Source organism: Heteronotia binoei, chromosome 2 (genome assembly GCF_032191835.1).
Source record: "Heteronotia binoei isolate CCM8104 ecotype False Entrance Well chromosome 2, APGP_CSIRO_Hbin_v1, whole genome shotgun sequence".
Lineage (NCBI taxonomy): Eukaryota > Metazoa > Chordata > Lepidosauria > Squamata > Gekkonidae > Heteronotia > Heteronotia binoei.
Genome location: NC_083224.1, coordinates 54,807,974 through 55,384,689, shown reverse-complemented (window position 1 = coordinate 55,384,689; position 576,716 = coordinate 54,807,974). Strand labels below are relative to the sequence as shown.

General features: G+C 42.3%; 1 protein-coding gene, 2 non-coding genes and 1 pseudogene across 6 annotated transcripts; 2 read left to right on the top strand and 2 right to left on the bottom strand.

The window, feature by feature from the left end:
• Positions 1-142,459: 142,459 nt before the first annotated feature.
• TOX2 (TOX high mobility group box family member 2) lies at positions 142,460-494,098 on the top strand. 4 transcript variants are annotated; one of them, XM_060231004.1, is made up of 10 exons: positions 142,473-142,724; positions 256,235-256,300; positions 317,718-317,963; positions 322,862-322,924; positions 414,823-415,062; positions 433,649-433,876; positions 466,873-466,953; positions 477,254-477,661; positions 479,593-479,723; positions 492,932-494,098. In XM_060231004.1, exons 1-10 carry the CDS (start codon positions 142,623-142,625, stop codon positions 492,966-492,968), a joined length of 1,602 nt encoding a protein of 533 aa, XP_060086987.1. In that variant the 5' UTR covers positions 142,473-142,622; the 3' UTR covers positions 492,969-494,098. The 4 variants fall into 4 exon arrangements, with proteins under 4 accessions (XP_060086988.1, XP_060086987.1, XP_060086989.1 ...); XM_060231005.1 differs by lacking the exon at positions 322,862-322,924 and having other exon boundaries at positions 142,460-142,724; XM_060231006.1 differs by lacking the exon at positions 414,823-415,062 and having other exon boundaries at positions 142,474-142,724.
• TRNAV-GAC (transfer RNA valine (anticodon GAC)) lies at positions 146,512-146,583 on the bottom strand. Its single transcript has one exon. It is a non-coding gene; the product is annotated as a tRNA-Val (tRNA).
• Positions 270,731-270,805, bottom strand: TRNAM-CAU (transfer RNA methionine (anticodon CAU)). Its single transcript has one exon. It is a non-coding gene; the product is annotated as a tRNA-Met (tRNA).
• A 58,769-nt stretch (positions 494,099-552,867) lies between the features above and the next one.
• Positions 552,868-552,984, top strand: LOC132567867 (U6 spliceosomal RNA; annotated as a pseudogene).
• Positions 552,985-576,716: the final 23,732 nt, after the last annotated feature.

The window sequence follows — 576,716 nt, the reverse complement described above, 5'->3', positions numbered from 1 at the left end:
CCCAAATCTTCAGGAGTTCTCCAACGCTCCTCCATTCCTTGCCAGTGGCCAGGGGCAGGTGACATGAAATCTACAATGCTGAATTGTCTGCATTGACACCCAGTTGGTTCCCAGACCTAATTCAAGTTATCAATTTTAATCTTCCAAGCCCTGGTTCAGGATGCCTTAAGGGCTTTCTCCCCCATGATCACCATTGAACAGTAAGATCTTCCTGAAGGGTAGGTTGCCAACTACCAGATGCAACCTGGAGATCTCCCAGAATTGCTACTGATCTCCAGCTGACAGAGATCAGTTCTGCTGGAGAAAATGGCAGCTTTGGAAAGTGGACTCTGTGGCATTATGTCTTAATGTGGTCTCTGCCCTTTCCAGGCTCCACCCCTAAATCTCCAAGAACTTCCCAGCCCAGAGTTGGAAACCCTAAAGGCCATGCAGCACTTATATCCATTGTCTGTGGAATAGTGAGTTTGTGATGGGGGACATGGTTTTTTGGCGATGGCACCAAGCAGAATTCCTTCCCTAGGAAGATGGGCTTTACTACCTCTGTGGTGGTGTTTAGGTATCAGGCAAATGCAAAATCTGCTGGAGACCAGGTGTGTGTGCTTCTGGCTAAACATTTAGCTTTATTCTGCTACTGCTGCTCTAGTTTTCCTTTACTGCTAGTTTTTCTGCTATTGCCATTTTTCTTCATTGTTGATTTAAATTTATATTGTGGTTTTAAAGTACTTTGTTTATGTTTTGTGACAGAGTTTTTGTAAATGCTACAGTGTTGGCTATGCTATTTCTGTAGCTTGGGGATCAGCTGCAATTCCAGCCCCCCACCTGGAAGCTGGCAAGCCAACTTAGCCATTCCACACATACCCAAGGCTACCATAGATCCAGCATTTCCTCTCTACCAGAACACTACTTCCTGCAAATAACACAAACGTGAAAGGACTGCAGATAGGCACTGAATACAATTTGGGAATCCATGGCTGTCATACAGATGCTGAATTGGGGCTGATTGAAATGCACCTTGCCAACTTCACACCCAGCCTGAAATCAGCCTCAGGTTAGGAAATAATACTCATGGCCTGAATATGATACCTTAGGACACGGGCACTTGTATGATGGCAAGGACTCATATCTACAAGGTTTTCACAACAGGATACTATATATCTTAGTAGAATGTTTCTCCTGAAATTGTGTCTGTTTTTCTTTTTTCTTTTCTTTTTTAAGCAACAAAATTAGCAATGTCCCCCCCTTCCCTTCACTGCAGGCATCTCATAATCACATTCCATATAGCCCAACACTTAATGCTAATGATGGAGCGTCCTCTTGCAGCCAAAGCAAGTTAAAAAGCAATCCCTTCCTCTATAAACAAGCCTCTCACCTAACATGCTCTTCTTAATGTCTTGCGCTTTATGCACGGGAACTTAAAATTCTCCATTACTGCCACACACGTCATTCTACATATTTTATTGTTTGCTTAAGCTATCTTGCAATCAAGGCTTCTTAACTTACAGAGTAGAGACTTTGTCCCCTAACTTAAAGCATGCTTCTGAGCACAGGGAGAGGGAGGAAGATAGTCTATAAAACAGATTCATGGAAGATGTGACCATGCTGTCTTTGATACAGGATCTGGTTTACTTGGCATGCACATGTGCATAAGGCCTATGTAGGCACAGGGCTATGAAGCAGTATTTGCTATGAATCCTCTTCTTTAAAGAAAGAACGAAAGAAAATGGTAATTCTGTTATGACTCACCTTCGTAGCCAAAATCATCCATCTAAGTGATGATTGTTTCTCTTTTTCTGTAACCATTTATTTGAATAGATCCAAGTGGACAGCTGTGTTGGTCTGGAGCAATAGAACAAACCAGTAGACAAGTTGCGCCTTTAAGACGAACTAAGTTTTATTCAGAATGTAGGCTTTCGTATGCTATAAGCAGACTTCATCAGACAAAATTGGAATGGCAGGCAGCAGTTCTTAATATAAGTGGGCAGTGACTTGGTATGTAGAATCATGGGAATGTTTTTAGCAGATTAAAAGAATCACAAATTGGGGTCTCTATTTGTTAGTTAATGTTGTTAGCTGGCCTGAAAAAATGTTGGAGGGTGATGAAAAGCAGATTGATGTCGTAGGTGTGAAGTGCCATAAATCTGGGTAACATTCTGGCTTTGTTAGTTTTGGGTTTAATTTGAGGGCATAGTTACTCAAGAGGTTATAACATCATTATAGTTTGCCATTAGAAAAAAAAAGAATTCATTAAAATACAGTGGAGGATGGGTTAGTATATGTAATAAGATAAACAGCCAATATCCCTTATTTGAGTATGTCAATACAAAAAAATATTCTGATACACTGTTCTAAAAGAGAAATACATTGGAATAATGTGGATGTATAGCTATACTCAGTGAGAGTTGGTTTAGCATATGTAATGAGATAAAAAATCAATATCCCTGTTCAGTCCTGGGGAGGTGTTTGTTCCAAGTTTCATAATAATTTGTAATTCAGCAATTTCTCTCTCTATTCTGTTCTTGAAGTTCCTTTGCAGTAAAACAGCTACTTTGAGGTTACCCATTGAATACTCAGGAAGGTATATTTTAATGTACCCTGTTTTTCTAAAGGCTAACTAATATGTATTTTTCTTTTAGAACAGTGTATCAGAATATTGGGGGGGGGTGTATTGACATACAAAAAACAACCCGGAAAAGCACGTAGGCAGAGGCTTGCATCTGGCAATCTAAGCCAACCAGGCTACAGGACAAAACAAGGAAGTAGAGACCTACTCTATGTCTGTTTGATAGTTGGGCAGAGGAGGTACAGAAGCTTGTAGTTGATTACTGAAAGATGGCAGAAAGGAAGAGTGGGCAGTGTCTGTCTGGCAGCAGTACTATGACAGGATAGGCTGCACGCCGACTGTACCCACTTCCTTTTCTGCTGACACTCTGATGATTGGAAACACACCCTGTCAGTTTCATTCTCTCCTGATTTTATCTTCTCTTTGTCTGAACCCTGCCTGAATTTTCTAAATGAGACAGCCAGGCACCATAAGAATAAACCTTAACAAATATAATTGCTTTTACTAAATTTTTTGTTATGATAAGGACAGTCAGGGCTCTTTTTTGCAGAAAAAGCCCAGCAGGAGCTCATTTGCATATTAGGCCTCACCACCAGATGTCACCAGGATTTTTTTGTAGAAAAAGCCCAGCAAGAACTCATTTGCATATTAGGCCACACACCCTGGCCCCAAGCCAGCCAGAACTCTGTTCCTGTGTGTTCCTGCTCAAAAAAAGCCCTGAGGACAGTAATGTGTATTGCATTCTTGTTTAATTTTTTTCATTAGTTAATTGAATGCACATCTCTAGCAATTTCTGCATTTAGCCAAGGTCTCATACAGACATAGCCCCTCTCCAGGAGAAAGTGTGTGTTTTCCTGGTGTGGAGACTTTGTTTCTCCCCAGCCAGTGCATTTCAGCAAAACTGAAAATACATTTTTAATGGCTTATATCCATATTCCAATTCCAGAGTTGCATTCTGCACATGTGCACATGCATATATTGTGGAGGTATGCCTGAGCAAGACACTACACTACAATCATGATTGTCAGGTCAGGAGAGGCTAAGGAGATATATAGGTTGTTGGATTTTTTTGTAACAACGTTTCTAAATACGACTGTTCAATCTGCTGTCACAGCAGCTGAATTTTGTGTGGGAGATGTGATTGCAAATATTCTCAGTTGGTGAGGAATTAATTATTCTCAAATAAAGTTCAGTCAACTGGCATGCTCACTATGTGAGGAAAGTCCATTGCAAACTCAGTTATATCCTATAGCCATTGTTGCCAGCATGGCTGCTCAGCTATTTGTCAGGCTATAATAAACAGGAAAAGATAGATTTTCACACTGACAGAAATTTGCAATTGGGGGCATACATATGAACTGCACCAGGGGGTTATCCATGCATTTCAGGCCTGGGTATGCCTCAAAATGTGAAGGCAGCAGGGTGCATAAGAACCTGGCATGCTGCATTTAAGGGGGGGTTACCCATTCCATTTGTTCTCTCCAGTTACTATGAATGGTAACATTGTGTTATAATAAAAGTGGAGTCTTTCTGTTAGGAACAACCCAAATGTCACTAAATAGGGAGCACAACCTTTCAAATTCCTCACAACTCTTCACCAGGCTGGATGTTAAGTGCAAAAGGATGAGAGGAGAAGAAAACGTTTCAGAGAATGTTACCAAAATCTGCCTGCAGTTTGTAACTTTCTTAAAAGGGGGATCAGGAATTGCTGTAGACTTAATTAGATTACATTAAAATGCGTCAGTTTTGCTTCTTTTTGGGATGAAGAAGCAAAACTGGAGTATCTTATTTTGAAAATATAAGAAATAGCAATTTGTCATCTCCCCCACAACAAAAGTCTGAAACACACTGGACCCTGTAAGTCTGAGAGCAACAGAAAAACATGGGAGGCATTAACAAAAGGCAACGAGACATAGAAACGAAATTGGGATGCATTCCCTAGTGATGTAAGCACTTCCTCTCAATCCTTTTCTTCTAATGAACTTTTGATCAAACAGGATTCATGCAATTACTAAACCATTGTGCTAGTTGTAGAACAGCCACGAAAACAACACAAGAACCAAGTAGCAGAAAGCAACAGAAATAGAAAAAGTGCACAACGAGAAATAATTTCAGTTGTGTAGCCAGCTTTGTTGGTCTTAAAGGTGCCTCTGGACTCAAATTTTGTTTGGCGAGAAATAAAATTGGCAGATCTGGCATGCTAACCACCTACAAAGGTGGTTAGTCGTGTTTGTCTGTGTCCTTTATCAATTTCATATCTTCGCTACTTGGCATTACATTTTATGAAACACATGGACCGGCCTGACAAGGTCTCCTTTATATCAGATCCAGCCCTCATAACAAATGAGTTTGACACCCCTGCAGTAGATATGCTATTAGGTAAACTGGCCCAAAGCGTTAAAAGTCAGACTCAAGCTTTTCAGCTAAGCTCAGAGGCAAGCAGTCAGTCAGTAGGAGTGGGAGGTATGTTCCCTCAAAGTCTCACCCCTGACTAGTTAGAAAATATGAATGGATAGCAAATACTGCCACCTATCATACAGGGATACTTGAAATATGATATCACGGGATATAATGACCACTAGCATCACCTCCAAACTGCCACATATGAGCAGGCTTTAAAATTCATCATCTGGTCTGTTAAAATCATGGTTTTATTTTCAAACCAGACCTGTAGATGTATCCCAGATCATTTCTGACTGTGAACACCATCACACTGGATAACAGTATAAGGGGAGAGAGTGGGCATGCACTTTACCTCTTCACCCATCTGGTACGCATGCCCAGCTCTGTCTTTATAGCAGTGTGATTCAAGTAGGGCCAATTTCATAATTGATAGGCTCAGAACTAACATTTGCAGAAGATGTTGCATCAATTTGGTTGGTCCCAATAAAAGCTATCACACAGATTTCATTATTGTTTTTGAATTTTGCATGATACAATGTGGCTGTCTATTTTTTTGGACCTTGTGGGCTATGTCCCAGAGAAAATACCGGAATAAATTGCACCTGAACCTATGCACATTGGCTTCCTCAAACATTACTCCACTGTATGGACAGCCAGTGATATCCAAAGTAGGACAGATTCACTGTGCCGGGGGGGGGGGGGGTTGTAAGATACTCTTCCCCCACCTTTTCTCCTCACTGTGCATAGAGCTAAATATCTTCCAAACCAACACACTGTTATGAAAAATCCTACTCAGCACGTATGTAATTACCCAGCACTAATCAAAAATAAGATCCCCAACTGTGACTAGGAAAATGGTGGTGCTATGAACCATTTTGATCTTTGCTCTGTTTCACTGCTGCTTTGTTATCCAACATTATTCAGTATCTCCTTTGTTAGTAGCTGAAGGCCCTTTATATCAGGAGAGTGCACAGTACTGTGCAAAGTGCTGCAGTGGATATTTTGGAGATGATTTGCAACTGAAAATTTGTGAAAAGCTTATTATACTAAGTAGGAGTAAATGAGGTACGAGAGCACAAGGCTTACCATGCTTGGGAAATGTTTGTACAGATGGTACAAGATTTCTTTACTGGCTTCATTCCTATGCAGGTCCAGCCTTCTTTACTTTCATGGAGTATTCCACTCTTAAAGTTAAGAGTTATACCAGAACAAATAATTATTGATTTTATCTCATGATTCATTTGACTATTTGTCAGCATTATGGTTACATTGAATCATAGAATTGGCAGACTGCTATAGTGTAACCTTCTGCCCTGAAACAGGTTATGCAATAATTAAAGCGTAGGATGGGTAAAAAAGGTTTTTTTTTAAAAAAATAAATATTTAGAACATATTTTAGCATTTTTCTTTAGGTCAATTGCCCTTTAAATATTCTAAAGCCTATTAAAATTGGGAAGCCTATTAAAACCAGATTTTAAAAAGGTACAAGGAAATCAAATCAAGAGACAAGAAGCAGCACTTACAAAAGAAGCCTTAGATAAACTGCCTTTAAAAATAACTAAATATTTTTAATACATATTTAACATCTAACTCTTAAATCTGACTCTATTATTCACAAATACATGGAGTAAAAGCCTGTTTTCCTGTGTTAAAGAATCTCTGGATGAACCAGATTAATCAGATACATGAGTTATGAGGTCAAACATTATAAATATGACACAACAGGGCATGTGCCATTTATTATTGTTCAGATTATTAATACTCTGTGAATCAAATAGCATGGGTGCCATTTTCTGCATCCAAATCCAAGTGTTTCCCCATCTCCCCCCACTCTTACATTCCAGCAAAGTCACTGGGGGCAGGCTAGATGACCATCTGACGGCAATGAAGAGCCTGTAAATTTGGGGGGAGGTATTTGTGAGTTTCCTGCATTGTGCAGGGGGTTGGACTAGATGACCCTGAAAGTCCCTTCCAACTCTATGATTCTATGATTCTTTATGACAGTGGATTGTTTCCTGAACTGGGAGCTCACCTGCAACTGCAGACTTCTCACTGATAACTCTGCAAGGTGCATGTGGAGGTGGCAGGAAGGAAAAACAGACAGCCTGTGACTAAGGAATGAGATGCAGGGAGAAGGATAAAGCAAGAGAGTTTCTTTCTTAGGGTTCACTGATACTGTATCTTTGGGATGGGTGCTACAAAGGTTGCTTACTGTAAAGCTATTGCTTACTGAAGGAGTGACTGTTTGCCTCCATTGTGCTCTGCTTTAATATTTGCAGATCAAGCAAATACAGTAAAACCTTTGTTATCCAGTATTCATATGGAATGCTGGGTTGGTGGTTAATCAGATATGCTGGATACTGAAGCTTATTGCTCAGCTTATTACTCCTTACCTAGAGGAATCTGCAGTGAGCAAACTGCATCCCCTTGGGAACACCAGGGGAACAATCTCCACATCTGGTGGAATCCTTCCCCTTTCGCACAAACCACAGAGCCATTTTGTGCAGCAGGCAGGCAAAAGGGCCAGCTACCCAGAAGCCCTCCAGCAGTGCTGGCTCCCCAAAGCTTGAGGCAAGCTGAGAGGGAAGGGAGCACCTGAGGATGACATCAGCTGCCATCACCAGCCATCAGGAGACCAGCAGAAGAATAAGGTTAGCTGGTGGCAGAGGTGGGAATAGGATACAAAAATGCAGGGGTATGGTCACTGGGGGGAAAGAGGAGCTTGCCATCTGAGTGATGCCAATTAATTAAGCATTTTGGATATTCAAGTGCTATATGACACAGGCACCATAAGCCTTTTCCCCAAAGGAAACTAATGCTGTGCTTGGAATTTATTGCTTGAGAATTCAAACTCCTTATGCCTGTCCTACATTCATAATGAACCGGGCAGAGAGCAACCCACTGTCCAGAAAAGATGCACATGGGCAGATATGCATAACGATCCGCAGAGAAACAACAAATAGAAAACAGGATGAATGACAAGCAATGGAGCACTAGTATAGACAAACCCTAAAAGTGCGACTTTATTGCACTATTTAAAAGAAATAAAATTACAAGTGAAAGAATCACAATGACTGAATAGTCATCCATTTATGGTGAATTTTTATTCATTCAGGAATCGTCTGTATGTATACAGGTGAACTTTAGTCTGACAAAGAGCTCTGCTTGGATTGAAGATATTCTTTGAATTCTTCCTTCTTTTGCACAGCTGCCTTCACCTTTCAAATAGGAGGAGTTGAGTGTTCGTAGATAGAATTTGTACCTGACGAAGAACCCATCCAATCTTGACCTATTCTATCAACCTGCCATTTTTAACATCTATTCAGAACCCATAATGAGTGCCTATGAAAGGCTGGGAATTTGTGTTCTGATCAATGGTAGACTGATTAATTACCTCAGATGTTATTCAGATAACAGAGTTGAGAGCAAATGCAAAGAAAGAGCTCTCAGAAGTGCTCAGTGAAGTAAACCAAATCAGCTCAGAATGTGTTTTAAGGATAAGTGCAGAGACGACCCTGGCAACAGTGGCATCAAAGAAAGGAGTCATGCAAAAGCCAATCTCACAATCAACAACATAGGCATGGAAGAGAAAAGAAATTTCTAGAGCCTATTAAAAATTGGGAAGCCTATTAAAACCAGATGAAAAAGGGTACAAGGAAATCAAATCAAGAGACAAGAAGTAGCACTTACAAAAGAAGCCTTTAACGATATGGAAAAATTACTTTGCATTCCAACTGAATTCATAAAGTGGCTGTGATGATTATAGAACCTTCTTCCTCTATAGACCTTCTTCCCAAGTGTCTACCTAAGATACATCTTTATACTCTCAGTCTCTGCACAAATGCAGTTTGGGACTGAAGTTTTTTTGCATTCTTAGCAATAGAATCCTCTAATTCCTGACTCAGAATAACGAGAAAAGTACCTTCACCTGACTATTTGAGGGATTATTTTTCAACCCAAACTGACTTCTTTTCACTGTACTCTTCTATAATTGAGAGTCAGTGTAGTGTGGTGGGTAGCATGCCAGACTAGGATCTGGGAGAACCAGGTTCGAATCCCTACTCTGCCATGGAAGCTCACTGGGAGGTAAATTAAGCTCAGGACCTGGGGAGGACAGTTCATGAAACCAGCATGTCTGCATATAATTCAGGGTAACCAGAAAGTCAACAGCGACTGAGTAAATTAAATAAGTGAGCCTGCATCTGGTATTGGTAGGAGTATGCAAAACACACACACACCCCCGCTGTCATTTGGATTGTGAGTTAAATTTGTCATTTTAAAATCTCAAATCAAACTCTTAAACAAAATGGAAGGAAGGTAACTATATATTTTGCTGTGAGCATCTTTTAGGAAGGGCAGGACATGAATATAATGGATAAACAGACAGAATACCCAAAGTAAAGCCAGCCACATTAGGAGATCAATATGATAGGTTTCATCGGGAAATGCTTTTTGAGGTATAGTTGGGGCTTTTTTTGGTGGGAACTCATTTGCACATTAGGCCACACCCCAATTTCACCATTGTTTCAACCGGAACTCATTTGTATATTAGACCACACTCTGATTTCACCATTGTTTCAGCAGGAACTTATTTGCATATTAGGCCACACTCCCTGACAAGCCAGCCAGAACTCCATTCCTGTGCATTCCTGTGCATTCCTGCATCCCCCCTTTCACTGGAATGAAATTCCTCAGGATTACATCCTTCATCTGAGGGAACCTCCCCACCCTGCTCCAATTCGAGAAATATAGGAAAGCATCCGTATTCTGTAGGCAACCTAAATTTTCTGTTGTAAGGCAGGCACACAAAGGCATGACTTGACACCTCATCCTCCTTTCCCAAGATCATCAAACAGTGACTGTGTGTCTTTTCAACAGTTTTAACTTCAAATGTCACCTCCATTTGAAAGTTCTACCCTTTCAGCCCCTCCCTTGAATAGAACATTATGCAAATTATAACATGCCAACTGTTTATAGGGCCTGTAAAAAACTGTAGGAATGATACATTGCATCCCATGTCAAGGTCATTCTTGTTGGCTATTATTTTCAAAAAATTTACTAAGGGGTAATTTTAATGAGAATAACAATAACACCAGATTGTACACAGTAGACTATGTGAGAAATGCTCTTCTTGGGATTTTTTTCCAAGGGCTCATGTCCATCTGAGAGAATGAGCTGGAAACTCCCCAACAGCTATGTCACTTAGGGTTGCCAAGTCCAATTCAAGAAATATCTGGGGACTTTGGGGGTGGAGCCAGGAGAAATTAGGGGTGGAGCCAAGATCAAGGCTGTGACAAGCATAATTGAACTCCAAAGGGAGTTCCGGCCATCACATTTAAAGGGACAGCACACCTTTTCAATTCCTTCCTTCCGTAGGAAATAATGAAGGATAGGGGCACCTTCTTTTGGGGCTCATAGAATTGGACCCTCTGGTCCAATCTTTTTGAAACTTGGGGGGTATTTTGGGGAGAGGCACTAAATGCTATACTGAACATTTGGTGCCTCTACTTCAAAAAACAGCCCTCCCAGAGCCCCAGATACCCATGGATCAATTCTCCATTATTTTCTATGGTGCCTCTACCCCCCAAAAAACAGCCCCCCCAGAGACCCAGATATCCGCAGATCAATTCTCCATGATTTTCTATGGGAATAAATCTCCATAGGGAATAATAGAGTTCCCAGCAGATATTTCCCTCCCCTTCCCCTCGCTTTCTGATGACCCTGAAGCAGGGGGAGGGTCTCCAAACTGGGGGATCCCCTGCCTCCACCTGGGGATTGGCAACCCTACTGTCACTGCATTTGCATACATTTCTGCAAATAACCCCTAAATGTACCAAGTGAATTATTATCATGTGCATCAGCAGTCTCTAGTGTGGAGTATTTAGGGTAAGATCTGCTGTTATCAAAAGAGGTGCTAATTCTTTTTTGAATTTGTGCTATTCTAGGAAATATTTTGATTAAATATCCTGCATTCTTAAATCCATAATTTGTATCTCTTTTTCTTCTGATAGGAATTCCCAGAGTACATGTTCCACCTAAAGATTTTGTTCAAAGAGAGGGAGAAAAAAGGAATCTTGACTAGGGGTGTGCATTCGGTTTGGCTGAACCGAATCAACCGCTGAATCACCCCTGATTCAGCTGTATACGGAATCGCATACAGCCGATTCCAATTGGGGCCCATTATGCGGGAGCTGAGTATAGCTCCCTGTATACTTCCGTATAAATATTCGGAAGTATACAGAAGTCAATGCAAAAGGCAGGAAAGGGGCTTCTGCAGCCTCAGGGGAGCTGTTTGCCTCCTTTCGCGCCTCTCCCATAGCCTCCCTGGGATCAGGGAGGGGGGGGAGGGGGAAGAGGAGCCCCAGCAGCCAATCCAAAGCATGCATTTGCAAAATGCATTGCAAATGCATGCTTTGAAGGGCTTTTGTGTAGCTGATCCTCCAGCCATCAGCAACAATGTTGTTCTTTTGTCTGTGTGTGAGCGAGATTGTGCTGTGCTTGGCTGGCCCTTGGCCTCAGGCAGCTGCTGCTGCTCAGCCTTACCAGACTTGCTTGGAGTAAGAGAAGCAGTCTAAAAGGTAATACAGTCTTGGGGTTCTTGTTTTTATTTTAGTTGGTAAAAGGACTTTTTAAGACTCAGTGTCCCTTTACTTGTCCAGATTTGGGTTGTGGGTACTAGCTTATTTGGGGTTAGGGGGTTCTGCTGGGGTGGGGTTTTTTTTTTTGCCAATTTGTCCATATCTTACTTTAGTGAGAGGACTTTTAAAAGTGCAATGTCTTTTTACTTTTCCTAATTTGGGTGGCTTGGATTTCTTGGGGTTAGGGTGAAGGGGTTTTTTTTTTGGGGGGGGGGACATAAGAACGTAAGAGAAGCCATGTTGGATCAGGCCAATGGCCCATCCAGTCCAACACTCTGTGTCACACAGTGGCAAAAAAATTTATATATACACACACACTGTGGCTAATAGCCACTGATGGACCTCTGCTCCATATATTTATCTAAACCCCTCTTGAAGGTGGCTATGCTTGTGGCCGCCACCACCTCCTGTGGCAGTGAATTCCACATGTTAATCACCCTTTGGGTGAAGAAGTACTTCCTTTTATCCGTTTTAAACTGTCTGCTCAGCAATTTCATCGAATGCCCACGAGTTCTTGTATTGTGAGAAAGGGAGAAAAGTACTTCTTTCTCTACTTTCTCCTTCCCATGCATTATCTTGTAAACCTCTATCATGTCACCCCGCAGTCGACGTTTCTCCAAGCTAAAGAGTCCCAAGCGTTTCAACCTTTCTTCATAGGGAAAGTGTTCCAGCCCTTTAATCATTCTAGTTGCCCTTTTCTGGACTTTCTCCAATGCTATAATATCCTTTTTGAGGTGAGGCGACCAGAACTGCACACAGTACTCCAAATGAGACCACACCATCGATTTATACAGGAGCATTATGATACTGGCTGATTTGTTTTCAATTCCCTTCCTAATAATTCCCAGCATGGCGTTGGCCTTTTTTATTGCAAACGCACACTGTCTTGACATTTTCAGTGAGTTATCTACCACGACCCCAAGATCTCTCTCTTGGTCAGTCTCTGCCAGTTCACACCCCATCAACCTGTATTTGTAGCTGGGATTCTTGGCCCCAATGTGCATTACTTTGCACTTGGCCACATTGAACCACATCTGCCACGTTGACGCCCACTCACCCAGCCTCAACAGATCCCTTTGGAGTTCCTCACAATCCTCTCTGGTTCTCACCACCCTGAACAATTTAGTGTCATCCGCAAACTTGGCCACTTCGCTGCTCACTCCCAACTCTAAATCATTTATGAACAAGCTAAAGAGCATGGGACCCAGTACCGAGCCCTGCGGCACCCCACTGCTTACCGTCCTCCACTGTGAAGACTGCCCATTTATACTCACTCTCTGCTTCCTGTTACTCAGCCAGAGGGGTTGGCAAAGTTCCTGTATTGTTAAAAGTTAAGGTTTTTTTTACTGTTTTAAAAGGATTCTGTGTTTGATTTGTTGCTGCTGTGTTGTGCTGCTGTTCCTTTTCTCTTCTGGTTCTGGTTCTTGGGGGGGGGGTGCTGTTTGGCCTGATTTTTATTGTTTAAAAGGCCCCTTTTTTAATAGTTGAGTTTCTTGGTCTTCTCCCGTTGTCCCTTTTCCTGGTTCTGGTTTATGGTGGGTGGGGGGGAAGCTGGCACCTGGGTGAGAGACCCAGAACCAGCAGGCTTGTTGTGCTTGGCCAGCTCTCCCCATGTTGTTTGGGGCAGGGCTGGAGAGCTGGCATCTGTAGATTGTGTGTTCTGTGGCAGGGAAGCTGGTACCTGGGTGAGAGACCTAGAACCAGCAGGCTTGTTGTGCTTGGCCAGCTCTCCCCGTGTTGTTTGGGGCAGGGCTGGAGAGCTGGCATCTGGGTTTGCTGCAGCCAGGTCTGCAGAGCAGACCTTGAGCAGATTGTGTTTTGTGTGGCAGTGACATTGGCAACTGGGTTTATATTGCTTCCAGGCCTACAGGTTTCATAGAGTAGATAGAGGGATATAGTTCATTTAGGTCCTATAGAGATTATCTGGTGTGAAGTTAGGTTTGGCTTTGGGTGCCCAAGCAATTGGACCCCCTGGTCCAATTTTTTTTGGCCTTGTGGGTTTTGTGTGGGACAGTGCCCTGAAGCTGCACAGCAGTTTGGGGGGTTCTCCTCAAAACCTCTTGCTCCCCAGAGCCACTTTCCCCACGACAATTACAGTGAGGAAGTGGCTCTCGTTGGTTTTTTCTCACAATTAGGAGCAGTGTTCCTTCTGGGGTGCCAAAGATGGGTGCAGTCTTTTGGGGCCGGGGGGTTTCATGTTGGGGAGTCCCCTGAAGCTGCCCTGCAATTTTGGGGCCTCTCCCTCAAACTCCCCTCTGGCCAGAGCCACTTTCCCCACAGCAATTATAGTGGAGGAAGTAGCTAATTGGGCTTTCCCCAGCATTGTTGGCAATGGGCCTTTTAAGGCCCAATCTTTTTAGGACTTGGGGGTTTTGTAGGGAGAGTCTCCTGCGGGTTCCCTGCAGTTTTAGGGGCTCTCCCTCAAACCCCCTGCCCCCCAGTAGCCTCTAATTATGCCCTATGTTGCCATTGATTTCAATGGCCCATAGGGTATAATGGTGGAATAGGGGCACCCTCTTTGGGTGCCCCTGGAATGGGACCCCCTGGTCCAATCTTTTTGGAACTTGGGGGGTTTGTAGGGGAGAGTCTCCTGCAGGTCCCCTGAAAATTTGGGAGCTCTCCCTCAAACCCCCTCTCCTCCAGGCGGCTTCCAATATACCCTATTTTGCCATTGATTTCAATGGCCCATAGGGTATAATAGGGCCGTATATTCAGAAATAGCCGCGCATCTACCGTATATGCGGCTATTCCGACTACGGAATTCAGAAATATACGGGTTTCTGAATTTTTTTCCACCGTATACTTACGAATCCGTGTACTTCAGAATTTTTTTTTTTTTTGCACATCCCTAATCTTGACCAGCATTTATTTTAATTACTGATTTAGTTTTCTTGCCCTATCTTCTAGAGCAGGGTTATCACTTATTTGTTATGAGGGACAGATCTAACATAAATGAAATCTTGGTGGGCTGGGCCATGTGTGTCATAAAATGTAATGCCATATAACAGAGATGTAAACATTATAAAGGACACAGACAAACACAATTGAAGATTTTTTTAAACTTAAAACAAGTTTAAAACATTAGCACTCTTGCATTATTTTGTTTATTTAATAGCCTCTGATAACTGACACCACTTAGAATCATAGAGTTGGAGGGGACCTCCAGGGCCATCTAGTCTAACCCCCTGCATAATGCAAGAACTTCACAAATACTTCCCCCCCCCCACACACATCCTCAGTGACCCCTGTTCCATGCCCAGAAGATGTAAATACCTCCTGGATTTCTTGCCAAACTGGTCAGGAAAAAAATTGCTGACTGACCGCTAGCTGTGCCAGGCTCTCTCAATCACACAGCAGAACTACAGAGCCAAGCTCCCCCATTGGCTGAGACTCCTCCTCCTCCTTGGGGAAGAAGGAAAGAGTGAGGAGGGGCTGCTTTGCTTGGTGGCCTCAATCTCATGGAGAAAAACAAAAATGGCAACGACAGAAGCAGGAGAGAGGGAGAAAGAAGCAGTCCATAGCGGGCCTCATAGAAGCCTCTGGGGACCAGATCAGGCCCACAGGACAAACATTTGACTCCTCTGTTGTAGAGTCATATCAGTTAATAGTACATGTATATGTAATACATAAATCAGTCTGGTCAAATACTTATCAAACCATATAAACAAAACTAACACCACAGTTATATATCATGTAGGGTTGCTAGGTCCATGTTGGAAAATACCTGGAGACTTTGGGAGTGGATCCGGAAGAAGCCAGGGTTTCAGGCCTCAGTAGGAGGCCTCAGCATGGTACAATGCTATAAAGCAGCCATTTCCTCCAGGGAAGCTGATTTCTGCCAGCTGGAGATCAGCTGTAAAAGCAGGAGATCCCCAGGCCTCACTTGGATGTTGGCAACCCTACTGTGAAATATTTGCTCCAATAAAAATAGAAGTGTTGCTTTTCTCCTAGAATATTCCCAGACTCTGGCTTGGTGTAGGCTAAAAGGGGGAAGACAGAGAGACCCTCTCAATTTATCCTGCTTGACATCCTCAGTTCTTCTATCCTTAAGCCCTGACTGCTAAATCCGTGAGTTGGATCCCATGATTAGGGATTCCACATGACAGTTTCCCCAGAGAAAATAGCTGCTTTGGAGGGTGGACTCTATGGGCATTATACCTTGCCATGGCCTGTCCCATTATCCCCCTAGACTTCACCCCCAAATCTCCAGGGATTTCCCAACTCAGAGCTGACAATCCTACCCATTATCCATGAATGCAATCAAAGACCTTCCCTATATTCCTCTTCCAACAGCATGATCACAGGATCAGGGACCCACAGGAGCTCCAGAGTAGGGATGTGCATTCGGTTCGGCCAAGCTGTATTTACAGCCGAATCAGTGTTGATTCGGCCGCATACGGAATAGCCTGCAGCCGACTTCCATAAGAGCCCATTATACAGCAGCCGAATAGACTCGCTGTGTATTTACGAATAGCTATTCGTAAGCAGCACACGCGGCTGTCAATTCAAAAGGCGGCAATTAGCTTCTGGAGCTTCAAAGGAGCTGCTTTCTTTGGCGCCTTTAGTGGCGAACAGGGAGGGGGGGAGGGGGAAGAGGAGCCCCAGCAGCCAATCCAAAGCATGCATTTGCAAAATGCATTGTAAATGCATGCTTTGCAGGGCTGTTGTTGTGTACTGTGTAGCTGATGGCCCAGCCATCAGCTACATTGTTATTTTGATCTTTTGCTTACTTGGGTATCCAAGTAAGCAATGTTCTCTGGCCAATCAGAGAGAGCAGTGCTATTTTTTGAAATTGCTCTCTGTAGGGCCAGAGAACCTTTTTAAGGAGTCTTCCTGCATTGCTGTGTTGGTGTATGTGGTGTGAGTTGGTGTGAGAGAGATTGTGCTGTGTGCTGCTGCCTTTGGCTTTAGCTCCTGCCTGCTGCTGTCTCACTGCCTTACCAGAGACCTCCCTGGACTCAGAGAAGACAAGGTAAGAGTTTTGGGGTTCTTGTTTTAGTTTTTGTTGGTAAAAGGACTAGAGTCCCTTTACTTGTTCAGATTTGGGTGGGTGAGTAGCCTATTTGGGGTTGGGGGTTAGGTTCTGCTGGGGGTGTGGGCCTGGGGTGGGGTTTTTTTGCTAATTTGCCCATATCTTAATTTAGTGAGAGGACTTTTTAAAGTGCAGTGCCCTTTTACTTCTCCTGATTTGGGTGGCTTGGATTTCTTGCGGTTAGGGTGAAGGGTTTTTTTTTTGGGGGGGGGGGAGTTCCTGTATTATTAAAAGTTGAGTTTTTTACTGTTTCATTGTTTGATTTGTTGCTGCTGTGTTGTTTTGCTGCTGTGTTACTTTTATCTTCAGGTTATTGGGGGGGGGGTGCTGTTTGGCCTAATTTTCTTGTTGGTGAAAAGGCCACTTTTTTAACACTTGGCCTTTTGTGATTCTGCTGGTTTTGTTTTGGTTTTTTAAGTTGCCTCTGGTTGGTGTGGGGGTTGGTGAGGGTGTGTGTGGGCTGGGTCACTTTCTTGTTTTTATAGAGTAGGTTGTGTGTGTTCTGTGGCAGGGAAGCTGGCACCTGGGTGAGAGACCCAGAAGCAGCAGGTTTGTTGTGGTTGACCAGCTCTCCCCGTGTTGTTTGGGGCAGGGCTGGAGAGCTGGCATCTGTAGATTGTGTGTTCTGTGGCAGGGAAGCTGGCACCTGGGTGAGAGACCCAGAAGCAGCAGGTTTGTTGTGGTTGACCAGCTCTCCCCGTGTTGTTTGGGGCAGGGCTGGAGAGCTGGCATCTGTAGATTGTGTGTTCTGTGGCAGGGAAGCTGGCACCTGGGTGAGAGACCCAGAAGCAGCAGGTTTGTTGTGGTTGACCAGCTCTCCCCGTGTTGTTTGGGGCAGGGCTGGAGAGCTGGCATCTGTAGATTGTGTGTTCTGTGGCAGGGAAGCTGGCACCTGGGTGAGAGACCCAGAACCAGTAGGTTTGTTGTGGTTGGCCAGGTCTCCCCGTGTTGTTTGGGGCAGGGCTGGAGAGCTGGCATCTGGGTTTGCTGCAGCCAGGTCTGCAGAGCAGACCTTGAGCAGATTGTGTTTTGTGTGGCAGTGATGTTACAACTTACAACTGGGTTTTATATTGCTTCCAGGCCTGCCCTGCAGGGTTAGAGTAGATAGAGGGATGTAGTGCATGTGGGTCCTATAGAGATTCTCTGATGTGGTTAGGTTTGGCTTTGGGTGCCCCAGGAATTGGACCCCCTGGTCCAATTTTTTTTTGGCCTTGTGGGTTTTGTGTGGGACAGTGCCCTGAAGCTGCACAGCAGTTTGGTGGGCTCTCCTCAAAACCCCCTGTTCCCCAGAGCCACTTTTCCCACGACAATTACAGTGAGGAAGTGGCTAATTGGGCTTTCCCCATCATTGTTAGCAATGGGCCTTTTGGGGAGCCCAAAGACAGGGACCCCCTGGCCCAATCATTTTGGGACTTGGGGGGGTTGGAGGGGAGAGTCCCCTGCAGGTCCCCTGCAAATTTGGGGGCTCTCCCTCAAACCCCCTGCCCCCCAGTAGCCTCTAATTATGCCCTATGTTGCCATTGATTTCAATGGCCCATAGGGTATAATGATGGAATAGGGGCACCCTCTTTGGGTGCCCCTGGAATGGGATCCCCTGGCCCAATCTTTTTGGGACTTGGGGGGCTTGGAGGGGAGAGTCCCCTTCAGGTCCCCTGCAAATTTGGGGGCTCTATCTCAAACCCCCTCCCCTCCATGCGGCGTCAAATATACCCTATTTGCCATTGATTTCAATGGCCCATAGGGTATAATAGGGCCGTATATTCGGTAATAGCCGTGCATCTACCGTATATGCGGCTATTCCGAATACGGTATTCATTAGTGCATGGGGAATCCGAATTTTTTTTCCCCGTGTACTTCCGAATCCGTGTAATTCCGAATTTTTTTTTTTTGCACATCCCTACTCCAGAGCAGCCATTTAAACTAAACAATTTTAAACCCAAACAAATGGTGATCATATATGCTAAGATTGTTATTCCATTTTGATCCTTGCATCTGTCAAACAACTTTATTAAGCTGTATGCTAATTTGCTGTTCACCCTCCACCTATATGTATGGACTAGTAACTTCCATTTCAATGTATCTGAAGAAATCTGCATGCACATGAAAGCTCACATCTTGAATAAAACTTTATTGGTCTTAAGGGTGCCACTGGACTTCAACTTTTCCCTATCATTTCTGGTATCACACTATCCACCAGCGATTGCTATAGGGGTATCTCTGGCCAGATGGTACATTACACAGTGAAATTGGTGCACTACACAAAGAGAGTTGATGGCCTGTGCTTTTTTTTAAATCCTTGAGTTGTCTCTGAGATTGCTTTATGCTTTCATTGGTTTGGGATTATGGTTGCCAAATCTAGATTGGGAAATTGTTGGAGATTTGGTGATGGAGCCTGGGAGGTACTGGGAGTGGAGGGACCTTAGTGGGATACAATGCCTTACAGTCTACCCTCCAAAACAGACATTCTCTCCAGGGAATGATTTTAGTAGTCTGGAGATCAGTTGTAATTCCAGGATATCTCCAGGCCCTACCAGGAATTTGGCATCCCGACCTTGGATTTTTTATCCCTGAGTTGTCTCTGAGGCTGGTTTATTTTTTCATGTGGCAGTCTTTTCACCACCAAAAGCCGATAAGGTGTCCACATTATTTATTTTGTTTCTTGTTTTGCATCTTCCCTTACAGTTATTTATTTGTAAAATGTGTTAATCACCTTTCTGCTAAAAGCACACAGTGTGATGTACAGTTAAGACAATATAATTCAGACAGTTAAAATATAATGTCAGCACAAATTAAAACAATTTAGGAAGTTTTGCTCTGTGCTTGACTACTAATAATACAGAGGCCTCCCAGGCTTCTCTGCCACTAGCATGATAGCCTTCTACCACTAGCATGGAAAAGTTCAAATCCTGGATTTTGCTGCAGATGTGTAACTAGGATTCTCTGGCAGATCTTAAAGAATGGAAAGGAGTATATGAAGGAGATATATGTGCAGATACACTGATATGAGAGGAGATATTCTTACCAATATGCAGATAACATGCTGAGTTCTACTAGCCTCTAGCAAATTTCAAATTGTCCACTCAAACACTATGCAAATACGCAGCCTGCAGTCTAATTAATATTTAAATAAGTGACATGACTGAGATTTCAACTCAGATCCAACTTTTTTCAATAGAAAATAACTGCACCGCAAGACAGAATATCCTGAATTTCCCATTTCTTTATATGTGTATTCCTTCAATTTGAGCAGTTTTCAAATAATTGCCAATGCCGAACGCATCTGCAGCAGGCTGCTGAGTCCCTCAAATTGGACAGGGAAGAGCAGCCACAACAGCAATGCTTCTAGCAATTCTGTTTGTTCCTATTGTTCCATGTGATTTTCCTCCCCCTCAGGCAACCCAATTGCCCTTCCACCACCTGTCCCTCCCCTAGGAGTTTCCCCAGGCCTCAGACAGGGTCAAGGAAAGGGGTTAGCAGCACTAGCAACCTCTCTCACTCTGGCTCAACATCTCCAGTAACTGTGATCATTCCAGTCTTCTCCTTCATGGCCTTCAGGAGATTCTGCAATGTAAAGGCTTACTGCCTTTCCTACCTTCATTCCCATGACCCCTAGGCCAGCATGAGGGGTGTCTCCAGGCCACTTTCCTCTCCACCCCTGGTGCTCAGGGCCGAATCTAGTGCAGGGCAGAGGGGGGTGCTTGCCCCAGGCACTGATGGAGGGGGGGGGCGCCAAATTGGGTATGGAGTCCATTGTATTCTATGGGACCATAAGATAGAATGGCCCATAAGGGGGCAACATTTTTTAATCCCCCCCCCCCCAAAACAAACAAACAAACAAACAAACATGTAGATCCGGTCCTGCTGGTGCTGCCCTGCTTTCCACCACCGGTGACTCATCTGGTGGCTTGTCAGTTGTAAAGAGGGGGTGGGCCCTTTAACTATTCGGCTTCCTAAAGTGTAAAAAGCTGGATGAACTTTATCCTGTCCACTGGCATGAGGGTTGCCCGGCATGGCTTGACAGCTGGTGGGAGATGGGCAGGGCAGGGACTTCTGGAGTGCTGGGGATGAGTTGGCATGCTAGCATGATATCATTGTTCCAGGAGCAACTGTCTGGCATTCCCCCAAAACGTTACAGTTTAATCATAGAGTTTTGGGTGAATGTTAGAGTGTCACCTGACATGATGACATAACTTCTGGGTTATGCTGGATGAGATGTCATCATGATGAGGATGCCAATTGCACTCTCTCACACACACACACTCACCATTTCTCCAGGTATTTCCTTCTGCCACCCAACTTAGTGGGTATGGGCAACCGGAACTGAGGGTGGGAGATTCCCCTGCCCTCAACAGGAGAATATTAAACTGAATTGGCACCACCTGCATTCCAGTTCAGCCTTAATGATTCAGAAGTCATGATTTGGTTCTTCCACACAGAGAAATACTCTAATCAGTCAGAAGTCTGACTTGAATACTGTAAGTTAAAAGTACATGTTTTGACAAGAACACAAGGAGCTGTTTCAAGGGACTTAGGACATAATGCAGGCAAACTTATGTGCTCTCATTCATTTCAGTGGGAAACTTAAACATGTGTTTAATTCTCTCACATGGAAATGAATGAAATTTTAAAGTGTTTAACATGGGTTAGATTATGCCCTAACTTGTCTGTTTGAATGAACTTTTGCAGATAACAGTCAGATGATTTCATCAGATATGTGGACTGGCCTAAAAAGGTATGTTATATATTTAGTGGTCTTTTGGGACTTGTTGTCTCTGAACCCTGCAGTTTGCTAGACTAGGTGTATATTGTTTATCTTTGTGGTGTTTTCTGTAATTGTATAACTTGAAAGATTCCATGAGTTTAGGGAAGATGATTTTAAAGTTGTGGTATAAATCTCTCTCTTGAAAATAACAATTTGACCCTAATGTTGAAGCAAAGAAGGCATAGAATGCTTGATTATTTTCAAATTAAATTGGCCAGACTACACAATGTTCTCTTTAGTGTTCTGATTTTACAATCTTTTCGGAATAAACCCTGTCCTTTATTAATCAAATTCAGTCAAACTTTTCAAAATGACTGTTTAATAGAAATCTCTTTGCTGCTGTTTGGAGAAACAGACCCCCACCCCAAATGGACCCCCACCCCAATCTTGTTACCTTTATTTCATCAGCCTTATAATTTAAACTATAATTCACTCTGATTGCTTTCTCTGTTTTCTTTAGAGCAGTAAGAGACCCTACTTTTATCTTCCATTCCAACTCCTCTACAGCAGCCTCTATGTATCAAGATTTTTCTAGCCGACAGAGTTCCTCCCCCACCGCTTCTTAATTCACTACGATGCTAATTTGCAGCTATTGAAATCCTGGTATAAATAATACATAACGTTGGGGAGCTATGATGCACCTAAATGGGATAATGCACTTAGCTTGCCTCTTCCTTCTCTAGGGATCAAACCCTGCATCTCAAATAACTCAGCCAAACTGGAAAAACTTATGTTGGTGTGAAAAAATATCTCAGAATCCCAAGCTGCTGTGTACTACAGGGAATCCCACTGACCTAGTAATATTCAGACATTCACATACTATGTATATTCCCCCCTCCCCCAAGAAATCTGCTTGAGAAATCTGGGACTCTGGGAGCAATCTTAAGTAGATGTGCTTGAAAGTAAGTCCAATTTTATTCAAAGGGTTGACTCCCAGTCTGGGTACATCAAGCATGAGGAAAATGTGCAATGTGTAAACCGCTGAGGAGATTCCAACAGGTTCTTCTTCTTCTTCTTCTTCTTCTTCTTCTTCTTCTTCTTCTTCTTCTTCTTCTTCTTCTTCTTCTTCTTCTTCTTCTTCTTATTATTATTATTATTATTATTATTATTATTATTATTATTATTATTATTATTATTATTATTATTATTATTATTATTATGGGAGATGTACACAATGACAAGATTTATGATCAATGGATTTCTCTCTTTAATAAGCAAGACTAGCTAAGGTTTTGATCATCCTGAGCAAATGGTTACTGGATAGTTTTGTTCAATGTCTGTATTACTCCATAAACTCCTTTGGCCATAAATCAGTTAAGTACTGACTGAACTTGTTGATCCATTTAATGCAGGCTCAAACTAGGTGTTATGATTTTAAAGAGCCAGATCGTAATATCTGAGGCCCAACTCCCATTTCCTGCAGTTACCCAGGAGCTTCAAGGAACTAGCTTTTAAAGAGCCACAGAGGCCAGATTCTGCAGCAAGGGGAGAGGGGCTTCCCCCGTGGCATATTCTTGAAACGAAATGTCTCTTTGGGCATTACTTGTCCCATTTTGGAGATCAACATTCATTGGCATACTGCATATGCAGCTCCAAAATGGGGCAAATGATGCTCCCAGGGCTGTTTCAGCTTAGAAAAACGGTGCAGAGGGAAGGCAGGAGCCCTCTCAAACAGAACTGGGCCTCTGTAGCTCTTTAAAAGGTTCCCAGCAGCTCCTAGGGACTAGGGAGTGTAATGTACTGAAGTTGGAGATGTTCAAATGGCAACATGCTTTATTAACGAGTACATCACAAAGACAACATGGCGGGGCCGGGTCCCCTGTTATATACATTTCCCGGAACGACCTTCCTGGCCAGTTCAACTTCCCGCCACTGATCGTCATAGGTGGGCTGTGTTCATCCTTTCCAGGCACCACCTATAGGTGCACTGTGCTGTACGTTCCGGGACGAACGGCAGACACAACACTCCTCCCCCCCCCAGTTCAAGATGCATAGTCTTTCAAATGAGCGGGCGGCTGCCTTCTCTGTGCAACTGTTACTGAGAGGTGCTGCCTGATAAAAAAAAATGGAGTACCCCAGTGCAAATAAAGAGAGAGGGTTTCCTACTTCTGTAAAACAAAATGGAGTCCAACCAAAGACAGGCCAAGAAAACTCTCCATCTAAACAGGTGGAGTGGACCCAGTAGAGAGCTTGTTTTGGTTGCCGCCTGCAGTCTGTCTCAGCGTAGTCTCACCTATTCCCCCCCCTCCAATGCCTCTGCCCAAACTGGATGCATAATAACATGGGAACTGCGGGTAAGCATTACTCTCACTCTGATCTTCTGCAGCTTGCCAATTGTCCCTTCCTCCAGCCTATCACCTCTACCTTGCTAACTCCAATCAAATGCATAATTTGATTGTGATCTTACCCTTAAAGGTCTTTAAGTGTCAGCCAAAAATTGGCAACAAATTATTCAATTGCTCCGAGTTTATCATCCTAGCAAAATGTGCGAAGTTTCCCAACATAGCAATTCAAGATAGCCATCAATGGAACATCAAAGCCCCTTTGGTAACTAACGACCCCCATCTGTCGAACCCCTATATAGTGTGGGTCAAAAACCCACCTAGGTGTGCATTCTGTGGGGTGCCATTTGCAGTCTGTACCGCCCATTACTTCTGTAATTGGGTCTATAGGGCATGTTACGCTGGTCGTTCACTTTCCTCTCCGTGTACTTTCCTTTGAACGGACATCTCCTCTTCTGGATTAGGTGAATGTTACTCCCTTCAACAAACCCCCCATCCGTCGAACCCCTATATAGTGTGGGTCAAAAACCCATCTAGGTGTGCATTCTGTAGGGTGCCATTTGCAGTCTGTACCGCCCATTACTTCTGTAATTGGGTCTATAGGGTGCGTTACGCTGGTCGTTTGCGTTCCTCTCCGTGTACTTTCCTTTGAACGGACATCTCCTCTTCTGGATTAGGTGAATGTTACTTCCTTCAACAAACCCTTGAATTTCTCTATCGATAGCTTCTATTTTCTTAGTATCTTGATTGCTTGTATATGGATCTGTGTGTGCGTGTAAATCCTCTTGCTACATATCCTAAGTAAACATTATAAAAGTACATTTGCTTGGACTATCTTTGGCTGAAAACCCGAACTCTGTATCATAGAAAAAAAAGATCTTTGCTCCTAATTCGCTCTACCAAGTCTCTTAGCTAATTTTCCCATTAAAAATAAGAGACTTAAAAGCATTGCCTGTAACACGACTGCCGAGGTTCGATCTGGGGAGATGGAGCTACTGCTTGGGGTTCTGTGACAGCTGGTTCTTTGCTTTGGGGCATGGTCGGCAGAGCGTTGTCTCAAGCCAGTGGAGGTATCTCCCCCACCCTGTCCCTGTAAGGCTCCTTCGCCGGCGAGCCCGGCAGGGTCGCTTCTTGCGGCAGTCCTGTGCTCTTCCTGTTCCCTGCTCCCCCTGGCCCTGCCGGTTCCTCCGGCAGAGTGCGGCGGCAAAGTTGGTCTATGTGCCTGTCCCGCCTTGGGACTCAGCTGAGGGGGGAGCCGGCTCCCCTGTGGCCCACTCCCCAGCCAAGGTCACCCCTCCTGTGGCTAACCCCCAGGCCAAGCCCTGCCAGCAAAGAGCTCGCCCGAGGGGCGCCAGGGCCATCCGTGTCACCCCCACTTACCTCAGCGAGGCCTGGAGAGCCCAGAGAGCCGGACGGCAGTTGCACCAAGTCCCGCAGCCACCCGACATGAAGAAAGCTGGCCAGCTGCTCAGGAGGAGCTGGGGCTGGCCCGCAGTGAGGCAGAGAGACCTTCCCTGGGCCGCAGCGGCACCAGCCCACCGGAGAGCTGGCCCAGGAGCCAGATGAGGGAACCGCCCCAGGATTCCAGGGGTTGGCGTCAGAGCTTATAGGGAGGGGCAGGGCCAACCCAGGGAGGGGACAGGAAAGGGGGGTGGGGCGAGAAGGGGAATCAAATCAGCCACGCTGGGAATAGGAAGGCAGACAGTCGGTGGTCCCAATCCCCTTGAACTATGCGACCCAGGGCCTCCTTGGTTGTGTGAACCATGCGCTCCACTTGGCCGTTAGTTGCAGGGTGAAAGGGAACGGACCGTATGTGGCGGATGAGGTACCTATTCAGGAATTCCTGGAACTCCTGGGAGGTAAAAGCGGTGCCACTGTCCGTCACTATGGTGTCAGAGATCCTGTGGGTGCAAAAAACCCTCCGTAAGGCTCTGACTGCGGCTGTGGTGGAGGTGGAAGCGACTGGGATGATCTCCAGCCACTTCGTGTAAGCATCCACCAAGATAAAGAATCGTATGACCCCGCAAAATCTAAGTGTAGCCAGGCCCACAGCACCCGATTGGATTCCCAGTGGTGAACCGGGGTGCCGGGCAGAGTTGGCTGTGACTCTTGGCAGGGCAGGCACCTCCTAACCCACCCCTCTATCTCTTCATCCATCTCCGGCCACCATACATAGATCCGTGCCAGAGCTTTCATACGCACTATCTCAGGGTGCATCTTGTGCAAGGCTTCCAGCACTTGCTTCCGGAGTGGGGGAGAGATCACGAGAATACACCCTTTGTGTAAGGAGAGTTCCTCCCGGCGGGAAACAAAAGGCCTGAATTCAGCATCCAATTTGCCCGTGGGCCAATCCCTCCCCACCCAGTTTGAAACACGTGCAAGGATGCGATCTCTACCCGTGGACCTGGCTTCCTCAGTGGCATGGAGGGGCCGCTCAGGTAGAAACTCCAAAAGGATCGCGTGGTAGGCCAGGGCTGGATTGGGGTCCATCTCTGGCAGCGGAAGGCAGGTGAGGGCGTCTGTGTGACCCATTGCCTTGCCGGGGCAGTAGATTAGCTTGTAGGTGAAGGAGTTGAGGAATTCGTTCCACCGCAGGACCCGCTGTGACAGGATCTGCAGTGTCTGGCGGTCTGGACATGTAGGCCGAGGAATGACTTGCGGTCTGTGACAATCATAAAGCGCCTACCATACAGGTAGTCATTGAATTTGTATATGCCCGCCACAATTGCCAATGCCTCCTTGTCTATTTGGGCATAGTTGTGCTCAGCCTGGTTCAAAGTCCGAGAGCAATAGGCCATGGGTACCTCTCTCCTGGGAGTTGGTGGCCCAGGATGCTGCCCACTCCGTAAGGGGAAGCATCACAGGCTAAAATCACAGGGAGGGACTCATCAAATGGTGGAGTACCTCATTTGAAATCAAGATGTCCTTGACCGCCTGGAAGGCCGTGGCCTGCTTTTTTCCCCAGACCCATGGGGTGCCCTTATCTAGGAGTCTGTGTAGGGGTTCAGCCAGGGCTGCTTTGTGGGGCAAGAATGAGTGGTAAAAGTTCAGGAGCCCCAAAAAACTTTGAAGCTCTGCCTTGCAAGTGAGGGCCGGGGCCTGGACTATAGCCCTGGTCTTGTCGGCTGTTGGGTAAATTCCTGCGGCGTCCACCGCAGATACCAGGAACTCCACCCTTGGCACTCCCAGTGAGCACTTCTTTCGCTTCACCTTGAGACCTGCATTCTGGAAATGGCGGAGCACCTCTTGAAGGCGGCAGCAGAACTCATCGGCGTCAGGTGCCGCTATCAAAACATCATCGAAAAAAGGTTGTACTCCGGGAATCCCTTTAAGGAGAGAATCCATTAAGCTTTGGAAAATTCCTGGAGCCACGCTGACCTCAAATTGTAGCCTCTGCACCTTGAAAACGCCCCTGTGTGTAACAGTGGTCTGAGCCTCAGCCGTATGCTCATCCACCAGAAGTTGTTGGTATGCTTAGGCCAAATTCAACTTCCCGAAAATCTTAGAGCCGGCCAGGGAGGTGAGGACATGGTTGATCACTGGGACAGGGTGTGGGTGGTCCTGTAGTGCTTTATTAATCGTGCATTTGTACTCTGTACAGATGTGCATGCCCCAGTTCAACTTGACTGGGGTGACTATTGGGGTTTCCCCAGTCATGTGGGAGACGGGCTCTAACACCCCCTGGGCCACGAGGCAGTCCAGTTTGGCTTCAATTTTTTGCTTAAGCGCAAACGGAACCCACTGAGCCTTCAGCCTTAAGGGCCTAACCGTGGGGTCCAGCTGCAGTGCGATAGGTGGCCCCTTGTAGGTTCCCAGAGCCCAGCGAATACTTCCGGGAACTCCCGGCACACTTGGTCGAAATTGTGGGCCTGCATGTGGTCCGCCCCAACAATTTTGATGCCCAGTGGCTTAAACCAAGCCAATCTCAAAAGGGTGGTGAGCCGGCACTTCACCACAAGTATGTCCAGGACCTTTTTAAAATTTTTGAACTCCACCCTAACTTTGGCCCACCCCGTGATCTGCACTGGATTCTTTTGAAAGTCCCGCAATATGAACTCTGTGGGCCGGAGGGCTGGCCGATTATGGCTCCTCCGAAATTATGGAGATGGAAGATCCCGTGTCCAATTCCATCAGGCAGGGACCCCCTTTGATCAAGACCTGCACTTTGTCCTTGTCGGGGTGTCCAGGGGCAAGTTCATTACCTGGATACTGTTTGAGGCATATGTGCGTCTGTCAAGTCGTGGTGTGCAGACTGGGGCCACCTGTTGGTTCTGGCCCTACAAGCTCAGGCAATGTGGCCCACTTTTCCTCAGCTTCTGCAATCCGCGTTGCAGTAGGGGCAGTCTCAGCACTCATGTGGGTCCCCACAGCTGGCACACTTGGTGCTTGGCTTCTCCGCTGCCCATGGTCGGGTTGGTGTTTTCAGCCCACTGCGCGGCTGGTGGCGAAGCTGGTGTGCCGCTTCCTCGTCGGAGTTGTCCAAGATTGAGCAGTGGCAGACTGGTTCGTGGAAGGGCTGGTGTGCGTCTTTTCAAAGGCAGTTGCATGTCGAAGCACTTTCACGAGGTTGATGTCTTTGTCCTTGTATGCTAGCAACTTTTGGCGCCTTTTCTCCTCCTGGATGCCAACCACGAAGCGGTCCAGCAGGATCTCTTCCAGGTCCCCCGTGAAATTGCATCTCAGGGCTAATCCACGGAGCTCCACAAGATACTCGGCGGCAGACTCAGCGTGTCTCTTCTGTCTTGTAAAGAACGCGTGCCTGCGCGTGTGATGGGATGGTTGAGGCGCCATGTGGTTCGTCATCGCCTTGACCAGCTGGTCGTAGATGGCCCTTGTGAGGGTGGTTGGCGCGATGAGTCGCTTCATCAGCTGGATGGTCTCCACCCCTCACGAACTCAGGAGAAGTGCCTTCTTCTCAGCCGCTGCCTCAATTTTGTGCAGCTTTATGTAGTAGTTGATCTGGCCCATGATTCCCATAAGTCAGGCCAGGTGACGTCGAATGTCAGTAGGGTTTGTCTGGGAGCAGTAGCCATTACCTCGGCCACGGAAGCACTAGAGCTTGGAGCACTGTAGGCTTCTCTCTGCTCACCGGTATCCCATCCTCGTTGCCAGTGTAATGTACTGAAGTCGGAGACGTTCAAATGGCAACATGTTTTATTAGCGAGTACATCACAAAGACAACATGGCGGGGCTGGGTCCCGTTATATACATTTCCCGGAACAACCTTCTTCCTGGCCAGATCCAATCCTGGCCAGTTAAACTTCCTGCCACTGATAGTCATAGGCGGGCTGTGTTCATCCCTTCCAGGCACCGCCCACAGGCGCGCTGTGCTGTACTTTCCAGGACAAACACCAGACACAACAGGGAGAATGTGAGTTGGCTGGCAGTGAATTGAAGTCCCAAAAAGCAGGGGAATCTCGCAGGGACATGGGTGTGTGTGTGTGTGGGGGGGAGCTGGCAACCCTAATACAACACTCTTTCCCAACCTTTACACCTCAGTAGCCACCATGACCTACACTAACAAGCAGCAGTAATTAACTTCAGCAGTAACTTCAGCAGTCAACTACTGTACATGCTGCCAGTTCAGTTTATATAACGCTGTTAGCAGTGCAGACTGAAGCAAATTAGTGTGTTGCTGAAATTACAGGAGTGAATTGTTACTGTTTGACATTGTGCACAAATGTGCTGTAACTGTTATCCATAATCACACTTTTTAACTGTACTCCACTTCATATTTATGTTATTTTGAACTCAAAAGAATAGTTAGTAGGTTACTGGTTGATCAGGGAGGGAAGGTGGTGTGATATAGCTTGATCTCGTCAGATCTGGGAAGCTACACAGGGACAGTATTTGGATGGGGGACCACCAAGGAAGACTGCAGAAGAAGGCAATAGCAAACCACTTTCACTTCTCACTTGCCTTGCAACTTGATGGCATGTATGTAGATACATATGGGTTGCTCATGATGGCTACTTTTTTTTTCTTTTTTCACATACTAAGAACCAAAGGAACCAACACTGTTTCTACACCCCTTTTCCAATAATAAGGACTACTTAACACAATTATATAGAAACATCTGGTTCTACTTCCTACAGAACATGTTGTCATATTCTCTGTGGTAGAAGCCTTGAGAAAGAGCAAGGTCATATTCCAGCAATATTCAGTGAACAAAAAGCAGAATTAATCCTTTTTATTGTTAAGATATTACTTTTCCTTAAAGAAGAGCCTGTATTCAGTTCCTTTCTTACTTTAACTCCTGTCTATGTGGACACCATAGGGACAAGAGAGTGTTAAGGATTTTAAAGTGCATTTGTTAAGCCGAAGAAAGTGTTCATGAAATATACAATAATACAATACACCAAGGGTATTCATTGTCCATGCAAAACACTGCAGCAAGCTGAAAATTGAAAACGTAGGGATTGCATAAAATAAATTAAATTTAGTGCCAAAACAAATACAAGGGCTGGTGTACTGATTGCATTATTCATCTTCATAATTAATTCAATAAACCCTTCAATTTATGTATCTGAAGCTTCCACAAAGTTTCTACACATGCCTTAGAATACCTGAGAATCAAAAAACAGGTGCCTAAGAAAACTGAAGCCCAACCTATTTTGGACACTACATTACTGGAGGTCCATCTAGCAAGTACTTCGTATAGCCTCACTATGTTGTGTCATATGAGGTGCTCTTCTCTTGTAGGAGAGACACAATCTTCTCTTAGTCCTATTTCTATGAGTGCACCTGGGCCATGAATTAAGACAATGGGTGCCATAGTCTTCCCAGTAAATTCAACCCATATCTACACTCCATATCTAACTTGGATTGTTGAGGTGGCCAATGGGATAGGCTTCATTTTGACAATTATTGTTCCAGTTCATATTATGTACTGACATGAAGACTGCATACATGGTGGGACATAGGACAGAGTCTTAAATCTTCCCACTTAGAACCTTTACTATGAGCTGGGGTCTGCCAATGTTATATGTTGCAAGCACAGAATCCATGCACTTCAAAAAATGGGAGAATGGATTATGTGAATTGAGGGACTCCTCTTCACCTAGATTTATGCTTGAGATTCTATGTGGTGTGCCGAGATACTGCAAATTTTGCATCAAACAATATATTTTACATCAAATTTTACATTACAGCAGTTGATCTTCCATTATTGGTGATAATAGAAATTGATCACTAGGTCTGTTTGGTTCAGCACAAAATGCCTCAACTGCCTGCCAAGCAGGTTTGCATCTCCCCCCCCCACACACACACACAAAAAGGTGCATTAACACCTTCAAGGCTAACAAATTTTATTGTAGCATCAGCTTTTGAGAAACACAGCTCTCTTTGTCAGATGCATTGAGGGTATGTAGAAACTCTCCTAATTTCTACAGACCCTCCATGCATCTGATGAAGAGAGCAGTGTTTCTCAAAAGCTTATGCTACAATAAAGTTTGGTAGTCTTAAAGGTGCTACTGGACTCTTTACTATAAAAGGTAAAGGTACCTCCCCCCCCCCCAAAAAAAAAAAGAACCTGTGCATGCATGGAAACAATGCCAGTCAAGTTTGTATAGTTATTTTTCCCTTCAAAATTGCATACATGTGAAAATATGGCTGATCAAAAGAGATCAGCAGCTGTTAATTTTGCTAAGCTGTACAGCAGCCAAGGGGGAAGCAGCACTTAATGAAATTATGCAGGAACAACCTTGGATAAAAAAAGTGATCGGGGCGTTCAGATGGATGAAGCAACCAAGCCAACCAACAGTCCACTGAAAATTAGCTCCCCATTAGCAACTGATGAACAGGACAAGAGCCGAATCTGTGGGTGGGTGAGCATCCCTAGTGAGAAAGGTGTGCAACATTAATGTTCGTGCCTATACTCGCTATGTGCTTGCAGCACAATGTACAATATAGCACTTGAAATGTTTTGATATTTTTATGATTTTATGTTTTAATGTATTTTTATAATCAATATATACACATGAACATGTAAGCCGTCCTGAGCCTGCTTTGGTAGGGAGTTGTTGTTGTTCAGTCACACAGTCTAGTCTGACTCTTTGCAGCCCCATGGACAAAGTCATGCCAGGCCCTCCTGTCTTCCACCATCCTCCGAAGTCTGCTCAAATTTGTGTTTGTTACATCAGTAACGCTGTCCAACCATCTCATCTTTTTAATAGGGAGGGTGGGATATAAATTGAACAAATAAATAATAAATAAACGATACATTTTATAGTGTTGCATGGGATCCTCTTACAATGTAAGCCACAAATGACTGAAACTAGCTATTGCAAACAAAGGCTGTATCTTCAAACATCAAATTTAAGCTCAAATCTTGGTTTTGTTTCTAAAGTGCCAAATCTGGATTTGATGTGTAGAACTTGGATTCTGTAATAACACATTGAGGTTTCTCCCTGGCAAAGAAACTCATATTTCACCATGCAATTTAAAACTTTGTGGCAAAACCTGCACATCATTCTTTGAAACTCATGAGAAAATGTGTCGTGCTGTATTTGGCAGGCCAAATTCTTTTCTGCTGTAGTTCTCCTGGTCATATAATTTACTTCAGTAACAATTAAAGAGTTTTTAAAACCCTTGTCTTGATTTAGGGTAGCTCTCAATGTACAATGTCCACTTCAGAAGCCATGTCTTTCTGTATGCATGAGGTGTTGTCTCATGGATACCAGTGCTCCTGAGAAGTGTTTACTTCAGGAAAAATTTAATCACATGGTAACTATGCTTCTGTGAAGAGGCCTGAGCCAAACACCAGTCCACCCATAGAAAACTGTGGCTTCTGGTGTGGCTACTTTCATGATTAATCTCGGTAGTTCTAGCTCTTACAGCTATGAAATCTTAATAAAAATATGCTATATAGACAATGGACCTAAAAAGTGTATGTATGTACATGTGTATTATGCAACATTACAGAGACAATAGGGAAGTATGTTCAGAACTGGTCTCTAAGTATATGCTAAAATAAAACTCTTTACCACTGGGGTAAAATAAGAATATATATGAATCTATCAGAGGAAGTAGGAGCAGTGGTATATATAATATATTGTCTTAGTCACAAAAGACTGCATAATTTATTACAACTAACTTCTGCATCTATAAGGAAGGTAGAAAATGTGACTAGTCTTGTTTAAATGTTTGATGCTGAAATGCGGAAGATGGGGGAACTATAAAACTTTTTCTCCCCCCCCCCTCAAGTTTTTTTTTAATCTCTTGGCAGCCCTTTCTGCAATTAAATAGCTCCACAGGGATGCCATATGTTGCCAATAGCTTTACACTTCTCAGTAGTGGGAGGCTGGAACTCTTTCCAATAGACATGATAGGATCCCATTACAAAATTCTTCTCTAACAGAAACAGCTAAATGTTCTATCAAGGAACTAAATTAAAAATAGACCTGCTGGAATGGTTATCTCCCCGAAAGAATGCACTTGGCATGCTGAATAACATGGTACATCTGGTGGCACATCACTCGAATGTGCTCCTGCGTTAAGCTTGAGAATGGAACAAAGCAGCAAATCCAGGCTACAGTCTGTGCTGTGTAGTTTGGGCTCAGCCTTACTCCCCCTCCAGTTCTTGGTCTTTGCTTTCACATTTATTAAAAGAAAAGCTCTTGTTGCTGATGACAATGAATTGAAGAAATATTAAGCTAGCTTTTTACCATCAGGCTGTTTTGCATATAAAAGCTGATAGTTTTAAATTAGTCATATTTTCCCCAGATAGCAGAAAAACCAATGAAGAATGTCATTCTTATGAAAACAGTTGCTCAAAAGAAAGGTCCATCTAGTCTGGTACTCTGTCCCCAACAGTGGCCACCCAAATGCTCACAGTCACAGGGAACTCACAAGCAGGGCACAATATTAACAGGCGACCCTGAGCCACAGTCATAGAAACATCTTTTAAAAAATATATATACTCCATGAAGCATGTTCTAAGATGAACTGTTGTGTGATGGCAACATCATTATGGGACCGAATATAGACATGAGCCTTTGATGTTAATAATGTAAACTCAGATATTCAGAGAGTAGACAAACAGATGAACATTTCAGGCAGTCTGTCAAACAAAGCTCAATCTTTCAGCAGCAGCAAAAGCTAATTTGAACATAGGTGAGTGCTTTCAATTCTAACTTCCACCTCACATATTTATTATTAGTTTTTAATATATTTACAGGGCAATCCTAAGAATATTTCTCTGGAAGTAAACCCTACTGAATAAACGGAGTTACTTCTGAGTTGACCTGCTGTGGATTGTTCACTGGGTGACTGGCTCTGCATATTCCTTCATGGCTTGCATTTGTAATTATCCATATAGTTTGTGCAGTGCATATACATTTTTATTGTCTTCACTTTTATGAGACTCAGCTTTTTAAAGGATGTCTGGTGTGTTATAGCCTTCTTGACACTGCTGCTTAACCATGCTGGCAATTGAGTCCTTATGGGCACGTGCATCTATTACGATTAGGTTTATGTTTATGTTTAATTTTATTTATACCCCACCCTCCCCGCCAAGGCGGAGAGTCAGTTTAATTCTTACCAGCTCTATAACCAAGCAATGGCTATTGTCTACATAACAGATGACTTGGGAGCCTCCTTCAACTAAGGTCCTTGAGAGGAGGGTGGAAGAAGACATAATCAATAAATGAAATGCATATTCACACATTTAGCAGAAAGGACTCAGTACTGGACACAACCCACTGTAATGTGTTTACAGAATAGACAATTTTAGAAGAAGAAGATAGTCAATTTTAGTCATATTTATTCCTATTCTTTTATATGTTTTGACAGTGGAATTCCTAGAGTGTTAGAATTCTATTCCTGCCTTGGCTTTCCCTTTTATGGAGTTGTATATTAGGACCACAATCCAGACACATTTACTGAATTCAGTGGGGTTTATGTGATTAAGTGCCTTTGATTTGAATAGGTAGGTATACCTCTCTCTTCACTGTACATTATAAGAATGAAAGGTATGCTTTCAAATGAAATCAGCGTTTTTCCAGTTAAACAGTCTATACATTTGTGTCTCATTTAACAAAAGGGCAACCCAGTGTAGAGTTTAGCGTGTTTGATTAGAAATTAAGAGACCTGGGTTCTAATCCCAGCTCAGCATGGAGCCCACTAGGTGGCCTTGTTTTTGTAAAACTCCTAAACTTGTTGGAAGAAGGATGGGATAAACATGTATGAATAATCTATATGCACGACAACCCTTTATTTTCAAAACTATTTGCGGAATATGCATGCATTGATTCAGATATCTATGAAAGTCTCACCCAGAAATTCTTATGGTATTATATATAGGTGATGCCATTTTAAAAGGTGGAACAAATACATTTACAGAAGTAAAAATAGTTATGGTTGATGTAAATTCAATGAGTTGAAGGATATAAATTAACATTATAGTTATCAAGTTGTTGATGATAGTTCAGAAGAAGCTGATGGGCGGAAATTGACACTTTGCTGCAGCTATGTAAAAATTCCTGTAGCTTCCTATATGTCACAGTCCTTCTAACTGCTGTAAAAGTGTACATGACAATTCTCTTCATTTTCAAATAGGAGGGAATGTTGTATTGTCATTTTTAGATAGGAGGGAACATTGTATTTACCTTCATTGTGAAGTATTTGGGTCTGTACAGGCGACATCACAATGTTACTAGCAATAGCTTTGTCCATGCCAGCCAATCACTGAGCTTAGAAATGGTCAGACATTTGCATACTTGACAGTAAATTCTTACACCTTGGGTGAGGTCTTGACACTTGTAATCAGGGAGGTGCATACAGAAGCAGCAGATTGAAACCATGCCTACTGCACTCAGAAGAAAGAAACATGCTTCAGTACTGAGAAGACGGAAGCCAACGCATAGAAAGACTCTGCCTGTGAAAAAGAAAGCCGGCTTTAAGCGAGGGGGGCAGGCAAGGCCAAAACCAATGACAATGAAGCATGGAAAAAACATCAGTAGGAGCCCAACTTCTCCCTCCCTAAAAGATGCTAAGATCCTGAGACAAATTGAAAGGTCCAATAAGTACATGACAAGCAAGGCCAAAGGGCTCATGATTTCCTTTGTGAAGAACCTCTACAGAAGGGTGTCGGTTGAAGCTGAGCGCCTCAGGAGGAAGAAGAAGCGCACCAGCGTAGGCTCTACAGAGATGCGGACTGCCTTAAAGAACGTAATGCCCATTAAATGTAAAAAGTGCATTGAAACCACTCACAAAAGTGGAGGTGCTCGCGTCATCTCAGCTTCCTAAAGAAAAAAAACCCCTCCCCTTCACCATGGGGTGAGAGACAAAAAACATGAGAAAAGGCGAAGGGAGAGGAGTAAATCCATAACACCCCAAGACCCCTTCTGATATTGACAAGAGAATATAAACTTTAACTCTTAGCACAGAGATTCTTCGTTTACAGGATGGTGCTTCAAGGAGAAAGCTGGATTGATCACCAGTGGAACTTGGATTCAATATAAGACTTCAACAGACATCACTATTTGGAGCAAAATATTTACTTTCTGGCCTGAATGAGCGAGAGAACTTCCATGATGGATAGAAAGAATAGCAGGGAACACAATGATCCATCTGTACCTGGAAGAAAAGTCTCCATTAGAAGATCATTACAGCTGTAGAACATATAAGAGCTTATACTTTTTTGAGTAAGAGACCTAAGACTTTTGCCATCCTTTAAATACTGAAGAACTGTGTGTGACATGCTAATCAGAGGGGCATTATAATAAAACGGTAATCAAATATTTTGGGTCCTGTGTTTTTCCAGTATTTTTAAGATTCTGCAGGTTTTATGAAGTAAAGTTTTGTATTAGCTGAATTTAAAATCTGTAAGATGCTTGGGTGTTAATGGGAAAATCTGTCTTTATGGAATACATTATTTGAAATATTTATTTTTAATTTAGATATTTATACCATGTATTTCTCCATAGTAGGGAACTGGGACCAACCCGTTTCATTATACCATTCTTTCTTCCTCCATTTGATCATCATAATACCATTGCTGTCATCAGGTCTGTAGCCACAGTGGGGTCCAGAGGGTCCTGGCCCCACCATCAAAAGGCCTCTGGCCCCATCAAATGCTGGTAAGGGCCCATGGCGGAGTTGGGGAGAAGTCCATGTAGCTCAGTACAGCAGCCTCAGTGGTGGAGGAGGGGCAAGGGCGCTGCTGTTAGCGGCCCACTGGAGCAGTCCTTGGCTGGGGCAGCCTCCTGCCACCACCCCCACATGCTCATAGCTGAAGCCTGTCATGCCCACCTGGTGCCCAGTGGCACCACCCCAAAGATGGGTGCCACTGAGAGGAAATTGCAACACTAGCTGCTGCCACACACCTTGCCCTGCAGTGCCTCCATCTCCCAGCCACAGCACCTCCATCTCCCAGCCACCTGCTGCTCAGCTCATGCTGCCTGGAGGCCTGCCGGCCACCTGGCCACTTCCCCCATCACCTTCCCCCCAGGAGCCCCACCTTCCTCTGCCCAGTGAGGGACATTCGAAGAAGCCCCCAAGTGGATTCCACATGGAGGTTCCTTCAAGGCAGCATGGTGGTTGCAGGGAGGGCCTGCTCCCAAGTAGACCCCTGAATAGGCATCCTTGGTTCCTGAGGGATTCAGATTCAATGCCCCCCCCCCCAAGAAAAGATCCTGCTTGTGGCCCCACTAACTTTGAAATCCTGGCTACAGTCTGGCTGTTATTTAGGTTAGGTTGAGAGTGACCAACTTACCCAAGTTCACCTAACAGTCTTCCCTGGCAGAGTGCAGATTCCCACCTGGATCTTCCAGGTCATAGTTTGCTACTTTAACTTTATGTTAACTTTACTTTATATTGGCCATAATGTATTGCTTTCCTCCTTATAGATTACTTATAAAATTTAGATCTTAAAAGACCCAAGCCCCAAATTTTGTAGTTCTTGATCTCCATAAGTTGTCAAACTATATCTCTATTGAAATGATCATTACATATGAATCATATCACAGCAAGGCAGCTTGTCTGGTCTTGTTTTGAGTCCAAAATACCACTGATCTTGATGTTTTCATTGGTTTTTCACTAAGCCAAATTGGAATCACTTTGGCAAAAATTATGTGAATAAATTTGCATTTTGTCATCTTCATATGCTTCCATTTTACAACCCCCTCCAAGATACTGTAAAATGTTGTTTTCAAACTATTCTATGCTCAGGGCATGTTCAAAACACCTTGAGGGAGGTGAGCAGGTCTAGTTCTGGTCATTGCTTGGCTGGGGCAGCACTTCAGAACCCTAACTATATTGCCTTGGCTCCCTGGAGCAAAGATTGCATGTAAGTGTAATAAACGTCATTTAGAACAATGTATTGCTTTTGGATGATAGCTGAGAACACAGAATTGGTAGGATTTGGGTATTTCCCATGATCAGACATTGTGCAGCTAGGGTTATGTAAGAGACCCAAATTGCTGGAAGTAGGAAACAGGTGGGGCTGTCTTACCTTATGTGCCAGTTTAGTTATCTTTTCATCCCACTAACCAACAATGAAAGCTTGTTATAAACTTCTCTAAGCTAAATTGTAAGAGGCCAGACCAGAAGCTTGCCTTCCAGTTCAGGAAATGATCATTGCTCCCCAAAGCAACACCCGTCTCTCTGATTTCACAACAATAAGCTGCCCTCTACAGAAAGGGAAGCTGTTTTCTTGCCTTTCCCATGTTCTCAGCCTATACCAATGATCTTCTTTCTTGCACAGTTTTTTTCTAAATCAGAAGACCTTTACAAAAATGCTTTTATGTCTATTTCAACAGCATTGCTTTGGCTCAAGGGGTATGAGACTTGACATTAAAGAGAGAGGGAGAGAAAGAGAGAGAGAATTCCATTAGGCTGTGTTCACTAAATCCCAGATTTTACAGAGACTCATCTAAAAATATCCAGGTTGTGGAACAAGATAGAGTACAATAATAAACACTGTGGTTCCATTGTACTTTGGGGGAAATAATAGAGAGTCTTAAGCCTAATCAGATAAGATAAGCAATGGGAGGAAATAATGAGATGGATGCTCTTTTGCTGTTAAGCATAACATGGGGAGGCCCTTTTTCTACATCCTTAGCTTATTGTCTACTCTGACTGGCAAGAGTTCTCAGGGGTCTTGGGTAGAGGTCTTTCTTACAGTCGAACTATCTGATATATTTTTTTAAAAAATCTGGAGATCCTTTGGATTAAATTTGGGATGTTCTTCATGCTAAGCAGATGCTTTGCCACTAACCCCTAAGCTGCCCTGAGCCTGCTTTTGGGGGGAGGGCGGGATATAAATTGAATAAAATAAATAAAAATAAACCCACAACCCCTCCCCAAACTATAGCCTTTCATTGCTGCCGCTGTCTACACTGGTACTGAGGTAACTGTTATTTCCCATGATCAGACATTTTGCAGCTAGGGCTATATAGGAGAATCACATTGCTTGAAGTAGGAAAGAAGGAGCTCTCTTAACCTTATGTGCCAGTTTATTTACCTATCTCATCTTTGTCTCCCTCCTCTTCCAAAGATCTATGGAAGCAGCCAGGTGGGTGGGACCATGACTTAGTGGCAGATAGGAGTAGTAAATAGACACCCACGCATTATTAATGAAGGGGGCGTGGTCAGTGATGTTCGTTCCGGTGATGTCACCGGAAACTGCATCATCAGGGTCATGACCCCAATGACGTCACCCAGGTCATGACCCCAGAGTCATGTGACCAGAAACTGCGTCAAATGGAGGACGGAAGTGACTTATTTTGGGGGCGCCACCATGATGTAGGCACCCCGCATATTTAATTAAGCACCTCCCACCAGGAGGTGTCCTGTCTAGCCCCACCCCCACTTGACCTAGCCCACCAATCACCATCTATGCCCCACCATGATGTAACTACCCCGCATATTTAATTAATTAAGCACCTCCTCCAGGAAATGACCTTACTGACTCACACCACGTAGCATAGCCAGGCCAATCAGCGTCTACCTCGACCCCTCTGTGATGTAGCTACCCTGCATATTTAATTAATTAAGCACCTCCACCAGGAAATGACCTTACTGACTCACACCACGTGGCGTAGCCAGGCCAAACAGCGTCTACGTCCACCCCGCCGTGACGTAGCTACCCTGCATATTTAATTAATTAAGCACCTCCTCCAGGAAATGACCTTACTGACTCACACCACGTGGCGTAGCCAGGCCACTCAGCGTCTACGTCCACCCCACTGTGACGTAGCAACTCTGCATATTAATTGAGCAGGCCAGAAATCACATGTGTAGCCCCCTCCCCTGCCCCCTTCTCCAGCGCCACCCACTGCAGCGTCATTGAACTTCTGCCTGTGGCACCCCACCCTGGAAAATGGGGGCCGCCACTGAGAAGGCCTGAGTAGGTCCGTGTGACCCCTCTAACAATGCGCCCAGTCACCCCTGGCCAATAGCAAATGAGCTGGGGGCCCACCCCCACCAGGTTATTTTAGGGAAGAAGCCATTTGTGCTTGAACACACGTGCACAGGCTCTTGCTTACAACATGGAAACTCCTGCCATGTCCCAGGTATTCACCACGCCACTGCCATTGGGGAGGCCTGGCTTCAACAACATTGGCACTCCTGCCAGGCAGCTGGTATTTGTCATCCCTTCTGCATCTACTATGTACTTTGGCAGAGTTGTCCCTATACACTGTACTTACCTGGTCTCTAATGAGGCTGCGGAGATGCTCAAGCACTCCACAACTCCAGAGGTAAATGGCAAAACAGAAAGCATGATGATGCCTGCATGGGGAAGCCAGCATGATGTGTGGATGGCACTTTCCAGCCGCTCTGAAGATGAGATGGACTTGGGAATGCCCAACCTGCTGTGGTGTATTTACCAGGTCCCTGCTGAGCAGTTTGAAGATGATGAAGAAACTCCAGAGGGGGATGAAAATGAAGAGGTTTTAGAGGAATCCATGGAACAAGAGAACGCGGTATCAAACTCACAGGTAATCAGGTAAAGCAGTGTTTGTGAATGGATGTATAATGAAGGCGGGTGATGGACTTTTTCACTGAGCTATTCTTTTTATTTTATTTTGACAGCTTGATGAGAATTTTATCCAGGCTTTCAGTAATCTTCACATCGGTAACCCTGTTGACGTGAATCTATCATGTGTGTCGTGTTTCTGTACCAAAGTTACCCAGTGTGACAAGAAAAAGAAGAATAAAATGAATAATAAGAGGAAGAGGTTGTTCTGTTACAATAAAGATATTTGTTTTATAGCCTTGTGTGATCATTTCTGAGTTAAGCAGGCGATGATGGGGGCAGTTGATGAAGAGGAGGTCTTAAGGCACATGTATTATACACCCGGAGAAGCGGGGAGTTTTGGCAGGGTGAGGCCTCTCTTCCAGGCAGCCAAAAACCAGTGTAAAGCTCTCACTCAAAATCATGTTACTAACTGGCTTTCAGAGCAAGATGCTTACACATTGCATAAACAACCCCACGTCCGCTTTAATAGAAACAAGACCATGGTTTCCGATCTCGATGCCCAATGGCAGGCGGATTTAGTTGATATGCAGAAATTTTCCAAAAATAATGATGGCTACAAGTACATTTTAACAGTGGTTGACATATTGTCTAAATAAGCCTGGGCTTTGGCCTTAAAAGACAAGACAGGGGGGAGGGTGTCGAAAGCCTCTAAGGAAATTTTCAAACAAGGTAGAATACCTGCCAAGCTTCCGACTGATGCAGGTAAAGAGTTTCTAAACCAGTCTGTAAGCAGCGTGTTAAAGCAACACGGAGTCCACCACTTTTACACCCATAATGAAGTCAAAGCAGCTATTGTGGAGCGCTTCAATCAAACATTAAAAACAAAAATGTGGAGGTATTTTACTGCCAACAACACCTTCAGATATATTGATGTGCTGCTGCTTATTAAAAGTTATAACCACAGCTTTCACAGGACAATCAGAGCCCGTTTTGTGGATGTAAACCACACCAACGCTCATACCGTGTGGAAAACACTTTACGGAGACTGTGTTGGGGCAAATGTAAAGGAGAGGCCTTTCATTAGAAAAGGAGATCATGTGCGTGTGTCTAAAAGCAAAGGAGTTTTTGTAAAAGGATATGAACGGAGCTTCACAGATGAACTATTTATAGTAGAACAGGTCATCTATAGAGGCAAGAGGCCTGTGTACTTGCTCAAAAATTATGCCAGAGACCCGTCATAGGCTCATTCTATCCTGAAGAGCTACAAAAAGTTAAGAGTAAGGCAGACAGAGTGTATCGAATTGAGAAAATCTTAGCCTCCAAAGGCAGGGGGAAGAGAAAACAACATCTAGTGAAGTGGTTAGGGTGGCCTGATAAATTTAACAGCTGGGTTCCTGCTTCTCATCTGTGATCCTATATAGAAAAAAAATGACTGACAGCGGTTTCTTTATCACCTTTCCTAGCAACTCATGCTCTTTAGCTTGGAGAAACGTTGATGGCGGGGTGACATGATAGAGGTTTACAAGATTATGCATGGGATGGAGAAGGTAGAGAAAGAAGCACTTTTCTCCCTTTCTCACAATGCAAGAACTCGTGGGCATTCAATGAAATTGCTGAGCAGTCGGGTTAGAACGGATAAAAGGAGGTACTTCTTCACCCAAAGGGTGATTAACATGTGGAATTCACTGCCACAGGAGGTGGCGGCGGCTACAAGCATAGCCAGCTTCAAGAGGGGGTTAGATAAAAATATGGAGCAGAGGTCCATCAGTGGATATTAGCCACAGTGTGTATATAGAGTGTTGGACTGGATGGGCCATTGGCCTGATCCAACATGGCTTCTCTTATGTTCTTAAGTGTTTTTCCACAGAACACTACAGCGGCCTTTACTACCCATCTAGCACGGTCATTGGACCTTCCAGGGGCCTGGGAGGTTGGACTTGTGGAAATACAGTATCCTCACAGCTGGAAGATCCTCACCGAAGATTCCACCACTGTAATCGTTACCAAGGAGAAACAGTGGAAATACAGATTCAGTAGTGGCTATTATAAAAGCATTCCTGACCTGGTGGTGAAACCGAACACCCCCATACAGTCACATTCCCAACCCCCCCGAACTGAGCATGGACACGGTATAGGAAGATCGGTCTAAAAGCACCATCTACTTATACCTTTTCAGCTTCTAAAGAATTGGCTCACCATTTAGGGGCAACCCCAGATGAGGCAATCCAAAATATAAACTTTATAGCAGACATCACAGGGGGGGTTCAACACTTTGTACATTTACACAGACATTGTGGATCACAAAATTGCGGGTGATGCATATGTTCCATTACTGCGTTGTATCACTGTGCAAGGGGAGACTGGCGACTGTATCAGTAATATCTATGACAAGCCACACTATATTCCTGTGAATAAGCACCACATAGACACAATCACTATTGAAATAAAGATGGACCAGAACAAGAACGTGCCATTCCAGTTTGGTAAGGTGATCATGAAGCTTCACTTTCGTTCGTGGAAAGGCCTGGTCTTTAAACACACAAAGATGGTCATCTTAAAAAGCTATGGGGATCCTGACCTCTATAGGAATTACTACAAGAACCAGGCTGGCTATGCTCTTCCTGGTTACCATGGTGCCCCAGTGATGTATGGGGCTGGGGTAGGTGGAATTTTCCAGAGCCTTTTCAGAAAAGCTGTTCCTCTTTTGAGAAGGGGATTTGAACTCATGAAGCCCCATGTGAGAACCGCTGCCAGAAATATAGCCAAAGATGTAGTAGGACATGTTTCTGGCGCTGTTCTAAATAAAGTGAGTTCCCCTATGCCACAAGAGAGCTCAGGCCTCATGTACCTTAAAAGACAGTGCGGAGTTAAAAGAAAGGCATTGCAGGCGCAACTAATTGGCCCACCACGCCCCTTTAAAAGAAAAGCTGTGAAGCGCAAGGTCCCTCAGAAGCAGAAGGGCAAGAGAAGGGCAGGAAGACGTCTCCCAAGCCCCCGAGATATATTTTAAACAGCAATGGCTTTTATTCACAGCGGGTCAGATGAATGCACCAAATCTGAACTGGACCTTTTCCAAATAGCCCCTACGCAAACCAGCATTGAGAGATGTCTATATATTGAAGTTCCTCCCCTGGCCGCTTTGTCAAAATCAGCGCCACTTGACTTTTTCATCATTGGAAATGGAGATGATTATATGGATTTACATAATACCCTGCTTTACCTGTGCTGCAAAATCGTGAAAGAAGATGGGACAGACCTTGACAGAAATGCAAGGGTTAGTCTGGTGAATTACCGTATTGCATCCATCTTTAGCCAGCTGGATGTGACTCTGGGAGACAGGCTCATCACGCAGTCACATAATGCATATCCATACAGAGGGTTTATAGAAGCTCCACTGAATTACAGCAATTATACTCTGAATACTCGGTTCTCTGCAGGCCTGTTTTACAAAGACACAGCTGCTCCACATAAATCAACTGCCCTGGATGGAGACAACAAAGGGTTTGTTAAAAGAGCAGCTCTAGTGGCTGAAAGCAGAAAAATAGATTTGCTGGGTCAGCTTCACAGTGACCTGTTTTTCCAAGAAAAACTGCTCTTAAATGGCGTGGATGTCAAAATTAAACTGACATGCAGGTGGACGTAGACGCTGATTGGCCTGGCTATGCCACATGATGTGAGTCAGTAAGGTCATTTCCTGGAGGAGGTGCTTAATTAATTAAATATGCGGGGTAGCTACTTCATGGTGGGGCATAGATGGTGATTGGCGGGGCTAGGTCACGTGGGGGTGGGGCTAGACAGGACACCTCCTGGTGGGAGGCACTTAATTAAATATGCAGGGTGCCTACATCATGGTGGCACCCCCAAAATAGGTCACTTCCGTCCTCCATTTGACGCAGTTTCCAGTCACGTGACTCTGGGGTCATGACCTGGGTGACATCATTGAGGTCATGACTCTGATGACGGAGTTTCCAGCGACGTCACTGGAAGTCCCCTTCATTAATAATGCGTGGGGGTCTATTTACTACTGATAGGGTTTCCAGGTCCCACTCAGAAGATATCTGGGGACTTCGGGGGTGGAGCCAGGAGACTTTCCCATTCCCTAAAATATATAAATAAAAATACAACAGTGCAGTTCCCCTGAATACAGTCTTCAGTTCCTCATACCCCAGCAGCTGGCTGCAATTCCACTAAATGAAACTGAACACACAAATCAGCCAAAATAAACATAGCACACACAAACTTCTGTGATCTCAGTGGAGAAATTGACTCACTGGAGTTTCTGAATATAACCATCTGCTGTATTTCAAACAACTTTTTCAGACTAACAGGAAAATGAAAGGAGAGGGTGGAGGATAGAGTTTTCCTCCACCCCATAATCAGGTTCTAGTTAATACCATTTTACTATACATATGACTACTGAAATGAATGCAAAATAAATGGCGGGACTGTGCTGTCTTACTTTCTCACAGCTTCACCTACTTACTGTGAAGAGACATGTTACTCTGCTTGCTTGCCCCACCCATCCAGCTTTCCTCCTACTGAGATTTAAAGGCACACATACACCTTCCAAAACACGACCTGTTTCCAAGCTTCCTCTAAGCCTGCTGAGTTATAAAGACACATGGTGGCTGTTGAGGCAGGGCTAGCCTAGAGTTATCCTGCAAATCTCATGACTAGGCTGGAATTTGAATCCACATTTTCCTAATCTAATCCCAGACATATTATTAGCCACTAGACTACAGTGGTACTTAAAAAACACTTACTGTCTTTGAGGCTTATTGGAGTTGTGCCTGGAGGCTGACATAATCTTGCACTGTAGTAAGTAGTTTACAAAAGGATTCTTTGATGGGAAGGCGAGCCAGACCTCCCTGCCTCCCTTGCCAGTGGCATTGCTATTTCACACACACAATCAGAGGCACACAGCCCACTTGTAATTTTTATTCAAGTACAAATTTGGTTCAGACACTTGTGTACCCATGGTAACTTCACTGTTCCAAACAGTCCTCCATCCTTGGCCTGATTCACATGTGCCTGCTCTTCTCCTAGCTGTCACTTCAATTGAGATGATTTACAGGTGCAAATAGACCATTGCAGACTTAACATCACAGGTAGAATTGTACATCAACTTACATCATGTCAGACACATCATTTTTCAGTATAGTCAGCTGTCAGCCATCAAGTATACACATGCTGCACACCCTTTAGTGCATGACATAAATCTGTACAGGCAATGTGCAGAGACAGGAGTGGCCCACTTGCCACACACCTCCACATATGTGCCTGTACCCTAAAGTCAGCAAGGTATATTTCATATGCATTCACATGACTGGGAGCCTTTGAAAGCCTGGATTGCTGGTCATGTGGGTAGAATCTACACGTGTACATTTTATTCATGTTTATTTATTTATTTGATTTATATCCCGCCTTCCCCGCCGAGGCAAGCTCAGGGTGACTTACAAATTTGAGGTCACACAGTTACATTGTGTGACCAAATAAAATAAAACAGACTCTGTATAGACTCTGTGCTATGTAAATGAGGAGTGGGAATGGGGTGGGGCTAGTGAGTACAATCCTGATCCTCCTTCTGAACATATTTCCTATACATATATAAATTCTGCGCACAGGGATATACCAATCAAGTATGGAACAATCTGGTGATATGTATGTATATGTGAACAAACCTTTGGCCAATGTGAGGTCATCTATATATATATAACCAGTGATACTTGTTTGCGCAAGTAGCTCAACCCGATGTAATGTAATCACTGGACTATAGTGGTTATTGCCAGCAGCAGATGTACATCGCTGTCAATAATGGTGACTTTTATGCTTAGTCATTTTGCTTTGGATCCAGTGTTGCATTACGGTAGCAGAAGGATCTCCCTCTGTGGAGTGTGACTTTCTTACCTCCCCCTCCCTCTGCAGCTGCAGTTGCCCCCTAAAATGCTACTCCTGAGGGCCTACCATTGGGGTGGCTGGGTGGGAATCAAGTTGCTGTTGCTCTGACAGCATGATGTCACTTCCAGCACATTATGTCATTGTAGGTAGATTCAGGTAGGTCTAAAGCAACAGAACAAAATTTGAGTCCAGTGGCACCTTTAAGACCAACAAAGTTTTATTCAAGATATAAGCTTTTGTGTGCATGCACACTTCCTCAGATACAGTGAAATGGAAGTTACCAGTCCACATCAATAACGCTGTCCAGCCATCTCATCTTTTGCCATCCCCTTCTTCTTTTGCCTTCTGTCTTTCCCAACATCAGGATCTTCTCCAGTGAGTGCTCCCTTCTCATTTGGTGACCAAAGTATTTGAGCTTCAGCATCTGACCTCCCAGGGAACAGTCAGGGTTGATTTCCCTTAGGACTGACTGATTTGATCTTCTTGCAGTCCAAGGGACTCTCAGATTCTTCTCCAGCACCACAGCTCGAAAGCATCGATTCTTCTGTGCTTGGCCTTCCTTATGGTCCAACTCTCACAGCCATCATTACTATTGGGATACCATTGCTTTGACTATGCAGACTTTTGTTGGCAGGATGATGTCTACTTTTTATTATACTGCCTAGGTTTGCCATAGTTGTTCTCCCAAGGAGCAAACGTCTTTTAATTTCACGGCCACAGTCACCATCTGTGGCGATCTTGGATCCCAGGACATAATGAAGATGTTTAACAGATGCAAGGACCAAACAAGAATAACTAGTTTAGTTTGTATGGTCACCATTTGTTTGTATTTAATTCCGGAGGGGAGAACGTAGTGAAACAAATATATCAAAATTGGAGATTGATGTATAAATGTAACCTTAATTGTGGATTGCTGAGAGTAATTAACTGAGACTCTGTTGTTATGTTGCATCTAACTCCTCTCAAGCATGGAGGTAACTGACAGTATCCTTTTATTTAAGATGGGATGACTGGTTGTGCTGTGTTATTACTCTATCACCAGACTAGAGAAATACATTTCAGTCTACCTTTCCATTCCATATTACAGTACATTCCATATTACAGTCCAGACATTTCAGTCTACCGTTCCATTCCATATTACAGTACACGGAAGCTTATGCCTTGAATAAAACTTTGTTGGTCTTAAAAGTGCATTGAGGTGATGCTCTAGGATTCCATTGAAACTCTATAATTTACCCTAGTGGAATCCAAGAGAGTTGCCATGACACAATGATGTCACTTTCAGGATCATGCCAGAAGTAACATTATGCCATCGGAAAAATTGTGATTTTGAGGAGAATCTTTCCCTGTGTAATTAGTGGAGACTTCAACTATGGGTGAATGTTTGCGGTGATTCCCTCACAAACACAAGTTCTTATATGTAAGATTGAAAGCTCTTTGGAGCCTGTTTTGGCCCCACTCCAAAAGAGATAACAATCATTTAGATTGTAAGCTTTCTGAAGTACAGGTTAATGTTCCATTTCAAAGTGATTCCAAGACTATATATTTATCCTATCATCTTTGGTCCTGATGAAGATTTGAAATTATGTACTCTTGATTGACCCACCATTGTCCACATATTTGTTCATATATTTGGAATTCATTTCTGGAATTTGTATATCCATATATTTGAAATGTATATTTGGAATTAGTGTATTATATTGTGTATGACATCCTATTGAAAGGCAGCAGAGAGTTCAGACCTGCCAGTGAGGGATTTCTCTTTATAGTTGGAGATATGGCAACACTATATTGAAGTCAGAGGGACAGGTGACCTGTGGAAACACTCTGGGTGGCTTTTTCAGTTGCAGTGGAAGGGGATAAATTTATATTTCTTAAGTGAAAATCATTTCACCTACAGGAACTCTGTGGTGGATCCAAGCCCTAGGTTTGAAACTGTTTAATACCCCACTATTTCTCCCCGCACATACAAATGTTATTTTTAGCCATTATGAAAACAAAAGACACTGTGAACTTCCATGCATCAACAGGTAAATTATACAGCTGCCATTTGGGCATAGAAAAATATACTACAAGGTGGCACGACAAAATGTTGTGACTTCTGTGGCTTTGTACATGCAGTGACACTGAAATCTTGCTTTGGAGAATGCACTAGGGAAGGGAATCCATTCACCTTGGAGTAAGAGGAAGAGAACAAACACCACAATCAGGGGGGAAAGGACCAAGAGGCCAGATGAATTCTTCTGCCACAAATAGTTCAGTAGTTTTTATTCTTTTGTATCAAACACAAAAGTCTTAGCCTGAGCACTTGTAGTCATTAAAGGTCTTTACAAAAAGAAACCAGCAATGTGCTCTAGATGTGAGGGGGTGGGAGTCCCCACAGTTCCTGCATTCATGTGAGTTAGACTTCACTACGGTAACATCTCCTGTTGGTGAAGGGAAGGATTATGATAGTGAAGGCAGTGATGACAGGTTGCGTCATAGGTATTGTTTGGTCGAACTGACGAAAGATCACTTGCTTCCTGGGTGGCAGAGAGAGGGAGGGAGGGTATATGTTGTTAGCTAGACTTACTGAACTTTTTGAGAAAAAAAGCCAGAAAGGTAATTTTTTAAAAACAAAGAGATAAAATCCAAGACTGACTCTAGGTTTTGCTGGTTCATGCAGTGTCATGCAGTGAGACTGAAATCTTGCTTTGGAGACTGCACCTGGGAAGGGAATCCATTCAGCTTGGATTAAGATACCTATGCCCGGCTCGTGGTTTTGCCCCTCTTTACTCCAGTGCCACTGGTACTCAGTATGAGTGGAATGGTGGCAAATGAGAAAAATGGAATGAATCTCTATATATAGAGTGAATGGATCACATTGCTTCTGTATCAAATACTGCTCTATCAGATAAGTATGAACATATGAAGCTGCCTTATACTGAATCAGACCCTTGGTCCATTAAAGTCAGTATTGTCTACTCAGACTGGCAGCGGCTCTCCAGGGTCTCAAGCTGAGATTTTTCACACCTATTTGCCTGGACCCTTTTTTGAAGATGCCAGGGATTGAACCTGGGACCTTCTGCTTACCAAGCAGATGCTCTACCACTGAACCACCGTCCCTCCCCTTTCTACTTGGTAATAGGGCAATTTTTGTAGAAAAAGTCCAGCAGGGGCTCATTTTCATATCAGGCCACACCCCCTGACATCAGCATTGTTTTGCATGGAACTCATTTGCATATTGCACCCTGATGCCAAGCCAGCCAGAACTGCATTCCTGTGCATCCCTGCTCAAAAAAAGCCCTGCTTGATAATAATTCCAGAGAGGTGGTCATAGTAGTCTGTTGCAGCTTATATAAAGAAGAATTTTGTGGTAGCTTAGCTGTTCTAACTCAGTTGTACTTTTTGACCTAACAATCTGGTTTAATTCACTCTTGCATCACCTGGCCGAGAACACATCAGGAATTTTTACCTGTGCAAATGTTTTTGCAGTCCCCCCTTTTTAAAAAAGGATTGAGTAGACAACATTGAGAATTCAATACTTGGCAATGCAACATATTTAAATGATAATAAATTGATCACTGGATGGAAACACAACTTGAACCACAATGTAGGTCGAAGTGGCTGCCTGGAGCTGCTGAAGGAAAGTGGAGGGAAACAGTGAGGGAAGAGTGAGCGGAGAGCACTGCTACTGCAGCCATACACAGTTGGATATTGCACTGTTATTGCTCTGCCAGTTATTCACACAGTTATTCATCTGGTTCACACAAGAACATCCCATTGATAATTATTATGCTCAGTGATTGTGAAATACATGGCATTGCATGGGAGCAGCAGACCCACTGTCCTACTCAGAACTCCTCTGCTGCAAATGACCCCTTCCTCAGTCATGCCTCTTTGCAGAGAAAACAGCTGGCCAGGGATTTAAAAGATGAATTGGCTGCTTCATGTGGAATCCCAGGCACAATGCCTGCAGGACCAAAATATTACATCATGTTTCCCACTTCCTGAAATGGAAGGGAATTTTAAGGGACAGTGTTTGACAGATCTCAGTGTCCTCCTAAAAAGTAAACATCAGCTAGACCTGAGTAGGATTCTGTGTTGATTTAGGATGACACTGACAGTTTCCTTGTGAGGAGAGAATCTGGGAGGCTTGTGAAGTTTGGGTAGTTTTTGGTAAATGTACAGGAGAGAACAGGCACTTATCCTTAGTGTAGTATTAAATCTTTAAAAGCAATGGCGAGATAAATCCTGTTTCCCTCCATGCACAACTGTTTCTTGCCAGTCAGCTTCAAAATATAGTTTGTTTCAGGGTCAGACTGTTTTCTCCACTGCCATAAACACAAATACCAGCTTGGTAGGTAGGTGTAGCCTGCAAACTCCAATAGCTGGGAATAGCCAGTAATCATCAAAAGCCATTGAGAAAGCAGTCAAGCTGTATAAAACCCTAAAGCCATAAGAGCATCTTTTTGCTTGATGCTTCACAACAGTATTCGTATAATGGTATTTTCTGTACACAGTAAGTAGAAGGGGGAAGAACAGTAACAAGGGGAAAAGGAAGCAAGCTGAGAGTTTAAGCAGAGTTAGAGGGCGAAATGGTGACATGAAGGGTTTCAGTTTGTGTGTCCTACCTAGCTGTTGTACAGATGTACCTCATTTTCACATTTCTTATATAAGCATCCTAGTAACTGCTAGCAATAAAAGCTGTGAGCAATCTCTGATACTAATTCACTTCTCCCTATATGCTTTCCCTGCTGTCCCTCCAACCTCAGCTCTGTCATGTGAATTTTTCTGGAGTACACATATCAGATATGCATGCTGTATAAACTACTCTGCATAATTTCTCCTTTGTCATGCATGTTTACACACGTGTGCACACACGTACACACACAATACACAAACACTGGAAATCAACTCTGAACAGAAGTGTGTATGTGAAGTATTTACTTCCCTTGTCTAACAGACATGCCCCATGAGAAATTCTTTATATCCTATTTGGTTTGGTTTGATCTTTATTAGGCTCTTCTACAGCTCCGCATCATCACTTATGTATGGGAGTGTCAGAAGACTATAGATTACAGTGTGCATTGAAGTCACCTACAGGCACAAGTCTGGATTCTTTCATTCGCTCAAAGCCCAGTCTATTTAAGCCATACAAAATAAGACAGGCCATGACAAATTGATAAGCTACTTGCCACTTGCTCATCCCAGTGCAACCGCAAATTCAGGTCATTAGTCTGTGTTGAACATGCTGAAAAGTCATTGCTTGCCCTCCTGTTTTTCCTTTGATCACTCTGGGGCGAGATTATGCATGCCATGCTTTTTTTTGGGGGGGGGGATTTCAAGTCTGGCTGCCATTCTGAGAAGCCCAGTATTTTCAGTGTTCTCATAGTACTTCCTTGCCAGATCCCTGCCCCCCCCCCCTAAATAGACAAGAAAGGGCCATCCAGGGTTTAAATGATGCTTGTTTATGAGTGGACACCTTACACCAGGGGTGTCAAACTCATTTGTTAGGCGGGCTGGATCAGCCACAAATGGGACTTTGTGGGGCTGGGCCATGTGTGTCATAAAATGTAATGTGAGGTAGCAGAGATATTAACTTTATAAAGGATACAGACAAACACAATAAAAGATATTATGTTTTAACTTAAAACACAAACATGCTTAGAACTCTTGCAGTATTTTGTTTAAAATGGAAAGGTGGAGGAATAGTTGGATTTGGCAATGCAATTTTTAAAATAAAACATCAAGAAAAAGCACAAGGATCACAGCAGAAACTAAAAATATAAAATCTCTTAGCCTGGGAAAACAATGAAATGGTGTTGCAATCTTCTCTCTGGTTACTGGTGACTGGGGTTTCATCCACAACCTTTCAAAACAGGTTTACTCGGGTCTACTCAGATTGCCAGTGGTTTTCCAGTGTACTATCCCCCTTTGGCTGTGGGTTCCCAGGTTAGAGTACTCACTAGGTCAGGTCCATTGAGCAGAGACAAGCTTCCTCAACGCATCAACCCTTTATTTGCAAGGACACAACTCCAGAAGCATGAGCTTCAGCTGGCTATAGGAATGCTGAAAGTGAAACTGCTCTCCACTCAATTGAAACATGTTCAGCACAGAAAAAGTTAAAGAAAATGTGGAATGTATTTTCCATAAAGGTCTCTGGGCCCTATCGATCTGGACGCAGAGACCTTAATGGAAAATTCATTCCACGTGTTCCTTGCAACTTTGCTTCTTGCTGCAGCCAGAACAAAGACAAGGCTGAAAGAGCAGGGCACTTCACCAGCCTTGGAACTCCAAAAGTGGGAACAGTGAGGAGGGGGGAGAAAAGAGTTCCACAGGCATAGTTAAAGCCCTGGACAAGATGGGCATTTGACACCCCTGCCTTAAACTATGCTATACTAAACAGCCCTTAGTGGCACAACTTGTGTTGGGTAAAAAGTTTACTTACACCAGTAGCACAGACATGGATAGAAACGCAAAACTGAAATCCCAGTATAGACCAAAACTCAGCCATGAAGCTCTCTGGGTTCCCTTAGGCCAGACAATCTCTGTCAGCCTCAATAACATCACAGAAGAACAAATGTAGGCAGGATGAACATTATATATCATCCTGCGCTCCTTAGAGGAAGGACACAATAAAATAGATAGGGGATATATTAAAATGTTAAAGTAGGTGATATTTTCTTTGTAACAATGAGGCATGCTTTGAAAGGTTGTGGATGAAACCCCAGTCACCAGTGCTCTGAGAAACTTAGAGAGGACACAGACAGGCCAGGCAAGCAGCCACCCTTGCAGGTTCCCAATGTGGCATAGTGGTTAGAGGGTCAAACTGGGATTGGGGAGACTTAAGTTCAAGTCCCTACTGTGCCATGGAAGCTCACTAGGTGACCTTTGGCCAGTCACACACTTTCAGTCTAACCTACCTCACAGGGTTGTTGTCAAGATAACGTGGAGTGGAGAACCCTGAGCTCCTTGGAGGGAAGGTAGAAGAAAAGTGTCCTAAACAGATGGCTGGCCAGGGACAACCTTATACAGCAAACCACATTAATCCTTTGAATGCTACTGGGAGGGAAAAAGAGAACTGCAGAAATATAATTCCCTGAGGAATTCCTGCTCTGATTAGAGAGAAACAGCCATGGGTTTTATTTGGGGATGGAGGGTACTGCAGTGCAGCCTCTGAGCAGATCCAGTATGATAAGGATTTGCTGCAAAAGTAGATGAATTTAATTATCAAGTACACAGGGATGGCCAAACTTGCTTAATGTAAGAACCACGTGAAATAAACATCAGATGTTTGAGAGCACAAGGCATGAACATCAGATGCTTGAGAGCACAATACATGAACATCAGATGTTTGAAAGCTACAAGACATGATGGAAGGGAGGCAGGGCCGGCTCGCCCACTAGGCAAACTAGACATTTGCCTAGGCTGCCGGGAGGGGGGGCGCTGAATTGGGTTCTCTCCCCCTCCCCGCACCCAAGACAAATGCCTAGTTTACTTGCTGCCGCCGCCATCACCTCACCATGATGCCACCTCCTCACCAGGTAAAATGCTGCTGCCCTCCCCCCTCCCCTTCTGTGGTGGCATGCTCCACCGCAACCCCTCCATGCTCAAAGAAATGCTAGAATCGGCCCTACCCGCTTAAATACAGCCTGGGCCTCTCAGCGTGAACGAGGCTTTGCTCCTCCCTCACTTCAGAAGTGAGGAAGAAACAAAGACTCGTTCAGCACTGAGAGGCCCAGGCTGCATTTAAGTGGGTAGGGCCGATTCTAGCAGTGCTCCTCTGAGAGCGCTGGGGGGGGGGCAGGCAGCAGAGTGCACCGCTGCCGCAGAAGGGAAGGGGGGAGAAAGAGAGGGGGTGGCAGTGTTCTACCTGCTGATCAGTGGGGGGAGGGGGCTTTAAATAGCCCGGGAAGCATGGCACGCCACCGCCCCTTCCCAGCCATTGTAATGGTGGGAAAGAGAGGGAGGAGGAGGCGCTGCGGATGGGGGTGCGGTGCCGCAGAGGGGGGCAGTGGGCAGTGAGTCTGCTTGGGGCGCCATGCACCCCAGGGCTGGCCCTGGAGGCAGGCAGGCAGGAAAATAGATGGGGTGGGGTGGGAAGAGTAAGGGAGAGGTGGAAAGAAAGCAACTTTAAATGCATTCTCCAAGCTGCAACTGGCTGGCTTTGCTTGGATAAGTGATTTAAAGAGAGAAATGCCTTCTCCAAGCTGATTGACAGGGTGGTGGGTGTTCAAGAGCCACACAATATGTGTGAAAAAGCCACATGTGGCTCCCAAGCCACAGTTTGGCCACCCCTGAGGGAGCATATAAGGAAAGTAAGGAGGGCCAGGGAAGAAGCACATGAGCCCAGGGATCTCTGAGGCTGGTTCAGATAATAACAACCTCCCATGCTGTTGTCAAAGGCTTCATCCATGTAGGCATTTGGCTCCACCATACTTCTCAAGTGGTCCACGCAGGTCCATATAAGCCTCCACGCAGGTCCATATGAGCCTCAGGGAACGCTACGATCAAATTCACAAAATCTACTAACGATGCCTGGGCCAAAGGATGTTTGGCTATCCACTACCAGAGTGAGAGCCTTTTCAGTGGCAGCCCCTACCCTCTGGAATGCTCTTCCTGAAAACATCAAGGCCCTTTGGGACTTGCCACAATTCCGTAAGATGGAATTGTTTAAACAGACTTTCAACATCTAATGGAGGCGACCAGTACTGCACCACCCCGCAGCATAGATATCCTAACCCAACCCAAACAGAAGCGTAATGCGCTAAACATCCAATAATATCATGGTAAATAGCACTAATCAAGAACTAATAATAATGCCATCTAGGGATTAGAACTGTATATGTTTTAATGATTTTATTGTGATTTTATTTTAATGATTTAATCCCATGTTGTTTTAACTGTTATTAGCCGCCCTGAGCCCATCAGAGGAGGGCGGGATATGAATATAATAAAATCAATCAATCAATCATGGTGTGCCAGTCTACCAACTGGATTTGCTCTGCAATTTTTCCCAGACCTGCTTTGGTATGATAATTTCTGGAAAGATCATAGTCAACATGGGTTATCCATGCTATGGGCAAGAACATGTGAATATTTGAACCTACCCACCTACCATCTGTCCTACATTTGCACCCTACTTCCCCCCCCCCCCCATGGTGAGCCAAAGTGGCTTACATCATTCTCATCTCTTTCATTTTTGTCATCACAACAACCCTGGTCACTTTTCCCTCAGTACCTCCTGCACCTATCATTTTCAGTGGTATTTTTGCTGTTAAAAAATTAAATAAAAACCAGTTGTTGCTATATTTCTGTGGTGGTACCAAACTATAGCGATACAGGTTTTTTTAAAAGTTCTCTTGCAGCTTGGAGTATGTGTGTGTGTGTGTCAGGCATGAGGAGACAGCAAGGAAAGCACAGAGAAACCCCCAGGTGGATGATCTTTTGCCACTGCAAATATGTCTGGATTTGCAGTGGCAGGGAGTATATGCTGGGGAATTACCTTTGTGTGGATGCAGTCTAATCCCATGTGAGCCTGGGTTCAAGGATTAATCATTATGGGTGTTTCATGGGTAGTGTTATGCTGAATTAAGATTTTTTTTCTTTTAAGAAAAGCTCAGCACCCACAGTGAAATAATCTATGCTGCTTTCAAAATCCCTGTGTGTGTTGCCAGTATATAAAAAGGAAATATTCCAAGGAATGCATTAGGACGAAAGAAAAACTCTGCTGAAACTTCAGGCAAATGTGTCAGATGATAGCAGAATTCCATGAGAGGAAATATGTATTGCATTCCATGGGGGTTGTTTATTTGTTTAAGCAATTTCACATTTATTTGGGAGTGAGGCAATGCCTTAATACTAAGCATTAATTTTTTTCAGCAACTGATGATTGTAGTTCTAGGAAATTTATTGTTACTACAAAATGAGTGGAGCTCTCTCTCTCTCTCTCTTCTGCTAATTGAGAAAGAGGCCCAGTAATTAAAGTACAATAAAAGTTTTCCAGTAATTAGTTTCTGTTGTTTGGTTACAGGCCATCAATTGTTCTTTAATAATACCGATTGTTAACATTCAGTAGTCAGTAGATTCTCAAAGGATTCTGGGGCACAGCCACTTACAAACACTACACATTCCATTCCCATGAGGGCATTTTGCATTCAGAGGGAAGTTAACCCTCTCTTAGTGTACAATGCTTGCATGATGGCTTTCTGTTTCTGGATACAACAGCTGAAGCAACTAACGACTTGCAAACCTATAAGAAAGGTAAACTGGGCTACATCTGCAGGAACTTCCTAAGATTCTTGTTCAGCACTCCTATGCCACGCTGCAAGCATCAGAAGTTCCCATGCTTTGTTTATTTTTTCCTTGCTGAAATTAGATATTACTACTACTATAATTATTACTCTCACACCTAAACAAACTAGGTGTTGTGCACATTACTGTGGGGGATCTTCTCCCATTGCAGCTGAATTATGGGCCTTGGTCTCACAGTGGCCTTGGAGTGCAGTGCAAATGGGGAGCACCTGTAAGGACTTGTATGAAGCTTTTGGAGATCAGATATATCAATTGATTCATTTTGATCCCCTTCTATGCAGATATGCCCATAGAACATTACCAAAGAAGTTACAAGGACTTTTAGAGACTAGGGACAAATTGTTGTATGAGGCTGAGGTAAAATAGTGTTGGGTGAATGGCAGCAAAGGTGGAGGAAGAACAGGAATGGTGTTTTTTCCCTCCTGTCTCTAACCGCATCTCAGTGAGGATTGGTGAAGCCATTACATGAAGGGTGGAACAGAGCAGCTGTGCTGCCACAGCTGTCCCAAATGGCAACCATGAGGGGGGTTGGCAAGAGTGAGTGCATGGAGCAGCAGTTTGTCCATGATGAGACAGGGCAAGCAGGGAAGATAGGAAGAAGAGGCCAGTGTGTGGATTGGGAGGCAACAGGGCTGGCCTGTGCATGCTGCTCTGAGGGGAAAGATGTCCCAATCTCAGAAGCGAGTCGAGGAACAAAGGAAAAAGGGGCGCTGCTGTCATCTCCACATGTCTGAATAACCAGGAGGCAGAACTAGTGTCAGGGAGGGTGGGGGATGGTAATCTCCCTTCTCCCCCACATCTGTTCTTTGCCCATAAAGGAAAAGGGCTCATGGGAGGATAAAAAACATCCCCTGGAGGTTTCAGAAATAGCCATCAGGCCTTCCCGTCAACCCCACTGTGTCTGTGAGAAAAGTAGGAGGGCTGAGAACTGGCAGCGGAAGGATCTGGGAGAGCCAGGTTCAGATCCCCTCTCCTCCTGAGCCAAGATCCTGTTATCTGGGTCATCCAGGGCCAGTTGCTCAGCCTAGACCACCTCACAGGGTTGGTGGTGGTGGTGATGAGGCAGTGGAGGGGGGAGTCCACTGTGCCTCCTTGAGATCCTCAGAGATAGGACAGGGGGAGAGAGGAAATAAAAAGTGAGAGATGGATTGTGCTCAGCTGCTGAGGCTGGGTGTATGGGGAGGGTACTGAAAAATTACCTTATTCACTTGCAAGGTAGATGACCCATCTCCTAAAAGTACACAAAAAGTAACTAATTTATGTAAAAATGTATGATGTTCCCCCTTTTATTGTATCCCTTGGGAAAAAAAATTAGTCTTGCATATGCTTTTGTGGATTTCTGTGTAAAACAACTGCTTTTACTCCTAGGAATCAATTTGCTTTTGTTTGTATTTTGTGTACAAATATTATATTAATTGGGGTTGACTGTGTCATTTATAAAGTTTATATCTCTGGTACCTGGCGTTACATTTCATGGCACACAAGGCTAGGCCCAACAAAGTAACATTGATGTCAGTTCTAGCCCTCGTAACAAATCCTCTGTTCTAACCCAATGAGATGAAATTTATCAGTACAATGAAGGACAGCATCTTAAAACAGTAATGGAGATAGAAAGAAGGGTGCCTTGACAATCTTGAGTGGTGCCTGGAACCTGGTAAGAGATGCAAGTGCTGTCCGCAGCATGGGACAGTAACTATAATGCTATCAGGCTGCCAACGAAGTCCAACATAGTGAAGCTTAATGTTAAAAAAGAAAACTTGACAAAATGGAGTCCACTGGGCAGGATGAAACTGAGAAGGAATCTCAGAGAGTTCAAGTATATTCTGATAGTTTCTGGGGGTAGCTATGCTGGTCTACAGTAACACAGTTACGATTCAGATGAAGGGAGCTTTGACTATCGAAAGTTTATACCGTGACAGTCTTGTTGGTCTCTAAAGTCTATTGTGGATACTTTGAGATTATTTAAAACCAGTATAGTAAAAACGTAGACAAAATGTAAAGCACATATCATGAACGGTACAAACTAGTTTGGTTAACATGCCTACCTGATTTTGGAAGTAGGGACAAATTGTGGCCTCTGAGCTTCCATCCTGCAAGGGTCTCCAAAGTTGTTGAGCCTGTGAGTATTTCTGAAAATTTGAGAAAAAGCAGTGGACACCACCATAAGTTGGCTGCTCTGGGGCTGGAACAACCATACAATGGTTGCTGTGGGGGCGGGGATCAATCAGAAAATGCTAAGAGGTTCCAAGCCACACACCTTCCTCTGATGAAGTCAGCAGTTTCTGAAATGGATGCTCAGTGCAGACAGAGGGATGATGTATCCTGTGTTGAAGGACCTTTTGCTCCCAAGAGGCAGAGAAAAAAAAAATCAGAATAGGCTCTTTGCTGAGGGGAAGAGATGCTTTGAGAAGAAGGAAGTGGCATTTAGGAGATGCATGGGCAGACACCATGTTGGAAATCATTACTCTTTCTCTTGCATCTATCCTGTTTGTCTGCTAGAGGATGTAAGCAAAACCTCTCAAGGTAATAAAATAAATAAAACAGTCAGGTTATGTTAGATTCAGAAAGTTTTCCAAAAGCCAGTGAGATGGTACAAGGACTGGTGAAAGTGAAAATGTTAACAGTAAAAATCACCATTCATAGTTTTCCTGTTTAGTGGTTAAATGGGCTAAGTCAGGGGTCCCAGTATGGTGACTCATGGTGCCATGGTGCTCACCATCACCTTTACTGATGCCCACCAAGTGTTTTTATAAAGTGGGTGGGGCCAAGGAGGGCTTTTGCCAAGCAAAGCTTCATATTTCATTGGCTGTGCAGATGGTTTAAAATGATGCTTTGGCAGCAGCTACTATTGCAGCACAAGAATCTTCACTGTGTGACTGAACTCAGGGCTGGACAGCCCACTAGGCAATTTAGACAATTGCCTAGAGTGTAGGCAGGCATGGGTTGCTGTGGCCTGATCTCTCCATTCTATCCTATGGGCCCATAAGACAGAATGGAGAGATCAGGTCACCGCTGCAGCATGACCCCAGAGAAGGAGTTTAAAGTTTAAAGACTGCCAAACAGTCTAGGTCCGGACCTGACTGAAGGTAAGCTGTGGCAGGCTGCAGCCATTTTGTGGGTGGCTTTGTCTCCTGTGGCAGCTATTTTCTGGCAGCTGTTTGGTGGCTGTGCCCCTGATACTTTGACAGAATTCCAAAGGTGCCCACAGGCTCAAAATTGTTGAGGACCCCTGAGCTAAGTGTTCTGTCTGCCCAGTATCCCTGTTGTGTATAGATATTAGGGATGCTGGCCTTCAGGTGGGATCTAGGGATTCCCCTAGAATTACAGCTCATCTCCAGACTACAGAGATCAGTTCCCCTGGAGAAAATGGATGCTTTGAAGGGTGGACTCTATGGCATTATGGATGGGCACAAACTGTTTCATGAGTCCCTGAACTGGTGTCTTCCCCAAACATTTACCAGACTTTTATCTGGTTTGGTTTACCAGACTTTTGTTTGCAGCTCACCTTGCTAGTTTAAATGGCTGTTGAGAGCCATTTCAGCTGTGGGTTTCAGTTCTTGCTTGAAAGTGAAATGGACTGCTGAAATAGCTGGCAGCCATTTCAGCCTGACAGCAGATGGACACACCTGTGTTGCTGTTAGTTTAAATGGCTGTAAGCCATTAAACCCATCAATTTTGCTTTGAAGTTGGAGGAAGTGAAGTTGGAGGAAGTGGCTGCCAGCCATTTGACCCCCTGCCTCAGCCAGGAGAAAGGGGGACATGGACTGGCCAGTTCTGTTCAGGGCATTTTTGGCTCAGTTCAGAGTTTGGTTTGAAAACTGCCCCAAACGCCAAACCAAACTGGAATTTTTAGGTTCATACCCATCCGTGTCTTCCCATGCTCCATCCCCAAATCTCCTCTCAACTGAATTGGGCAACTCTATCCCCCAATCACTGCTGCTGGTGGGAGGGACCTGGCAACCCTGAATCACTCTCTTACCTTATAGCCCCCTCCCATTCCTGCTTCCTGCAAAAAAGAAACCAAACAGTAGGATGCAAGAATAAACCATCAGACCTGAATATTTCTGACCACTCTTGAATTTCAGAAATATTTTGCTCAGGTTTGGAACATTCCAGTATTTATGTGTAGACATTGGTCAGTTATTAATAAAGTTGCATTGGCACATCTCGTAATTGATTTTAAAAATACAAAAAAGCAGATAGTAGGAATGTTCTGGAGTATAGGATACTGTGATATAAGAGCTATCTAGGGATTGTCCCTCAGTCACATGTTGCCATAGCTGAAGTTCTAAACTGCTGACATAGCAATTTACTTGTTTCATCATTGATATGGCCATGGCTTCTCATCTGATCTATTTAAGGTTTCTTCAAAGTACTTCCTATATAGCACTGCTTCCTCACGGTTGTTTTTAGGAACCTTCTCCTGTGGCTCTGATGCAGCTTCTGTGTTTGCTAAACTTCTGTGACTTTACAATCTTCTTTTTTTTCCTAATCCTTGTGTTCCCAGCCCACCTTATGGTGGAACAGCTGAAAGCGCTGCTTCAGGTGGTGGATTGGGATGCAATTTAAGGCAGGGTGATTTTTGTAAGAAGACTCAATAAAGGATTGACTCAATAAAAGAGACTGTGGCTCTCAGTTTGCAAGATCTCGCAAGGCTGTTAATGATAGGATGTTTTGGTGGTCATTAATTCATAGGGTCACCATAAGTCAGAAGTGACTTGATGGCACTTAACAAGTCACAGATTTTGGACAGCCTTGCTGTCAGTGCTCAGCACTGAAATTCTGCAGTGGAACAGGTTACGCTTGTGGCATAGCATGTTGTTGATGCAGAAAGCATTTGCTTTCACCATAATTAAGGCAGCAACAGGCTTTGATGAAGCAGGTTTGTGGCCTAGTATGCACATGAAAATGTACTTTGGATTACACAGGTGAGACCTGTGATGGCAAATGAATATTTGTGGGTCGGTCTTGCAGCAAATCAAAAAAAGCCATTTCTGAGGAATGAGTTTTTCGAGAAACCAAGTGTGATTTCAATTTGGAAGGATTGCCTAATGCTTTTTTTCCCCCTCACATCATATCTAAAACATAGATTGGCCTAGAAACTTCAGATTTGTTTAATGCAAGAGCCCGTGAAGTAATCTAGGGAAGAGGGTGATGGGCTGCTCAGGAATTATTCACAGCAGACTTAGAAATACATGAATGCTTGAGCAAAAATTGTAGCTTTTGTGAGAGTATGTGGAAAATTCTACTCCAGTATATTGGTAAAAAACAAATTCTCTTCCTCATGCTGAACTACAAAGTGACACTTTCCAGACTATGCTGTGACAGTTCGATATCATGATAGCTGGTGTGTGTGTGTGTGTGCGAGAGAGAGAGAGAGAGAGAGAGATGCGATCCATCAGGTTGCCAGTTCATGCCAGGCACAAAATCTCTTGTCTCCTTGGTCCCCCAGTTCTAATATGGGGCGTAATAATATCAGCCTACTATACAGGTCTTTTGTAAGAACAGCAATATATGTAGGGCTGCCAGCTCCAGGTTGGGAAATATCTGGAGCTGGAGAGTAATTAACCTGTGGAATTCATTGCTGCAGGAAGTGGCAGCAGCTACAAGCACAGACAGCTTCAAGAGTGAACAGTAGAAGCCTATCATATTGTAGAGAGAGAAGGTGCTGCCCTCACTATCCTAGCCCCCTTCTGGGTGGTCTTCTTCTCTTCTTTGCATGCCAGAGAAAGGTATGCAAGAAGAAGACCTTGGAGTAGGGCAGCAAGACAATGAGATAGGATAATGAAGCCAGACATTACCTTTTCTAACACATCAGTGACTATTAGCCACAGCATGGTGATGAAACATTATGTCTGGAGCAGTGGTGCTCTGTATTCTTGGTGCTTGAGGGTGGGGAACAGTGGGAGGGCTTCTGGAGTTCTGGCCCTGCTGGTGGACCTCCTGATGACACCTGGGTTTTGCCTACTGCGTAACACAGCATGTTGGACTGGATAGACCATTGGACTAATCCAATTTGGCTTCTCTTATGTTCTCTTATTTTGGGGGTGGAGCCTGAAGAGGGTGGGGCTTAGAGAAGGAAGGAGAGGGACTTTACTGGGGTATAATGCTGTAGAGTCCACCTTACAAAGCAGCCATTTTCTCCAGGTGAACTGATCTCTGTCAGCTGGAGATCAGTTGTAACAATGGAAGATCTCCAGGGATCACCTGGAGGTTGCTGTGCTAATATATGAGAAATGTGTGAGACAGTAAGAAAACTGGTGAGCCAGTAAGAGAAGTGGTTAGAGTGTCAGAATAGGAATGGGGAAACCTGGAATCATATAGCTACTCTGCCATTAAGTTCACTGGGTATCTCTCATCCCAGCCTACCTTACAGGGTCATCATGAGCATAACATGGAGGAAGCAAGATCCATACAAACTGCCTGGAACTTAGGGTTGCCAGTTTAGTCATATCAATGGGTGGGGATGGGGCTTACCTTTGTGGGAGCAAGGAGGGAGAAGCAGGAAATAAATATGGCGTGCTTATGTCAACAGGCAGTGATGTAGGCATCTTGGTGATTGTGAGGGGGGACACTCTGGTTTTGGGGCAAAACTCTATGATTTCAAGCTAATTCTGAGGGATGCTCTACCACCAGGTAAGTGGCAACCCTATTTTCAGCTTACTGACTGCTCTCAGGGCTCTTTTTGTAGCAGGAATTCCTTTGCATATTAGGCCACACACCCCTGATGTAGCCAATCTTCCAAGAGCTTACAGGGCTCTTAGTACAGGGCCTGCTGTAAGCTCCAGGAGAATTGGCTACATCAGGGGTGTGTAGCCTAATATACAAAGGAGTTCCTGCTACAAAAAAAGCTATGACTACACTATTAAACTTTTTTCAGCCACTTTGTCAATTGACCAGTTAGTCTGCGTACTCAACTATTTTCTTCCCCTTTCCATCTACCAAAAAGCATTATGCTGTTCTTTGGCTTTAACATGCATTGATCCTACCATCTCTCAATTGTCATGTTTTTCTTTGTATCTATTTATTTATATGTTGGATTTATAACCCACCCTCCCCTGTACAACTAGGCTCAGAGCTGACAACAAAAGTAACATAACAAGCAATTAAATTAAAATAAGAACAATTTAGAATTAAAACAACTCTTAACAATACTGCTGCTAGCCATCAACTGTAACAATTGTACACATTTTGACTTTCGGATGGCTTGAGGTCCCCTTTCTCATTCCACTGCCCACTCTGCTGTTATTGTCACCTCTAGGCTCCTTCTCCTTAGCTTCTCTGCATCCTGGGATTTCTTCTCTAGTCCCCAGTTTCTCAGGGGTCTTCATCATCATCATCATCATCATCATCATTTTATTTATATCAGGCAAGATGCCCTCAGTGCAGAAGAAGAACACTGCAGATTTATACCCCGCCCTTCTCTCTGAATCAGAGAGTCAGAGTGGTTTACAATCTCCTATATCTTCTCCCCCCATAACAGTGAGTGGGTGGGGCTGAGAGGGCTCTCACAGCAGCTGCCCTTTCAAGGACAACTCCTGGAGAGCTATGGCTAACCCAAGACCATTCCAGCAGTTGCAAGTGGAGAAGTGGGGAATCAAAGCCAGTTCTCCCAGATAAGAGTCCGCACACTTAACCACTACACCAAACTGGCTCTCCAGTTTGAACCACATGAAATGTGAGAGATTATACTTCTCACTCTGCTGCTGGATACTTCTTCCATTTAGATAGGCAACGCTGCCCCCTTGCCCCCTTTCCATTACCTGGCTGCCTCAGAGGCAACTAATGATGCCAGCTTCCAGGTAGGAGCTGAGGACTCCCTAGAATTACAGTTTATCTCCAGACTACAGAGATCAACCCCCTGGAGAAAATGGATGTTTTGGAGGGTGGACTCTATGATCATTGTATTCCACTGAGGTCCCGGTCCTTCCAAGGCTCCAACCCAAATCTCCATGAGTTTCCCAAACTGGACCTAGCAATGCTACTTCCCTCCCCAATCCCTTGCTGGTGGTCAGGGGAGACCTGGCAAACCTTGAAGGAACACTATGGCCAATTTTCCACTCACCCTACGCCACTCTCACATGCCTCTTCTCAGGGGGGCTTCCTTCCGATGTCACACTATCTGCCCTGGGGTTGCAGCTAGCGTCGGCTTTTTCGCACAGCAAATAGAAACCTCTAAAAACCAATTTCTGTTTGCGGTGCAAAAAAGCCGACGCTAGCTGTAGCCCCAGGGCAGATAGTGTGAAATTGGAAGGAAGCCGTGCTGAGAAGAGGAACGTGAGAGCAGCCTAAGGTGAGTGGGAAATTGGTCTATGACTCCATTTGCCTTTTCAGGGCTTTCTTGTTTCAAAGCATTTCTACAAGTCAATTCCTCCCACCATCACTGGACAGCAACCCCCACTGGACTCAGCAGGTGCTTGACCTTGTAGTTTTGGTCTTCCTAGTGAGTTCTCCAGTTCCCAGCCTGCTCATGTTCTTAGAAGTACTGAAGATAATGCTGCCAGCATGGATGTTAATTAGATATCCTTTGGCATATATGGTTTCTTCTGAAATCTGAATATGTTACTTCAGCAGATCTTACACTGACTGGCATCATCTCAAAAACCAGAAGAGATTGTTTGTGGGTTAAAACCAAGCCGAGAAAGCAAAAATAACCTTTCATAAATGATGAATGCCAAGTTATCAAGGCTAGCAGTAGCTGGCCAGTGCTTGAAGGTAATCTTTAAATCCTTGACATCAGGTCCATTCAAATAAGAGAAACTACGAAGGGCAGATTTATGTGGGCCGAGAGCAAAAAGCCAGACAACCTCTCAAATCAGAGGAAATAATGTGGCCTGATGTTTTATCCTTTCAACAAAGGACAAGTGAAATGTCTGATAAAGCTCTGTGGACTGTTGGAGAGGAACATTATTCTCACTTGTCAGGATCATGAAAGTCTGCTTGCAGGGCTTCTGCACTTGTTTGCCATGATCCAGCACTGCCTGAAATATGTGTGTGTTTGTGTGGTGTGTGTGTGTGTGTACTTTCTCATTCTGCAAACTGCCTGTTTAAGTAAGCAAAGAGTAGTCTGTGTTTATTGTGTGGAGGTCCCATAAGAAAGCAAGACAAAACGCTGGGTGTATCCACAGATTAGGCTTGTGGCAATTACAGTAGACGTTGCTCAAATGCTCATGTGCCATGAAGCCTAGTGCACAACCTTGGGACAGTCATTCTCTCTCAGCCTAAGAAGGGGGCCAGGTTGCCCTCTGTTGCGGGTAACCTCCTGCCCCTGCCCGCCAGGCTCCTACTGCTGCTTAATGCAACAGTGAGAATCAAAATGGTGGGGGAGTGGCATCATACGACATCAGTTTCTGTAGTCTCCATTCCCAAATTTCCTACAAGATTGCCTGCCAAGAGCTGGGAATCCTACAGGGCTATTATGAGGATGAAATGGAAGAGAAGTGTATGGTCACCCAAGCTCCTTGAAGAAAGGCCACAATAAAAATGCACCTAATGAGTAAAATAAAAGCTTCCTAATAGTGGGTTGGATCCAGGGTAAACAGACAGCTTCCCACCATCTCCCCTTCCTGCTATTCCTTAGGGTTTTCTAGACCCCAGGAAGAAGGCTGCCAGAGTTCCTGCTCTGGCCTGACAGTTGTGACCCCCTGCTGCCACTCAGCAGCAGCATCTCTTCTGGGTTTACGTCAGAAGTGACATCATGCCACTTGCACCACCCCCACTGTTTCCCATTGGTTGGCAATGCTGATCTGGCAATTCTGTACTGGAGTGGCATTTCATGGAGATCAGTGGGCTATAGGGGGAGGGGGGAAGCAGGAAAATTTGTGGAAAATTTAGTCTGCCTCCAGCCCAGTGTTTATTTTTAGGAAATTTGTCTTCAATGACTGGGTCACTCTTCTTTTTAAGTTGGGTACTTATACCAGGGATGTTGTCTGTCTGTCTGCCTGTCTTCATTATTTAAATAGTTATTTAATTAGATTCCATTCCCCCGCCCAAGTGGGAACACAAAGTCATTAACAAAATACAATTTAAATAAACAATCAAACCCCCAAATGAACAGTGTAATAACCACATCCTACACTGGTCCCACATGTGCCTGACCCAGTTCATTCAAGGCCACAGCTGACAACTGCTCACAGTTCTTTCCCTGCCAGGTTTTAAATACCCAAAACAGGAATGGAACCAGAAGCTCCGTCTTCCCAGTCCTCATGAGGCACTGCCCATCTTGTTTTCACTAGTCCTGAATCCAGCAAAGATGGAGGTTCTTTGTCTAAGTCACAGTGGCCCAGGAAGGGCAATCCCTTTACCAGCCTTTGATGGGGTGCTGTTGATGCCAGCATCAAGGGGTAAGAGCTTGGGAATGCTCCTGAAGCCCTCCTTAACTATGGAGGCCCAGGTAGCAGTCACTGCCAGATCTGCCTTTTACCATCTTCAGCGAATACGGCACCTTGAGAGCAGTGACTTTGCAATGGTGATCCATGCCTTGGTCATCTCGAGAATAGATTACTGTAACACTCTCTACATGGGGCTGCCCTTGACTCAGATTCAGAAACTGAAGCTGGTGCGGAATGTTGCAGCCAGGCTACTAATGAGGTTCCCTCAGCAGGAGCACTATCAGCCTGTGCTGAGGGCACTGAACTGGCTGCCTGTTACATACCAAATCTATTTCAAGGTACTGGTATTAACCTTCAAAGCCCTATATGGCCTAGGACCTACTTATCTGCGGGACCACCTTGCCCCAAATGTTCCCCAGAGAGCAATTTGATCAAGTTCTCAAAATCTTCTGGTTGTCCCTGGGTTAAAATAGACTAGGCTAAATTCCACCAGAGCCAGAGCCTTCTCTGTGGCAGCCCCAATAATCTGGAACATCCTCCCAGAAGCCATCAGGGTCCTGCGGGACCTATCACGGTTCCGCAGGGCTGTAAGACTAAATTGTTCTGGATGGCATATGACATCTAAATGGGAGAGGGCTGCCACCGTACCTGGTCTTATCTTGTATTAATACCAACTGCCTAGGATTTGATGGCCTTAGAGGGAGGATGACACCATATGATCCTGCCTTTAATAGATGTAGTAGCACCACTGTGATTTTATTTGTTTTATTGTTATGTCTTTAATACTATTTACTAATGTTGCCTCTGTTTATTTTATGTTGTTAGCCACCTTGAGTCTTCACAGAATGGGTGGGATATAAATCTAAATAAATAAATAAATAAATAAGCAAGCAAGCAAGCAAGCAGACTTCGGAGGATGGTGGAAGTCAGGACAGCCTGGTGTGACTTTGTCCGTGGGGTCACAAAGAGTTGGACTCGACTGTGCGACTGAACGACGACAAAAATAAATAATGACGCTTGGTCTGTGGTCCCAGAAAATGAACTTCTGTTAACAACATCCATTCTGAAGTCAGCCATTCACCTGAAGTGTTCTTCTTTCTTTGTCATCATCATCTACTTCGTACAGTAAAAAATTAATGGAAGGGCCACCTGAATCCAGGTCCTTCATCTTCCTCCCTAGAACCTCGTAGTCAGTTCTAATAAACTTGTAGTGTGTGGGGGAGTGCCTGTCTCTTCCCATATAGTCTATGCTGGCTCCAAGGTGGGCAGCAAAGGTGGACTGCAGCCCATGTTGAAGCTTGGCTGCAGCAACAGAAGATGAGGAGCCATGAGCTCTGAAGAGGGCTGTAAAAGAGGTCATCTAGGCTGGTTTGGTGCCTAGATGACCTCAAGGAGAATTTGACTCCTTGAGGTCATCTAGGCACCAAAGCTGCTCTTACTGGCACCCAGATGCCCAGGAGCATGGCCAAGGGAGGTGCCTGCTTTACACTACTTCTGGGACTGCCCAGGTACAGCCAGGTTCACATCGAGCAGATGGCTCCATCAGGTTGCAGCAGAGGTGCTGGACATTTAATTTGTTTCTTACAATGTAGCCTGGGGCTGCTTGACTTTTAAGGTCACCAGCAGCAAGATGGGAGTATGCACCATTTGTAGGCATGCCTAAAGCATCATTCCTCTGGAGAAGTGCTCTTCAAAACATGAGAAGTTGGAGGAGCAGTTTTGTAATGCTTTGTATTTTTAATGGGGATTTATGTGATCATGCTCTGCCTTCTAACACTATGTTGCTGTGACTGTTATTTTTTTTTTTAAATACAGATATAAAAGCTTCCTTGGGAAGCTCTGAATTTAAGCAGAGACAGCACATGATAAGGTAGGGAAAAGTCTGTATTACACTTCCCCATTTATCCTCTTCTCATCACACATACACAAAGAACTCAGGGCTGGCTCAAACAAAAGTCACCCTGAGATGTAGGCAAGTATGTATAAAGGGCTTTTGGCCCTTTGAGGCTCACAGCTGTGGCTCTGCGTGAAGCGTGGTGGAACAAGTATCAGCCTGGAACAACTTTATGGTGTATCATTTGCTTCAAGACTGTATGGGAGCTGTATGTCTCATAAAAACTGTATTTCATTTTGTATGTTTTATTTTGCATGCTGCTTGGAGACCCCAAAGTGGGAGAAAAGTGGGCAAAAATATTTAAATAAATAAATAATGAGTGGCACTAAACACTTGAAATATGCCAAGTAATCATTATTATTATTCTTCAATTGGGAGTATTCAGAGAGTTTTGGCTTCGTTTCATGATTCACTGTTGGAAGCACAGCTCACTGTACTATAGTAGGGTTACCAGGCCTTCAGCTATAGTGAGAGGCCTCCTGTTTTGCCCCCTGGTGCTTTGAGCAGAAGCGGGAGAAAGATAAAAACACTGCAAACCTCTGTGCTAGAACACTGGATAGTTCTGAGAATCATTGAAAATTCTATGATTTTGTCATAGAGTTACTGGCATTCCTAGAGCTTCCCACTTTCATTTCCAAATGGTAGCTGAAAGTGACATAACAATGTCACTGTCACATGCCCCCCCCCCCATTTCCCAGTCCTAAACCTTCCTGCTGCTTGCCAGGCTTGGCCTGGTGATGCTAAATTAGGGCCCCAGACCATGGAAAGAAGAGCCATGGGCCCTAAGAGACCTATAGCATGGTATGACCTATTTATCTCCTTCCAGAAATATAATGGACTAGTAATAAGGCCTGTTGTGAAGAAAACTACAATGGGCTCCAGAAAGAGGCTCTGGGTGAGTGCCACCCCACCCTTACTGTTTTCCCACGCACTCAAGTGAAGGCATTCACTCTCCCCCCCAACCCCAATCTCAAGGGGAGCTGATCTTTGCCATCTGGAGAGCAGTTGTAATTCTGAGTGTTCTCCAGCCCTCACCTGGAGATTGGCAACAGTGATTCCCCAGAAGTCAATGGTATTGTACCTGTCTGGGGTCCCACCCCTTCAGGCCCCATCCCTTAAATCTCTAGAAATTTCCTAACCTGGGATTGGCAAACCTATCTCCTTCCCGTTATCTGCCCCTCTGACTTCAGCTTTTCATCACCTTTCACCTCCTTGTAGTCTCTACATAGGAAAAGGACAGTCTTTCTTTACGGAGGGGAACCAAAGCAGCTTACATAATTCTCCACTCCCCCCTTTGACCTGAACAACAACCCTGTGAGGTAGGTTAGGTTGAAAGTGTGTGACTGGTCTGAAATCACCCAGTCAGCTCCCTCAGCAAGAACCTTGATCTGGCAGACCCCACTCTGAAACCCTAACTCCTATGCCACAATGGCTGTCATAGGGGCACTGCTACTGAACAGTAGCAAGCAGCCAGGCGTAGGCTAACCAACCCAAGGTGGAGACCGAAGATCTCCTGGGATCACAACTGAACGCCAGACGACAGATCTGTCTCCCCATCCTGAAGAGAATAACTGATTTGGAGAGTGGTCTGTATGGCATTATATTCCCCTGAGGCCTCTCCCTTTTCTGACAAAAGCAGCCTGGGTAGCCTAGCGACAGCCTAGCACCTTCTAGGCTGGGTAGCCTAGCACCTTCCAGGCACAGCAGTGAGCTCTAAGGAAACACTCCCAGTAGGGTCTGGCCTCCCTGGCTATTTCTGTGGCCTTTGGAGGCTGTGTGTGCTGGGAGGCCTTTCATGAGGCCAGAGTAGCTCTGCAGCCCTTTCTGAGGTTGGTTGACAGAGAGGACACAGAGAAGATTTGGAGATATGGCTGTCTCTGAGGTAAGACTGCTTTTGGCAGTTTGTTCAACATTACTGGGCCTGCAGTAGGTGGAGTCAGCCAATGGGAGGCCAGAGATAGTGGCCAACATGTGATGAGCCAATAGTGTGTTCCCACAGTAACTGCCAGAACTAAGGTTGGTTGCCTTTTATTGACAGAATCAACTTTGCTGGCTAGCAACAGCCACTCGGGCGGGAGAGAGGAGTAGACTCAACCAATGGCATGCAAGTACTCTTGCTTGATAGTTTAATGGGCCAAAGGCTTGTGCTGTATAATCCCAATGAGCCCCAATGAATCAGGATGGTCAGATTTGCCACCATGACAAGAGAATTGTTATTATAGGTTTTTTATTTCATAATTATTTAGGTTGTATAACTAGGATAGGGTTGCCAGGTTTGTGTTGGAAAATACTTGGAGATTTTGGGGGGTAGAGCCAGGAGTGTACGGGGTTTGGGAAGGGGAGGGGCCTCAGCACAGTACAATGCCATAGAGTCCACCTTTCAAAGCAGCCATTTTCTCCAGGGGAGCTGATCTCTGCCAGCTGGAGGTCAGTTGTAAAAGCGGGAGAGCTCCAGGGCCCACTTGGAGGCTGGCAACCCTACTGGGATTACTTGTCTGTATAAACGTCTGGATGTCTGTTAAAAGTTTGTACTTGGTCCTCCATAAATGATTCCTGGGACCTAACTGTTCCCATGTGTTATAGTTGCTATAACTTTAATAAATCAGAGGTTGTCTCCCTAGTCTACTCAAACTGCCCTTTCACAGGCCAGACATGATATGTGCTGGGGTTGCCAATTCTGGTTTAGGAAAATTTCTGGAGATTTCAGGGCAGAGTGTAGCCTTGGGAGGGCAGAATATGGGAAGGGGAGTGAGCTCAGCAGGATTGCGATTCTATAGAGTCTGCCCTTCAAAGCTGCCATTTACTTCAGGGGAACTGATCTCTAGTCTATAAATTCCAGGAGAACTCCAGGACTCATCTGGAAGATGGCAACTCTAGTATGTGCCCTACCTCCTGGTACATGTTATCTGAGCTAATCGACGTTTCACTAGTTAAAAATGTTAGACCTGGATATTTCAGGAAAAAACAATTACAGCTAATCTAGTAAATAGTGAGGACCGGGAAAGTTTTACAAAATACATTTGCAAGGGAAACAGAGGATAAAAAGTCTGGTCAGAATCAGGCATAGTATCTTACAGTTGTGTACCTTTTGACCTTCTAGTTTTGGCCTTTCAGCCTGATCAGGAGCACGCAAGGGATCCTCTAATCAATTTCCTCCAGAGCTTTTTTATACTTCTGACTTTGCTCCAGGCCACAAGTCTCTTTTTTATTTGTATTAAAACAGACTAGCATGGCTATCACTTTGAAATTTATTAAAAAGGAAATCCTATAAACAGCTAAGCCCTGAAATTTAAAATGTCAAAATCTTGAAATTTCAAACATAGTAATAAAAATACTTTTTTCCAAGTTAACTTTCAGTGAGACACTGAGAACCTAATGATATGTTATAAAATTGGCTGAGGCTGAACTCAGCAAGATTCATGGTCATATCTGCTGTCACAAATTTGGATCGGTGCCATGGGTGTGTACGTGTGAATTAACCATCCACTGTTCTGTTTTCACAATAGAAACCACACGCCCACCCCAGGGTACAGTTGGGCCTAGGGTTTCAGTAGGCTTGTAAGTCTCCAGGTTGGGGCTGGATATCTCCTGGTGTTACAATTGATATCCAGACTACGGAGATCTGGTTCCCTGGAGAAAATGGGGAGAGAATTCTATGGTATTTTGGGGAGTGAACTCTATGGTATTGTACCTGGCTAGGGTCTCTTACCTCCCCAAATCTCACCCTCTCCAGGCTTTAGCCCCAAATTCTCTAGGTAGGGTTGCCAGGTCTAACTCAAGAAATATCTGTGGACTTAGGGAGTGGAGCCAGGAGACTTCAGGGGTGGGGCAGGATCAAGGGTGTGACAAGCATGATTTAACTCCAAAGGGAGTTCTGGCAATTACATTTAAAGGTACTGCATGCCTTTTAAATCCCTTCCCTCAATTTGAAAATAATGAAGGATCGGAGCATGTTCTTTTGAGGCTGATAGAATTGGACCCCCTGGTCTAATCTTTTTGAAACTTACAGGCTGTTTTGAGGATAGGCACCAGATGCTATGCAGGAAGTTTAGTTTCACTACCTCAAAAAGCAGCAACCCCCCCCCCCCAAGTCCCAGATACCCACTGATCAATTCTCCATTATATTCCATGGGAATTGGTCACCATAGGGTATAATGGAGTGCCCAGCAGACATCCCCCCCACTTTCTGCTAACCCTGAAGCAGGGGGAGGGCCTCCAAACCAGGGGATCCCCTGCCCCAACCTGGGGGCTAAGCAACCAAAGAGAAATCACGGAAAGGATGAGAGTAGGAGAATCAACGGTTCCGTGATGCCAGCCTCAAAAATTAGAAACCAAAACTATAAGAATTAAATGCTTTAGATAATATAAATTTAAATAATAACATACATAGTAATAAAGCCACATATAATAGTAAATAAAACCACATATAACCAGCAGTTGATATAGGGACTTGCTAAAGTGGGACAAGATCACCTATAAATGAAGTCCAAATAAGTCCAGTTCAACAAGTCACAAATATGAAGTCCAAATTTTTCCAAATTTGGGATTTGTGGACGGGATAGTACTCCATTGTCCCTGTTTTACAAATGCTTCTTCTCTAGCTGAATGTTTAACAACCAAGACATGGCAAGAATGCTTCTGGGGACCTCCAAATCTTTGGTGCAACGTGCTCAGAAGTATTCTTGCCATGTCTTGATTGTTAAACATTCATCTTACCCAGCAAAGCACTCTCTTCTTTTCTTCCATATTTTCTTTTTTTTTGGCCTCCTCCCTTCCCCATGAGGTGGCAACTGGTTTAAAATTTGATGGCAACTGGTTTAAAACTGGTTTAGAATTTGACTTATGGATGCCATCTGGGAATTGTTTTTTAAGGTTATGCTGAATTATTGTATTGTAATTTAATAATGTCTGTTTTTGTACATCACCCAGAGCCCTGTAAATTCAGGGATTGGTGATCCATAAATTTAATTAATGAATCAAATAAATAAATTAAATTAAAAACAGCCTCAAACAATTGATATCTCCAAGAAAAAAACTCCTAAATATTTGCTTTAAATGATTTTATTACTAAGTTTTTATTCAAAATGTCTTTTCAAGGTTTGCTTAATTTTTCACTTCAAAGCCAGTCTTTTTAAAGAGCTCTCTGATGTTATCAGACACAAGAATCTGTTATCTTCCTAGTTCTCCTTTTATCCTGGAGAACTTCTTATTTTATCCTTTTAGAAAAGGACTGATAACATATTTTTCCAAATGCAGAAGAGTTTGGAACTACTAAAGACAGATCAGATTTTTTAAACAAAATGGCAGACATCAAGAGAAGTTACAACAATGCTTCCTGTAAATGGGCAGCGTTGTTTTATTTTCACATAATAAATTAATCTTACACAATCAGTCAGCCCCAGCCATGGGTAGGAAGATAAACCTTTGAAGGATAGCCCTGATGCAGAATTTGTATGATGGCTTCATTGCATAAAATGTTGTAAAAGCTCATGTTTGCATGTTTCTAGTGCTAGGATCTTTACAGCTTGCTTGCTTTGTGGATTATTTTATTTCTGATAACACAGAGATGCATTGTTTTCTTTTATTCTTTTTTAAAAAATTTGTTATGTGTGCCATGAAGCTGCAGCTTGCATCAGTTTTCTGTTGCATGTAATCAATGTGACAAAAAACATGCCTGCACTCACACATATAAGATGTCAAGAACAAACTGAAAATTGTTCATGACAGGCATTATGCATGTACATTTCATTTTTAAAAAGAACAGTTTAAACAATTACAATTTTTATCAGTTAAATCAGAAACAGTATCAGTTACAATGCAGAGGATTGACTCAGCCATCCTCCTGTTTCCCCTGCTCAAAACTGACCTTCTGTGTTTAAATGTGTACAGAAATATCCTTATGATTTAATGGTTCAATAGTTTAGATTCCTAATAGTGCTATCCTAAGCAGAGTTGCACCCTTTTAAGTCCTTTGGCTTAAACTCAACTCTAAGTTAAATATGAGCAGCCAGTGTGATGCAGTCACAAAAAAGGCTAATGTGATCTTGGTGTGTATCAACAGAGGCATAACATCCAGATCACAAAATGTCATAGTCCTGCTGCTGTTCACGCATCAGTCAGGCTTCAACTGGAGTATTGTGTGCAGTTTTGGAGGCCTCACTTCAAGAAGGATGTAGACAGAATGGAGCGGGTGCGAGACAAGGGCGGCTCTTTAAACAACTTCGAATCAGCCCGGGCCCTGTCGAAGCAGGTAGGGCTAACTCCAAAACTCCTCTGCTCACATGGGTGGGGGAGGGGGGCAGAACATGGTGCGGTGCTGGGGAAAGGAGGGGAGGGAGCAGGCTGTGGTGGGGAGCAGAGCCTCATTGTGTGGGGGGTGGCAGAGCGTGGTGCCGGTTTGTGGTTCTTCAAAGGGCAAGTGGAGGGGCATAGATGGGGAGGGGGGGCGGAGGACAGGGAGGCCATGGACTGGTATCAGTCTGCGGTCCGGTGGTTGGGGACCCCTGCTCTAGAGGCTGATCCTGTATTTAGCAGGAGGTTGGACTAGATGGCCTGTATGACTGCTTCCAGCTATATGATTCTATATGCACCTCTGCATAGTATGACACTGTAACAGGCATTAACTTCATTTAGTGTTGTGCTCGTATGCTTATGTTCTCACACTGAAAGCTAAGCATAAAGAAAGGAGACAGGCTTCTTGTTTCATCTCCAGTAATCAGGATTTGAGACTATGATTTGATCCTAGTTATTTATTTATTTGGTGTGTTTTTATCCCACCCTTCCACTCAGGAAGACGTACAAGGTTCTCCCCTTCTCCATTTTATCCTCACAGGTAGGGCTAAGACAGTACAATTGGCTCAATGTCACCCAGTAAGTTTTATGAGGGAATTTGAACTCAGGCCTCCCTGTAACTGTTACACCACATTTGCTGTTCCCTGGGAAAGAAACTGACCTCAGTTTGTTAAAGCATCTTTATTCAAATGTCACAGCAAACTGGAATTAGACTGAAAGCTTCTATCTTCAGTCTTGATGCTGTGTGAGAAGGAAGGAAGGAAGGAAGGAAGGAAGGAAGGAAGGAAGGAAGGAAGGAAGGAAGGAAGGAAGGAAGGAAGGAAGGAAGGAAGGAAGGAAGGAAGGAAGGAAGGAAGGAAGGAAGGAAAAGCATGTAAATCTGACAATGCAGTAGTGTCCTGTCTATCAAGAATAAAACTCTGGTTTGTTCTTAGCATTTGAATGCAGGCAAGGCTGATCATGCTTCAGGCAAATTAAAGTGTAGTGTGCCTCAAAGTTCTCCTGAAATTTTTACCCACCCCAGAGATACTTTATATCAGGACACAGTTCTCTGTTACTTCTATCAGTCAATGCTGTGAGTGAATATAGATGGCCAATTAATCATGTAGGAAAATTTATTTATTTATTTACTTCAATTATACCCCAACAGGGACCCAAAGCAGCTTATATAGTCCTCTTCTCCTTCATTTTATCCTCACAGCAGACCATGAGATAGGTTAGGCTGAGAGTGTGTAACTGGCCCAAGGTCCCCCATCAAGTATCCATGGCAGAGTGGGAATTCAAATCTGAGTCTCCCAGATCCCTATCCATCACTCTAACCACTAATCACACTTGTCAGATTTTTGAAACAGGAAATATCTGGCTGCTTCTTAAATGTGTGTTGAAATGATGAAATGAAGACAATGCTTGGCTAATTTTGCAATGTTCTGTGCTCAGCTAATTTTGCAGTATTCTGTGCTTGCTGTTGCTCTATCCCTTTGTCTTTCCATGTTTTGCTGCAGGGTTTTGTTGCTGTTTCCTAATTCTTTGTACAGAAGTGGATGGCTGAATGAGAGGCTAAAACAGTCCCCTAATATGTATAAGGTAAATTATTCATATAAATCCACTATGTACATTACTTACTCAAAGTGGATTTTCAAAGGTTCTTCCATTTTATGCACATGAGCGTGTACACATCACATTGCCTCAGTGAAATCTTAAAAAAGAAAATAATACGGAAGAGAAAAATTCCTTCAAAAGGTTCACTTTATGCATTAAACTTGAAATGGAGAAAGTAGAAATGGAGAAAGTGGTCTGAAAGCCACCCAACCCACCATCCTACAACAAGCATGATATCAGAGATACATAGATGAACATGGTAGTGGTGGGGGAACCCTTTTGGAACTTGTGGGTACTTTCATCTGTGGTATGTGAACATTTTGCTATTGATTGTGAAATCTAAAAATTATGAAAAAAAAAGAAGCAAAGACAAATTCTTTATTTAAAACAAGATTTTAGTCACAATATTCCACAGCTCAAGGAAATAGATCCAGGTGGGCAGCCATGTTGGTCTGAAGCAGTAGAACAAAGTAGGAGCCAAGTAGTACCTTTAAGACCAACACGGGGCTAGTTTGGCCACTAGGCAAATTAGGAATTTGCCTAGGGTGGGGAGGCGCTGAATGTTGCTCCCTCCCCACTCCCAGCACCCAAGACAAATGCCTAATTGCCGCAGGGCAGTTAGGGGACAGCGGGGGTGGGCAGGCCACCTCCCCCCCACCCCCAGTGTGCTCAGACGCCAGCCTCACGCTTACCTGCTTTCGCAGGCATCAGAATAGCACTCTCTCTTAATAGAGAGCAGGCTTTGCTCCCCCCTCCCTTCCAGAATAGGAAGGGAGGGGTGAGAGCAAAGCCTCTTCCTGCTTTCTATTAAGAGAAGGGTGTATTGCAAAGCCGGCTGAAGTGGGTAAGCATGAGACTAGTGTTGCTACTCTGAGTGCGCCGGGGGGTGGGGGGAGGCCACCGAGGCTGGCATCAGAACATGCCTTGGAATGGGCAGAGTGGAGTGGAGCGCCGCATTGTGGCACCCCAGAGAAAAGCGAAGGGGGTCGGCCCAGGGGCACAGAGGCAGTATCTTCCCCTTTTGTTGCTGCTTTCTCCAGCCTCCTTCCTCTCCTTCCCCGGAGGCGGCAGGGAGACTGGGGTGGCAGTATGGGGAGGGTGGCAAGGCAGCCTGGGGTGCTGCGGGTCCTAGGACCAGCCGTGGACCAACATAACTTTATATCAGTTCACACTCTTAACCCACCAGCTATATATATTTCTGCTCACTGTACCCCATTTCCTGGTCTGAAGAAATATGCATGCATACGAAAGCTTACATTCTGAATAAACTTTGTCGGTCTTAAAGGTGCTACTGGACTACTACTTAGCTCAGGGAAATGTTTTCCTCACTTAGTTTTAGCAGCCACCAGTTGCTAATACAGATCATCATTCTACCCTTGAGGAAGCCTTGATATATACAAGACCATGCAGCAAAATTTATACCTAGTTTGTATAGTATTGTACAGATGACCAACCAACCATATGGTAGAAAACCCTACCAAATGGTAAACTGTTCATCCCCAAATAATTACTCCCACTGGACTTCAGTGACTAGTAAGATGATTCTGAACATTCTGGGCTGATAATACTTGCTAAGCGATAAATTCACTGGCTACAACGGGCATAAGCTTCAGTTCCCAGTTAGAACATTTCCAAGGGTTGCTGTGGTAGCAAAAAGCAAATGTATACATATCTAAATGGTGTAAAAAATCTAGAACAGTAGCTTTGGATGAACAAGTCTGGATACCAATTGAAATGGAAATATGGAGGTTTGGGATGGCATTTAATTTAAAGAGAATTGGAGAGAAACTATAAACTCCTGGCTTCATCTAAAGTTGCCAGGTCCCCTTTGGCCACTGGTAGGGGATAGGTGGTGGTGGGGGGGGGGGGGTAGCCAGATCCAGGTTTGGAAACTCCTGGAGATTTGGGGATGGAGCCTGGGGAGGACAGGGATCTCATTGGGGTACAATGCCATAGAGTCCACTTCCCAAAGCATCCATTTTCTCCAGGGGAACTGATTGCTGTAATCTGGATATGAGTGGTAATTCTAGGGGATCCCCATATCCCATCTGGAGGCTTGCATCCCTAGCTTCATCACTTGTTTTGCAATGCATAGTTGGCAAAATCCTGCACAAGCCCAATTGAATTAATAGGACCTGCACAAGAATACTTTGATACAGGTTCCACTTGTTTGAATGGGGATTGCCACTGGATTGTGCTAAAAGCTGTAAGCAAAACATCAGAGACTCATAGAGTAGGAAGGGACCTCCAGGGTCATCTAGTCCAACCCCCTGCACAATGAAGGAAATTCACAAGTATCTCCACCCCACACCCCAATGACCCTTGCTCCAAGCCCAGATCACCCCCCCCCCCAAAAAAAAGATCCCTCCAGGATCCCTGGCCAAAGTGGCCTGGAGAAAAATTGCTGCCTGACCCCAAAGTGGAAAACAGTATTTCCCTGAGTGTGTAAGAAGGGCTCTTGAGAACTAAGCACTGATGCAACCCTTTCTGCCCTTCTTTTCATGATCTGCCTAAGTTTACAGAATCAGCATTGCTGTCAGATGGCCATCTAACCTCTGTTTAGAAACCTTCAAAGAAGGAGAGCCCACCTCCCTAGAAGCCTGTTTCACTGAGGAACTGCTGTCAGGAAGTTCTTCCTAATATTTAGTAAAAAACTTTTTTGATTAAATTCCAACACTTTGGTTCAGATCCAACCTTCTGGGGCAACAGAAAACAGCTCTGCACCATCATCTATATAACAACCCTTCAAGTACTGGAAGATGGTGATCATATCACCTCTCAGTCATCTTCTCTCCAGGCTAAACATAACCAGCTCCTTCAACCTTTCCATGTAGGACTTGGTCTCCAGACCCCACACCATCTTTGTTGCCCTCCTCTGGACATGTTCCAGCTTGTCTATATCTTTCTTAAATGATGGTGCCCAAACTGAACATAATACTCTAGGTGATGTCTAACCAAATGATACCATCACTTCACTTGATCTAGACAAGTGATGCTCCATATTCTTAGTGCTTGAGAGGGAAAACAGTGTGAGGACTTCTAGTGTCCTGGCCCCACTGATGCACCTCCTGATGGCACCTGGGTTTTTTGGCCACTATGTCACACTGAGTGTTGGACTGAATGGGCCACTGGCCTGATCCAACATGGCTTTGCTTATGTTCTTATGACACTATACTTCTGTTGATACAGCCCTAAATCGCATTTACATTTTTAGCTACTGCATCACACTGCTGTAGACATAAACGTCAATAAAAGACTATCAATTGCTATGAGCTGTAATGATTAAAGATGATGTCCATGTTCAGAGGCAATATATCTGGGACCACTAGTTGCTAAGAGGTAACCATGGGAAGGGGCTATTGCATTCATGTCCAGCTTGTGGTGTCTCTTTGTGCATCTGACTGGCCTCCTAAGTGTTTGGATGCCTAACTATATAGAGCTTTGGTCTAAGGGGGCTTCTTCTGTGTTCTTATGGTTCGTAATTATTTTACACATTCAAAGTTATGAAAAGTCAATTGACAGTCTCTAGCTCCTTATCCTAGGAAAATGGTTTCTTCACCATAGCACTGATTGCCATTTTAAAATGAATCAGGTTATGATAAATGGTGTTCTTTCTGCTATATGGTAGGTTGTTAAAAATAATTGGCTGTGGAAGATTATTTATTTTTAATTAATTGCTGATATTGAAGATTATTCTTATTATGGCTAGTATTAAGTAGAAACTTGGTTAATGCAGAATATTTTGTGATATGGTCTCAGAAGGCCTAATTATTTTGGCTTATTGATTTTTTTTAAAAGTTCATTTCAGTCAGGATTCAGAAGCATACTGTATGGCCAGCCAGCCATAATAAATAGTAGTGGTATGAGAACAGGAAATTGTCATCTATATCAGGGTTTCCCAAACTCCCCCCTCCCATGGCCCGGTTTCCCCCCCGTGTTCTGGGCAGAGGATGCTCAGGGAGCACTATGGAGACTGTATGCCGGCCAGGAGCTTTCCCCATCCCTCTCTGTTTCCGATGGGGGAGGGCTTCTGGCCAGCATGCAGTCTCTGTAGTGCTCTCCACCTCCAGGATGCTCAGAGAGCACTACAGTCATTGTCGTCAGTGTGGGGGGCAGGGGCTGGAGTGCGGTGCTGCATTGCAATGCCAAAGATAAATAGAAAGGGGCGGGGCAGTCAGGCCACCCCTGGCTACCCGGCATTGAGGCTTGCATGGCCCAGTACCGGGTCACGGATCTATATCGAAGGCATAATTGGTTGGATCCAGATTCTTTCAAATGGAAGGAGTACATATAAGCATATCTTCTGGCTGAGGTCACAATGTGCCATGTAAAAGAGAGGACTACAGTAAGGGGGTGGGGCAAAATTGCCAATCCAATATTGTTGCAAGAATAATTGACATGTTTTAATAATGAGATCCAGCATGATCTCAGTTAGAATCTTTCATTATGAACTGGAAGGCCTGGGTTCAAATCCCGATCTGCCATGAAGTTCCCAAGGTGATGTAGAGACAGTTACAATCTCTTGGACAATCCTGCCTAACTGGGCTGGTTTGTATTCCATAAACTTCTTGCAGTAAGTGTGGGATTGAAATATAAATAATTAAAAGATTATAGAACCCAGCTGTATAGATAGATGATAGAAAAATGTATAGATATTTATCTTCACATAGTAAGAGTATATAACACCTTACTAGGTAGAGATACATATATGTACCTAATGAGATCATCCAAGGAGGTTTTGTGCTGCATTCCATTTGCTCAGTCTGGGTCCCTTGCAATATTGATCATAGATGTGGGTAATGAGCTTCTCAGCCAAACCTACCCTGCAGGTATTTAGATATGTATTCTTTCTAGCATCAGCTTGAGTGTATTCTGCTGTTCTCTATCATCTTGCTATTTTCTAGTTCTCTGTCTGCCATGTTTTATGATGTAGGATCATGTTGTGGAGTTTATTGCTGGTTTATAGCAATAGTTGAACCCCCCCCCCCCCCGCAAAGAAATGTTGCTAATCTTTAGCTCTCTAGGTTCTTGTACAATTCTGCAGATGTTTTGCCCCAGCAGGAACTCTAAACTTGCTGTAGATGTTTCTTTAAAGAATGTTGATAGTATTCGAAGGAAGATGAACATATGAAGTGGCTAGGGCTTTTTTTTTTAAGAGAAAGGCCAGCAGGAGCTTATTTGCATATTAGGCCACACCACCCGATGCCACCATTGTTTCACAGAGGGTTTTTTTAAAGAAAAAGCCCAGCAGGAACTCATTTGCATATTAGGCCTCACTCCCTGATACCAAGCCAGCCGGAACTGCATTCCTGTGCATTCCTGCTCAAAAAAAGCCCTGGAAGTGGCCTTAAAGCAGTTCAGACCATTGGTCCACCTTGCTTATTCTTGTGTACTCCAATTAGTAGTGGTTCTTAGGGGACCTAGGAAAGGAAAAGTCTTTCCTTATACCTGCTGACAGAGATCTTATAGCTGGAACTTCACAGAACTTTCTGCATACAATGTAGGGTTGCCAACTTCAGGCTGGAAAATACCTGGAGGTTTTGGGGGTGGAGCCTGGGAAGGGGAGGGACTTCAGTGCCATAGAATCCACCTTCCAAAGCAGCCATTTTCTCCAGGTTTACTTACCTCTGTTGCCTGGAGATCTCCAGCCATTACCTGGAAGATGGCAACCCTAACATGAGCTTCATGACAGCCTCCATGCACAAAACCTTGAGAAGAAATTTTGCTAGCCTTATTGAAAAGTTTTATGTAATTTCCTTTGATTTTTTTTTGTTTGCTCTAAGAAGAATCTCCACATTCAAGTTTACATTTAACTTTAAAACTGTTGTTATCTCCTACATTCACCTGGAAGCAAGCCTCATTTAGAGGAGTTTAGTGTGCACCCTAAAATTGCCTGTGCATTTAGTTAAGTGATTCTTACTCAGCACAGGTGACCAGACAACAAGCTGTTTAGACGCATTCGTTAATGGCAACAATTAATAAGGACCATGACATTGAAAAGAATAATCGTTTAGAGTGGCTTCCACCATTCCGACTTTTGAGTTCATAATTATTTCAGTTATTTTGGATAACTTATTGAATATATTGTTGTTGGTTTTAACGTTTTTGGTATTAATCTGCATCCTCTTGGAGTGTATGACAGAAAAGCAGGCGTTAACATTTAAATAAATGATAAAACATACTCATTTCCCACCAGTCATCCTCTCTCTTCTCTAGGATGACCTCATTGTTTGTTTTGTTAACCTAAGGAAACAGTCAGCTATCAGGATCTCAGACTACAAACTTGCATGGTTCTTTCTTTACAATCATTTTTGGATGGACAAACATAAAAGTTTATGGGAAGTCATCATCTTACATGGTTGCCCTACCTGATGACAACTCCCAGCTAACCTTTTCCAAATGTAGTTGTGTCCTCCTGTGTGAAGAAGGATGAAGGCTGTTGCTATGGCACTGAGATATCTCCGGGGTTGGGGGGTGGGAGGAAATTATGCTTCTTTACTTCTCTAACCAAGGCTAAACAATACACACATATACACATATCTTTAAGCACTGGAGCAAGCCATGGTTTTCCACAGAGTCACATCTATCAATGCATTTCCTGTGGAAGGAAAGGAGAAATTGCCTGTTTTGCAGATTAGGGGCTATTCAAGGAGTGTGTGTGTGGGGAGGGGAAGATGGAGAGAATGATGACAATTGGAAAGAAAAGAATAAATCAGTCTTGCCACCATTCATGACTTATTCATGAGACATGTGAATTTTGCATTTAAATTTGACATTCTCATGATCTCAATATTGTATATGCAAATCTAAAGATTTCTGCATCCCTTCACATTCTTGATTCAAGTGTGCTCTCAGTCTCCCCCTCCCAGTCCTCCTGTGAATACAAAACTAGCAAATCTCACAAAGCTGCTGCTTTACTCAGGGCTTATTCTTTTCCTCAAATCCAAAGAATGCAAAAATGTAATGAATTAATATAGGTGAATGTTTAGATATTAATTGTTACTATTAATAATAGTAGCTCTTCCCCCCACCCCAGTTTGTTTGCAGCTTTGTTGTTACTTTTTCTGAAATTCTGTCAGGGCCAAATAAGAGTCTGTTATTTTTATCTGTCAATATACTTACAAATAATTCAGAACGGCAGATCAGAATTAGATAGGGTGGTAAATGTCACCCAGTCAGGAACAAATATCATATACTATGTACCATGCCTGTATGAAAATGTTCAAATACAAATATTTAAAGTGTCAGTTGATAAGTAAGGACAAATGCTCTGCTTTCATTTGCCTGCCAGTTTTGAAATTACAGTGTTGGTGCAGAAATAGCTACTTGCGTGTTATTAACAGAGGAGCTACTGCTGCATCCCCCAAGCCAAAGGAAGTCAGTGGTTACACCCAGTTTATAGAATTAGCTGCTAATAACCCAAATACAAGCCATGCTCTTTGGAATTTTAATTATTTGGTTAGTTTGTCTCCCACCCTATTTTTAGGGTGAGTAAAAAAATTACAGCCATGAAAAGACAAAAGGATCCTTGTTATGAAAGCTCAAGATCTAAAGGGCATGTGGAAAAGGCAAGTAAAAAGGAACAGAGGCGGGGGAAGGTAACCCCCCTCCAAGAAAACATATTTAGATAAGTTATAGTAATATTAGAGAAACTAAACTTGCAACTTTAAAAAAAAAAATACCAATCCTAGTCAAGTATTTCATTTTTCTATCTCCCATCCATCAAACAAAAGTGCTTCAGAGGTGCTTCCCAAAATAGTGGTGCTGATAATCTGTAGAGGTGAGAGGAAATCTGGATTCAGTCCGGGTGCTCCTTCCTGTTTTCTAATCTCTAGTCTAGCTCTATTCTGACATGAACATTGTCTGCAAGGAAGGGAATTCTGATGTAGGTATTATTTTCAAACAAGTGATTTTCTGACATGTAGTCAGTGGGGTGGAGTTGTACCACATCAAAAATAAATACAATTGAAATGGCTCTTAGTCACAGGATGAGAGGATAAACCCACTTATGCCTCAGTAACTGGTAAAAGACATGAAGTTGAGGGTAAGGAAGATGGGGAACAAATTTTGAAATGGCAGAATTGTGAACAATGGATTCTTCTAAGAAACTGGGGCTATTTAACCATAAATAGCTCAAGAACATTAAAAAAAATATGAGTCTGGCTGGATCAGACCAATAGTCCGTCTAGTCTAGCATTCTATCTCACGCAGGGGCCAACCAATTCAGAAGTGCCTCTGAATGTGGAGGTTTCCCTCAGCCACAATGGCTAGTAGCCATTGATAGACTTTATATGCCAATAAAGGTGACTGACTGTCTTTGCTAGACGTATCCTCCATGAATTTATCTAATCCCCTATTAATGCTGTTTATTTCTGTAGCTATCACTACATTCTCTGGCAGCAAATTCCATATTTTAATCACTCTCTGTGTAAAGTAGTATTTCTTTTTGTCTCTACTGAACCTACTACCTGTCAGCTTCATTGGATGCCACCTTGAGTTCTAGTATTTTGGAAGAGGGAGAAAAAAATTCTCTTTGTCAACTCTCTCCATCCCATGCATAATGTTATAAACCTCTTATCATGTTCTCCCCTTAGTTGTCTCTTTTCAAAACTAAAAAAATCCTAGACTCTTTGCATTGTGCTGGGGGTTTGATTAGATGACCCTGGAGGTCCCTTCCAACTCTATGGTTGTATGATTCTTCAGCCTTTCCTCATAGGGAAGTTGCCCCAATCCCCTAATCATCTTAGTTGTTCTCCTCTATACTTTTTCCAGGCTGCAATTCCCTTTTGGAGATACAGTGACCAGAACTGTACACAATATTCCAAATGAGGCTACAGCATAGATCTATACAGAGACACTACAATATTGACCATTTTGTTCTCAGTCCCTGAATTAATAATCTCTAACATAAAATTTTCTTTTTAATGGCCTTGGCCTTCTAATGGCTTTGGCCTGTTTTTAATGGTGTTGGCCTGTTTTTTTATAGTTCTGTTTTTATCTGTCTATCTGTCTGTCTATCTGTCTGTCCGTCCGTCCGTCCGTCCGTCCGTCCATCCATCCATCCATCCATCTATCTATCTATCTATCTATCTATCTATCTATCTATCTATCTATCTATCTATCTATCTATCTATCTATCTATCTCCCGCTCTCCCCATCGAGGCGGGCTCAGGGCGGCTCACAACATAAAATTCAACAATCAGCTTATTAAATAGTAAAATACATTAAATAATTTACAAAAATTAAAACAGTAACACAGAGAAACAGTCGATCAGTTTGGTGCTATTCTTACAACCGTCCTTCACAGTTTTTAAATCCCAATCAGTTAATTGCCAGCCGGAAGAGGACCGTCTTACAGGCCTTGCAGAACTGCCCTACGTTCCGCAAGGCCATCACCTCTTCCGGTAGCTGGTTCCACCATCCAGGGGCTGTAATTGAAAAGGCCCTATCCCTGGTTGACTTCAGATGTGCCTCTTTCGGCCCGGGGATTGTTAGCAGATTTTGAGAACCAGATCTAAGCACTCTCTGGGGAACATATGGGGAGAGACGGTCCCTAAGGTAGGTAGGTCCTAGGCCATATAGGGCTTTAAAGGTAAGAACCAGCACCTTGTACCGAACTCGGTATATTATTGGCAGCCAGTGCAGTCCCAGGAGCCCCGGCTGAATATGCTCCCACCTAGGGAGCCCTAACAGTAGCCGGGCAGCGGCATTCTGCACTAGCTGCAACTTCCGGGTTTGGCACAGGGGCAGCCCCATGTAGAGGGCATTACAGTAGTCCAACCTCGAGGTGACCATTGCATGGATCACTGTTTCCAGGTCGCCACGCTCCAGGAAAGGAGCCAACTGCCTCGCCCACCTCAGATGAAAGAATGCGGATTTAGCCGTGGCTGCTATCTGGGCCTCCATTGTCAGGGCAGGCTCCAGTAGTACCCCAAGGCTCCTGACCCTGCACGTGTTGGAACTCAGTCCTAAAATGGCTGACTGACTCCATCTTAGTAATAGTAATGTTGTTTCTGCAATGTCATGCTGAGTCATGCTGCATCATGGTCCAGCTGTTACCTGTTACTGAGGTAAGGTGGGATGACCTCACCTGTAATTAGGCTTTGTGCTGACTCACAAAGCTGATGCAACCTTCTGGTAAGATTGCAGGATTGGTACGTGTACTTAGGGAAGCTCAGTGAGCTTGCTCAGTCTGCCTGTAAGGATTGTGGGTACTAAGAGGCTCACTGTCTGGGTGGCAGCAAACACTACTGGTGTTGGATCCTATGCTACTGTGCTTGGATCGTGCTGTGTATACTTACTGCTGTATACTGTTATCTACTGAAGTGTGTACTGATTACTGTGTATGACCTTGGCCTGGCAATGACTCTGAATATTGGATACTATCCTGGTAAATATATCTACCATTGAATACAGTTGTTTCTCTTGTCTATTAATTCCTGTGTTTTGCCTGTCCCTCTCCTTCAGCTCTTCTGCTGCGTGCAAAATACTCTAACATTGGTTATGGGCCCAGAGCTTCCAGTGTTTCTAGAGGTGCTGCTGTTCTGAAGACAGAGGAGGCAACACAGTGTTTTGGAAGATGGAGGCAGACTGCCAAGTTGCCCAGGTGTCCAGTGATAAGTAGCAGAGATGGAAGCTGCAAATGTTGTTTCCTTCTCTGGGCTCAGCATTACTAAGCTGAACAAGACTAACTATGCTACGTGGTCCCAGAAGGTCAGTCTGTTATTAAAGCACCAAGAGCTGTGGGAGGTGGTGGCTGCTCCTTTACAGGGGTTGTTGGCAGCTGCTGAAGACAGAAAAGCTGCAGACCTTTTGCGTAAAAAGGATGTTAAGGCTTTGTCTTTAATAGGTCTTTCTGTAGATGACTCCCAGCTGGTGCATATAGCAGGACTGGAGAAGGCTCATGGCTGTTGGAATGCTTTGAAGCAAATTTACTTCCGAGGAACGGTCAGCTCTCAGATATGCCTGGTGAGGAAGCTTCTGCATACCAGGTTGGCAGCTGGTGCAGATATGTTATCTCATATTGAGGCTATGCGTAGAATGTTTCTAGAACTAAGAGAGCATAACCAAATGTTTTCTGAATCACAGGAGGTGTGCATACTTTTAAGTTCCCTAGATGCATCATATGACGCTGTGATAACGAGCCTGGAGGGTTTGCCTGAGACAGGGTTGACCATGAACGTCGTAACTGGACGGCTTCTTGATGAATTTGGCAAGAGACAGTCCAATTCCTCTCTACGTGTAGAGAGAAAGCCGGTCTATAAGCCAGAGAGGGGCAGTGGATTTACTGTTAAGGAGGATCCTGACTGTCAAACAGGTAATGTAATGGCTGTAAGGAAGAAATGCTTCCGGTGTGGCTCTTCTAAACATTTGTTTAGGAATTGTCAAGGCCAGAAAGGGAAAGAGAGACGGTCTGAAAAGAGGTCAGCTGCTGATAAGAGTGGTAATGTGCATCTCGTTACTACTGGTAAGTCAACTAACCACACTCAATCTTTCCTAATTGACAGCGGAGCGTCGGAGAACCTCTGTAGAGAGAGGAGTTTGTTTACTTCTTACACACCTGTTGATAACCAGTCTGTTATTTTAGCAGATGGAATTAAAGCAACTGTTTTTGGCAGAGGGAAAGTGTTCCTGCCAAGCCTAAGGAAAGAGCTGCATATGGGTTTTGTTCCTTCACTTAAGATGAATCTGCTGTCTGTGTCTGCTCTGTGCAGGGAAGGTTTCAAACTGCAATTTGACACCTCGTGCTGTGAGCTGAGGACCAAGGACGGTGTGTGTGTAAAGGCTATGCTGAAGGAAGATTTATACTTCTTGCATACCAAGGTACAAACGTGTAATAACGTCTGTGTAAATAAACCAGTGCATGATAATTGCTGTCATCTTTTACACAGGAGATTAGGTCATGCTGGTTTTCCTGCTCTAAAGAAGACTGTTGAACAGGCAGAAGGTATTAGTCTTAAACCATGCAAGGAATTTCTTGACTGTGAAATCTGCAAGCTGGTAAAGTCTTCAAAAGCTCCTGTGCGTATTCCAAGTAAATTTACTAGTAAAAAACCTCTTGACCTAGTGTTCTTAGATCTGATAGGGCCCTTTAAGGAGTCAGTAGGCGGGGCCAAGTATGTATTAAGCATAGAAAATCACTATTCAAGGTATGGTTTTGTTTACCTCTTGAAAGCTAAAACAGAAACCTTTCAAAATATGCAGAATTGGCTAAGGTTTGTTAAGAGAAAAACTGGAAATGTGCCTGCATGCATTATTTCTGACCGAGGCTCTGAGTTTGTTAATAAACATTTTCAAAGTTTATTTGCAGAACTTGGGATTGAGCACCGATTGACTGCTCCATACAGACCAACCCACAATGCTTTTTGTGAGAAGAGAGGCCGTACATTGCAAGACATGTGCCAGTGTATGTTACGTGATGCAGATATGCCCTGGAGATTTTGGGCAGAGGCTATGTGCTGTGCCAACTACAACCTGAACAGAGTTTGGTGTTCATCTACTGGCAAAATACCAGCAAGCCTATGGCATGACAAGGTAACAAACTTGGCAAATTTGCATGTATTTGGAGTTACAGCTTTTGTTCATATTCCTCAACAGCTCAGACGTAAAGGCCAACTGAAGGCTAGACGTATGAGGTTTCTCGGGTATGAGAGAAACGGGAGCTGTTATCGTTTTGGCACGCTCGACAGTCGTGAGGTGGTGATTAGTGCTTTGGCCACGTTTCTGGAGAGATCAGAAGGCTGGGATCGTTGCACCCAATCGCCAGCGTTCTGTCCTGAGGGTGACCAAGAAGTCCGGTTACAAGTCAGCTCGATGCCTAACAACCCAGAGGAGGGAGAGGCGGCTGAGTTAACCCCAAAAGAAGAGATGCCTGACGAGGAGGAGATGGAGGAGAAGCCTACTCGTGAGGAACCATCCGGGAGGAATGTGCCAACTGATGAGCCTACATTAAGAAGATCTTCACGTGAAAGAAGAGCTCCTGATAGATTTAGTCCTGTAATGTCTGCTATACATGAGCCTGAGAAATATACTGACATTTTCTCTTTGTCCAAGGAAGAGCAGTGTAACTGGAGGGCTGCTATGGACGATGAACTTTCTTCCCTGAAACGTTTAAATGTTTATGTTGAGACTGATACTGTACCTGCTGGTGTAAAACCCATAGGCAGTAGATGGGTATACAAGGTGAAAACAGACCAGTCTGAGGGAAAAAAGTATAAGGCGAGGCTTGTAGCACAAGGTTGCAGACAGACTAATGAGACTTATGACAAAGTGTTTGCTCCAACATTAAAGAGCAGTTCACTCCTAACTGCCTTAATTGTGGCAGCTAGAGAAAAACTCCATTTTACACATTTGGATGTCTGTGTGGCATACCTAAATGCTAATTTGGAGCACCAAATTTATTTAAAGAGACCAGAAGGTATTCCTGGTACTGGAAAGGGATACTGGTTGCTAAATAAGAGCTTGTATGGTCTAAAGCAAAGTGGTCATCAATGGTCAAAATGCCTAGTGGGTACACTTAAACAGCTAGGGTTTACCCAGAGCATTGCTGATCCATGTGTGTTTACCAAGGGAAGTGGTGAAACACGATGTATCGTTCTTACTTTTGTGGATGACTTGGGGATTCTAACCAAGACAAAGAAACAAACAGATGACATTGTTTCAGCCTTAAGTAAGAAGTTTAAACTGAGAAATCTTGGTACTGTACAGACCTATGTGGGTGTAGATATTGCAAAAACTACACAAGGTTTTAAACTGTCACAAAAACCTAAAATCATAGATTTGTTGGACAAGTACAAGATGACTGATTGCAAAACTGTTTCAACGCCCATGGTGACTGGCTTTGTAAATGATGTTACTGATAGCCCACCATGTAATGTTGAAATGTACAGGTCGTTAATTGGTAGTCTGAGCTATATCAGTAATTGGACACGGCCAGACATATCAGTAGCCTGTAATCTGTTGGCAACAGCTACCCAGAACCCTAAGCAGAATCACTGGATTGCTGCTAAGCGAGTGTTGAGATATTTAAAGAACACTGCTGACTGGTGTCTTTATATCGAACCTAGGGGGGAGCTAGCACTGAAAGTGTATACAGATGCAAGTTTTGCAATTGACTGTGAAACCAGAAAGTCAACAACAGGTCTTTCCATTTATTTGGGAGAGGTGTTAGTATGCTGGAAGACGCAAAAGCAGCGTGTGGTTACTTTGTCCACCACAGAAGCAGAGTTCTGCGCCCTTTCTACTGCTTGTACTGAGGTAGAATGGTTTAGACAGCTACTAAAGGACCTGCATATAGAGGCAGAGAAACCTGTTGAAATTCTGGAAGACAATCAAGCTGTGATTGAGATTGCAAAAGCTGAAGGAGTAAAGACAAGGAATAGGTACACTGACATACGGTACCAGAATGTCAGATCATGTATCATGGAAGGGTTGATAAACATAAGGTATTGTGATACTGGCCACAATACAGCAGATATGTTTACTAAACCCCAGACTATGGAAAAGCATAACGAGCACTGTAAAAGGCTCAGATTGAGAAACGAACAGAACTATTAAGAGGAGAATGTTGGAACTCAGTCCTAAAATGGCTGACTGACTCCATCTTAGTAATAGTAATGTTGTTTCTGCAATGTCATGCTGAGTCATGTTGCATCATGGTCCATCTGTTACCTGTTACTGAGGTAAGGTGGGATGACCTCACCTGTAATTAGGCTTTGTGCTGACTCACAAAGCTGATGCAACCTTCTGGTAAGATTGCAGGATTGGTACGTGTACTTAGGGAAGCTCAGTGAGCTTGCTCAGTCTGCCTGTAAGGATTGTGGGTACTAAGAGGCTCATTGTCTGGGTGGCAGCAAACACTGCTGGTGTTGGATCCTATGCTACTGTGCTTGGATCGTGCTGTGTATATTTACTGCTGCATACTGTTATCTACTGTGCTGTGTATACTTACTGCTGTATACTGTTATCTACTGAAGTGTGTACTGATTACTGTGTATGACCTTGGCCTGGCAACGACTCTGAATATTGGATACTATCCTGGTAAATATATCTATCATTGAATACAGTTGTTTCTCTTGTCTATTAATTCCTGTGTTTTGCCTGTCCCTCTCCTTCAGCTCTTCTGCTGCGTGCAAAATACTCTAACAGCACGCCATTGTCAGTGGCGCACCGTCAAAGGCCGGTAGGGGAATTTCCCTTCCTGGACCCCACCGACCCAAGCAAATGATCTCTGTCTTCGCTGGATTTAGTTTCAGTCTACTCAGCCTAAGCCATCCAGCCATGGCTTGCAACACCAGGTCCAGATTTTCTGGAACACTGGCTGGCCGTCCATCAGTAGATAGAGCTGGGTGTCATCGGCATATTGATGACAACCCAACCCATACCTCCAGGCAATCTGGGCAAGGGGATGCATGTAGATGTTGAACAACATCGGGGAGAGCACTGCCCCCTGAGGCACCCCGCAATCAAGTGTGTGTCTCTGGGACAGTTCACCCCCAATCGCCACCCTTTGTCCCCAACCATCAAGGAAAGAAGAAAGCCATTGTAAGGCCAACCCCTGAATCCCTGCATCGGCAAGATGGCAAGTCAGCAACTGATGGTCAACTGTATCGAACGCTGGCAATAGGTCTAACAGCATCAGTACCGCCGAGCCGCCTCAATCCAGGTGCTGCTGAAGGTCATCCACCAGGGCGACCAGCACTGTCTCTGTCCCATGGCCCAGGCGGAAGCCGGACTGGTGGGGATCGAGAACGGAAGCATCCTAGGAAGCTCTGTAACTGCAACGCCACTGCCCTCTCAATAATTTTACCCAAAAAGGGTAAATTCGAGACTGGCCAATAATGTGCCAATTCAGCTGGGTCTAGCATCGATTTTTTCAGGAGAGGGCAGACCACCGCCTCTTTAAGAGGTGCTGGAAAGCGCCCTTCCATATGGGATTCATTCACAATATCTCGTATAAGATATCTGAGCTCCCTCTGGCAAGCTTTAATAAGCCAGGAGGGGCAAGGGTCCAAAACACAAGTTGTAGGGCATGCAGACAAGAGGATCCTGTCAACTTCCTCTAGGCTGACAGTACTGAAACAATCCAGAACACAACCGAAAGACAGGCACGGGGCCTCGAGTTCATGTACTGTCTCCAATGTGGCGGGCAGGTCATGGCGGAGCGACGAGATTTTATTTGCAAAGAAATTTGCAAAAGCCTCACAGCTGATCTCCAATTCCTTAGAATTTGGTCTGCCTTGTGGCAGCATTGTAAGAGTTCGAATTCTATTAAACAATTGTGCCAGGCGCAAAGTTGCAGATGCAATCTTAGCTGTAAAGTATGTTTTCTTTGTGGCTTTGACTGCCATCTCATAGGACCTCATAAACTCTCTATAAGATGTTCTAGTCACTTCGTCTCGAGTACGCCACTATTGCCTCTCTAGTCGTCTGAGTCCTCACTTCAGCTGCCGCAACTCTTGGTTATACCAAGGTGCCGGCCTGGAGCGGGGGTGGAGAGGACACTGAGGTGCGATCTCATCAATTACTCTGGAGAGTCTATCATTCCAAGACTCCGTCAGGTCATCCAAGGAATCGCCAGGAAGCCAGGGATCCTGTAGAGCCATCTGGAACCGTTCCGGATCCATCTGGCTCCACGGGCAAGCTAAAATACGCTCGCCACCTAAACGGGCTTGGGGTGGGACATCCACACGAACCTTGAGGGCATAGTGGTCTGACCATGGCACTGCTGCAGCAGTAATATCGTCCACTAAAACTCCCGCCACGAAGATCAAGTCTAACATGTGCCCCGCCTGGTGAGTGGGCGTTGTAACAATTTGGGAGAGTCCTAGTGTCACCAAGGATGACACTAGGTCCATCGCCTGACTGGAGGTTGTGTCATCAGCATGGACATTGAAGTCACCCAGGATCAGAAGCCTTGGGTACTCCAATGCCCAGCCTGTTACAGCCTCTATCAGGGATGGTAAGGCACCAGCCGGTGTGTTAGGCGGTCAGTACACCAGCCAGATCGCCAACCCCTCCCCAATGTCCCACGCCAGACTGCCACATTCAATACCCTTGATCTCCAGGGCCGGGAGAGCCCGGAAGGAGTAAGCCTCTCGTATGAATAGGGCCACCCCTCCTCCCCGCCCGCTAGTCCGTGACTGGTGAAAGACCGAGTATCCTGGGGGGGGGGGCAATCTGCGAGAGAGCTACGGTCTCACCATCACACACCCAGGTCTCGGTCATGCAAGCCAGGACCACATCCTGCTCAAGCTGGAACTCCTGAAGGGTATAGGTTTTATTATTTATGGACCTGGCATTGCATAACACCAGTGACGGAGGCGAGTAATTCAACCTGGCCCCACTACCTACCACCGTCAGGATGGGACGCAGGCTGGAAGGGGGTCGAGCACTATCATGTCTCGGCCTCCTTCCCGTATAATTCTGCCTGTTCCCACTGTCATATCTTCCCCTTCCCAGGAGTACTGGAATTATGGCTTTGTTTTCAATAGGTGAATTTTAATGGATTTATAGAGAGGTGGCATATAAATTTTTTAAATAAGTAATAGGTTATATTATTTATTATCTGTTTCTCCCAGCTTTGTGCTAGAATTAACTAATAAATAAATGCTTTAGAGTTAGGGCTAGGTAATAATGCAAGATTGTAGATAAAATCAAATTATTAAGATTAAATCCTAAAGAGGTAGGGTTGCCAATCCCCTGCTGTTAAAGCTGTTAGAAAAACCCAAACAGTTGAAAAGCCATTCTTCTAAGAATACAGAATTCCATATATATATTAATGTAAAAAAGAAACACACTGTCAGAACTCTCTGCCTTTTATTAAAGTACACACTAACTCCAAGATAGACTTTGTATAAATGTTGAGGAAAATACTTTTGTTTAGGAATGTACTGGATTGGATCCAGTGGTTCATTTCTGCTATGTGAGGCACTTTCCATTTTGGCCTGTAGCTACAGTGGGCATATAGAGGCAATGTCTCCTCAGGAATATATGCTGCCCCACTATTTGAATATTCAGATTTCATTTTATAAATAAATAGCTAGCTTTTTTCATTTGGTTGGGAGGGGATCTTTAAGCAGTTTTTTTGTCCAGGTTTCCTGGAAAGGAATGGGGTGATGAAGTTGCAAGTGGGGTGGAACTGAATCAGTTAACCCCTTGCTAGCCAAGTTCATTTGCAACTGCTTTTTCCCACAACCTTTCTTTCCTGGGACCTTTCTTTCTTCCTTGTTAGTTTTTCTCTTTGTTAATGTCCATAGTGACATGAAAAGATAGGGCAGAAATCTGGAGAGACCTTTTGTAACATTTCAGCAGGACTTTTTTTGGTAGCAGGGACTCATTTGCATATTAGGCCACACCTCCTGACCTCACCATTTTTTCCACACAGGACTTTTTTGTAGAAAAAGCCTAGCAGGAACTCATTTGCATATTAAGCCACATCCCTTGGTGCCAAGACAGCCAGAACTGTGTTCCTGCTCAAAAAAAGCCCTGCATTTCAGGATTGTCTCCTTTGCCTACCTGGTAGAGGTAGGAGCATGCAAAGAGGGCAGGAGCAGAAACTAGGCTTGCCAGTCCCTGAGTCCCATTGGGGGATCCCCCGGTTTTGCAGGCTCATCCCAGCAGCCACCATGTGTTTTTAAATCTCTGCAGGCTTAGAAAAAGCTTGCAAAAAATGCATTTTGGAAGGTGTGTGTGCCTTTAAATCTCAGAAGAAGCCAGCACAGTCCCTCTGTTTGGCATTTGTTTCAGAAGTCATTTGTATGGATAATAAAAAGTTAACCAGAACCTAGAGTGCTCTGTTCAGTACTTTTGTTTTCCTGTGTTAGTCTGAAGAAGTTGATTGAACTACAGCAGACTACTACATCCAGCAACTTCCGTGAGTAAATTTCCCAGTGAGATCACAAAAGTGTGGGGTTGCAAACTTTTGATTTTGGCTGCTTTGTGAGTGTGTGTGTTCACTTTCATTCAGTGGAAGTGCAGCTGCTTAGGGAATCCCTTGAAGGCAGAGAAGAGGAGAAATAGACAGTATTCAAGGGAACTGCACTGCTGTATTTTTATTTGTTTGTTTGTTTTAGGGAATAGGAAAGTCTCCATGCTCCACCCCCAAAGTCCCTAGGTGTTTCCTCAGTTGGACCTGACAACCCCAACAGGAACAGATAAATTAATCCCCCATAGTTTTAAAATAATTAATTGCAAGCCACCATGCTATAATTTGGCTGTGTGAAAGTCACCACTGATTAACCACTGTCAAGCTTTTGTCCTCACTTTCCCCATAATTGCAGATTTGGGCTAAAATACAAAAGAAGAAGAAGAGGACCATAGATTCATACCCTGCCCTTCTCTCTGAATCAGAATCTCAGAGTGGCTTACAATCTCCTTTATCTTCTTCCACAACAACAGACACCCTGTGATGTGGGTGGGGCTGAGAGAGCTCTCACAGTAGCTGCCCTTTCAAGGACAACCTCTGCAAGAGCTATGGCTGACCCAAGGCCATTCCAGCAGCTGCAGGTGGAGGAGTGGAGAAGCAAACTTGATTCTCCCAGATAAGAGTCCTTAACCATACTTAACCACTGCACCAAACAGGTTCTCAAAAAGAGGCATAATGCTCAAGCAGGTTTAGACAGCAGAACCACCTGGGACAGAAAAAGAAGTACTTCTCTGCTGAAGGCCAAAAGGATGAGGAACATTGTATCCACCAACCCCAGCGCCTCTCATTATTGAAAAATAAGCTCTTCTGGAGGATCTGGATAAATCTGACTCCAGAACATTCTGAATGCTGAGACAGCAGGGTTGCTTCCTAGTCCCTGGTGGGGAACTTTGGGGGGCATTTCTAGAGGGGGTAGGATGCCCCCCAAAGTCCCCTGCTAGAGACATCCTTTGAATAAAACTTTGTTGATCTTAAAGGTGTCACTGGACTCTATTCTGTTGCTTCAGACCAACACAGCTGCCCACCTGGATCTATTTCCAATGGAGAAAGTGTCTTCTCATTGTAGGAGTCCATCAGAAGTTTTCCTTGATTAGGAGCAATGTTCCCTCTAAACTGAGTTAGCGTGTGCTAGCTCACAGATTTTTAGCCTCCAGCTCACACATTTTTGTTTCAGCTCAGGAAAAATGGCCCCAGAGCACGGTAATTTATGCAGTAGCTCACAACTTTAATGCCAGTAGCTCATAATGTTAATGCCAGTAGCTCACAAAGTAGAATTTTTGCTCACAAAATTCTGCAGCTTAGAGGAAACATTGATTAGGAGGACCCCTTTTACCACCGGAATATTCCTCACTTAGAAGAAGGGAATCATTGGATCCAGCCCAGTGTATGCAAGAGTCTCTCTACATGTCTGTCTGTATTGACATATTTTGAAAAAAAATGTGCCCTAGGGACATGGAATTTCAGAAATGCAAGCAATTGGTTGAAAAAGAAATTGAGCCAACCTCCTCCCACAACAAATCAAGAAGAATATAAATATCCAACGTTAGTGTATAGCAATAAAATTAATTTTGATATTTAATGTGGGATCAGTCCATGAATCTCACAACAGATGGTTTTTCTTTTCACTGTAGCAAATGATGATAAGCAAATCTGCTTTTAAAAATTAGAATTTCCAAAGTTCAACGAACAGTCATCTCAGTAAATGGTAATTAAAAACACGAGATATTGGGCACCTCTACAATACTAAATAAGTTTTGAAAAGAGCTTAGTGATGCTGGGCCATGAACATTGTGATTTAAACAAAACATGAAATCTTGACTGTATTGAAGGATGGTTTCAGTGAGGCTGAGAGCAGGAGAATGTTGGCTTCATCCTTAAAAACGATGATGGGGGTCTGATAAGGGTCTGCCTGATATAAGTAGGCAAATAGCTACTTTAGTGAATACACACATCAATGGAAGATCACTAGATAGGACCTGTCTCAAGCCACAACGCTTGTCTCTAACTCTTCAATGTCCCTGGTAGTATTTAGATGCAGAACTGCTGAACTGACTGCATTCATCACTGCACTGAACTATGGAAAGTAAACATGGTTGCTTGTGAATCCGATTGATTTGGAACTCATGGTAAATCTGTGCTGACAAAAGGGATTTCTTTAAGGGGAATGGGACTTACTTGACTTCCTCTCCTGCTGCAACCCCAAATGATCCTTGAAATGCTGCTTCGGGGGACAGGGAAACTCTAGAAACAGCATAAGGGAAGAGTTGGAGGTTTCTGCATTGGGCAAGGGGTTGGATTAGATGGCCTGTATGGCCCCTTCCAACTCTATGATTCTATAGTGGGATAGTGGAATCAGTGGAAGTTGCCTTCCCCTCTATTACTGGAAATTTTAGGTGGGAACCAAGTTATTGATCCTATTTGCATTCTAGCACAAGACCTGTGACAGAAATCTGATGTATCTGTGTGAGGGCCTACACCAGTCAGGTACTATACCTGGTCCACCTTGGGCTGAGCAAATTGAGGAGAGGGGTGATGAGTACAGTAAAGGCATGGAATAAGGCAGTCCCTCTGCAGGTATCAGGGTCAATACCAGAGCTGACCAGGCAGTCACCTGACCCAATCCCAGTGAAGTCTCTGTCATGTATCCCCCAGAGCAGCAGCTTAACAGATGCCAAACTGGTCCATTGAGGCAATGGCATGGCCTCCCCCAGGGATCCTGCTGGCTGCCTGGACCCAGGCAAAGAGGGGCCACCAAAGTTATGGGAAGGGTCTGCCTTTAATATGGGGGAGGGGGAGGGTCCTGGGAAGGGGCCAAAAGAAGGCAGCCTGGAGGAGTGAGGAGGCAGGGCTGAAGTAGGGTCAAAGCATAAAAGAGGTGAGGGAAACAGTGGAGGATGATGGAGAGGGAGACACTGAAGGAGCAAAGGGTTTCAACCTGGGAAAAAGCCAAGAAAGGGCAGTCAGGCAACTGGGAGGTGAGGGGACAGGGAATCTTGCTGAAATAACGGGGCACCAGATTGTTAGTCTCTGCAACTCGGTAAATAAATTGCTAGCAGCTTCTTAGCTCTGGTGGACTTTTGCTGGATAAAGGGCCAGTTTGACATATTCCTGCCTCCCTGGATCCTGGCAATCAGTTTCACAAATATCCACTTTTCTTTCATGCAGACTAGTATCCCCGCACAGTAGGAAAGTTCAACAGTTGGCAGCAAAACTATTCGCTTTTGTCACTCCCTCAGGATAGAACTGGCAAAGAATGATTCTGAGAGCCTGGATTTCTGCAAAGCTGTGGTGGAAAGGTGTGATTTGAAGGGAGGGGGCGAGATTGAGGGAAAGCTGCTACATAATCCCTCTGTTCTCTTGTTTCTGCTTGCAAGCCACTCCCAAACATAGCCAGTCCTGTATGATATATTAATATAGAAAGGGAATTATAAGAAATGACACCTTTGTTTGGGAGAATGTATGCTGGAGAAATTGCTCACCAATATTACATTCAGTAAAACTGATGGAAGCGAAATAGCCCTGTCAGTTTACAGCAATGCAAAACTATGGATGTCACACAAAATTCATTCCAATGGGATAGTTTCAGGGATGAACTGAGCCCTGGATGACCTTGATTTAGGAAGATGAGTGAATCATTAATTGATACTGTTTGAGAATGCTCTGGTTTTGAAGGAATTCTTCATACCAATGACTTTCCAAGGTAAGGCTCTCCAATACTTTAGAAATGCAAAACTAATTACTATCCCTCAAACTCTATTGGGAAATCTTAATTCATTGCCATCCATACGCAGCAGAGGCATTCAGTAGTGAAAAACGGTACAGTAACATTGTAGAGTAAAATATGATGGAAAATATTTTCATGCAGGGTTGGGAATCTGAATTAGGACACAAAAGTGCAGATAACTTTAAAGTTCAAAATCTTGCCTATTAACCAAGATGCTGATGCCAAAAAGTGTTTCTTTCTTCAAGTGTTCATTTTGGAGCCACTTCCAGGTGTTTTCATCATCAACATTGTTCTCTGTGTCTTCCAAATATTGCCCATGCTTTTGTTTCCAGTTGTCAAAGTGAATTTTATTAAAATCTTTTTTGTAAAGATTAAATAAGTCTTCCTTCAACTAGAAGGAAGTCTTGTTGAAGGAAGAAGGAACCTTAAATAAGTCTTCCTTCAACCAGAACTCTTTGATTTTTTTTTGGGGGGGGGTAGTAATTCAGTGCTTGTTTTTCTTATTCAACTGAAATTTAACTTTCAGGAAGAGCTAGTATGGGGCAGTGACTAAGAGTGGTGGACTAATCTGGAGAACCAGGCTTTCCCACTCCTCCACTTGAAGCCAGCTGTGTGAATTTGGGTCAGTCATAGTTCTCTCACAGCATTCTTAACCCACTGTAAGCCTAAAGTTAAAGGTAGTCTCCTGTGCAAGCACCAGTCGTTACCGACTCTGGTTGCTTTCACAACATTTTCATGGCAGACTTTTTATGGGGTGGTTTGCCATTGCCTTCCCCAGTCATCTACACTTTCCCCCCAGCAAGCTGGGTACTCATTTTACTGACCTCGGAAGGATGGAAGGCTGAGTCAACCTCAAGCTGGCTAACTGAACCCAGCTTCCACCGGGATTGAACTCAGGTCATGAGCAGTGCTTAGGGCTGCAGTACTGCAGCTTTACCACTCTGCACCATGAGGCTCTTAGTACTGTAAGCTAAGCTCACTGAAAAAGTGGTGATGCAAATTATACCCTATGGGAATCGGTCTCCATAGGGAATAATGGAGTGCCCAGCAGACATTTTTCTCCCCCCCTCCCCACTTTGTGAGGACCCTGAAGCGGGAGGAGATTGTATGGCCTGTATGTCTGGCTGCCAGACAATCCTAGGATCTCACTGTACCACACACACTACCATACAAAAATTGTTTACTTTCAGGAGACCTCTTTCCCATAATTTTCTTGGTAAGTAAAGATGATCAACATCACTACTAGGGTGTAGTGAGTGATGCATTGTAATTATCTTGCGAATTTTAGATCTATTGTTTCTAATTTTGTTTTTTCTAATAGATAATGCCATTGTGTATCTTAGAACTGGGACTGCCCACATGTTAATTCCATTTACTGTGTTACCTACATTTAATTTTAATTAATCTCTGATGATGACTTTCCTAGGGTTGCCAGCTTCCAGGTGGGGCCTGGAGATCTCCCACTTTTACAACTAATCTCCAGCTGGCAGAGATCAGTTCCCCTGGAGAAAATGGCTGCTTTGAAGGGTGGTATAATAGAATTGAGATGCAGATATTTTTGAATGGAATTTGCTATAATTCCTGTCAGAGCAGTTTACAGTTGTTGGGAGGCAGCCAATGGGAAGGAAACTGCTTGTGTCAGTCACAAGCTCTCTCAGAGCTGTTCCTTGCAAGGGCAGTTTCTGTTGGAGCTCTGTCAGCTCCACCTACCTCACAGGGTATTTGTTATGGGGAGGGGGAGGGAAAGGAGATTGTAAACTGCTCTGAGACTCCTTCGGGTAGTGAAGGACAGACTATAAATACAATCTGTTCTTCTTCCTTTTTCTTTGTTCTTCAGAATGAGAAATGTCCTTCCAGTTGTTATCCAGTCTTCTGTGGCTTTGGAATGGAGCACATCATTAAACTGTTGCATCAGTCATGGATGAAGACTTGTCAACTTTTTAAGCCAATAGTTGTGGACTTCATCTCTTTCAGGTGCTATGCAGGCTTTCCAGAGTTATTGTAAAATCCTCCATTTGTTTTCCTTCCCATTTGTTTTCCTATTGTTGTTATTTCTGATTATAGGTGTACCAACATTCTTTCTAATGGAGTCAAGTTGTAGCACTAACAAATCACCCAAAGGAAGTGTTTCAGCTTTACAAGTTCATCAGGAAAAATATAGGAGGCTGATGGTTTGAGATGCAACGTTCATGAAACTTTGCCTCCAGCATGTAATTATCAAGGACTCTTAAGGCTGATGTCCTTGTCATCATAGTCCAAACCACTAACTATTAGAAAAAGCAATCCTAAACAGGTCTTCTTGGAAGATATTCAGTGGGGCTTACTCCCCAGAAAGCATTCTTTAGATTACAGCCTGCAATTCTTAGTTAATGTCCAGAATTGATTGAAATCTATGCACCATGATATATGGGCATATTTCAATGCCTTTCCTGCTAATAATATTTGTGCCTTCCTCACAAGAATATCAGTTCTTTTGACTCTTTTCCCAAGCTCCAGACAGACATTTATGCAACAACACAGGGAAATAAAAAAGGGTAATGATTTCCATCTTACAAATGAAAAAAGTGAAGCGTCTTTACTAAAATGATTTGCTCTCAATCATACACAAGCCTGTGGTTGAGTTTGGAATGTAAATTATATGTCCTTTTTCCTTGCCCTGTCTTGTAAGTTTCTGGATTATGTTTTCCCTGCAAACAGCATTTTATGGTTTGGAATACAACAATCCTTACCAAATGCATGTAGGAAAGGCAAGAAAATACAGGTCCTGATCCAGCTAAAATTAGTTGTGATTCATATTCCACTGAAAACAACAGAGGAAGTTAGTGACAATAGCTTATTATGTTCCATTGCTTTTGATGGAACTTAATGTAAAATAACTGTAAGTATACTGGGGCCTATATAAAATATATTAATTATTTGTACCCTGTCTTTCCTTATGCCTTCCATTACATTTAAAACATTAACCTCAGATGACTTGCAACAGTAGTTATAAACCATGAGCTTCTTTCTGTATATGCAAATTCCTATTACTATTTTTGACTTTTGAATGAAGTCAACTTGACTTTAGAGGAAGTCAGCATCCTGGCTTCCTGATTATAGGTGTACCAACATTCTTTCTAATGGAGTCAAGTTGTAGCACTAACAAATCACCCAAAGGATCAGCATTCTGCACCAGTTGAAGTTTCTGAATACTTTTCAAGGTAAACCTCATGGAGACTGCACTGCAGTAATCTAATCTATATGTAACCAGGACATGCACCATAATTACCAGATTTTCTGCCCAGGAACAGCCTCAGTTGGCTAATGAATCAAGAGAAAATACAGACAACCAAACAGTGATATGCTGGCTAACATTTTAGCAAAAATTTTATCAAAAATACTTTTATCACAAATCTTACAAAGCTATTTGTCACATTAGCAGGAAGTACAATATTACTAAAAAGTTCATCACCACTTATACTATATTATATTGTAGTGATACAGCCCCATGAAATGAAATGTTTTTAAATAATTTTTAAACTGTAGTTTTATTGGTTAAATTGTAAAAAATAAATGTTGTTAGCCACCCTGAGTCCGCTTGCGAAGAGGGCGGGATAGAAATTTAAATAAATAAATAAATAAATCCATTGAGCACCTGGTTTAGGCTCATTTCATCAAATTCTTTCTCAAGGATATCCCTGTACACATCAAGATTATCAGCCTCCTGTTACATTTTAGTGTATGTATTTGGAGCAAATCAGTCCTTAACTTCTTAAAACAGATGCAAAAGCCTTCTCGATTTGACTGGTAAATGCTCTCTGCAGCCTCTTTGTTTCTTTCAAAATTATCATCCTGGAATAAACCATTGCAGTTTTAACAAGATACAGCACAAAGTTTGAATGGGGATATAAGTTTTAATTTAGAACCCACCTCTCAGTACTACTTAGATGCTTAAATTTATATGGAGCTTATTTAGCCAGTCCTGAACCTAATCTGTTGCAAAAGCCTTCAGAGTTTAGGTGGCACAATGCTCTTTTAACCAATCAAAGCTTGTAGAAGGAACTCATGGCTAGGGATGGGCACAAATCAGAAAAATGTGGTTCAAGGTTTATGGCTGAACCACAAACCAAACCACAAATTGAACCGAACTTGGGAGGTTCATTTGTAAACCAAACCAGTTAGTGGTCCTGAAAATTCCATTGAAAGGGACCACAGTTCCTTTAAGTGAGATTTGCAAAAAGCCCCAAAAGCAGCTGAGCCACAGGGAGGTGCTCCCTGTGGCTCAGCAGTTCCAGCTTTCTTGTGCAGTCTCTTTAAAGGGACTGCACAAGAATCCCTGAAAAACAGCTGAGCAGAGGCAGGTGCTCTCCACCACTTGTCTGTTTTTGTGGCTTTTGCAGGGAACAGAAAGGGCCATGCTTTCTGCTCTATCCATGAACCACCAAATACTGCTTTAAAAGTTTGTGGAACTCACAAACTATGGTTCGCAATCCACATACAGGGCAAAATCCATGATGAATTTTGGTTTGTGGTTCAGTTCATGACCATCCTACTTGTGACCACAACTGCCACCAGCAGAAGGCCTGGGTCCAAGAGCACCCCCAAACTATGGGCATATTCCTTCAAGGGGATTGCAACCCCATTTAGAATGAGTGACACCTTGAAGTCTTGTGTCAGTCCTTCCATTCACCAGAAGCATTTCCATCTTGTCAAGATTAAGCTTCAGTTTATTAACCCACATCACTAAAAAAAAAAAAAACTGTCTCCAGGCCCCAATCAGGGTTTCTGCAGCTTCCCTGGGATCATCCTAGATCAGGACACAGAGCTGAACGCCATCAGTATATTGGTGAGGACTCAGCCCAGATATCTGGATAAGCTCACCCAGTAGTTTCTTGTTGAAAAGCATAGAAGCTTTTCAGGACCCCATAGGCCAAAGGGCAAAGCATCTGAAAAGTACTCTCCAGGTTGGACCAGAACCACTGCAAAACAGCCTGGAAAGGAGATCCAGAAGGATACCAAGATTGATTGTATAACGGAAACTGGGCAACCCATCGCAAGTGCGCTCTAACAGTGGCAAGAACTAGTGCCTTGGCTATTGCCCGTTTCTTTTATTTGAAAGGGAACCGATATGTCCCTTTGGCCCTAAGAGCTTTTAATGCGAAATCTAGCCCCCAACTTTTATATGGTGCCCCTATATGGATCAGTGCCTTTGATCACACCACTGAAGGCCTACAATCCTTCTTTTTGAGGAAAATTTTGGGACTACCCAACTGTGTTCCTTATGCTGCAATTTGCATGGAAACTGGACTGTTGCTGCTGGAAACTCGCGCCTGGCTTTTGACCTTGAAGTTTTGGCTGCGCCTTTTACTTAATTCTGATCAGAATTCTTTCACCTTTTTGATGCTGATGCGATCCAAATCAGAGAGGCTTTTACTCATGCATAGCTTACTGCTATTTTAAGTCATTTAACTTTTGCTGGTTTTTTCTAAGGTTTTATTATATTCTATAGTGTCAGTGTTGGTTTTAAAGTATACTGTATTTTTGTATTAATGCCAATAAAGGTCTATGGTATGGATTGTATCAGTTGTGATTGGTAGTTCTCAATGCTCTTGAAAATTGTTTGCCATCCCTAGTCTAGGAAACAGGCAAAGTCATTGATGACCTTGGGAAAGATACAATCATAGGATGAAATCTAACATAGTAGAAGGGAAATCCCCTCAGATCTTAACCATTAAGTAAGGTTGCTGCAGACTGATGTGGTAACAGGAAGCACTGAAAGAAGGCTCCCAGGAAATGAGGCCTGGGTGTATCTTGGGTGTAACCAGAAGAACTAATGTAGTATGGTGCTTAGAGTGCTGGACTAGGATTTGGGAGGCTCAGGTAACAGAAGAGGTTGTTTCCTGAAACAGCTATCAGTTTAATATAAATCCAAAGCAAATCTAAATTTAATCTGAATTTAACCTTAGTAATTAAAATCTGGTTACTCAAATAATCTTAGTTCAAGATAGATAAGGTGAGCAACTGTCCAACAGAATGCAAAATGGCTGGTTGTATGTTCTTATATTCACAGACCAGAAAGTGTGTCAACAATCTAGGCATGAAAAGTTGAATTTAAAACTCATGCAAATATTTAGATGTATGCACATTTGGTCCAGCAACAGAAAAGCAGCCATGTGATTGTCTGACCACGTTCCATTTTGATTATCAAATAATGTGCTTTGAAAAAGCAATTTATGATCAAACTACAATATTTATATTTTCAAAAGTATTGCCTGCATTTGAATACCAAATCAGTGTGAGAGACCTGTGATTTGCCTAATGCTGCCAGATATTTCAAGAACAAAATCTCTCTCTCTCTCTCTCTCGGCTTGGCTTCGCGAACGAAGATTTAAGAAGGGTGCAATAGTCCACGTTTGCTGCAGGCTCGCTGGTGGCTGACAAGACCAATGCGGGACAGGCAGGTCCGGCCACAGCGGCTGCAGGGAAAAGTCTGATCTAGGGTTGGTCCTGTAGCAGTGCGATTCTTCCTCAATCTCCTTTTGTCCTCAAGACCAGCTATGCGTGCGTTCTCAAAGGAAGAGACAGCCTGGTGGATGGTGTGCCTCCATGCTTTGCGATCTGAGGCTAGGTCAGACCACTGGTGATGGTTGATGTGACAGGTGCTAACAAAATAGCAAACAAATAAAAGGTTCTAAGTAGCTGTTATAATTAACTACCCAGAAACAATGGTGCTTTCCTTTTTAATGCACTTTTTTGGATTTTAAGATCAAGAAATTACTTTTTTAAAAAAATCAAGCATGACTACCTTTGATTAGAATATTAAAATCAGAAAACTTAAATATGACAAATGTCATTCCCTCTTCAATTTATTAAGGAAAATGTTCATGCTAATGTTTGTGTGTGCAGACAAGGGCTTTAAAAATCTTTTAGTTGCAGAAGTGATACGTATTTATATATTAGGGTTGCCAGCTTCTATGTGGGGCCTGGAGATTGCCTGCTATTAAAACTGATATCTAGACAATAGAGATCAGTTCCCCTGGAGAAAATGGCTGCTTTGAAGGGTGGATTCAGTGGCAATCTACCCTGAGAAAGCCTCTTCCTTCCTACAACCTTGTCCTTCTCCGGCTTCACCCGTCAAATCTCCAGGTATTTCCAAACCCAGTGCTGGCAACTCTAGTATATACAGGCTATGTTCAGACATTTTGCAAAACCATGGTTTAATTTAACTATGTTTAGTGTTACTGAACACAAACTATGCCATTAACTATGGTTAGTTAAGGTCAACAAACCAGCCCAAATCTTCATCTGATTTGTTAACATCAGCTGGTCTTAACTAGTTTTGTGTGCTGTCTGAACTTTGGCCTAATCCTGAGCTGTTCTCTGGAGACACCTTTCTATGATACAGAGAGAAGGCAACAAAACCAGTAAAGGCAAACCAGGTTTTACTGATTGTCGGTGAGCTCAACCCTAGTCTTTTAAGCATAGTTAAAAGAAACCATTATTTCATGTTCTATCTGAACAGAATCATGCAAGTAAATGGAGAGCACCAAATAATGGTTTTTAATGGTGTCATTTCTTTAATGCTATAGCTGCATTCCTTGGATTTCCCATGAGAACACCAAATGTCTTGGGCCATATCTGATCATCAATACTTTGTAATTAATTCTCACTACAAATCTCACTTTACAGATAGAGTGCCACAGGCTCAAAATAGTTAACCAAACAACTCCTAACAAAGCTAATCTTGTGACTAGCTCACCAGCATTACAGATGGGCAAGTGAAGCTGAATGACAGTGATATGGACTGTTTTCATCTAGGGGTGGAATATGCTGTCCCTGCTGTGCAAGCAGCAGTGAGCAGGATTGACACATCTCATCCCTATGTCAGTCACTGCTGGAACCACCCCTCACCATCCCCTTCCTGCTTGTCATGTCAGTATTATCTGACAACAATCTTGCCAGCCACCCCACCCCCCCACACAGCCTGTCAACCCACCACTATAAACAGTTTAGCTTCAGCTGGTTTTTTTAAAAAGTCCTGTTAAAGGGTTAAAAGGAGGACATGGTGGAGCTGACTGTCACCATTTTGAAGGTAGCACTGAGCTCCACTCTCTGGATTAGCTGTAAATTCAGCTTTCACATGGAGTCTCTGCCTGCAACCAGCATGCTGTTTTCCCTTGAAATTGGAGCAAAGAAGCTTTTTATTTACTTTGTCTCAAAATGGAAACCTCCACGCCCAGAATGCCAGCTTCCAAGTGGAACCTGGGGATCCCTGGGAATTACAGCTCATCTCCAGGATACAGAGATCACTTCCCTTGGAGAAAGTGGATATTTTGGAGGGTGGACTGTGTGGCATTGTACCCCACTGAGGTTCCTGTCCTCCCCAGACTCCACACCCATAACCCCAGGAGTTCCCCAGTCTGGATATGGCCACCCTCTTCCCCCCATCCCCTGCCAGTGGACAGGGGAGACCTGGCAACCTTACCCAAGAGCCAAGAACAACAAAGTTGTGGCAATTCCCAAATAAAGTAAGGGTATAGTATGCCACAAAGTGAAAAATCCTTGTGTGGAAGCAGCCCCAGAAAAAGGTTACTTGTAGAGCTTTACGGGTTCAGGAATATTTTGCATTTCAGCTTCACCCTAGTGCAGTTCACACAGTCTTTCCAATGTCAAGGCAACACCACTTCAATTAGGGGTGTGTACTTCAAAAATTTATGTCATAGTCTGGATTTCAAGTAGGGAACAGTTTCTGTCATCCTGTTTTTGTTTTTTGTTTATTAAAGAAGTGTTATAACTGGTATCAGGATTTTTAAAGGTATTTGGCAGGGTTGGGGTCTCCCAAAATTCAGAAACATTATTTTTGTCATTCCCCCCTCAAGCAGCAGGAGTGGGTAGGAAGGGGAGAAAGAAAGGGAGCTAGCCTCTTGGAATGTCTTGGCTGCCCCACTGGCAATTTCTGCTCCTTGTCCGTCTGTCTGTCTGTCTGTCTCTCTCTCTCTCTCTCTCTGCTTATACAGTTATTGGCTTAAGCAGAAGTTAGAATCAAAAATTGTTTTAAAAGACCTTATTCAGTATACTTCTCCTTGTCACTAGGAGTGCTTTTAGGTTTTGTATTTGGCTTTTGAATAGTATTATATTGATATAATAGCACAGTAATATCAGGCTTTCTGAATTTCTGGCTTTCATATTTTAAAAAAGTAACCCATTCTATTGCAGAGATATAAAGGAAAAGGCACATATTCACAATGGAAGGACTTCCTTTTTTAAAAAAAAAATGAGAGCTGGGACATTAGGGCTCCTGATGCACCATGGTTGCTATAGTTTTATACTGCTATATCACTATTCAGTTGCCAGTTTTTAAAACAATGGCAGGGGAAGAAATGGCCATGGTGACAATCAAACCTCGTAGAAGTCCCAGAGCCTGCCAACCAATTCCCTATTCTCTGGCTGAGTGGGTGGGCTCTGCTGCCTCCAATGCTAACTGTGGAGAGAAATCCAGGGGCAATGCCACCAAGGTAAATCCAGGGCCTCTTCAGTCATTTCCTTTGTAAAATATAAAGGGCTGTGGGTGAAGGTCAGGTCTGCTTCCTGGGTTGCCTTCCTCTTCTTCTCTCCCCACTCTCCCCTGAAACCACAAAACACTCCTGAGATTCTGAGAAATAATTATTCCCTGGAATTGTGGGAAGATTTCAAGCCCATCCAAAACAGCTAATTTCAGCTATAATTTATGCTTTGGTATACCTGAATGTATACTCCTAATTCCAATCTTAAACCCATTTAGGGGGATGGAATGTAAGAGCAATTTTGCATGTGCCTTTTAGGCTGTTGTAACCCTTGTGTTGCACTTGCCACTACACAGAGGGGTACAAATGCAAAGGAGACATGCTATGTTTATCAGTATGTCATTCTATATTGCGGAAGCAAAACAGTCTTTTTGCTGACATTAAAAACAATGGTATTTACTAAAAATAATTGTATGTCCCTTTACATAAGTAGCTTTTTTGTATGGTGGGTGTGATGGAAGGATTAGGTTCTGTGTCTCCCAAAGAGCGACTGTGGGAGCTGACAGACTGTTGGTGAGAGGCTGACAGTTAAATAACCATTAATTCCTTTTGAGTCCGAGTTGGCTGAGGGAAGAAAAAGTCACCTAAGAGCAACTTGCTGCTGTTTGAGATAAAGTCAACTTTTAAAAAAGAATCTCAAAGACACCAATAGGGCTATAATTCAAAAGTTCAGATGTGAAGAACCTTTGTAATCTTCTACCAGATTCATTCCAATGCTATGATTAAACTGTAAATAAAAGTTAACCCCTTGTTTGATTAATGTTGTGGGATGGATTTGTATGGTCTTATGAAAGAATCCACCACCCCACACACACACAAGCTAAGATCTTGGCTGGTATATAAATATATTAGGATATGGATGAATGGTGGCAGAATGTGAATGAAACAGTGCTAATAACTCTGTGGCCGTTTTCCCACTGAGCTTACCTCGGAGCGATGTCCCTCTTCACCGCACAGCGTCTGCGTGGATTTCCCACCAACTGCTCCGAGGCTGCTCCAAGGAACCAGGAAGTTCCCGACCTTTTGCGTCGCAAATGGAAACCGCTAAAAACCAGTTTACATCTGCGACGCAAAAGCCACGACTCTTCCTGGTTGTGCGCAGCAGTTGGTGGGAAATCCGCGCAGACGCTGCGCGGTGAAGAGGGATGTCGCTCCGGAGTAAGGTCAGTGGGAAAATGGCCTGTGTGGTGTCTAAGGGACTGGGCTACCCAATCTGGTGAGTGAGAGAGCGGACCTTATATGTGAAAGGGTCAGAGCTAACCTACCTATAACCCTGAATCTATGAGACAGAGTTGTGGGGTGAAATAGTCTGTCTGAGTAAAGGAGGCCAAGGTGGGGAATAACCGTAGCAACAATGCTCAGCTTCTTCTAGCTAGAGGAGAGGAAATCTAAATGAAATTGTTGTGGAAAAGCTAAACACTCAATTTTCTAGCATCCTGTAGCACTCTGCCTCAAGGTGGGTGGATATGGAAGGGTCTCTAGAGAGTCTGGAGGACTAAGGTTACCAACATCAAGGTGTGGGCCTAGAGGTCTCATGGAATTACAACTGATCTCCAGATGACAGAGATCAGTTGTGTGTGTGTGAAGTACTGACAAGTCCCTTCTGACTTTTGGCAACCTTATGAATTAACAATTTCCAAAATGTAGTGCTGGTCTTGAAAATTGAGGGCTGTGGCTTCTGTGATTGAGTCAATCTATCTCATCAGAGATCAGTTACCCTGGAGGAAATAGCTGTTTTGGATGCAGACTCAACTAAATCACATTCCCACTGAGCTACCTCTACTCCCCAAACTCCACCCCCAAATCTCCAACAATTTCCAAAACCTGATTTGGCAACTTTATCAGGAGGACTCCTACAGCCTTTTTAGAGGGTAAGCAGTGTATAGTTTGGGTAGTATAGGTGTCAGTGCTTATTCTGATTATTTGATGTAATATTTTAGTTGTTGACAAGGTAATGGTTTAATATTTTCCATATACATTTTAATTGTTGTAAAATGTTAAGGATGCTTAGCAGAAAATTTTATTTATAAATTCTGGAAATAAATAATGCAACCTTCTGTGAATGTTTCACACTGTCTTTCTGCCTTCCAAACTGAGTTGGGCAAGCCTAATCAGCAGCACACATAGCTACTCTAGGACTTTACCTGGGGCCATTGCTGTATGTTAAATATTTCATCATTTTTAATAGAAGTTGACTGTACAGCACTGAGGGGCTGGTCAGTCTAGAACTTCTGTTAAGTGATTTTTCTGATAAAAGCTTTAGCATATGCCTTGCACAGTCTGTCTGGATTTTTGCTTCTTAATATTGTTAACCATTAAGACAAAGCAATAACAGTTTAACAGGGCAATCCTACACTGAGTTATTTCAGCTTAACCCAGTTGATTGCAGTGGTCTTGGACTGCAGTAACTCTGTACTGGATTGCACAGTAAATTTCTCAGTAAATGTCACTGATTTATCTGTGTATGACTATGTGGGAGGCAATGTTTGAGATTACAGTTTTGTAATTATACAGGCAACTGACTTTCTATACTCAGGATTTACTAAACTGGAGGAACTATAGTAGACTTGTCTGGACACCTGAACAATATATTTATGATACTGACCACAACCACATTCATCAGTGGTTGTGCACTTTTTGCTTGCTGGTGATTACATGTTTATGACATATGAGTTCATATGAATTAAATATAAGAAGCAGCCATGATACTTTTGGCTCAGTGGCATTCAATACTTCTACTCAATAGAGGTTAGAAGGTTACAAAGAAAGCAATGGTATGCAAGCCGCTTGACTTTATACTTTTGGCTTGGGACTCCAGCCTCCCTGCTCAAGCATCTACAGCTGGCTATGCTGGGATAGAATTTGCCACCTTTTTAAAACTGCCTCTATTTTTATTTTTTACTATAGCCTAACCCACAAGAATTTAGCAGGTGAAGTTTTTCCTGTCACTGTATGTCTGCTTTAGAAGAAGTTCCATCTGCTCAATTTCTTGTCATATCAAGATGCTGCTAAAGGCACAGGAGCATGGCCAGCAAAGAAAAATGGCAGCCCTATATATTACTGAATATAATCTGCTAGAGGGATTCATCCTAGTAAAACTCAAATTCTCATGTTCTTGTATCTTGTACCTCAAGTAAAATCTGAATGAAAAATTATATCAAAGCCCCCTGAACAGATTGCATCAGTCTTCTCTTTTCATATCAGGTTTTTTGATGCCTGTCCAAGAAGGAAAACATCTTCACGAAATCATTATAAATGCCAGCTATTTAACCACCTGTCACATTGCCATTGATGCCTACTCAATATTTGACAGGGAAAACATTATTTTGTCTACACATTATCTCATAACACAAGCAATATCACAACAACGTTTACCTATTGTGTGACAATCTGTTTAAACAAAGGGAATTTCTTCCACAAAACCACAGCAAGGCAAACGCAAGTTGCTGGAAATTAATGTGATTGGTGGGTTTAAGCAGTCAAGACACCCAAACAAAGGAAGCACCTAAATACTAGAAGAATTCTGAAATTATCTTCTTTACCTGTGAAATATGGTGGTGGTAGAAAGTGCCATTAAGTCACAGCTAACTTATGGTGACCCTATAAGGTTTTCAAGGTAAGAAACCAATGATGGTTTGCTGCTGCCTGCCTCTGCAATCCTGGACTATCCTGGTGGACTGCCATCCAAGTACGAACCAGGGCTGACCCTATTAGCTTCCAAGATTTGACAAGATCAGGCCAGCCAGGACCATCCAAGTCATGTAAAGATCCATATGTGGCTCAAGCCATTTCTGAAAAGACAATGGGGTTGAATTCTATGCTATGGTTTCACCTGAGATTGCTGCTGATTCCCCCTTATAAGTCCACTGTAGAACTCCTATTTTGTTCCTGAGGATCAGTGGACACCCCTCCCACACCATGCAGGATTTCAGAGAGTAGTTTTTTCTGGGTTATGTCGCCTTGAGCTCAGTAGGTGTCCGCGGATCATCCTTTCTGTGGCCCCTCTGAATCAGGCGGGTGGAGGGGTGCCACAGATGTGGCACCCCCAAAGAGACCCTGAAGGGGTTTTCTTTCAGCATGGGACTTTTACAGGAAGCCAGGGGCTCAGGGGCAGCTGGTCCTGTTCTTCTTGATTGCTCTGAGGCTCCTCCACCATGATAGCTAACTCAGCAGGAAGACCGCTTTTCTTTCTTTCAATAAGCTTCTGATGTACCACTTCTCTACCTCAAGCATGGCAATTCTACTTGGCAAGTAAGTGTGCTTTCAAGTAAGTGTGCTTTCAAGTAAGTGTGGAGAGCCAGTCTGGTGTAGTGGTTAAGTGTGCGGACTCTTATCTGGGAGAACCGGGTTTGATTCCCCACTCCTCCACTTGCACCTGCTGGAATGGCCTTGGGTCAGCCATAGCTCTCGCAGAGTTGTCCTTGATAGCAACTGAAATGGTAACATTTAAACTCACAGCTGGAGAAGATTTGGAAAGGCGGACTAACTGAATCTCTGAGCTACTTTTCAACTTTGATTAATAGACTGAGCTTGTTGACAGAGAAAAATGGTATTGCCAAGTGAAATGTTTTATAAAAAAGACATATTATGTAACATAAATTCTCTGAAGCAGGACCTTGATACATTAACAGAGTTGATTAAGAAACAAATGGGAGCTTTTGTGCTGAAAGCTAGCAAAATCTCAAATCTACATGAGCAGAGTGTTAAAGAGATCCTGGTGATGTCTGTGGAATTGGAAAAGGAAAGTGAACTGCTGGGAAATGAACAAAAGAAAACCAAAATGGAACTTGATGGCGCAGTTAAAAAGAAAGACCGGAAATAGAGACTGATTGAAGTTTTGTCGAGAGGAACAAATGGCATGGAATTCTTCCTACCTTTACCAATAGGGATGACTGTATTAAGGAGAGAGAAGGTGCATCTCAGCCAAAAAAATCAAGATGTGGAAATTTTTCAGGAAGTAGTGTTTTTGAATTGTCTCTCTTTCTGTGGATAGTCGGATATGGAACTCTCAATAAGAACTGACATGCGATTTTAAAAGGCTAAGTGAGATTTTTGGGTTATATTACGTTGTTTCTCCTAGAGTAATATGGACATAAGAGCTAAAGGGATGAAAAGTTTTGAAAAGAATTTTATGTAAAAAATAGTTAACATGGATTAATTTTTAAGAAGGCAGACATGATTATCTTGTAATTTGGTAGATTTGCTCTTAATCGATAAATATATTTGTTTCTTATGCTCACTTTTATGATGATATTGTTAAACTAACAAGCTAGTCTGTATTTTTAATATGGTTGAGTTAAGCAGCAAAAAATCAAGACGTGGAAACCTTTCAAGAAGAAGGATTTTTGAACTGTTGTTCCCTTTGTGGGTAATTAGATATGGAATTTTTAATAAGAACTGATATGCAGTATTAAAAGGTCAAGTGAGATCTTTGGAATGTTATATAAATAAAAATATATATATAAATAAATAGTTAATTTGGATCAATTGTTAAGACTGACAGCACAACTATTTTGTAATCTGGCAGATCTGCTCTTAGTATGTTTGTTTGGAGAAACTGTTTATACTGAGACAGATAAACTATTATGTTTTATTTTTAGCTTGTTAAGGATAAAGATATTGGTTTTATAGGCTTATTTTGATGACGATATTGTTAAACTAACAAGTTAGTCTGTGCTTTCAATATGGTTAAGCCTAACCAGCCAGTTCTGTGTTGAGACTGCGCTGACTTTTTTATACTTATATGTGTTGAAGAAGAATTGTTTAGACTTGCATTTCAAGTAATAGTTTAGTAAAAAATCTATAATGAAAGATAAAGATAGTAAAATATATGGGGAGAACCTCATACTTGCAGGTAGAAAGAACTGGGTATTTTATTTGGAGGTAGAATTGTAATTGATATATTTGCATTCTTCTTTGTTTCTGTTTTTTCCACTTTGTATCCACCCCTTCCCCTCTTTAATGGTATTGAAACAACTTAACTGGCTGCCAATTCACTGCCAATTCACTTCTGGGACTATTTCAAAGTGTCAGTTCAAGTCCTAAATGTCTTAACACTGAAAGACCAGGTGCTCCTAAAGGGGCATGCCCATCCATTAAGATTAATTTTGGAATCCTTGCTCTGCCTCTTCCAGTTTTTTGGTATTGGACAGTTTAGGAGCAGGGCTTTCTCTGTTCTGGCACACCAAGTGTGCCAGACTAACAGGGTGAAACTGGGCTTGCTGGAAATCATGGGTCTCTGTTAGTAATTTAAGTGGCGTAACAATAATGTGACAGCCCATTTTGTATGGGGACTATATTGTGAGGGAAAAGCAGATTTTCTCATGCTGATTTCATAAACAAACTACTGCCATCAGTGGGCTGTTATTAACCCTTTAAAAGAAAAAAAAATACTGGTATACTCTTTCTTTAAAGGGCTATAACATTGCAAGAAGACTTTCCAATTTGCAAAACCATGAGGGGTTGAATGAGTTAAACCTCTTCTGCCCCTTTCCAGGATTCTATCAGCTTCATGCTAGATAGATCCTGAGATGAACCAGTTAATGGATCTCCCAGCATCTTGTCTGTTTTGACCCTCTCCATGTTGAACTAGCGTACTAGGTTCAGAAGATATGAATGTGTCAGACCCCCTCTTTTCTCCAAATGGTATCCTTGAAAAAATTGTTTGGTCATTATACAATTATATACATTTGCAAATTATGTTGCTCTTACCCAGAAGGCTCAGGCAAGCCTGATCTTGTTAGTTTTCAGAAGCCCTGGTTTGTAGTTGGGTGGGAGACCACCAGGGAAGTTGCTACACAGAGGCAGGCAATGGCAAACCACCTCTGTTTGTCTCTTGCCTTGAAAACCCTACAGGGTAGCCATAAGTTAATTGCAACTTGATGTCATTTGACAAATAACACCACCACCACAGATCACATCTCCTGCCACAGGAGGTGGCGGCTGCTACAAGCATAGCCAGCTTTAAGAGGGGATTGGATAAAAATATGGAACAGAAGTCCATCAGTGGCTATTAGCCACAGTATGTGTGTGTGTGTATATATATATATATATGTGTGTGTGTGTGTGTGTGTGTATGTACTTGTATGTGTGTATATGTATGTATGTGTGTGTGTATACACACACACACACATATATTGGCCACTGTGTGACACAGAGTGTTGGACTGGATGGGCCATTGGCCTGATCCAACATGGCTTCTCTTATGTTCTTATGTTCACATTGCCCTGCATGAGTTGTATGGAGAAATGGAAGCCTTTAATATATAGATTTGAAAAGCAGATATCTCAACCTATGTGAACCATCCTAAACAGATCTGCTCAGAAGCAAGTCCCATGTTATTTAATGGAGCTCACTCCTGGGGAAGTGCCCTTGGGATTGCACTCCATGCTTTCAAAGTGAACTAAGTGTTGCTAGCAACATTTTGTTCTCTTCTCAAAATTAATTCACACCACCACCACACACTTCTCCTGGTTGCCCACTTTGGTCTGTGTTCATGACAGCTGATACCCTTGATCTGCAAAATTCTTGATCTGCCTGTTTGGCAGCTACCTCCAGGGCCAGCCCTGCCACTTGGCAAACTAGGTAATTGCCTAAGGTGCCAGTCTTCTGGGGGCACATAATTGGGCACTGCTATGTGACTCGGTGACATCTGTGTGGGTTGGGGGTGTGCCAGAAATAAGCCTTGCCTAAGGTGCCAGACAGTCTAGGGCTGGCCTTGGCTGCTCCTAAATGGTGGATCTTTACCTTTGCTTTTACAGACTCACATTCAGAATGCCTTTGAATTGGAAAGTATTTTATCCCTAGGTTTACTGCATTTTAAGCTTTTGCACTATTGATTGGTGTTATTATACAATATTGTACTTGCTATGTTTTAATTTTTGTAGGTTGCCTTCAGTGTGTTTTATACACAGGAAAGTGGGCTATAAATTCTCTAAGTAAACTGCCACAAGCAGAAACATCATTTTACACACAAGCCACCAAAAACCTTCTGAAAAGGCTGAGCAATATTTAGCAAAAATTATGGCTTCTGATCCATTGGTCCCGAGTAATCACAACCAAGTGGAAAAGCACACCAAAATAAGTGTGAAATATCTAGCTTCCTGGCTGCATGCATCAATCATATTCCAGGCCAGATTGATAAGAGTGAGCACCAGGGTTGGTTGTTGGGGTTGAGATGGGCAAACATTTGATCACTTAACCCTGAACCCTTAATACTTTAAATGCATAAGGAAACTTCTCCCTTCCATAGGGAAGCCCAACATCTCCAGGAGCTCTATGGGTGCGGTCACACTCACCATTAAATCCATCTGCAACGCGCCTCTATTATAATCCGCACAACCAATTTCCCGATCAGACAACAGCCGGGCTCCCGTTCTATCCCATGTGGGTCCCGTCGCTGGTCGATCAGAGTGCTCTACCGAACCTCGTTTCATGTGACGTCAATCTGCATTAGCGCAGGCGCAGTGATGCCTGCTATCTGCACTATCGAGCAGATCCAGCATCTCCTCTTTTCTCCACGAGAGACCTCGCACACCCACCATGACCTCGTTCTTGAGGGCGGGGATGCACGTCACTTTTAAATGGGTCGGATCACTAACAGTTTTGCTAGTCTGTTGGCACTACTTTCCCAGCACAAGCACTACGCATGCAGAAAAATTCAAATCAGTTCACATCTAGTTCACATCTAGTTTCAAAAGTGAGTTTTGTTTCTGGACATAGGGGTGGGTAAACGATTTATCGAGCCAAAATTCATTCGCTTATTCACTGGCACAGTGATATCACTTGCAGGGGGCTTTGGACGGGAAGCGGTGGTGCGCTTACAACGAGTCATTCAAACAGAGAAATTCCGCTCAGGAACCGTCAGAAGAATTTTGTTCCGGATTTAAAGGAGTATCAAATTAGTCTGCGCCCCAGTTGTCTCAACACGGGACTCGAATGAGCTAACCACCATTCGCAGATACTGATGTTTGGACAACTGCTTAAAATCCGACATGCTTCCGGACTCCACTCATGCCCGTAGCAGGATTTTCTGAACGTCTGACCTCACCCTATATTTATGTAATAGCGCACATCAGATTGCTTGCGGAGAGGGCGGGATATAAATGTAAAGTAATAAATAAATAAATAAATAAATATTTGGGATTTACATGTACACGTTACAGAGATGAAGGTATATTGGAATAGGGGTGCTTGAACATTTGTCAATAAGGCTCACATCCTGTTCATCAGTTACAAACGGTGTGATTTTTCAATGAACTGTTCATCCATTGCGAATGGCTGCTTGGTAGGTTGCTTCACTATATTCCTTCCAAACAGTGCAGTACAGCAAAGCTGCACATGTGCTTTCCCTCATAGCCTGACTGAGTTCTACTTCCCCCCTTTTTGTTGTGGTATTGGTCTGTTCAGCAGGCAGATTTTTAAATAGGTTGCGTCTTCTCCTACTCCTCTCCACTGAAGGCCTTTATTAAAAATTAGCAATAGCTATTGCACTACCAGACTTCTATGAATTCCCAGCTTTCATTCTGAAAAAAAGCAAGATTCTAGCCCTTTTTTTGTTGTTGCACTAGCATAAAGGAAAAGGTGAGCCCCTTATATCTTGGCAATGAAAAGACTTCCTTAAAAAAGAAAGAAAGCTGGGAATTCAGAAAAGCTATTAGATCATTGAAATAGATTATTAGAGCACTTTTAAATAAGCCCCCTAAAAAGCCATCTGGTATATATAAATCAGTCATATTATAAACACTGTGCTTAAAAAAACTTTTCTATTTGGTGCTCATCATTTGGTGCCCTAGCAACAATAATGGCTGCCAATCTGATCAACAGAGTTTTGGTCTGTGTACACGATGGTGGGGGGGACAAAAACAAAAACAGTGCAATCCTGTTTGGCAGGTAGTTCAGTGCAAATTGAACAAACTCAGTGATTGGCTTGCATCTGATCATCACAACCAAGCAAGGTAAGCAACTACCAAATATGCTCTACAAGGTTCTACAGGAAGAAATCTCAACTCACACATTATTTATTCTGGTTCCATGTTGAAAGTTGGGTACATATAGCAACGTTCTGAAATGAGCATATAAATCCATTAAAACAGACAACACCAACATTAAAATTACCTTCAAGCAAGGTAAGCAACTACCAAATATGCCCTCTCCAGCCCCACCCACCTCACATGGTGTCTGTTGTGGGGGAGGAAGGTAAAGGAGATTGTGAGCCGCTCTGAGACTCTTTGAAGTGGAGGGCGGGATATAAATCCAATATCTTCTTCTACATGAAATTTATAGCATTACTATACTGGAGCACTAGCCAAGTATGAAAGGTTAGATGTTGCCAAAAGCGACCAAAATTATTATCTTCCATGTAGCCTCTCCTTGCAGAATTGCCTAAGTTGGGACATAAGTATCTGTTGGAGGTATTGTAAGATTAGTTTAGAATCAGGGGAGAAGAAACTAACTGAGCAGTTTTCATAATTTTAATATTGGTGTTGTCTGTTCTATCGGTCCCATCTTCATTCAAATGTCACAGCAAACTGGAATTAGACTGAAAGCTTCTATCTTCAGTCTTGATGTTGTGTGAGAAGGAAGGAAGGAAGGAAGGAAGGAAGGAAGGAAGGAAGGAAGGAAGGAAGGAAGGAAGGAAGGAGGGAGGGAGGGAAGGAGGGAAGGAAGGAAGGAAGGAAGGAGGGAGGGAAGGAAGGAAGGAAGGAAGGAAGGGAGGAGGGAGGGAGGGAAGGAGGAAAGGAAGGAAGGAAGGAGGGAGGGAGGGAAGGAAGGAAGGAGGGAAGGAGGGAGGAAGGAAGAAAGGGAGGAAGGAAGGAGGGAAGGAAGGGAGGAGGGAGGGAAGGAGGGAGGGAAGGAAGGGAGGAAGGAGGGAAGGGAGGGAGGAGGGAGGGAGGGAGAAGGGAGGGAGGGAAGGAAGGAAGGAGGGAGGGAAGGAAGGAGGGAGGAAGGAAGAAAGGGAGGAAGGAAGGAGAGAGGGAGGGAAGGAAGGAGGGAAGGAGGGAGGAAGGAAGACAGGGAGGAAAGAGGGAGGGAAGGAAGGGAGGAGGGAGGGAGGGAAGGAAGAAGAAGAAGAAGATATTGGATTTATATCCCGCCCTCCACTCCGAAGAGTCTCAGAGCGGCTCACAATCTCCTTTACCCTCCTCCCCCACAACAAACACCCTGTGAGGTGGGTGGGGCTGGAGAGGGCTCTCACATCAGCTGCCCTTTCAAGGATAACCTCTGTGATAACTATGGCTGACCCAAGGCCATTCCAGCAGGTGCAAGTGGAGGAGTGGGGAATCAAACCCGGTTCTCCCAGATAAGAGTCCGCACACTTAACCACTACACCAAACTGGAAGGAAGAAAGGGAGGAAGGAGGGAGGGAGAGAGGGAAGGAAGGGAGGAGGGAGGGAGGGAAGGAGGGAAGGAAGGAAGGAAGGAAGAAGGGAAGGAGGGAGGAAGGAAGAAAGGGAGGAAGGAAGGAAGGGAGGAAGGAAGGAAGGAGGGAGGGAGGGAGGGAAGGAAGGAGGGAGGAAGGAAGAAAGGAAGGAAGGAGGAAGGAAGGAGGGAGGGAGGGAAGGAGGAGGGAGGGAAGGAAGGGAGGAGGGAGGGAAGGAAGGAAGGAAAGCCGGCTGCCCCCTCCCGCCAGCCGCCCCCCCCCGCTTTCGGCCCCCTCCCTCCCTCCCTGCCTGCCGGCTTACCTTCTCCCAGGGGGCGGCCTCCCCTCCGGGCGGGCGGGCTGGCCAGGAGGCGCAGCGGCGGCTGGTGCTGCTGGCGGCGCTGCTGGTGGGGCTGGCGGCGGCTGAGGAGGAGGCGGCCGAGCTCACCGACCCGGGGCCTCCCGCCATGTCACCACCGCAGGCGCCACCGGCCCACCTCCCGCTCCGGCCACCGCTGCCGCCGCCGCCTCCCTCCGCGGGCCTCCAGCGCCAGCCTCTCCGCCGCCTCCCCCTCCGCCACCGGGGCCCTACGCCAGCGAGAGGAGCCGGCGGGCCGCGCGCGTGGGCGGGGAAGGCGACGAGTGAGGGAGGGAGCGTCCCTGCGCGTGCGCACAGCGATTGGCGGCGGTGTGACAGGCCCTACGCCGCCCACACTCCTGGCCCCGCGCATGCGCAGAGCCCGCCACACCGCCGCCAATCGCCGTGCACACGCGTAGGGACGCTCCCTCCCTCGCCGCCTTCCCTGCGCGCGTGGCCCGCCGGCTCCTCTGGCTGGCTAAACCGGGATCTCTAATGGTCCCGTATAGCCAGCCAGGGAGGCAGGAATTTGCGGCCAGAAACGGGACTTTCCCGGGTGACTGGGACGGTCTGGCCACCCTAGGCCTGCCAGAACAGAGTTGTTGTACAGGCCTTGTGGAACTGGGTGAGGTCCCACAAGGCCCTAACTCCTTCTGACAGTTGATTCCACCAATAGGGGCAGCGAAGGCCCTCTCTCTGGTGGACTTTAATCTAGCCTCCCTCGGCCCGGATCACTAATAGATTTTTCGTCCCAGTTCTAAGTACCTTCTGGGGAACATATGAGGAGAGACGGTCCCTAAGGTAAGCAGGTCCTTGGCCATATAGGGCTTTAAAGGTAATAACCAGCACCTTGTAACGAATCCGGTATACTATTAGCAGCCAGTGCAGTTCCCGCAGCCCCAGCTGTAGGTGCTCCCATTTGGGGAGCCCCAATAACAGTCTGCTGCCGCGTTCTGCACTAGCTGCAGTTTCCAGGTTCGAGACAGAGGGAGCCCCATGTAGAGGGCATTACAGTAGTCCAGTCTCGAGGTGACCATTGCATGGATCACCGTTGCCAAGTCGCCGCACTCAAGGAAGGGAACCAACTGCCTCACCTGCCTGAAATGGAAAAAGGCGGATTTGGCAGTGGCCACTATCTGGGCCTCCATTGTCAAGGAAGGCTCCAGCAGCACCCCCAAGCTCCTGACCCTGGACGCCATTGTCAGCAGCGACCCATCAAAAGTTGGTAAGGGAATTTCCCTGCCCGGACTGCCGCGACCAAGGCAAAGGACCTCTGTCTTCATTGGATTTAGCTTCAGTCGACTCAGCCTGAGCCATCCTGCCACATCTTGCGGCACCAGGTCCAAATTTTCTGGGACACAGCCAGACCAGCTGTCCATCAGTAGATAGAGCTGGGTGTCATCAGCATACTGATGGCAACCCAGCCCATACCTCTGGGCAATCTGAGCAAGGGGGTGCATGTAGATGTTAAACAACATTGGGGAGAGTACCGCCCCCTGAGGCACACCACAATTATGTGAGTGTCTCCAGGACGACTGTCTCCCGATCTCCACTTTTTGTCCCCGACCATAAAGGAAAGAGGAGAGCCATTGCAAGGCCAACCCCTGAATCCCTGCATCGGCAAGATGGTGGGTCAGCAACTGATGGTCGACTGGATCGAACGCTGCCAATAGATCTAACAACATCGGTACTGCCAAACCGCCTCGGTCCTCGGTTTTATAATCAGTAAAAACTGAATTTTGTTTGTGTTGTTCAGTCACACAGTCAAGTTTGACTCTTTGCGACCCCATGGACCAAGTCATGCCCTCCTGTCTTTCACCATCCTCCGAAGTCAGCTCAAATTCGTGTTAGTTACATCAGTAACTTTGTCCAGCCATCTCATCCCCTTCTTTTGCCTTCAGTCTTTTCCAGCATCAGGATCTTCTCCAGTGAGTGTTCCCTTCTCATTTGGTGGCCAAAGTATTTGAGCTTCAGCATCTCACCTTCCAGGGAACAGTCAGGGTTGATTTTCCATAGCTGTCCTCCCAAGGAGCAAACGTCTTTTAATTTCATGGCTACAGTCACCATCTGCAGTGATCTTGAATCCCAGAAATGTAAAGTCTGTCACTACTTCCATGTCTTCCCCTTCTATTTGCAAAGGTGTGATGGGGCCAGATGCCATGATCTTAGTTTTTTTGATGTTGAGTTTCAAGCCTACTTTTGTGCTCTCCTCTTTCACCCTCAACAAGAGGTTCTTTAGGTCCTCCTCACTTTCTGCCATTAGATTGGTGTCATCTGCATATCTGAGGTTGTTGATGTTTTCCCCAGCTATCTTAATTCCGGCTTGTGCTTCATCCAGGCCAGCATTCTGCATGATGTACTCTGCATATAAATTAAATAAGCAGGGTGACAATATACATCCTTGTCAATCTGCTTTTTCTATTCTAAACCAATCAGTTGTTCCCAGGGGTCATTTTGTAGAAAAATAGATGATGGAGCTCATCCAGGGATTGTTATGCAGTTGCACCTAAGTGGGAAGGAGGAGGTGGAACTCTCAGAAAGGTTCAGCTGTGCTCCTGTGAGCTCCCGCTGAATCGAAGGCCTGGTTGTTCCATATCCCATTCTGATAGTTGCTTCTTGACCCTTATACAGGTTTCTCAGGAGACATGTGAGGTGGGCTAGTACTCCCATCTCTTTAATGACTTGCCACAGTTTGTTGTGATCCACACAATCAAAGGCTTTAGCATAGTCAGTGAAGCAGAAATAGATGTTTTTCTGGTACTCCCATGCTTTCTCCATAATCCAGCGAATGTTGGCAATTTGATCTCTTGTTCCTCTACCTCTCCAAAACCCAGCTTGAACTTCTGGTAGTTCCCGATCTACATACTGCTGAAGCCTAGCTTGCAGGATCTGTAACATGAGCTTGCTGGCATGTGAAATGAGTGCAATGGTGCGATAGTTTGAACATTTCTTGGCATACCTCTTTGGGACTGGAATATAAACTGACCTTTTCCAATCCTGTGGCCACTGTTGTGTTTTCCAAATTTGCTGACATAATGTGTGCATCACTTTAACAGTATCGTCTTTTAGGACTTTGAATAGCTCAACTGGAATACCATCATCTCCACTCATTTTGTTGTTAGTAATGCTTTCTAAGGCCCATTTGACTTCACACTCTAAGATGTCTGGCTCAAGATCAGCAATCAAGGTCAAGGTCAAGGTCTTCTGCTTCTGCTAGGTCCCTACCATTTTTGTCCTTTATCATGGCCATCTTTGTATTAAATGGTCCCTTGATTTCTTCAATTTTCTTGAAGAGAGCTCTTGTCCTTTCCATTCTATTATTTTTCTCTATTGTTTTGCATTGTTTCTTCAGGAAGGCCTCCTTATCTCTCCTTGCTATTCTCTGGAAATCTGCATTCAGTTAGGTGAATCTTTCCGTTTCACCTTTTCATCTTCACCTTTCACTTTCCTTCTTTCCTCAGCTATTTGTAAAGCCTCATCAGACAGCCACTTTGCTTTCTTGCATTTCTTTTTCTTTGGCATGGTGCTGATTGCTGCCTTCTGTGCAATGTCACGAACCTCCGACCATGGTTCTTCAGGCACTCTGTCTATCAACTCTAGTTCCTTAAACCTATTCTTCATCTCCACTGTATATTCATAAGGGATGTTATCAAGATCAAACCTGAATGGCTTCCCCAGTTTTCTTCAGTTTAAGCCTGAATTTTGCAATGATTAGGTCATGATCTGAGCCACCGTCAGCTCCAGGTTTTTGCTGACTGTAAGGAGCTTCTCCATCTTTGACTGCAGAGTATATAACCAATCTGATTTCTGTGTTGCCCTTCAGGTGATGTCCATGTGTAGTGTCGCCTTTTAGGTTGTTGGAAGAGGGTATATGCTATGACCAACTTGTTCTCTTGACAAAATTCTGTTAGCCTTTGCCTGGCTTCACATCCTGGAGTGTGAAATCAAATGGGCCTTAGAAAGCATTACTAACAACAAAGCGAATGGAGATGACAATATCCCAGCTGAGCTATTCAGAGCTGTATCTTACATTCCACGTTCCAATGCAGTATTGTTCTTTCCAGCATCTGACTTTCCTTTCACCATCAGAAACATCCACAGCTGAGCGTCCTTTCAGCTTTGGCCCAGCTGCTTCACTCTTTCTGTGGTTACTTGTACTTGCCCTCTGCTCTTTCCCAGTAGCATATTGGGCACCTTCCAACTCGAGGGGCTCATCTTCCAGTGCCATATCTTTTAGCCTTTTGTTTCTGTTCATGGGGTTTTCTTGGCAAGGATACTGGATTGGGTTGCCATTTCCTTCTTCAGTGGATCACATTTTGTCTTGGTTCTAAACTGTGGCTTATCCATCTTGAAAACCAATAATCCATAAAAATCAACAATAACTTAATCAAAAGCAATAACAAAACAACCAAATCTTCACTTGGGAGTTGGACCTAAATATAAAAATAGATATTACCAAGAGAGATTCAAAGGTGAAATAATCCCATGACTATGATGTTAACAATAAAAAAGTCCCAGTCTTAGCTACTGTGTGCCTCACAGTGGAAGGCAAATATACCTGGATATGGACTTCTGCAAAAGAACTTAATGGACAGACAGACGCATAGGAGACTAAGCAGTTCCAACTATGTAGGGCTTTAAAGGTTGAAATGAACTGACCTTTGAATTTCATATAGAAACAAACTGTTAACCAACATAGAGGGGTTATAAATTACTCCTCTTTCATCAGAGAGTAATATAGTAATTTTTATGCCCTTGTCAGCACTTTCACTAGGGTGTTTAGTATCTAAAATTTCTAAGAGGCCTTGAAAAGTAGCCTCACGTCAAGCTCATTAAAGTGCTTTGTGTGACCAAAAGGCAAAAGTAGTCCCCTGTGAAAACACCAGTCATTTCCGACTCCGGGGTGACATCGCATCATGTTTTCATAGCAGACTTTTTAACGGTGTGGTTTGCCATTGCCTTCCCCAGTCATCTACATTTTACCCCCAGCAAGCTGGGTACTCATTTTACTGACCTTGGAAGGATGGAAGACTGAGTCAACCTTGAACTGGCTACCTGAGTCCAGCTTCTATCAGGATCTAACTCAGGTCATGAGCAGAGCTTACACTGCAGTACTGCAACTTACCAGTCTGTGTCATGGGGCTCCTTTTTGTGTGGCTAGAGCATAGATTACTATATCCAGGCCATTACTTTCTCAAGGGAGAGGCAGTTCCAGCCATGCTACCTGAGTTCTTTTAAACTAGAGATGCCAGGGATCAAACACAGGACCAGCTATATGCAAATATAAGCTCTGCTTCTGAACTCACACATCCATATAATCTGAACAGGAAGAAAACTTTTTGGTCATACAACTCACCTTGGAATAGAGGTGAGTATTATGAGTCAGCAAGATTTGCCTTTCTAACAGGAAATAACAAACTCTAATGCCATTGCTTAAAAATACAGTTTGTCAGCTGGATTGTTTGAATGTTTAATAACAAGTTAAGTCCCAGTGAGTTCACTGGGATTTCCTCCAAAGAGAGTGTGCATAGTACTGAAAAAATAATCTTGATTTCACTCTTTTTTAGCACTGAAGAGCTGCAAAAAACAACAAAGATAACATTTCTTAATATTCTGTAAAGCACTATTTTTAAAATATATATCTGCAAGATCATACTTTTCAAAGACAATCATAGTGTACATATTTATGGGAGGTTAATTTTGACTGATGAAACCATGCAGGGATATAAAGGTTAAACCCCTTATATCCTGGACTGTGTCATGTCCCCAGTCTGAGTAGGGGGCCTATACCATAGCTAGTAACTTTGTAATAGCACTGGACAACCAGTATTAGCTTTCTCAGCTTCTCAGCTGTTTTAGACCTTAGACTGGCTTAAACCAGTTCTGTAAAGCAAACTGTCCTTCTTAAAGGAACAGCTGACTTTCTGTATGTATGTATGTATTGTATATATTGTTCCATTCATCTGTGTGTATCTCTTTCCAGTTTGATGGATCTATGTGTCTTCTCACTGGTTGTTATTCCAGCCATTGATAGCACAGTCTGTTCAGTTTGATATTCTACAAAGAGTGATCTAAATTCTGCTCCTGCCTTTCTTATTCTGTTCTTGGAATCTCTATCTCAACATTTTCTTTCTCTTGTGAAACAAGTTGATGTTGTCTTCTATTAAGTCTAAATATAAGACTATCTGATGTTGTCATTTCGTATGACCAGATCACTGAGCAGCCTCTCTAACTAAATGTACCATCTGTCCCTGGCATGTACCATAATGCATACACACTAGAATTCAACAACTGCAAATTCCATGACTGTGGCATAGTACAGTGTTTGCTTCTTTTTACCTGTCTGTTGTATACTTTTTAATTATTTTATTTTAAATATTTATACTCTGCCTCCCCCAGAAAAGCTCAGACTAACATCATTTTAAAAACACAGCCAATAATCTATTAAAAACACTAAAAAATTTAAAAGGTCAAGTCACAATAAATTCACCAATCCCATACCTCTGCAAAGCAAAGTACATTTTCCGCTTAATTCATTCGCATGCTGTCTTAAATAACAGTTTACTAGCCTTTCTAATGGCCAGTAGGAAAGGCTTTGGTGCAGTCTCTGGAAGCCATGGCAGCTGGTCTGGTAAAAAAAAAGACACAATTGCTTCTAATTAAATTATTGCACAGCTTTGAAAGAGTGACAGTAAATAAAAAGTAAATGGCAAATCAGAGAGTATATTCTGGTTCATATCTGTTGTGAACTACATCTACTAAATTTGGAATGACTTTTCAGCAGGAAATATTTAGTGCACCCTAGATTCAGCATGGCTAGATAAGGATCTTTCCCTGAATATTTTCTTTAGAAGCAAATTGACTGTTCCAGTTTGAGTTGATCTGGCATTGAAAAACATCATCCCTAATAGTAAGTTATATTATCAAGCAACAGTTCTGGTCTGGATTGTGGACTGGATTAAAAAACTAAGACAAATAATAGTGAAGATCTACACAATTATTTACAGATTAAGAAATTAACTAAAAATATCTTAACACAAGAAAAAAGTCATGTAATTGACTTTTGAGAATATGGTTTACATGACAGAATTTATTGAGCCCTTCAAACTTTGCTTATATTCACAATAGAAGCTAATTATGATAAGAATACAAGAAATAAAATAATTTTTAAGCTTATGGCATGCTGATAAACACTCAAGAAAATCAAGTCTTAGAATCATAGAGTTGGAAGGGACCTCTATGGTCATTTAGTCCAACCCCTTGCACAATGCAGGAAAAGTCTTGGCAAGATATTAAAGATGACGGTGTAAACATTCAATGGCTGATATATTATCAATTAGTCTCCAAAGAACATTGAGAAAGCATGTAAAAACTACATAGGAAAATGCTGGAAATTTCAAGACATAGACGGAACCTTCTTTCATATGTGGTGGATTTGTAAAAAAGCAAAAAAAAAAAATGGAAAGAAATCCACTAAAAATGCAGAATATATTGAAGTTTAAATTTCCAATGGAAGCCAAGAGCATACTACCAGGTGTTCTGCCTAACAAATTACCAAAAATGTTAGAAGAGCTATTCAAATACATGGTGACAGCAGCTAGAGCTATTTACACAGCAAAATGTCTGTTCAAATTTAGAAGAATGGGAAAATAAATGTGCTAAATATGCAGTAATGGCAAAATTAACAACCTATTTGAGAAACCGGTTTATTATGAAATTTGAGGAAAGGTGGAAATTGTATTATGTGTACTATGCTAGCAGGAAACAAATTAAAAGTGAGAAAATATATACAAATGTATGGTAATGAAATAGAAGTAGAATTAAAATCTGTTCTACATGTATTATCCCAAATATAAATGGGTTCTCTATATGAGATATATAACAGACTTCCTTTTACACCATGATATACTACTTATCTATTAAAGGTTCTAATGAATACATAGAAATAGCAAAAATATGTTAAGTTGAATACATAGTAATGATAAAACCAGTGTAATCAAAATAGATTGGTTATTAAATTTGAAACTTAAATGATGAGTACAGTTGTGCCCCAACAGAAATAAGTTATTGTACTTTATAGATAATACATTAAAAGTATAATGAATGGGATTAAAGGGAAGTTATTCTCTGTCCTATGCATTATGTACTCCATGTCTTTGACAAATGTAATTATGTTTTATAACACATTTCCCCCCTTTTGTTTTCTGTACCCTCACCGTTTTTCTAAAATAAATAATTTTTAAAAAATTATAGTCAGGAAAATGAGGATCATTATCAGGTCTTAAGATATGTAGGAAGCCATATCTTAGAAAAATGGATTTCAAACATGTCAACACTGTCAATTTTTAAAATTTGGCTTATTCAGGTTAATGAGACTAATAATCTAAAACCAATAGATAATCTTTACTTTAGCACATAATTTCAGCACCTACTTTGTGACATCACTAGTATACTCAGATGGACTCTTGCCTTTGCCTGGTTCCTCCCATGGTACAAGTTTTTCAAACCATCTGCTCAATATGCAGATTCATCTGAGATCAAGGATAGCACTATAGCTGACTCTTCTTTTTTTAGCGCCCACATGTATTCTCTGAAACATGTCTTTTCACAATGCATTGTGCATTATCAATTAATACAACTTCTGTTGTATAGTTTATTTATTTATTTGTTATATCCTCACTAGCAGAATAAAAGTTGAAAATATGAAACACACTGGCTAACTTGTAGTGATGTCTGTGATTACTTGGAGCAGCATGATGTCATTTGTTGTGCCTTCTGCAATTTCCTGCTACATATTTTCTAATACTTAGCAGATTTTTGATATGTGATATGTCAAAATCCTCATTCTCTGATAATACCGTGAAATGCCTTGGATAATAACAAATTTCATGGTTTATGCCCAGTAGTTAAGTCATATATTTGGTGGTGGAAAAATGGATTTTGAAAGGGACATGAAAGGGACCCTTCTAAGAAATGGGTATAACATTTTACTCTTTCTCTACACGATCCTTATATGTAACCTCTGCAAAGGCAACTCTCTGTAGTTTTCTGAGATGTTTGTTATGCCACCTCCTTGCCTTCCTTTAGTGTTCCTATTTATTCATAGGTATAGACATGAACCAGCTCACAAACTAAAGTTCATCATGAATTTTGGCTGATTCATGATTCATGAACCAGTGTATCAGTTTATGGTTTTGTTTGGTTTATGGTTCATCCCTACTTATTGGCTCTTGCTTTAAAATTGTGAGTCAGACCTCTCACACATACTCCAGTAACTGCCTCTCCCTCTCTCTACAAGACAGTCAACTCCGTCCGCTTGCATACAGCATTTCAATCATCCATCCACCCATCTTACTCTACAGGCCTGCATATAGAACTAAACCAACATTGACAATACACAATGCAGGAAGGTCACAAATACCTCCTCCCCTACCCCCCTGCTCCACACCCAGAAGATGGCCAAAAAGCCTTCCAGGATCCCTGGCAAAACTGACCTGACCCCAAGGTGGTGATCAGCATTTCCCTGGGCATGTAAGAAAGGGGCACGAGAACTAACCACAGATGCAACCATTCCTGTCCTCCCTCTCATGATCTACCTAAGTTCACAGAATCAGCATTGCTGTCAGATTGCATAAACTCTTTCTCTGTGTGTGTGTGTGTATCTTTTATCACATATCCTAAGTTTCCTGCTTCCTTTCTCACTAATGATGCTTTTTTTTGGCAGAAAGGTGTGATATACATTTTGTAAATAAATAAAATACATCTTCTTCCTGCCTGATATTTTAATTGTTGCATTTATGTCTTTGTGTTATTTTAGCTCTGTTTTTATTGTTCTAATGGTGTGTGTTTTTTATGTGGTGGGTTGGTTTTAAGATGTGATTTTATTATATACATTTTAATTTATTAGTCATCTTGGCAACCCTTGTGGGGTCTGAAATGTGGGATATAAATTTTATAAATAAATAAAAAGCTAAACAAAAAAACAAATATGAGGTATCTAAAAAGATACACACTGATCTCCAGGCTTGCTTTTCAATGGTTTGTCCAATTCATCCTTTTGAAGCATCAGTGGACTTTTTATTAATATAATTTTTTATTAAAAAACTATTATGAAAATATTCTCATGTGAAATGCAAATCCATGTTTCATTGTTTTACCTCAGGCTGATGCCCAGTGGTGCAGAAATTGTGTGTTAAATTTTGTGCCCAGTTTCAGCTGCAGATATGGCATTCTCTTGATCATATGTCAGGAGTTACTTGTGCCATTCATATCTAACAGTGTGTTGTTTAAAGAAGGAATCACCTGATTTAGAAGCCCTTCAGAACCATTAGATTGAATGTTAGCTACAGAGGTGAATAAGAAATAAATAGCCTCTCTACTTCACTTGTTGCCTTGCTAAAAAAGAAAAATGGGCAATAAAAAAGTAAAGGAAGTCCCCTGTGCAAGCATCGCATCGTTACTGACCCATGGGGTGAAGTCACATCATGACGTTTTCTTGGCAGACTTTTTATAGGATGGGAAAAATGACAATTTATGCTTATTTACTCTCTCACTAGTACACAGGGAAAATTTTTACTGGGTTTATCTTAAAAACAGATATTGAGTGAGGTGGAGAAGAAATGGCCCAAACTACTTTTACCCCATCAGGAAATGGTTCTTTATGATACCTTAAAGTCTCACTGATGCTTCTGCCTTTTAATGGAGAAGATTATAAGTAGAATCATAGACTTGGAAGGGACCTCCAGGATCATCTAGTCCAGCCCCCTGCACAATGCAGGAAATTCACAAATACTGCCCCCCCCCCAAATTCACAGGATCCGCATTGCTGTCAGATGGCCATCCAGCCTCTGTTTAAAAATCTCCAAAGAAGAAGAGCCCACTACCTCCACTGAGGAACTGCTCTAACTGTCAGGAAGTTCTTCCTAATGTTGAGCCAGAAACTTTTTTTATTTAATTTCAGCCCGTTGCTTCTGATCCTACCTTCTGGGGTAGACTAAATCTTATAATATAGCTTTTTCAGATGGCATTTTTGGTTTTCCAAAATATTACAAGAGCATGAACCAAGAGTCATAGAGCTAAGGTTTGATGGAAAACAGAATATGCTGTGATCATTTAAATGCAAATTCAAAATCAGGGCTACATAGGAAAAGGAAAGGATTTTTTCCCTCACCGTTACATGCAAGAGAGCTGGTGTGCTGTATCAGGCAGAGTGTTGGACTAGGCTCTGGGAGATCCCTGTTTGAAATCTCCACTCTGCCATGGAAGCTTGCTGGATAACTTTGGGCCAGTCACACATTCTCAGCCTAACCTACCTTACAGCAGGGTTGCCAGGTCTGTGTTGGAAAATACCTGAAGACTTCGGAGCTGGATCCAGGTGAGGTTTGGGGAGGGGAGGGGAGGGGCCTCAGCATGGTACACTGCCATCGAGTCTCCCCTTCAAAGCAGCCATTTTTCCCCAGGGGAACTGATCTCTGCCAGCTGGAGATCAGTTGTAAAAGCGGGAGATCTCCAGGCACCACCTGGAGGCTGGCAACCCTACCAGGGATATTGTGAGGATGAAATGAAGGGGGCAGAACAATGTAAAGTGGGGGGAAAGGTGGAGTATAAATGTAGTAAATAAATTAAAACATTTGACTATGAAATTGCTACCATACTCTTGGCATACTCTGAGCAAAAGGTTGGAAGAAAGGTGCCTGTATCCCCCCCTCCCCCTCTTCAAGGCCTAATCATGTGAAGGTGGTTTGTTAGAAGAAACTATGCAAGGTTAGAAGATTTAAAGTCTTCTTTCCCCTCCCAATATGAATTAGGGCTACAAATTGCTACAATTTAGCTTTACTAAAATCTTGGGAACATAGTCACATGTCTCCAAACATCTTTCTGCTTTGAGCAATAGTATGAAGCAGATAGCCAGTAAAAGAAGGTGCCAGGTCTAATGAAAATATTCTACATCTCAGAATTATTTTAAAAATAAACATCCAGTGAGTTACCTGTATATGTAGTGAAGTCAGAATCTGGGGGGGGGGGGGGGGGGATACACAAATGACTCTATGCAGGGTCATGGTACATTTATATGTGGATTTATTTTGACACAGCTGAAGAATTTTTAAAAAGTAGTTCGGACATGGATTCTATAGATATTGTATAAATGCTGCATTGAGATGTCTCTTTCTGTATCCATCTTCCACCAGCAGGTTAAGACTTTTTTGTTTTTGTTTTGGCATTCCCTAAGTGATGCCTATTTTCTGCTCCATGTTTTGTTATTTTTATGACTTTGTATTTTATCTCTGTTTTTAAATTAATGATACATATTTTTTGTGGGGAGGTTGGTTTTGGGAAGACTTGACAGAGTATCCCAGAACCAATTTAAGCTCCTTTTCCTATAGATTTAATGTAGATTGGAATATCAGTGATGAAGACATTAACCACTTGAGAGAAGGTTTGGCTGCAATACAGTTGCCAGGTCCAGCTCAGGGAATACCTGGGGACTTTGGGAGTGGAGCCCAGAGACTTGGGAGTGGATCCTGGAAACCTTCCCATTCTCTAGAATGAATGAATGAATGAATGAAAATACAGCAGTGCAGTTCACCTGACTACAGTCTTCATTTCCTCCTGCTCTTTCTTGCCTTCAAAGGGTTCCTGAGCAGCTGCACTTCCACTGAATGAAAGTGAACACACACACACACAAAGCAGCCAAAATAAACACTTTGCAAGCCCGCATTTTGTGATTGTAAATTACTTTACTCATGGGAGTTGCTGACTGTAACAGACTAACACAGAAAAATTAAAGTAAGGAAGACATAGGTATAGGGGGTGGAGTTTTTCTCCATCCCATAATCAGGTTCTAGTTAATTCTTTACTATCAATTTCACTAAACAAAAGACTTCTGAAATATGCAAAATAAACAGAGGAACTGTGCTCTCTTCCTCTCTAACACACTCACTGGGAAGAGGCAAGTGGCTTGGCCTTCCCCACACCCCATGCAGCTTTCACATCCTGCTGAGATTTAAAGGCACACACACATTCAAAAACACAGAGTTTGCAAGCTTCTTTTAAACCTGCCAAGACCTAAAGGCACATCATGGCTGTTGGGAGGGGCTTCCCATGGCCAACTGACTGGCAGGAGGTAGAACCTGCAAAACCAGGGGATCTCCTGCCTGGATCTGGAGGCTGGCAAACCTAGGCTGCAACATAACCAATCCCAGGCTGCAACATAACCAAAACTAACCCTCAAGGACAGTAGATTAGCAGGGATTTGAAAGCATCGCAGTTAATTCTTCTTCTAATGTAAAAATGTTAGGACATGGCCAGTCAGCATAATTTTTCTTACCAAAGACTGCTTTCTTTGGATTATTATTATGCTGCTTTCTTTGGATTATTATATACACACACAAGCATACATACATACACATATGTATATACACACATATACACACACACACACATACCCATATAAACTTTGGATTTAAGAACAGAGTGAAAGCAGCTATAATTTCACACATGCTTAAAATATATGAACATTGTGAGCTATGTTTGCCACCTTAATTTCTGTTCCACATAAGAACAGTGGAATTTTCTGTGCTTCCTTAACAACTCTGGCTCCATGCAGCTACAGTTTCTCTTGCTATTGGCCCTATTTCATTTTCATTGGTTGTGAGCGCAACACTAAACATGGGGTCAATGTTGCAAGAGTTTTTAAAATAAGAAATCAATGCATGTTTAAAATGTATATGAAATGGCTGCCATGGCAGCTTGCTTGGTGACCTTGGGCCAGTGATACAGTCTCAGGCTAACCTGCTTCACAGGATTGTTGTAAGGGTAAAAGAATGATGTAATGGAGAAGAGAACAATGTAAGGCACTTTGGATCCTATTGTGGAGAAAGGTGTGGTATAAATGAAATTAAATAAGAAAATAAACAAAATAATGCCAAGGTAGATAAATCTATACTGTTTAAAATAGAGTTGCCAGATCCAAGTTGGGAAACTCCTGGAGCTTTGGGACTGGAATCTGGGGATGACAGGAACCTCAAAGGGGTAGGATGCCATTGAGTCCATCCTCCAAAGCAGCCACTTTCTCCAGGGGAACTGACTTCTGTAGTCTGAAGATGACCTGTAATTCTGGAGGAATCCCCAGGTCCCACTTGGAGGTTGGCATCCCTAACTGTTTATATTGTACTGAAGTTACAATGATAGCTTAAACTTAGCAATTTTGATGTTTTTTGAAACTTGAGTGAATTTTATGTGCTTTCAGTCTTCTTGTAATATGAAAATTATTTGATTGTAGAAGTATTGCTGTCCTTTAAATAACAACATCTATCTACTACATTTCATAGTAGCTTGTGTCAATAACGGAAGTAGCAAAGCCAGTTCACATAAAGTTAAGGCAGAGTTTTCAGATTGTTCCCCCAGTATGCAGAACTTTGTAAATTAACAAGTAAAAAAGGAAAAGAAAAAAGAAACCTACAAAGAATGGCCTAAGGAAGACTGAGCATGCTTCTGAATGCATGGAAAGATAATAGCAGTTAATAATAATGGGGACTTCTACCCTCTGGTAGTAAAATGGGTGAACTCTAGTGATCACTGCCACTAAAACCTATAGAATGAGGGAGACTTCTGTATATTTGTGGGGCGGGGGGAGGAGAAACCCAGGTATGGAGAAAAAATATGAGACTCTAAACTAAGTATCCCCAAAGGAGAGAATCCCCCCAAGGGGCATAAAAAGAGCAATACCTTTACATTGCAGAAAACAAACAGCCCTACTTTGTAAACATGAAGGCAAGGTACAGATGAAAGTCCTGTCAGGCTGGTTGCCATTATGTTGAAGGGAGCAAGGAGTTTGTCATGCTGTCTTCACCCTATGGCTTCGATAGAGAGGAAGGACATCATGCGTGCATCCTTAGATTCGGATTTTTATTGCCCACTAATTTATCTTCCACAGTTTGGGTGGCCCTCTTCAGAGCTTAAGCATTAGGGAAGAATGGATATACTTTTAAAAAACTTTTATGCTAAAAAGGGGACAACTCTCATAAGCATATAAATTGGAAGATGGGACATGGGTTGGGAAAACTACACAACACTGTCCACTTTTCACCCTAATTGCCACTGCAAACTTAGATAATTCACAATGGTGTTAAGAGGGCTGCTCTCTTCATAACTGAAACAATTGCTTTGAAAATATTAATTATGAACAGAGGAGCATCCTCCAGCTCTGATTAATAACTTACAAACATATGTTTAAGCTGTAACAGGAACAGCCCTGCCCTAATATCTTAAAGGAAATTAGAACATATATAGAAAAAGAAATCAATATCAGAGGGTGTGTGCCTTACAGCATCTCTTCCCATTATTGATTGCCCACCCACTAGGTGGCAAACTTTTTGCTTCTCTCTCTACAGCTTAAATTTGAGGAAGGGAAAGGAAAAAAAACCTCCCCGCAATTCCTTACTGGCCACCTATTTGTAATTTTTATAATTAGCAAAATTGTATGTTTAAAAAGTGTCTTGGGAAAACTAGTGATTTCAAAAGGCTAGTGAGAAAAGACTTTACCTCAGAGGAACAGCAAAAGCAACTTGACTCAAGCCCTAGTTAATAAGAGTGTAGGAAAGGAAAGGTCCCCTGTGCAAGCACCAGTTGTTTCCGACTCTGGGGTGACGTTGCTTTCACAATGTTTTCATGGCAGACTTTTTATGAGGTGGTTTGCCATTGCCTTCCCCAATCTTTTACATTTCCCCCCCAGCAAGCTGGGTACTCATTTTACCAACCTTGGAAGGATGGAAGACTGAGTCAACCTTGGGCCAGCTACCTGAATCCAGCTTCCGTTGGAATTGAATTCAGGTCGTGAGCAGAGAGTTCAGACCACAGTACTGCAGTACTGCTGCTTTACCACTCTGCGCCATGGGGCCACTAATAAGAGTGTAACTTAGAGTTTAAAGTATGAGGCTTTTAACCTGATTATTGGTGAAGACGCTAGTTCAGTGAAGTCAGTTGAAATGTCTCAGGGAATATCTTAAATAGGCAAATCCAACAAAGCATTGTAAAATATCTAATACATTAGAAACACCTTAGCTGTGGACAGAAATTTATTATTTGATTTAGTTTACATGTTGTATTTTTTCCAATATTTGTTCCATTTTTAAAAAATCTTATATTCTAATAGTGAAGTCAGGATATCTTTGGATACTTAAATCTGATTACCAGAGGTGTGCAAGACAGATCTTTCTACAACCCTGAAAAGGGGGCCCTAGGTTTGAAAAAAAAAATTGAAATCTAAAAACAAAAAACTGGGTAGTTTAAAAAGTCAGAAAATCATTAAAAGAATACCTGTCGCTTTAAGCAATAGATCAACTTAGTGACGGTTGCTGGGCAACCACAGGCTTCAGTTGCTGTGAGTAAAAAGTCAGGAGGAGGGGGCAGGGTCCTTTCTAGCCCTATTTTGGCCTTTGAGAGTGAATATGTTGGGATGCCAGCTCCAAATTGGGAAATTAATGGAGATCTTAGGGTAGAGTCTGAGGATGGCAAGGTCTGAGGAAGGGAGAGGCCTCAGCTGAATATGCCATGGAAGCCATTCTGTAAAAACAGTAATTTCTTCAAGGGGACAGATCTTTTTTGTCTGGAGTCATTATAATACTGGGACATTTCCAGGTCCCACCCTAGGCCTGGAAGCAACCTCTGGGTGACTTGATACCACATGAGTCACATGACACAACTAGGCCAGGCTGCTTGCTGCTGTTCAACAGCAGCTATCCTATGAAAGCCAGCATATTGTAGCAGTTAGAGCTTCAGAATAGCATCTGAGACCTGGGTTTGACTCCTGGTCTTGCTGTGGAAGCTCGCTGTGTGATTTTGGACCAGTCACATACTTTCAGCCTAACCCACCACAACTAGGGTTGCCAATTCCCAGAGGGTGGGGAAGGTGGACTTTATGACTTTATATCCCATGGAAATCCCTCTCCTCCCCAAACCCTGCTGTCCTCAGGCTCCACCCCAAAATGTCCAGATATTTCCCAACCTGGAGCTGGCAGCCCTATACCTCATAGGATTGTTGTGCTGATAAAAAGGAGAGTAGAATAATGTAGGCTGCTTTGGTCCCCACTGTGGAGAAAGACCATAGGTTTCCTAGCCATAGTTTTCCCTTCCTAGCCAGCAGGGAGGGTGGCAATGGAAAACTGAAGACAGAGGGGCAGATAAAGGTAGATTGGCTGCTGGATGGGAAGGAGTTAAGGTTGACAACTCCAAGTTGGGAGAATCCTGGAGATTTGAGGCGTGGAACTTGAGGATGGTGGGATTTGAGGAGGGGAGAGACCACAGACAGGTATAATGCCATAGACTCCAAAGCATCCATTTTCAACAGGACAAATAGTGTTACCAACTGATCTCCAGATGAAATAAATCAGTTCCCTTGGAGAAAATGGCTGCTTTGGGGGGGGGGGTGTGTGTAGAGCCAATAGCATTACACCCTGCTGAGGTTGCTTCCTTCTCTAAACCTCACCTTCTCAAGGATCCAGGACTGGATCTACATATTTTTGAGGGGGGGGGCAAAATTAAAAAATGATGCTCCTTTATGGGCCATTCTATTTTATGGTCCCATATAATACAATGGACTCCATACCCAATTTGGCGCCCCCCTCTGTTGGCGCCCGGGGCAAGCACCCCCCCTCTGCCCCCCCTAGATCCGGCCCTGCAAGGATCCACCCCCAAATCTCCAGGAATTTCCCAACCTGTAGCTGGCAACCCTAAGGCTGAAGTGATCTTTGTAGTTGGGACATCTATTGTGATTCCTGGAGAGCTGCTGCCACTACTTCTGCTGGGAAGGGGGAGGAAGAAGAGGGCAGCTGGGAGAGTGATGGGGCAGAAAGACTGATGGGGTGGGGGCAGAAAGAGAAAGGAAGTGACAGGCACAGTGGAGATTAAAAGTAAGGTGGCAGGAGGGAGAAAGTGATAGAAAAGTAAGGTGAGAAGGGAGGAAGCAAAGGTGAAGGGAATGCCATATCCACTCCCACAAATTTCTTGTGGGTCCCCACTTGTAAACACTTCATTGATCATGTCCTCCTCTACTGCTATAGATCAAGAGAGATCTGAAGGTAGAATCACACTGCCTACTCTGCAGTGAACACATATCCATCCACTTTGAATTATTGGGAGGCATTGTTGTGTGACTCCGCTTAAAATCAGGAATTACAAACTGAAGTCCTGATCATATTATATTCCCACATTATATTCCGTCGAATAAAACAGTAGAAGAACAGTGAATATGATCCCCCTAATGGTTTTCAAGGCCATGATTGTAAGAATCCTTATTTGTGTGTCTTTTTCCAGGTGAAATCAATGGGAGTTACTTCCGAATAGCATGTCTGGGATCAGAATATCTGTCAGGTTTTGTTTTTTAAAGAAAGGAAATGTCATGTAACTATTGGATAAGCATGTATATTTTTCTTGTGAGAAATATATTGCAAATCACCATCAGTGATAGCCAGAAACATAGTTGTAAGTACTGCAGCTCTTATTTACCATAATTAGGAATTAATTCAAAGACTTAAACAAATTACTGAAGATCCTGGTATTTATTGTTTGACATAGTTTCTTTATAATAACTGTCTGTGACAATCTTTTTTGTCCTCTGATCAAGAGTACATGATCTAAGATTAGCTCCTGGTTTTTCTAATAAGAAAAAAAAAAGTTGGCTTGCTTCTCTGCTTTCTTAGTGTGTGTACTTCAAGTAGTTAAAGTAGCTGAATTTATGTCCAGTCTGCTGCAGCTTTACCTCCTTCCTGGAGCCTTTTTCAAAGCAAGCATCCATTTCCCAATGGCTTTCTCTATCACTCTTTTATTGCCAGTGCTTATTTTCTTATCTGTAAGACAAGGCCTTTCTTTCTTTTTTCAGCCATACTTCTGACCATATTCTGGACTCTCCCGGTGTTGTATATGTTGACTAATTGCTACAATAGCCTATCTGCACTAGTTACTTTGTTCAGATATTATTATCTTCAGCTTACATTTCAGAGTTGACTTAGCAGGAACATCCAAACATAGGATACTTGTCCTGTATGGATTGCATATGGATTGTATACCTGGCCACTATAGCCTGGTCTTTCTGTGGCAAGAAACAAAAAACTCTTGTCAATCAGAATTAAAAATGCAGGTGCTAGTTCATTTATGCTATAAGATCAAGCACAACCATCAGCTTTCCATTTTTTCTCTTAAACAATGATCTGCCAAAATTTTATTTCTGTAAACTATTCCCTCAAAACAGATAAGGGTTTTTAAAAAACAACTCTGAGGAATCAAGTCCAGGACACAAGACTAAACAATTTCCTGGTCAAGCCAATTTTAAAGGTAGTTATCTAGCTGCTACATGTGCCTTTTATTTCATCAATACCTCCTTCTTCCTCTTTCACTTCCTGTAGCAATCCATTACTAGATGAAGGCCTCCAACTATGACTCTACAGTTTTCAGGGGAGCCATCATTTAACAGTTAATGTATTAAAATTCTTAATTCCATAAACTGTAGGCATTCATCCCACCCAATTTATTCAGTCTTATTTTAATTAAGAATTCATTTGATCCAGATGGCTGTTCTTTCTTGGAAAATGGCTGGCTGATCACCATTTCAGGGTTACCCCTCTGCCCCCCGGTAAATGCTGAACTAGAATAAGTTTTATTGTGGGATGCCTTCTATTAATCTCTCACTCTCTTTATCAGTTTTGAAAAATTCTATGCCAACTCTCTAGAGAAACCTGCCTGAAGCAGCTTACAAAATAAAACATATTCAAAATATAACTCATAACAGTTAACAATTAAAACCCATAATTAAAAAAAAAACCCATACCCAGTTTAATGTTGTTTATCTGTCTGTCCATCTGGTGAACTTTGTCCAGGAGCTCAGGCTGGCACACATGGTTCTCCTGCCCTCCATCTTATCCTCACAGCATCCTTGTGAGGTAGATTAGACTGAGACAGAACAATTGACCCAAGGTCACCCAAGGAGTCTCATGACAAGCAGAGATATCGGTTTCCCTGTCCTACAGTATAACTACTTTACGATATGTCCTACTGATTTTATACCCAATATATATGTTCCCTACTTAGTTTTTGTTTTAGGATTTTGATCCACTGTTAGGAACATAACAGCCCAGGGACAGTGAACATGTGCAACACAATGGTGGTAGTGGTGAAATTATTTTTTTGCTTAGCTTTTGATCAGGCTCCTCAATCCTTAATGCACAGTGGCTATTATCACAAATAAAAACAGAACAGCTATCCCTAAAGTGGTAAGAAATGGGTAGGGGGAGTTATTGGGAAATAAGGTGCCTTCTTCTGGGGAAGAATACAATCTGGAAAAAGGTTTCTATCAGAAATCTACATGATCTTCCCCATTCCAGCCCAAACAGTGCATTTCTGATTGATCTTACACTGGAAGAAGTGCTCAGCACAGTTAACAAGCCCACATTACATATCACAGGGTTTCCTAGAATCCATTGTTTTGCTAACAGCATTATACAGTGCTTGAAGTGCCTCCAGATCCATCCCCCCTGCTATGTGAGGTTATGTTGGGAGAAAAGAACAGCTACTGTACTAAAAAGCTGTATTGTGTAGGGAGAGAAACAGCTCAGGATCACAGAAGTGGGAGGACCCAATCCTTCTCCAAAGGTAACATTGGACAGCTCTCAGTTCCTTTCTTAGGCTCTTGTGTTGGGAGGCGGTACCTTTTTTGTGCTCAAAAGGAGCCTCTTTGCTGTAGACGTTTTTAGAAGATGAGTTCCAGTATAAATTCATAAGGTTCAGGAGGTTTCAGTCCATTTCTGTGTAGTTATAGTGGGATCAAGTCTGATAATTGCATCCAACTTTAATCGTTTAATGCCTATGTGGAACTGCATAGACCTGTCCCAGTAGAAGTTGCAGCAGGGGCAAGGGAGGGTTCAACATTTGTTCTGAGGTTGACATAGGGAGCAGGGAAAGTATCCTGTCCAGGCTCCTCCGTGATGTGAAGTTGTGCTAGAAAACAGGTGTGTTCACCTGCTAATCTCAAATCCTGGACAGAAGTTTGTTTTCCCTGAGGTTCTTCTCCTGCGAGTAGATATGAACCTTAAATTTGGGCGTGTCAAAGGTCAGGTTAAGGGAAAAAAACGTATGGCATCTTTCTTTAAGTTTAGGGGTGAGAACCTCGTCTCTTGAGGTGTTTTGTTGTAAACAAAATGTGAAATCTGCCTTCTTCCCCCGCCCCCCGGTTTTTTTTTCTTTTTGGAGGGGGGTGTTGCTTGGGGAGTAACTTTGGAACGTGTGGAGGAGGGATTCATAGGGCAAGAGCGAGAGAGCGTGTTCTTTCCTCTGGGGCTGCCACTGGCCAGGCCCTCTCAGCGCGAGTCCGTCTTCTTTTGGGACGGGAGGGGGACAGATCAGGTCCCAGGCGACTACGTGTGTGTGTGTGTGAGAGAGAGAGAGAGCGCGACAGCGACACCCTCCTGCCCTGGGGCAGTGTCGGCGCGCGCCTGGGAGGCTGTGTGACGGGAGGCGAGGCCGCCCAGCCCAGCCCTGCCCAGCCCCGGCAGGTCCCAGGCTCTCTCCCCTCCCCCTTCCTCCCTCTCCCTCCCCCCCGCCTCAGTGCCTGGAACAATAGAGTGCGAGAGGAGCCGGCTCTGGGCTGCGCTCCCTCCCCGCCTCCCGCTCCCCGCCTCCCCTGCCCGTCCCTCCCTCCCTGAGCCAGAGGCAGAGCCGCCGCCGCCGCCGCCGGAGGAGCCGGTTCCATGCCTGCTGGAGCCTCCTCTTGCCGCTGCTGCCGCCTCTTTCTCCTCCTCAGCGCGCACCCCCGGCATGGACGTTAGGTTTTACCCTTCCGCCCCCACCGCCGTTGGTTCTTTGCCCGGGGCTGAGCCCACTTGCTTGGGGCCCCTGGACTATTACCACTGCAACAAGGTAACGAGGGGGGGGGGAGAGGGGGGAGGGCGGACGGAGCGGAGGATGCGCGGCACCCCATTCGCTTTAACCCCCTCCCCTCGCTCCCGGACTGCTGCTCCATAGGGGAGGGGAGGGGGGGAGCTTGCTCGGCGTTGCCTTGCCCTACTTGTCACCGCTCCCGTCTGGGTGCGGGGCAAGGAGTTGACTCGATCGCCCCCCTCGGAGCCGACCCCCTCCCCCGCTCCCGTGGAAGGCTCTGCACGAGCAGTTAGGGGCTCCCTTCTGGCTGGGCAGCAGGCGGGTCGCTCAAGTCGTCCCCAAGTCCCGGGTGCAGCTCGCCTCCCCGCTTTGTGCCCAGGGAGAAAAAGAAGTCGAGCGCGTTCGAACTAACACCCCCAGCAACGAGTCCGAAACTTCTCCTCCTCAAGGGAGCAAAGTGTGGAAAGGAGCAAGGCGAGCGCGGCTGCATCCTGCAGGAGGGAATTTCAAAACTATTGCACTGCTCACGGCACCCGTGCTGCTTGCTGGCGCGGCCAGGGCAATTCTCCTGCCTACCTTGGAAGCAAAGGAGGGGGTGGGATATTTGGGGTGGATGCGGGTGGGCGGGGAGAAGCTTTCTCCGTGGCGTTGTCACAGCAGACCGCGGATTAGACCTCTCAGTTTTGGTAAACATCATTATATAGAAGAAATGTGTGTGTGGAGGGGGAGGGATGTGAACACATTAGTGTGTTTATGCATGTGTGTTTTATGGGGGAGAAGCGGAATTGTATGGACTTAAGAAGAGACTGCTTAGTTTGAAGCGCTCCCCCCCCCCCGTGTGCTTGTTAATGATTTCTGTTCGAAAATGTACAGGCTAGGGGCAGCAGGCTTTAGAGTGAGTATTTTATCATTGTTTGTTTTGTAGTTTTTTGCCTTCTTGGTGAGAAGGAGCTGCTACATAGGATACCCAGTGCAGCCTTCCAGGCAGCATTGCATGATGCAACATGCAGTCTTGTATGTTAAAACTTACTCGTGTGCGTGCCCCCCCCCTCCGGGGGTGTTGTGTGTGTGCATGTTGTTTTGTTTTCTCAAACTCAGGCTTTGGACTGCAGGCTCTTGTCCCTCAATTGTCAACCAACCCTTTCCCCTCCCCACAACACAATTACTTCTGTTAAATACAAAGCCTGCATGGGGGTTATGTATATTTCATAAGATCAACAGCACAGCATGAAAACCTCTCTAACCTAGATTTGTCTGTTTGCTACAGCAAGAAAGTGCACCCTTTTAGCGTGTGTTTGTGTGAGAGAGAAATAGAGGAGGCAAAATGTTTGGGAGTATTTGAGACTACAGCTGCCTTTTAAGATTGTAGTCAACTGAGAGCAGCCAGCAGAAATGGTGCTAATAACGAGGATCATGCATTTTGGGCAACATTTTAATGAAGGAAGAATTTTGTTGAAACTGTAGAATTTGCTGTATTTAATCAGAACTTTTATAGCTAACTGTTTAGTCAGATTCTTAAACTGCAGAGCTTCATCTGCATGGTCTACTGATTTAATTTCTGTGGTTTACAGAGTTTTCTAAAGTAATCTGGTTTTGAAATTTTTAAAGTTCCCTACTTTTAGTAATGTGCACCTTTACACTTTCGCCACTAGTTCAGCTAACACTTACAACTGGTGTGCATAGTGTTTTGTACAAGGAGTTTAAAGCTCTCCAAATTGACTGAGGTGCAGTTTTTGTTCCTAAATGTGAGGTGTATTGAAAGTGCACTGTTTGTTCACAAAACATCTGTTGATCTGAAAAATGAAATTTAAAAAATTGTTATTCTTATGGAAGGAAACATTAACCTTTCATTATTATCAAAGTATCAGTTGCTAATATACTTAGTACCTTGAATGTCTGGGAACAGATATCCACAGCACTTGTATTTGGAAAAAAAGAGGTGAATTCTAAGATCTTGACTGATTTTTTTCAAACAGATGTAAAAATGTTAGAAGTAAATTCACATGATAGCTGTTCATTTTGGAAGGTGGAGTATAGTGATGAATATCCATAGACAGAGTTGAATGCAAGAGGTCTGTGGCAGCTTCATAGTATGATGGAAGGTTATGGTGTGATGTAGGTTTTCAGAAACTTTGTCAATCGTTGGGCCACAGGGAAAACAGTCCTTAGAGAGGATGGACTTCAGTGATTGCACATAATGGAAAGGCAATAGCTGTTGCTGTTAGTCTGAAGTCACTTGCTTGTTAACAAATGCTTTTTACAGTATGCTGTTTGTGGCAATGCTGGGAGTATGAATGACAGAGTACTGTAATAGTTCTTAATAAACCAAATAAACACATGTTGGGTTGAAAAGTCTGGATGAAGTGATGCCGAAAGCATACAAAGTACTGACCACTACCAGCAGGTGCTGCTGTTGCTACTGTTACCAAGATATTACGACAAGAGAAAGAAAAGAAGAGAAAATGTTAAATAAGTCCCTGACAGTCCAAATTTATATATTTTTTCTTTGCTGTCAAATGCTATTTACATAGTTAGAGTGGACGAAATATACTTGTGGGATGAATTCTGGTGCATAAAGATGCAGGATTTCAGTTGCAGTGTCCTGACAGCTGATTTTTCTGGAAACCTTTTCTGCCCTCTACACAGACACTCTCTTTTATACACACCACCCCTCCCCCCTTTTTCTGAGTAGATAGATGAGCACATATTACTGATGGTTCTGTTCCCAAGGACTTCACAGTTTTAGAAACCTAAGGAATAAAGAATTCAGGAAAAAAAGATCATTAGGTAGGGGTAGACTTCAGGATAGCCGAGTTTCCTCTAGTTGGATGTTATGAAAGAAATAAAAGTTTTAAGGGAATTGGAATGGAATGAAGGAACTGGCTTGGGATGTGCTTATGGTTGCTGACTTTCTTAGTAGAGATATTAGAGTAAGCAGTGTTTTTTGTCACAAAAAGCAGAACATTGACTTGAAGGAGTCTGTTGCGGGAAGGCCTGGATGTTGCTTCTCTTCATCCACAGCAGAGAATTCAACAACCTATGCTAGGGATTTCTGAGGTAATTTTTGTAAACTAAGTTTTTAGCCCCAATGGTTGAAGTCCTCATAGACTGGTTCTTTTCTGAGTGGGTAGAAAAAAGTCTCATGGAGGAAAGATTGTGTGCAGTGTCAAGTACTGCGTGTATAAATAGATGAAATGGGGGGCATAGCAGTAGCTCTGCCTGAGCTGTCCCCGAGCCAGTAGATATTTCTAATACAGCCAGTCAGCTTGCTGAAGAAACACTATTTAGCTCAAAGCATCCTGAAATGTTAATGTAATTGTTTTGTGCACTTACTGAATATGATATTGTTATCATGAGATTTCCCATCTCATTTGTGTGCTGCAGCAAGGCACAGTTGCTCTTTACAGCCACTGAAGTACCTGTTATATATCAGCATTTTCCACTTTAAAAGGACAGGGGTGTTTACAAATAGGACTTGTCTAATGGCTACATTGAGTACTTAGCTACATGCAATTTTCTGTGCTCTAGGATACCATCCTGCGTAATTAGTTGAGATGAGCACCTAGTCTGCTATATCAGGAAAGAGTTTAATGCTGGCCTACCTTACAAGGTTCTTGGGAGGGTTACTATGATTTTTTTTTTATATTTATCTTGCAAGTATTTATTATTTATCCTATGTTTCTTTTACAACAAACATATGAAGTTGCCTTATACTGAATCAGAACCCTGGTCTGTCAGAGTCAGTATTGTCTACTTAGACTGGCAGTGGCTTTTTAGGGTCTCAGGCTGAGATCTTTCACATCCTTGTATACCTGATTCTTTTAACTGAAGATGCCAGGGATTGAACCTGGGACCTTCTGCATGTCAAGCAGATGTTCTACTACTGAACCACAGCCCCTGATCCACAGGAGTGGCGTGCTTGGGGTTCCCTGGAGGGTCTCCTGTTCATGTACCGACCATACCCAAACTTGCTTAGCATCAGCAATATTGTTCTTCACTCCTGGAGCTTATTATTTTCTCCTGACATTTTATCCCTGCCCAATTTATGAGGTAGATTGGGCCTTGAAATAATGACTAATCCAAGGTCACTCCAATGGAGTGGTGGTTTGAGACCAGGTTTCCTTACTCTTATTTTGGTATTTCGTCACACCAGCTCCAAGGGAGAAGCACTCTGAACACATATCATGCTCAGTTATTACTGTTGAGAAATACTATCTTCTGTGCAGCCTTGAGAATGTCTGAAGAAGTGATTAGCACACAAAAATGTTTATTAGCCTAGAAGTCCGTACTTCGATGGCCTTAAGGGAGAACCGCCCCCCCCCCCTTCAGTTTGCAAAAGCTTCCCAGACTGATTAGTGGTTGGTGAATCTTATTCACTGGAGACATCAGGCAAATGGCTGTATACAAACCTTATACAATATTATCGTTAGCTTTTTAGCAGAATTTTCTTGTGGCAAAATATGTTCCCTCTTTTTTTTCAGACTTAACACAACAGGGTAGAGAAGGAAATGTCATGAGTAAAGTATCTGTTATTCCCCAGATAATTAATTTTTATATGTAAGGTTTTGATTCATACTTGCTGGTCCAGATATGTTCTTATTTTTTTTATCCATTTGGTTATTTAGGATGGGCTTTTTGATTGGACTTATACTTCGAACTTGATTGGTTTTTTTCATTTCTCTGTTTTTCATTGCACAAACCACATTTGTTTTTTTAACCTTGAAATGTAATACATCAAAACTTGTGATAGCATTGATGGAACTTATTTGTGTCTTGTGGAGAAAATCTGAAAAAAAGGTCTTGAATGTACAGTTCAAAGAGTTAAAAGAGATAAGTTTCAAATAGCCTTTAACACCCTCCCCCCATGTCTTTAAGCAGGTTTGAAGCAAGTGAATAATGCATTATACTTACGGTACATTGTATTTGAAATGCTTTAAGGGCACAGTTTTAAATCCCCTACCCAGGCAAAGATTCTTTTGAGTGGAAGCATCTAGAAGTATCTGTGTATAATTGCGGAATGTAATGCCAGGGAAGAGCAGTAGATGCATTATTGCTTGGACTCTGCTTTTTAATTTCTACAGAAAACTTACAGAAGTTTACAAAGACAGTGTTTTATTAAACAATATGGGGCCAGACTTTTTGGCACTTTCTACACTAGCAATTTGATCCTCTCTTTGTGTGCATTTCAAAGTGACCTTCTACATTACCTGGCATCTTCAGTTCTGTCTTGCTTCACAGTTTCCTCTAGCTTCTGCAGTTGCCTTGGGCAATACCACTTCCACCTTGCTTCTGCCCTGCTGTTCTCAAAACTTGTTTTGGTTTGGACCTTTCTCCAAATCTGGATTTAAGCCTTAATAGTAGAACTTTCCTTTTGGGATTTCAGACTCCTCCCCAAAGCTCCGTCCTTGTCAGTGCTTTGGCAAGAGCACTTCCTAGAAGGGAAGTATTCCTCCCCACCCCCACTCATATATTACAATGATTGTGAGACTGTGTACCCTGTCAGATGCCCCCTTGTGCTTCCTCCAGTCAATGGAGGAAAAGGAGATTTGGTGATGTGAGTACATACTTTGCCAAGCAGAGCTTTTGCCAAAAAGGTGGAGGAAGCAGTGGTGTTCAAAACCCGGCACCACAGTGCCTCCTTCCACAATGAGGTGCTGAAAGGCTATCAGACACCTGTTTCCCTCACTTGCCCCAAAGAGTGCTGCGATCTGTCAAGGCAAGAGTCAAATGAACCAGTTCCTTATTTTCGACCCCAACAACTAGCAGCAGCTCTGCATGAAGCCCACATTAACCAGACACAGGGGAGAAGAATGAACTGGGGGGGGGGGAGGTTGGTAAACAGAATCCACTTAGCTTGAGCTCCATGTCAAAGAGTGTTAATAATAACTTTTACACCCCAGTGGAACTGCGTGCATTCTGAAGTGTCCACTCCCCTCAAAACACCATTATATTGATATTGGTTTGGCAGAAAATCTCTTTTCCCCCTCTCCCAGTCTTCCACTGCCTCATGGAATGTTTTACAAGCAACATTCACAGGCTGAGAGAGAGATATGGAAGGAGGGGGTCTTTTGCTTGCAAGGCAGGAGATCTGATCGTGACAGAGGAGGGGAAGGGGAAAATTTGAATTCTCCCTGCTGGACTGATATTGCGGGGTGGGGGGGGAGAATCTGCTCTCAGGTGCAGAATTCTCAGGGCAGTATTCTAGTTTTGGGAGAAAAAACAACTGCCTATAGCACAGAAGTGAATCGAACAGTGGAAATACAGAAGTAAAAATCCGAAGATAAAACTGTTTTCCTTGGAAAAATGCGAAGCAAATATTATATGTAGAAATTTGGATTATGCGGATCTGTAGCAGGCGGATTGTGTGCTTTCAAAATCTGGATCAAAACTCAGTGTAGAAAGGGCCTTTATTGTTTGTTACTGTTGTAAGTTTAATACTGTATATCCATAGTGTCTAGTAAACAAGATTATGCAGGAAAAAATTAGATAACAGTCAGTGGTGTGGGAGGAGTGTAAAGCTGTTTGTTCCACCAGTATGTTGCACAGTGGTCAAATCCTGCCCCCCTTTTTTTCCTCTTATCTATTACGATAGCAGCATTGCACAACATAAGTGGGTCTCACTGTGGAAATGGGCAGAGCTAGAAGACATCTTGCCTGTGCTGGTTTTGTTTCATGGCACTGTCTACCTGACACTGCTAACACGGTGTCTGCCAAGAAGGATCTTTCTGGGCCAGGGTACAGTGGAACAGTGTTCATGTGTGGATTGAAAATTATCCTCTTTTTGTGAGGAATAATTTTAAAGTTTATGCTGAAAATAATCAAAATGGTTCGATGCAACAATTTTTAATTTAACCCCCCCCCCTTCATATTTTTACTTCTGCATGCATGTTTGTGCCCCCTTGCCTGGAAGTCACGGCGACCTCTGGTGACTCCTGTTGGGGCACGGAGAACATTCAGAGAAGTGGCTTGATAGCCTGCCTTTGCCTCCCGACTCTTGCATTCTTTGGAAGTCTCCCATCCAAATAATGGCCAGAGTTGGCCCTGCTTATCTTCCAAGATCTGATGTGATCAGGCTTGCCTGGGCTATGCAGGTCAGGGCAAATTTTAATTTAACTCTGACTTCCAACCTGAAGTGGCTGGATTTCACCAACTCTGTTATGTAAGTCTGACATTTGGATCGACTGTGTCCAGTATTCTGCTGTTCTTGCCTTCTGGTTTATAGAGGTTTTCCCTAATTAACTCTGGAATCGGTGCTAGTACAATATGCTCTTGCTATGTCTTTTCATATCTTCCATTCATTATGATTTCCCCCTTCAGTTAAGCTATGCACACAAATAGCCAAGTGCAGTAAAAACTAGTCAGAGTTTTTGAGCATGCAGCTGCATGCACAATTGCATTCAGTGTTTCTTGGCAGCTTCCATTTTATGTGGCCTTTTCATTGACCCCTTCAGTAGTGATCCTCAAAGTCCCTATGTAAAGCCTATTCTAACTGGATAAGTGGTTATCTAGTATCCTAGTCCAAGCTTTGGCTAGTTTGCTAGTGTTTATTATATGTTCTTATGACCATTTACCCTGGTTTAAAACATCACACAGTTTTAGCAGTAAGTGGGGGAGATGCATGTTATAGGTATTCACAGCAACATCACACCTTCCTCATCAGTTTCTGCTTTACCTAATCTTTCAATCAGCCAAGTTCCTAATACTTACTATAGTTTCATATTTAAAGCATTTTCTGGCTTGCAGGTGCCCTTCATAGGATCACATCAGCATGCACAAGCAAACATTAGAACAACACACTGTGATGGGAAACTATAATGAACTGGAGAAAACAGCATGGGTGACTAGATGAGCTTTTGCAAGTCCATCAGTTGAAAGACTGGGTAAAAGTTGCCAAGGAATGTTAATACAATTGTACTCATAATTGTATGTTCAAAATAACAACAATGAAGTGCTGTGTTTTAATGCACATGAGTACATGGCTTAGAGAGAGAGAGAGAGAGAGAGATGCTCTTGCCATGTCTCTCTTGGCAACAGAAATCTATGGCAAGAAGTAAATCTATGCATCTCCAACAGCCTTTACAGATTATGTTAACAAGGGTCACCAAATCTGGGGAGGAATTCAGAGGAAAGAATTTTCTAAGTGTTCCTTTGAGCAGTATTTATCCCAAAAGGGGAGATCCTAAGTATGTACTTAATGAATCAGGTTGACTTGTTAAAACATTTGTACATATAGGAATAACAGATATGTGCCCAGCCAATGCTTCAAACACTTCCATTATTTTAAAGCTTCTAAGAATAATTCAAAATGCTGTATTTTCCATTCTCAGTTTTTAAGTGTGTGGGTATAGTCAGAAAGGATTAAGGTGCTGGAGTTCAGATGGATGCTAAATCACACCAATATTTGTTGTTGTATGTTTTCTTTTGTTTTTTGAAAGAATTCATCAGAAATTGGTTTTGACCTATCGATATAAAAGAGGGTCAGTGTAATGAATAAATTTTTATGGAACATTCTGTTTTCTTTTGACGTTTACGTGCACAGTAAATTGCAGTAGTAAACACTGGCCTTTTTTCTCTTGTGTTTTATTGCTTTGGCATGATGGAAGATAACATATTTTATATCCTTTACTATATTTTATTCTTGTGATCCAACTCTTATTCATATATTATACATTTTCATCCATTCATTCCTTGGAAAGAGAAAAAATGGTGCCTAAATTTTTGATTTACGGGCCTCATTTGGTGTGTGATCTTGAATATTGTTATGTTGTGTAAAAAACTTGCCATTAAAAATCTTCACATTCTAGAAAATGTTCAAGTCATTTGATTTGTTATCTCTGCTTCCCACAGCATAGACTTTGATGGTGTGTGCATTCCATATGCATAATAGAAAGTGTTTGAAGCTCTCTTTTGCCGAAGGCTTTATTAAACCAGGGATTCAGAACTAAATAATGAACATCCATTCATTCACAGAAAATGTTGTTCTAGTTTTATGTATGGAGATGGGTCATTGTCATAATTACTGTTGAAATAATAGGGATATTATTCTGTCTGCATAGCTTGCCAGTTGGATCTTTCTGACTGAGCTGACAGAGGTGATCTCAGGTTTAGTGTTGAGGACCCAAGGGTGGTTGTCCAGCTCAGGACTTCATGGCCTCCATGACAACCATGGGAATGTCTCAGGTTGTGATGGATCCACCACATGAAAAAGGACATATGCTAGGCCTTCTTTTCTGTACCAAGTGGCTTGCTAGTGATCTGCTTAGAGGGCTTGAGGTTTGGCCTTTGTTGAGGTCAGGTCACTGAAGGCACAGTTGAGCTTGTAGCATCATACCTGCAGAAGCAATGAACCAGTTCTGATCATCTTCCCTCAGAGGTTAATGGATTCTGTTAGTTTTCAGGTTGCTGTGGGGGATTGAGCAGCTGCTGACTGGGGCTGTAAACAACATCTTTGCTTGATGTCCTCTCCCATGTTCAGGTAGGTAGGGCCTGAGCTCCATGGATTAACAGGAAACTGGAGGATACAAAGCAGATTGGGAAACATCTGGAGTACCACTAAAAGAAGAAGAAGAAGAAGAAGATTTTGGATTTATATCCCACCCTATACTCTGAGTCTCAGAGCGGTCACAATCTCCTCTACCTTCCCCCACAACAAACACCCTATGAGGTAGGTGGGGCTGAGAGTGCTTTCATAGCAGCTGCCCTTTCAAGGACAGCTTCTATGAAAGCTATGGCTGACCCAAGGCCATCTCAGCAGGTGCAAGTGGAGGAGTGGGGAATCAAACCCGGTTCTCCCAGATAAGAGTCCGTGCATTTATCCACTACATCAAACTAGCAGATGATTTGGGATGAATTAGACAGTGTGCACCATATAACCCATTTGAAGGCCTATGAGGTGGCAACGATGGCAGCAAAGGAGGTGTCCCCCCTCATCACCATTGCATCAGCTGGATTGTTTGAAGTGACTCATTGTCCCACCTTAATCCAGCCTTGTCAGTGATGTTAATTTGAAGCCTACCGGTGATGTTTTTCTGAGTTTCTATGCTGATAAAATCTCTTTCTTCTTTTCTGTCTGGTTGAGAGTAGATCTAGTATCTGAAGTGTCAGAAGTAGCTGCTTGTCAGTTTGTTATGGATTGATTCAGATTGGTTTTGGCTGTAGATTTTGGCAGGTTACTTAGGAATGTACTCTTGATCCATGCCTGTTCTGGATTTTAAAATCATACAAGGAAAATGTATTGGAGCTGTTGGTTAAAATTGTTAATGTGTTTCTCACTAAGGGGCTTTTGCTTGACCTTTCAAGAAAGCAGTTATCTTCTTTAAAAACTTCACTGGCTAAGGGTCAGGTGGCAAATTTAGTTCAGTCTCCAGTTTACCATTTCTGGGAAAGGTGATAAGGTATGTGGTGGAGGAGCAGATCCAGGAATTTGTGGATGACACATCTGTCCTTGATTCACTTCAGTCTGACTGTAGGTCTTGGTTTGGAACTGTTTTAGTTGCACTGGACAGGGGATAGTCATTCCTGTTTATACTGTTTGATCTTCCAGAGGCCTTTGATATAGTTGTCTGCTTCATTCTTTTCATTAGTTAGAATACAGAGTTGGTATTAGGGAAGCTGCTCTTGGGGGTTTCAGTCTTTTCTGACTAACTGGATGCAAATAATTTACACTGGAGGAGTGGAATCAACAGGGTGGGAGTTATTCTGTGGAGTGCCACAAGATTCTATTATCTCACCTCTGCTCTTCAACATTTGTACAAGGCCATTGGATGAGATTGTCCAGGGCTTTGGAGTTGGTTGTCATCAATACCCAAAGGATACCCACCTCTGAATTTAATTATCCAAGCCTCCAGATGCATCTAGTCTGGCTCTGAGCCGGTGTTTTGTAGATATAGCCAGATGGCTAAGACAGAGCAAGCTGAAGTTCTATTCCGACAAGATGGGTAATTCTGGAAGGCAGATGATTTAGAGGGATTCAATTTGCTTGCAGTGGATGTATTGGAGTTGGCATTTGTTGAGCAGATTAAGACCTTGGGGATGTTCATGGACCTGATGTCACTGTTTGAAAAGCAGATTGGTGTTTTGGCTAAGAGTGGCATCTGTCACCTGCATCTGGCTCACTAACTTTCACCTGTTTTAGACTCGCTGATCTTTCCAGAGTGTAAGCCATGCTTTTGTAAACTTGTGCTTGGATTACTGGAAAGTACTGTATGGTTGGGCTGCCCTTGAAGACAGTGCAAAAGCTTCAGCTGGTTCAGAATGCTGCAGCTAATTATTGCCAGGGGCTAGTGGTGGAACCATATCTTGTCTGTCTTAAAATAGGTATATTGGCTACCAGTTTGTTTTTTAGTCCAATTCAGCTTGCTGGTTATAACCTGTATGCCACCTGCAGTCCTCTCACTTAAAGTAGCCCACCTGGCATGAGCCAGAGCTTGTACCTTATCCTACTTTGTGGAATGGGCGCCTTGAGGAGGTGTGTGTGTGTGTGCCATCTTTGGGAATGTTTAGGAGGCTCTGCAAGGCTATTTTATTTGCCTGGGTTTAGGGAAGTTATTTGGGGATTTTAGTGCGTTGCTTTTAAATTGTAATTTAAATTGTGATTTGTAAGCCACCTTGAGCCTCAAGAAAAGGTGGATATAAATTTTCTAACTCTATATTTCTATATTTTGAACTCTGTGCTAGATATTGCGGCAAGTTTTCAGGAGTTCTCTTCAAGCTGTGATATTCTGCAGTTGCTAGTATGTTGAGTGAATTATAAAAAGGGAGTTAGTGCTTGAGTACATAGTAAATTAAGAACTTTCTCATTTTATTTATGTTGTTGAGAAACAATTCCAAAAATTAGATATCATGTCTTCAAAACTCTGTGACTCTCAAAGCAGGGAACTTGTATGCACCACATGAAAAAAATATGAGTGGCTGAGGCTAATCTGTGTATTTTAGAGGTGTGCAGGGAAAATAATTTGCATGATTTCAGAAGGTCTTTTGGTCCATAAGTTGCTGAAGACTTTACTGGGCTGTTTAATGCTCTGTGATCTGCTGTGGCTTGGTAAACAGTTGATGATTGCTATTTTAAATGTTTGCTGAATTGGGTGCTTGTGGGTTGTGTGTTTTCCCTCCTCGCTGTGAGGGATGACAATTAGTGAAAATAATTAGTGAAAATAAATATTTTCCTGGCTATAATGGATGACAATTAGTGAAAAATGTTATGTTGCTGCCCTCACATGTAAACAGTTCTGAAGCAGCTGCTGAAGAATCTTGATGTGTAGTCTTGAAAATGGAGACATTATTAGCTTCTCTGTATCCATGAGGACTAGAAGTATGTTTAAGCATAAGAACAAACCCTGGAATTTTCAAGACTTTTAGGCTATATTAGCACTCTAAAATCTGCTTGAGGCCCACTCCTGCAGTAATAGAAAGCTGAACTGTCTGCATTGTTGCTAATAAAGCTATTCCATCAAATACAGCAGATTTTTAAAAGTGTTGCAGGTGAAGGAACTCTTTTGCTTCCTGTGTATAAAAAGAATTCATTTTGGCATGGTTATAAATCAGTATGCATGCATATGGTTCAGGGATTTTTTTTTATTGATGAAGAAGATTCTTCTGACTCATATTGACTGTTTTCATGCAATTTATTTTTATTCAACTTCATGTACTTGTCTTCTGAAGACTTTTCTATGGCGGGATCCAGATCCCATGCCTTTTCTATGCTTCTATTATGTGCCTGTATTAATCTGCATAAGATGTGTGTTCAGACTATTCTTGAGTCTATAGTCAGGTTATTCTAACAGTAGATTTTATTGTGAACTCACTGGGAGGGCTAATGTGCATGGAATGAGTTTTTCCCCCCATTTACCTTTTGTATTCATCTTCTTACAAATAAAGCTCTAAATGTTTTTTTTTACTAGAGTCTGGATTATATCTTTCAGCACAAATGAAGCATATAATTGTGTTTTCCTAACAGCTCTGCATTAAAAAATGTTACTTTGCTGCTAATAGTGTTTTGCTAGAGACTTTTACATCCAGCCATGATCATGCTTTTGTTTTTAGCTGTTTTGGTACAAGATTTTTTCAGAGTTTTTCCTTTGATGTTTTGCATTCCTTAAGTGGGGCAAAGATGGTATTATGATTCCAGGTTTCCTACATGAGAAATACTTGCTGGAAATTTGAGGTTCAGATTCAGGTTTCTTGGATCGCAAGATACAATTTACAATCACTCTTTTGTATACTGGTTTGAACTGCTTAACTTTGAAGGGCATGAAAGATAACTTACGTTGAACAAAGTAGGAGTCCAGTACACCTTTAAGACAACAAAGTTTTATTCAGAATGTAAGCTTTCGTATTCATACTTCTTCAGACAAGGAATGAAGTACAGTGAGCAGAGCGACATATAGCTGGTGAACAGTGACTTAGAATGCAAAATGGTACATCCTAAACTACTGCCCACCAGCTATATAGGTAGCTCTGTTCACTGTACCTCATTCCTTGTCTGAACAAGTTTGCATGCATATGAAAGCTTACTTTTTGAATAAAACTTCGTTGGTCTTAAAGGTGCTACTGGACTCCTACTGTGGTCTTTTGCTTCAGACCAACACGGCTGCCCACCTGGATATAACTTACGTTGTTTAGGGCATAGCTAGTTACTTTACCTGATTTTGCATTGTTCTATAGTGGGTCAACTGGGGTTCCTTAAGGATTTGCAGACACAAGTTTTCTTGTTCCTTTGACTCCCTGTTTCATAGTTGGTAGTTTGTATGTCACATAAGGCCCTCCATATCTGACATCTGTACAGAATCTCTATCATATTCTGTCCCTTCCCCTCTTGTGCTGCCTATGAGGGCTGCTGTTGACAGCCTAATCCTGGATGCCATTTTTAATTTGCAAAATTGTACTGAGTTTTAAAATTTGCCATTATTTATCTGGAGCCAGTTCTTGCTGTTTTATCCCCCACAGCAACCATGTGAGGTAATTTAGGGTGGGAAGGATATATGTGTATGTCCCACAGTCAAGTGCTGATCTTCATGGAAGACAAGGGGTTTTAACCCAGATCTCCACACTTTTAGTCAAGCATTCTAACCACCATACCTACCAGCTCTACAACAGTTATTTCATAACAAAATCAATTTTTTTTATCTTCAGCAATGCAAATTGCAAGAAAAAGAGGAAAAAATAACAACAGAAAAGAACAGAAGGAAAAAAGACGTGAGTGGGTCAAGAGAAACTAGGAGAATGTGGGGGTAGAAGGGAGTTCTCCAACTAGTTGGCATATTGAGTTTCAAAGTTTGCTATTGAAATAGTTCAGGGAATGGTTTCTAGATAGTCACATTTGCAGGTTCACGGATAGATGCAACCTCTAGGTCAGCAGGTCAGAAGGTGAGCCATGCTTTGATTAATGCAGCACTAGATGACCCTTTATCTCTTCCTGCACATTTCTCAGGACAACTGTGTATGTACCCCCCAACAAAGGCAAATTCGTATTGTAGATATATGAGCATAAGAGTGCCTCATCTAATAGAAACTACCCCCCCCATCCCATTTCCTGAGTTAATTTGACTTGGAAAGGGCTTTGTGGTGAGCATGTGCATTTGTGCCACAGAAAACAGATTTACAGGGAGAGTGAAAAATGCAAAGAACTGATGTGGCAACTGTGATGGCTGAATTTTGTCTAGTGTTGGATTGTGGTCCATACAACTTGATATAATCGTTATTTGTAGTGGGAGCAGGGCTTTTATCGGGGAACCTGGTGGAATGGAGTTCCAGAACCTTGTTGTGAAAACAGAATTCTAAAAAAAAAATCAAAAATTCATGAGAGGCACCTGTGTGTTTCTCCTTCATTTCATTGAGAGTTCCAGCACCTCTTTTTCCAGAAAAAAAGCATTGAGTGGGAGGGAAATTTTGCTGAGTTCCCAAGAGGTTTGACTTCTCCAGTCAAGGGCCCTGTTAAGCCTATGACATTGTTGGTTGTTTCCCTTGTAAGTGCTGGCCAGCTGCATATTTAATACACTTTCAACTGGTCATTGTGTCCAGTAAACCAATAGAGCAGATAAACCTCTGAAATCTGATGTTAAAGGCTGTGTCTTGGCAGTTACAGGATTAATTGGAGCACAAACTTTTAAATGACACTTGCGCTGAGGTAACTTTAATGGTGGCTAGATTTCTCCAACAGGCCATGGAAATACGACAGAGAATGGTTCTGGAATGACCACATTTTATTTGTTTTAATTATTTAATTTGGCTAAACTCGACTCATATATATTTTACTCATTTTATGTATTTTAGCTCCCTGAGTACTCTATAATCTAGGATTTTATATTATTTATATTGCTATTTTACGGCTAAATCTGTTTTATGCCAATAAAGGCTTGCTATTTACTATTTACTGATTAATTGGAGCAATATTAAAACTACCTCTTTGCTTCCATCTTAGGTGGCACCCACTGTGGACACCCTTACTTTTATTATTCATTTCTGGAGATGCGAACAGATGGGTGATATTTTGAACTAAATTGGGGAATGACTTCTATGTGATCTGCTGCCTAAATCTTTGTATTACACCCAAAACTAACTGTTCATAAGCACAATATATTTTGCATAGATTGGATAGCCTCTGTAGATATACTTTTTCATAGGTGCTCTGTGATTTCCTGTCTCATCAATACATAGTATATCTTTATGTAAATGCTGAATTAGGTTCTTGTATTGTATTGTGAAGAGAGATTACTTGAAATTGCATATGGCAATACTGTGAATCATTTCTGAGTAGTCTCATCAGAGGAAAATTGGGTGACTTTTAGCCTGAGGTGGTTGTTATCTAGTTTTTACATGATCACAAAAAGTTTGTGTTATATGAGTGTGCTATATATATTTTTCCTTTGTCGTGAAAAATATAATCTTTCTTCATGGTGATTTTCTCTCCTTAAAGATGTAATGGACTTCTATACATATAGGGTGCATCTCTGAGAGTCCTCTTGCCCTCAGTGTCATTCTTTTTATTCAGTTTGGCCACTGTGGAAGTCTAAGAATCAACATTCAAAGGACTTAGGCAGCTGACACAGAGCCTTGAAAGGGAAACTAGGTCATGAGATTTGGCTTCTCTAATGGACCCTCCATCAATCTCACATCTCTGGGTATGTTCCTTAGGCTGATTCACCACACAATTGTAGTGCAAATAGAGTGGTCGCTTTCACAGTGTCTCAGACACTGGCTAAGACTACACAAAGCTGTTGGAGATGTGGAGAGGATGGAACCATTCTGAGCGCTCTCTTTTCTACACCTGACACACTGGAGTCTAATGAAGTGGAATGTTGTATCCATTTGATTATGAGCTCAAGTATCTGATCTTAGGATATGCCCCAGTGCTTCAAGATCTTTCTAAATGTACTGAAGAATGGATCCTTCAGGCAGCAAGCCTAGGTCAGTCTATTCAGAAGCAAGCTCCATTTTATTCATTTATTTATGTGACTTGTTCCTAGGAAAGTGTTCTTAAGACTGCAACTTTAACCACTTGAATAGCCCAATTGCATCTGAAATCTACATATTATCCTACTATAGAGTGGTGGGTGATCTAAATATTGGACCTTGCAGTTCAGAAGAAAATGGTGTATTACAGCCATAGTGTCTCAGACATACTAATTCTTAATAAGGAAGGCTTTCTTTGACTTCGCTTAAAAGGTCAAATCCATTGTTTCACATGGTGTGTGCTGGTTTTATGTATGTCTTGGTTACTATGGGTAGAAAGTATGGCATGGGAGTGCTTTAAGGGCTGTGTAGTAGATTTGAAGAAGTTTAATAATATTATGTGAATCTTAAAGATAATGCCTCAAACACTTGAATGCAGGATGATCACTGACCACTGGTAAAGTTAGTTTATGGTGCTTCAGGATTTGGATTTAATATCTGAGGTATGTGAACAAATATAGTATCTTATCTTAGTTAGTATGGTCCACCTGACTGCTGCTTGCAAGTGTCAGATGGAACTGCTTAAGACTCAGGCTTTTCAGCCTAGATGCTGCTGCACCATAAAGCTGAACTTCACTCCCATCTTTTGGCTTTTCCTGTGACCTTGAGATCTGAGAGTATCAGGTCTACCTTAGTGAGACAGTTCTACCCACGTGAGACTTTTACATGCTTTGCTACAGGAACAAACTGGCTGTTTAGCATCACATGAGTACTCAATTTGATAGTAATTTATTTTAAAATACAAACACACACACATGGTATATATTTTATTATCTAGAACATTCCTTGACATTGTACATTGGAATATATTTATATATAATTAGAAAGCAAAGAATTTGTGGAGTGACGGTTTTGGGACTAAGTCGTTGTGCTTTCATTATGTTCAGGTGAAGAGGGCAGATTTTCTGTACATTAAATAGTTGTAGGAAAGAGGTAATTTGGGGCAGATGCAGCATTTCCCACTCATGCATGACAAGCTGCCCTTGTCCAAATACCCAGCTCCAGCTAGGTGTTGAAGGTAGAGGAGTCCTGTCCTCTTTCTAAGGTGGTCTAAAGCACTTTGGTGCATTTTTACTTTGCTTTTTCACAGCCTGATTGAGTTGTTTTCTATATTTTGAATCCTCCTTATGTTTCAGAAAGATGGGCTATAAATGAAGTTAAATAAATAAACAGCTCAAAGTGGTGTGCATGGGTCTTACTTCCCCATTTTATCTTTATGACAACCCTGTGAAGTGGAAGCAAGCTGTAAGAGTTCTACTGCCACAACATTAACCTGTGAACTTCATGGCAGGGTTCGGACAAGTCCCTGAGATCCTAAGCTGATATGTCCCTGAGATCCTAAGCCGATACCCAAACTACTGCATCATGATGGCTTACATTTTATATGCTGCTCAGTCCTAACCACACACCATTCTAGTTTGCTTTTATTGTAGTGAGTTGTGCCAGAGCTGGATTCATTTGAGTCACAACTGCTGGTAGAAATTGCATGGGTGTTTCTGTTAGTACAGAATTCTTTCATTTTAAAATAGGATTTTTTTAAAAAAAATATTTTAAAGCATGATGTATATTTTTTCATCTCTTGGGAAGAAAACTGATGTTGGGAAAGGCATTTGGCTGATGGGTTCTTTAAGCTTGAATTATTAATTCAACAAGTTTCAAACTCCAATCTCATACCATTCCATCTGGTCAGAATCAGACATGCCCCAGGGCACTTTACTGTACACGGGTTGCACAGTCCAGCTATGCTGTGCAGCGCACAAAAAAAGAAAATAACCTTTCTGTAGCAGCTGCTGTCTTTTCAGGGATGTAAGAAGACTTATTTCTCAGATGTTTTATTTTACATTGCCTTACCTCGCATTGTTTGAATTATTTTCTAAGTGAATGTTCCAGACTTTTTGGGAAAAAATCATTATGTGTGCATTTTTTCCTTAGTTCTTTCAGCTTCTGGATTGTCAGGGAGAGGAGGTGTTGGTTTTAAACCTGGTAGTGCTGCACAAAATGGTCTTCATGTTTTTGGTATTTTTTTATTTTTTTATTTTTTAAAAAAGGTAAAATGAATGAGATGCCCTGGAAGGAAATACAGCAGTTTGCTTATTAATTTAGTTCTTATATCATTTACCATTCTTGGTGAGACTCAAGGTGGTTTACAGGATTATAAAAACAGCACAGTAAGACCTATCTTATAATAAAGTTCATGAGTTGCTTCTTGAATTCCTATTAAAAATTTCTGGTGCATGTGGGGAGAGAGGAAGGGGAATGTGAGTGAAAATTATGTAAATCTCACCTGAAAAACATGTCATATGGGCTCCAATCCAGTTTTAGTCATGACCAACTAACTGTTTAACAGTGTATCTTGAGTTACATTTTTTGTATACATCACAAATCAGATCCAGTGCTATATATATATATATATATATAAAGATGGTTCTCTGCAGATCTTCCTGCTTCTTGTGGGGAAGACTTCTTTTTTGATACCTTTTGATATCTGTTTCCAGAATTTCTGAAATCATCTTGGTATAAGAAGAGCCCAGTGGTCCATCTAGTCCAGCATCCTGTCTTACACAGTGGCCAACCAGTTCCTCTGGAGGGCCAACAGGGCATAGAAGCAGAGGTCTTCCCCCTGATGCTGCGTCCTGGCTCTGAGATTCAGAGGACAAGTGCCTCTGAATGTGCAGGTTCCCTTCAATCACCATGTCTAGTAGCCATTGATAGACTTATCCCTCATGAATCTCATTCCCCTTTAAAGCTATGTATCCCTGTGACCATTGCTGCATCCTCTGGCAGCAAATTTCATATTTTAATCACTCCATGTGAAGTAGTATTTCCTTTTTACTGTCCTGAACCTACTGCCCATCAGTTTCATTGGATGCCTTCAAGTTCTAGTATTTTGGGAGAGGGAGAAAAACTCTCTCCATCCCATGCATAATTTTATAAACCTTAAACCTTTCGTTGTCTTTTCTCTAAACAGAAAAGTCGCAGACTCTTTAGCCTTTTCTCAATCCCCTAATCATCTGTACTTTTTCCAGCTCTGCAATGTCCTATTAGTGATATGGTGACCAGAACCATGCGCAGCATTCCAAATAAGGCTGCACCATTGTAATTCCCATACATTGTAATTCCCATACAGGGGAATCACAGTATTGGCTGTTTTATTCTCAATCCCTTTCCTAATAAACCCTAACATAGAGTTTGCCTTTTTCACTGCTGCAGCACACTAAGTTGACACTTTCATTGAGCTATCCACTACAACCCCAAGATCTTTTCCCCTCTGAATCTCAGCTAGTTCAGATCCCATTAGCCTATACTTAGAGATTTTTTGTCGCAGTGTGCATTCCCTTGCACTTACCAACACTAAACTTCATTTGCCACATTGTTGCCTACTCACCCAGTTTGTGGAGATCCTCTTGGAGCTCTTCACATTCAGCTTTGGGTTTTACATCCTGAATAATTTTGTGTCATCTACAAACTTGGCCGCTACAGTACTCACACCTAAAAAATTAAATAATTGAATACATTAAGTAGGTACCGACCCCAATACTGATCCCACTGATTACTTCTCTCCATTGTGAGAACTGTCCATTGATTCTTACTCTTTTCTTCCTGTCATTTAAGCAGTTTTTAATCCATAAGGGAACCCATCCTCTAATCTCATGACTGCTAAATTTACTCAAGACTCTTCGGTGAGGTACCTTGTTAAAAGTCTTTTGAAAGCCCAGATATATAATGTCTACTGGGTCAACATTGTCTACATCAGGAGTGGCCAAACTGTGGCTCGGGAGCCACATGTGGCTCTTTCACACATATTGTGTGACTCTTGAAGCCCCCCACCCCACCCCATTGACCAACTTGGAGAAGGCAGTTGTCTCTTTAAGCTGGTGGCTTGAGAATGCATTTTAAGTTAAAGTTGTTTTCTTTCCTCCTCTCCTTCCCTCCTCCCCATCTCCCTCCCCATCTCCTTCCTTCCTTCCTTCCTTCCTTCCTTCCTTCCTTCCTTCCTTCCTTCCTTCCTTCCTTCCTTCCTTCCTTCCTTCCTTCCTTCCTTCCTTCCTTCCTTCCTTCCTTCCTTCCTTCCTTCCTTCCTTCCTTGTCTTTCAGCTCTCAAACATCTGATGTTCATGTCTTGTGGCTCTCAAACATCTGATGTTTATTCTGTGTGGCTCTTATGTTAAGCAACTTTGGCTGGCCCTGGTCTACATGCTTGTTCACTTTCTCAGAGAACTTCAAAAGGTTGGTGTGGCAGAGCTTCCCATTGCAGAAGCCGTGCTTATTTTCCCTCAGCAATTCTGTCTTGATTACAGTTTCTGTTAATTTAAGTTAGGCTGACTGGCTTGTGATTTCTTAGTTTCCCCCGATCCCTTTTTAAAAAATTGGTGTAACATTTACTGTTTTTGAGTTTTCTGGTACAGTGGGTGAATTTAGTGACAAGTTATGGTCCTAAATCACATCCCTCCTTCATTGAAATATCTGTGTACTTGAAAATTTATTGTGGTGTGAGTATGCACTGATAATGCTGGTTCTGACTGGGAAAAGGTTATACATATGAATTTGATATGTTTAAAGGTGCCACAAGCCAGACTAACATGGTTTTCACTCAGGAATTTATGTGTTATGTTATTTATTGGTAGACCAATGAAGAAATGTTAAATGACTTTAACCTGGTGCTGAATTTTGTCACTGTTATGCCTGATTTAATAGAGCTTTTCTGTAGCAGAGTGATCTCATAGTGTGTGTATATGTATTTGGGTATCCCATGAAACCTTTTGTATCCCTATTTTCTACAAGGTATGATGCCCAAGATCTCATAGTCTTCTAAAGGAATACTGACAATGTGGAAGTACGATAATTTACTGGAAATATTTTGAGAAAAGTCTTTTGTCAATGGATAGAGTTCAGCTCCGTTGAATTTATTTCACCTTGTTATTTATTTATCTCAGCCCACACTTTGGGGAGTATAAACTTATTTAATTTTTTTTGAGGGGGATGGAAATATTTAAGAAAATCCTGAAATTCTGGATTCATAATAAGAGGTTTTGTTTAAAGATCAAATAGCACACCAATGCAAAAATAAATAAAAGCATAAAATGTTAATCACTTTATGAACTCAACAGCCAAGTTATAATTTAACTTCTTTCTGCCAGACTTGTAGCAGTGACACGATGCTTTTGAACCTGACAAAGTACTTAAAACCAAGTCAAAATTGACCTGGTGCCAAAAAAATCAAACTGTGCTTTCACTAGGTGTTACAAGTTTGTAAGTACAGGGGAGGAAAATCTTCAGTTTACTTTAAGACTGCAAAGCCTAACACTACATTTTTTCTATTAATTTAATTGACATCCTGTGTTCCTACTTCAAGGTGGCAAATTAATTGTGAGAGACCATCTGTTTGAAAATTGGGTATGTATACCACTGCTTGGCAGTACAGCTTGTAGTGGTTTTCCAATATCCAATTTAAATCAGATGGAAATGTTGGCCTTTTGAGAATTATTATCAATCAATATTTCATTTTAGTAATGGGCTCTGAGTAGGAAGAAAAGTATAATCTTTACAGCTGCTTCAAGCTTACAACTTTGTTAAAAAGGTACTTTCTTTGTCATTGTAATGGCTGCAATTTGGCTTCCTTTCCTGACTCTTGAGTGGATAGCCAGTAAGTTTATGAATAACACTAGTGAATTTCTTCTTTAATGTTTATCTTTGCTTGAAAACAGAGATCCAGATACTTAGTTGGATTGGTTGCGAGTGCTGCATGCTAATCAGAGCTTTGCACTGGTCAGTGCCTTGGCCATTGAAAGTTGTTTTTGTGCTGAACTCTTACTGCTGTGCTTTGCATTTGTTGTGTTCTGCATTGCCTTTCTGATTGTTTCAGTGAGATTTCTCAGTTGTATCTTCCATGTAGATAGATCTAGGTGGGCAGCCGTGTTGATCTAAAGCAAGAGAACAAAATTGGAGTCCAGTGGCACCTTTAAGACCAACCAAGTTCTATTCAGAATGTAAGCTTTTGTGTCCATTCGCACTTCATCGGACAATGAAATGGGGTACAGTGAGCAGAGTTACATATAGCTGGTAGGCAGTGGTTAATTGCATTATTCTGCCATAGATTCTAACTTGGAACTATTTTGCATGCTTAACCACTGTCCACCAGCTATAACTCTGCTCACTGTGCCCCATTTCATTGTCTGATGAAGTGTTCATGCACTTGAAAGCTTGCATTTTGAATAAAACTTTGTTGGTCTCAAAGGCACTACTGGACTCCAACTTTGTTGTCTGGTATCTGTGTGTGCTCAGGTAGTGTGCTGGCAACTATGCATTTTCAGTGTGTATTAAACTGCCACATAGAGATGGTTTGAAAAATATCCACATGTTTGATACATAATCAATCTGTCAATTGCCTCTGCATTTCTAAAAATTAAATGTTTTAAATTTATCATTGCAGACAAAGCAGCAAAATAGCAAACAATAGCCCCCAGAAGGTTGATGTAAGATAGTGCAGGTATTTACTCTAATATGCTGCTTCAGTTAAAGATTCTAAGCTGAATAACTGGTAGGTAAAAAAAAAAAAGCGTGTGATTGTCTCATTAATAAAAAGTGAGTCTTGAAAATTCTTCACTTACATATCTGTAAATGCATTAAAAATTACAATCCAGAATACAAATATAAATATTGCTTTATGTGATTTGCTTTCTTTCATCACACTTGAATTTTCACAGTTTGGTTTCATAACTACATTTTTAAAAAGTTAACTGTGGGAACAAATTATTACAAAGCATGGATGTATAAAACAATTTGCCAAACATCATAGACTTCCTCTTGTTCTTCAGTAGCCTGATTGAAATACTTGTGGAAAAAAGACTTCTGCTGTTCGTTGTGTTGGTGGTTTGGCATCCTTCATAAGTTTACCACATGCCTGAAACAGTGATAGGGCTGCTTTATGTTACATGTTCCTACAAGAAAGCACCTTTATACGGGAACTTTGTAACACTTAATATAACCTTGAGTTGGAAAGACTGTGTTGTGTACTATTTACTGAATTCCAAGGCAAAAGGAAGAGGAGTGAACTTGAATACTACCACCCTCTTTGCAGACCTCTTCTAAACATGCATATTAAGACAAACATATTCCATAAATTCCTGCCCACCCCCAGCAGTTATGTTTACATTTTTTCAGCCTTATCTCCAAAACCTTTAAGGGAAACTTATAGTAGTACTCTTTCCACACAATTCCATTTTATGAAAGTTCTGAGTCTGCTCCTATCCAGAAGAGGAAGAATTTGGCAGACGTACATCCAATACAGATAGATCTGCTGCCTCTTGACACATCCATCTTGTCTCAAAGGCACCTTTGTGCTTCCCAGTGGCCCCATTACCATTGATCCCCCTGGAATATCCATAAGCCTGTTCACCACATAAGCAGTTTAAATTCTGAATAACTCTGTTTTTTAAACCAATTTGACAATTGTGGCAAGTGAGAGCTTTTAGTATTGTTACCTTTGGATATTCAGGGACTTTGCCTTTGATGAACTTGATTGGCAGCTGTTGCTGCTGATAGCTTCTGGAATAACTACCTTATAGTATCTTCCCATTCACTGATTAAGTTCTGCAGCACAGTTACTTGGCTGCAGTGTGCTAATAAAGATTGTTGTTTGCACATCCAGAACTCACTGGGGAGACAATTTGTCAGTCTGTCTTCACTGAAATTCATATCTCTGTTCCCCCCTCACCTGCACCAAGATAATGGCTACTCATTTTTATATCTGGTCCTAAGGCTACCAAGACTTGCGTGTCTTTTTTTTGTGACTTATTTCTTTTTGGCCCTGTTTTTGTTCATTTCCTTTTTTAAACATCTGGATGTTCAGTAGTAGAATATTTGTAATACAGTAGATCTTGATCAGTATAATCAATCTGTAGCTTGTAGATCTCTCAGTAGAAAACCTCCTAGACTTAACAGTGCAATATAAACAGTTATGTCCTCCTAAGTTTACTGAAACCAATAGATAAAGCAGGGTGTAACTTTGCTTAGGATTGCACTGGAAGTAATGAAACTGTGTTGTTTGTATCAAAAGACCAAATAATGCTTATTTCCTTTTAGCTTTTACATTTTTTGCAGTTATTTATTTTGAAGATATAGGATGAATGCTTTTTGAAATTGGCAGGAGAACTAAGTACATGCTGCCTTACAAGTGTTGCAGACTTCACCACAAATTGAGGTTGGTTTTTCAGGTGAACAAATGCAACATCAAGTGCCAGAAAAAGTCTGTATCTGCACTGCATCTACTGTTACCTGTTCAGCTCTTATCAGGATTGCTTCCAGAGTTTGGTGGTGGTGGAAAGTGCCATTAAGTCACAGACAACTTATGGTGACCGTTATGGGGGTTTTCAAGGCAAGAGACATTTCAGAGAAGTGCCATTGTCTGCCTCTATGTAGCAACCCTGGACTTTGGTGGTTTCCCATTCAAGTACTAACTAGGGCTAACCCTGCTTAGTTTCCATGATCTGAAAATCAGTGATCCTTTAACTTAGTGGCTTGGGAACAACATGTGGCTGTTAGACATTGCTCTTCTAAGCACTCCTTGGCAATGTGACACCTGTGTCACATGTTTCAGGAAAGTGGGCAGGGCCCTAGCCCAGTGGGGCTTGTGGTTGGCAGGTGGTTCTCATCTTGAAACATCCACAGCTGGAGGAATGAGTAAGCTGCAAGCTGAGGTATTAGCCTGATGGCAGTGACGTAAGTAAATATGGCTCTTTTGGTTGATGTTAATTGCAAATGTGGCTCTCTATGAGCCATGGAATAAGTACCACAGAGCCAGGTGTCAGAGGAGGCAATTTCCTGAATAAAGGGCCAAATACTTCAGTAGGGTGAATATTGAAGCCAGTATATAGTGCTGGTTTAGATTAATTCATTCTCATCACCTTTCAAATTCAGTTTTCCGTCTTCGCTGCAATTAAGTTAAAAATAATTGGATTGACCATTGGCCAATGGGAAATGGTATCCCTCTAGGACAGTAGAATTCAATATTTTCCCACAAACTGAGGTTTAGCCTTATGTTTTAATGATGCAATTATTGCAGTGAGTAACTTTTCTGACCCTGGAAATCTGTATTTAAAATTAAAACAAAAAATGTTTGGAGTTTTGCTTGCATTTATAATTAGCAGTAGTGATGTCTTCTTTATTCAGAAACTGAAGTAAGGGAGGGCAGGGCGATGCGGAACATGGTGGACGCCTGAGAAAAGTACTCCTGACTTGCAGTCCCTTTATCTCTGTCCCGTTTCCTCCAAACGCTTGATTTCCACTCGGGCATGGGCAAAAGGAACTCTGGAAAAACTAGAGCATCCTCTAGAGCCACTTCAAGAACCCAAAAGGTAACCAATTTCTTTTCGGCGAGCCCAGACGCGACCGCTAACTCTCCCCAGTCCGATGCACTTCAGAAAATGGTGTCCGGAAACTTCTCTGGCTCAGACGAAAGTCCCTTACTTACCTCTCAAAGTTTCATGAGGTTATAGCTTGTCTGGAAGAGACTCTTGGAGAAAAAATTTCTAGCACTATCGCTCCCATCCAAAATGAGCTTAAAAAAATAAATGAGACGCTAACGGCAGTCTCTCAAACAGCTGATTCAGCATTTGAACTGGCATCTAAAGCCCAGGACGCAGTGGAGAACCTTTAGCGTTCTGACCTCTGGCTCCAAAAAAAGTGCTATACTTCGACAACAAACTAAGGGCCTCAAATCTGAAATTTAGAGGGCTGCCAGAACAGGCTGAAGAAAATCAAGAGATCAGAATTTTCATTGCAACGTGGCTTGCCTCTGCCTTAAACCTTCAAGATGGCATCACCCCGCTTATTGATTTGGCCTATCGTTTGGGCACCCTGCAACCTAATTCTAAGGATTTTCCATGAGACATTTTGACCACGGTCCCGGATTCTAGGACCAGAACCTCAATTTTACAGAAGGCCCGTTCTGAAGATGGTCTACTTTATAATGGAAAAAAGATGCTGGTCTTGGCTGACCTTTCACCAGAGTCATTGCTGCATAGAAAAGAAACGAAGCCGATCCTGAATTTACTTGCCGAACATAAGATTCGTTTCCGGTGGTCGTCTCACACACAAATCTCCGTGGTTCATCAGGGTCTTCGGTTGTCAGCTTTTGATTTTGCTTCTGGATGTGAACTTCTCAAGAAACTACATATCGAACCTTTTCAAGATACTTACCTGAGCCCGGCCAACTCATCTCGACCACCTAACTTGCCATTTTCTTACAAAAAAGAAGGCAACATTAAGTCAACATAAACTTTTATGTTACCCTATGCCTAGTTTAAACTTTCGTATATGAACGTTGTTTTTGCACTTGCTCTTAGTTTCCTCACCTTAAAGGGAACGGATTTGTTAATCACTTTGTTACTACGTTCAAAGGAACAGTGGGGATGTCCATTTTTCTTGCTCTCCATATATTGAATAAGTTCTAATTATTACTTGGAGTTCTATTGTTCTCTATTTAGAGACAATTAACAGCTTAGTAAGTTTTGTGTTGTACTTGTTATTGTTATTTTTTTCTTTTCAAAGGGAAAAATGTTATTCAATGCCATTGCCCATGGAAGGGCTTTTTCAACTTGCTATCTTTGAACATTTTTGGCTCGGGTATTTACCTCACTGTTATGGTCCAAGAGCTAATTTGGGTACTACTGCATTTTTATGGTTTCCGAATAACTTTATTCTACTTTTGTGGAGTAGTTTGAGAATTATCAAAGTTAAAATGTTAAATTTAAGTCATGATCAAGATCTCGACCAATATATTTCCATTTTATCTCTAACAGTTAACCCAAAAGATGATAAAACTGTTTTATATAGCCTCATTTTTAAGGTCACTAATTTTATTTTAAGGTTATTGCATGTTCTTATTGAAATTTGAGCGATAAGACTATTACGGTGGACTGTATTTACTCAACCAAAGTTTTCTACTCTCACTGCAAAGAAAACTTGCATACTGTTATTAGGCCCCAGAACTAATACTAGGCATAATCTACAGTTTTTTTACTTATTTGTTTTCATTTCATTTCATTATCTTATAATATAATATTGTTATGGCAGACTTAAAATTAATCTCCCTCAACTGTAGAGGTCTCAACAATGTTATCAAGCCTAAAAGACTCTCTTCTGCCCTGACCAAACTACAACCAGACTTACTTTTTTTAACAAGAAACCCACATAAAAACAGCAAACACCTCCATTCTCCTCTCAAAATGGTTTCACACACAATACACAGCTGCTGGCACATCCAAGTCACGTGGAGTGGCTATATTACTCTCCAAAAGAATTCGGTTTGTACTTTCAGCCCAAGAAATTGGACATCCATGGGAGATATATTTTCATAAAAGGTCTGCTCAACGATTCTCCATTCACTGTTTCATTATATGCATCCAACACTGCACAACTTACCTTCATCAACGACACATTATCTAAACTTGCCCTTTTCCAAGAAGGTGCAGTCATCATAGGGGGAGACTTTAACCAAATAGTTGACCGCAAATGGGATAGATCATTCAAGACACACCCCCCACAACTATTTCTTCAGTCCTAATGAATTCTATTTTGCAAAACTATAATTTATGCAATATCTGGAGAATACAGAACCCTGGGGTCAAGGACTACACTTACTTTTCGGCGGTACACAACATTTTTACGAGAATCGACTATTTTCTCATTTCCCCCTCTTTAATAAACCATATATCTCACACCAGTATAGGACTCAGAACACTTTCCGACCACGTTTGATTGGAGTGTACACTAAACATTATACCCCAAGAAAAACCCACATATAATTGGTCGTTGAACAAGACCCTTCTAAACCAAGAAATTTGCACACAAATTGAGCAAGAGATTAAACTTTATTTTGAGAATAATTCGAACTGTGGTGTCTCCAAAGACATTGTATGGGATGCTATGAAGGCGGTCATGCGAGGCAAATGCATCTCCCTGATCTCTGTCTATAAGCAAAGAAAACAAGAACTTAGACAAATTATATTGGATAACATTAAAATCTTTGAACAAAAACACAAGCAGACGGATTAAAAAAAATACCATAAACTCTTGCTCGAAAGGAAAAAAATTGGACTTGATGGACTCCTCCACTATTAGGAAAAATTTACTTTTTTAAAAAACAACAATATTGGTATAATCACCCTTGTTCTTTAAAATTGCTTTCTTAAAAATTTAGGAAAGGAATAGCTGAAAGACATATCTATTTTATCAAAGATCGCCTAGGCAAAATACATTCCTCCAATAAAAAAATCCTAGAAGTTTTTCACCAAAATTATGAACAGCTTTATGCTTCAAGCAATCCTCCCTCTTCTGTAATAGACAGATTTTTACAAGACCAAAATATTATCAGCTCATTATCCCCTGAACACTGCTTCTTGGATTCACCCATAACCTCTCTAGAAGTAAATGAAGCTATAAAAACCACTAAACCTAACAAAACTCTGGGCAGGGATGGATTACCCTCCAAATTTTACAAAATATTTGGCCCATCTCTTATAACTCACCTTACCTCTGTATGTAATTTCATCATGGAGTCAGGTCGCATGCCTCCTTCATGGTCTCAAGTGAAGATAGTCCTTATACCTAAAAAAGAGAAAGACCCACTTAACACCCAATACTATTGCCCTATATCATTACTTAATAATGATTTCAGATCGTTCACTTCAGTTTTAACTGCTAGATTAAACCGTATAATAGGATCCTATATTCACATCAACTAATCAGGTTTCATCCCAAATCGAGACATTATCGACAATACAAGACAAACACTTAATCTAATACTGTGCCTTACAACCATATGAATCCTGTATTCTCGCCTTGGACATTGAAAAGGCCTTTGACAGCGTAGAGCCGCAGTTTCTACACAAAGTATTACATCACATGGGCTTCGGGCCAAAGTTTATGACAGTCATAAAAACACTCTATTCTTGTCCATCCACTCTCTTACAAATCAATGGTCAGCAATCTCCTACGCTTCTCCTTGAAAGAGGGACGCTCTAGGGCTGTCCTCTTTCGCTGTTGTTATTTGCTATGGTCATAGAACCTCTTGCGAACATGATACGGTCCTCCCCAAACATTCCTGGCATTACAGCTCAAGACTTTACTTTCAAAATCAGTTTATTTGTAGATGATATTGTTTTATATATCTCAAATCCCTTACAATCCTTGCCAATTATTTCTAACATTTTGTCCGATTTTAGTAAGCTGTCTGATCTTTGTGTTAACCCTTCCAAGTCAGTGCTCTATCCAATTAAAATTCTTCCTAATTCTAAAAAGTCTATAACTACTAACTATTCATTTCATTGGGTCACAGAATCATGGTCATATCATGGTTTGAAAATTCCTTTAAAACTCTCTGACCTACTAAAAGTCAACTACAAAGCTACCTTTACTGACATGTCCAAAACCTTAAAGCAATGGGATAAGCTACCATTGTCGTGGATGGAAAGAATTCAAGTAATTAACACCTTTATTTTCCCCAGATTTTTATATGTATTCCAGGCTCTTCCCATAGATATACTCTTGTTTATGTTGAAGACTTGGCAACAAGAACTGACCTCTTTTATCTGGAAATACAAGAAAGCCAGAATAAAGCTAACAACTATATGTAGGTAAAAACTTAAAGGAGAAATGGCTGTTCCAGACATTACACGCTACTATAAGGCTACAATTTTGTCCCAAATGGTCAAACTGTTATATCAACAACTTCCACCTCTTTGGAGGTCTATAGAAGAAGCTCATTTCACCCCTCTCAAATATTACAAGTTACTATGGCTTAGGAAAACCGAATGCCCACCATAGCATTTTATAAACCCCTTTCTCAAGGCACTTCTAACTACATGGGACTCTGAACACCCCTACTTAGCACCAAGACATCCCATCATCTCATCTTTTATAGGTCAAAAATGGTTTTCCCCAGCCCAATTACCTTCTTCCTATAAAACCTGGAGAAGTTCTTCAATCGTTTTTCTTTTTGACCTTCTTTCCACTACAAAACAAGTTTTACCTACAGAAAAATTAGATTAAAAATTGGCAATTCCATCTCCGTGTTTCGAATATTTTCAAATCAGACACTTACTACAAGACTCCAAAATGCGTAAATCAATTTCTTGCCCTTTGATGGATTTCGAACATTTGGTCCTCCACCTATCAAAAAAAGGAAGAAAGAACTCATATCACATATATAACAAATTATTTTATCCAAATTAGAAACCTCTTTACCTTCGTATACCAGTCTGTGGCACAAAGGCTGTAATGTTACACCTTCTCCAGATCGATGGGACTCCATATGGGCCAGTGAAACCCTACAATCTAATATAATAAATATATCCCAACAAAACTACAAACTAATAGCTTGCTGGTACCACACACCTAAACAGCTTTCCTACATATTGTCACACGGTTCCTTCAATTGTTGGTGGAACTGCGGCTTCAAAGCATCTTACATTCATTGTTGGTGGGACTGCCCAAAAATCAGATCTTTCTGGACTCTAATATGTGCTCACCTTTCAACCTTAATTGGCACCATAATTCCTGATACTCCAGAAGTCATACTTCTTAATAATTGGTCTGGCACACAACTGTCATCTCCCCAAAAAATCTCTAATTATCAAACTTTTAACGGCTGCAAAAACTACCATTGCCCAATCTTGGAAAAATTCAAATAATCTATCACTTGACAGGATTCTCTTATTGGCTCGCCCAACAACTTGTAAATTGGACCCATGCCCTTCCTGGCTTATTAAATCCTGCCAAAGGGATCTCAGATATCCTGTACGGGATATCATAAATAGATCCCTGACGGAATGGCATTTTCCAACGCTGCTCAAAGAGGCTGTGGTCCGTCCCCTCCTAAAAAAAAAACATCTTTAGACTCGGCCCAATTGGCACATTACCGGCCGGTCTCAAATCTGCCCTTCTTGGGCAAGCTTATTGAGAGGGCAGTGGCGATGCAGTTACAGACTTTCCTGGAGGACGCTTCCATCCTTGACCCATTTCAGTCCGGCTTCTGCCCGGGCCATGGGACGGAGACGGTGTTGGTTGCCCTAGTAGATGACCTTCAACGGCATCTGGATCGTGGTGGCTCGGTGGTGCTGATGCTGTTAGACCTGTCGGCTGCGTTCAACACAGTCGACCATCGGCTACTGACGTGCTGCCTCACCGACGCGGGGATTCAGGGGTTGGCCTTACAGTGGCTTTCCTCTTTCCTGGAAGATCGGGGACAAAGGGTCGCAATTGAGGGGAGCTATCCCGGAGGTGCACACTCGATTGTGGTGTGCCCCAAGGGGCGGTTCTCTCCCCGATGTTATTTAACATCTATATGCGACCTCTTGCCCGGATTGCCCGAAGGTATGGGCTAGGGTGTCACCAGTACGCTGATGACACCCAGCTCTATCTACTGATGGATGGCCAGCTGGTCTGCGCCCCGGAAAATCTTGATCGGGCACTACAGGCCGTGGCTGAGTGGCTCAGGCTGAGTGGACTGAGGCTAAATCCTGCGAAGACAGAGGTCCTTTGCTTGGGTCGCCGCGGGCCGGGAGGGGGAATCCCCCTACCAGTTTTTGACGGTGCACCGCTGACGGCGGCGGACAGGGTCAGGAGCTTGGGGGTACTATTGGAGCCTTCTCTAAAGATGGAGGCTCAGATAGCAGCCGCTGCCAAGTCCGCGTTCTTTCACCTTAGGCGGGCAAGGCAGTTGGCCCCCTTCCTGGAGCGCGACGACCTAGCAACAGTGATCCATGCTAAGGTCACCTCGAGGTTGGAGTACTGCAATGCCCTCTACATGGGGCTGCCCCTGTTCCGAACTCGGAAATTGCAGCTGGTGCAGAATGCCGCGGCCCGGCTGTTACTGGGTCTCCCAAAATGGGGACACATTCGGCCGGGTCTTCAGACCCTGCACTGGCTTCCAGTGATATACCGAGTTCGGTACAAGGTGCTGGTTATTACCTTTAAAGCCCTATATGGCCTGGGACCTGCCTACCTGAAGGACCGTCTCTCCCCACATGTTCCCCAGAGAGTACTGAGGTCGGGAACCCAAAATCTCCTCACTATCCCCGGGCCAAAAGAAGCCCGCTTGAAATCCACAAGAGAAAGGGCTTTCTCTGTTATGGCCCCTACATGGTGGAATCAGCTGCCGGAGGAGGTGAGGGCCCTGCGGGACCTTGTTCAGTTCCGCAGGGCCTGTAAGACGACCCTCTTCCGGCTAGCTTACACCTAGCTGAGATGAGAACTCAATGTAGCTTGCCAGACTCCTGTTTTATATATATATATATTTGGAATGTTTACTGGTTTTTAAGGTTTTAACTGTTTTAAATGTTTAACTGTTTATATATTTAAATATTGTTTAATTTTATGTTTGACTAATTGTTGGGAGCCGCCCTGAGCCACTTGTGGGAAGGGCGGGATACAAATCATAAATAAATAAATAAAAATAAAATAAACTTGATTCCTTGTTCCTCAAGATTTGGGAACATATTGCTATGGACAAAATTCAGGCGGCCCTGGATCAAAAAGATCCCTACCAAGTGTATATCAACTATATAGCGATCTGGCTCCCAATCCTGGAAAAACTAGACAGCAATCACTTTATATTAATTCTTTCACAAAAATTAAGGTATACAAAGACCTTCTATTACTATAACCCTACTTTCTAAGTTTCTTTGTTTATCATGATGATACAATAACTGTATAGTTATGCTTATACCCTCTCTATTTCCCCATTTTGGTTAATACTAATTTATTTTAGTAGTTACATAGTTGTAGACTGAATTGGTTTATATTTCTGTATCAGTTTTCACATAATTTTGATTGGTGCTGTATTATTATCCTTCACCTTGTTATTTTGTATATTACATACTTACCTGTCATATGTAAGGTGCATTACAATTTAATAAAAGTTGTTTAAAAATTAAAAAAAAAACCTGAAGTATTAGCCTGGTTTGTAAAACTCTGAGAACTGCTGTGGTAACCTCTAGGAATGATCCTCTATTCTGGGCCTGCCAAAGTCATACTCCCTGGACTATAGGCAGCACACCAGCTGTGCAAATGCCTTGCCAGATGCTTGATAAGCTATACTTTTGCAGCTTGTGGGGGGACTAAAAAGTCAAGGGCTAAACCAAGTTGCAGTATTTTGGCTGGCATGCTGTACATGGCCTGGAGGCTGTACATTTGACAAGTCTATCCTCACTGTCATTTATACCTATTAGAAAAGGGAGGGAAATCCGTTCTGTTGTTTTTGTTTAAGGTTTGGATTCCCAGTGGCTTTGCTGATAAAAACAGAAAACCGAGACCTGTGATTATCCATACAGTGGTGCACTACAGGAACTGAACATTAAAGATTAAGCTAGGAATATGACAATGGAGGAAATGGCCTTTGGTGCAGAAAGCAAAGTTAAGTTCCAGGATTAAAAAAAATAATCCTAAATACCGTGAACCAAAGCTGTAAAAAGGCAGGTTTTTTTCATATGTTCAGGATAAGATTGTTCCTGTGCATTTAAAAAGAAAATTGCAAAGTGCCATGGACCAAATGAGTTCTTTCTCAGAATTTGCCCCCAAATCTCACAGTATACCTGAGGTAACAAGTGTGTGTCTGGTTTGAGGGAGGTGGCATTGTTCAGTATTAGAACCTGCTCTTTGGACACAGAAGCCCCCATGTTCAATACCCAAATTCTTTAATTTAAAGGGATTTCAGATAAGAGGGCTGAGGAAGCTGCTATTATTCAATAATAGATGATACTGGGCAAGGCAAGTTTCGTATATATTCTGATGTGTTCATTAGCTGAAAAGTCAGTGAGTACACAACTGCTAGTGGATTCCAGCAAAAGTTGGCCACTACTAGTATTGTATTCTTTGCTTTCTGTAATTTGATGACATGTATTGTTCATGAAAGAAAGCTCTTAATACTAGAATCAGGTGCAGTTATCCTGAAAATAATGCAAAATTACAAGTGGTGAAAACTTGATGGCTTCAGCTTCTGGGATTTTAGACATAGGATTTAAAGAAGCACTTGCTCATGTTTCTAAGATTATGTCACTGTGGGATTGAACTAACTTTGTATAGGTTTCCATTCAGGTTGCTCTGGGTGATCAGCATCTGGCCAAGATAATTTCAGGGTTTGGAAGAAGAAAGGGAAGCTTGGTGATCATTCAAAGTAAAGTATGAATGTTCTTTAAAGTACATCTTGCTGTATAATTTATAAATAATGCTATTTTTAGAAGGCTATTAGAATTCTTCTTTCCGAGAACATAAAGGAGAGGGCAGTTTAGAATGAAGCAGAGTTGGCTGAGAGAAGCTTTTTCTTGTACTGTTCAGATAGAAATCTTCCACAGGTAATGTTTTAAAGCATCTTTAAATGCATGATATTATTGTTTTCAAAAGCCCTCAGCAAATGGATGCCCTCTTTTGCATAAGGGGAGCTGGAAACTATCTTTGGGAGGGTATTTATTATTCACTTTTGTCATGGGTGTTGTTTCATTTATAATGAGTATAACATATCTGCCTTGTTAATATTAATAATCCTTGGTGAGAAAAATAACATTGTAATTTTCCCTACTAAGGAATCTTGTTTTAATGCACTTTGGGATTTTTATTATATGAGTGCAGAACTCATTTGTTCTCTGGAGTAAACATAAAATACTGTTAGACTAAATGCTGGAAACTGACAGTGTAATATTAGGATCAGCGTCAAAGACAGGTCTCCATGGACCAAGTGGGAAATTTGGTTCTTGATGATGTCTCTGTTTTCCTCTTTCTCTTCCCCACTCTTTCCTTCACTCACTTAGTAAATAGATTGCCCCCCAAGGTCGGAATAAAGAGTTGGACACAATACATTGGAATAAAATTGGGCCACTTTATTAATTTAACAGAATAAACAGCAAGGGCACCCCACCAGCGGCCTGGCCAGGGCTAGGTGTCACCGCGACCGCTCCCCTGCCATTAACGGGTGAGAGACCCAGCCCCCCAGCTGGAGCTGAGCAACTCCAGGTAGGCCCAGCAGGGAGACCTGCACCAGAGGGCCCAAACCCAGATGCACGTCTCGCCGGAAAGGCACCCTCTAGCCGAGCCTCCTGGACAGTCTGCATTCTCCAAACCCGGGCCTCCAAACCCAAGGTTGATCATGCCAGACCCCAAATTCCCCAAAAGGGGGATGCTTCGCAGTCCTCCCCTAGCTGCATAGTATCCTAAACCCCAAAAACCTGCCACTACTAAGGCCAAGTCTCTACTTAGGGCTTAGCGCCCACCGGGAGGCCCAAAGCCACCCGCAACCCTTGCTGCAAATCTCTCAGGAAAAGCATATTACCCTTTTCCGAGAGATGGACCCCATCCCCTCTGTAGAGGCCAGGACATTTTACCAAAATATCCGGATGGGGCAAATAGTGGCCCAAACCCCTTTCAAACAGCTTTTTGATTTCCTTGTTGGCCTTATATCTAGCCCTTTCTATAGCTGCGGGGTCCAAAGCACAATGCCACACCAGGCGGGGCAGCATGGCTGAGCACACTATGATGGTCCCCGGCCAACGCTCCCGAATGTGCTGGAAATCGTCACGGGCTTGCCACACTAAGGCCTTGCCCTTCAACAGCCCCAGATCATTACCTCCCAGGTGAACAATTAAGATCTGAGGAGGAGGACCTGCTCTATTCTCAAACAATAACGGCAGCAAGCCCGGCCACTGAAGGCCCTGGCACCCCTGCCATTCGATAACTGCATGCTGGCTGAGTCCCAGCTGAGAGCCGACCGCAGTTCTCCGTGCCTGAAGAGCGGCCCAAAACACGTGACTATGGCCGCAGATGAGAACTCAGCTCCGGCTCCTCTGGCCAGGAACAGCAGCATCTAAAGAGGAAAAAACAGTTAAACACAAACAGAACCAGTAACGTTCCAACCACCAAAGTTACTCACGGCCCAATAAAAGGTCGCACATAGGCCTTATAGACCGATGAACGCCACCGACCCAGCCTCTGAATAGAAGTAGCAGTATACCCCACGGCTGCCACTGTAGAGGCCACCCCAATCCTAAAGGAGTGGGTCCCAAACTGCACCCCTGACAACCCCAGCTCACCCAAAGCCCGGGCCGTCACCACCCAAAACTGGTGTCTCGTCAACGGGTTACCATTCAGGTGCATAAATAGAAACCCATCCCTGGGCCCCCTGACCGCCAAGTAAGCAGCCAGCACAGCAACTGGACACAGCTCAAACTCAGAACAACTACCGAGCTCGAGCACAGTACCCCGCTGTAACTGATCCGTCTTAGAACGACGGACAGTAATGACTGCTTTACCCCCAAACAGCTGCAAATCCCCAACACGCAGTGCCTTGCCAGAAACGTCGTTTCTAGACTGAGCCACCAGCTCACTCACCCTAAGAGCCCTCAAAAAGGCTAACAAGGACGCAGCGTGGAACAAACATGCTTCAAAAGGCGAAGCACACACCACGTCCCAAACCCTCTTCAAGCCACATAAAATCGAAGGAGACACAGGACTCCGTGTATCAACCCTGGGACCGGCCTCTCTAGACCACCCCTCCAACATCTTTCGCAGACGAAAGTCCGCTGTGTCTTCCCTATAACCCAGTGCCTTGCTGGCAAAAGCCAACACCGACAGGCTCCCCCTAATGGATCGCACTGCCAACCCCTTACCTCTCAGCGAAACACAATAATGGAGCAATTCCTCCACCGGAAGGGGCCACACCCTGCGGTACCCTACCTCAGCCCTATTGTCTTCAAACTGCCGCACAGCCCGTTCATAAGACTTCCGCGTGCTATGCGCAATGGCTAGACCTATCGTTCTGCAGGCCTTGGCTCTCCAATCAGCCATAGCTCCTGGGACATTGGCACTGGCACTCCGTCTGCCTCTGGGGCCAGTTGACGAAATCTCTCCATCTGTTTACGAGATAGAGCATCAGCCACCCCATTACTTACCCCAGGAACATGTTTGGCTAAAAACAGAATATTAAGCTGCAAACAACGCAGAGTGAAGGCCCTCACCAGTCTCATAACCTGCCCAGATTTGGATGAGAGGGAATTAATGACGTGGACCACCGCCATATTATCACACCAAAAATGAACGGTGTGATTGGCCATATCCTTCCCCCACAGCCAAACCGCAACTAAGATGGGAAAGAACTCGAGAAATGTGAGATCCCGGTTCACCCCTACCCTTGCCCAGGAATCGGGCCAGCTATCCGCGCACCAAAGTCCACGGAAATAAACAGCAAAACCCAAGGAACCAGCAGCATCAGACATGACTTGGAGCTCAGCCTCGAGCCTCAAATCCTCCCTCCAAAAGGAGACTCCATTAAAAGACTCCAAAAATTCCTGCCAAACCCTCAAATCTTCCCTCATGCTGCAGGTAACCCTAGTTCTATGCTGAGGCAGGCACAGCCCTGCCATAGTGTCACACAGTCTTCTAAGAAAAGCCCTTCCAGGAGCAACAACTTTGCAGGCAAAGTTGAGGTGCCCTACTAACTGCTGCAATTTCAGCAGAGTAACCTTCTTCTTAAGAAGGAAGGTGCAAATCCTAGCCCTCAACTCCTCTATCTTCTGAGGCGGCACCCTAGACAATTGTGCCATAGTATCGATCTCTATTCCCAAAAAGGTCAGCCTCTGGGCCGGATCTTCAGTCTTCTCAGGAGCTAAGGGAACCCCAAGCTCAGCTGCCAGCTCGGCGAAACCAGCCGGCAGCTGCCCACAATGCCCCGTTCCCTGGGAACCCACAAACAGGTAGTCATCCAAATAATGAACAACCTCCTGCAAACCCACTTTCTCCTGCACAGCCCATTCCAAAAATGTGCTGAAACGTTCGAAAACGGAACATGACACAGAGCAGCCCATTGGCAATGCTCTATCCATGTAAAATTGGCCCTCAAAAGAAAAGCCCAAAAGCTCAAAATCATCGAGGTGAACAGGCAAAAGGCGAAACGCCTTTAATATCGCATTTTGCCAATTCTGCCCCCACCCCACACCGCCTAACCATGGCAATAGCCTGGTCGAAACTGGTATACCTAACAGAGCATAAGTGCTCTGGAATTCCATCATTCACAGACCCGCCCCTGGGAAAAGACAAATGGTGAATCAAACGAAATTCACCAGGCGTCTTTTTAGGCACCACACCCAAAGGAGATACTCTAAGAGTACTCACTGGAGGATGTAAAAAGGGGCCCAAAATCCTCCCCTCAGCCAGCTCCTTAGTAATTTTGTCCCTAACGACCTGTTCCAAACCTTGAACTGACTTAAGGTTTCCAGACATAAACTGAACTCGAGACCCCTGAAAAGGGATCCTAAAACCAAACTTAAAACCCTCTAACAAATACAAACTGTCAGCCCTCCAAGGATACCGTGCCAGCCACCGCTCAAGAGGTCCCACCTTTATCGGGCTGGGCCCCTTTCTTGGCTGGAAAGCTCCCTCCGCTCCCTCCAGGCTTCTTAGCATTCCTATGCCCCCGGGCTTTAGGGCACATTGAAGGAATGGGCTCCCCTACACATGGGGCACTCGTGTCTAAACTGGCATGCTTTCCTATTACATACCCCAAGGGCTCCGAATTTCCAACAGAGCAAGCAGGGTTGAACCGCCTGCCCTGCTGTACCGCGGGGAGAATTTGATGAGGCAGAAGCAGATGTGGACAACCTATTTACTAAGTGACCGCTATCTGAGTGCTCCCCCAGATTGGGCCTAGCTGGGGACATCACCTGCAGCCAAAGCTGCTGATGGATCCGATCCCATTGAAGAGACGGATACAGGGCAGCCCTCATCCGAAATTCCTGGTCATATTGCAGCCAGGCTGGTCCACTAAAGGCAGTATATAGATAATATCCAGGTACTGGAACAAGGACGCCGCCCGCCACGGCTGTGCCCTGGCAATCACCCCGGCATAAATACAGAACCTAGGAAGCTAATTCGCCCAGGTTCTGTCCACCTTCCTCTTCTTCAACTTCTCCTTCTCCTTATCATCTAATTCCTCCTTATCCTTTTTGTCTAGCTCATGATAAAGAAGAGAAAATATGTCTACTTATTCCCCTTTTAAAATCTTCTTCCTGATGGCCGGTAGCAGATGACCCCCCAGCAGCAAAGCAACCTCCCCAAAGGGCAAGGCTGCAAAAGGCATTATCCCATATGGAGAAGGTGCCCCCATAACAGGACCCACCAAATTCATCTGCCCTGTAGCTGGACACGCCCAAGGTATACCCTACCCACCTGGTCACACCCAATTTAGCGGTAATCCCGCTCCAGAAGATGCAGGCACCCCTGAAGTACCCTGCCCCACCACTGCAGCAGGCCCCCATGGCCAAACCTGTCCAGACCCAATTTGCAAGGTATCACCAAACCTACCTCCAAATCCAGCAGGCACCAATGGCAAACCACCGCCAGATGTTCCAGCCACCGCCGAACCCGCATCAGGACCACAGGGACCGACATCCCAGCCGGGCATGACTCCACCAGACCTGCCCTCAAGCATAGACAGTCTGGTGAGAATATTAGCCTGCCTCGCCTGTTTGGATTGCTTTCCGCCTCCCCCCCACCTAGAGGAAGGACACCCGCTGCCTGCTCCAGCACCCTCAACCTGCTTAAAATATTAGAATCCACCGCTGCATCACCCTCCTTATCCGAGGAAGATGATGGGGGAGGTGGTCTCTTAGGAGGTACCTTAGATGGCCTAGGCGCAGGCTTCTTACCTTTAGACTTACCTGAGCCCTTACCCCCAGCCGTATTGCCACAGAAATATTATCAAACAATTACCTCAGTAGCCCTAAAATGGCCTCCACACACCCCAGAAGACAGGCGACTTAAAATGGCCACCCAACTGTCACACTTAAGGAGACAAAATGGCTCCTCTACCTAATCCCAGAGAACAGGCTCAACATGGCTGCCAATAGCTCTGAATGCCCTGTCTCCCTCCAATATAGGGGAATAAAATGGCCGCCTAATCTTCTGCCCAGCAACAAGCCCAAAATGGCCACCAACGATCCCCTCCAAGCCAAGGCAATTCAAACCTGTCAGCAGCTGGGGGGGGGGGGAGAAGCTGACAAGAGCCTCAAAATGGGATTTGCAGGGGCTCAAGCTGAGGTTTCTCACACTTATCCACCTGAACCCCTTATAGTTGGTGATATGGTAGATCCCAATAACAGAGATGCTCCCAGCAGGTTTTGACAGCTCACGAAGCCCTGCTGCCTCCCTGCCGATGTCCACCTCCCTGAGAAGGGTCAGAGCCGCCCGCCCCAGCTGCCCCTCAACCCCCCAAGCCTGCGCCCACTCAGAGACCCTGATGCTCAAGCCTAACTAGCTCACATCCAAAGCCCCAAACACTCAGCCAGCTCCGCAAAACGAGGAAGGTCCCATGACGCTTCCAAAGCTATCGCCAAAGCCCCCGTCACGCCACTGAAGCCACCGTCATGTCGCCGATCCCTCGACCCCAGCAAAGCCTTCCGGAAAACCCCTCAGAGCCGGCCATCAACAACCGCTGCGCCGCCAATCCCCCGACCACAACAGAGCCTTCAGACAGAAGCCCTACAGAGCCGGCCAGCGAAGTCCGATCCCCCTCGAAGTGCCTGGAGGGAGCATAGAGCTAGCCGTTAACACGGCTATGCTCCACCCTTCAAATTGTGCACCCAAATGGGCGAACTCCTCCTCCTCCTCCCAGGGAGGCAAACAGAGCGAAAGCAGCCTAGCAGCTATGCTGCAGGCTGCACGCTCTAGATTACTGGGTCGCTTTTGCAAACTGGTTGTATTATCATGCTAATCTAAATTTTATCGAGTATGTGCAAGGATGTGTGAAGCATTTCCTGCAATATCCTTACAGCTCTTTTCAAGGAGAAAGATTGGCCTTCTCTATTTAGTTGACTGCTAGAGATAATCAGAGAGAGAAGGACCAGTGGTCTGATTCAGTATAAGGCAGCTTCACGTGTTCTTGTGGATGCAACATATGAAGGAGGGAGAGCCCTAAAATAGTACCTAGACCAAATTTGGATCTTTTACTTTTTATACTTTGTCATAATTGCAGATACTGTTGTTAAGCTTGACTGCAGAACCTTTGGTGAAATACTCATGCAAACTATAGAACAAAGCAGGAATCAAGTGCATCTTTAAGACCAACCAATTTTTATTCAGAACGTAAGCTTTCATGTGCTCTCTTAAGCACACTTCATCAGATGTCTGATGAAGTGTGCTTAGGAGAGCGCACGAAAGCTTACGTTCTGAATAAAAATTGGTTGGTCTTAAAGGTGCACTTGATTCCTGCTTTGTTCTACTGCTTCAGACCAACATGGCTGCCCACTTGGATCTGTATTCATGCAAACTATGAAAATAGTCTTGCTGTCACAAAATTGAATGCAAATTTATAGACTGATTTAAGTGTTAAAGTAACGGAATCAGGATCACGAGAGATCAGACTGGGGAGGGGCAAACATACTGGAAGGCTTTGCTAGCTTTAAAGCAGTACTAACCATATCTAGCCTAAGAATTATTGTTGAGTCAGTCTTTGGTAACTGGGAACCTAAATTTCCTATGCTTATGGCCATATTCATTTTCAGGTTGGTTTGCAGATCTTTCTGTGAAGCCCTGTACTGTTCACCACATTTTACATAATGTGGCTTTTTAGCCTTCCTCTTACTGGACAGGTTATAGCATATCCTTTAAACCTTTGTACTTCTACATTGATACCTTTGTATAAAAATTGGGTAGGCTGAAGAAATTGGCTTCATTTCCAAAAATAAGCATGCTTAGAAATAAAATATCTGAATGTTTTTAGCTATTACACAGCTGGATGTATTATTTTTGGCTGAATTTGCAGATATTGAATTGCCTTTATAATTTTCAAAATGGGTACCCCTGTACATGGGAGATATCTTGATGAGGACAAATAATTCTTGAACATACTATGCCGCTACCTGCCATAATAATTTCTGTATACTTCACTAGGGTGCAGTTTAGACCAAGAATAAGAGAAAGCTGGGAAAGTCTGATTCCTAGTCAGTATTGAAGGACCTCCCGGTTTCCCAATTATTCATTGCTGTTTCTGTTAATAGCCTTCAAAAATTATTCTTGGGCTCTCTACATGGGACAGCCCATGACCATGAGTCAGAAACTACAGCTAGTGCAGAATGCTGCAGCACAGTTGTTAATGGGGCTTCCTCTATGGGAGCACATTCAACTGGTGCTGAAAGAGCTGCACTGGCTACCTATTGCATTCTGAGTCCATTTCAAGGTGCTGGTATTGACCTTTAAAGCCCTGTATGGTCAAGGGCCTGCCTATCTATGGCACTGCCTTTCTTTATATGTTCCCCAGAGAGTACTGCATTCAGTGGTACAAAATCTGTTACCTATCCCCAAACCAAGGGAGGCCAGACTATGCTCTACATGGGCGAGGGCCTTCTCAATGGCAGCACCAATGATGTGGAATGCCCTTGCAGAGGCCATAAGAGCCCTGCGGGATCTCTCCCAATTTCTGCAGGGCATGTAAAATGGAATTATTTTGAGAGGCCTTTAATACCCAAATGAGAGAGGACTGCCACTACACTGCTGAGCAACATCACTTATGAGGAACTATGACCACCATAGAATCACTGTCAGAAAAAGAATAGATGGTTGAAGAAAGAAAGCTGTGATCCCACCGATACCGAGAATATCTGAGTAGCACCATGAATGTATTTTAATTGTTAAGTTTAATTGTTTTTAAATTGTAACCTCAGATTGCATTTTTAACTGATTGTTAGCCACCCTGAGTCTACTTGTGGAGAGGGCAGGATAGAAAACTAAAGTAATAAATAGATAAATAAGCAATGCAACATGGTTTTCTTCATCAGTGAGACAAACCAGAAATGCATGAAATGATGACCTCTTGTAAAAGTGTGGTGATGTGCCGCATGATCATATTCTCAACAGAATACTTTCAAAACCGGATTCTCCAGTCTGAGGCACAGAACCTGTAGCACCCCATATTTCAAATGTCACAGAGTTGAATAATTATCCTTCAGTGTCATTTTTTTGAAACTAGACTGACAGGATCAGAACTCCTGGTGCACAGTGCTCTGACCTTCCCACCCCCCATGTTGGTTAACCAGCCCAGAGAGATGCTGTAGTTACCACCTATGAAGTTCAAGTATAGTGGTGCTATTTTCTGCCCTCAATGCTGATCCACCTAGATCAGGAGTGGCCAAACTTGCTTAACATAAGAGCCGCATAGATTAAACATCAGATGTTTGAGAGCCACAAGACATGAACATCAGATGTTGGAAAGAAGGAAGGAAGGAAAATAGATGGGGGAGAGAGGTGGAAAGAAAGCAACTTTAACTTTAAATGTATTCTCCAAGCCACTGGCTGGCTTAGCTTGGAGAAATGATTTAAAGAGAAAAATGTCTTCTCCAAGCCGGCCAATGGGGTGGTGGGGGCTTTGAGAGCCTCACAATATGTGCAAAAGAGCCATATGTGACTCCTGAGCCACAGTTTGTCCACCCCTGACCTAGATAAACAGCACAGGGCACAAGGGACTACAGTGGGGGCAGGGAAATGGGCAAAAACCAGCTCTCAATCTTGATTTGAACTTTTAGACTAGATGTCTCCCCCCCATTTTTTCTTAATCAATCATCTAATGCCCACAGCAGCATGTCTTTAAAGTACCGTAGTTTATCAAGGGAGTAAAAAGGGGTGTGTGAGAAATGGCTGTTTCATACGTTGTTTTAATCCATGTTTTCCAGATGGACCAGCAAAGTAGAAGATTTTTGTTGGTTTGTAAAAAGTTTGCGGACATCCATTTGGCTTGGTTTTGAAATTGTACAGTGAGCCATCGCCAGAATGTAAACAGCATAAACTAACAAACTTCACTGTCATGTTATTTCCTGAAGATTGTTTTGCATCCACACAGCTGCCCCAAAGCATTGGTGTAGATGCAGAGCCCACATGGCAAATAAACAGATTTGGAATTTAGGAAAAAAGATTTAGGTTTGCTCTTTACAAAGTATCATTTACATTAGCATCAACTCGGAATTTTTATTCATGGAAAATCTTACACTGCATCTCTCTCCTCTCTCCCATCACTTTATTTGCCATCTGATGGTCAGGAGCAGTGTTCTCTTCTCATCTTAAGAAGGCCTGATGTCCTTTTGTTTTTCGTGGAAGATGAAACCTTCAGAGTGTTGCTGTATGAAGAGAGCAATATTTATTTATTTGCTTCATTTATAGTCAGCCTTTTTATTGAGACTCAAAGCAGATCACAGAATTAAAAAACCATATAGTGTTTGCTTGTGTGAGGACCAGCAACATCGGAGGGAGGTTTTCTTCTTGAAGAAAGAACCCTTTACACAAGCTTGAGACTTACAGCATCTGTTCATCGCATGTTGTGCAGGGTGGAATGGTCTCATTACACATACTAAATGCTCTCCCTCTTCCTCACTTTATCAGAAATGTGGATGTATTTATGAAAGGTAGACGTATATAGAAGGAAAAAAACCTGTTAACTTTTTTTTTTTATATAGGGGCAGGTCCTCATACAAAGTTTATCCTTATATATATCTGTGGTAACCTTAACTCATTTGGTGTTTGTGAATAATTGGCTAATATGCTCCTTGAAGAGGTGTGGAATATTTGTTTTAATAATCTTATTTATCTTATACTTTTTTGTTTCACTGTTTTAATGTATTGTGCCACTGTTAAGCAAATCAATTCTGTACAATACTTAAGTGCTAAATTAATTTTTTCCCCTTAAGTATGCAATCCTCGAGGAAAGCAAACTGAAACATTAAATACGTTTTCAATCATGTGTCTTATTTTATAAAGTGTTTAGTTTGCAGATGACTCATAACTTGCAAAAATTGCAAGGCTCTGACACTGGGTATCATAATATTTTGATATTAAGCTGCAGAAACCCATTGCATTATCAACTTACCTCTGTTGAATAGAGGAGGCAGCAGCTGAGGCATAAAAACCAAGGCTTCAGTGTGACAGAACTAAAATTGGACTTGGCAATTACCACATGCATGATTCACAGTATTGTGAAGTGAAGCTACTATATAAATCAGCTCCAGTAATCATAGGGTTTAAAATTAGTCTGTTACTATTAACTCTGCTAGCGTTGGCATATGCTGAAGTGTTACAAAAGTGAACAGTGCAGAATATTTGAAATACAGGTTTAAAGCAAATTACTTAAGCAGCCCCCAGCAGGAGGCCTTAGGAGATGGGTTTAAAGGGTGTTCACAGAGGTTTCTGGAACATTGTGCAGTGAGGTCTAATCACAGCTCAGTGATAGAGCACATTATTTGCATGTATATAAGGTCCCAGGTTCAATTTTGGACAGCAGTGCAGAGAAGATCCTCTGTCTGAGACCCTGGGGAACTGCTGCCATGATATTGAAGGTAAAAGAGTAGTTAGCAAATGGCCTTGCCTCATTATAAGATAACTCATCTCTAATATTTTGCATGCTTAGTATTCTTTGTGAGGCACAACTTCCTAGATTTGCAAAGTTCTCATCATATAGTAAAGGGTGTTGTAAAATGTGGTAGATGTTGAAAGGGTTTGCAGCTGAAGCCCTTCATGTGTTTCCTTTTCAACACGGATCCTGTCAAAGTTGGAAAAATCCTAAAATCCTAAAATTTAGCGCTGACGCCTAGAAATGTGAAATACTTTCAGCCCATCTAAAATTTATTTTATTTATTTATATTTTGATTTATATCCTGCCCTTCCCACCGAAGTGGCTCAGGGACAATTATGGCAAGGTATTTCTGATTCCCAAGAGCTGATTCCAACAGAGAACTCCCAGATACAGGTAATTTGGAAAATGGAAAGGCAAGCCTGATTTCATCAGATCTTGGAAGCTAAGCAGGGTTGACTCTGGCAAAAGCTTGGATAGGAGACCTCCTTGAAATACCAGCAGTCGGGAGGACAGGAGCAGGCTTTATTTAGCCACCTCTGTGAATATCCTCCAGGGCCCCAATAGGGGTCACTAACCAGAAGTTGCCATGACTTCCAGGTGCAAACACACACATACCCACACATCAAAAATACAAAAAATAAATAATAAAATGTCTGAAGAATGCCTTATTCCTTTGCTTCCGGCCTGTTCCACCCTGGGATAATCGATTGGTACCTTTCTTTGATGCATTTATCATTCATTCAAATAAATATCTTGAAATATATACAATATATTGAGCTCACTTGTGGGATAGGGTGGAATATAAATTTACTACTACTACTACTACTACTACTACTACTACTACTACTACTAATAATAATAATAATAATAATAATAGTCCTAAGCACATGTATAACCTAAGCCTCACCATGCTCAGTAGTGCATCCAGTTGATTTCATTGGAACATCTTTCTAAGTATTGTATGCTTAGCCCAATAATGTCTAGCATTTTCTGGATATTTTTTTCCTATCGATTTTGGCTGATAGGTCATTTTTTTACATGCTACCTCTATTAATTATTCTTTTTGTCATTGCACTGAAACAATTGATGTTGACCAGTATAGGAATATTGTGTTAATAATAATAATAATAATAATAATAATAATAATAATAATAATAATAATAATAATAATAATAATAAATTTTATTTATATCCCGCCCTCCCCGCCTAGGCAGGCTCAGGGCGGCTAACAACAGTTCTGAATTACCTACTATTATATGGGTATAGGAGTGTATTTTTTTATTTATTAAGATACTTATATATACCACTTTCCTCCACAATGAAGACACAAAGTGGTTCACAACATAGTTCATCCCTCCTCTGATTTCAGCTTTAGAAAAATCTTGAGAGGTAGGTTAAGCAGAGACAGAGTGACTGTCCCAAATCATCCAGTAAACTTCCATGGCAGAGATAGGATTCCAGCCTGGGCCTCCCAGATCCAGTCCAAAACTGTTACAGTCCAAAACTGTAACCACGGCCCCAAGCAGGCTCTTGTATTAAGCCACTGCCACTAAATGGAAGTTACGTCAAGATATACAAGTCTTACCTACCATGCTAGAATTACTTCATACATGAAGGCCCTATCTGGATTGTATACTTCATTAAAAGATTAATATTCCAAGTAAATCAGGATGGTTGTGGTGCCACCATGAACCAGAACCCAAGCTTTGTTTTTAAATGTTATGACTCAGTTCTTGGATTCCAGGTTATGAATTCTGTCAGTGTTCATAGGGAAGCCTTATTTGTTAGTTTATTGGGAGCATTGTATAAATAGTACTTTGTTATCTGTTAGCTTATTGGGAGCTTTGTATAAATATTACTTTGTTATTTAGCGCTGAATAAAATGTCTTTGTCAGGTACAGATAAATATATGGCTATTCTGGCAGAGCTGAAGGTTTCTGATTTTTTTCCATTGTTTGCAATTTTTTAGTACCCTTCCATGAAACTTTTAAATAACATTTTGTCAAGTTAAAGGACTAACCAATAGTTTGAAAAAATGCATAGAATATAGTGCAAATGAATGGAACATGAGAAATCACAATTTAAGAAGCAGGAAATGTGCCTTTAAGCCAGGAAAAAGCTGTCTTGGCATTATGAAAGAGTAGTATAAATAGGGCATTGGATTCGAAAGCAGGAAACATGCATATTGTGTATTTTACTTTTCTGGTGGCCTAAGATAAGACTATTAACCACCTTTCCTCCTCTGTTGTAGTCATGGTGCAGTCTGCCATTCAAGGAAAGTAGCTGTTCTTTTTTTTCCCTTTTTGCTTCACAGATATTGCAGTGTTTCTTGGTGATGTCAGGAGCAGCTTTCCCCCTAGAAGGGCTGTGCCTGTGTTCTGTTACTGAGACATCTCCCTGTGGACTAGATTTTGTGATGTTTCCCATTTCCTAGAGGTGACACCAGCATTGCTCTGTCAACCTGCCAGTGGCGATGCCGAGAAAGTGAGACATCTGGCATCATTCCCATAACACATCATCTCTGTAATGTCCTAGCTTGCCTGGGGCTTGAGGTTTTTGCTCTAGTTTCCAGTGAGGCCTTCCCAGGAGGGAGCTTGAAGTATTGTCATTGTGCCAACTGCCTAGATAAATTAAACTTTTGAGTGACAGCAGAACTTCATATTTATTACCCAATAAAGCAGACAAAAATGGACCCTTATGTTTTGTACAGTTTCTGCAGTTTCTTTCTCTCATTTTGCACTTTGCATGGTTTGTCAAAAATACTTTTAATAAGATGTAGTGGAGGCATGAAGGATTATATGCAAGAGATCAACTCTGTTCTCTGTATATACATGAAGTTCTGATGCTGAACAAAAGGTGGGTAACAGATTGATTCTGGCAATCCTGTACAAGCTTACTCAAGAGAATGTCCCAGTGTAGTCCAGGGGAATTGTTTCTGAATAAACTGTGAAGGATGGACTTTTTAGGCTATGTAAACTCATTGTTTTATCTGTGGTGGTGAAACCTATTGTACTTTCTTATAAGTAAATCTCACTGAAAGCAATAAGGCTTCCTTCCATAATATTGCTAGGACTGGAGTTAGGGCATGGGGACTCTGTGGGTTGTAGCGGTGCAATACATGGGATTTCGCTTGTGTCCCCCTTCCCCTAACAATCCGTCTTTTACTCCCTGGAAGGAAGGTATCCAGAACCATAGGACCTGTACTGATAAAAGCTACATGTCTCAGGGGCTACAGTGAGGAGGGAGGTTCATCTCAGATCACTGGCTCCCTCCTACTGTTATCAGAATCTTCCATGGCTTCCACCCAAAGTCAGGTTTACTAAAATGCATCCCACACAGCTTTGTTGGTGATATGGGATTTGCTTTTTTTTGTAGATAAGTAATTTTGTTGGAGGTCACTGGTTCTAAGCATATATACACTTTCTGTCAAGGCAGATTCCACCTTCGTAATGGAATATTATTAGAATCTGGCTAAGCCTGCAGTTGCTGCCTAGGTGGATATATTGACAGCTGCCCCTGGTACAGTGCACTCAGTTTATACCTCTACATTTCAGTCATTGCTGAAGCTGTAGGATGAATAAAGTTGGCTTCCTAAAGCCTGGGAGGTACATTTCTTTTGCATATGGAACACTGATTACAGTATTGCAGGTTGGTTGACAAAAGCAAAAACTGACAACTCCTGAAATGGAAAGTTGCCCAAGGACTTGGAAAAAAATAACATAGTTAAGCAAAAGAAAAAAAGTATGGGGAAAGGTGCATGTTGTGTTACAAAATAGTGTATTATACATTTTTTTAAAAAAAACTCCAAAATGAATACCTGTATTGTTGAAGGTGGCATTACTACCAAAGTGCTGTAGGTTTTTAGAAGTAGCACATATGCCTCTTCTCTAGAAGATACAAAAATGATGGTCATCTCCCTTGAGAACTTCGAAGAGACTGCTTTTCCCCCCTCCACCACCCGCTTGCTTTTTTCTTTTAAATTGGGAAAAAAATGGAAAAAACTGAATTTGAAAAACGTTGGAAAACTTGTCAGATGCCTATATTTGGCCACCATTGCAGCAAATCTGCTTAGTGCAGGAAGGTTGTGACTGCAGTGACAGCAACTGCTAACAGTTTTCATGGAGGCAGCCCAGGAAGGGATTAAGAGGGTGAAGGGGAAGGATTCAGAGTCCACCTTCCCACAGCTCTGCTCCTCCTCATATTCAGTCTTCCTTTGTTACTGATATTGTGCGCCCTGAAACAAAGACAGCTGAACAAGTCCTATTGCACTAGAGACTAAGACTGTCTTTTTTTTTAAAAAAGTACGCATATATGAGTGTTTTATGTGAGTATATTCCACTTCAGATTTCCTTTAAGTTCAGCTTTCTGGGTCAATACAGTTACCATGTGTTCCAGTGCCGCTACTCTGCCTTATGGAAAAATGAAGATTGTCTTGATTGCATCTTAGGTAGATGTGACGATTGAGCCTCGAGGCAAAGGATGTTGCACAGCTGGAAAACAGAATGGGAGAGATTACAGTCTAATCTGCTTTTACAGGATGGCTGTTGTTCAGAATTGAAGTGGAATGTTCTTCTTTTCTTTTATGAGAGTAACCAACTTGTATTTTTACTGAATGAAAATTGCATTGTGCGAGAATTGTCTACCACTTTTACCATTGACAGTTTTCATTGGTCACCAAATTCTAGATTAAAATACTACTCAACTACTCTTTCTGCTAGTAGAGTATAGGATATTGTAGGTTTGCCTTGAAGGTGACAGAAATTCCTACATTTGTTGTTTGGCCTAAATAATGAAGAGAGACGTTAAACAGTTTCCAATGCACTCCCTGGAGGTTTCTTGTTGACTTCTGTAAATGTGGCTCTGGTTGAGTTTACTCCATCAAAGCTTTGTGCTACTGCCATGCATCAAAACAAACCATTGTCTTTTTGAGCATAATGAAAGTGGAAAGAAATTCAGATGTGTTCTTGTGGGGCTTCATGAACATTTACAGATACTTTCTCAATGTTCTTGAAAAAAGCTGTTTCAAGAGGTTAGGCTTGATAGTCTTTTGATAAATGGAGATGAAATGAACAGCAGAGTCTGTCATCCTAATAAGTTGGTTTGGGGGATGTAGTTTTTCCTGAGAGGTTTCTGCCTATTTCCTTGGGCATTAAAAAAAACAAAACCCTGTTTAGTGAATTGTTAGGAAAAACTAGCTTGACCCTCTGTTTGTGTGAAGTTACCATTTGTAACACATAAACTATTTAGATTCTGTCAAAACACTTCTTTGAATTGGTGGAATTTGCTGCATAGATACCGATTCTATATAGGCAAGCCGGTGTTCCCCCTTGCATACACCATCAGGTTTAATGATAGTATACCCACATGTGGCTGGAAACTCCAGTTGATTTCGGAGTCTTGGAATGTATACTAATGAGAAAACAGATATGCTTGCCAGTTACACATGGTAGTGTACAGTTGCCAACATAAAAGTGATGTCTGTGCAAGTAATTCTTGTTCTGTTAATTCTCCCATAGGCTGTACATAAGAATGAATTCATGGATCTAGCTTTACAAGTTATAGTACTATATTAACCTCCTGGACTCACCAGTGACAGATAGGTGTCCTCTCTCACAATCAAAACGTATACCTTTGGTATAAGTGTATTGAAACTATTATGATGTTTCACTTGAATTACTTACCTATTACTATATGTACAATTTGTTAGTAAACTTATTAAAAGCTATTGAAGGGGAAAAACGTATGCCTTAGTTATCTGTAGAACAAATGTGAAGCAACTGTAGAAAAAACAGATACAACTACAGAAGTATACGTGCACAGTACCCTGTATACCTGTTTATCTGGTGTGTATGGAAAGTGCCATCAAATCACGGTCAACTTACAGTGACTAGTAGGGTTTTCAAGGCAAGGGACATTCAGAGGTGGTCTGCCATTGCCTGCTTCTGTGTAGCAGCCCTGGATTTCCTTGGTGGTCTCCCATCCAAATACTAACCAGGGATGACCTTGCTTAGCTTCTGAGATCTGATGAGATCAGGCTAGCCTGGGCTATCCAGCTCAAAGCATGGCTGTTTTTGTAGTTACAGATATATGAGGCATAGGATACTCAACCTAGACATAATGGAACTGGAACTTTTTATACTTTTAGCTTTTGTGGTCTAGTCCAGGGGTCCCCAACCCCCAGGCTGTGGACTGGTACCGGGCTGCGGCCTGTTAGCAACCAGGCTGCAGCCTGGCCACCCCATCCACCCCCCCACGGTGCCTCCGTTTTTACGATTTTAAGGCCAGGGAAGGGGGGTGGAGCACCACCTTCCCCGACTCTTTAAAGGCCGACACCTTCTCCCGTCAGTCACCTGGGGCATTTTTGCACTGACCTTAATCGGCAGCGACGACCCTCTTCACCGCGCAGGATCTGCGCGGATTTCGCACCAATTGCCGCGGAGCACCCAGAAGAGCTGGAAAGTCCCGCGGCTTTTGCGGCGCAAATGGAAACTGGTTTTTGGCGGTTTCCATTTGCGCCGCAAAAGCCGCGGGACTTTCCGGCTCTTCCGGGTGCTCCGCGGCAATTGGTGCGAAATCCGTGCAGATCCTGCGCGGTGAAGAGAGGCGTCGCTGCCGATTAAGGTCAGTGCGAAAACGCCCCTAAACAGTGGGGGAATCCTCTGTAGCAGCAGCGGGTGACCCGCTGAAGAAGTGGTGCTGCCCTTGCCTCCTCTCCACTTCCTTCCTGAGCATGGGAAGGAAATTGAGAGGAGACAAGGGCAGCACCACTTCTTCAGCAGGTCGCCTGCTGCTGCTGCAGACGTTTTCCCTGCCAATTGGCGGCGAGGTGTGTGTGTTCATCCTTAAAGAGCCAGGGAAGGCGGTGCTTTCACTTCTTGCAGTTCAGGAAAGCATAGAAGACTGTTCTGTTCCAGAGAGAATTTGATGGAGGACAAACTGTTTTAGCTGTGTGAACTCTGTGTTTTTATTCTACATTGGTTTTAACCTGTTGGACATGTGTGATGTCTGTGTCCTGCAGTTTCTGCTATTTTGTTAGCTACCTTGAATTTGTGGAGGAAAGGTAGGTACCTCCACGCACTTTTATAGTGCTGTTTCATAGGTTACAGAGGGTAGATACAGAAAAATCCCCTATGAAGCTTGTATATGCCCATGCTGTAATGACGGCGTAGAGTCATTAGTTCATGTCTTTTATTAATGCAAGGTGTACAGTAAGCATTGGGAATCCTTTCTGCCTTCCATGATTACTCCCCCACTAGCAGTCATAAATATGCCAACATAAAGAACTCCTGGAGGGCAAATATCCTGCACTTACTCTTAAAATAGCTAAATTTGGTTGGTTCGTCTTTAAGATGAGAAAATTACTAGTAGCTTAAAATGCCAGAGTACGTTTGTTTTAATGGCCATTTCTGTATATTTTCAATTTTAATAATGTTATAATACTTTAATCATGTTTTTACAGATAGTTGTTACAGATATGTATCGTTATCCCTTTTGTTTAAGATGTTGGCTTTTGCCGTAAATAAAATCTGTTATTATTATTACACCAGTTTGATGTAGTGGTTAAGTGTGCGGATTCTTATCTGGGAGAACCGGGTTTGATTCCCCACTCCTCCACTTGCACCTGCTAGCATGGCCTTGGGTCAGCCATAGCTCTGGCAGAGGTTGTCCTTGAAAGGGCAGCTGCTGTGAGAGCCCTCTCCAGCCCCACCCACCTCACAGGGTGTCTGTTGTGGGGAGGAAGGTAAAGGAGATTGTGAGCCACTCTGAGACTCTTTGGAGTGGAGGATGGGATATAAATCCAATATCATCTTCTTCTTCATCTTCTTCTTATTATTATTATTGGTAGGTAGTATAAATATTTTAAATAAATAAAATCCTGATCTTGCACTCTTATTTTATGAACTTGAACAGAAACTATGTAGTTCAGTTCTCAAATTGTGGATATGCATTACTCTGCTAAAAAAACCTGCATGGACATTTATTTTATCATCTCACTGAGAAACACTGTTTTGCCTATTAACTTGAAGCTGTTTTTCATGAAAACTCTGGACACTTTGGCCTGCTTGATCCGACATAGGCATTGTCCCCAAGTGGATTTAAAAGGCAAGGCCAGACAGGCATGGCTGCTGCCCATCCCACTCCCGTGCTCACCCCATCCTCTGACATCTCTGGCAACTACTTGGGAAGTGGTAGCAATTTTTTCTGCTGCCTTCCATCTGTCTTTCTGAGTGTCTGACCATGGGAGCACGCAAGGAAGGCAGATTGGTGGTGTGAACCTGTCAATCCACTCTAGGCACTCACGGGCATTCTTTTTAAAAAAAACTGCCCAGAGCACATGAGCACACAGGCATTAAAAATGTAAGGGAAAAAGAGAAACCCAAACTGTGCTAAGGGAGTGGTGTGCAACAACTGTGTGAATGTGCAATAGCGCAACAACTGTGTGAATGTGCCAAAGTGCCCCCTGCACGGTATATGGGCATATTGTGCTGGAGCGTCTGATAGGGATTTGGCAACTCCAGTTTGGGGCAGTACAGTTGGGACGCCTCTGGTGTGCCCGAAGCTGCCTGTCTGTACAGCCTTTCAGTATGACCCTGTGCATGTTTTCTTAGAAGTAAATCTCACTTTGTTCAGAGGGAATTACTTCCAAATGACTGTGAAAAACGTTGCCATCCTAACTTAAATGACATTATTTTGATTGGTAGCCCTGCATGTGTACAGGCAGTGTCTCTTGTCTCTAAATAGAATGCCTCCTTAAGGGCATTTGGACTGCATGACCAGCAGTGCCATTCTAAGCAGAGTTATGGCTTTCTAAGCCCTTTGACTTCAGTGGATTGAGAAGGTTTTAACTCTGTTTAGGATTGTGCTGTATTTGCATTATGCCACTGGATCGTGCAAAGGCTATGTGGTGCCATAAGATGTTGTTGTTCAGTCGCACAGTCGAGTCCGACTCTTTGCAACCCCATGGACAAAGTCACACCAGGCCCTTCTGTCTTCCACCATCCTCTGAAGTCTGCTCAAATTTGTGTTTGTTCCATCAGTAACGCTGTCCAGCCATCTCATCTTTTTTCGTCCCCTTCTTCTTTTGCTTTCTGTCTTTCCCAGCATCAGGATCTTCTCCAGTGATAAAAAGATAATATGCCATAAGACAATATGTTTTAATTGTTGTAATAACCATGCTTGTTTATATGTGTTGAAAATGCATACATGCATTTTGGAAAATGGTATCCAAAGTAATGGCAGCAGTCTTGACTATTAATTTGCAATGCATTTCTGAACTGGTTTTGATTAATAATGATTCTCTGATTACTACAAAAAAGTTTATTGTTTTTAATGTGATAACACCTGAGAAGCTTACATTTAAGTACTGGAAATTATGCTTATTACCTCAATATGGGATTACATTTAATTGAAATAGTGAAAGAGATATCTAGCAGGGCCATTTTAAGCAAAGTTTTACCCTTCTAAAACCAGTTCTTAGAAAGGCCTTGTAAGGAGTTTATTGGTTTAGCAGGGCCTTCTAAATTGAGGGAAACCTGCACAACACATTCAGAGGCACTAATCCTCTGAATCCCAGAGTCAGGAGGCAACATCAGGGCCTCTATGAGTGTTGTTGACCATCCAGATGAACTTGTTGGCCACTGGTCAGATCCAGCAGGGCTCCTCTTAAGTTCATTTATGAAAATCTGGCTTTTCTGTTTCACTGTTCCTTAAAAGTTTTGTACAATTTACAACAAAATCCTAAGGAGGGTTATGTTCTAAGCCCATTGACTTTAGTATATTTAGGAGGATGATACTCTGATCAGGATTGAACTATGTTTTTAAATGTTATAGGTATTATTCATTTCTTTCGCTTTCATATGATAGCATATCATATGTCATTTTAAAGTGGGGTTGTATATCACCTTGAGATGATAAGGGCAGGGTAGAACATTTTAAATAAATCAGTCCATCACTCCCAGGTAGGTTGACATAGGTTGCTGCTGTTATCAGTTTCTGCTAGTCTTGTTTGCTTTCTGTTTTGCCTCCTGTCCTTTCCAGTCACATTGTGCAGTAGTGTGTCTGGTAATGGAGTACTTTTTGAGTGCTTTTGTCTTTCCAATCCAGTGTGTTTTTCTTGGGTCTTGAATCAAAGTGTCCCTTAGACATTTCTTGTTCCTAGGTTGGACAACACTCTGCCTCCCATGTAGGGTTGTCAGTCTCCAGCTGGGCAAAGAAAAACAGGAAAATCATGCTTACAAATAAGGAAAATAAGTTTACAAAACACTGAAAAAACACTGTGGATAATTTCAATAAATGCCCAGCAAAAAATTCTAAAGTCTGGTCTCTAATTTTATATTACAACATATAATTATTCATTCACACATCAAAATCACAACTCAGTTCACATAAAGGCACAACAGTACAATGACAAATGCAACAATATGCTCAGTCTATAGCTGTATGCAAGGTCCATAAGCTAAGTAGTCTCAATAGTAATTGCGGATGACTTCCATTTCCAACTGAAATTATAAAACATGACAGACTCCGACTTGAAGTGCAAAGCGCGGCGTAATGGATGACATGCATCCCAGGTTTTAAATTGCATGTTTCAATTATTCTTCATCTGGTCGCCCTCATCTATCTGGAACCACTGCTCAAGGAATACAAAGCAACATCCTATACTGCTGAACAAACATTGTGACAACATTGTGTTGCTTTGTATTCCTTGAGCAGTAGTTTCAGATAGATGAGGGTGACCAGATAAAGAAGCATTGAAACACGCAATTTAAAACCTGGGATGCGTGTCATCGATTACACCTCTTTGCACTTCAAGTTGGAGTGCATCATATTTTTGAATTTCAGTTGGAAATGGAAATCATCAATTACTATTGAGAATACTTAGTTTATGGACCTTGTGTACGGCTATAGACTGAGCATATTGTTGCATTTGCATTTGCTGTTGTACTGTTGTGCCTTTATTCAAACTAACCAAGTTGTAGTTTTGATGTGTGAATGAATAATTATATGTTGTGATATAAAATTAGAGACCACACATTAGAATTGTTTGCTGGGCATTTATTGAAATTATCCACAGTGGTTTTTTTTAGTATTTTGTAATTCCTAGTCTGGAGGCCCTCCTTCCACTTTAGGGTTATCAAAGAGACTAGTCCCCAGAGGATATAATGGAGAATCAATCTGTGAATATATGGGGCTTTAGGGGGCTGTTTTTTAAAATAGAAGTACCAAATTTGCAGCATTGCATCCGGTGCCTCTCCTCAACCCCCCCCCCCCCCCGTTTCAAAAAGATTGGATCAGGGGGTCCAATTCTATGAGCCCCAAAAGAAGGTGTCCCCATCCTCCATTATTTCCAGTGTAGGGAAGACATTTAAAAGGAGTGCAGTCCCTCTGAATGTGATGGCTGAACTCTCTTTGGAGTTCAGTCATGCTTATCACAACCTTGTTCCTGGCTCCATCTCCAAAGTCCCCAGATCTTTCCTGAGGTGGACCTGGCAACCTTACTCCTATGTGTCCCCTCTATCACTTTCCAAGAAGAATTCACCATTTCTTTATGACTTGCTTCAAGTGGGGATGCTTAGAACTTAAAATTTTTTGTTTGGATCAACTGTGAATTTCTAGTGCATTATCAAGGTTTTTGGCCTTTTGCAGACTGTAGATGTGTAGTTTGCTCAAGATCTTTTTGCTCAGCACATCTGCAGAATGTGTATTTCATTTAATCTCTTAATGAAATGCATGTAGTGTATTAGAACTTTAGTGAAATTGGTAGAATCAATGGAAGAATTTGTTTCTTTACTGAACATATGATTACTTTATGGCATTCATTGCCACAAGCTGTTGTGGTAGCTTAGATGGCTTTAAAACAGCATGGAGAGTAGGTCTAATGGCTGTTAACCATTGCATCTCAACAAGTCTTCCATATTCAGAGGAAGTGTACCTCTGAATAGTGGTTCCCAAGGGGCATCAGCACCACCCTTAATGTCTCTGGATAATTTTTCTTCCCCAGTTGTGAGGGCTGCTCAGGTATAGAAGAATCTGGAGTCTAGACAAATTAAGGGGCTGATTATCAATAGTAGACCTGCACAGCCCCTACTAAACTTTCCCCTTGGTCCGGCAACAGAACCCCAAGTTACCAGCAAGGGTAGCATTTAATAAACGTTTAGAGTATTCACCGGGCACCAGTTCTCAGGTCCATTTAGCAGTGGCAAAGCTGGCTCAAAGCATCAGCCTTTTATTTGCAAAGACACAACTCCAGGAAGCATGAGCTTCAGCTGATAATAGGAAGGCTGAAAAGTGAAACTGAGCTTCACTCAATTGAAACACATTGCAGCACAGAAAAGTTGCAAGGAAAATGTGGAATGGGTTTTCCAAGGTCACTGAGTCTAGATAGACCTTAAAATCCACTTTGCATTTTCTTTGCAGCTGCTTCCTACTGCAGTCAGCAAAGGCAGAAAGAGCAGGAAACCTTGTCAGTCTTGGAGCTTCAAAGGGTAAGTAAGTAAAGTAAGTAAGTAAGTAAAATTTTATTTATATCCCGCCCTCCCCCGCCAAGCAGGCTCAGGGCGGCTAACAACAGCAAAATAACAATACATTTAACAAAACATTAAATTAACCCCAAACCAATTAATACATTAGTTAAAACAGTTACTAAGTCTAAAAACATTAAGTTAAATCTGGCAGTACCGTTATTGATCGACGCTATGCCTGTCAATTTATGTAATGATGGCGGATCTCCAGATTGGACCATTTTGATGTTTCTTTGTGGACTTGGTCATCCGTTCATGAATGCCTGTTTGAAAAGGGTGGTCTTGCAGGCCCTGCGGAACTGATCAAGGGTGAGAACAGGAGAAGAAGGAGGGGAAAGATTAAAGCCCTGGGAGGGCCTGATTAAAGCCTTGGGGTGGGTTGGTTCTGGCACACAAGATGGACATTTGACACCCCTACTTTAGGAATTTGCATGCACATCCTGGGATCAGAGATTGGGAGTGACTCCTGGAGCTGGAAGCAGTCTGTCACAGATTTGTGTGCTTTCTGGAAGGCATCTGTTTGACCATAGTTGCCAGCAGGGTGATGGCCTAAATCAGGGGTCCCCAACATGGCGCCTGGTGCCCACCAAGTGTTTTTAGAAAGTGGGTTGGGCCAGATGGGGTCCTTCCCTGTAGGGCATCTGATTGCCCATTTGAAATCTGAATTGCTGTGCAGATTAAAATAACGTCTCATTGACAACTGCCACTATTCTCTCTGACTCTTCTTTCCTAGTGTATCTTTAAAATTTACTCCTCTTATCGCTTGTATTTGGGTTTCTTATTTTTGTGTGGTTGGTTTTGCCTTGCACATCATCCTCTGTCAGAATTCAGAAATTGCCCTCAGGCCCAAAAGGGTTGGGGGCCCCTGACCTAGATGAACTTTTGGTCTGACACAGTGGAATGATTCTTATAGCTAGTACTAGGAATAAGGCCTGTGGTGAAGAGAAATACAACAGGCTCTAGAAAGAGGCTCTGGGTGAGTGCCCCCCCCACCTCAAGGGGAGCTGATTTCTGCCATCTGGAGAGCAGTTGTAATTCTGAGTGATCTACAGCCCTCACCTGGAGATTGGCAACAGTAGTTACCTAGGAGGAAATGGCTGGTTTGGAGTGTGGAGTCTATGACATACCTGTCTGAGGTCCCACCCCTTCTCAAATCCACCCTCTCCAGATTCCACCCTTCAAATCTCCAGAAATTTCCCAACCTTTGGTTGGCAACTGCTAAGTCACACTGGCTGTCCTAGAGGGGCTGCTGCTGAACAGCAGCAAGCAGCCCGGTATAGTTAAGTCATGCCAGTCAGTGGCATCAAGTCACCCAGAGGGTTCTGCCAGGCCTTGGATAGCTAACCTCCAGGTGGAGCCTGAAGATCTCCTGGAATCACAACTGAACTCCAGACAACAGATTTCTCTCTCCATCCTGGAGAAAATAATTGCTTTGGAGGGTGGACTCTATGGCATTCTATTTAGCTGAGGACAACATTGGTTCCCTAGCAACAACCTCTGGCTAGCAGCTTCCCTACTGGGGGGAGGGAGGTAGGGAGTGACAGAAAAAAAGCAGCCACCATGGCCTCTGAAGAAATGCTTCACGAGGCCACAGTAGACTGGCAGCCCTTTCTGAGGCCAGTTGATGGAGAAGACACAGAGAAGCATCGGAGGTGTGTCTGCTTCTGAGGTAAGAGCGTTTTGGCAGTTTGTTCAGTGTTCCTGGGCCTGCAGAAGGGGGGGGGGGGACAGGGGAGTCAACCAGTGAGAACCCAGAGGTGGTGACTGATGCAAGATGGGCCAATGGTTTGTTGAGTGTACCCATAAACCAATGGGAGTGCTCCATTTGGCCACCACCATAGGGGAATTATTATCTATACGATGGTATGATGTTAAAATTGTGTTCAGTTCAGCTCCTGGCAGGTCAGATATAGCATTAGGGAAAGAGCACAGTATAACTAAGAAACTTTCTGATTTTTGTCACCATTGAAACCTGTTGGAAGGTAACCTCTCTCTCCCTCCCCTCAGTTTTCAGCTCTTATAGTGTTTTATAATTAGAATATATTAAAATCTGCAAAATTCTATTGTGTGTTTTGCATGGCAAGATGAGACATCTGCATGCATGATTCATGGAAGCTCCCCCCCCCCTTCAGCCTATGCACTTGCTAATTTTTGGTGTCATTAATCACAAGTGCCTAGACAGAGCCTGATTTTGCCCTTTGTGCATTGTAAAGCTCATTGACTGACCTATTAGAAGTTCCAGTTAATGTTGGTGACATTTATAGCATTGAGATCTACAACACTAACCTGCTGTGGGGCTACTCTATGGCTTGACATCAGTTTAAATACAAAAAAACAGCCTGTGGAGAAAGCAAGCACATATGCATGCACCCACAAAAAAACGAGATCACTGTATGTTGTCTGAGCAACATTGTCTACCTCTGAGCTTGGACGTTTTACATTTTAATCAGTCAGAGCTGGTGGCAATTGATTTCTACCATCATGGAAACAAAAGAATGGATGGTGGAAAACATATCCATAATTAATTATTGAAATGCATCAAGGGAGGAAAATTAAGGACATGCTTGGCACTAGTAGATAATTCGTCTTCTTTCTGCTAACGGGTATGTGGGTCATAGAGATATTATGAACCCCAGTCCTTTTTACAGATTATAATGGAAATATTTCAAAGAACTATTGCAGCCTTTAAGGGGGGAAAGTTTCAGTATATGTACTGTGCAAATGGAAAATCTATGATAAAACTACACGTACACATATCTGTAACTAAAATGGAATATCATGTGAATCAACGTATATATAGATATATCAATAAATCTTGAAAACCCTATTTCATAGTATTTTAATTTAGAAGATCCCGACCTTTCAGATTTGGAAATAGTTCCAAGGCCAGGGGTGGAGGGAGTCCTCAACCAACACTGGAATACTAGAAGCAAGAATGAATTTCTGGATGAATAGTCTAACACCTCAGTGACCTTACTTTGGGGGGGATAATACCTATGCCTTTAATTCTTTTCAAAATCTTTCTTGCATTGATATAGCAGCTGTCACATTCCTGAAAATTCTCTCTACCTTTAGCATTCTTAGATGTTCACTTGTTACCCCTTGCATAGTTAGAAGTTTGACTATGTTGCAGATGAAGGGGGGGGGGGGCTGAAATGTTTAATTTTCAGTGTAATCTTTTGCAGAAGCAAGTCCCCATTTTATTCATTGGGATTACTCCTAGGTGTTGGATTGCAACTCAGATAATATTAAAACTATCTCTGTTCTGTCAACACATCTGTCTGTCTATCTGCATTGATTTTTAAAATTACCATCTGATATTTATTATGCCTGCTAAGCTTTTTCTACTTCTGCACTGGAAAAAAAAAAGGTTTTCTTTCAGCTGTTCAGTCATTTCCTGAGTGCTTACAGTTAATTTAGAGCCCATCAATGAACCTATTATACAGACTATTTCACATTTGTCAACCTGGTGTTTCATCTGTCAAAGTGCTGACATTCACTTCATTTTGGAAAGACCCTCTGAAACAGCTCACAGTCTTTCCTAATAGTACCTCACCAAAATTATTTTTATGATGACCAGATATATACTTTGCCTTTAGAAAAATCATAGCCATTCAAACATTGAAAAGTGTACTGTTTTCTTAATTAAACTGATCTTTCAAGTTCTGTAATGGCCATGCAATGATTTATGTGGTGCAGAGGTAGAACCAGCAGTTAATTTGGAATTTTGGTGATGAGACAAAAGATGTGGAAGTTTGAAAAAATAAAACCCAAAAACACCACTGAGTACTTTTTCAATTTACCAGAGATTCTAGGGCTCCACCTGGTCTCCTGGGAGTCACTTTTTAATGCACTACAGTCAGGCCCATGCCTAGTTACAAGGCTTTGAGATCCTAATTACATTTTGTAAGCCAAAATGCCCTCAAAACGAGGTTGGGGAATTGTCAGGTGGGCACCTGGCTTAGTCAGGATCTTTTACCTGTGTATACAGGATTCCACATCCAGAAAGTAATGCTTAAAATATTAGGGACTCTAATTAGGTAAAACAATTAAAATGTATTTAAAAAAATATAGGCTTCCATACAAGATAAAATACTCATAAAATCATACACACAGTCCTAAGAAAAATAGAGAGACAGGGGAACACATGGGTAGACAAACAGGGTGATATTTACTGATCGTAGTCTTCAAGGAAGGCTCCAATGGCAACGAGCGAGGAAGTGGGAGAGGGGACCTGAAACTGATCAGGAATCGTGGATGGATCTATGCAGCGGAATTGGGATACTGATAGAAGCACACCTGTGGGTAGCTAGTCCACAGATTATAAGGACTCTCTTGAGCCCTTAGGGGATGGGAGGTACAAGGGAGGAGGAAGGTGGTCAGCTGGTGCATGACCTCACAAAAAGGGGAGGTTTCGCAGTGACCATAAGGGCTGGACTACTGCGACAACCAATAGAAAGTTCATTGGTGGCACCTAATTGGGTGCTTGCTCTTGACCAATGGACTTGCTTGGGTCCTGGATACCTGAGTGATCTTTCAGGTTGAAATGGACCAAGGGGAGGCTTCAAAATGACAGTTGGGAAGAAGAATAGAGAGATTACTTGGGTGGAGAGATACTTAGGACTATTAGATTTATCTAAAAGGGTGACAATAGAGAGTCAAATCATGGCCTAGGTAACACCCAGTTTGTACAAAGGAACTTGGTTCTGGCTGAAGATGGTCTTCCTCGTCTTCTGTCTTCTCCTTGGCACTAGTCTTTGTCTTGAGTTCTGTCAAACAAAGAAAGTGGCGGTTGGACGATTAACCACTCCTGGGGTGGGTAGGTTGCTTGCAGGCACAGGTGACATCTGGTATATACGTGAGCTGTCTGCTTCGCTGGTATGGAGTCAAGCCTGGTAGGAAGATGGCTGTGTGTGGTGTTAGCCCTCCACGGTGGATTCCATGGTCAGTGCTTCAAAACCATTCACCTGGATAGCTCCTGGCGGTGCAGTTTCCTCTGTTCCATGGCTTGGATAGACGTCATACGGAACGACGGGAAGTCTTCCGTTCTCCTGGTGGGCACTCTTGTACCGGTCTTGAGTGCCTTTGTAGCGTTATGGCTGCCTGTACTGCATAAATCCCCTTTACCCCTGGATAGGTGTGCTCACACTCTCTGGCCAGATGTGTGCGAGTCACTTCTCCAGGTGCTCTGGCAACCAAGCTGGTAATTACGATGTCTGTAAGGGGTTTTTTCCTTACAATCTTTCCGAGGGCAAAAATTAAACAGTGTATTTTAAAGAAGTGTAAGTATAGGTGGAGCTTCTTTTTTGTTGTGCTCTGTTCCAATTAGATTCCAGATTTATATTCTGTGGCTGTTAATACCCATCTCTGTGCATTGCTAGCTTGCAGCAGAGCTCCTAATCCCTAACCACATATCAGTGAAACATTTCAGTAACTCTCATATGCAGCAGAATAACAGCTGATCCTCTCTGCTCGGAATAGTTTCTCCAGTTTGCAAAATACCCAAGGACTTAGTGCTCTCTTGTGAAGTGCTGCACACTCTTCTTGGGTGTACTTGCTAAATATCTGAGAACCTTAATCCTGGGAAGTAGTCAAATATGACAGCTTGTGGTAAATCTTCTGGGAAATAATACATAAAAAGAAGTGAGCATGAATTTCTAATTAACTAAATTTGCAACTGATACACATGAGTTAAAGGGCACCTGATTTATCACCTGTCAGTAAAAATGTTGGTTGTAGTTGCTGTTGCTGTCAGTACTGTAGTGGATGCAGCTGTGACACACAAGATAAAGGGCATCTGATTTATGACCTGACATGAACTGTGTTCATTAAGCTATCTTGCTCAAGGGTTGCAGTATAGTGCATACTAGGCTGTTTCTTGTCAACACAGTGCTTTTTGGAATGTATACATTTTTAAAATAAATACTGGGATTTTTTTTAAAAAAAAATAATGCATCCATGTCTTGATTTTTCTCCTTCCAACACACCATCTAAGGGAAATGTGAGAATCTCTGTAGCTTATTTTGCCTACGTGTGTTCATAACATTCATTCAGATAAGTGACCAGAAAGAAGATGGAAATCTGCGTATCTTTGTACTTAGGGTTGCTGAAAACTTCGCAGCAAACATGTTTGTCAGGCAAATGGTCAGTTTTCAACAGTTACAATCACATGTGAACTGACCCTCAGATCTCCTCCTCAAAGCACTGAGTAGTAATGCACTGAATACCTTTGTGGTTGTGAAGTAGCTGTTGTTGCTAACTTACGTTTCATCCTTTGTGGCCTTCTTTGGCAGCTACATGGAAGGGGACAGATGTCTTTCTTTAGGGCCACCTCTCCTGGATACATACGTGAAATGCTGCAAGTCCAAGCAGACTAGTAGCCATTAAACTTGATAACACAAATGAACACCAATTCATAAGATCTCTGTCTGATGGAGGGGTTTTCCCTGAGCCTGTGAAAGAGACAGTTATTAGACTGCTTGTTACTCAAGGAGGTATCTCAAGATAAGCAGGTCTTGACTAATTATAGATCTGTCTCAAATGTTACTTTTTGGGGGGAAATTTATTTAATGGCTAGTGGCAGAGCAGTCATGCTGCTGAGGTGAAATAGCACTGAAGTAGGAAATGCTGAATCATTCTCTTGAGAGCTGACTTGAGGAGGCAGTGCCACAGAGTTTTCTTTATCTTCCATGATGCTTAATGTAGGTCCCCTTAATGAGATCATCTAATGATTTGGGACCCAAATTTTGGGCTGTCAGCTGTATGTTACTCAGTTATGTATTAATCTGAATAAACCTCTGGCTCTCTCTTTGTCCTGGGCCAGTGACTGAATTCACCAGTTGGGTGGCTCAGGAACCAGAGAAAACCCTGAAGCCGAATCGATGCTGGATAAGATGGGCTGCAGTTTTAAATGGGATTATTCTTCCTACCATTAGTGGTGTGCAACTTTTGCCGAAAGGTTCTGTGAGAACCTTGGAATCTATTGTCTATACTTTTTTGTCTAGGGCAAGTTTGTCCAACCCGCAGCCCAAGGGCCGCATGCGGCCCAGGATGACTTTGAATGCAGCCCCAACACAAACTCATAAACTTTCTTAAAACAGCACCTGCAGCAGCAGCAGATCCTGGGACTGAGGCTACATCTGGTTGCTTTTTCCTCCTGCTTGCTTTTCTCCCCTACCACTAGAGAGGGCACCAGAGCTGACTCACACGTGTGTGTGTGTGTGTAAGTGCTCTTCCTTTGCTCCTGGGTGCTCTCCAGCTTTTATTTCTTCCTGCTGAGGCCACTCTGGATCTCCCACTCACAACAAAGAGCCCTCAGCTGTGCTCTGGAGGTATCAGGGATGGCTCTGGGCCCCTCTCTGGGAAAGTTGGGGAGTAGCTTAGCCAGCCTCCCAGCTCCTGGGCAGGCTTGTGGGTAGGAGTTTTTCTGTAGGTAGCTGCTGGCCCCTCTCTGTGAAGGTTGGAGGTGGGGTGTGTGAAGTGGAGCTGGACTTGGTGTCCCCAAAATGTAGATGCTCCACTGCCTCAGGTGGATTCTGTTGCATCCCCCATTCACTGTGGGAGTTCCAGAATCCCCTTACCCTTCTCTGTAGCTGGGACTGGAAAAGAGACGCACAGAAACAAGCCCCCCCCCAGAAGTCTCTGGAGAGAGAGGTTTTTTAAAAAGCATGTAGAAAAAACAGGCCTCCTGCTTTAAAACAAATCAATGACCCCCTCCCCCCCCTCATTTTTGTTTTTTTGCTTCTGACAGTGAGTCTTCCGCGCTCGGAATGGCTTTAAAAGCAGTCCTGTGTCTGTCAGCAAAAAGCCAGCTTCAGTTGGGAAGCAGGGACTGGTGTGAAAAAGAAAAAAAAAATCTGCCTACTCCCTCCCCCCCCCCCCCCCGCTCCAAGCTTATGAGAGAGGGCATGGAGAGGAAACAATGATTTCCCTTCTCCCTCTGTTGGAAATTTAGAAGCATGGATTGGGAACAGAGCAAAACAAACATCTCTTCCACCCAACTCCGTAGCTGCCAAAGGTCCTGGCCACCTAGCAGTTTTTATTGGCCCCTCTGCAGCCTCAGTTCCCCCAGCCCCCTCTGGACCCCTCATTTGTATCTCTTGTTGGTGCTAAACAGACTGAATGCTGGATTAAATTGGGCTGGGACAGGCTTCAGGGAGGATGACAAATCAGGAAGGAGGAGCAGCAGAGCCTGAGTCCCTCACAGACTGACTCACACCTTCAGTTGGGCACTTTGCTCCTCCTTTTGTTCTTGCTAACCAAAGTGCCCACGGATACTTTGTGTAAGGAGCTCACCCTCACCTATCTGAAAGAAACAAACATAGTGCAGAGAGAAGCACACAGCTACAGAATTTGGGATCAGGCAAAGGAAACCAAACAAACCCTATTTTCTTTGGAAAGCAAAGAACATTTAAAGGCATGGTTCCTGCTTCAGCTCTGGGCCATCTGCAGCAAGACTTGGAAGCAGAAAGGGCATTAAGCCCCTGTGTTTCTGGGAGGGATGGGAAGATTTTTTTGCTGATTCCCCCCTCCCCTTCCTTGTGTTTCACTGTGGCCTGGTCTGGGCCACTAGTTTTATGTTGCTCTCTTCTCTTTTACTTTTATAATAAAAAAAATGAAGTTTTATTACCTAGATATGTACATTTTCTATATCAGTGACTGCAAATTTGGGACCTGCTTGACGATTTAAAAAAAAACAACAACCTCCGAATGGAGTGGCGCATAATCAGGATTATTACACAAGAGCTTTTCTGCTTATATGTGGTGGTTGATATCACAAAAATTATACATGGATCTTTTAAAGCTCATCATTGACTATCATTAGTGTTTGTGTATTTTATGTGTGGCCCAAGACAATTCTTCTTCCAATGTGGCCCAGGGAAGCCAAAAGGTTGGACAGCCCCAGTCTAGGGTGTGTTCTGCAAGGGCCTGGGCTTGAGCCTTTAAAGAGTGCCCCATGCTTGTAGATCATACTCCCATAAGAAGTTGAGTAGGCTTCTACACTCTGGCTGACTTACTGGTTTGTATATGTAATAAGAAGTGTATGGTTGTGGGTGGGGGGACTGCAACTTGCACCAGGCTTTGTGAGGATGCACATGTGTGGAGTGAATTAATTATGTAATTCTTGCTTGAGAAATTATGTAATTAAATACAGATTTTTGTCTCTATTTTTTAAGTATTAAAATGGTAACTAATAACTTGGAGCCTTCACAAGTCAAAGATATTGTGGGTCAGTCAGGCTAGCACTTGTGAATAATCTGGAGAGTAAATCTTGTTTCATCTTGCCACCTCTACTGGAGTTTTGCAATACTTGGTTTTGCGTCCTCCATTCTTCTCTAATCTGTGGGTAACCAGGGTATTTGGGGAAATATGAATTGGAGCATAAGACTCCACAACCACCCATCATGTTAGTAACTAGAAGGGTTCCCCAGGCATTGAAAACTCACAACTTCATTTTAGTATAACTATTTTTTGAAGACATGGAACATTTTCTATGAATGATATCTATGTCTGAATGCACACGAATATGTCTTATAATACTGCTGCATGATCTGTTGACTTCTGGATTCCTGCTGGCACTTCACTGTTCTGCTAGAGCACTAGCCACCTCCCTTTCATAACATTTTTTATGTTGTATGTAAATATGGGTGGAAATTAGACCTGCAAATAGCACGGGGCTGGTATAATGTCTAAGAATATGACCTTAAAGCTAGGCAAGCTATTTTAGCTAAATAATTAAGGAAATGAACTGGCCATTATGTATTTTTAAATAAGTTAATTGAAATGCTTCTTTTCTGTACTAAGGATATCAAATTAATCCGATTTAATAAGATGCTGTGTACCATACCTAGTAAAACTGTTATTGATATGTACCACTTATAGAGAGCCAGTTTGGTGGAGTGGTTAAGTGTGCGGCCTCTTATCTGGGAGAACCAGCTTTGATTCCCCACTCCTCCACTTGCACTTGCTGGAATGGCCTTGGGTCAGCCATAGCTCTTGCAAGAGTTGTCCTTGAAAGGGCAGCTTCTGTGAGAGCTTTCTCAGCCCCATCCACCTCACGGGGTGTCTGTTGTGGGGGAAGAAGATAAAGGAGATTGTAAGCCACTCTGAGACTCTGATTCAGAGAGAAGGGTGGGGTATAAATCTATGGTCTTCTTATTAACTGAGGAAGCCTGCAAATATCTGGTTTAATGTTAAGCCAAAATTCTACACTGGTTTGATGTTTTGTGTAAAAAAAAGCCAGTGTACATGAACTGCTTTGAACACTTCGCTATATGTTTACATAAATAGAAAGTATTATGATGAGGACAATATCTATTTTAGAGTGACAAAATGCTATGGAGGACAGGGCTCCTGGGCTTTTTATAGTCACAAGAAGAGGAATTTTGGTAAGTGCACAAGTCTCACCTCTCCATGACATGCTGTACCTGTCAGAATTACCTCTCCTGACAAATTAAAGATACAGGAGTCCTCTCATTCTTTGTATCAATCCATCCTGATCATAGGTTTGCGTTGCATGCTGTGGTTTTGAAAAGATCATTTCACTACACTGTTTCATTCTGATTCGAAAGATACTCATCTCTCTATCTGCACATTACTGTTGACTGCTGCACAGTGGTGACTGCATTCATTATTCCCATTTATCCTGTGAGAATTGCTTTAAAGACCCCACCCGCAATAAACAGCTTTATTAAACAACACATCCCATAGTTTTCCTGCAGGTGTTGGTTTTTCACACATTAAATAAGCACATCTGGTAGCTGACTCTTTGCAGTACAGATCTGTAGCAGCCGTTCTTTCAGTATAGGGAGCTTAATGCAGATTGGTCAGGGAGACTACTTAAGTGAATCCACTGTTGCAGCATGGCAGGAAACATTTATTGTGTGATTCATGTTATGTATTCTCTTAAGTAACAGGCATGTATCTACTTAACTCCTTCAGTATGACTAGGCTTGCAATCAGGCATGCTTCCTTGAGTGTGAGTCCCAAGGACATAACTGGAGCTTACTTCTGAATATGTTTAGGCAGAACATATTATCTTTCCTAGTGTGTGACTATCACAAGTTTGCCCAGCAAGCTTCCAAGGTAGAGTGGGTATTTGAATCTGGGTCTTCTAGATCAGAGGTGTCGAAGTAATTTGTTATGAGGGCTGGACCTGACATAAATGAGACTTTGTTGGGCTGGGCCATATCAGGCCGGGCCATGTGTTTATCTATTTAAGATTAGGTAGCAAAGATATAAACTTTGTAAAGGACACAGACAAACACGTAAATATTTTTTTAAAAAAACCGCACACCTTAAAACATGTTTAAAACATTAGCACTTGGTCTTAAAGGTGCTTTCTTTGTATCTCTCCCAAGCAATCCAGGGAACTGAGCAGAGGAAGCTCTGGCTCTTTCCTTCCTTCCCCAGGGGACCAGAAAGGGGGAGGAGCCTCAGCCAATAGAAGGAAAAGAGGCTCGGTAGCTCTGTTGTGTGATTGAGAGAGCCTGGCAAAGCAAGCTCTGCCTCTCCCCCTTCCTCTTCAAGGGAGGAGCCTCAGCTAATGGAGAAAATAGAGGTTTTGCTCTGTAGCTGTTGAGCAAGCCTGGCAAAACAAGCTGTGATGCAGAAGGAAACAAGAGACAGGGAGAAGGAAGCAGATAGCCAGTTGCTGGGGGCCCTAATAGGGGCCCTCCAGGGGCCTGATTTGGCCCCCCCGGCCACATGTTCAACACCTCTGTTCTAGATCTTACACTCTGATCACTGTACCATGGTAGCTCATGACTCAGAGGTCTCCTCATAGTCCCTGTGCTTTATTGTCTCAGACATTTACTGTAGGAATGGGTAACGACTTCACAGTGGTGGCTACATTCATTGTTCCCATTTATCCAGTGGGAATTGCCTTAAAGACCCTGCCTCCAATGAACAGGAACACTTTGTGTACTATCTCTGTGTCATGGACTACAGTGAAGGCACTTGAATGCTTTTTTGTGTGTTATAAATTGAGCCTTTGCGCTGTTAGATACTCAGTCCTCATTGACACCTTCCCAGATGTGAGAACAAACCTGCAATCCTAAGCATTTTTATCAGGAAGCAAGTTCCATCAAGCTCAGTGGGGCTTATCTAAATGTATTAAGAATGTGGCTGTTAAGGCTGCAGTTGTGTGACTCTTATTTGGGAGCAATTACCAATGACCTCATAAAGGCTTACTTCTGAATAAACATGCTTAGACTCTTGCTGCAAGCATTTTAGATGTGCCTAGTGCATCCAGGCAGTCTATTCAACTGATAGCATTCCTGATGACAGGTGCCTCTTACCTGTTCACACAAGGCTCCCCGATCTACCTCTGGACTTCACCTATGATGGAAGGTATATCTTAGTCTTTCTGTGTTGGCAAAAGTCCTTTCCCTGAAAGCTGTTCTGAGCAATGTTTAGTTCCTCTTTTTAGAGAACAGCTCACCTCTGTAACAAAGAGGATGAGATAGCAAGCCACCTGCAAAAAAATGATTCAGCAGGAATTGTTTGGTATTTCCGGTTGGAACCAACACCTTCTCAAAGGGTGGAGTGTTTCTAAGCCTGCATTGCCAACCTCTCCACTGTATCATAAATCCTGATAATTAATGTGTGCAAACCAAGAATGGGCTTGAGAAAAAACAGCTGTGGGAGTATTGTTGGCTTTCCAGTAGCCTTTTGCTTCTGTATCATTTCTGTGTATTTCTGTTTTAGAAATTGTTCCTTGGTAGACAGAAGCGTGAACTGTAAAACAGATGCATGCTTGTGACATTTTTAATTAAAGCAATTACAGAGAGCACTGAAGGAAGCTAGTTATGGCAAATTCATCTGTCTCACCCACATTATTACCTGTCTCCCACCTTCAGGAGTAATGATGAAGGCCTGAAAGAAACAACAATGTTTTCACACATGCAGGGGTTCAGTTTTGGTTTTATATTTCATTAATTATTGTTTTGTCATATTACTAGTACAGAAAGGAAAATCTTAATCACAGGTGCTGCTAAGTACAGAGGCTGTGAATTAATTGATTGATTCTAAGCAGGGAAATATACATGCTTGGGTTTCCATTATTTTCACTTCTAAACTTGGAGGAATTCTTGTAGTACATTTGGGAATCTTGAATTAGATCCCTGTGCAGAAGTAACAGACATAATGTCATTTGTGAATGGTATGCTGTTGCCTGCAATATAGACAAATGGTATCTGGGGAAGTGTACTTTTCTGGCAAAACAGATGATGACAGGAGGTGAATGAACCATATAATATGGAACTAAACTTGACTTCCATCCATGGACACCTGGATACTAAAATCAATGTGTAACAACATTTTGAAACATAAAGTGTTCAAACAATTATATCAGAGTACCAGTTACATGCTAAAAAAAAAAATCCCTGAAAGAAAGATTATATCAGTGGCTAAAAATGACTAATCAGACTGAAAAATGAAAGGATCACAAATTCACGCTTATCATGAAATAGTGTGGTGTTTCCAAAGAACATAGGTATCTTCAGCATATCAGAATCCTCTATAATTTTCTCAAATGTGTGACTTAATGCATGAAGTGACACTCCTATGTTAAAGATTTCTTTTTATTCCAGACCAAACGCTAATTTATATAAAGCGCTGACCCAAGAAAGATATGTCAAGTTGTATTCATTTGTTACAATTCAGTGGGTTCCTTGCTGCCATCATAGTGCCTCAAGAGGGACAGTGGAGCAGTAAACACTTTGTAGACAGGAAGTTCTTAGGTTCAATCTTCAGTTAAAAGATCTCAAATGGCAGAGGTAGAACAGACATCTCTTCGAGATTCTGGAGGCCTCTTAGAAGTCACAATAGGCAGTGCAGATCTAGGGGTACCAGGTCTAACTTTTATTTCCCAGATCCTAATAATATATTATTAATAATGTTGCATGGTTGACTAAATACTGTCCTACTCCAAGTATTTAATTAATTAACTAACTACATTTATACCATGGCCTTCTTTCCTATTTTAAAAACTTGATTCTGTCATCCCTTCCCAGCTTTGTCTCCATATCTTTATAGCAACTATTTTCTGCCAAAAAACGCAACATTCCTTATAGGACAGGTTAGACCAAAAATGTCCAATTTTCACGACTTTTAAGCAGATTTTTAAAAAAGCATACAAGAAGACAATGAGTTCAAACTGGCTTTCTGCAACTAGACAGTGCACCCTGCTGAGTCATTAAAGAAAAGAATGCCTTCTTTGCCGCAGGGGCAGGATGTGTACACAGTATTTTACAAACACTGATTCGGCCAAGCTAATTTTTGTGTAGTGTGGTGTTTGTATTCACACTTGCAGCTGGCCTCTGGTCAAATGTTCAACCCTTGTTTAAAATGCAAGCAGTGAACAGAATAGAGAAGTATTCCGAAGGGGGAAAAGTAGGCCTTATACACCAGGAGTATGTCACTGTCTCAGGGGATAGAAAATGTAAGCACATAGAAAAAAATTGTGCAAGCTTGGAAAAAATGTGCAAACTTATGGGGTGATTCTAATTATCTTAGGGTATACAAATACAGTGAACTGGTATTTTCTATCACCAGTCATTTTTCACTTGACACATGCTAACAAACTTAAAAAAAAACCCGTTATAGGTTTAAAATTTGCATACTGGCATAATTTGTATACTGTGGGACTTGCCTTAATGTTGCCTATAGCTAAACCATTAAAATTTTCCCCTGTCAATCAGAAAGGGTTGTATACCCAGAGGCTTTTGCAACAGTTGGTTGGTGAATTATCTTTTCTTTGGAGAACAAGGGAAGTAATTGGGTGATGACAATAGAGAGGATTATGAATCCATTTGTTTACTCTCTCCTGTAGCTTGCTTGTATTTAACCACTCTCTAGCGATGCATGATGTATATCATGTCCCACTTCCTTCACTCTTATCTGAGGTGCATAGCTTGATCTTCCACCTGTGGTAGGCTGATGAGATCCTACTGACACATTAACATTGTTCTTGCAAACAGCAAACAATGTTTCTTTGTCAAGGAACAGTGCCCTGAAGTAGTTTTGCTTAATGGGCTGCAATGTACAGCTTTACTCCTCTGGGAGAAAATCTGCCCATAATCTTTTTTTTTTTTTTAAGCAGCTCTCCTTCCCCATGATCTCAGCTGGCTGTTGTGTTTAGATCATAAAAGATATAATCATGCCAAGTGTTTACATAGGAAGACAACTTTACATCATTCTCAGCCCTGAAATGTATGAATCAGAACTACCAACACCATCCAGTCCTTCTGTTATAGCATATACTGACTTAACTGAACTTAAGGGGATTCACCTCTCTTTATGTTTGTGCATTTGTAAAAGAAAGAAAAACTACAGATTGCATTAAGATAATTATGTGAGAGAGGAAACCAGAAACTTTTTTTCCATGGCCTTTATCAGATATTGTGGTCAGTTGAAGCAATACAAAGTAACTCAGAACCCTGTTACATTTACTCTTGCTGTAATCGCTCCATCTCTGTTTACCATATTCAGTTAAATTCGCTTGTTTGTTACATCCGCTTTCCTGCCAAAATAACCTCATTTACTCTTGCAAAGGCTTCTTTCAGTGCTGCAGCAGCATTGTTGCATTGCAAAAACACTCTTGGTCACACAACTGAAGCTTGGAATATACTGTTGCTTGAATCCCGCAAAAGAGATTATTAAGTTGATATTTTCATTCACTTTTTAAATAACGTTTGGATGAGCAGTATTTTTTTGGGGGGGGGGGGGGAGGAATGTACATTTGGCTGGGCTATTTAATCTCTTGCAAGGTTGGATGATCTGTTAACTTGGCATTTCTTCATTCTGAATTTATTTTAATTCAAATTCAAGCAGAACAGCGTATTCCTAATGCTTCTATTAAAGGCTGCACAAAGCAAGCAGTGAATTCATCAGCAGATCCAAGCACAAGCAGAATTAGAGGTTTTAATGATTTGGCCATGAATGTTAATACATCTTGTAGGCACAACATTCCTTACTGCTTGTTCAGATACTGAGGTCCATTATTTCTTGTGTCCTATGAATTTTGATTCTCTCCTCCTCCTTGTTGCCTGCCCATTTGGGAGTCATGGGAAACATAATGATTTGATTTGGATGTTTGCTGGGGGTAAAGTATAGCTGACTGGGGAAGACAATGGCAAACCACCCCGTAAAAAGTCTGCTGTGAAAATGTCATGATGCAACATCACCCCAGAGTCAGACATGACTGGTGCTTGCACATGGGACTGCCTTTAACTAACTTTCTTTTTTTACTGCTGCTTATATGGGATGGGTAGCATTTAGTGCATTCCTCTCCCCCCCCCCCCATCTGTAGAATTAGTAGATTCCTTCCCTAAATGACAGGCTTTGTTATTATCAATTCAGTATTTCAAAGGAAAGTCTCCATCCCAACTTGCATGCCTTGCCATGTTGCACCAAAAAGATTTTACTGCCTGCTAGAAAGGAAATTGGAAATACAGCCTATATATGCCTTATGGAATGAGAGGGAATGGGCTGGAGGTAGCCTATGTATTCTACAAAAGGTACTGCACCCTGGAACATGGCAAAGGTCTACTGTTGCCTAATCAAAAGACCAGTCCCAACAAAGTAGACTGTGGTTTCTGCTGTTTTTTGGCATAACTTTTGCAGGGAAATGTGACAGTAGACTTGCTAGATGCTGAAAGTAAACAGTTTTCATATCAGGATGAATTTTGTGCTTTATGCACGCTACTGTTACTCCTTCAGACTCAGTTATAGGAGTTGCATATTGCTGATTGCATAAATTGCAAGATTTTTTTTGGGGGGGGGCAATTTTTAAAGATGAAGGCAACAGGAGCTATTCTGCTGCTTATGATGTGCATTGTGCTTTGTTTTGAAGAGCTAAACCAGCTGTTTGTATAACACTGGATCCACCTCCATGCATTGAAACATAGACAGTGATTAATTTCTCTGTATTGTGAACACTGTCGAACAAGGCCTGGCAATATCCTTCCTTAGCCTCACTTCTACCAAATTAAGTAGCACAATGGAAACTGTAATCTAGGATTGTATGCAAAGCTTTAACAGACTATATGGGTACATTTGTCTAGGGCAGGGGTGGCCAAACTGTGGCTCGGGAGCCACATGTGGCTCTTTCACACCTATTGTGTGGCTCTCAAAGCCCCCACTGCCCCATCAGCTGGCTTAGAGAAGGCATTTCTCTCTTTAAATCATTTCTCCAAGAAGGCATTTCTCTCTTTAAATCATTTCTCCAAGCCAAGCCAGCTGGCAGCAATGGAAAATGCATTTAAAGTTAAAGTCATTTGCTTTCCACCTCTCTCTTCCCATCTATTTGCCTTCCTTCCTTGCGGCTTGCAAACACCTGATGTTCATGACTTGCGGCTCTCAAACATCTGACATTTATTCTGTGTAGATCCTACGTTAAGTAAGTTTGGCCACCCCTGGTCTAGGGTATCTATAGTAAGGAGTGGAATAGTTGAGAAAGAAATGGAATAGTTCAGAACAAGAGATAGCAATGTGGTGGATGGTGGCAAAACTTATGGAGTCATAAGTGGAGAAGTCTTTGAGGAATTGAAATGTTGTTAAAACAAGGATTTTCCCAGGTTGCAAGAACAATTTTCATATATTGTGTTTTAGTAAGTGTCTCATGGAAATAATATAGTTTAAAATGAAATCGGAATGTAATAAAAACCTGCATCTAATCTTAAAACTAGTTTTGTGGTCCTATATTACATACGTTGGATTGGACCCAGAGACCCTTCTGGTAGGTGAGAGTGATGCTTCATAGGGAGGAGAAAGCCTTCCTGTTACCACTTATTCAGCAGAAGAGAGTCCTTGGATTCATCCAGTTGAACCAACCCTGTGTAAAACAACATCCGGGGGAGGGGGGAAATAATGACACACATAGCTCATTTCTATCACTTCCTTGAATATCCAAACTATAGCTGGGAGAGACTGAGGAGAAAATTCATTGCCCCTTTACCCTTCTCTCATGCTCTAGTCTCTCCCCAAACTTTCTTATTTAAATATATACTGTAATTTAATGTGAAGTGTGATTCAGGAAAATAATGGCTTATGCATAGCGCTTCCTGGCAGTGGAAACATTTGAACTGGGCTAATAGATCTGTAGTTCAAATTGTGAATACTCTGTCTACATGACGATTTCCTTTCCAAGCCATGGAGGAGAAACGCTGTGTCCAGTAATTTTCAGCCCTTGGTTTGAAAAAAGTTTTGGATAATTAATAATTATGCAAATGATCTTACTTTATGTGATTGTGGATCTATATAGAAAAAAACCAAAATCACAGATTTAAAATCTGCAGTACAAATGTTGGGTGGGTTGCACAGCCAAAGGCTTTTGATTATGTTCTGGGACAGTATAAAGGGCTTGTTTAGTTGTATACAGGTATACTTTATTTGTTACAGCAGTATATGAATGGGAAACCTGGAAATTTGATGTATGTCAATTATTTAAATTAGCCCTTTTCTTTGGTGATTGATATAAGTAATTTAGATTGCCTGGATTTAAATCAATCCTTTCTGAGATCTGCTGCAGCCAAAATGTACTTAGCATTTCAGCATATGTCTGCTTTCTGTTTTCCTTATCATATTTGGACCTCTTTTTTGAATCTTTTAACATCCTTCTTTAACTGCTGTATCCAGAAGTATACACTGCAGCACTGCAGCACTTTTTGGAACATGACTACTGCACCTTCCCCCAAGCTCAAGGTGGCTTACAGTACATAATTAAAGCAAACAAACAAACAAACAAGTAACAGCAAAATTCCAACCTAATAAAATGCCCGCAACTTACATGCAAAAAAGGATATGGAAAATAAAACAGTCACACAGCACTTTCTGAATGTTTGCAAGATACTCTTCCCCGCTTGCTCTATAAAATGGAAGTGACCACAGAGAAAGCACAGGGCCAAGCAGATGCCAGGCAAGTTGAATTTAGTGAGGGAACACCCAGAGGGTGGCAAGCCAAAGATCATAGGGGGATCTGTGGAGAAAGATAGTCTTTTAGATATGTGGGTCTTAGGCCATGAAGGACTTTAATAAAGGTCGTAACTAGCACTCTGATGTAAACTCGGTAATACACCAGCAGCCAGTGAAGCTGTTTTTCAAATGGGCAAGATTAATTTCTGACACCTAGCTCTTAACACCAGTGGAGTTGCTGTATTTTGGACTAGATACAATTTCCACGTCTTTAAGGGCAGCCCAATGCATGGCATGATACTGTACTTTAGCTACAAAATTACAAAAGCATGGGTCAGTGTGGCCAAAGCAGTATAGAAAAGAACTGAAAACCAGATGGAGCTGATACCAGGTACTCTTGACTGCACCATTAACATCCTTTTCAAATAGCAAGGCTGTGTCCCTGAATACCCACAAACTCTTAACCTCTTCTGAATCAGTGCCTCCTGATTCTGTGAATTTAGGCTGAACTTAGGCAGATCCTGAGAGAGAGAGCAGGAAGGGTTGCATCAGTGCTTCATTCATGTGGCCCTTTCTTGCATGCCCAGGAAATTGCTGATCACCACTTTGGGGTCAAGAAGCAATTTTCTCCAAGCCAGTTTGGCCAGGGATCCTGGAGGTTTTTTTTGCCATCTTCTGAACATAGAGCAGGGTCACTGGGTGTGTGTGGGGGGGGGGAGGGGAATTTCCTGCATTTTTCAGGGGGTTGGACTAGATCAGGGGTGGCCAAACTTGCTTAATGTAAGAGCCACATAGAATAAATGCCATATGTTTGAGAGCCACAAGACATGATGTTTAAGAACTGCAAGACAGGAAGGAAGGCATGCAGGCAAATAGATGGGAGAGAGAGAGGAGGAAAGAAAGCAACTTTAAATGTATTATCCAAGCTGCCAGCTGGCTTGGTTTGGAGAAGTGATTTAAAGAGACAATGCCTTCTCCATGCTAGCCAACAGGGTGGTGGGGACTTCAAGAGCCACACACCATAGGTGAAGGAGCCACATGTGCCCCCCAAGCCACAGTTTGGCCACACCTGAACTAGATAACCCTGGAGATTCCATCCAGCCCTTACAGAGCCTCAGATACCCCTGGATCAATTCTCCATGATTTTCTATGGAAATAAGTCTCCTTAGGGAATAATAGAGTTCCCATCAGACATTTCCCTCCCCTCCTCCCATTTTCTGATGACCCTGAAGCAGGGGGAGGACCTCCAAACTGTGGATCCCCTGCCCCCACCTGGGGATTGGCAACCTTATGTCCTTACAAAGGTGACTACAAAGAGCTGAGGCAAAATAACTGAGACTGGAGAAGTTCCCGTACAGTTGAGGTGAAATGCCTTGAGCCTTCACATTCAACAATGAAAGGACTACTCTGGGCTCAGAAGAAGTTTGTGGGGTGGGAAGAGAAGCTTGTCATTTTAACCAATGCTCTTCAGTTTTTTCATTGTGGAAGAAACCAGGGAGGAAAAACTTGTTACTGGGGATTTTTTTAGGAGGGTGAGGAGGGGAAGCATGCATGCTCTGTGTATATCTGAGGTATTATGTGGAGTTTCTGTGGCGACCCAACCCTATAGCATGAAGCAACTGATTTTTTTTTGCAGAAGTAAAAGGTCAAGTGATATACTATTCTAGGATTCCATCAAAGGATACAGGAAAATCAAAAGTCTGTATAGAAGATACAGATTCTGAATGATGACACAGACTAAAGAAAGAAAACTGATGGAGAAGAAGATTCTGATATGCCAGAATGGTTGAGACAACTTGGCCATACAAATGAACACAATTGCAGACATGCTTTCCGTCTACATTCAGCAGTTGGAGAACTGAATGCACCACAAAGTGACCCAAATAAAAGGAGAGATTCAGGAACAGATTAAACAAGTAAAACAAGGTCAAGAAAACACTTTCGATCATATTGAAAAGGAACTCACAACATTGAGACAAGATGTAACTACTGGACTTGCACAAATGTCAAAAAAGATTCAAGAAAACATGGAAAATATTGTTCATGTCCAAGGACAATACAAAGAACTGGAATTACACCAAGAAGCCCATGATCAATTGTTGGACAGAGTGAAACAAAGGATTGAAACCTTGGAGGTCCAGAACAGAAGCCATAATCTCAGGTTTCGATCTAATCTTGAAGACAATTTTTGTAAGCTGTTACAAGACCATTACAAGATTGAAGGAGATTTCCTGGATGTTGACAAAATTAATTCTAGATGTGCTGTCAAGAATAAATTGTCTTCAACAAACAGAAAGTTTCTCCTCTGAAATTTAATGAGACAGAAATATAATCTTTCAAGACCTCCCTTCTAAACTCTCTTGAAGAAAATACATTTTGATTTCTATAGAACCTTCAAAAGAAATAAAATACCATCGGGTGATCCCATTTGCACTAGATGGGCAGCTACCAAAAGGCAGAAGAATTATTAGCCATAGCTGAACAAGCTAAACGACTTGCAGAAGAATTATCAAAAGACACAGATTATCATTAGACACAGATCTAAAAAGAGAATTTTAGAGCAAGCAGTTGGCACCGTGTTAAAAATGGATAATCTGAATGTGATATCCATAAATATCAATGGCTTAAACTCTCTTGTTATTGAATCCGGTGGGGTAGGGCGGGATATAAATCGAATGAAATAAATAAAAAATAAAATAAATAAAACTTTTACTCTATTACTCTTATATATACAAAGAACAATGGGAAGGTCACTTTTTAGAACTATTTAATGACCAAACGCAAGTAAGTATTGCATTTAACTGCCCAGGCATAACTTTATTAACTAGCTCACCTGAGTGATCTCCTGTGACTATGAGTGAAATAAAATTCCTCATTTCTGCAATGAAGAGTAATAAGGCCCCAGGTGAAAATTTTATCCCACCGGATATGCTTAAGACTTTTCAAGACTGGTAGGCACTTGTGCTGGCCACTTTATTCACTAATATTGATAGGTCTGGTAGACTTCCTAAAGAATAGACTTCTTCCATCATTGTCCCAATTTATAAAAAAGGTGAACGTACTAACTCAGCTAACTATCGTCCAATAAGCTTGCTAGACGTGATAGGGAAACTGTATGCCAGACATCTTCTATCCAAGCTGGAAACGTGGGTAACTGAGAACAATTTGATTGCACCACAACAAATTGGATTTAGGCAGGGCCATTCTACTCTTGATCACTGCCTTCTATTACAACATCTTATAAATAAATATGCAAGTGGGCCTTCAAAAAAACTGTTTGTGGCATTTATCGATCTTAAAGCTGCATTTGACTCTATTTCAAGACACCACCTATGGAAAAAATTGTGCAGCATGAATATTGATTGTAGGCTGCTTGAACGAATATACAAGGTCTCTATACCGATACAAGTCTGAAGATCCGACTTGGTATCCATGGCCAATTCTAGCCCCACTCCTTTTTAATCTATATTTGAATGATTTTGTTGATCATCTCTTGGGTCTCCATTTTTTTCCAGTTAAAGTAGGTGAGAAATTTATCTCTACCCTTGTTTATCTCTACCCCTTTTTTAATCTCCCACACTCAATTTGGCCTTTGGAGACTATTGAGACAGCTTAGTTCTTATTGTAAAAGTAATCTATTACACATAAATTACGATAAATCGAAGGTCATGGTCTTTGCTAGAAGGCCTCGCCATTACAGATGGAAAATGGATGAGAGACCATTAGAACAAGTATCTATCTTCAAATATCTTGGAGTGTCATTTCACCAATCTGGCTCTTAGATTTTTCATATAGACAATGCTAAGAAAAAAAGCAGATATCATTTGTATATAAGAAACTCATATAAAGAAGCAACATGAGCATATTCTTAAGAACAAGAAATTGGGCAAGAACAAGAACATATGCAGAATCTGCAAATGAGAAGAAAATTTATGCAAGTGATTAATCCAAAATTCAAAAACTGCACACTCTATTGGGACAGACACTAAAGTTATTATAGAATTGATAGATGCATGCCCAAAACTCTAAGCTCCAGGCCCAAATGGCTTGTCTAATTCTGCCACTTCAAAAAAAGCTAATTTTGCCACTTCAAAAAGCGATGAATCAAATAAGTGAAAAGAAAATGTGCAATTGTGACATGAGGCACATATAATATTAATTCCTAAGGAAGGAAACAATTAAATGCTACCACAATCTTAGACCTATATCATTGTTGAATGTGAGCTATAAACTTTTTGCCTCAATAACAGCAGAAAGGCTCAAGAAATGTATAATAAAAATAATTCATCATGATTCGACAGGTTTTGTTCTAAAAAAATAGATGAAGGAAAATGTCTGCTTTGTAATCGATGCAAGGGAATTTGTATAAAATAAGGAGGGGAAAGTGGCTTTTATGTTTTTAGGTGCTGAAAAAGCTTTTGATAATCCTTCAACTTTTTTGCAGAGAGTATTACAGTATTTAAACTGTGGGCCTAAATTTATGAATTGGATCCAAGGAATGTATGTGAAGCAAAATGCATACATTTTAATTAATGGATTATTAACAGATGGATTTCAGATTAAAAAGGGGATGAGACAAGGATGCCCATTATTACCATTATTGTTTTTTCTTGCAGTAGAACTTTTTGCCTTCAGAATCAGACAAGACAACATCAGAGGACTGAATGTTGATGGAGAAGAATTCAAGCTAAAAAGCTATGTGGATGATGTTGTTTTGACAATACTAACCCCACAAAATACAATACAATATGTCCCCTGTGCCAGATCTCCTAGTTCAGGGTACATTTCTGCATCACAGTGTACTCTGTCTGCATTGAACTGCCTGGAGAATCTGGCCATAGGGTCCTCATTTTCTTAAGGGGTCATAGATGTTTAGGTATAGTTATAACAGAAAATTAATTCAGTTTCAGTCTTGGCTGGAGAGAGTGTTCCTTTGTATTCCATATTGGAGTACCTGCTTTTTCTGGCCCAGTCTGGGCTTCCTGTATTTCCCATTAAGACCCACTCGGTTGCTATCTCAGCCTTTCATGTTAAATCTCAGGGTACCATGGTTTTTGGTTATAAGTTAGCACAACATTTTCTTGTGCTAACTTATAAGCAAAGCAAAGGGATTATCTAATGCTTTCCCCCCTATGCCTAATTTTGCCCCCCAATGGTCGTCACCCTGGTTTTGGCAAGTTTAATTAAGGCCCCTTTTGAACTACTAGTCTCTTGCTCTCTAGCCCTATCATCTAGGAAGGTTGCCTTTTTGGTAGCTATCACTTTGGCCAGAAGGGTCAGTGAGTTGGCAGTCCTTAGAACTGACCCTCCTTTCTTCAGGGTTTTTTTTTCTGAGAGGCTTGTTTTGCATCCAAGCCTGGATTTTCTTTCTAAAGTGTTGTCCAAACTTTGTTTAGTGCAGGACATCATTCTACTGGTGTTTTTTCTTTCCCTTGTTTCAGAAGCAGAGTCTGCTTTTCATTCCCTTGATAGGAAGAGAGCCCTTTTATACTACTTAGAAAGAATTAAACCCTTTTGCATGAGCAAGTCTTTGTTTATTTTTTATTAGGGCCCCAAGAAAAGCAGAGCAGTCTCTTAGAATTAAAGAATCATAGAGTTGGAAGGGGCCATACAAGTCCAACCCCCTGCTCCATGCAGGATCAGCCTAAAGCATCTCCGACAAATAATCATCTAGCCGTGTTTTGAAGACTGCCAATGAAGGGGAGCTCGCTACCTTCCTAGGCATCTGGTTCCATCTCTGAACTATTCTGACTGTAAAAGTTTTTTTCCTAATATCCAGCCGGTACCCTTCGGCTTGTAATTTGAGCCCATTGCTTCAATCAGTGCCTCTTCCCAATCAGTTTCCTGGTGGGTGGTTGCAGGCACAGCTATTAATTCCTGCTACAGAGCAACAAACAGGTTGTGCCCTCTAGACGTGACAGTGCACTCCACTTGGTCCCAGGGTGCTTTGATGACCTTCTATCAGTTCATTTTGGTTCTGGACATCTGTAAGGTTGCTATCTGGGCAATAGAAGACATGTTTGTTAGACACTACACTAAGTATTAGCAAGAGAGAAGGAATGCTGATGTGGGAAAGGTGATTTTACAGTCATTGTTCCAGTGAAGAGTTCACCACCTACAATAAGTAGTTCACTAATGGTCCCAATGTTTGGCTGCACTAGAAGACAGAAGATGAAAACAGAGTTGCGCTTACCTGTAACTGTTGTTCATTGACGTCTTTTGTGCAGACACACATTCCCTCCCTCCTATCCCACCATGAACTTTCACAGGTCTGTTTTATGACATGTCAGAAACCTCCCAGCAGCCTGGTAGGAACAATGGAAGAAGGGCACCCTGCCCCACAGCATGTGACTCTCATGGTGGGAATACCCACATATGCATCAAGTCTGTGGGGGGCACACCTCCTTTAGGGGATTTAAGAAGCTAGGAAAGAAAATATTCACAGGCCTGCCCAAGCACAGTCTCAGTATGTGTCTGCACAGAAGATGTTGATGAACAACAGTTACAGGTAAATGCAACTCTATTTTCTCTATGTACTTGGTAGCAGCAGGACTTTTATAGCAAGCTCTAAGAACAGAGGTTTGTGGCAAACCTGGTGCAATGTTAAATAACTTTTATGTGACTTGGATATAATAAAAGCCTGAAAATAATGTGGAGCTTATTTTGAGAGAGTTGCTTTTGAATTTCCATTGTCAGCATGAGTCAATGCAGAGCAGGCAAAAATGTACTCCCTTCAGGAGAGAAGCCTAATAAGATCTTATTTATGAATATATGAATAGTGGTTTTGTAAATACTGCATCTGAAATTTATGAATGATCTGACATTGACAGGCTGAAGTGAACTTTGCAGTTTTATTGTATTAGATTTAGTAGGTCAGACACAGGGATGCCAAGAACAAGTGACCTAGAAATCCTGTCTAGGTCAAACTATGGAAAGGCAAGTTGTTGGGGCTCCCTCCCTTGCAATTTCATGCTTACCCCTACACTCCCCCCCTTCAACAATGCCGCACATTGCCTGAAAAATATCACTGAGAGTTTACTTCATATCTTTAGAGAGACACAAATATGAAGAAGATATTCACTCCTTGGCGTCGTTTTTCTTCTCCCCTCTCCTTGCACTGACCACCCATATTTATTCTCTGTCAGGCTATTCATAGAAGTTCAAAAGAAGATGCCTTTAAACTATTCACCACAAATCTGTTTCTATGGCTGTTTTCATATGAGTGTTTTGCCTCAAGTTCAATGCTGTTGGGATGGGGATTTTTGTTTTGCTTCCCTGTGGTATCATGGTGCTTTCCTGCACCACCTGGATTTTCTTCTGTGTTCCTGCAATCTTCCCCAGTTTGCTTGGCTTCAGTGTTCTAGGAAAAATCACATCACAGCTGGACTGGCTGCTTTATGGGCTGGATTTATTTATTTAGCACTTTCTATTTTGCTTTGCTCCCCAGGGGGCACTTAAAGCAGCTAACAATCCAGAGAGAGAAAAAAGACAAACCTAAGAAGAAAGGTAGAAGTGGGGTTTCAGTGGTCAAGCAGGTCTCCCTCTGCTGATTGAAATTCCTCCAGGCTTTAGAGCCAAAGCAAAAGAGCCCTTTGGCTTTTGCCTCTGAGCATGCCCTGGCCTTAAATAAGCTGTGGCAGGAGTGGAGAACAAATTCAGTGACATATTCTTCAGCTGCTGCTAACTCATGAGATCTTCCCCAATTTACTGGTATCTCTTGGATTTTCCTGGTCCCACCCACATAGCAGCCGTTTTCAATGTCCCATCCCCTGCAGCAGCCATTTCACAAAATTTAAGAAGTGGGGCCATAGCTTGGTAACCGAATATCTGCTTTGCATGAAGAAGGTCCCAGGTTCAATCTTGGGTAGCTCCAGTTAAAAGGATCAGATAGTGTGTGATGTTGAAGATCTTTCTCAGGTAGAGAAAGAGCTGCTGCCAGTCAGAGTAAATAATGCTGACCTTGATAGACCAATGCATCAGGCAGCTTCTTGTGAGATCTGGACAAAAGACTGTTTTGTCTGGTTCTCTGTGTTGGTGAAGCTATATGCTCCCAGAGAGCTCTCAGAAAATCCCTGAAATCTGGCTGTTGGCTGTTCTCTCTTTGAATGTGGACATTTCTTTTTTAGCTGCCAGTATTGCTAAAAGCTGTTGACTGATTTACCTTCTATGAATATATGTAAGCCAGTGTTTATTGAATCACCATATCTTTTGGAAACAAATTCTGCTAGTGCTGTAGGATTGTAGTAAAACTGTCTATGACAGTGATGAAATGGAGAATACCGTATTTTTCGGACCATAAGACGCACTCCCCCCCCCAAAAAAAGTGGGGGGGAAAGTGTGTGCGTCTTATGGAGCGAAGGGACGATAGGACGTACCTTCCTCCAGGGGGAGGGCGATTCGCTGCCTCCGCCTCCGATCCCGGTGCTTCCCCCGCGCCTGCCTGCCTGGCTCCAGCTGTGCTTCCAGCAAGCGCTGGGATCGCTCCATGCTGCCCCCACCGCAAACCCAGCGCTTCGCGAGCGCCGGCTGCGGAGGGGGCAGCATGCTTCCTTCGTGCCTGTCTGCCTGGCTCCAGCTCTGATGCTTACAGCAAGCGCCAGGATCGCTCCCTCCACCCTCCGATCCCGGTGCTTGCTTTAAGCATCAGAGCTGGAGCCAGGCAAACAGGCACGGAGGAAGCACGCCGCCTCCTCCGCAGCCGGCGCTCGCGAAGCGCTGGGTTTGCGGAGGGGGTGGGTGCTTCCTCCGTGCCTGTCTGCCTGGCTCCAGCTCTGATGCTTAAAGCAAGCGCCGGGATCAGAGGGCAGAGGGAGTGATCCTGGCGCTTGCTGTAAGTGTCAGAGCTGGAGCCAGGCAGACAGGCACGGAGGAAGCACGCTGCCCCCTCCGCAGCCGGCGCTCGCGAAGTGCTGGGTTTACGGTGGGGGCAGCTTGGAGCGATCCCAGCGCTTGCTGGAAGCAGAGCTGGAGCCAGGCAGGCAGGCGCGGGGGAAGCGCCGGGATCGGAGGCGGAGGCAGCGGATCACCCCCCAGGAGGAAGGTGTGTACTATGGTCCGAAGTGTCTTATGGACTGAAAAATAGTATCTTGTATGTGGATGTACAGTGCATCTTTGGGGCTTGTTTTTTTTTTTTTTTTTACACTTCTGTATTCTTTTACAGGGATGTTACTTTCTTTTGCCCTGCTACTGAGAAGACCAGCTGCTTATGTATCTGAGATGAATGTTCAGAAATATCCTCTAGGATTAAAAATGGGGAAAGTTACAGCTTGATCAATAAAACAAAGGTAGAACATAGGCTAACAATGAATGGAAGTCTATTTGGTGCTCCAAAGGTATCAGAACAAATTCCTAGGGAGATTTGCTCTGGAATTCAGGGTTGCTAATTACAAATATACAAAAATCCTGATATCAGCTCAGAATCTTGGTAGATGTCTTTTGGTTTCTGAACTTTAAAAGGAAGATTTTAAAGCTTCTGACTCCATTTTCTGAATCAGTATATTTCTTTCATTGAAGATGCTGGGGAAACATCAGGGGGTGTCTTACCTACAAGCTGTGCGTTTGAGTGAGAGGCTGACCATAGCTTTAAATAGGAGGATTAGATAGCTCCTTTGGTTTTACTTGGCAAGTCATACATTACATTTTTATTACGACCATGAGAACAAGAAGGTTGAGAAAGATCAGGTGGTCAGATATGTTGGTTTCAGTCTGTACAGAGCTTTGAGATTATTTAAACCAGTGCTATGACATGCCAAGAAGCCACTACAGTTCTTTTGATGCTTGCAGAATGTCTGGGATTGGCAATAGATCCCAGACCCACAGGGGCCACCATGCCAAATCTGGACTGCATGCGGAGGGCTGCCCAGATGCATCAACCCTTCAACAAGTCCTAAAGTATATGCCCAGGATATGCCCAATTTGGCAGCTGGTGAGAAGGCACCCTGACCCACCCATCAATGAGTGCCATAGCTGGTTGTGACTCACCTGAAACCAGCAATAGGTGGGGAGAGTATTGGACTGGAAGAGTGTATTGACCAGGCTGGGGAGCTTGGTGAAGGCAGCCTCCAGTGTTGTGGCATATGTGATGCTTCAGTGAAGGTCCCTAGAGCCTCAGGATCCTGGTGGGTGCCTAGGCTCCTGGTGAGGAGTGCTTGGACTCTTGGTGAGGATCCTACAAGCACACAGGGGACATTGACTGGGCAAGGGAGGTGCAGGGGATGGGGAGATGTCTGGGTAGCTGATGGGAAATGAAGGATAAATTGGGAGCTGTCTGGAGTGGAATAAGGGTGGCTGAGTAGCAGGCTGTCAGAAAACGAGGGGGTAGGCTGGGGATAGGTATGTGGGAGGAGGGAGGAGCCTAGGAAGAATAAAAGGAGGTTCTGCAGAGATGGCTGGAGAGGAAGCAGGGTTGGATCATTCAAAACTGTGTGAGGGTCACAACCATCTGGGAGGTGGAGGAATAAGATAATGCAGCTCCCCCCCCCCCCCACTTTCATTTTGAGGCCATCTAGAACTTCCCACAGGCAGGGGCAAGATGATGGACCTCAGGCCATCCCAGGGCAAGAGAGCAGAACCTCACGTAGAAACTTGTTCAACTTACACTGCTTAGAAACTTGTTCAACTTACACTGCTTAGTAATCTTGCCACCACATTTTGTACTAATTGAAGCTTTTGAAAAGTCTTCAAAGGTAGTTTTGTTCCAGTAGTCTAATTTGGAATTGATCAAAGCATGGGTAATCAGTGCCAAATCAGATTTCTCAAGGAAGAGGAGTTCCTGGAATATAATTTGAAGATGGATAAAGTGTTGCATGCCACTGAGGAGACTTGGTCTCCATCTGTAGCATGGATCTCCCCCAGTACAATTTCTTAATCCCTGATTAGGTATGATTGACTGGTTGCACCCCAGTCTTACTTGGGTTGGGCTTTAGTTTATTGACTGTCAGTCAGGCAATTACTATCTCCTGGCAGTTCAAAATGTCCAGTCTCGTCTACAGATGCTGAAAAGAAGAAATAGAGTTTCAGCATGCTGATGAAACTTTGTTCTTATGCTCTTGATGACCTCTCCCAGTAATTTCACATAGATGTTCAATGGGGGATAGAACTGAACCCTGTGAGACCCCATAGAAGTTTCCCTGCTGCTGCTTCCAGCAAGGAAGACAGGAACAAAATCAGTGAACTGTGAAGCTCCCAGTACTGCTTTCCTACAGTTTGCCAAGGAAACCACAGATGACGAGACCTAGGAGAATCACCAGGGTCACCCTTTCCTGTCTCTTTCCTGCTGAAGGTCATCCATCCAGGCAATGAAAGCAGTGTCTGTACCAAAATAAGCTTGAAAGAGGTCAAAATCATCTGTTCCATCCAAGTTGTCTAGTCAGCATTTAAGCATCCTGCCCCTGCAGTGAGTATTTGCTACTGGATGACAGCTATTTACACTGTTTGGGTTCAAGGAAAGGCCTTCTTCAGGAGGAATTTCACAAGTGCATCTTTTGGTGTAGTGGTTAAGTGTGCGGACTCTTATCCGGGTTTGATTCCCTACTCCTCCATTTGCAGCTGCTGAAATGGCCTTGTGTTAAGCATAGCTCTCACAGAGCTTATCCTTGAAAGGGCAGCTTCTGTGAGAGCTCTCTCAGCCCCACCTACCTTACAGGGTGTTTGTTCTTGGAGAGGAAGATAAAGGAGATTGTGAGCCACTCTGAGATTCAGAGTGGCGGGTGGAATATAAATTCAATGTCTTCTTCATCTTCTTCTTTCCTGATTCCATCTGTTCCTTCAGTGAAGAACATAGTGCTTCTCTGCAGCTTGACATAACATCATGATGGGTTGTGTGTTGATGTTGTAGCCAGACCCCTTCAAGCAGCCTGTCTGCATCCTCAGGCTGCAATTACTGAAATTCATCCAAGCAACTGCAACTAGACAGTGCACGGATAACATTATGAGACTGAACAGCTAAATTAGCAGAATCCAAATTGTGCCAGATGCAAGCATTTGTATTTGTTAAATGCCAAGCAAACATTTTACCATGTGCCTCAGCATGTTCCAAGTTCACAGCATCAAGGGCAAAATGAAGAAGCCCCTTGTCACTTGAGATAGCACAGCTGGTTGTCTTTGTGCTTTGCATAGGTGCAGTGATAGGAAGACCATGAACAAACATTGCCACCATCACTGACACAAACACAGAAATTATTCTAGCTTGTGTACAGTTGGATTCAAATGGAATGTTTTTCTAGTTATGCTCTGGTCATCTGTCACCCTGTTTATGTTCTTGGTAAACCAGGCAGTCAAATGTGTCTCTTTATGTGGAACTGCCTTATACTGAGTGTACTGGTCTATACCATCTGTCTATCAAGGATAGTACTGTTTACTCCAGGGGTGTTAAACTCATTTGTTATGAGGGCCAGATCTTACATAAATGGGACATTGTTGGGTCAGACCATTTATGTCATAAAATGTAATGCCAGGTAGCAGAGATCTAAAGTTTTTAAAACTTTATAAAGAACCTAGACACACACAATTAAAGATGTTTTACCAGTTTCTGGGTAGCATGAAATTGGTGTGTTCCTGGTAAGCATCAAGTTGGTGTATCCCTACCACAGGGCCCCAGGTGCAGAGGACAATCCACATAGGCAAACTGGAGAGCCAGCAGAGCAGCACTGGGCAAAGCACGAAGGAGGTGGTGGGGAGGTGTAGCCAGTAGCAACTAGGAGAGTCAAGGCAGAAGAAGCCCAGCAAAGAAGAAAAACACACAACCCAATGTAGCAAGGCAAAGAATGGAGAAGCAAGGGGGAGATGAAGCAAATTACACCTGGGAGAGTCAAGGAAGAAGAACCCGGCCGAAAGAAAACACAACTACTGTAGCAAGGCAAAGCATGGAGGAGGCAAGGAAAAGGTGGAGCCAGTTGCACTCAGTTAAGCAAAGGCAGAAGAAGCCCAGGGTGCCCCCCTCCCCAATAGAAACACCTACCTACTGTAGCAAGGCAAAATGTGGAGGAAGCAAAGGGGAGGTGGAACCAGTTGCCCTTGGGAGAGCTAAGACAGAAGCAGCCCAGCAAAAAAATAAATAAAAACACCCACTGTAAGAAGGCAAAACATGGAGGAGGGGATGGGAGGTGGAGCCAGCTGCACTGGAGAAAGCCAAGGCATATCAAGCCCAGCTTGTGAGAAACCCCAGTCTCCCCCAATAAAATAGAAACATTCACTGTAGCAAGGCAAAGCACTGAGGAGGGAAGGGGAGATGGAGCCAGCTGCACCTGGGAATGCTAAGACAGAAGCAGCCCAGCAAAAAAATAAATAAAAACACCCACTGTAAGAAGGCAAAACATGGAGGAGGGGATGGGAGGTGGAGCCAGCTGCACTGGAGAAAGCCAAGGCATATCAAGCCCAGCTTGTGGGCCAGACTTTTGACAACCTTGGTCTACTCTGTATGATAGTAGCTCTTCAGGATTCAGGCAGAGGTATTTCACATCATGAGCCTTTTATTATTACCTGATCCTTTTCGATGGTGATGCCAAGGGTTGAACCTGGAACCCATGAAAAAATGCCAAGTAGATGCTCTGCCACAGACCCTTGGTCCCATTTTTCAGGACTGTAGAAGGCATTGAAGAGCAATTATGTCAATCACCTGGGTCATCTCTCTGTTTTAGAAGCCAGCCAGAACTTCAGCAGAAGAGCCAGCCATGTCAGTTGGTGCTAATTCCAGACCCTGAAGCCTTAGTGAATCCATCTGGATTGATAAACCTCCTGGAATGGATTGTCTTAATGGACCCTCATCCCTGCAGAAATTTTGAGTTCCCTCGGTCTAAACTTCACCAAGCAATTTGAGTTCCTTTGCCAAGAACTCTTCTCCATTACTGAACAGTTGCTACCAGGTTAAACATATGACCCATCAAATGACTGGGACTGACATTTTACTGCTTGTGTTGTGTTATCAGAAAACCAGGGCGGGGAAACAGTTGTGCCTCCCCAGCCACCTTGTCACAAGATATATCTGGCTCTGAAGCACCAATAAAATCAGGCAGGAGAGGCACTGCACTTGAAATCTTCTCACAGTAGCAATAGGACATGTGGATCTTATTACCAGGCCATTGGCATATAGGATAACAGAACACCTCCTCCATGTACTGCCTATCTCAATAAAAGGGAGAACAATAATGAACTCCAATTGGTCATTCCTCTTAACATCAATACTAGTTTATTGAAGATGCCTCATAAGCAGAACACCACAGGTTTTAAGTGATGCTTGTCTACAGTACTGGACTCTTTGCATGGCTGGATTTATTTAATATTTATACCCCACTTTTTTCTCCAGTGGGTCCAAAAGCTTACATTACCATTGCAATGTGGGAGCCACTGAAAAATAGTTCCTCCCTGAGAATCCTTGGACCATGTGGAATCTGCCTGTGCCGTGAGGTGTCCATGTATCAACATTAACCCATAATGCTGGCACTGGGAAGAGCTGCTCCATATGTTCCTCCTGCCCAGCCGCAGGCTTTTCACATTACCTTGTTAGCAGGGAAGGAAAAATGCTGCTGTGGCTCCTGTGGCACTTAGGTGAGAACCCCATCAAAGTGACTTCTGCCATCCCAGCAAAGCATTTAATTCTGAGACTGTGGAGCCTTCTGAACAATTACAGCTCACAGCAGTCCAAATGGAAATGTTTGTTGAAAACAACATGTGCATAATTAAGGCTTAATGAGCCCTTGTCTGTTTGGAATCTGCAATTAGATTTATAATAGAAAATACTAGCAAATGCCAAATAGCTTTAAAAGAAGCTGAGATGAAAGGTAATTTTTGTTGTACATCTATAGCAATACTGTAATTGAATGAGCTAGAAGTGTTGCAGGGAAGGATGGTAAAAGCCTTGGACAGGTTTGCATTGTGTGCCTTTATGTTATCTTCCCATTTGCCTATCTTTGAAGTTGTCACTCTTGCTTTTAACTATTTAGTAGAATTGCACAACTTCTCTGAAATCAGCACAGATTCAATTTGGACTTCTCTCTAAGCCATTAATTAGTTGGACAAAGCTGCTTTTACATTGTCTCATCAACACGTTTTAGTCTTATTGTTGGCAATAATGATAATAATGTACTATGTGAAGCCTTTTATTGTTTCAGGCAAGGTTTGTAGAATAATGATTAGAAAACAGAAGAATAGGTTGTACATTTTAAAATAGTTTAAGTTTTCTTTTGGCTAACTAAACTACAGAATGTTTAATGTTTCTCTAGCTTCTAATTTATATCTCTTAAGAATTGAGATGAGAGCTTCAAACTTTCATGCTCCCTCTTATGCTGGTCTTTCATTGCAGTAGCACAAGAAGAGCATTCTGCCACTGCAGCTCTGCGCTACAGGTTTTTTAAGACCTGCACTGTGGTATGTTGAAGGAACAAATTGTACTGGGGCTGGAGAGGCCAGATGTGCTTCAATCATGTACCTCCTTGAAGGTGGAGAGTAAGAAATTGTTTCCAGGCAACCTGACAGAAAAATTTGTGCAAGATGTATTGTGTGAAACATACCCGGATACATACTCATTGATCATTAAAGCTGCATTTACATCCTGCTGTCTCTCAAACTGTTCTACACTGGCCCTGGTTCTGCACATTGTATAATGTACTCATCTGAGTCTAGAATGACATCTAGATGATTTCAGAGCATGTTGATATTTCACCCATTAAAAGAGCAGGTTTATTCCTAGGATTGCCAGCCCTGAATTGAGAATACCTGGAGATTTTGGGAGTGTAGCTGAGGAAGGTGGGGCTTGGGGCATAATGCCATAGCGTCCAACTTCTAATGTGGCTATTTTTTCTGTCATATGGAGATCAGTTGTAGTAGTGAGAGATCACCAGCCACCACCTGGAGGTTGGCAACCGTATTTCTACCATTGTAATGTTTTCCATTTTTTTCTTTCTTTTTGCAAAATTCTCTCATTGATCAACCCCAATATGAATAATTTCTTCTGAAAGCATGCATCTGTGCCAATATTCTGCCTGTTTCTGTTCAGACAGACTTTATGCTTATGAGAAAAATATGGAGTATGCTCATTAGTTTGATCAACAAATCTTGAAAGACAAGACAATTTATTTAAATAACATATTTGCCTATCTAAAAGGGATTCTAAATGGAAATGAACTTAAACAAGTTAACGGAACTTAAACATAACAAATGATCCTGAGAAATATAGTTAAGGGTTGATGCTTTTTAAATTGATGTTCCTAAGTATGACTTTGATGACCTTCTTTGAACAGACATACTTACGCTAAGACCAGTTTAATTAGATTAAATTCGATGGTACTTTGGCTGCAATCTTATGCACCTTTAGTCAGAATTGAATTCCACTAACTTGGTGACTGTGGCATAAAATTACAGTCTAAACCATGTCAATGAGAATTGTTTATAAGTTAGATTGTTTTTTAAATGATATGATTTACAAACAATCTAGTGGCTCAACCATATGCTCTGCATGTCACAGTGGCATTGGCACTGTTGTATGCAGTCCTAGATGCAGCTAAGGTGTGCCATCCAGCAGCAGGACTAGGAAAGGGTTGCAACAGAGATAAGGCAGGAGAGTTATGTCTGCCAGCTGCTCCTTGTGCAACATTGTATGGCCACCTTGTAAATAAGGCTTCCAAACTATTGATCCGTCTAGCAACACAAGTTCATCTACCAATATTGATGTTAGTAACTTGTGGTCACTTGTGGTGCATTAATTGCAGAAGTCTAAGCCAAACTACGTTCCTTTAAGTCCACTTACTTCAATGAATTAAGAATGGTGTAACTGCTTTTGGGTCAGGAAAGGTGGCATGGTATAACCTGATCTCGGAACTAAGCAAGACCCCCAAGGAAGACTCTGCAGAGGGAGGCAATGGCAAACCACCTCTACTCCTCATTTGCCCTGAAAGCCCCTAGTTGGGGTTGCCATAGAGGAGTTGCAGCTTAATGGCACTTCTGTATGTTACTGCTTTGGATTGCATTACAACCATTTTAAACTTTAAAAAGAAGCAACGCCTTCTGTCTTGTATGATGCAAAGCTCTACATTTGTTCCAATTAGTAGGGACTCTCCATGTATTTTTTCATGTATGTTTGTAGCTGCCCTAAACTGAAATCCATGGGTACACAAGAGAGTGCCTATGTGAACACTGAAGCAGGTGGGTTCAATGGAAAGGGCCTAGTGCATAATATTGCCAACTGACCAGAATTGCCAGCCTGGCCTGCTCCTTTTCTTATAACAACATTTTTTGATTCCAGCAACAGAAGCTTTTCCTAACATGGGTATAAGTGTTATCATCTATTCAACTCTGCAGAACAAGCTGGTGATAAACATAGGAGTGATGGTGGTGGAAAGTGCCATCAAGTCACAGCTGACTTGTAGCAAGCCCATAGGAGTTTCAAGGCAAAAGACATTTGCAGGCGGTTTGCCATTGCCTGCCTTCATGTCCTGACCCTGGTTTTCATGGAGGTGTCCCATCCAAATACTGGCCAGAGCCCACCCTTCTTACCGTCTGAGATCTGACAAGATTGGGCTAGCCTGGGCTATCCAGGTCAGGGCAAACATAAGGGTAGGGGCTGATAACCCTACTTGATCCTACAAGATTATTTTGACTCATAGGCCATTGACATCCTTTGCTCAACTGCTTTTTTTTTAAAGGCAGCAGAACCACATGTATGTGGCACACTGTTGAATTGCATGTCCCCTTCCTATACTTTCTTTGAGAAAAAATTTTTTTTTTAACAGAGCCACAAAGTAATGAAGCCAGATTGTTGGTTTTAGCAGGAGAACACAAAGCCCACGGAATATTCTTATTGCTTGAATTGCCCTGTTCTGAAGGGTGTTTTGACAGTTTAGGATGATAGTTCAGTGAATTATTATATTACCTGTGTTTCCCTCTTTGTTTGGTCATCTTTTAAAATATTGGTTTGAGAATAGTCCGTTCTATATTCCTCCTTTCTAATCCTTTTCTGTATTGCCTCTACTTGTATTCCACCGTGGCATGGGAAGTTAACTAGAAATTCTCCAAATCCTGCTTCATCACAGCATCTGATTTTTCCTGGGGTGGTTGCAATCAAAAGGAATTAAAGAGTAAACATAAATTCACTGTGTTTAGTTTGTGAGGTAGCAAATAGTGCAAATCTGACACCTAAATTTCTTGTTCTAAAGGAGTAAATTAATTTTGCATGTTTTTTAAAAAAAGGTTGACACATGCACAACTCGAAACAGACAAGGTTAAGTGATAATGGTACTGACTGCATATCCAATTGGCACAACAACACCTTGTAACTCAAAGGAAACAGTGAGTACATTTACAGAGAGAGAAACAGAAGCAGACAAAGAATCCACAGAGATTGCCAGCAGTTAGGAGAACAACAGTCAAAGGTAACTAGAAACACTGTTCTGTTTTTATTTTAAGATAAAAGAACAATTATAGCTGGTACAAAAACAGAGACCAATTGCCAATTCAGAACTTGCTAAGTGATTTTATTTTAAAAATTGTTTTTGTGAACATTTGTGTGTGCACGCACGCATGCTTGGAAGTCATGGTTGACTTCTGACGACCCCTAGTGGGGCTTAGACATTCAGAGAGGTGACCTGCCTCAGTGTGTTCCAGTCCTGGTATTCCTTGGAGGTCTCCCATCCAAGTACTTGCCAGGGTCAGCCCTGTTTAGTTTCTGTGATCTGACAGATCAGGTTTGCCTGGGCTATCCAGGTCAGGGCAGAACTAGATAAGTGACTTTCAGGAGAATGTCTGCTAAAGCAATTCAAGGATCTTACTCAAAAGAAAACTAGCATTGTGCTGTGACATATCCAGGGCTCAGTAACCTTTCTGCTCTTTTGCAGTCCTGGGGCTGTGAAAGTGGATGGGGACATATTATATCTGGGAGGCCACAATACATAACTAATTGGTTGTATTTGTCTAGGTAGGTCACAAATTGAGCTGGATTAGTACTGTCTAAAAACCCAGAACACAATCTACATAATACTTTTATTAGGACCAACACTTTCAGGTTCTCCGGAACTCTTCTTCAGGCTTGATGTTACACAATTTTGTCTTATTTTTGTCTGTCCTAATGTGAATTGTGTTCTGGAGTTTTGGATTTTTGTTTTGGACCAGCACAGCTGACAACTTTTTCCTTCTTTCATGAGAACTAGTTCTATGCTAGTTCTTTTACGAGGACTAGTATAGACTGTTGCCAGGTACAGGAATCTCATGATTACCTAAATGCAGATTTGGTGACAACCTATTGCAGACTAGGGTTGTCAAGTCCAATTCAAGAAATAGCTGGGGACTTTGGGGGTGGAGCCAGGAGACATTGGGGGCGGAGCCAGAAACAAGGGTGTGACAAGCATAACTGAACTCCAAGGGAGTTCTGGCCATCACATTTAAAGGGACAGCACACTTTTAAAAATGTCTTCCTTCCATAGGAAATAATGAAGGATAGGGGCACCTTCTTTTGGGGCTCATAGAATTGGACCCCTTGGTCCAATCGTTTTGAAACTTGGGGGGTACTTTGGGGAGAGGCACTAGATACTATACTGAAAATTTGGTGCCTCTACCTCAAAAAATAGCTCCCCCAGAGCCCCCGAAACCTCCAGATCAATTTCCCATTATACCCTATGAGAAACAATTCACAAATAGGGAATAATGAAGACGTTTCCCTCTCCTCCACACACACACACACACACCCCTTCTCACAAATGTAGGGGATTGGCCTCTCTACTCACCAGCCAGCTTCTTCACAGACACAGGGAGTTGAAGCCTTTCACCACCTCCGGAGGTGCAAAGGCACATGGTCCTTTGGGGCAGGGCAGGAAGCAGCCTGGGAAAGCTCCGGCTGCTGTGATGGAGCTGGGTGGGAAGAGGAGGGGAAAGGAGAAGCTGCTGCAATCCGAGGTAAGAAGGGAAGGAAGGGAAGGGAGGAGTAGAAGCATCGGGGATCGGTGGTAATGGGAGAGGAGAAGCTGCTGGGATCGGGGCTGGGTGGAAAGGGCTCCCCCCCCGCTTTCTGAATTTTTGGCCAGCGGGGGAAGGAGGCTCCCAAACTGGGGTCCCCCGCCCAGGCAGGGGATTTGGGAAGCCTATTGCAGACTGCCATCTTGCAAACGCCCTGCACCAGCCCCGCAGTTACTCCCAGGACCACAAACACCATGAGACCCACTTAAGTAGTAGGGATGTGCTTTTTTTTTTGTCCTTTTTGGTCATTTTTAAATACCCATGAAATGCTAGTCACTGGGTTAAGCCTACATTTTCCTTTAAAATCACTGGTAATTCCCTCCCTTTCTAGGCTGGGATCAGTTTCTTAGTTTAATATGTGGAAAAGTTTCTTAAGTGTGCTTCTGAACTGAGGTTTGGGATATTGTGCTCATCAATAGCTTTAATAATCTGCGGTTACCCTTATTTTCCAGTCACAGTGTGGCACCTCCCATAGTGACAAATTAAATGAATCATCAGTTTCCCAAACATCTGGAATGCTGATCCACTTAACCAATAAGGGGGAGGGACTGTGGCTTAGTGGCAGAATATCCATTGTGTGTTCAAAGATCCCAGTTTCAGTCCCTGCTCTCTCAAAAGGTTTAGGTGGTTGGTGATCAGTGTTCCCTCTAAGCTGAGTTAGTGTGAGCTAGCTCACAGATTTTTAGTCTCCAGCGCACACATTTTTGTCTTCACTCAGGAAAAGTGGCCCTAGAGCAGACTAATTTATGCAGTAGCTCACAACTTTAATGTCAGTAGCTCACAAAGTAGAATTTTTGTTCACAAGACTCCACAGCTTAGAGGGAACATTGTTGGTGATGTGAAAGACCTCTGCCTGAGACCTTAGAAAGCTGCTGCAAGATGGAGCAGTGGTCTGACTCAGCGTAAGGCAGATTTGTGTGTCTAAGATCATAGGTGGAAAATAGAAGTTTATTGGAAGAAAGATTTACAATTGGAGCTTTATAGCAAAAAGTAGTCTTGGGGGGCTACAAAGATATGTTACAGTTTCAGCCTAGCGGTGTCTATGTGCCTACTTCTTGTCTTCCCTAGGCGAAAGCTGTAAACAGACATACATTAAAAACAATGTGAGTCTCTGGTACTCTGTCCAAGGAAGTAAGGAGTGCGAAGTGCTTTTAAGCCTAAGCTATACTTTTAGTTTATCCTGCTAATTTAAGTAGAGTAACTCATATTGTTTCAGCTGGGGAGTGGGAATACCCCCCACTACTGATCAGCTGGCCAGTGGCGAGGGGTTTACGGGCAGCAAAGGGAACCCTAGGCTGGCATTGTTGGCACTGAGCAGTGTCATTTCCAACATGCACTGTATGTGACATCACAACATTGCCAGCAACACGGAGTGCTCTAGTATATGGGCAAAAACTGGATGATAAAAATGACTTCTACCACAGAGTTTTTGCCCAAATACTAGAGCATCCCCATGTTGCTGGTGACATGATGACCTCACTTTCAGTGCATGCTGGAAGAGAAGCTAAGGCTCTCTTAGCTGCCGATATACTCCGCCCCCCCCCCAAAAAACCCCTCACCAGTTTACCTGGCAACCATATATTGTCAGGTATTGGTTGACCAGGGAAAAATGGAAAACAGCAAGGAACAGGGCAATGGGCAAGTATAACATCAGTAATAGTATGACAACCTTTGGATCATTCTTGAAAATAAAATAAAAATCCTATTGGACCATGTCTTGCTTTTGTGGATTTTAGAAATCTTCAGAAGTATCTCTTTTCTTTATTGGTCTCATTTAGAAGAAAACACAGAAAGAACAGAGAAAAATGGCTTGCAAAGGTAACCTCTGATTTTATAATACTTTATCTCTTTCTTAGGAATTCAAGCCATGAAAGGGTTAGCTTGGAAGTTTCCACATTGTGTTTCTAATTTCCATGACAAAGATTATAAGAACAGAATAGGGTACAGAATTTGCAGACCAATTTGAAGACTGTAATGAGAACAGAAAATGGCTGGGGCAGGATGGGGGGGAGAGAATTGTAATTAGAATATGAAATAAGGGAGAAATTAATCTGTTTCCATTTCAGTCTGAAGGACTAAGTTCTCCTGCTGCTAGCCACAGCATTGAAGGTGAAAGTGCAATATGTGAAGGATTTGAACACTAGCAGGTTCTTGAATAAACCGCATAAATCACTCTGTATTATAAGTTGTTCTTTTAAATACTAGCGTAATAGCAACAATGATATAATCCCTCCAATTTCCATTATCTTTGATAATTAACAGCGCAATTCGTAAACTACCTAAGGGGACAATTCTAAGCAGGCCTACTCTGAATCCCATTTAGTTCAACAGGATTTAGGTCAGTGTGAGTGTGGCTAGAATTGCAGCCTAAGGCTGCAATTTTATGCACACATACCTGGAAGGAAATCTGATTGAATACAGTAGGAATTACATCTGAGCAAATATGCATAGGATCAAGTTGCATGCAGTAGTTCTTGTGCTTGAAATAAGTGGGACTTAGAATCAGATGAAGTGTGACATTGGAGAGGATCTCCCAAAGTTTTCTGAAGAGTTAACAGTATTGGGCCCTGATTTGGGCTTATGAGGTTAAAAAAAAACAACAACACCTCCCTCTACCATGTTGTGTTTCTGACCGCCAGTACTGTGGTAGGACATACTGCAACGCATATTATTTATATTTATTATTATTTATTACTTTAAATTTCTATCCCGCCCTCTCCGCAAGTGGACTCGGGGCGGCTGACAATATTCATATTCACAAGTTAAAACCAATAAAAACCAATAAAACATGATTACAATTTAAGATTTTAAAACCATTTTGTGGTGCTGTATCACTACAATATAAGCAAGTTCTTTTCTGACGGTGATCACCTAGTACTCTATATGATGTCGGGTGGCAGTTCTCTCCCGGTTAGATATCAAAGGCCTGTTGGAACAGTTCGGTCTTACAGGCCCTATGGAAAGTGGAAAGATCCCGCAGGGCCCTTATGGCCTCTGGGAGAGCATTCCACAATTCTGGTGCTGCCACCAAGAAGGCCCTAACTTGCGTCGAACGCAACCTAGCCTCCTTTGGTCCAGGGATGGACAATAGATTTTTTTGTCCCTGAACACAGTGCTCTCTGGGGAACATGTGGAGAAAGGCGGTCCCGCAGATAGACAGGCCCCTGACCATAAAGGTTTTAAAGGTCTATACCAACACCTTTAAACGGACTCGGAACACAATAAGTAACCAGTGCAGCTCTTTCAGCACTGGCCGAATGTGCTCCCATTGGGGGAGCCCCATTAACAGCTGTGCTGCAGCGTTCTGCACTAGCTGTAGTTTCCAAGTCAGCATCAAGGGTAGCCCCATGTAGAGAGCATTACAGTGATCTATTCTTGAGGTGACTGTGGCATGGATCACCATTGCTAAGTCATCATGCTCCAGGAAAGGGACCAACTGCCGCACCCACCGATATAGTATGTGCAGCATATATGTTTTCTTTACATGGAAAATAGCAGTTCCTGAGTCTGGTTGGGGAAGGGAAATCAGCATAAGAAGAACCTTTGGTGCCATCACAGGAGGTTAGGAAACTGGGAGTGCTCCTGGATAGCTCCTTATCTATGGAGGCCCAGGTGATGGCCATTGCCAGATCGGCCTTTTACCATTTGTGGCTGATCAGGCCGTTGGTCCCCTACCTCGATTGCAGCGACCTAGCTACAGTGACCCATGCTTTGGTCACCTCTAGGCTGGATTACTGTAATTCTCTCTACATGGGGCTGTCCTTGCTTAACCTGGAAGCTCCAGCTAGTGCAAAATGAAGCTGCAAGGATTCTCCTTGGGCTTTCTAGCATATTCGACCAGCGTTACAACAACTGCACTGGCTGCCTATAGCATACCAGGTGCATTTCAAGGTTTTAGTTTTTACCTTCAAGGCCCTATATAGCCAGGGGCCAGCGTACCTGCAGGACCGCCTTTCCCCATACGTTCCCCAAAGAGCACTACAGTCAAGTTTGCAACATCATTTGTCTGTCCCCAGAGGAGATCCCTCCTGAGAGACTAGCTACAGTTCTGCAGGGCCTGTAAAACTTATATTTTCCAGATGGCTCTTGGTTAATATCTCGAGGCCACCAGCAAAAGTGATCTAGCTTCCCACTGATGTTACTGTAAATAAATAAGAACCATCTATGTTGATGTGTCACATGACCACTGCCGCTACCTAAAGCCTATAGACCTTTGACACCTGTTGTATGGTATATTTTATGATTTTAATTGTGTTTAATTGTATTTATTTTATATGATAGTAATGTATTATGTTGGAAGTCGCCTCGAGCCATTCGCAGGAGGAGTGGGGGTATAAATCAATGGAAATAGATAAATAAATAAGACAGTGCCAGTAATCTGGAAGAAAAGTGTGTTTGTCCATTTAATAGAGGCTTAATGGAATGATGTTTCAGTTACCTCTATGCCAAAAAAAGCTCCACCTGTCCATTTCCATACACTAAGCCTCTATTAACAGGACAGGACTTTTCTCCTAGTTGTTGGCAACCCTACATGAAGGGATTTAATAAAGACATGATCCAAATCAAGTCTCTTATAGCATGCATAAAAGCTGAGTCGCCTTGCTCATGCCTGCAAGAAGAAAGCTGGGGTTGTGGCAACACCATGCTGGTTGATGTCACAGCCTCTCATCCCCTAAAAGAGGCAGAGTCAAAGTTCTCCTGCCCAATGAAACCTGGAGTGCTGCAGAAGTCCCTTAACCCTTTTTGCCTCTGTGCAGCCAAAGTGGCTTCAAAAAAAGAGACAGAAATTTGGATTTTTGTTCCTGCCCACCTGGTTGGGTGAGAGGATGCTTAGGGCTCCTTTTGCAGCGAGTTTCTGTTCTGGTTCAGAAGTGAAAGAAAGGGAGGGAGAGAAGGCTCTTCCTCCTCTGCTTTGTTAAGTTCATTCTCTGTGCATGTGCAGGGAATGCTCTTTTGCTTTGGAGGGATTTAAATGACCCCCATATAGGTTTTTTTTTTTATGTAAGATTTTTCTGCACAGGTGGGAAAATGCCCCCTTCCCACAAGTCTCTTGTGGGTCCTCACTTGTGTGTGTGTATAAATGTATATTTGTATGTCCCAACACTAAAATGAGTCTGAGGCTCAAACGAGATGAAGCACCAGGGTATGTATATAACATGTAAACAATGATGCCTCATCTAGTTTGAGCCTGGCTATGCTCACTTTTGATTCCTTTGAAATGGGGTGTTGGGGGAGAGTTTTACGGATACCATGAACTGCCAAGACAAAAAAAGCCAAAAAGACAAATCAAGCCTGAACTCTACCTAGAAGCTAAGATGACCACCAATCTGAGGCAATTGTACTTTGGTCACATTATGAGAAGACAGTCACTGGGAAAGACAACAATGCTAGGAAAAGTTGAAAGCAGCAGGAAAAGAAGATGAGTCAACATGCAGTGGATTGACTCAATCAAAGAAGCCACAGCCCTCAGTCTGTGAGACCTAAGCAGGGCTGTTCACAATAGGAAGTTTTGGAGGTCATCATAAGTCAGAAGTGGCATTTAACACACACACATACTCTCTCACTCATTCACTTTAGTGTTGGGACACCATTAATCACAGATTTGCTTACTGAGAAGTAAGTTCTCCTGATTGCTTATGGACTGGGGGGAGTTATTTTGTTGGATTCAGATTGTAATTTTTTTTAAAAAATTATAATTTGTATGCTGCCTTGAGCTATGAGGAAAGGCAAGTTATAATATTTTAACAAATAAATTCAAACAGGCATGCTTTAGGGTTGCATCTTAAATGTTGTGTGTAGTAAAGAAACAAGAGATTAGCTGCTCAGGTCTCATCTCATTATGTGGCACTAGAAATAGGATTGGCAACTGCCTGGAGCAGGGGAAAAAAGTCCAGTCTCTTGAATAAAAGCTCATTTACCAGGTGATATTATTTACCTCCATGCCATGAAAAGATTTAGCTACCCATTTCCATGCATTCAGCCTCTATTAAAGGAATGGGTCATTTTTCTCCAGGCCAGGAGAAAAATGCAGATCCTGTAATGTATGTAATTGTAGACAACTGTATTTAATAGTAACTAAAAATCCTTCCTAAGCAACTGATGGTGTATTGTTGCTGTAGCTTGGTTTGTATTAGTGACAAAGGCTGCAGCCATAAACACACTTACTAGGGAGTAATTTCCATTCAAGTCGGTCGTACTTATTTCTCAGTAAACACGCTTAAGATTGCATTGTAACTAGCAATGGGAACACTAATATATATTGTAGTATTGAAATAAAAAAAAAGTCAGCTGTCAGTCCAGCTGCTGCCTTGTTTGTTGTAGTGTTTTGGAGGTTTAAATATATCTGTAGCTGAACTATTGGCCCTCTTTGACATTACCAAATCAGGGTAAAGCCATGCATTTCAGTGGTCAAACGAATAATGCTAAGTGGATCACTTTGAGCAAGAGTTTGTGTAAAAAGTCTTAATGGGAACATAAGAGAAGCCATGTTGGATCAGGCCAACGGTCCATCCAGTCCAACACCCTGTATCACACAGTGACCAAAAATTTAAATATATATAGCCACTGATGGACCTCTGCTCCATATTTTTATCTAACCCCCTCTTGAAGCTGGCTATGCTTGTAGCCGCCACCACCTCCTGTGGCAGTGAATTCCACATGTTAATCACCCTTTGGGTGAAGTACCTCCTTTTATCCGTTCTAACCTGACTGCTCAGCAATTTCATTGAATGCCCACGAGTTCTTGTATTGTGAGAAAGGGAGAAAAGGACTTCTTTCTCTACCTTCTCCATCCCATGCATAATCTTGTAAACCTTTATCATGTCACCCCGCAGTCGACATTTCTCCAAGCTAAAGAGCCCCAAGCGTTTTAACCTTTCTTCATAGGAAAAGTGTTCCAAACCTGTAATCATTCTAGTTGCCCTTTTCTGCACTTTTTCCGGTGCTATAATATCCTTTTTGAGGTGTGGTGACCAGAATTGCACACAGTATTCCAAATGAGACCGCACCATCGATTTATACAGAGGCATTATGATACTGGCTGATTTGTTTTCAATTCCCTTCCTAATAATTCCCAGCATGGCATTGGCCTTTTTTTTTTTGCAGTTAAAAAAGATTAGGCTAACCTTAGTGGTATATTCCCATAAGAATAATAATTCTTTTAGGAAAACACACTGGTAGCCCTGTGGGTAGGAGATATGAATGGCAGGCAGCCAGGAGCAAACATTTTATGTCCCTGGAACTTGACAAAAATGAGTGTTGACGAAGTAGGCACGACAGCATTCTGAGGTGGGTTTGCCTTCCCACCCCCCGCAAAGTATTAACCCTGCAGATTGTTTTTACTATACTGCAAGGTCCTTAATACCTTGTGAGGAAAGATGTTATGCAGGACTGAATACTTCAGACAGAATGAATTACATGAAAATGAGTAGTTTTTTCAAAACAGTTAGTATAACTTCCTTTTTAAAAAAAGGAAACTTAAGTACATTCCAGTTGGTGTAACAGTATATGACGTATACCAAGGATGTCAAACATCTGGCCTGGGGGCCAAATCAAGCCATCAGAGGGCTCCTATCAGGCCCCCGAGCAACTGGCTGTCATATGCTTCCTTCTCCCTCTCTCTTGCTTCCTTCTGCATCACAGCACAGCTTGCTTTGCCAGTCTTCCTCAATCACACAGGAGCTACAGAGCAAAACCCCTATTTTCCCCATTGACTGAGGCTCCTCCTTTGGGGAAAAAGGAGGGGGAGGCAGAGCTTGCTTTGCCAGGTTCTTTCAATTGCACATTGGAACTACTTAGCCAAGCCTCTCTCTTCCTTCTATTGGCTGAGGCTCCCCACCCTCTTTCTGGTCCCCTGGGGAAAGAAGGAAAGAGCCAGAGCTTCCTTTGCCCAGTTTCTTGGATCCCATGGTAGAAATACAAAGAAAACACCTTTAAGACCAACAAGGGCTAATGTTTTAAGCATGTTTTAAGGGTTTTTTTAAAAAAATCTTTAATTGTGATTGTCTGTGTCCTTTATAAAGTCTCTGTCTCTGCTGCCTAATCTTAAATGGGAACACACATAGCCTAGCCCGGCCGTTTGTCTGTGTCCTTTTTAAAGTCTATATCTCTGCTACCTAATGTTAAATAGGAACATGCCCATCCTGGCCCAACATGGTCTGTCCCAACAAGGTGTCATTTATGTCAGATCTGGCCCTCATAAGAAATGGGTTTGAGACCCCTGCACTAGTGCCTACGAGATACATTTGAGTTTTTGAGAACTTTAGTTTTAGTTCTGGCTGTTTCTTGACTATTGCGATATATCCTTTCCTATTTGCGTCGTTTAATCTCAACTTAATGCTTGCTTGGTCACTTCTCTGTCTTACTGTGATTCTGTCTGTCTTTGTTAGCTCTGTGTTTTCTCAGTAGACTTCTTGGCCTTAAATTCTTTTCATGATCCCACACCATAATGCCTCTGCTCTCTTCCAACAACCTATCCTTGCTCCTCATACTTCCTATTCTTTCTTTCTTGTAAATTCTTAGCTTTCCTATTCATTACCTGCCTCTGCCCTTTCTCATTTACTGCACTCTGCATTTAGAATTATCTATTTATTTTAAATTCCAGAGCCCTATGTGAGGGAGCTTACAATTAAAATAATAACTTTTCAATACAAGGACAAACAAGACATTTAAAATGAGCCTGGGGACATAAAACAGCATAGACCTATCCATGAAATAAGCAAAAAGAAATGTTTTGACCTGATACCTAAAAAGACTTTAAGGAAGCCCTCAGGTGAGCCTTGAGTGGGAGGGCACTGCACAGATGAGGTGCCGCCACAAAAATGCCTTCTATTTAATGACCCCTGGGACATCTTCATGTTTGCCATATTCCTGACCCGAATCTTCAGGCACAAAAGACCCCAACCCTCATGCATGAAAGAGACCCACCATGGTATAGTGGTTAAGAATGGCAGACTCTAATCTGGAGAACCAGGTTTGATTCCCCAGTCCTCCATATGAAGCATGCTGGGTGACCTTGGACCAGTCATGGTTCTCTTAGAACTCCCTCAGCTCCACCTACCTTACAAGGTACCTGTTGTGGGGAGAGGAAGGGAATCAGTTAATAAGACTCCTTAAGTTAGAGAAAAGTGGGACCAAATCTTCTTTCTTCTCTTTCCCTTTATACTGATGCCTCATTTCCTTTTATTATCTAATTAAAAAGAAACTGGAATTGATGGAGGTGAGCCACCATGTGTATTTATGTTTCATATGTGAAAGACATATAAGTCTTCCTTATTCATGTGTAAAGTGGAGTGGGGAGGTTGTGTTTTACACATAAATTCTCCCAATTTGCCTAGAGCAGTACAGCTTAATACAGTCCTCAAATACCTGATAATTATGAGAGGATTCTGGGATGGGAAGAAAAGAGTTTGAAATAATGGTGCAGCAGGGAATAGTGTGGGATGGGGCATTATTGCTCTTCTGACCTACACACCCCTTTTCATGTGAAAACACACTCATGGCTGTATGTGGTGTGTGTAACAGATACATAAATGTGATTGATCTTGTTTCTTGTGTATTTTAATCGTCAATGTAGATAGCAAGTCACGGGCATGGTCTTGTATTTTAATTTTTGTTCCAGAGCACTCCTGACAACCCAGAGGCATTAACAACTCAATAGTAACAGCAACAGATCCACAGTGTGATAAAGAATGGGCAAAGCAAGTAATAATATCAAAGCCTGAGCATTGCTTTGAAAAGCATATCCAGTAAAGAACTAATTATGTCAAAATTTGATGGTACTACATTGTTCATAAAGGGATTTGGATACAATAGAGGACTGACAAATGGAAGAGAGAATGATTTTTGCTGATTTCATCAACTGCTAGAGATCCTTCATTCTGTTCCTGGGGGCCTCTTGTCTCTAAGGAGAAATGTGGACATTTGGGGCTGCAGCAAGATAAGGAGGCAAGGTAGTCCCACTACATTGACTGAATTTGCTTCACTGAATCCAGGAGTTCTGTCTCCCCCAGTTGATTTCGAATTTATTTATTTATTTGATTTGTAACCCGTTCTACTCCAAATATGTGAGGTATGTTTGGGAGTGGGTGGGTTACAGATAATACAAGAAAAAAAGTTGAGGAAAAGAACTTGGAGGGGGGGAAGGTTTAGAAAAATCTCATTTCTATTGGCTGAGAAAGGTATGAATTTGAACAGATTGGTTCTTACTTGATTTCCCTGTGGCAGACTTTGCTAGCTATTTGCGGTATAGTACAATGTGTTAAAATATGTACAATAAACCAAATGGGTAGGACTACGTATCATAAGTGACAAGTAACTTTCACAAGTAGATACATAAATACCTTACAGCAGATACGAAATCATGACTCCCTTATAAAGTGATGCCCTTATTAAAATATATTAAAATCAATTATTTGTATTAGCTTCATCCAGCTGTCCATAGTTTAAACATACAAATATCATTCTGTTAAAGAACCAAGTTAAAACTATTTTTAATATGCATTGCACTAGCTTAAAACACACTTTTGGTACCTTATATTAACCTCTTTTTGATAGTGAACTTCCCTTGTAGTTTGCAAAGATATATAAAACTGAATCAATTAAAAGATAATAGATAAAACCTTTTAGAGGTGTGCATACCATGACTTCTTTCCTCTGCTGTAAATTTCATCATCCTTGTTTCCTGGGCACAGAAAATGAAATATAATTTTGAAAAAGCAATTGTGTAGAAGGAGGAGAAGGACAATTTAGAGACTAGTTCCAGACTATTTCCCTCCAAAATTAACAGAACTACAAAGAAAACTGTTTCCATTGCACATCATGCTTAGTTGATTAAAGATGAAACTGATCAATTTTTTATTGGAAATAGCGTATGATGAATGTATGTGCATATATCTATAAATCGATTAATGTCTTGACATGCTTGAGGAGCTATGGCTAATCAAAACCAGGAGCAAATCATCCTAATTTTTGTTTCTACTGTAAATCAGCATGGCATGTTGAAGCCAATTGTCTTCAACTACATTCTGCACCACAACGATAATAAGAATATAGTATGCATTATTTATCTACTGTACCTAGCTGTTGTACAACTGGCAGACATTTAATTGAAAAACCTCTCCTGGCAGGAGAGTTTATACTAAATTTGTTTGTGCCCTTAATGCCTGGAGGGGCAAAAGAAAATGCAATCTGCAGTAAAGAAGTTCTAAAACTTCCACTGAATTTTGAGGGCTGCTCAAAACTACCTTCACTGGTTGGCAATTGGGAGCACAGCAATTTTTAAGACATTCTTCACTATAGTTACTGGAACTGGGCAAGATAATATAAAACAATAAAAGAACTTATGTTTTAACAGGATGGAATTATATAAGGGGAGAGTTTGATTTGCTTTCAAGGAAGTAGATTTAAAAAAAAAAGACATACATATGGAAGACAAACTTAGTTTCCTGCCTGGTTTTAGATTGGAGTTGATGCAATTAGATGTTGCCTTATGGATAGAAAATGTTAGCTGCTGAAAGGATAAAGGAGTATGCATGAACGAAGTGGATAAGTTCTCTGCTTGCTTTAAGGTATAGTGGTAGAAATCAAAATATGGTTATTTATTATGTTTCTATCCTACCCTCTCCCACAAGTGGGCAGTTCACAATAAATTTAATCAAATAAAACATCTAAAAGCAGTTACACAGTAATCCAGTTAAAACACCGTAATTCAACACAAGATGGCAAAAAACATTTTTTTAGAAGCTCCCGGAGGTCACTGTGTATGCCCAAATGGAACTGGTGTTTGGGAGTAAGCGGCAACACATTAGTTCACTGGAGTGAGGAAGGCGGGTGGAGCAGGGGAGGCCGATGTAACTGGGCACCCACTGCCTCAGTCAAAGGTCTGGTGGAACAGTTCTGTTTTATAGGCACTGTGGAACTGTAATAAGTCCCACAGGCCCCTGATCTCATTTGGTAGAGAGGCTGGAGCTAGGGCTGAAAAGGCCCTAGCCTGGTTGAGGCTAAGCAGATGTCTTTGGGACTGGGGACCACCAGGAGATGCTATTTAGAAGAGTGCAAAGTATGGTGTAGTTAGAATATTGGACAAAAAAAGTGAAGATTTGGTTTCAGGTACCTACTCACCATTGAAGCCAGCTGAATCACCAAGGGCTAGTCACTTCCTCTCAGCCTAACCCACTGCTTTGAAATGTTGTGTGGATAAAGTTGTATGAAGGAGGTAAGAACCCTATGTGCTTGCTCAAGCTCCCTGCGGCAAGGGTGGGATTAAATTGACAGAAAGAATCAATATATGGTGCAGTTCTAAACCCATTTTCTGTGTTTACCCTGTCCTTGCTGGAGCCAGTTCTAGTGATTTAGAGTATGGACTCCGTGTAATGATGAAATGTGGGTTCATGGAGTATTTCACAGATCAATTGTACTGGAATGCTAGCACTAATTAGAAATAATGTATTGAAATCAGAATCTGGTCAATTAGTTATTTATTTGGCAGCCCACAGTACTGGAATTGGGCAAAATCCATATAATGTTAGTCTAGCAATCACTTTCAGCAATGAGGAAGAGCTGCTGAAAGGTTCCTTTCTGTAATTTACAGGATCCGTTGCTTTGATTTGTCTTTTTCTGAAATACTGAAATTAACTGCTTCCTTATAAAAATATTTTTGGATCATCTTTGGATGCAGCCCTGGATTAGAATCCACGTTGCTGGGAACTACTTAAACCTCAGTTTGGAAAAGCACTCAAATTTGAATATGACAACGTATTGGAGTTGTGGTGGGGACTTCTAAAACTAGAAAGTCTTCAGTCATGTCTCAATGCATGTGGGGAAGATAAAGGGATTTGAGGCTTATTCACCTGTCTACCGTCCACTTGAAACAAAAGATATCTTCCACTTGAGCTTCATTAGATTTTAAGCTTATTAACAGGAATTTGGGACTGGAGCATTCAGAATAAGTACCTGCTTTTTGGGGGGGGGGGGTGGTGGTGCTGCTGCTGTAATGACTGCTTGACATTTTTTATCACACTGGTTCAAAACAGTTGTTGCATTCCCATTAACTGATTCTTCATTATCTATGCATTATTTCTGCTGTGCTGCTCCACTGCAGCTCAGAGGAATAAGAATCAAAAGCAGTTGTTACAGATTCATGCTGATAAGATAAAGAGTAAAGGTGAGCGATAAAAGGGAGTGCTGTTTAATTTTTTGTCTTGAATGCCCTTGTGGTTTGTTTTAGATTTATATGTGTTTAAGAATTTATGCTGCCTGGTAACTGTAATCTGTACTTTTTGTAAGAAATAAGACAACAGGGCTGGTATAAGAATGTTGTATTGCACATAAATGGAAGCAATCCTAAACAAGACTGCTCAGAAATAAGCCCAATTTTATTGAATGTGGCTCATTCCCAGGAAAGCGGTTTTAGGATATCACTGATAATTAGGGTTGCCAATCCCCAGGTGGGGGAAGGGGATCCCCCGGTTTGGAGGCCCTCCCCTCACTTCAGGGTCATCAGAAAGCGGGGGGAAAGGAAGGAAATGTCTGCTGGGAACTCTATCATTCCCTGTGGAGATTTAGTCACATAGAAAATAATGGAGAATTGATTCACGGGTATCTGGGGCTCTGGGGGGGGGGGACTGTTTTTTGAGGTAGAGGCACTAAATTTTCAGTACAGCATCTAGTGCCTCTCCCCAAAATATTCCCCAAGTTTCAAAATGATTGAACCAGGGGGTCCAATTCTGTGAGCCCCAAAAGTAGGTGCCCCTATCCTTCATTATTTTTTATGGAAGGAAGGCATTGAAAAGGTGTGCTGTCCCTTTAAATGTGATGGCCAGAACTTCCTTTGGAGTTCAATTATGCTTGTCACAGCCTTGATCTTGGCTCCACCCCAATGTCTCCTGGCTCCACCCCCAAAATCCCCAGATATTTCTTAAATTGAACTTGGCAACCCTACTGATAATCTCTTTGCTGTGCCCTTAGAAGGGCTTCCATGTATTGTCAACACAGATGTTAAATATGGCTGGTTTGTGAAACCAGGATTTAGGAAATTCAGATAGTTTGCTTCAATAAATACTGTTTTCATCGTATTTGTTCTGGCCAGGCTTGTCTGTAGCCTGGCAAAATGTAAGGGTGACAGCAAGGATCAAGCCAGAATTAAGTTGGAATGTAAAATTTAGGACTGTGGATAATAAACCATTTTTGAATCACAGTTTCAGATTTGATTGATCCTAAACAGTTCATGGAGTGGCCTACATTCAGACTACTTGCTAGCTATGCTTGTGTGTTATGTGCCATCAAGGCACTTCTGACTTATGGCAACCTTATGAATTAAGTTCTTAGTTCTTCATCTTTTCCTACTGCCTTCAACTTTTCCTTGCATTAGCCATGGTTTTGAGTTATGTCTGACTCAAGCCTCAGTCAGTTGTTGTTTTCACACTGTAAAGTTAATGTTCTTATTTTCTTTCCTTGCCAAGCTGGTTGCTTCTATTTCTAGTGTTGTGTAGTGGTTAGAAGTCAGACTAGAACCTGGGAGACCCAGGTTCATATCAACCACTCTGAGCCTGCCTTGATGGGGAGGGTGGGGTATAAATTGAACTAATAAATAAATAAATACATAGATCCCTACTCTTCCATGGAAACTTGCTGGGTGACCTTGGACCAGTCACACACTGTCATCCTACCCTGCCCTGAAAGTTTGTTGTGTGGGTAGTGGTATAGATCAGAACAACGTAAGTCACTTTGGATCCCCATTGAAGAGGAAGAATTGCAGATTTATACTCCACCCTTCTCTCTGAATCAGAGACTCAGAGCGGCTTACAATCTCCTTTATCTTCTCCCCCCCACAACAGTCACCCTGTGAGGTGCACGGGGCTGAGGGGGCTCTCACAGCAGCTGCCCTTTCAAGGACAGCCTCTGCCAGAGCTATGACTAACCCAAGGCCATTCCATCAGGTGCAAGTAGAGGAGTGGGGGGAAAGGCTGGTATAAATGAATAAATGATCATATATTGTCATCTGCAAGAGATATTGGTTGGGGGAGAACTATAAATACCAAGTCATTTGTCTGTGGCTTATAAAAATTCTTGCCTTAATTCTTGCATTCTGGATCTTCTTGAATCTGGATCTGGCGTTGCAAGCTGTGGCAGGATGGCTTAGGCTGAGTCGACTGAAGCTGAATCCATCGAAGACAGAGGTCCTTTGCCTGAGTCGCGGCGGTTTGGGTAGGGAAATTCCCTTACCAGCATTTGTCATTGTGCCACTGACAATGGCACACAAGGTCAGAAGTTTGGGGGTGTTGCTGGAGCCTGCCTTGACAATGGAGGCCCAGATAGCAGCCACTGCTAAATCCGCTTTTTTCCATCTTAGGTGGGCAAGGCAGTTGGTTCTCTTCCTGGAGCGCGGCAACCTGGCAACAGTGATCCATGCAATGGTCACCTTGAGGTTGGACTACTGTAATGCCCTCTGCATGGGGCTGCCCTTGTGCCGTACCCGGAAACTACAGCTAGTGCAGAATGCGATGACCAGGCTGTTATTGGGGCTTCCCAGGTGGGAGCACATACAGCTGGGACTGCGGGAACTACACTGGCTGTCAATAGTATACCGGATTCGTTACAAGGTGCTGGTTATTACCTTTAAAGCCCTATATGGCCTAGGACCTGCCTACCTTAGGGACCGTCTCTCTCCACACGTTCCCCAGAGGGTACTTCAATCTGGATCTCAAAATCTATTAGTAATCCCCAGGCCGAAGGAGGCCAAATTAAAGATCACTAGAGAGAGGGCCTTCTCAATTGCAGCCCCTTGCTGGTGGAATCAACTGCCAGAGAAAGTGAGGCCTTGGGGAACGTCGTCCAGTTCCGCAAGGCCTGTAAGACCGCTCTCTTCCGGTTGGCATTTAACTGACGTGGAGCCTATATCGTAGGAAATCTGAAGAAATACTGTCGCCACTGAAAAACATAATGTTGAAGAGATTAGCACCAAATTAATTCTGTCTGTTTTTAACTACTGATTGTGTAATTTTATAATATGTATTGATTTTAATTGTTTGTTGTGATTTTATATTGTGAGCTGCCCTGAGCCTGCTTTGGTGGGGAGGGCGGGATATAAATAAAAAAATAAATGAGTAGGTGAAAATTGCATTAAAAGTTTGGGGCTACCATTGGGCCGATTTTTTGGTTGCTTTCATTAATGGTGGTACCTTTTAACTCAGTATTGTACCATTTTATTTACAGTCTGAGCTGCTGTCCTGGATTTGATTATTTCTGTAACCCATGACTTTTTGCAGAAAATGAAGCTTTGCAGTGAGAAACAATGATTTATTTCCCATATTTTCAGCATCTTGCTAACATCCTGGTTTCTTTTGTCTTTCCAGTTTGACGGAGAGAACATGTATATGGGAATGAATGACAATAACCAGGAATTCCTCTCAGCAAATCAGGTAAAACAGTAGTTATGCAAGTGTGTGTGGTGGATTATGTAGAGTATTCAGCAACACTAATTGCCTGTGTGTATCAATTGTAATGAAACTACATATACATTGCTGAGGATGCAGAGTTGTAAAAGGAAGGTGTCAGATAGGATCTCAGAATACTTTCCCTCAAAATGGCTGCAAAGGTTATACAGGTTTTCCACCATTTCAGAGTAGAATTATGTGACATGATCAGTGTTTTGCGACTGGATGTGCTGGTGTATTTGGATGAAGGCTGTGTTACTGTTGGGAAAGTAATCTTTTCTGTAGCATTTTCCTGTAGTATTGTCCTGTAGCATTTTGCAATTGTACAGTTCTTTCCCCACATTTTCATGTAGATTTGTTTTTGGATTACAGTAGAGATGAAGATTAACAATTGAAGACCTGTCAGCTTTCTAGAATTACATTTTCATTGCACCTGTTTGTGATGCTTTTTTGGCCTGGGGTGACTTCTCTTGACACCAATGTCTCCTGTGGCGTCTTTATGTACTGGTCTCTGAGGCCTGGAAGAGTAGCAAATGTTTGTTTAAAACCCGAGGGGCTAACATGAATGTATGGATTGCTGGAGTAGAAAAAGTGTTATCAGAGACTTCTAGCTATGTGTTAGCTGTGCATATATTAGAGAGGCCTTTGCTGTTTAGATTCAGCATCTGAGAAAGCAACATATACAACTACAGGAGAAACCTGCCTACTCCAGCTTGCTCTGAGTGTGCTATTTGACCAGATACATTTGGTATTTGGCCTAGTTGAACAGACAAGTATCAGATATTTACAGATCTGCTATCTATATAAGTGGAATTTGATGGTGCCTGGGGACTGACAGAAGACTGTAAAATACAATTCATATAGTATAATAGTCATTATACAAGCTGGGGCTTGTGGGGAATTGCAGGAGGGTAAAACAGCTTTGAAATCTTATCTCACCTCCTCAAATCTCCCCCTCCAAGATTCTTTGAGCTCTCAAGGGCTAGAGCAGGCTGATTTCTTCTCCCATCCCCTCCTATCCTGTAACTGACATTAAAATACCCAACATTCTGTCTCATTTGCAGCATATTTAGTCTCATCAGATTCCACCACCCCCAAATAGGGTTGCTTCCCCCCCCCTTTTTGGTTCAATGTTTTTCTGCATACCTGGGAAGTCCTCTGAGTATTCCGTGTGGGTGGTCTCTTCAGCAGTTTACACTAGCCATACAAGGTTCAGTTGCATATTATTGTTAGATATTGTGATATTTCAGTTTTGATCAGACAGTGCTGTAGTAAAGCTGTAAACATTGCAGAATGAAATCTTGCATGAGGATTTATATCTGGCCACAGAATATTGTAATTTTCCCCCCTTGGAAGCTGATAACTGCTTTCTGGGACAAGGTTGCAATATGTTTTTGCTACTGTGACTGCTGTGGCAGGCACCTTGTCTTGTCCATATATCTGAATTTGTAAGTGAAGAGTTTGTTTCACATGTAGATCAGAGGTTGACTATGATGTAAAATGAATGTTAAACCAAAGAAAAGGAGAAAAACGGATGTTTACCCTCAGAAGTACCATACGTGAATTTGTCAGCTACAGTGGAGTGAGGCATACATCCAGTCCCAAGGTTTCTGCAGAGGGAGGAAACTATGACTGCTGCCAGGTAAAAGGTTTAGCATTCCAAGGAGGAGGGGAAATGCTTGTTGTTAATGGTAAAATTATAAAACAATTTGGAACATGGGCATTTTCCAAAGTAATTAGTTAAGTGAAATAAAATCTTTATTGCTTTTGGCTATACAAAATTTATTTGAAATCTAAATTCAGGTTTGTTTGCAATATTTATTTTTCAAAAATAAATAAGAGAACAAGTGATATGGCAGTCAGGCAAGCTAAGGAGCAGGGATCTCGTTTCAGCTTGTGTGTGTGTGTGTGTGTGGGGGGGTCAGTCTTATTCTGTCCTTAAAATTATCCACCATGAATTATTCCATTCTAGAAGTCAAGGTCATCGCAATATTATATTTGTAAAAGCAGCTAAACTGCCTTGGTCATTGTGTAGATCCCTGCTTATAGGCTCATAATCTAAGAAAAATGTAAAATAGAAGAAAAGGGATGCTGAAAGAAAAGGAGAGCTGCATAGTTTCTGATGAAACTACAAATTAGTCAGAAACCAATCTCTCAGCAGGTTTTTTTCTGTTGCCACTTAAAGGATCTTTTCTTATGGAGAGGCCAGGAAGCAGTTTCCTTTAGTTCCTTGGTTAATTTCTTTCTCTGCTCACTTAAAATTCTTCTACAAAGTCCACTAGTGTTAAAAAGATTACTATTTAATTTTTTGAGATAAGCTTGAAGTAGTGGCATCCAAGATATGGGTGCAGTTAAGCCTGTAAATGATCACTGTGCTGGGTAAGGCACCCCTCCCAACATATTTCACATATTAAGATGTATACACTGCTCTTTTCTCCAAACTTCCCGGCGTTGTTTTTGCTATGTATTCTGAGCACCATGGGGAAGGATCACTAAAGCTTTGCTTATGCTGTCCATGTATTTAAAAAACAATGAGGTTGGATTCTACCAGTTTGTTCCTTTAGTGTAAGGACTTGCATCAGTAGAAGGGACCACTGGTGGAAGAATGTACAAATGTTAACATCCATCTCCATTGCCCGTTCTCAGTTGCAAGGATATAAACAGACACATTCCTCCTACTGTTTATTTTTCTTTAACCATCATCACAGTCCTCTTAACTTTAGGCAGTGGCTGTATTCCATCCTCATAATAGCTTGGGACAGGATGCCCTTTTATACGCTCGTTATACTGTAGAAGAGCTCACAGTGGTTAAAGTTGAGTTAGTGCTGAATATGAGAATATTAAAAAATTGTGTCCATTACCATGTAGCTTTTATATGAATTCTTAATGTTTCCACACAAGAAGTCTGATCCAGAGGAATACTAAATATCTACTCTCTGGGCTTGATACAGTGAGTGAGCTCTTTGTGTTGTTGCTTATCAAGGTCATGCCAAATAATGGAACTTCATTAGCATGTGAACTGAAACTGCTTAAGTCACCGAGAACAGAAGTTTTCGAGTACACCTCTGAATGAAGCTCAAAGTGTATTATTAATAGAGCATGAATAATGAAAACAGTTAGAGGCCCTGAGTATTCTTTGTTGGAGAAAACGTAAGCAGTAATTTTACATACTAATGCATGAAGAAAGGTCAAAGAATCCCAGTCCATGGGGTAGCATGACTCATCTAGCCATGCTGAATATAAAGTGGATAAGTAAGAGAGACAAAGTAGACCATACTGAGACTGAAATATCTACCCATGAAGTAGCAGCTGTTACTCTCTCTGGTAGATCATAATCACTATTTCTGATACTTCATGCACCCTGCTGTTCTATTCCCCGCCCTTTCCCCATTTACAAAATACATGTGACAAATGTTATATATGAATAGCATACAGATGTGTATAAAATGCCACTTTTCTCATGAAAAAATGTGCATACAGTGAGCCCATTCCCCCCACACTTGCCATGTGTCTCATTTTACAGAGGGGCATGTGATGTACACATTTGTATGTTATTTACTTCTTTATCTGTAGCCTCTCTTTTTCACTGTGACTCAAGGCAGATTACATGGTGTAAATCAGTGCAGTCAAATAGCATGAAACATCTAATGAGCACTACAGCAAGATTAGAAACAGTTCTAAGAAGTATCAGACATGATATGTTGAACAATGAAGAACATGGTATTAGTGAGGTAGAAAATTATGCAGTGAGAGCAGGATAATGCATACCATAAACAGAAAACACCATACACAGTGGCATAGATCTATTCCCTTTATATAAAACATACATTTTTGGCTGGGATCCAAGTTTAAAAGTTGCCATGGTAAATGTAAGGTTCCAAACTAATCAGGGCTGTTGCCAATGGCTATCTAGGCTGCTGCTCATGGGTACCATAATTATAAAAGGGAACCAGATGGATTGTGCATGGATGCCACTGCCTTCTTGCTACACATGACTAAAAGTCTTCAGGTCAGCATAATACTTTGTCTGGTGCCAGAAAAATAATTTAAGTGGTTACTACACAAATGTGCTTCTGTAGTGTTGCTTTGGTGTATTGCAGTAAGTACTGAAAGAGGAAGGAGGTTTGCTTCTCATGCTGCTTCTGTAAATATTCCAGAAAGGAGCTGGCATATCTTTTTCTGGAGAGATACTTACACTTGATGTTGGGACAGTAAGAACATTTGTGTGTATGTGAGTTCTTTTTTTAAAAAAAAAAGTTGTAGAACTGTACAACCAGTATGTGTTACTAGCAATGAGAGTTGGGGAAATTCAAAAGCAAATTTGCTAAGTTTGAACTTCTCAAGCACAATATGAATGAAGCTCAGATTTCTCTGGTGTCTGAGCTGAGTTTACAGTACTCAAAATGCCACTGTTCAGCTAAGAGGCCTCCCAGCTGCTCTCCCCCCCTTATCTTTTCCTGTCCTCAAATTTGGTGACAGAGATGGAGAGGGCACATGACAGGATCTGTAGTAGGCCCTAAATGCCCCAGGATGTTCACTGTCTTCCACCACCTCCTGGTAACATGTCTGTCTCTGTGAAAGTAGGGAGAAATATACAGCATCTGGAAAAAAATATTAAATGTAGATGTCATCATAATTTATTATTCCCTGAAGCACCTGAAAATATATGCACATAGGAACAATTACTCAATAATTAATTAAGACATACTCGATCTTGTCCCAGAAACAGATTCTTCTTTTCCTCAAAAGTAAACACAAACTATCTGTTTTCTGCCTTCCTTTTCTAACCTTTTATTAAGATGCTAATTTAGCCAGCACCGCAGTGTATCATAATTTGGTTAACCACTCTGCCTAAGATGGGTACTTCTGGGACTTCTAATATCAGACGAAATGGTTCGTGCTGTGACGATCCTACTGAGAATTAATTCCTTATCCCCTTTTAGCAATGGATTTTTTAATGTAATTGGGAAGGTAAATTAAAGGAGCTAAGAGAAAAGTATACACTGATGTCCCCTTTATGCTTTTTCCAGTCTTTCCCTCCCCAAAGTACCCCCTTGAATATGTCTACTACATATTGGGGAGGGAAAGAATCCCCACCCTCCTTGTCTCCACATGCCCAGCTTTCCTTACATCCATGTTCAAAGTTATTTTTCCATCTGGGTAACTGTGTCAAATAACTGTGTCTTTCTGAAATGTTTTGAACCCCTTTTAGAAGTTTTAAAAAACAGGATCCAGGTAAGAGTGCTTCTTTCTTAGACTTGTTCCACACTTAGTCATAGACTGAGCATTCTTTCAAAGGAAAGTCCCTTCCACGCTTCCCATTGAAGCATTAAGCTGCCTTCTACCTGCCATGTGCCAGTATCAGCAGGGCTGGCCCTAGACTGTCTGGCACCCTAGGCAAGGCTAACTTCTAGCGCCCCCCCCCCCCCCATATACTGATAATGTCACTGAGTCATATGGGGGTGCCCATTTCAGTGCACCCAGAAGGCCAGCGCCCTAGGCAATTGCCTAGTTTGCCTGGTGGCAGGGTCGGCCCTGAGTATAAGGTCAAGAGAAACCTATGTGTTGAGGATCTAGGCAAGAAAGTGTGCTTAAAAAGCAAAAACAGCTGGGCACTACTGACATGATGTTGGTGCGGGGGGGAGGGCTATTCAGACCTCTGCTAGGTTTGCTCCATCCTCTGTATATGTACATAGGAAAATTTGTTTGGAATTGCTCTTAATGTTCACCTGCTTGCTTTTGAAAAGGGCATACTGTGGTAAACTACTGAAGGAGCTGTGATTCTCAAAAGCTAATACCCTGGGGATCTTGTGCTATTGCCCTGGAATCTTGCTTGTCTACTGCAGACCAACATGGCTACTGACCTGAAACTGCTTTGTTTAACATGGCCCTAAATTTTCCACATCCTAAATTTAAATTAATAAATCAATTTATTAAACCGTTATAATTACAGTGTAGTACAATCTGATTCTTTTGATGGTTGGGCCTTCTTCAGATCTTGCACTATTGTGGCTTTTGAGACCCCTTTTAGTGTTCATAGGGTCAGCCCAGGAGATACCTACCATGGAAGTTTTCTAGATGGCCTTGGGCCAGTCCCTCAGCCTAACATTAGAAAATGTTGTAAACTGCTTTGGGTCCTCATTGGGGAGAAAAGTGGGGTAAAAATATCCCAAATAAAGCTAATTAGTAGTCATTTTTATTCTGTCTCATGTATTCTTGAGTATTATAATCAGAATAGTTTCTTGCTAATTTCTAGTGGTTACTCTGTGGGATGTTACAGGCAGAAGCTATTTTTATGATGGTCAGTTGTAGTCTTAATTCAAAGTTACTTAATCAGATAATCTTCCCTAGATAATTTTAGTTCATTGCTCAAGGAAATTGATATACACCGCTCTGTCTCTTGCCTTGCATTATTTTTGTAGCCAGGAGAAAAGGGTTGCTATGATGCTCTGGTGTCTTAAGAATAATGCTTTGCTTTGTTGGCATGGGGGAACAGAGCAAGGGAGGCATACACTAAAGGACTTTGTGAGTGCGATCCTGCATAGCTTGATACTCTATGCCAGCCACATTTTGCGGATATCTCATCTGGTTCAAGAAGGGAGACATTTTCCCACCATCTTTTTCCTGGTTCAGTTAAAATTTGAGTATAAGATTTCCTATAATCCAAAATTATATATGCCTGTTAATGAGAATATAAATGATTTTTTTCTTTGGAGCCCCTCCCTCAATTTCCTCATAGGGATTCTGAGAGATTTGGTGTTATTACCACTGGCACTTTTATATCAGGACAAACGCTTGGGGACAAATACCAAGAGGATGTTGCCTAAAATGGGGCATTGTGTATTGTGTCTGGTTCTTACCGCTAGGTTAGCCACCTCTGGTTTAGTTAGAGGCTGTCTCATATAGTGCAGCATCTTCCAGGCTGGCATCCAGCAATTGAACTTGCAGATTCCACTCATAGGCCCTTGCATTTTATTTGCCAGCTGTTGTAGGGGTTTAGAAAGCTTGGGCCTTGTTTCCATCTCAGCTCCACAACGTGTCCCTCCTTTCTGCTCCATACCCTGCAGGCACATATTACTTGTTGCTTAGTGCTTTACAGTAAACACAAAGATTTGACACAAGGGAAATAGTAACTGCCTAAAAAAATTACAAGGTTAGTAAAAAGATAATACTATTTGTGGTTTTCAAAGAGAATTTATGTTTAAGATGTGCAAACAGAAAACGACGAAGAAGGGAGGAAAAGAATAGCTGGCTAAGAAGAAGTAACATACAGAAATCTTTAACGTACTGTATAGATAGAACATTATGACTGCTTTGTTGAGATGATAAAACATTTTGATTTTATTCTTCATTAATCTCCTCTGTACGGGCTGTAAAAGCCTTGGGGCAGTGGAAACATTTTTTCCTGTGCTTAGAAAGCTTGTAGCATTACTGTTTGAAGATTTCTTTTGAAATTAAAAAAAGCACACCTTTAGTAGCATTCCAAAGTGATATATCCCTTTAATATCTAATTTTTCAGGGATTTTTTAAAAAGCACAATGATAAACACATGTGCTAAAAGAAACCAGAAAAAAAGTTTAAAGGCAAACTGTACAACTCACTGAGAAGAGAACTATTCTTGATTTTGGAAATTGTACAGAATTGGAATTTTCTTTAGTGAAATATAAGTCTTGCTTAAATAGGCTGAGGTCTTGCTGATCCAGCAAGCAGCCAAATACCCTGGAAGTCATGGCTTGTCCTGTTGTGGTCCCAGGATCTGCTGCTCTGAATTATAGGCCATATTGTCATGACAGACCTTGGTTTGTTTGTGGTGTGGAAAGTGTAGGCCAAGCTCCTGGACGGGGCAGGGATCCTTCCAACCTGGAGGTCGCCAACCCGCTGGCCCGCAGTGAGCCAGCGAGGGGATCCCCTTCCAGTGTCGCTGGTGTGATGACATCACTCACAAGTGACATCATTGCACCAGCAATGTCGCATGCGGGCCACTCTAGGAGCTTCTGGGAAGACTCTAAAACCATAGAGTTTTCCCAGAAGTTCCTAGAGTGGCCAACATGACATCACTTGCAAAGGGGACTTGGCAACCCTAGGATAGTGCCATCAAGTTGCAGCCAATTTATGGTGACCCCATAGGATTTTCAAGGCAAGATATGAACAGAGGTGGTTTGCCACTGCTTGGCTCTGCACAGATTTCCTTGGTGGCCTCCCATCCTAGAATTAACCAGAGCTGATACAGCCTACCTTCTAAGATCTGACAAGATCAGGCTAGCCTGGTCCATCCAGGCAGGGTTGGTTTGATTGAACTGGGTATAGACAGCTTGCTGGTTGCACTGGTGCTTTCTTTCCATCCTTCCAAGGTGTATAGATTATGAATCAAATCCTCCCAGTTTGGGAAGCCTTGAATCAAATCCCAATTTCATGCACCATTGAAAGGTGGGTTCTTTGGTAGACTGAGGTATATTTCCTCAAGGTTGCCCAGGTGCCAGCACTGAGATGGAACAGAAAATCAGAGTTTTATTTAAAGCTTTTATTTACATTCTACACATTAGGAGAGGAGAGAGGGAAGGACCATGGAAGCATGGCAAACAATCTGCATGTGTGTCCGTTTGTTGTGACAGCTGAATGCTGCATAGGAATTAGGGTTGCCAATCCCCAGTTGGGTGCAGGGAATCTCCCAGTTTGGAGACCCTCTCCCCACTACAAAGTTACCAGAAAGGGGGGGGCAATGTCCATTATACCCTATGGAGACTGATTCCCATAGGGTATAATGGAGAATTGATCTGTGGGTATCTGGGGCTCTGGGAGGCAGGTTTTTTTTTGAGATAGAGGCACTAAATTTTTAGCATAGCATCTGGTGCCTTTCCTCAAAGCACCTTAAGTTTCAAAAAGATTGGACCTGGGGTCCAGTTCTGAGCCCTAAAAGAATGTGCCCCTATCCTTCATTATTTCTAAATGGAGGGAAGCAGGGCTTTTATTGTAGAAAAAGCACAGCAGGAAATCATTTGCATATTAGGCCACACCCCCTGACATCACCATTGTTCCACACAGGAACAAAAAAGCCCTGGAGGGAAGGAATTTAAAAGACATGCAGTCCCTTTAGATGTTCCCTTTAGACTCCCTTCAGAGTTCAGTGATGTTTGTCACACCCTTGCTCCTGGCTCCACCCCCAAAGTCTCCAGAAATTTCTTAAGTTGGACCTGGCAACCCTAATAGGAATTCCAGCCTCTAAGTGGGACCTGGGGATCCTCTGGCATTACAGCTTATCTCCAGACAGCAGAGCTCAGTTCCCCTGAAGAAAATGGATACATTAGAGGGTGAACTCTATAGCATTGTACCCCACTTAAGTTCCTGTGCTCCTCAGACTCCATCCTCAAATCTCCTGTTTTCCCAAGCTGGATCTGGCAAACGCTACCTTCTCATCCCCCGCTGGTGGCCAGGGAGAACGTGGCAACCCTACACAATGTATTTGTACCTTTAATTAGCACAATCACTCCTGACTTCTGTGAGCTTCTATATGGACATGACCTTGGATGGAGAAGTTATTTTGGAAGGTTAGGGGTTCCTAACCATTTTGAGCTCATGGAGCACATTTGTAATTCTGAGACAGGATGGTGGGCTCTGTCACAAAATGGCTACCATGGGAGAGGAAGCCCAAGTGCAGTGGAGATGAGGGGTAATTTTTTAAATACACTACGGAAGAGGAGGGATCAGGAGAATAAAGCCAACATCATGGTGACAGGAGGCCACTGAAACAACATTGATTAAATCTGCACAGTCAATCAGATTTCCAATGGTCTATGAGAGGCCCTGCTGGGCAAAAACCCTACCTAGCCTCACCTACTTTCTAGAAATAGGAAATGTCTACAGACATCATGGTGCCCATGATGTGCTTCTGTCATACAAAAATACAAATGAATCTTCCACACAGAATTTCCAAATTGATTTGTTGTTGTTGTTCAGTCACACAGTCGAGTCTGACTCTTTGCGACCCCATGGACAAAGTCACGCCAGGCCCTCCTGACTTCCACCATCCTCCGAAGTCTGTTCAAATTCGTGTTAGTTACATCAGTAACGCTGTCCAGCCATCACATCTTTTGCTGTCCCCTTCTTCTTTTGCCTTCTGTCTTTCCCAGCATCAGGATCTTCTCCAGTGAGTGCTCCCTTCTCATTTGGTGGCCAAAGGATTTGAGCTTCAGCTTCAGCATCTGACCTTCCAGGGAACAGTCAGGGTTGATTTCCCTTAGGACTGACTGATTTGATCTTCTTGCAGTCCAAGGGACTCTCGAGATTCTTCTCCAGCACCACATCTCGAAGCATCTATTCTTCTGTGCTTGGCCTTCCTTATGGTCCAGCTCTCACAGCCATACTACTGGGAATACCATCGCTTTGACTATACGGACTTTTGTTGGCAGGGTGATATCTCTACTTTTTATTATACTGGCCAGATTCGCCATAGCTCTCCTCCCAAGGAGCAAACGTCTTTTAATTTCATGGCTACAGTCACCATCTGCAGTGATCTTGGATTCCAGAAATATGGTCTATCACTACTTCCATGTCTTCCCCTTCTATTTGCCAAGGTGTGATGGGGCTGGATGCCATGATCTTAGTTTTTTTGATGTTAAGTTTCAAGCCTACTTTTGTGCTCTTCTTTTTCACCCTCAACAAGAGGTTCTTTAGGTCCTCTCCACTTTCTGCCATTAGAGTGGTATCATCTGCATATCTGAGGTTGTTGATGTTTCCCCCGGCAATCTTAATTCCGGCTTCTGCTTTGTCCAGGCCAGCATTCCACATGATGTACTCTGCATATAAATTAAATAAGCAGGGTGACAATATACATCCTTGTCGAACTCCTTTTCCTATTCTAAACCAATCAGTTGTTCCATATCCCATTCTGACAGTTGCTTCTTGACCCTTATACAAGTTTATGCCCCCCCCCCCCCAATTTACCTTGCTTCAGTTCTACCATTTGTACCTTCCAATGAATGATGCAATGGTCTTGCACTAATAGAATTAATATGCAAATAAAATTATATGGTAATCTTTTATCAGTATGTTTGATCTGTAGCATTTTTGCTACTTGAAAAACAATCAAACTCTTTGTGAAAGGCCAATTGAATCTTTTTCGATTTTGCTGCACTTTCCCCAGCAAAACAGTGCAGAGTTCACATTTGCTGTGGGAAGAAGTGGGCTTGGTGTTGTATGATTGATATTGCTGCAGTCATGTGAGGGAACAGATTTCACACAAACAGTTTATGATGACATGGAGTTGCAGTCATTGAGAAGGCAACCAATGATAGCCATTGCATCCTGAAGAGCAAGACTCGAGTCCAAAAGCACCTTAAAGATCAACAAGATTTCCAGGGTATAAGCTTTTCCAAGTTAAAGCTTCCTTTGTCATGGATGGCAGTCTGGAGATTTCTCCCAGTAATCTGTACATTTCCCAGCTGCTCTGGAGATGAGGTAGCTATGGGGTTTTCCATCTGTACTTCCTTAGCCTTCTGGAACAAGCAAGACTACACTGCCCAGGTGATGGAGGAGGAGAAAGACAACAGGCCTGGGTGAGGAAGAGGAGGGAGAAATCACAACTGCTTTGTCTTCTGTTGCACTGAGAAATTCAGAGGTGTGAGGCTGCAGCCAGGCAGCCCTAGCAACCATGCTGCTAATTTTGCATATGAATTAAGACTGAGAATGTTTGCTTTTCTTCTTTAACTTCCTTTGAATATAATTTTTCTTTACCAGTAATACTAATATTTTAAAATACACACCCGCACATGCATACACACAGACACACTCACACATAAACACACACAGTTGTTTAGGTTTTGCTGTTCTTTTCCCGGCAAAAGAAATACCATTTCCTTTTATTGTAATAGCAGCAATCTATTGATAAAATTTGCTTTGTGTTCCCTATTCTTCTTGCCCTTGTTAGTTTCTAATCTTGCCATTATTTACTTTGACATTGCTGTTTATTTACCAAAGAGCCTTTTATTACATTGGTCATAACATCATTGCTAATAACACAATGTTGTATTAAAATGAGCACTCTAGATATTATTTATTGTTTGCTGAACCTCGCCTAACCTTGCATAAGTGCATTAAAACGTCAGAAACACATCTTCAGAATCTCATTTTGAGAGGGACGTAAATAATCATGACAGATACGACTCTATAGTACACATTGGAATATCAGTCTTCCTTCCCAGGGGATTTTAACACATTGCTAACTCTTACTGTCCAGAATACAGTAGTTCATCAATGTGTTGTGTTTTTACCATCTTGTGCCAGGTGTTGCCCATCAGCTAGATAAAGTGATATCTCAGATGTTCAGTAATTATGTGCTCAGTTTTTCAGGCATAATTAAAGAGAGTTAAAAGTTAGATTTCCCCACCCCCAGAGATACTTCTTACACCATTGATATGTATGATATTTCTACATGTTTGTAAACTGCAGAATTCATGATATTTGTGAATTGTTTGCTTTGAAAGCTGGATTTTTGAGTAACTGGATAATTCCATGGAATTGTTATGAATAATAGACACAGTTGTAAGTATACTGTGCTACCCTGTCCTGATCCAGTATGGGTGGTCTGCAAATGGAAACTCCCCATCAGGATCAATACACACAACAAGAGTACTTCGCATATGTCTGTTTCTTGAGTAGGTGCCAGCATTCAGTGAACTCAAAGATTTCAGGTTTTCACGGCTGGTAACATCATTAGGGATTGTAGAATCTTTCGGGCTCAAGTGCTGTGTTCTACTGGAGAAAGTTTTTCTTCCAGACATTTCGTTCTCGGCTGCGGAGAACATCCTCAGTGGCATTGCAGCCGGAGCAGGCGCTCTGACCATCTTGGCTGCTGTGCATTGAGTGAGGCCAGGGCTGCTGGAGAGCTGCTATTTCTAGGCTGGAGGAGGTGTGGTGAAAGGGCAGTAGGTTTGTGGATGTGCCCATTGTTTGGTGGGGCTTCCACTACCCTTCCAGGAAGCCCCACCAAACAATGGGCACATCCACAAACCTGTTTCCCTTTCACCACACCCCCTCCAGCCTAGAAATAGCAGCTCTCCAGCAGCCCTGGCCTCACTCAATGCACAGCAGCCAAGAAGGTCAGAGCGCCTGCTCCGGCTGCAACGCCACTGAGGATGTTCTCCGCAGCCGAGAACGAAACGTCTGGAAGAAAAACTTTCTCCAGTAGAACACGGACGGCACTTGAGCTCGAAAGATTCTACAATCCCTAATGATTCAGTGAACTGTTGCTGTGTATTCAGTTTCTGGTCCTGGATCAGAATCCAACCAGTGTCTTGCCAGCAGGTATTATGATCTGATGTACATAAAATACATTCTAGGCAGTGATGTCCCCATTAGCAAGTTATAGCCTGGACATCCTATACAGATGGGAACAGCTAGTTTTGCTGATCTCAGTTTTATACCCTAGATCTGTGAGAGATCTTTGATTTTAAAAATTATGCATTCTGACAATGCACCTTTTGCCAACTTTTCAGTTCCATCATGTGGAGTGTATGTCAGTAATGCATATAATACTGATTGAAAGATATTAAAAAAGGCAATACAATACAAACAGTCCTTTGGAAGTAAGTTCAATTTGGAATAAGTAGAATTTATACTCAAGTAAACTTATTTAAAACCAGGCTACAAGAAAACTAATCATCCATTCCCGCTGAACTTATTTTAAAAGATGTAGTTCTGGAATTGACATCTAGCTGTGTTGCCAGAAGCTGTCTGAATGGAGAAATAATCCCATGAACACCAAAGGCATATAGCATAATAGAAATGCTGACAGACTCTTAGTCACAGCAGCACACAACTGCTTCATGAAAATAATTCCTGTTGTTCAATCAAATCAGGAGGGCATTTGACCCTAACAATGAGTCAAATGCAAAATGTAATGTAATCCCCAAAAGGGGCATCGGTATTAATGGAACTTGACATGTGATCAAACAGCCATGGCCATTTGACCCCAGAGATGAGTGAGAGATCTATTGTGTCTAATAAAGTTGGCAGGGCATCATTCTTCACCCTAATCAATTTTCTCTCTTTAAAAAAACACACAAGAATCTAAATTATGTACATGCATCACCAATGTTCTTGCATGCTCTGCACTTATTTGAAATGAAAATAATGTAGAAATGGGTATAATTTTATTGGGAGAAATTTTTACTGTGCAGTCCTAAGAACTTGTTCCTGGGCTTAAGTCTCACAGGATATACCTGAAAAGGATTCTAAGTAGACCTTCTTAGGATTGCTTTCTTAATGAAGTGCAATAGTACATACGAACATATGAAGCTGCCATATACTGAATCAGACCCTTAGTCCATCAAAGTCAGTATTGTCTACTCAGACTGACAGTGGCTTTCCGGGGTCTCAAGCTGAGGTTTTTCATGCCTACTTGTCTGGACCCTTTTTAGTTGGAGATGCTGGGGATTGAACCTGGGACCTTCTGCTTATGAGGCAGATGCTCTACCACTGAGCTACCATCCCTCCCATCTCTCTTCTCCCCAGTCTTCTTTTTCTACCTTGAGTAAGATCTCCCTGCCCCAAATGGGAGGGAGGACAATGAAACTGTTCAGAGAATAGAATGAGAATGAGAATACTTGGCAGAGAAGAAGTGATAGATCTCAGTGGTTGATTCAGGATTATAGAGAGTTCATGCAGAGTTTTTCCACTGAATAACAGTTTGGTTAGTTTGGTTAGTGAGTAGCTTGATTGTTTTATTACCTTTGTTGATAAATCAACACACAATTATTTCTTCAGTACGTTTATAACCTGCTGTCATAGTGGCAAATTTATAGTTCCCAGGGTGTCTTACATTAAAGTAGGGTACAAGGCCAGAGCTTTTCATATTCTAGCTCATTCTGTGAGCATAATGTATTTCTGTTAGATTTTCATTCCACCTGTTGTTTAAGGTGCTGACATACATAACTCCCCTTCTGCCATTTTATTCTCACAACACTGCTGTGACACAGGCTAGGCTGAAAGGCTGAGTGAGTGGCCCAAAGCCACTCAGTGAGCTTCATGGCAGAGTAGGGATTTTTGAGCATGGGTATTCTAGCCACTACATTCTGGCATTCTAGCCACTACACTGCTGGTATAGAGAACAAGAAGTCAGTGAAACCAAGGATTTACAGAATCTTTGCAGTAGACAGGCTTGGCAAAGTGAGCAAATGACACTTGGAATGTATCTTGATCTGCAAGTTGCTTTATGTTTAAGTGTTAAAACGATAAATACTTGGACAGGCATGTTGCATTATGTGAAGTGGATGGTTTTCAAAACGTTTCATAGGTTTGTAATACAAGGAGTTAAATGCATTTTGGATCCAAAACTCAGAGAACGTTTGGTCTGTTTGTTTAAGGTGATTGCTCAGTCCTTTCCATGCACATGCTGGAGAGGAAAAATCAACTCCTCCTGCATTATTGCTGTTGAAATGAATGGACATGTGATTGTATTTCTGTGATAGCATCCACTAAGATAAACAAGGATCCTGATTTCCCCCCACTGTCTTGCCCACTCTGTGTCTCTTTGTATAAATCAAGGCTGAAAGAACAGAAATCAAGGAAATTACAGCCATGTAAGAATGACACGTACCATTGGGAAGGTGTTTCAGACCAAATTTGAACAGATACAGAGCTATTGTTAGGCAAAACATAGTTATTTTCCAAGCAGTGTTCTGACAGTGTTTGCACTGAACTCTGAAAATTCTACATACTCAGTGGTTTTTAACACCAGTGTTCACAATATGCAAAAGTAGAAACATGGTGGTTGTTACCAAAAGTACCCTAGCAATTTGGAATTGGAGCCATTTTTTCATGGTGTAAGTGTTTGAAATATATGACAGCCTTGTTATTTTCTTTTTAAATGTGCCTTTTCCTGGGTGCTGATATTTTGCTAATTTTTGTTAGATGTGCGGGTGGCTTAGAATGAGTCGGCAGTAGGGAATAATTTCTGCTGCTAGTGCGAGTTAGGTATGGATGAATACGTTGGTTAAGAATACTAATTCTTAGTACCCTGACCTGGATAGCCCAGGCTAGTCCAGTCTCATCAGATCTCAGAAACTAAGCAGGGTTGGCATAGGCTAATATTTGGAAGGGCAACCTGCAAGGAATACCTGGTCATGATGCAGAGGCAGGCAGTGGCAAACCACCTCTGAAATGTCTCTTGTCTTAAACAAGTCTAACTCACCACTTAGTGCTGCATAGCACTAAAAGAGCTGGAACTTTTGACTGCCAGACAATCTTAGGATCTCCTGGCTATACTGCTCACAATGCCATACAATAAATAATTAACTAATTCTTAATAGTAGTAGTTGGGAAGCTTCCCCATAAAGAATCTACTTACTTACTGGAGGACAACAGGAGTCTTGGGAGGGGCAGACTGTGAGCTGGATCCAGCCAGCTTTTTCACTTTTTCAGCCAGTTCTCTTTCTTAGCACAGCCCCCATCTCACATCACTTTTGCCCATGCAGATCCCAATACCCCCAGCTTTGCCTTCGTTAGTGGTCAGTGAGGATTCTTTCTTCATTTTTCTCCTGCAGAAAGCCTGGCTCGATCCATCTAATAAGGCCAATTGACCAGCCAACCAATCAGTCAGTATAAACTTCCAGCCGGGATGTAGTGGAGGTGATTCTGTATGAAATACTTTACCTTCTTGAAGCAGCAGTAAGAGCAAAATTGTTTCAGGGCAAAGACAAGATGTCATTGACAGGTAAAACCATGCAGATCGAGCTTTAAGGAGAATTAAAGAATCATGCATTTTTACACCTGATGAAGATATTTAGCTTTTAAGGTACCATAAATCTTGTTTTGAGGGGTTTTTTGTGTCTGTTTGTGCATCTGCATCTGCATGCATGAATATTTGTATCCTTGATGCTTACATATTTATGTATAAATCAGCATCTGTATGTATCACTGTATCTCATACCTTAACTTTCTGTACATTTTAGTCTGCAGGGAGCCACAAGACATACAGTACTTTGCCACTCTTGGGGGCTGAAGATGGGGTCAAATGGTCAGGTTGCTTGATCAGATGTCAAGATGCATTACCGCCATGTCCTCTGTTGGGTGCTGAATTACAACTTGCATTTGACTCATTTCTGGGGTCAAAATGTCCCTCTCATTTGATCAGATGGCAGAAATTGTATAATTTGTATATATCCCTGAGCCATATGGGCTCTGAGTGCTGCTGTAATGTGTTTTATAAAGGCACAGCTGTCTGGGTGACTTATTTAAAATGGGATTTTGAAGTAGTGTTCTTGCTATTAAATGTCCTCATGCAGGGTTACACAAGGTTTATCTGTTAATAAATAGCATTTAGAGCACTCATTTTATAATCACAATAGTTTTGCTAGTTATGAGGCATTGGCCATTGCAATAGAACTATGTTTGGTAAACAACCAATAATGTAAACATAAATAATAGCATAATTAGGACCTAATGAGGATACTAGAGACTACTGTGTATTGTTGTAAACCAGGCTAAGCTTTTTCTTGGTACTGCAGGTTATACAATGCACTATAAACATTTTGGCAGATTCAGTGTGCTGTTTCCCTTGAAAAATCCCATTTGATATGGATTGCAATAAGATGTCAGTAGAAGACTGTTTATAAAATAAAACTGAACTACAGGCAGACGAACACCTTCTTCCCATACTGAAGACTGATCACCAAATCAGGCCAGCTAATAGCTGCAAAATGCATTCAGAATCCAGGATCCCTTTAGAATAATAGGGTTTGCTAAAAGGATGTGACAAGCACACAGTACATTGGAAAAAAAACCAAAATTACTTCAGCAGTTTGTTGGTTTGGGAACCTGGTGCAAAGCCTGTAGCACCCAGTAGATACATTGACTTTCACTTCATGGGAACATGGGTCTTGAACAGGAGGCAGAAATGCAAATACTTTTCCTTCCTTCCCTAATCAGACAAAGTTGCAGCAACATGGAACTGCATAACAAACTGAAATAGGGGAGGCCACTTCATACATTATAGTGGAAGTGAAAACATGTTGCCTTCTGCTACCTTCTTCCTTGGGAGTTATGAGAGCGACATGCCTTTTTAAAAATATAGTATAGATGTATGCCATGGAAGCTCTTTGTGGAACTGTGGTAATTGCCCCAATTCTATGAAATGTGTACACTGTAAAAAAAAAAAAAAGACCTGCAGCGGTCTTCACAGATTACAGACTAGGATTGAACCTAGGATTGGACCTGCATGCATACCTCAGAGAGCATCTGTTGCTCTAAGCTTTCCCTGCCATAATAAAATCAGAGGGTAGGTCCCTGCACAGAGCTTTGCTGACTCCAGAGACCAGAAGAGCAGCAGGGATGAGCATGACCTTCTTAGCAGAAACACAAAAAAAAGGGATAATCTGAAAGTCATAAAATGATGCAAAAGCATACGTTATAAGGTCAAGCATGAAGCATGGTAGTGCTGATGCTTTTTGATATTTATATCAAGGGAAATTATAAATACAAAACCTTCCTAAATCTGCGCAACAATACTGCCTACTACAGGTTTATGAAGGTGTACGAACATATGAACATAAGTGTATAATTTTCCTCGATAAAGATATTACTGAAGCATGCCATGAATACCAGTCCTGGGTGTATGTATGCCTTCTACTCTGCAGTATCCTTGAGGTGCTGGAATGAGCCTCCAGAGAAGATATACCAGTGTATCTTCTTTTAATATTCAGATGCTGTAGAGTACAATTTTTAGGAAGGCATATGTAATCCCATGATATGTCAGGGAACAGGCAGCATTTGCCTGTCCAAAGATTTATTTCTTTATTTGAATCATTTATGTGAAAAAAATTCCAAATATTTGAATTGTACACTTTGCAAAAAGATGTCCAATGCAGCTCACAACACAACCTGCACGCATTTCTGGAATCCTATAGACTAATAGATACACCATGGAATGTTATGAAGAGTTACGCCAGTTTAAGTATATATAGATTTCAGTGTGTTTAGACTGGAGTAGCTAAGCATCAGATTCAGCTGTCACATTATTGTAGCAAAACCTCACAGTACATTAGAGTCCAATTCAACAGTTGTATTTATTAGTGTTTGTAAGCAGTGAAGGCAGGATATGATAAGAAAGCTGAAACTTAATCCAGACAAGATGGATGTGCTGTTGTTCAAAGATAAAGCTGATACAGGATTCTGTTTACAGCCTGCTCCGGACAGGCTGAAGGATCAGGTTCACAGTGGACTTTTTTCTTGAACAGTAGGATGCAAAGTTTTCCAGGAGCACATAGCACCAATTTAAGCCAGTTTGCCAACTATGGCAAGAATGGGCTGACCTCACCACAGTGAAAAATGTTTTGGTTGGATTACTGTAACATGCTCTTTGTAAAATATATGCTAACATCAACTGGTGAAAAAACTGAGACGATTCTAAGTAGAACCCACCACAGCTATCATATTACTCTCATATGCTGGTTATACTAGCTGCTGATCTGTTACCAGACCCATTGGCATTAACCTTTAAAGCACTGAACGGGACCAGAATACATGAAGGTTAGCTTCTGTCCATATGACCCTGTTTACGTGTACTACTGCCTATTCTGCGTGCCTTCACTGAAAGAGCTGACAGTGGTAAATGCATAAAGCAGGGCCTTTTCAGTGGTGGCTCTCAGATCATGGAGTTCCTGCTCTGGGAAATTTGCCCTGCTACAACACTTTCATCTCCTGGAAATTGCTTAAGACTACTTCATTCCAGAAGACATTTGATGGTTCTTTTTTTATAAACTGTTAAGAGGATTTTGTTTTCTGTTAGTAATGATACAATTGCTGTTTCTGTCATAGCCACATCTCTTATGATTCTCTATCTTAGCTTCCTTGAGTGGTCTTTCTGAAAAGCATGCAACACAGTCCACTGTTGCTCTAAACAGGACGATTGATCTCAGGACTGGCTATAGAACAGGACACGGTTGAGTTGTTTTTAGTTCTTGAGTTGGGTCATTTCTGGAAAAGAAAGAGAATTAATAAATTACTGTGTAATAGAAGGAGACAGTGTGGGCAGTGGTATTTAGTTTAGGAGGGTGGAGCACGTGAGAAGTTTCATTGTTACAAAGACAGAAAAATTGAAAGGGAGAGTAATTGTTTCCTTGTTTTGACCTGCTCTCTGCAATTCTAGAACAATCGTTTTAAATAGCTGAATCAGACTGGTTGCAAACAGCTGAAATGTCCACCTTCTCTGATTAGTCTTAAGCAATGCTCTAGTAGTATTCCTTTATCATTTACCCTGCTTCATCATTTACTAAAATGGCTTCTCTATGTTAGTTTTTTGATGGTAATTGTAATATACTGTATATTTCCACTTGCCTTTTTGACATCATAAATGCGCCAGATTTACATGGCCTAAAGTAGCAATACCTGGGAATTATTCTAACATGATATACTGAGAGCCAGTTTAGTGTAGTGGTTAAGTATGCGAACTCTTATCTGGCAGAACTGGGTTTGATTCCCCACTCCTTCAGCTGCAGCTGCTGGAATGGTCTTGGGTCAGCCATAGCTCTGCCAGAGGTTGTCCTTGAAAGGGCAGCTGCTGTGAGAACCCTAAACTCCACCCACCTCACAGGGTGTCTGTTGTGGGGGGAGAAGATATAGGAGATTGTAAGCCACTCTGAGTATTTGATTCAGAGAGAAGGGTGGGGTATAAATCTGCAATTCTTCTTCTTCTTCTACTGTATTGACACTTTACAAAACACCTGATTATGTCCCATTGTATGAAAACATCAAATATTGAATGAAGCACACAAATAGGTTGGATTCAGCAATACATAGGCAGAAGGCACTGAAGGTTGTGAGTTTTCTCTGTTTTCTTGTTCCTGCAGAAACTGTTTCTGACCTTGGGAAAATTAATTCCCAGGGACCTGAATGGAGGAGTAGCCATGTATGCTGCAGCATCAGAGGGAGGGGCAAAATTGCATATTCCTGTCTCTTTCAGCAATGGAACTCCGCTGGCGGAAATGGGATAAAGGAGCACTTTTTGTCCACTTTCCTCTGTTGGCTGCCTGCCACTGACCCATGTGGTTATAAATCCAAGAACAAACTTTCTGGATGTCAGGAATGGCTTTTAGGGGAAGCGTTGGAAGCAAAGCAGGGAAGATCTAATATTCTTGAACAAGTCAATTGTTGAATTCAGCCCAGCCCATTTACATCTACAACACAAGCTTTCTTGTTCTCAGAAATCAACTATCAAACCATAACTAAGATAAAAAAGCATAAGGGTCATGCAAGTATAATACGGCTTCGTGCATCTTCTGATATGAATGGAAGAGTTAAAGCAGCCATGAATGACTGTTTTGAGGATAAATGTGATCCATTGTGGAGAAAGGACTGAGTAACTGCAGAAATATGACATTCTGTGAGAAGAACTAAGAAATGCACTGAAAGCAAATTTGGCTCCTTTTTAAAAACTGTAGTTAGATTGAGAAAATAATAGAAGATAATTCAGGGTGTCAGGGGTTGCCCAGTAATAAACATCAACTGGGAACATGACTGCTTGGGTGCCCAGCTAAACAAAGTTAGTGGAAGTGAACTGAACCAAGTATGTTTCCTGCAAAGGGCCTTGTTCTAATTTTATTTTGATTGCAGAAGTATTAAGAAGACCTGGAGGATTTCTCAACATCTTGTCTATTTTGACCCCAGCCATCATTTATGACCATAGCTTGGGATGTGGGCAATGGTATTGGGGAAGAATGAACAGGGTAGTACAAGGTGATGGCATGCAATTATATCACTTAGTCTTTCAAAAGTATTCATGAAGATTTCCATAGGAAATCTTGTGGCCTGTCAATAATATTATGGCACATGTGTGTCTCCCACAGCAGTTCCCCCTGCTGTGGGCCAAAAATGTCTCAAACCTCAGCAATATCATAGCAAAGGAACAGAGCTAAGCAAGTAAGGCTTGTCTCAATCTCTCATATTTTTTACTATCCCCAAACAAAGGTATTGTTTGTCATTTTCCAGAATGTTGGTGTGTTAAATAACATTGCAAGATCCAGGTAAAAGAGTGAATCATCCAGAGTGAGTTTGGATCAGTTCCAAGTATTGATGAATTAGCAAATTATTTCCTTGGTTTTATCTGTATTATTGCAGATTGTAATAATATATTCCCATTCTAGTAAATGTATAATTTCCTGCAGTTCAACACTAGTATTTTGTTTAAAGGGGGGGGGAAAGGATATGCATATGCATTGTCTGAAGTCTTATATACATTTCCAGTAAAAAGAGGTTATAAAATCACATGAGGTTATAAAATCACATCCTACAAGACTTTTTGTTGTTTTTGTTAGTTAGTTAGTTTCCTACTTGCGGGGAATCTTTTTTTTTTACATTCTCTCTTTTTCAATTAAACTCTTAAAAACAATACACAAGTGATACAGTCTGTTCTCCTGCCTCAAAGCTCTACCCCTCATTTCCACATCACTCCTCTGCATGTGTAGATCTGCCCTCTTATGCATGGAAAATATATCCAGAAACACTGAAATATAACATAAATACATTGTATAGATCAGCAGGTAGAAGAAAATATTAGATTAAACAATATTTCCCATTAATGTTTGCACAGTTAGAATGGAAAAGATAAGAACTGAAACCTAACTAAGGAAATGCAGAAGATCAGGATGAATGAAGCAGTCTCTCCCCCCACCCCCTGACAATAAAGTTTCTTCTTCCTTGATCATAGGGCTTTCTCAAATGGCACTTTAATATATATAATGCATATGTGATGCTGAAAGAGCAAATATAGAGGGGACTGGTATCAGTGGACTACAGGGGACATGCTGATTAATATTAAACACCTTTCTCAGCATGATGCACAGTGATACTATCATGTACCATTTTAAAAAGAGCAGTATAATGTTATATTCAAGTTTAATGGAATAAAGAACCAACATATATCATCCTTCCCCTCCTCCCAAACCAGAGTCGTATTGAGTCCAACATGAGTACAAGGGATGATCCAAGCACCTGAATTTTGTATGAGCTGTTATCTGACAATGGGATTTTTTCAAGCACGCAGCCAAGAAGGCATTATTGTAATTCAGCTTGAAAGTAATGAAGGTCTTGGTAGTAGAAGCATGCACATCTTGGCTGTAAGACTGTTACATTGTTTAAATGGAAAGAAAGGTACTTTGGTATTAAAGGAGAATGAACATTATTTTCCTGCAACGGCTGGTGTTCTTTCAAACAGAGCCCTATTGTTAAAAAAGAGAGAAAAAACCCCCTAGAAATAAAGATAATGTAACTGAACAGCTCCTGGAGCCAAAATGAATCATTTCTGTTTCTTCTGTGTTTGCTTTGGGGAGCAAAATAGCATCTTATACAACTGTAGATAACTAAAAAGCATTTAGATTGTATGTAGAATTCCTTCATGGCTCCGGAGAACAGAATTCAGCAGATGAATGTCATGAGCAAATGTTGAAAACATGCTGCAACACATTTGGGAAGCCAGATGTTGTGGGTGGTTGTGAATAATCTGGGGTTTGGTGTGGGACAAACATGTAGAAATGTTGTAACAGGCTCAGGGCAAAGTGAAGTGAAACCATCTGCTGGCATCAGAAGATGGTGGTCTCTTTTCAGAGAAACTTAATATCAAAAGGCCATGTTTACACCATAGGAAGGTGCAAACAGTTGTTGGCAGGACTTTGTCTTGTCTCTGAAATCCAGATGAACTTCTGGGGCGCTTAGACACAGCGGGGGGGGGGGGGAAACTTGCCTCTACTTCATGTGGAAAAATAGCCGTTGCCACCAGATTTTGAGTTTTAGAGGTGGTCTGAATGCATGGGGGTGATTGCTTCATAGTATCTTCTGAACTAGGGCTGCTAGGCTTCCTGCTATGGAGGGAGGCCTCCCATTGGGGGCAGCCTGCTTTGTATACTGCTGTTCTGAGAGAAGGGGAGAAAAAAACCCCAGTGATGTCAGCTGCATCATTATATTACTTCTGGGGGAAAACCAGAAGTTATGTAGGGGAACCGAAGGAATTGTCAGAAAGGAGTTTCCAGTGAATCCTAGAGCTTCTCTATGTCACGTCCAGGTTTTCACTGGAAGTGATGTAGCAACATAGCTGACATTATGCCCCTCATCTCCCCTCCCTCAACTCTCCCACCAGTTGCCAAGCCTGGCAACCTGGCCCTAAACATCATTGCTAGGTCAGATAAGATGGACATATATCTCAGTTTGTGGCCATCACCACAAACATGCTGAGCAGGATAAAAGATACACTTACCACTGGTAAATGCATGTGTGAGATCTCTGCTAAAAAGATTACTCATTTTCCATTTCACATTTTATTATACTCTGGCAAGGCCCATTTTCAGTAAGCAAGTCTTACTTTAAATGTTGCCTAATTTGAATGTGTTGCAGGGCAGTTTAGGTGAAAACAGGACAAAGGCCATCCTTCCATTGCCTACTTGCCATGGGATAGTTACGAATTTCCCAATGCTCTTCTAAGTATAGCCAAGAGACATTTTGTCTTGACATGAGGAGCAGCATTGCAAGCCGTTGCTGATTGGATCAAGCTGAGTGGGTTGAAATTGAACCCAGCGAAGACAGAGGTCCTTTGCCTGGGCCGCAGCGCCCCAGAAGGGGGGATTCCCCTTCCAGCTTTTGACGGGATGCGGTAAGTCAGGAGCTTGGGAGTGCTACTGGAGTCCTCCTTGACAGTGGAGGCCCAGATAGCGGCCACTCCCAAATCCGCCTTTTTTCATCTTAGACGGGCGAGGCAGTTGGACCGCTTCTTGGAGCGAGGCGACCTGGCAACAGTGATCCATGCGACGGTCACCTCGAGATTGGACTACTGTAATGCCCTCTACATGGGGCTGCCCCTGTACCGAACGCGGAAACTGCAGCTGGTGCAGAACGCAGCAGCCAGGCTACTAGTGGGACTACCCCGGTGGGAATTGCACTGGCTGCCAATCATATACCGGGTTCGTTGCAAGGTGCTGGTTATCACCTATAAAGCCCTATATGGCCGAGGACCTGCCTACCTCAGGGACCGCCTCTCCCCATATGTTTCCCAGAGAGCACTGCGTTCCAGCACACAAAATCTCTTGGAAATTCCTGGGCCTAAGGAGGCCAACTTTTTTATTTATTTTTTGTTTATTTAGAATTTATATCCCGCCCTTCCCACAAGTGGCTCAGGGCGGCTTCCAACAATAAATCCGACACAAAAATTAAACAATATTTAAACATGTAAGGAATTAAACATTTAAAAACAGATAAAACCTTAAAAATTAATAAACTTAAAACAACTAGGGAGCTGGCCTTCTCTATAAAAGCCCCCCAATGGTGGAATCAGCTGCCGGAGGAGGTGCGGGTCTTGCGGGACCTCAACTAGTTCCGCAGGGCCTGCAAAACTGCCCTCTTCCAAGAAGCCTTTAAGATGTAACCAGAATAAATATTACGCTGCCGGATAAATAGAGACTGTAGCACCACTGTATTGTTTTAACTTTTAAAAATTAATTTATATTTGTATTTTTATTGTTGACTGATTTTATCTGTTATTGTGATATCATGATTTCGTATCATGCTCTGTAAGCTGCCCTGAGCCTGCTTTGGCGGGGAGGGCGGGGTATAAATAAAAATTTACTTACTTACTTACTTAGTTGTGGTAAACCAGCAGCAGAAATAAATGAGAATGTTTTGTCATCTTAAAGACTGACATTTTATTCTTGCATAAGTTTTTGCAGACTGGAGTCCACCTCTGGGCTGTAGTCTTCAAAAGCATACATTACTTTAGTCTTTAAGGTGCCCCAATAGTTCTGTTTATGTTTGTTGCAACAAATTAGCGGGGCTGCTCCTGTGGAATTAGTAGCAGAAGTGAAACCTAACATCATAGAAAACTGGATGGATATTACCTAATAAATCAGGAATGACTTACTGCCTAAATATTTTTTAAAAATTAAACAAAGGTATTGAAGTATTGGTTATGTGAGCAAAAGGGACCCACTTGATCCCATAAAATATCCCAATTGATTAAAAGAACTACCATTTCTCCCAAGAACTGTCTCTCATGTGGCATTCAAAGCCGGGATCACGGAAGTTACCGTCTAAGTCTCAAGCAGCTGACTTCTGCCAAGGGTAATGGCTTCCAGCTGTTCCACATAGGGCAACGACCACTCCTTGATTGGCCATAGGGTGGCCCTGGTAGGTGATGGTGGTTGTAATGGTTCAGGGCCCCTAGCCTGGATTTTTGCCAAGGACTCCAGAATTATTAATACTATCCCTGTAAAATGATACAAACTTTGTGGTGAATAAGCCCAAATTCCTGCTTCCAGCCCATGAAACCTGGCATTAAGCCCGTTCAGAAGTTTACTTGAAGGTCCCTTGTGCTGTTGAAACACCATTACCTTAGAGAAAGACAGTTCAGGTACTTTTGTACATAGATTACTTTTTTTCTTTATATATTACTAATTTTTATTCCATTTCTTGGCTCCTGAGGTACCTACCATGATGAAGTATAATTGACAAGATGTTTATACTTATTAATGATAATTCTGCATGAGTAGTTGTGTAAGTCAGTAGAAAGAAAATAAAACCTGAGTCCATTGTCATTTTAGAGAGTAACACATTTTATTCCTTCATATGCTTTCATGAGTCAGAACTCACTTCATCAAAAGCATTCATAAAGCTGATGAATTTACATTATTTAAAGGCTGCAAACAGCACAAAGTTGGTGTGGATATGGGGCAATAATTACTATCCGGAGCTCTCATATTGTGATAATACATGCCAACTACCACTGGGTAAGAAGAATTTTCTGCTCTTGTTCCTTGCTGTTAGATGGAACTATTAATGCCATTATTTAGATTTTGTTAGCTCAGTAAGATGATGCAGAACTGTGTTAATTTGAAATTTTGTTTTGACATTTACATTGGTTCTCATAGCTTGCAGAGACATGAAGGACTAAAACTGAACCATAACTGGATTTGTGTTTACACCTCCTTCACAACAGAATGCTTAGCTTGCAGAAGGTTACTTGGGAGCCATTTGTTTCAAGCAGGAAAGCATTATTTTCCACTTAAGCGTTTGGAGGCCTGAGCAAACAGGAAGAAGACTTAGCAAAGAAAAATTGATTAAGGGAGTGCACATTATGTGTAATTCCATGATGCTTTTTCCCAAACATTTTTTTTTCTCAAGGAAAAGAACTTATGGGAAGTTGGAATCTTGGTGGTAGGAGAAAAGAGCTACTTAACCTCTTCTCTGCCAACCATTCATTCACACAGCTCCTCATTTCCAAACTCATTTTCTCCTTGTTGGAAAAAGCATTTGATTTTGAGCAAATGGGATCAGAATGGTTAAGCAGTGCCTTGCTGTACTGCTGGACTTCCATTCTAAATTCCATCTCTTCCTTGGGAGAAAAGAAGTTGAAAGAAGGAAATACAGCTTATTATTGCTTATAATTGTTACAGAGCTACAGAATATAAATAACAAAAAGCAATATCCTTTCTTTCCTTGGTGTGAGATAAATTAGAGAAAAGTATGATGAACTACATGTAATGTTTAGCTTGACTGTTATTTCTTGGTGATTTGCAGCTAGATCATAAATGGATCAATTCCACAGTTTAAATTATAGGACAACATTTTGTTATATTGGGTATTATTTATGTTGATGGAGCCATATCAGATTCACTGTGATGGCCTTTTTATTGTTCTCAAGAGTCTGGATATAAAGAAGCAGAGCCCCTACAAGGACTTGTGGTGGGGCATCCTATTTTCCCCTCCCCCATTGTTTCTTGTGTCCCTTCTCTGGTAGTCACCATAGCCTCTCATCATCACAACCTTTATTGGCATAGCAAACCAAATAACCATAGCCTCTCCCCTTTTCCTGCTACTTCCTTTCCTTCCTACCCACCAGCCAACCTATCTTTATCTGCCCCTCTGTTCTTAGCTTTCTTTCCTTCTCTTCTGCTGGCAGTCTCTCCGCAGGAAAACTCTGTTGTGTGATACTGGCCATTGATTGGGACCTGGTCCAGTTGTACAGTGCCAGCTGCCGATCTGGACTGGGCCCAGTTTTCCATTGGGTAACCTGAGATGACTTGCGGGGGACGTTTCTTTCCCTCTGTCCCCCTCACCACATTGTTTCTTCTCTCCTGTGTCAGCCCCCATATCCTTACGTTTCCTTGCTTCCTTCCATCTCACCCATGCACCAATTTACCTCTTATCTGCCCCAAATTTCAGATCTATTTATTATTTATTTCCTTCATTTATATCCTGCCTGTTTCCATTGTGAGAACCCAGAACAGCTTACATCATTTTCCTTTTCTCTAGCGTAGCCTCACAACAACTCTGGGAGGTAAGTTAGGCTGAGTGTGCATGACTGGCTCAAGGTTACCCAGTGCAATTCCAAATAGAGATGGGATTCAAAGCTGTGTCACCCAGATCCTAGTCTGACACTCTAACCACTACACTACTCTGGCTTTTGTCATGTGACTGCTGTTTAACGGTAGTAAGCAGCTGAGCCTGGGGAGTCATGCAGATTGGGTGGTAGGTCACACAGTAGCTGCTGCTGGCCCAAATGTGGCCTGGAAAGGACCCTGTCCCCTTCCCTGCCTAGTGACAGAAACCAACCCTTGAACTCTAGCAATACTGTTGTGGTTGCCTAGCAACAACCACAGAGCGCATTTGTTATAGAAGGCTACAGACACTGCTTTTATTATTTGGGGAGGGGGGTTAACCCTATATTGTGTGTGTGTATGTTTTAAGATTTCAGATTTTTCTGCAAACCTGGGGCTGTTTTCAGGTTTGTAGAAAGATCTGTCTTGTCTGTTCATGGCTCCTATTTCCAGATTGTGTTTCCATGGGTTTGGTCACATTGAGAACTAGATATATTGCTATGTATCTCAACACTGAACATTCTGTGTGAGAAAGTGCATCAAAAAGAAGTACTCTCCCTGAGAATAGTGATTCTAGAGCAGGTAACCTCCTATGTCTTGCACAGGTGCAAATAATTCATTCAGCTTTTCTGGAATCTTCCTAACTTTCATTAGCAATTCTTCTGCTTCTTTGTTTTCTGGTGGCCCAATTACTTCCTTAAATCCTTTTAGCAATTCACTTTTCAGATTCTCATTTAACCCACCTTTTACTGACAGCTTTTTTTTGTTCCTTCTTGTAAAACTTCAACCGATTTCTCACTAGCCTTATGCTGCTCTCACTCTCCTCTTCTCTTTGGGGCTTCTGTTGGATTTCACACTATCTGCCCTGGGTCAGCAACTAGTTCTGCCTCTTTCGTGCAGGAAACAAGATCCTCTAAAAACCAGTTTCTGTTTGCCATGTGAAAAAGGCGAAACAAGTTGCAGCCCTGGGGCAGATAGTGTGAAATTCAACAGAAGCTCCGCAGAGAAGAGGAGCATGAGAGTGGCGTAAAGTTAGTGAGAAATCGGACTTCCAGTTTTTATTTATTTATTTATTTATTTATTTATTTCGATTTATATCCCGCCCTACCCCACCGAAGCGTGCTCAGGGCAGCTCACAACACAAAATTCTAACAATAAATCAAAAATTAAAATACATTAATAATTTACACAGTAAAATAAAACACAATTGTCAGCGTGCTATGCTAGTCTTCTTAAAATTCAGCTATTCAGGTATTCAGATATTCCGATATTCAAATATTCTGATATTCAGATGTCAGTCAGTTGTATGCCAACCGGAAGAGGACTGTCTTACAGGCCCTGCGGAACTGCCCAAGGTCCCGCAGGGCCCTCACCTCCGGCAATTGGTTCCACCAGCAAGGGGCTGTGATCGAAAAAGCCCTGTCCCTAGTTGACTTCAGACGGGCCTCCTTTGGCTCGGGGATTGTAAGGAGATTCTGAGAACCTCATCTCAGCACTCTCTGGGGAACATATGGGGAGAGACGGTCCCTAAGGTAAGCAGGTCCTAGGCCATATAGGGGTTTAAAGGTAATAACCAGCACCTTGTACCGAACTCGATATATTATCGGCAGCCAGTGCAGTCCCCGAAGCCCTGGCTGAATGTGCTCCCATCTAGGGAGCCCTAATAACAACCGGGCGGCAGCGTTCTGCACTAGCTGCAACTTCCGGGTTCGACACAGGGGCAGCCCCATGTAGAGGGCATTACAGTAATCCAACCTTGAGGTGACCATTGCATGAGTTTTAGAAGAACTCATCCTTCCTTTTATGGTTTCCTCGACTCTGCTGACTAACCAGGTTGGTGTCCTCTTAGTATATATAGTGCCCTTCCTAATCTGTGATATGTGTTCTATCTGAGGTTCAGTTGCTGCATAGTTAAAGCACCCTGAAGAGATTTAACCCTACTTACTTTTATTCATTCAATTTCCTTTGGATAAATCCTTTCATTTTTGAGATTTTCCAATATCCAGTGTGGCCATACTGTGATGTAGTGTCTTCTGCAGCCTCTGTACATTGTGACTTTGACTACAACATTGAAGCTGAATAACTGGCTAAACTCATGCTGCAGTGTTGGGAAGTCCTTTTTACTACTCCACTGAGTAGATAAAACTGAGGTTAAAAGTAAGTCTTTCCTACAATTTGCATGGGGACTAGTCATTTAGACCCCATTTTTTCAAATTAAGCTCTCCCTGGTTGCTCTCACTCGGTGTGGATATGAACATGTGTCATTTTAAACTTTAAATATAACTGTCTATAAACACATACACAGAGAAATTCACAGCTCAATTCTTGGAGGGGTTGTAGATCACTGGTAGAATATACATTTTGCATGTGGATGGCCCCTGGTTGAGTCCCTGGCTACTCAAGTTAAATGGATCAGGAATCAGGGTGATGTGAAAGACCTCCACCTGAGACCCTGGAGAGCTGCTGCCAGTCAGACCAGATAATACTGACCTTGATAGACCAGTATGAAACAGCCGCATATATGCCTGTATGTTTAAACTATAAACATAACTACTCCTCTGCCCCTGCACTCAGGAAGCCTGCTGTCCTGTAGCAAGGCAACTTGTCATCAATTACAGTCAGCCTTTGCAAAAGGGCTCCTATGAGACCAGTCTAACGTGTAGTAGGGGCATGCTTTGAACTGGACATCTGGATTTCTCATTCCATATTCACATACTGTCTTGATAGCGGTATTGAGCATTTGCTCATGTTCTGTTTTGATAACATTTGATGTCTTAAACTTGTCTTGCAATGTACCATTGAGGCCATTAGTATCAGGCTTGCTGTCCCACGTCACTGATGTTAAACAAGATTCACATAAGTGGAAATTGTTCTATGTTCTCCTCCTGTATAGTTTTGTTTTTGTTTGTTTTGTTCCAGGAGAAATGAATTTTGTATCTAGAATGGGTTTCTCATCCAAGTACTAACCAGGGTTGACCCTGCTTAGCTTCCAAGTTCTGATATGATGAGGTTAGCCTGGTCTATCCAGGTCAGGGCTAAAACAATTGTATGACTTCAAAGAAGAGCCATGGGCTTCATGTTTAGCTGTCTTCTCAGACTAGAGTAGGTAAGGTCTATTTTCATGAGAGAAAAAAACCTGTAAAAATTGGAGTTATCTTTGAGTTATGAACCCTTCACCAATCCTAAAAAGTCCGCTTTGTTGACATATAATTCAAATTTGTATATATTGTAAAGGGCAAAATATGACTTGGTTTTTATTACTTTAATTAAAATCTGAGCGAAGAGTGAGAGATTCATATTAAATTGCATTTTTTCCTAGCTGCTGTTGTTAGGGAACCAACTGATCTGATTACCATGAAGATTACAGGCTATCAAAGTGAAAAAGGACTTTTTGCAAGGATTTCATATTAAACCTTCAAACATAACAGTTTAAGAATAATTATAGTAGTATTACTGGAAAATGATTCATTAATTCTGAATTAAATGGAAGACCCCCAAAAGAAAATTTCTGAGACCATAGTTTTCATTCCAGTCTGATGTAATTTAGCATCCATTTTGCAGCTGTAGAATAAAATGGGGAAAATATGTAGTTGAACTGTATTGCATTTGTCAGGCTAAACTAATGAGTTTTTTTGTCATTGACTTTAAGCATGCACTCAAGCAAATGGAATAGCCATTTTCATTTTCAGTAATAGAAAGCTGCAGAAGAAAAGGGAGGTAAAGGCTGTAATTGATTGTTAAAATATAACTGTGTATGTATGGAGAGTTCTCATATGGGGTCTACAAAAATGTTTGAACTGATTTTAATAGGCTTGAAAGATAAAGGAGCAAACTTTAAAAAATAAAAAGGGGGGAAAAGTAAGACTCACACTGGAAATTTTATTAGCATTCCCAGAGGACTATAATAAAGCTTTTTTTCCACACAATACAGTGACTGTTTACAGTGGACAATTTAGTTTCCTTCCAACAATTATGAGTGAAATTGAATCTCAGGAAATGTTACTTTTCTCCAAAATTAGAAATAACAATAAAGACATCCCTGGAAGTTTACGGAATGGGTGAAGAAATGTGTGTGTGTGTGGGGGGGGGGAGTTTGGTGGCTGGGGTGGGAGAGCCATTAGTCTCTGAAAGACAGTTCAGTACATTTATTTAAAGAACTTCAGATGGCTTATAAACAAAGCATATCCTCATGTAGTGATTAAAGATTGAACATTTTCCCTGTGACTCTGCCTATAAAGCTTGGAAATAGGATGCTTCTGTGTTCTGGGATAGTGCTGACAAGACTCCAAAGAGTATTTTCTGTGTATTATTTGTGTAAGAGCAATGCGAGTTGATCTTGATTTTGTAAATGGTAATTAAATTTAGCATGAGGTGTTTCTTTGTGAATAATGTAAAGCTTTTGGCTAGCCATTTGGGAGGCACAGCTGTGCTATGTTTACTTTTGCTCCTATAGCAATGATAAATCCAATCACTTATTATACAAAGGAGGGCAATACGTATTTGACAGAGGTTGCTCAGAGAAGGAAGTGTATGTTTATTCTTCCTTACTTTTTTTTTCCTTTCTTTTTTTGAGAGAGATAAATAGTGAGAACTATAATAATGGCCCAATAAATTCATCTTTGTTCTAATTCTGTCTGTCATCCATTCCCAATAGTCTGTTTAATCCACACATCAAAGACTTGGGTTAACATGAACTAAGATTCTCCCCCGCCCTCGCTTCTGTTTTACCATATTAGAATCCCACACAGGAACAAAGAAATGCACCACTCTGTAGTGGAATAATCTTGGAAAGGCAGCATTGGATTTATGGAATTATGGACCTTCCTCAAAGGGTGCCATCGTGCTTAACAAAGGCTGTGACTTATGTCTGGTATTCTCTTTGATTCTCTCTCACCTCCTTTTGCATCCATGCACTCTGAAAAGCTATCTTGAAGGCCAAGGGGGCCTCCAGAGGAGCACTTAATTTGATATGAGCAGCTTCTGAAAGGAAAAAATAGCATGCACACATGTTCATGTGCATATCCATACACACGTAGGGTTGTCAACCTACAGGGGACCTCCTGGCAATACAACTGCTCCCCATGCAACAGTTTTCCAGTTCCCCTGGGGAAAAAGGCTGCTTTGGAAGGTGATTATATGGCATTATACTCCACTGAAGTCACTTCCTTCCCCAAACTCTGTCCTATTCTCAGATTCCACCCCCAAGTCTCCAAGAATTTTCCAACTCAGATCTGGCAACCCTGTGCATGTGTTCTTTTGCCGATGTACTCAGTCCTCTTCGGATCCATAAAAACTGCTGCAGCAGATAATATGGCTGTTCTCATTTCGAGCATTCTGGCTTTGTCTCAGATTTTTTAGACATGACCAAGACCTGGGTCACCCTGAGCTACTGCCCCTCTGACAGGCCAGAGATGGGGGTCCTTGAAGCTACGTGCACATAAGAAACCAGACCTTTTCTTTTTTAAAGTAGGAAGTTTATTAAACAACAAAACAAACAAAAAGGAAAATGCCATTGGGCAAACACAGACTGCTTGATTAAATAGCACAAAACAATAAAAGCTAACTTTTCTGTCTAGCACATTGGCACATGACATTAGATGGCGCAGTCACAAAATTTCAGGATCCAAAGAAACAGAGGCTTAAGTGTTAAGTATTCCTCTACGATTCAACATAGTCTAAGCCTCTGTTTAGCAAAATTTCCAAGTTAGCTATCCCCCTCCCTTATTTTCTAGCTCAATTGTACTTTTTCATCCTGTGGCATCAGATCTAGTCAGGGCCCACATTCAAAGGCACTCTCTGGAAGATTGCATCATCTTTCCTACTCCCCTTTCCTACTCTACAGACTGCAGGTCTTTGAGAAAAACTACTTGCCACTTTCTGGGCTCTGGCCTTGAAGAAAATAAGAACCTGTGATCAAGATGGATTAATTATGAACGCCTGAAATGCTGGAATAGGTCCCCTAATATTCACACTAACCCTTGAGAGGAGACAGAGTGTTTTGCCTCACATGTCAGTGATGGGGAGTCTTCAGTCAGGGTACCTAGAGGCTGGGCAGTCTGGGTGACCCAGTTTGAGACCTCTTCAGGGTTGGGGGAGCATATGGCTAGCCTTAAGGCTTTGCAGTTGTGCTCAGGAGTACAGGCCATAACAAGCAGGGTCCAGAAAGTTTCTGGACCTGGCTCTGAGCTGGGGTGGATTTGCCCTGTTAGGAAGCTTGTTTTGTAATCTCAATGCAACCCATGCTTTAAGATGTGATGAAATGGTGCAGATCAGTTTATGTGTAAATAAAATTCCCAGTTTAACACATAACTTTTGTGTTGTCTCATTTGAGGGGTGGGCAGGCAATGAGGTCCTACTCTACAGAAGAAGATTGCTTGTTCGTTTTTAGAAATGCTGAGTCCTAAGGTTTCAATTATGTGTGAGTAATGGCACCATATTTGCATGAGCCAATAGTGAACAACCTATTTAAGTTGTTGCACAAAAAACACATATGCTCATGCAAATAATTGTGTCTTTACATGATTTTGCAAGCACCACTGGGTAACAGCAAATACCACTTGAGTAATTTAGTCTGTTTCTTTGGGAAAAGAGGCCAATTAAAGAAGGTAACTGAGAATCTATGTATTGGGGAGGAAAATTATTATGTATTTCGGAAATGAGTTAATCATACTTACCTAGCAAATACCATAGATCAGAAGAAGGAAGCAGCAGAATAAAACTCAGAAAGCTCTTTAAGTAGATGCTGCTGCAGGGTTTAAATGTCAAGCACCAAAAAATGAACATGGCTATTCTTGATATGCTCCTGAAAGTCTTTCATTTGGATTTTCTGTTGCAATGGCCAAATGCACGCGCACACACACTCGTCGTGGGACTGTGTTGGCTGTTCACAACAAGTTGTGGTTGGTGGGCTCATGCTCTCTGGCTAGCTGTCATCTTTCTTCTTTAAATGTCACCACATTTGTCCTCCTTGCTGGTGATGAAATTGAGAGCCACTGTCCTCTTGTATCCAAGAAGATGCCAGTGTGACCTGTCTCCTAAAGACCAATGGATGTCAGAAGAACCACTGCAACAATTCTCCATCCATTTTTCAGATGTGAACAGGCTTTCAGCTGCTACTGTTAGCAAACTCCACAAAGAGGCTTGGCACACCTCTTTTGCTCAGAAACTTAAAAGGCTAGGAACACTTAGGCATGTTCTGGATTCTAGGGATATTCTGCCTCCATTCACTGCTGAAAGAAGGAGGAATGGAGGAAAGGTGGTAATTGTGGATATGAGTGTGCCATGTGAGTCTGCTAGTCTGGTTTAACAAAGAAAAACACACTTGGTTCCTTGCCTGCCAAATGGGGAGAGGGGAAGAAAGGGAAAAGGGAAAATTTCAGGCTGTCCCGTTGATTTCTGCTTCAGTGTTGAAGCGTCTCATGGAACCACTGCTTGTCTCTCTTAGGACGGAGTCACTCTGCTTTGTGTATTTGTGTGTGGCTGAGAGAGAGAGAGAGAGCATTAAACCTTCCTTGCTACTCCCACTGACCAATCAGGATGGAGCATCACAATATGACCAAGCTTCCACCTTGTGTTCAGGGTTACTAACAGAGGGTAAAGAGGTTGTGGATTCTGAAACCTATATGCTCAACACTTTGCAAAGCTTCATTTACAGCTCTCACAATGGAACAGGTTCACATGGGTATTTTAAACATGAAACACCCAGAGATTTGTTAGTGCTGATGCTTATATGCATAAAAGTCCATCATTTGTTTGGTGGCGTTTTGTCCATCTGTTCTTCAGGACAGTGTACTTTGGTTCTCTTCCCTAAACTTTTTCCTCACAGCACCAGGAATCTCCATGGCAGGGTAGGGATTTGAACTTCTCTTGGCCTATTACAGCATTTGGCCACTACTTGGTGAACAACAGTAGCTCCTGTGGTTACAACTGCTAAAACAAGTTTTGCCAAAGTTCTGGAAGCTGATATCTGCTGTTGTTTGTGCACAGCTTAGTTCAAATTGACCTTTGCCCATCAAGTTGCAGGAAAACACAGAGCCTTGGATGTCATAAAAGCATTATTACAGCAGTTAAAGCAATATGATCACGTGAAGTGATGGTATCGCTTTAGTCTGCTCTGGTAAGACCTCACCTGGAGTTCTGGTAAGACCTCACCTGAACCTGGTGTTCAGTTTTGGGCACCACATTTTAAGAAGGATATAGACAAGCTGGAATGGGTCCAGAGGAGGATGACGAAGATGGTGAGGGGTCTGGAGACCAAGTCCTATGAAGAAAGGTTGAAGGAGCTGGGGATGTTTAACCTGGAGAGGAGATGGCTGAGAGGTGATATGATTACCATCTTCAAGTACTTGAAGGGCTGTCTTGTAGAGGATGATGTGAAATTGTTTTCTGTGGCTCCAGAAGGTAGGACCAGAACCAATGGGTTGAAATTAAATCAAAAGAGTTTCCAGCTCAACATTAGGAAGAACTTCCTGACCGTTAGAGCGGTTCCTCAGTGGAACTGGCTTCCTCAGGAGGTGGTGGGCTCTCCTTCCTTGGAGGTTTTTAAACAGAAGCTAGATGGCCATCTGACAGCAATGAAGATCCTGTGAATTTAGGGGGAGGTGTTTGTGAGTTTCCTGCATTGTGCAGGGGATTGAACTAGATGACCCTGGAGATCCCTTCCAACTCTATGATTCTATAGTAAAAAGAATAAGAAGGTAAGAAAAAGAGATTGAAGGAAAGGCACACGGATCCTGCAGAATAAAAATGCCTTCTGCGGAGGGAAGGCAGCGTAGTGTAGCCCAGTCTCATCTGATCTTGGAAGCTAAGAAGGGTCAGTGCTTAGAAGGGAAACCATCAAGGAAGCCTCTGCTGAGGAAGGCAGTGGCAAACCACTTCTGCTTCTCACTTACCTTGAAAACCCTTTTCTGGGGTTGCCATAAGTTGGTTGTATTTAGATGGCACTTTACACACACTCAGAACTTAAAACAGCAAAGAATAAGTGCCAGGTAAAGAGATGCAGCAAGAAAGTTCCACAGATAGAAACCACAATAGAAATACTGTGTCTCTCATTGCCACTCACCTTATTTCAACAAAGCCTTATATCAAATAGGGCCTTCGCTAAAGATGTTGATAGCTGGACATATCTATGTGGGAACTTGTGGTATTCAGGCTGAGTAAAGCTATCACACTTAAAAATAACACCAGCACTTTGAATTGTGCCTGGAAATGTGCTGAAAGCCAGAAATGGTTAGAACTGTCATCCAGCCTGTTATTACCTCCAAATACTTGTGTTGTTAGCTGCCCTGAGCCCTGCATGCAGAGAACGGTGGTCTTATATAAATCAAATATAGTAAATACTTATGCAGAGCAGCCGCCATCTAAACTGAGTTATTTAAAAAGGAAAGGGCAAAATAAATGTCATCCACATATCCAAATCTCAAGATGGTTCCTCTCCCAATCATTTTATGTAGATGTTTAAGTAAAATGGGAGTCAAGATGGAAACCTATGAGACCTCATTAGAATTGTTTAGAACTGTCAAGAAGCTGTCTCTTAGCACTACCCACGACATGTATCTGCCAGACAGGAATGGGACGACTGAGGCATGGTGCTACTGATTCCTGTCTCTGTCATACAGTCTGGAAGCATAGCATGGTTGATGCTATATAGAGTTCCTGAGAGATCCAGGAGGATTAAACAAGGTTGTACTTCCATGCACGGCCAGATTAACAATTAGGCCAAGTAGGCACTGGCCTATGGGCCCCCATGCCTTTAGGGGCCCCGGGCCAGTTTCTCCCTCTGGTTTGCCCCCTGCTTGCAGTCCTCCCAGCCTGCATGTGCAGCCAGCAACTGAGATGCTCTTTGCCCAACTTGCCTGGTGCAGCTGCTGCTGGCATCGTCGCCAAGTTTGCCTTTCTCTGCCTCTCCTCCGCAGCTTTGTCAAAGGGGCTTTTGAGAACATATGAACATACATATGAACTTACGAAGCTGCCTTATATTGAATCAGACCCTCGGTCCATCAAAATCAATATTGTCTACTCAGACTGGCAACGGCTCTCTAAGGTCTCAAGCTGTGGTTTTTCATGCTGTGACGGTAATGAACAGGTTAACAAAAAAACTAAGGACGCATAGAGGCTGCATCAGGTGACCTGAGGGTGGGGGCCTGAGTGCTCGGAACTCTCAGAGGTGATGGACAGCTAACGGCTGAGGGCAGTTAGTGTCAGACAGAGTCTGAGGTAGACTGTTGAAGAGAACAGTTGGTCTGAGAAGGAGCTGAGACAGGAGTTGAGAAGGAGCTGAGACAGGAGCTGAGGAGAGTCTTCGAGAGAAGCAAAGTTCACTGTTCACTCTATAAAGACAGCCAAGGGGCTGTGTGTGACTAAAGGAGACCTGAGAGGTCACAAACACAGAGACACTTCTCTTAAGAGCTAAAGAGGTGGTTGAGGGAAAGATGTGGGTCTAGAAGTCTGAAGGGCTGGGAGAAGAGACACCAGTCAACTTAAGGGACTTGGCACATTATACCCAAGAGGCCAACCTAGAATAGTGTTGGAGAGTGAAAGCTGTATGATCTGTGAAACCTGAGAGACCTAAGTGAACTTGATATTATAAAGCCTGAACTACGAAGAAACTGTTAACTACTTGAGATACAATATAGCCCATGTATATATTTCCCATTCCCCAGTTGAAGACAGTGTGTGTACGTTAATAAATTTCTGTGGTTTACTTTAAGGTTCTCTGGTGCCAGTATATTGGGAAAACTATCAAAGCTGCTGTGGTCCCCTAAAAACTGAGTTTATATCCATCTGAAAGTAAAACCAAAACCCCAAAGAGACTAGTATTGAGAAATCCATATTACACCCACCCCTCGAGTTCCATAGCCGTGAGGTAAAATTTCAAGAGGAAGAACTGAGGCTGAAGAGGGGCTGGGGTAGCCATACACCGCATATAGAAGCGATCTAGTGAGACTGCGAGGCGCGCTGTTATACATGCCTTCTTACCTGGACTCTTTTTTAGTCAAGTCAAGTCAAATTTATTTTTATATCCCGCCCTCCCCCGTCAAAGGCGGGCTCAGGGCGGCTCACAGACATGGAAACCATGATTTAAATAAAATACAATACAATGTAAACACGAATTTTAAAATACAGTTCAAATACACAGATTAGTTAAAATAAATAAAAACAGATGTTATAAGGTGCTATAAAATTACAATCAAACATAAGATGGCTAGATGGTTACAAGTCAATTCTAAATTCGATTTAGCCAGGTTCTATCTCAAAAGCCCGCTGGAAAACATAGGTTTTGCAAGCCCTGCGGAATTGATTCAGGTCCCGCAGGGCTCGCATCGTTTCTGGAAGTTGATTCCACCATCGAGGGGCCATTGCTGAAAAAGCTTGCTCCCTAGTTGTCTTCAGTCTAGCTTCTCTTGGCCCAGGGATTTGTAAAAAATTTTGAGAACTAGATCTCAGTGCTCTCTGGGGGACATATGGGGAGATGCCGGACAAATAATCTACACCCATTTTAATCTGGTTCCTACGCTGTTTTGGAATTGAAACTTCCTTGATCATGTTAACCAATGCCTTTCATCAGAGAAGACACATGGAAGAAGTGCCGGATTAAACCCTGTGCAGGCCCCTAGGCAGCTAAAATTTCAGGGGGCTCCTTGCAAATTATCTCAGAGCGCCGCCACCCATGGCCCCCACTGCACCCATGGCCCCGCCACTCATGGCCCCCACTGCAGCCTGCAGGCACCTTGGGGAGAGACAGTGGCTCATTGGTAGAGCATCTGCTTGGTAAGCAGAAGGCCCCAGGTTCAGTCCCTGGCATCTCGAACTAAAAAGGGTCCAGGCAAATTGGTGTGAAAAACCTCAGCTTGAGACCCTGGAGAGCCGCTGCCAGCCTGAGTAGACAATACTGACTTTGATGGACCGAGAGAATGATTCAGTATAAGGCAGCTTCATATGTTCATATGTCTCATCCAAGAAAACTATTTCAAATTTGTGTCTATTCAGAATATATTTTTGCGTTCTCAAATGGCATTTCCAGCTATGCACTTTCTTCTGGACCCTTATTAGCATTGTACTAACTGTGGCTATATAGCGTAAATTTCCATTCCTTTGTACTAGAAGAGCATAGATAGGAAACATTTTTCATTAATCATCATAAGTATTCACATGAACCAAGGAAGGCAGAGTTCAACCAAAATATTGACACAGGAAGGGAGAAGATGACACAGGTAGGTAGAAGGCCTGGTCACCTGTTTGGTGTTGTTAGCGCTGATGCATTCTAAAAGGTTATTTGTTGCACTAATGCAAACATGTTCCACATTGAAATATATGCAGTGGTAATGAATACATTTAACTATATAAGTTCAGTTAGTGATCTAATAAAAAGAAGACTGTAGGTCCCTAATAGCAGGAGTGTTATGTGTGGGTGAAAGAGTGTTGGCTACATGGCTTGCTCAGAACAAGTTCAGCATTCTCCAAGGATCCATTGAGACTGAGTTTTGAAACTGTACCTTCATTGATTTTTTAAAAAAAATTGCACAGAGTTTGTTCTTTTTAAAAAAAATCTCATAGAACCATTAAAAAGTATATTAATTTGTCCTTTCTAGCATTTTCCTAATATTTCAAACGTGCATTCAACCATTTGATAGCTGCAGTTGGGGTGCTTTCGTTAGGAGTATATGACTGAATCCTAACACAAACACAAGCATGCACTGATTTTTTTTGTCAGCACTTCTTAAGCAAGGGTTATTATAAAAAAAAGTCATGTAAAACAAGTAAAGCATTATTTGCTGGAGGAATTAACTGGTAAAAATTAAAACATTAAGCATCTGTGCTTTTATAACAAAGAAGAGACGTTCTCAGAGTCATTAGCACAGCTCTGATTCAAGTTTTGTATCTTCCCTGTATGTTCAAAGAAGCCTATATTTTATCAGTGCTGCTTCAGTGAGTTTTGCCCCCAGAAGGGAATGTAAGTGAATTCTGCAAGGGATTTGAACATGGACTTGGTCTTCATTTTATAAGTGCATTTCCCCTCTTCCTATCGATTGACATGAATGTTTTGGTGTCGTCGTAAAGTAAGTGCCATGGATTTATTTACTGATGGTGGGAATCTGCTAAATCATCTGTTCTCTATGTATAAGCCTATGTGTGTGCTGCTGTCTAGTCCATTCCCCCTGCAGTAAGAGCCACCTTGTGGTAGTACAGGGAAATTGGATGTAAACAAACACCGATCTGCAATGGTTTGTAAATTTAGTTTCTTAAATTACAGGATAAGGAGAACTGCAGAGACACAATCCATTAAGAAATAACTAGGTGGGTGATTCACTACCATTTGTGTAAATGGCACTAACTCTGGGCTGCCTGCACAATTTATTAATACTTCACGGGAGGAAAAAATTATTTTAATCTCATAATGGATGATGAGCTGTGAAATTGCTTCTGCAGCAGCTGGGCACCCTGGGGGAGGTGCTAGATTCTACTACATTATGCAAGCTTCCTCTAACATCAGCTACATGGCTACACGGTGCTAAACAGACACCATCAGATGTTTGGGGAGAGTGATACGGAGAGAGGGTGTTTGGGGGGGAGAAGCTATTTTTTCCCCCATTTCTTGAAAAAAGCCCAAATGCTTCTTGTTTTGTAGATTTAACAAACTTTACGAAAGGGGGATGAGATCAAATGCACATCTCATCATGCCTTGTTGAAGAGAACGTCAAGGGCTTTGGAATAGTTAGATCTTCTAGCCTGGTACATTTGCCATGGGATTAGGATACTTAGCTCACTTAGTGTGCTTCTCTATGTTGATCGGTTTGAAGAGGACTGGTTTTACAAACACATCTGAGCCATACAATTTGCAAACACCTGGAATCTCAGTCTCCACAATCTTTTACCTGTTCTAGGTATTCAGCTGCAGGGAGGAAAGGTCCCAAGGCCTGCTTGTTGCATTCACACTGTATAATAGGATTAACAGTGTGTGTGTGTGGGGGGGGGGGTTTCTGCTCTGCCTACTACATGTGCTTCTGATTTGATGCTAATATATCAAACCATTAGCTGATGGAAGTCTTACACAAATATGCCTTCTGGCTCCTATCTTAATACATAACAGAAAAGCTTAGGTTTTGCAAATTACAAAAGCATTCTCCAGCAGCCACATTTTCATGCAGCGTACTTTAAAAAAGCGATTACCTAAACCGGTGGGTAGGGTTGCCAGCTCTGGATTGGGAAATACCTGGAGATTTTGCGGGTGGAGTCTGAGGAGGGCAGAGTTTGGGGAGGGGAGGGACTTCATTGGGGAAGAATGCCATAGAGGCTAACTTCCAAAGCATCCATTTTCTCCAGGGGAACTAATCTCTGTCACCTGGAGATCAGTTGTAATAATTTCCCTTTAAGTACCAGAGCAAAATGTTTCTTCTTACTCATGCTTTTAATTAAGGGGTTGATCTTTTAAAATCATTTTTACAGTATGCTTCTAGCATCTGTTTTATTAAACAATTTTAAAATTCTTTTATGCTGTTTTTATGCTCTTGCTGGGTTTGTGATCGTTTATTAATTATTAGTGGCTTTTGTGATTCTTTATGCTTTACTTTGTAAGCTGCCTCAAGCAGGTTCTGTGGAGAGGTGACAGACTTTTCAAAATAAATGTGTAGACCCTTAAAGTAAGTCAGGGGAAAAAATAAGGGCTGCTTTAAGCACACAACTGCCAACCCCTCCCCCCTTATTATTTCCCATTGGCAGTACAAGAACAGGGGAGAAAGAAAGAACTGGGAAGAAAATTAAGAGGGTAAAGATTTTATTAGTGTCCTTAATTTTGTCTAGTTCTTCACTCTCTGTGTGCAATTAGGGTAGAAATGAACCCAGTACTGTTAGAGTATACACTGCATGGCTTCAACAAAAATATAGGGGATGGGAGAGAGTGAAACATCACAGAGCAATTAGCCTCGTCAGGTTTGGTGAAGATTAGGTATATGGAATTGTAGAAGTTTGAAAACAAAACGTTCAGAGATTTTTGGTCCAACATCTCTGGGTGACACTTCAGTTCAGGGCAGAAGTTTCAATCCATTAATATGTTAATAGCACACTGTTCTATTTATCTTTTCCAATGAACTTTAGTCAGTTAGTGAAGGTCTTAATCTAGGATTGCCAGCTCTCGGTTGGGAAATTCCTGGTGTTTTGGGGGTGGGGCCTGCAGAAGGTGGGTTTTGGGGAGTGGTGGGACCTCAGCAAGGTATAATGCCATAGAGTCCTGTTAGGGAAATTGCTGTGGATCTCCTTTTAGATGGGGGAATTAGCAGAAGACCCTGGCAGAGTGTAGGAGAGATCTTTTACTGATTTATGGAGGTGCAGTTTCAGATAGAAAACTCCAGATGGGCAGCCCAATCCAGACATATGTGGTGGGCGGCCACTTGGGCGTGGGCGGATCTACGGCGCTGCTCATTGTCTTCCAAGGGGAAAACGGTACGCCATGCTGGGAGAGGGAAGAGGGGCCCGACGAGCAAGAGAGAACCCATCGCCATGGTGATTCTGCCCAGGCACACGCCATTGATCCACTGCAGAGACAGGGGTGGGGGAGGTGCAGGCTCGTGCGGGCCCACGGGATTGGCCAGCCTGTTGCACGTGACCGGGCAAGGGGGCGGAAAGCCCGCGCCTTAGAGGCCGTCAATCCCTCCACTCCCTCTCGCTGTCAGAGACTCTGCCAATGGCAGGCTGGCGGCCAGGGGCATGCTTAGACAAGCAGGAAGTGCCAAGTGCAGGAGTTCCCTGTCCTAGACAGTGGCTGGAATGTGTGTCTGGGAGTGGCCAGACCAAGTCCAAAAGACAACACCACCCGGAGCCCCCCCTCCCGGTGTTGCCCTGCTGCCGCCCCTGCTATGTGCAAGGAACATCTCCCCTGGGGGCCGCAGAACTCAGAGTGTGAGCCGCTGGGCATACATCCACTTCAGCAACCCCCCCCCAAGTGCCCAGTGCATAGCAGCCCTGTGCGGTTGGGTAGGCCATCAGCCCGGGCAGGCTGAGTGGCGCCACCCCCCCTCTCCTGTCCAGCCACACAGGGGGCAGCGTGGTAGCTCATAGCCCATTCCCTGCCCCCACCCTCCCAGGCACTCCCTCAGAGAGGTTACTGACAGAGGGGGGGGGGGTTGCCCTGGAAATGTGCAGCATATGCCAAGCAGGAGAGACAACAGAGGGCACAGCTCAGACTTTATTTTTCTGGAACAGAGTGCAACAGTTTCCCTGGTGCATGCTGGGCAGTCTCGCTGTGGGTGGGGCTCCACTCCGAGTGGCAGGCAGAAGCAGCTGAGGGAGTGGAGGGGCGGTGGAGCGGCACATGCGGAAACCTCTGTGTTGGAGTCCCACCTGCAAAGAGACAAAGATCAAGAGTGCCTGCAGGGGCGGTGGCTGGAAAAGCAGGCTTCGTTTCAGCCAGGCGCTCTCTTAAAGGGACAGTCTCTGACCCACCTCCCCACAACAGGGCAGCTCCCACACACACCCCTTGCCCTGCCAGGGGTTGGGAATGTAGCAGAGGGCAGACCAAGGGAAGGGAGCAGGCGGCAGCACAGGGGAGCGGGGTCAGCGAATGCCCCTCCACTGCCTGGTTCAAGTGCCAGAGACTCTCACACACTGAGTGGTCAAGAGCGAGGGGAAGGGGAGGCGGGGGGGGGAACAGTGGAACTTATCCAGCTGTGGGCGACAGTTCTCACATGCAGAAACCTGGAAACAAGAACAGTTAGCCCCAGGGGAGAGACTTCTCTCTCCTCCTCGCAAGTCAAAGATATTGTCAAAGCAACCGTGAAGTGCAAAACCCATCACCAATATGCCTGCCTGTTCCTCACTCTAAGTCTGTGTGGCCGGGAGCTCGCCGGCAGAGCTTCCCACCACGTGCTCTGACACACGCTCACTCCTTTTAGATGCTGGAAATGACTTTGACTTGGCTTCCTTACAGACATTACAGTCTAGGAACACATTGCACCTATCAACCTTTTCCCCCTGCAATATCGCCAGGGTTTTATTTATAGTATTGTAGCTGCCGTGGCGGAGCCTTCTGTGCAAGCGGTGAATGCACCTGCTGTGTGGCTGTTTATTCCACACCGTCTGTGCCTTCCCCACTGTCTGCACAAGCTCATAAACATTTGCTTTTGATACACCCTTAGCTAGCCTTTTCCCCTTTTTTTTAAGATTTCACAGCCCTTATCATCAAACATTACTGTGAACCCAGCTGTTGCCAGGACTGAAACACTCAACAAATTAGTCTCTAGAGCTGGCACACACAGCACATTACAAAAAGTATGATTAAGTCCAGGAAAATGGACCGTGCCTTGGCAAAGCACTTCTGCCTCCTGGCCATCAGCTAAGCTTACTGTTTTTTGATTAGCTGGTCTGCTGTCCTGCAGTTGGTCTTGCTTGCAGCAAAAGATCTGTGTAGCCCCAGAGTCAACAATCCACAGCACACTCTGCAGCCCCGGGCCAGTTCTCACCAGAGTTGCCTGTGGTGTCCTTGAAGACTGCTGCCGGCTCTTCCTCTGCTGCTGTTGAGGACAATTCCTTTGCAAATGCCCGAATTGATTACACAAATAACAGCTCTTCCTCCGCACTTGCAAGGCTCTTTCCTCCTCCTTGGCTTGCCAGCTGGAAACAGCTCCCACAGACTTCTGCTTGTCCTCTTTGCGGTCAGTCTGCTCCTTCTTGCTTTCCAGCTGCCTTTGTTCCTCTGCCAGGAGTTTGCCGGTCACGTAAGGCAAAGTTAGCTTGTCGGCATCTTGCCCTTCAAACGCTATCACCAGCATATCATATCTCTCGTCCAGAGAGCTCAATATTATGTAGACTTTATCTTCCTCAGCCACCGCTTTCCCTCTCGCTTCTAGCTCTTGGAAACAAATAGACATACCGTCGAGGTGGTCCCTCATCGACTCCCCGGCCAGCATACGTTTCCTGTAGAGCCTCCGAGTCAGGGCAATCAGCGAGCCTGCTGACTTCTGCACATACACAGCCTTGAGCGCTTCCCAAGCCTCCTTTGCTGTCTGGTGCCCACGGACATGCACCAGCTGGTTGTCTAAGACGCTTAGTATGATAGTGGCTAGAGCCTTTTGGTCCTGAACGGCCTCTGCCGGCGTGGGATCAGCGGGAGGAGCTGACACACAGTCCCAAAGCCCTCTGTCTTCAGGAAATGTTCTAACCTTAACGACCAGATGTTGTAGTTAGTAGTGGTGAGTTTCTCCACCAGCACGGTAGCTCCTGCTGTAGACATCCTGTTCAGCCTCCTTCTTTCAGCCACTGCTGGTCTCACCTCCTAGGCAGCCTCTGGAGCAACTCAGTGTCCTTTCTTCACCACCTCTCTCAGGATTTCTAGGCGCAGCGGAAGCGTGCTGGGCCCATAACCCTGTCGATGCGCTTAGAGCCCAAGAGGGTGATCCTTAGTGACGCAAGAATGAAAGTTGCACACAGTAGTTGTAAAACCACTATATACATTTATTTACACACCAATCACTCTCCACTCCGACAATATGCTCTGCTGCTCTCCAGCTTCATTAACCCACACACACCAAAGTGTCTCTGTACATTTATACATTGAGCAGCCAATCAGCAACTTGCTGTGTCATGCTGACTGTGCTGGCTGATGCAATATCCCTGGCACCCAGCCACCTACTGTCATTTAGATGATCTAGCCTCTATCATTAGTTTCACTTTCCCAGCATGTGCTATAAGCTGTCACTTCTCTCAAATATAAGCGACAAAGCGCCGCTGTTTCTCGCCTCTGAGGGATTGGAGGAGCTCCTCCGATCCTTCAGAGCCGAAAGAACTCGGTGCTTCACTTTCCCAACACCCTCGGAGGATGCAGGAGAAGGGAAGTACTGCTCTTTCTTGGCTCTGAGGGATCGGTGGAGCTCCTCCAATCCCTCAGAACTAAAAGAACTTGGTGCTTTGCTTGGCTTGCCCCTTGCTTGCTCCTCTCCTGCTTCAGAGGGAGCCAGGAAGAGGCCACCTCCTTCTTTCTTTGCAAAAAAAGGAGGCAGCCTATTCCCGACTCTCTCTGAGGCAGGAGAGGGCCGAGCAAGGGGCAGGCCGAACTGCACGTTCTTTCTTTGAGAACACGTGACTTGGCCCACCCCTTGCCCCGACCCTCTCCTGGCTGCCTCTGAAGCAGGAGAGGGCTGGGCAAAGGGTGGGCTGATTTGCACATTCAGAAAGAATGCACGGCTTGGCTGCCCCTTGCCCGGACCTCTCCCATTTCAGAGGAAGCTGGGTGGGCATCGCATCATCCTTTCTTCACTCTGATTATATATAAATTCAGAACAAGCCAAAATAATTTCCTCAATGTAGTCCGTTGTTGTCCTGAATTATAGTAGATATTTGAACTGTGGAACTGTGCTGAATGACACGTAAGCATAGATGACCAATATTTCTAAATATGGATCACAGCCAAATAGCAGGAAGCTGAAGTTTTGTGAGGGGGCAGCTTTTCACTTTTCAGTAGAGGTATCAGACAAGGAAAGGGTGTTATAGTAAATACAACTGGAGCCGGTGTGAAGATAAGCAATACAAGATAACCACCAGAAGCAATAAAACTTTTTTAAAAGTCCTTTTTTAAAAGTGATTCCTTATTCTCTCTGTGCCATCACGAGTGGAACATTAAGAATTTAAAGACTTCACCCACGTCTTCATTAAGTCCTATTTGAAGAGGCTATCATTTTTTGTGACTGTTGAGAGACTTTGTGGGGAAAATTTCAAAAATGTTCAGTGTTTCTTAGTTTTGTTTTTGTTTTACTTCACTAAAAATGCATATTTACATGCTTTGCGTGAAAGTTTTATTGCTTCCGAAGGAAAGAATGTTAAGCTTGTTCCTGTCTACCAGTTCCCCCTTCCCAACTGCCCCCAGGCCATTTTCCCTCTGGAACTAGGCTCATTTTTGGTATTGTAACTTAGCTGGGAGAACAGCTGTCAGTTAAGTAAGTATGAGAAGTTGGATACTTTGTCTCCTCCCCCCCCCCCCCCTCATACTTTATTGTTGCTTGAAAATAATGACTCCCAAACTGTTTTACTGCCATCACTTTCAGTTCCTCCCACAGTGCCATAAAACTTCTAAATAGTATAACAGAGTTTATATCGGTAATTTTACATGGCAGTACAGCACAGTCTTAGTGCTCTTTTAACGTATGTCCTCAAGAAGCCTCGTTTAATCACTGTCAGATGTATGATTACATTTTAAAGCAATTTTATCTTCCTGTTTGTTTCAGTTTGTCTGTAAATGTGCACATATAATACAATAAGTTCAAAATTAGGTTGTACTTGCATCCCCATAGCTATTGGATGGACTGTTGTGATGTCATGGAAGGAACTTTTAGGAACATTCTAAATTCAGAGCAGGAAGTGTCAGTCCACAATATCTTCCCAAATAATCCAGTTTTTGTAGAATAAATGAAGAATTGTTTTGGGTGCAAGTAAAGTCCTTGGTAGCCTAGCCGGGAAAGAGGTGAGAGAGTCGAGGCAAGCAGGAAGATACATGAGGAGAGAAGTCAGGAGTAGGGGGAGCGCTTAGGGGACATGGTATCCAAACACATGGTGCTTGAAGGAAGGTGGTAGGATAGGGTATGCATTGTCTGAGAATTTGTGTGTTCAACCAGTATAATAAAGTGATATAACTCTCTTGACTTCAGAAAAAATAATAGTGGTTTCCAAAGGCTAGGGAAGAAAAATAAAGCAATTAAAGTGAAAGAAAAAGCCTTGCTTTTCATCAGGCATGAGGGTGAAGAACATTCAGGTCATGGATGGAACTTGATTATGGAAGTGCAGCTGGCAATCGAAAATGAATTTTAACAGACACTCTCAACACCAAGTACTCATAAGATAGAAACAAAGGGATAAAATTTCAGTGAACAGATACAAGCATAAAGCAAACACATAGATTTCTTTTTCTTTGTACCCTACAAAACAAAAACAGTGGGAAATGTAATCCAGAAATAGCAAGGCTGAATTGTAAAAAAAAATTGTAGGACACGTATTAGACATTTACCCAATGTTAACGCAGAAAAGATTAAGGCTGGTCAGGAGGTACAGTTACAAAAACAGTTTAGGAATGGGAAAGTGATGATTTTAAAAAATATATTTTCTCAAATTATGATGGCATTCAGCCAGTATCTCTAAATGGCAAACCAAGCATTTTGCTGCAAGTTTTGGTTTGGAGCACAATTACAGCCATTCATCCCATTCCATAGAATAGCCTTAAGTACTTTTTGACCCACCAAGCAGAACGCAGACAACTTTCCAAGTATTGTGGCTCAGCAGATTTTGGACATCTGCTCTGCTCACTCTTTCTCATACTCAAGTAGTCAGGAAAACCTCAAAGTTCGTGGAGGATACTGGTGGGCCATGGTTTGAGACTGGGTAGTTACAGTCAGTTTGTTGGGGTCACATACACAACTGAAGTAGAATAACAATGAGAGAAGGAATAAGATGTATAAGATGGGACAAACTTTAATTTGATTATAAAAGCATAGAATCAGACACTGAACTGTAACACACAGCTCAGGTTCTGATTGTTAGAATTTAAGGTCTATCCTAATGGAATAGTTTGGGGCTTAGCTGCAGCACCTTTCTTCAAATTCAGGAAAGATCCACATGGGCAAAAAAAATGGCTGATGCTAGTGAACTGGGTAGACCACCAGGTTTAGCTCCAGTTGCCCAAAACTGTGTAGCAGTTATTATACCCAGCAAAAAGGGATATGTGTTCATAATGCTAGAATGTACAATTACAGTAGAAGCCATCCAGCTAAGATTTCCCCACTAGAATTGTACTGAATAATATAATTCATCATTGTTGATCAATTTATTTGTATTCATGGGCTAATAGGAAACATAAAACAGGGCTGGACATTAAGAAGTCAGAATACTAGTAATTTGGGGCCTGCTGAAATCCAGGAAGTTGGAACTGTTTAGTAGTGTGATCTCTAATCTTAGACTTTTAAGAAGGACTATCATGTCAGAGATGGCAAAAAAATTATGATGTGTGAACCCTGCTCAGGGGCAAAGTAGAAACCCCAATGGACATTGACTTCTCTTTGAGTTTCTGCCTCTCATCCATAAGCCACCATTCATGTAACAGTTCAGAAGTTGTTTGTTGGTTAAGGGCCAATTTTGCATGTACCTTTCTGCATGTGTACCATGTCCGTTGGAATGTTTTCCACAGAATGTGTTGTACAGCTTGTTCAGTGACATTTCTAAAAGCTAAATGTACCAAGAGCATATAGTTAGTTGGGGGAATGAATTGTGTAGGAGAAGATATATTCTGATTCAGAATTTTCACGTATGTAAAGTCACAGTAAGAATCCCAAACTGTGGATACAAAACTTTACGCTTGGATTAGCTTGAAGCTTCACTTTGCATGGGGCATCCCACTTAGAACAGATGTACACAGTCATTGATTTCACAAGCTTCTTGATGCCCTAAAATTTTGTTTTGTGTAGTATATACAAAGTTCCCACTGGGCCCATACAGCAGCTGAAGAACACCACATAGCTGCATAGTCTGACAGTGGGAGTCTCTCTTTTACATTGTCCATTGACTTTGCAGTGGAATAGGGAATCAGAGCAGGAGGTCAGTCCTTCATAAATGTGGGTAACATTACTGATCCTATACATACCATTGCATGGCACATACTGGCAGGCATGTACATTTGCCATGATGGTTACTATAACAGTTCTTTGAACAGGAGATTTTCCTGAACCAAGAACACTTGGGCTTTTCAGGATGCATTTTTTATGAATGCAATTAAAGTATCATTTGATTGCAGACCCTCTGCCAGGACTTGTTTGCTCTGTTGCCTAGGCACTCCTGTATCCAAACCCATGTAAATCATAGAACAATGAGAGGAGAGAACTTGACACCCCCCACAGAATTGGTATGTGTATGACAGACCATCTCGTCTTCACTGCTGCACCTTGTGCGTGATGCATTAGCTGTAAATAATAGCTTCCAAAAGACATTACATCTCAGATCCAGCCTAATTGTAACTATAGTTTTTTTTTCTTTTTTGGTTTATGTACAGTGTGTGACTTTTGCAGAGACATTTTTATTCTAGGAAAATGACAAGCCAACAAGAAGCTATAATTGCCCTGATTTTTAGAAGTGGTGCAATACTACAGATCTGATGTACTGCAAGACATGAATCAGAAAAATTCTATTAAAAAATCTCTTGAATGGCTGACACGGGAGTATTATCCGCAATGATTAATTTGACTCGGTCATTATGAACACAGACAAGTCTGACAAAATTGCATTTCATTCCCCACTGAATTTATAAAATCACTGTACACATAATAAAAAAGTTATAGTTCTATGCTATCCGCTATATTTGACGGGATTTCAGCCATGGAAAGGGGGGGAAGAGGATTGGGGAGAGGGAATTGGGAAGCTGTTTTAAAGCCTACAATTTACTTTATTTTGCTATAGATAGCATTTCACAAAATATGCATTTCAAGTATCCAGTTCAAGTTGTTTATGAAAGTCACTTTGGAGGAAGCTGGAAGTGACTGTGGTGCTGCTCCCAGGGACAGAGGCTATCTGAATAGCACTAAAGACCCAATCTGGAAGAGAACACATGGCTATTTGTTATGCCAAACGCTTTCTTCAGTCACTAACGGTACAGGAGCCCTGTCATCTATTGCATCTGGACACCTAACTGTCCTGTGCTGTGCACTGCTGCTGGGGAAATAGTTTTGCTGTTCCCATTGTGCCTCACAGATAAGACCACATGAAAATTCTACCCTGTTACACATTGTTATTATTTATTTTATTACTATTTAAAACTTTTTTATTCTGTCTTTCCATTCAGCTTAGGATCCTCATGTTGGTGAAATGATCAGAACTGTTAAAACAAGCTTTTAAATTATATTACATTATATTTTAAATTACTTACGATGCCAACGATTAAGCACAAATGATTAAACAAAAAAGGTAAACAGGAAGGAGGGGGAATGAAGGAATGCCAAATAGAACTCTTCACCTTCTGTTGGATGATGATGAAGAATTCCACTGTAACGTACTGAGTTGCGAGACGGGTTGAAGGCAACATCCTTTATTCAGTAGTCCATTACAAGAGAGAGAACACGTGGGCGGGTCTCGCTTATATACACTACCCGGAACTGCCCCCCCCCCCCCAGTCTGACAAGTCCAATCCTGGTCAGTCAAACTTCCCACCACAGATCTTGATGGGTGGGGCGTCTGGCGAGCTACATCCGGGGACCCGCAGGGTCGCCTCTGTAGCGATCGCCATGTGGTACATCAGCTTATGTTTCAAGACATAACATCCACAATTCTGGTGCCACCATGAAGAAGGCCCTTTCCCAATTTGCCACCCATCTCGCCTCAGTGAGGACCCTGAAAGAAGGTATTCTGGAGATGACCACAGTGGTCAGGTACTCTCATGTGTGTATCATAGAAAAGCCATTGGGAAACCGCTGGGTATTTCTTACACCTATCAAATCACACTTACAGCTAACCCATGGGAAAAACCTAGAGGATCTTTTGATAGAAGGTTACACTGTGTGGTGGAATTGTGCTGTGGAAAAGTGATTCTAAATTACAGGGCTCTGCATTTAAAAAAAGTGTGAATGTGTTGCTGTTCCAGCAGTTATTTGCTGGACGAGGATGAGGTAGCAATAGATCTACTGGATTTTTAAAATCCCACCCTTCTTCAAAAAACCCAAGTGTGCATTACACTGGGGACATCCATCCTGTTCTATTTCACATTGACAGCTGAATTTATATTGCGCTCCCTGTTTTCTTTTTGGTTCACCTGAAACAATTTCTCTGCTGCTTTCTCTCTTAAACTGATGTTTGCCTTTGAATGTTATTTGACAGGGCAAATATTTACCTCAAATAATGATGAAAATCTCCATCCTGCTAACTCTGAATAGCATTCTTTGAATCAATGTTTGTCTGAAGCTTCCAGGATCCCAGCAGATAATCACAGAGAACATGACTTGACAGAGAATTGGGGTCACTTGATATTTGTCAGGTTTCTAAGGAGAGCGTTTTCCTGAATTCTTGCTCTACCAAGTAATGTTCTTTATGATTAACAATTGCACACACTGTCTGACTTGATGGAGTTCCTCACCTGTAGAATTGAAAGCACTTGTCATTTACAATCCATTTTGCATGTATGGAGTACTGAGGCACAAGAGAAGGCTATATTTGCCATGAAAACTAGCAAGGTTTCATTGAAACACCTTGGGTTAATTTTGCACGGTAGATAGATTCCCTCCCCCCTTTCTCCTCAGTGAAGTTTATGGACAGTAGATTCAGATCAGAAAAAAAAAGTACTTCTTTGTACAAAATGCTGTTAACTTGCCACAGGATCTAGTGATGGCCACAATCTTATATAGGATTTTATAAGAGGATTTATCGCATGGGATAGATCTGAAAGTGGCTGTGAGCCTTGATTGCTTAAAGAAACCTCCATGCACAGAAGTAGTATTATCAATTTTTGTGGGTGGGAAGCAACAGGGATAGGATTTGGTTTCTGTGCCCCTGTTTATGGACTTTCTAGGGCATCTAGTTGTCTTTTTGAGAAACACTCATCTGATGTAGCAGGGCTCATCTTGTGTACTTAGGATGGTGATTGGATAAGTCCAATTACTTTAACAGATGTGCAAAAGAGTGGATTTTGGCAAGTGCAGCTGTTCTTATTTTGCTGAAATTCCATGTTCTACATGACTATTAAAAATGCATGAGCTCTTGGTATTTTAAAGCCAATATAAAGTTCTTCCTTTAAAAATGAATTTTGACTATCACTTTGACTATACAGTCTTTTGTTGGCAGAGTGATGTCTCTGCTTTTTATTATACTGCCCAGGTTCGCCATAGCTGTCCTCCCAAGGAGCAAATGTCTTTTAATTTCATGGCTACAGTCACCATCTGCAGTGATCTTGGATCCCAGAAATGTGAAGTCTGTCACTATTTCCATGTCTTCCCCTTCTATTTGCCATGGTGTGATGGGGCTGGATGCCATGATCTTAGTTTTTTTGATTTTGAGTTTCAAGCCTATTTTTGCGCTCTCCTCTTTCACCCTCAACAAGAGATTCTTTAGGTCCTCCTCACTTTCTGTGATTAGAGTGGTATTGTCCGCATATCTGAGGTTGTTGATATTTTTCCCGGCACTCTTAATTCCGGTTTGTGCTTCATCCAGGCCAGCATTCCGCATGATGTACTCTGCATATAAATTAAATAAGCAGGGTAACAATATACATCCTTGTCAAACTCCTTTTCCTATTCTAAACCAATCAGTTGTTCCATGTCCCATTCTGACAGTTGCTTCTTGACCCTTATACAGGTTTCTCAGGAGACATGTGAGGTGGTCTGGTACTCCCATCTTTTTAAGGACTTGCCACAGTTTGTTGTGATCCACACAATCAAAGGCTTTAGCATAGTCAATGAAACAGAAATAGATGTTTTTCTGATACTCCCGTGCTTTCTCCATAATCCATCGAATGTTGGCAATTTTATCTCTAGTTCCTCTACCTCTCCGAAACCCAGTTTGAACTTCTGGTAGTTCCCGATCAACATACTGCTGAAGCCTAGCTTGTAGGATCTTTAACATGACCTTGCTGGCATGTGAAATGAGTGCAATGGTGCGATAGTTTGAACATTCCTTGGCATTACCCTTCTTTGGGATTGGAATATAAACTGACCTTTTCCAATCCTGTGGCCACTGTTGCGTTTTCCAAATTTGTTGACATAATGTGTGCATCACTTTAACAGCATCATCTTTTAGGACTTTGAATAGCTCAACTGGGATACCGTCATCTCCACTCGCTTTGTTGTTAGTATTGCTTTCTAAGGCCCATTTGAGTTCACACTCCAGGATGTCTGACTCAAGGTCAGCGATGTCACTGTCATGGTTGCCAAGGACATTGAGATCCTTCCTGTATAATTCTTCTGTGTATTTTTGCCACCTCTTCCTGATCTCTTCTGCTTCTGTTGAGTCCCTACCATTTTTGTCCTTTATCATGGCCATCTTTGCACAAAACGTACCCTTGATTTCTCCAATTTTCTTGAAAAGATCTCTTGTCCTTCCCATTCTATCATTTTCCTTTATTGCTGTGAATTTAGGGGGAGGTATTTGTGAGTTTCCTGCATTGTGCAGAGGGTTGGACTAGATGACCCTGGAGGTCCCTTCCAACTCTATGATTCTATGAAATAATCAAGAATAGGAAACCTTTTGAATCAGTTAGAGGTTGAACTAGATTTTTCAAATTGCTTAATATTATCAGTGAGCTTTGCATTTTGTAAAGTTCCCATAGTTATTGTCTTGAGTTTTGGAGAGATGGTATGGAAATGTTTTTATAAAATATGATTTCATATGCATATATGGCCCCTCCCCCAAAACTTGGGTTTTCAAATAATTTCTTTTCTGTTGTGATAACTTGCATAGGAATATCACACAAGTGAAAAGAAACCCCAGCATGGAATCTATATGAGTGTTACCACAACTAAACATATATGTGTCTACTTGTAGTTGGTGGAGGTGCAACATACACAAAGACTCATTTTAAGATTAAGATTTGTCAATGTTTTGTGCATTTAAAATGTGTGTGTGGAGGGGGGGAAGCAGGCTTCTGTAGTCATCCAGTTCCATCTTTAGTTTATGACCCCCTTTCCCCATAAAACCCTTTCTACAGAATGATTCTGCATTGGTTGCAAATCCATTTTGCAAAGTGGAAGGGAAGATGATTCTACTGCAACTCCTGCCAGTCTGACTAACTGTCTGTGAAGTGGCATTGTGCAGTACTCTGATAAGGCCAGAACAGAGAGACAATTGTTTCATTCCAGCCTACTGGAAGTGACAAACAGAGAACTGTTCCTTTGTCAAATATATGCTTATGCAAGGCTAGACATTTACACTGAAAATATTCAGTGCTGCTTGTAACTTGGCCAGAGCAGGCATCCATTTTCTCCCTCCATAAAATAAAATAAAAGACACTGGCCTATATATATAAAATTTTAGCTCTTTGTAGAAGCTGTATAAAAATTTGCTAATTTTTGCTATTTTCACCGTACATCTCAGTAAATGTGTCTATCAGTGTCTACAAGAAACTTCAGTGTCTACATGACACTCAAATGTTGCCCCAAATATCAGTTTTATAGACATTTACCAGTGGAATTCTCAGATCCTGAAAGTTACTTGTCATGTTAGAATGCACCATGAATTTCCCTTGCCTATCTCCTTAATCCACATTCACTAACCCACAACAGCATCTAAACCAAGGGTCTCCAAACCCAGGGCCTTGGACTGGTACCAGTCTGTGGCCTGTTATCAACTGGGCCATGAGTTGTATAATTATTTTTTTATATATTACAATGTAATAATAGAAATAAAATGCACAGTGGTATCATCCTGAAACCACCACCACCACCCCTGGTCCATGAAACCGGTCCCTGGTGCCAAAAGGTTGGGTACGGCTGTTCTAAACAATAGCCATTGCCCAGAATAACCATGACTGACACGAAGTTCCCTTTGTTTATTTATATACTTTTTGTGCATTTGGACATACCAGCATGTATCATACCATGCAGCTTTTCTGATTGAATGGGGTTTTGATTTGAGGAAGAAGGAGTGAGGGGGTGATGATTTCTGCTATGCCCCCATGCTGTTCTTAAGGGCTCACTGATGTAGACAACCATTACCAAAATATGTCATTCATCAGCCATACTTAGTCTTGCATGAGAATTGTGTGTGTGGTGGTCATAGTCTGGTATGATTGCTGGTTCCTTGAAAATGGGAAACAATTAGATTGAGTTAGATACAGTTTGCAAAACAATAATGCCTCTCTGGCTCATCAGGAACTTTGTAATGTGACCATGCCAGTGTTTTGTTTTGTGTAGAAAATGTTAGCTGAGTTCCTGTTCTAGCTGCTGTGGAAAGTATTTGCATACAGTGCAGGTAAAAGATAAGGCAATTAGAGATACTGTCCTACCACTCCACCCAGCAAAGTTTGCAACTTTCTTCCAACTTTAAGTGGTTCTTCTATTTAAGAGAGTCAATTGACTGGAGAGGGGAAAATGGTTATCTTAATTAGATGTCCCATTCCCATTCCTTTTATTATTAGCTTCTTTGACCAATGGTCTTAAGCTCAAGAAAAAAACAAGACATTAATGAGATGTCATGTAACTCCATGCCATGAAAAGCTTCAGCTGCCCACTTCTACAAATTAAGCCTCTGTTAAAGCAATAGGATATTTTTCTCCAAGCCTGTTAGCAATCCTACTTCCAATAGAGGAAGAGCCACTTAGATTGGAAGAAGGCTTCCTCGAGGAAAGCTGGATCCAGTCTGCCTTGTGATTTAACCTGTGGTTTCATTGTTTCTGGGAGTAGTGAAAATCTGGATATGTTCATTGTGGGATAGGGGTTTAGAGTGTTGGGGACTATGTCTGAGAAATCTAGGTTAGAATACCTATGCTATTGGCTGGGTGGCTGTGGGAAATTTTTCAAGACCTGGTCAAACCAGTGATTTGGGAAGAACCATATATTTACAATTATTTATACAAAACCAATATTCATATAATGTATAGACTAATGGCTGAATCTGAATGGCTGAATCTGTAAGCTATAATATCTCGTAGGAAGAAATAATAACAGTTCACGGCTCTTCAAACGTGAAAATAAAAAGCTTGCACTGTTAATTTTTACCATCAATTGAGTAGCAGCAGATCAAAAGAAAAGCGAGGAAACCAGGATTATGTGAGACAGTAATATGCTCTAAGATGATTGAACAAACAACTTTGGGGGGAAATAGATGATAGATCTGTTGATTCCATAATATATATATATATATATATATATATATATATATATATATATATATATATATATATATATATATATATATATATATATATATGTGTGTGTGTGTGTGTGTGTGTGTGTGTGTGTGTGTGTGTTAAAATCAGGCCTTTGGTTTCCATTGCAATTTTTCAAAAGTATTAAAAGTTTTGTCTTTTTAAGACTCCAGCAAAACTCCAGATCTCTCCAGTTACTTTGTACAAATGTTTACTGTTCACATTGTATATAGCATTTTTAATATACCTTTTGTTCTTTGATGGAACTGATAGTAATGAAATAAATAGCAATTTTCTTATGTATGATGGAGCCCTGATCCATACTTTGCGCTGTTGAGCATACAAGGGCTTCCCCATTGTTTTCAGTGCTTTCAGTGTCAGAGGCATGCACATGAACTCATGAAGCTAACTTATTCTCAGAGAGCCAGAATTCTCTACTCAGACTTGCAGCAGCTCTCCAGGCTCTCAGGCAAAGGTCTTTCACGTCATCTACAACCTGATCCTTTTTACTGGAGATGCTGGGGACTGAACCTGAGACTTTCTGCATTGCCAAGTAGATGCTCTACCACTGAGCCACAGCCCTCCCCTTATTTGTTCAGTCTCATTGGATTGGATCCAGCCAATTTTTCGTCAGGTAAAAAAGAGAGACAGGGTGTTTTTTTGGTAGAAAAAGCCCAGCAGGAACTCATTTGCATATTGGGTCACACCTCCTGATGCCAAGCCACCCAGAACTGTTTTTCTGTGTATTCCTGCTAACCCCCCCCCCCTACCTTTAGACCACCAAAAGGCTGTGCAGGGAATTATGAAACCTGCACAGGCAAAAGTCATGTGAGGCATGAGGTAAGACTAGGTGAAAAAGTTGGCTGGATCCACCCTGTTGTTTCCCCCTCCAACAATATAGTAACAGTGCTCATGTTTGCAACAGTTTTGAAAGGACATAGAAAAACCTAGAGATATGAAACTCTCCCCTGGTGATCATTTGTTTTTGTTTTAAAAATATTAAAACAGTTGTTCCTGGCTTTCCTCTTGGTTCAAGGCAGTTTACACAAAGATAAAACAGGAAGGCAGTGTCCATGAGCATCCCCAAGCTCTTAACTGCTCAGTATCACTCCATCTCAGACAGGTAACGCTGCTCCTTTTCAGCCAGCATTACCTCGGTCTTGTCTGGATTCAGCTTCAGTTTGTTCAGTGTATCTGATGGAAAAATAGGGGGAGCACTGAGAAAAACTCCTGCGAAATATTTTCTCTTTTGGAATGAGTGAAATGCTTCTTAAGGGAAGGTTTTACTCGCTCAAGAATTGTTGCATGAAAATATTTATATAAAACAGTCTATAGCATTAGATAATGATAATCCCTGTGTGTGCTATAGACATATACAGCATATTTTCAAGAACATGTTTATTGTTTAAATGTGAATCGCTTGGGCAGCAATTTATATGCAATAATTTGCTTGATGATAATACATTATTAAAGGTTCAGGGTTGTTTTTGTTATGAAGTATAACTGAAAACCTAATATGCTGGTAGCCTTATACTAGTTCTTTTCTTTACTACAAAATTTATTTACTCATTTCATTGCTAATGTCAAATAGTGCAGTCCTACATGCTAAGTTATACATGATGTATTTTATGTTTGATAAGAAAGTAAATATTACATATATTCAGATTTTCCCCAGCATTTCTGTTTTGTTTCATGGGAAGAAAGGAGTCTTTTTTTACCCAGGGCCTTCAAATATTTTGAAAGTTTTACATCTCCAGGAGCAGCCATACAACTCTTGCCTGAGGGCAAGAGGTTGTAATCCTTTATGCAGCCATATATGTTCAATCCCTCTGAAGTCCATTGGGATAAACATGGACAGGGCTTTATTCTCTCCAGCTATCTTTATAAAAATATAGAAAGATAGTGAACTTAACTTGTCAAATTTGTGTTAGTAGATGTGTGAATGGTTGCAGGCACGAGGCGTGGATGTGTTGACTGGAAATTGTCTAATTTGATTTCATGTGCAGAGCTTTGATTCTGATTTTGATCTAGTTTTTGTTAATTGTGATTGAAACAAATCTCAGCTGTCTAATTGAACAGTACTAGCAGAACTATTTATTTTTTATTTTATTTATTTTATTCGATTTATATCCCGCCCTACCCCACTGAGGCGGGCTCAGGGCGGCTCACAACACAAAAGCTAACAAGAATCAATTTAAAAATACATTAATAATTATACAATAAAATACATAAAAACACATAAAACTCACATCAATGTGCACTATGCTACCTTTCCTTGGGTGCAGGGTGGGTGACAGGTTTCCTGTTCTTTAAAGGAAATACAGGGAGGAGGTTGAGAGCTTTTTGCAGAGCTGCTTTGCAGTTCTTGACACACACATATTCAAAACACATATAAAGGCCATATTAGACTATTTAGTTTGGTATCATTTTCTCTGAGTGACAGGAATTCTCTAGAGCCTCTAGGACGAAAACAGTTTTTCAACTGTTGCCTGGGAGTATTTCAGTAGAAAAGCTAGGGATTTAACTAGCAGCTTTCTCTGTGCAAAGCCTTTTGTTCATGCCAGATGTAACATGAAATAATGGTTTAAACTAACCATAGTTCATTGATCATCCTGATGCAATTCACTGTGTTAACTATGGTTAATTAAGGCCCTTGAAACCAGGGTCTGAAGTTGGTCTGCTAACCATAGTTAGCATTGACCATGGTTTCACGATATATACAAATGTGGGTCTCATTTGAGCACATATGCCATATATATATATTTGGGGGGGGGGGGCGGGGGGGGACCTTCATTCATATATGTTAGGAGAATTGAGGCTATAAACATTTCCAGAAGCTTCCTCTTTGGAATTTTAACCCCTCCTCCTCCCACCACAAGAAATGGTCTTAATTCAAGATTCATTTGGGGAACTAAAATACATTTTCTTGTACCATAGACATTTCAATGGTGAATATCTGATCCATTTTAATGTAGAGAATATACATGTTCATTCTGTTGGGCTATGCATATTACTTGGAAATAAGCTGCAAAAATTTAACAGAACTCCTGAACTACTTCAAAAAAGAACAGTAGTACTGGAAATATCTCTGCCTTTCTGTATACTTAGAAATAGTCTTAATAGAGCTGTGCATGCTCAGTCTTTAAAGAATGAAGTGGGCACTTTGGCTGCTCAAGACTATCAAGTGAGGCTTACTTTGGACAAAGTGGGAAGTTCTTAGTGAAAATGCCTTCTTCAATTTTTCTTTTAGACATACAATGGTCAGAGTGAGACTAATGAAGACTACGAAATCCCTCCTATTACTCCTCCCAACCTCCCCGACCCTTCCCTCCTTCATTTGGTGGACCATGAAACTGGATATCATTCACTGTGCCACAGTCTCCCTCCAAATAGCCTGATTCCAGCATATTCCTACCAGAATATGGACCTTCCAGCCATCATGGTGTCTAATATGCTGAGCCAAGATGGACATCTACTTTCTAGTCAACTGCCTACTGTGAGTAACCTTTCTTCTTTTTCATGTTGCATTTTACTCCATGTGCCATTAACATCTTTTTTGGCATACAGAGGTCCAGATAATGAGAGGAAAATTAGCTGAAGTGTTGCCTTATCCTAGGTCAGCGACATTTTGTGTTTTTAATGCTTTTAAGTAATCCAAGTGGCAATTCTTAAATCTATGCAGAGGCCTTTTGTGTATGTTGTAACTGAGCTTTTTCACTTTGCCTACCCAGAGAGTTACATGAACCTGAAATCTTACATAAAAGTTCACCCAGTAAAGAAACCATTTATATATATATAACTTTCATTTTGATTAAATTCACCATGTGTTCATGAATAAGCATTTTTAAAGAGAACTAGATTAATGTGAGTGACAGATTTTTGACTTAAGGTGACCCAGCCTCAAGACTGGAAGTTGCTAGGGTTGCCAAGTCCAATTCAAGAAATATCTGGGGACTTTGGGGGTGGAGCCAGGAGACTTTGGGGGCGGAGCCAGGAGCAAGGGTGTGATAAGCAGAATTGAACTCCAAGGGAGTTCTGGCCACCACATTTAAAGGGATAGCACACCTTTTAAAATGCCTTCCTTCCATAGAAAATAATGAAAGATGGGGCACCTTCTTTTGGGGCTCGTAGAATTGGATCCCCTTGTCCAATCCTTTTGAAACTTGGGGGGTATTTTGAGGAGAGGCACTAGATGCTATACTGAAAATTTGGCGCCGCTACCTCAAAAAACAGCCCCCCCCAGAGCCCCCGATACCCACAGATCAATTCCCCATCATTCCCCATGGGAATTGTTCATGGAGGTGCATAATGGCTGTGGGGGAGGGGCTTCCCCCGCTGGCCAGCTGGCTGGAGGAGTGGGGAAGCCTGTAAAACCGGGGGATCCCCCGCTGGGACCTAGGGATTGGGAAGCCTAGAAGTTGCATAGCTGACTCCTTTGTAGCATTTGCCAAGCCTCACACATAATTTCCCCCCTCCCGTGCTATTTTTGGTTTGGCATTATCCTTTTTTTAAAAAAAAAATCCTTACTAAATAGCCCAGATGAATTCATGTGGAGGTTTTTTTTTTTCTGCTCTTAGAGTATATGACATGATGCATATTGATTTGGGCCTTTGGGGACCTGCATTCATGGGCTTTATACTTCTTGTCTGCTTTGGCTTGACTGGCAGAAACAGAGAGAGTTCCTCCGTACTTTATGCTCTTTGCTTTGTTGATAGATTTTGTGGATAATATAACTATCACATTCATCTTTTAAGATGGGAGTAAGTAACTCTGTAGGTTAAGGTATGCTGTTCGTGTTGGGTCATGTAACTGTCAGCAAAATCCACACAGCAGCAACAAAGAACAAAATTACTTTTTATAAAGTTTTGTTCCTGATCAGCTTTCTCTCCTGTTTACCCCTTCCTTACACAAGACTATGGAAGAAGGAGGCAACCGAGGTAGAAAAGCTCATGGGAATCAATAGCTAAGGCAACGCCTGGTGAGAACTATATATCCACTTGTTCTGCCTCACTCCAGTAACATAGAGAAAGAGTATACAAGGAAAGAGCCCAGGAGGAATTGCAGAAGGGGTAAAGTCTTTGAAATCTTCACCTCAGACATTTTCAGAAGGTTGATCTGGCTGATTTGTTTATTTTTATTTGTAAAATGTATTTGCTATAGTATTTGTTTCTGATTGAAACTCAAAGCGATTACTCAGTGTAAGTCAGAGCAATCAGTAGACTAACACAACTCACTAGTGAAGTGAGTAGCATTCCAGAAATCTAAAGCAAACCCCTCCACATTTCCCCTTGCTTTCAACATTCTCTCTGTTGTAGAGATTCTCAGTTCTCATCCCATTAGCTAATTTACAAAGTGTTCTTTTTTCCTTGGGAAATCCCAAGGAAGAAGGAATTCCTACATTTTCATAGTCTGCATGGTCAACAAAGGAGTCAGGAAACAGTTAAGCAAGGTAGCTGAGAAAATAGGAGGAAAGGGGAGGAAATAAAACAGTGACTGAGAGTTTAATTAGATGAGACAGAAGTGATCCATCACTACATTGGCTGACATCTTGATTTAAGGCCAGCCAACCCCCCTGATTGGCCAGCTCTCCCATGCTGTGTCTGCATAGGCTCTCCCCACCCTCGTGATTCCATCCAAAGGAGCTGGACGGTGGGCAATTGCCAGTTCCTGCTTAATGGCCATCACCATTCTTTTGACAACTTGTGCCCTAAGGAAAAGTAGAGCACAAGTTTCGCCCCTTAACGCACCATGTCTCATTGAGTTTAGAATGAAAGGCAGGATATAAGTGAAATAAACAATTAAATTAAGCTTGTAGAAATGCTGTCTGAGGGAGCAGATAAGGTCTCCAAATCTTGTCTTGCTTATAACAACCTACTGCATGCAGATAATAATTTAAATTACCATCTTCTGACAGTCGCAATATGTTAAGAAGGTCCATGTTCCCTGTTTGCATAAAATAGCATCACAAGAATAATTCATTAAATATTGAAAAGGTGGATCTAGGAGAGAATGTCTGAAGTGGTGGCCCAGAGCAAAGGTGAATTTGTCATGGGGGGAAAAATCCCCATGTAGCATTAACTTCAATCATGGTTTTATGAGCACTATGGAAATTACTGTGCAACCTTCGCAAAGAGCTCTGCATGATTTCCTTCACTGTTAGCTCCTGAAAGCATTGACTTTCTAGATCTGTATCATTAACAACCTACAACAGGCACAAGTGTAGTGGTCACAGTGCTGAACCTGAGTGTGGGAGCTCAGGTTCAGATTTTCACAAGTTCACTGATTAGCTTTGGACAAGTCCTTGATCTCTCAATCTAATCTACGTCAAGGGAGTTTTGTGAAGATAAACTGTTCTTTGGAAGAAGAATAGGATAACATTGTAAGAAATGGTTTTAAATGAGCTATACAAATAGTAATAAGTATTCTATTTTTCTGATGTAGGCAGTTCAGATTTTGAGAAGCAAACAGTTTCATAGGAGGCAAGAACTAGCAGAGGTTCACTCAACAGCTTACACAGCTGTTCCCTACATTTGAAGTGTGCCTATGTAATTTATTTTGTGTTTAAAATGTGGGGATTCAGGTCTTGCCCATCGAAAACCAACAGGCACCTTTGCATGAAATCAAACATTACTTTAGGGCTCCTCTTCAGCGTAGCTGATTAAAACATTCATTTCTGAGACAAAAGAGTCAATTTCACGTGAAAGATATCTCCCCTCTCAGTTTAATTTAAAGAGCAGCCCCAAAGCCTGACCCCTATTTTCATAACATGATAATTTTATCCTGCGTTGATTGTCTCATTTTTGAGAAAGGATATTGCACTTATAAATCAGTTTGCAAAATACCCAAAGAAACAAGAATAGTGGGATTTATTAAGCAGTTTCCATACATCTGAAATAATTTATTTTGCAGTAGTGCTTGGAAAATGTTCTATTCTTTATTTTATGGATCTGTTTTACAAATGCAACATCATGACAATAAATCAGGAACAAGCTGCAAGAAGATAAGAAGAAGGCTTAGTGTGCTGTAAGTGTAGAATAGGGATATGAAGATTTGTTTCCCTCTTGTAATGAAAATGAAAAGCTGGGGAGGGGAGAAACCAGAGTTTCCCAGTTGGTTGTGAATGGAGAATGTTTCATTTAAAACAGAAGCTTCTAAAAGCATGATATATCTCTGAGGCTCTGCACAACAGAGAGGCAGGTGAGGAAGCAGTGTCTTTCTGTATTAAGTTTTAAAATATAAACTTTTTAACCTTTCTATCAGACATCTTTTCCCCAACTATCAAGATTTCCATATCTGGTTACAGCAAATTGACCATATTTTTTCATTGACATGTGCTCTCAAACCACCTTGGGTCTTCATTGTGTGTTTTTGACTGGGTAGCATTTATCCTGGTTATTAACCATGCAATTCTTAATGTGTATGCATAAATCCCAGGAAAGAGCAAATTTGACAGTTTGTCTCAGTAACACCTTCCACCTGCATGCCCCACTTAGACTTCTAAAACTATTAACTCTTACTTGGGAGTTAGTGCTGGTAAATGTTGTGTGTTCTTAGTTCATTGTATAACACCACAGTGCAGCAGGCTAGAGACATTTTGTTGTCCCACAAACACCATATCTTGCTTGAAAAACATTTAAATGTTCAGAATGTCAAAGTCCATTTCCCAAGTAAAACAGATAAGCATGTGCCTTTGTGCCAGATCTCATTAAACCGGTTCAAAGATGCACTGAGTATGCTTTTGTTGGAAGGCTTGCTGGGCTGCAACCCAGAGAACCCCCCTGCCTCTTTGACAGCACCATAGTTTTGGAGGATAACACAGCTGAGGCTTCCTCTGCTTTGCTCCTCTCCCTTCCACCATCTGATTGCCAACAATCCTTTTCTGCCTGCTGATATAAGAAAAGGTCATTGTATCCCACTATGGTTGGCAGTGGGATTGTGGAATGAGTAATGCCTTTTTCTTTAAGGATCTTAGGATTCTACACCCCCTCCCCAATGAATTTTTACAGAAGAGAACTGGTCACTAATATGTATTATCAGCAACTATCAGCAGAGAGTAAGAGGAAATTACTTTGTACAGTAGTGTTTTAAAATAAGGAGGTTTTGTGCAGCAGTTCATTAGTGCCTTTCATTAAATAACTCGTTGGACTGTTGAGTATAGAACATTGCATACAGGTGAATAAATAATTCTCCTGGTATCCTTGTGTGATAAAAAGAGAGAATGATGGTCCTGTTGTGTAGATGGAAGCTCAGAAAGACACAAAGAACCAACATGATTCTGGTTTGCCCGCTATGTAGGAAGGGATTTGATACAATTAGATAAATGAATAAATGATTCACTGGCAGAGCTTGGAATAGATCCTCCATTTCCCCTAACTCCCACCCCTGTTGCTTTAGTCATTAGATTGCCTTCCACTGAGGTCCATGGAACTGCACAGGAGTAACTATTTGCAGCATGTGGTAAGTGTTTTGAGAACTGGAGCTTTTAACTCCACACATATGTGCAGTTTATGTTTCAATTAACATGTCCATATGCAGAGAATTAATCTTTACCTCTTTTTTAATGTCTGTTATTTATTATGCCAAGAGCTATATGTTCTGATATAAAACATAGAGCATATAAGACAGAACAGAAACTTTTAAAGCGAATTATTATTTTCATCGAAAATATGTATGCAGAAAGTATTGTTTACTTCACAAAGTAATATTCGTATAGAGAGAAATCTTAACAGTACAGCTTGAAAACCAGTAAGAGAACAAAACATTTAAAAGTACTCCTAAGTAGCGTTGTATTTAACAGCATGTAAGGCTGCACATCAGAACTGCAGAGTAGGGCAATGAAAGCTTAACTATGATTTGCCTCGATACCTGAATTTACAAACTGTAGTATATGATCAGTTAGCAAACTGTAATTATGAAGCTGAGTTCTGAGAGAAGGGAAGAAGAAAGCAGACATTCAGGTATAAACCATAAGTTGTTTCTTGTCTGTTTGGAAACTCAAATACGTTTGAGTTTGGTGCAAACTGTGGTTTAGTATGATGTCTAAACTGAACAATTGTTAACTTATTTAAGCACACTGTTTAACAAGTCTTGGGTGATAACATAAGTAAACATGCTTAGGGTTGTGCTGTTAATACTGTGGGCTCAGGGCCACGGGTAAATTCTGGAGCCCTAACAAAGCTACTCCAAGTACAAAAAATCAGACATCTGGGTAAGCTCCCTGTATGTCACTGTCTAGTAGTTAGATTAAATATCTGTTAGTGCACCTATACTAAAAGCTACAGATGCAAAATGTCCGTTAATTGCAATGAAGGATGTGCAGAAGCAGAAATAAAACCCTAGTTTTTAATGAATGAAGTGTTTGCCACAGTAGTGCTTGGTAGATTGTGCCAAATGTATATTGAATTCATTGATTTAGTAAATGTGTTGTGAAGTTTTGAACTCAGATTTTGTTAGAGGATTAAAATGCTTCTATATTCTACCTTTCAACTGTCCTCTGCACCTGTCAAACTTTTTCTCCTTTCATCTCTCACTGAATGTGAGATATGAAGCTAATGTTCTCTTTGCTAAGGTAAAGGGAGTGCAGCCAATATTTTGACCGCATCCTGCTGCACGGGTTATAAAAGAAACTTTGGCTCTATAAATAACATCCACACATCAAGTTCTCATTATGAAGGAGCAAAGTGAGGAGGAAATTCACCAGTTGAGGTGTAACCACAGATGCCGGTGTGTTCCTTTCTCTTCTTGGGGCCTATCTGATGTAGAATGTTGTTACTAAGGCTGTTTTGGCCCACACATGTTTATTTTTATGAACGGAACTTTAGCCTCCTGTTATGGTCAGGAAGCCATGCTGTGCTAGATGGTTTAAAACCAAGTAGACCAGTGGCATTTGTTAAATAGCCCAATGGCTACAGGATGCACGCTAGATCCCATTGCTGTGTGAAACCGTGGAGCAGTTGAGTCTTATAGAACCATGATTCAATGTTTGTCAGAAAACAGAGGTTAATTAACATGGTGCTACGTTAGCACTGGGAAGCTATTAATCAGAGCAAAAACAAAGGGACAGATGCTTAGTGCTCACTTCAAGGGCGACTTTAGTGGGAATGTGTCCTAACTGCTAACATAGAAGTATTTTCCAGTAATTTCATGTAAACATGAAACCACATCAGGGGCATAGCCAGGATTTTTAAAGTGGCGGAGGGCATTTTAAAAAGCTGCGGGGCACCCTTTCCCATCCTCCACAGGGCTCCTGCCATGCAACGCCTCCACTGCCCATGTCCAACTCTGGGCAGAAAGCCTCTCTCACGGTGCAGTAGTTGGAGGGCTGAGAGACACTGCAGACCAGCAGTGCCAGATGAAGAAGAGCATCTTGCTTGCCTGTCACTGCCAGGGGAGAGTAATTCCAGTTGCCTCTGACTGCAGCAGAAAGGGCTGCCTCCAGCAGGGCAAGGAGCCAGCACCATGCCTTCTGTGGGAAGAGTGGCAGGCTTGTGGGCATGGGGCTTGTCTTGCTGAATTGGAGGGGTGGAGGTGGCCAGGGCTTGCCTTGCCGGCCTATGAGAAACAAGCCAGAATAGCAGTGTGGGAGAGGTGAGAGAGCAAAGCAGCTCTGCCCAGAGAGAGTGACATTTGGATTGGAGGGCAGCTGGTGGCAAGTGCGGGCAGTGGTGATAAGCATGAGAAATAAAATGGCTACGGGCCAGGATCACACGTAGGACCACAACCTAATCATTCATTTGATACGTCACATTGATTTAGAGCTTAGTAACAACCATTGGCTGATTCTTGACTGCTAAGGATTTTGTTGTTGTTACCTTTTGTGTATAGTTACTGCTTATTTTTTTATGTTTTAATGACAAAGAGTCCTGGTAAGGCAGTAACCTTGTAGCCTGTACAGTCCATATGGTTCCCTGCTTCAAATGTTGTCTGTGCAGTGTGGGAGATTATTATGAAAAAGCAACATTGATGTCATATAAGTGTGTAAGAAATGATCAGGATATAGTGTTTAGAGTAGCTGATTTCTCAAAAATCAACACATGGATATGGAGACTGTAGGTTCCAACTTCATGCTTTCATGTTATCTCTGCAGAGTACAACTGATATGGGCAAGATTAATCCAAGAAGTGTTGGTCAAGTAGGAAAGGATTTAGACAGGGAGGTAGATCAGATGTTACCTATCTATGTGTAGATTAGGAAGAAATATTTCCACATTGTTGGTCTCTGTGTAATTCCAGAGAAGTGTTTACATACTTTTATGGCATGGGCATTCTAACCAGGTAGAGTGGATCTGTGCCAGGCTTGCATGCAGTGGACAGGATTTAGGTAATGAAAAGAAGGGAATTGTTAGGAAAGAGAACAGGGTGGGGGGAGCAACATAAGGGAGGGTTAAGTGGAAAGATTGACAGGATAAACATGCAAAAACATTGCGTAGGAAATAAGAAAGAGAAGGGAATAATAGATGAGGGCTCAGAAAACAAATGGCACTACAGTGTGGACATAAAATCGCAAATTTTTAATCAGTGCAATGGATTTTTTTTAGTTGAGCAGACAGCCTCTTCCCAGTCCTTCATAGTAATATGGAGCTATATGTGTGTGTGTGTGTGTGTGTGTGTGTGAGGGGAGGTTGCTGATCAATTTTCCAGCTGCTCATTTGCAGGAGAAATATCATCAGGGCATTATTTTTACACCAATACAGCAGTGAGATCTTTCCAGCATCTTGGCAAGGAATGTGAAATGGCACTGAGAAACAGGCTGTTCAAAAAAGAAAGATGGTGGTGGAGCACCAATTGAGAGAGTGGGATAAAGAGCTGTCAACAAGAGATGAGTTTTCAGAAGGAATTTGGAATGTATGTATTTGTCAGTGTGGTGTAGTGGTTAAGAGTGCCAGACACTAATCTGGAGGACCAGGTTTGGTTCCACATTCCTCCACATGAAGCCAGCTTGGTGACCTTGGGGTCAGTCACAGCTCTCAGAGTTCTCTCAGCCTCCAAAATAAGTCTAGCCCGCCACCTGGTGGTGCATAACTCTAAAAGGATCTAGCACTTAAGGCTGCCAAACAACCTTCGAATCTCCTCATTATACCAAACAGAACACCATATAATAATAATTATTATTATTATTGTCAGATACAAAAGGCAGATTGGAGACAGAACTTGAGAATGGTCACAGTGTAGTGCTGATAGATTTTGTATCATGCTGAATGCTGATCCCGAGACAGTGGGCCTAATTTAGGATAATGCTATATGCATGCTACTAATACAACAGGATGAGTTGTTATCTGTTCAAGTCTTACATGAAGAATTGATTTGGAATTGGCTTTTCTAAAATCACCACCCTGAAAAAATAGAACTTGGGGAGGGATGGTGGCTCAGTGGTAGAGCATCTGCTTGGGAAGCAGAAGGTCCCAGGTTCAATCCCTGGCATCTCCAAAAAAGGGTCCAGGCAAATAGGTGTGAAAAACCTCAGCTTGAGACCCTGGAGAGCTGCTGCCAGTCTGAGAATACTGACTTTGATGGGCCAAAGGTCTGATTCAGTATAAGGCAGCTTCATATGTTCATATATGTTCAACTTGGTTTGACTTGAAATAAGCCTTGTTTTATAGCTGAAGTGTTTGTGGGTTTGTTAAATTGATCATACATGATTTGGAATTAGAGGTAAGCTGATGCCTGGGAAGGGCATTCTGGGAGGAGGGAAGGAAGAGCTCCATAGAGTTGTCAACTGCCTGGTGGAAAAATGACTGGCCTCTTTAATTGATACTTAATAGGATATTAATTACTAAATTATGTTATTTATTCCCATAATTTCAGCTGCCCATTTTCACACATTAAGCCTCTAGTTAAGGGACAAATAATTTCCCCCCCTCCAGGCCTGTTGGCATCCTTACTCTCTAGAGTAACTTGCTGGCCACTATGTGAAAAAGGATGCTGAATTAGGTGGACCAGTGGGTCTGATCTTATTCTCTTCTTATTCTCACTCTTTTAAAAATATACCTTGGTGTAGACCAGGGGTGGTCAAACTGCAGCTCAGGAACCACATGTGGCTCTTGCACACATATTGTGTGGCTCTCGAAGCCCCCACCAAACCATTGGCCAGCTTGGAGAAGGCATTTCTCTCTTTAAATCACTTCTCCAAGCCAAGCCAGCTCGCTGCTTGGAGAATGCATCTAAAGTTAAAGTTGTTTTCTTTCCACTTCTCCCTATTTGATTCCTTCCTTCCTTCCTTCCTTCCTTCCTTCCTTCCTTCCTTCCTTCCTTCCTTCCTTCCTGTTACACCTCAACTAACTTTTTATTGGGGAATATTAATATTTCTTAGCTCAAAATGGTGAGTCTACGAGAGGTGAGGTGAGCAGGGATCTCTGTCAATGTCTACAGAGATAGACCACTGAAAATCCTTTGGTTAATAATGGATTTTATTATAGGTATAGGTTTTCAAATAGTTACATCCCAATCAAACAATTTCAAGCATACAAGAGGAATACAGTGGTTAGCTGAATAAGTATGGATGGGGAAGGTGATACAATACCTAGATCTTGCAGGTTAGGCTCAGTCAGAGGAAATGGAAGGCCTCTGCAGGGAGATTTCTCTTGAGAGGAAGGGGGGTGAGGGTAGGAAGGGATGGAGGGAGGAGAGGATGGAGGGAGGAGAGGATGGAGAAATTCCCTTTTCTTTCCTTCTCTCTTCTCTAACCTGACAGGTGGGGTTGCCTGTTTTCTAGGGTAAATTATGTCACATCAAGTGATTCAGTTACCCAATGAGGAAGCAGAATGTCACACCAATGGAAAATTGGGGTGTCATATGTGGAATATCCAATCAGAGATCATTGTGTCATAGATCCATACCCCAATAGAGGAATTTTAATTACACTGGCCAAATGACTTTTTATGGCCCTATTTTTCCAAACTGATTCCTTTGAAGCTCCCCAAAAGTGATAGATTTCTGTCTTAGTGTCAAACATGGATAGCCATCCATCAAGTGTTCAGGAGATTGGTTGACTTTAATAGCCTTAGCAATAATTAAAGAAAAATAGAAACTTTGTTAAAAGTCATTCCCTGGCAGAAAATATGAGACCAGTTTACAGTTATACCACACATTCACAACAAGATGACCACTTAACCTTTAGCCTTTGTGGTTTTGCTGTCTTGCCCTGAAGAATAACAGAACATATATACCGAGTTCGGTACAAGGTGCTGGTTATTACCTTTAAAGCCCTATATGGCCTAGGACCTGCCTACCTGAGGGACCGTCTCTTCCCACACGTTCCCCAGCGAGCACTGAGATCGGGAACTCAAAATCTCCTGGTTGTCCCTGGGCCAAAAGAAGCCTGTTTGAAAGCTACAAGGGACAGGGCCTTCTCCAAAATGGCTCCATCTTGGTGGAACCAGCTGCCGGAAGAGGTAAGGGCCCTGCGGGACCTTACCCAATTCCGCAGGGCCTGTAAGACAGCCCTCTTCCGGCTGGCCCACAACTGACTGGCACTGAGTACTGAACACTGAACATCGAATTTGAATTGAGCGTAACTTAAGACCGCTGAATGATTTTAATGTTTTATTTATATAACAAATGATTAGATTTTTAACTATAAATGATGTAATGTTAATTTTAATGCTTAATTTTATATTTTATGTTAGTTTTACCTGTTGTAAGCCGCTCTGAGCCACCTAGTGGGAAGGGCGGGATATAAATCTCAGATAAATAAATAAAATAAATATATATACAAGCTATTTATTTGTGTTGCAGGGTTCCTGGTAACCCTTATTTCTTTATGTTTTGATAACAGGACTTAAAAGGTTGCCAAAAGAGTGAAGGAACTTTTACAGCTCTGCCCACCATATGTCCCTCTCTGGGCCTGGAATTCTTCATTTCCAGGAGCAGAAAGATGGATGCTTCTCAACCGTTCAACATTTGGCCAGCATGTCCAACCTATGAATCAGACTTGACATCATTCCAGTCTGCCTGGGGCCTAGAAGGAATTGGATTTTTCTCCCTTATGTGCAAGAAAGACCATTCCAATTCAAATAGGCATTGCTGTGTCATATTAATATTCTAGGGTTACATTGCAATATCACATTCCAGGGGTGCATGGCTTGGGAATCAGTACAGGGATGTCTTTTTGGATTCCTTCCTTCCTTCCTTCCTTCCTTCCTTCCTTCCTTCCTTCCTTCCTTCCTTCCTTCCTTCCTTCCTTCCTTCCTTCCTTCCTTCCTTCCTTCCTTCCTTCCTTCCTCGTGGCTCTCAAATATGTGATGTTTATTCTATGTGGCTCTTACGTTAAGTAAGTTTGACCACCCATGATGTACACAGTGCTTGTTAGCTGAAGCATTTGTGGATTTGGAAAAGGCTAAGGGACAGGCAGCAAAAATGAGTTGGGGGAAGGGGGCTGATAGAATTCCATGTCAATCACTATTATGGTCAATGTAGAAACAGGATTAGCCTTCCTATTTGTCCCCTCCAAAAAGCTGATGTTAATTCAGAAGCCCCCCCTTATAATAAGGTTTCAATCCTGTACACTTGTCAGTAAGCCGTATTGTACTTAGTGAGATTTTATTTGGTGTAAATTTACACAGGATTGGGCGATATCTAGAGGAAGTAGAAGAGTCAAAATCAGACTACATTTGTGTGTGAGGAGGGTGCAGAACAGTTAGTGAGACCTGGATTTCTTTCATATAAGTCTTAATTACATGGGATATATAGCATGCATCAGATGGTGGGTCTAGTACCCAGCTTGCAATCACATAAATTATGGGAACTCACCTTAACAAGTGCTGTGGTTTGTCTCCAGTTCATGATGTAGGAATGGATTTCAACCTTCCCTCCCACACCATTGTCACATAGACACCAGCAGCAGAACAAACAGCCCCCCCATGTAGGTTTTTGCTTGCCCCCAATCTAACTCCCATCACACATCTCACATGAGGACCTATGTGAAACAGAAGGGAGAAGAGATCCAATTTTCATTCACCATGGAGGAAGAGAACAGAATTCACATCAACATATAATAAGGACCATAGATTCACATTCAGAAATCTGTTGCTGCATACTGACTGCTCTCATGTTTTTCACTCTCACTCTTTGCATATTTTCCTGAACAGTGCAACTGTAAGCTTCATTTTCTTTATTTCCACAATGTATATATATGTAGGCTTGGAAGATAACATGATAGACTGGGAGCACCATTTTTACAGAGATCCCTTCGCATGTCAGTAAAGCTGTTGTAAACAAACTGCTGATCCAGGATGTTTGTCTCTTCAATTTATTTTAGTTGTTGTTGTTGTTGTTGTTGCAGCCTATACATCTGACATCAACCAAAGTCATGCCTCCCTGAGCTTAGGTGGATTTTTGTTTTGGGCTTGGTCCTCAGAACAGTTGTATTTGCTCTTTATATTACAGTACTTTTTCACAGGGGTTTCAAAAATCTTCATGGGCATCAATTGATAAAACAGTTTAAGCAAAGTAAAAACCAATACAATAAAGTTTGTTTTTGAAAACAAATCTTGAAAGCGTTTTGGGGGATGTTTCGGTTTATGTTTTTTAACAGGAGGCGGACCATTAGAGAATGTTATTGTAACAATAATTGCTTTCTTTGTGACTTTGATGTTACTTTCTCCTGTATAGTGAGTTCTTAATTTTTCTTGTTTATGTTCTAAACATGTGGATTGCAAGAATAGGTGATGCTACGTTCTTGGTGGCTGTCTTGCAGGTATAAAGCCCTAGCAGCAGAGTTGATGGTCAAGTGCTTTATAGGTAGTAGCAAAATAGGACCACCCACAAACAAGGTAGAGATTTCTGCATCCTGGGGAGCTTTCCGGGTATGAGAAAAGATGATTTTGTAAAATAAAAAGAAGAAACAGTTCCCCCTCCCCCTGCAGAGCAGCCTGGTAAGGACTGAGCATTCTTGTTGCTTGGCTATAGAGGAATGATGGGAGCAGTTGTGTATCAATTAAAAAAGAAAACAGTTGGTCTGTTCACACTATGCTAGAGTGAGAAAACTGAATCTGTAGAAAAGTTCTCAGTGATTTATCCTCCACCCCAAACGCAGATTTCCTTGCACATCCCTAACTTGTCAAAATGAAACCTGAAACTTGCAAGATTTTTAGAGATGCCATTTCAATGCAAAACAGTATCAGAAGGAGTCATTTCATTAAAAGAAAAATGTGTGCTAAAAATCCCATACCAAATGAGAAAAAATAGTGCAGATGGCAACACTAAAAGTCTTGCAAGTTGCAGTGAGCAATATAAAATCTCTAATGTTTACTTTCTTGTCCATGAATTTGTTTAAACAACGTCTTCAGGCTTCATGTGTTGAGATATTTGTTTTTTAATTAATTTACACCCTGCCATGTTTCCCTTATGGAACTCAAAATGATGTCAGTAGGAATCCTAGGCAGGCTTTCATCATCCATGTACAGATAAGACCTGCTTAACTACAACAGTGTTGCAGGATCATATGCCTTCCATTGTATTATGATGTACTGGGAAAGCATTAATGAGCAAGGGCAAAAATCCAAGGACTTAGTAGGAGGTGTATGATAAAGATGCTGCTAGGATTTGCCATGAGTCTTTACTGAGGTCTTGTTAAAAATTAATGAGGCTTTAGCACATGAATAAATGTTGTGGATTGTTGTCATTGTAAACAAGATAATCTAGAAGACAGGTTTTCAAAAGATTTTACATAAATAAGTTGCACAGTATGTATTGAGATTAGGGGTATGCATTCAGCTCAGCTGAACCGCATAGACCATCGAATCACCCCTGATTCGGAAGTATACGGCACCGTATATTTCCGATTCCATTTTCAGGTCAGTAAACAGGAGCCGTATATGGCTCCTCATGTACTTCCGTATAGATATTCGGAAGTATACGGAAGTCAATGGAAAAGGCGAGAAAGGAACTTCTGCAGCCTCAGGGGAGCTGCTTGCTTCCTTTCCTGCCTTTGGAAGCCTTTTCCCGCCTCTCCCATAGCCTCCCTGGGATCAGGGAGGGAGGGGGAGGGGGGAGAGGAGCCCCAGCAAGCAATCCAAAGCATGCATTTGCAAAATGCATTGCAAATGCATGCTTTGCAGGGCTTTTGTGTAGCTGATGGCTGGGCTAATCCCTCAACCATCAGCTACATTGTTGTTCTTTTGTTCTTTTGTTTACTTGGGTATCCAAGTAAACAGTGTTATCTGGCCAATCACAGAGCAGTGCTATTTTTTGAAACTGCTCTGTGTAGGGTCAGAGTCTGCCTGGCTGGACTCCATTCCATTGCTGTTGTTTGGTGTGAGAGAGAGACTGTGCTGCGCTGGCCTTTGGCCTTAGCTGCTGCTGCTCTCTCTCTCAGCCTTTCCTGACCTGCCTTGAGAAGAGAAGGCGTCTCTAAGGTAAGACAGTCTTGGGGTTCTTGTTTTTATTTTAGTTAGTAAAAGGGCTTTTTAAGACTCAGAGTCCAGATTTGGGTGGGTGAGTACTGGGTAGCTTATTTGGGGTTAGGGGGTTCTGCTGGGGGTGGGGGCCTGGGGTGGGGTGGGGGGTTTGCCAATTTGCCCATATCTTACTTTAGTGAGAGGACTTTTAAAAGTGCAGTGTCCTTTTACTTTTCTTGATTTGGATGGCTTGGATTTCTTGTGGTTAGGGTGAAGGGTTTTTTTGGGGGGAGGGGTTGGTAAAGTTCCTGTATTGTTAAAAGTTAAGTTTTTTTACTGTTTTAAAAGGATTCTGTGTTTGATTTGTTGCTGCGGTGTTGTGCTGCTGCTGTTCCTTTTCTCTTCTGGTTCTTGGGGGGGGGGGCTGTTTGGCCTAATTTTCATTGTTTGAAAGGCCACTTTTTTAACAGTTGAGTTTCTTGGCCTTATCCTGTTGTCCCTTTTCCTGGTTCTGGTTTGGGGGGGAGGAAGCTGGTACCTGGGTGAGAGACCCAGAACCAGCAGGCTTGTTGTGCTTGGCCAGCTCTCCCCGTGTTGTTTGGGGCAGGGCTGGAGAGCTGGCATCTGTAGATTGTGTGTTCTGTGGCAGAGAAGCTGGCACCTGGGTGAGAGACCCAGAACCAGCAGGCTTGTTGTGCTTGGCAAGCTCTCCCCATGTTGTTTGGGGCAGGGCTGGAGAGCTGGCATCTGAGTTTGCTGCAGCCAGGTCTGCAGAGCAGACCTTGAGCAGATTGTGTTTTGTGTGACAGTGACGTTGGCAACTGGGTTTATATTGGTTCCAGGCCTGCAGGGTTCATAGAGTAGATAGAGGGATGTAGTGCATTTGGGTCCTATAGAGATTCTCTGGTATGAAGTTAGGTTTGGCTTTGGGTGCCCCAGGAATTGGACCCCTGGTCCAATTTCTTTTTGGCCTTGTGGGTTTTGTGTGGAACAGTGCCCTGAAGCTGCACAGCAGTTTGGGGGGCTCTCCTCAAAACCTCCTGCTCCCCAGAACCACTTTTCCCATGACAATTACAGTGAGGAAGTGGCTCTAATTGTTTTTTTCTCACCATTGGGAGCAGTGTTCCTTTTGGGGTGCCCACAGATGGGTGCAGTCTTTTTGGGCCAGGGGGGTTGCATGCGGGGGAGTCCCCTGAAGTTGCCCTGCAGTTTTTGGGGCTCTCCCTCAAACCCCCTGCCCCCCAGTAGCCTCTAATTATGCCCTATGTTGCCATTGATTTCAGTGGCCCATAGGGTATAATGGTGGGATAGGGGCACCCTCTTTTGGTGCCACTGGAATGGGACCCCCTGGCCTAATCTTTTTGGGACTTGGGGGGTTTGTAGGGGAGTGTCCCCTGCAAATCTGGGGGCTCTCCCTCAAACCCCCTCTCCTCCAGGTGGCTTCCAATATACCCTATTTTGCCATTGATTTCAATGGCCATAGGGTATAATGGGGCCATATATTCGGAAATAGCCATGCATCTACCGTGTATGCGGCTATTCCGAGTACGGTAATAGGAAATACATGGTATTCCGTATTTTTTTGTCCCTGTGTATTTCCGAATCCGTGTAATTCCGTTTTTTGCACACCCCTAATTGAGATTATACTAGAAATTAAAGTACCCAATCGGTACTTAACAAGCCAAGGATTTTCGCGCTTAGCTCCAGTGGGCATGCACAAGAACCCCACCATGCATGCTCACAGAGTGGGCGCGGACATCCCACCAGTTCTCTTCTGATTGCCGCACTGATCAGTTGTTCTCCTCGCTCCGGCCAATACTTTTATCTACTTCCCTCTTTCAAATAACCACTTCTATTTCTGTCTCTCATGTTATCTCAAAAGCAAATAATAACAAACAAACAAAGTAAGATGGAGAAAAGTCAAAAACTTTACTCTCCTCAGCCCTTTGGATCCCCCCCTTTTTTTCCCTTCCCTGTTACAGAAAAGCAGTGGAGTCGGACTCTCTTGTCAACTCAAGTGCTGGAGTCAAATTCCCCCTCCTGATTCATTTCCTTCGCTCTCCCTGCCCAGAGAGCCTTGCAAAGTAGATCTTCACCAATCCTCCTGACTAGTTGTAGTAGTTGTGAATACCCTTCTTTCAGTTGTACATTATTGTGCAAGCAAGATTTTGCAAGCAATCTTGCACAAGGAAAAAGCCAGCGATGTGCCTGTTCAAGCTGCTTGAGTCGTCTCCCTCACTGATTCAATGGACCTTGATGTCTTCAATCCTGGACAACAAATGACTCAACTCGCAACACTGGCGCCAGAGCCCACTGAGAGCAAGACAAACTTTCATGGCTCTTCCTTTTCCAACACCGACTGCTCTGTCCTATGAGCATTCTTGGCATTGAAGTCGGAGTCCTCGCTACCTGTCAGCAACTTCTGCAGGGAGGACAAGGGATTCGAGGTGAACTGCAGGCATGGCAAACATGACTTCTGTCATCATATGCTACTTGCCCACTGAAAGATCAGCGTCGGAAGGATCAGCGTCGGAGTCGGCAATTACTTCCATCTTCAACTCCTGACATCGCCGACTGAACCCCCCACCCCACCCCCCGGACACTCAGCTTATTCCCGACCTGAGTGTTTCTGCGCTCCAGTTCATAGCACAAATGCACCTCCCATCTATGCTTGGGGCCCCAAGCGCCAATGCCTCTCTGCTTGGCCGCAGTCTCGTGGGCACTGGAGCCAAAGCACTCCCCCATATTGACATTCTACCTCGAGGGTGGAGGGTCATCGGCAGCGATGATGCTGACCTCCCCCCCCCCCTTTTTATCTTTCTCCATTGTCACCCTCATTTTCACATGGGTTCTCTCCAGTCTTATAAAGAAAGACTGCACGGGGTCCCAGCAGCTTTTTGTTCCTCTTTCTCCGAGGACCTCCCAAGTTGGTCCAGAATGTGCAACCTCCCTTGGGTACTGGATGCTTTACCATCCATCTTACTACTGTTGGCAACAGCGACCTGGCTACTCTATTACCGGATCAATGCTAGAAGAAGCGCCCGCACAAACCTCCAGAGCAGACTCACATGGCTCTGCCATCAGCACTGAATATCAGCATCTCTATCCATCCTCTGACTGTTCCGATGCAGATCAAGCCTTGCCTACCTCCACACTGTTTCTTTACCCTGAGCTTCATGGTCTCTGCCTTTTCCATCGGATGACCCTAAATCCAATGGTGACTGCACGAAAGCATGAGGCTATACCCTGACGCTTTCTCCAAGACATTTTATTCAGCTGGTGTCAAGGTGTTAAGACCCTCCTGCTACTCCACTCACACCAGCTACTGGCAGTTTATTTTAGGGCAACAACTCTCAGAAGCACTGCCCCCCCCCCAGTATCTACTCTACTGCAGATATCATTTGGCATGAGATGCTCAGGAGCATCACAACGCTCTACAATCTGGGTCTGCCTCCAGGTTCTACGCCATCCGGTACACAGCCTAGAACAAACGACAATCCTAGCACCAACCATTTGAACTCTCCTGGAAACAGGGTTCTGCCTCAGTACTAACCAACACCTTTCCTCTCTTACCTGAGAGAATTTAGTGCAGCTGCATCAGCTACCTACCTGTTGAAGGCTCATATTAACACCAACTGTCTTCCTCGTGGAAGTCCAGTCATTCCTGATCAGGGACCGAGCTCTTCTTTCTTCCAAGCTTCCACCTTCCCTTTCAGTACTTCATGGTATCAAGAACAGGACAGGGAGGCCTCTGCCTCATCAGGATCCATAGAGCACTAAATGAAGTCCCTCTAGTACAATTTTAGCAGGGCTGCCCTGCATGACATCTTCCTGCCAACTAGCGTGAAGTTGGGATTGGCGCCCCTGATTTACTGAATGTGTATTCCCACTACATTTCAGTTGGACCACTTCACTTCCATTGGGCACTTGAAAGCTCCATGCATCCCTCTCCATGCATTCCTCGCACCCTGCTCTGGTTCCTAGGTTTAACCACACTCCTGTAACTGTTGGTTGCTAAACTGGCCAATTGTTGGTTGCTTACTCCAAATGGATCCTCATTTACAATGCTCAGTCCACTCAGACGTATTCCAATACAAGAAAGAAGGAAGGAAGGAAGGAAGGAAGGAAGGAAGGAAGGAAGGAAGGAAGGAAAGAAAGAAAGAAAGAAAGAAAGAAAGAAAGAAAGAAAGAAAGAAAGAAAGAAAGAAAGAAAGAAAGAAAGAAAGAAAGAAAGAAAGAAAGAAAGAAAGAAAGAAAGAACTATGAATGCTAGCCTGTGGGGTCCGCACACATGCACACATCATATGGGGGGTGCAGAACTTTCTCTTTTGTGCATGTGCGCCAAACATGGTAACAACAGACAGTTCTCCATGTTGATCCCCTCTAGGCCTTATGGCCTCAGCCACCTTGGTCCAGGCGCTTACCAGCCTCCTCATGCATTTCCTACATTTCTGGAGTTCTGGTGCCTCAGAACTCTCTGACTCTCCAGGGACCCCCGGTTGCTCCATCTCTCCCTACTGCCCAGGGTCCTAACCATGGGATTGGCGCATAATAGGAGCTCTTTCTGCTTTTAGGGACATCTCTCCAACTTCCTATCCTTCCTTTCGGATCATTACAAACCAGTCTCTGGTTCTGGAAGATGCATATGAATGATCCCGTGTCAAGAGCTTACCAGCCCTGACCTGGATAGCCCAGGCAAACCTAATATCATCAGATCTTGGGAGCTAAGCAGGGCCAACCTTGTCAAATGCTTGGATGGGAGACCTCCTTGGAATACCAGGAACAGGAGGCAAGGGCAGACTGTATCAAGCCACTTATAGCCTCCTGACCATGCCAACTACCACATCATTTCCTGGGAATGCTGGCAATAAGATCCACTACACACTTCCCTCAGCTATCACTTGCAGAGAGGTCTGTCTTCACTCTTGAATGAATGCCTCATCCCTCATCTTATAACTGTCACAGATGGGCTTTTGCCAGAATGCTTGCACCCTAGTACTGGGAGTGTGGACAGATGGTATAGACTTCCACTCTTTCCGCAGGTCATCCACGCACTTGGGGATCTGAACATACAGGCGATTTCTTGAAACTGCAGGGCGGCATCCCCTCATGTTGAGAGGTTTTTTCTCCACTCTCCTTTATGCCTCTGGGGTCATTCTCCGATCGACAGCATCTGAGCAAGATTGGAAACATCAATGATTCTACCCCAGAGCAGGAGTGGATACCAGATCTTAAGAGATGGTCTCCTTTCCCGCGACGAAGCCATTACCTCTACGTCTACCTTGAAATTCCAGTGTAGCCATGCCCTCACTGCTCTAAGCTAGGGCATAACTATGATGGCTTTGCCATCACTACTTTCCTATTCTGCATTGTCTCGCCTCAGAGACTCCCCCTACTTTTCTCTCACCTTTGAACTCCTGTTGTACAGTGGCCAGATACAGCACCACACAGTGTTTCTTTCTCAAAAATGGTTTGAGAGATTTTATTTGCTCTTTTCAACTGGGACACACTCTGAGTTCTGGAACAGGAAACCCTCTGCATAATATTACATTTCCAATTGATCCAGATCTCTATGCCTCCTGGACGCCTTCCAAATATGGAACTTTCTATTATCTCTCTTAGCATCATTGTAGGCTGCAACCTCAACTCCTCTTGGGTTGGAACATGCCTCCTGCCCACCTTGGCACCTGTACCACTGTACCTCCATTGATGGGTACCTGTCATCCTCACACTCTTCTATTACTCATTTCCTAAAGGTCTTCTTGGCTTTCATCTTTATGCCAAATGACCACTCCACAATCAATCCTGCCAGGGAACCTCTCCAAACCCCTGGCTACTGGTTCCATTCATTTCTTGTCATGGGAAGCAGAGTTATTGATGGCTGTCTCTCTCTCACTGGTTGGATAGCTGGACTACTGGCTCTATGTTATGATACCCTTCGTTTTCATGATGTGTAGAATATACTTCTTCCTTGCTCTCCAACAGTACTCTTTCTCTTGGAAATAGAGTCTGAGTTCCCTTTGTAACTCTGACATCTCTCTTTCAAACCTTTTCTTCGTAGGTTGGCAGATGAAGAAAGTCTCCTTTCTTTGGATATCAAAAGGGTCCTCCTTTTGTGTTCTTCATTCAACTCTAGAAACAAAACTAACTTGTTCTTCTCCACTGTTTCCTCCAAACCAAACTGTAAGATCTCAGAGGGTGTTTTCGCACTCACCTTCAGCCGGCGCCGCGACCCTCTTGACGACGGAGGATCTGTGCTGATTTCCCACACGAAGCGCTGGAGCAACCAGAAGAGCCGCCAATTTCCGGCGCGAAGCCCGCTCAAGCGTTTTCCTGCTTCTTGGCGATTTACGTTTGAGCGGGCTTCGCGCCGGAAATTGGCGGCTCTTCTGGTTGCTCCAGCGCTTCGTGTGGGAAATCAGCACAGATCCTCCGTCGTCAAGAGGGTCGCGGCGCCGGCTGAAGGTGAGTGCGAAAACACCCAGAGAGTTCCCTGAGGCCTAACAGGACATCCTGAGCCCTACTGTTCCTCGCCATGGGTTGCCTCTTTGGATTAAAACAATTTTATTGGTAAGATATGGTAATAAATCTATTTCTTACATCTTTAAAAACTTCTTTTATCTACCCCATATATTACTTTCTACCCACCCCTCCCCCCACTACTTGACCCCCGCTCGTGTTATTTACTTAAAATGCAAATATTTAAAGATACCCTTAACTATTAAAACAAAAAATAATATATTTTTTAAACTTAATCATTATCAAAAATTGTCCAATGTCCTTTTATTTTCCACTCTTTTTCTACATATCTTCCACTCCGTCTAAAAAACTTCCAAATCATAGTCTCTTAATATTGTTGTTAATTTGTCCATTTCACTCAATGTCGTAACTTTTATAATCCAATCCCATTTCTCTGGTATTTTTTCTTGCTTCCACAACTGCGCATGGGTTGCCTCTTGACCTGCCTTGAGGTCACTCAACTAGGGCCTTAGCTATGTCTCTGCTACACCAAGGTGATCCGCAGAGATCTACACAAGAGGTCTACAGAGCTACGATCTAGGCTGTTCAGCATACTGCTATGCCTCTACTGTCCATCTACACTAGTGTTTTTTCTAGTGAGCAGTGTGCTCCTGCTGTCTGCTGTGTCTGAATGACCTCCAGAACCCTCCACCAGAGGTAGGCCTAGCTTGCTAATCTCCCATGAGTGTGATGCACAGAGACCATGAAGAAGATAAACAGGTTGCTTACCTGTAACTGATGATCTTCGAGTGGTCATCTGTGCATTCACACCACGCGCCTCCTTCCCAACTGCTTTCGGTCCTTTGGCACTCTTTAGGATCATACAGCGATCAGAAGGAACTGGTGGGATATCCGCACCCACTCTGTGAGCATGCGTGGTGGGGTTCTTGCGCATGCCCACTGGAGCTGAGCGCGAAAATCCTTGGCTTGCTAAGTACTGATCGGGTCAGCACAGCGCGGTTTCTCCCATGGGTGTGAATGCACAGATGACCACTCGAAGATCATCAGTTACAGGTAAGCAACCTGTTTTTCCTATGTGATTGTAGTGCTCTGCAGTGTAAACAAGAATTCAGAAATACTGCAGAATCATTTGTTTTGCCTCTGCTGTGGCTCTTGCTAAATATCCTCCTTGAGTGCTGTGGATAACATCTGAACATTCTTGCAAGGATTTGAAACATTGCCATTTATTGTCATCATATATGGGAGAAAGAGAGAGAGAGATCAGCTAAAGGTTTCCCCATGAGCTTCATCACTCAATGGGGATTTGAACCCAAGATTCCATGGTTTACAGTTCAGCAGTCTAACTACTACATCACATTGGGGCTTCTTAATTTACTGGTTCCAGGGTATGGTCTGAAGGTGCATGTCACAGCAAACATGCTAATGTTCAACAGGACTGGGTGTGATCAGTGCCGCAATGGGAGACTCCTTGGGAGCCAATATATTATACACCACTTTGGGTTCTATGATGGAAGAAAGACATCTGTAATAAAATAAAAGATGTTGCATTCTAAGCTAGAATTCAGTGACACAGAGGCCTCCAACCATATTGAGGCCGTGGGCACATTTAGAATTGTGAGGGAGACTGGTTGTCACCACCATCAGCTGGGAGGCAGCAGGCTAGCCCCAGTGCCCAGTTGATTGCATGAGGACTGTTCCTGGGCAGGACTTGCTGGGGGGGGAAACCCATCCATCTTCCTCAGACACATGGGTGGGTGCCAGGAGAAGCTCCAGTGAGCACTTTGGCTCCAATGGGTGCTATATTGGGGATCACTCTTTTAACACATACATATTTTCCAGTCTTACCTTCCCTATATCATATACCTGCTGTTTTCCACTATTTCCCTTAGGCTAAGTTCACATTGCACTTATAATATAGGCCTTGGTACAATGAAGTAGTACTTATAAAGTCAGGGTCTCCCATGGGAATTTCTCAGTAGAATCAACTTGTCTTTCATGGGACTTACTTCCTAGTAAACTTACATAGTATCATTTGTGAAGTTGAAGTGTCTCTCTACCTTTCTTCATTTACAAGAATTGTGTGCAGATGACTTAGTGACAGTATTATTATCATATCTATAACATCTTGCAATGTACAGACTGCTATATAGCAGATGTCTCTTTTGTATGGTTGCCAGCCTCTGTGTGGGGCCTGGTGATCTCCCTGAATTGCAATTTATCTCTTCAGGTTACAGAGATCCATTCTTCTGGAGAAAATGGGAGCTATGGTGGGTGGGCTGTATGGTATTGTATTGCACTGAGGTCTCTTCCCTCCCTAAACTCCACCTTCCTTGAATTCCATCCCCAGAATCTTCAGGTATTTCCCAACCAGGAGCAGCACCCCTACTCATTTGTCATCTAAACAATGCTGTGAGCTACAGCAATAATATTTCTAGTTCACAGAAAGAACTCAAGGAGAACAACATATATACAGCAGGAAATATTTGAACTTGCACCTGCCTCATCCAAAACAAACCATCTGTTATCCACCAGACATCAGCACTGGGTTTTACTGCTGATGAGTTTGTTAGAGGTTGTCCCTTGCATATTCAGTGATACTATTGTACACCTGTTCAAGCAGAGGAAGAAATCATGAGAACTGTCCTTCTGTAAAAGGTAATGTGTGAATCATCAATTAGGAGTGGTAGCAAGATTCAGGACTACAGTATAATATAAATAGGAACTAACAGTTAAGATTGTAATAAGTCTTGTGTTTCAGATGTTTTCATGGATGTGGGGAAACTTGTACAGTTTGTGTGGATTTGTGCATGGAGAGGTTAGAACGCGGGGAAACACACCTCACAATGTGAGTTAAAACAGCCCTCTATGTGGTGGCTGCTATATGTAAACCAGCTTTCAGTATAATCCAGTGGAATTAATCCTGCACAGCATGAATATCCAGATTGTAGACTACATTTCTCATTTTCATGCAGAAGCTGAATTGTGCTGCTTCCCTGAGTTACACTGTTTAAAAACACCTGTGAAGTGCAATGAGAAATAAATTAGCATTTAAATATAGCAGTACAGTTTCCTGGCCTATTGCTGGAGACTGCTGCAATAAAACAGAGCATAAAGCTACTCAAATCAAGCTGCAAAACAAATTGAATTCCAAATTAGCAGTCTTATAAAAATAAACAGAAGTAAATGTTGGAACATTTTAATGTAATGGCAGACATTGTTGACACGGGGACAGACGAACAAGAGAAAGGTATTCAGAGACATGTCTTGTAATACTATAATTGTCTGCCTCTTTTCTTTTGAATGGAATCTTTATGCCTTTGGTTATAACTTACTTGAAATTCTGCTCATTAATGGATCTCTATTTAAAAACAAGATTCCCTGACGTAAGTCTACAGTGAGGAATAATCATTGTACCATCATATATGAAACTTGTCTTCGTATTAATCGTGGGCCAGTTTGCAATTCAGTGCTAGTGTTTTTCTCAGAGGCAATAAATGAAAGAAATATGTCTTTTTAAATTTTATAAAACTCAGAGAAATGGTTTTAAACAGCTTTTCTTCACCTCCTATAATTATTTATTTTCAAACAGTCCTTCAGGGTAATGTTCCGTTTTCTTATTTCACACTCCTTTTTCTCATAAATGAACCATCACTTCAATAAATCATTATGAAAACAGAGACTAACACAAACCCTGAAAGGTTGAAAGATTTATGTAACACATTTATGTTTTCCATTTTCTCATTCTGGTACTCTGCTGCTAAAGCTAAGCTAATAAAAGCTGCTATTAATATTTCTTGTTGCCTAGCAACTGCAGAGAGGGAGTAATAGCTATAGCTAGAAAAATAGATGACCGATAAGGAAAAATTCAATTCTTTTATTATCTCAAGGGAAAATGGGCTTTTACTGGAACATTATGATGTACGAGTGCGAAGCTGAATACAAAGGATTTTTTCAGGTTGTTTTTCTGTTTTTAATGAACATTATTTTACCTTTGCTAACTCTCTTAAGTTTTTCCCAACCCCCTTTTTCAGGTTTAATTGAACATCCCTCACCAGTGTTCTTGTTGCAATGAATTTGGCATATTCATTTGGATATTTTTTATTTAATCCTACAGGGTGTGTATGATCATTTGTTCATAACATTTTTCTCCAGGCTGATATTTGCAAGATGACACCTAATTGTTTTATGACTTAAAAATCTCTCTTCTTTTTCTTGACTGCAGGAAAGCATGGTTCAAATAAGTTACTTTTTAATTTTTGCATTCAAGTTAATATGTTAGTGTGTTCTAAGAGGTAGTTTAAATTAGTAACAGTAACTCTATAAACTGTTAGGGATGCTTTTGGTTACAAGATTTATGGCCTGTTTTCAGTGAGTCACCGTATACTAAAGTGAAACAGGACTTTGGTTAACAGTATAAGTGTATTGTATGTTATTGGACAAAAGGAAGGAAAGGTTTTCACACTTCACAGAACTTTTCCATATGAAAATAAACACCTTGAGTTTGAATATATATAGTTAAGGAGCAACTTTTTATCACCTAGAATTATGAATGGGCATGTGTCATGGACCTGGTCAGGGGCTCCATAGGTTGGCAGCAGTTTCTAAAGAAATGACACAAAAGATCCAGGTTTACTTATGAGGAGTTCTTTAATAACACATAAAAGTTATCAAAGCAGATGCAAGCTAAGCTTCAGTCAGCTGGCCTCAAGAGCACCACACACACACAACAAAACTTAGCCAAACCTCAAGACAAGAACATAACTAAAACTAAGTGTCTTGTACTCTAAATGCTGGGTGTGAGTTAAAGAAGGAATAATTAAGGTATCCCAAACATTTGGATGAGCCAGGCAGTCTTGCACCTGGCTTCCAGTGTGGGGAAGAAACAAACCAGGCCTTGAAGATAGGCACTACTAACAAACATGAGAGTGGGAAAGTTCCCCTGACAGCAAATCATACTGTCCTCTTCCGAGGCTCAGGGCAACTAAACACCAGCATGTAGCAAAGATGGAGTCACCTGGGCCAATACAGCACAAACCACATTTTCCCAGTTCAGTTCCGTTCATGATTCGTGGTTGAACCATGAACCAAACCAAAAACTGATAGGTCAGTTCGTAAAGTGAACCAGTTTGTATCAGTTTGTGAGCCATTTAAAGTTTAAACCCCTGCTTTTTGTACCCTGTGAAAAGTGACGGAGAGCAGAAAGCAGAAGTTTAAATGGCTGTGACCCAACAGCCATGGTCAGCAGAAAGCTGGGAGTGAAATGGCTTGAAGCTATTTAAATCCCTGCTTTCTGCAGCTTTTCATGAGCAGTGGGGCTGTTTTAGTGAAGAAAATGGGTTTAAATGGCTTAGTGCAGGGGTGTCGAACTCATTTGTTATGGGGGCGGGATTTGTCATAAATGAGACGTTGTCGGGCTGAGCCATGTGTATCATAAAATGTAATGCCAGATAGCAGACATATAAACTTTATAAAGGACACAGATACACAGTTAAAGATTTTTTTTTGCTTAAAATAAAACATGCTTAAAATATTAGCCCGCTTGCAATATTTTGTTTTACAGTCTCTGATAAATGTCACCTCTTGCTATGAATTATTGCATTAAAAACTGCAGACAATGTCTGTGCTGTACCAGTCTTGAATATGTGCTGTTCAGGTGTGCACATCTGTAAGCTGCAAACCTACTTTTGATTCATTGACATTCATTAAAGGCATCTCATGGTCAATGCTTTGAGCCTAAGACCCAGAGGATCATGAAGTAGCTGGGCATTGTGAGCTTTTGTACAGAAGTTGCTTCAAGTACTAGTCAAGAATATGTGAAGGCACCATGACACAGACTAAGGGCTATGTGCTTGTCTACAAAACTATAATTTTCCCCAGAAAAATGACTACGACTAAAAAAAAAAATACAACTTCCCCCCAAAAAACAACTACAAGAACAGAGAGACAGCTATGTACAGTGGTTAGTGTCAGCCTACTATCTGGGAAGTCTAAATTCTAGACCCCCAATCAAAAGAAAATGTGAAAGAAAAAAATAAGGAAAATTTGCTGGGTAAACCTGGGATGGAAAACACTCTCAGCCTAATGCTGATATTTCTCTTCTAAATAGTTCACATGCTTTCTTATTGAGAAAGACTGGAGGGCATGAGTACAATGAAAAAGAGGAGGGGAACCCAGTTACAAGCCCAACAGAACTCTCTCTCTCTCTCTTTCTCTGTAGCAAGGCAAAAAGCTCATACCTTCACTAAAATGTTGATAGCCTTAAAAGCATTCTTTGTAGCTCTCCTGATGGTGGGGACTGGGCAAAGGAAGCTCTGGCTCTTTCTTTCCTTCCCCAGGGCAGGAGGAAGGGGAGGAGCCTCAGCCTTTTATTAGAAGGAAGAGAGACTTGTCTCAGTAGCTCTGCAGAGTGATTAATTGAGCCTGGCAAACTTAATCACCCAGCAGAGCTATAGAGCCAAGTTCCCTCATTGGCTGAGGCTTCTCCTGCCTCCTCCCCCCTTTGGGAAAAGGGAGGGGGGAGAGGGATAGGCTGCTTTGCTGCTCTGGCCTGTCGGGGAGAAACACAAAATGGCGACTGAAAAAAGCAAGCAAGGGACAATGAAGCAGATGACAGCCAGTTGGTGGAGGGCCTGATTGGAGCCCTCAGTAGGCCTGATCCGGCCTGCGGGCCGCATGTTTGACACCCATGGCTTAGTGCCTATTTTAGTGTCTATTTTCTCTGTTTCATTTCCAACCTGAAGGCAATTCAAAAGCATACAGATTCCCTTGGATTCCGCCCTCACCCTTTTGTTGCTCCCCACCCACATTGAAGTTGTTCTGCCCACTCTGCGCTTTCCATCCTTCTCCCGCCATTTTGTGTCATTAGTGTACACGCTCCAGTTTTCCCTCATTTTAAAAGTTAAACTCCTGACCTATTATGCATGGATGTTTCCCATTGCTGTGCATATCCATTAAGTTTTATCATTCTGCATTGATTTTCCTTCTTTCAGTGCTCAGTTCATTTTCTGGTTGCTATTTCCCTAGGTTTTCTGAGAATGCTTTTGTGCCTATTTTCCCTGTTTCATTTCCAAAGTGGAGGTAATTCAAAAGCATGTAGATTCCCTTGGATTCCCCTTCTCACCTTTTTGCCACCCCTTGAGGTCACTCCCTGCCCACATCAAAGTCCTTCTGTCCATTCTGCGTTTTTCACCATCTCCCCCCTCTTCATTGGTGTACAAGCTCAACCCCCCCCCCCCCTTTTTGGACAAGTGGTATGAGTCTAGTGCTATGAGACTATCACTAGTCTCAGATTGCTGAATTAAGAAAATTTAAATGATGGGAGGAAGTTTAAAAGGAGCTGCATGAGGTTTAGTTCCCTGCTGGTTTTGACTTGAAAGGGGGATCAGTGAGGAGGCAAACGGCTGCTTCCCCAAGTGCAAAAAAAGAAGAGAAGAATTCAGTGCTGCATGCAAACAAAAGGGGGGGGTCATCAGTATAGAATGAAATTGACATGAGATGTTAAGAGAGAGAGAGAGACTGTGATGGAAAGCCTAAAGCTTTGAAAACATTTTCGCCTTTAAAATCATAGAGTTGGAAGGGATGTTTAATGTTTTAGTGAACAAAGTTGGGGGGAACCATTTTGGCAGTCTCTGGAACATTAAAATAGTGGCTGAACCACCTGGACCATCTGTGAACCACCACGCTTAAGAATTGCTTGGAACCGATCCATTTGGAGGAAGAGTGCAGTCCACAAAGGACAGACTTTAAAAAGCTGCCAAGATAACAACCAGTATGCAGGATCAAATTAGAGAATCACAAAGAAAAAACCATGCAAATTTGCAGGAAAGCAACGTTACTATGGAGCTACACTAGGGAGCTGGTGGAAATACTCCCCAAGACTAAAAGACTGCACAAGACTAAAAAAAGCTTTCCAGAACTTCTTGCAGAGGACTCTTCCCAGTACAAATTGCAGCTGTATACTATTTGTAGTGGAGTTGCAGCCAACTTTGCATGGGCCCGTGTGCACATACACACATTGGTAGTGATCATAAATTGCAATGCCAGTGTCCATGGGTTCTCCCATGCATTCTGTTCACTCAACATGTTTCTCCATATTATCAGATCATGTGACTCATTTTTTCACAGTGATCAATAACACAGCAGAGATTCCCCTAGTTCTTAGCAATATGGAAAATGGGGCTTCACCGGGCTTGTCAATTTGAGAAAAATTCTGGTCGGTTTCAACAGTGGGTTTTCTCCCTTTGCCTGTGTTCATTTCTGTTCCCTTTCATTCAACTAATTAATTTTAAAATGCATGCACAAAACCTGAGCCATGAGGGTTTAAATGGAAGAAGCTTGCTGGATGCTACTGCACAGCTGCAATAGGGCAATTGCATTAAAAAAATCCCTTTGGACACCACTCCCCACATGTCACAAGTAATTCTTGGTCACCTCGAGAATAGACTACTGTACCTCCCTCTACATGGGGCTGCCCTTGATTTGACTCCGGAGGCTGCAACTAGTGCAAAACACAACAGCCAGGTTGTTATTGGAGCTACCTGTACAGGAACACATCCAACCTGCACTGAAAACATTACACTGGTTGCCTGTGGCATTCCGGATTTGTTTCAAGTTGCTGGTCATAACCTTTAAAGCCCTATATGGCCTGGGACCTGTCTACCTTCAGGACCGCCTCTCCCGATATGTGCCCCAGAGAGCACTGCGTTCAGGGTTCCAAAATCTTCAGATTCCCAGACTGAAAGAAGTTAAATTTTCCACCACTAGAGCCAGAGCATTTTCGACAATAGCCCCTACTCTATGGAATGCCCACCCCAAAAACATCAGGGCCCTGTGGGACCTGCCACAGTTCCACCAGGCCTGTAAGACTGAACTATTTAAGTTTGCGTTCAATAGTTAAGGGGAGGTAGCAAATGCCCCACAGCACTGACAATCCCACTGGACAAATATAGATATTCAGAAACATCAACATGCATCTTGGATTTTATGGTTAAAATGTGTGGATTGATTTTATTGTATATTGTTTTTAATATTCTATGTGGTTTTTAACTGTTGTTAGCCACCCTAAGCCCATTAGAGGAGGGCTGGATATAAATTTGAAAAAATAAAATAAAATAAATAATGTTTCACCCCAATTTAGAAAAGTGGGCTTATTTTTTTTTTAAATGTAGCTGCAGAGTAAATACACAAGAGGAAAAAGAATAGTACGTAAGGTGGGTACAGAGCAGGCTTACTGCTCTGAAAATCTGCAGTAAGATGTTCGTGTGTAATGGACTCCTGTTTTCTGCTCTTCATGAACCACCACAAATGGCACTAAAAATTGTGGAAGTTTGTGGTGGCTTTTCAGTTTACAAACATGGCTTCATGAACCACAAACCGGCCAACATTTGTGATGAACTTTAGTTCATGAACCTGTTTATGCCCATCCCTACCCAGAACCATGACACTCTACACAAATCTTTCCCTCCTTTGCTTTTACCAGTGTTTTTTTAAAACACAATTTGAGAGGAGGCTTGGAAAGTTGGCTTGCAACATGGACATGAGTGAAAGAAATTGCATGACTTTAAAAGAGAGAAAGGAGATGAGGAGTTTGTGATTACACAATGGTGGAATGATGAGATTTATTCTTGGATTCTTCTTTTTATATTTAGCAAACCCCAATCCATTCATTTCTCAGTAAGGTAGAACTCAGGAATGCTCCTTGAAGTATAATACATTTGTTTACTGTTCTCTGTTTCTTACATTTTTATAGTGAGATATGAAGCCCTGTGGTTAAGAAAAACAATACAGAACGTCCTATTCTTTATGTATATGAGCATTTCTTCAACGTCTTGTAAACCTTGACTAGTCAAATAATGAGAAAGCCAGCATAGCACAGAGTTTAGAGTGGCAGACAGATCTGGGAGATGCAGGTTCAAATCTCCATTCTGCCATTACTTTCTCTGGCTGGCCTTGAGCTAGTCAGTCTTTTGTAGACAAACCTACCTGACAAGATTTTTGAGAGAACAACAAGGGATCCGGTGATAGTGAGAACAGACCAGTAATAGAAGAGGTCTTATCAACATCATTCTTACGGCTTGGTGGCTCATGAGCATGTAAACTGTATTATCCTGTGCCTCACAAGTGATGAACCTGCAGTGTTACCCTCAGCAGAGTTACACCATTGTCAGCCAAAGGATATAGTAGGATGTGACTTCACTTCGGGTGGCACTATTGACACACTCATGAACCTCAGGATGCATTAGGAGTTCAGCACCTACACATGAGGACTATAATACTATAAGACAGTATGCCATTGATTCTGCGGGAGCCTTCCCTTGCCCCACCTCCTGCAAGTGTAAATTTGCTCAGGGTGCTATTGTCAGGAATGGTGGGGTGGTGCAGAATCCATTATAAGCCAGACATGAATGGATTTGGTCTTGACTCTTAATGAACTTGAAATTATTTCTTTTAAAATTTTTGGTTTTTTATTTTCTCTGGATGAGCCTGAGAAAGACCCTGGGACTCTTGAAGTGCCTCAGCTTTGAAATTTTCCAAAGTCACTAGCATTTACCAAAGAGACCCAGAAGAAAGATTTGTTATATTGAAGGAAAGGGCAAAAGTCTCTTGTTGAGGCTTTACCACATGAAAGAGAAAACTGAGGATCTGGGTGGAATATGAAATGTAACACACGGTCACGTTACGTCGCTTGTAGAATATGGATGCACTAACAACATCAAAATAGAGGACAGATCAACTCAGGAAATCTGTATAGTTCTTGAAATTAGTACAGTTGAATAAGCAGCTCACTGCAAATGGTATATTATTGTTTAGGGTTCCAGTGATGTCTATCTTTGAATTGTCTTTATTTAAAGTATCTCTCAGCTTCTGGGCTTCAACTTTTGTTACATAGATGCTGCTGTTCTGCTTGTACTGGATCTTCCAGGTTTCTCTGAAGGCCCAAAGTTGCCTCCTGAAGATAGTGACAGCATTAGCAACAAAAGCATTAATGCAATGGAATAAGTGGTTTTTCATTTTGTTTTGCCTCTCATGCTTGCGTATGTGAAGATGTCACCTGTATTTCTAGGATACTGATTTCCTAACTCAATAGAACCACACTTCATGCCCGTATTCATCGTTAGATCTTTATTTTGGGAGGTCTTCTGATTTGCAGCAGCCATGACAATGATATCTTGTGACATGAAGCTTGTGAATAAAGTGCTATAAAACTGTGGACCTTCCTCAGATATACAGATGGCCTTAAGTTTGGCCTAGTGCTGCACCAAATCTTCATGCTTAAATATTGTTGAAGAGAAATCAGGCTTTCAATGGGTACAAAACTTAATGGCTTTACCTTACCTAACTTACCTTTGGCATTTCCCCCCCTTCCTTCTTCTACCCTGCATCATCCCAGACAATCAGAAATCATGTAGTGGATGTAAGATGTTACAACTCCACCTATCAATCTGACATAGGGCAAACAAAGCCCTCTCATTGCTGAATGAAGAGAGAACACAACTGCAATCCCAAGGCAACTGGGCTGTTGCTCCCTTTCTTGTAGCATCTCAAAGTGCATTCATAGTACACTAAATAGTGCATTTTGCAACTGGATTGTTGCTATTCTTACACAGTAAAAATCCAGTTGCAAAGCGCATTATTTAGTGTAGTGTGAATGCACCCTCAATGTCTGTTAGTGCGATCCTCAGAGGTAAGCAGCTTAAACCAGTGAAAGGACAAAGATTAAAAGAGGCAGAGGCAGATAACACAGTCCAAGAAAGGCAGGAGGACAGATTCCAAAAAGCAGTGTGGGGAATGGGACACAACTAGGTAGCTTCATCTCCAGTGAGATGAACTCAGACTGAGGAATCAGCTTTAGAACTTTGGGGTCAGCTGACTAAGGCGGCAAGGCTTGCGTTACAGTATACAGTCCTTGAAGAACAGAACAGTAGGCTGGGCTTGTTGTAAAAATAGTGTTCTAGTGCCTCAGGAAGTAAAGCACCAGAGCTTGGCTGTGTGGTACAGTGATGATAGATCATATAGACACATGGCAGTCTACCATGATGCACTGTGGTTTCATCTCCCACTAATGCCATGAGATGAGAATTTCATCCTGATCCAACTTATACGTGACTAGGTGAAACAGAATTTGATGTGGATGCCCATCTCTATTCACATTTTGCCATGATTAGTCAATTTGCCTGTGTTTGGATGTTTATCTCAGTGATAGGAATGTACAGTCAGTCAGTCAGGGAATGTACACTAACATCTATGCTCTTCTGTGACACTTTGCAGTTGAGAACTAAGTGACAAGGGAGGATGGTGGTAAAAAGGTTCACAAAGGGCTTCATCTAGTTTTAATTGTAACAATGAGGATTGTGAAGATGAGCATGAACATCCTTCATAAACCGCCCTGATAAGTTGCCCTCTGTCTCTCTTTTTCTAGTTTTGCACATTTGTGAATCAAAGGGGTGCCATATGTCTCGCAAATTAATGTCTTCAGCTCTGCAATGTTGATGGATGCCAACTAAGGAAGGATTGCTTCAGTCATTCCTTTCAATCTTCTATCATACGTGAATCGCTCTAAGCTGCTAATCGTTCGTGTTACTCTTCTCACTCATTTTTTCCTGCCCAGCATTCTGCTTCTAGTCTCCTAAACTAAAAAAAAAACCCAGACTTTCCATGTATGGTTTGATCAGAGTAAACTAATCATCTGTAGAGTGCTGTGAATATAGATATTGTTGCCTGGTGCCTCATCTATAGAACATATGTCAAGTGGAACAATCATTCTAGTTTGCATTGTGCTTGGCGTTTCCTGCCATTAGGCATTTGCAAAACAATTTGGGTCTTTTTTTGTAGGAGTTTAAAATATTACTGATTATAAATGCAAAATGTCTTTGGAGCAATAATCAGAGCCGTAAATAAGCTGTTTGTCTAACACCAATGAGGAGGTTCGTTGGGAACAGCGGCATGTATGTATTAGTAGTGTAATTAAAATATCAATTACGCTGTGTTGACAGTTTGCCAAATAGCTGGCTTTTGTGCACAGTAAACTTAATCACTCCTAAATCTGCTCAGAAGTCACGATGCAATCCTGGGAAACTGAACTAGTACAAGATAATAATAGCATTTGTTAAGGCACATTTCCAGTATAACTCTCTATAATGGCTCTGCACTCCAAACTCTTGTTGGGTATCATGTTCTGAAAATTATTTTTTAATGTGCTCTTTGTATTGCTGAAAACGTCACTGAATCTTGGGAAAAGAACCCCAAGATTTATTTTAGTTATCCTTTTTTGGTCTCCTACATCTGGTTGATAATAACTATCTCCTAGTTTATGTGTGCCATGTTTACATTGGGTTTTAAATTTGGGATTTCATAAAAGGCTGTGGTATAAATAAAAGCTGATATAAATTTGATGTACTATAGAAAATAAAATCTATGAACTGCTACAGTAGGGGGAATAAATGCAGCATGGACGGGGTTTAGAGGAACAGTATAAAACTGAATGGAGAATCTTCTAAGTTTTTATGGTGTAGAAAATATGTTTTTTAAAAATGAAATATTGTGTGCAGTTGTGAATATAATATGTGTGTGTGTGGGCCTTGTATCCAAATATAGGTACTGAAAAAGGTACTGTTGATGGATATAGTTAGATATAATTATATAAACTATTCATTAGTATTTATCAGGGGTGGCCAAACTGTGGCTTGGGAGACACATGTGACTCTTTCACACATGTTGTGTGGCTCTCAAAGTCTCACCACCCCATTGACCACCTAGGAGAAGGCATTTCTCTCTTTAAATCACTGCTCCAACCCAAGCCAGCTAGCAGCCTGGAGATTGCATTTAAAGTTGTTGCTTTCTTTCCACCTCTCCCTACCCATCTATTTTCCTTCCTTCCTTTCCTCCCTCCCTCCAAGTTTGGCCACCCCTGGTATCAGTCCAAGTTTGGCCACCCCTGGTATATATATTATATACTGCAGAAGTGAAACCAGCAGCATTCACTATACTTGGGACTGCAGCTGTCTTGATTCTGACATGCATATTTTGGAAGCAATGCCTTTGAAACATATCAATGCGCCCCCAAACCAGCAAGGCTTCCACACATGCATATCTTACCTGATCAGGAAAGGATGTTGCATGGATAACTAGATCTATATCCAACACTTGAGACTAAGTATGCAGCTGTCAGAATCATCATGTATGTATATATGTATGTTGTTGTCGTATGGCATTGTGTGTAATACAGCCAGGAGATCCTAAGATTCTTTAGCAGCCAGAAATCCATCCATCCTTCCTTCCTTCCTTCCTTCCTTCCTTCCTTCCTTCCTTCCTTCCTTCCTTCCTTCCTTCCTTCCTTCCTTCCTTCCTGTTTGGCCACCCCTTGGAATCAGTCCAAGTTTGGCCACCCCTGGTATATATGTTATATACTGCAGAAGTGAAACCAGCAGCATTCACTATATTTGGGACTACAGCTGTCTTGATTCTGACATGCATATTTTGGAAGCAATGCCTTTGAAACATATCAATGCGCCCACAAACCAGCAAGGCTTCCACACATGCATATCTTATCTGATCAGGGAAGGATGTTGCATGGATGATAACTGGATCTTATCCAACACTTTTGACTAAGTATGCAGCTGTCAGGATCATCATGTATGTATGTATGCATTGTGTGTAATACAGCCAGGAGATCCTAAGATTCTTTAGCAGCCAGAAATTGTAGCTTTTTTAGCATTATGCACCACTACATGATGAGCTAGACTTGTTTTTAAGGCAAGAGATGTTTCAGAGGTGGTTTGCCATTGCCTGCCTCTGCATCACGACCCTGGTATTCCTTGGAGGTCACCCTTCGAAATACTAGCCAAGGCTGACTCTGTGTAGCTTCTGAGATCTGATGAGATTGGGCTAGCCTGGGCTATCCAGATTAGGGCTATCATGTATATTTATTAAGCATCGTAAGACACATATTTCTTTAAAGATGTGCTGCAGGCTGCTAACTTGATGAGGCAGTCATCAGAACATTTGCAGCAACATTTACCACACTGTTGAAACATGTGAGAAATGTTAGAGAACTGCTAGTATCATCTGAGATTCCTGAATGAAATTTATTATTTCCTATTTGTATCATACCATCAGTATATATGACGCTTAACAGAGTAAAAAAAAAAAAAGACACAATGAACATTTTAGATTCAGTAATTTTTGCAAGCATATGTTCTCTGAACACAAATCCAAAAAGCAAAGTGCCCCCCCATATTACCACACATTTATAAGAGCAGTTGATCTTCGATTAAAAGTGGGAGAGGGGGAAGCAAGTGTGTTCTTAGACATCTTTTCTGTAAACAGGTTGCCGTTGGTACTTGATTGTTTCAGGTGAAGATTATTTATGCTTTTACATGACATTGTCAAGTCTTAGGACCTCTGCAATGTGAATCCAGCAATAAATAATGCGTAATTGTAGTTTTCAGTTCGAAAGCTGAGCTTCAGTAGCTCCTAGACTTGTTTTAATGGAAATGTATGCAGAAATATTACTTTTTTGAAAACATTTCGCATAAATATCTCTGGTGCTGGAGGAAAAAAATACATTTATTTATGTATAGTACAGCATGGAAGAGCAGCCCAAATTCTATCCTTTTGAATTGCTACTAAGGTGCACTTTGGGCAAAAGAGCTCAAAGGAATGGAAATTTCCTTGTCTTTGTTTCAGATATAGAGGTTATGAGGACTACACTGAGATGTAGGTGTATGTGTATTGAAGAAGCCCTTTTTTATTTAAATGTGAACCATTTTAGAGGCAAATAACAGATAGTGCTTACAATAAAAATAATAGACTGTGAAATGCTTTTTTAAATGTAATGAGTACTTCAAAGAACTCCATGAACAGCTGTGTACATGCTCTAGGTGTTCTGAAGTGTGGGTTCTAAGAGGAAAGCAAAGGGCTTTTCATTTAATAAGCAGAACAAGTAGTTTTCTGCCCCCTTTTGTTACTTTTGGATTTACTTCTGGTCAAAGTGAGGACTTCATTGCAAGCCAATCAGAATGAGAGTAGTTGAAAGAATATCATCATTCTTCCCAGCCCAGGTTTTCTTTCTCCCTTAGGAGAAAAACATGTGAAATCTTTTATTTGGAATTGCAGGTAATTGTCAACAATTGTTACTCTGATTGGCTGCCTCATTATAGACACAGAATTTACATGCACTGAAAGGGGTTTAATAAATAATAATAGAACTAATATTACAATCACTATGGTACTTTTCATATGCTTGTCTCTTAAGCTATCTACTTTGGAATCTGCTCTGTGATAGAACTTGTGGCAGACTGTGGGGCACAGAAAAATGGTGTTCCATGGATAAGATTTTGAAAAAAAAAATTCTGAAGCTACTATCTAAATAGTTTTTAAAACTGCTTTAACATAGTCTTTTTGGAAGATTGGGAAACTTCATCTCAGAAAACTTATGACACTTGTTAGGAAAAGAATGGAAGAAAGATAGAGAAATGGTGGAAGAGAAATATATGTTCCATATGCAATATGTACAAGCCCGCCAGCCAGTAATGAAATGCAACTGAATGTTTTTCTCTGGCCCTGCTGCTTATAAAGGTTAATGCTGTATGTATTTTGTGTCTCAGCTCTACAGAATCCCATTACTAACCTTCCTTTTACACCTTGGTCATTGTTTGGCTTGTCACTGAGAAGGAAGGGATTGTATTGCTCCAATTCTTCAACATCCATAAAAATTGCCAGTGTCATACTTTTCACTTATCTCTCAGTGCAGTGGGCATTTCTCATTATAGTTGGCGAGTGGCCTGCAACCTCCGGAAGCCAGCTGTTATACACCTTTGGTGTTATTAGAGATAAACAGTCCTCACCAACATCCTTTTAGTAAGCCCACAGATGCTGCCTGCAAACCAGTGGGGTCAAAGGGTTAGCATATGGTTGCATCTCTTTACCCCTCATGTCTGTACCATGCATCTTGCACTCTTGGGTTGCCACCTGAGATAAAAGTTGTCTTTCTTCAGGTCCAGATTTCCATGTTATCTATGAAAGAAACATTTCACAGTGCCAGCTTCATTTCACAGCAACATTGCTTGGTTATTTTATAACATTGTGAACATTCCTTCTTAGAAATGTATTATCTAAGCTGTATTTCCCCTTTAATTCAAAAGGAGGAGTTGTATAATTTTCTTTTTCATAAACATCAAAATACCACCTTGTAGGTTAGTTCTAGGACATTTCAAAAACGGGGTCATTGGGTGAATATAAATTTGAGGTGATTTACAAATGCAGCTCATGTTAGTTCAGTAGAATAAATATGCATCTTTCTGAATAAAAAGCTGACAAGAGAACAGGAAGTTGGATTGAGTAAACAAAGTCTAAATTAAGGATAGGCATCTGGTAGCCTGTGGATTTGACTAAGGGTGTACAGCCCTCCCTCAATATTTTTCAGGTTTTGCAAGCCCTTTAAATGCCTTCAAAGTTCTCAGAGAAGGCATTTAAATGGACCACAATCCCTTTAAATGCCCTTTGTCTATCTGGAGGCCCCAAAATCCCAAATGTTTTCATTCGGGGGGTGGGGTGTTTGGCCATTTTGGATAGACAAATAATATCTGAATCACTATCCTGCCTTGACCAAGCCCTTGAGGCCTCCCGCCTAGCCTGATCATAGCTTTCTAGTTTCAAGGACTCCCCCTTACCATGTATGCTTCAAAATACAGACATAGAATTTTGGCGCACTCCCCTTCCCAGTATGAATACCAGGCACTGCTCATAAGTGAGCCATGGCAAACTAGTGAGAGAATCTCAGGTGCATGCCATATGTTGAGCTCCCACAACAGCCAGTGTTGCTGATCCATCCACCTTTGCTGAATTGCAGATGTGACCATTTTATAATTTACTTACTGGCCAGTGGTATAAATGGTATGGACACACATTTTGGGGTGACATAGTCAGTATTTCCCCAAATCAAAGGTCAGGCTGCCTTTAGATAACTTGACAGTGGGGAGGGAATTTCTGATTAAATAAATAAAAATTAAAATGATACAGGCAATTAAACAATCACTTAAACAGGATGAGGGTTCAGTGATAGATTGCCAAATTTCACCCCTTTGTCTGTCCCTTTGCCTTCTGCTAATGGGTGAAATTTGGCAATCTATCACTGAACCCTCATCCTGTTTAAGTAATTGTTTAATTGCCTGTATCATTTTTAATGGTTGTGTCTTAGGGGCCCTTAGTTGAATGAAAAGGCAGTGTAACAATATTTTAAATAAACAATAAATAAATAAAAATAAAGTTGTGGCGAATTTAGAACATGTCTGCAAATATGTTATGTTTTTATTTACCTTTTTGTAACTGAGGCCCTTCAGGGTGGCTTTATGGCATTTAGTTAAATTATTTGTTTCTGTAGCCTTTACCCATGAGATCTACTAGTGAAATCTGGTGGTTTGTTTGGAATTCAGCTATGGCTGCTGTCATTGGACTGCATTGAGTTAGGGCTGGGGTTTTATGAGCATTTTTGTAAGTGTCAAAAATGACTTGCTTTTGATAATTTTTAGCACTATTTGTAGCAATGTTCACCTGTTCGTTTGCATTGCCCACACTTGCCAGCTACTTTTTTATGACATTGCAACCATCTTTCTCTACGTAAGATGTACCATCTTCATAATACCATGATGTTAGCTCATTGATTTGGTGGCTCCTGACTTCTTTGGATTATCCCTATAATCAGTTCAAAAAATGTTGGCTTGAGCTGCTCTCACTTTGAGTTACCATCATTTGCTTTCCCTGACACAATTATCCAAATATGTTTGACCACTATTACTGTAATGTCATCCTGTTTGGGACATGATTGTTGATTGGCAGAGATCATGTGTATGGCTTATCCAAAGAAGAACCCAAATATAAAGAATGGGACTGAAGCACTAGCAGCCTAATGAAACACTGGTGCTAGACAGGATTTTTAAAAATCAGAATTCATAATAGTCTTGGTTATTTTTCAGTAAACACTTCTGCTCCACTATAATAGCTGTTGCAACCCAAAATCACACTTGTACAGAATTTTTATCAAATATATTTTTCCTTCAATGCAACCCCCTTCAAGGAATGGAGGTTCTCTCAAGTAGAAGATGATGATATTGGATTTATATCCCGCCCTCCACTCCGAAGAGTCTCAGAGCGGCTCACAATCTCCTTTACCTTCCTCCCCCACAACAGACACCCTGTGAGGTGGGTGGGGCTGGAGAGGGCTCTCACAGCAGCTGCCCTTTCAAGGACAACCTCTGCCAGAGCTATGGCTGACCCAAGACCATGCTAGCAGGTGCAAGTGGAGGAGTGGGGAATCAAACCCGGTTCTCCCAGATAAGAGTCCGCACACTTAACCACTACACCAAACTAGCTCTCCTAGTAGGGATGGGCACAAACTGGGAAAATGGAGATTTGCTTCAGTTCATGATTCATGAGGCCACATGAACCATGACTCTTCATGGATCTCCCCGTTTACTGAATCTGTTCGTGCAGGAGAATCCCCCCCCCCCCTGGACATGGGATAGAGATGCCAAACTTGCAGTGAATCTCCACCTGACTCTACCTGTGGGGAGTGGATTTAGGAGGGCTGAGTTACATCACTCCCCAAAGTGCTCTGGGGAAATCACAGCCAGTTCCTTTCCCCCTCTGTCTCTGCATCTATTAAACATGCAGTGCACCTGCTGCATGGCTTTGTGAGAGCTGGGGGTATATGTCATTCTGTTCCCATAGAGCAGAATGGGAGTTCTCTTATTGGTGAGAGAGTTCTCTTAAGGCCATCTGGATTTGATGCTGTGCAAGCATCTTGTAGCACAGACCTAAAAACACTTTCCTGGGGGTAAGTCCTATTAAATAACATGGGACTTATTTCTGAGTAAACCTGGTTAGACTTACTCCCTAAACTACCTTAAAGCAATCTGACTGAATCTCTCCTCAGTATGCAGTTCAGAAATCTTTCTCTGCTCAGCTGATGCTAACCAATCAGATTACTTGGAACAGCTTGTCACTCAAGGCTCTGTGGCTTCTGTGAAGAATTAACCCTTCACAGTCCTTCAGCTGTTTGTACAACACTTCTGAGCTTCTTGAAAGTGCAGTCAGTCACACCAGCATTGCCTGTTGAGTTTTGGAGGGCCGCTATTGGTATTTCAAGGGCTACAGATGCCTTTCCTGTTGCTTTGATTATCATAATTAATTCGTGCCAGCATGTCTGCTGCAAATGCAGCGGACATGCCCCACCATGAGGTGCCTGAACCTCCAAAAACCACATGGAGGGGCATGAGAGATTGCAACAGACCTTGCAATACAAGGTTGCACAGACCTTGGTTCATGAACCATGACCCAGGCAATTTTAGTCACAAATTTAGGGTTGTGGTTTTTCCCCAGCCCTATTCTCAAGGTCTCTGGATCTGACAACCCATTGCCTTCCAGTGCCTATAGATACTAACTTGGAAATCTACTGAAAATATTTCCATAATCCAATGGTAGGTTACACTCCAGCTTTTGGAACTCACTTGGCTAATTGCTGCTTCTTTGAACTTACCCATGCCCAATCTCCCTTCAGGCTATGAAGAAGGAAGGAAATCAATAAGGGAACATAGAGCTGTTGTTTCACAAAGTTCTATGTGTGCCATGGTTTCTGCCAGGTTGTTTTTTTTTTAAAAAAAGTATATAAAGAAATGGATTTTCCATTTGACAGAAAACAGATGTGATTGTGTCTTTACAAATCAGAGCGTGCGTTCAGATTCTCTTAAAGGTTTGGACTTCATTGTCTATAATGGTTGATAGGAGCTGAAATTGTCTTGAGTGACAGTTTTTGACATTCGCTTCTGCTTTGCTTTTTCCAGTGAAGTAGAAAAGTCACACAGAGTACAGTAAATTTAGTTCACTCAGTCAGCAAGAGCTCAGTTCTGCTACTTTATTCTGAACCATTCAAATCAAGGTATGTGCCACACAGTCACCACTGAAGTTCCATGTTGATTTTGTCTGTCATCTATGAATGATTGATTTTTTTTTCATTATTGCAGCCAAGCTTTGGCTCTGTCATGCTCAGAACCCATCTGGGGAGTGATTTTGCTCTCTGCAGGGAGCACACATATCAAGAGAGCAGAAGGCTAATTCTGAAATCCAGGAGGCAGATCATTTTGTGACCTACATTTTAATGATGATGCGGGATCCTCATATATGTGCAGACTCAAATAGCACCCCTTTGATTAGCACAGAGAGGTGCTGTTATTTGGGGGGGATGTCTTTGCACATATGCTGCTTTGTAGCTGTGTAAATAATGTTAAATGGATAAGAAATGCATCACAATATTTTATTCTATAATAAAATTGCATAGGATGACAATTTCAAGCAGAAGTAATAAGAGTCCATAAATAACTTGATATAGGGCAGTTAGATATTAATTAAATGTAGGAATCACTTGTAATGTTTATGGAAGGAATGCTGGTTGCTGCTGTAAAATCAGCCAATTCTTGGAAGTGGGGACCTTTATAGTAAACTAGCAGTAAATCCCATTGTAGGAAGACATTCAAGGGGCCTGAGAAAAATATTCGGGACGGGGGTGATGAATGTGTAGGTGCCAGAAAGGAAAGAAGGAAGAATGAAAGAAAAAAGAGAGAGACAGAGAAAGAACAGTAGGAAAAAGATGGAGAGAAAAGAGTGAGAGAAAGAGAAATGGAAGGAAAGTAGACAGACAGAGAATCTAGCCACCATGTTCAGCTTTTATTATATCTACGATGGTTTCTCAGATCTGCTTAGTTCTTCCCAGGGGTGCAATTCTAGCAGGAGTTCCATTTATATTAGGCTACACCCCCTGATGTAGCCAATCCTCCAAGAGCTTAAGCAGTTGGAGGATTGACTACATCAGGGGGTGTGACCTAATATGCAAAGAAGCTCCTGCTAGAATTCCACCCCTGGTTCTTCCTTAGGGTTGCCAAGTCCAATTGAAAAAATACCTGGGAACTTTGGGGGTGGAGCCAGGAGATGTTAGGGGTGGAGCCAAGATCAAGGCTGTGACAAGCGCCGCAGCCGCAGGTTCCCGCGCCACAGCCGCCGCCTGAGGAGGAAGCTGTCCCTTCCTCCTCCTCCCGCTCGTCCTCCCCGCCCCTCGGCCCTGCCTGAGGCTGGAAGCCTGGGTGAAGCAGGGTGGTGGCGCGGGCATGGAGAGCGGGGCCGGGGGCTCGGGGCCTCCTCGGCCTCCGGCGCTGCCACGCTGGTGCTGGCGGGGCTGTGCTGCCAACCCCGGAGGCCGAGGAGCTGCCTCCGGCGCTGCCGAGGTGCTGCTTCCGGCGCTGCCGCGCTGGTGCTGGCGGGGCTGTGCTGGCGGGGCTGTGCTACCAACGCCGCCAGCCAGCGAGGCCCTTGGCCGACAGCTCCTCCGCCACCGCCGCCGCCTCCTCCTGCTGCTGGGCGCCGGCAGGCCCGCCGCCTGCGGCCTCACTGGACGGGAAGGGGGCGGCAGCGGCGCGGCGGCCTCGCACGCTGCGGGATGGGGCGGCTCACCATTTCCCCCCTCTCCCCCCGCTTCCATTTTTGGGGGGAGCGGGGGAAGAGGGGGGAAATACTGGGGTCCCCCGCCAGGGCGGGAGGGTTGGGACCCCTATTCTTCCTAAGAGAAAGCCATATTAGTGTGCCATGGCAAAGCATTCTTAACAGCATTCCATTCACAATTCTGTCTGTGGAAAAATGGGGCTTGCAAGCATGCATTTCTGCCTAGTTTGGGAGTGAGAAAGTTTGGCAGCCATCCCTGGTCTTCTGCTCCGTGAAACTTCTTTCCCCTCACTCCCTAATTCTTTCTCCCTCTGAGTGTTTCCACTGCCACCAGGTGACCCATTTTCTTTTATGGTTCCTGCTTGAAGGTTAGTGCTGCTCAGGCATCTTTGGCTGCTCTGCTGCTTAAACGTGCAACTTTGCTTTTGCGTCTCCCTCTCTTTTCCCACTTGTTACTGTGGGGACCAAGCTCTCTTAGTTGAACATTCTAGGAGAGTAGGGTTAACTGCTGCCTCCTTCCCCTTCTGTTCTTGGTATGCAGGAAGTGAACAGGGGCTTTAACATGGGTCACAGAGATCAGACTGGCCATATAAAAATGAAAAGCAATTTAATTAGAAAAATAAAAATTGTACAATGCATATGCAATCACAGCAGACTGAGCAAGGATATAAAGAAATATGAATAAAATGCAATCCTCTAAACCATGGCTCTTACATATTCTTAAAGATGGTAACAATAGATAGACAATATAATTCTTGAAGTTTCAATCAATAAGAAATCATCTGTGTGAGTATCTAGTGTATCTAGGGTTCATTTGCTAGTGGTTTGCCCTCTTCTTAAAAAAACATCTTTGGACCTGGCCACATTGGCAAACTATCAGCCAGTGTCAAACCTGCCCTTTTTGGGTAAAGTTATTGAGAGGGCAGTGAAAGTACAGTTACAGGGGGTTTGAGATGATGCTTCTGTATTGGACCCATTTCAATCCGGCTTCTGGTCACCCTCATGGATGATTTCTTGAGATATCTGGAGCGGGGCGGCTCAGCAGTTATGTTGTTACTAGACCTGTTGGCTGTGTTTGATACAGTTGACCGCGAGCTACTGTTTCACTGCCTTGCTGACGTGGGGATTCAGGGGTCTGCCCTTCAATGGCTTACCTCTTTTCTCCAAGGCCAGGGACAAAGGGTGACTATAGGGGAGCAGTTGTCCCAAAGACACCAACTTGTATGTGGTGTGCCTCAGGGGGCGATTCTCTTTCTGATATTATTTAACATCTACATGCACCCCCTTGCCCAGATTGTCTGGAGATATGGGCTGGGTTGCCACCAATATGCGGATGACACCCAGCTCTATCTATTGATGAGGGGCCAGTCCAGCTGTGCCCTGGGAGATCTGGACCTGATTGCAAGCCATAGTGAAATGGCTCAGACAGAACAGACTGAAGCTGAATCCAGTGAAGACAGAGGTCCTGTGCCTAAGTCATGGTGGCCTGGATAGAGAGATCCCTCTGCCGGCCTTTGATGGGGTGTTGTTGGTGCCAGCTTTGAAGGTCAAGAGCTTAGAGGTGCTCCTGGAGCCCTTGCTGGTAATGGAGGCCGAGGTAGCAGCCACTGCCAAATCCTCATTTTATCATCTTAGACGAATAAGGCAGTTGGTTCCATATCTAGAACACAGCAACTTGGCAACAGTGATCCATGTGACAATCACCTTGAGAATTGACTACACTTAGCGCCCTCTACATGGGACTGCCCTTGACTCAAATTCAGAAGCTGCAACTGGTGCAAAACGCAACAGCTAGGTTTTTAATGGAGCTACTTGTATGGGTGAACATTCAACCTGTGCTGGAAACATGGCACTGGTTGCCTGTGGTGTTCCAGATTCGCTTCAAGGTGCTGGACATAACCTTTAAAGCCCTACATGGCTTGGGACCTGTCTACCTTCAGGACCGCCTTTCCCCATATGTGACCCAGAGAGCACTCCTTTTGGGGTCTCAAAACCTCCTTAAGATCCCTGGACCAAAAGAGGCTTGACTGTCCATCACCAGAGCCACAGCATTTTCAGTAATAGCCCGTTTTGTGGAATGCCCTCCTCGAAAACATCAGGGTCCTGAGGGACCTGCCACAGTTCCGCAAGGCCTGTAAGACCGAATTATTTAAACTCGCTTTTAACGGCTGAAGGGAGGTAGCTATTACTCCACGGCACCAATAATCCCACTGAATCATTATAACTGAATCAAGAACATCAGAGTAAAAAGAAATGCTCATCTTGGTTTTAATGATTGTAAACTGTATGAATGATTTTATTGTGTATTTTGTTTTTTAATGTTTTATGTGGTTTAATCTGTTGTTAGCTGCTCTGAGCCTGTCAGGGGAGGGCAGGATATAAATCTGATAAAATAAATACCATGTGCTCATGACTACTTCTTAGACCAAAGTTGGAGTCCTCCCTCATTTTAAGAGCCTTTTTACATTCTGTTTTTACTCCACGGTATCTTAGTAGTGAACTCATTATGCCTTTGATTTGGATCACTCTCTGTGGATCACTCTTTCTGTATTTGTACCCCCTGGCAGGATCTGCAGCTGGCTAGTCTGGATGGGAAAGTTTCTGCTGCTGTGGCAGCAGATAGAAAGTGAAGACCACAGAAAGAGAAGCCAGAGGGAAACCCATCAATATTGAAATCCATCAATAAAACTATTTATGAGGGGGGGAAGAGCTGAAGAGGATCGTGGTTGGACATTGATGATGTTTTCCTCTGACAGGGCATGAGAAGAGAGAATAGGACAGCATAGCTTTAAGAGAAAGCAAAGCAGGAATCCTCACCTGACACCCTGAGAAAGCATCTTTCAGCTCCCCACTCCTTCATGATTCTGCAAAAAGAAAGGGAAGGGAGGTGAAAATCCTCTAGTCTTTTATATTTACTTAGTTGTTCTTATGCTCTCTCTGGCTGTTTTAACGTTTGCCTGTCCAGGAGGACACATCTTTCTCTTTTCTCTTTGGAGAAGGAGGAAAAGAAAATAGAATGGGGAGGGAGCATAAGCCTAAAGAGAGAGAGGACATTACAAGGGAGGGCAATGGGTGGGCCTCGAAGATCCACTAGAGACATTCTATTTCCAAAAATAGACCCAGATCAAACACAGAGCTGGCAAAAGGTCCATCCCAAAAGGAGTTCTGGAAACCATGTGGAGAAAGTTAGCTGAAATTGGTATGAGTTCTAGTCACACAAAATGAAAGTAGAACCTACAAGAAACTGTGAGGCAAGACAGAACTGAAGGCACTAATTAATGTAGAAGGTCACTTTGAAATGCACTCTAAGAGAAGATTAAATGGCTAATGTAGAATGTGCCTTAGTCTATAAAATGTCCAAGAGCCAATGAAATCGCAGAGCTTCCTCTATGTGCTCAGGGGTTTTACTGTCTGCCTTAGTCTATCCCGCTTCCAGCAGGCCCACTTCTATTCCTGTCTGCAAGACATGTCCACTCTGCCTCTTGAAGCTCTATATAGCATAGGAGTGTCTATGCCATAGTTGTGACTCTGGCTGCCCTGTGTTCTTCTCCAGGTGTGGTCATCTGCATTTCTATGGCACTGGCTAGCTCTAAAGTGACCTCTCCCAATTTGTTTCTCCACTTTCATCCTGCCAGTCAAGAAAGTGCCACATAACCTCTGTGCCTGTACAGAGTGAAAAACCTCCAAATATCCCTTGGGACTGCAAACTTTGGCACTAACCCGGTGGTGTAAATCATTTCCCAATGCTCTGGCAGGCTTTCAATGACAGGCCTTTCCTTGTTTACTGATAGCCCTCTAATCTAAAACAACTTTTTACTGGTAACAAAGGGCCAGCTCTGTCCCCATATCCATTCAGGCAATGTTCATTTACTTGCTCATCCTCTAGTTATCCTCATATCTACATCATTTGTCAACAAGACTGTACTATATGGGACAAAGCAGGGCAGTCTCTATGCAAAAGAATAAATTGACAATCTGAAATTAAAAATGGCACTATTGAGAAACCAGTGAGAGAACATTTCAGTCTGTTGCTGACTTTCAAGTCACGGTGCTCCAGCAAATAAAATCTAAAGGTCCAGTAAGAAACTGCTGAATTAGAATTCAGGGCACCTGACTGCATTTCTCAAGAACCAGAGAATGAAGACCTGGGATTCCTCAGCCATTACAAGTGCAAATTGGACTTGCAAAGCCAAGAAGACAATGTTATCCATTATGGCTGTTGCGAATGGTCACTGTACTTTGCTTGATTATATTTTAATTTTACAAAATAACATTACAATCTGTATTTCTTGCATTCCATGACCTTTGGACACTAATCTATATTTCTCTCCTCTGTAGCCATCTAAGTTGCCTCTTGACTTCTCTCTGTAATTTAATCCTGGAAGAGATGTAGAGTTCCTTTGTATAGATTTTCATACCAAGAGATTCTATAGCAAGAGATAACAGTTCTAAAAGTTTACAACAGTAATATGCAGTTCCGTTTTCTGCTTTCCTCTGAGAGTTTGCATTTGCAGCTGGATGTTAAAATAGGACTATATTCTCTGGAGGCTGGTTTCTCAAACCTTCATCATTAGCCTTCTCAAGTTTGGAAATTAAAGTTTTGAAACTCCTTATATATAACTACGACAAAATAAAATAGGAATTGGCTAGTGAGCACAAGGATCCGGAATTGACTGTGCAAGGAAGGAGAGGCGTGTATGATGGCACACTTTTTAGGTTTTTAGGAGAATAAAGAACTCAAAGGAAATATGTTGCTTATGAGCCTCCTGCACTAAATCCACATAAAATGGAAGATATGGAGGAAATATACATTTGCCACACTGTATTTACAGTGCTGTGAGATTCAAGAGGACAGATGTAAGTCCAGATTTTGATTGTCCTGGAAAACCAATGCTTACACAACTTAAGGGTAGTGTGTGCCTATTCAAGAAGGATATTCTGCTAAAGCTTGCATTCTTATAGAGAGATCTGCATGGAAACCATTGGCTTGCATCCAAAGACTTAAGAGCCATTGGAAATTGGGATATTTCCACCAATTCCCCCTCCCAGTGCATGCTGGTTTCTCAGAAACAAATTTGGGGGTCTCAGTGGATTGCAACAGACTGGGAAAGTAGTCCATAAAATCTGTTCCACATGTGGATCTTTTTGAACAGAAGCCAGTACCTCTAGACTCTCATCCTTGAATTGTGATTGATTGCTTAATTTGAATATCCAGAGATACTATGTTCATAAACAGCAGTAGCACTAACATTCATATTCCCTCGTTTTCTCATATGCCAGAGGGTCTTGTGATTCTGTTAGCAGTAGTCAAAATTTAGTAGAAAGCTGGTCACCATCCTGCAGGCCTACAGGAGTTATCACAATCACACTAATGAATGAAATAACACCTTAGCATGACTAAGTTCTGTAAAGCACAGACAGAGAAACATTTTTCTTGTTGATTCACATGATTTTATTATGAAAGGATGTAGGGCCTGTTTTATATTGTGTCTTACCTTTTACCAAAAGGCCACATTTTGGGGAGTGCTAATTTATGCTGCTGTAATGCTTGCTAGAAACTGTAAACCTTGACATAGAGCCAAGAGGAAAAGCCATAAAACATGCCAGCAGGTGTCATTAAATCAACACCCTATGGATTGAGTTTGTTGCTTATTAACTTGGTGGTAGAGAAGGACAAAGGTCTCTGAATTTGCATTAACCTCAGAGGCTGGGCAAGAGCAATAAAGAAGGAGCATTAGTATTTGCCTAAATGGAGCAGAGCATTTACTTGAAGAGACAGGAGAAAATTCGTCATCATTTTTAGACTCCTCGGCAGAGTTTTGGCAGATTTGTTATGCTAAAAAGATGCCAAGGTTTGTATTTTCAGTGCACTTTTTGGCAGAGTGGGAGTTTGGAAATTGTTCTTGGCATGTTTACCTCCAGAATCATTTTACAGCACACTGTCCTTGGTGCTGGAAAGGTTTGAACAAGTTAATAGGGATAAATTAATAATATTGTCTCAATCAACACCTTTGTTAAGTACTGATATTTGGAGCAATGTGACAAATATCACCCACACAGGACTTGAAATTCACCATATTGTTAATCGTAAAACATCATCAGAGAAAATAAACATCATATAAAAACAGGAGTCAGAGTCAGCAAAGTATATTGAATTCTGTTGATGTTATAACAGCAAATGATGCATTTCAAATAGTTCACTTATGGAAGTGTCATCTTAGCCAAGATCCCAGAGCATGAAAGAGAACTTAAAAAATTCAGAAGTATAATTAAAAAAACCCTAGTTCTTTAACCCATTTCACTGCTTCAAAGTTATGAAAATGACTGATGATAACTTCTGTTCTGAATGCTGTGTATAGGAAGAGGAGGAATTTTGCAGAGAACAGGAGAAAGTATGCATGGCAGAATATAACTTCAGAGTTTGAAAGGTCAAAGGTAAATCAGGCAGTAGAACACATATTGCAATGCATGCGAAAAAGCATCTGCATAGGTTCCATCAAGAAAGAGAGACATACCATGAGGTTAGATCCAAGTGAGGGTACAGTAGTCATCTTGGTCTAAAGCAATAGAAGTTGCCACTGCAGTCCAGTGGCAACTTTTTTTTTAATCTGAAGAAGTGTCTGTGTGCATGAAAGCTCATACCTTGAATAAAAGGTATTGTCTTGTTGGTTTTGTTACCATTGTTACCAAGGGACAAAACATTCCATGCTTTCTCCATGTTAAAGAAGCCAGCAGTGAAAAACACAGCAGCAACCCCCGACCAAAAGCCTTCAAATTCAACAGAACCAACATCAAAGCAGAGAATTCCTACAGAATCAAGTGAAGGAAGGAAACAGTATTGCAAGACCAGCACTACCAATGTCAAACCAGAGAATCCTGGCAGCCTCTAGGGCCAAGTTCAACAGAACCAACAGTCCTTCATCACTAGTGCTCCTGTTGCATCCCAGCCCTGTATACAGAAACGCAACAACAGTACAGCATTCATGAGTTTCATTTTAGGTGCCTTTGCGGGATCTGCTTGTGTTTTTTTTTAATTTTAGATACTTGTCTACTTTCCTAACATCTCTTGTCCCAGTGATATTTGGGGATGGACTTTTTCTTAGTAGCTGGTAAACTGCCCTTTTTACTGTTTCCAAATTACTATTGTGCAAATAATTACCATTGTGCAAATATATCTTAATGATTTCTATGAGTTCTAAGGTATAACACTGATAAATGTGTAAAAAAGAAAAATGCATAGAAAGAACTAACAAGTGTCTTGTGGCATCTTTAATGCTAGCACACTTTTATTCTAAAATAATCTTTTGTTTGTTAGAGCCTACTTTGCCAGACACATTTGTCCAATTCTTCCCAATTAATAACTGGCAGGAAAGGCAAAAATGAATGTCTTGATATATTTGTGTTGCAAGTAGTAAGGAATATCTCATGGAAAGTAAACATAAAAGCCACTCTGAGAATCTGTTGATTACATGGTGGAGTAAAAATGTTTCAATAAAAACAAGCAACAATAATCTACTGTATAAAATCTGCATGAGATACTATCACAATATATGTCCAGTGCTCCACGTAATATTAGATATCTTCATGTGAGTGTCATTCAGGCAAAATGCAAGAAAAATGAGTGAGAAACAAAAAAAAAAATGAAATCTTGATTTTTTTTGTACTAGTATTAAATCAGTGATTTCCTTTATTTTAACGTCTACTTTTGGGTGCACATGCAAGCCAGGGGAAACTCTATTTGGAATTTTGGTTTGATTGTCTATTGAGCTGCTAAGTATAATAGTTCATTTAGAACTGAGATAGCATGGCAGCAAGTTGATTTGTGCAGTGATTGATTGATACCAGTGAGAATTCACTTAGAGGCCTGGTACACATTTTGTTTTAGAACAACTGATGTGGAATAAACAAGTATGTTCTAAAGTAGCTTCTTTTTTAGCCAGTGGACTCAGGGTAAATAGTTTACTAATCATACTAGTGAGGCTGGTTTTTGATGTATGTGTGTGAGACAGAAGGAGACAGATAGCTAGGAAGGCTTGATAGATGTTTTGAAATCTATAACACTTCTCTACTGACAGTCCCAAAATAAGCATAGCTGAGATTAAGTAGATAAATGGGTACACAGACCTGTGGAGGTTTTGTACACTTCAACCCTCATTCCACTGAAATGACTGGAAATGTTTGAATGGGACATATAAGCAGAGCTCTCTCCTCTCCTCATTTCAGTGACAACAGGAGTGTGCCAGTCTCTGATGCAGTGGATAGCAGAAACACCTGTTGGAGCTAGAGATGCACAGACAGCTGCTGCTGAATTAGAGCTATGCAAACAGGAAAATGAGTAAGAAAAGGCCATGAGATAAAAAGTAAAGAATTCATAGGCTTGTCTGGATTTTTAACACATCTTCTTAAGTAGTCTAACCCCACTTTTGCTGCAAGTAGCTTGATTCAACAGAATGTGACATATGCTGAAGAGTCTTCTCATACCAGAAAAAATGAACCATCTCCATCTTCAGAGCCATGCCATGCAATGTTGAAAATTATAAGAAAATTTTCAATTGAGCAAATGCTTGAAAACCAGATATAAGGCATAACCAGAGGCAGTACATGCAAACTTGGCAAAGAGGAGCCTGCATTTGTTTGAAATTGTTCAATCAAGTAATTGAGCCAAAATATGTAAAAGAGAATGGATGCTGCCAGTTGCATAATTATAATGGTCTCCATCACACCACCCAGACATTTTTCATTGTATTTCTATAATTTTTTCAAGAAGGCTGGCAAACAGGGTTTTCTTTCTTTGCACATGAAATACTAAAATTCATATAGCGAGTATGTACTTTTTTCATAAGGCCAGTGTAAATCTGCATTCATCATGTGGTTTAAACAATTTTTAATATCTTTGCTTATCTTCAACAGAATGTTCATCAGTATGTTGTTGTTGCTCTCATTCAGTATGTCATTGTTGCTCTTATTCATGCTATCAGAATTTGCAGTTTGTAATATACAGTAGTCTTGTGTAACAAACAAATGTATTGTCAGGGGCAGACTGGCCATTTAATTTATAAGGAAATTCCCCAGTGAGCCACTGCCCTTGGGGACCATTGGTAACAAGCCCCAGCAACTCTGCCATCACCTCAGGGGCCTCTTGGCTCAGACCTGTCATTGGTAATCAGTGTCAGCCCACCCACTGTCTCCTTCTGTACTGCTGCCATTTTATAGGATGAGACAAAGGGTAAGCCAATGCCCATTGCCGGTGCCACAGAGTTCAGTGGCCACTAAAATGCTGACTTGTAGCACCATGGGGGCCACTCAGCTAGTCTTCCTTCAGTGGCATTTTACCTCCCTTTTTGTTCCTGGATTAAGTAATACACATTGATCACTGGAACATTGAATACTGCTTGTATTGACTAATGAAGATTTCACAGGGAAAGTAGTCTGAAAATTACTGGGGTATGTATTGTACAAAGATTTGCTTTACCTGTGTGTAAGATATATGGATCCCAAGATTAGATTATATGCCTCATGTAAACAGATTTCTTTCTCAGCTGCTATTTATTGGTATGGCTGCTTTCATATGGGTTTTTAGCTTAATTCTGGAGGAAAGGGATAATGAATATTGAACAGCCTGATTTACAGGGCAATCCTAAACATAGTTACACTCAGCTGTGGCGTAATAGTTAAAGAGTGGCAGACTCTAATCTGGAGAACTGGGTTTGATTCTGCATTTCTCCACATGCAACCAGCTGGGTGATCTTGGGTAAGTCATATGGTGTATTCACACTACACTAAATAATGTGTTTTACATCCAGATTTTTACTGTGTAAGAATAGCAAAAATCTGGTTCTTTCAGCCCCACCTACCTCACAAGGTGTGTCTGTTGTGGGGAGAGGAAGGAAAGGCGACTGAAGGGCAGGGGTATAAAACCAACTCTTCTTCTAACTCCACTGAAGTCAGTGGGTTTTATAAATAACTCTGATTAGGATTGCACTGTTAGAAATAAAATGCTCTGGATAAGATTGTATTTTAAATATTAAGTATAGCAAAGCCCTGATTGGGATAGCCCAGACTAGCCCAGTCTTGTCATATCTCAGAAGTTAAGTAGGATCAGCCCTGTTTACTGCTTGGATGGGAGGCCACCAAGAAGTCCAGGGATGCTATACAGAGGCAGCCAATGGCAAACCACCTCTGGCTGTCTCTTGCCTTGAAAACCCTATGGAGTTGCCATAAGTCAACTGTGACTTGACAGGGGGAAAAATGCAGCAACAGAACCTAGGCAAACCCCACCCCCACCCCATTATGGCACTGTTCTCTCTAAATTTCATTCCCATTAAATGACATTAGTAGGGAGTATAGTAAGCTGGCAGCTTTCAAACGCATAAGAGCCTTACTGGAAACTGCTGCAAACATGCTCTTTAGATTTTTGCCCAAAGTAACCAGTGCTGGCTCAGCTCAAGTGGAAATCAAATTGTTCTTTGGTTGCATTGTAGAGATGGTAGGGAAGCAGCTGGAGTTTTATTCTGTGATTAACTGTGCAGTTCTTAACATCTGAGCTGGCACTTCAGTTTGTGACACCAATGTGATGTCCAAACAAGGGTGGAATAGCGATAGGAGTAATGGTGTTGGTTTCTGGACATCAGTGATAAGATACTCTCTCTTAAACATTTACGTGCTGACACAAAGAACTCTTGAATCAACTCCAAAGACTTTTTCAACAAAGTTTTTGAATGATGTTTTACTTCTGTGATCCTGTGGAGGCCAGGTTATCTAAGGAAAAATGAGTAGAGTTTTATTTAGAGCTAATATCATGTATCGTAATTAGTAGAACTGTTAATAATTTATACAGTTATGCCTCAGAACTCAGTATCTGTTGTTATCTGCGGTCAGAGGCTGAAATGTTCCCAAATTCAACCCTTTAATTCTGGAGGTGGAAACTGGGAATCCAGTCCATACCTTGGTTAAGCTAAAGTGATTAGATTTAAGCTTGTTGTTGACTTCATAGAATCAGTGTGTTGTAAAATTGTCCTAAACTGAAGTGCTTGGTCTTAATGAAGGTGTAGATCAAGCTGTAAAGCAGAGAGATTCTCAGTTTACCTTTCAGTTCACAGGTTGATATTGCCCCGGTGCCTAGGGAGAAGAGGCATCATTTAGTTCATAAACAAAACAGACATTTATGCTGAGAGGTGATAAATAGAATGAACGTTATTTTAACCTCAACCATAAAACCATACTGAATTTATACAGTATTAAATTTTTTAGTGTTGCTTTTGAAATTGTGACATTAAAAAGTGTGTTTCTACATAATCCTAGATACCATTTGCCAGGATTTTATATCCAGCTGCAGTTCTGTGTACTAATTTTGGATGTGCTAGGTCTTCGGTACAGTAGGTAAATGTTCATATCTTAAAGCAGAAGAAATACATACTACTTATTTAGCGCTAATCTTCAGTCTCAACTATCTTCAAAGTAACCCCATAGCCACTCGCATGTAGCAATTTCAGTTTAGATCTGGTTGCATGGGTTCAGTTAATTTTTTTTTTCAAGTAGGCATTTTACTCAGGTAAAAGCAAAGTCAATTTTGTTATCCTCAGTGCAAGAATAAGAAAAGTTGCCCAATTAAAGGGGCAGTTTGAAGGTATGATGGCTGTTTTATGCCATGCCATGGAACTGTGAGTTCTGATATTAGGCATCTTTTAAATAATTTTTCATTAGCTGATCTTGAGGCCTTTTGCAGCTCCCCAGGTGAGAAATTAGAAGAGAGGGTTTTTATACCCCACTGTTATCTTAAGGAGTCTCAAAACAGCTTACAATCACATTCCCTTCCCCTCCCACAATAGGTATCTTATGAGGTTGAGGTAGATGAGAGACTTCTGAGATAACTGTGACTGGCCCAAAGTCACTCAGCAGGCTTCGTGGGAAATCAAACCTGGTTCTCCAGATTAGAGTCCACCACTCTTATCACTGCACCATGCTGGTTCTCACTAGCTGTTATTCAGTAGCAGTGATCAATAATGCTTAGAAAGAGAAATACAATGCCTTCTCATTCACTTTTCTAACTGTTTAAAGTAGCAACTGTTTAAGTAGTGAGTAGCCTGGCAGAGGAATCCTTCCCTCATTGCTAATGTGGTGATGATTTAACAGACAGTGCATGTTGAATAGGTTTAAAAAATAATTACGTAGGTTATTTTTGCTTTTACATGGGAGTTTGTATGAGAAGAGAGGTAGACAGAGTAGCAGAGCACATGCTTTATGTACAAAAGGTCCAGATTCAATCCCTGCCATCTCTTTAAAAGGCTCTCAGGTGGAATATGTTGGCTTGACTTAGTATAAAGCAATTCTGTATGTTCCAGAAATGTAATACACAGAAACACCTAGGATTAGAAGACATAATACCACCTACTCACCCTACTGGTAGTTCAATATCTAAAAACACATCGCAGATGCCAGAAAAGGTGTCAGCAGGTGTAATGTAGGGGACCCCAGATTTAATAAAAGATTTACCTTACATAAGAGGTAAATCCAAGTGATGAGTAGAGATTAGGGATAGGCATAAACCAAAAAAACAAACTGTGGTTTGAGCATGAACCAGGTTGATTCATGGTTCATTTTGAACTGGTTCGCTTGGTCGCACCATGCCCAAACTGGAAAACAAACCACCCTATTCCTTTAGTGGTTTGTTCGGTTCATTTTTGTGGTTTGTTTTTCCAGACAGCCTGTCACTATAACTTGATTGGCAGCTCTGGGAGCCAGTCACAAAGGTCCCATTCTCCTCTAGTGGCAGACATCCTGATTCAGCTGCTTTCACTTTGTAGAATGCCAGCAGGGGGGTGGAGGCTTTCCAGTGTTTTGCACTGAGTGTCACATGTATGACTATCTGCCCACAGGACAAAAGTCTTGGGTGTGTGCTCGATGCAAGTAGCTCCTGGTCCTCAGGGAACGAGTTCATACCCTTGAGGCCGAGGTGACTGACCTGGAGAAGCAGAGACAGTCAGTTAGGCACTCAGAGAAGACTCTCGGGGACGTGTTAGGTGAGCCCCGCTCTGAACGTGGCAGCCCTGTTGCTGCCAGGGAGCATGAGGGTTGAGAGGGAACAGGGCACTGGGCTGAGGATAAGGGGAATGTGCCCTCAGAAGGGACCTCTTCTTCAGTTGGTGAGCAGGACTCCTTTCACGCCAAGGAACCATCCCTGGGCAGGGAGAGACGGCGGGTCTTGGTAGTTGGTGATTCGATCCTTAGGCAAGTAAGCTGGGTGGCAAAACAGCGTACTGACCGTATGGTGACTTGCCTGCCTGGTGCGAAGGTAGCAGACATTACGCGTATAGTAGATAGACTGATAGACAGTGCTGGGGAGGAGCCAGTGGTCGTGGTGCATGTTGGCACCAACAATGTGGGGAAATGAAGTCGTGAGGTGCTGGAGGAAAAATTTAGGCTGCTAGGCGGGAGACTTAAGGCCAGGACCTCCAAGGTAGCCTTCTCAGAAATGTTCCACGTGCAGGGCTGGAGAGAAAGGCACAAATTAGAAGTCTTAGTGTGTGGATGAGATGATGGTGTAAGGAGGAAGGGTTTAAGTTTGTTAGGCACTGGGATGCTTTCTGGAACAAGTGGGAGCTGTACAAAAAAGATGTCACCCTGCAGTTGATGTTTCTCCAAGCTAAAGAGGCCCAAGCATTTTAACCTTTCATCATAGGGAAAGTGTTCCAAACTTTTAATCATTCTAGTTGCCCTTTTCTGCACTTTTTCCAATGCTATAATATCTTTTTTGAGGTGTGGTGACCAGAATTGCACACCAACAGCTGGAGAAAGGGCAGCCAGGTGGAGGCATAAAGACTAAAGATGAAAGATATTGGATTTATATCCCGCCCTCCACTCCGAAGAGTCTCAGAGCGGCTCACAATCTCCTTTACCTTCCTCCCCCACAACAGACACCCTGTGAGGTGGGTGGGGCTGGAGAGGGCTCTCACAGCAGCTGCCCTTTCAAGGACAACCTCTGCCAGAGCTATGGCTGACCCAAGGCCATTCCAGCAGGTGCAAGTGGAGGAGTGGGGAATCAAACCCTGTTCTCCCAGATAAGAGTCCGCACACTTAACCACTACACCAAACTGGGCTATTTAGAGGGGGAGGTGGACAAGGAAGGGAAGGCGTCGTTGAGTAAGAGGGAAGCATCGGAGGAGCTGGGAGAGAGAGGACAGCAGGACAGTGAGATACAGCAGGAAGGGCTAGCATTGTGCGTAACAGGAGAGATGCAGGAGGATTCCTCCCCTGAGGCTGTAAGACTTAACTGGGGCTTAAAGTGGGAACCACTCTGGGACTGTGTGGAAGAACTGCTGTCTGTGTAAAGGAGGAGAAATAAACACTGGGGTCGCAAGCACTGGTGAGCCAGCTCTTTAGTCATTCTGCAACACAGGGCAAGTACTTTTTGTGTATTCAGAAAGTACAGTGCAGTGCCATTAGCAGTGTAACACGCATATGCATTCTTATAAAACCTGATGAGAATTTTGGTCCCCCTTCCCTCCTGTTGACACTCAGTTGGAAATTGGATAATTAAATGGTGAGCAAATCAGTCTACTGGTGATTATAAACAACCACTCTTTCAAAAAAAAAGTTATGGTATTTGTGTAGTTAATTTCTATATTATTCATGTGAATTTTTGCACAGCCTTATGGGAGGAGTAGTTCCCCTCTGACACCATTTTAATTATCTAATTTTACCATCTGTGACTCTGAGAGAAAAAGAATTTCACCTACTGTGCAAATGCAAAAGTGCTTGCAAGGCAAAAAAAAATGAAACTCCACTACCAAGGCAACAAAACACCACAGCAATTGTGCAGCCACCAAGCTGTTTGATGGCTGTTCATCTTGGACAGCAGCAACACTATCAGACCGAGGTTCAGTTCATGAATGATCACAGCTAATCAGCATGGTTCAAAACCCATCAATCTCAACATCTGTGGCATTCCTAGTGTTGACAAACACTGGATGCAAAGGAGAACATTGTACAAATCATAAGTGAAGGTATGACTATCTTAGATAGTAGAGTGATATGTTTCATTCTTCTTTCCAGGAGGGGCACCTGAGAGGTAGACTTGCATACTTTGTTATAGCTTGTGAGTGCTGCATTGGCTTTGGAATGCTGAAGATGAAATATCTGTTTGACTCAGTCCCCCTCCTTGACTTTTGTAGAATGTCTTTGCTCCAGAGTAAGTAGTCATATAGCAGTACAGTATGTAAAGCTCTGCAATGAGGCCTCTCTAGAACCTGTTCCCAAGGGGACAAAGGAAATGTAGGAAGTTCACCATCATTTAGTGCCATCAATAATGTGCCAAGAGATTGACAGCTTTGATCCTGGTTGCTTGAGAAAGTGACAATAGTGGAGTAGCTTGGCATATAAACCTTCCTCAGTTTGAAATGGTGCCAGGCCACATGCTCAGAGCAAAAGAGTACATGAGTAATATCTGCACTATATTAATTATGACTTCTGAAGCTTTGCCTAATTACACTCCCTCTCTTAAGATGACACAAATATTTATAAGTGGGACATTTTATTCTTGTTGTAATCAGTGACATAAATAGGTAACACCTTTATAAAGAGTTAATAAAAATATGTAAACATCGGATAGAGTGCAAAATATTGAGCAGTGTGCAGTAAAACATTCCAATGTTTATTGTATTAATTGAATATTCATGAGATGCCAATTTAAATTACAGTTCACAACTGTTGCTGTGTCTAATGAATAATTTAAACAAGTGTGGCCAAAGAGATTTCAACGCTGCATTAGCAAACTGCAACGGATTAGCAACAGAGAATTTATAATTAGCTTTGTATATCCTATAATAAATTCATTGGAAAGATGGTTTTAATTATCCCACATGTTAATTTGGAATGGAGTGCATTAATTTTAAACTAAAAAGTAACCCTTTCCTCTCGGGTAATGTATTTTTCTTCTTTAATTTTATAATTGCCTTTCACTTCCTTGTCCCCCCCCCCCCCCCTCAGTTTGCAATTCTGATTTGTGCATGTGTGTATCATTGAGTGTTTGGGTGTGGGAAAATGGCTGTAAGGTTTCAGGCAGAGCAAACTTTTAAGACAGTTATGAACCATCATGAATCTTGGTCCCAGGAACACTAATTCATGCATCTTGACTTTCAGATCTGCTGTTACAATATGCATACCCATATAGTTGGGCCCCTTCAAACATCCCTTACTTTGTAATGCAATTTTTCCTGTAATACTTCGGTCTTGTAAATTGTTCATTAGTTTGTGGTCAGATTCTATCTTATCCACCCAGTTTCCTTCATTGTGCTGTCAGTTTCCTCCTTGTTAAACTTGGGATTGCCCAGACTTGAATAGCCCAGGCTAGCCTCATCCTGTAAGAAGATAAGCAAGGTCAGCCCTGGTTAGTATTCAGATGGGATGCCACCAAGAACATCTGGGGTTGCTATGCAGAGAAGTACTGGCAAACCAATTCTGTGTGTCTCTTGCCTTTAAAACCTCATGGGGTCTCCATACGTCAGCTGTGATTTAATGGCAAAAAGAAGAAACCTGGGATTTCAATCCCTTTTGCAAACAATCCCCATCCTTCCTCGAGGTTCTTGTGGCTAAAAATGCCAATTTCCCACCTTCCAAGTAACTTTTACTGAGTTTGGATCCCTTATTCCTTTCTTTACTCTAGCTTCTCTAAAGTCTGCCTTCCTTCTCCCTTCCACGTATCTTTCAAACTCTCTTAGTAGTCAGTAATGAGTCTGTCTTACATTTACCTGTGCTGCAGCTTGCAATGGCCACAATTGAGAAATAAATATCAGAAACCTTATGAAACAGTGAATATAAATGGGTTATTATCCCTGGATGTCAGATCAGTGGAATGGATGAAGTATGCAATACTTATTCCTTATGTTAGAGAAGCTACAGAGTCCAATAAAATAGAAACCTTAACAGAAACAAGTTGCTGGTGCAGGATCAGGGATAGTGTTATTGTAGCATTAAGGAAAATGCAGCTAATGCCCTTCAGAAAATATTATTTGTACATAACTTCAGATCTGTAGTCATCACAGTCTGTCAGACCATAAGTTGGGGCATCCTTTGTGCAGTGGCTCTTGTTGTAGTGTGCCTCTTGAAGCCTCCAAGTGGAAGGACACAGTTATATTCTGACCAGTTTCCATAATGGCTAGGGTTGGGCACAAACCAGGAAAATGTGGTTTGATTTATGGTTTGTGGCTGAACCATGAGCCAAACTGAGAATCTAATTCACAAACCAAATGGATTTTTGCAGTTCATGGCCCTGCAAATCCTGTTGAAAGGGAACTCAGCCCCTTTAAAAGAGGTTTGTGGAAAGCCCAAAACACAGCTGAGAAGCAGGGAGTAGCTCGCTCCCTGCTGCTCAGCTGCTTCAGGCTGTCTTCTGCAATCCTGTTAACAGTGCAAAAACCAGCTGCATGGTCAGGGAAAGCGCCTCCCTGCCACACAGCTGTTTTGGGGATGTCTTTTGCAGTCCTTTTAAAGCCCCAAACAGCTAAGCTTCAGGGAGTGTGTCTCCACAATTCAGTTGTTTTTGCCACTTCTGCAGGGAGTCCTTTTAAACCTTCATTTTCTGCTCCAACCACAAACCACCATGAAACAAACGAATCACTCTGAAAGCTTGTGGAAGTCCATGCAGTGAACCCATCATGAACTTCTGTTCATAAACCACAAACAGGGCAAAATTTGTGACAAATTTTGCTTCATGGTTCAGTTTGTGCCCATCTCTAATAATGGCTGCCTTCCTCTCACTGGTTCCTCTATTCCTGGCCATAAATGTTTCAGATCAAAGTCTGCCCGAGTAACCAGTAGGCACTGACCTTGTCAGTGTGGTTCCCTGGTTTCTTCCAGTAAACTTGCTTCTTCCTCTAAGTCTGCCATCTTTTTTTAGCTGCTTTTCTACCCTTCTCAGTTCAAACTTTGGGCAGTGATCATTCCTGCCTCCAGATTATTCCTCTTGCTGATCTTATTTATTACTTTACATTTATATCCTGCCCTTTCCGCAAGTGGACTCAGGGCAGCTAACAATTATATAAGACAATTTAAAACCAATAAAATACATTTAAAACATTTTGTGGTGCTATACATTTCATATGGCGGGATCGTTCTTTTTTTCTGTTAACGATACCATGATATTCGCAGCTCCTCAGCAGTGAGAGGTGGTGGCTCTCTCCTGGATTCAGATGTTGAAGGCCTGTCGAATCAGTTCAGTCTTACAGGCCCTGCAGAATTGTGAAAGATCCCGCAGGGCCCTTGTGGCCTTCGGGAGGGCGTTCCACATTTCTGGTGCTGCCACCAAAAAAGCTGTAGTCCATGTAGAGCATAGCCTGGCTTCCCTTGGTCCAGGGATGGATAATAGATTTTGTATCCCTGAACACAGTGCTCTCTGGGGAACATGCAGAGAAAGGTGGTCCTGTAGATAGGCAGGCCCTCGACCATAAAGGGCTTTAAAGGTCATAACCAACACCTTGAAACGAACTCGGAACACTGCCACAGGAGGTGGTAGCGGCTACAAGCATAGCCAGCTTCAAGAGGGAATTGGATAAAAATATGGAGGAGAGGTCCATCAGTGGCTATTAGCCACAGTGTGTGTGTGTGTGTGTGTGTGTATTGGCCACTGTGTGATACAGAGTGTTGGACTGGATAGGCCTTTGGCCTGATCCAACATGGCTTCTCTTACGTTCTTATGTTCTTACAATAGGCAGCCAATGCAGCTCTTTCAGCACTGGCCGAATGTGCTCTCATCTAGGGAGCCCCATCAACAGCCGTGCTGCAGTGTTCTGCACTAGCTGTAGTTTCTGGGTTAGGGTCAAGGGTAGGCCCATGTAGAGAGCATAACAGTGATCTATTCTTGAGGTGACCATAGTTAAATTGTCATGCTCCAGAAAAGGGGCCAGCTGCCATACCCACCGGAGATGAAAAAAGGCGGATTTGGTAATGGCTGCTGCCTGGGCCTCCATTGTCAGAAAGGACTCCAGGAACACTCCCAAGCTCTTGACCTTAGGGGCCAGTATTAGTGCTTGAGCATTCCATCCAATTTGAGTTGGGCCACAGCACACATGAAGCACACATGGGCCTCACATGAAGATAGATCCAGGTGGGTAAACTTTGTTGGTCTTAATCGTTTAATTTAATTTTATTTTTCGATTTATAACACACTCTAACTGGACTCTAACGTCATTTTGTGCCTCACATGTTCAGCTTCCTATGTCTCAGCATTGGTCTCTGAGAACAAAATGTGTGGTTGATTTCTTGGCATTCTAAAAATTTCATCCAGAAATACTACAATAGAAGGTCATCTTAACATTTGGTTCATTAGGATGCACCAAAGGTTTTTTTTGTGTGTGTGTGTGTGTGTGATTTAACATTTTTATTATTTTTTTTTACAAAAGAACCATACACCAATACAAAGTCAGATTTAAAAGAAGATAGCATAACAACATCAACAATTGAAACCAAATATGAATAATAATAGTATGTAAAATTACACAGCAAAAATAGAGCATACTAATTTCATAACAAATGGTAATTTTAACATAAACTGAAATCAAGATGTACAAAAATCACAGTTAAAGAAGTTACCACATGTTCATTCGTTGACTATATTAGGATGCACCAAAGTTTTAACCATAAGTTTCACTTACGATATAATTTCACAGCCAGCAAGTTGTGATCATGAAGATCCCCAGACTTTAAAATCTTTAGGAACTGAAAGCTGTTGGAATGTTGAGCTAGAATCCAGGAGACCCAGGTTCAAATCCCCACTCTGCCAAGGAAGCTTGCTAGGTGATGTTGGACCAGTCACACATGCTTAACCTAAATTACTTCACTGGGTTATTGTGAGAATAAAATGGCAGAGAGAACAATGAAATCCATTTTGGAACCCCACTGGGGTATAAATTAAGTATTTAAGTCAATAAATACTTAATTTATACCCCTCCTTTATTTAAGTAAATAAATTAACAAATAAATTGTCTGTGTGACAAGGCAAATTCAGGTGAAGGGCAGAAAAGATTGCTCTCACTCTGGCATAACTTTATAATGACACCATGTAAAACTGAATTAGATACATGCTAACAGCCTAAAGTCATAGTGGTAGGAGGTCAGTGCTTCCCGCCTTCATATGGAGGCCAAAGGGAAAAATGGTGCTGAAGACTAGCAGAGAAGATGGTTGCCACCAGAACGACTGCAGCAAAGAAGGCACATTAAAGAAGGGGCAGAGAAGATAAAAAAGAAGCAGCCTACATGAAATTTTTCATCTTTCCAAAGCCTTACCCACATTGTGCCAAAAATGCTGATACTACAGCATTCAGCTCAGCCTGATAGTACAGCATTTAGCTCAGTGGAGCTTGTGTAGAGAGAAATTTGAGAAATATACAACTTCAGATGTGCATGAGAACATCTGTCCTTGGTATACAGATTCTAAAAGAGCCTCTTGGTTTACAGTGAATAAAAGAGCACCCTTTCCAGGTGGCATTGTTTAATTCCAGGTCGTTAGGTTAATCAGATCTCGGTGATGTTTGATTTGTTCTGTAATATAAACATTGACTTGGCACATGTCCTTAAGATCTGATTGGATAAAAATGCAAATGCTGCATTGAACATGGTGTTCCTTCTGGAATATTTTGGTGACACAGACACCGAGACAAAGAGAGGCAGCTTTTGAAAAAGCTTAATTGAAATATGTGCTGTTTTCTTTGAGATTCATCTGGTTTATTAAAATAGGCAGCTGGCTGTAAAATGTAAAGTGGGGAAAGATGGAGATAAGAAGTTACTTTCTTTTCTCTAGTGCTCTGAGGGAATATATTTTATTTTGCTGTGTTGTTGTATTCTTAATGAATCATAATCAGTTAATATGTCCAGATTGCCTATAGAATGATGTATTCAGATACTGATACCTTTAGAAACATAAGAAATATTATGTCTTGTCCATGTTGGGCTGAGGTTTTGTTGGTTTGTTTTCACTTTCAAAGAAGTGCAAACTATAGATAGTGGTATCTTAAATGCTTAAGTGATTTTCTTGATGGAATTGCATGTTTGGCACACAAGAGACTGAGACCCAGGTGGAGCTATCTTCACCTTGATTAATCAGGAATTATTTTGTTAATTTTTCATGAGGCTATCCAAAGCAAATCATGGCATCTTTAGTGCACTTCAGAAGCAGAACATTGTTGACTTTTCCATGTTTATCAGGCCAGAATGGCAAGTGACGGTGAAAATCTGTTCTTGCTAATGAGCAAATTTTAGGACATGGAGCCAGTTTGGTCAAGAGCAAACATTGTTTATAGGCATTCTGTCCATTGTGTACTTTTCTTGTACCCTCTCATCCAAGGAAGAGTCTGGGCTTCAGTCTGCAACAGCAGAGATTTTCCTATTCCCCTACTTTACTATGAGGCATTTTATATCAATAGCTAACCTTTGGGGAAGCACTAGCACTGCGAATGAACTGGAAGGCTGTGAAGTGGGAGCTATTGTGATGATGTGGTTAGAGTAAGACTAAAACTGGGAGGTTTGGATTCAAATCCTTGCTCAGTCATGAAACTCATTGGGTGATTTTGGGGTAGTCATGCTCTTACTCGGCCTAACCTCCACCACAGGTTCATTGTGAGAATAAAATGTAGAAGGGGATATTGCCTGGTGATTAGGCTATGGTTCTGCAAGCACCGATTCTAATAAATGATTCAGTATGAGACAGCTCTTTGCTTACTTGGTTTGTGACCGTACATTCTTGCATTGAACCAAAATGTAATTTCCATTTTGCATACATTAATATGGTTCACCCCTGTGCATAAGTATGAAACTTTGCAAGACACAGGATCAGGGAAGATTCAAGGAATTCAAGGAGCATATTCCCTTGCCTCAGTCTAATTGTCCATTTGCTATGGCAGGATGTGGATCACTGTGACCATCCCAATGAAACACATGCTGTTGAAAATGATACAGGGCAGATGGATAAGATCTGCATCATGTTATCCGTCCCCAGTGTATTACTTTCAGTGACTTTCATCTGTTTACTGATTCAAGTAATCATATTTAACTTTACATGGTTAGAATAGTTTCAGATTGAAACTCTTGCCACATGGCAGTGAAGGACAATTAAGCTGCTAGTATGCTTTGGCAAGACTGATTAACATAAACAGTTATGCATTGACATCAATGACAGCCAAAGAAGCACTTCTGTTGCCTTTGTTCTGAATAGGGAAGAATTCCAGTTTTTGCATCCAAACTCAAATCTTGTGAGAATGTATTCTTTTTTCCCTAAAATGTCTATTTGATCCCAAACTCTCTCCCAGGATAGAGTCCAGTGACAAAGCTGCATCTGAACAAGCTCTTATATCCTGGGAATAGAGAGAGAGAGAACACTTTGTGAGATAGATGATAGATAGATAGATAGATAGATAGATAGATAGATAGATAGATAGATAGATAGATAGATAGATAGATAGATAGATAGATAGATAGATAGATAGATAGATAGATAGATAGATATCCCACAGAGTACTCTCCAGATAGCAACTAAGAAAATATCCTAATGGCAGGTCTGCATGACTGTGGAACATTTTAGCTCTAAAGAAAGGAGGACAGGAATGAGTCCCTGAAAACTGAAGAAAAAAGTATTTGAGCAGAGCATTAAAGTATCAGAGACTTAGGAAGGGTTTACAGAAAAATACTAAACTAGGGCTAATCAAATGTTAATCTACTGTGGTAGTTATCTGGAACTTTGTTTATTTACATATAAATAGGTATTATCTTATAAAAAATAAATATTTGGAAAACGTTCACAAATAAATATTACAAGTACAATTATAAATGTATTTTTTTATATTTTAGCCATTAGTTGTACTGTGCTGATATATTGAAATGTATTTGAAATTCTAGATCAAAATGTATAGTGAGAAACTATTCTTTTAAAATTAATTCACAGAGCTCTTCTCAAGAGGGTGATTTTTCTAGATGGTCTTCTCATTTTTCCTGTTCTGTTCTAAAATCACTATATTTTATGCTCGCTGCAATAAAATGTAGGAGCCTGTCATTACTTTTGGGCCTTTTACTTTATGGCAACACAATATCTAAAATGTCTAGCAAAGGCCAGAAGAGGCATAAAACAAGGCGGATGGGACTCCACAGAAAAGTGCAATAAAATAGAAAAGCTCACATGGGGGAATGTTTCCTCGCTCTAGATACACATCATGACCGTTGTCACCACTGCTGTGCTGCACAGAAAGGAAAGAAATCGTAGAAAATACTTTTACATAGAGTAGATCCTGGGGTATGGAAGACATATAATATAGTAGCCTTTGCTGAAACTAAGTGGGATTAAATTCAGTCAGTGCTAGATATGCACCCTTTAGTAATCTACAATGTTGCTGTTTGGTAAATTCCTTAATGTAAAAAGTAGGACAAAAATATAAGAAATAAATAAGGCATGGGCATATTGAAAGACATGGGCTGCCAATCTGTCCTATTCCTTATTAAGATATTTTTCAAGATTCATATTTTTCTTATTTATTTAAATATTTATATCTAACTTTCTCAGAGAGCCTGTGTTAGCTATAGTTTAAAATGACACCAGGTGAACGGCTCCTTCTATAACACTGATATTCGGCTGTGAACAGAATAAAACAAAATGTTCTCCCACAAGAAACAAGAGGTGTGAACTGAACCAAGATTCAGTTGATAAATTATCAAATGTGAATTATCAAAATTTGGCAGATGTTGACATTCATTTATGAATGTTGAAATTCTCAGATAAATTTCATGAATGTCTGAAAGATACTTCTTCAGCCACGTCTCAGATTTACACTCATGAATGCTGACAATCACATTTCAGCAACTGTCACTTTGGTGTATTAGTTTTCAGATATTCATAACGTTTATTTATTTACTTACTTCTTTTATAGTCTGCCTTTCTTGCTGATTATGCATTTTAGATTAGCAGCACTGACATATGAATGTTGACATTTACCATACTTTTGACATTCACTGTAATGTATGTATATACATTTAAACGTCAACATTCACGTGTCAATGCTGTTAACCCTGGATGTTAAGATATAAATGGATAATCAATATATATAAATAAATATGAAATAAATATAAATCAAATATAAATGGAGAATCAACATTCACATTAAGATGATAATGAAAATACTACAAGCCAGGGGCTTGTGATAAATTGTGAGGGAGGAGATAAAGATTAAGTAATTTGCCCCCAACCCAAATCTCCAAAGATATTACAACTTCTTCAATGTACCACCACCAGACCTTTGTTTTGTCTCCCCATTTATTTAACTTAACAGTTGAATTTAACTTAACAGACCACTGGGATAAACTTCTTTTTTCTGCATGTCTCTTAAGTTTCCTAGTATGTAGAAATACCAGTCTTGTTTTTAGATGCCTCAGTTTCTTTGTCTAGATGTACTTAGCTATAAAGTTTAACTGTAAAGGGATCAAGTTGGGAGCCAGTTTGGGAGATGGACTCACTGGGGGGTAGGGAGGATACAGTATTTTATTTAATTTAATTTGCTGTTTATACCCTACTCTGTCCCACAAGGCAGGCTCAGGGCAGCTTACAACATTAAAACATTGCAATAACAATAAATAAAACATATCCAATTAAACACAACAAATTTAAAATATCTCATAAACATAGTACATAAAATAGAGTCATATTTGAAAATTTTCTCTTCCAGTTTTCTTCTCCAGTTAGTCTTTTAGGATTGGCAGCTTTTGACTGACAAACAGCTTTTAACATTCTATGGACAATTAGCATGCTCAGTTCTTATCAGGCCATATGTGGGGGAGTTCCTTCCCATGAATTTTGCTATTGTAAGGAACAAGCAAAGGGCATTCAACAAATTGTGTGTGAGGTGTAGGGGGGGGGGGGATAAATTATTTGGAAATTTCCTTCAAACAATTCACCATGTCCAGTACTCTATAAAGCCTCCAAGGTTTGGCCAACCTAGTTTCCCTTCCCTTCTCCCCCCCCCCCCTGACCACCAGATGCTCTCAACATTCTATGCCTTGTATGTTCTTTCCATATCAAGCCTTTGTAAAAAAAATCATAGGGTTATTTTATAATGTTATATTTTTCTGCCTTCCCCCAATTATGTAAAAACCCCTACCTTATCTGTGGGTGGCCTGGCTTTGCTGGTTTCATGATAGACATAAACCACCCACTTTACTATTAGGTATAGTAATGATGATTGATTCCTGAAACACAATTTAGAAAGTCAGAGTTGTATATTCAAGGACTGCTGAAACATGGTATTCAGATAAAGCACAAAAGTCCATAAGTAAATAGCCTTAGAAAATGCAGTGTCTGACACATACCCACTCAATCCATTTCAAGATACCTTCAGCACATATCCAAATCCATACAAAACTCAAGCAATCCATGTGACATACTTTGTAGCCCGCTGTATGCTTCAGCAAGTGCAGTAACAAGCATCCACCCTGTATCATCAATCATCATTACTATATCTAATGGTAAAGTGGGTGGTTTATGCCATTTGCAGTGGCAGCGCTGGGAGCTGTGACCAGCCAATCAACTCTCCTATAGGTCAGCTGGAACGGTAGAACTCTGGGTGCAATCCCAGAGCTAGGAGCTTCTGTTTTGGCACACCCCTTCCTATTTGGCTGGCTGCCCCAGAGCATCTCCCTTCAGTTCTTTGCCAGCTTTCCCTCCCTTCCACCCTCTCTTGGTATGGGTTGTTACGAGTTTGTATTTGATTTAATTGCTTGTTTGTTTCCACTGCATTTTGTCACAGCTTCAATGTGTGGTTTGGGCATTGGGACAGATCCAGTTGGGGAGGAAGTTGTACTTGCATGCCCATCTCCCTCTTTTGGGAACTCCCATAAGGGGTCTTGGGGGAATAGCCACATAGCTGCATGCCCAGGTGGAGGTTGTCAGCTGGCTCTCACCACTAAGTGGCAAGGGTATGGCCGTAAGTTGCCACAGTGGCTGCCACTCAAGTGGCATCCTGAGTCTTTCCACTCCTTGGTTTAGCCTCCCCCAGCAGGAGGGCTGTGGGGGGGATAGGGTTATATCAAGCAGTAGGCAGGTCATCCAATGCCAGATCTATTCCCATGTGCCTATGCTCTTTCTACTGTATTCAGTAACAGCTAATTCTGTCTTCATGGTCTCTTTGCTCCCTGCCCTTGCTCCCCCCCTCCCCCCCCCCCTTGGACAGCAGCCCCACTACTTTCCAGTGCTAGCAAAAAATGAACCACTCTTAAGAATTTCATAAACTGGCACCTTCTTGTTAGCAAAATTGCTGTGGATCTCCTCTTTAGATGGGGAATTAGCAGAGGAGATTACTTGACAGAGCATAGGACGGGTCTTTTATGATACGGAGGTGCAGCTTTCATAAATAATAATAATAATAAATTTTATTTGTATCCCTCCCTCCCCACCTCGGCAGGCTCAGGGCGGCTAACAACATTTCATAAGAACATACAATAATAGATAAAACCTTTACATTTAACAATATAAAAACATTAAATTTAACAACATTAAAAACCAGTCAGTACAGTTAAATAACTTGGTCTGACAGTGCTGATGGTGTTTGACGCTAGTTCTGCCAGTTTATACACAGCGGTATAGGTCTTTAGGGCCGCATTGGCGGATCCTTAATTAACAGCTTTCTTTAGCAGTCCGAGTACGCAATTTTAAAGAGGGTAGTCTTGCAGGCCCTGATCGGAACTGATAAAGGAGACTTCAGACTTAAGATGTTTACTTAAAAAAATATATAAAAACACAAATACAATCACACATAACCAAGGTAAATAATTAATACAACAATCACACATAAGTAATCAAACATTCATAACAAGAGCTAAGAAGAATAAAGATGAAACATATAGAGACATTTAGGAACATTGCAGGGTGTGTGTGATACAACCTGATCCATGGATCTTTGAAGCAGAAGACATGATGGTGGAGAGTGACCCAAACAGAGTTTGGGGGTTCATGTCTGTGGTAGAGTAAGACAAGACACACTGACCTGCTGTGTGCTTGGCCTTATATTACCTGATTTGTGCCTTCAGGGGATGAGGTCATGTGGTCTGTGACAAGGAGGCCAGCTGATCTGTGACACTGCAGTGATGTCAGAAGATATGACTGCTGATGCCACCAAAAGGGGCGGACAGGGGGAAGCTCTCAGTAGCTTGAAAGGATTAGCAAGTACTGATGGCAAGTATTAGCAAGTATTGAAAAACTACTCTAAACAAAGAAAATAAGTTGGTCAATTTAGAGCCAGATTGCTATCTCATTGTGACATCAGAGCAAACACAATGGGGAATATCTGCATGAAGATTATGTCCTGGCCCATGATCTTCTTTCTAGGCATCATCCTTGTGTCCAGCAATCTCTTCAATAGCTGGACTTTTTGTTATGTGCGACTTTTTGTTATATGCGGGTGTTGCAGCAAGCTCTATTGTCCAATTGCTGGCTCTTCATATTTGCATCTGCATTGGCACACCTGGAGTGTTGTCTTAGCTCTGTCCTCATGACTGCTTATACAGCAACAAGATGGAGTCAGAATTCTTTCCAGCATGGCTTCTGGTTAAGGACTGCTCTTTGATGCTGTCTTCCTTGGACAGAAGTGCCGTGCTATTCTGCATACCTTGGCAGCTCCTTAGGGAAGCCTGATCTGAAATCCTTCTATGCAGGGGGATTGCATAGTTACAGCACTTGCAGGAACAAGCAGGGAAACTTCTTAGCCAAGCTGGGGAGGTTACTGCTTGGGCTCACAGAGTAAAATGTCCGTATTGAAGCTGGCACTGTTGCCAAATGCTTAAAATCACAAAGGATCCATTGTCTTTAGGCAAGTGGGTATTTGTTATTAATGTCCATGGAAGCAGTTTGCCTGTGTTCACATAATATGAGTTCATAACAATGAGAGAACTGTATCTCTGACACTAGGCCAGAGTTAACTTAGTCCATAAATGGTAACACAAAAAAGGGAGTCCAGGGAGTCTGGAACCATGGTCACAGTCCATTTAAAGATGGAGGAGGGGGCTCATGCTTATATTCTGATTAAAACAGTACAAAGCTATCTATTGAAACAGAGTTGCCAGCCAAGAGCTGGCAAGTCTGGAGGCTACTGGAGTAGGGCTAGTATGTAACTTGAAGTGATGTCATGCATCACTGCAGCACTCTATCAACTCTCAAAATTCTATGGTAAAACTAGGCAACAGTGGGGGGACCAGAGGCTTGGCATGGGAGACCTGCTTCCCCTATCTGGGAATATTTTCCAAATTCATACAGGTTCAAAAGTTTTTGGAACTTTGGAAGAAATAGCATACAACTCCCTCAAAAAACAAAATGGCAGTATTGACATTAATAAGATAAATGTGAGAAGTAATGAAATCAGAGATGGACTTCTGAGAATATGGTTTCCAGAATTTATTGGGCCATCCAACTCTTTGCTTATGTCCATCATTATGATAAAAATACAAGAAATAAAAATGATTTTTTTAACATATGGCATGATGATAACCAGGGAAAATCAAGTCTTGGCATGATATTAAAGTTGAAGGTGTAAACCTTCAGTGGCTGATATATTTTCAAATAGTCTCGAGACTAAAGGAGATCATGAGTATTGAAGGTGGAGTTCTAAGAGACAATTGAATTTGAGCAGCTGATTATTAAAACAAAAGAGCATTTACTGTGATGGATGTTTAAGATTTAATCCACCTAGAAACAGAAGATGAACAAGTGAAAAAATGTATGATTAAGTGGATGCAAAACCTTAAAGAATAGATTCCTATGCAACAATGGAATGACTATGGGGGAAAAAATTCAAATTTACAGTCAGCCAGAGACACGAAGAGAAAATTGGTACAAAATGTTTTTCAGATGGTATATAACTCCAAAGAACATTGAGAAAGCACATAAAAACTACAAAGGAAAGTGCTGGGAATACCAAGATATAGGTGGAACTTTCTTTCATATGTGGTGGACTTGTAAAAAAGCAAAAAGATATTTGAAAGAAACACACTGGAAAATTCAATATGAAGTTTAAATTCCCAATGGAAGCCAAGAGCATGGTATTAGGTGTTCTGCATAACAAATTACCAACAATTTTAGAACAGCTAATTCAAATACATGATGATAGCAGCTAGAACTATTTACGCAGCAGAATGGAAACTAGATGCCTGTCCACATTTAGAAGAAGGGGAAAATAAACTTGCTGAATAGACAGTGATGGCAAAATTAACAACCTATTTGAGAAACAGGTCTGTTACAAAATATGAAGAAAGATGGAGTGTGTGTTATGTGTATTACGCTAGCAGGAGACAAAGTGAGAAAATTATACAAAATGTATGGTAGTGAAATAGAAGTAGAATTAAAATGTGTTCTAAATGTAATATCCTGAATATAACTGGGTTCTCTTTATGAGATATATGGTGCTTTCTTTCATAGCATAACATACTACTTGTCTATTAGCCGCCCTGAGCCTGCTTTGGCGGGGAGGCCAAGATATAAATCGAAATAAATAAATATTAAAGGTTCTAATGAATATGTAGAAGTGGTGAAAATATGTTATGTTGAGTACACAGTAATGATGAAACCAGTGTAGTCAAAATAGATTAGTTATGAAGTTTGAAGCTTAAAATTTAAATGATGACTACGGTTGTACGTCAATAGAAATAAGAATGATTGAATTTTATAGATTCCTTAAAATTATAATGAAGGGGATGAAAAGGAAATTATTCTCTGTCCTATACATTATGAACTACACGATTGTCTTTGACAAATGCAATTATGTTGTATCCCATTTTCCCACTTTTCTGTACCCCTACTGTTTTTTCTAAAATAAATTAAAGTAATAAAAAAATAAGACAAATGTGAATTAGAAGTCATATATCATTGTCTGCCCTTATTTTCTTGGACAGTAGACTATACTTCTGCTCTACAATTAGAGCAGAAATCTTCTGAATTATGAATGTAAAATAAGGACCAGGTTTAACTGAGCCACTACTGCTGCTACCAATTCCCAGCTCCTACCAACTTCTATTTTATTTCTCCTACCAACTCCCAACCTACTAATGACTACCAATATAATAGCCAGTCAATTATGGCATCGTTTACATCAGAATGTTCAGTGTCTCATTGTTTTTTAATTTTAATAAATGGCTCAAACCTTCAAAGACAGTATGATGTCAGTATGACAATCTGTCACTTAAATGGAGAAAGCAGACAACTGATTTCCCTCATGAAATATTATGGAACATTGGGCTCATTATAGAAGCTATGGCAACACTAATTCACAATAATGTCCCCATGTACAAATATGTACAAAGAATATAAACCCCAGTCTATTATTTTCATTCGTGGTTTTAAGAACTGGTTTAAGTTTGGTATGTTAACAAGAGAAAGTTCCCCATATATTAAACACCATTTTCATTCTGTTTCCAGCAGCTTTTCTTAACACTGGGGCTGTGGAGATTCATCTTCATAATGAAGTGTTAATTGTGTTTGGATGACTCCTTTCCCAGTAATAATAGTGTGCTGTAACACTAGATCATAGCCCGTCAAAACACTGAATTCTGATTGCTGTACAAGTATTCTCCCTGAAATGGTAACACACATCGAATAGCAGATGACAGCAGATCAGGAAAGAAGCAGAGTGTTTTTTTAAAAAAGTTTTGAAGTATATAATTTCTTACTGAGAAATACTCTGAAAATAGGTTGTTGCTGGATTTAAAGTAACCTTGAGAATTAGGCTTATGGCCTAGTATTGGATGTGGCAAGTAGCCCCATTGTGGAAAGCTGAAATGCTTAAGTCACAGTAAATCTCAGACTGGAAAACGAGGTCTTTATGGGCAGAAGAAAAGTTCACTTTGTGAAGATGGTGGGGAAAAGTTACTCCATACTAATAGCACCATATCAAAAATGAACAGAACAGGCCATTACCTGCCGTTCATCCAGCCTGACAGAGTTCTTAGTGCCATGCAGAATGTAGACTTTGAGCAGAGAGATGACTACATTACTTCACAGTAATGCAAACTAGCTGTGATTGTATGTGAACCAGTGATTGAGAGCCGTAGCAGTAGGAAGCCTCCACTGTGTGATAAATGCCACCCCTACAGAAATAAATTGCTCCCTCTTTAAATCCTTCCCTACTGTTCCCCTCATATTCATAATAGGATGATCAGTTGAATCAAAAAGGGTGGCTGTTACTTTAAAGGATAAATTAGTTTGACTCTTAACTCAATAATTAAAACGGTTATGGCTATGAGCCTGCAGGGATAATGTACTATTATTATAGTCATTTGTTTCAATTAAATGCTTACTGATTTTACAATAGCAGCTGGGCACCTGTGTGAGATAGCTATTACTCTGAACAAGACATCTCAAATTCCACCAGAAATTTGTCACCTCACTAAAGCGTTTCCCATACACCATGAAAGTTTATTAGGAGCAGTTACAAATTAGGAAGAGGAGTGGGTGGTAATTAGGGATATATATTTTATTGGCTACACTGTCCTCTATAAAGTGAATAATTTTAAAACATTTTGGCAGTGGGAGGATATGTTGCATTTTAAACTTCAATACAAGGAAATAAAACATAGCTTAGGAAATGTGTGGAGAACAATTTTATTTCTTAGTTGATAGTTAACTGCAGGCCTCAGATTTAGTGGGAGCTCACAGGAGCACAGCTCCTGCACCTTTCTAAGAGTTCCACCTCCTCCTTCTGAGAGTTCCACCTCCTTGTCCATTGAATAGTAGGTGCAGCTGAATAACAATCCCTGGATGAGCTCCACCACCTATTTTTCTATAAAATGACCGCTGCCTGTGAGGATTTTGAATAGGACTGGCAGGTGGGCTACCTGCGTGGGCTTAGAAAGGTCTTTTTAGTTAGGAAGTGACTGGTCCTAAAGAATGAGTTACACCTGTTAAACTCCTATGCAGAAGATTTTCATCCAGACACAATATCAGTTGTGCCCCGAAAGGCAAGAGTATGTGTGGAGAAGAGGATGTCTATGGCAATACACTTTATAGATGGTTCATTTTGGTGTTATGGGGAAGGGGATTCCCTCATTCCCTCCATGTAGGTGTCCTCTCAAAACTATTTGCTGACTAAGGCACCAAGCACTTACAATCCATTTGGGCGAGAATCGCAGAATTACTAGGCAAAGAAAGCAATTTACCCAAATCAGTATTTTTAGATGGCTAATGCACTGAGTTTGAGAGATAAAGCCAGTTTCACTTTCAATTAGGAATTGATTTGTAAAGGGAACCTGAACAAAGAGGTCTCGCTGTAGCCTCAGGGGCTTGCGGAATATCCCCTTTGAAAGGGTTTAGAAACTGCTTGTGTAAAAATGGTCTGAGAGGCAAATGAAAGTATCAGATTTGGACTTTGGTTCAGATTTTAGTGCAGTGGACTTGCTGCCCAGGGCAAGCCACCATCTTTCAGTTTATGTTCCTGATTGTGTTATATAGGGGAGTAATAATGACTTAGCCAGGGTGATAATTTTAAGCAGTAATGCCCCACATTACTATCTAAATAGAGACTAGGCTAATGTAAATCTAAATAATGCATAGTACATTGATGCTAGATACCTCCAGCAATGTTTTGCTGAGACTAAGAAAATCCTCAAGATCTTCCCATTTTCCCCCTTTAAATCTTTGTTTATTTGATTTGTTTTCCAGTGGATATCCCTCCACATACTTTAAAAGGCCTAGCTGAAAACAGTTTTAAAACATCAGCCACCAGAATAAATCAAAATAAAAAGTATAACTGTCTTAAATTCAGGCCTCAGATCCAGCAGGAGCTCACAGGAGCAGCTCCTGAACCTTGCTGAGAGTTCCCCTCTTCCTTCTCACCTGCCTACCTTGTCCATTGAATAGTAGGTGCAGCTGCATAATAATCCCTTAATTAGGAGAGCGGGCAGCCAACCAGCCACCAAGGGGTTTGCCATGCCCCCAGCAGCCCTTATTAACCCCTGGAGAAGCCTATGCCACCCTTTCTCCACTTCTTATGTGAACATATGAACACATGAAGCTGCCTTATACTGAATCAGACCCTTAGTCCATCAAAGTCAGTATTGTCTTCTAAGACTGGCAGCGGCTCTCCAGAGTCTCAAGCTGAGGATTTTCACACCTATTTGCTTGGACCCTTTTTTGGAGATGCCAGGGATTGAACCTGGGACCCTCTGCTTACCAAGCAGATGCTCTACCACTGAGCCACCATCCCTCCCCAATGTGATTTTGGACAGCGGGTGGCTTGCTGGCCTTTTGACCCACACGTGGATCTCTAGCCAGCCCAAGCAGGCCTTGCTTGCCTGGGGCTCTCCTTTCTTGTATTAGGTTGCTTTTGGCTGGGGAGGGGGCATATGCTAATGAGTTATGCTAATGAGCTTCGCCACTTATTTTTCTACAAAACGACCTCTGGTTAACTGTAAGTGCTTATTAGGAAGAGCAGAGGAGGGACAACCTGTTCCACAGATGAGTATATCAGGTCTTTCTTCCTTTGCTACCATGGAGGAAATTGCTCTTGGAGTTGTTGATTTGAAAAGGCTATGGCTTTTGTTTCACCCAAGAAGTAGAAATATAGTATGGGTGATCAGGTCTGACAAGGCAGAATGGTTTCTTCAGAGAAATGCTATAAGTGCTAATGGCAAACGAAGCATATTCTGCTGAGGAGAACATGACTGCCTGAGAATCTCTGTGTCATCCCTTATGTTCTTTGGTTACCTTCTGGCAAATAAAAGTAAATAGATCATTGTGGGCTGGCCCGGCTGGGCTGGTGATATTCTGAATCACCTGATTTCCTGTGGGTAACACCTGTTTTGGTGCTGAGAAGGCATTTTACATATAGACCAGAACTGGGGGTCATGTTTTTAAAAGCTCTTACAAACATACCATCTGCACAAAGAAACTCCTTAAGTCCTGCAGACATGTTCTAATCTCTGATTTTCCAAGTATGCTTGACTATGCACTCCCTTTGTATAAGTTAACCTCTTGGTAACATAGCAGCAACACAATGAACATACTATCCCACAAGTCCCGGTGGTATGAAATAAATGTGTCATCTGAGTAAGAACACTCTTGGCAGGGTGGTTTGGACAGGACAGCTTTATGTCATTATCTCATCTGCAGCTGAAAACTGTAAGGGTAAATCAGTTTGCTCATATTTTTCCTTTCTTAAATCCTTGCCTCTCCCACTTCTTCTGTTTGCTATTCTGTCTTCCCTCCTTTGAATGTTTCCTTTATCCCTTTGTTCAAATTTAAATTATCTCCCTGGGGCAGGAATTCTTGTTTATGCTATTATGGGAAGCCCTATATTTATGTCCCTGGTACTATTTTAATAATTCTTTCTCATCTACCATTCTTGCCAACAGCCATCTCCAAGTGCAAATGCTCTCCCATATCCTTCTCAGCATCTTCCCCACGTTGGTTGGTGTTACCAACTAAAAATGATCTGGTGTGCCATACTATTTAAGATCATGAGCTGGAAACTTCCTTGTCCTGGATCTTAGGCTGTATCATTGTTGACCTTAGTCAAGCCATGATCTCTCCACCCATCTGTAATTTGAGTTAGAGGTTAATTGGTCAATCAGTTGCTCCTGCCCTTCCTCCAAGGAGCTCAGAGTGGCATACATTGTTATCCCCACCTCCATTTTATCCTCACAGCTATGTATATCCTCATAGTTTATTTATTTATTTTATTCCATTTGTATCTCGCCCTCCTCGCTTAGGCAGGCTCAAGGTAGCTCACATAGGCATGCATATGCATGAGTAAACACAGTAATACATTAAAACCATAGACCATAGAATCCATTTTATCCTCACAGCTATAATAGCCTGGCACCACTGGGAGCTTTGGGGGCGGGACAATGGGTGGATGTGACATTGTACCATCCATGCAAAAAAAGCCTGTGACATCAGAGCATCAGCTGACACTCTAGAAACTCTATGGTATTAGCCTAGATTTTCTGGAGCATCAGCTGATGTCACATTCACCTCCTGCTGTTTCTCTTGTCAGCCCCAGAGGTGAGGACAGATGTGGGGGGAAATCAGCAGAATGCCTGCCTGATGCAAGTGGAACATAAATATCAGATTTTCTACTGCTACTACTATTATCCAAATCATGCAGAATATATTAGGTGGCTGGATTCACTTTAAAAAAGCACCACATTGGATTTTAAAATTCTAAATACATGCCCCCCCCCCAATATTAACAGACTTGATAACCATGACTAGAGCAGTTTTGATGTAGGTAGGTATGATGTTATCCTTCAGGCACAATCTTGTGTTTGAAAATGTAAACACTATTTTAAAAGAGGTGGCAGAGAACATTTAAAATGACAAGAAACAAAAACTTTTAAAATAGTGAAGTATAACAAAATGAGATATAATTCAAGTGTTCCTATATGGTCTTGAACCAAATGTAAATCTGAGTAGCATAGAGCTTACTAAGTGGTATAATCATTTGTCTTAGGCTATTGTCCAAGATGACCATAGCTACTTGTGTTTCTTCCAAATGGAGAAGAAAGTTCAGCCATGTTGCCTGGAAACACTCAAGGGCTCAGCGTCTCTGGTACTGAACACCAACAATTAACTTGTTAATATTCACACTTCTTCTGAGGTTACTTCGGGCTTCATTTGTGATGGTAATGGGATAGTGACTGCCATTGAGGGCCATTGTGCTATAGTACAGGGGTGGTCAGATTTTCTTAGAATAAGCACCAGATGTTTGAGAACCGCAAGACAGAAAGGGAGGGAGGGAAGAAGGAAGGAAGGAAGGAAGACAAATAGATGAAGGAGTGAGGAAGGAGGGAGAGATTAAAAGAAAGCAACTTTTTAAATGCATTATTCAAGCCATTAGCTGGCTTGACTTGAAGAAGTGATCTAAAGAGACAAATGCCTTCTCCAGTCTGGCCAATGGGACAGTGGAGGCTTCAAGAGCTACACACCATGTGTGCAAGAGCCACATGTGGCTCCCCAGCTACAGTTTGGCCACCCCTATAATAGCTAGAGTATCAGACCAGGATCTGGGAGACCCAACTTTGAATTTCCACTCTACCATGGAAGTTTGCTGGATGACCTTGAGACAGTCACATTCTTTCAGCCTAATATACCTCACTAGGTTGTTGTACTGATAAAATTGAGAAGAGGATGATGTAAACTACTTTGGATCTGCACTGGAGAGAAATTTGGGCTATAAATTAAGTAAATAAATAAATGACATGCTTTCAAGTAGGTAAAGTCTGACATAACTCTTTCTTTTCAGAAAGAACCAAATATATTTAAGCGTCTCAGTAGATTTAAAAATTAGTTGAGTGTCTTAACAGTGAGAGGACAGCCAATCACAATAATTGATACAAAGGAAGCTAATTCAAGCTCTGTATGTGTTCATCAATTTGATGGAGACAGTTTATTGGCCATTTAAACCTAGGGATTGTCTGCCCATGAAGACAAGATGTCGCTAGTACATACTCCATTAAATTTCCTTAAACTAAAAAGGAATTCTAAATTACAGTATTGAGTGTTGGATACAAATAAAATTTCACATTTGCTTACCTGTAAACAACTTGCTTTAAATTAGAAAGGCTTTGGATCCATAGAGGAAAAAGAGTTGGATCAACTTGACTGACATAAAATATCATCCAATAAAGGCAAGTTACACCTTTGTTGGCTCTCATGTGGTATTAATCAGATGAGCAGTGTAACATTTGAGCAACAAGTATATGAAAGTTATCCATGAGCAGAATGTTAGACCCCCTTGGGCTCCCTTTGGGAAAGGGAAAGAAGTGGGGTTATAAATGGCCTAATTGAAAATACAAAACATTTGAAATATTTCTGTTTCAAAGCATTCCCTGTTTGTAGAAGATTGACTGTGATCCTCATTGTGTTCCCTTTTCTGACATTACTCTCTTCGTTGTAAATAAGCCACTTATGTGAGAACTTACATGTACAAGTGAGCTTTTGAAAGTAATTCAAAAACCAGTGCTTGGATGCTTTTATCTGCAATGTAGACAGTAAACTTGTCACAGCAGGTAGAATATACCCCCCCCAGCCACCTTTTGGTGGAGACTGGGTTTATAAGAACTGTTTTGGTGCATGGTGCTTTGAAAGTGCTTGAGTATAATATCCTTGTTTGTGTTGTTTGCAGTTTTGACTTAACTGGTAACTATCAGTGCAATCCCAAGGAGAGTTACTCCGTTCTAAGCCAATTGAAACGAATAGGCTCAGACTGGAGTAACTCTCCTTAGGATTGCACTGTATATCCTCTCTTAAGTAAAAAAAAACAAAAACAAAAAAACCCACACACACAACCAAGTCATGTTATGATCTTTAAACCATCATAAAGACATGGATTGATGACAATTCCTGTGTAGCATGCTGGAAAAACCACACTAGTGCCCCGATCCAGTTCAGTATGTCATCTGGAATCTTTTCGTTTAGGTTGGTAGATGGAATTCATTCTCATTTCTGCAAATTTTCATAAGAAATTTTCTGCATGGGTCTTATATCCATAATTACATTCCTGGGCTGGTTCTGCTCTGCTGCATAAATAATATGCACTTTAAAGGGGGGAAAAGCATGATTACATATTTAATGGATAAATGGAGCCGTTGTGGTCTACTGGCTCCATAATAAGAATTTTGAAAAATATCTTAATATAGTATTTGCTCAAGAGACTAATGTAGCTGCAGATGGGAATGATCTTTTCGATTTGTTTAAAACCCAACAACCTATATTGTATCCTTCCACAATTATGAAATCCATACTTTATGAACTTTACTTAATTTAAATGTAAAATAAGGAAAATACATTCTTTGTTCTTAGTATCCTTTAGCATTAAAAGTCTCCAAAGTAACTGAGCAAGTTACCATTTTCACTACATATTAGAATGGACTCATTGCTGATAGGCTGATAGAAGCTGATAATATGTAACAAATCATTTTTTAAAAGCTTCCTTTCCAGAGGAAAAGAGGGGAGGCAAGGTAGTAGTATTTTTATAAGAAATATTTCATAGGATGACAGGGAAAGTGAATCTTTTGTCCCTTGTAAATTGGTGGAAACCATTTTGAAAATATATGAACAAGCCTTGTCAAAGACAAATAAGCATGGCTTCTGCAAAGGCAAGACTTGCCTTAACCTCCTTTGATACTTCAACAAACATACATAAATTTCTTGTCTGTGGAATGTCCTTCTCCTTGAGGTTTGTCTGATACTGTGCATATTCTCTTGGGGTACTAAACTAAAACATTCCTTTGTACCTAGACTTTTTATTAGAGGTTGATGTTTTAAATTGTTTTTACAGACTACTGTAGCAGGTATATGTATAGACTTTCAAAAAGCCTTTAACAAAACTCCTCAGCAAAGTGAATTTAGCAGGCATGTATATAAAATTATTTATTCTCTTATAAGAGAATATTACAGATTAGTGGCTGGTTGTAAAAAAGAAACCTGGTTTAAATAATAGGAAGCAGAGGAGCAAACAAAGGTTTACACATTGAAGAGAATTAAACAGTGATGTCTATCAGGACCAGTTCTTTTTAACTTGCACATAACTTACTGGAAATAAACTAGATTTGCAGATAACACCAAGTTTTTCATTATAACACAGCTGACCATACAAAAAGGACTTGAGTCACTTTTGATCTTCTCCTCGCTTCCCCAGCCCTCCTCGCCCCCTTCTCCAGCCATGCTGAGCAGCACTAGCTAGCTATCACCTGAGAAGTCATCTCCTGATAAGATTCACAACTGCCACCTGGTGGGAATTCTCTCAAGTTAACAATGGGACCACCTTTCTGCTGGAGAAATTGGGCCTCCAAGAACAAAAATGATGGTCCTGTTGGGGAATTCACAGATGCATGCATAGCTACCTTTAATGGCCAGCTGTGCATGCCTGCACTGCCTGGCTTTGGTAAGGAGTACCAGTGAGAATAGCCACCGCTGTTTTCAGCTGGCCAACCCGAGCAAGTACAGGTCATCCTGAGCTGGCCACATCTGGCTCCTTCAGCAGACTGGACTCAGCTTAGCCCCAGCCACTGTCTGTGGTATCATGCCTGCCTGTGCCAGCAAAGCTTGGGTCCCTGCATCTCCCAGCATCTCCTCTTGGAGTATTGAGCAGGGCAAGGAGGAACCATATTCCCAAAGGAGACCATGTATATTGTTTAGAATACCACAGTGGAAGAAAGCCAGTATATAAAAATAATAGATTTATTTGGTGATACAGCAGTCATGCATCCTTCCCCCAGAGCTGCTCCAGACTAGGGGTGTGTAAAAAAAATTTTTGGAATTATTCGGATTCGGAAATATATGGGGCCAAAATATTTGGAATACTGTATATTTCTGAATACCAGTATTCGGAATAGCCATATATGGCTATTTCCGAATATACAGCCCCATTATACCCTATGGGCCATTTAAATCAATGGCAAAATAGGGTATATTGGAAGCCGCCTGGAGGGGAGAGGGTTTGAGGGAGAGTCCCCAAATTTGCAGGGAACCTGCAGGGGACTCTCCTCTACAAAACCTCCAAGTCCCAAAAAGATTGGGCCAGGGGTCCCATTCCAGGGGCACCCAAAGAGGGTGCCCCTATCACACCATTATACCCTATGGGCCATTGAACTCAATGGCAACATAGGGCATAATTAGAGGCTGCTGGAGGGTAGGGGGTTTAAGGGAGAGCCCCCCAAAACTGCAGGGAACCTGCAGGGGACTCTTCCCTACAAAACTCCCATGTCCCAAAAGCATTGGGCCAGGGGGTCCCTGTCTGTGGGCTCCCCAAAAGGCCCATTGCCACCAATGCTGAGGAAAGCCCAATTAGCCACTTCCTCCACTATAATTGCTGTGGGAAAAGTGGCTCTGACCAGAAGGGGGTTTGAGGGAGAGGGCCCAAAACTGCAGGGCAGCTTCAGGGGACTCCCCCACATGCAACCCCCCGGGGCCAAAAAGCCTGTGCCCATCTTTAGGCACCCCAAAAGGAACACTGTTCCCAATGTTGAGAAAAAAACAATTAGAGCCACTTCCCCCACTGTAATTATTGTGAGGAAAGTGGCTCTGGGGAGCAGGGGTTTTGAGGAGAGCACCCCAAACTGCTGTGCAGGTTCAGGGCACTGTCCCACACAAAACCCACAAGGCAAAAAAAAATTGGACCTAACTTCACATCAGAGAATCTCTATAGGACCCAAATGCACTACATCCATCTATCTGCTCTATGAACCCTGCTGGCCAGGAACCAGTATAAACCCAGTTGCCAACTTCACTGCCACACAAAGCATAATCTGCTCAAGGTCTGCTCTGCAGACCTGGCTGCAGCAAACCCAGATGCCAGCTCTCCAGCCCTGTCCCAAACAACGCGGAGAGAGCTGGCCAAGCACTACAAGCATGCTGGTTTTGGGTCTCTCACCCGGATCCCAGCTTCCCTGCCACAGAACACGCAGTCTACAGATGCCAGCTCTCCAGTACTGCCCCAAACAAGGCAACTCTCAAACAAGAGAAGTGGTGGACCACACCTAGCTCCACATTATTCTGTATCTGACACAAAGCAAGAAGTGTTTAGACTTACCCTGAGCAATGGATGGTTGGCTGGTCCAGGCGCTTTGGCGTTACCCAGGGTGCACCACGAGAAGGCGAGCCAGACTTGAAGCCCAAATGAGGAAGATCAATGGGAGAACCTCAGATTGTGTGAGAAGAAGGGAACCATCCCTTCTCTCTCAGCCCAGCAACACACCAGCTATCACTGTCCCATTAGAGGGACTTTGGCATTGGTACGGCTGCTGGCTGCCTGTCATCATCACTGGCACCTCCCTCTTCCTTCCTCCTCCCCTGAAAAAAAAAGCTAGGTTATCCTGGCTGGGCCTGTAGGTGCTGTCAGTTACAATGGGGGCTGCAATGGCCCTTTCAGTATTATTAGGCGTGTGTGGATGGGAATTGGGGAAATTTGGATCTGGGGACTGGGGAAATTCAAATTGCTCTACAGATTTTAAATCAGCATTCACTTTTGGTTTGGGGATGGATAAGGGGTTGGGGGGTGTACTGCCAATCAATTTGTGAGTGAGTTTTTGGGCTGTCTTTGGACTCTAATCTAAACATAGACTCTACTATAAACATAGACTAAACTATGTTTAGTGGGAGAGCGTTTTACAACCACCTAACAAGCGCAGACCAAGAGAGGATGCAGGCACAAGTAGGTGCTCACTTCATTCACTCTCAAAGCCTATGTTTGGGAAGCCGAGCAAAGGCAAGTTGACCTTCAGGAAAACAAACTGCTCAACTGTCCAGGGTTGCAGGCGATTGCGATGTGGACAGACAATGTCACCCATATGCGAAAAGTCGTACTCGCTCTGCATGCTTGTCGGTGGGCATGAGAGGAACACTAGGGCCACGGTGGAGAGGCCCAGCCAGACCGCCTCCTTCAAGACCCAGTAGTTCAAAGGAGACGTTTCCTACGACTCGTTGGGCTCCGAAAGATAATCCCTCACCATTGCAGCAACTGTCTCCGCTCTCAGGGGCCAACCGCTCCCACAGGGGCCAATGAGCCGCCCGATGGGTGTCATCTTGGCACTCTTCTTGGCGTGAGTCTGGTGGGAAACACTGCCTAGCCAGGAAGGTTGGGGATGAACAGCAGTGGAAGTGGCAGATGAGCTGCTTCCACCCCCCTCCTCCTCAGTTACCGGCACCATGCCCACCCTGACTCTGCAGCGCCCGACCTTCTGGGAGAGCTCGTCTCACCAGCGATTGAGCTCGTTGGTTTGCTCGGCTATCGTGCCCTTAAGGCACGGGTCTAACATGGTCGCCATCACGTAGACCTTATCCTGGGTGAGAGGCTGAAAGTGGGCCTCAAGCCCTTCCTGCAGCCTAACAACCAGGGTGCGCACCGCTGGAAGAACATCTGCATGACCTTGTGCTGGCCCTAGAAATGAGGCCAGGTCCTCACGGGCCATGTGGACCATGTTGACGACCAGTGCAATGCTCGCCGTATCAGACGAGAGCATTTCTGTGAGGGTCTTGAAGAGCCCAAGAACATCCACAGTCTGAGAAATGGCCACCCAATCCTCTTGGGTGAGACGGTTCTCATCCCAAAAGACCCTCGTGACAGAGACAAAGGCATCCAGGGCTGCTCTCTGCTCCAGCATGGCACAAGTGGAGTTCCAGCGTGTGCTGACATCACCAATCAGGCGGTCCATATTGCTGCATGAGAAGTGGCCCATGATGTGCCGACACTTCTGCAGCAGAAGTCAGTACTCATGGGTCGCAGCAAGATGCCAACGAGCCTGGCTTTTCGTCTGGCCCAATCTGTCCTTAACCACCAGGTGGAGAAGGTGGGCCACGCAAGGAAGGTGTTTTAGGCCCGAACGCTGGACTGCCGCCGTGATGTTGGAGCCACCATCAGTCACCAAGAAGCCCGTGGAGATGTTCCTGCCTACCCAGCCCTCTAACTGCCATGAGAGGATGGCTCCGAGGGTGTCCACTGTGTGTGGCGCATCGACTGCTTCGGCGTGCAACAAGGCCCAGCGATAGCTGGCCTAGTGGCCCTAACCCTACCTGCCGCTACTGCCACCCCCACTGGGTTGCCACCAATGCACAGTCAGGGAGAGATACCCTTCGAACGCATGTTGGGAGCTCCAGATATCCGAGGTAAAATGAACAGTCCTCCCGGCAGCATGGGGCAAATGCTCCTTCACCACAGATCTGGCCACCCTGAAAACAGATGGCACAATGGTCCTGCTAATGGTGGTTCTAGCAGGAACATTGTACCAGGGTGCCATGTACTCAATCAACTCTAGTACCCCAGGATTCTCGACCACTGAAAATGGAAGCCCATGGGCAACAGACCTGGCGAGGTTCCAGGCAATCACCCTCCTGACGTACCTGATTCCCATCTTGGCACACAGGTGCCACCCCCACCAAACATCTCAGGCAGAGATGCCTGGCATCCCTGCCCTGTTGTGGAACTCTCCTGGAGAGCTCAGGAGGTAGTCGTGGTGGGACGGACCTCCTGGCTGAGTGGTGTTGGCTGCTTGGGCACCCCAGCACCAGCCTGCTTCTCCCCCTTAAGAAGCACCACATGGTGGTGCTTTCGCAGGTGGTTCCAAATCCCCCCCGGAGTCAGGTAGGCAGGGTTCTACCCACGAATGATCTGGGCCCTGCACAGCTGGCACTGCACATAATATGGATCCTCCATAAGTCGGAAATGTTTCCAGACATTGGAGGTGTATGGATGCCCAAGCTGACCAGCAGCTTGGGTATCTGAAGCCACCTCCTGTGAGGTGCTCTGAGCAGACACATCGTGTCTTGGGGTGGCAGGAGGGGCTGGCCGCTGGGGGAAGTGGGCGGAGATGGAGGCACCTTGTGTTTCTCCATCTCTTCCCCCACCACCCCATGCAGCCTCCCCTCCTGGCCATCCCCTGAAGGACTGCTGGTGCTCGAAGGAACTGAAGAAGGGGGCTGGTCCTCCTCAACCAGCTTCTCCTCCAGCTCCTGCACAACACTCTGCAACCTCCTTGGGGTGATCGTTTTGGACAGAAAACTGTCTGCAAAGCTCATCTCCAAGGAGGACTGCTCTTGCTGCCCCTCCTCTGACTGCTGAGGCCGAGCAACATCAGCTGGAGAAGAGACTGCCTGAGCCGGCGACCCCTGCTCATTGCCAGCACCTAATGGAACTTCGATGAGGTGCCTCAATGAAGCAGCAGCCTTGATGAAGGGCCCAAGGTGGGCCTTCTTGTTCATCACACTCCAGCCAGAGGTCGGAGTGTTGGAAGTGGCTTTGGAGTGGCCCTACACACAGGTGGGGGAGGAAACTGGGTCCTCCCCCTCCCCTCCACCCGTCTAGTCTTCTCTTTGGTCTTGCCCCCAGGGCCCCTCTTCTGCTGCCTGTCACTCGTGTCACCCTTGGTTTCACACAACCTGAACTGAGAGTGGGGTTTTTCACAAACCTAATTCACCACACTGTACCCTGAACCAACAGGTGTTCGGACTTCTTTTTTAAAACTCTTCCACCAGAACTTGTTTGTTTTTTTGGTCCCTAACCTGTCCTTCTTTGGGGGTAGTAGTAGTCTGGTAAAGTTTAGGAGACTAGGTGATCCTGCCTTTACCTGGCTAGTTTTTAAAAGGCTACTTTGAGATGAAGGCAATCCTTGTTATATCCTCCTAGTTAAACTTCTCCTAACTAGATCCTTGGACAAACCAGATTTCCTTGCAAACTAGAAGTCAGGTGTCCCCTATGACTAGAGAGAAGCTGTGGTTAACCCTATAGAAATCTAAGGATGCACCGGCTTTCAGTGGCTGAAAGCAAGGTGCACTGCAACCCTAGTCTCTTTAAAAGGGAGCCTGATGTGGCCTAGTAGTCACGCTGCCTTTTATGAGAAACCTAAAATCTTTTTAAATTGCCCCTATCTAGCCTAGTTGAAGGAATATAAAGCCCTAAACTGGATTAATTTTTTTTTTAATTTCAAAAAACACGATCCCTAAAAACACTCTTATTAGTGGGGCAGCCTATTCAGTGGCCCTAGCCAAACCAAAAGCACCCTTGGACTAAAAAAATAACTCTATAAAAACATGAAAGTGACCACCCCCCACAGCCCACACACCAACTCCCTCACATCAACCAGAGGTAATTTAAAAAACCCAAAACGTGACAGAAAAAAACTTAACTTTTAAACCCCCCCCCCCCCAAAAAAAAAACAGAACAAGAAAAAGGAACAACAGGATGCAAAACCAACAGCAACAAATACAAACAAATCCAACTGAGAAAAGTCCAACAAACTCAACTGTTAAAGAACTTAACTTTTAACAATAAAAACCTTCAGGCCAAATCAGTCAACTCCCCACCCCCACCCCCCAAAAAAACAGAACAAGGAAAAGGGACAACAGGAGGACAGGATACAGAACCAACAGCAACAGATCCAAATAAATCCAACTGAGAAAAGTCCAAAAACCTCAACTGTTAAAGAACTTAACAATAAAAAACCTCAGGCCAAACCAGTCAACCCCCCCACACACACACACAAAAAAACCCCCCACAACAAGGAAAAGGGACAACAGGAGGACAGGATACAAGTGACCACCCCCCACAGCCCACACACCAACTCCCTCACATCAACCAGAGGTAATTTAAAAAACCCAAAACGTGACAGAAAAAATCTTAACTTTTAACACCCCCCCCCCCCAAAAAAAACCAGAACAAGGAAAAGGAGCAACAGGATGCAAAACCAACAGCAACAAATACAAACAAATCCAACTGAGAAAAGTCCAACAAACTCAACTGTTAAAGAACTTAACTTTTAACAATAAAAACCCTCAGGCCAAATCAGTCAACTCCCCCCCCCAAAAAAAAAAAACAGAACAAGGAAAAGGGACAACAGGAGGACAGGATACAGAACCAACAGCAACAGATCCAAACAAATCCAACTGAGAAAAGTCCAACAAACTCAACTGTTAAAGAACTTAACTTTTAACAATAAAAAACCTCAGGCCAAACCAGTCAACCCCCCCCCACACACACACCAAAAAAAAACCCACAACAAGGAAAAGGGACAACAGGAGGACAGGATACAAATCCAAACAAATCTAACTGAGAAAAGTCCAGCAAACTCAACTGTTAAAGAACTTAACTTTTAACAATAATAATTAGACCAAACAGCCCCCCCCAAGGAACCAGAACCAGAAGAGAAAAAGAGCAACAGCAGCATAACACAGCAGCAACAAGTCAAACAGAACCTTTTTAAAACATAAAAAAATTGACTTTTAACAGTACAAGAACTTAACCAACCCCTCTTCCCCAAAAACCTTCACCTTAACCCCAAGAAATCCAAGCCACCCAAATCAGGAAAGGTAAAAGGACACTGCACTTTTAAAAGTCCTCTTACTAAAGTAAGATATAGGCAAATTGGCTAAAAAAAAACTCACCCCAGGCCCCCACCCCCAGCAGAACCCCCTAACCCCAAATAAGCTACCCACCCACCCAAATCTGGATAAGGGACTCTGAGTCTTAAAAAGTCCTTTTACTTTTATCCTAACTAAAATAAAAACAAGAACCCCAAGACTGTCTTACAATAGATGTTTTCTCCAGGCAGGTCAGGAAAGGCTGAGAGAGCAGCAGCAGCTGAAGCCAAGGGCCAGCGCAGCACAATCTCTCTCTCATACCAACACAGCAGCAATGGAATGGAGTCCAGCCAGGCAGACTACTTAAAGAGGTTCTCTGGCCCTACACAGAGCCATTTCAAAAAATACCACTGCTCTGTGATTGGCCAGAGAACAGTATTTACTTGGATACTCAAGAAAACAAAAGAACAACAATGTTGCTGATGGCTGGGGGATTAGCCCAGCCATCAGCTATACAACAGCCCTGCAAAGCATGCATATGCAATGCATTTTGCAAATGCATACTTTGGATTGGCTGCTGAAGCTCCTCTCCCCCTCCCCCTCCCTCCCTGATCCCAGGGAGGCTATGGGAGAGGCGGGAAAAGGCTTCCAAAGGCGAGAAAGGAGGGAAGCAGCTTCCCTGAGGCTTTAAAAGCTCCTTTCCTGCCTTTTCCATGGACTTCCATATACTTCCGAATCAATACGGCTCCCATATAATGCCTTCCAACTGGATTTGGAAGTATACCGGGCCATATACTTTCGAATCAGGGGGTATTCGGAGGTCTATTTGGTTCGGCCAAACCGAATGCACACCCCTACTCCAGACCCCATCACCCATGTCTGCCCTTCTGCTGGCACAGAAAGGTATACGTCCCATCATTCCAGTAGACAATGCTGATAAATTGGCTTCTATAAATCTTTGTTTTAATTGACTCTGGTCTGTAGGCGCCACAATGGAACATGGAGGCCTTTTGGAGAACTTATCTATTTTTATTTTTTTATTGCTAATTTTGAATGCTCAGTAAGTAAAATGTTCATTCAAGACTTTTCACTTCTCTGTCTATTGAACATAGACTCCCAAATTAATAGTTTGCCTAGAGCGCCAAAAACCTTGGGCTGCCCCTGAGTCTGAATAAAACTGCCTGAACTATGTGCAAAGGATTAACCATGTGGTACTCCTCCCACATGGATAGATGCCTGCAGTGGCTGGTTCACACACAGATATTTGTCACTTGATCACTCCAAACTTGGTTACTGTTCATTTGATGTCTGACAGCTTATGACTTAACTCTTAACTTGAAAACAGTTGTTATTGCAGTCATCAAGCGATGAACATGCATATGTGAAACAGTTTAAGGGTTAATTTGATGCACACCAGGTTAGAATGCTGCACTGATCTCTTTGGAGGATGGGTGGAAACAGAATACAAATGTAACTTTAAAAAAAAAAAACATAGCACATGCTAATATTTATTGAATCATACAGAAAAGAGCTGTAAAATTTACTCCTGCTTTTCAGTCTACTTACAACCCATGCCTTTGGAGTATCTGAACTCAACATGCTGTCTAGTGTTGTAGAAAAGCTCTTGATTCCTGACCTGTAGCAATAAATCTGCTGCTGCATTTGGATTTATTTCTGTTGAAGCCTACTGAGCCCTCCCTGGTCTTCCCTACATCTCTTACTTTATGAGCTGCTAATGGAGTTGGCAGGAGTCCTCTGCTAATGAGAGATTGCACCTCAGTGGGCTTATCGGAAACGAAAATTGTTAATAAATAAAGCCCTGGGTCTTTAAACTCATGTTAACATTAATCAGATTAATATAAAAAGCAAAAAGTCGGGGAAAATGTTTAAGACAGTGTTTGATTTACCTCCTGCTGGTTTCCGCTGTGTCTGAATCTGATCATACCTAACTAAGTAGCTGGCTAAGGTCCATCTCTGTAATAAGCAGGGGTAAATGGGGGGGGGGGTGTCCAAATACATTGGCCTCTTCATTAGGATACTAAATTAATTAATGGTTTGATTTTACCTAAGTGGGTTAGTTGAGAGGGACAAGTCACTACTCCTGCGGTTTTTTTACTAACATAAGGCAGTCCACATAGAGCATACTGCAATAATCTGGATGTTAACTGGGCGTATACCATTAGTGGCAAGATCTTTTATGCCCAGGAAGGGTTGCAGCTGGCTCACCAGCCAAAGATGGGAACAGGAACCCCTGGCCACTGCTGCCACCCATTTATCCAACAAGAGGCACATGTCCAGCAGCATTCCCAAGCTGAGGAGGTCAGGAAGGCTTCTACACTTCCACCTTTCAACAAACTGTGTATAACAGAACTGTTCAGGAGGGCATTTTTCTAAAGGAATAATTCTAAGGGAATAATTCAGGAACACATTTTAAGAGAGAGAATGGGACTACAGATTAGACTACTAATAGCTATTATCTGTTGCTGTGTTTTTATCTTGTTCTCACTGTGTTATATATATATATACCATTTACCATTATAATACCATGGCATTAACATGTCATGTTCGATACTTATGCCTTAGTTCGTATTTCTGCTAGCCTAGTTCTATTACATTGTTTATTAGATGTCTCCTCATCCTATTGGTTATACTGATTTACATTATATAATCCTCTTTGAGTTTCAGTGAGGAAGGTGGATTATAAATAACATCAATAAATAAAGTAAAAATAATCATCCCTTCGTCTTTGCATTGGGCAATCCAGGGTATAGTGCTTCCACTTATTTCTTTTGGCTAAACAGTCAGTTGTGCCATTGACCATGGCACAGGTTCATGTTTTGTCATGGTATGGATTTGCCACAACAGAAGAGGAATGTATATTTAATCAGCATTCACCCCTCTGTCTGCAGGTAGAGAACACAGTGTTAATACCTAATAGAAGAAATGTGAAACCCCAGAATATGGTCCAGTTTAGGACCATTATGTCCATGAAACAATAAAAGAGGTCAGCTTACTTTAAAATGACCAGATTATAATCTTGTTCATAACTGTACAGTTTAGCACATCTTCATGACTGTCCTGATTAAGATACATTCATATTAGCACTAGAATCACATTTATTTTTGTCCTTTCTTGTTACGGCATAATCTTTGTCTCCCCCACCTCCCCCGGCCCATATTACATACCAAGCTAGAATTCCATGATTGGAAGTCTTGACATCTAGTTTGGTTCTTAAAGGCAACTTGGCAGGGAAGCAATCTGGATTGGGGCCCAGCAGTATGAAAGAGAGAGGTTAACACTTCCCTCAATGCCACTTCACTTGACTTTTTTAAGCCTAATAAGCAAAAGAGGACCAGTGCCCATAGGCTGGGTCCAGACCAGCAGCTTTGGGTGCACCAGAAGCATCTCAGATTGGTTCAAAATGGGATGGCTGAATCCCGATCAAACACTCCCGCGCAAGTCGTCCGTTTCCCATGCAGGAGGTGCTTTGGTGCAGTCAGATGGCTGTTGCGCACCATTCCCTTGGCATGGTTTGGGTTTCTTTTTCCCCATATATTCTTAGTGGTCATGCACACATATGCTCATGTGCTCTGGGCAGTTTTTTAAAAAAGAATACTGCTGAACGCCTAGAGAGGATTGGCAGGTCCATACCACCAATCCACTTCACTTGTGTGCTCCTGCATTCAGACGCCCAGGCAAATGACATGTGGCAGACGAATTTGGGAAGTGGTAGCTCTTTGAGCCGCCTCAGAGATGCCAGAGGATGGGGTGAGTATGGGAGCCAGACGAGTGGCAGATGTGTGCGTTTGAACTTGATTTTTTAATCTGTCTGCAAGCCGTTCCTGTGTCGACTTAAACTGCCCATCTGGACCCAGCCCTATTGCATCTGCCTTTTTCCCTTACAGGGTTTAAAACAAGAAGGGGGCATTTTCAATTTGTGAAATGGTACACAGGAGGAAGAGTTAATCCCCTCCTTTTCCAGTGCAGCAATCTCAATTCATATTTCTCAGCATCTTTCTAGGGCCATATTACACTTTTTGAAATTTTAGTCATTGAACGCCAGCAGTAGTATGGTTTAGCCTTCATTCAGATATATTTTCTTTTCCTAGAATCCCAGGCACAGATTATAGTAGTATTTTTGCTCATATAACCAAATGAATCATAATAACTGTGATGCACTATCATGTGAAATTTTGTTAATTACTAGTTCTAGATGGAATGACACTGGTGTATTAGTTCAAAGGGGAAATGTCAACTTTGGCATAGCTAAATTCTGTTATCCCATATCAATACGTACTGTTTTCTCCCAATTGTTGCTACTGGGTTGGATCCATGAGCAGAAGGCACTTCCATTTACATACTGGGGTTCTAAGAATTTCATGTAGTCTCCCCGTAGATGCAGATCCTTCCTCCTTGTCTCAGCTTTTCCCATACGTTTCACAGCTGTCAGAAGTGACTTAGAAGGAGGAAGTAAGAGGTAGTTGGATCCTGTTCATCCTTTTAAAATTATTGGAAACCTGTAAAGTCATAATATATCTATGGGTGTAATATATATTGTATATTAGTATAGAAAAGACAAGTGTGGGCCCACAAGACACACCCAGCCGGGAATTCTATCTCTCTCCCACAATTTCTTACCTGAGCCTCTGTGGCTCCCAGGTTCCAGCACAGCCACCACCAAGATAGGGTTGCCAAGTCCAATTCAAGAAATATTTGGGGACTTTGGGGGGCGAAGCCAGGAGACATTGGGGTGGAGTCATGAGCAAGGTTGTGACAAGTACAATTGACTCCAAAGGGAGTTCTGACCATCACATTGAAAGGGACTGCGCACCTTTTCAATGCCTTCCCTCCATTTGAAATAATGAAGGATGGGGGCACCTTCTTTGGGGGCTCATAGAATTGGCCCCCTGGTCCAATCCTTTTGAAACTTGGAGGGTGTTTTGAGGAAAGGCAGCATATGCTATGCTGCAAATGTGGTGCCTCTACCACAAAGAACATCCCCCCCAGAGCCCCAGATACCCATGGATAATTCCCCATTATTCCCTATGGGAATCATTCTCCATAGGGAATAATAGAGTGCCCAATAGACATTTCCCTCCCCCCCCCCACACACTTTCTAAAGCAGAGGGAGGGCCTCCAAACCGGGGAATCCCCTGCCCCCTCCCTCTCTCACACACACGCACACATTTTCTGGGTCTGGTTCCACCACAACTTTACTTGCTCTGAAAATGAAAGCAAAACAAATGGAGGGTCTGTGCTCTGACGAAACTGCTGCTAACCCTTCCCCATGAAGCGCTTCCTGTTTCCTGCTCAACTTTAAAGGCACACATTTTAAAAATGGACCTGTTTGCAGATTTCTAAACCTGCTGGAGCTTTAGAGGTACATGGTGTCTGTGGGGGCGGGGCTTCCCCCTGCTGGCCAGTTGATTGGGCACGGGGGGGGGGAAGCCTGTAAAACTGGGGGATCCCCCGCTGGGACCTGGGGATTGGGAAGCCTACACCAAGCCCACTGCAGCTCCCAGGGTCCAATGCAACCACCAGGCCCACCACAGTTTCCAGACTGTGCCACTGCCACCAATGGCCATGCTGGAGATGGATGATCTTTAACACTACCCCCCCCCCCCAATGTATTAAGCTTTCAGATTTCTTTGCAAAACTGGGTTTTCCCCCAAGTTTGCAAGAAAATCCATTTAGTGTCCGTGTGGCCCCAAACCACAGACATAGATATCTATAAACAGGGGCCATACTTCACTATTAGTTATATAGACTACAGTAAACCAGATAGGTTGGTTTTTTATAGTAAACCTGGGTGATGGCAGATGCTTCAAAGGTGTTGCAAGAAATGCCAGAGTGAACAAATATTGCATACCCCAAGCGTTAAAGGGCTGGTTCTCAGATCAGTTAGCTGGAGACGGCCTTAAAGCAAACGTATGTGTAACTTCTGACTTACTTTTTCTTGTATCTGATACAAACTGACACATTTACTGGACAGAATATTTAAAAAATTGCTCACTTCAAATAGCTTAGCCTTAGGCAATTTAATCTCTAGTGCCCTTGGTGGTCTTTGGCTATAGTTTAGCATTTAAAAAAAAATCAAACCACGTTTAAAGATTAGATAGTAGGTTATATTTGCAAAAGTGAATATATTCTCTGCACAAGTCAAACTTTTAAAGTCTTCAGAGCAGATTTGTCTGCTTGTTTGTGTCACAGAAACAGACCTTATATTAGACGGAATGAAAAAAATACATTATTTTAATAACTACTGACAGTGGTATTAGAGGACTTGACCTTCAATAAAAGCAGTTTAAGGAAACATACATAGTCTTGAGAGTTATTGTATAGGACATTCTTTAAATTAATAGTGCTCTTTCTGCCCCCTTTTCTGGTAACTCTTCTCCAGTCAAAACCTCTCTTTTCCTCACTTTCTGTTTTCCAATCCTTTGGTCAGCAAGTATCGAATTTTCAAAATACCCATTCAGAACTAAGAAATACACTTGCTCTCTGTACTACATTAATTTTGGCGTTCTGTTGTAAAGTATAGTTTCTCTTCATGTTTGCATATTTCCTCAAAAATGGAATCCTGTATTGTTGTCATTTCATCACACAATCTCTTGTTTTATGTGGGCTTTTATAATAAAAACAGGACTATCTTTCATAATTTCCTTGGGGATGGAAATGTAAAACGACTAACCAAAATGTATTTGGCCACTTTAGAAGTGAAATATTAAGGGTGCAACGTGCAAATCTGTTATGTTGAACTTAATTGCCTGTGTAGTCTGCCCACCCCCCCCATATTCAGGATCTGGGATAGTGCATGGCCCTGTGCAACAGGAGCAGCCTTTGTTGTTATTGTAGAGACAGGCACCACAGTAGCATAGCTGTGGGAGGTATGATATCTGAATCTCAGGGACTGCCCAGGAGGGGACTATTAGTGCATTAGAAATCTAATCCACTTACACCAATATTACTATACTTTTTAAAAAATTGGCATAAAAATATGTTGCTATATTTTCTGCAACTTGATCACATTCTTCTGTTTAATGGAACAGTTCAGAAAATAGGAGATAATTGAAGATGATTAATGCCTTAAACTAATTTTTAACTAGTTTTATTTTCCCTGCATGGAAAAGACTAGTTTTAACAAAGGTAATTAACATCTCAGCCAAAAAAAAAAAGCCCAATCTGTATCATAACGTAATTTTTATAAAACAAAAATATACAATACAATTTTAATTAAAAAGTAATATTCTCCTAACTCAGATCCAGGAGATGGTCCACTCAGACGCCACTTCCTATGATTCCAACCATCAAGTTCCCCTGATCAATCGACCAGGGATGTTAAGCGGTCACATGAGTGCCCTCAGCCAGTCACAGCTGATTTCTCAGATGGGTTTGAGGAGCGGTGTTACCCATGGTTCCCCATCACCCCCCGGAAGCAAATCTGCTACACCATCTCCCTCCAGTTCTACTCAGGAAGAGGAGACAGAATCACATTATAAGGTACGTGCAGCCATGCCTGTTTTGACAGTCTGTTTGACAGTGGCAGCTAGTCTGCAGTGGAGGAAATAATGTACAGCAGTCCAAGCAAAGACATTTTTGTTTTTCCTTCTGAAAGAGAGACTTTCTTTATAGCCAAGGCTGTCTACAGAGAACATTTCTGAGCAAAGGAATCAGAAAGCATGTCAGTTTTTCAAACTGTATCAAATGCTGTCATGCTATATTGATGCATATCATAAATAGTGTAATTAAAACAGTTAATTCTGAAAGAAGCTTTTTCCTCCTGGATATTTTTCTTGCCCTACTGATTATGCCAAGTACATTTTTCTGTACTGTCCTTTCAGATTAGGACTGTGACAATAAATGCATAGTTTAGTGCATTCCTTCCCTTTCCTTGGTTATCCCCCCCCCACTTGCTGACATTCTTTTGTAGAAACAAAATTCACATATTTATTTGGAGAAAGAAAATGAGAAAACACGGATATCCAGCTGGGGTTTCAACTGAGTAGCTTGCCATTTCATCTCCAGTATGAAATGGCAAAGAATGCAGCTACTGGATTGTAACTCAGAGAGGTATTTAAATAACAACAAACTTCCGATTTAGTTAGTAAAGCAGAAGCCTTTTAAGCTTCAAGCAAAATCTTACCATTCTGCTTTGGCCATGCAATAGATACTGAATTAGTTGACATTACCAAGCAGCCTTGAAAAAAAATCTGCTCATTTCTTTGACTATAATGGTTACTTCTTACCTAAACTATGTGTGCAGTCAGCCTCTACCATGTTACATTTCTTAAATATAATTATCACATTGGGTACAACCCATCACAAGTTAAGCACTTTCAAGTTAAAGTACTGAACTTTGACCAGATCTTGTCTGTTACTTTTTCTCCTTGGGCTGTCTGATGTGTAACTTCTGTTTTGAGACAGTCCTTACCAACATGATATGTGAGGCAATCTAATTATGTGAAGTATTTTGTAGATATGATGATCACATAGCTTTTAAGATTGGAGTTGTTCAGCGGTTTTTTGCTCATTCCATGTACTGATTGTTTTCCTAATGGTCGTTTAAAGGCGTTTCCACACCTTTTCTCTACCTCTTTTTGCTAGCATGATGACCTTCACAAGTCTCCTGTAGAATTATGAACCTCAGTATTCCTGCCACAATTATGGAAACTTCTCCTTCTCACAGCTGAGGAAAGGCTATGCTGTGTACCTGCACTGGAAGGAAAGAAGGAAGGAAGGTTACCTTGCTAGATGAACAAGTGGCAGAGGTTAAGCTTAAACAAAATTAAAACTAAAATAAATTGAAATGTCAAGGGAAGGCCTTGCTGGGATTACCTTTTACTTTTTAAATTACTCTTTACTAGTTTTATACACCATGGCTCTAAAATTTATGTTTTACGTAATCAAAAAGTATAATCTGAGACAAAAGTAAATTAAACATGTAGCTAGGAGATGGAGGTTTGAATACATATCTGGTATTTTGATGCCTTTGTCTCAGTTTTGTTTATGGTCTGGACAGAGGTTGAGTTACGCAGGCTGTTGTACCCAGGGAACATTCAGGAGCTGCAGTATAAAGTGTGAACTAGAACTATAGTGAAAAATATAATTGCAAAGGGATTTAGCATATATTTCTGAGCATTAAATATCCCTTCTGAAATAATAAGAGTCTGTGACACACCAGCACCATCTACAGCATTTCAGAGGAAACCTTGTGCTGAGACTAATATTTGGCCAAGAACCAATGAGAAGGAGGGATTTTTGACCAGTAACTCTGGTACAACCTACAAACAAATGTATGTAGCTCAGTGAGGAAAATTCCAGTGGAAGTAGTGGAGAAACCATGGAATAGAGCATAATTCTTTGTCCTCCTCCTCTTCCTCACTCCAGATTTACTCTCCCCCCCCCCCAATGTTTCCTCTCGTGCTGTTTCAAGCCTTTTCTAGAACATAAAACCCAGGAAAGAAAGTATACTAGAGGGGGAGGGAATTCCTTGTCATTTCTCCACTCCTGATCATACTCTGTAGAAGGAACAAATATATTCCTCCAAATGTGATTCACATATTAGAATGTTCACATGACTGCCACAAGGACTTGGTTCTGTGCTGGAATCTCATTTCCCAGTGGTTTGCTCCTCTGCGTATATTTACATGTAATTATCAGTACATGTACATTTTTTATCTACCAAGCAAATGGTACAGGGCAAGACTTAAGCATCTTTACTCTGCATCCTGATCTAAACCAGGTCTACACATTCTTAGGAATTATGTTCATGATGGAGAATTTTTCAAACACATGGACTTTGTAAAGTGTAAATTTAGTGTGAGTGATGAGCTTCCAAAAAGAAAACAAGAGGATGCATTGTAATAGCACCTGAGACAAGGGAAAAACAGGTTCACCAGAAAGTGCCAATTGGTCTTGAAGAAAAATGGGTGCTTTTTAGGTTCTTTTCCCCTATTGTCTCCCTGTATGCTATAAATGGTATGTTGTTTATCTAAAGTAATGTATTTATGTCATATTTTTTACTTGTATCTTGGGTGGTGTTCAATGATAATGGAGCATACTTGGTGGGCAACAGTAGATTAAAGGTTAAGGATCCTTGGTTTTTTCACATTTGGTGTAATGTATTGTTTGGGTTTCATCAAGGTCCTAAAAAAGCCAGCCTCTCAGATCAGAGATGAAGGGTGCATAATAATGGAAGTACTGCCATGAAATACCATAATGTTGAAACCTTTTGCTTTTCTTGGATTACTGGAGTGAGAGCTTTTTTAGGAATATATTTTCATTTTTGCTGTAATTGTAAAGAACTTGCTGCCTTCATGCAAGCCAAACAAATTTGGATCTAACATCTTAAATATTCTTTACATTATTCTTCATAAGTCACTTAAGAGACATGGTCTTGCAAGCCATTGCCTCCACCACTTTAGACTTGTCTTTTTCCTGAAAGAAAATTGTTCAGGGGCTTCACTCAGTGTCATCCTATTGTTATATAATTTATCTGAAATACAATAACTAGAAATTGATGTATAAGTTAAGCCTTTGAATCTTAGTATTTTTGTATGTGTATGCAGTGCTTTCTTTGCTTTCTTTGAAACTGTGCTGTTCTGTAATGTGGATTACTTTAAAGTGTGCTATTTGGACAGTAGTTATAGTTATAAGCTGCTTACAGCTAAACAGAAAACTATGTTGTAAATATGTAAATAAAAATAATGGCATGGTGCATGTTCACACACTAGACTTTTGTACCATTTTTAAGAAATTCAGATTTGACAGTGTTTGTTTTATCTTTCCAATTCCACCCCTTGCAGGTGGCCAGGTGGGACCTGGCAACCTGTTTGCAAAGTATGACTTTCTATGGTCAACATTGACTGTTTATGCACATTCATATAGTCCCAAGCAGGCCCCATTAAAATCAGCAGGACATATTTCTTAGTTAACATGACATGTTAGGCTATTCGCATATATTTCTCCAATTTATTGGCTCTAGGAAAACAAAACAAAGTCACAGAAAATTGTTGGGCTCCCCTGACCTATATGACATAGTTTGACAAAGCATCTGCAATGAAATCTTACTGGTACCTCAGTACAAAGTAACCTAAGTCACTCTTTAATGTCTATAAAGAGAGTAAATGCCACAAAAGCCATAGCTCCAGATGGTCATAGGACTATATCCTTTCCTGTAACTCATCCCTAACATAGCAGTTCTGCTAGATAACAGTCATTTATAGTAATGTGTACTTGGGACATTTCCTGACCATGATGTTAATGGGAAATGCCTGTTTCTGTGTGCCATGCCGGTGTAAACAGAAGTGCAAAATCCAGGCTCAGTGCACTTAAATGCACTATTTTGGATGTTTGCTTTCACACTTTTAATACAGTTTTATGCTGACCCCCACAACTTGTAGATCACACAGTACCATCTTAAGCAGAGTGACATTAGGGGTGTGTTGCTGAATGTGCCACTGGATATGAAAGGGCTATGGTTTGCTTTGGGTTACAGAAAGAGAGCGTGTTTGGTGTAGTGGTTAAGTGTGCAGACTCTTATCTGGGAGAACCAGGTTTGATTCTCCACTCCTCCACTTGCACCTGCTGGAATGGCCTTGGGTTAGCCATAGCTCTGGCAGAGGTTGTCCTTGAAAGGGCAGTTGCTGTGAGAGCCCTCTCAGCCCCACCCACCTCACAGGGTGTCCGTTGTGTGGGGGAGAAGATATAGGAGATTGTAAGCCGCTCTGAGTCTCTGATTCATAGAGAAGGGTGGGATATAGATCTGCAATTCTTTTTCTAATCATAGGAAATGATGACCCCCTTTAGTTCTTATAGGTAGATCTGATCTGCATATAAGACTTCTAGTAGAAGTAGACCTGGCCTCCCATATACCCAACCATCAGCTGTTAGTTTGTTAGGTATCACTTCTTGTCTTTTTAAAATTTAAAGTAACCACTGTTTGACAAGCCAGATTCTTCTCTCTCCTTTCCCATTCCTTTGCCTCCCCAAACCTAAAACACCTTGAAAAGATAAATTTTCATTACTGCCAGAATTTCAGGAATGTTTTGCATCACTTCATATCCTCAAGCCAACCCAAGACAGCTAATTTCTTGTTTAATTTCGGCACGGGAACATCCAAATGCATACCACTGAGTTATACCCATCTTTGTCTATTAAGTGTGTAAATCAGGTTTGGATACTGCTGACAATTACTTAGTAGTCACAATTGCAGTCACAACTGTTTGTTCAGTAATCTCTTAGGCTCCTTTAAGACTTTTGATAGATTCAACTTGTGCTAGGTTAAGAAAAGTTGCATCATGTGAAATTGCCTCTTGATCTTCCTAATGAGATATCATCCCACATTAGGCTGCCAGTATGGATACTTTTTGTGCTGTCGGTATAGAAGCATCAGTTAAACATGTATCTGCTCTCTCATGGAACTCATAGTCAACTGACAATTTTCTCCCTTTTAATGAGGCAAAAAAATATTGGTTAAAACATCTCTCTGAGAATTCTGTATCTGATGAAAATGCACAGTAAAGCAGCTTTAGTTTATTGATACCTTTTCCTGTCAGTACAAGATTTACTGTGTTTGTTTGGTATGATGAAACGTTTGGCAAGGAGGTTTGTAATGGGCTTTTGGTCCATCAGTGTTCCTTCCAGCTGACCTTCTGTATAAAAATGCTGTCTGTACAGCCCTTATGTAAGTTTAGAAGAGAAGAACAAGCTATGTTATTGCCTTATTTGCTGTTTTAAATTTTCTGTGCATATCTGTGCTGCTTCAGCAGTATTTAATTTGAGTTAGGTTTGATCAGTTTTTGGTTTCAGCTTCTGAAAAGCTGCTTTAAGTGGCAGTGGTGGTAGGATATAAGTATATTAAATAAATAATAATAATAATAATAATAACGTTTTATTTATATCCCGCCTTCCCCGCCGAGGCAGGCTCAGGGCGGCTAACAACATATCAATACAATAAATTATACAATAGGTTTTAAAAATAGCATTTAACCTTAAAAATATTCCAATTTAAAATTACACATTAAATATTTCTGGTGCTATTCCATCAGTAGATATGATATGATGGCGGATCTCATATAAGGTGAATCCATCAAGCATTTAGTCAGGCAAAGGCCATCTTAAAAAGGATGGTCTTGCAGGCCCTGCGGAACTGTTCGAGGCTCCGCAGGGCCCGCACTTCTTCCGGGAGCTGGTTCCATAGGTGTGGGGCTGCAATAGAGAAGGCTCGTATATGGGTGTTCTGTAGTTTTGCCTCATTCGGCCCAGGGATAGTCAGTTGGTTCTTCCCTGCTGACCTCAGTGCCCTCTGGGGTTCATATGGGGAGAGATGGTCCCTCAGGTAGGCAGGTCCTCGACCATATAGGGCTTTAAAGGTAATAACCAGCACTTTGTAACAAACTTGGTAAATTAATGGGGTAGGCTGGTGAACCCACTGAGAATGCCAACTTTTGTGCCTATACTATGACTGGGGAAGTAACAAGCCTAGCAGAGGGACATGGAGAACAAGTAGAAGTTTCTGGGAACTTAGAACTGAGCAGATGTTTCTATATGATTGGTTAAAAAAAGTGGGGTCAGGGAGTGAGATGATGCAAATCCATCAGGGAGAGCAGATCTGGACACAATGTAGAGTTCCTCTTGGGTTAAGGCCAATCATAATAAAGTCAACTTGAAATATGCAAATAGTACATTAAAATGTAACATGGGGTAGAACTTGGCTTGCTTTATTAGCTGAAGACAAGGAAACAGAATTACATTCTGAAGAGCATTTTTGTTTGTATTATTTGTAGTCTAGCACATGAACTTTCAGGCATTATTGCTTGATGTTCAGGTCATGTTATCTGGGAACTCAGTGCATTAGCAAATATGACAGGGTTGCATTGTGCTATGAAGGCTTTTAAGGTCTGGGCTGCAATGAATGATGAGTGAATTCTTGCCAACCCAGAAGAACCCAAGCAAAAACAGCAACTGGACCCACCTTCTATGTACCATATACATAATTGCCAGTCATTACTGCACACTAACAGGAGTGTCAAACATGCAGCCCAGGAGCCAAATCAGGCCCTCAGAGGGCTCCTATCAGGCCCCTGAGCAATCGGCTGTCATCTGCTTCCTTCTCCTCCTCTCTTGATTCCTTCTGCATAACAGCTTGCTTTGCAAGGCTTGCTCAATCGCACAGGAGCTATAGAGCAAAGCCTCTATTTTCTCCATTGACATAGACTTCTCCCTTGGGGAGGAAGTGGGGAGGGAGAGCTTGCTTTGCCAGGCTCTCTCAATTGCACAGCAGAGCTACTGGGCCAAGCCTCTCTTCCTTCTATTGGCTCAGGCTCCTCCCCCTCCTGGCCCCCTGGGAAAGGAAGGAAAGAGCCAGAGCTTCCTTTACCCAGTTCCCTGGATCCCATGGGAGAGATACAAAGAAAGCACCTTTAAGACCAATGAGTGCTAATGTTTTAAGCATATTTAATTTTAAGGTTTTTAAAATATATATATTTGTGTTTGTCCTTTATAAAGTTTATATTTCTGCTACCTAATCTTAAATAAGGACAAGGTCTCATTTATGTCAGATCTGGCCCTTATGAGTTCAACACCCCTGAAAGAAGCTTTAAAAAGTGTTGCAGAGACAGATGCTTGTGGATTTACCCTCTTATGGGGTGTGTATGTAGTGGGAGAAATATTGCTGTTTCATCAATGAGCAGATCTTTTATATATGGAGCTCTGAACAGCAGAAGGAGAATACAAGATGATATGGGTGACCTGGAATTTACTAGAGAGGATATTCCTAGTTGCAACTCACCTTTGGCCAAAGAAGCGTATGACCTTTTTATTTTATAAAGCAAAAGGCAATACAATTAAAATAACGCAAAGTTTTGAGATACAAAATAAACATATCTTAGTTTTAAGATACATTGAAAATGAAATACACAAGAGAGGGATTCATCATATCAGATAATGGATCAAACCTCTGTTGTAGATGTTTCTATTTATTTTACAAAATTCCATTATTAGCTATTTTTTTTCAATGCAGATAGCTTAACTAATATAGGGACTACTTCAAATTTGTTCATCCAATCTCATTTTTGAGGAGGAACAGTTTCAGTTTCCAGAGGACAGCAAAATTTAATCTTGCAGTGGGAATCAGATAAAGTGCAATTTGCCAAAACCATTTTGGCAAATTGCAGTAATGTAATTAAGAAACAATTCAATGGATGAGTGCAAGTTGGTGTTGTTAGTAACAAAATTGGTATCATTATTTCCCCAAAGCCAATAGAAAAGACCAAACACTATAGTTAACATCATAGCTTAAATATTTCCTTCAAGACAAAATTTGGAATATGACTATGATTGACCTTTAATAATAAAATATAAAAATTGGATAGTCCTATTCACATACTTTAATAAACAAGTTTCAAATTTACACATTTCATTCTTCTCCTGCACTATTTTTGAAGTAAAAGAAAGCTTTTTGTAAGTAGTAAAAGCAAAGAATAGCACCATTACTCCTTTGTGATACCTCTTTGTATGACAAAACCATATTTTCTTTAACTAGGTCCCTGTAATGATTCAATCCAGCATTCTGCTAAAGCTAACAGCAGGCTTTAGACCACCCAAACCTATGAGCTAGCTCAGTCACTATTGATGATAACAAAGAAATCTAGGGGACTACTTTACAGTGTCAAATATCTTAATTTCTGGATGCTTGAGGGGGGGACGCAATGGGAGGGCTTCTAGTGTCCTGGCCCCACTGGTGGACCTCCTGATGGCACTTGGTTTTTTTGGGGGTGGGGGTGGGGTTGGCTACTGTGTGACACAGAGTGTTGGACTGGATGAGCCATTGGCCTGATCCAACATGACTTCTTTAAGTTCTTAATTGAACTCCAACCAAGGATTGTTCAATAAAATCAATTGCTAGATTTAAATTACTAGATTTAGGGGTGCTAAATCACTCTGATAACCAGGGTAGCCTAGCAGCCAAATGATAAGCCAGATTTGGAATTGCTAGCTCATCATAAGTCCATTTTTCTTAAACAGAGTTCCTTTCAATTCTTGGTTTTTTATATTTCCAAATATAATCTAACAATATCTGTCATTTTTAAGAGCTTCTCAGGAATGTCAATTGAGATATTCTGTAGGGGAAAAATTAGTTTTGGTAGAACTACCATTTTGAGTGCATCGGTTCTATAATATAAAGATAGTTTAAAAGAGGTCCGAAATTTGAATTTACTGGTCAGCTCTATAATGATAGGATCAAAGGGAAAAGAGGTCACTTTGTTGAAATATAAATATCCAGATATTTTGCTTTATCAGTGCATTTGTTGTTACAAAGCCAGCAACTTTGATCAACTTTGTATAAAGTCAATAGCATTAGTATGACCAAAGTATCTTTCCATCTTTGCTTGCTAGCAACATATTGCTATTCAAGGCTGATTCCCATGTTAAGTTCACATCCACATTCATGATTAAGAACTTTTTATTTTTGTCCATTCCCAGTTAATGGGATACTTTTGTCCCCATTTATAAACTGTAGACCAGAGTATGCAAAATTAGAATTGGTTAGCAAAACAAATTAAATGAGTTCTCATACGCATTGAAAAAGCTCCCACAATAGCCAAAGGTATATTGACTTTAATCAGGCCTTTGCTTTCAGATGCATTCTTTCATTAGGATTGCCAGATGCATGCCTGGAGACTTCAGGGAAGGGGCATGAGGAAAACCAAGTGGCTGCATTCTGACTGGCAGCTCACAGTGGCAGCCTCTTAACTTTAATGATTTGATTTTTAAAAGCCAATGCAGTTTGAGACACCCCACCGCGAGCAGATCACACATGCCTGGCCACCAAGAGATACACGGGCTACTACGTGTGTCCCAGAAGACCAGTCACACTGCTTGTGTGCTTGCAGGGCACTTCAGTGCATGCCCCGGCCATTCAGATGGCCCAGAAATATCTTTAGGAAAGTGCTCTAGTGATTTACCACCGGGAAATACCCCATGGCTTTTTGAGGTAAATGTGCCATTTTAATCTGGGTGTGGGACGTGGCTGTGTCGGCCCAAATTGTCCATCTGAATGCAGCCAGTGTCAATGAAATCTTAGGGAGTTGGTGACATCACTTCTGAGTTTTAGCTGGAAGTGCTGTCGACACATTGATGTTTTCCCCTGCCTTTCCCTCTGCCTCTCATTTGAGTAGCAGTGGGAGTTAAGAGGCAGCGGTCGGCGTTCATATACCATGGGTGCTATCACACTGGGAAATTGACGCAATAGTATCTTGAGGCGAAAAAACCAATCCAGTCAGGTCCATTTTAGAGGGATCAGACAGCCACCATTGAAGCGACAGGATCCCAGCAGCCATCAGTGATTGCACATTCAGACTGCTAGCATGGTTCAAGCACGGAGCTGCTGTGGAAAGGGTTGTTTTTTTTAAAAAGCCCTCTGTATGTGTGCTCAGGCAGAGAAATACACAAGCGCACCTTGGAGAGCAGCTGGGGCGGGGGGACCAACTGTGTGAGAAATGACTTGGTGCATTCAGACAGCAGCTGATTATGCAACCCACATCCGATTCAGGGGGATACTACTGGGAAAATCCAGGTAGCTTTTTAATGCGGATAGGAGGTGTCTGGAGACGGGGTGAGAATGGGTCTGGCTCAGAGGGCAGATGTGCTTGTGTGATTGTGCACTTTTAATCTGAATGGGAGGCAGGGCTAGGTCAGGCCAAATCACCTGTGTGAAACCACTCCATAGTGGGTAAATTGGCAACCCTACATCTGTTCCCACAGACTTGTGTTGCATTGTCTATAGACTGCTAATCTTCCTGGCCCTATGCTTCTCCTTGCTTGTTGCAGAGTTTCATACCAAAAAAAGATGATTATGCTGATTCTTTGTATATATTTTACTGGTGCTTGCCTACACCTTTGCTGGTTCCCTCCAAGTGTTTTTAGAAAGTGGATGGGGCCACATTGAGGCTTTTGTCCAGCAAGGCTTCTGATTGGCCACTGGAGATTTGATGGCTGTTCAGATTTTTTAAAATATTGCTTTGGTAGCAGCTGCCATTACAGCTCAAGGATCTTCAGTGTGTGACTGAGGCAGAAATGTTGTGGCTGTGCCCACCACACACTGTCAGAATTCCAAAGGAACGATGGAGTGTAATTTTAGCCTTGCAAGAATTCTGTGGTGCTGGAATGTATCTGTATTAGCAGAGGATAGCACATAGGGCTAACCATGAAGAGGAGTAGTGGTAGTGATGGCTCTTGTACAACCTGCACTCAGGCCAACAATTGTGTTTGGTTGTTTGCTGCTTTCTGTGATTATCTATTGATGCAAAAGTGAATAAACATTATTCACATTGGTGTGCATCTATATTGTAATAACCTCATTGTTAACTCACAGTAAAAGAGTTCAGATTTCACCTTAAAGCACTCCATTCTGAAGTGGGGAGAGGAGAGCTCTCTATCTATCTATCTATCTATCTATCTATCTATCTATCTATCTATCTATCTATCTATCTATCTATCTATCTATCATCTATCTCACATATGCCTTGCTACCAGTGGGCACCTGTCTGCTTGAAAAACAACTACCCATTTAGAATAAGCTTAATGGCTAGAGAGGACTGGGTGACTGAGGAACATTATTACTTTTGCCGTTCCCATTTTCCTTGAAAAATTCCACCAAATGTGACTCCTTTTACACCCAGAAGATTCCAAGCACTTTTGGCAGAAGTACTTGCAAAAACCATCCTAGCAGAAGTCTCTTCTGTTGGCTGAGTGACTGACAGACTGTAATGTTAGATTACTATTTTTTGCTTAATGGCTTGGTATACTTCCCTAACTTTCTGAGACGTTTCTCCTTCAAAATGCATATTCTTGCTGGAGTGCAGGGCAGAATTGTCAGGCTGCTTAGATTGCCTGCCACAGGGGTGTCAGAATCAGATGCTTCATTCAAAAATTCCAACAGCAGGTCCCACTTTATAAAAACTGTAGTTTTAGGATGTGTTCAGGGTTTAGTGACTGACTTTGAATGCTTCCTAAAATCAGGACTTTTTTGTAGCAGGAACTTCTTTGTATATTAGGCCACACACCCCTGATGTAGCCAATCCTCCAGGAACTTACAGGGATCTTAGTACAGGGCTTACTGTAAGCTCCAAGAGGATTGGCTACATCAGGGGTGTGTGGCCTAATATGCAAAGGAGTTCCTGCTACAAAAAAAGCCCTGCCTAAAATTATTCTTCCACTTAGCACATCTCAGTTAAAAGATACCTGCATGCAAAGTGACACTTCATGTGTAGTCTAATTTGATAAAGGTGCATATCTGTACCCAAATCCAAAGGCAGGTAATCCCTCAGAATTGCAGTGGAGGCAAATAGCAATCTGGCCTGGCTCCATGCTGTATCTTATTTTACAGTACATGTATCCAGCAACAGGGTGCCCATACGGATTGACTTGTGCATGTAGGTTTGACATGCATGTACCTGCTACCTTTTAAAAAATCTGTTTGTAAGTGTTCACACAAGTTAAAACTGGGGATGAATAGTTTAGTTTCCCATTTTATTATTACATTTATTTGTTACCTTGTCTTTCTTTCAACCTGCCTTCTAGTTTAACTTGGAGAATATAAAAATTTATTTTAGAAATGGTATATGTTTCTTGCAGTTTTCAGTTGGCATCTTTTTCCTTCCAAGTAACTTATATACATGGAAGGAAAAAGATGCCAACTGAAAACTGCAAGAAACATCTTAGATTAAACCAATGAGCAAAAAATGCGTATTGATATAATTGTACAAGCTTAGCAGGATTTCAGTTTGCATTGTGATGTATGATGACCTGTGATTAAATCAAAACAGAAAAAGGAATCCTGGTCCACAAGGTCTGATTTTAATCAGTGTACCTTAGTATCTTGTAATTTAAAAAAAAAACCCAAAGAAAACTATGGTAAACTGCACATGAACAACAGTATCTAGAAATCAAAAACAGGACTTCCTCCTGCAGCCTGCCAGCTATAATCTTCCCCACAAGCCCTGCCTTGTGTGCCCCCATCTTTGGAGGTAACCCAAGTGGTGACTGGAGAGAGAGCTTTTTCAGCAGTGGCACCATACCTATGGAATGCCCACCTTGAGGCCCGTCTGGCACCTACACTACTTTCTTTTGGGCTCCAGGCCAAAATGCTTACGTTACCCAGGCTTTTAAGGCTGATACTTTGAACATCATTTTATATCCTGATTTGAAAAATGTTTAGCCAGAAAATAGTTCCAGACCCATTTTAAGCTGCTTCATGTTTTATCTTGGTTTATGCTCTGTTGTATTTTCAATTGGGGGGGGGGGGGCAGGAGTTAATAGCTGTTACGATGTATTTTGGTTTTATTATGTTTTATTTTGTCAGCCACCTCAAACTGGTTCCCTACCCTGGAAAGGTAGCATATAAATTTTCCAAATAAATTAATAAATAACATATTTAATGAATTAGTACGGCTCCAGAAACAAGATTAGGAAATTCAGAATTCCAGAATCTGGAGAGAGAACTGTTTTTTTCCTATTCTGTTTTTCTATTCTGTTTCCTATTCCTCCTTTGCAGAAGTCCTTTGCTTGGGTTGTCGTGGCCCGGGAGGGGAAATCCCCCTGCCAGTTTTTGACGGGGCGCCACTGACAGCAGCGCACAGGGTCAAGAGTTTGGGGGTACTATTGGAGCCTTCCCTAACAATGGAGGCTCAAATAGCAGCCACTGCCAAGTCTGCATTTTTTCATCTTAGGCAGGCGAGGCAGTTGGCCCTTTTCCTGGAGCACGACGATCTAGCAATGGTGATTCATGCCACGGTCACCTCGAGGTTGGACTACTGTAATGCCCCTCTGCTGAACCCGGAAGTTGCAGTTAGTGCAGAATGCCGCTGCCCGGCTGTTATTAGGGCTCCCAAGATGGGAGCACATTCGGCCGGGGCTTCGGGATCTGCACTGGCTGCCAATAATATACTGAGTTCGGTACAAGGTGCTGGTTATTACCTTTAAAGCCCTATATGGCCTAGGACCCGCCTACCTTAGGGACCGTCTCTCCCTACATGTTCCCCAGAGAGTACTGAGATCGGGTTCTCAAAACCTGCTTGTAATCCCCGGGCCAAAGGAGGCCCGTCTGAAATCCACCAGGGACAGGGCCTTTTCGGTAATGGCGCCTTGCTGGTGGAACCAGCTGCTGGAAGAGGTGAGGGCCCTGCGGGACCTTGGGCAGTTCCTCAGGGCCTGCAAGACAGCCCTCTTCCGGCTGGCCTATAACTAACTGACATTGGAAACTTTATGGAAGTTTGTAGTGTATCATTTTGGCAGATCGCTTGTTCTATATGTTTTATTATTTTACTGTTTTAAATTGTCTAAATTGATGTATTTTTAAAGCCATTGTTGTAAATTGATGTATTTTAAAGCCAAACTTTATGTTAGATTTTATATGTTGTGAGCCGCCTTGAGCCGCTTCGGCTGGAAGAGCGGGATATAAATTGAAATAAACTGAAACTGAAACTATTCTGTTTTTCTACTGCCAGTGATTTTCTGTCTGGTTGGTCAACTCTATCTCACCTAAGTCCACACCTAAGTTTTCTTCCTCATGCTTTTAATGGTAAAGGGAATCTATTGAGCAGTAGATTTTTTTAAAAAATGGATGGTAGCGTGGTAACCAGTGTAATCCTTGCAAAATTATTCGGAATGGTTTACTACAGACTTGTAAATAGCCAGTGACAGTACATGACTTCCTGGTGACTGACCAGGGAGACTTTCAGGAAAAAAAAATTTCTTTTCTTTCAGCTGCCTAACATGAACTTATTGCAAACTAGGAAGCAAATGAAAAAAGATTGTGGGCTATTAACTTTTGTCAACTTATTTGCATGGCTGCTTTAATATATGCAGACACAAGTAATACATTAACATTACAGGTTCAGTTTATTATACGGTCTGTGACTAGTACAGGTTGCGTGACTACAATTCTTATAAAGTAAGATCATACAGAAAAGGAGAAATACAGCTTTTAAAATTTGTTAGTCTTACAAAGTTACATCAGTTTAAAAATTTAAAGTTGTACAACCAGGGCAAAGTGGTTAAGATTCTAAGTTATTAAAATTCATGTTAATTTGTAAGATTTCCTGCTGAATTTTGCAGGCAGCTACAAGGAATCTTGCTCTGAGTACTGTGTCCTGTGGGTTAACACCTATAAGAAATGTCCCAGTTATCTGTAGTAATCTCTTCTCCATTAACGTTACATTAAATATTTTCCTAGAAGTAAGTCCTATAGAAAATATCTGCATAGAATTCTGAGTATACCTGCCTAGGATACAAGTGTAAGACTTTTCCTTAAGTCATGCTGATTTATTTATGCTAAATATGTCCTTTCACAATGTTTTTGCATATGTATGAAATATGTGGTTGCATGCAGTTTGTATAAGAAAAGTCAATATTGTAAGCAGAGGATACAATGTAAAGATCACAATCACTTAAGATGTTAACACTTCTGTCTGTAGTTTTTGGTGAAAATGTTTACACAGTTGAATGAAACCTGCTGGGAAAGCACTAGAGATTACTGTGGAGATAACAGGCTGTAAAAGTAAGAGGGTTTGGTTAGTGAAAGAAACATGAAACTCTCTAGGGAGTTGTTTTACCAGAATTGCCAAGGGAGATTACGGGTCCATGGGGGGAAAAGAGAGAAGAAATAGCTGATATTTCTTAGAAATCTTGTTGCACTTGATCTTTGGCCTTGGTGTTCATAACAGAGAATGGAGAAAGCATTGCAACGCCCCCACAAAACACAGTTTTGACATTTGTAAATCTAAACAACACAAAGGCAAATGAAAACAACTTTACAGGGATGCTAGGCAGTAGGGAACATTAAAGCTCAGTGTCTAGGCATAGCTGGAGAGAACTATTGGGCTGCTGTTCAGAAATGAGAGATTAAAGGGATCTCTCTTTCTCTCCAACACACAAAGTCCTTACTTAAAAAAAAGAAAGAAGGAATGCTCACCCCTCTGGACAGAGACAGATTCCAAAACGACTGATGCTGATGTTTAGTGGAAGCCAAATAAATAGTCTCTGGGCTTCACCACAGGGAGGATATGCTCAACTAACCCAATCATTAATGTCTCTGGGGAAGTAACAAGATGGGCAGCAGAGAGTACAATAGGTTCATTAATCAGGCTTTGAGGAGGGCTTTTGATACAGTCTATAGCTGTAAAGGATATGGACTAGGTTAGCCGTTCAATATCAAATATTAGAATTTATTTATTTAATGCCACAAAAGGCACTTAGCAGGAGGTGGGGGGGGGTGGAAGATCTTGCCTGTCAATCACTGGCTGAGTCCTCAAAAATATTTAGTGTCCAGAGAAGCCAGGCAGAGATGAAGGCTGGAAGTTTACTAAGAAGATTCTTCCCAGCTGTTCACATTGTAACACCTAGTTTATGATGCGGGAACTAGGTATTACAGGGCATATATGGCTGATAGTAAAAAACCACATCCCTATATTTTGTCCTCCCCTTTTCCGCTTAGTGATTTATTTTATTGGTTTTGATTTTGATCCTGACTTTCTTCCAAAGAAGAAAGTTGCTCCAGTAATAAAGTGGGCTGGATCCAGCACAAGCCATCAGCAGTAAAGGCGAAAGAGCTATTTCCTAACAGCAGCCATGCTAGATCAGACCAATGATCCACCAAAGCATCCTGGTTTACACAGTGGCCAGTCACATGCCACTTAGAAGGCTTACAAGCAGGTAAGCTTTATCACTTGATGATGATTTGCATACATGAATAAGCCACGACAAATAAAACTCAACAGGTTCAGTTCAGGACTTTGTGACAACCATGGGGCTGTTTTTGGGCCCAACACTTGCGAGTGGTCTTGCATTGGATCCTTTTTTCTGCACTGTGGATGATCTGGTAGAAAGGTTCATACTGTAGCCTCTGCCATGGTCAGATATTACTCACTAAGAGAGAAGGTTACAATGTCTAGATTCCTCTGCAAGGACAGAGGATCCTTTAGGATGATCCAACTCCAGGGATTGATTGAGCCAGTATGTTTCCAGATTGCTCTGGGCACTTTCAATGGTGGCTGTCTGCTACTAGCCTGGAATACTGGTTGGCAGGGTGCTATTGACAGAATTGCTTCTCAGTGCCCTTCCCCCAGCAGAGTACCAGCTACTTGGTTTAGTGGAGCTATGCAGAGTTCGGGGAATCAATTAAAGTGCCATTGACAGAAAATTCATGCCAAATCAGATTAAGCACACTATAGAGCCCATTTATGGGCCTTTGAGTTAACAACAGTGGTGGCAAAGAAGGCTTTATTTTCTGCTATTGTTTCATTGGCCAAATCTCCTCCACTATTTAGGGTGGTCCAAGGCTTAATGTTCTCTGGGCCACACACTTTCAACTTTGATTGGGAAATTAGCTTTGGTGATTTTGTCCAGTTCTTCTCTCTTAAAATCTCTCTCTTCCAGTCTTGGTTTCCCTGAGTGATGTTGACAGATTTTTTTGGAGTTGTGAAAGCCAGTTCCTGCATATTAGATCCTTACTCATTCTGTCTATTGATGTCATACCAGGAGAAGATGCTAAAACCTTTGGTGAGGACTATCAGTTTGGTGTAGTGGTTAAGTGTGTGGACTCTTATCTGGGAGAACCGGGTTTGATTCCCCATTCCTCCACTTGCACCTGCTGGAATGGCCTTGGGTCAGCCATAGCTGTCACAGGAGTTGTCCTTGAAAGGGCAGCTGCTGTGAGGGCCCTCTCAGCTCCACCCACCTCACAGGGTGTCTGTTGTGGGGGGAGAAGATATAGGAGATTGTAAGCCGCTCTGAGTCTCTGATTCAGAGAGAAGGGCGGGGTATAAATCTGCAATTCTTCTTCTTCTTCTTACTACAAGGAATGTTTCCTTCACAGTTAACAGAAGCTGTGATTAAGCCCTTTCTTAAGAAGCCCTCTTTAGATTAGAGGGGTGTGGACAGTTGTTGGCCCCTATTCTTTCTGATCAAGGTGACTGAGCAGGTTGTGGCAGAGCAACCTCAGGCATTTTGGGATGAAAAATCTTCCTTTGATCTGTCTCAACGTGGCTTTAGGGCAGGATTTGGGACTGAAACAGCACTTTCAGCCTTGATTGATAATCTTCACTTACAGAGCTGCCTGTATGGCCACAGTAAAACCACAGGCCTGTTCTGTGGCTTCATAGTAGATGAAGAGTGGGGTTTCAAGTGCTACATTTAAGAAGGGGGTATACAACAGTCCTGTTCAGAGAGGTGGAAAATGAACTTTTTCATCAGAAGTGGCTGTGAGTTTGCTGATCCTCTATATTGTAACTCTTGTGTCTTAATTGGATTGTAAACTATGCCTTTGCAACTTGGTTTCTATGGTGTTTACAACCTTGAATTCAAAGCTATAAGGCAAGATAGAAATGTTTTAATTAATTAATTTTAATGATCATAGCATCAAGGTTTTGTTTTGCCTGTATAGCTTTCTAGTTACTTTGAAATCTGATTTGTTGTTGTTTATTGTGTTTTTGGTGCTCTTTTTAAATTTTCTTCATATGCTGCCTTGAGCACTTGTCAAAGTAGAAAAGTGGGGCATACATTTTCTAAATAAACATAACAGTAGCACCTTACACATCCTCACACACAGTGTTTTTCAATGGAGTTGAATTCAATGGAGTTTCAATTCAGCTTGCAACTCAACAGATTATTCAGTAACTGAATAATAAGGGTTTTTTAAATGTGCATGTGTTTGTGAAATTTTCTGCTGGTTAGCAGAAGGAATACACGGTGCACATAAATCCTGTTGCCCATACACAATATATATATAGTCCCTGTTTTGTGAGTGTGTATCAAAAGTCACAACTGTGAAAAGAACATTTGTTACAGGAATTCTGAGTCTGTCTGTATTTTAGTTGTACCATAATTCTTGAAAAGCTGAAATTCTTAAGCAGCTTCATTAAAGAAAAGTAATAATATGAGAGGCCATTTTTGGAAGGGGGAATCTTAATTCTTTTGACTTATTGATTTCTTTTTTCCCCCAATACAAAATTCAGCACCAGCTTTGATGCAAAGCAAAGGTAATATGAAGTGCAATCACTAATGTATCCTTCTTGATGTTCAACAGGTAACTGGGGAGAAGAGACCATTGACAGATCTGGGCAAAAAACCTAAAAACCAAAAGAAGAAGAAAAAGAAGGACCCAAATGAACCCCAGAAGCCAGTGTCTGCTTATGCCCTGTTTTTCAGAGATACGCAAGCAGCTATCAAAGGACAGAACCCCAACGCAACCTTTGGAGATGTATCAAAAATCGTTGCATCAATGTGGGATAGTTTAGGAGAGGAACAAAAGCAGGTGAATCACTTATTCATTTTATTGTTGAACATTTAGAACTGATTATGCAATGTTTAATTTTTTAGGATAATCAAGGTGTTTTGTGTTAAAAATATTTTCTGCAAAAATAAGAATTAGCATTTGGGTGTTGTTTGTTTGTTGAATTTAGAAATCACCCAGTGTCTGCTACTGCATGGCTCAGGGTGATGCACAACAGATATAAAACCACAACAGAATAGAACTAATTCTATCCTCTGTCAAATAAAACCTAAGCTCTTCTGTAACAGCTTTGTCCCCCCCACCCCAGAAACATCCTTCCCCAAACTCTTCATGAGCCTTCAGTAGCATGGAAACGTTAGTGACACTGTAGGCAGAAAATGCTTTTTTAAAAGAAATAAAATATTATATTCTTAGGAAGCAGAGTTCTGAGGCCAGTACTGAGTTTTGCAAAATACCCACAGCTCCCAAGCCATTCTGTATATGTTCAGAAGCACCCCTTATTATTCTTATTTTGTGCATTTGACACATTCTGTTGACCTTGCCTTAAAACACCATCGGTGTAGCTTATCCTCAGTGAGTTCTGTGATCCTTGACCTCACATTTTGATCCTGGGCAGATACTTAGCTTGGTTATAGCTGGAGGCATTTCTGGCAGGGGAGGAAATGGGGAGGAACCTGCCAGCTTGCTGCAGCTCCCTAAGATTGGGTTTGAGTTTGTTTCTCCTTTGCTTGCAGGTACTCAGCCTGGCCGTGGCCAGAGACATAAGCCCTTGGGCATGAACTGAAAGGCAAGGCCCAAAGGGAGCTTTCATTAGCCAGTGCAGCAAATTAGGACCCATTCATGATGTGTATTTTTTTGTTTAAATTGTATTTTATTGTTTGAATTATATTCTGGTATTTTCTGTAAGCCACTTTGGGTTCTTTCAGAGGATAAAGCAGTTTAATATTACCTGCTACCCCCTGAAAATATCCTAGATCTCACTGCAGGCAAGAAGCAGCTACGGCTGCCTCTCCATTACTCTGTTCCATCCATGTAAACCTATGATCTGTGTCTTATGAAATAATAAATGAAGCTGAATTGTCAATTGCAGCTTTTAGTGCGCTTATCAATGCTGTTCTGTATATGCAGGAGTCCCCAAGCCAATTGCTCCAACTCATTTGAATCAAATGAATTCACTCCAAAATAAATGGTTTGGGGCTTTAAACATAGTAGCCAAGTGAATAAATTATTGGCTTACTTGCTCAGTAGTACTCTGTGAGAAGAGGACAAGGCAGCAAGAAGCCATGGCTCATTTGGAAGGAAACAAACCAACCATTGCTAGTTGGAAAGAACCTCAGCTGAGTACCCAAACTGAAGAGTCCAGATAAGAAGTAATTACTTACAGCATGCTTTTTGTTATATATACCCAAATGGACTCAATGAACCCCCCAACTTCTTCAAACTTGTGGTAAAATTTAAAGAAGGATTACCAGCTTTGAGTGCTTACTTGTTGGGATTTCTCATATGCAGAGAGAACCTGCAGCTATTTTGTATAGCCTTGTTGAAAGACATAAATGTGGCTTTCATTAAAGTGGTTTATATCCAGCCAACTACTGATGGGAGATGCAGGCTTTTCCTATGCATTCCTCTTCCCCCATGACCTCCAGAAAGAAGAAAGGTGCACTGAGGAGGAAGAAGGTGGTGGAATTACTGTTCCTCCCTATTCTATCGGAGCAGATCTACTGATGGTAGACAGAGGGTGGAGATTTTACTTCTTCCCCACTGCTCCCTGCATCCCTCTTACCCACACAACTGTTTTTCTACATGGGTCCCATCATCTCAAGAATAACTTTTCTGCAAGTTAAAGACAACCGCATGGTGGAGGAAGGAACATAGGGAAAGTCAGTGTTCTGCTGGTGGTTGGTTGAATACAAGCCAATAAGTAGTATTCAGCTTTCAAAATTCATATCATTTCGAAGACTAAAGTGGCATCTCACAGAGTCCTAATGTATCATTTTTATACTCTGAACAGCTAGCAGTGTCAGTATAGCATAATCCACACAGAGAAGATTGTTACCATTGTGATGTAAATGGGGAGGAAGGGATGTTGGATGTGGGTGGGTGTGCTCTATCATAGAATCATAGAGTTGGAAGGGGCCTCCAGGGTCATCTAGTCTAACTCCCCCACACACAATGCAGAAAATTCACAAATACCACCCCCTAAATATGCTTTGCCAGCAGTTGTAATTCAGGAGGACGGCCTTGAGCAGGGTCAGCAGGAGAGATCCCTTCCCAAATCAATCTGCTGTTGATGGAACTCCTAATAGGAGCTGGTGTCTTCTTGTTGCTTTTGACAGGCTCCAGCAGACATAGCTCACACATGCTTGCCTTGGTTTGGGAGAAAAAGAAGTATTTTTTACTACCAAGGCATATTTTGCCAAGGTCTGTCCCACTGCAGATAGCGCCCCACCCCGTTTTAAGCATATACTCATATGTCTGTATGTGCATGACAGTAATAAATCCAAGTTGTTGAAGTTTAATCCCCCAAATATTTATTTATTTATTTGGGGAATTTATATTCCGCCCTGCCCCATAAACAGGCTCAAAGTGGATTACAGCATAATCAACAATAGGATTAAAACTAATAAAATCAGTACATTAAAACAATTAACCTCTTCATTACAGAGCAGGAGACAGAATAATTCACAACAGTACAATTTCTAGCTGACCAATAAATCAGACAATATCATGTTACCAGTGGATCATCAGATGGTATACTCCAGCACACTTTTGGTAGACTGCAGTATGCTTTTGTCAGAGAGGCCAGTTTGCTGTAGTTTGGATGCCTGTTGCCTCAGTCAAAGGCCTGGCAGAACAGCTCAATCTTGCAAGCCCTGCAAAAAGGTAACAAATCTGGCAGGGCTCTAACATCCAATGGGAGCATGTTCCACTGAGCCAGGGCCAGGGCAGAGAAATATGACCTTGTTATGGTCTGTTTTCAAAACATTAATGGTGGTTTGGGGGGGGGGTTGTTCTGATTCATGGCATAGAGAAGGTAGAGCCTCTGCAGGCAAGTAGTGTCAGAGCTTTAGAAATGGCTAGAAAATCTATATTTAAAGCAAGACTATCTGGGAAAGCTTATTACTCTAAACCCTCCCCATGCATATGAGTGGCAGCATTTATCTTGGCATTTTATTGGCATTAAATGTGAAAACTTCTAATTGTCTGGTGAATTCAGAAGCTTAGTTCTCAGAGAACAAATGTACCCTTTGAAGGAGAACCATTTATGGCTACTTTTGATGTATGGTAGTAATTGCACTAAACTTAAATCTGCTGATTAAAAAAAAAATCCCCTGCTTTCCCCCAGTGCAAACAAGATTCAAATACTTCCTGACAGTTTAGTTCCTCCCACTGGAAGAGTTCCAAGTGGTTACATTTAGGAAAGGAGAAGCAGGTGGAGAAACCTATTTAAATTAAACTTGTGCTGGAAAATGGTTCTGCAATTTATATTGTTTTGTGTAGGCAAAAAATACCATGAATATGTTTAACTTTAATGAAGCTAACATCTTTCATTTTAAAAAAACATTATGATATAGTTTCCTAACTGTGTTAACTTCATGGTTCACTTGCAGGGAGTAATGACAGTTCTTCATTACTTGTGACTGTATACAGATGATGATGTCTATAGAGCAGTTATCATGGGATTAGCCCTGATCCAGAAACAGATAACTATACAAACATAATAGAAGGGGGGAAACTTTGCTGGAAGGGCTGGGGGAGGGGTACTTCTTAATTGCAGTTACCTCCATACTACAAATGAATGGAGTAGTTACATTTACTATTAAGGAAGACAGACTATTTCTGTACCAAGCAGTGTTACTCAAGGAGGGAGGAGGAAATGTTAAATGATTGGTTAGTTAAGGAGCTGAATAGAGAGAATTTATTTGCTTTATTTAGATCTCATTCTTCTCACAGAGCGTTTTCGCACTAGCGTTTACTCCGGCGTAGCACGCCATTTACCTCCGGATCTTTTCCTGGTTTTCGTACCTGTTGCTCCGGCGCTGCGGTTTGCTCCAGCGCTTCAGGGGTTTCACGCCGGAGTATGTTTTTCAACATGCTTTCGGAGTTTTTGAAAACTCCGGATCCACACCGGATCCACTCCTCGGAGTTTGCTGTGGGAAATCCATCCACGCCGGATCGACTGCTTTGTGGGCGTCACACTCTCCCTTTCTGTCCTTCCACCCCATCCACCCCCTTGGCCAATCATCAGCCGTTCGCGGCGCTTCCCAAAAGTGCCCGCACGGCCATTTTCTTTTTAAACTTCATATTTCTTGCGTAATAGCGATATTTCGAAATTAACAAATAGAAAAAAAACCCTCCTGGAATAGCCTCAATTGCCACTTCAATTGGTTTCGTTAGAATTTTTTTTTATTATTATTGACTTTAGTTGCGTTATTTCGCTGTTGCGTTATCTCGCAACTACATTATACATTGTTGGGGGGGGGGAAATCTAGTGCCGGCACGGGCCAAAGCGTTCATGTGTGTGTGTTTTAAAAAGGCAATGCCTCCCTCAGCTGTGCCACCAGGATTTCTGGACCTGCACAAAATCGCCATGTATAAAATGGGAAGTTGGAGTCCTGCATTCTTCTCCCTGGCTACATTCCGCTCGGTTAGAAAATAGACGCGAGCTCGCTCTTCACACACGCCACAGAAGGGGAAGGAGAGAATGGGGCGGGGGGGGAGCTCTGGCAGCAGGAATCAGTCAGGTCCCCGTTGCAAGCGCCAGCCGGGGAGGGGGAAGAGCGCGGAGGAAATCCCAGCTTCGCCACCCGGGAGGGAGCGAGGCTGGGAAAGGAAGAAGCTGCCACACACACACACACACAAACCCCTCGATTTCTCTCTCTTCGTTATTGCGATATTTCGCAACTTCAGAATTTGGGGGGGGAATCTAGTGCTAGGATTCTCCACTGTGAATGCTTCTGTTAATACATAAAGGGCTGTGGAGGATACTACAGCTGCAGCCAATCCATAAGCAGCAGCAACACACGTGATGCGGTTTGTCCACGAAAAGAAGGGGAAGGAACAGCTGTGACTGCTCGATGTTACGTTATTACGTCCTTACGCAACCAGACTTGCGCTTAAAAAAAAAATGATTGACAGGGCATCGAACTCAAGTCGATGCCAGTGGGAAAACGATTTGAGCCGGGGCTTCATGGAAAGCGACTCCGCAAATGAGTCCATGTGCGAAAACGAGGAAAATGAGCCAGACATAATTGTGCCGTGGAATAAGGGGAGCAAACGCTAAGTGCGAAAACGACCACAGAGTTTCACAGTGGATTACAGAGTATAAAATAATCCAGTCTAACAGTTTAAGACATGCAATGAACAATTCAATAGGACTAGGATTACAGAATTGGAAAACATTGCAAACAACAAACTTGAAAGCAAAATGTATCATAAACAGTGCAGATAGTAGATTACAAAAGTAGAAGACAATGTTTTAAAAGCAGGATTATATCTTCAATAAAGCATGCAGCACCATTTCATTGTTTGCCGAGGCTCAGAGCATTTTATACTTGGTTTCTGCCGTGATCCTTGTGCTTTTTCTTGATGTTTTATTTTTAAAATTGCATTGCCAAATTCCACTTTTCCTCCGCCTTTCTCTTTTAAACAAAATATTTCAAGAATTTTATGCATGTTTGTATTTTAAGTTTAAAAATAATATCTCTAATTGTGTTTGTCTGTATCCTTTATAATGTTTATATCTCTGCTGCCTGGCATTACATTTTATGACACACATGGCCCAACCCTACAAAGTCCCATTTGTGTCAGGCCTGCCCTCCTAACAAATGAGTCTGACACCCCTGCTCTACACCATACATAAATAAACACAGGCTATTCAGTCATCTTTCCCTTAATTAGATATGGAATGGTAGTGGTGATCTACATTACTAATCCCCAAGTAACGGTTACTGCAACCACCATACAAACACCCGTGGCAGGAGTGCTCATTCCTCTTCTAGGGTTAAGTGCAACTCTTCTAATGGCTTCAGAATACAATTTGAGGGTATCTGAAAGCCTCCAAAACCACTTTACAGGACCAGATCTACATGTTTTTTTGAGGGGGGGGGCAAAATAAAAAAATGACGCCTCCCCCTTATGGGCCATTCTGCCTTATGATCCCATAGAATACAATGGACTCTATATCCAATTTGGCACACACACCCTCCATTGGTGCCTGGGGCAAGCTCCCCCCTCTGCCCCCCCCTAGATCCGGCCCTGCCATTTTGTCAAGATATCTTAGTAGGACACCAAAAATGAAAGTGTATACCAGACCTGCCTTTGGAAGCCATCCGAAACAGGACTGGCTCTTTGCTTTGGGCAAAGGATGTTTTATCAAAGAAGCAAATGTGCACAAGGAAACACATCAGTGCACCACTTAGGGGAGGCCCTCCATACATCATCCCATCGTCATAAGAATATATAAAATTTTCTGTGCCTCCCTATATTAATTATTCATAAGTATAATTATTAGTTTTATGTATTAAGATGTTTCTGCCCTCCTATCTTACTTAGAACCTTTGAACATTTCTGCATAATTAAATAAAATTAAATAAACAGATAGATATAATTGCAATCCCCGCTTGTATTCTAGTCTTTAGATATAACTCAGTCAGTCAGTTTATTGCGGCTCTAGGCCAATCAACAACAACAACTCATCAATAACAGCTAACAATAACACAACACCAAGCTAAAATATAACATAACAATATAAAACTATGTACAACCAACAAAATAGTAATAAAATTATCTGAAGTAGGCAACACTTAACTAAGGGCATCTTCTTTCAAATACTAACAGCATTAAATTTCTTCCTGTCAAGGTCGGTAACATATAGAAACTTAGCAAGATATAACTCAGAAAGTGTGAGGTAACAACTGATGTGAATAAGCCCCTTAGATGAAGCATACATCAGCTGCCCTTTACAGAAAGAATCAGTTGCCCATTCTGTAATGGTTCTGAGGTATATCATCTTTGTATGCTAGCACTAAGCATATGACTCAGTGTATTCTCATGTATGTTCTCAGCAAAGCCAGATGTTTCCCCAGTTTTGTATCCTGGCTAAACCACAAACTTCAGTCAACACCTCTCAGGCAAATATTTCTGTTGCCCTTACTTCTCACTTTACAGCCTGGGAGTCATTGGTGGGGTGGGGTTTCTTGTGCATCAGGGTAACTGAGGCCAGTACTGAGTCCTCTGACTTGCTTAAACATAACCTCTTCTCTGGTTTATTTCAATTTCTTGAGACCATTAAAGTAAGGTTCATCTTCAGTCCTCTATGCGGCCTCACATTGAGACTGTGCAGGCACTGACCAATCACAAAATGAGAATGCTTTCTGAGGGAGCACCCATCCCCCACATGCGCAACAGGGTTTCTCACCTATCTGTTAAGTAACACAAGGGATTAGCCTCCACTCAGAACACCTTTTAGCCTTTCTTCATTTCATCATTCCCTGTTATTCTTCAGTACTGATTTCAGCTTTGTAATTGTTATGCTAGCCTCAACAGAGGTAAAGCATCATTGGCGTAGACTTTGTTCAGATAGGTTGTTTTCACTATTAAATTCTATTACCAGTTGAAGTCTCCTGTCCTCTTCACTTGAGCACATTCTACTAGGCCCCAGGCATCTTCAGCAGTGTTCCTCTGGGGAGTGCCCCTTTCTGACATCTGCAGAGAAGTCACATAGATGTCCTCCAACACCTTCATCAGATATTATTCTATGGATGTCAGTTCTATAAAAGAATCAGCAACTAGCCAAGTTGTCCTGCACAGTTTATGTAATTGAGATGCTCATGTTTGCCTCCTTGTTGAGTAGCTTGCTAAACCCCTGATGGGAGACTACACAGATGACCAAAGCTGAGCATAGGGCTTCACATACCTTTAATTTTTGTTCATTAAGGGTCTTAATTCTGTGCAAGCATACATTTCCTCCCTCCTGACCCCTCTATAAGTTCTCTGGGGTATGTCTCAGTAAGAGCACTTGAGGTTCTCAGGAGAACTGAGGAATGGTGGTGCTAATCCCTTGTTTCTCATGGTATTTTGTGTGGGAAACTCCATTGCACATGGAGGGGATGGGTTCCCACTCTGAACTTTTGAAAGCTCTACAAAGCTAGAAAGTGTTCTCTTCCATGGTCAGCCTATGCAGTCCCATTGTGTGCCTACACATACGACCCTCAATAAACAATAGTTACAAGTAAATACCATCATGTTTTTCTGTAGTGAAAATTTGGGCCCTGTTTTGATTTTAAAAGGAGCAAAAGCTGATTGCTAACAGTTAAAATGATTGATTTGTCACAGCTTACTCCCACTTCCCCCCCCCCACAAGATATCAGTAGGACTTGTTATTTTCCCCCTAGTGTGCTTTATTAGCAGTTTCTTTTTCTTCTTCTAATTAACTCAATAAAGCCATTTGCTCCTTGTGTTGTTTTTTTAAATATGAAATTCCTGGAGTTTCTTCCCCTCTCCATCTGCATAGATTTCTCCTGTAGCTATTACCTTGTCCAGCAGTGGCTCAAACAGTAGGGAGGCAATTTATTGGACAGATTCTCTCAGGAAGTAACTTTCAGCTGTGACTTACCCTGACAGCAGTTCTACAAAGATTTAAGTAGAGACCTTTCCTAGGCCTGCTTCATACGATCCTTTTAACTGGAGGTGAAAGAGGTTGAATCTGGAACTTTCCAAATGCAAAGCAAATACTGTACAATAAAACACGATAAAATACATAAGATCAGTGTACTTTGTACCTGTCAGTAACTGGGCAGCCATATTCTGGGCAAGTAGTGTTTAAGCATGTGATATAACAAACGTGGTATTGGGCATTTGGGGCTGCAGTGTGAGGGAGAAGGTGAGAAAGTCACGTTGCATAGATGTAAATCCTTCAGCTCACATAGAAGCTTCCCTGGATTCAAGACTATGTTTACTATGAAGAACTGTGAAGAAAATAATCTCATGGATCAGTTCCAGTATGCTGTGTAATTCAGCCCTGGGACCCAATTTGTGTAGGTGGAACCATTGTGGCCTTGTCTTGGAATTGCCTTGGATTGGAGTATTTTAAAGACTCTTAAAATTTAAATATTTTGATAGATTTAATATATTTTAGAGACCTTTTAAATTTATATTTTACATTTATACTTCCACCTAGTCCACTTTGTAGAAAAAAGCAAAATATATTTGTTTTAAATAAATTAATAATCCAGACCTCCATGCCAACTTGCATCCAATGTCTGTAAACAGAAATCAGATCTCTCTCAAGGTCTAAGTGAATAAAAAAAATTTTAACTGATAATTTGTAGTGCTGGGAAGTTATTCCAAACAAACAAAAAAAAAGACGAGATCACTGCAGACAAGTTTTCTTGTCCATCTGTGGTTACAAAGTGAGGGTTGATACATTTGGGTGGGGGGAAGCATATCCATTTTCACTGCACAGAAAGTTACTTTCAATGTCATAATCTGTCTCTAATTAACAGGTGCTGTACAAAGAAAGGAGAATGACAAAGTTGCTGTGTTTTATAAAGATGGGAACAAGACTGGGAGATCTTTCTGGGCAAAGTTATTTTAGCAGTACCCATCTAGGTTACAGAGTTGTGTGAGCTGTGAGTTTTCACTTTGTTTTTATTGCATCATGCTACAGACATTGGATGCAAGTTGCCATGGAGGTCTGCATTAGTAATTTATTTAAAACAAATATATTTTGCTTTTTTCTCCAGACCTGGTGTATTGATGGCAAAAAAAGAAGTAGTGGACTTTCTTGAACAGTGAGAACACCCATGGCTATGAAGGAGCTTAAAAAAAAGAAAAGAAATAAGTTTCTTGGGTGGATGGTTATATCCGGGAATATGCAAGCTTATACTTTCTACCCACTTTTGAGGGTGTGATAGGGCTATGCATCAGAGTGCTTTCCTATATCAGCCAGTGAACATTCACCCACTCATTGCCAAAGTAATGGTTCTAAGATCAGTTGGGTAATATTTATGGGATTCCCCACAACCACCACTGTTATTTTATGATGAATTGCTGCAAGTTTCATTCTTTTCATTCTGTGCTAGGAGCACAGTCATTGTGAGCAGACTTGGTTGACTTTCATTATCATGTAGTATGTGAAGGTATGTAATTAACAGTTGTGGGCAGCACCTATATCATGTAAATGTACTATCTAGCACACTGATAACCTTTGTCTCAACTGACAAACTGAACTGTGGCTGTCCTTACAGTAGCGGAGGTCTTATAAAGGCTTGTTATGAAAGTAATTTTTTTTTTAAATTATGCTATATAAAATATAAATTTTATTGGTAGCTGATTTCAGTAACAGACTTCTGCTTTTACACAGTCATTTTTAAGATCAGTTTTGTGTACTTCATTTATCTCACCAGACTTTGTAGATCAGTGGCTTGAACAAATAACTTTTTCAACCAGCATGGTTATTACTGTTAGTTTGAACAGATAAATAAACGCATGAAGCTGTCTTGTACTGAGTCAGGCCATATACTGGTCAGTATTGCCTACTATACCTGGCAGCAGTTCTCCAGGGTCTCAAGTAGAGGACTTTCATACCACCTGCTATGTGCTATGTGTGTTATGTGCAATCAGATCACTTCTACTCCATGGTGACCCTGTAAATTAAAGCCCTTAAAAATGTACTGTCATTAACAGCTTACTAACTCAACCTGTCTCATGCTGGGCTTTCCTTTTTTCCTACTGCTTTCAGCTTTTCTGAGCCATATTGTCTTTTCCAGTGAATCCAAAGTATGGTAGCCTTAGTTTAGTCATTTTAGCTTCTAGAGAGAATTCAGGCTTGATTTGATCTAGAACCACTTTAATCAAGACTGAATGCATCCCCTACCCAATCTTTTTAGCTGAAGATGGGATTGAACCTGGGACTTTCTGCATACAAAGCAGATACTCTGTGACAGAGCCATGAGTCCTCCTTACGCTACAACATGCTGCATTAACAGTAGTGGCAGTGGTACAAATCTTGCTGAGTTGTCATGATCCCACCTTATATGAAGGAAATGAATGGGGGGCAAGGCATGGCATCCTGTCTCTCTTAGCTGCCTCTCTTCTAATAATAATGTGAAATGCTAGGGGAAATAAAAGTAAAGCTTCCCTGCAAAAAGTGAAATCCATGCAGTGAGGGAAAAGAAAAGCTCAAATGTCCAATCCTACAGAAGAAAACAACATGGTGGATGACACAGGAAAATCTTACAAGAAACCTTAGTTTCCTTTTGAATTACTGAGCATTTTAACAATTCCATGGCAAACTTGGAGACAAAGCTTTTGGACGCCTTCTTGAGCGTACTGAAACCTTTATCGGCATAACTTGAGGATTTTATTATCCATGCTGCAGCAAACTACCAAAGTAGCAGAAAGTGCAATGGAAATGACAGTACTAATGTAGGACGACATATGCAAACTTCAGTCTTCCAAACAGTATTTGAAAGAAAAACATATGAGGGTAGAAAATGATATTAAAAATGTAACCTGAAATTTCGGGGCTTGGATGAACAGGTGGAAGATATAGCAGATCTTGGGCGCTTTTTAGCAAACTGGCTAGCAAGTGAGCTGTGTTTTGAGGAAGGAATTGCCCCAACAATCACCAGTGCTTCCCACCTCAGCTCTCCTAACAACTCACGTAGGAAAGGCCCCAGAGATATTATTTCTTTTGCTGACTTTCGAACCAGGAAGAAAATCTTCAAAGTAACACGATCAAGGGTCACCCTACAACACCAAAGGAAACCAATTCTGGTGTTCCTGATATTTCCTCTGATGCTATAACAAGATGAAAAGAGCTGAAGGATGTTACATCTTAAGCTTTTGTCTGCAAATATATGTTATAGATGGATTACCCCTGCAAGAGTAAGATTTTTTTCATCAGGGCAAGAGATGTGAAATCAGCGATGAAGAGTCAGATTGAGAAATCCTACAAATTTTACATTTGGATGGTTTTTATGAGCTGGACAAAAGATCACAAAAGAGGCGGATGAATTTTATATCTACTGTTCCACAAGATTCTGAAGTGCATGTGCGTCCACTCCTGAACTACAGTGGATATAAACAGAGTGTTTTGACAGACATATCAGTTTCACTGATGGTTAATCATAATTTCATTTGATACTTGGTTTATATTTAATGATGCTAATTATTTAGTTTCATACTTTTTAATGGGGGAGGGGGTTGTTTAAATGACTTGTTGTCCTCCTGTTTTTTGACGTTTTCCAGTGAAGGTTTAAATACCTTGTGGCTTGTCTTGGCTTTCCCAGTCAAGCCTCTGGTAGACATCTTCTATCCTGTCTTTATTTAAGGCATTAAGAGGTATTTTTCCTATTCTTTTTGCATCTAATAAATCTATAATTGTGGTTCTAAAGGGGAGTAAAGGGGTATGGGGGATATTATAGGATTATGGTTGTCTTAGTTATTATATAGTTATTGAAGTTAATTTTTACTAGAAGCTCATTAGGTAGATTGAGGAGACTCCAGCCAGATGGGTTCTTTTTCTTTTTTTCCTTTTTTAAGGATTATAGTTATATAGTAAAAATTTAGAAAGTAGTGCCAATGATATATTAGTAAGTCCAAGAGTGGATTTGATCAAAGCAGTTGTTTTATCTATAGTCTCGTAGTGTTTGTTAGTAGTGTTGTTGTTGGATCTTGATAAAAGCTAAACTTAAAATCAGGTAGTTAGGACTTCATTTTGTTAAAATGTTAAAAACTTAAAGGGTAGATTATATCTTGCATTTATTGTCTTTGAGGGGTATTGATAATTTCACTAAACTTTTGACTTGCTTTATCCCAAAAGAAGACTTATTTTACATGTTTTAAACAGTCTAAAGAATGGCTCAGTCATGGAATATTGTTTCAATTAATGTTAGAGGTTTGCAAAGTAAGATAAAACAAAAGAGGGTGACAGCAACGATGGTGAAACTGTACCTGAACATACTTTTTATTATTTTTCTTTTTTTTACTTTTTATTCAATAATCTAATTTAAAATCTTCTAAATGCCCAGTTTTAAATTCATCATGGTTCTCAAAGCAGTATCAGGCCCAAGGCTCAACTAAAGCCCATGTGGTTGTATTTTGTTGTCTAAGAAAGTTAGATTCCATTATGATGCAATAAAAGCCCAACCCCAGGATGGTTTTATTTTTATTAAGGGCCTAGTACAGGGGTGCCAAATCAGGCCACCAGAGGGCTCCTATCAGGCAAAACCTCTATTTTCTCCATTGGCTGAGGCGCCTCCCTTGGGGAGGAAGGAGAGCTTGCTTTGCCAGGCTCTCTCAATTGCACAGCAGAGCGACTGAGCCAAGCCTCTCTTCCTTCTATTTGCTGAGGCTGCTCCCCCTTGTCCCCTGGGGAAGGAAGGAAAGAGCCAGAGCTTCCTTTGCCCAGTTCCCTGGATCATATGTGAGAGATACAAAGAAAGCACCTTTAAGACCACCAAATGCTAATGTTTTAAGCATGTTTTATTTTAAGGGTTTTTTTAAAAATCTTGATTGTGTTTGTCTGTGTCCTTTACAAAGTTTATATCTCTGCTATCTGGCGTTACATTTTATGACACATGTGGCCCGGCCCAGCAAGGTCTCATTTATGTCAGATTCGGCCATCATAACAAATGAGTTTGACACTCCTGGCCTAGTAGATGCACCCAATGTAGCTCAAGTTCAGTTCTTAAATGGAATCTTTTCCAAGTTACAGTTGTTCCAGGAAGGGGAATTGATCTTGGGAAGTGATTTGAACTATATTTCGGATTCCAAGTTAGATCAGTCTTCTCAAAAATGGCGGCACAGATCCAAAACTGTCAGTTCTGGATCTAAGCTACACCACCTGGTTAGAAAGTTCCACCTGTGTGATATTTAGCAGGGCTGATATCCAGGAGTTAGGTACTAAATGTATTTTTCAGTCTACTACTCAACCCATTCTAGAATAGATTACATTTTGGTTTTGCAACGTTTAGTTGGTAGAACCGTTAGTGCTGCTATTAGCCCGAAGCTTTGGACAGACCATTCCCTCTGTCTCCTCCTAAGCATGGAGGTAACTAATAGCATCTTTTTCTTTGACAAGGGGTGATTTGTAGTGCAGTGTTATATCTCCTCTTGAGAGGAGACAGATGGAGTGTAACAACAAGGTCTCAGTTAATTAATCTAAGCACTTCATTATTAAGAAGGCTACATTTACACATCTGTCTTCAATTTTGACATATTTATTTGCTTCACTTTTCTCCTGGGAATTAAATCCAAACAATGGTGACCTTATAAACTTAGCTTGTTATTCCTATTTGCATCTGTTAAATCATCTTTTAGGTTGTATGCTAATTTGCTGTTCAACCTCTGCCATATATGTATGGACTGGTAAATTCCGTTTCATTGTATCTGAGGAAGTATGCCTGCAAATAAAAGCTCATACCTTGAATAAAACTTTGTTAGTCTTAAATGTGGCACTGGACTCAAACTTTGTTCTGCTGCTTCAGACCATCACTGCTACCCACTTGGATTCTCCAGTGTCACTCTGCACTAGACAAGTATTCTCAGTGATCTTGTCTCTATACTGACAAAGAAAAGAAGAACAAACAGTGAAGTTATGTTTTCCTTTTCATCCACAATTAGTGGATAATATATCCAGCCTTTCCAGTTTGCAAAGGATGACTTAATGGAAGTCCTCAAGGCAGGAGTTAATTTTTCTGCACATGTCTGGATGGCAGATAGGTATTAATGATGCTGTTCCCTGCTACAAACTGGAATAAGAGTACTAAAAGAGTACAAGGGTACTAAAAGAGTGTGCAGATGTAATTTCTGAGCCTCCTGCCATTATTTTTGAGAATTCTTGGAGAACAGGAGAGGTGCCGGAAGATTGGAGGCAGGCAGATTTTGTCCCCATCTAACCAGAAGGGGGGAAAGGAGGATCTGGGTAACTACTGGCCCATCAGCTTGACATCTGTATCTGGAAAAGTTTTAGAACAAATCATCAGTCAGTCCTGGAACATCTAGAAAGGATGGCTGTGATTACTAAGAGCCAGCATGGGTTTCTCAAGTATAAGTCATGTCAGATTAACCTGATCTCTTTTTTTGAGAAAGTGACTACCTTGCTGGATCAGGGAAGTGCTGTAGACATCATTTATCTTTATTTCAGTAAGGCTTTTGATAAGGTTCCACATACGATCCTTGTTGACAAGTTAGTAAAATGTGATTTGGATCCTGTTATCGTTAGGTAGATCTGTAACTGGCTGACAGATCACACCCAAAGAGTGCTTGTGAATGGTTCCTCATCCTGTTGGAGAGCCGTGATAAGCGGAGTGCCTCAAGGATCTGTCCTGAGGCCTGTTTTGTTCAACATCTTAAAAATGATTTGGATGAAGGAATAGAGGGAATGCTTATTAAATTTGCAGATGATACTAAATTGGGAGGGGTTGCAAATACAGTAGAAAACAGAAACAAGATACAGGATGATCTTGACAGGCTGGAAAATTGGGCTGAAACCACTAAAATGAATTTTAACAGGGATAAATGTAAAGTTCTGCATTTAGGTAGGAAAAATCTGGTGCATGGTTATAGGATGAGGGAGATTTGTCTTAGCAGTAGTATGTGCGAAAAGGATCTAGGGGTCTTAGTAGACCATACGCTGGACATGAGTCAACAGTGTGATGCGGTGGCTAAAAAGGCAAATGCAATTTTGGTCTGTATTAACAGCAGTGTAGTGTCCAGATCACATGAAATGATGGTATCACTTTACCCTGCTCTGGTAAGACCTCACCTGGAATATTGCGTCCCATTTTGGGCACCACATTTTAAGAAGGATATAGATAAACTGGATTGGGTCCAGAGGAGGGAGACGAAGACAGTGAAGGGTCTGCAGACCAAGTCCTATGAAGGAGCTGGGGCTGTTTAGCCCGGAGAGGAGGTGGCTAAGAGGTGATATGATCACCATCTTCAAGTACTTGAAGGGATGTCATATAGAGGATGGTGCAGAATTGTTTTCTGTGGCCCCAGAAGGTAGGACCAGAACCAACAGGTTGAAATTAAATCGAAAGAGTTTCCAGCTCAACATTAGGAAGAACTTCCTGACCGTTAGAGTGGTTCCTCAGTGGAACAGGCTTCTTCGGGAGGTGGTGGGCTCTTCTTCCTTGGAGGTTTTTAAACAGAGGCTAGATTACCATCTGACAGCAATGAAGATCCTGTGAATTTAGGGGGAGATATTTGTGAATTTCCTGTATTGTGCAGGGGGTTGGACTAGATGACCCTGGAGATCTCTTCCAACTCTATGATTCTAAGACACTATCTATTTAGCAAAAGCATCAGCACACAGAGAGTTAACCTTGAGTTGCTGAAAGGCAGGGTGCATTCCTGTGCCACTGAACAGGTGCTGCTGCTCCCACAAAGATGCAAAAATAAAGGTTGTTTATTTACCATTACATTTTCCCCTTTTTTCCTTTTACTCATACTAATGGGATGGCAAACAGAGAGATGGGGAGAGAGAAGAGCCACCATTTTCTTTCTAATGCAAAGGAAAATATATATAGTGTAAAACCACAGCTGATGCTGATGCTGCTGTCATTTCGCTGCATTTTTTCCCTGAATATTTTCTTTTTCATATTTTTGTTTGTCAGTTGTGCCTTCTGTCATATTGTTTCTTTTTCTTCTTCTCTTCCCAGCCTCTTCACAATGAATCTTCATTTTCTCGCTGACACACTTGTATCTAAATTCCTCATTTCCTGCCTTTTTTATTTATATCTGTTGCTTGGTGATTTGATCATGCTGTGGAATACAGGATTAGCAATCTCCCTGTCCTTGGGTTTTCATCAAGGACACCTGTTCTGCAAGTTGCACAATTTCCTTCCTTGCTTTAACCCTTTCAAGCATTGGACTCAATGTGCATAAAGGGGGGAGAGAAGCCGACAACTGTAAATGCCTCCGCCACCATGTTTTTAGAGTACATTATAATCTTCATTCTTTAGCAGCTGGTATAGCTGGTATAGTAAGAGGCTTACATAGGAATCTAAAGAAATATGCCACTAAAAAGAAAAAATAATAATATTACTCTCTGAACTTTGCTAGAGAGTTTAGCAGCTGTTCCTGTAGAGATAGTTTGTATTTGACTAAAAAAATAAAATGCTAATTCAGCTGTTATCTGGTGAAGTACCTGTCATCCTTGTAATTTGTGTTCAGCTCCCAACTTCCCTTTTCAGAGCTCACAGAACACCTCACCACAATCTGTCTTTAAACAAATCTGGCCCTAAATTCACAGTGAAAAATAAGTAGGCTGATTTGACTCTCAGATGTTGATTCTAGATTCTGCTTGGGCAGATGTTAATTCTAGATTGAAATAAAGTCTTCCAGTTAGTCAAAGAAGGTTGCCCTGCTATAGACAGAGTTTTAGTAGTAACTTTCTAAACTGAAATCAAGAGGCTTAAATTTGGTTTAACGTTAGCACCATCTAGAGGAACTGGCACCAACATATTAAGTCTGGGACTAGTTTGAAGCAGTAACCACAGTTCTGTCTACAGTTGCAAATGCGTGTATTTGGGTGGATGCCCACAGTTACACTGCAGAGCACACGTGGGCAGTTTGCCAAATTTATTATAAGCTGTTCTCTAAAATTGTATCTTTGTAGTGAACCACAAAACTCCTACCTAAATTCAGCTTGGTTTTATTTAGCCTATTCATTACAGCTTAGGCTTTATGGCTGCCATCACACACACTAAATAATGCACTTTCAACCACTTTCCAACTGGATTTTGCCAATTCATACAATAAAATCTCATTGGAAACTGCATTGAAAGTGGATGGAACATTCATTATTTAGCATGTGTGGCCTATATTTTGGACCTGAGATCCATCCAACAGTAGAATGTAGGTCTGTGACAATATGCATGGTTTGTATGCATTAGCTCTTAAATTCAGTCCCTAGCCTGGGTAGTTGGGCTGGGAAATATTTCTGAAACCTTGAGAAGTCTCTTCCAATCAGAGTAGATTGCATTTATCTCTTTATTTACTTTATTTATGCCACAACATGCTCCACAATGGAGACCCAAAGCAGTTTACAACATTCTCCCCCTCACAACAGTCCTGTGAGGTAGGTTAGGCTGAGAGTGTATGACTAGCCCTCAACTTCCATGGCAGAGTGGGGATTCAAGCTTGGGTCTCCCAGATCCTAGAGTGACACTTTAACCACTCCACAACACTGGCTGCGATATATTGAACTATATGAAGGGATGATTGACTCAGTATTGACTCTTTCAAAGGCAAACCAATTCCAGATTTATCAAGTGTCTGTCTGCTACCTTCTTAGGTATTTAATTCCTCGTTAGTTTCTCATTCCTAGGAAAAAAAGAAAAAAATAGCTGATCTCTGCATGCGTCTCCTCTCTCAATATTATTTTTGTGTTTTCATTTCTGAATGCACAAGCCAAGAAAGTATGACCCCATTCTTAAAGTAACTGAGCTTTCTTGTCTCCAAATCTCTACCTGCCTATTTCTCATATTTGGTGACACCTGAATTTGATGTTTAGATTCTCATTAATGCCTTCCACCAAGTGACAGGCACACTCTGCTCTGACACCCTTTCCCCAAAGGCTCAAAGCTATTTACTGTGTATTGATCAACTCAACCATCTCTTTCCATTCCATTCCATTCCTTTCCCTTTATATGAGCCAACTTTCTCCCACTGTATGCCATGGCATTAAACTTCTCATTGTTCATCATTGCCCATCCTGTACCTCTTATGTGAACTTATTAAAACTCCAGGGCATTACATTTCATCTCCCCTCCACCCGCCTTACGTGATCTGTGTTTCTTTTCACTACTGTGAAAAAGAGATGGTCACCTTAATTGTAAATGGGGTGCATAGAGTCAGGCTTCTTCTGATACATCTATACATCTGGACAGCAATGTAACTTCTAAATTTCTAACAGGAAATCCAGTCTCACGTTTCTGTTCTGATCCTTTGGGCCATATCAAATGTTTTGTGTATTAGCAGGTGATTTATATTTCAGAATCTGGTCTCTGTCAAAACCTTATAAAGGGGGTGGGAGCAGGGCAAAAATTTAAAGCACTTTGTAGGCAGTTCTGGGAAAGATTCTGTCTGCTTTTGTTCTTTTTTATGGTCTGTTTCTAGCCTAAGGGCTGCTTTATAGATATCAAATTTGTCTGCTGAATTTATTTAGAAAATGTCATCTGTAACTTAGAAAATGTCCAATATGTTTATATTGTTTTAATAACCCTGCTAGGCTCTTGGCTTGTTTTTATGCCTTACGTTGATAACTCTCTGCTGTTGTGGAGAGTTAAAGTCTTGAGGTCAGAGGATGTCAAAGGAGGAAGGATGTTCCCTCTAAGCTATGGAGTCATGTGAGCAAAAATTCTACTTCATGAGCTACTGGCATAAAAGCTGTGAGCTACTGCATAAATTAGTTTGTCTGGGGCCATTTTTCCTGATCTAAGACAAAAATATATGAATGGAGGGCTAAAAAACTGTGAGCTAGCTCACACTAAATCAGCTTAGAAGGAACACTGGATGTGATCCCTTAAAAGAGACTTTTTTCCATGGGTGATGGGCCATTATCTTTGTGTACTCTTTGAGGCTGGGACTTTTGGTAGTGGGTGATTTGATTATTCATGCACCAAGGGTCATACAGTCGCACCTGCAATGAACTTCCATGGCTTTTACGGAGGTTTGTGCTTTTCATGCAGCAGGCACACTGGCACCAATCAGTTTAACTGTCAAAGCAACAGGGGGGTGGACTTCTGCAACCCTGGAAACATCGGTAGTGGCCCTCCAAGCACCAAACAACAGTGGCCCTTTTGGGACCTGGGGGCGTGGAGGAAAGCGTGAAAGAGCCCAGGTTGGAGGGGGTGACAGGAGATGAGAGAGAAGTGGAGGATAAGTGCAGTGACACAGGAAAGAGAGGAGATGGAGATCTAAGGCTTGGGAGAGAAAGGGGTAGGCAATCTCCTTTCTGCAGAAGTGGTATGAACTTCAGGAAATTGGCCCATGGGGCAGTCAGAAAGAGGCCAGCAGATGAGACCAGGCCAAAAAGGGGTATCCCAGGATATCCGGAAGTCAAGGATCACAGAGTCAGAAGGAAAAGGGGGGTGATCTCGCTTTGGTAGAAGAGGAGAGTAAGTTAGAAACTTGCCGCTCTACCACATCACGAACCTCAGGAAGCAAACTTGTTTGGTAAACAGGAAGGTTCATGAAAGTTTGTGGTTTGCAATATCCCATGAAACACAAACCAGGATGAACCTCCATTTTTTCCGGTTCATGCCCATCCCTAGTTGTGACATCATGCGCTGTCTAGATAGGTTAATAGTGGTGAGGAAGAATCAGCAGTTGTGGTGCTGTTGGCACCAGTGTCACTGGGAAATATTGTGTGGTTCTGGAGGAGAAATTTAGATTATTAGGCTGGAAAGCCTTTGGTTTGGGACAAATTAGTCCAAAAGGGCAACTATGTAAACATTCAAGGTAATATTGATAGGAGCAAGATAGATCTTGAGACTGAGGGTAGGATGATGGCTGAAGGGCTTATATTTATTTTTTGTTTTCTAATTCGCCATTTGGCAACAAGTGCTCCGGCTCCCCCATCTTGGCTGGAAGAGTTCTAGCACTGGCATATAGATGCCTACAATGTGTTTCCCTGAGCAGCAGCCCTCACCTCTCTACTTGAGAGTAGTGGTATCCATTTGCAAGATACTCCTCAATTTTACATTTGTGGACCTCAGATTTATTACCTCTAGCTAGTGTGTTAGTGCCTGAAGCAATGCTAAGCCATTTAATTATGCTGATATATGCTGTTCCTGATGGGTTTTCCCCTAGTTATTGCAAATGATACAGTTACTGCAACCGATGACCCAAATACTACATTTTTCTGTTGCATGTGGCATATTATAAGCCTTCCTCAACTAAGAAAGCAGGGTGATCAGATTCAGGGCAGGAAAATGAAAGATTAGGCAGCAAGTAGTGATAGTTTATTTCAATGTTCCCATGAACTGTATAGGGCTAGATTCTTCAGGGAGCTACCTTAGGGTCTTATTACGCAATACATATGGTGCCTGTCAACTCGTGTCTCTTTTATGGCCCTATAAGATAGGTGGAGAGAACAGCACCATCCTCACATAAAGAAGCTGACAAGAGAAGGGAAGCTGTTCTCCTTATTGATTCCTCCAGTTAATAAGGAAATTACTGGTGAGACTGGAGCCAATATAGTAACATATCAAAAATAATTCTTCTGCTTTACATTTTTAGCATCAAATAATAGAGATATATAGGGATTCCATACAGATATTTTAAATTTTTTTGAAGTGCTGTTATTTTTAATGGAAGATGATGTTTTGAGACTCAAAAGCAGAATTCCTGGCAGGTGTAACAAGAAATATAAGACTCTGGTAATTAGAGGGTCATGAAATAATGATGCCCTGAACTGGCTAACATTCAGTTCAATAAAACAAAAGTCCAGTGGCACCTGAAAATCCAACAACAGTTATTTCAATATTAACTTTTTTTCAGATGCCACTGGCCAAGTGCAAAGTAATGCACATTGGGGCCAAAAATCCTAGCTATAAATACAAGTCGATGGGGTGTGAACTGGCAGAGACTGACCAAGAGAGAGATCTTGGGGTCATGGTAGATAACTCACTGAAAATGTCAAGACAGTGTGTGATTGCAATAAAAAAGGTCAACGCCATGCTGGGAATTATTAGAAAGGGAATTGAAAATAAATCAGCCAGTATCTTAAAGCCCCTGTATAAATCAATGGTGCAGCCTCATTTGGAATACTGTATACAATTCTGGTCCCCGCACCTCAAAAAAGATATTATAGTATTGGAAAAAGTGCAAAAAAGGGCAACTAGAATGATTAAAGAGTTGGAACACTTTCCCCTATGAAGAAAGGTTAAAACGCTTGGGGCTCTTTAGCTTGGAAAAACGTCGACTGCAGGGTAACATTATAGAGGTTTACATGATTATGCATGGGATAGAGAAGGTAGAGAAAGAAGTACTTTTCTCCCTTTCTCACAATGTGAGAACTCATGGGCATTCAATGAAATTGCTGAGCAGTCGGGTTAGAACTGATAAAAGGAAGTACTTCTTCACCCAAAAGGTGATTAAAATGTGGAATTCACTGCCACAGGAGGTGGCGGCGGCTACAAGCATACATAGACAGCTTCAAGAGGGGAATGGATAAGCATATGGAGCAGAGGTCCATCAGTGGCTATTAGCCACATCTTATTGTTGGAAGTCTCTGGGGCAGTGATGCTCTGTATTCTTGTGCTGGGAGGGACAGTTTTAGCCCCACTGGTGGCCCTCTTGATGGCACTTGGTTTTTTTGGCCACTGTGTGACAGAGTGTTGGACTGGATGAGCCATTGGCCTGATCTAACACGGCTTCTCTTATGTTCTTACTTTTGTTTATTTTGCTATATAGCAGACTGTCACAGCTCCCCCTTTGCAGTTAACATGCAGCTGTAGACAAACATGTGTTGGTTATGTCTGATCACTCATTATTCAGTCCTTTAAAACAAGAAGCCAGATGCAAATCCAGGAGCAGTCACATAGATACAAAGGAGAAGGCAGACACCAGGGTTATATAACATATAACAAGACCTTTAGTTCTGTGCTCAAATCCAATATCACCTTAGAGACCAACAAGATGCTTGAGGTATAAGGTTCCAAGAGTCAGAGCTTCCTTCATCAGGTGCTACTGAGCTTGAATATAGCTCTTCTACTGCAGACCAATATGACTGTGCTCCATACTGTTCTGTTCAGGTATGATTCTGTATTGACAGAAGTGTATATAACCAGTCTCCCACCCCCTGCTGCATATTGAATCGTCTTTGAAGATTTTCATAGAAATGCTTCAGTTTAAACGCTCCTTTCTGAGGGGCAAAGTGAGTTTCTTAATGGGCAGGTTCTGTTGGTGTGGGGAAGTCCAGAAAGTTAATTTGTTCATTCAGCAGCTGCAGCTACAGTTCTCCATGAGTGTTGCTCTGCCAGTGTACAAATGGAAAAGTGGGGAAGTAATGGGGAAGGAAGCTTAACTATGAGACTGCCTCTGAATTGTGATAAATCTAGGAAAAAAGATGAGAGAGAAGCTTTAACATTTATGACATGTATTTGTATCTTCTAAATGAAATGACAGTAACTAATAGTAGAAAGAGGTTGCAGCTAGCCACATTGGTGCAAAGCAAAATCCAGTATATTGGTTCTGTATTAATAGTGTAACTGAGCTATCATTGGTCAGTGGTAGTTGATGGGAATATATTCAATACTCTGTTCTGTTCCAAACTGGCAAGCTGAAATTCCAAGTTTACGAATAGCAGCTACTCCTCTCATTTTGCATGTATAGTTGACACGGAACAATTCTGTGGGTGTCAGCAGGGTTTGGAATAATTGACTTGTCTAATTAACCGGCTATCAAAACTGAACATTTCATTATGGCACAATTACTAGTTGCTTGGGTGAGATAGAGAGGCGTCAGGATTGTGTCGCTGACATATGCTTCTATCAGCTCTGATTTCCCCCTGACATAGACACACTCAATAATCAGTAACAGATTTGCTGCCTCCCCCCACCCCCAACACCCACCCAGTCGCTTAATGACTAATGAACACCCTGGCTGACAAATAAGAAAATAAACCCACAGGCATGGCAGATAATCTGCAAAAAAAAAAAAACCCAAAAAAATCAAGAATATTTTAAATTTTTTTCTATCTGATAAATGACTGAACGTAATATCTCTCTGGAGGAACAGATGATTCAATTAGAAAAAAGGCCAATACTGCCGGTATTTAAATGAGCCTCCTCTCTGCAAAGCGCTCTCTCTCTTTCTCTCTCTCTCTCTCTCTCTTGCATGGACAGATTTTAAGCAGACCTTCTAGGAAGTGCTATTCACATTTTGCCCTGGATTTTCAAGGTGTCAAGTTAGTTTTAACTACACACTTCTCATTATAGTCAACAAGGCCAAGTGGGTGCTACAGTGAGTGCAGATTCTAAATAGGGTCACAGGTAATCATATTAACACATGAAAAGTGAGATAGGTCTTGCTGCAGTGGGAAGCCATGCACATATATCAGAAAGAGCAGTTGTTTTTAAAAAGGCAAAAATAGAATCTCTGCTTCCTTTTTGAAAACTTTTTTTTTGGGGGGGGGGGTCTGCCATTTTATAGCTTAGTAGTCTCTATTTCCTTCATTGTTTCCAAAGAGAATAAAAAAGTGAAAAAATACAAATTAAGAGCAAGACATGGTCATATAAAACACCGAGGGAGAACAGCAGTAGTTGCAAATGATAATTGCTAGAATGGGAAATTACAATCTTACTGGAAAGTTAAACTTTGCAGTCGATTTCATCTTACTTTTGAGTTTAACAAAATAAAATTAGCTTTCCTCTACTAGATAAGAACTGCATTACTACAGCCCTAGGCTCTGCTCACAACCTGAGTTCGATTCCGGTGAAAGCTGGGTTCAGGTAGCCAGCTCGAGGTTGACTCAGCCTTCCATCCTTCCAAGGTTGGTAAAATGAGTACCCAGCTTGCTGGGAGGAAAGTGTAAATGACTGGGGAAGGCAATGGCAAAGCACCCCATAAAAAGTCTGCCGTGAAAACGTTGTGAAAGCAACATCACCCCAGAGTCAGAAAGAACTGGTGCTTGCACAGTGGACTACCTTTACCTTTTTACCAAATAAGAAAGGAAAATGAAGTGACAGGCATGTGAATTGAACCCTTCAGATCCATTCTTTTAGTAGAAGCAATTACTTGTGGTAGAAGGAATTGTTCCTCCTCTGATGTAAGTGGTCGCTGTTGTCAGGAAAGCACACCTTCCACTGGAGGAGAGTACCTCCTCTAGCAGAAAGAATCCACAAGTTCCAACTTTGTATCATATGAGGATGATTTTTTTAAAAAAATGTAGAATGTTTTTTTCCTGTATTTGTGGGACAGAATAGTTAATAGTTATTATTGGACTATAAACAAATCAGATATTTTTGTGAGCTACTAGATAGTGAAAGTTGTGAAGCAAATTTAAAAGATCCTTGCCTACAAGAGAGAGGGGGTTTCCAAGGGAGAGGCCAATCCTGCTGGTCTTCAGCACAAGTGATGCCCAGTCTTTCCTTTTCCTTTTGTTTTCTCAAAAGAAAAGGCAAGAAGAGAAAAACCAGAATGGTGGGGAAGTCCACAGAAGAATCTTGTGTTCTGTTAGGTTACCCCATTGTACATGGTTTTTCTTGCCCCTCCCCATTCTGCCTTCAGAACAACTTTTTTGAGGTAGGTGAGGCTGAGGGACAATGGCTGCCTGTAAGTCACCTAGTGAGCTTTGTGCACAGTGAGAATTTGAACCCAGATCTCCTAAATCATAGTCTGGACGGTGATCTTTACAATGCATCAGCTACATGTACTTTGTTATTGTTCATTCATTCCAAACCCTCTATATCAGTGTTTCCCATTTTCAGGGTCATGACCCGGTACTGGGCCACGGAAGCCTCACTACCGGGTCACAAGAAAAGCCAAAGCTAGCCCTGCCCCCAGCAAAGGTAACCCCGCCCCGTCTCTGTGTGGTGCAGAGAGGAGCTGGGCTGCCTCTCCTTCCTTTTCCCCTGCTCCCAGTGTTTGAGAAAAAAGCTGGCATCCACTGGCACTTTAGACCCATGAAGTGTTCTTCAAGGTATGAGCTTTCATGTGTCTTGCAGTATGTTCTTTGGGGAGATTTCCCCGGTAAAGGGGTGGTAAAGAAGGTGTGTGTGTGTGTGTGTGTTTTCAACCGGGAGGGGTGGGGAGTGGGCATTCCAGTAGCTATTTTTTTTACCAAACGACCCCTGGCAGGATTTTTGCTGGCTGGGGTCATCTGATGGTGAGGAAGGCTTTTTCTTTACCCCCCCCCCTTTTTCTTTCTTTCCCTGCAAGTGATGCTCCGTCTGTATTCTTGGTGCTGGGAGGGGGGGAAGCAACAGTGGCAGGGCTTCTAGTGCCCTGGCCCCACTGGTGGACATTCTGGTGCTTTTGGGGCATTGTATGAGGGAATTTTGGACTGGATAGTCCACTGGCCTGATCAAACATGGTTCCTCTTATGTTTATGTTCTTTCTTTCTTTCTTTCTTTCTTTCTATCTTTCCCTTTCTCTTTCTTTCTTTCCTTCCATTTTTACTGGATGAAACTTTTCTGTTCATCATACTGTTGTTGCAGACATAGGAACTCTGCCAATGAAAAGTTGGCACCCCCAGTTGTAGCCTTCTATGAGATTTCTGTGTGAGTGAGTGAGAGTAAGAGGTGTGGAGCAGAAAGAGATTATTGGAGATTACTGCTGTATATCTCAACAGCATTGGAAGTGATGGTACTATGGACTTGGCACCATTTTACTGGTCCTGCTTTTAACAGCTATCTGACACCAAAATTAAACTCCTCCTGTAGATATTAAAAAGGATAAAAGAAGTTCATTGGCTAAATATCTACACAACAGGTTGCTTTTAAAGGCATGGGAAATGCAACCAGTAAAAAGCTGCAAGCCCCTCATAAATATCCTTTTTGGTATAACTGCAGAAAAGCTTGTATGAACTTCATATAACTTGAAATTAATTCATTAATTGCAGTACAATTCTCTGCTACCTTTCCTAGTGTTTCAGCCAAGGAAAAGCATGAAAAATAGCTGTCGAAAGATTTTCTTGAAACCAAGCAAGCTTTGTTGTAGCTTGAGGCAGGGTTCCAGGAGTAGCAGCTGAAGGAAGGGCCTACTAAATGTGTCAGCATATTTTGAGGTAGAGCAGCTGCCAGGGCCCAGTGCGAGTGGTACACAGTGCTGGCATTCCTGATGGCAATGGCAACAGTACTCCCAACTGCATACACTGGCCAGTGCTGTTAAGAAAGGGATTTGTAGATGGTGCAGACAATTGAACATGGGCATTAGGAGTGCTTGCAAGCTGGAGAAGAACACACAAACAGATAGGTGCATGCAGGTGTGGGGGTGAAAAGAGAGGACCGCCTACTTTCCACCCCCATTTTGGTTCAGCATAAGTTTCAGAGAGATTTTTCTGAAAATGAATTTACTTCCAAAGAAGAGGCAGGTTTGAGGGAGTGCCGTGGAAGTGACATCACAGGAATAGGTGGAGTTTTTGTTCAGTGTGCCCTGGAAGTGACATCACTTGGTCCTTGACACCACAGGAAATGCCATGATTCCTGTCTCCTGGCTTCACCCCCAAAGTCTCCTGGCTCCACCCCCAAATTTTAGTGGACCATGAAGGAGAAGTGTAAAAATAACCGGGCCACGGGAAAGAAAAGTTTGGGAAACCCTGCTCTATATGATTCTACTGAACAGCATGTAGAACTTTTAAAAAGGGGAATTCATAGTAAGATGTAAAGTTTTTGTTGCTAATAATCTCTCTCCCATAATGTTCATGTTTGATCTCACCATCTGGCTTTTAGTCAATTAAGTTTAAGTATAATGAAAGTTCCCTCCTGAAGACTCTGAAGGAAGAATATATAAATAATAGCTAGCACCTGCCATTAGAAAACAGCGATCTTTAATCATGTATTCTAATACTCAACCTGGCTCTATCTGCGGATACTTACATCATGGATAAAGATAGGTAGGCTGTTGGGTAGGAAGGAGAGAAGGAACAGACAATGGGAGAAGCTATGGGGGCTTTCAGGAAGAGGAAATAGTAGGGGAGGTGCACCGCACAAGTCCTTGTGGGTTCCCACGTGTATATTCTAATAGTCAGCCTGGACCTACCTGATCCATAAATCAGGACCAGTTGGCGAAAAGGAAGATTTTTATCTGGATTTGGGGCATCCCCTAGGTCTGCAGAAAGACCTGAAATATTTTTAAAATAAAAACCACAAAACAGTATTTGTGCAAACAATGCATCTCCACTAGACTGGCAGTGTCCACCGTCCTCCCCTCCTGCGGCAGATATTGAAGGGAGGGAAACTGCTGTTTGAGCCAGCAGCATCATTGGCACTGGCATGGCTGGTGCACCTTCACTCACAGCCAGCACATTTAAGGCTGGGGGCAGGTGGGGAGGTAGCCATGCAGGGCTCTTGGGATCCTTCAGGGGCCTTTGTCCCACCCACCACTGAGGCAGCCTACAGGTACACCAACTGGCAAGGTGAAGTCCCATTGTCCCCAAAGCCATTGATGCATCCAGCTTTAGCTGTAGACACATGAGTAACAGGATGCATCATACCCCTCTGCTGAAATCTTGAATGGTTGGGAGGGAGCTTCTTCTGGAGACAAAGGTCTAAGCAGGTGGAGAGTCCCAGCTAGAGGAAGCATAAACTTTCCCATTATGCCATCTGCCTGTTACCTTGGTCCTGGGACTGCTTTGTTTGAATAGCAGCAACAACGGTCCTGGCTGGCTCCTCTGCACTTCAACTGGCACAACAGCAACTGGCTGGCACATCCTGGCAGAGGCTGCTCAACCTAATTCAGGCCACGCAATTAACAGGTGACAGGTCAGTGTTTAGGAATTTCTCTCCCCCAAGTCTTGTGGGTCTCCATTTGTATTTTCTAATTAAGCAACAGAGAATCTATATCCTGTTTCCAAATCATCAATCTGCATGTGAATTAAGGTAGAATGTGGAAGGTTAGGGAGAACAGGAAATTATCATTATCAATGGGATAGACCCCCCCCCTCAAATAGTGAGAGATAGAACTAATCCTCTCAGGAGGTGTGTAAATATTACATGCTGAACACTAGAATGTAGGAGTTTGATTGGGCTTGAATACTCACTTGATCCCCACCCCTGAAGCTTGGAGTGCCTGCCAGCATTTTCCCTCATTATCTTTCTTACTAGCATCTCAGCTGCTAAAAAGGAAAGGAGGAAGAGGGATGGAGATTGGTGGATTCATATTTGTGGATGGGTGGAAAAGTATGGAACAGTCACATGTGTTTGTGAAATATAGTGTGTGGTGTATATATGTATGTGTGTGTATACATATATATATATGAATGTAAGAGGTATGTATGTGTGTGCAATTCACTCAAGTTTCCTGTGATGGTGGAATGCAGCAGATGCCACTCTGTCCTTTCTCATCATTGCCAATCACTGTGCACTCTACTGGTACTCTCTATTATACATGTACCAGGACTAACATAACATTACAAAACAAGGACTTTGCAAATTCTAAAGATGCATTGACACTTATTTCATCTGAGCATTGTTTAGGTTAGAGTCCCTGTTGTTATTCTTGTTAAAAGGAAGCTGTAAGAGGCAACCTGGAACAAGAATTGGAAGGGGAACAGCCATATTTGACATTTAATCAGATCATCATAGAGAGGAAGGAACTTACATTAAAGCATTAAATACCAATCCAGCATAGGTGATCTGCACCAAGAAGAAATCCCAGTGCAGTGATCCTTGCTAGACTGGGACCATGAAAACATCCCCAAACAGACAGTCTACACTACACAGTTAGTGCTAACAATGCCAACCACCTATTGAGTGATAGATAGGGCCTGAATCCAGACCTGTCTTTTTCTGCTGACACTGTCCAACAAGTTATCACACTGTCTGGCTCTCAATGAGTTTGTCTGTATATGTGTTTGTGAGGCAATATGTCTACAGAAAAATCTGTAGACATCACTTAAATTAATTTGTCAAATGAAGACAAGCCTATATTTTAGAATAGTCTTGATTAGAGGCCCTCTGCAAGATAAGGACCTTGTGGGCAGTTGTTTGATCTTGAATGGGACTGAACAAACGTTCCCTCCCACTTACTCTGGAAAAAAAAGAAGACTCTCAAATAAGAAAAGGGTCAATAACTGCTGTGTTGCATGGCCATTGATATTTCATTGTTTGGTTGCCAAACACCATAATTTGGCTCATTGAATAGTTGATGTTTAACTATTAAAGCCATAAACAGATGAATTGCATAAGACTCTTGCAAGTCCAACAAGTATGGTTATTGGAGAAAACCTGTAATTTTGACAGTGATGTGTTTTAGAATCCTCAAAAATCAAGAAACAAGTAAAAACATTAAAAGAGGGAAATCTTGATTTTCAGTCTTGTCTGTGCCTTTCAAGATAGCTGTCATCATCATCATCACTTTATTACAGTACATAACCAGCACAAGCTATCTTCCATTCTATCTGTGTTGTACTAGCTGGAAGCAATAACATCTGCCATGGGACATGTGGTATTGCCATGGGACACATGCTCTTTATGACCTAGATCAGATGGTACTTCCTGCACACAACTATATCTATGGGGATGCTCCACATGGAAAAATATCAAATGGCTGCTGTAATTTGTACCCTGGAAAAGATTCTGCTCCAGAAATGCACATTTTAGTGTAACAATTACATTACTACTTAAGTTGACCATGATAATTAACATACTTGCCCAGAACAGTTACAGGTTTTTGAAGGGGATTTCCATTGACTATTATTGTCTGTGAATAAGGAATAGCATCTCTGTCGAAATCATTTGCTTTAGAAAATAGAGTGAAACCAGTTCAGTTTTAGATTGAAAGCAATTATGATGTCTGCATTAAAACTGCCATTCAACCTGTTAGAGTTCCTAGGGCTGAGCAATTAGCACATTTTCTAGGCAGTGCACTGAGGTAATCTGAAAGTGAAGTGACTTCAGGCAGTGTAACACTGTGAGTTCCTGGCAAGGAGAATCTCTGCCCCCCCATATTCATATTGCTAGATGGTCATGAGAAAAGTTCACTTCTTTCCTTACAAACCCAAACTGCATTTTAAGTTACTCTGATTTATGGGACAGGCCTGAAATCAGGGTTTAGGAAAATGGAATGCAAGGCTCATCCCCTCTCTCAATTTCTCTTCCTCTGCTTCATTTGTACTGTTATCATACTACCAGCACTGGGAGGGGGAATGCCGTGAAAGAACTAACACATCAGACCTAAGAAAAGTATGAAGGATGTGACTTATTGAATTCATCAGCTTCATTTCATATAGCCATTATTCTTGGATTTCTTTGGTTTTCTTAAGAGTTTTCTGCGCATGAGTATCAATTCAATTTGAGATTAAGAAGATCAAATGCTGGTTAAGCTCTCTTCTAACATTTTACCTTGAGCAAGAGAGAAAAAGAGAGAAAGGAAGAGGATCATTATCTACAAAAACTGCAACTTCTCGCTGGAGCTAAATCTTTCTGAGTGTAACTAAAGTAAATTTTTAAAAGGAAGAAATTTATTCGTTGCAAACCAGATATTCTCTTGAGAGACTTCTGCAGAAATTGGGATTGGTTTTTAAAGCTCAAATTGGTTTCACGTTAACTGTAGAGCAAGTTTCCTTGTAGCAAAGTTTGAAAACTGCAGATTTCAGCTACATATAAATAACCTAAATCGACTTTTTACCCTATATAAATGTAATGCAAATTAAAACATCACAGTTGCTAAATGTCCTAATATTAGGGCAACTGCGGGGGATTTTCAGAAAAGTTTGCTTTCCCAGCATGAATATTAACAGCTACTAACTGGGTAGCTGCCCAGGGTTAACATTCAGATTTTCTTGACATATCGAAACTGGACTGCACTGTAGATGGTGGTACAAGGTATTGTTCTGAATGCAGTCTGAGACCAGAAAGCCATTATCTCATCACAAAGTTGTTGGGTTTGGTTTGGTTTGCTTTTGACAACAGTAATTATTGAACAGCCTCACTACAGAGAATTTCCTAAACACAAAGAAGAAGCTGGAACCTGCAGATTTCAAGGCAACCAAAATGGATTCACATCAGTGCCAACATGAGCAATATCTGGTCTCTCTTAATTCAAGCACACTAAGTCCTACAGTGATGGCTTTCTTTCTCTATTTCAAGAAACCATTGAAAAATGTCACTCACTAAGAGTGTTAGTGTGTTGGCTTCAATAGCTATGAATCTAAGCTTGTCAGTGAAACAGGGCCTTTTTTTTTAGAAAAAGCCCAGCAGGAACTTATTTGCATATTAGGCCACACTGTTTGATGCCAAGCCAGCTGGAACTGTGTTCCTGCTCAAAAAAAGCCCTGTAGAGAAATAAAATTCTTTCTTTTGACTGGGCAGATATTTGGTAAAAATTATATCCCATCTTTCAGCAGTGTGATTTTTAGTCAACTTCCAATCAAAAGGACTAAAACTCCAATACAATAAACTTTTAAAGCCACTCATTAAAATAGCATGCTACGGTGTCAGTACTAAAACATTTTAAAAGTCAGCAACAGCATTAAAACCAGGCCAAGAAATATCACACATGCTAGAACAAAGGCCCCAGTGTGGATTCTGTGGGTGCCATGCTGCCCACCAACAGCTTTTCTGGTGCCCACCAAGTGCTTTTAGAAGGTAGATGAACCCAGGTGGAGCTTTTGCCCAGAAAGGCTTCTGATTGGCCACTGGAAATTTGATTGGCTGTGCAGATTTTTAAAAATGTTACTTTGGCAGCAGTTGCTACCACATCACAAGGTTCTTCACTATGTGACTGAAGGTAAACTGCAGCAGCCATTGTATGGCTGGCTCCACCTCCTGTGGCAGCCATTTTTGGGTAGCCATTTTTTTTTACTGTGAGCATCATCAATGTCAGAGTTCCAAAGGTGCCCAACAGGCCCCAAAATGTTGAGGACTCTTGTTCTAGATAGGCATAAGTAAACAGAACAATCTTAGCCAGATTCCTGTAGCAACAAAGTTGCGTTATGAAAATGGGGTGGGGGCACACCAGAAAAGGATCTATATTTGGAGGGGTCTTTTCTGTTTTTCTTGTCAAAACAAGAAGTTTAATAACAATGCACAACTAAGAGGGAACCTGTATCCGCTTCACACTGAGCTCTCTGATATTATGGGAAAGCAAAATCAGTGTTAAGCAGAAAGGCCAGATGGCAACAGGGTTCCAATTTCTAGATTCCAGTTTATGTTTAATGGGGGAGTGTGGTTCAATTCAGGCTTGAGCTTCTTTCTTTGAAAGCAGCATCAGTTATGTTTCCACATCAGATGTACTCACTTGGGCAACATGTAAGTGGTAAGCCATAGCATGGTCGGAGTGCCACCATTCTATTCCATTGCTTTAATTAATGTTCTCTTCTTGACCCTTTTTAGGCATATAAACGGAAGACCGAAGCAGCAAAAAAGGAGTATCTAAAAGCTCTGGCAGCCTACCGGGCCAGCTTGGTTTCCAAGGTAACGGACTATGTTTCATACGTGAATCACTGTGGATGTGGCAATGATAAATTAGTTGCAACTCATGAAAATCTCTGGGGAGGAGCAAGTTTATAAGAAACACACTGTAACCATGCTATCCAAACTAATTTCAGTGTTAACTACCTTCTGTGAGAGTTAAGCGAAATACTCTGTGGCATGGCTCAAGAAAACACTGTGAAGATGCCAGTTTTTCTTCTGCTGCATCAGTAAGACCTGGTTTCCTGAGGGTTTGTACAGTATTTTGAGATAAGACTACCTATAACCAGAGTTTATTTATTTTATTTATTTTATTCTGTAATTTATATCCCGCCCTTCCCACAGAGTGGCTCAGTTATAACTTGGTTGTGCACACCTAGGCAAGGAATAGATGATTTTAAAATTCTTATCTCTGTTTCAGTCACCATTTTGACTTTGCTTCTCCCCAAAGAGGTCTGTGATGTATTTTCACACCACATTCTCTTTCTCACACCAAATGTTTCCCATAAAATGTATGCATTTTTCAACATTGTTTGTGCATCAGTAGATCAGCAATATAAATTGCATGTACACTGCATATATAAATGGTGCACAATGTACATTGAAATGCTATTTATATTAATACTGTACTGTCAAGACCATACAACATTCATTCACAATACAAATTAATGTACAAAACCAGCAGTGAAAAACAGAGAACCAAAACCATCGATAAAATAGAAACAATACATTTACTCATCCATGTAGTAAGGTTCCAGTATGTTTTTGTTTACCCTCAGAATCAAAGACAAAACTGTCTGCACAGTTCTTTCAAAAGCTTAAAATAGGACTGGCTCAGTTCACATTCATACCATTTCAGAGCCCTTGTGGTTCTCTGTACTCTGCAGTTCACATTTTCTTCTAAACAGTCTTCTGCCAAGGAAGGGTGTCTTGAACTAAACATACAGGTGATCTGGTGATTTATCCCTTGAGACTGATTTAAAACATGAGAGAGTTTGTATCCAGGCTCTGCAGAATTCTGCATCAAATAATTTGAAATTCCACTCCACATACACATAACGTTCAGCCAGATTTTCATCATTGTGATTATAGAACTTCTAGAATGGTGAAGTTTTTGGAAGAGATAGGATTGATGGAATTAAATTTTAGTGTAATTAAAACTGAGGTTAGTGGGACATGTAAAAGGACAGATCGTTTCAGTTTGGGAGTATTAGTAAATGAGCAAAAAAGGTACAACAGTATCAGAGAAGGGGATGCATTATTTAAGAGGCATCTGGATAGCCATAGTCAGAAACATAATGTTGGACTTTGTCTGATTCAGTAAAGAAGTTCTTATGTACATTTCTGATCCTGGCCCTGGCATATCAAATAGAGACTGAGGAGATGTGTCTGCCCATCTCAGAGAATTTCCAGATTTGTAATGTAATGTAATGTAAAATTTTATTTATATCCCGCCCTCCCCGCCGAAGCAGGCTCAGGGCGGCTAACAGCATTTCAGGTAAACAATAGTAATAAAAACATTAAATTCACATTAAAATTCACATTAAAATCAGTCAATAATCAATAATTAATTAAAACATTCCTAAGTCAACATTGGCGGTAAACGTTACTAATCTGGCGGTAAACATTAATTCAGTTATTGGTGAACGCCTGTTTGAAGAGGGCGGTCTTGCAGGCCCTGCGGAACTGGTCTAAGTTCCGCAGGGCCCGCACCTCCTCTGGGAGTTGGTTCCAGAGTTGTGGGGCCGCAACAGAAAAGGCCCGGGTGCGGGTGCTTTGAAGTTTAACTTCTTTTGGCCCAGGGATATTCAGTCTGCTTTTCCCCACTGACCTCAGTGCTCTCTGGGGCTCATTTGTAGGAAAAGCTTAAACATAACATACATCCATAACAAAAGAAAGGGGGGATGAAAAATCTATAGAAAATAATTTGTGCCAAGATCTTGCAAGATTATCCTCAAAAGATCTCAACAGCTGTTCTGGATTGCCTAACCCTTGGCAATCATAGACAGTGTTGTGCGTGATTAACCAAACAACTTAAAATGGCTGCTGAGATCCTGAGAGGTAGTCTTGCAAGATTTTGGTAGTCATCTACCCCACGTTGAAATGGAAAGATTGTCAGGGAAGGGAGAGAAAGCGTGGGCAGGCATGGGACTGGGGGAAGGAGTGGGAGGAAGCTGAACCAGGAAGAAAGGAAAATGGAGCTAAAGGGTTGTCGATGGGAACCAGAATAGTGGGAGAAAGGAAATTCTCCTCCCCTGTGAGTCTCATGGGTCTACAGTATGGTATTGAGTCATGTACATGATCATTAAGATAACTGAAAACTGCCCAACATGACTCTCTGTTGCTGTCTGGAACAATGCTTCCCATTCCACTCTTAAAATCTGGCCATGCCTGCTGCTGTTCCTTCTCAGCGTATGTCTCATATTATTCTATCGTACTTGCAGAGCATAAATCCTCAGCACCTCATATGCTGAGTCTTGCAAGCTCTTACTTCATGGGATTAGAGGTAAGAAATACACAGTGCCGTCTGTGGTACCTCTAAGCAAAGTGTAGTGGAAAGCACTTGGGTTTTGCAATGAAAAATACTGTTTTCTATTCCAGACCCATAAGTTGCAGCACAAAGAAGTAGTAACAACTGGAAATGAGGAAGAAATTTTGATAAGTGGGCCTAGAGGGGAAGTTAACTAGCCAGTAGATGCTGACCCATGCAGTGACAGGAGAGAATTTGGTGGGATTTGATGAAAGCTTAAATACACTGAGGAAGGATTACCAAAGTCATGTCACAAGTAATAATGTGCAGCTTAGCCCTTGGCCTGGAGGTTGTCAGTAGTAGAAGAAGGCTGGATACTAAGCATTCTTGGACTGGACTTGACCTCTGGTGTGGATGGCTAAATTCTCAAAAACCACATAGAGTTGCTTAAGTTGGCAATGAAACTGGCCAGGCAGAGACTGCAGTTTTAAAGTTAATATTGAATGGAATTACATTTAAAAAAAAAAAAAAGTTCCATAATTTTAATTTTAGTGTAATTAAAACTGAGGTAAACACACACTTCATGCTGAGGAATAAGCACTGAGGAACTTGCCTGGGGAGTTAACAGAGCCATACTTGAAGGTTAAGAGCTGCAGCGAAAAGGTCAAAAAGGAAATAATCTGAGTCCCTTTCGTTGGTTTAAGTGTTTAAAAAGATTCATAACAGCATTGAATGTATTAAAGGTTGGATATTTGGATATTGGTATTCCATTCACGCTGCATATAATTCATTGGCACAGTATCTTGCCACATTTAGCAAAGCAGCAATAATAACTGTTATGAGCTTTTTTTTAAAGGAGAGTTTTAAAAGGTGACTTTCATATTTAAATAAACCTGAAATTAGGATATTTAGCAGCAAAAAAGCCCCCATAGCTTTGCTAGTAAATAGCTTAAAATCTCATTGGTTGCCTTAGATAGATAAATAAGTAAAAAATAATAATTGTTACAGAAGCCCTGCTTTTGAAGTGATGCTCAGAATGGAGCAGGTGGCATGGCAGATAGCATATACTGTACTCAGCTAAACCTCTCTCAGTCTGAGGCTTTTTGCCTTCATTAGTTAGTCTGTAAGAATTAAGAAGAAGAGCCTCATGGCACAGAGTGGTAAAGCTGCAGTACTGCAGTCTGAGCTCTCTGCTCATGATCTGAGTTTGATCCCGGTTGAAGCTGGGTTCAGGTAGCCGGTACAAGGTTGATTCAGCCTTCCATCCTTCTGAGGTCGGTGAAATGAGTACCAGCTTGCTGGGGGGAAAGTGTGGATGATAGGGGAAGGCAATGGCAAACCACCCTGTAAAAAGTCTGCCATGAAAATGTTGTGATGCGACGTCACCCATGCGACGGAAATGACTGGTGCTTGCACAGGGGACTACCTTTACTTTAAGAATTAAGAACCACCAGTTTTTATCCAGACTTTTTCTAAGCCTTATCATCACTGAGATGCTGTTCCCTGTCCCAAGCAATCAGGGTTCAATAGAAAGCACTGTGGGATTTTGACATACTTTCAAGCCTCTGCTGTGAAATCACAGTGTGGCCTTGGGAAGCGCCCATCATTCAGGCTGCATTTGGATGTGACTATAAATCATGCTTTGTTATTACAAGAATGAACATCAGGATTCAGCATTCCATCTCTCTCTCCTTCCTTCTTTGGCATGCAGTTTGAGAACTGAAAACTTTCTGGTTTATGACTTACCAGGGTTTGCTGCTATGTTCAGACCAACATACATGGTTTATTCCTTACGTAATGACCAGGAATCCAAATCATATGGATCCAGGTGCCTCCAATTCTTGCTGTCATAACAGTGATTTGATCACAGTGATCCATGCACATCCAGGCTAGATTACTGTAGTGCACCTAACATGGAACTTCTTTTGCAAACTGTTCAGAAACTTCAGTTGGTCCAAATTGCAGCAGCAGGTTGTTTATCCAATCCCTTCTTGAAGCTGTCTGTGCTTGTAGATGCCACCACTTCCTGCAGCAGTGAATTCTATGTGTTAATTACTCTTTCGATGAAGAAGTACTTCCTTTCATCTGTTCTAAACCTATTGCTTATCAATTTCATTGAGTGCCCATGAGTTCTTGTATTGTGAGAAAATGAGGAAAGTACTTCTTTATCTTCTCTGTCCCATGCATAGTTTTGTAAACCTCCATCATGTAACCTCTCAGTCATTGTTTCCCCAAATTAAAGAGCTCCAATCTCTTTAACCTTTCTTCACAGGGGAAATGTTCCATCTCCTTAATTATTTTGGTTACCTTTTTTGCACCTTTTTCAATGTTATAATATCATTTTTAAGGTGTGGTGACTAGAACTGTATGCAGTATTCCAAGTGAGGCCTTACCATCAGTTTATACAGGGACATTATGATACTGGTTGATTTGTTTTCTATTCCCTTCCTAATAATTCCCAGAATAGTATTCGCCTTTTTATTGAAGGTGCTCAACATTTTCAGTGAGTTATCTATGGCTAATTTTACACTGGGCAAAAGATCCAGTAATGCTGTGCTTTCAGAAGTGATCATCTACATTACAATGCGCCTTGACTCTGTTTTGCTCCGGTGTTTTGACTGTCATTTACATTTAAATTCCTGAATTGGCTCTGACACCGTTTTCAGCACGGCGTTGCCCCTGACTTTCCAAGACTACTTTTGAATGAGGGTTTTCCGGGAAGCGCATTCCCAGGATATCTTTCCTGGGAAACAGGGCAATAAACTCGTTTCTCAAGAAAGAACAAAGGAACTCTTAAACCTGCTCCCCTCCCTCCCCCTCCAGTAAAGCAAGCAAATGTGGAGGGGAAGTTGTCCAGGAGCAAAATGTTGAGTATAGATGAAAAAATATACTCCGGATTTCTAGAAGGCGATTTCAGTGCTCAGAAAATTAGACCCAAACATGAATGTAGAATCAGCCTGCATGACTCCAAGAGCTCTCTCCTGGTCAGTTACCAGCAGTTTGGACCCCATCAACATGGGATTTTTTTGCTCCAATGTGCATTACTTTGCACTTGCCCATGTTCAACTTCATTTGCCACATCGATGCCCACTTGTCCAGCCTCAATAGATCCCTCTGGAGTGCCTCACAGTCCTCCCTCATTTTCACCACCCTGAACAATTTAGCATCATCCTCAAACCTAGCGACTCCACGGCTTACTCACAATTCCAAATAATTAATGTACAAATTAAAAAGCACCAGACTTAGTACCAAGCCCTACAATACCCCACTACTTACCACCTTCCACTGTGAAAACTACCAATTATATTCATTCTTGGTTTCCTGTTAAATAACCAGTTTTTAATCCACAAGAGGAACTGTCCACTTATCCCATGACTGCTGAGTTTACTTAGGAGCCTTTGATAAGAAACTGTATCAAAAGCTTTCTGGAAGTCTAAATAAACAACATCTATTGGTTTAGCCTTGTCCACATGCTTATTCACACCCTCAAAGAACTCTAAATGGTTAGTGAGCCAAGATCTTCCCTTCATAACCCATACTGATTCTTCCTCAGTTGCTTTTGTTCATCAATGTGCCTACTAATTCTTATCTTTAATATTGGATTCCTCCAATTTATCCAGTATTTTTGTGAAACTGACCAGCCTGTAATTTCATGAATCACCTGTGGAACCTTTTTAAAAGACAGGGGTTACATTAGCTTCCTTATAGTCCTTGGGAATGGAGGCAGATTTTAGTGATAGATTGCATATTTTTTGTCAGGAGATCCACAAATTCACGTTTGAGTTCTTTCAGAACTCATGGATTTATGCCATCTGGGCCTGGTGACTTCTCAGTTTTTAATTTTTCCACCAGTTGTAGGACCTCCTCTCTTGTCACCTCAATCCAACTCAGGTCTTTCAACACCCCACCTGAAATCAGTGGTTCTGGAGTGGGCAAGCACCTTCCATCTTCAACAGTGAAGACAGAGGCATAAAAAGCATTCAGCTTCTCTGCCATTTTCCTATATTCCTTCAGTAATCCATTTATTCGTTGGTCATCCAAAGGCCCCATTGCCTCCTTGGCTGGTTTCCTGCTACTAATGTGTTTGAAGACATTTTTATTATTAATCTTTATATTTTTGTAATATGTTAACCATAGCTCTTCTTGCCTGTCTGGAAGTATTCTCTGTTAGTAAAACAGAAATAACAATGATAGAGTGGTTGTAAGGATGAATAAAGATCTTAATTGTAAAACAGAGTGCTATTTCAAAGTGCCTTATAACTAAAATATATAGAAGTGCTGTGTTGTATAAACCATGGGGTCCATTTGTACTGTCATAACTTAAAAGCTACATGTCATAAAAGCCTGGAGGGTCTATACTTAGCAAAACACCCCAAAATGCAGGATGTCCCTTGATGGTAGTAAATATAGCTTTCCTTCTTTGCTTATTGGCTTCACAAAAAACCTATAAACCTTATTTTACTGCATCACCATCTATTACCATGGGAAATAATGCTATGTCCCAAACCAATCCTGGTGATTCAGTTGTGGGATTAAAGAAGTGGATGAAATGGCCTTCAAGGGAACAAGGCATTCACATTGGCCCTTGTGTTTGGAAAACAAGGACAGCTATGCGCCTATTCTAGGTCTCTGGAAAGTAAACAGAAAGCAAGGGGCTTTCACTGCTTGGATCTCTCGCTTATCTGGCCCTCTGGTTAAGCCACAACCCTTTTTATCCCCACTGTCAGCCTTGAGCATAGAACAGCAAGACTCTAGCAAAAAAAAAAGGGAAATGATGCATAGTCCTAAAATACATAGCTAGGTCAGTTTATGCTAGAGAAGACATCCCACTCTTTTCACTGAACTGAAATTCCCTGTCTTAAAAATCTGTTTTGTTATTTAAAACGTTTCTGTGCTGCCTTTCTACCCAAATAGAGTACTCAAGGCAGCAAATATCAAGGCATTAGAGCATTTCAACATTAGAACAGCATTTAAATAAAATGTGTGTGTGTATATAAACAATTCAATAAAACATGTAAACAGACAAAAACGTGTAACAACATAGTAAGGGAGGAAGGCCAATAACAGTTAATGGGGGTATGCCAAGCAAAACAAAGAAGTCTTCAAACACAGTGGAAGAAAACAATAGTGGGAGACAGATGACTCTGTTTGGGGAGAGAGTTTCAAAGGTTTGGCACCATAACTGAGAAGGCCCTTTCTTTCGTTACTACCCATCTAGCCTCAGATGGTTGGAGCACGTTAAGTAGCCCTCCAAAGATGACCAGAGAGAATGGCTAGATTCATATGGGAGAAGGCAGTTCTTAAGGCATGCTGACACCAAGCCATACAGAGCTTGAAAGATCAATACCAGCACCTTGAATTGGGCCGTGAAGAAAATTGGGAGCCATTGTAGATAGGCCAGGAGTGGAATGGTATGTTCCCTATGATCTATTCCAGTCAATATTGGATCACAGCATTCTGTAACAACTTTCGCTCCAGACAGTCTTCCAGGATAGCCCCATGTAGAGCACTTTGCAGTAATCTGCTCTGTATGTTACCAAGGCAGGCATCGCATTTGCAAGGTCTTTCCTGTCTGGAAGGGCCACAGCTGATTCACCAGCCAAAGCTGGTGGAAGCTGCCCCTGGCCACTGCAACTAACTGTTAATCCAAAAGTTCGATGCGCACGACCTGTATACTGCAGTCTAAATATATTATAGATATCTCATACACACTCAAAAATATACCAAACATTTCAACAGCAAACCCACTTGTATGCAAACACACTGACTCAAGAGAAAGTCCACTATGAGAATTGCTCCTCCACCTGCAGAAGCTGCATCTTCTTGCTGATTAAAGAGCTCAAGCTCTATTTTCTTCATGCAGTCACAAAGCGCTTGGTGAAACAATTCTAAAATTATAATTTAGAGCAAAAGTTTCCCTCCCTTACCATCATAGCTACTTTAAAGGTTCAAGCTCAACAGCATCTTGTCTCATCCTATCTCACACAATTAATCAAAGCAGGAGTCAAGTGGCACCTTTAAGAACAACCAGTTTTTATTTAGAACGTAAGCTTTCGTGTGCTCTTAAGCACACTTCATCAAACGAGGAATCCAGCACAGTGAGCAAAGCCATACATAGCTGAGCAGAGCCATACATAGCTGGTAGGCAGTGACCCAGAATCTGTACCATGTTGCATTCTGGGCCACTGCCTACCAGCTATGTATGGCTCTGCTCAGCTATGTATGGCTTTGCTCACTGTGCTGGATTCCTCATTTGATGAAGTGTGCTTAATAGCACACGAAAGCTTACGTTCTAAATAAAAATTGGTTGGTCTTAAAGGTGCCACTTGACTCCTGCTTTGTTCAACTGCTTCAGACCAACACGGCTGCCTGCTTGGATCTATCTCACACAGTGGTCAACCAGTTCCTCTTGATGGCCAACAATGGGGCATTAGCAGCCATGACCTTCCCATGATGCTGCCTCCTGGCACTGCAAATACAAACAAGTGCTAGGTCTCAAGCTTCCAAGAATAGTTTCAGCATCCTCATGCTGGACAAGGTGAAAGGTCTCCCTCACAACTGGACAAATTGGGACTGGATAAATTAGCAAAATGATTGCAGAGCAGTTCACCTCCTCCTGTAAGCTGGAACCCAGTAGGCCTCTGGCTCTGACCACCTGGAAGAGTTCTGCAGGTCTACACAGTATGGATGTAATGGTAGCCAAGAAATATGGTGTCTTCACCATCATCACAGAGTAATCTTTAAAATTATCTGTAACTCATGGCTTGTCAGATTCATCCCAAGTCTTTCTCCACTATTGCTCTAGCTGCCTCCCTTGTCTTTGCAGCTCTTCAGAGCCCAAGAGCCATTGTGTCAATTGTCTGGGCTACATCCTCATTCCAGAGGACAACCAGGGCACCAAAATGTACAACAACCACATTCGTGTGAAAATTCCCAGTGCCATAGGAAAACCAATTAGATCCATCAGGTTACAGAGTGGATTATCTTAATCCCCCACACATGCAGAGTCTTGGTATCCCTGTGAATCTAAACCCCAGCAATTAGTGATCTGTCAATGACAAGGGGGCCATTTTTAATACCTCACACCTTCAAATCACCTTCTTCCTAGCCAGAGCAAACACTAGATTAGAACTGTGACGTCCACAGTATGTGGCACTTAATTTGTGGGATCTCTGGGAAACTTATTGTAGGGGAATGTGGGAGATTGTGGGATCTCTGGGAAACTTATTGTAGGGGAATGTGGGAGAGAAGACAATAACCATAGAAATCATAGCAGAACTGAAGTGTGTTTGGAATAGGAGGCAGGCAGCATTGAGGCAGGCAGTATTTAAAGTGAGATGGTGGTTAACATAAAAGACTGGGGAGCTCTGAGTTCAGATCTTCAGTTGGTGATCCACTCTCCTTCTCAACCTGGCCTACTTCACAGGATTGCTGTGAAGAGACAGTAAAGGAAGGAAAAAAACTGTCTATGCTGCCCTGAGCTCCTTGGAGGAAGGGTGGGATAAAATTAGGATAGATTGTATAAACACAGTTGCCTGTGTTTTTGTTAGCCTTTGACATTGGTAAAAAGAAGGTGTTGTTTCAGAGGAAAACATCTCAGTGGCACAATGATTTTGGTTTTATTTTCCATCAATCAATGAGATTCAAACATTACTAAAATGTTTCAAGTGTATCTTACAGCTTGGTCTTAGCACCTTCCATATGCTAGGGGATATGTGTTTTAAGGGAAAGGACAACACTTTCAAATAATCCCAGTGCCTACATTTTGTTTGCTTCATTTAAATAACTTTAATTTGCAATTTCCTTTGCATTTGTTTGTTTTTCCTCCCACAGAGCTCAGCTGACCAGGGGGAGACAAAAAGTGCCCAAACCAATCAACCTTCAAAAATGATCCCACCAAAACAGCCCTTGTACACGATGCCACCACAGGCCTCATCACCGTATCCCGGCTTGGGCTCCTTCTTATCCCCATCAGATCTGCAGAGTTACCGTGGACACCCTCACCCCGGCCTCTCCAGGACCCTCAACTCCAAGCCTATGTTGCCCAGCATCAGTGCCTCACCACCTCCTTCTTTCCAAATCAGCCCCCCTCTCCATCAGCAGCTGTCTTTGCATCACCCGCAGAGCTCCATCCTCAACCAGCCCCTCAGCATGCAGCAGGTCCCACAGCAACCCATCCTGTCTCCTTCCATGGCACTACAGGTACAGCCCCCAATAAACTCTTCACCACCAGGCCAGCAGGTGAGTTGTTTGGGTCCTCCTGACTGCAGTTCTTAAGCAGGAATGGCTTAACTTGAGAGTTTCCATGCTAAGTTGGCTTGTGCAGACTGGAGAAATCCACGGACAGCACTGATTTTCTGGATCACACAGTGATCTTAATCCTGTGATTAAGTACATCATCCACCCTGGAAGGTTTCCCTTCACTGTTGTGGAAGGGGCACAAACAGTGGGCATCTCCAAAGGAAATAAAAATTTATCACTACTGCATTAGCAGATGATTGTGTTACTCGTGGGGCAGTAGCACAGTTAAGACAACTAATGGAGAATGTATCCATCAAAAAGCTTGTGTAAGCATATTGGAGTTAAATGAGTTCATTTTCAACTGCATTTAGTAGGGTGTAGCTTATACATCAGAGCAGTTCCCCTGGATTTATCATCCAAAGTGTGTAAATATTTTTCCCCAGGCTTCCTATGCACTGGTATGCCGAAACCAGCAAGCCTTCATTGATCAACCAAAGGCTCTTTTGTTCTATAGACAAGCAAGTCCAGAGATACAACAGCTTAAAAGCTGCCAAGTGGATATCATGGGGTGGCGGTGTGGGGGAGAACTGTAAATCAGTCTAGAATCATCTGAACATATTTGTATATATGAATGAATGCATGCTGCATGAAGGAATACAAACATTTTTTATATATCTAATATTGTTTATTGTGGTGGTAAATTACCCACTTGCCGATTTAGGCCAAAATGCTTAAACTTACTCCAGAAAATCATGGTGAAGCTGAATTAACAGTAATTAGAATAAGTGGAATTTATGTGGGATCAGAGAGCTGGAGCTTTAGAAAGCACGTGTTTTGCATTATTGGCACAAATATCTATAAAGTTCTTTGCTTGAACTCCTTGTTACTGCCCAGATATCACATTGATCAGGTTAATATAAATTAACCATCAGGTTATGATTATTTCCTTTCTGCACAAACATGACAACATTAGCAGTAACATCTCATCAGAATTAGTCAAGAGGTCTTTTTTTGTGCAAGTAAATAGGATTTGATTTGTTGCAAGTTTGATTCCTCTCTATTGTAGATTTCTGATTGCTTTCTGATTTCTGTAGTCCAAACCCTATTGCATTGTTAATTGGATGTCACATCTTTTGAATTGCACTTTACTTACACTACATAATCCACCTTGAGTCTCAGGTGGTCTATGAATAACCAGAATAAATACATAAGTGGGATTGTCTCTTATGTATTGTCTGAACCATTGAAAAGCAGCATCTGATGAAACAATGTTGTATAGTTGGGTTTGTTTTTGTTTTTACAACGTTGCTTTGTGTTCAGCTACCTTAATGTATCATCACAGAGAGAACTGTATTTGGGCAGGGCTTAGTTATGAATGAAAAAAAAAATGCTTAGACACTGACAGAAGCTTCTGTTAGTATGCATAATAACACACAATAGATTTAGGGTTAGATCCAAACAAAATATTTTGCCTCCCCTTTCCCACTGCAATCTATTGAACTCCATGAATTTCAACAGGGAGACAGGGACCCTGAAGCAGAACATGAGGGGGTTCTACAGCAGGAAGAGGGAATTGATGGAAGTTGTTCTCTTTTAGTTAGTGGGATTTCAGTCTAAATCCATTCCAGGGAATAAAGTTTTCCAAAATATCATGTTGTAAATCAAAGAAGGAAACAGGAACAGAAAATTGCTTTACAATCTGTTGGAAAGTTTTTAGTTCTGGCCCTAATTAATCAGAGTTCTTGAGCACATGTCCCACCAGCTTGAATACTCACTGCTGTCTATCTGTACCTTTAAGAACTGTGCTCAGCTGCAGCTTCTCTTTGTTCTGCTTGGGATATGTATTAGAGCAAGCACTTACACATAATACTGGACTGATCTGGCCATACTTGTATGTGTAACATTTTTCCCCCTGTTTCTTCCCCACTTAGGACTTTTCACACATTTCATCTGAGTTTCAAAATAGTGTTGGACCACGATCGCCAGGTGCATCAAACCCCCCGGGAAATACCGACTGGGACAACGATTACCCCAGCAGAGAGTGTGGGATTAACCACTGCAGGCCAGTAGACAAAATACAATATTGTACCGTGCTTACAGGGTCATGTAAACTGCATTTGTTTGCACGATCAGGGACACAATAGTTTGTTGTTTAAGGTCAAGAAGAGAAAATGATGAAAAAATCAAGACACCATGTTCCAGAAACATTCATATTTGTTTTGAATTTGAGTGTGTTCTTATTTAGAACCCTGTCTTTCCAAGAACTAGGGCTATCTTGTTCCCAAAGCAATTGCACGTTTTAGAACAAAAATGGCCCAGTTTTAATTTGACAACTATCCAGCATTTACCTTGAGCTATATTTCTTTCATGCATCACAAAAACAAATTGTGTGACATAGATGTATGCCATGAGGAGAAGTTCAGCAAGTGAGAGTAGAGGAGGAGGAATAAGACTGACAGACGTATCCACTTCCTCCCTGTCCCTTTCTCTCACTCTTCAGCTGACCCTTTGTTGCCGTCTTCTCTCCCTGAATATGGCAGAACCAATGCTCCCTGCACCCTACACATAGGGGACCCAAGTATACCCATAGTGGGTTAATTGGATCATTAAATTCATTGGCCAAGCACCGTTTCCTTGATCAGGAGGAACTTCTCCTAAGTGCCTGCAATTCTGGAACTTGCTTCTGGATAATTGCCCAGTTCGCACATTAGTTTGCACTCATGAGCAAGTATCCAGAAGTGCTGCAGTGGGTATGAAACATAATAGCCAAATCAGTCCCAAGTCATTTGGGATTGGGTCATAAAGGATGCTTAGTTGGGGTAGGGTAAGGATTGAACAAATAATGTGTGTACATCCATTGCTTCCGCATTTCCTCACAGTCATCCATTGATAGCTAGTCTGTAATTTTTCTTCTCTACCAAGGTCAGTATGTGTCTGTCAGAGAACACATATATGGCAGAGTCCAGTGCTTTTATTTCCTTCCAGAATACTTAATTGAGATAACAGGAAGTTTTGTTAGAAAAATGGCGGTTCTTGTAGCATATCAAGATGAAGAGAGGATGGCTTAATTGGATCTTTGAAACAATAATAACGAATAGTTCTGAGCATGAGCAGTGTACATTTCCCTTACAATTAAGAAAAGTTATCAGAGGACATGACTCCATTTGTGCTTAATTTCTCTGTCTCTCCACACACATTTTGGCTTGCAAACCATGGTTTGCTGCTACATGAACAGGGATTGAAAGAATTTCAGGCTCATCACAGGATCCCTCCTATTCATCCTTGTTCCTCTTCTTGTACATCACAAGCTAAATACTTAGTTGGCCATCTGAATGAGCAAGCTGTGGCTTATATTTGGCTTGCAAACAGATTCCAATCAGTGAGTAACTGAATTTTTTTATTTCCCATCCTATTCAAAGAGGCAATTTAAAATGGGAAAGCATTGTAAGGAAAAGGTTTAATCTCCACTGTCCCACAACACTGTAACCCATTGTGTGTGTGTATGTATATGTATATACATATATATACACACACACATATTTATATATATACAGAGAGAGAGAGTGCTGTTGCAGCCTACAATAAAATCCTGTGGTTGATCCTGATCTGTTGTATCATTATGAGTTTGGTCCTCATTGTCTTGACAAAAGCATGGTTCCTGGGCCTCCTTGCAAACCTCCTGAATAGTTAAAACCATTTAATATTTATAGTGGGGCTGGTATTGGTTTGAAAAGACAGGAAAAGGGTATTGAAATTCAGCCATTTGCTTCTGCATTGTCCCCCTCAGAAAGACAACATTCATCTGAGCCGGCAATGCACTTCCAGTTTCTGGATGGGCAGCAGCTTCTCTTTTATTTCTATGGCACCAGTAAATATTATCGTAGTCCCCTAGGAGTATTGCAGTCTGTTTTTACACTGTTTTGCTACAGGGATTTTCTCCCCCACTTTGTCCTTTGGGGATGAAAACCCACTAGGGGAAACTTAAAGGAATTTGCTTCACTGCCCTTAGAGAATGCGGGGTGGGGGGGGGGGAGACCCTCTCTCTCAGTGTTGCAATAAAACAGTTTTTGCATTTTTAAATCAATGTGCCCCTTTTTAAAGGGAGGGGCAGGATTCCAGCTGTCCCAAAAAAATGGGAGGGGCAGTTGTTTTAGGCCTTACAGATTGACCGTTTACTCCAACCAGCAATGGCAAAGAATACTTGTCAGCTGAGCTCAACTTTCAGCCAAGAAATACTGCCAACCTTTGTTTTCAGATTTCCACTAACTTTAATTATTCAGAACCTATTGAATGGTGGAATGAGATATCATTAGCAAAAAGAGTGCTATATTTTGCACATGGATTTTAAAAAATCAGAGTTTGGGGGTTTTCTTTTTATCATACTGAAGGAGGGGTTGTACTGTTTCTAATTTTTGTAATCCTAGTCCTATTAAATGTCTCACTATTTTCTTGCATTGTTTTACTGCAATCATTGCAATTATTTACTGTGTAATCCACCTTGAGTCTCTGTGAGAAATTAGTTAATTAAATTCAGGTGTCAGATAAAGGTGGCTTTTGAAAAGGTTATACACATCTGTTACTACCCATCTGAGAAAAAAGATTACATTGACGGAGGCTGCAAAAAGAAGGAAAAAGAAGACAGCCTCTAGTAAGGGATCAGCCTCTTGGCCTCTCAGAGTTTTTAAAAAGGCAAATCAGGGAGTTCTCAGGTTTGGATGCTGAATAGTTCTTGGGCTGGAGAGGTGCTTAGCACCAATGTGCAAATATTAGCCATTTTATAATAAGCAATAGTTAAATGTTGACATTTTTAGGTTAGCTTTGGAGTTTTCTTGGAATTACAACTGATCTCTACACTACACCATTCAGCTCCCCTGGAAGAAACAGCAGGTCCAGAGGGCAGACTGTATGGCATTGCATCCCCACTGAGTCCTTTCTCTCTTTCCCTAAATTCCACCCCCCCCCCTCAAATCTCCAGGAATTTCCCAAGCCAAAATTGGCAACCCTACCCTTTTGCAGTAAATTTGTTGATAGCTTTGTTGGATTCAGTATAAACCAGGAATCATGTTTCTAAAGGAAAGATCACTGGGCTATGCTCCCCTAATAAATAAACCATTTTACCAACTCAGGTAACTAAAATAGAACATACTTGCATCTATCTGCTTTCCTTTCCCAGCTTCAAGGCTCTTTGATTTTATAAGGCTTCTTCAGCTGCTTCTTCCAGGGAGGAAATAGGCCACACCTAGTTCCTGAACCACATAAAAGTGTGACAGGGTAACCAGCCTGCCCCTTGATAGCCTTTCCTCTTAAGCAGACCTCAGACTCACTGACTATATCACACTTTAAGGGGGCAAAATTGTCCAAGATGTCAAAAGGTGCCCAGTCACTGCAAGTCCTCTCCAACATGTATTATAGGCCTCCAACATTTGCTTAACATTTAGTGTCCAGGTGTGCCTGCCAGGAAGAGGCTCTTGTGCATTCCACTTAAGAGGGGAAAGTGACTTTTAAATCATTTGAGGCCGTTTCAGAGCCAACAGAAGTATATTGCAAAATCTGGTTCTTAGGGCTTGATAAACTTTTGCTGCTCCTGACTCAAATGCTTGTTGGATCCTCCTTCCAGCAACACACTTTTGCTTGCTATGGTGGGGGTGGGGAGAGATTGCTTGCAGTAGGAAGAAAATGACTGTGTAACGTGCTATTTTTATACACATGTGGGAGGCAAATAAGCAATTTCAAGCAAGGTATTGGTGTTCAGGACTTTCTAAAATGTTGCCATTTGTGTGTGTTCTGTTGTTTATTTGTGATTGAATCTGCAGTAAAAAGGGCTGGTTTTTAAACACTGCCTATAACCCTCTCATAGGAGCCTTTTAGAAAGTAGGTGTTATGTAATAAGCTGCCTAGGGGTGGTGTGTTTTAGAAGTCTGCCTTAATGCTGCTTCATTATATAGAAGAATATAAAAATAATGCCTTAATAGATTGCCTTAATAGATTTGATTTCACGGATTTGATTTATTTGAATTATAACCTGCCATCCCCTGTGCCCAGGCTCAGAGCAGATGACATCATTAATAAAACATGTATATGAACAATCTAATACATTAATAATTCCAAATACAATAAATATAATAGAATACATGTAATAAAATCACTTATCCTCTCTCTACTAAGTTAACTATAACAAATACTGTTAAAAGGTGGCATAAAATCTCAAGGGGAGTGATGAAAACAGAAAAATTACACTATTTTGCCATAATGGAATTACGAAGAACCTTGGTTGATTCCCATGTAGTATTAAAGGAAAGGGCAAGGAGCAGATCTAAGTTACTAAAGCTCTTTAGCATTCTGGCAAGATGCAGCATTGTGTGCACAGTGCCACCATAACATTCTTGTTCAGAGCTCTCCTATTTCATGCCTTTGTCACAGTGAAAATGTCAGATTTCATGGTTTTATCTCTTATTCCTGGGAAATCATATGTTAAATCATGCAGATTATGCTGAGAAGGGCACCTAAACATAGCTATTTGTGGGAGTGAACTAACTTTGGTAGCTCATACACTGCAAGCAAACATCCAGTTGGGGCGTGTGCTGGATTTCCATTTTTGCCTACTTCATGATATATGATGATCCACATAAAACGTCATAACTAGTTTCATTTTGCTCACAGTCCTCCCATAGTATTTGATGTTGCATGTTATCCACTTAATAAACCACCTCTCAGTTAACAGCAGTAATACTTAGGAGATTCAAGTTTTTATGAAACAGGAAGTTATTTTAAATTAATTGTTTACATAATGCTATCAATGTGTCTGGCTCTTAAGAGGCCTTTGCCCAAAGGAGCTTACAATCTAAAATTTGAGACAAGGAAGACAACAAAGGGATAGGATGAGGGGGGAGGAGGAAGAAAAAGGGAAGAATATCAGTTCATCCCTTTGACCAACTTAGTAGAGAGAGGCTAAGTGATTTTGCTGGGGAATCCACAGAAAGGTAGGATCTGAATAGGGAACTGAAGATTGGCTTCATACAGGCATTCTTCATACAGGCATTCACATATCAAATGTTCATTTAGTGGCAAACAGATTTACTACCATTCAATAAGCATCTTTGATTGCTTGGCCACAGGCTTAATATACACCTCTCGTTGAGTGTATTCTAGGAGAAATGAATGACATCCACTGCACAAAATGACTTAATTCAGCAGTTGCCAGAATTGCACTTTGCTGTTCATGGTGTTCTAGGTGACTCAGGTCAGGCCTGATTCAGATATAGATATCCACTTAAGAAGCCCTAAGCATCTAGTTAGCTTTCCTGTATCAGATTATTTAATTCCTGGCCAGTGATACGCCTCAATAACGCTTTAGGTCCATTATGGGTACAGTACACAAGTAATACTATTAGAGAATCTCTGATTCCATTTTATGCTTTTATTAAAATATAACTCTTTCATTCTTAACATTGACTAAATCAACAGACAATTATACCATCCATCTTTGTTACACGGATCATTAAAGGAGAGCAACCACACTAGTACATAAAAGTATCTTACCTCAAAGATAAGCATGTCCCAATTTAGCAAGAAGTACCTTCTCAGAAGAAGCTTTCCATCAGTTCCACTGCCCATTTTTATAGGATTTTAAAATCTTCTCTTGGCACTTTATAAGGGCACACATTCTTGGCTAACTAATTATCTTTTAACTTGAAGCACCATACAAGGTTATCTGTACTTGAAATGCCTTCATAAAATATATAAAAACTGTTCGTTCATTCTGGCTTCTTTCTTATCTTAACAAAGTTCATTTAAAAATACTGATTACAAGTTTCTCATTTTGTGAATATCTGTGTTGCCCTCAACCAATACACTCCATCTTTGAACCATATCTTCACTTCTGTGAAGTTGGACATTCTTGTCATTCTCAGAAGCTCACTGCATCTGGGCCTTGACAAAAAAATGTCTGTCCATATGGATTTAGCAACTTCTAATCTATACAAAGTCATATGATTGTGCTATTGCTTTGTTTCTTGTACATCTCCGAGGCTATTCTATGCTGTGTCTCTTGCTTTTTGCCATGTTTAGCCTGAAGTCCAGGCTAGTTCTGTTTTTGTGCATAGAAATATCTTCTATGATTTTTTGTATCAAGTCCAACAACTTTCCCCTGTATTCCTAGCTATATCTGTGACTATGGGAATAATGTTTTTAACGGTAATATGGCTTTCATGTGTTTTTTGGTGCTTCCACCTGCAGTTGATAAACTGAGTGAGGTCTGCATACTTCCCAACTGGAGTACCTTCAGTATTTTGTTGCAGAGCAATGCATATCTGCTTGATTTTTGTAGGGATAGAGACTCAGGGACACTTCAGATGCTGTTTTTCTCTCTCTTTTTTAAGTTCTATACCTGAAATGATTTAAGTGTACACCTTCAAATGTATCATGTGAAGGTGATCACATTTGCAAACATATATATCCTTTTGGTATTGAATTTATTTAATTCATTGGTACCCTGACTTTCTCCCTAATGGGGACCCCCCCCCCCCCCCACAAAGCAGCTTACACCATTCTCCTCTCCTCCATTTCATCCTCACAAGAATTTAGTTGCCTGTGATAATCATCTGAACTATTGGTACTTTTCTCTTAAATAGCCAGGGCTTTTTTGTGGCAGTACTCTCCAGGACAGAGTACTTTTTGGAGGACCCTCCCAAGTCCTAAGGGGAAAACTGGCAGAAATCAATGCCACCTTATATATGAGTACTGGCCCCTTTTCTTTTTTCAACATAAGCACTGTAAAGGGCTGTTTCTTTTCTTCTCTGTTTATTAGACTACTGAATGATTGGTAGGTCCCTCATATTCTCCATGCAAATTGCTATTTACTCTGCCTTGCTATCATGTATGTTCAGCTATCTGGGCATTTTAATAAAAGTCTTTAACTATGTCCTTTAAACCTTTTAGTCCAGAGTAGTCATGGGAGCACTCTGGCAAAGTAGCCTGAACATCAGAGCATTAGTCCGCAAAGCAAATCATGCAGACCTGCTGACTTGCAGACAGTCAGTTTGTCCAAACAAAAACAGACTGGGCTAATTCATGTAGGAGACTGAAAGATGCCTTCCAAATTATTCAGTCTTCCAAATCACTTGAGTAAGTGCACAAACACCATAAAAAAGCAAAGATAAAATGTGGCAAATGCACTTAGTTTAGATTAAATTATTTATAGTAATACCCATAATGTGTTTGGGAGAGTAGTTTGTAAAATTAATGAAGTTTTGCTACTAGAAGATGCTGCTACTGCATGTTGATATTAAATCTTTGCTGAAGGTTGGAAGACAGAGTGTTTTAAATGCAGATTATAAAAAAGTACAAATAAAGAGATTATAAAAGGGAATTGATACAATGCCAACGTCTTTTGCAAACAGATATATTAGTGCTTTCAGTACATTACCACTGCTATGCCTGCCTTTCCAAAATTCCCAGGGTACAGTTTATAAAATGCTAATCAGCCCACAACTGGCAGCCAAACTTGGAAGGGCAATAGCAAGCCATTTCTTATCCATGTGACTTCTCCAAACACATATGAAGGGAGGAGGGGAGTGTCTGACTGGTCCATCACTTACTTCCCCATACCTTTCCCCCCACAAACTTCTTTCCTCTCCACTGAGCTCATTTCCAGTACTGGAAATTGACAGAGAAGGAAAGGACTTGGGAGGGCAGACTGGCAGGAAGATCAGCTTGTAGGGATGTGTGCATGGCAGGGGTGGGAATTATTGTCAACCCATGAGCTCCTTGTGCTCTCAGCAGACCTCATTTTGCGCAGGAGCTCACAGGAGCAGAGCTCCAGAACCTCTACATTTTATTGTGCTTTTTCTTTCTAAGCACCCCTCCCCCAGTACTTGTTTTTGGGCTCCATTGTTCAAATCCCCTGTGAGAATTTGCTGAACTCCAAGATTTGACAAACTTTCAAATATTTTTCCCCACAAAAATGAGAAAATAACCAAAACATATAAAGCTGACAGGTGGAAATCTTCATCATGCCATTGTGGCCACACAGGAGAAAGTAATTTAACATGTATGATGGGAGTAAAGTTTTATTATGGCAATTATAATTCAAGAAGCATTTTAAGGTAGGTGCTGAGCTGATATAATTTAGTACACCTTCCGGTGATGTCAGTGGTGTGTGGCATATGCAGATGAGTTGTGCTAATGAGCTCTGGTACCTCTTTTTCTACAAAGTGACCCCTGGCTCTCAGGACCCCCTCTCTACCTATTTTTATATCAGTGGAGCAGACTCAGATTTAAACAAAACAAGCCTACCATCATATCCATTCCGGTCTGCACCGTTCACTAGCCGTAAGAAATAGGCACCTCTGCCCACCCAGCCATGTTGGTTGCTTAGTTCATAACATTTGTTTATGTTTTATGGGCATTTTTAATTGTGGCTGTTTCAGTGCCTGGCCTGTGCTGGTTTTGCCAGCTGCTTTGAGCCGCCATGAAAAGTGGAAAATTTGGGGGTACAGGTATTTTAATAAATAAATAACATATTGTGTGAGTCAGTGGCATCATGTTATTAGTTATATCTGAGAACTTTGTTCGTGGATTGAGAAAACTTGTGCACTGAACAGGACTGCAGTAACACATCTAGGGGTTGTAAAGCCCATTCCTGGAAATCAGTGGGAGTGATCACACAAGAGATTTGGCCTGACCTAGCCATGCCTCCCCACTGGATTTAATGTGCATGATCACACGCACACATCCACCCCCCAAGTTCCACCTATACCGACCTCATCTGAGTTTAGGAATATGAATTAGGATTAAATAGCTACTGGGAACTTCCCAATAGCAAACCTCTGAGACATTTGCAGAGGTCATTTCCCGGCTGTCTGAATGGCCAGGCATGTGATTCACCTACCCCACACTCACCCAGCATGCACATGAGCAGTCTGAATGCTCCTCTTGTGCATATGCAGCCTTGTGACTCTCCTGGCAGCAGGGCAGGGGCTGTGTGGTTGCCATGCCATGGATCAAAGAGAACCAGCTATTTCAGAGCTAGGATGCTGCCAAGCCAAATCTCTTGTGTGATCTCACCCAGTGTCTTCTCCTTCCAACACCACTGAACAATAGCACGGTGCAATATCCAGTTGCTTTCTGAAATGGAATAATGGGATCTTTTAGTGTGTAAGATTTATAGATATGTTTGTTGTTTGAGATTCTTACTATAAAGCTGCATAGCAGCTCTGTAGATTGAAATTACTCCATGTGTCCATTAGACAGGATAAGGTGTTGTTGTTTTTTTAAGTTTTGCTTCATTTATAGTCCACTTTTACTCAAGGCATATTACAGATGTTGCAGGATCCAATATGACAAGGCTGTTGAATGTGAATTATCTACTGATCATAATAGAAGACTTGAATTGTGTTCTGCCGTCTGTGACAGTCGATAAGAACTTTGGGTACTTATTTCTATATGGTCTTGTGCCACCATTGATATTTTCCACTGATTACTCCATCACGACTAGTATTAGCTTCTTTTACTAGGACTTCTAGGCAAACCTGGCTGAATGCCTGGGATGGCACAGTTCTAGCAAGCCATACTTTTGGTGCAGCAACTGCATATGATAGGGACATTCCCTTCTGCTTGTTCCACTGGAAGAACTGAAGCTAGAGGACAAAGAGTGGAGGGTTGGTGCTGAAAGGAGAAAGAGGCTGACGGAGTCCTACAGGCGGCAGGTGGAAATATGAAAATTTCTAGGATCTAGAATCCATTAATAAGGCCTGACTTGGTGTGGCTACAGTAGCCTGTTAGGAGGAGACTAGAATGATTAAGAGGTAGGAAACAGCAGAGGTGCCTTTCCAATTCTCTGCCCAGAGTGTCAGTTTAATTCCAGTTTCAGTTGTCTAATAATAAATTGGTTAGATTATACAGAGGAGTGCAAAACAGTAACTAAAACTGCAGATCAGCATCTTCTTCATGCTGATAGTATAGAAATCTTTATACTGTAGAGTTCTTTGAAAGCATTTTGAGTCTGTACTGTCTCAAAAAGTATCTCACTTATTCCAAAATTATTTCATAGGAGGGTTGTTCAGCATTTCCAAATCCTCAGGGGAAAGTTAGGTATTTTTACACATGAGGATGTGGGTTTTGAGGCCATCATATTCCTAAGCCTATCATATGCCCCCAGAAAGGGTGACCTCCCAAGGGAATTTTCTTAGCTTGGCTTTGTTAGTTCCTGTCCCCTTTGCTTTGTCCCATATAAGTGTGTGGCTGTCACTGGTGTGTAAGAGAAATTTACAGCACTATAGAGTGAAGGGCAGTGTTGTGGTGAAGGCAAAAGGTGTTCATTGTCCCAGGGTGGTAGATGGTCATGCCTCATAAGGGACATGAGTCAGCAGTGTGATGTGGTAGGTGTGACTATGTATAGAAAACTCGTGATTCTCTACTAGGAGTGCTGGCTTGGGAAATACCCATGCATGTAAGGAAGGGCAATGAGAGCCGAGCACTGGCTCATCCTGTCCCACCCTCCATCTCATGATCTGCCTAAATTCACAGAATCAGCATTGCTGTCAGATGGTCATCTATAGGAGAGCCCCCTTCTCCCCCCCGCCCCGGAAGCCTGGTCCGTTGAGAAACTGCCCTGTCAGGAAGTTCTTCCTAATGCTTAGTTGAAAACTCTTGATTTAATTGCATTCCATTGGTTCTGGTCTAACCTTCCTGAGCAACAGAAAATAACTTTGCTCCATCATCTATATGACAGCCCTTCAAACTTGAAGATGGCTATCATATCACCATTTCAGTTGTCTCCTCTCTAGGCTAGAGATATCCTACTCCTTCAGCCTTTCCTTATAGGACTTGGTCTCCAGACCCTTCACCATCTTTGTTGCCCTCCTCTGGACATGTTCCAGCCTGTCAACATCCTTCTTAAACTACAGTGCCCAAAACTGAAGATAATGCTCCAAGTGAGGTCTAACCAGAGTAGAGTAAAGTAATCCGATCACTATGCGTGATCAAGACACTATATTTCTGTAGATGCAGCCCAAAATCACATTTGCCTTTTTAGCTACCACATCACACTGCTGACTCATGTTCCGTGTATGGTTTACTAAGACCACTAGATCCTTTTTATATGTATTACACCCAAGACAAGTGTCTTCCTTCTTATAATTATGCTTTTGATATTTCATACCTAAATGCAGAACTTTACATTTATTTCTGTTGAAATTTATTTTGTTAGTTTTTAGCCCAGTTTTCCAGCCTGTCAAGATCATCTTGTATCTTGACTCTGTCTTCTACTGTGTTTGCAACCCCTCCCAAATTAGTTTAATGAGCATCTCATCTATTCCTTCATCCAAATCATTTATAAAGATGCTGAACAACAAAGGACCCAGGACAGATCCCTGAGGCACTCCACTTGTCACGCCTCTCCAAGAGGATGAGGAACTTTTAACAATCACTCTTTAAGTGTGATCTGTCAACCAGTTACAAATCGACTTAACAGTAATAGAATCAGACCACATTTCATAAACTATGTTCACAGCATTCCCCTAATCCAACAAAGTAGTAACTCTCTCAAAAAAGGAGATAAGGTTAGACTAACAGAAATGAAAGGGGAGGGGCTATGGCTTAGTGACAAAGCATTTGCTTTGTGTGCAGAAGATCCCAGGTTCTGTCTCCAGTATCTCTGTTTTTATAAAAAAGGATCTAGTAATAGTAATGTGAAAACCTCTTCTTATGAACCTGAATATTTTTGGCCAGGCAGAGAAGACCACACTGACTATGAAAGGCTACTGGTCTGATTCAGTATAAGGCAGCTTCATTTGCTCATGCATTCACTTCATATGTCCTCCGTCTGAGCAGCTGAACTGAAATGTGTGCCAAGTAGAGATAGACATGAATTAGGAAAATAGAGGTTCATTGTGGTTCATAGGGCAGCATGAACCTTCACGAGCCTCCCTGATGGCCAAACTGGTTGGTTTGGTGAGGTTCATCATTTAAATGGACATTCCCTTTAAATGGCTTTTGTATTCACTTTAAATGGCTTTTGTATGAACTTGAGTGGCAAGTTCACTCACTCAGCATGTGGCATGCCTTGCAAAAGCCATTTAAAGCAACATTCTCTTTCAATGGCTTTTGCAAGGAGCACTACCACAGCCTAGACTGGGACTCTTCTAGGCAGCCTGGTTCAAAGCAGACTGCCCAACAGTCCCCCCCAAGGAGCCAGTCCTGCAGGGAGAACTCTCTCCTGCGGGGAGAATGGCTAAGTCATTTTGGCGATCCCTTGGAAGCTGGGGGGGGGGGGGGGCAGAATCCTGAAATGGCTTGCATCTGTTTCCGCCTGATGGGCATATCAGCCCCATTGTTAGGTGGAAGAAGATGCAAGCCATTTCAGCAATCTCTCTGCCCCAGCTTCCCACCATGAGTCCTACAAACTTCTGAAAAATGATGTGGAGGCTCATGGAAGGGTTGTGGATATGGATGGGCATGAAGTTCCGTTCGTGAACTACAACCCGGCAATTTTCATGATGAATTGAGAGTCCTGGAGAGGTTTGTGTCCATTCCTAGTGCCAAGCACTGAACATATCTCTGACTTCATAACATTTCTGAGAATTCTTTTGCCACTTTATTAAGAAGGAAAGATGTTGAAAAAGATCAGAAACTAATCTACCGTAGGAAGAATCTGAAATATATTGTATTAATTATACTCCAGTATTAATATGCTTTATAAATACACCAGTTAATTCACTGGCATTTTTCATTCTCTGTGGCATTTCTGAATTTGAACCTCAGTTTTTTGTTACTTTGCCTATTCATCATCTGACAAAGGTTGAGCTAATCCGTGGGTGAAAGAATTTTAACAAGGAAATATGACCAGCGTAGAATTATCAAATATAAAATGTGGCTGCCTCTCAGTTTATTGAGAAGGCAACTTTTAAAAAGCTTCATTCTTCCAGAATATTGTAACGCCCATATCCCATTGAAGCCAGTAGCAAATAGCCCTTTGATTTTACTGGCATCAGTTCATACCTTGAGACATAAGTCAGTATGAATTTAAAAAACTGCTTTTAAAGTTTCTTGTCAGTCTCTTTGCAGTGTGCAAGTATTAATGACTTGGGTCAGCTACCAAAAAAAGTCTTAGAGTGTTCCTTCTCATATTAAAATTCAATTTTCAACATTTTTATTCCCCAAATATTGGTGTAAGATATGTTATTGATTGCTGCTGGCTTGGTGCTTGTTTTATTGTTATTTTTAATTGCTTTTCACCCTCTCACTTTAACCTTCCTTTTCTTTCTTCTACAGCATGCTGCCAAGGGACAAGTCACTCTACCTCACTTAAACCCTGACATCTCCATTCTGCAAAGGTGTAAAGGAAGGACATTTAAGAGGGTCTGTAATACAGGCTACCCAGATGGGCATCAAGCAGGTCACCCGGGCAAGAGAGCACCTGGCCTTTGGCTTCATATCCTGGCTCGGAGAGCAATCTTTTTCTTTCCTTCTCTTCTTCTCGTCCCTCCTCTTCTCTTTCTTTCTCTTTCTTCACAGAAGTCTACTGTAAATGGAAGCCAAGCATTCATAAATCATGAAGAACAAAGTTGACAGAGGACCCCCTCACACACACATACACACTCCACGCCACCTTGCGCGCGCGCCTTTCTCTGCTTGCCACCAGTTTAGCTATGGACCATTTTCCTAGCAAACTGCTTTTTAGATTCAGCACAGACCTGGGCACAGTGCTCCAAGGCATTAGGCTTGGCTCAGCAGCAGCAGGAGGAGGCGGCACTCTTTTGACTTGCTAACGGCACTAAACTTTGTGCGAGACAAATGTGAAGTCTGTGTGAATATTGTACATGCAAAAGGCCTCGGATGTCTGGCGAAAAAAATAAAAAATAAAAAATAAAAACTATTGTTAGAAGGATGGAGCAGATGGGAAGCAGAAGTGCAAATGCGAGAGAGTGAAACAATGTGAAAAAAAGACCATGAAAAAAATATAATTTGTTGGATAGTTGTAAGTAGCTTACTAAATGTTTTAGAACTGTGCTAAAGACATCTTTAAGATTTTTTGTGGGGAAAAATTAGTAGTTTACTTTATAGTAAAAGCATTTTATATTAATTGTAGCACATTTTTTTAGTTATACATAGAATGGAGATGTGTATAAAAAGAAACCCTGCCAAACTTGTTTCTATTATTTGTACAGCAAGAAATGGACAATTTATATCCATGTTATATGGCATTATTATATTTTTTTCAGCCATATGTCCATCTATTTAAAATTGCTGACAAGGATTTTTGTCTATTTATGAAAAATTAGAAAGCAGAATTACAGTTTATGAAAAGTGCATTTTCCATGTTGTTTTTTTTTAATTATTATTTTTATTTTCTTCATGGTGCTGTTTCACAGTACCTGCACATTTGGCTCACAATGCTTATCTTACCTTTCTTTATAATAAAACATATAAAAAGTAGAAGCAGAGCTGAGTTGTTCTTTAGTGTGCTTATAAGCATACAGTGTCCTGGGCAGCCATCTATGTATCACCTATCACCAATGGTTCAAACATGCGCAACATGTATTTCCAACAGTGGCAGTTCATGGACACCAAAATACACATAAACCCTCATGCTCAAAGAGGAAATTCTAGATATTTCTGCCAGTTATGAGAAAATTGATTATTCCTATTTCCTGTCTTGAATTCCCACCTGAAAATATGGCCCCAGTCAGCAATCAAGCTTACTATAGCCCCACATTAGCCACAGTTCGGTGTAGTGGTTAAGAGTGCGGACTCTAATCTGGGAGAAATGGGTTTGATTCCCTACTCCTGCACATGCCACTGCTGGGTGACCTTGGTTCAGTCACAGTTCTCTCAGAGCTGTTCTCTCAAGAGCAGTTCTCTGAGATCTCTCTCAGCCCCACCTACTTTACAGGGTGTCTGTTGTGGAGAGAGGAAGGGAAAGGAGATTGTAAACCACTCTGCGTGAAGAGCAGGGTATAAATCCAATCTCATCTCTTCATCCAAGAAAGTGTGCTGTTTATAACCACTAAAATTAATGTTTTGCTGTTGTGCAGAAGAATTATACATGATCAGCCACGTCTGTACTGTATTCATTACATTATCTGCAGTGTTGATTCTTGTGGTTCATATAGCAGTACAATGGATTCAGTTATGGATTCAATTATTTATTTTATTTTATCAGATTTATATCCTGCCCTCGCCTAACGGGCTCAGGGTGTTAGGGGACAGTCTGCTGCTTGCCTGATATTTCCTGATGGGGATAAATTAGGGGTTGTGGCTCAGTGATAGAGCATCTGCTTGGCATACAAAAGGTGCCAGGTTCTATCCCTTGTATCTCCAGTTAAAACGATTAGGTAGTAGGTGATGTGAAAGACCTTAACCTGAGATCCTAGAGAGCTGCTGCCAGTCTGAGAATACAAAACTGACATTGATGGACCAATGGTCTGGTTCAGATATAAGGCAGCTTCATGTGTTCAGATATACCATTTTCACACTATGGGGTGATTTATGGAGACGTCACCATGGATGGGGTCTGTGCAGATCTGGCTCTTATTACAGTGGATCCAAACTACAGGTATGCTCTTCTTTTGACAAGGAGCCAGCCCTTTATCTGACATCTTGTTCAAGAATCTGAGCCAGGTTCCCTCCATGTGTTATAGTCCTGCTATCAATTTAATAAGCATCCAACCTAAGTCTTGCTCACATGTCAGGCCAATCAACACATCACAAGTATAGAATCAATTTGTGGTGGGGGAATGAGAAATGGCTTGCCTACTTTGTGTATAGACCATTCCGAGTCTGACTCAAATGGCCCAGGCTAGTCTGATCTCATAAGATCTCAGAAGCCCGGGTTAGTACTTGGGTGGGAGACCTGCAAGGAAACCAGGGTTACTGTACAGAGGCTAATGGAAAAAAAACCACCTCTAAACATCTTCTACTTTGAAAACCTTTTGGGGTCATCATAAATTGGCTGTGAATTTTGCAGTATTTTCCACCACCAAATGATACATAATATGCATACACCCACTAATAAATAATGCTTACATAGCCAAATCAGGGGGTAAAGACCACATATTGCTGGGCCTATGCATATACAAGATAGGTAAGCAGAATCCCACCCCATTCCACCCAACCAGTGCTTCCCTGTGCATTTTTGTGCAGAAGTAAGTCCCACAAGGACATACTGTCAAGTAAGCATACATTGGGGGGCTGCATACTTGAAGGTTTCACATAGAAATGTCCCAAATCATGACCCCTTAACCTATGGTTCACATTTTTTTCTCTCTATGTGGGAAAAAACCTTTTAATGACAGACAATTCTCTTCTTGTATCTGACAAAGTCAGCTCAAACAGCTCTTGAGCCTTCATGTTTGGGGCAGTGGGGAGGCAGCATATAAATGCCCCAATGCATTTAGTCTTTAAGGAGCCGCAAAACTTTTGGTTTCCCGCCCCCCGCAATACAATAATACTGCAACCATTCTGGAATTAGGCTCTTACTGTAACATTAAATCACTGTTAGCCTCGTTTCTCAACATCAGAACGAGTATTGCAATTCCTATGCATGGAAGTTTTTGCTCAAGGCAAAAGACACTTGGTATTCCAAAAGAAAAAAGCAACACTGAGAAGAAATCTGATAAGGACAATTTAGAGCTGTAGTCACACATGCTAAATAATACAGTTTCAATCCACTTTCAGCACACTTTCCAACTGGATTTTACTGTGAACTGGCAAAATCCAGGTTGAAAGTGCACTGAAAGTAGATTGAAAGTGCATTATTTAGCATGTGTGATCACAGCCTATGTAAAAGGTTCATTTTCCTATTTATGTTTTGCTCACTTTATTCAACTGCAAAACCTGAAAACAGTTTACTGTGAAATGCTCCTGCTCTTGGTTACTGTTTATCTAGTAGTACATAAATATTTGTCATTGTAACAGGACTGTCAATTTTTTTTTGCCCATGTAGTTTTTTTAAAGCCCTAGAACCACAGTGTTTTCTATTGGAATAACCACTATGGGACCAGATGGCAGTCTGATTTGTGAAGTGGTGAAATGGACACAATGTCACCTCTTCCAGAACATGACTCATATAATATTGCCAGGCATGCTTCATGTGGAGGCCAATATGCACAGAAAATAACTCCTAAAAATGAAATGGATCACACAAAACGGAAATATAAACCCTCATTCCAGTGGAAGGGTGAGATTCATGGCTAGATCACCTCCCAGTAAGCTCGTGACCCAATTCAAAGGCTGAGTAAATAGCCCAAAGTGTTTGCACGCACACAGGCAAAGCAAAGATGTAGGATTAACAAATCCTTCCCCAACTACAAGTTCTTCTGTGCCCTTTGGCACAGAATACAATTCACTTGTATTCTCCAGTCATTGTAGTGGAAAACTGGAAAGGGGGTAAGCAAAGGCTCCATGACTGGACCCCCCAGAGCCACAGTCTTAGCTAGCCCAAGATTAAGCTGTTAGGCAAGACAGGCGTAAATCCCTTTGGATGCTAAATGATGTCCACTCGAGCTTGCAGTCATGAATCACCCTCTTAGCAATATTGATCCTGATCCATTTTAAACATAAGAGCCAGGAAAGGTAATAAAACCACCTGAAAAATTGTGTGCAGTAACATTTAGACATTATGTGTCTAGCAAATAATTGTGTGTTCATAGCAGAACCTGTTTCCTGAAGTAGAACATTAATATGAAGTAAAAATCTATTTGAGATGTGTGGTTACAGTATTACAGTCTGAAGCAAATCATCTTCAGAAAGCTCATTGTGGGCTTAAACCTGTGAGAACGGATGGACTTGTGGCTGGTATGGAAAGACTGTGGGGAGCATTTATGCCTGGGTGGAAGGAGGAGGGGGAAGCAAGGATGATTTTGAGCAGTCAGGCTCAGCGATGACTGTTAACTTCTTGTGCCTCCCCCAAGGTCAGCCCATCACAGCATGGGTGGGGGACACAGACTGACTTGTTTCTGGCATGACTGAAGGCTGAAGAGATACTTGGCTTTCAGCAACTCTCAGGAAAGACCCACTTTCCCACTCCATGTTTGTGGGGTTTATTTCCTCTGTGGTTACCCTTTGCTATGACTGCAGTGGGTTGCTGGTTAACAGGGCTGGCAAGGAACTTTACCCAGAGCTAACTTGCTGACAGGCTCTGGGAGTTTTACCACATTTGTTGGTTTGCACTGTTAAAAAGAGCATAACTGCCACAACTACCTGCTAGAATTTAGGTGTTGGCTGGGGAAGGTAGTGCAGGTTGTGCAGGGTGCAAAACTAAAAGGGATCCCATTAAGGGGTTCTGGGGTGGGGGGTGAGGTGCAGGACTGCCAACTTCAGGGCTTATTTATTGGCTATGCCCCCAGGAGGGTGGTGATGGCTAGGAATATCCATTTCTGATGCTTCCAACCCTAACACCGGCCCTATGCCCTCAGTTACCCCAACAGGCTGGTTGGGGAAAATGCTGACAGCGGTTAGGCTGTCAGCTGAGCCCATTGTCCCCAGCCTCTGCTGCACCAAGACTTGAGGATCCTGTAATCATAGAAACATAGGCTTGGAAGGGACCTCCAGGATCATCTAGTCCAACCCCCCCTGTGCAATGCAGGAAACTCACAACTACCCCCCCCCCCTTTACATATATCTCCAGTGTCCCCTGCTCCAGGCCCACAAGATGGCAAAAACACTCCAGGATCTCTTGCCAAACTGGCCTAGAGAAAAATTGCTGACTGACCCCAAAGTGGCAATCAGCATTTCCCTGAGTGTATAAGAAAGGGCCACAGGAATTAAGCATTGATGCAACCCTTCCTGCCCTCCTCGTTATCTGCCTAATCAATAAAGTCGTGGCCTGATTCCTTCCAGCGTGGTATGCAGGCCCGGCCCTGCCACTGGGCAAACTAGGCAATTGCCTAGGGCGCTGGTCTCCTGGGTGCACCTAATTTGGTGCTCCCCATGTGACTCAGTGACGTTATCAGTGAGGGCACCAGAAGTTAGCCTTGCCCAAGGTGCCAGAGAGTCTAGGGCCAGCCCTGACAGTATGCTTATGTCATCCTTCTCCTCCCCCCACCCCAATCTGCCCCCCCACCCCAGGCACAAACTGAACTCCTAGAATTGGCTCTTTTTTTTTTTCATTGACCAGCTCAGAGAACCACAGCTTCACTCAATGATACCTGATCGATAAGACTTCTCCAAGTGGCTGCTCCAGCACCATTCTCTGATTTTCCAGGGACTGGGTGCCAACTCTATTTTAACTGAGTTGATACGTTTTAAGAAAACATCACTGTTGATCTAGGTTGTTGTTCCAGCTACTGAAATTCAAAAAGCTTTCTCCCCAACATCCCTTTCTTGCAGCTTTTGAAAATGCACCGGTTTCTTTGGATAGCCCCTGGTCTGCTTGCCCCAGTGGAGGGAATGGCAACCAACAAAGCAGGATTAAGGAAAGGCAGTGAGCAAAGTTGTCATGCTGCTTGTCAACATGGGACGATCTGAACTGTGGCCTTGGGCTGCCCTGTTGCTATGTAGCTAAGCACTGGAATCAGAAATCTGGACTTGCAGGAGAGGGTTGAGTCTTTGTGACACACTCAGTTTTGAGCTCAGAAAGGCTGAGCTATTGGTAATTTTTAATGATCAGAGTCTTCCCTTGCTTTCTTTGTTGCAAAACAGGGAGAACAGCAATCAGCCTAGATGTAAAACAAGATTTCTTTTATTTTGTTCTCCAGAGAACAGTATGTGAATTCAATAAGCTTAAACTTGCAAAAGATTACATTGGAAATGACTCACAGGCTATTTTCAACAGCTGATGGCTATCTGGCATCTGTAGGTAATAAAGTGCACTCTCCAAATGCATTCAGTAGGCCACTGCCCTGTTCTCACTGCTTACATCTTACACTGAGAAAAGTAGCAGGGCGGGGGTTCTTGGGGTTGCTTCCACTGGTGGTGATAAGCATGTTTTTGGCATTAAGTTTTTCTTTACAGCTTGTGAATATACAGTTAATTAGGTTAATGGGGCAAAAGGGGAGGGACAGTGGCTCAGTGGAAGAGCATCTGCTTGGGAAGCAGAAGGTCCCAGGTTCAATCCCTGGCATCTCCAAAAAGGGTCCAGGCAAATAGGTGTGAAAAATCTCCACTTGAGACCCCGGAGAGCCACTGCCAGTCTGAGTAGACAATACTGACTTTGATGGACCAAGGGTCTGATTCAGTATAAGGCAGCTTCATATGCTCATATATGCTCAAAAGTAGAGCCATTTGCAGTTCAAAAACAAATATCTAAAATGCTGCAAATTATCCGGTGGGTGTACATTTTCCTACTAATGGGAGCAGTTGTAGTGCATGAATCTTGGTTGTCATTTTGCACCAAGAAACAATAACATCTGGGTTCTCAACCTGGGATATGTGGCCCCTTTTGCCCTAGAAGAAAGTGAGTAGGATATTTCTAGGAATGTGCAAACATGAACATTTGGGCATGCATAGTGTGGATTATGATGATATTGCGCTGACTTGAAACGTAAAGAAATTGGTTTATATATCTTACGTGAAACACACATGGTAGAAAGCACAGGTGTATATAAAAATGCCCACTTCAAAGATTTACAGCTGAAGTTTGTTACTTTTGTACCCTTTTCATACTCTGAAACATCTTAGTGGTTCAGTTCCTTCCTTCCTAACACAGCAAACATATTTCAGTTGCCCCGCAAAGGAAATATTTATGCTTTAAATCATCTTGAAGAACACCAATTTGTTCTTGTGGCTAGATTATGAATGCTAATGGAGTAACAGTAGCTGTTACACTGTCCAGCAATATTCTATTACTGAGCTTTGCATATTACAGAATGTTGGTGGCCATTCTATGATATCACTGCAACTCAGCAAATGGTCTGAAAGAGGACAGATAGCTGGAGTTGTGCAACTCAGCCAATCGTGCACTCTGAGAAGAAGACAGAAGAGGACATATTGTGACTGCTTCTGTCATAATGGGCCCATGGATTGGAAGGCAACTGGGCTGTCTTGTGTGTGCAGCTCTGAGGGGATAGACATCCTGGCCTTGGAAGCAAATGGAGGCACAAAGCGGAAAAGGTGCATTGCTGCTGTGGGCCAGGAGGATGAGGGGATGGTGAGCATCCTTCTCCCCCCACCTCTTCTCAGCCTGTGAAGGAAAAGGGGCCATGGGAGGACAAAAAGCATCTCTTGGAGGTTTTCAGAAACAGCCTCTCCATCAGGTCTTCCCCTCAGCTCCACTACTTCTGTGGGAAATGTAGAGGGGATCTGGGAGAACCATGTTCAGACCCTCTCTCTCCTCCTGAGGCAGGATCCTGGAGCTCAGGATCCTTGGTCATCTGGGGCCAGTCACTCAACCTGAACCGGCTCACATGTTCGTGGGGGGGATGGGGCAGTGAGGGGGAGTTCAGTGTGCCTCAGAGGTAGGACAGGGGAAGAGAAGAAACAAAGAGTGAGATGGAGCGTGGCCATGCTTGGCTGCTGAGGCTGGGCATATGGGAGGATGCTGCAAAACTACCTTATTTACTTTCAAGGAAGATTACGTCTTCTAAAAGTATTATGTATATATAAAAATAACTAATTTCTATGGGAAAGTAAGATAACCCCCCTTTTAGGATATCCCTTGGAAAAAATAGTCTTGCCTATGATTCAATACATTTGTTGGAGCTTTTCTGGGCTCCCCAGTAAATCAATTGCTTTCACTCCTATGAATCTATTGCTTTTGTTTGTATTTTGAGTAAAAATAATATTGTTAATTGGGTTTGCCTGTGCCATTTACGAAGTTTATAGTGCCAGTACCTGGCATTACATTTTATGGCACACATGGCCCAGCCCTGAAAAAGTGATATTTATGTCAGTTCTGACCCTCAACAAATGAGGTCAACATGTCTGTCCTAGAGATCCTTAGGATGAGACTGGCCCAGCCCAATGAAGGAACATTTATGCCAGATCCAGCCCTTGTAACTAATGAGTTTGACACCTCTACCTAAAAACATATTGGATTTATTTTTAGGTATTTCATAACAATACCTGCCATATGCAGTAGTTCCATGCTCCAGTGTAGTATTAGAGTTGACCGAATCAGTGTCTGGGGCTTCCATCTCACACTCCTTTCAAAGGCAGACTGTTGTGTTCCTTCCCAGAGGGTTTTTGTCTCCGGCCTGAGCTGAGCTATCCAGTTTTGCACATATTTACCCTTTCATCAGAGGCTTCTTGGTTTTTTCAGATTTCTTCTCACCATTTGAAACTTCAGTTTCATTTTAATGTGGCAGGATTTGTGTTTTACTTGACCTTTCACAATCCCATGCAGCCATCTGAAGATCATTAGGGTTTGTAGAATCTTTCGGGCTCAAGTGCCGTGTTCTACTGGAGAAAGTTTTCCTTCCAGACGTTTCGTTCTCAGCTGCGGAGAACATCCTCAGTGGCATTGCAGCCGGAGCAGGCGCTCAGACCTTCTTGACTGCTGTACATTGAGACTCGAAAGATTCTACAAACCCTGAATGATGTTACCAGCCGTGAAAACCTGAAATCTTTGATAATATCTGAAGATCCTTGCCCATTTTTTTCACACCACAAAGAAGTCATTGGCATGTATGTGTGCCACAGTATTTCTGCATTATGCCTTAAAATTAATTGTGTTTTGCAAAGACAAGCAATTCTACATTTCCCAATTAAATGCAGAGCTAGATGTAAAAGAATCAGTGTGGTGTTGTGGCCAGAGTGCTGGACTAGAATCTGGGTGACTGCAGATCCCCACTGTACAGAGGCGTCACTAGGGTGGGTTGCACCCTGGGGCCAAGTGCGCCCTGCTGGCTGCGCAAAAGCGTGGGAAGGCAGGAAGCCCCTCTCCCTCCCCGCCCGTGTTTTGGAGGGAGCTGCGCCCTCTCCGCCTTGCGCAAGCATCGACGGCCGCCTCTAGTTGCTGCCCGCCCGGAGCCCGCGCCTGGGGCAGAGCGGGCGGATGTGCCCCGGTCGGTAGACGCCGTGAAGCCCCCTTCCCTTCACAGGCCCGCCAGCACCCAGGAGGAGCCGCCCGCCAGCCAACCACCATGCGTCAGGCCTTGACTCAGCCGCGTCCCAGCGCCATCTCCCTCTCCTCCGACTCCATGGGTGACTCACTGCTCCAGGCGCGGGCTCCAGGCGGGCAGCAACTAGAGGCAGCCGTCGACGCTTGCGCAAGGCGGAGAGGGGGGCCAATGAGAATGCTCTGGGGGAGGGCCGATGGCCCCCTTGGCCCCGCCCCAGTGACGCCGCTGCCACTGTGTAGCAACTCTGAGTAGCTTGATCTCATCAGAGCTTGGAAGCTAAGAAGGTTTGACCATGGTTAGTACTTGGAGAGACTAATGACTGCCCACCTTTCCCCCTCTACCAAATCAACCTGGAGAATGTGTAGAAATTGAGACATACTTTCATTGTTGGATCGAATGCCCTAAATTTTGGGGATGAGATACTAGACCAAATAAAATCCATAACTGGAGTCAATATTCAACTCAATCCTTAACATATATTTTTAAATGGATGGAAATCCGAAACCCGTTCTTCATGAAATTGAGAGATAATTTTTATTCTTTTATCTGCAGCTAAAGGTGTTACAACATCACAGTGGAAAAATCAGTTGGGCCCTCATATACAAGATTGGCATAAGAAACTTTGGAATTAATAAATTATGGCAAAAATTGCAACTACCTTTTCAGATGGTGATTCCCAGGCTTCTTCATTTGACAATTTGGTTTTTATTGGAATATTTGGTTAATATAGAAGAGATACCTAATGTTTATGGTAGAAAACTAGGATGATTTACTAATATGATTTGTCCTCATTGGTTAAGGGAAGACTTCAGTTATTTATTGTGTTGATTTTTTAAAAAATGCATTTGTTGTATACTTATATAACTAGTATGTAATTGTTTGACTTGCTGTACTCTGTTTAATTATACGATAAAACTTGGTGGGGGGGGGGAGACTGGGGTTGCTGTGCAGACAAATGGAAGACCACCTCTGCTCATCTCTTGCCTCAAAAACCCCATGGACCTGGGCTCACCTGGTTGTGACTTGACTGCACACAGTTATTATCATACCATTTTGTGATGAAGGTGGGGCCACTCATTTTCTCAGCCGAACCCACCTCACGGTATTGCAAGGCAAAATGAGGTGGAACCTTGTACATCTCTCCTGAGCTATTTGCAAGAAGGATGCAATAGGCAGATAATTCCACTCTCATATTCTTCCCCACTCCTTAACATGTCAAAAAATCAGTGCTGTTGTAGCTTTGATTTGGATGTGCAAAATGCCATTGACATTACTGAAGGGAAAAATACATTGGCAGTGCCTTGTTAAATTCATGTCAGTTAGCTATTTATAGGCTGCGAATTAGGGCATATTAGGGATACATTTCTAATGTTCTATTCTGGTCCCAGCCAAAGTACTCTTAAAAATTCTATTCACAGTAGTGCCCCTTTCTGATCTGCTCAGCTGCTAACTAAGTGTTTCATTCTATAATCATGCCAATCAGAAGTATTGTTATAGCTGGACTCTGGGTCTTCGCCACTTGCAATAGGTACATGCAAAGGCTATTTTCAGATTTTAAAATGTGTAGAGGAGGGGAGCTTAGATGAAGCATGATTCTTCCCATATAGGATAAGCCATGATGCAGCATCAGTTCAGACAAGTTCAGAGTTTGAGAGCAAGCACTCCATGACATATTGTGGATGCCTACATATTATGGATGCCATGACTTTAACAGTGAAAAGTTTTCAACAGCTGTTCCATGTTCAAATGCAACAATCGAGGTGCGTCTTTTCCCTTATAAATCTGCAAGACAAAGGAATTAGAGACCTACATTTCTTTAAAATGAAAGCCGGGAATTTAGTGACCATGGCAATAGGTCATTAGAGCATTAGTGCATATTTTCACAATAACAATTACTGGTTTTTTTAAAGTCCTCAAAAAGCTGTCAGGTCACATGGCATGGAAAATATCAGCTTTGGATTTAGGAAAAGTTGATTACACTGTATAACCCCCTGAGGGCCCAGTTCAAATTCTAGAGTAATGTTCACAAATTCAAAATGTAAATCCAATTTATTTAAATGTAACAGAATGCAACTGTGAAAAATACTCCCAAAGTTATCAATACTGGTTCATTAACCAGTGTCCCAGAGCAGACATTAACCAGTGTCCCAGATTGTGAGCAGACTCACAATCTACTTTGTAGAAGGTGCAGACAGTACTGTGGGTTCGTCTACAGGCTGCTCCTGGAACAGAGTACCAGATATCCAGAAGACTTTCTTGCAACAGTAGAGACTCTTCTTGCTGGAGAAATCCTCAAGCTTGTTCATTGCCCAAGGAGCAGTTCCCATTTCCTCCTGGTAAAATGAAGTGGGGCAGCTCTGTACTAGGGTGTTGATCTCAGTCAGTCAATGAAGAGTTCAGTTGTCAGCAATTCCTACTCCTTGGCCTTCCCCCCATCTTCAGTTCTTCCAAGCCACCACTGCTCTCCAGGAAGGAATGCTAAATTCTTCCCAACTAGCAGTTTCAGCTCTGTGTAAAGGTAGTCCCCTGTGCAAGCACCAGTCGTTTCCGACTCTGAGGTGACATTGCATCATGATGATAATCCCTTGTCAGCATTTATTGTCCTTGCAGCCTGATGTTGAACTCCCAATAGTTCTGTTTCAGGTATACTTTGCAGCTGTCCAACTGGAAGCAAGTGACTTCTGTGAAGGGTTTGCACAGGCCCATCACTATTTTCAGGCTTGACCTTATAGACATTCCTAGCTTTTCTACTGCAATATATGGCAGTGCCTTCCATTAATCAGCCCACTTGTGCTTTCCAGAGATGCCTGTGTTTCTGATCAGTACCCAGTCCTCTTGTAGGAGCTCATGGGACCAAACTCCGGCATCATAGCGATGTTTGTTGTGATCAGTACTTTTCTGGGTAGCTGCTATGGCTAGCCAATAGGCCTCCTGCAACTGTTGCTTCCCCTTTTCCACATATTGGAGATGAGCCCACGTATCATCTCCACCCCCAGATCTATTGGGAATCTACACTCTCTCCCAAACATCAGGAAGTATGGTGTGAACCCTTTGGAGTCATTATGAGTCATGTTGTCAACATGTACTAGGAAGACTATAGCTGTACTATACAATTTGGAAGGGATACAACAGCCACAGATTGGGTCAATGAATACTCAAACTTGTGAGAATAATAGCCCTATTTCCAGAACATCGTAGTCACCCGTTTGGTTGCCAGGGTGCCTGGAGACTCAACTCACACACATCTGCCAGGAGGACGTGGGTTTTGTCTACCAAACTGGAAGAGACTTATGAGTACTAACATTGCAGCAGCTCTCTGTGTCTCTCAAGGAGGGCTAACCAGGAGAACAGATGGTTTCCAGTCGCTCCGTGCGATCCCCATCTTGGCCTTTGCAGTGGAAGAAGGTGCGCCGCCAGGAACTGTCCAGGCAAGCGGTTTCCAGCCTCAACCATAGAATCCATCTTGGGAGGCTAACACCACCAGCAGTTGTCTTCCTGCAGTTGTCCTCCATAACAGCGAAGCGGGAGGCTCACGTACTCGACAGATGTCACCTATGCATAAAGCCATCAAGCTTATCTTAGACATGGATCCTGCCAGACTGCCTAAGCCTTTGTCCAACGGAACTCAAGACAAAGGCTGGTGCCAATAGAAGATCGAAGAGGAGGAAGAACATCTTCATCCAGAGCCAAGTTTCTTTCTATAGACCGGGTGTTACCTAGGTAGCAATTTGACCATCTATTGTCATCCTTTTAGATAAGTTTGATAGACTTAAGTACCCCCCACCTTAACAATTTTTCCCATTCTTTCCCTTAATGGTCATCCTGGAGCCTCCCCCTTGGCCCATTGTTACCTGGAAGTCCAATCAGGTAACTAAGGCCAAGTCTGCTCATTAGCTAGCTATGAGCAGGGGCTGCCAATTAACTGGCTATTGGCTACTGCAGAAGTCCAGCCCTTATGGTCACTGCAGAGCCTCCCCTTTTTCTGAGGTCATGTACCAGCTGACCACTGTCATCTGCCCCTGTACCTCCCATCCCCTAAGGGCTCAAGGTAGTCCTTATAACCTGTGACCCAGCTCCTCACAGGTGTGCATTTAGCAGTACCCCAGTTCCACTGTCTAGATACATCCCCGATTCCTGATCAGTTGAGGGCCCCCTCCCCTAGTTCTCATTTGTCGCCATTGAAGCCTTCCTTGAAGACTACGATCGGTACTTATCACCCTGTTTGTCCATCCTTGTGTTATCTCTGAACCTCTCTCTCTATTTTTCTTAGGACTATATGTATGTTTTATGAGTTTATTACCTTGTATGTGTGTCTATATTTTCCTACAATAAATTTTAATTGTTTTTACTTAATTAGTGTTCCTGGTAATTTTAAGCAATAATTTCTGGACGTGTATCCTGTATACATAGATTAAAAGATCCTTTTTAAGCCAGGTGCCCACCTGTCAATTCCCCAACCTCATTTTGAGAGCATTTTGGCTTACAAACTGATCATTGAAAAAGCTGGCTCCCAGTTTGAGACCAATGAAAGGACAAGAGCCAAAGCAAGATCTCTAGTGCATACATGTACAGAGCTGGGAATCATTGATACCACATGCAATATAAAAGAAGGCCCAGTCCCACATCTTTGGGCATCGATATCTACTGTTAACTGTATCCAGCCCCTCAGTAGAATGCTGTCATCTGCAAGCCTACAGAGGCAACAAGAACTGAAAAAGGATTGGACTTCATATATCTCCAGTCTTCCTCCCAACACCTCCAATGCTTGCCAGTATATTTCCCTCTTGCAAAGAGCCACAAGAACCAGACACCACCAAACCATCATCCTTGAGAGACTTGCCAGACTGAAAGGACATCCTGTCGAAGGAAGACAGCAAACCTTCCAAGATAGTAGAAAAGAATAAGAGTCCAGTAGCACCTTAAAAACTAACAAAATATGTGGTAGAGTAGGAGGTTTTGTGAGTCACTGCCCTGAAGAAGTGAGCTGTAACTCACGAAAGCCTTCCTGCCACAAATTTTGTTAATCTTTAAGGTTCTACTGGACTCTTGCTCTCTTCTGCAGCTACAGACAGACTAAGCATAATGTTGATGGCATTACTGTGCTAATTTTTCCATTAAAATATAGAAACATTATAACATTGATACAAAATGGACAGTGAGGTTTCATGTAGCCTTCTCCATTTACCTGTCCATGAAGTTCCATTCCTTGGGGGGCAGTTTTTGTCACCTTGCACTTATATTGTTTCTTCATTCTTCCCCCTTCTCTTCCCCTGTAGCTCACAGTGTTTTTTTTTAATAAGTCAATCTTTTAAACATCTGAAAATAATGGAATTATATCATTTATTTATCATGGAAACTCAGCATGTGTAGGGTTTCCATTTATCGTGCTTCATAATTATTGAATAACATTGTTATGAATTGTTGTATCAAGTTCCATGATCACAAATGGAATACTATTTTCATTAGGATTCTGTGAGACTCTGCCAGCCATTTTCTTAGTTGACAACTAAGGAGGAGCAGGGGACTTATGAAATAGAAGCATTTTTACAATGTTATAACATTACTACATATGCCAAGAAAGGAATTCCATCACTGACAAAGTACATGATGACACATTTAGCATGCTTCATAATTACTGAATAACATTGTTATTAATTGATGTATCCAGTTCAGTGATTGCCAGCTATTTTCTTTGATGGCAATTAAGGAGGAGTGTGGGATCTTTGAAATGGAGGCACTCATGCTGTTCCCCATGATACACCCAGCCTTTTTATGTAATGATGTTATAACGCTACTGCATGTGTACACAAAAAGGATTTTCTGTTGCTGACTTAGTACATGACAACACATTTAGCCTGCTTCATAACTACTGAATAACAGTGTTATGAATTGGTGTATCCAGTTCCATGATCACAAATGGAATACTATTTTCATTAGGATTTTGTGGGTATTTTTGCTGACATAAGAACATAAGAGAAGCCATGTTGGATCAAGCCAATGGCCCATCCAGTCCAACACTCAGTGTCACACAGTGGCCAAAAACTCAAGTGCCATCAGGAGGTCGACCAGTGGGGCTAGAAGCCCTCCCACTGTACCCCCCCCCCCCAAGCACCAAAAATACAGAGCATCACTGCCCCAAACAGAGAGTTCCAACAATACACTGTGGATAATAGCCACTGATGGTCCTCTGCTCCATATGCTTATCCAATCCCCTCTTGAAGCTGTCTATGCTTGTAGCCACCACCTCCTCCTGTGGCAGTGAATTCCATGTGTTAATCACCCTTTGGGTGAAGAAGTAAGGAGTTGGCAACTAAGGAAGATCAGGCCTTTTAAAACAATGTTATGATGCTATAGCATTACTGTATATGCAAAGAGGGAGGTTCCATTGCAAAGTACGTGGCAACAAATTAATGAATAACAGAGTTATGAATTGATATATCCAGTTCCATGATTTCCAGCCATTGTTTTAGTTAGCTGGGATGCAACTCGCCAGAAAACACCAACAACATTGAGGTGTGGAAAAGGTTCAAGTTCTGCCTAGCTTAAATACCAGGATGTTATGTTCTGCGTTGTGGCTTTATGTATAATAATTCTATTGTAATTATAAAAAACTAATTTAGTTGTTCATAACTGATGATTGTACCATTATATTGTGATTTTATTAATGTTCAGCTTCATTTGCTGCTTTGCATATTTTTCAAAAGGTAGTATGTAGGTTTACTCCATAGCAATGTCTAGTTGGTTTGAAAAAAAAAATGAAATCTACAGTGCTGCGAGGAACTGAAAGAACAAAGAGGATCTGAGCATCTGAGGAAGTGGTCTCTGGTCCATGAAAGCTTATGCTGGAGTGCAATTGTAATAGTCTTACAGTGTCATGGTTTATTTCTGCTGCATCTTGATGACTCTTCTTTAGATCAGGGGAATTCTGACTCCAGTGGCATGGTTTACCTAAAAAAGGAGTCCACTCCTTTTTTAAAAAAAATCACAATGCAAGAGGATGAAATCAGGATGTCTCAGAACCTAAGGAAGAATTGATTTGGGTTACATTATCCTGACTAAGCACTCTCACTTTAAAAATATCAGTTTTAGTTCGTTGGACAGGAAAATCTTCTGGGAAAGAAATGCCCTCATTTTAACTCAGGCTTATTAGTAATAGAATAATTAACAGACATTCTCACATTCTGACATGTTACTGTTTTATTGGTTTCCCACGCTAATGCAACCCAGATCAAAGGTTTTCTGAATTTGTTAATTTTACTATTCTGCTATCAGAGTTTAACTTTGCACCACTTTGCATTCTAAACTCCGCAAGCTATATGTAGCTCTGCTTACGGTACCTCATTCCTCGTCTGAAGAAGTGTGCATGCACATGAAGGCTTACATTCTGAATAAAAGTTTGTTGGTCTTAAAGGTACAACTTGATTCCTGCTTTGTTTTAAAAATATCAGTACCTGATCAAAGGCTACCCTGTCCTCTTTTTTTTTTAAGCTTAATATCAATACCTGATCAAAGGCTACCCTGTGTCCTTTTTTTCCTTTCTTCTTTAGCTTAGCAGGAAACTTTTAATTAACAAGGCAGTCTGGAACAAACAAGAGTGGTGGGATTCCCATCCTCCATGGAATCCAAGCACTCTCCCTGCCCCATGCAAGCAAAGACAATAATGATGATAAAAACAACATTATATCAAGAAGTAAAAGACCCAGTATGAAACTATGGTGATGACAGGGGGTGTGGCCTAATATGCAAATAAGTTCCTGCTGGGCTTTTTCTATAAAACCCCCCCTGCACAGATGCATAGCCAATAAGCAAAAGTGTCATTCGTCCCAGGCCCACCAACATCAGTGGCCCACTACCCAGGTCAGTAATAATGCCTCTCTATTTTCGCCTCTGAAAGTGCTTCCAAGAGTGAGCCCACTAGCTGGATCCAACTGGCAGGCAACAATGCTGACACCCTTGGCTGCTGCGGCACCACTACTGAGTCTGAGGGATGCTCAAAAAACCACTATGTCAGCTTGCCAGATATTTGATGGTCACTTTGAACTGGTTCATCAACCGTACAGTGCAGAGTGATTAGCAGTGCGTCACACATGTGCATTGTCACAGAGCCCAGTGGTAGTCCTGCTTCCCTCTCATCCCCCACAGGCCTCTCATTGCTGCATGCCACTTGGCAACCAATGGTATAACTAAGCAGTTTGCAAATCAAGTAAACCGGTGATTATGTGAGCATACAGGTTTCTCTTACCATGTGGCATCCATTTGAGTCCATGTTATCAATATTTCACACATTTTTGAACAGTCTTGTAGGAAGCACAGTTATCCCCTCACATTATTTAATGACCTGGCCTGACCATTCATGATCCCAGGGAGGATCTATTGTGCAGATTTTAATGTATCCACAAGAAAGGACCTGAAAATTTACATTGCAAAGAAAAGAAACACCAGCAGCACAGCTATTGTTCCTAGGGTTGCCAATCCCCAGTTGAAGGCAGGGGATCCCCAAGTTTGGAGGTCCTCCCCCTGATTCAGGGTTATCAGAAAGTATGTGGAGGGGTTTGAATGTCTGTTGGGCACTCCATTATACCCTATGGAGACTGTTTCCCATAGGGCATAACGGAGAATCGCTGTGGGTATCTGGAGCTCTTGGGGGAGGGTTGTTTCTTGAGACAGATGCACCAATTTTTAGTATAGCATCTGGTGTCTCTCCTCATCTCCCTCCTCAAGTTTCAAAAAGATTGGACCAGGGGGTCCAATTCTATGAACCTCAAGAGAAGGTGCCCCAATCCTCCATTATTTCCAATGAAGGGAAGACATTAAAGAATCACGGTCCCTTTAAATGTTATGGCCAGAACTCCCTTGAGTTCAGTTGTGCTTGCTACAACCTTTTTCCTGGATCCACCTCCCAAGTCTCCTGCCTCCATCTCCAACATCCCCAGATGTTTCCTGAGTTGGACCTGGCAATCCTAACTGTCCCATAGCCATTTGATGTCACCGATAAACAGGTAAATAGACCAGATATTTGATTCGCAGGTGAATGTGGCTGTTCAACAAGGCATGTTTATATACTGAATGCATTTCCCATAAAGTGAGTGGCATCTTTTCTCTCAGACTGCTCCTGTATCTGTGAGGGCCCAGCTATGTGTTACATTTCTTAGGGTTCTGCCCTGTGTCCTTATCTGTCAAACAGATAATCAATGGGCATTACCAGTGATTCACACTGTAAAAAATCCTTGTGACCACCATGAAGATTTTGGATCATATATACTGCAATACATGGAGAAAAGACCTTCAACCTTACCACACTCCCACCTTCACTCATACCCAGGGCCAGCCTGCCCATTAAACAAATTAGATATTTACCCTAGGGCCAGCCCTGCTCATACTATTTTCCTAACCGGCAATGGTACTGAAGAGACACTACCTGTCCTATGGCGAACCTATGTGTAGCATTCAATGCATGCAAATTTTCCACCAAAGCAAATAGCTCTGTGGGACCCTTTCATTTTAGGAAAATGTGTATTTTAGGCAAAAGGATGAAGCTTCTCCACACACACTTTGGTCCTGAGGTCAATCAGGCCTACAGATGCTGGAAAACACAGAACTCTGTGCACATGATTTGTAATGTGTGCATTGATCTTCTCAGGTGTGTGTGGGCGCAGTTTGGATTGGGACCATGGCACTCAGGGAGAGGGGCTTAGGCCTGGCCTACTGTGGCCTACCAAATGCCCTACTGTGGAAATTTACATTTACTGATGGGCTACACCTGTCTCCTGAGAAACCTATATAAGGGTCAAGAAGCAACTGTCAGAACAGGATATGGAATAACTGATCGGTTTAGAACAGGAAAAGGAGTTCAACAAGGATGTATATTGTCACCCTGCTTATTGTCACTTATGCAGAGAACATCATGCGGAACGCCGGCCTGGATGAAACATAAGCTGGAATTAAGATTTCCGGGGAAAACATCAGCAACGTCAGATATGCGGATGATACCACTCTAATGGCAGAAAGTAAAGAGGAACTAAACAACCTCTTGTTGAGGGTGAAAGAGGAAAGCACAAAAGTAGGCTTGAAACTCAACATCAAAAAAACTAAGATCATGGCATCCGGCCTCCATCACTCCTTAGCAAATAGAAGGGGAAGACATGGAAGTAGTGACAGACTTCACATTTCTGGGATCCAAGATCACTGCAGATGGTGACTGTAGCCATGAAATTAAAAGACGTTTGTCCTTTGGAGGTGAACCTGGGCAGCATAATAAAAAGTAGAGACATCACCCTGCCAACAAAAGTCTGTATAGTCAAAGTGATGGTTTTCCCAGTAGTAATGTATTGCTGTTAGATTTGGACCATAAGGGAGACCAAGTGCAGAAGAATAGATGCTTTTGAGCTGTGGTGCTGGAGAAGAATCTTGAGATTCCCTTGGACTGCAAGAAGATCAAATCAGTCAGTGCTAAGGGAAATCAATCCTGACTGTTCCCTGGAAGGTCAGATGCTGAAGCTGAAGCTCAAATCCTTTGGCCACCAAATGAGAAGGGAGCACTCACTGGAGAAGATCCTGATGCTGGGAAAGACAGAAGACAAAAGAAGAAGGGGACAGCAAAAGAGGAGATGGCTGGACAGCATTACTGATGTGACTGACTTTGGAGGATGGTGGAAGACAGGAGGGCCTGGCGTGACTTTGTCCATGGGGTCACAAAGAGTTGGACTCGACTGTGTGACTGAACAACAACACATTTAATTTTCTCCAACAGGATAGACACATGGACCCCTGGAATATATAGTTTGGCTCAGAGAGGGACTCTGAGGATGGAGCCAGGAGCAAGGTTGTGACAAGCATAACTGAACTTCAAAGAGAGTTCTGGCCATCACATTTAAAGGAACTGCACACCTTTTAAATATCTTCCCTGCATTGGAAATAATGGATAGGAGCACCTTCTTTGGGGGCTCATAGAATTGGACCCCCTGGTCCAGTCTTTTTGAAATGTGAAGGGTGTTTTGAGGAGAGGCACTGGATGCTATGCTGCAAATTTGGTGCCTCTATCTCAAAAAACAGCCTTTCCAGATACCCACAGATCAATTCTCCATTATACCCTATGGGAATCTGTCTCCATAGGGAATAATGGAGGGCCCAGCAGACATTTCCCTCCTCCCACCCACCACTTTCTGATGACCCTGAAGCAGGGGGAGGGCCTCCAAACTGAGGAATCCCCTACCCCCACCTGGGGATTGGCAACCCTACCATTGAAATAAATGTTGATGTCTCTTGTAAACCAACCTGTAAATTAGTTGGTCACTATAAGAAACAGGATGCTGTACCAGATGAACTGCTGATCTGATCCAACAGACTGTTCTTGTGCTCTTAGTACCTTAGTGGAAGGGTGGGTAATTATAACAAATTGTATCACTGGAATATGTAGCAAATACCTGACCGGCAACATTTTAAAAAATCCTTGACACATATTTAGAATTTAATTGGCATGGCTAGCAACATCAAGCTTCAGACTGTATGGTCTTTTCAAAAAAATGTAGGCAGTGTCTGCTTCTATGTTCCTTTCTTCCTGATCGGGGTATACTGCTTTCTGAACATTGCTGAGCATGGGAGGGAGTGTATGATGGACACTGACTCCAGCCACAGGCACTGTCCCCACAAGATGGCAGTTGCACACATGCAGGGGACAGCATGTTTGTGCCCACTTTCCTTCTCCAGATGTTCAGCCAATGCATCAAGAGGGCTACTGAGCCAGGTCATTGGTTTATCAAGTTCAGGATTGTCTGGCAGCAGCTCTCCACGGTTTCAGATGGAGGCCTTTCACATCACCTGCCACATGATCTTTTTAACTGGAGATGCTGTGGATTGAACTTGGGACTTCCTGCATGCAAAGCAGTTGCTCTACCACTGAGCTCCACTCCTTTGGTGAAGCTTCGTCTGCTGAAATCCACATGCTCTGGCTGAACTGGCTTGCTCCCTGAGGGTGCCTATGAAACTGGCACTTTTTGCTATGTGTTTATTTTACATAAGTAATCAGCAGGCTTGGAAATGGTGCTTCTCAAGGCACCTCATTTGGAAAGACTGCATTGCTTTATAAAATGAAACTTTGATGTTTTACATCCCTTGCAGTTAGCCCTGGTCTATAGTTTTATCCCCCTCCTAAATGTTTAACATGGAAGAAAATGCCACTGAAATCTTTAAGACTTATTTCCATATAGCAAGGTTCCAGGTGTAAAACCTGTAGTCAGACAAGGCTACCGTATGGGAAGCAGCATGCATGCTACTGTGCTAAAAACCATTCACACTCATTTGACTAATAGCACAGAGAACAATTAAAAAGCACAGTCGGAGATCTTACTAATTGGGTTTGGATTACGGAGAGTTAATTAATTATATTGTGAAATTAAGGTAAATGTCATGCAGGATTTAACAACTCACATAGCTGACTCCACTGGCAATAAGGAAACCATTTAAATCACAGTACACTGAATTATTGTGTTCCTCATTACTCATCTTACGGCTGCTCCTAAATAAACAGGAACACCCTTATTAGAATCTGATGGTACACTGTTCCAAGTGATTCTTCACTGGTAAGAAGAGATAAAAAAGGAGGGTGGCTCATGAGTGAGGTTCACTCAAGCATGAGAGGTTCCCTGAAGATCAGATATCTGGGGTCCTTCCAGCCTTGCGGATACCAATCAACAGATCTAATAGGTTTATAATGGGCAGAATTGCTTTGGTCTGAGGCCATTGAATTCATCAGGAGCATGATGAGAAGAAGGCAGGTCCCCACCTTCTTGTTTTGACATTTCTTTATGCATTCATTCCATCCTGCTCAAACCTTTCAGTGACTTTACTGCAGAGAAGGGAGGAGAGGATGAATTTTCTTCCAGATTTTTCTTGCCATTTCTGGAACTCCCCAGACCACAGTATGTGACTAGTTTCCAAAGCCTTGACTGGATATAACCAGGGGAGCAGCACCATCTATCCCAATCCCCAAAGCATTTGTGACTAGTGACAGCAAAAGCCTCTCTCCTCTCTGCCATTTTTTGGGGAAGAGCTCCAGCCTCTTCTCCTGCAACCAGGAAGCTGTTGCTGCATGGCAAAGCACACAGAAGGTACCCTCAGAATCTCCTGTTGAAAGGATCTCAGTGTGTTGTCCACATATACTGTATTCAAATTGTAGCAATTATTACACTGAATAAAATTTATAGTAAGTCTTTATAGAATCATAGCATGGTATTTTCCCCTTGTACTTCTCTGGTTCACTATAATTCCCTAGGCTTATCTCTCTGTGAAAAAAGGAGTAGGCAGGGCCAATGCTTTCACACACTATGGCTGGGTAGAGACTGGCGGCTTGGGGCAGCAGCCTCCCACCCCAGAAGAAATCTGGCAGCGGAGAAAGTGCCCCTGGGATGGTCAGATGTGCACTGCCCACTGCTAGGACAGGGCCTCTGGAGGAGCAGTCAGACCACTCAAGCGCTTGAGCAGCACTTCCCAGGTGGCCAAAGTGGCAGGAAAGCACTGTGGAGATCTTTTAAAAGTTGCTTCAACTACACCGGAGGACAGGGTGAGTACGGGAGTGGGACAGTTGCCAGATGTAAATGTCTGAATGTTCTTTTTAAATCCATCTAGGGGCCATCCCTGTGTTGCCTCAAATTGGCCATCTGGACCCAGCCTATAAGGCAACTTCTTAACCAGCTTCTAGGAAACCATTCTTTTGACAGGTTAATAGCCTCAAATCATCTGCTGTTGTTTCCTCTCTGGATGCTAATTGTTAGGAGACAATCCCCTGATAACCCTGCTCATGAGAGTCTGGTGCAGGTAACCCTTCTCAGCTCTGGGGAGAGGACACACATGTGTATGTATGAAGGAACAATAGGATTGGATTTGGAAGTTAATATATTTCAGTATACTTGTAATGTAGAGATTTTTTAATCACTACCTTTGTGAATTGTAACTCTAAAGCAGTGGTCTGTACTATCAAATGTCCATGGGACCTTATGCATACAGGTATGACAACCAGAGCAGTCAAAACAAGAATTTCTGAACATAAGAGCTGTATATGGCTTCCTTACCCGAAAACAGTTGAGTAAACAATTATTATTCTGGGTAGCAAAACAAGTGACTGTTCATACATTCCAGTTGATTCAGATTCTATGGAAACATATTGGATTTTTACCTTGCAGACTATAGCGTCTCAAGGCCTGAAATAAGAAATTGATTGGCTGTCGGTGGTCTGAAAGTTGGCTTTTGTATGTTTAATTGGCTTTTTGCTGTGAGGTTTACTTTAAGAGCTTGTTAATGACCCGTGGTGGGAGGCTTTGTTTAACTGCTACTTCCAAGTGTGAGCTGTGAAATTTGGGATATAGTGAGTGTATTTATCCTGTGGAACATTGGCTGCATTTTAGTTATTTGGTACTGGTTGGGTGATATACTAACACGGGTATATTGGTGTTGCTATTTTTGAACAGATATGATTAAATATATGTGTATTTGTGTATGCAAATATGCATATTTTTGAAATTCTAATTTTATTTTCAGTTATATCCTGGTCTGAATGAAATTATTGAAGCCTGGTGTTTTGTTATAAGACATTCTTAAAATATTCCAAGTATGTATATGTATTTTTAAAATATATAGATGATTATTTTAATGTATTTTATGGTTTTAATGTCTTTCTCAATTTTTTGCAGGTTTTTAATTTGGTTCACTAATTAGCCCTTGTAGTTGGTTATGGTTTTTCACTGTGTGGGTGGGATATGACTATTCATTATGATTAATTATGTTTATAGTGTAAGTTACTGAAGAGGGCTATTTTTTGAAAAACATATGGCATTTTGTTTTGTACATGGACATTTTCTTTCCCCCCCTTTTTTTAGTGCTTGCTATATTAAAGTGTCTGAGTAATGCAGTATGTGTACACAACTTAATTGGTCATTTTCAGGGCTTTTTTTTAGCAGGAATGCACAGGAATGCAGTTCCAGCTGGCTTGTGTCAAGGGTGTGGTCTAATATGCAAATAAGTTCCTGCTGGGCTTTTTATACAAAAAACACCCTGCGCTAAACAATGGTGAGGTCAGGGGGTGTGGTCTTATATGCAAATGTGTTCCTGCTGGGCCTTTTCTGCATAAAAAGCCCTGGTCATTTTTGTATATTGCATCATGCACTGTTCTGTTTTCTCACTTTGATTTATCATATTTTTTTTTTGTTGGATTTCTTCCTTTTCTTGCAGTAATGCAAATACAAGCACCACAGCAGAATTCTGGTTTTAAAGTTACCAAACAGTAATATTTGGACCTGACAGTACAACTTACATATACACGCAAATCATCATCATCAACTATTGCTGTAGTTGTGCTGTTACCGGAGGAACAATGACTCAATATGCTATAGACTTGCCCTGGCATTGCAGCATTCTGACAAGAGGTGGAGAAACAGATTCATCATTTCTCAGCTATCAACCAATTTTTCATCCACATACTTTCTATGTAAGAGCTCTCATTGGTCCAGAAACTTTGGGTTTTTAAAAGCTGCTGTTATTTCCAAACATGTTATCCTGCAACACAGGATAGCTATAACTCTATCACATATAGAAACTTGGAGAGAGAAAAATATTGGATTCAGTAGTGAAGGAAAACAGCATTTAATAGACAGGATGCAGGCATGAAATAGAATAGTAGTGGGACTGGATTTTTAGAGCTCTGTTAAATTTAATATAAAACTTCTTTCATATTTCATCTTTTTGGATAAGGTTCACCCCTCTACATATACACACTTTTCTTTTTCTTGTTTTTTTTTAATTTCTTTTTCTTTCATTTTTTCCTCCCCATTCCTTTTTCTTCCCTTTTGGTTACTGCTAGGAAAGAGGTTGAGCTGATAGAAGGGGAAAGTTGTGTTGACAATGTTGTTTGTTACATATTTTAAAAGTGTGTGATCATGAGAAAGGATTGAGAACCCCCCCCCCTAAAATATAGCTATGCACAGTACACACACACACTGCATATATATCCCTTTAAATTTTAAAGACAGGGTGGCAGATTCACTGAGGTGTAAAGATGCCACTTGGTTTTCACCTGTGTTCTGCTTGTACAGCTGCAACTAAAGGAACTACAAAGCACCATTAGTTTCCAGTGCTCTCTCACTGGGAATCTCAATTTGTCTTGCCCATGGAATTTCTTATCTTGGGGAAGGAAGAAGTATTTAAAAGTATATCCATATGTACAGAAGGGCCACTGAATAGCCAGAAATGAGACAATCCTAATCTACTCAATTACCCCTTCCTTTTCTTCTGGCACCCTGTCCACAGATAATACAGAAGAGCATTTCTTTCCTTGGTTCTTACCCTGCATAGAAATCACCTCCCATCTGTGCCTCCTTTTCACCATAGAGCATCTGAGGAACTTGCAGGTGGATAATCTCTTTTTGACAGAGAGCTGCTTTGTCTCTCTTGTGCTTGTGCTATTATCCTGACAGTGATGGAATGGAAACAGAAGCTGTCTTGATAAGCTGTAGTGAAAATATTATGCAGAGACGACCAACAACAAGAAGTTTTACAGGGCAAATTCTAAACTAGATATCACATAGAGCTCAGGGGGAAAGTGATTTCTGATTCAGACAGAAATAACAGAAAAGTTGCTTTTGAATCTCACCTAGTGAAATGGTCTCATGAAAATATCTCCATGTGGTAAGAATAAAAAAGTCCCATGGTCTGAAAGTCACATCCTGACATCTTTCTCACCTCAAGATTTGTCATATTATTGATCTTTAGACTCTGCTCATGAAGTATTTGCAGAAGCTTTCATTGCTCCCCCCTCCAAATGTACTGAGTTCAAGTAAGAACTGGCAAATATATTTATTAATATTTACAATATGAAAGCTGTGAAATGGCAACATGCCCTGTACAGCTTACTGTCCGTTTTTAAAAACCAACAGCATAATATGTTCTGCCGCTGTATTCACCATGAATGCAGTTCAGCTAATAGTCCTTCAGCATTTTCCATTTATTGCATATTTGCCAATTTCCTTTAAAAACTCTACATAGTCTTTTCTCCAGAAAAGGTCTGTTGCTTTCCTCCATTTCCTAACATCCATGGATTAATTTAGAAAGCCTGCATAGTGCTGATAAAACTTTCATGATTCATTACACCAGAGATCACTTAGGGTCTGGTCAGTGAAGTTCATGGCCAACACAACTATGCTCTGCCTGTGTTGAACAACCTGGGGCAGTTGATGATAATCTGCTCCCGGATGGCATCCCACCATATTTGTATATGGTTATATGGATGAATGACACTGTTAAGGGAGGATGGAATGTGCTTTAGACTAGCACAAGGTTGTTTATGAGATGTGGGGCAATTAAATCCTAAAATCCATCTAGGAGGGGGATTTGGAGCCAGATTGGCTAGGGACAGAAGAGACTACTGCCACTTAACTCAGCAGTCAAAGGAGCCAAGATGGGTAAGTTTTAATTTCCCACCCTGGCATCCTAAAATCCTTATCAAAATGTTTGAGCTGGTTGGCCACTTCAAACGAGAGCTCAGGTAATGGAATGCTCCTCCATAGGACCACCATTTTCTGCAAGCAGGGGGGAAAAACAGCATGTCAAGGAAAAGCCTAGACTAGAAGCTTCTCTCTGACACCTAGTTTTTCACATGGTGGGATTTGGAGTTTGGGTATGAAAGAGAATCCAGTCTTGAGTCCCTATCTGTAGAAGGAGTGATATGATCCAGGAACAAATTTAATATTATTGGGAAGTAACTAGATACACAATCAAATCTCATGGTCCTCTTCTAATTTATTGCAGATCTACAGTAGCTCCCAAACTTTATTTGAGGCATGGCACTGGGTGAAAGCTGACTTAACTTTCTTCCCCTCCACATTGTTTCCCCATTCTAAATTTCCTCATCATTTTCTGTGAGATATTCATTTTTAAATCAGAGGCAATGTGCATGCATAAATGGAGACAAGACTTATGTTTATCAAAAGAAATAAAGTTTACTAGTATAAAACATCAAAAGAAAGGTACTTGGGATAAAAGAAAATAAAACAATGCATTCTACATTACTTACTACATCCTTACAGCTACATGGCTACGTCACAACCTTTTGTCCCTGCCTTCCTTGTTCCCAGAGAGCATAGTGTTTGGATGCTGACCTGTTAAGCTTGCATACAAGTTCAAAGCATTCTTACACACAAGGTGTTAATTAACCAATACTGTTACATGTCAGACTATTTCCTTCTAGATTTTCCTGGGTTTACAGCTCCCAGTTCCTAATTGGATATAAGCTACAATACATCATATCCTGTTTTCCAGTAAACAACATCTGCCAACCCTAGTTTGGTGTAGTGGTTAAGTGCATGGACTCTTATCTGGGAGAACTGGGTTTAATTCCTCACTCTTCCACTTGCTGCTGCTGGAATGGCCTTGGGTCAGCCATAGCTCTCTCAGAGCTTGTCCTTGAAAAGGGCAGCTTCTGTGAGAGCTCTCTCAACCCCACCTGCCTCACAGGGTGTTTGTTGTGGGAGAGACAGATAAAGGAGATTGTCAGCCACTCAGAGATAGAGTGAAGGGAGGGATATAAATTCAATATCTTCTTCTTCTACTACAATGGCTGGAATGTAAATAACTTGAATTCCAACATTTTCTCTCAGTGAGGCAAATAGCATCTTCAGGGTGGGAAAATGGCACACAAGGAAAAGTTTGAACCATCCATCTTCTGAGTTGTGACTCCAGTCCAATTTTTCAAGTGTGTGTGTGTGATAATAGCTGTTAAATCAAACTTGAAGATATGGGTTATGGACAATGTTCCCTCTAAGCTGTGGAGTCTTGTGAGCAAAAATTCTGCTTTGTGAGCTATGGGCATTAAAGTTGTGAGCTACTGCATAAATTAGTTTGCTCTGGGGCCATTTTTCCTGAGCTAAGACAATGAGGCAGGGGCGATGCTGAAGTGCTTAAAAGAAGTGCTTTTAAAAAAGAAAGAAGCCCCGTGGTTCAGGAGTGTCTTGAAGAAGCCCTGGCCTGGGCCCCTAGCCCCGAATACCCCTAGACCAGAGCCAGGCCAGAGCAATTGTTCTGAGGCACAGCCAGGTGTGCACTCTACTCATGCTCTGGGCTCCTCTAAGGCTGAACTTCAGCTTCGAAGATAGTCGGCCAGCCTGGCAGGACTGGAGAAAGAGAGAGGGGAGAAAGCAAAACAAAGGAGAGAGTCAGAGCCCACTCAAATCAGAGGCAGGCTGGACTGCTCGCCAGCGAGCAGACTCCCAAGAGAGAAGGGAGCCCTGCTGCTGCTGCTACAAGAGAAGCTGCTTACTGTCACTGGCCTCACTCACCCCTCCATCCACTCAGAGCCCTGGCTCACCGCTGGGCCTTTGCCAACCACTGGTTCCACCACCAGCCCTCCTGAAGCCGTTCCCACCGCTCCACTCCGAGAGCACAGCACTGGGCCCGGTGAAGGGGGAGAGGGAGGGCAAAGGGGGACTGGGGGAACGTTGGTCCCAGAGGAGGAAGGGGGAGAGAAGAAGGACTGAGAGGGCAAAGGAAATTGGGAAAAAGGGGTGTGATGAGGAAAGAAGGAGTGCAGGAGGCTGGAGCAACGTAAGGGGGGAGTTTAGTGTGACTCAGGAGAGGTGGGTACTTGGACGGGAGGGGCCGTGGCTTAGTGGCAGAGCATTTGCTTGGCATGCAGAAGGTCCTAGATCCTACCCCTGGTGTTTCCAACTGAAAGGACCAGGAGATGTGAAAGACTTTTCTCTGCCGGAACTCCTGGAGAGCCACTGCCATTCTGAGCAGATAATACTGACTTGGTGGACCAAATGCACAGTTTCATGTGTGTCCATGTGCACTCACAGCAGGTGCTGGAACCTGTGCTAAGGCAACCACTCACATATGCTTGATTCAACTTCTAATTTGAACGAATGGTTCAGGAACATCAGAAAACCGGGAGGGGGGGAGGTATGGAGGGAAATGTCTGCTGGGCACTCTGTTATTCCCTATGGTGACCGATTCCCAAGGGATATAACGGAGAATTGATCTGCAGGTATCTGGGACTCTAGGGAGGCTGTATTTTGAGGTAGAGGCACCACATTTTCAGTATAGCATCCAGTGCCTCTCCCCAAAATACCCTCCAAGTTTCCAAAATATTGGATTAGGGGGTCCAATTCTATGAGACCCCAAAAAAGGTGCCCCTATCCTTCATTATCTCCAATGGAGAGAAGGCATTTAAAGGTGTGCGGTCCCTTTAAATGTGATGGCCAGAACTCCCTTTGGAGTTCAATTATGCTTGCCACACCCTTGCTCCTGGCTCCACCCCCAATGTCTCCTGACGCCACCCTCAAAGGCTAAAAAATTGTGAGCTAGATCACACTAACTCAGCTTAGAGAGAAAACTTGTTGTGGATAATAGGTCACAGATTTCTGGTATCTTGACCAGCTGTGCCCTAAAAACCAGGTACTTTCCATGGACTGAAATCCCATGGATGACTTCATTACTGAGAGTTGCTGACGAATGATCCTGTGGAGTGAACATTTCTCTCCCTAGTTTTAAAATTCAAGAGCAGTTGCAACAGGAACAAAGTACCCAACAAGTGCCGCTTTTGCTTGTATGCTTGCTAGACCTCGGTTACAAAGGCACAGTTCTCTCAAATGCCCCATGCCCCTTTTAAATTCTCTATTATAGAGTGGTGAGTGCATGCAAAATGATTATTCAAATCTACAAGAAGTGCAAAATTATCTGTTTAACTGTAATTGCCAAAAAGGAGGGATCAGAGATGCAAGTTGTTCTCCCAGATGAAATACTGCTCAGGCCATGGCAGGTCACTGAGGATCAGCTTTCAGATCAGACACTTTATTTCTACCCCCTCAACTGTTCTTGACTTCCTATCACAATTTGATAAATCAGCATAATCCCTTGCACAGTAATTACCTTAGATAACGACTGCGGAGCATTTGTTACATTCCAGGCGCATTAGAGGGAAAGTTCTTACTCTATAGCTTATATCAGAGTAAATGATGTATTTTTAAAGTGCTGCGACTGTTGGATCAATAGTAATACTTACTATTTATAACATACTTGACATGTTCAAAGCACATTGTATACACTGAGCATCACGTTTAACAACAGTACTGCAATGCAGGCCAGTATTTCAATTCCTACATGGCAGGCTGAGTGGCTTGCCTGATTCCACCTAATGGGTTTATACAGCTGAGATAAGATCTGACCCTGTAGTTTCCTCTTATCCACCATGCTACACTAGTTCCCAGCTCAGGAACTAGGAACTCCCCCATGAAAGAGAATACTGTGATTCTTTGTTCTGTATTTCAGCTATCCAGCATGCATAAGTACATAAGATGAACTTCCACTGAAGCAGACTCAAGATCCAGGTTCTCTAATACTTTGTTCCCAAACAGAGACCGGATAGTGACTTACGTGAAGCTCACAAATAATGCATGAAAGAGAGAATTTCTCTATTACTTGTCTCCAGTATTCAGAGATATACTGCTTCTGCACATGGAGGTTCTTTTGTGTTATCATTGACACAACTACTCAGCAAATAGAAAAAAATACCTGGGATCTTTACAAGTGTTTCCACATCTAGACAACATGTCTAGATGGTGTGAGTGGAAGACAGATAAGGCAGGAAGGCCAGGAACCTGACAGTCCCCAGCTAGCTTTGGTTCTCCCACCTGTTTCGTGCTGATACTTCCAATTAGCTGCATGGGCATAATACAATTTCTTTGACTGTAATTACATTACGATTTTATTACCTATAGAGTCTCCTGCCGTGTGTCTGTGCATGAGGCAATGCTTTTACTGCTTTTCAGGATGTAATTAATGGATGTTTCATTGCTTTACAGATGAATTTTAAAAATCCATGGGAGATAGTTGGGCTGTAAAAAGGCAGTGATGTTTAATTGGGGAAAGGCCTATAGGTCACTGTGCAGAGAGGTAAAAAAAAGAGCCTTCCTGTGCTGAAAATGTAGATCCTATCATTCATACAATCGATTCATCAGAAACGACTGCAGAAAGACTACAGCTGTTGCTTGAATACACCCTTCCATTTGCTGAGTTATTGTACATTCATACTAATAATCATCCCAAAGTCCAAAGTATTTGTCACTTTTGCTGTCACCAGCCCCAAATAATTGGACAGGCCCATCTTATTTGTAAGGTGTTTGTAAGGTGCTTTGTTCTAATGCTTTTAATGCATGAAATCAGGATAACACACATAACACTAAACAAACATGCCCTGCATCATTTTATCCTATGATAAGTTTGCTCTAGTTACTGTATGCTTCAGACAGGAGTTAGTTTAGGAGGAACACTGACTGTCCCTTTCTGGTCTCTGGGTTCTATTCTCTGCGGTGGAAAGTTCCATCAAGTCATAAGAGATTTATGACAACCCCATAGGGTTTTCAAGGCCAGAGATTAATGGAGGTGGTTTCCTACTATCTGCCTCTGGTTCTATTCTCTAGCTACCAGTTTTTCAAAACAATTCCCTTTACCCGATTTTAGGGTTGCCAGGTCCAATTCAAGAAATATCTTCATTGGAAATAATGAAGGATAGAGGCACCTTCTTCTGGGGCTCATAAAACTGGACCCCCTGGTTCAATCCTTTTGAAACTTGGGGGGGGGGTGTTTTAGGAGAGGCATCAGATGCTAAGCTGCAAATTTGGTGCCTCTACCTCAAAAAACAGAACCCAGCCAGAGCCCCAGATACCCCCAGATCAATTATTCATCATACCCTATGGGAATCGGTCTCCATAGGGAATAATGGAGTGCCCAGCAGACATTTCCCTACACCTCCCCTCCCACTTTCTGATGACACTGAAGAAGGGGGAGGGCCTCCAAACTGGGGGATCCCCTGCCCCCACCTGGAGATTAGGCAGCCAGAGTGAGACATGGATAGGAGTGGCAGAGATCCAAAGCAGTGCTTCCTTGTAGGAGTATGTCTCAACCATGTTTCTAGAAGCTATATCAACTGAAATAACATTAATGTTATTTCACTTGCTATAGCTTTTAGAAACATGGTTGAGATGCAAAGAAGCGCTGCTTCGGATCTCCACTCCACCTGGGGACTGGCAACCCTACCAAATTTCTCCCTGAAAACAACAACCCATTTCTTTCTCTCTTTTTAGGAATTTGGAGTCTATTTCTAATCAATTCCACTTTGATCATGGAGAAATACAAAGAGAAGGACAGGAAGCAAAATTTCAGAATTCCACTCTAGAGATGCTCAGAGGCAGGTAATGCCTTCCCAAACCTTCCTAGAGCCATAGCATCACCCTGCAGAAACAAGAGCAATGGTTAATGTTATGAAAGGGTGGGTTGATCTCTCTTCAAAGAAAAATGAAAGAGAAACCCCTCTACTAAAAGAGGGTGAAAGAGAATGAGCAATCAATGGCTATATCTAAAAAAGTGAATTTCAGAATAAGAAATTCCCCTCCCCAAAACAATGCTAGTAAAAAATACCCAACAACCCTCTACAGTAAATGCCCCAATTCACAGAGGAAGTGAATGTGAAACAAAATCCTCACTCTGTAGATGTAGCTGCACAGATCCAGCTCTGCCATACAGATCAGTGTGTCATTAACTGGCACCCTGCAGAAAGGTCTTGCACCAGGGAAGCTCTTTGACTGAAACCAGTGGGATTACTTAAAATTTCGTTAGTAAAAAAATTGTAGTGGAAGCCCCAGGTGGTCCATGCATGCAGCAGAAAAAGGTGGGGCCATAGACTATTACTTTTGACTCAAAGAGGGGGATGAGAGTTTTCAAAATTCCTCTTACCTGATTAATTCCCTGTAAGTTTAAAAAAAAAAAATTGTGTGAAAAACTTTACTGGAACATTTCTCTCCAATATGCTGTTTCATTTGCAGGGATTTTTTTTTTTTACATTGCAGATTGCAATGTTTATTTATTTTAGATGTTTAGATCCTGTTGGAGCAAGAATCTACATAAACCCAGTCTGACAGCCACAGTATGACAGCTGGTGATCTAGCTGCCAGGCTAGGTCACAGTGACCTGATCAGCAGACCGGCTTGAGCCGGCAGAAGCCAAGTGATGCAATCTGCTGAGTCAGCACGGCCAGGATTGGCTGCTTGGACTATATATGATCTGTGTGTGCATCACACAGGTCTCTCCCTGTGAGATGGTGGTTAGGCGAAGCACTTTGTCCGTGGAGGTGATATTGTATAGACTGCACAAGAGAGCACTTGTCGTGTATATATGTTAATACACCTTTTGGCACTAGTTGCACGCGTCTGCCTGATTTTCTTTCCTGAAGCCCTGTGTCGGGCAAGTCATCTCCCTCACTCTGCTACTCCCGCTCCGACAGGGTTATGGGCCCAGGGCGGTTCCGCTGCGCGGAGGAGAGAGTTGAGAGTTGAGCTGACTGTGAGTTTGGAAAGAGCCGGAGGCGAGGAACGCCGGTGAAGGACACAGAAGCACCACCGTTCTCTGTTTGAGAGCCAGAGGGACGTCGGCAGCCAGCCGTGAGGAGGAGTCGGCACGATGGCTCAGCAACAGCTTGGAGTAGCCGTTGAGAAGCTCACCTCAGCCAACTACGCGGTGTGGAGCCTGAGAATGCAACACTACCTCAAGCGTGAAGGGCAATGGCTGTTCGTGAGTAACCCCCCTGCTGACTTATCTCCTGCCGAGACTGTGTTATCGGATAAGGCACTGGCCAACATAGTGCTGTCTATAGGAGATGACCAGCTGGTTTATGTGCGAGGGAAGGACACTCCCAAGGCTGCCTGGGACGCGTTGAGTGCGGTGCATGTTAGCACCACTGCTGGTTCCCTCATGGCCTTGGCAAGGAGGATGTTCCGCACCGTTATGCCGGCTGGAGGGTGTGTGAAAGATCACATCAAACGGCTAACGGACTGTTTCGTTGAGCTGGAGGCAAGAGGCAAGACTGTAGCTCCAGACGACAGAGTGTACATTTTGCTGTCGTCGTTGCCACCTGAGTACACTCCCCTGATAACTTCTCTGGAGACGGTGGACGTAGCGACCCTGACCATGGAATACGTCTGTGCCCACCTGCTTGACTTCCAAGAGAGAATTGCGGCCGTGAGCTGTCCGGGGGTGTCGGCCAGGCAGCGTGCTGTTATCGGTGTGTCCGGGAAGACAGCCAAGAATGAGCCAGCTTTTGCTGCTGGCAGGCGTCCGAAGGTGGAGGAAGTGGAGCCGACTGCGTTTGCAGTCCGTCGCTGCTATGGATGCGGGTCGTCGCAGCACCTGCTCCGAGCTTGCCCTGAGAGGGAGAAGAGGCGGGGGCGTGTGCGGCGAGAGCGGAGGACCGCCAGCCCGTGTGAGGAAGCAACCCGGCTGGTCACGTCTGCAGTAGAGAGCACAGGGTCTGCTTGGATTTTAGACTCCGGGGCAACGAGCCATCTCTGCTGCGAGAAGGAGTTGTTGAAAAACATTGACAGTCCTGAGCATAAGTATGTGAGATTGGCTGACGGGACCACTGCCAATTCTGTTTGCTCAGGCAATGTGGAATTTCCTGCACTGAAATGTATGTTGCAAAATGTGTTGTATGTACCCTCACTGCAGTCTAACCTGTTGAGTGTTAGCACACTGTTTGACCAGGGATACCAGGTGAGATTTGAGAAAACCTGCTGCAAAATCCTGGGAGGTGGGGGAAAGTTGCTTGTGACAGGAAAGAGGGAAGGTAAACTGTATGTGGTCCAGAGTGATTGTGCCCAGGTGGCTCAGGTGTCGAATGAGCCTGTGCACAATAATTGTATACATTTGCTCCATAGGAGACTCGGGCACTGCGGATTTAGGGCGTTAAAGAAAACCCTGGAGCTTGTGCCTAGTTTGAAAGTAAATCCTTGCAAATGTTACTTGGATTGCCAGGTCTGCAAGAAGACCAAAAGCAAGGCGTGTGCTGTTGCTAAAGAAAGCTCAAGGGAAAGCACACGAGCCCTGGAACTAGTCCATTTAGACGTTATTGGCCCATTGCCAAAGAGTCTGTCGGGGAGGAGATACTGCTTGGTGGCCACCGACGACCACACGAGGTACGCGTGGGTTTTCACCATGGTGCATAAGTCTGAGGTGTATAAGACATTCACCAAGTGGGTCAAAGCAGTGGAGAGACAATTAGGGGTTAATCTCCTGGCTGTACAAACCGACAGAGGGGGGGAATTCTTATCTAACCAGATGAAACGTTGGCTGGAGAACAAGGGCATCGCCCACCGTCTGACGAACCCGGCAACGCCCCGAGAAAATGGGCATGGGGCTGTATTGCAGAATGTGATGTATTGCATGTTAGAGGATGCACAACTGCCAATGACCTATTGGGCAGAAACCATACATGCAGCTGTTTTTTTGCAAAATAGGGTTTGGTGTAATACTGTGAAAAATGTGCCTTACAGGTTACTGTTGAACAAGACCCCAGATTTGAGTTCTTTAAAAGTCTTTGGGTCACGGGCTCGGGTTGGCATCCACTCCACGAGTAGCGGGGAGGGGGATGTCCGGGCAGAGAGCCTAATTTTTCTGGGCTACAAGCCAAGGGCCAGGTGTTATCGTTTCTGCAATAGCAAAAGCAAGATAACACTTAGTAAGAGTGCCCAGTTCAATGAAGAAAGCAGCTGGCCAAGGTTGCACTCCTTGCAGAAACAATTTGTCCTGCTGCCAAGTAGCGATAACGATGTTGGAGCGCAGCCCAGAACTCCAGCCCAGGAGGTGGCACCCAGTGGGGCTGGAGAAGGTGAGCCGAATGCTGGCACAGAGCCTGACGAGCAGAGTCAGGAGGCAGAGCCTCAAATGCAGGAACTGGAGGTAAAGTGTGAGAGTCAGGAGGTTCAACACCCAATTACAGGGGCAGAGCAACCAGCCCAGGAGGTGGGAACAGAGCAACCCGAAGAAGACAAAGCTGGTCCAAGCACAGGGCCACGGGTGTCTGCCAGGTCCACCAAAGGCCAACGTCCCGCTAGGTACAAGTGTCCCTATGTCACTCTGACTGTCAATCCAGACCCACCCGGATTTGAGGAAATGTTAAAAGAAAAGGCTAAGAAATGGAAAGCCTGGGTGGCAGAGTGCGAGGCAAGGGAGAAGGAGGCTGAAGCCAAGCGTCTGAAAGAGCTGGCTGAACAGGAACACGATGATGTGTTTTACAATCATGATGAGTTCCTGAACGAATTCCGGAAAGGGTTCCGAGCTACGTAAATATGAACTGTAATGTGGCTGGTGGACATGTATGTAAACTGTGTAAAGTGTTTTGGTGCACTGGGTTTAAATAGATTAGGAGGTGTGTTGGAGCAAGAATCTACATAAACCCAGTCTGACAGCCACAGTATGACAGCTGGTGATCTAGCTGCCAGGCTAGGTCACAGTGACCTGATCAGCAGACCGGCTTGAGCCGGCAGAAGCCAAGTGATGCAATCTGCTGAGTCAGCACGGCCAGGATTGGCTGCTTGGACTATATATGATCTGTGTGTGCATCACACAGGTCTCTCCCTGTGAGATGGTGGTTAGGCGAAGCACTTTGTCCGTGGAGGTGATATTGTATAGACTGCACAAGAGAGCACTTGTCGTGTATATATGTTAATACACCTTTTGGCACTAGTTGCACGCGTCTGCCTGATTTTCTTTCCTGAAGCCCTGTGTCGGGCAAGTCATCTCCCTCACTCTGCTACTCCCGCTCCGACAGATCCTGCCTTCCCCCTCACTCACCCCATGAACTCAGTGAGGTTTACAATCAGTATAAATACCAAATGAAATAATCTGACCAATAACCAATAACAACAAAAACAACTTAAACATCACTGGAAAGCCTTGTAAATCAAACAGCTGTGTACTTAAAAAAAAAAACTGGGAAGAGAAAATTGCACTGGGAGGGGAAAATGGCACTGAAAAGGAGACCCACCCTCTGCAGGAGAGAGGGAAGAAGAAACCAGTGTGCTTTTTGGGCCCGCCCTTGCATGCAAAGCAGGAAGAAGGAAGAGGCAGCATGCCTACCCAGCTGACCTATTGCCTCTTCATGTGTCACACAGGGCTCAGGTGGGCCATGCTCCACCACCTCTGCATTACAAGCTGCTTTGGCAGGTCAGCTACAGCCTTCTGCCACTGGACTAGCCCAGCCCAGGTGTGTTGGGGGAAAATGTTAGCCCATTGGGACAATTACTGGTGACCATCATGGCCAATCAACCCATGGAAGTGCCCTTCTTCACTCCCAGTAGCCAACATCACAAGGCAGATGCAATACTGCAGAAAGTGTAGACTGGGGCAGAGAAAGAGCAAACAGCCCTTGGCAAAGGGATGGAGAGACAAAAGACCTGGAAAGCACAGCCCACACATGGGGTCATACAGAGAGAGATGGTTTGCAGTCATGGAAGGCTTTAAAAGTGAGAACCAGCATTTTGAGGTGAGTTTGGAAGCACACAGATAACAAATATAATTGATTTAGAATATTAATATCATGCCCTTACCTGGATAGCCCAAGGTAGCTTGAGCTTGTTGGATCTCAGAAGCTGAGCAGGGTCAACCCTGATTAGTACTTGGATGAGAAACTACCAAGGAAGTCCAAGGGTGCTACACAAAGGCAGGCAATGGCAAACCACCTCTGAATGTCTCTTGCCTTGAAAACCCTACAGGGTCACCATAAATTGGCTGCAACTTGACAGCACGAAAAGGGGGGGGGGGCATTGTGTTCACACTGCTTAGACCCCAATAACAAATGGACTGCTGAGTTTTGTACTAGTCTGAAGTTTTGAGTTACCTTTCAGGGCAACCCCATGTAATGAATATTATGGTAGTCCAACCTCAAGATTGAAGAGAAAGCCTGGATCAGCATGGTTAGATTGGCTACGTCTATTAGGAGACAGAATTGACAAGTCAGGTGTAATTGGAAAAGAGTAGTTCTACCAAAAAGCAGCAACTTGTTTTTCAAACAACAGAAGTGGGTTTAAAAGCACCCCCAAAGTCCTCAATTGATCTGTGGCAAATACACTCTTTCAGTCTGTAGTGGTATTTCGCCATCTCAAAATTTACCACCTCCTTCTGCATGTATAGAGTAGATCTCAACAAAAAAAACTATAGAAGAGTAGAGGGAGCAGAGAGAATCAGTGTATTTGTTTTATCAGTGCTTCGGGACTTATCTTCCTCATGACAGACATTATAGTTCTCAAGTAATACTGAATAGCTTTATTTTGAATTAGAGTACATTATTTTCACATTAATGGTTTAAAATAGTAAGAGCAAAATGGCAGAGCAAATCATAAACATCTCTCCCACAAGAGATTCCTCTCCCCACCCCCCCGCCCCCGCAATAAACACTTAAGGCCATTATGTACAGCAACAATTCTGAGGGGAAACAACCTATGTAGCCACATTCCTATTGAATGTACACAAGGGATTAGGGGAGAAAGTGCCTCTGTTGATGGCACATTTTCCTAAAATGTCATCCTTCTCTAAACAATTTTACTTAATGGCATCAGGATAATGCAAGTTGAGAAAGTCTGTTTCTCTGATCCTGTCAGTTCCACAGCAGAATTCATGGGATGACTATTTCAAGGCTGAGTCAGAAGAACAGGGCCAGTTTCACACTGCTACTGCAGTCAGAAAACAAGAAGCACTTTATTTATTTACAAAATCTGTACCCCACCATTCTGTTCCATCTGGGCCACCACACAGTTAACAGGTAAAACAACCATTTTTTTAAAAAAAGCACACCATAAAAATAATGAAAACAAAAACTAAAATACATAAGAGCACAGAATTAAAATATAGGGCAGGAAGGAGGGATCATTAAGGGCATATCCGGTGAAACAAACTCACTGGCAAAACAGATCCATGTGGGCAGTCGTGTTGGTCTGAAGCAGTAGAACAAAGCAGAAGTCAAATTGCACCTTTAAGACCAACGAAGTTTTATTCAGAATGTAGGCTTTCGTGTGCTAGAAGCGCACTTCATCAGACCATTCCATCCTATTGTCTGATGGAGTGTGCTTCTAGCACACAAAAGCTTACATTCTGAATAAAACTTTGTTGGACTTGAAGGTGAAATTGGCCTCCTTTGTTCCACTGGCAAAAGATAGTGATAAAACTTTGGAGATGGAACCAAGAAGCCCCTCTCTTGGGTTGACATTTATTAGGGTTGCCAAGTCCTTTCAGTAGAGGATGAGGGGACTTACAAGGAGAAAGAGAAAGACCCAGGCCTCATTGCTGACATTGCACAAGAAGTGACATCATCACACCAGTGATGTCCAGGAGATGCTCTGGTATTTGAGCAAAAGCTCTATGGTAAAACTAGCTTCTACTATAGAGTTTTTGCCCAAATACCAGAGCTTCACCGAGAAGTTGCTGATTGAGATGATATCACTTCTTGTGCAATGCAGGCCATGAGGCCTAGGCCTTCTCCTTTCATAGAATCATAGAGTTGAAAGGGACTTTCAGGTAGGGTTGCCAAGTCCAATTCAAGAAATATCTGGGGACTTTGGGGGTGGAGCCAGGAGACATGGGGGTGGAGTCATGAGCAAGGTTGGAACAAATACAATTGAACTCCAAAGGGAAATCTGGCCATTACATTGAAAGCAACTGCACACCTTTTCAATGCCTTCCCTCCATTAGAAATAAAGGATTATTTGGGGGCTCATAAATTGGCCCCCCTGGTCCAATCCTTTTGATACTTGGAGGGTGTTTTGAGGAAAGGCATTGGATGCTATGCTGCAAATTTGGTGCCTCTACCTCAAAGAACATCCCCCCTAGAACCCCACATACCAGCGGATCAATTCCCCATTATCCTCTATGGGAATCATTCTCCATAGGGAATAATAGAGTGCCCAGAAGACATTTCCCCCCCCCCCTGCTTTCTAAAGCATTCTAAAGCAAGGGGAGGGCCTCCAAACCGGGGTATCCCCTGCACCTTTCTCTCTCACATACACTTACTGGGTCTGGTTCCTCCACAACTTTACTTGCTCTGAAAATGAAAGCAAATGAAACGGAGGGTCTGTGCTCTGACGAAAGTGCTGCTGACCCTTCCCCATGAAGCGCTTCCTGTTTCCTGCTATACTTTAAAGGCACACATTTTAAAAATGGACCTGTTTGCAGGTTTCTAAACCTGCCTGAGCTCTAAATGTACATGGTGACTGTGGGGGCGGGACTTCCCCTGCCCACCAGCTAGCTGGGGGCAGGGGAAAGCCTGTAAAACCGGGGGATCCCCCGCTGGGACCTGGGGATTGGGAAGCCTACTTCCAGGGTCTTCTAGTCCAACCCCCTGCACACTGCAGGAAATTCACAAATACCTCCCCCCACCCCCAGTGATACCTGCTCCATACCCAGAAGATGGTTAAAACAACAACAATCCTCCAGGATCCCTGGCAAAGCCAGCCTGGAGAAGAATTGCTGCCTGACCCCAAAGTAGTGAACAACATTCTCCTGGTCATGTAAGAAAGGGTCAGGAGAACTAAGCTTTGATACAACCCTTCCTACCCTCCTCCTTGTGATCTGCCTAAGTTCACAGAATCTGCATTGCTTTCGCATGGCCATCTAGCCTCTCTTAAAAATCTCCAAAGAAGAACTCACTGCCTCCCAAGGAAGCCTGTTCCACTGAGGAACAGCTTTATCAGGAAGTTCTTTCTAATGTTTAGCTTTTATGACTTTTTTTTGAGCAGGAACGCAGTTCCAGCTGGTTTGGTGTCAGCGTGTCAACCTAATATGCAAATGAATTCCTGCTGGACTTTTTCTACCAAAAAGGCATGATAACTACAGAGGGACAGGGGAGCGCTATTGCCTTCTTGCACTGCTTGTCATCTTCACAAGAGCATCTGGTTGGCCACTATGAGACATTAGAAGCTGAACTAGATGGACCTTTCATATGACCAAGCCAGGGTTTTGTTTCTAAATAAAAACACTTGGATGGGGACAAGAAAATAGAGAAAAACAGAAAAGTCTGTGAGTTGAAGCTAATGTTCTTTATATCTTTATAAATGATTTGGATGAAGGAATAGAGGGAATGCTTATTAAATTTGCAGATGATACTAAATTGGGAGGGTTTGCAAATACAGGATACAGGATGATCATGCCTTTGAACATGGACATTCATTTAACAATTATCCCTAATCCCATTTTAAAGTCATCTAAACCAGAGATACTCAGTGACTTGGGGGCTTCCTGTGGCTCTTTAACATCCCACCTGTGGCTCACTGGAGTCACTGAGGGAGGGGGGAGGTATTTGTGAAGTTCCTGTATTGTGCAGGAGGTTGGACTAGGTGATTCTGGAGGTCCCCTTCCAACTCTATGATTCTTCTGGGTACTGTCTCTTAATGTGGCACCTATCCCATATTTACAAAAGTAGGCAAGGCCTTGTCCAGTGAGGCTTCTTAGTGGCTCTTGCCTGAGCTTCTGTATTTTATCCAGTGAGAAGACAGCAAAGGAAGTAAAGAGTGCTCAGTTTTCCTACTACAGATGCCTGCTCTGATTGGAAAGTTAGATTGTGGGGCTGCAGGAAGGGGCTTTGGCAAACCGGTGGAACATTTGCTTGGCATAAGGTCCCAGATTCAAACCCCAGTATCTTCAATGGAAAGGATCAGGAAGTAGGTGATGCCAAAGATCTCCATCTGAGAGCTGCTGCCTGTTTGAGTAGACCACACTGACCTTGATGGACCAATGGTCTGAGTACAGGGCAGCTTCATGTGTGACTGCTGATGTGAGTGGATACAAGCACACTGACCCACCCCCACCTCTGTGCAGTCATTGACTTGTGAGTGTGGTGCTTACACACAGAACAAGTGTATGTGTGTTAACTCCCTCCCCATGATCAGGGATGCTTCTTTTTCTAATGTTGACTTAATTAGTGCAGGAGTCATCTGCATTAGTAGAGGATTATTACATTTGTATCCTCAGATAACCATGTGTGATAGATTAAGCTGAGGCAAGATGACTGGCTTGAGGCCACCCAATTAGCTCCATGGCTGATGAAGATTTGAACCTGAGCCTCTCTGGTCAAAGTCCATCTAACCCTCAGTTCCATATTGGCTCCCTGACAGAGCATCAGTGCATTGTGGAGGAGCTGATAGATGGGCTTATGCATGGTAGATAGCATGGTCACAAACAGGAGATAAATATTTTGGGACTGACTGGCCACTGTCTATCAAGTATATGAATGGAAGCCCGGTTGTCTCAGCTTTAGTTCCCCTATGCAGCAGATTGCCAGGGCCAGCATGTGTTACAGAGGAGCTCAAGTTTAGAGCCTTCTCAGAGTGATGGGTAATAGATTGCCTCTCTGAACTCCCTGTGCTCAGCTGGCAAAATTACTGGAGATTCATGGGAGCCTTTTGTGCAGGCTGCTTCTCCCTCTTCTCTCTAATTATGATGTTTTTAGTCATGAAATATGTTCTGGGCTTCGGAGCTGAAGTGCTATATAATCTATGGACGCCAGACTGAAGAACTCATACAGTGCGGAAGACGAGTAAAGGCTGGATTTCACTGAGTAAACAAGAGGCTCATTTGCCCCTAAGTTTTCAGTCTTTGCATAACCTGCTGCTCTGAGCTTGGCTTCCATTCACAAGTAGTTCTCAAGTGATTCCTTAGCCCTGTTCATTATGATTGTTGGCACTTCAGGCTCTCATAACAGGGGAGAATGCTACCTGTGATCCTCCCAATATGCACAATTGCCATTCTTGTGTAAAGCACATATTTTCAGCTTCAGTATGCACAGGTGTGTATCCTAAAAAAATATGTACACTGGAATCAGTTCCAAAGCTGGAAAATATGCATATTGCCCTATTTACACAAAATGAGGTTGGTAGGGTTGTCAACTCCAGCTTTGGAAATCCCTGGGGATTTAGGGCCCGTAACTGGAGAGGGTTATGTTTGGGGCAGGGGGGAAGAAATGCACAGTTCTTTGGTGGTTTGAAGTGAGCTAAACTTTCACCTTGATTTTTTTTTAATGGTCTCTTGGTAAAGAATGTGCAGGAGGGAGAAAGTCAGTTCAATTGTTTTCTGGCCTCTTTCATTGCCTAGAGAGAGACAATGGGATGATCAGGCTTCACGCCCTCCAGCTAGACAGGTGATATCTAACAGGGAACAGAGATTCAGAGGACTGGGGGGTGGGCGTTGAAAGTCACTGTTTTTGAAAAATCTAAATGATGATCATGTTGGATATAATGGGATATAAATGGTTAAAAATGAGTGGGAGACAAGAGAAACACCATCTCCAGAAACACTCTTGAAATCCTGGAATGTATGGAGAGTTTTCATTCATTTTGCCACTAATATTCTGTTTTATAGTTTAAAAATTATTCTAGTTTAAGCTTGGACAAACAAAAATCCAGTTCAAATAAATGGTTAATTATTTACCTACTGTGGTTAATTTCTAGTAGAATCTCAGATTTAGGGATGGGCACTAACCAGCTCACAAACTAAAGTTTCTCACGAACTAAAGTTCATCAAGCAATGTTCGTGAACTGAAGAGCTTCTATGAACTTCCACAAATTTTGATGCAGTTTGTGGTGGTTCATGAAGAGCAGAAAACAATGGTTTAAATGGCTCTGAGCCCTGCTTTCTGCTCTTCCTGAAAAACAGCTGAGCAGCAGGGAGTAACAGACTGTTCAGCTGTTTGGTTTAAATTGCTCAGAGCCAGGGACCATGTTCTTATGTTCCTAATCTTAACCAGAACCCTGCAGCACTGAATGAGTTCCCATGGTGAACTTACACATGTTGTAACTTGTGACCCTAATAATGATGTGCAGCACAGCCCCACTGTGCTCATTTTAAAAAAATATTCTGCAAAGTCTGTCTCAGTAGAACTTTCTGAAAACCCAGGTTTGCTGGGGAACTTTTTTTTTTTACAAGTTGTGAGGTAGTTAAAACCTCAGCAAATGGATGGAAGTAGTATCTGTGCACGTACAGACATTGCGGAGGTGGGGGCTTTTGAGTTTTTAAGGCAGTCCAAAGTAGTGCCTATAAATTAGTGCTGAAGAAAAAAGGAAGTATGATTGAGAGGGAGCATGATCAGAAGAAGACAGAAGGCTGCCAAGGAGGAAAAGACAGAAAATAGCAAGCAGCTGAAACTAGTGACCAGAAACAGTGGGGGGAAAGGAAAGAGGGAAAACCAGGACAGTGGATGATGGGAAAGCAGAATGAGGGGAAATGAATCTGAGAGGCAACAAACTCAGACAACATGAAGGGGGAGAGGCAGGGGTCAGCAAGGAGAGAATGAGATTTACGTTAGGGATGCTTGAATTTGACTCATGTACTGTTCACAGGTCACAAACAGGGAGGTGATTTTTTTGATGATGATGATGATGGTGGTGGTGGGTTGGGTTGACTGTTCATCAACCCATTTGTGGCTGTTTGGCAGGCTTCTTCACTGTATTCCTTCCTAATCATGCACTACAGCACAATTAGCTTTTCATGTATTTGCATTTCCACACAACCCCATGGAGCTCTACTACCCAGCCCCATCCATGCTGTGAAAGTGCTCTACTCAGCAAGTAATTATTTAAATATACAATTAAATCAATCCTACAATTCAGTCAAAAATGAATGCTGTGTTTTAATAAAATCCTATCATTCAGAGTTCATCTAAATAGTCTCAAGGGATGCTAATGGTTGCTGATCAGTTTGAATTTGGCTGCATCTTTGTGCAGCTTTGCAAAAACCCAATGCAAATCTGTTCAGCAGGCATTTGTGACTGTTCAGCAGCAATTGAACAGGCTAGATGATAGGCTCATGCCAGATTGACACTTCCAAATATGGTAAGTTTGAAAATGTTTGAGGCAAAATTCATAGCATCCACAATTTATCCTCCCCCATGAGGCCTTGGAGATCCCCATCTTATTATGTATAATGCTATAAGCTAAATGTACTGCATTGAAAAAAAATTATCTCATTTACTCCCAAACTTTTACACCATGAAGATATACCTTAGAATGCCATTCAGTTTAAGGTTACATAAGGGGCACAAGATTAGCATCATAAGGGACATCTCACTCTTACCAGCATTAGGAATATACAAGAAAAACCACATCTTTCCTGTAAAAAGGACACTTTCCAGACCCTGTTCTGTATTTATCTGCCTTGTGAGATTATCCTTTATTTTTCCAGGTCACTGCCTATTTTAAGGAATCATGTTTACAAAATCGATAGGGTTGCCAACTGGCTAGTGGGGAAATGCCCTGTCAATTTAATAGAGGTTTTAACGCAATAAATAGTTGAAGCTTTTTAAGGCATGGAGTTAAGCAACATCTCCTGGTAAGTAATATCCTATTAAGCTTCTATTAAAGGGACATTCCTGCCTCTCCTGGCCAGTTGGCAGTCCTAGAAATCAGGCTAGCAATGATCTATGGGTCAGTAGCAGCAGAATCACTTGAGAATGATTTCCAGCTGTTTGTTCAGCATACCCAAAGTGATATTTAAGAAGATATTCCTGGTGATTTCCCACCATTAATTTCCTCTTAGTATCATGTAACATTTTTGCTGTCATCTCCCAGTGAAGGACACCATAATTTTGTGTTGGCCTGCTTCCCTATCTGATGGTATTGCCTGCAAGATCAACTGTATTTGGGGGAAGGGGTGTCTTGTCAGTGGCTATCTGAATGTGTCCCAGCTAATAAACATCTCATGAACTTAAATGGAACTGGCATAGCTACTGGGCCTAATGTGCATGTTCCATCTCAAACAGGAAAGAAAGAACTCCTGCACAATAGTGTGGAATGCACAGTCATTCAACCCACTGGTTTTTATTTCATTTCAATAAGCATTGACTTTTGTAATAAGAATGAAGTGGAACTAGGTTGCCAGAAAAATTTCAGCAAGGGGGGCAGCTGCCATGCACTGGAGGAGCTATGAAAATCCAGTTTGTTGAACAAGGAATGACTTCATACTTTATTTTTTTAGACAGATTGTATTCTGTCTTTCCAGACTTGCTCCAGGCGGCTCACAACAACAGACAGTAAATCTTTCTCTCTCTTTCAACTGCCCTAGACAACCTTACCTTAGAGATCCCTTTGATTTGTACCACTTTGTGACTCATGAGCAGATCCACTCAGTAGTAAGTCCCATTTTGTTCAACAAGGCTTACTCCCAAGAAACTGTTCTTAGGATTGCAACCTTATGAAGGGAAGGAAATAAATTTACCCAAGTCTCTAGTTCTCATTCTCAGTTTAAACACATTAGCATGTTGTATTTTTAGTTGTGCAATTAAAAGAATATGCCACACATCAAAGCATTTCAAATATTTAAATAATTTTAAAACATTAAATAATTACAAATTTTAAACACAAATATTCAAATACTAATAATTACAAACTAAAACACCCACCTTGAACATTGATGAATCTTAGTTTAAAGAAAATAAGATCTTTTCCATGAGCCTCTTGAGCAGGAATTAATGGGTTGAATCCAAAGAACCATTTTTACTAAGTCCTGAGGAAGACTCTTAATTTAGTGAAAGGGGATTGTGAGGGGACTTGGCTCAATGACAGGGCTTTTTTGAGCAGGAACATAGTGTTGGCTGGCTTGGTGCCAGGGGTGTGGCCTAATATGCAAATGAGTTCCCGATGGGCTTTTTCTAGCAAAAAAAGCCCTGTTTTACATGTGCAATCCTTAGCATCTCCAGTTGAAAGGATATGGGGTGCATGGTATTTTTTAACTAAGAGAGCCAAAGACCGTGGAGAGCCATGACTGGTCTGAGCAGACAGTACAGAACTTCAGACCAATGATCTGACACAGAATATGGTAGCTTCATGTGTTCTTTCTTGGATCTAACACATTGGCAGTGATACGGAGATCAACGAAGTTCCTAGCTGGTACTGAATATTTGTTTTGGTTTAATTGGAAACAGGTCTGCATATGTTATGGGTTGCATGTAGTTTAAATACAGTTTTTTAGAAAATGCTTTCCTGCCAATTATTGGTCATCTTTAATGTCCAATGTAGTTAATTCACTTAATTCCTGCTATTAACACATTTAACTTTCCATGTAAAGATGCCAGTGGTTATGGAAAATGTATGTTGTGAAAGTAGCCAATAGTATGAGATCACAGGTATCTGTCTCCCTCTTGTGGATCATCCAAAATCTTTGATTAGAACTTAGTCAAATTCATTAATAAACAGTCCAAAGGCATTTAAAAAGAAACATTTTTAAACGGAGAGTATAGAATAAACATATTTCAAATTAATCAGGTTGATCCAAAATGTATCACACACAAAATTTATACAAAATTTATATAGAGACTTACAAAATAGAAGATGCAGAAAATGTAACAGAATAACCAATAAGAAGGCTAGGGCCACAGTTCAGTGCATTGTTAAGTTACTGATTTCAGTGGGTTTAAGTGTGCTTAAGTGAAGTCTACGTTGAATAGGGACTAACAGATCTATTAGAGATCTATTAGGTCAAACCCCTAAAGAATCTGATCTAATTTTGCTTACGGCTAGACATTACACAGTTCCTCAAGTCTTTGTTATTTAAAAGATGCCTAAATACATCTATTACATACCTAGAAATCTACAGGTTCACAGAATAACCAATAAGAAGGCTATGGCCACAATCCAGTGTAGTTAAGCTACTGATTTCAGGGGGTTTAAGGCACCTGGATGAATTCAGTCAATCCATTACCAGCAGCCCAAGTAATGGGGTAATATTGGCATCAAGCAGCCTACCTTTATTTAATTTTTTGTGAAATGCTCTCTTTCTTTCTCACCACACACACAAACACACACACACACACCTTTATTATGGTCATCATTTGTCTTTTAAAAAAAAAACAGTTCTGCTCTAGGGAGTGGGAGCCTGTGTCTTGAGCTCTCTCCAGATACCACAATAACTCATGGTTTCTTTAAACCACAGTTTGTTGCATGAACTTTGACTACCTGTCAGATGCACATAACAGATCTCAGCTTGTTTGCAAACCACAATTAATCCGCTTGCCTCCTTTCTCATCAGCAAACAGAATCCTCAGATGCTGTCCCAAGGTCCCTTGTACTGAATAAAAAGGTAAAGATAGTCCCCTGTCCAAGCACCAGTCGTTTTCGACTCTGGGGTGACGTTGCTTTCACAACGTTTTCACGGCAGACTTGTTACGGGGTGGTTTGCCATTGCCTTCCCCAGTCATCTACACTTTCCCCCCAGCAAGCTGGGTACTCATTTTACCGACCTCAGAAGGATGGAAGGCTGAGTCAACCTGGAGCCGGCTACCTGAACCAGCTTCTGCTGGGATCGAACTCAGGTCATGAGCAGAGGGCTCTGACTGCAGTACTGCAGTTTTACCACTCTGTGCCACGGGGCTCTTTGTTTGTACTGAATAGTGGTTGTCAAAGTGTTGCTTTATATGCAGCCTGCTCACTATTGGTCAACTACAATAAATGGTCACAGAAAGGGTTGGGAAGTCTAAGGAAATCCAAGTATCCTTGGAGATCTCCTGTATGTTATTAGATTCAGGGGTAGCCATGTTGATCTGAAACAGCAGAACAAATTTGAATCCAGTGGCACCTTTAAGATCAACAGAGTTTTTAGATTCAAGGTCTAAGCTTTTGTGTGCATGTGTAACCTTGAGTCCACTAGAGGGAGTTAGAGCTGGGGTATTCCTTATCAGGAAAAAAAGGTGCAATGTTCCCTGAGGGATTGGAGGGCCTGAAGCAGCAGGGAGAAGCACTCTCACCTCAGAAGCACTCCTTTCCATGAAACTATATATTAATATTTTAAGTATGATAATTTCTTACACTAATTACTGGAAGGGAGGATGGTTAGTGTGGCTGTTAGTGTGTATTTTGATTTTTGCAGGGACTATTTGAAATGGATATTAGATGTAATTTTCCTTGAGGGATTGGATTGGCAGGCCTGAAAGTGCAAGGAGAAGTACTCTCACCTCAGAAACACTCCTTTCTATGAAATTATATATTAATATTTTAGGGGTACTGGATACTCCTGTAAAGAATAGAGGACATCTCAGTGCAGAGCACAGCAGTAAGCTGGTGCATCTTCAAGGGACTGGCTAAACACAAGTCAGAATGACTGAGACCCTGGTCTGCTCAAATACAACAGGCCTGAATTATTACACATGCACACTTCTTTAGATACAATGAAATGGAAGTTACCAGTCCATACATATAGGTAGAGGGTGAGCAGCAAATTAGCATACAACATAATGAAGCTGTTTAACAGATGCAAGGACCAAACAGGAATAACAGCCTTAGTTTATAAAGTTACCATTTGTTTGGGTTTAATTCCTGGGGAGAACATAGTGAAGGAAACAAATATGTCAAAATTGGAGATTGATGGGCAGATATATTTTTAATTGTGGAATGCCAAGAGTAATTAACTGAGACCCTGCCATTATGACCCATCTGTCTCTTCTCAAGAATGGAGGTGACCTTCAGACCAACATGGCTGCTCCCCTGAATATATCAAATTAAGTATACCTGGTTCCTAAAGATCTGGGATCACATTGCTATGGACAAGATCCAAGCTTCGCTCGACACTTTTGACCCCTATCAAGCTTATTCTAAATACATAGCGATTTGGCTCCCCATACTGGAAAAAATTGATAGTGACCCATTCTACATCAATTCCCATAACAAAAGTAAACTTTACAAAGACTTCTTGTGGTTATAAATTTTCTTATATTACTGTACTTTGTAATCTTGACGTTGGTTTATCCCTCCTCTTTCTTCTTTTCTTTTTTATTTATTCTAATGTATATGGTTTTTGTTAGCCATGATGTATTGTTTACTGCCAAATATTTTCTTCGCCCCCTTTTTTTTTTAGCTGTATTTGATTGGTTGTACTCATCAAATTACATGTACTCTTTGTATTACCTTATGCTTTGGTTGTATAATAACTTTTTCCAATAAAACATTTATTAACCTGGAAAAAAAAAAAGTGTCTGGATTCTTTTTCTCACAGACAAAGGAAAGCCAATTGTTTATGACCCACATGGAGGAATGATTATACAAGTACGAGAGTAAGTAGAGCAAAGGGGGGTGAATTTTCTCTTACACAAATGCAGCTCTGCTGAGGAAATGTTTTCTCTTTATCTAACCCACCTATCCACTTGGCTATTCTTTCACATGAATCCTTCAACACCAAAAATGATCTTTCCAAGTGGAGGTGAGATTGCAGAAATGGAGAGGAAAGTATGAACACTTCAAGGCAGTGATAGTTGGATGTGCATCACCCAAGTTCTCTACAAACATTGCATCTGTCTTCACTCCTAGCTAGGTTGGCTGAGTAAGATCTATACTAAAGTGAACACTGTAGATGTGACAATATCAGGCTGTTTTCACTGCTGCAGTTTGACAGGCATATTGCTATTTTTCTGATCTCTTGAGCTGAATTATCTAATCTATTTTGCAAATCTAATCTGCAAAATAAGGGTTGTGCATTAACTCAAGAAAAGTTTTGACTACATATTATCTGTGATTTCAATGCTTTGATTTGCATATTTATAGAAGAACTGTGCCGTGCTGATGTGTCAAAGGCTTTCAAATGAACATGAGCACAACTACTAGACTCACTGACTCCATTTAGAAATAATTGCTTCTCTTTTCTAATACTGTTTTAATGTTCTTTTGAGCTCTCTTCTCTTTGAATGGCCTTGATCATGAGCTGGCTTTACTGTACATATATTTCTCCATCAGATCCATGATCCCAGCCACATCCTCCTTTCAAACCTGACCCTAATTTTTTCAGTCTATCCATGCAGTGTAAGATGAGAGATTTCCCAATAAGTTGACTTAACACATGAGAAATTCTAAAATGACTGCTGCAAATATCTATAAAGATAAGAACGAAGAAGCAATTTGTACAATTAAAAGTAGGAATTAATAGGTAAAATCTGCATTCTGTTGAAATTAATGGCAATAATCCCTATAGGTTTCATGGTCAGGTTTGCACTTAATATAAAAATATTGAACTTGATATCAGATGCTGACAAAGCAAATACATCTTACTGTCTTAATCCCCCTCCCTCCACTTTTAATGAACAAGAATGAATGGCTTCAATTTACAGATGCAGCCTCATCTATTCTGGCCGAAGGATTGGAGACCGTGGTTGGATGGTTGAAACAGAGCAGCCAGCTGAGACTGAATCTGTCAAAGATGGAGGTTCTGTGACTTGGTGGGAGGGATTCAGGGTTGGGGTGCCAACTCCCAGCTCTTGATGGGATACCTCTAACACTGGTGTTGACCGCCAGGAGCCTAGGTGTGCTTCTGGATGGAAGTCCAGATCACAAATGTTGCTAGACTGGCATTTCTCCAACTGTCAGATCAAGCAACGGGCCCCTTTCCTGTCTTGCCTGACCTAACCACAGTAATCCATGCAATGATCGCCTCCAGGCTAGACTACTGTAACTTGCTATACAAAGGGCTACCCTTGAGACTGATCCATAAATTACCACTGGTCCAGAACGTAGCGGCCCAGGTTCTAGAACCTCACTGATAGCACACATTCTGCTGGTGCTTCACCAGCTGCACTGGTGAATGCTGGATGCCAGATCAGGTTCAAGGTACTGGTATTAATGTTTAAGGCTCTAAATGGTCTGGAACTAACAGGCCTTCAGAACTGTCTCTTCTGGTATACCCCCAGAAGATCATTACACTCTGGGGAGACGAACCTCCTGGTGGTCCCTGGCCCAAAGGATATCTGACTGTCCTCAACCAGAACCAGGGCTTTTTTGGCCCTGGTGCCAGCCTGGTGGAACTCTCTGTCTAATGACACCCATGTCCTGTGGGACCTAATGCAGGTCCTGTATGACAGATGTTTTAGGACAGAAACATTTTCCCCCACTGAGCCTGGCCTCCCCCATCTTTCTCTTCCCCCATGGGATAAGGACACAAACCAGTTCTTGAAGTGTTACTTAATAGAAGAAGAAGAAGAAGATATTGGATTTATATCCCGCCCTCCACTCTGAAGAGTCTCAGAGTGGCTCACAATCTCCTTTACCTTCCTCCCCCACAACAGACACCCTGTGAGGTGGGTGGGGCTGGAGAGGGCTCTCACAGCAGCTGCCCTTTCAAGGACAACCTCTGCCAGAGCTATGGCTGACCCAAGGCCATGCTAGCAGGTGCAAGTGGAGGAGTGGGGAATCAAACCCAGTTCTCCCAGATAAGAGTCTGTACACTTAACCACTACACCAAACTGGCTCTCCGAAGTCTGAATAGACTTAGATTTTGCTGTTTTTTTAACTGTTTTAGTTGACTGTAAATATATTTATTGAAGTGTGGTTTGTGTATTGTTGAAATTTGTTCACCACCCTAAGCCATATGTATAGGGGAGGGCAGCCTATGAATTAAATAAACAAACAAACTTACACATTCTTTTATATATACATGCTTCCTTAACCTTTCTGCATAGGGTGGCCCCCCAAAACTTAGTTTCAGTGCCTGAACATGTGAAGCTATAAGGAAGATGACCTTTGAATTTGTGTGGCATCTTGCCTTCCTGTGTAATTGTTGTGTCCTAGGTTCAAATGGAGAACTGTTACTTTTGGAGGGAAGCTGAACAAGCCAAGCTTGTACTCCACACCAGGGTTCCAGAGAAGGCCTAAGCGTGCCCAATCAGGGGAAGGATTGAAACATAAGTAGCCAATCAACATCTAGGCTCATACTGTACCCTGATAGGCCCTTAGGCCTCTGTAAATAGCCAATCCATGTACACAGTTAAGGTCCAATCAGAAGGGGGCAAGAATTGTATAAAGGAGCGGGAGGTTTGAATAGAGCTCAGTCTGTGTTGTGTTCCTGAAGTAAAGCTTGCTGAAATCACTCTCCGACTCTGGTCTCTTACTGTGCCAACCCCAGTACTTTACACTGGCGAAGAGGATGGGATGCCAGTAAGAACCAGCAACAGAACCAGGAACACGGAAAGGTGGCTAAATCCAAGCCATCTGGGTCCACACCTCCGCTCTGCGCACACCCCAGCTCGCAAGCCGCCCAGACACGCTGCCAAGAATGGAGGCTCCAGCCAACCTCCTACAGCCCTTTAGCATCGATCGCCCCGAGCTGTGGGACTCGTGGGTCGAAGGCTTCCAGTCATACCTGACCTTCCGGAAGATTACAGAGACTACCATGCAGAGAGCTCTGCTTATCAGTATGTGTGGCACAGAGACCGTGGACTTAGCCAGGGCTCTTCTCCAACCCAGGAAGCTCTCAGAGACGCCGGTGGACGACATCATCAGCGCTCTGGAGAAGTATTTCCAGCCCCAGCCAACCAAGCTCACCCGGCACTGGGACTTCCGACAAAGGACACAGAAGGCAGGCGAAACCACGATGGCGTTCTTGACAAGCCTGCGCCGGGTGGCAAGCCGATGCAGTTTCGCAGACCTCAACGAAGCCCTTCTCGACCAGTTTGTATGGGGCTTGAGGGACGAAAAACTAGTACAGAAACTCCTGTCCCTCTCTGAGTGCGACCTAACAAAGGCAATCGATGTGGCCACCAGCTGGGAGAAGGGCAGATCAGCAGAGCCACGGCTGACAAGACAGGCTGCGGCACACCAGATCAACCCTGAACCATCTACAGAGGACTCAGACGAGGATAAAGCTCTACAAACCGGCTATCGTTCAGCAGGAAGGAAGACCACCCATGCCCCACAGGGCATGAGACACAAGACACCACCTGCATGTGCAAGCTGCGGGGGCCAGCACGAGCGAAAGACCTGCCGATTCCGGAATGCCACCTGTCGACTCTGCAACAAGGAAGGCCACATCGCCTGTGCCTGCAGATCCACATCCCGAGCACGCGTCCCGCAAAGATCTGCGCACTCCGAAGGCCAGCCAGACTTCGAGACCGATGCTCTCCACGCCCACACATACCCGGTACAGTACCTACCCTCGCCAGTCAGGCCCTCCAAAATCTGGGTCAATGTAGGGATCGGGGGGGTGCCCTGCCAAATGGAGGTGGACTCTGGGTCAGCATCATCTATTATAGCGGCAGAGACATTTTTTAAGATTCCCACCAGGCTGAGGCCTCGTCTCAGGGACCCGGGGTTTACCTTAGTGCACTTCCAGAAGAATAAGGTGCCTATCTTGGGAGTGGGCCCGGTCCCAGTCCAATACAAGGGGTTCAAGGGCCAGCTACAAGTGCTAGTGGTCAAGAACCACCTTACAAATCTTTTGGGTCTCGACTGGTTCAAGCCCCTGGGAATAGAGATCAGGGGGGTCAATAAGACTGTCGGAGTGGACTTTAACAAGGTTTGCGAAGAGTTCCCGGCCGTTTTCGATGGCACCTTGGGCTGCTACACGGGTCCCCCGGTTACACTACACCTCGACCCCACAGTGCGGCCTATTAGGCTTAAAGCGCGGCGAGTTCCATTCGCGCTCAAGCCTAAAATTGAGGAGGAACTGGATAAACTGATTGCACAGGGAATACTAGAGCCTGTCACCCACGCAACCTGGGAAACTCCCATCGTGACTCCAGTCAAGCCCAGTGGGGAAGTGCGGATTTGTGCAGACTATAAGTGCACCCTCAACAAGGCTCTTCAGGCCCACGCATACCCTGTGCCCATCGTCAGCCACGTTTTAGCCACCCTAGCCGGCGCAAAATTTTTTGGCAAGTTGGACTTGGCCCAAGCTTACCAACAGCTGCCGGTGGATGAGGCCACGGCCAACGCCCAAACAATTGTGACCCACCGGGGGGCCTTTAGAGTAAAGCGGTTGCAATTTGGCGTGAGTGTGGCTCCGGGGTTGTTCCAGGAACTCATGGACTCTCTTTTAAAAGGACTTCCTGGAGTCACTCCATTCTTCAATGATGTGCTGATCGCTGCAGCCTCGCCTGAAGAATTCGCCGCCCGCCTTAGAGCAGTCCTACAACGTTTTGAAACAGCCGGCCTCAAGGTCAAACGGGAGAAGTGCCTCCTGGGCATGGATCGGGTGGAATTCCTGGGGTTCTCCATCGATGCCCAGGGGGTCCACCCCTCCGACGCCAAGCTGCGTGCCATCAGAGATGCTCCAGCGCCCACCAACAAGCAAGAATTCCAGGCCTTCCTCGGCCTCCTAAACTTTTATCATGCTTTTCTCCCCCACAAGGCAGCGGTGGCCGAACCCCTGCACCGGCTTCTAGACAAGAACCGACCCTGGGCGTGGGGCCGCCAGCACACTAAAGCCTTCCAGGATATCAAGGGCCTCCTGATGTCCAACTCCGTCCTTGCCCATTTCGACGAGACCCTGCCCTTGGTCCTTGCATGCGACGCATCCCCTTATGGCGTGGGGCAGTTCTGGGCCACCGACTCCCTGATGGGACCGAAGTCCCTATCGCGTACTACTCGCGGACCCTCTCGTCGGCGGAGCGGAACTACGCCCAAATTGACAAAGAAGGGTTGGCAGTTGTGGCCGGCATCAAAAAATGTCATGATTACATCTACGGCCGGCCCTTTACCCTCTATACAGACCACAAACCCCTCTTGGGCCTCTTTGCATCAGACCGGCAGACCCTTCAGGTGTTGTCCCCACGGGTCCTCCGTTGGTCCATTTTTCTAGCCAGCTACTCTTACACCCTAGTGCATCGCCCGGGCAAGGCAATGGGCCATGCTGACGCCCTGAGCCGCTTGCCCTTGCCTGATGTGGATCCCGATCCAGCCCCGGCTCATCAGATCCTACTGATGGACATGCTTCCGGACAGGCCATTGCTCGCCCGCGACGTTGCTGCCCGCTCCGCTCGTGATCCAGTCCTCTCCCGTGTCTTGGACTGGGTGGGGAGGGGGTGGCCCAAGGGCTCGACTGGGCCGGAATTTACTCCGTTTGCAGCCCGGAAAGACGAACTATCCACCCACAAAGGCTGCCTACTATGGGGCAACAGAGTCGTCATCCCCAAACCCTTGCAAGACCAAGTGCTTAGAGCCCTGCACGAGGCACACCCGGGCATAGTCCGCATGAAGGCTCTCGCACGGAGCTATGTCTGGTGGCCCGGCCTCGATGCAGAAATTGAGGCTTGGGTTAAAAGGTGCCCGGCATGCCAGGTGTCAAGGCCTGACCCCCCACGTGGCCCAGTGCAACCATGGGAATCCACCAAAACCCCCTGGTCAAGACTGCATATGGACTTTGCTGGCCCCTTCCATGGGCGGACTCTACTCATACTAGTGGATTCATACTCCAAGTGGTTGGAGGTGGTCCAGGTGCCCTCGCCATCATCGCAGGCGACCATCACGGCTCTGAGGGCCATCTTTGCAACCCACGGGTTGCCGGAGACCATCGTCACCGACAACGGCACAGCATTCACGTCTGCAGTGTTCCAGGACTACTTAGCCAGGAACCTCATCAGGCACATTCGCTCTGCCCCATTTCATCCAGCCACCAACGGCCAGGCAGAGCGGATGGTGCGCACGGCAAAGGAGGCCTTGAACCGTCTGGGCCCCTCAGACTGGCCAAAAGACTTGGCGTGTTTCCTAATGGCCTACCGGACCACACCCACCGCCTCCACAGGTCGCAGTCCAGCCGAACTCCTCAAGGGCCGCCGCATCACCACCCTGCTGGACAAGCTGCACCCTGACCGAGCCCCAGACAGGCGACCGGCGCCAGAACACCTTAAAGCCCCCAGAGGGTTCTACCCAGGTGAGACAGTGTGGGCACGGAACTATGCCACCACTGGCCCCGCCTGGCTCCCTGGAAAGGTGGACCACGTCACCGGACTGGTCTCCTATGCAGTGACCTTGGAGGGTGGACATCTCCTGAGGCGACACATCGACCAACTCCGTGGTCGCCTGCCTGCCGGGGAGCCAAGGTCAGAGGCTCCAGATCCGGACAACGTAAGTCCCCGTGAGCCTGACACAGAACAGGGTTCCGTAGAGCCCGCTTCGGCCCAGCAGGAGGAGACCCCCGACCGCGCAGCTGAACCCAGGTCTCCCGGGGCCGCCGTCCCAGATGTCTCCAGCTCTGCAGCCGCGGAACCACCAACTGAGTCGGAACGCCCAGTCCCCTCGGAGCTCCGACGCTCGACACGAGACCGCCGCCCTCCGGCATATCTCCAGGACTATGTCACCTGATAGCTGGAACTATGGGGGGAGGGGTGTTGTGTCCTAGGTTCAAATGGAGAACTGTTACTTTTGGAGGGAACTGTTACTTTTGGAGGGAAGCTGAACAAGCTAAGCTTGTACTCCACACCAGGGTTCCAGAGAAGGCCTAAGCGTGCCCAATCAGGGGACGGATTGAAACATAAGTAGCCAATCAACATCTAGGCTCATACTGTACCCTGATAGGCCCTTAGGCCTCTGTAAATAGCCAATCCATGTACACAGTTAAGGTCCAATCAGAAGGGGGCAAGAATTGTATAAAGGAGCGGGAGGTTTGAATAGAGCTCAGTCTGTGTTGTGTTCCTGAAGTAAAGCTTGCTGAAATCACTCTCCGACTCTGGTCTCTTACTGTGCCAACCCCAGTACTTTACAGTAATGAATGAATGAGTCTGCCTAATGATGGACTTCAGTCTAGAACATCCATTTTGAGATATCACAATAAACTATGGAGTGTATAATAATTCCATAACCAGCCACTGCCAACAACATAAGTTAAAATTAAATCAAAGACCTTTTCCTCAAAAAATCATGCTATAAACTATGAAACACAATCACAGAACATCACCAAATTTATAGTTCTCCATAATATAACAAACTGCAGTCTATGAAACAAACTATGTTTAGTCTATCAAGCATAAGTAACAAATCCTGTGTATTCCTGTACAAGTCACAACTGGTCTGCTTCTGTTCTTTTCTCAGCCTCCCAGCCAGAACAAGGGAGGTGAGACTGAAGGCTACCAGAGAAAGAGCCTTCTCAATTGCGGCCCCCCACTGGAACCAACTTCCAGAAGAAGTAAGGGCCTTGCGGGACTTTGCTCAGTTCCGCAAGGCCTGTAAAACAGCTCTATTTCGACTTTCCTTTAGTTGAATTACAGTATGATGCCCAACGTTGCTGAATTTAATGGAATCAATTTTGGTAACCAACATTGTTTTAAATCATTTTAAATTGTTTTAAAATTATTTAATCGGTACAAATTATTGTTAAAAATTTTAAATTGTTGCTTACTGTTTTATTGTTTTAGTTGAATGTTGTTAGCCGCCCTGAGCCTGCTTCGGCGGGGAGGGCGGGATATAAATTTGAGAAATAAATAAATAAACAACAATATCACAGTCTCTCTAGTCAGAGGGTGCTTGGGTGTGCATGCCACATGTGCACATGCTGCTTGACAGACTGCAGATTGTGGATTCAGACCTCATGAAAGCAGCGCTGCATAAACCCTGTGATGCAATTGTGTGATGCTCAATCAGCCACAAACTTGATTGAAATTCCAGTGTGATGTCAATCAACAAGCCCTGGTTTATTGAACCCTTCTCAAGCCCTGGTTTATTGAACCCTATCCCAATGAACAGGGCTTTGATCCAACTACAACTGATAAGCCATGGCTTAGTATAATGCCTACACACAGCCTAAGAAGTTAACCACTGCATGAATCCTTGTGTAGCATTGCAAATCCTAGAATAGTTCCAAAGATCAGCTTGAATCCAGCCAGGCCCAGAGCTGCGGACAGGGCAGTGGATGGAATTGTGAACATGTCAAGAATGAGATAGCAAGTCCAGTAGTGGGACTTTGCAGAGCCTTTGCACATTATTTCTGCAGCACAGTTTACTCTGCATGTCTTCTTTCAGGGGATACCGCAGTGATTCTTTCTAATTACAGCTGACATTTCATCTGTCACACAATGACTTTTATGAAAGGACAGAAATAAATTAGCTTGACTTGGGAAAGAGCAAGTGTAAACTCAATAAACAAAAGCACATTAGGAAATGAATACATCACAGGTGTATAAGGCAGTTCTCTTCCCCCCTCCGCCCCTTCTCAAGACCTGTTTGAGCTATTCATATTCTGTGCTGATATCAGAGGTCTCTGCAGATAGAAAGATAGAGAGGAAACATCAAACTTGGTAGGCTATAGGATTAGGCATGTAAAGGGTGTACCACCTTTCCTGATCCCAGCATGAATCTCTTCTGAAGAAGAGGACTGCTGGACCAGGCTCAGTCCTCAAGACTTTTTGAAAAGGAGCAGTTGGGACAACTGCAGCAGGGAAAGGGCCACATCAGCAATGACAAACACATGCTATGTTTCAGTGTTTGAAATGATCAGATACTTTCCCTTCCAAGGCAGTGAAACTGGTCTATGATAATGCAACTGCAGGACTAGGGATAATATCAGCACTTTGTATTTGCCCCATGCTCCATTTACTGGAGGGAACAGATCTAATTGTCCTGCTGCCAGAACTGCAAATGTATACCTCCTCTCTCCCATATATATATGAGGGAGAGAGTACTTTGGCATCACGTATACTAATATTGGAACTATGCAGAGAAAATTAGCATGCCCCTGCACATGGGTGATGTGTGGATGAGTGAGAGCTTAGCAAGATGGTGACTATTAATTTTTAAAAAGTAAACAATTTTTTTTGTTTTGTTCATAAAACACATTTGATTTACCAAACAGGTTGAAGTAAGGATAAAAAGTTTGACAAGAGTCTAAAGGGGCTGGTCCATGGTGGATCAGAGTACTAAGGTGGTGCTTGTGTTTGGGGTATCTCTCAAATGCCAGGCTTATTTGCATTCTCATTTTAGTCTCTAGTAAGTGCCTGATTCTTTGGGAGCGGGTTTTTTTTCTGCACATGTTTCACTTCCTCTAGAGGTTGATTCAGTATCACACAGATTTATGTCCAGCATAAAAATCTACAGGGAGATATGCTGGAAATAAATTTGTGTAATGTCAAATTGTCCACTAGAGGGAACAACACACTTGGAGAACAGGAAAAAAATCCCTGAAGAAACAGAAATTTACCAGGTGGTGAAATTAGAATGTGGGAAAGCATGCAGAGTGGGAGAAAATCAGATTTTGTTCAAATAGATGTTAATCAGTTTCCCTAAATACTATGCCAACTTTGGGATAAGAATAATAAGTTTTCAGGATACCTTTATTGTTTTCAGTGTAAATATATCAGAAGGAAAGAGGCCAGAGCACATGCAGCTGGCTGGGCTGGGTGACGAAGAGAAACCACAGAAGGAGAATGGAAGGAGGAGAATGTCTGGACGCTCTCCAACAACCCCCTGCAATTTGGGATCTCAGTGGAGCAAATCATCCCTGTGGAAGCATCTTCAGTTACTGAACTATTCCAATGGGAAGAATTGGGCTTCATGCCCCCCTTGTCTCTCTGAAGAAACTTTAGATCCAACAGGGAAATAAGATCTTTCATCACATGTTGTTCCCATTTCTCGTATATATGATTTGTAGTTTGGGACATTCGTAGTATTGAAAGGAACAGCTGCTGCCTGAATGTCACTCCTAGAATTTACATCAAATTGATTATGGTGGAGAAGAGTTGAATGACCTTCTCCTGTTTCAGAATGTTGTTTTGTCCAAGTGGAGTAACCTTTTCCAGAGAACACAGAAGACAGGTTGTCTTAGTGTCTTTGCTAGCCACTTTGACTGGCAGTGACATTTCTTATCCTTTGATAAAGGGTCTGGTGCTTAGCTTCAGCATAGCCATTCTTCCAACCAATTCCTCCAACAACCAGTGCTGGCTTGCATCAATCACATTGCATCAATCACATCAGTCCCCCAGGATGTCTCTTCAGCTATCTCTTCAGCTCCTTCTCAGTAGCTTCTTGTGATGATCTTAGATTCTGGAGCCCCTAGTTCAATTTGAAAGTGGGAGGAACCACACGAGCTTGTACATAATTATGTGAGGTCCTTAAACTGATAGCTTTCCCTACATCATGACTACTCTCTAATATCAGGTATTGGACAGAGATTGTTCTATCAGTTAGATTCAGTTTTCTGTCTCCAAGGAACCATTTCCATGTTGACTTAGCTGTTGAAAAAAATCCTGCATGTTGGCCATGAAAACCTAGAGGATTCTCAGTTATGTTCTAGATTGCACACTTGTATGATGGCCTAGAAATATTTTTTTAAAAATTGAGTGTGTGATATCTAAATGAATTAAATATATAAATAATCATGGGGGTTGATGTTGCTCCCCAGAACTGAGTAACTAGAAACACATTCCCAGACTCTCTTCTACAGAGGCATACCATAACTGGAGATTCAAAGCATGAGCAACCTATCAGGGAATCTTGTCTGACATCCCTGGTCATCATTGAGAAAACCCTATATTTATTTCTTTAGAATGTTTTCATTCTCATCTCAACCAAAAGTTTTAAAATTTCAGGATGGTTAACAAAATCCATTATAATGGAAGCAAATAGCAATAAAAGAGATGTCTCCAGCAGAGGAATACTGGGGTGCGTTCAGATGTACTATTAGTGGTGACACAGCTCTGTCTCACTGATGGATTAAATATGTTCATCCAGACATCCACATCTGGCAATTGAGCACCATCTGGGGTCATCCCAGCTTGCTCCAGATCAATGCTGCGTTAATTTGATAGCGCAGAAAGTCCGGCCCTTTTTCACAGAAGCAGCACACGATCGTTTTTTTCCTGTTTGGACAGCTCACACGTGATACTGCCCCTTGGAATGTTTACTGCCCCTCCCACCTTTTTTAAGAAAAAAGGCCCAGCAGACGTGCACATTGCCAGATCATCCGGGAATCAGAGGTGATGCTTCTGCTTCTCCGATCAACACAGGATCGGAGGGGGGCGGGGGAGAAATGTTATCCCACTATTCAGAACAGGAAAAAAATCTTTTTTTTTCAGTGTGGAGGATTTCCAGATATCATTGTCACTGCCAATTTCCAGGAAAGTAGTTCCTGGCAGTCCCCTGGTTTGAATCGGCAATGTTAATTCCGGAAACTTCCCCCCCTTCTCCCTCCGCCTCTGAAGCAACGTTTGATTTCCCACCTCCAAACAATTGGGTGCATGTTCAGTGGACCCCCCCCCCCCCCAGGAATCACCATCTGATCACACATGCTCCAAGAAAAGAGTGTGATAGTATTGGATGTCTATCGCTCAACAACAGGATGAGTCGCATTCTTGGATGCTCATCTGATTGGCGCTGCATTGAATCAATATTCAGCGATTCAAATTTGAGTGCTACACACCCACTTTTAATGTGACATGTGACCGCACCCCTGGTCACTTTGTTACTCCTGTGACACATTCATTTAGTTCAATTTGCTTATGAGTCCTGTTCATAAGGAGGAGCAGTGTCTCAAATGCACCTTGCACCTTAGAATGGTGAGATACACCTGAATGGCATAGAGAATGAATTCGTAACTGAGAGAAATACCATCATATGGGGTACTAGCCAATAGTAAAATCTGCAAGGTTATGGTACACCTGGAATACCTACGATTCATTGGAACCTACTGGTTTTGATGAAGGCCTGGAACTGCTGTACTAGCTGCTCTGTCACTTTAGACTGAAGTAAGTTACTACATATATATTCCATCTTTCTTCCATCATGGAATTATGAAGAAATACTACAAGAGGAATCCCATCCAGAAACTGACTAAAGCAAAACCTTTTAGTGTAATCAAGGTGGCTGCCTTATGTAGTCATCAACTATGGACCTAAGGAAGTCCTATCTTCATTTTTTGTTGACTATATTTATGGTTACAGGGGGGATTTTTTCTTTATATATATGTAAAGTTCTTTCCAGTTTGGCAGAGAACCACGAAAAGTACAGTGATTGCCAGCTCTGGGTATATATGGTGTTATACTGCTAGTACAACAATCTTTTGTATCTCCATAACATGACATTAGGTCCTGAGTCCTGGGCTTGGTCAGCCCCGGCAAAAAAATGTCATTAAATGAACTGTGCTTGGTTTGGGGACTTGGGTTTTGGATCAAGCTGGCTGCAAACAATTTTTGCCTACTTTCAGCCAAAGATAATTTGTCAGATGGAATAGAATGGAACTATCAAGACAGTGTGCATATGGAAATTTACCCATAATATGAGGTAAAGCTACCCCATTTGGCTTTAACTGACTTTAAACCTTGTGCATTGCTTTAAATTTATCTCCAAAATTATGCATACAATGACTACCAAGTAAGTTCTTTGCTCTTGCTCTACTTAAGATCTGTGATTTTCACATCATGTTCGAGATGAACAATTACTGACCGTTGTAATTTAATTGAGGGAGCACTATTTGTTTTTTTTTTCTTGCTCTTGGAATCTAGGGGCATGCCACCTGAGACCAGTCATACCACTTTATATCTACTTGCTTCTTAAGTACAGGAATGCTGGCCTTAAAATGATGTCCTAAAAATATTTATATACTGTATATATACACATTTATAACCCACCTTTTCTCTTGGTTTCTCCACCTTTTTTTTTGTACAATCCAGCCTGATGAAGAGTTCTGGTGGGCTCAAAAATTTACACATACAGTTTTTATGTTATTTTGGTTGGTCCTAATAAAAGATGTTACATAGCTTGTCCTTTGGGAGAGGGGGATTGATTTTGCTTTTGGACTATCATAGATGCAAACAGCTTTTGCCTACCAAAAATCACCAGCCCAGCCCAATACTATATTTTAATAGGCTCAGTTTAATCATGTACTATGGAAAAGGTTTGGAGAACAAGCAGGCATTATTTCCTGGGAGGTCTTGGATCTTCTTCTCTGTATAATGATTGTAAATGTTTGTCAGATGAATAATACCTTCCCAGAGGTATGTACCTAATGGATCTCAAGGAGCTCCAAGCGCTCATTTGCTGATTTATATTTTTGAAAAGATCTCTGCTGTTCAGCAACCAGAAGAATAAGCCTAGATAATTGATAAAGGCATATTTCCAAAAGACAACAATTAATGAATTTATATGGTATCCTGGCTACGAGGTGCATTAATTTAGATCGACAGCACTCAAGGTCTTAAGAGCTGGCACTGTAGTAGATGGACAGGATGAAAGCAGGAGACAGAGTAAACAGAGGTTTCTAAGTGCCAGTGACTTTTGTTCAAATACTTTATTTCAATCAGCTTAAAAGGAAAATACAAAGCTGGGGTCACTCTTAGCAGAAGAAACAAAATGGAAAACAAGTAATGTGGTGATTGCAATTAAATTAAGGTTTGGAAACAAAATCTTCTAGGCCAAGAGGCTTGAAATAGACTTGCTGCCAAGGTTTGTCTTGGACTTTGTTTGAGGAGTGATTTTCCAAATATCAGTTAATATTTTGACTAGTCAGCACAGAGGATAATGAAGGTGTTCCTCAAAGTTACTTATTTTTTCCTTTCTTTTTTTTGTTTGTTTTTTGGAGTATAATTTTTCTTTCACGAGTCTCATCATTTAGTTCAACTGCAGGGAAATCACTCAAAAAAGGAGGCACAATGAAGAACATACAGCTTTCTGTAATGACAATATATGCATATCATTGTCCAAAATGGAGGCTCTTGAAAGAATGAAGAATTTGTTAAAATCCAGGGGTCCATTCCATGACTCTTTATGGAGCTATTTCATTCACTTGCACATTTTAAAAATAAGGTCAGCTTCAAAACAATTGTGATGATAGTTATAGCTGTCATAAGAGACTGGGGCTAGTGGGAGATCTTTTTGGAGAACTCTAATGCTGACAGAGGAGATGAGTGTACCATTTTGTTTTATAATCACACTGATAAAATAGTTAAAATGACATCTAAAGTTAAAGAAACAGAATATTCACAGTCTACTATTTTAATAAGAAAGTTATAGTCAAACTGTCATCACTACACCACAACATGTAGCTAGGGTTGCCAAGTCCAGTTCAAGAAATATCTGGGGACTTTGGGAGTGGAGCCAGGAGACACTGGGGGTGGAGCCAGCACCAAGGTTGTGACAAGAATAATTGAACTCCAAAGGGAGTTCTGGCCATCACATTTAAAGGGACCACACACCTTTTAAATGCCTTCCCTCCATTGGAAATAATGAAGGATGGGGCACCTTCTTTGGGGCTCATAGAATTGGACCCCCTGGTCCAATCCTTTTGAAACTTGGAGGGTCTTGGAGGGACACTGGATGCTATGCTGAAAATTTGGTGCCTCTACCCCCAGAGCCCCAGATACCCAGGCCATGGATCAGTTCTCCATTATACCCTATGGGAATTGGTCTCCATAGGGAATAATGCCCAGCAGACATCCCCTCCACACACTTTTTGATGACCCTGAAGTGGGGGGAGGGCCTCCAAATCAGGGGATCCCCTGCCCCAATCTGGATATTGGCAACCCTACATGTAGCTCAAGAACCCATTGAAAATCCATTTCATGAAGGCATGACTGGAAGTGGAGAAGCAGCAAGTAGGAAAGGGGTAGAAATATTTGACTTCTTCCCCCATGCACTGACACTCCATTTTAATTGTTGATATGTATGGAAATGTTTTATTATATATTTTACTTTTTACTATTCTGTGTTTGTTAATTGTTAATGCTTTTAACTGTTAGCCACCCTGAGCCCATCAGGGGAGGGCGGGATATAAATATAAATAAATAAATAAGTTGCCTGCTAACTAGTTTTCCCTCAGTGAGGTTCTAGATATGAGTTTACTCTCACAAATACCTGTTTGAAATCCTGTGGGAGGACAAGAACTGCTAGAGAAATAAAGCAGAGGAATGGTGGGTGAGGAAAGGCTTACCATTTAGCATCTTTGCACATGACATATTTTTGCCTTGAGTGACATTCTTGGGATTTCTTTAGCAGATCTTGGAAGACTATTTATTTCAAAAGATTGGGCTGCTTTGGACTTTTCATGGCCTTGGAGTCATTAGTATCTAGGGATGCCAGACTCCTAGTGGGGTCTGGAGATTTCCTGGAATTACAATTTATCTTCAGACTGCTGGGATCAGTACCCCTGGTGAAAATGGCAGCTTTGGAGCATGGACTCTATGCCACTGTACCCCACTGAGGCTCCTGTCCTCCCCCAGGCTCCACCCCCAAATCTCCAGGAATCACCCAACCTCCCACCCCCTGCCAGTGGCCTGTGGGGGGGACCTGGCAACCCTACTAGTATTGACTGATTGTCTTCAGAGGTGCCCACAGCAAGTTGCTGTGCCTGCCACAGGGCTTGCATGATCAAATCCTGGCTGTTTCTGTTTCATTATTCAACACAAAGGTTTTAGTCTCCAGAATTAGGATAATGTCCTCAGGATGCCCGTTTGAAAGCTACAAGGGACAGGTAATGGCCCCATCTTGGTGGAACCAGCTGCCAGAAGAGGTAAGGGCCCTGCGGGACCTTACTCAATTCCGCAGGGCCTGTAAGACAGCCCTCTTCCGGCTGGCCCACAGCTAACCGGCATTGAACACTGAACACCGAATACTGAATTTGAAATCGAACTTGAATCGAGTGTAGCTTTAAGACCGCTGTATGATTTTCATGTTTATGTATATAATAATTGTTTAGATTTTTAACTATAAATTATGAAATGTTAATTTTAATGCTTAATTTTATATTTTATGTTAGTTTTACATGTTGTAAGCCGCCCTGAGCCACCTAGTGGGAAGGGCGGGATATAAATCTCAGATAAATAAAATAAATAAATAAATAATGATGGAGTGTTATAAGATAGTAATGGAATAAAGATACAGCTTTTCTTCCCTATCCCTCAAACTTTGGTGGATATGTTATCTGAATAGGGCTTCTGTAAGGAACCCACACTTGACAGTCCTGTCTAGCAAGCAGCACAGAAATAGTAACCAGTTTTCTCATATAGATATTGGATCTCTATGTGAAATTTGATGTCTGCATAATATCTCTTGAAGTGATATCCATAGAGATGGAAAAAATTAAGGCATTCTCAGTTTGAAGCACTTGAAACTATCACACACTGTAAGAGAAGGGCTATGGCTCAATGCCAGAGCATCTACCTTACATGCAGATTGGGGAAAAAGGGTCCTAGGTTCAGTCTCTAGTTAAAAGGACAAGGCAGTAGGTGGTGTGAATGACCTCAGCCAGAGATCCTGGAATGCTGCTGCCAGTCTGAGTAGACAATATTGGCCTTAATAGGTCCGTGATCTGATTCAGTGAGAAAGGAGCAGAGAGTCAAGGTAATACACGTGCCTTTGTTCAACTTTTCAATCCCCCCCCACTTTTAACTTTCCCCCCACAAAAAGAGGATTGAGAGACATACCACTGTCATGTTTACTGTGTTTATGTAGAAAGACATCTCACAAGGCCCAGATACATTTTATTATCGGGATTAGAACAATTACTAAGCAAGGTTCGAGTCAAGCTGCATTTAGCCTTGTTTCCCAAGGAGTTTTTGCCTTTGGCTTTGTGGCACTCCCCGGGAACATTCCAGGGGCAGCTTGCAGTTAGGTGCCTAGCTTGTATAGGGTGCCCTTGGAAGTTTGAGGATGCAGTACAAGTCAAAGGTGGAACTGGCAGTGTGTATGGTTGGGGAGAACTTCCATGTTGATACTCCTGTCGTTGCGGAATGTTAACAGACAAAATGTTGAACTAGAAGGATCACTGGCTAGGCCCAGCAGGGTCATTTTTATGCTCATCTAGCGCTTGCTTACAGAAAAAATACCAACTGATGAACTTTGATACTGTGTAATAAAAAAACTTGCTGCTATGCAATGTACCTGTCAAGCAGCCAGTCTTCACTGTGATTAGCATATGAAAAACACACCCTGTTATGTAAAGTTAAATATTTTACCATATTGCATGGTATTATGTGAACTGGTGACTATTAGTTGCTTAGTAACACTGCATCCTGTGTATCATTTAGCTCTAGAATTAATGGGTATGCTGTGCCTTGATGGGGGAGAGAGAGGAGATCTCCTGTTAAAATTGCTTTTTTCCCTTGCCAGAGTTTCAGATGGCTGGATTTGTTCCAAGTGGTGTGAAGTGGTGAAAGTCATTAACTTCCCGCAGTTCTAATCTGGCTGTGAATGAGAATGAGCAGCAGGAAGCCGCATGTTTAACTGCATGATCTCCTTGTGTTTATTATTCATGCAGTTGTTGCAAGCAAGGGAATCCTCCTTTGGGCCTTGGGGACGTCAGAGGGCTGGCAGATCTTTCTTCCCAGCAGGTGCCTCCAGACAGAAGCAGGCCAAGAGCTCTCAGTGCTTGGCCAGAAATCCTTGAGTATGCATGCCCAGTACAAACACTTCTTTTCCTGGTGTATCGCATCGTCCGAGGAATCAAACTGCTATTTTGATACAGCCGAGAAGGTCTTTCTGCCTAAGCTCTACTTTGCATACTTATCAGGTCTGAAAAGCTAGAGAGGCAATTCTGAAGAAGATGATCATGGGTTGGCATATCCAATATATCTAAGGATATATACATCAAAATATTGAAGAGGATGTATTTGCTATATAGTAATTTAAACTCAAAATTATCCTTTGCTGGCACTTGGGTGACCAGATGTGAAACGAGACAGACCTCTTCCTGGGTGATTAGAGTCAATGTGGAAGGTAGGATTTGGGTAGGTGTGGCCCATCATTGTATAGAGCTGCAAAGGGCTAGCTTATCTGCAAAATCTCTTTTTCTTCATGACTAGTAGAAATGCTGACTGACCTGGAGAAAAGGATAATTCCCCTTTATGACAAAATGGGAAGTTAAAGCTTTTCATCACCTAGTAAATAACATCCCAATAAGTCTCCTTTTCTCCAGGCAGGCCATTTGGCAACCTTGGTGTTTAGACAGTCCACACCTATGTTTGTTGGAAAGTAACTCCCTAGTGAATTCAGTAAAGATGGGCAGGATTGCAAACTTGAGAGCAGAGCAGCTCTGCCCCTATTAAATCATTTTGTTCTGAGATAAAGAAGACTTCCTTGGCTTGAAACCTGCCTAGCCTTCTGCAGGTGTGGGGAGGGGACAATTTTCTCTGAACTCTCCCTCCCATGGGAGCCCAAAACCACCCACAGAACTTGAACAGTAGCATTGTCTGGAAATGTCAATAAGTAATCATGTTGAGGCCCTGAGGGGTTTGTGCACTGGATTTCTGCAAATCTACCTACCGTCATTGATGCAGAAGTAGATAAACTATTTTCTCCTGGCCAGTTGGCTAGTGTACACACTGAAAAAGTTTGTTAATCACTTGTCATTACCCTTTCCATAGTTGTCTTTCGCTACAGCACAAATGACAAGATTTGTCACATAGCAGAGAAAGTGCCCTCTTCCCAAGCTTGGTTTCAGTGAGCCTGCTAACAGATTTTGGTATATCAGTTTTGCTGGTAAGTGTAAGAGCAGTTTTAATTGGCCCAATTGCCTTTGAAGTAACAAGTTCCCCTTCAGTACCAGCTCAAGTTGAAAAATTGCCAGGATTATTTTCCTGACTTTCTAGCATCATTCTCTCTTCTGCTGCCCAATACTTCATCACACACCTTAAAAAAATGTATATTTCTCTTTGGAGAACCCTTGAAGAATAATATATTTTTTTATTATCATGACAGTGAGGCTGTGGGTTGCCATGGTTACATCTCTTTGGTGGAATACGAGCATTCTGGATGTTTTACATTCTGCTCCCCCTCCCCTTCCGCCTTTTCATTCTATACACACTTCACACACACATGTTGTCTTTATTGGTATTATATCATCATTATCTGGAACAATATATAATTTGCCACAAAGAGAGACCAACTGTCTTCATCAGACAGTTAACAGAAACTGTTACATTGGAGTGGTTTTGGCAAAATGGTAACTTGGATAATATATACTGTGCTGGAAAAAGAAACTCCAAAGGGGCCTCATCTGTCTCTCTTCTCTCTCTATATTGAACATTAAATTCCATCTCTGGACTTCAAGACTTTTGAATGAATGTTATAAAATGAATTCCAATCTGTGGTGCTTTTCATAGTCGCCCTGCTGTAGAATCAGCCTCTATCTTCCACTTGTCAGCTTGGCTGTCTGCAATTCTAGAGCCTTTTTTAAAACCTTAATCTATCTTGAGGCACACAGAAAGCGGGATGGATATATTTGCTTCTTCTTATTTCTTTTCTCTATAATTTTCAGACTGCAGCTCAGCAACAACTAGGTGCTTATTTCCGATTCATTTTTATGGTGTGCTACAAAGAAAAGCAAACAGCAATGAAAAATATATTATTTTTTTAATATATTGTCTACATTTAAAAAAAAAAAAACCAACAGATTTTGTGGGAGCCTTAAATATTCATGGCCTCAGGCTTTCTTACACATATTAACCTATTCTATGGTTGCCAGCTTTTTCTGGCAGGGCTCCCCATGCTTTTAGCTGTTTGATAAGCAGAAATTCAACAGGTGAACCTTCTCCTGGCAAAGGGAGTGGTGGAAAAAGCTAGATCTTCTGAATCTCTAGTTGTCAGGCAGCTGTTAACAGCACAGGAGCCTTGCTGGGCAAAAAACTGGCAATCTTCATCTCATTTAAGACCAATCATATTGCTATCCCTTTTTCTTACTCCACATCTATTCTGCTTTCACAGTTGCTAAATACGTTGACTTGCCTCTCAATTGTCTAGTGATGTCCAGAAAATGGACCTGTTTGGTGACAGGTCCAAGGTCAAGTTAGTAAGGGAGATGTGAAAGTTGTTAAAGTCCTGGTGGGTACCTTGAGAGAATAAAGAAACAGTATCCCTTCTGCTACACATTCCATATACCAAAACCAAGAGAAGAAAGTAATAGTACCTTAAGCATGTGGAGACTAACATCAAAGACCTTTATCATGACTTGAAATTTTGAAATTCACATTTTTTTTAAAAAACTGGAAGTATACATTTTGTGTCTGGTTGCACTGATGCTGGCATCAATAGAGGGCAAAGTGGGGGAGATGCTGAGACGCACCCCGGCTATGAAATAGGGGAGAATGCAAGTTTTATTACTTTGTGGTGATAGTAATAAGCACTCACCAAGGAGCAATTTGCCCACTCTATTGACCCCCCCCCCCTCTTTGTTAATAGCAAATCAGTGCACATCAGGGATTCTTTTTGCATTTCTGCATGTCACAGAAACAACAGGAAACAGTATTGCAAGCAGTGCCCTTAAAAAAACATATTGTTGGTGTCTAATATTTGTGGCCAGTGCCATGGTAAGGTTGCTATAGGAGTGCAAGCCATTGTTCTATGAGGGGAACTGCAGGCATTCTTAGTACCTTGTATTCCTCACAACTGGAATATTGTATTGGTGCATGCTGTGGACAGGTACCTTTTTCATACTTGATTACAACCCTCAAAGTGACAGTTTAAAAATATAATACAAATCAATTTTCAAAACAGAATGTGTATCTAAAGTCAGTAATTAAATATTTGGATTGAGATATCTGTTGGATGATTAAATTTGTTACATCAAAGATGTAACTCTTGGTTTTAAAACAGAGTGATGCATTTTTCAATATTTCTTTTCTTGTATTAGCTAGGTTATGGCTCATTTGATCCTTTGATCCAGTGTTGAGTGAGAAAATTAAGTTGTCTTATTCCTGCCAGATGGCTCCAAATGAAAATTTTCAGTATGTTGAGATTATTCAGTTGTTTAAGTATTTCGGATAGATGTGGATTAGTCTCCTCGCTTCCAATTGTGACAGTAAAGAAACTTTTCTGCAGATTCTGGGATCCAGACTTTTCCAGAACATTTATATTGCTTTTACAAAATGATGCCAGTTTTATTGAACAGCACTCTTAATAAAATCATAACAGGCATTTGTTTTTCTCTCTGGTTTTATACAAAGTAATAAGGGTAATCAAGAATTTTTTTGTATGGTTTCTCTTTATCAGAGTAAGCAAATTGAAATGGAAAAGTCAGGGGTTAAATAAGAAAAAGTAGAACCAAGGGGTGGGGGCAAATGGAGTGGAGGGGTGTAGTTAGTGGATAAAGAGGCTGTACCAAAGTGGAAAGGGAGTCCACTTATATTATGTTACCCAAGACCCGCAAAAATCTGGAACCAGCCCTGCACATAGCCCTGTTCTACCTTCAGCCTGTGAAGATTCACTGCATGTATGCATAGAGTGTACATTTCATATGTACAAGGCTTTTTTTTTGGTAGAAAAAGCCCAGCAGGAACTTTTTTGCATATTAAGCCACACCCCCTGATGCTAAGCCTGCCGGAACTGTGTTCCTGTGAATTCCTGCTCAAAAAAGGCCCTGTACAGATGTATTTATGGATCACATTGGTAGACTGCATATTTTCTCAATGAATATGTGTAAATTGGAGCAAAGCTTGCTGCTGCAATCCCGACACTCTTACATGTATTGTACAAATGTAGGACACCTGAATAGGACTATTTCCTTCACTCTTGATCCATTAATTCAAAATGGAAGCTCTGGCCACTTCTGGGTGCCAAGCAACCAAACACAGAAGAAGGAAACAGCTTTTAGACCCACTGACATTACCAAGGGAAGAGAGTTTGGGGCAAGAAAGAGAACAAGCTGCAAAGGCTGCGACTGTAATACATGTCAGTATGGATCTGGACCTATATAATCCACACATATAGAAGTATGAGGGCTCATGCTTGACCTGATGCCCTTACCCTTGAAGTGTGGGCTGGCTTAAGGTTGCTTAGTGGTGAAGGAAACAAGTATCTTCTGAGCTGCTCCTGTCAGTTTGCAAGTAGAAAATAAAAAGCCCTATAAAACCCATTACAGAAAAGAGAGAAGTGTTGTTTCTGGGGCTGAGCTCTGCCAGATGCGTTATTTTCCAAGGCAGGGCCCCTTCATTGTGTGACAGCATGTGCAGAGTATCAGGAAGGACCTGTGGCTCTTTGCATGCCAAAGGTCCCACATTTAAGTTTTTAGGGAAGGAAAGGATCAGTGCTGGAGGCAGTATCTGTCCAGAGTGAGTTTTTGGTGCTTTGGGTTTCCCTTGTGGCTGAGGTGACTGGCACTCCTCTCTCTGAACTCTCCTTTAGCACAGCTTGAATGGGCTTCTCAGGGCTCAGTATGGACATTGTTTCTATCTGCATTTTGGCAGCTTGTGATCTACAGATGTCGATTGTCTTTTGCAGGCTTAGATCAGGCTCCCTGAATAGTTGTTCCTTAAGTCTTTTATCACGAGCGGCACTGAAGAGAATTTTGTCTCTAATCATCAACTTGTGATCTGAGAATCTGAGGTCTTTGCCTTTTTCTTCAGGTCTGCTACATAGGAGTCAATGGTAGGTGATTCCAGAACTGATAGCACTCAAATACAATATTTCTTTTGGGACTGCAATAACTCTTGAGTAGTGTTAAAGCCTGCTCTACGGTGGTTAGGGATGCCAATCTCCAGGTCCAGGCCAGGGGGTCTACCAGTTTTTTTGACCTCTCCCCACTGCTAACTTGCTGGCTAGCGGAGGAAACCATGCCCCAAACAGCCACATCCCAACGTGACATCCCCAACATGCTGGCATTGTACAGAAGTGATGTGACACAGTGATGCTCTGCTTTGGGGGCAAAACTCTATGGTTTGAGTCCAGTTTTACCACAGAGTTTGCCCCAGAAATAAGCATTGCTGTGCGATGTTGCTGACACAATGATATCACTTCCCACTTTCATATGATGTTATCGCATTGGGGACATCCCCACCCAAGGGCAGAGTCAGCCGCAGGGTCTTGCACCAAGGTATTGTACACCTCAATGGCTTTTCCTTTGACTAAAAGGGAAACTCGAAAGGCTTATGGCTTGGTGTCTGCACCAGAGACTGTTAGATATAGGTGAAAATGCTGTGCCCACCTTCTGTAGTTTTCAGCAAGGTTCCCAGTCGTGGGTGGTGCACAGCTAGGCTTCCCAATCCCCAGGTCCCAGCGAGGGATCCCCTGTTTTTACAGGTTCCCCCCCCCCCGCCCCCAGCCAGCTGGCCGGCAGGGGAAGCCCCGCCCTCACAGTCACCATGAAGTTTTAGAGCTCCTGTAGATTTACAAACCTGCAAACAGGTCTGTGTGCCTTTAAGGCTGAGCAGGAAGCAGGAAACAGGAAGGGCTTCATGGGAAAGGGTCAGTAACCGTTTCATAGGAGAACAGCCCCTCCCTTTCTTTTGCTTTCAGTTTTCAGAGCAAGTAAAGTTCTGCAGGAACAAGACCCAGTAAGTATTTGTGTGAGAGAGAAAGGGAGGGGGCAGGGGATTCTCTGGTTTGGAGGCCCTCCCCCCGCTTTAGAAAGCATGTGGGGGGAGGGAAATGTCTACTGAGCACTCTATTATTCCCTGTGGAAAACGATTCCCATAGGGAATAATGGGGAATTGATCCGCGGGTATTGGGGGCTCTGGGGGGCTATTTTTTGAGGTAGAGGCACTGGATTTTTAGTATAGCATCTAGTGCCTCTGCCCAAAATACCCCCCAAGTTTCAAAACGATTGGACCAGGGGGTCCAGTTCTATGAGCCCCAAAAGATGGTGCCCCTATCCTTCATTATTTCCTATGGAAGAAAGGCATTTAAAAAGGTGTGCTGTCCCTTTAAATGTGATGGCCAGAACTCCCTTGGAGTTCAATTATGCTTGTCACACCCTTGTTCTTGGCTCCACCCCAATGTCTCCTGGCTCCACCCCCAAAGTCTCCTGGCTCAGTCCCCAGATATTTCTTGAATTGGACTTGGCAACCCTATGCACAGCCCTCCATGGGCAAGAGAATGCAGTTTTCTGTCAAAGCTGCTTTATTTTCAGTTTTGACTTTATTTTATTGATTACTCACTTTGCCAACTTCTGACACTATGTTATCCTTAGGGAGGGAGAGGATCAGTGCTGGAATCAGTAGTCAGTGTTCCCTCTAAGCTGAGTAAGTTTGAGCTAGCTCACAGGTTTTTTAGCCTCCAGTTCATACGTTCTTAGCTTAGCTCAGGAAGGATGGCCCCAAAGCAAACTAATTTATGCAGTAGCCAAATTGCTCACTCAATGTTAATGCCAGTAGCTTGTGAAGTAGAATTTTTGCTCACAAGACTCTTAGCTTAGAGGGAGCATTGGTAGTGGTCATAAGAACTGTGTTTATTGGAACACAACAGCTTGCTAACAGATCAGGCCACACCTAGGCCTCAGTAATTCTAACTCTTTCCTAAACCATTCTAGAGAGCCTCTGGAAAGTTGTTCTTAAGCAATAGTGCCAATATACCACAACATCAAATCCCTGGCATCTCCAGCAACACTAAAAGAATAAGGTCATATATGAAAGACCTCTGCTGTAACCCCGGAGAGCCACTGCCAGTCTCAATAGGCAGTACTGATCTGGATATGCCCGGTTTTCCATGTATATGTATGACTATCAGCACCTCTATGGCCAGGGTAAATGCAGATTCTTTTCTTGTTCATCTGTAAGGCACTTCCTGAACAAAAAATCTCTGTGTGGTTTTCATGCAGTTTTATTCTGGTCTTCCTCTAGGAAGTTAGTAGGCATTAACACCCAAGAGAGTGTCACTGGCCAAAGGTCACCCAGCAAGCACGTGGGGATTTGAGCCTAGGTCCTAGTCTGACACTCTATCCAAGAATCCATAGTAGCTCCTATACCACATTATTCTGTACCTCACACATTAGCCTACATCACAACCTTCTCCTGCCCTTCTTTGGTGACAACAGGCACAACAACAACAGCTGACACTGGGCAAGAACAAAACCCACAGGGATTCATACCAATTCTATAATTATTGAAGCTAACATTTATAAAACATACAGAACCATTAAGTATCACAAAACTACACTGTCCATGTCCATCTATTAGGTACAGTGTCAATGATTTCCCCATGTTCAGAAATTATTGTGAATGAAGTTTATGCCTCATGTTTCAGTATCCCACCCAGGAGGGAGACCTTATAGTTAAGCAGCCCTGCCCAGCGTCAATTGCTATTATCTCCAGTTCAAAAGAATCTCAGGCAGCAGTGCTCATAAGCAGGCCTCATTCTGGGGAGAAGCTCACAGGAATGGAGCCTCTAAATTTTATTGCGCTCTTTCTTTCTCTCCCCCCCACCCCCAATACTTGCTTCTGGGCTGCTCCATTGTTCAAATCCCCAGTGAGAATTTTGCTGAACTCTAAAATTTGACAAATAACCCAAATATATAAAACAGACAGATGGAAATCTTCATCATGCCACTGTGGCTACATAGAAAGTCATTTAAAAAGTATGATGGTAAAAGCTTTTATTATGACAATTATAATTCAAGAAGCATTTTAAGGTAGATGCTGAGCTGATATAATTTAGTACACCTTCTGCTGATGTCAGGGGTGTGTGGCATACGGCAATGTGTTGTGCTAATGAGCTCCAACACCTCTTTTTCTACAAAATGACCCCTGCTCATAAGAGACTTTCTCTACCTTTGGAAAGCCGAAGATTCAGGATGGACAAAAAGGAAGCACCGGTATTTCTTTTACTCAATGAATCATTAAATTATAGAATTCACTGCCAAGGGATGTAGTTACAGCCACTAGAAATGGCCATCTGGCTTTAAGAGGGGGTTAGATAGCTCCATGGGTGCTAGTTCCATCAAAGGTCACTTGCCTTGATGACTAAAGGGACCGTCCATGTTTAGAAGCAGGAAACCACTGAACACCATGCTAGGAGGCAACATCAGGGGAAGGCCTTGGCCTCTCTACCCTGTTTGTTAGCCCTTCAGGGCAACTGGTTGGCTATTGTAGGACATGGGATGCTGGTCTGGATGGATGACTGATCTGATCCAGGAAGGTTCTTCTTGTTCTTTTAAAATAGACAGCAGTGAAACTGAGGGACCAGTGATCTGATGCAGTCTTGGGGCTGATGCAGTAGAAGGCAATTTACACATATTCAACCCATCTAGTCCAGTTTTGCTCTTGCTTCGTCACAGTATGTTGTTTATTCACTTACTGTGCCCTCCTGCCCTCCAGGAATGCTGTCAAGGTGATTTAAAATTGGACATTTTGAAAACAGCAATATGCCAAGATTTTAAAAACATAAAGGACAACTGCGATAGCAACGATTTTATCAACCTGTAACAGCTTTGCCATTTGTAGAAGAAAGAAATCTTGAAAATATTTTGGATTTAGATGTTTATGAAAACATGAAAGGGGGAAAGGATACATGTGCAGGGAAAGCAAATGTTTATGCTTCATCCCAAGTGCAGGCACATTTTGTTGGAAGTGAACAACTCTTCAATGGGTCTTTGCATCCAACACATCAGTGCTCCAGAGGTCAAGCTAGTAAGATGGACAGGCAAGATTCTTTTGTATCCTTTGCCTGTTCTGTTGCCATCTCTTTCTTTTCCCAGAATGCTAATGTCAGTGATTTCCTTCCTTCCTTCTTCCTGTCTTTGTGCTCTCTGATCTCCGTAACAGCAACATGAAGCTGCCTTATACTGAATCATACCTTTGGTCCATTAGAATGAGTATTGTCTACTCAGACTGGCAGTAGCTCTCCAACATTTCAGACAGAGGTCCTTCACATCACCTGTTGCTAGATCCTTTAATTGGAGATGGTGAGGATAGAACCTGGAACCTTCTGCATGTCAAGCAGATGCTTTGCCACTGAGCCATGGCCCTTTCCAAAGAACATGTCTTCTTTTAATCTCTCACCATTCTAGTTTAAGAGATAGCTGGAATGCCTGTCTCTTCTTTCCCATCTCAGTAAGCATTTCTCTAACAATAAATAGTATCTACTTCTTTTCTAAAGCAACAACCACGTTTTAGGTTTTTGTTGAGTAGATGAAGCCTTTTTCATCCTTGCATGAGAAACTGTACCTCTCCAAACTCCTGTTTCTGCACCAAAATTAAGGCAGGAGACCTCTTGTCCTTAGCATCTGATCAGGGTCAACCCTAGACTGTATGGCACCCTAGGCAAGGCTAACTTCTGGTGCCCCCCCCCACTAATAACATCATTGAGTCACATGGGGATGCTCAGTTTGGCACCCCCAGAAGGCCGACAACCTAGGCAATTTGTCTAGTGTCAGGACTGCCCCTGCATCTGGTCATCCTGTCCCAAGCCCCCTCTGTAAGCACTGGGTGATCCTAGTTGTGCACACACATTCAGCTCCCCCTCCCCACCAGGCAAAGACAGCAGAATGCATACAACTACCAAAAACTGAAGCTGGAGAAGCCTAACGTCTGCTCTTGGTTTCTCACCACTAGGTAACACTTCCATCAATACTTGAGTTCATTTGACTGTAGCTCCAAATGGCACTCTTTCCCCCGTCATTTGCTTTGCCGAGCAATTTCTACATTATCAGCAGAATGCTGCAACTTCCAATCACCCAAACACACAATATCTATTTGAGACTCTCCTTAACAATGTCACCCCATTTAAGACACATTTCATCAAAATGTGATTTACCTTTAATAGGAGTGGGGGTGGGGAGAGGGAAAGGGACAAAAAGCTTATTCATGATTCATTTCTTGGTCTATCCATTCAATTTCACATCACAGGCTGTTGCCATGGAAATGTCACACACACACACACACACGAGATGGGAGCTGGGAGTGTAATGCTACGGCAGAGAGGTGCAATGAGGAGCAAGGAAAAAGGAAACAAATGTTTTTCATTAACAAAGAAAGGAGGATGGCAGCGGAGGGAAGTGACAGCATCTGCTGGGCTTTTAAAGTGGAAACTTTTCCTAGCGAGCTGACAGGTGTAGGGCAGCAAGGTGGGGGACAGCCTGGCCTGGAAGAGGGCACCATCCTTTCCCCTGCTCCCATGTTCAAGAACACCAGTGAAAAGAAGAAGGTTCATTTGGAGCAGCCTGTTTTTCAGCTGTCCCTTACAGCTGTGCCTTTCCCAGCAGTTCATATGCCAGATTCAGCAGGTGCCAATCTCCAGGTTATGGCAATAAATGTTAGGAGAAAGATGAGGGCTCAGTGACAGAGCATCTACTTTGCAGGTAGAAGATCCTGCATCTCCAGTTAAAAGGATTAGACAATCAGTTATATTAAAAAACCTCCCCCTGAGAGAGTCACTTCCAGTCGAGTTGACAATGCCAACTTTGATAGACCAATGGACTGCCTCAGTAGAAGGAGGCTTCAAGGGCATACTCTACTAACTGTGCCAGGTCAAGGCATATATGTACAGAGGCTGTCTGAGAAACTAGCAACCCAAAGTTCACCATCATTGACATCATCATTTCCCCCACCTTTTCAGCTCCGTTAACATAGGAAATTGCACAGGGCAAAATTCTCTAGCTCTGGCCTCTCCCTAAAACTGCAAACGTACCACCTTTTATTGTCTTGCTTTTTCTTTGTTCTTGGCATTCTGGGATACACTTCCACTAGTCTGCGCAGGTTTGTAGTTCATGCATCCAATGATCAACATGGAGGCAAATAATCCATCAAGGTGGTTCTTCTTGAAGGAAAGAATGCCAGTGGGCCACTTAAACCCTAGGGTGGAAAGCTTACTCATGATGAACTGACAGTAATGAAGATCCTGTGAATTTAGGGGGAGGTGTTTGTGAGTTTCCTGCATTGTGCAGGGGGTTGGACTAGATGACCCTAGAGGTCCCTTCCAACGCTATGATTCTATGAAAACTGGAGAGGCTACCTACAATCAGATCTACTCATGAGTCAGTGTCCTGGCATGCACTCACAAACCAGTACATGATAATGATGATGCTAATCATGCCCCTTCAGACCTTGCAAAAATACTGTGGGGGAGGGAAAGACTTTTGTTGCAGACCAGCAACAAACTCAGAAATGGAAACATAATCACTGACTCCATCAGGGATAAAGATCCAGCTATTACCAATATGCCCCAAGACACATCCAAGGGGGAAAAGCTGGTCACACCCCTCCTAATACTGCAAAGAATTTTATTCTCAGATCTCTATGATGAGAAAGGCCAAGACTTCTACCTGCAAGTTGTGCTGTCTAACTGGATACCTGGCTGTCACCATCTCAAATATGGGAGAGGGAGATAGCTGAAGATGCTACTCAGTGGTGAGGGAAAGCACACAAATTGAATCAGACCATTGGTCTGTCAAGATCACCATTGCCCAGTCTGACTAGAAGTGGCTTGCCAGGGTCCAGGGCTGGATCTAGGGAGGGGCGGAGGAGGTGTTTGCCTGGGTGCCGCTGGAGGGGTGTGTGTGCTAATTTGGGTATGGGGTCCTTTCTATTCTATGGGCTCATAAGATAGAATGGGCCCACAAGGGGGCATCATTTTTTAAGTCCCCCCCCTCAAAAAATATGTAGATCCAGTCCTGCCAGGGTCTCAGAAAGAAGTCCTTCATATCACCTACTGCTGCTCTTTTTAAATCGAAATGCCAGAAATTGATCCCTGGGACCTTCTGCATGCCAAGCAGATGCTCCACCACTGAACCAAAGCCCTCCCACAGCCCCCAGGAAAGAACTTACTACATGTTCAGAAGTATTTTGTTATCACTTCAGTTGTAGCAGCATTATGCCATGACTTTGTTTCAAATTAATGTGATGAAGAAACACAAGAAAGCTCAAGAGACATGCCATTTCCCCCACCTCTTCAGCTCTGTTAACACAGGAAATTGCACCGGGCAAAATTCTCTAGCTCTGGCCTCTGTTGCTTTTGTTTACTTGAGTCAAAGAAGTGGGGTGCACTGCCCACTGAGGCATGCCTTAGGCATGTGAATGTGCTGATTTAAGAGGAGGTGCGAGGTTGCGTTTCACTGCTGGAACAGCTGTTTTGCATGCTAAAAGTCCCTGATTCGATTTAACTAAAATGGTCAAGTGATGTGAAAGACATTTCTTCTGAGACCCTGGGAAATCACTGCCAGTCAGAGTAGACGAAGCTAATCTTGATAGGCTAACGCTCTGACTCAGTGGAAAGTAACTTCATGTGTATTCTGCTGAACTAAAGCATCAGCTAGAACCTGGAGCTTAATCCAATGTGTCACTGTCTCACTCCATAAATTCATAAGATTGGTCGGAAAAATATATGACTTTTTTTGGAGGGGGAAACAAATGCTAGCTCACAAATAGAAAATTTCAGGAGGCAGAAAGGAAACATTCATTCCAGGGAAATTGCTACTTTCCAGATGTAATGTGAAGCTGTGTATTACAGAAACAGAGAGAAATGGTGCTTTTGCTTCACTAGCTCTATAAATTTAAAGCAAAAAAAAAACAAAAAAACCCCTCTCTGCTCTCTCCAGTGATATAATGCTATTGCCCATGTAATATCAGTTGTACTTTGCGCTAATCAAATGCAATCTCCCTGTCTCCAGCCTGGGAAATAGATGTGGTATCTTGGATACCTCGATGCACTAGTAATTCCAGATGAATATTGACTGTTTAATGACAGCCACTCCAGTACAAATATCAGCTGATATTATTCAGTCAGATACAGATGATTGAATAGGGATGACATACATGTTACTCAGCAAATGAATTATTTGATTCGCCCTTCCCCGCAGCACGCTGTGTCTGCTAGGAAATTTTCATTTGGTCTCCCTAACTTGAGAACCAATTGTAAATGTCAGGCCTAAATGCTCAGCTTTAAGTGTTAGGTTGTCTTGTTTGATTACAGAAGTAAAAGGTCACAAATGACTAATGAAAAGTACAAGTGATATTGCCAGTCTAATGCTGTACTGCTGGAGTAAGCAAACAGAGCAGGACAAGCTTATCAGCAATTTCATTGTGTCTTTCTTCTTGGAGGGATCAGGCAGGCATTTTGCTGCCCTCTAGTGCCTGCCACAGCCATTGCATACTCTCCTGTTATAGACTGTTGTCCTGCTCTGCAGGGTTCTGCTGAGCCCTGAACAGCCCATCGGGTACCCCACCTCCTGTGGTTAATGGCTAAGAAGACAGGAAGGGGTCTCAACATTATCCAGAAGCCACAACTTCTGAGTATCCTGCTTCATAATCTCAGATATGTTGAAACAGACTGTAGTGAGAGAAACTCTGCATGTATCAGAGATGGTCTTGAGACCAGTTATTTGGCCCATGAACCCAAGTGACTGCTAGCAATGGCACGTCAAGGAGGACAATGATGCACTGCAGAGGTGTAACTGGCCATTAGCAGTGTGGGAGGTGACAAACATTGCTGCCAGGACTTCACTCTCATTGAGTCTCTTGGACCTATCCACTGGTAGTGCAAGAGAAGATAATGGGGTGCCCTGCTTGGGGTAGCAAAATACCTTGGACTAGCCGTCTTGAGAATTAGGTGTGAGTGTTCCAAATATGTGCTCTGACACAGAAAACAGGGTATGGTGTAATGGCAGAATAAATGCTACCTGTCAGACTTTGACTCATGGAGGCATTTTCTGATATTCAACAAGTAAGCATGCTCAATAGCATTTTGACACAAAACCTTTAAAATAGCATTTTCTGACTCAGTCCTGGTTCAGGATCAGATCTGATAACCACCTTCTCAACATTTACTCTTACCTTGAGTTGGCCATAAAGCGTCTCTTGCACTGCTTGAACCTTCCAACAGTGAGTTTCTACATACTAGATGGACCTCAACATACTTTTGATTTTGACCTCTAATGCCCTGTGATGAATGGTATGATGTATGTAATTCCAATTGACAGTAGTCAGCCTAACTAATACATTATCAGAATTAGCAAGGTTTGAGTATATTTAGTGAAGGTTTATGTAGCCCACTCTGTAAGGCACTTTCTAACTAAAAATGAACACAGATGTAAGATTAACTCAAATGTAACATCTGGTTAAATTGCACACTTTTTTGAAGTTTCCCACTCTGAATATTAATTATGTGAATTTTAAAGAAGTAGGTTTGCTTTATTCTCAAATTTCTATATACACATCCTCAGAATGCTTAGTTCCATTGGTGAATTCTTGTTGCAAGCACAAAGTAAAGTCTACTCCCCTGACCACTAGACTGCATAATTTTGCATGTCCTTGCATTTTGACATTTATGTTATCATAACCTTTATTTCTTTATTGCATTTCTCTGGTTTTTGAAAGGTCAGAAACTATTTGCACACATGCATAATGTAACCAAGTTTACCTGCGGAGAAGTCTTACTCTGCAATGGAGTATGCTGTTAGTCTGAGATACTCTTATTGTTGCTGTTACTTTTCACAGCACCATTTCAGGGTACAAAATGCTCTACTATTCATCTCTTTCTCTTCACAAGAAACCCATCAGAGTTAGGCTTCTGGCATTGAGATAACTAGAGATGTGGTTATGATATGGCTAATAGTAGGCCACTTAGAGATTGCTATGCAATGAAAGTCTATTTGTTCTCTGGATAGGGAATTGACATTGATAAATGTTTCTGTTAAGATTATTTCAATGATGGCTTATAAAACTGATTTTTTTTACATAAGTGCATTTTTATCTTCTTTCAATGAACTCTCTTCTATTTTAGCATCACAACAATCCTGTGAGGTAAATTAGGCTGTAAGAGAATGACTGGCAGAAAGTTATCTAATGAGGTTCATAACTGATGCCAGGCGTTTGAACTCAGATCCCAGAGACTAGGCCAACA

Bases quoted from the DNA above. Each gene is read 5' to 3' on its own strand.
- TOX2 (XM_060231004.1), top strand. From the start codon at position 142,623: ATGGACGTTAGGTTTTACCCTTCCGCCCCCACCGCCGTTGGTTCTTTG. The intron at 466,954-477,253 runs GTAACGGACTAT...TTCCTCCCACAG, and splicing joins GGGCCAGCTTGGTTTCCAAG to AGCTCAGCTGACCAGGGGGA. The intron at 477,662-479,592 runs GTGAGTTGTTTG...TTCCCCACTTAG, and splicing joins CTTCACCACCAGGCCAGCAG to GACTTTTCACACATTTCATC.